Source organism: Sarcophilus harrisii, chromosome 2 (assembly GCF_902635505.1).
Source record: "Sarcophilus harrisii chromosome 2, mSarHar1.11, whole genome shotgun sequence".
NCBI classification, from domain to species: domain Eukaryota; kingdom Metazoa; phylum Chordata; class Mammalia; order Dasyuromorphia; family Dasyuridae; genus Sarcophilus; species Sarcophilus harrisii.
In genome coordinates this window covers 333,386,548-333,963,263 of record NC_045427.1, presented here as the reverse complement: position 1 = coordinate 333,963,263, position 576,716 = coordinate 333,386,548, and the positions used below count along the sequence as shown (strand labels likewise).

The following is a 576,716-nucleotide window of genomic DNA, read 5'->3' as shown; positions in this document are numbered from 1 at the left end:
TCTGATCACGAGAGATGTTTCTGTGCTAAGATGAAGATATTTTTGTGCTACCCTAGAGGTTTTCTCCTGAGTTGGTAAATTTTCCTATGCTAGGCTTTTCCAGAACTAAGTCAGTAGATGTTCCTGTGCTATCTGGAAACTATATTGAAAATAGAGATTAGGAGAAAACTTTTATTGGGCTGGGTTAGTATCTATTCCTAGAACTAGAGTGTACTAAGTTGGAGATTGGTTGGGAGCTGGTTCAGAACTATTCTCATATATGCACCTATGATAAGCTATTCCTGGGCTGATCTATGAGTTGTTTCTGAACTAGTGCTAGAACAGTTCTAAAGAGGGCTTAGAATAGTCTAGTCTGGTCCTTTTCTTGAACTGGATTGGGACCTATGATGTGTTGTTGGGTTGAGTTTTCAGATATTCCTGAGCTGAATTGGAGGTTGGTTGTGAGTTGGGTTGGGTACTATTCCCAGGCTTAACTTAACTTTTCCTTAACTGGGCTGAGGAGATCTTAAACTATCCTGGGATCTGTTTCTGGACTGGGATAAAATGGTATGGTTATTCTTCCTGAAATAGGTTGAAAATACCCCTGTTCTGTCTAGAAACTTTTCCTGGGATGATCTGAGCTAGTAACTGTTCTTATACTGGTCTTAGTTGGATTAGGCAAATGATGGTTCTGGGCTCAACTGAGAGATATTCCTGAGCTACATAGGTTGGACTGGGTGTTCCTTCTAAAATTGGTTTCCTTGTGCTGGAAATTATCCCTGAACAGAGCTAGACTGGACTGGACTGGGCTAAGGGATAGTCCTAAGATTTACTAGGAACTATTCCTATTCCATAATAGAAACAGGAAAGCTCAGGGACTGCAAGTTAAATGAGTTAAGGGACAGTCTGATGTTGGGATAAGGAAAAAGTTGTTCTTGGGTTATAGGTCTTTCAAAGGTGTAGGTAGGATAGGCCCTGTGCCTGAGATGACCAGGGAGTTCATCCTGTGCTTAGCTGGGGGTGTCCCTTATTCCTAGAATTTCATAGGAAATGTTCTTAGGATGACCTACAAGCTGGTCCTATGCTGAGTCTTGATTGGAGTCTGTTCTTGTGCTGATTTGAGAACTGTTCCTGTGATGGTCTAGGCTACCGAAAGTATTCCTAAGCTCTATTCAAGTAGAGTATTGGACTGATTGGGCTGGGCTAGAATAGGAGATGTTCCTGAACTTTGACTAGCAACTATTTTTATAATGGACAAATTCATTGTATGTTGACTGGACTGTGGGATTTTTCTATGCTGAGCTGAATTCATCCAGATACAATTCTTGGGTTGGTGTATTCTAGAGACTGTCACTGAGTTAATGTAATAGTTCTTCTTTAGATAAACTATGAGCTACAATTGTACTTGGCTTTGTTCAAGGTTGGAATCTGGAAGCTCTTGGGCAACAAAGTTGTAATGAAGCAGGGACTAAGCTAGAATGTGGAAGAATCTAGTCTACAAGGGCAGAAGTGGTGGAGATAAAAGCCCAAGTTGGAATGAGTACTGTAATAGGAGAGAAAAGTGAGGCTTACATGAAATTAAGATTGAACTAGGGAACCAGATCAGAAGAATGGCCCGAGTTGATGTGTTTGAAACTCAAGGATTAGCATATTAAGGAAAGAGGGAAAAAGTTTTGCTCTAGAATCTGGGAAGAGGGAGGAGAGAAGTTAGAGCCAACTCTAACCCCAATTCCAACCCTACAAACATGTTGCCTCTATTCTCATTTGTAGAGTTGTGAAGTATAAGACTTAGAAGTTCCTTGGTTATGAGGACTAGGGGTATTAGTATGAAATGTAGGGAGAGAATGATTAAACCCATCTAAAATTTTAATCTGCACTGAGGAGTAGTAAAGTAAGAAAGCTCAGTTTCTTTTGTTCTTCCTCTCTCCCACCGCAAACATACTCAGTACTAAGGGCTCCACAAACCTGAGCAAAAAGGGTAATCAGTGGACACCATAGACCAAAATTTAATTTAAAGACAATGGGAGAGGAAGGAAATCATAGTCAAGGATAACACCTGGTTTTGAGGTGAAAGGGACATCAGCAATCAGCCAAATGACTAGTATATTGACCTTCTCTGTACTTCTCTTCTATCCTTAGCCACCAGTACAGCTCCATCTGTCTTTCCCTTGGTTTCCTGCTGCGATTCCAACTCTGAAAGCTCAAATTTCTTGGGATGCCTTGTGTCTGGCTATTTCCCTGAGCCAGTGACTGTGAGCTGGAACCCAGAAGTCCTGGACCAAATAGTCACAACTTTTCCAGCTTCTTATGATTCTACATCTGGACTTTATACCACCACCAGCCAACTTACCATATCAGACTTGAGTTTTCAGGAATATACCTGCAGTGTGGACCACTTATCTACTAGCACCAAAATCCAAAAATCTCTATCTCTCAACGGTAAGAAAGAGGCCAGGGGTGATACAACACATGCTTTAGTCAGAGATAAAGAAGAATTTCCTGATAGTGATGAGGTGAAACTCTGGTAAACAAGAATAAAAGATATAGCCTTCTTCCTTGGAGACTTTTAAGAATAAATATTCCTATCAATATGTGATAAAAGAAGAAGGATGAATAGGAATTATTTCTTAGTCATATATATATATATATATATATATATATATATATATATATATATCCCATTCATTGCCTTTTCAGAATCCTCTTAGTTTGAGTCCTTATCATATGGTTTGTTTTCTATTTATAGGCTGTGGCACTATGACAGTCATCCCACCTACTGTGAAACTCTTCCACTCATCCTGTGACTCCCGAGGGGATGCTCATTCTACCATCCAGATGATCTGCCTTGTCTCTGGCTTCTCCCCAGCCAGTGTCAAAGTGACTTGGTTAGTGGATGGACAAGAAGCTGATAATCTCTTCCCCTACACAACCAGACCCAAGCGAGAAGGGGGCTCGACTTTTTCTTTACAAAGTGAACTCAACATCACACAGAGCCAGTGGACGTCATCTAAGACTTACACCTGCCATGTCACACACAATGGCAGCATCTATGAAGACAGTGCCCAAAAGTGTTCAGGTAACAACCATGTATTGTCACACATTGCACAATTATACAGAGAAATATGGTCACGACAACTCAATTACAGACTAAAACACAAAAAAACAAATATACAGTCACAGATACAGATACACCTAGTAGGTATAATTTAGGTTTATAGATTTGGGAGAAGACTTTAGAAGGCAAATGATATGGAGATTAGAAACATGAAACATATGGAAGTTTGTATGGGAAATAGAGCCAATCCAGAGGGAGTTTACAAGCTTTATAATCCCATGTAACCTGGCTCAATATAATCATGGGACAACAAATAAGCAGGAGGACCTACTGGGGACAGCATGGGGAAGAAATGCTCCATTGATTAATCCATTCAATCCACTCCTCACAGAATCTGATCCACGGGGCATCAGTGCCTACCTCAGTCCACCTAGTGCCTTTGACCTCTATGTCAGCGAAGCACCCGTGCTCACATGCCTGATAGTAGATCTGGCCAGTAAAGACAATGTGAAGGTTTCTTGGACCCGAGAAAGTGGAGGTCCTGTAAATCCAAGCTTACCAATAGCAAAGCAACAATATAATGGCACTTTCACAATCACCTCTACCTTGCCTGTCCTGACTAATGACTGGGTAGAGGGTGACACCTATACCTGCCGTTTGGAACACCCTGACCTGCCTGTCCCACTCATCAGGACTATCTCCAAGGCTCCAGGTAAGAAGGGGGCAATCAGCAATGACAGAGAATGCAAAAAAAAAAAAAAAAAACCCATGATTCCTACCCTCAAGGAATTAACCTTCTAATGAGAAAGATAACATGAAAACAACTATATATGTGCAATATATGAAAGGTGTGAATGGAAGACACTAGCAAAGACCTTCTGGGGGGAAAAAGGTTAAATTTGAGCTGAGTTTTGAATGAAATCAGACAAATCAGGAAGTGGAGTTGAGAAGGCAGAGTATTCCAGGTATGAGGGACAGTTAGTGAAAAGACATAAAATTGGTAGATGTTGAGTACTGTGTATGAGGAACAACAAAAAGGCTCCTATATTTGGATTATAGAATAAGGAAGTTAGAGTAAAGTAAGGGGAATAAAGTAAAAGAACACTGGAAAATTAAGAAAAAGCCAGATAGATTGTGAAGGACTTTAAAATCTAAAGAGAGGGTCTTATATTTTACCCTCGAGGTAATATATTGGAAGCCATTGAATTTTATTGAAGGACGGTAGGGGTCGAGGAGGGTTGGGAGGAAGTGACACAGTGATATCTGTGCTTCAGGAATTATCACTTTGGCAGTTTACTGGAGAATGGACTAGAGCAGGGAGACTAATCAAAAAGTATTTAAAGTAGTTCAGGAGTGAGGAAAGGGTCCTTACCTGACTATGAGAATGAAAAGAAGTTAACATATAAGCTCTCCGTAAAAATGATAAGATTCTGGTCATTCTATACCTTTCAATTTCTCTTCTCCTACCACAAAAAACCATGGGTAAAAGAAAGTAGTAGAAGAGACTTAGATCCAACATAATGAAAGGCATAAAAGCCTTGGAAGTCAGGGTTTGGAATCAAGCACTCTTTTTCACAGTCTCTAAGAATCTGGGGGGAAAAGGGAGGATTAAAGGATTAGGTAGAATGATTTGGGAAAAGACTCATACTCTTAAATCTGATCTTCATCTACATGGTTTCTTCTGGTGCCCCACAGGCAAACGCATAGCTCCTGAGGTATATGTGTTCCCTCCATCTCCAGAGGAAACAGGAAACACTGTCTCCCTCACCTGCCTTGTTCGGAACTTCTTTCCATCTGACATCTCTGTCCAATGGCTGTGTGAGAACAATGATGACTACACTGGACACTATACTACCACTCGGCCTCACAAAGACCATGGACCTGACCCTTCCTTCTTCCTCTACAGCAGAATGATTGTCAACAAGTCTTATTGGCAGAAAGGCCATACCTGCACCTGCCGTGTGGTGCATGAAGCCCTACCTGGCTTCCGCACCCTTGGAAAAAAGCTTCATTATTCAGCTGGTAACTGACTACCCTGACTCAAAGCTCTCCCTTCTAACCTCCTTCCCCACCTCTTTTATATGGGGCCATTCTGGGCCCATAGAGGAGAATAAATCTGTCTGGTGTCTAAATACTCCAGCAGTTGATCCAATAAATGTGTATATCTATCAGAGCCAAGCACTGAGCTGTTCTTGGGACATGGGGACGGGAGAGTAGAGGAAAAACGATTGTGGAGAGCTCTCAAGGTTTGGACCTGATTTAGCTGATTTTGTGAATAGTCCATCCAGGAGCTTGTAGAGGTGATACCTGCACTGGAAGAATGGCTGAACTTCAGAGATCTCTGAAGTGCCTCCATCCTTCCAAAACCTGAGCTTTTAGGATTCTAAGATTTTAGGATTCTGTAAGTTCTGATATTCTTATGTCAGAGACAATGAGGGCAGAATCTAAGGTTGACATATCTTAATTAACTCACTGATCACTCCCCTTCAGGATTGATGTACCCAGAATATTTGTGGTAGAAACAGGGGTAAGCTAAATCCATTAGTAAAGACAATTTTAGGACAATTTAGGACAATTCTGAGTCTTAGAAAGTAGATTATGGATATCAGGTCCTTCACTTTTCATGACTTATCAGGTCCTTCACCCTTCAAGAGACATTGAGACAAGGCTTATGATAGTAAGAGAAGAGCCATACATACATACATTCACAAAAACACACATGACGAATCACACAGGTACACACATCTACTTAAATTTGCACATAGATACAGACATATTCTAGGCTTACATATAAACAACTCATATTCTATGGTACTTCAAGGTTTACTAAGAAATTTCATCACAAACAAACCTGTGAGGTAGGTAATACAAGTATTATCATCCCTATTTGACAGATTAAGAAAGGAGGTTGCGACTCATATAGTTTTGAAACCATACATCTTCTAAATTAGCTCAATCTGCTAGCTGGATGATCTAGGAAGACAGGTTTTCATAAAACCCAGAGCTGCTCAGAGGAAAAAAATGACAATATTTATTTTTTTAAAATCTTTGGAAACCTTAAATATGTTATTATTATTGTTATTAATAAAAAATTTCTATTAGTGTCTCATTCACATAAACACATTGGTAACCCCCAGAGTTAGACATAAAGCAATTTTCTTTATCATACACAAACCTGCTTCAAATACACAAACTTTTCTCCTGTGCCTTCATATTAATGATCTCTAAGAAGATAATGGGCTTCTGATGCCTGTAGAAAGACAACTCAGAAACACCAACTCATACAACACTAGTAACAGCATATACAAATCACATGCTCACATAATTACAGGACTGTACACACACTCCTATCATAAGCACACAATCATATACATATATGCAATTATATTTATACATATATGTATCTCAGTATTAACATATACATCTGTGGACATACTCATAGACATATTCATAAAAATAAAATTGCATGCATTCTGAAATATGTACAAATAATTACACACATTTATAATCCCTATGAGTCAAGTATTTTCTACCCTCAAATAAGTCATATGCACAGGCATTCATTCATATGGTTCACTAACAAAAATTTGTGAACATTCATGCTCACAACTTGTCTGTCTCCTCTTCAGCCCCATTTTCATCAATGAGTTCAATGGACATGATCCCATCCATCTCCCTTTTCAGTAAGGCTGATGCTAGTGCCTAAGGGAAAGACATTCAGAATTGAAAAAGGTCAACCTGTAATATGGTCTCTAGATAATCTTAATTAGTTCCATTCTGAGATTTGTCTCTCACCATTATGCAGAGCATTTTGACACTCTTGTAGTAAGAGCATCTTCACTTTACATACAAAGCTACTTTGATTAACACAATACACCTCTCACCAAATTCAGAAGGAACAGTATATTGTCTTCCCCAAAGTAAGCTGTAGAAGAAAAGGCAACCCTGATTCATAGCCCAAGCCTGGGCATTATACTCTACCCACTGTCCCTGAAGCCCAGAAAGAAGGGGAAAAATTAAATTCCCTTATTTTCAGTCTTGGACAGCCTCTGCTGTGGGGAAAAAATGGGAAGAAATAGATCTGGGTCCTGCTCTGGGGAATTTAAAGTCTAATAAAAATAGTGCCAAATCTGATCTCTTCACTCTGAAAGATTACTCCAAATTAAGAAAAATAAGATCAAATCACTTAGAAAATAATTAATAACACTACAGAACAATATGTATACCTCCAACTCTAAATCCTATAGGAATTCAGAAAAAGAAGAAATCAACTTATATTGAAGCAGTCATAGAAGGCTTCTTGGAAGAGGTGAAAATTGAACACATATTTAGCAAATATATACTGTAGCACTGCATCATTCCTTGCACCTGAAGTACTAGTCATTTAGTGATATTGAAGAAGGAAGGACTTCCAAGTAGGGAAAACAGAATGAACAAAGATTTTGGAGAGCTTTCATTTCTTGCCTCCTCCTCTCTCCCCCTACAAACATATTATCCTGTCTTAGATATACAGAAGATTAGAAAAAGAAAGTATAAATGAGGGTAACCAAAATGATAAGGGAACCACAAATTTTTTAATAGGAAATAACTTGAAAGAATTGGGAAATGTTTAGAATGAAAAAGGATAGATCTAGGACATTGTTCTTGCCACTTCTGTTTCTTCTTTGTTGTTTCCCCCACTCCATAATATAAATTTCCTAAAGATTATGATGGCCCTGGGAATTTTATTATTTCTCTGAGACTCTATAAAGGATATTAGCACAGTAGATGGAACAAAAAAACCAAAGATGTTTATATACTTGTAAATTGATTGGTATATCTTAATCTTTTAACTCTTTCAAATATTAGGACTCCTTTTTAATGTCAAAAAAATCACTAACACTTCCACTGATATGATAGTAATTTTTTTCACAATGAATCTTTTGCTTTAGTCAGATAAATGTGAAAATGATGATTCTTGGCCCACATTCACAGACCCTTTATAATAATTCTATATTAGCCCTTCACATATGTGAAGCCCACATTTCAGGAACTCTGAGTCATAGATTCTTAGAAATGGAAGATCCCTTTGTCCTGGAAGAGTCTAATACAGTTCAACTGCCTAATTGTACAGCTAAAAGACCTGAGGATCAGATAAGGAAAGTAATACGTCAAAAATCACAGAGTGAATTTTTAATAAGATTTAAGAACAGAATTTCCCCTCCCTCTTTCCTCTCTCCCTTTCCAAATTTTATTCTAATCCAGAGGGATCTTTCCTTATTATTCTGTTACTTAGTTTACACTGAAAGAAACTAAACCAATACTTTCTGTTATTGTTATTTATTTATTGTATATGTATGTCCATATTTACTGATTATGTCCTCTGTGCCTCACTGAATACTGTTGGATTTGACCCTGACCTCTTTTCCTAGATCCATAATCTCCTGCAGCCTCTAAATTTGAAAATAATGGGATAATGAAATACAAGTAGGGTTAGGTGGATAAATATTTAACAAGTGACTTTTATGCATGACACATTTTTAAATTTAATCAGCATTGTTAACATTTTCCCATCACTTTCTTAATTCTAGACAATCAACAAAACAACAAATCAAGCCCTAATTTGTAATATTTGTAGCATGTGCTTACATATTAGTTTGAGTTGGCTCCAAGACAGTCCTGTAAATCCAAAATATGACCTCCCCAGACTATTGGCATGACTTCTCTCATCTCCCCAAAAGTAAGGCTCATGTGGGACTCATCACACAGAACTTCTAATCACTTCTTTGAGGATGAATTGATACCCTAAGGATAGGAAAATAGTCTGGGAACTGGGGCCAAGTAGTATCTTTGCTCAGGGAATAGAAGGGTTAATAAGATAAACAAGAGATGAAAGGGAAGGTAAATTGATGAACCTCTTTCTCCAACAGATATGAATCAGGAAGACACATGCACAGAAATAGAGAATGAAGAATTGGATGGGCTTTGGACAACGATCTATGTCTTCATCGTACTCTTCCTTCTCAGTGTTTGCTATAGTGCCACAGTCACTTTGTTCAAGGTCAGAGAACACAGAATTAAAAGGGAATTCCTTAAGTGGTGATCATTGTCACTAGTCATTACTCTACTCATCTTATTCTGTATCTACCCTTCCTGTCTTAGTATTGTTTCAAGAAGGAAGGCCACCTCCAAGAAAGTTTCAGGATAAAAAGCAAAGAGGAGAAAAGTAACATAGATGGAAGGGGAGTCAGAAATCCTGTCCTTATGGAGCTCCTAGTCTGAGAGGGAAAATAGCATTTAAATTTGGCATTAGTTCCCAAACTTGTCATAATCCCCATTAACTTCCTATCTCTCCATCTCTTTTCCTAACTTCTCATTTCATTTTAGGTGAAGTGGATTTTTTCTGCAGTCCTGCAACTGAAGCCTGGCACCTTCCATGACTACAAGAATATGATCCAGCAGTCAACCTAGACAGCCTAGAGGAGACCTTGTCCCAGGACTCCACATGGGACAAGAGTATGCAGCAACATGAAGATCTCTTCCCAAGTAGACACATACCTAACATAAGTGGGTCACTGAGTACAAGATTTCTTTCCCCTATACCTTAAGCCATAAAGTTTTCCTAACTTCTAAAACAAACATGATCCCTAAGCCTAGCCTAAGGACAAGAAATGAGGTCCCTTAATGTAATCTTTGAGGCAGTCCCCTGCCTTGAGTACAAAATGAGGTGTGCCTAAACAGGAGTCAGGAGTTATAATTCTAGGAGAACTCATAGTACTGAGTCTGTTTGGGTCAGAGTCTTATAGCTGGGAGAAATCCTAGAGACAGAAATCACTAAGCCTTCCAAGGTGAATATGGAAACCTGGAGATAGGAAGTGATTTGCCCTAAGCTACACAGTAAATTAGTGGCAGAGTCAGGGAGGCCCTTATCTGAGACTCATGGGCTAGGATGTTCAACTGATCTATGGTTTTGATGAAATTTCCTGCACTGGCCCCCCATGACAGAATCCTAGGCCATCTCCCTAGGTCTCACTTTCTCATTTCCTCAGAAACAGTCTCCTCAGGTCAAAATAGGAACTATGCAACCCTATAAAAAGAGGGGTTACAGAAGGAAATTGTGGAAACAATCTGTGGTGTGTCACTTCATGAGGCTCTGTCCTTCTCTAACTGAATGACATCTTGAACCTTCCTACTGGATCCCAATCCAATTCAAACCTAAGTTTATAGGTCAAGTCAACCAATAAACCAGGACACAGAAAGTAGTCCAGAAATCAGATTTCACATGGTTGTGTGATACATAAAAAAAAGAGCCCTTCAATAAGAAGAACCAAGTTCAAATATTCCCTCTGATTTCTTGCCTTGGGCAAAATACTTAACTTATTTGGGCCTCAAAGAAGTTTAGACTAGCTGACTTCTAAGGTGCCTTCTACATCAGTGATCCCATGATATACAAGAAATACCCCAATACCCCAAATCTTAGAACCCAGCCCAGAGCCTAGAACCTAGGTCAGATTTAGGACACAGAATTAAGTCCATCTTAGAAACCAGAGTCCAGAGACAAAAACCTAGACACCAAAGACAGAGAGACTGGCTTAGAGATCAAAGCTCAGAGCCTTTCCCTATCTATTATCTTTGCCCCCAAATATTAGTTTTTATGGCCTTGGCCATCCAATTGCAGCACCTCCACGACTTGTTTTATCTGCTTGTTGCTTCTCAACAAATAAGGATTTATTATAGGGACCCCCACAAACACAAATAACACCACGGAATCCCATTTCACTGCTCTTACTCTCCCCCCAACACAGCTTCCTCTGTGAGAGAGTACCACTTGAACCCTTTTGTTAAGACAAGAAAAGCAACTGTTCCCAGAACTCTGAGAGATGACTTTCCAAAGTATCCACTTACTCATCTCTTTCTGGACAAAGCAATTTTTGGCAAATCCTTGCAAAAAGATATTTTTGTTTCCAGCTGGATCCAAAGCTCAGAGCTTTACCTAGTCTATACTTTAAAACAAAACCGAAGAACCTTTGGACAAAATTGAGGTTAATTAGGGGTAGGGACTATCAGACTTAGAAAAAGAAATATTCCATCGGTCTTTGTCATTGCAGCTAGATCAAAAACTTGCATTTGGGAATACTTCCTTTTTTCAAGGCTATTATTGTTTTCCCTTTGTATTTTAGTAAAAGCTACTTTCTAAAATCATTAAGTATGGCTTTGTTTCCTCTCACTGTGGGAAGTCTCTAATAGTGTTTTGATTTAAGAATTTTTCATGGAATGATTGGATTCTGTAAAATTATTCCCACTGAGAAGCACAGGATCTGGCTTTTAAACCAGAAGGTCACTGAACTTGAGGTTCTTAACAACCCTTTGTGAAGAAATTCCTATCTTTAGTTCCATGCCATTGAACCAACTAAGGCTAAATCCATAGGCTATGAAAGAGATTTCATCAAAAATTACATAAAATTTTCAAACATGGGAGATAAGGTGAATGGTGACGCCACTGACAGCAAATGAAATAAGAAAGGGAAGAAACAAGAAGAGTTTGAAACAATCAGTGAGACATTCAGATGGAGGTATTTTATAAACAATTAGAGATTTCAGCCTTGATTTCTGAAGATATAGATTTGAGTCATTTGCACAAAGATGATTCTTTGAAATTCGATCATAAATGAGAGTCTCAAAATGGAGAGAAGAATGTTAAGAGTAGAACCTTGAGGAACATTAGAGTTAGGCTGAGGGAAAAATAAATATCTAATTGAGTCAGGAGGGAACTGTTTTCTTTACTATATTTATGGTTCCCTTAAGAAACGATTTCCTTTTGATCTGTGATCCCTTTCAGAGGCTCAGTCCCTTGTTGGGAAGGTATAGACCCCAGATAAGTTATCTTTCCAGTATGTCAGAGCCTTTTGATTCAGTTAGAAATCCTGGTCAAAAAGCACCCCTCTGAAGCGTTGTTAATTCCAATAGGAGATCCCGGCTTGAAAACTGTTAAGAATCTAAACCCAGGAACCTCAGCTTCTGAAGCCCCCACCAAGAATCCTGATCTGACCTATTCAGGCTGTCCCAGCCCCAATCTGGTCTGATCAGCTTGGTCTGTCCCAACCCTCACTAACATACCTAATATAACAGCTTCCATCAACTAAGGTCTTTGCAGATAGCCCAGGCAATTTGCTAGGACCCTGCCTGCTGAGAAAGCATTGTCTCAGGGCCAAAACTCTACTTTCCAATAGATTTGCTACTATAGAAGTCAGTCTCTTGGTAAACTGATTTATATCCAACAATAAACTTTCATTTTGCAAACTATTAATTCGGGAATGAGTGAATTCTTTCACTCCTAAACCTGCGGCCGATTTAAAGGGGATTCTTAACAACTCTCTTATTGCCACTAACCTCTTGACCACCAGGAATTGAAATCACTCAAATCGCATCGTATTGAAGGACACACAGAAGAAGCTTGTGGAGAGGAAGAAAGAAAATTGAAAGAGCAAGGTGTCTCTGAAATGCACAAAATATATAGAAGAAGGAAGTATTCATCACTGTAATTACAGGTCCAAGAAAATGAGAGGGAAAAGCCAGACATAGTGAAGTATTATTGATTTTTCAGACAGCAGTTTCAGTGAAATAATGGCCAAGGGAGAAGGGAAGGAAGGGTGAAGTCAGATTCCAAGGTGTTGAGGAGAAAATGAAAAGTGAAGGAGATAAAAAATGTGATACCCTAATGCTTCATTCGGATTCTTAAATACCTGTTTGTGTTTAACATTTTTCCAACAACTGCTCCATTTTCCAATATTATTTCCTGCTCCAGAATTTGTTTTGAAGTATTATTTAAAAAATTTTTGGAGGAGAAATTTGGGAAAGCTCAGGAAAGTCTCTGTCTTTTCTCTGCCAACTTGACTGCCTCATTTGTTGGGGACCTTGAAATCAAAGGAGGATTGGGGGGAGGTCAACATATGAAATTTTTAATATGTGCATACATTATCATACATTAACATATGCATACATAACATACATAATCAAAAATAGTGTCAAAGACATTATTCTCAATACAGTCACATTTATCTACTGAGCTCTGATTTGGAACCTAGAAAGATAAAGAAAATGTAGAGACTAAGAATCAGCTTGTTTCTTGATAAGATATTGGTTAAAAGAGAACTGCTATCTAGTTATGATTTCGTCTCCTAACAACTCAGAGAATGACAATATTCTCTCTGAGTTGGGTATCACTTTTTTTTCTATTTTTTCATTTTTTGTTTTGCTTTGTTATATCTTGATTTCTCATAAAGTTATTAGTTTCCATTTGATCAATTCTAATTTTTAAGGAATTATGCTCAGTGAGCTTTTGTACCTCCTTTCCCATTTTTAAGGTATTCTTCTCCTCATTAGCTTTTTGTATTTCCTTTTGCACACTCTCAATTCTCTTCCTAATTTTTTCTCTATCTCTCTTGAGTTTCAAGATCCCTTTTGAGCTCTTCCATACCTGAGGCCAGTTTTTATTTTTCTTGGAGTCTTTGGATATAAGTGATTTGATTTTGTTATCTTCTACTGAATGTATATTTGATCTTCCTTGTCACCTTAGGAACTTTTTATGATCAGAACCTTTTTTCTGTTGTCTGCTCATTTCCCTAGCCTGTTATGTGGCTTTTAATTCTTTGTTAAAGTAATATTCTGTCCATGCTTCAGGGATTTTGTGCAGCTGTTTCCTGAGGTCCTTCTCACCAACCACAAGTACTCTTTCTGCCCTGGAAATTGTTAGGAGTATCCCTGCCCCACTAGTGGCCTAAAGCATAGTTCTTCCTCAGTGCCAGTAAAGAGACCTCCTCTGAGCTGAGGCCTCTGAAAGCTACCACACTACTCAGACCCACTCCCTGCTGGTAAACCCATTCTGATCTTCCAAGTCATCTTTGGTTGCTCTGGGATAAGTTTAGAAACTGCTTGTGCTTATTCAGAGGTCCCTAGTCCTGTTCCCACTTTGATGGTACCAGGGCCAGGTTTGGGACTGAACTAGTGCTCCCTGGTTTAGGACTGTGTGCTGCATCCCACCTTGTTTTCACAGACCCTTTCTGCTGACCTTCCAAGTTGTTTTTGGTGTCGCTGGGTTGAGAGGTCTGGAAATCACTAGTACTGCCACTGATTCAGATTCCTAGGTTCATTCCTGCCTGTTTTGCTGATAGATACTGGTGCTGGGCCAAGGCTGTACTGACACAGCCTGCACTGGGACTGCATGCTGGACTCCCATCCTGGTGTCACAGATTTTTTCTGCTGGAAAATGTTCTACTCCATCTTTTTTGCATGATCTGATGCTCTAAAAATTTGTTTAGAGTCATATTTAAAGGAATTTGGAGGAATTTGGGAAGAGGTCAGTGAATTCTGACCTTTACTCTGCCATGTTAGCTCTGCCTCCTAGTTGTCAGGAAATCTTGTCAAGGAAAATGTCCTTTTTAGCAATCTTGGTGTCCAGAAATTGCAAAGGCTTGCAAGTTTCCCCCTTCTTCCCCTAATCCAGGGTGTTCCTTTGATTCCCTTTCCCCTTAGGATTATATTCAGTGTTGATAGGTAAGCTATTCTTGATTTTCACCCTATATGCTTTGTTTTCTGGAATAACATATCGCAAGGTCTCTTTTTTATTATGCTGCCTGCTAAATTGTATGTGATCCTAATGTACTAGCTCTCTGAAGACTCCTTATGATTCACTAGCCAAGTGTAGGGAGAAACATTCTCTTCAGGTTTCATGGCATTTGTCTACCACATGGGTCATTATGTCTTTTGTTTGTTTGGGGTTTGGGGGGAGGAGGGTACTTTGCTTGAAATAATGAGCCAAAAAACAATTAGGGGTGATAGGAGTGAGTGAACTTATATCCCCTACCCTGGTTACTGTGATATGGGAAATTAATGAGAGACTGTATGACATGAATTTTCTTATTTACCTTGCTTTTTATGTTAAATAAATTTAAATTTCTTTTACTACTACAGTGTGATGTCACATGAATCACTTCTCTCTTTAGTTCAAGCAGGAAATAATATTGGGAAGTGGAGCAGTTGTTGGAAAATTGTTGAACACAAACAGGTATTTAAGAATCTGAATGAAGCATTAGGGTATCACATTTTTTATCTCCTTCACTTTTCATTTTCTCCTCAACACCTTGGATTCTGACTTCACCCTTCCTTCCCTTCTCCCTTGGCCATTATTTCACCGAAATTGCTGTCTGAAAAATCAATAATACTTCACTATGTCTGGCTTTTCCCTCTCATTTTCTTGGACCTGTAATTACAGTGATGAATACTTCCTACTTCTGTATATTTTGTGCATTTCAGAGACACCTTGCTCTTTCAATTTTCTTTCTTCCTCTCCACAAGTTTTTTCTGTGTGTGTCCTTCATTAGATATTTAATTTTCCCTCAGCCTAACTCTAATGTTCCTCAAGGTTCTACTCTTAACATTCTTCTCTCCATTTTGAGACTCTCATTTATGATCGAATTTCAAAGAATCATCTTTGTGCAAATGACTCAAATCTATATCTTCAGAAATCAAGGCTGAAATCTCTGTCTATAAAATACCTCCATCTGAATGTCTCACTGATTGTTTCAAACTCTTCTTGTTTCTTCCCTTTCTTATTTCATTTGCTGTCAGTGGCGTCACCATTCACCTTATTTCCCATGTTTGAAAATTTTATGTAATTTTTGATGAAATCTCTTTCATATCCTATGGATTTAGCCTTAGTTGGCTCAATGGCATGGAACTAAAGATAGGAATATCTTCACAAAGGGTTGAAAGAACCTCAAGCTCAGTGACCTTCTGGTTCAAGAGCCAAAACCTCTGCTTCTCAGTGGGAATAATTTTTATCATTTCTTCAGTTTTTCTCTGCTAACCGCACCCAACCTTGAAGACCTCATCATTTAGTATATGGCAAGTGCTTTGTTAACTGTTGGAAATACAAAGAGAAAACAAATATTCTCCATTCTAAGGGGCTAACATTCTAATTGAGGGAGATAATCACTATAAAAAGGTTCAGGTATAGTCCAAGTGCATTGGGATAGAAATGTCCAGATATGTTGAGGATTCTTTACTAGGGCAGATAGCAAGATCTGGTGATTCTATGATAGAACAGATGCTAATCCTGGAAGCCCTTCTGTCTTACCAGGAAGCTTGTATTTAGTAATACTTGCTTATTGAAGACATGATTCTTTGACTTCAATCCAGTATATTTCTTCAGCTTAGGCCATTCTTAAACAAAGTAATGAGGTAAATTGGGAGGGCTGGGAGACCTGGGTTTTCTGCTTCAGAAAATTCATGGCTTCATATCTTATTCTGAGGATGAAGTACAAATCTCTGAAGCCTGATCCTTTGATCTGAAATGGACAGACACGAGATAGATAGCTCAGACTAGATTATTTAATTTAAAGCATCCTTTAATAGCTGGCTGGCCAGGACTGACCTCCACCAGACAGGTTAGAAGAGATCAGCCCCGAACCTTTAGCGAGGTACACTTTTAAGTGTGTTTGCCACATCCTGGTATAATCTTGCAGTTACAAATTTCGGAAAGCACTAACACAGTTTCTCATTTACAATGGGGATATGTCTGGATGGGAGTGAGCACACAACGGAAACTGTTAACGTTTTTGCGATGTTGTCCTGACTCTTTTAGGCACACACTTCTCAGAAAGTCTGGGATCTCATGAACCAGGGGATGGGGCCCAGTCTGAACATAACACTTCCCTTAATTTAGTTTGAGCAACATCTGCCTATAAGCCTGAGGCCCCTTGACCCAGGGATGAGGGGGTCTCTTGTCTCTTGTCCATTTCAGATCCAGGATATGTCTGATCTCTACTACTGAATGTTGATCGATCCCAGATTTGTCTGATCTCTTGACTCCTTACCTTTGATTCTGGCTTCCCCTTGTAGTCTAATAATCATCTTGGGGGGGAGAGGAGGTCAGAAAATATCCTCATGCTACAAGTGAAAAAAACAAGTCACAGAGAGGGAAGAGGGAAGACAGGAATAAACATTTCCCAGAGCAGAGCAATCTGCCATATCCCATTCAAATTTTGGGTTCCTCAGCAAGATCACTTTCAGGCACATAATTTCTGAGTTTTGAGATATAGTGCCTTCTGAACATGGAACCTGAGGTTTGTCCCAAACATCTAAGACTGAAAGGATTAATTTAGTTCTGTTCCAGGGACACCAGGACATTGTCTAAAGGTAAGAGATAAGAAGCAATGTTCCCTTCTCCCTCTCCTAGGAAATCAGATCCTATAGTGACCTCTCCTTAAACATAGCTCCCTCTTGTGGCCACATTATTTGGCTCTAGGTCCCCCAGCCAAAGAGGATGAGAGTGAGACAATAAAGAGAAAATGAAGAGATGGACCTAGCGAGTCAATGAAGAAAGAATGAGGCTTATAAGGCAATAAGAGAGGATAGAAAGTCATGAAAAAGAGTCATTTAACAATAGAGAAGGGAGAAAGGGAAGTCATACATTCATGAATGCATTTGAATTTCTTTTATTTTGATATTGGCAGCTTCTTGCTGCCAGTCTAGGAGGATTGTTTCTTCTCCAAACCTAAAAATATGACTTAAGGTTACAGGCTCTACGGTCACAGTAAGAAGCCATCCAAAATCACAGAATCACAGCTACAAATCTGAAATGGACCTTATCTAGCCTGATCTCATTTTACAGACAGGGAAATAAGGTTCTAGAGAAATTAAATAATTTGTTGTTTTATGTATTATGTTGGAACTTAAAAAATATTAAAATTTATCATTTTAGAGATTAGAAAAATGAGACTTAAAAATAAGTAAAGTTCTCTGACTCTAAATCCAGTATTTATGGTACTATTTCACTCTCTCTTACAAAAAAACCTATGATGAAATTTCAGCTAAATGATGGGGTTTAGTTGAGAAATTTTCATGTTCATGGAAAATACAAAATAGCAGAATGATAGAAAGTCTAATGACCTAATGACCTTGCCTAATAGTTAAAAGTTAGGACAATTTGCTAGTTTGCAAAAAAAAAAAGTCCTAGAAAATGATTTGGGGTCTTCCAAAAAACAGTACATCATGGTCATCTATTGCACATAAGGTAATTGATAGAATTTCCTGATGATTAGGACAAAAATGATGAAGAATCAATCAAACAAGTTCATGTCTAACAGTCACAGATGGACTTATTAAACAACAGCTTATAGTGAGATAATCTGGAGCTATTCAAATAAAGAGAAATGAACATGTATGTCTTCCTGATGTCACGAAATTTAAATGGTCTGGGGGAGACCTTTGATTGAACTGACTGTATGTAAATATAATTTATTAATACAATGTTGTATATGACCCGTGTACTTGTTCAACAGTATGCTTGTTTGCCAGAGAGATCAGAGATAATAAGAAAGCAGCCTTTAAAGAATTTGTCACCAGACCCAAATAAATATCACCCATTTCAGGATACTGAAAGAACTGGCAATCTAACTATAGACAGGCTGTAAATGATGTTTTAAAGTACTAGATAAATGGAGAGATTCCATAGGACTAGAAAGTGGCAAATGTTCCAATTACCAAAAAGCCAGAGGCTGAATTCTTTAAGTTGGTTGACAAAATTCTAGAAACTAATATTAAAAAAGAATGGTTTATGAGCATTTTTAAGGGGAAGTGATGATTACAAAGAACCAGCTAGAAGATGTCATGATAAACTAACTATATTTCTTTTATTTGACAAGTTTATCAGCCATCAGGCTTAGATATACTACGAGTGGATTTTAATAAAATAATTTGACAAATTATTTCCTCCTGTTTTCCCTACTGATCCCAATCCATAGGTTTTTTTTTTTGGGGGGGGGGAAGCAAACTGTTGCTTCTGTTGAGAATTTCTGTCTGTTTTCTTTTCTCAGTTATCCTCATCTATCCTATCTACCTTTAAGAAACAGGCCTATATTTTCTTTAATCTTTCCTTATTCCTTTGACTAAATTCTAAGAATAGAAAATAGATCAGGGTGATCATTTATATTCTGAGCCCCTCTTCCATGTGAGATCACTTTTCTCAGACATTGTCCTATCTTCCATGCCCTTTCACTGAACTAGGAATGAAGGAGTTATTAGGATGTTCTTTGAGCCCAAGCACCTTTCCCCAGAAACACCCAGAGGAAAGAAAAAGAAAGGGGGGAACAGGCAAAGAAAATTAGATGTAAGTTAACTCAGATTTATTGATTCCTCTTGTGTGTCTAGTGATATGTGCAGTTATATGTCAGGGACAAGGCTCTTTCTTCAGGAAGTTCACTACAGCTGGGATGTAGTTGAACTTGGTTGGAGATGAAGACTGCAAATAAAACAAAAAAAAAAGGTTAATTATCAAATCGTGATATAGCTCAATATTTCCTAAAATCCTAAAAAGTGACAAAAAGTCAATGTTAGGTTTTTTTCACTAAAATATAAAATGGGAAAATTATTTCAACCTAAAAACAAGTTGATTTCTTCTATTTTGTTTTAAAATTTTCCTAAACCTCAGACCTCAAAAATTAACCTTTAATTATTAGCCTTAAAATATGTCAGTGAGTTTCAAATCCCAAAAGAGTAGCAGATCATAGTCTCTAATGCCTTTCTATGCAATTGAGGGACCTAGGAACTGCAAGATTTTGACCCTGTTGGAAAAGTATTTTCCCCTTTTATTCAAAAAGAGGTAGAAAGAAATGAAATTTCATTGGAGATGAAAAATGAGCAGTGTCTTTAAGAAAGATGGGACTTTCTTTTGCTTATATATACCACTAAGAGAGAAGATGGAGATCTGGATACCTCACAGTGCCATAGCCATTGCTGCTATGTCCACTGCCATAACCATATATTAAAAGAGAAGGAAGATTAAAGATAAGAGTGTAATTGTAGCTGCATCCTACTTGAGGATAACCAGAATCAGACTCTCAGGTTAATCTACTTCCTGCTGGCTCTCTTCCTTAGCCTATTTACTATTGTTTTGTTTGTATGTTGTTACTGTAAATTATCTGTTCACCATAGGATAGTTTACCTCTCAGACTTGTGGAGGAGGAAGGAATTTGTGACCAAAGAAGAACTAGAGATCATTATTGATCACAAAATAGAAAATTTTGATTATATCAAGTTAAAAAGCTTTTGTACAAACAAAACTAATGCAAACAAGATTAGAAGGGGAGCAATAAATGGGGAAAACATTTTTACAGTTAAAGGTTCCTATAACGGTCTCATTTCCAAAATATATAGAGAATTGACTCTAATTTATAAGAAATCAAGCCATTCTCCAAATGATAAGTGGCCAAAGGATATGAATAGACATTTTTCAGATGATGAAATTGAAACTATTTCTACTCATATGAAAGGGTATTCCAAATCATTATTGATCAGAGAAATGCAAATTAAGACAACTACACACCTGCCAGATTGGCTAAGATGATAGGAAAAAATAATGATGAATGTTGGAGGGGATGCGGGAAAACTGGGACACTGATGCATTGTTGGTGGAATTGTGAACAGATCCAACCATTCTGGAGGACAATTTGAAACTATGCTCAAACCGTGCATACTCTTTGATCCAGCAGTGTTACTACTGGGCTTGTATCCCAATGAGATACTAAAGAAGGGAAAGGGACCTGTATGTGCCAAAATGTTTGTAGCATCCCTTTTTGTAGTGGCTAAAAACTGGAAATTGAATGGATGCCCATCATTTGGAGAATGGTTGGGTAAATTGTGGTATATGAATGTTACGGAATATTACTGTTCGTAAGAAATGACCACCAGGATAAATACAGAGAGGCTTGGAAAGACTTACATGAACTGATGCTAGGTGAGATGAACAGAACCAGGAAATCATTATACACTTCAACAACAATACTATATGAGGATATATTCTGATGGAAGTGGATATCTTTGACAATGAGAAGATCCAGTTCAGTTCCAATTAATCGATGATGGACAGAATCAACTATACCTAGAGAAAGAACACTGGGAAATGAATGTGGACTATTTGCATTTTTGTTTTTCTTCCCAGGTTATTTTTATCTTTCTGAATCTGATTTTTCTTGTGCAGCAAGAGAACTGCATGGATGTGTACATATATATTGTATTTAAGATCTACTTTAACATGTTTAACATGTATGAGACTGCCTACCATGTAGGGGAGAGGGTGGAGTGAGGGAAGGGAAAAGTTGGAACAGAAGTGATTGCAAGAGACAATGTTGAAAAATTACCCATGCATATGTTCTGTCAATAAAAAGCTATAATAAAAAATTTTAAAATAAAAAAGTGGAACCTTAGAAATGAAAATTAATTAATCAACTAATTATCTGTTCACTTAATTTTCCAAGTGCTCTCGAAAAGAGACAAATTTCTCAAAGGAACTATTCTGAGTGTCCCTAGCTATGTTCTTGTTGGGATTAAAGAAATATGAGGAGCGCGTTATGATTACTCTGGAATTCAAAAAAAGAGAGGGAAATTCTCCTCCCAAATCATGGGGGGAAGTATCTGCAGATGGACCTATATGAACCAATGAGATTTCAATAAGGAATCCTTCACTAAGGATTTCACACACCCCCCCCCCAAAAAAAAACAAAAAGCAATATAAACCCAGACCTAATAGATTCCACCGGACAAAAGAAATTTGTTAATCAGTGGTAAATGAGGAAAGAAAGGCTCAGTAAACATAAGGAATTTCTTTGGAAACAGTAGCCTGAAACTATTCTTTCCCATTATTCCCTCTTGGACAGTTTAAAGAGCATCATCCCCTCCCTCAGAATCAGAGTGAAAGGTAGTGACAATAGGGAAAGTTCAACCCTGAAAGAAAAGTGGGAAAAGAATACCTCTTACTTGATGGTAAGGGCAGAAGGAGTAAATAATATTTTTTTCTTCAATCAAAACCTTCCAACCCTTAGACACTATTAAAGAAACAATGAAGCTGTGTTTGTGTATGTGTGTATATATGTGTGTGTCTTTTAAGTTCTATACAAATAGAAGAGTGAGGGAAATCAGCATTTTTTGAGCATTTACTTTGTTCAAAGTAAACTGTTTGAAGCTGGAGTATACAATGGCCAAAAAAAAAAGTCTCCTTAAGAATCTTACATTCCTGCAGGAGGAAGAGGAGGAAAAAAAGGGAAGCAGGTAATGATGTTGGAGTTTCTAAAAATGGATCAGGGTCTGTAAGCTGGAAGTCTTCAAAAGACATTGAGTATTGAAAGTTGGGGAGGAAACAGTAATAAGGAGTGTGGTTATAAGAAATACTGAAAACAGTTCCTGCTAAGTCATTTCTCAGAGGAGCAATTGGACAGATGCTTCCTGTGACTACAACCACCCACTTGGTCTTAAAATAGGATAGTATACAAAGGAAAATACTCCAGAGAACTCATTCCCTTAAGGAAGCCTTAGGGAAATCTTCAGTGGAGAAAAAGCTGATTTGGAGCACAGTACTCTCCTCTCTATCTCTATCCATATAGACACCTAGTCTCACCAAAAAATATGCACAAGAAGACAAATCTTGTACCATTTTCTCCTTTGAACCAAGGGACAGTTTCTCCCAGAGGACTCCTAGGTAGTATAGAACATAAAATGAAATACTGTTCTATGGAGCTTTGGGCATCATTGTCCAGCCCCTCCTCCTTCAATGACTTCTAGAATAGATGTTCTTCAACAGACAGATGTTTTCTAAAAGTTTGGTCCAATGATCATAAACTTGCAGCCATATATGTAGATTTGGTCCCATAAGCCTGACATAGTTACAAAGAATATACTCAGCTTCATAAGAAGCATTGGACATGAAGTATACACACAAATAACTGGATCCATCATTTCTACTGTCTATATGGAGAGTTCAAAACATAAATAAAAGAAGTGTTATGGACAACTCAAATTAGTTTGCACATATCTGTTATATCTGTCTTTGGTCTAGGTATATTTGCCTCCAACATCCTGGAGGCAACCACCTCTCTGACCTGAATGGTAACCTTTTTGTCCATAGAAGTCCTTTACCATCTAATCCTTGAACCCTTTCTTTTGTTCTTTTTGTGTCTCTAACAATCTCTAGGAGTCTCTTGTTCTTCATCTCTAACTATATGTTTCTATCTGTGACTGAGACTCTATCTCCTTTTGCCTATTGGTTAGGAGTACCAGGTCCAACAGGCATTTCCTACCATCACCACCTTCCTTCACTACCCCCACTACCATCATAATAACAGACAGGCCCCCACACTTCATACACCTGGCCCAGCCACAGTCAGAACCACAAAGCAGACATGACGTGGAAGACAGGATGGATCAGTTGGACAGGAAGTGAGGGAGAGTGACCACTGAGCCCCTCTGATGATCTGGAGCCTGAGCCTATAGAGTAACGAGGGAGGGAGAGAGAGAGGTCAGATGTTGGGAAAAAAAGACTCCAGGTCTGCTCTTCCTGGGTAGATGGACAGACACAGGTATGGGGCCAAGACACAACTCAGGTAATCCTTGTCTCACCATTTTCCTTAGGACCAGGCCTAGTACTGAAAGAAAGGGGAAGAATACTATGGAAAAAGTTGGAAGTACTCTGTACAGAAAAGTCAGATATTTGAGGAGGGAGAGACAGAGAAGAGAAAATAGAAAGTGAGGATGGAAGAAGAAGAAGGGAAATTTTATTTAGAGGGAAGATTCTTTGAGGAATCAATAAGAAAAGCCTTCCTGATTTGATATAAGGGAATTCAAAAGGTCTGTGATCTAGTACCTTCTTTGTCAAAAGCTTGTATGAACTTAGAAAAGTTATTTCCCTTCTCTGGGGCTCATTTTATTCATCCATAATTAAGATTCTGGACTTTCAGCTTGATATTCCATAATTCTGTTTCTTCTTAGGATATGCTAGAGAAGAAGGGGCATCTATCTGCACAAAACTACTACTAACAAATTTCATCCAAGTTATGGCAAATGGGGAACTAAAAAGACAAAGGAAACAGAGACAAGAGTCTGGAAAAATATGAAAACTGAGAGGCCTATAAGGATTGTGATGGATGTAAGGATTAATAAGGATAGGAAGAAAAAAAGATGTGAGTACTGAGAACTGTAAGGGATGGGAGAGATCTGAGAGGATAAAAGGTGTAGGAGGATTGAGGGAAAGGGAACCAAGTGTTGGCACATAGGAGATGATTAAAAAATTCTTGTTGATTGAAAGTTGTAAATTCTGTGAGGAATCTGAGGACTTTGACTTTTGAAAAAAATGGGATAGATGAGAAACATGAAAGAATATGAGGATTAGTGAGAATTCTGAGAGCTGTGATGGATTTGAATACTGGTGAGCACTGTAAGAATTTGTGCTGTCATGGGGGAAATGTTGTACTTGTAACCAAAAGACCTGGGTTCAAATCTTTAATCTGAGCTTGCACAAGTCACTTATTCTCTAGTTCCTTATCTGTAAAGTGAAGAGGCTCAGCCCTAAGGTCCCTTCCATCTTTAAATCAATGATTGGATAACTGAGTTGTATGAAGAGTAGGAAGGATGGGACAGGTGAAAGATAAGGAAGAGCTACTAGGAATGTAAGGAAGATTAGGGAGGAATACAGGAGATATGAGGAATAATAGAGAATATAAAGATTGTGAGAGTTTGAGGACTGTAAAAATAATAATTGTAGAATTATAGGGGAGTGCTCATAGTGAAAGAGGTATGGTAAAGCATGAAGAATATTGGCATTGAATGCAAGGGTACTTGGGTACAAATCCATCCTTTGATGGCTAATATGTGTATTATTTAACCAGAGAAGACCTCAATTTCTTCATCTGTAAGATAAGAGGATTAGACTAGATAGCTTCTGAAGTCCCTTCTAGCTTTAGATCTATGGCACTAATATATATTAACCTCCTTGCTCCCACCCATCCTCCTATCTTTAATCCTGATCCTAAGCAAACCATAAGTAAATTTCATAATTCAATGTTTTTTAAATGTTTTGAATTTAAATTCATTTTAATTCATGCTTTAAAAATATTTATTTGGTGCCTAATCTCTATGTACAATACTAGACTTTATAGTGCTGGGAAAACTACAAAGATAAATAAGATATTATATCTAGTTTCATAAAATTTACAGCCAAGTGTGGAGTGAAACATAAACACAAAAAATTAGAATTCATAATATTATATGGGTGGAAGTGACCTAAAGATGAGTTATTTTTCAAAAGATGGATGGAAATTCAAGAAGCAGGGGCAGAGGAGTTGGAGGACTGGGAAAGACAAGTTAAGTTTAGGAAAGAGTCACCAAGGCAGTAAAGAGAAAAGCCAAGGTTAACCAGAACTGAGAGTGTTCATTCAGAGAGATATGGCTAGATAAGGGTGGAGGCAGAATGTAGAGGTCCTTTCTGGAGCTAATGAGAGTGAGGTTATTTAGTTGCTAATAGGAAATGACTGAAAGGTTTGAGCTTGAGCAATTATATGAACAGATCTATGTATTAGGGAAGTAAACAATTGGGAAAAAATTGGAGATAACAAAACTTGTTGGAGCCTATGCTATTAATTCAGTTCAGTTCATCAAAAATATATTAAGTACCTAACATTTGCAAGGCATTACACTAGACAGTGGGGATACCAAAATAATACCAAAATTGTCCTTGCTTTTAAGGCATTTACATTCTATTGAGATAAGACATACACAAATAAGGAAATACAAAATAATTTCCGGTGGGGGAGAGAGGCTTAACAACAAAGAAGGCCTTGTATAGGAAGAAATACCTGCATTGTACTTCATAGAAAGCTATGGATTTTAAGAGGCAGAAGTAAGGAAAAAACAAATTCCAGACATGAAACATAGTCTGGGCAAAAACACCAAGGCCAAAAAAATATCTTGTATGGGCAATGGAAAATACTTTGGCCAGAACAAAGAGTAACTGAAGGACAGAAAGGAATAATGACTCTGAAAAAAATAGATTATAGGCAGACAAGAGTTTTCAATGCCAAACAGGAATTTGTATTTTATCACCTTGGTTAATAGTGTCAAACAGAAATAGAAAGAGATCCCAGAAAAACAGAAATTCACATTATCTATGTTTTATTGAGTTTTTATTTTGTTAAAATATTTCCCAATTACGTTTTAATCTGATTTGGGCCTATAATATGGAGTTTTGCAGGCTGCATGAGCCCAGAGCCTGTTCTGATTTAGTCAATAGAGAATCACTCAGCTTCCTTCCTGAGCAGAGTAATGACATAGTCAGACCTGTGCTTTAGGAATATTAATTTTGTATCTTTATGAAGGATGGATTGGAGAAAACTGACAAGACAGCAACTATGGTGGGTGAGGATAAAGAAAAAATCAAAGATGATGGAGGATGTAGACCTGGATAAATGAAAAGGATTGTTGTGCCATCAGAAATGAGTTCATTTTTCATGTTGAACTTGAGATGTCCATAAGACATCTAGCTAAAGTTGCTTAGCAGGCAGTTGATAATGTGAAACTACAAATCAGGAGAGAAATAGGACTGTCTCATATAGGTTTGGGATTTATATGTATAAAGATGATTGTTGAACTTTGTATCCCCAGAACTTAGCACAGTGCCTGATACATAATAGATGCTGAATAAATGCTAGTTGACTATCTCTTCTCAATTCCTTACAATTTGTCTTTTGCTCCCAAGATTTTACTGAAGGTACTCTTCCTTTCATAACACTAAAGTCTTCCTAATTCATAATGATGAGTGATGATTCCCAAGATAGAAGGAACTTTACAAGCCATTTAATAAGAATACTTTAATATACATGATAAGGAGCTATCTAGGTTTTGTTTAGATACTTTTGGGGAAGGCAAATCCATGTTTTTTAAACATCAAATAGTTTTCTTATGAATCTGCACTTTTACATAATGCCCCCTCCAAATACACCCAAATCCCCACTCTTCTTCACTACCTTGTTTCAATTTCGTTTAGAAAGTTTCTTATAAGGATAAAAACATAAACCTAACTCATAACTTTATATGTGAATGGATTATCAATAACTGTCCTTTGAGTAAATCCATTCAATCAGTTCTCTGAAGTCAAGGAAGAAGAAAATATATAGGAGGAGGGCATAGTCAGTAAAGGAAAAACAGAGTCAGAGAGAGAGAGAGAGAGAGAGAGAGAAAGAAAGAGAGAGACAGACAGAAAGAGAGAGAAAGAGAGAAAAAGACAGAGAGAAAGAGAAAGAAAGAGAGAGAGACAGAAAAAGAGAGAGAGAGAGACAGAGACAGAGACAGAGAGACAGAGAGAGAGAGACAAAGAGAGAGACAGAGAGAGAGAGAGAATTTGATTTATCAGTTAGGAAGACTTTAGTGTTATGAAAGGAAGGGTACTCAAGGAGCTCACAGTTCAATGGGGAGATTACAGTCTAGGGAATAGAAGCATGATGTAGGTTGATTTTTAAGAAATTTAGAAGAGAATGGGATAGTAATTGGATAAATTAGGCCAGGAAAGATTTTTCAGTGCATGAAGAGGGCTAAATATATTTGTAGGAAGAAGGAACTAGTGTAGAGGAATTGAATATATTAAGGATGAGACGTGGAGGGTGGGAAGAGAAGGAATAATACTGGAGCAAAGTATAGAAACAGGGGCCCAGAAAATATTTCTTAAGAATAAGGGAATCCCTCTGTAAGAGGAGGGAGAATTGAGGAGGGGAAAGTTAATGAAGTTCTTTCTGAATAGCCTAAATTCTTCTCAGTGATGTAGGAGTATAAGTGATTTAATGTTCAATGGAACAATGGAACCATAGGAGTTAATATGGGGGGGTGTATGGGAAGGTTTTGAATAATGAACCAAGATGAAAAATTATAGATCTGCTCTTCAGGATAGATTAGCTGGGACTAGTCTATTTCAGAGCACCTGGTCTGGTTACTATACTGATTCACTTTATAATGTACCCAGGGTCTACCTTGTCCCACTTCCCTAGCAAGAAGGTGCCACAAGAACCTGTGATAGATTTCAAGGACACAAAAAATTCTATAAAATTTATTTACATATCAAGAAAGTTCAGATTTTTTTGTTGCCATCTCTTTATTTTCCCTTATTTCAAGCCATTTTAAAGTTGATAGTGAAGGTGAAGTGACACTGAAGGTAACAGTGAAGACTATGAGGGAATATGAACATGATGATTTCTGCTTTAGAAGAGACAAGACAGTTACATACCTTTGTCCTAAGGTTGAGCTAGCCCTGATCTCTAATTAATCCAGAATCTTGATTCTAGATTTCTATCTTAGTGTTAGGAACCTTAGGAGCTTTGATTTGGAGTATATGATAGGAGCTAACAAATAGGGAAACCAAGTAACACAGAAGGGACATAGAAGTTGTGGATAAGCATTTTCTAAAATAGTATACTGAACTATATCATTTTTGTGCATTTTAATAAGTTTCATAGGATTTCATAGGAAAAAATTCAAAGGGATCTTTTAAATTATTTAATCCAATCATCTCCTTTTACAAATCAGAAATCTGACTCCCAAAGAAGAAGAGTCATTTAAGACTGTCCAAGCTTACATAGATAGCAAGTATAAAGCTGGGATAAAAACTCAGCTCTTTTAACCTCTAATCAAATAGCTTTTTCACTGGACAACTTTTCTAGTCAAGCTCCTGGCCCCATAGGAACATTACTTTGAGGTTTTTGAGCCCTGGACCAAGGTGGTGATGGTTTCTGAACACAAAGATTTGCCTCAGCCATCCCAAAGTATAAGATCTTGCTCAGCTCTACTCCAAAGACATTAGTGCCTTTCCTAGAGGTTGGAAACAAGAAATTCTGCTTCCTCCCTTTTCTAAAAGTTAGACTCTATAGTTGCCTTCTCTTAGACATATCTCCCTCTTGTAGTCATTTTCTTCAGTTCCAGGCCTTTAACCAAAGAGCATCATATATTAATAATATAGCAAGAAGAGAGGATAGGAATCAAGGAACAATGGGCAGAGAGAGTCCATAATGGAAAGAAGATGGAGGAATGTGTCATGGATTCATTTAAGGGTAATATAAGAAGAATTACTCTTTCTCCACACCAGGATCTTAAGAGTTTGTGTTTCTATTTCAGATCCCAAGGCCTCACCCAGAGTCTTCCCCCTGAGCTCTGGGACTAGTGACTCAATGGTCCTAGGCTGTCTGGCTCAAGGCTTCTTCCCAGAGCCTGTGAACATGACATGGAATTATAGTGGTCTTGGCGGCACAATAAGGAATTACCCTGCTATGCTTAGTGGCAACACCTACCTTCAAACCAGTGTACTAGATCTTCCTGCAAGCCAGTGCTCCAGTAGCCAGTCCTACCAGTGCCATGTCGAACACTATAGTACCAATAATAAGCTGACGGTTCCCTGCCAAGGTAAGAGGAAGAACATGGGTTTTACCCTCAGGGAATTATACTGTCACCTCACACATACAATACTCATGGAAAAAACATACTAACATACACACTCCTCTCCTAATAAAAATAAATCATATTTATATAGGATTAAAAAGCTGACAAAGTAATTCATATACATGATTTCATTTGATCTTCACCATGACCTCATTCAGCATGACCTCAGTCAGCATAAGACCTAGGGAAACTCCAAGACTCACCCACTATCATGTGTTAATGAGTGATAGAGGCAAGATTCAAATCCACCAATCCACCAATTCATCCTTCCTGCCCTTCCCTGCTCCCTCACTTTGGACCTGTAGTGGTCTCACCTAACAGATTTTAGAGATGACCCCTATGCTGTACCCCAAATGGAAAGTAGGCAGGAACAGAACCTTAATATTAAACTGAAAAGCTTCAGGAAAGACTGAGAATAGCCCTGACTATAGAAGATAACTGTATTCTGTGTCTTTTACAGAACTTCCAAACGATTGTCCTTGCGAAACTACTTATGTATCCCTGAGTCCTCCCTCCCTGGAAAGCTTGCTTTTGGGCACAGGCGCTAATCTGACATGTACACTCGGTGGCCTCAAAAACAGCAAAGGAGTCAAGTTTACCTGGGAAAAAACTCCAACCCAGGCATCAACTTTCAACCCTATTCAGGGAACACCTCAGCAGGACTCAAGTGGCAAGTATAGTGTGTCCAGTGTCCTGGAGATCTATGCTGAGGAGTGGACCCGTGGGGATACCTTTTCTTGCACCGTGTCCCACTCTGAAATAGAAACCACCACCAAGACTATCTACAAATCAAAAGGTAGGGGACAATTGAAAATGGAAGAAAAACTCAGGACACTAAGAGTACGGATTGGAGAGATCAACTGTAAAGAACTAATTTGTTTGATTTGGGAAAAGATAAGGGGGAAAGCATTTGATATCAGATCAAAGGTAACAAAGGATGAGCAGAACTAACCTAATATTATATCTGTCAGATCAAAGAGCTCAAAACTCCAAATTGAGAAAAGAGAGATGGGAAAAGACAGGAGATATGACTTACATTTTTTTAATTGGGAGATATTAGAAGATAGTAAGATATGGAGACAGCAAAAAAAAAAAAAAAGAAAGAGAGGGAAGAGGAGAGGAACAGAAAATAAGAGAATAAGAGTGATAGGGAGAGAAAAAATACAAGGAGAAAGAGGGAGCTGAGAAGAAAGCAAGAAATAAAGATATACGTCAAGAGAAAACGAGGTAAAGGAAAAAAGGACAAAAAAAAGAATGGAAGAGAGTGAAAGAATTCAGAAGGAGACTGACAGTAATAAAAATAAATAAATCTGGTCATCCTCATCTTCCTCAGTAGCTCATCCAGTGACTCTGCTGCTGGGCCCTAGGTTTTACATTATCTGCATTCTTAAGGGCATTCTACATGCTGAATAATCCCCAGTAAAATTATTTCCTTCCTGACTTAGGGTCATTTCTTAGAACCTAGTTCTCTCTGACTGTGTGTCTCTGCTTTTTCTGCCTAGAGAGCCAGATGCCACCCCAAGTCTACCTGCTGCCACCATCAGCAGATGAAGTCTCCTTAAATGAAGTGGTATCAATCATATGCATAGTGAGGAATTTCAGCCCAAAGGAAGCATTGCTACACTGGCTGAAAGGGTCTGAGAAGCTGCCCAGAAAGGACTACATCATCAGTGGCCCTTACCCAGAGCCTAGGGGCACCAACACTTTTATGATAATCAGCATCATACAGGTCTCAGCCTCTGAATGGAATAAATACAACTATTCCTGCGTGGTAGGCCATGAAGCTCTTCCCTTGAACTTCACCCAGCAAACCATTGACCGATTCTCTGGTAAACCCACCAATGTCAATGTATCTGTCATCATGTCTGATGTCTATGGTACATGTTATTGAACTCAGCCTAAACCATCAGGTCCCCATCATTGTCCAGAACTTGAGTTACAAGGCAATGGGGAAATGGAAGTAGATCTATAGAAAAGTATCTATTGGAATAAATCTTGAGACTCAGAAGCAACACTAGTCCTGTCCTCACTATCTATGCCACAACTAGTCCCCAATAGCAGGGAAAAAGGGATAGGGAATGAAAGTGGGAAGGTATGGAATGTGCTAAAAAAAAGAGGAAAGAAGAATGGGGAAGGATATCCCATAACATGAGCCAAGCCAAGATATTTATCATGTCTTTCCCACTCTGACTAGAATGGGACTCAGATAGATATTTTAGGGAAGGTCTTGGTCACTTTTCTCTGATATAATCATCACTTTATCAAGGATACTCCCCCAACATTTCCAACTTGTAATTTAAGCTCTAATCCACCTAGGAAAAAAAGTTCCCACTGGTTTCCATACAACAAATAAGATTGTAGGATCAGAATAGACTCTAAAAGATCTATTTCCAGCATTTATTGAGGATTTTATAATTTGAAGAATGCTGTGCTAACCACAAAGTGGGTGAGACTGAAGACCAGGCCCAGAGCCTGCCTTTAAAGGAGCTTATAGTCCAGAGAAAGATGAAGGAAGAACAGATCCATGCTCTTACCTAGGAAGAAAGAGGGAGGAAGGGAACACCAATGGGGTTCAAAGAAAAATATAAACAAAAGCCCAGAGGTAGGCCTGTGAGTAATGTATTCAGAATATAGTGAATGAATCATACTAAATGAAGCAAAAGATGTGTTAGGGAGTAAAAGGGGGATTAGGTTGGAAATGAAAATTAAGGTCTTGACTGTCAAGTTGAAGAGTTTGTACTTAGTCCTGTGAGCAGAAGAGTGCCACTAGAAGTTTCTGAGTAGTCAAGTAACAAGTAACAAGTCAAGGGCATTTTGGAAGATGATTTTACAAAGATGTTCAGGAAAACTATTTAGGTTATTCTATTACAATATCTCCACTGAGAGATAATAAGGCTTGAACCAGGCAGAGTGACGGAAAAAGACACCCCTAGAAGAATAAAAGAAATATACATAATAGATACAAGCTTCATAGACACAAAGATAATAAAACACATGATAACAGCAATGAAAAAGACACAAATGCACATGTACATAGTTATACATGATAGGAATTCCATTGGAGGTGGTGAGATAAGGGCCACATTTTTTAATCTTTTACCTTTTACCTTTAAACCTTTAATCCTTTACCCTTTTACCTCTACTTTCCTATTAGCATTTCTGTTCTAAATATACCCCACACCTATCAAAGATACTTTTCACCATTGCCAAGTAATATTTCTGGGGCTGTTATTGTTTGTCCTTCATTCTCAAACAGAACCATGACATCAGGGAGGTGATGCCATGACATGTAAGTGAATTGGATTTAAGTGAGGGAAGGCTATACAAAGTCACCTGCCTCACTTTCTCCTCCAGAGTCATCTGGGTCTAGTGACTAGATATAGCTCAGGAGAACTGGAGACGCATGCAATGAGAAACATTTGCCTTTCTAAGCTAAGGTTTTTAATAGGTTTCAGTATGACTGAGGTAATCCCTCATTCAGCAATTAAGGCTAGATAAAAAAGAAATGAAGCAAAGAGTAATCTTTTTTACCTAGTCAAAAAGAAATCAATCTGAAAGGGGAAAAGTATCAGGGTTTCTGTCCAAACAGAAACAATTGCTTTTTACAATCACTCTAAGACTGTCTAGACTCAAACAAAGTATGGCATGGTCTGGGAACTTTTTTGGCCAATCAAGAAGAACCAGAATAATTTGGGATTAAGACATGATCCTTAAAAAAGGATTTTTTTTTCCTTCCTACTTTCCCTCTTTCCTCCCTTCCTTCCTTTTCCCTTACTGGCAGTGCTCTGCTTACAGATTAGAGTTCTTCCTTAAGGACCATGTCTTCAACTAAATCAAGATTTCTAGGGAGAAGGAAATTGAAGGAACTTTACACACCAAAGTAAAAATCCTGAAGCATAGATTTCTTAGGTATCTTCTGGCCCGGATATCCTTGAGCAGAGAAGAGAGATTCTTCTTAAGACTTAGGTATTCCCTTAGTTTCTGGTTCATCTGAGAAGTTCAAAATTGAGTTGTTACCTGACTACTCGTGACAAACTGACTGACATAACTGAATCCCTGACACCAAAATTAAATGCCACCTCCTCAAGGAACTAGAAACCTTAACCCCAGAAAAACTTCAAACTTTTCCTATTATATCCTCTCAATATCCCCTATAATTCTCTGGGTGAGGCATAATAATTACACTGTTCCAGGTTAGCAGTATCCTCACAGTAAACTACTCAAGAGGCTTCTCTCCTCAGAAAAAGGGACCTTCATTTGGAATGTGATGGAAGAATGGCCTCTACCCAGACTCTGACCAAGAGCATTTCATGAACAGGGGATCAATGCTAGAGCTTAATCTATTTCAGGGATGTCTCTTCCTTAAAAAGAAACTTTTTTGGCCTTTGAACATTTATCTATATCTAGGTCTTGTTGGTCCCTAGACTTCATAAAACTTCTCTCACCCATCTAGCCCTGGCTGAATCCTTTATTCCTCAATTCTCATTCTTCTCTACATCTTCCCCAGATGCCTGAGTCTTGTCTTTGCCCTAGTGCTTGAGAAAGAGCTAGAGCATCTAAAGTCTCCTTGTCAATTCTGTCTCTGTTTCTCATCATTTGAAAGGTCTACATATCCAAAGTATCCTACTCATATAAGCTTTCCTCCTGATTAAAGATAACAGACTTAACCAAATCTATAAAAAGAGTAACTTTTAATACTTTTTTCAATGTCCACATAGGTGGGAAATAAAAAAAATCTAGTCTCTAACCTAGATCTCTAACTCAAAATCCAGTGGCCTTTACACCAGAATAGGAAACCTGGGTTCAACTTGCTAGATGTATAGCAATGGGCAAGTCATTTTACCAGCTAATCCTTTGTTCTCTCATCTGTAAAACAGGGATATTCATACTTCTTAATCCACAGGCTATTTAAGATAAAATGATTTTATACTTTGAAGCGCTAAAGAAACTGTAGATTGTCTCTAGAAAAGTTAGATCTTACAGCCCTGGGTAGACCCTGAAAGTCATTGGACAGTAGTATTTCTGGGGATGCTACGAGGGAACCTTGTATTTAATACTGAAATTAGGATAGATAAACAGGCTGACTAGGGAAATGGAACAGCACATACCACATAGAGAGCGCAACAAGATTGTGACCAGTATATTTGAGTGCCTATGAATCTATTTGAAGCCAAAGGAACAGGTTATGGAAGCCATGTGATGCAGTAGTAAAAGTAATAGTTCTAGATGCCAAGGACCTAGTTTCAAATCCTACTTTTTATGCTTACTACTTGTGTGAACTTGGACAAGTTATAGGATATATAGACATATACATATGTGTGTATATATATATGTATATATATATATACACACATACATACATACATATATATTTGTGCTTGTGTATATATATATGTGTGCATGTATGTATGTATTATATATATGATTTATCAGCTTAAGACATTGAATTTCTCACCAATGACAAGATTATTCCCATAAACTCAATTATTTCCCTTTCTCTTTTCTTCAGCTTAGGGCTGGTTGGGGAATTCAGGGGACAGGTAATTATTAGTCCCAAAACCACCTACTGAAGCAACTGAGCCAGGACTCAAAATCTTCATAAAGATACTCTCTAATTTATGGGCCTGCGTCATCTCCAACACAGGGATGATCCCAAACACCCCTAAATCTTTTATGTTTGTTCATAATTCTCCAAACTAACCTCCTCTGCTACTACCATCACCAAATCTGCAAAATATTGACCTCTTATACCAGCTCCTTTGACCATTTTCACCTGACGGACAATGTAATAGCATTTATTAAACCTAACTGGGATTAAGAGCACTGTGTTTAAGGAGAGGCCCTTACTGAGATAAATAAGCATTGTCTCCAGCATTGTGGAATTTACAGTTTAATAACAGGATATAATTACATTTACAAATAACTAAAATAGAATGATAATAATAGATAGCATGCTTATAGAACTTCACAATTTATACAGAACCCCCTTTACAGCATATTTGTATATTAACTGGTACAACCAATTTACAGATGAGGAAATTGAAGTTTCAGAGAGGTTAAATGCCTTTCCCACAGTCACGTCACCAGCAAAGTGAAGAGCCAGGACCAGCTGTGGCTTCTCATCCCAAATCATAGATTTTCATGACAGCATCTGCATTAGAAAAGTACAGACTAAATGCTGAGGAGAAAAGTAGGGAACAAGCATTTCAGTCTGGCTAGACAGCTGAGTGTGTGGAAGGCAATACCATAACATTTATCTGGAAAGAGGGGAACACCAAATATGACTTTATCTTATAGACAATAGGGAGCTGTAAAAAGGTTTTGGATAGGGATCAAAGTCAATCATTGAAAGAATATTCTTACAGCCAGCATAAGTAATAATAAAATTCAAAATGAAGTAAGTCTCACTGAGCTAATGATCCCTCAAAATAGGTTTTTAAGCTATTAGATGCAATTCTTCACAAAGTACTACTCTAATGTCTCACTGTAATGTAAAATCTGTACCAACAGAGTACAGATTGTATCAGGACGAAACATTCTTGAAAGGCTTTGAGTAATATGTTGACAACAGGCTAAAGTTAATTCCATAAGACCCAAAACTAAATCTACTTTCTGACAAAAGGAGATGCTCATAATCATGAAGTTGGTCTCTATATCATAAAATTTTTATCTATGGCAAATCATTAAACAAACAAAAAATACAAGATAGTACTCATTCCTTGCTCCCATCTGGTGGTAGAAAAGGGTACAAAAGTGCTTTTAAAAAAACAATGTTTAAAAAAATATTTTTAAAAAATGATCATTAAGTCATCTGTAAATATGAACTTAATTTGTTGATATTCTTTCTCTTATAGACAAACTGCTTGTGGAACTAATGCAATCTTGACTTTTTTCTGTAACTGAACGCAGAAGACAAAAAGATGATAGCATCTAGAACCAGAAGAGATATTAAAGACTCTTGGGTTCCCCCTTCCCAGCCCTGTCATTTTACAAATGAGGAAATTGAGGTTAAATGATGTGTCCAAGGTCAAGCAGCTAGTAAGGATCAAAAAATTTTTCTATTGAAACATACTTTTGCTTTTTTTGTATCCACAGGGTTTAACACAGTGCCATCAATCCATTGATTGATGGAGTCAATCAATAATCAATCAATCAAAGGTTTTCTGACTAAAAATATCAAGTGAGGCATAAAACATGCTTATTAACAATGTCACCCACATGTCCCATAAGGATCCAGGGGGAAGATAGTTTCTGTACGTGATAATGTTTTCCAGATGCTCTTATTTTCAAGAGGGGAGCAAGCAGAGTATTATTTTCATAAAACCAAAGAACAGTGCAAATTTGCTAAGTAAAATTTATAATCACTTAAAAGACAGTCCTATTCAAATAGGAAAAAGTCAAGATGAAAAGTATCTATTATCTGGATTTGGGCTTGATATTGGATGAATAGCAAATAGAACTCATCCATCAGTAAATATATTTTAAACAGATGAAGCAGATGAGTAACAATTTGACCTGAAATTGAAAAGAATAGTTAGATAGCGTTTGGGAAATTGTAGAGTGCTTTTGACGACCCCAAGCTTCTATCTAAAATAAAAGAATGCTTTGTGATTACCGAGAAAGGGAAGTAGTGATCATTAAAAGTTAGAAAGCATTGTCATCAAGAAAAGACCAAAACTATTTAATTTCATTTCTTGTGGGTTAGTAAGTAGCATGATAGATTAGGATAAATAGGGTTTGAGGAAGGCCTCAACTCAAATCTGGCCTCAGAAACTTGCTAGCTGTGTTACCCTGGGCAAGGGTATCTTAAATTCTTTTTTCCTCAGTTTCTTCAACTGTAAAATGGGGATGATAAGGGCACCTATCTTAGAGAGTTGTTGTGATGTTATTTGTAAAATGCTTCATAACAGTGCCTGGCATAGAGTAGGTATTGTATAAAAATTCATCTTCCCTTCTCTTTTCTCCCATTTACCTTTTTCTTTAGACAGAATAGATCAAGCACACATTCCAAACATAGTATGCTTAGATTTTCACATGGTCTTTGATGAAGTTCCTCATATGAAGAAGGTAGAAAAAATGTAAGATGGATTAGACTACACCTAAGGATTTAGAATTGGATGAATTAATAGGTCTGTTTGAAAGGAGCTCTCTAATGAAGTATCCCAACGGTCTATCATTAGCTCTTTATTTTTCAATATTTTTATTAATTATTTGGATAAAAGCATAAAAGGCATAATTGTAAAAAAAATTGCAATTAACACAAATCTTGACAGGATAGCTGATAGACAGAGGACCCTGATAAATTAGAGCAATGGGTCACATTGAATAAGATGAAATTTAAAAAGAAATAAATTTTACACTTAGGTTCATGAAATCATTTTTACAAATATAGGAAAGAGGAGAGATGTGGATAGACAAAAAGATCTGGCAGTTGCAATACTGATGCTTTATGGACTAGGTCTCAAATTCTCCTGAAAACCTCAAGATCTTTGTGACCTCTGCTTTCCACTACATAGGAATCCTGACTCTCAAGTCTTTCTAAAGTTGAGTGAACTTTCCCCTAGCCAAAATGGTATATAGATTTCTCTTATCCACTCCAACTCTTGGGATCTAAAATGGTTCAACTCATTTGCCCCACAGATCATTGGAAGAAGGTGATCACATTCAGCTGTCTTAATGAGGATTTTGTGGAGGAAGATGATAGAGATGCTACCTTATGGCCCATGACTGTGACCTTTCTCACTCTGTTCCTGCTCAGCATGTTCTACAATACCACGGTGACCCTCATCAAGACAAAGTCTGGCCCAGCTATCAAGTACTAAGCCTCTAAGCAAGCAAGACACCTGGTGTTAGTATGGTCTCTTGGGCTTGGAATCAGAGGTGGAAGATCTAGCCCAGGCGATAATGACTTAGAACAAAAGAAAGACTTATATGGTGGCTACAAGTGGGAAAGGAATAGTAGATGGTCCCTCCAAATGTAGAAGTAAGCCGTCTCACATCGATTATAATGTACCTGACAGTCTAATACAGGATGGTACCTACAGTTATCAGGCCCTACAAAAATAAGGATTTATACTCTTATTATCCTTCTCTTTGCTACTTTTTCCAAACTACAAAACCTATAAACATAAGAATAAAGAACACAGTTATTACACATGGTAGATATTCATTTTTAACCCAGCTTTTATGGTCCAGGATACTGTTTCATAAACCAGAACTTTGGACCAGTCCTACTTTCATCCTGTCTTCATTATTTACATTTCTGTCTCTGCCAGTGTGTTTGTGTGTGTGTGTGTGTGTGTGTGTGTGTGTGTGTTGTGTTGTATATGACCTCTGCCATAGAAAGTAGGCACCCTAGTTTCAATGACTTTTAGGGCACAGACAGAATAAGGGTAGAATCAGGCCTTAGGAAATTCACAATCAGAGAGGGGTAGGAGAAAAAGATGCAGGCTCTGCCCTCATGATTAGAATTCTGAATGGCAGAATGAAGGGAGAGGAGGCAGCAGTCTTACTGAAAAGACGCTAGGAGAAGGGTGCTGGAGAGTAGGAACATCCCTTCTTTCTTTCTCTAACCTGGATAATCTCTCCCCCATCTATTACTTACAGGTGAGCTTTATAAGAAATCAAAGCCATCACCAAGGACCAGAGTCTACTAGACAAGTTGCAGCTCCCACAGTGAAAACCAATCCCCACTCTCATCCTTCCAGTCTCTCTTGGGCCTGAATGATTCTGTATAATAAAGATAGAACCTTTCTTCTATACCAGTCTATTTCTGAGGAATATAAAAAGGTCATTGTTCTGGAGAAAGAGCTGATCTCAGGTGGGAAGGGGGTATTCATACACTCAGACAAACACAACTGCGGTAACTCTCCAGGAGATAAGCAAGATTTGTTGTGAGTACGTGAACTACATGGCAAGCAGAACTATAGTCTAGAAGTGGAAGATTGTTCAGAAACAGTTTCTAAGTCTTTGTTGTTGTTTTTGTTGTTGCAGAGGCAATTGGAGTTAAGTGACTTGCCTAGGGTCATAAAGCTAGGAAGTATTAAGTGTCTGAGACCAATTTAAACTCAGGTCTTCCTGACTTCAGGACTGGTGCTCTAACAACTGTGTCACCTAGCTGCTCCTTCTGTCTTTTTATTTTATGTTTTTAGAGGAGATTTTTTTTTTTCATTCCTCACACAAAGACCTGACTGATTCTAAAACAAACATTTTACCCCCAGGGGTAATTGAGTCATTCCCAAAGAGTGTTCTGAGCCTGGTCTCAGGTGTTAAGGACTTGAAAATTCAGAGATCCTAATCTACTCTAAAACCAAAATCTTTACTAATTTTAGGAGTCAGTCCCTCAGTCATACAATATCCCCTCTCCTACTCCTATTCTGAGGCACTACCCAGCTCCTTGATCTGTCCAGCTCTCCATCACCAGAATTCTCCCACGGTCTTCTCAAGTTCCCCAAAACTTCTTGATCCATGACTACTGCCTCGCATCTAAAAACATAATAAGTAGGATAAGAGAGAAGTTAAAAACAAGGTACAAGATTATAATCCCTCCTCCACTTCCTGCCTTTTGTCCCTTTTTTAAATTTAGAGACCTTCCCCTAGAATGGCTATTATCAAGACAAGAGGAGGGTGAGATGAGAGGGGAGAGAAAGAGACAGAGGCAGAGACAGACAGACAGACAGAGACAGAGACAGAGACAAACAGTAAAACATACAGAGACAGAGAAAGGGAAGACAGAGACAGAGATAGAAAGACAGAGACAAAGAGAAGAAAAAGATGCCTGAAGCCTCTCTTTCCCTGAGACCCTGCCTGACTTGATAAAAGATAGTATTGAATTTACTGGCTCACTAGACCTGCCCTGGGAACTCCATGCATACTTTGGGCCCTCTCTTGTGTTTTTTCACTCTGTTCCCACTTACCCCACAATGAAACTTTGTTGTCTTTCATTCAGTGTCAGCTACACAGATGCTAATTTTGCTGAAGTTAAGTTGTACAAGGTAATGACAGAAAATTTTCATGGAAAGCATGTTTATAAAAATATTAGCAAAGGTTTTAGAATTATAGTCATTTCACAAATTATTGCCAATGCTCATGTCTTCTCAGTACACACAAGAATTTGAAAGAATTTATTACAGACTTCTATGATTGATGGGGTTGGTGTGAGAGAGAAAGGACTAAAGCTAAGCCAGAAATAGGGACTCACAAGTCTTGTGAAGATAAAATGATACGTCAACTCTAGAGGCTTGATCTTCATATCCTACAGAGAATAGAATATACTATCCACCTCCCATCCTCACCCCTTGGAAGAAAAAGGAAATACAGGATACATCAAAGTTTTCACTGTGGAATGAGGGGACCTTAAGTCTTCAAACGGGTATGATAGCTGAGCATCAGTTCTGACAGCTTCTAATAAACTAAAAAAACTTTGCATATGGACCAAGAATCAGGCCATGTGTCTTTCATTCTAGGACCAGACTAGGTGAGTGTAAAGAGACTCATCACTAGTCACTAGAAACATGAATTGTTTTGGTAACAGAAATTTATAAGGTCTATAAACCAAGGTGTGAAAAGATGAATGAAATAACAGGTCTTCTGAAGTATTAATTTAAATTAAGTGTGCATCTCATCCCCTTTCAAGATTGTAAACTTCTTGAAAAAAAGATTTCTGTCATGACTTTCTTTTATCCAAGATTTTAGGATTGAAAACAACCTCAAAGGCCATCAACTCTAATCCTTTCATCTTACAGATGAAGAAAATGAAGCCCAAGAAAGTTAAATTAACTTTCCCAAAGTTGCACAGTTAATGTGAGAAATGAGATTTGAACCTAAGGGGATTGAGTGGTAGGAAAAGAGCTAGTGGTGTTCTAAATTCAGTTGTCTTTCCAGAGTATCACCAGACTCCAAATCTAAAGATATCTAAAAATGCTTTTCCAGAGCTAAATTCCATAATGTTCATTCATGCATATGGAGAAATGACTGTTTTTTGTTTCTAGAAAATTAGGGGTAGAGAAGAAAAAGATTATTATCAGATAAGTCTTGACCTATTTGGGTAGTTTTAATCAGAATATTCTAAGGTGGGTAGTGACACTTCAATCCTTTATTTTTGCTGGGACTGAGAGAGAAAAATAGAAGCAAACAAGTTAGGCAGTCTCATGGGTTTTTTAACAACAATACAGTCTAAAGGTTGAAGACAAATGGCTTTGGACATTTACCTGATTCAAGTGAAAAAGATCAATTAAAAAAGCAAATAAAGATGAGCTGAAGATGAACATGACTTAATGTTGTCAGGAAAACCTGGGTTCAAGTCTGACTCTTTATATATGCTGACTGTTTGACACTAGGAAAGTCTAACCTCTTAGTGCCTGCAGACAGTTCACTAAATTGCAGAGAAGTTGTTAACATGTACTGGTGAAAGGAGTTTCCTCCCCTAGATCTCCCTACATGAATGCAATCATAGCTATGGATCAAAAAAGAAAGAAAGAAAAAAAGTCAATTAAAAAAGAGCTGAAAATCAGCCTAAGTCACACAGAAACCTGCTTGATTGTTTCCATTTGGTACAAAGGGGAGAAGGAGAGAGTGGAGATTCGTATCTGTTATTGATTAGTGGCAGTAATACTTTTTTTTTTCTTTTTCTTTCTTTCTTTCTTTCTTGTTTTTTGTTTTTTTGCTGAGGCAATTGAGGCAAAGAAAAAAAGTCAATTAAAAAAGAGCTGAAAATCAGCCTAAGTCACACAGAAACCTGCTTGATTGTTTCCATTTGGTACAAAGGGGAGAAGGAGAGAGTGGAGATTCGTATCTGTTATTGATAAGTGGCAGTAATACCTTTTTTTTTCTTTTTCTTTCTTTCTTTCTTTCTTGTTTTTTGTTTTTTTGCTGAGGCAAAGGCTGTGTGACTTGCCCAGTGTCACACAGCCAGGAAGTGTTAAGTGTCTGAGATCAAATTTGAACTCAGGTCCTCCTGACTTCAAGGCTGGTGCCCTATTCACTGCAACATCTAGTTGCTCCAGCAGTAATACTCTTAAAAATCAAAAAGCATCAGTAAAAATAATTTCTAAAACTTACCCAAGGTATTCATTTAAAAAAAGTTCTAAAATCTTCCCAAAGAAAAAAGGAAAAAAGAAAACAATTTCAAAGAAAATTTACCTTCTGCCCTAGCTTACTTGACTCATTTAATAAAAAAGAGGAAGAATAGATAGTTTGTCCCACACACCACCTTCTCTTCAATAGGCAGTGTGGCACATCACTACAAACTGACTACTGAATTGCCACTTTAAGTTTTTGAGATGTGAATAAGATTATTCTATAAAATGAAAGCTAATAGAGGGACAGTAAGCACCACTTTTATGAAAGGAATATGAAATAATTTTGCAATTATAGATTATAAATATTTATAATTTATAGATTTTGTAAGTATAGAGAATTTTGTCATATGGATTATAGATTTTAACACCTGTTATAATAACCCCATACAATTGTCTCATATGTTCTCAACTAATGATTGTTATAAAAACTTTGTGTCTAGAAGAGAAAGAAAAAACAAACTTCCAAAATTCATCAACCAACAGTTCTATCTAATCCTACAACAGAAAAAATTTTAAACATGATCAAGTTCATTCATTTGAAAAATGTTTATTCATCTGTAAACTAGTCTAATTAATTGGAGAACTACTGTTGCTTTGTCAGATTTCTACTTCCTTTAGACTTCATAAATTCATTCTTCTAAGAGAAAAATAAAATTACAATAAATAAATTTTCTTTTGTCACAAGAAAGTCTGACATTTATTTTGGTACTTTACATAGCATTATCCCATTTTATAAAGGAGAAAACTGAGGCTCAGAGAACTAAAATGACTAATTCAGGATCACACAGCTACTAAATTACAGATCAGAACAATGTGCTGAATTATGTAATAAAAATCAAAAGAGATGACTCACAAAGTGTTTCACAAACCTTAAAGCACTACAGAAATGTTACCAATATTTCTTTTGATAATAGAGATAAAAAAAATTTACACTTGGGTTCAAAAAATGAACCAAAGTAAAAGATCACAATAGCACATCTAAATTCTAGACTACAGATCCATGAAAGAAATCTAAGGTTTTGTTGGGCTAAGCTCCACTTCAATCTACAATGTGACATGAAAGTTCAAAAAAACTCATGTAATCTTAAGCTGTCTTTGTTAAGTTACTTCTAGAATATTGAATCCAAATCTTGCCATCACATTTTTAAGAAAGACTAGGGAATAAAAATACAAAAAAACAAAAAACAAAAAACTGGAGAATATGCAAAGAAGAGTGATTAGTATGGTAAAAGACCTTGAAGCCATGTCATATAAAGACCAATTGAAAACTATAAAGAGAATGCTATGGCAGACTACACAGGGGAAGCATTTCTAGTCAGAAAGACTTAGGGGCAAGTCTGCTTCTGACATATAATGACCATGTGACCCGAACTGATGCTGAGTGAAATGAGCAGGACCAGGAGATCATTATATACTTCAACAACAATACTATATGATGACCAGTTCTGATGGACCTGGCCATCCTCAGCAAGGAGATCAACCAAATCATTTCCAATGGAGCAGTAATGAACTGAACCAGCTACGCCCAGAGAAAGAACTCTGGGTGATGACTAAAAACCATTACATTGAACTCCCAATCCCTATATTTATGCCCACCTGCATTTTTGATTTCCTTCACAAGCTAATTGTACAATATTTCAGAGTCTGATTCTTTTTGTACAGCAAAATAACAGTTTGGTCATGTATACTTATTGTGTATCTAATTTATATTTTAATATATTAAACATCTACTGGTCATCCTGCCATCTGGGGGAGGGAGTGGGGGGTAAGAGGTGAAAAATTGGAACAAGAGGTTTGGCAATTGTTAATGCTGTAAAGTTACCCATGCATATAACCTGTAAATAAATGGCTATTAAATAAATAAATAAATAAAAATGACCATGTGACCTTAGGCATATCATTTAACTCCCCAGAGAACTCTCTAAAACTATAAGTTACATAAAAGTTGTTTGCACTGATAAACAAGTCACTTTCATTTTTTCAGCTGAAATGGGGCAAATACTAAGAAAAGAGCCTTCCCCACCTCAAGAGAAGTGTGTAGTATGCATAGTTAGGTTAATGAAGAAGCAAGGTTTGTTGGTAACTTGGGAGCAGATCAGTGAACTCTTAAAAATATTAGAGTGCACGTCTCCTTGTTCTCTAAGGAAAAAAAATTAGAGCCAGATAAATAGAAACTAGAGGGAGAGCAACTAACTGAATATTACAATGATAATGGTCCTGATTCAATTCCTAGGTAAACATTATATATATAAAACACAATATAATTGGCTTTAAGGAATCCCACAAGTTTTAAAATAAGGAAAAAGAAGAAAGTGCAAGAGGGGTATGGTACTGACAAAGCAGCTGAAAAGCATGAAGAATTAGACAAAAAAGGAGTTAAATACAGTGTTGATGAAATTAAGGAGTGTGGTGCTTCTCAATCAGAACCTCGAATGCAACAGCTTTGTCTATCCCCTATGACACAATTACAAAAGGCATTAATTAAAGCTAAAAATGAAGGACAGAATAGATCCGATTTAAAAATAGAACTATACACTATGATTGAATAGTTTGACTCTTCAGGTCAAGAAAAAAGAAGATACACTCCTTTTAATTTGGAAATTATAAAAGATCTGAAAAAGGCTTGCACTCTTTATGGGTCTACATCATCTTATGTTTAAGATGTTATTAGAGAATTTGGCTTATGAAATTTTAACCCCTAATGATTGGAAATCTTTAGCAAAGACATGTTTAGAACCTGGACAAAACTTGTTGTGGCTTTCTGAGTATAGTGAACTCTATAGAATACAAGCCCAATGAAATAGGCAACTTGGAGTTAATATACTAGTCACCTTTAATCAACTAGCAGGTTTAAGTCCTTATGCAGACACTTTAACACAGATTAATTACCCTATAGCAGCATATGAGCAAATTGCTTCTGCTGCTATCAAAGCATGGGGTACAGTGGGCACAAATACCTTTAATACCCAGGTTATGATACAGACTTTTCAAGTCTGAAACTTCTGAACATAAGAAGACAGGGTCCCTTTTGGCAAAGGACTTCCAGAGAGACTCATCAATGCTTTCAACGTGGTAAAGTAGGGCATCTGAAAGCTCAATGTTGGCAGAGAAGACAGGGTGAGAGAACAAGACTCAAAATCCTATGCCCAAAATGCAACAGAGGCTTCTATAGATTGACTCAGGGAAACCAAAGGTGGTGCTTGGCACCAGGTTCCCAGGCAAAAAATACTTGGAGCATGATGGCAGCCAATGTTACACCCTGAGAGTCTTTAGCAGTTCAGTACTCCAACATGATCAATCAGCTGAGAGGCAGCCTGATAGGAAAAAGAGATTACAATTGGGGAAAATAGAGTTGTATGCAGCTGAGACTACTGAGATATTCCCTAGAGAGGTAAAATCTGTCCCTGTCTAGCCTATAGATCCTTTGCCTCCAGGCACAGTAGACTTGAGCATTTTACCGCCTGAGAGTATTTACAAAACAGTGCCTATCCATACACTGATTTGAGAAACTGGGGAATGGATAGTTAATATCGTAGTCACTAATACAGGTAGACAATGGGTGGCTTATCATCCAGGAAAAGTAGTAGCATTAGGGTTACTGATACACGCTCCTGATAGGCAATCTGGTGATATTTACTGAGATTTTTGACTCCCAACAACAGAATCCAAGAATATTCTGGACTGCAGCCATTACAGCTAACCATCATATGCTCACTATCTATGTTAATGGCATATCATTGAAAGGGTTGGTAGACATGGGTGCAGATCTTACAGTCATTGAGGTGCAAATTGGCCCAGTCCTTGGCCAAAGATTAAGGCAGACACCTATATGTCTGACATAGGAGGATCAACAGCAGCGAAATTAATGTTACCCTTTGAGATGGATATTTGAAGGTGAAACAGGAGTTTTTACTGCTTTTGTAGTAGAAAAAATCCCCATCAATCTATGGGAAAGAGACATTTTACAACAGGATTATAATTGAGTACTTCGGATTTTTAGGCAGGGCTGCTGTTGAAGGCCTGCCTGCACTCTCACCTGTTCCCATTCAATGGAAAACTGATACACCCGTGTGGGTAGAACAGTGGCCCTTAACAAGTGAAAAAATTCAGGCCTTATTAGATATAGTACAGGGGCAACTTGACCAAGGACACTTACGACCTTCTTTAAGTCCTTGGAATTCCCCTGTATTTGTTGTAAAAAAGAAGAAAGAAAGAAAGAAAGAAAGAAAGAAAGAAAGAAAGAAAGAAAGAAAGAAAGAAAGAAAGAAAGAAAGAAAGAAAGAAAGAAAGAAAGGAAAGAAAGGAAAGAAAGAAAGGAAAGAAAGAAAGGAAAGAAAGAAAGAGAAAGAAAGAGAGAGAGAGAGAGAAAGAAAGAAAGAAAGAAAGAAAGAAAGAAAGAAAGAAAGAAAGAAAGAAAGAAAGAAAAAGAAAAAGAAATCTGGAAATTGGTGAATGTTGACTGATGTAAGAAAAGTAAATGAAAAGATGGAAACTATGGGAACTCTTTAGCCTGAACTTCCATCTCCTACTCAATTGCCTAGAGAATGGTCTCCTTTGAGTTATAGACATTTAGGATTGTTTCTATTCTATCCCTCTAGATAGAGGGATAATCCCCCTCTAGATAAGGAGGATATGAAAAGATTTGCCTTTTCAGTGCCTAGCATTAATTTAGCTAAGCCTTATAAAAGATATGAATGGACAGTTTTGCCACAGGGAATGAAAAATAGCCATACTATGTGTCAAATGTATGTGGCTGCTACTCTTACTCCAGTAAGAAAAGCATTTCCATAAGTTATGTTGTTACATTACATGGATGATATCTTGGGGTGTGCACCTGAGGAGCAAATGTTAAAAGCATGTCTACAAAAGACCACAGGAATACTAAGGAACTACAAATTGCATATAGCTCCAGAAAAAATTCAAAGACACACTCCTTTTCAATATTTAGGATATGAAATATATCCTAAGGTGCTTACAGTACAAAAACTTTTTTTAAGAACAGAGAAGATGAACACCTAAAATGACTTTCAAAAATTGAGAGGAGATATCTAATGGATGCTTCCAGTGTTAGGCTTTACTACCTATCAATTACAATCATTATATGACATTTTAAGGGGAGACACTGTTTTAAATTCACCATGCCAACTTACAAAAGAAGCTCAAGAGGCTTTGAGAGAAGTTAAACTGGCTTTATCCAATGTGGTTGAAAGAGTCACTCAAAAAGCCTTGGAAATATCAGTTTTTGCTACAAAAGAGGCATCCACAGCAGTCCTTCATCAAGGAGACAGTGTGATAGAGTGGGTGAACCTGCCAGCACAACCAGAACAAAGCCTTACTCTTTATCCAGTGCTTGTGGCTAGAATTTTATTAAAGGCCATTAAATAAGTCATACAATTATCTGGGATAAGACCTGACAAGATATACACCATTTATACCAATACACAAATTAATATATGCTGTGAAACCATCCCAGAGTGGCAAATTTTATTGGCCACAGCTCCAAATTTTACACACAGGTCTCCATTAAAGATAACCGGGATATTACATAATCGGCGATGGATTCTTGAAGAAAAAGTTTCCAAGATTCCTCTTAAAGGACCAACAATCTTTACATATGCATCCAAACATAACATTTATGCTGTATATTCGCATGATTTAATTGTAAAAAGAGTAGTCAGACCTCCTTTTCAGTCCACTCAGCAAAATGAATTGTATGCAATTATGCTAGCTCTTATTTAGAGGAGATGTAAATATAATATCTGATTTGGCCTATTCAGTAGGTGTGGTACAAAGAATTTCCACAGCCCAAATAAAATCTGTAGCTTCTAATATATATCAGCTCTTTAAGGAACTTCAAGAGCAAGTGAGAAAGCATCCAGGTAAGACTTCCAGCTATTTTTTATGGAAATTCAAAAGCAAATAGCCTTCTAACCACATTAGCCAATACTCCTTTATTTCAGGTAGCACAAAAATCTCATTCTAAATATCATCAGAATCAATTCTGATGGACATGTCTTTCTTCAGCAATGAGATGATCCAAATCAGTTCCAATTGTTCAGTAATGAAGAGAACAAGCTACACTCAGGGAAAGAACTATGGGAAATGAGTGTGGATCACAACATAGCATTTCCACTGTCTCTATTATTATCTGCTTGCATTTTTGTTTTCCTTCTCAGGTTATTTTCACCTTCTTTCTAAATCTTATTTTTCTTGTGCAGCACGATAACTGTATAAATATGTATACATATATTGTATTTAACATATACTTTAACATTTTTAACATGTATTGAACTACCTGACATCTAGGGGAGGGAGTGGGGGGAAGGAGAGGAAAAGTTGGAACAGAAAGTTTTGCAAGGGACAATGTTAAAAAATTACCCATGCATATGCTTTGCAAATAAAAAGTTATAATAAAAATAATAATAATAATAAATAAATGTCATCAGGCTGCTAGAGCTTTATGTTTGCAATTTGGGATAACAAAAGAGGAAGCTAGAAGTATAGTAAAAGCCTGTATAACTTGCCTTCCTTTCCACACTCCTATGCTACCTCATGGAAAAACCCTCATGGTTTGAGAGCCAATGAAATTTGGCAAATGGATGTGATCCATGTCTTTTCATCCATTAGTAGACACCTTTTCAGGATTTACTTTTACAATACCAGCAGCAAAAAAGACAGCTCGAGTAGTCACTAAATCTGAATACAAAACTTGAATACAAGCTTTTGCAATTATGGATATGCCACAAGCAATAAAAACAGATAATGGACCTGCATATACTTCTAAACATTTTGCACACTTTTGTGTACAGTATCATATTTTACACACCACTGGCATACCTTTTAATCCTTAAGGACAGGCAATAGTAAAGAACCAGAAACAGTGACATCAAGATGCTCCTCAAAAAAACAAAAGAAAGGGGGAGCCACAAGTTACCCTATAGAACTTCTAAATTTAGCTCTTTACACTATTAATTTTTTTTATTTTTGATAAAGATGCACTGGCTCTGGCAAACAGGTTTTATAACCCACTGGAAGGGCAGTGTTCAGTGCGAGCAGCTCCACTATCTTTAGATAATAGCCAGGTGATGTGGAGACATCTAGAAAGTGATGAATGGAAGGGACCAGATAAGTTAACTGCTTGGGGGAGAGGGTTTGCTTGTATTTCTACAGATGAAGAAGGAATCAGATGGGTGCCAATGAGCCTTATTTGCCTTGTCCATCAGAGAGAGATGGAGAAGACCCTTGAAACAAAGGAGATCAAAGAAACATCAGTTGGTTCCGTTGCTGACTGTACCCACCACTGAAAGAGCATGGCAGTTATGGCAATTGACTCATGAACATCAAAAATTGTTAATAAGACTACTGCAGGACTTTAAAACCAGCACGGATCATTGGATTCCCTGAGACATGATGAGACTGTTACAGGACTTCAAAACTTGCAGTGATTTCATTGGATTCCCTGACATGTGAAGTAAGTCACAATAGATTGGTTTTGGACTATCTTTTGGCTGTTGAAGGAGGTGTATGTGTGATTGTTATTTATATACCCTTCTTCTAGAACTTATGGACATATATATATTCATATTGTTTGTTCTAACATTATATTGATTCATGTTATTTGTTACATCACTACTAGCCTGTACTATTTTGCTATGTGCTTGTGTAATACCTCCCATGCTGGTGGATTTATGTATACCTGTTTCAAGTAAGACCCTTCAGTCTAACTATCTAACAAGATCAAATTTGGTGTTCTCACTTTCCTGAGAAGTCAGGAAGGGTGTGATCACCTCCTTTTTTGGTGTTTCTACCTCTCTTTCTGAGAAGTCAGGGAGAACCACCTGTGTTCTAAAATAAAAGAAAGTGGGAGGCTGGAACTTTGGAGAAGTATACTTGAAACAAGTATACTTACAACAAGGTGTTAACTCAGTGGAATTGACAAAGTGATGGTTCTTTAGTATACATATACTTAGTACTTAGCATGGTGATATAATGGTTCTGTAGTTTACACATACATAGTGTGTTGTAATGATGTAATCATACTAAGGTATTTAAGGGCTAAGAGGACTGTAAATGAAAGGTTCCATTTTTGACCAGCCTTGTGGTAGCTCTCCTGCTTTCATCACTTCTCCATCTAAAGACCAAGGCTTGTCTGAAGGACCTCCAAAAAGCTAGCCCAAACATTACAGAACCCTACCATTAATCCACATTCTAATTTTTTAGTTTGCCAAACTAGACCAGAACCCAGAATCTAATTTGGCCTTTACACTGACTATCTCCCATTCTCATCTCATAGAATCTTCTCCCTTTCTCCTCCAAGATGCAATTCAAATACCACATTCTACATGAAGCCCTCCCTTAATTGCTTAGTGCATTGCCCCTCTAATGGCTCTATATTTTACTATTTTATTTTTATTTGTATTTATTCTTATATTTATCATATTTATGTTTGTATATGTATTTATTGTATCTCCCACTAAAATATAAGCTCCTTAAAAAAAGGATCTTTTATCTTATCCCTACTGCCTAACAAAGTGCCTGGCACATAGTGCTTCACTGAGTCTTAGAGCTCTAAGGGACCTCAGAATAGATCTCATTCGATCTGTACCTGAAGAAGACTCCATTTTGGTATCAGGTGTCATATAATTTTCTCTCAAAGGATTCCTAAGATTGGTAACTCACTACATCCTGAGTTTTTGGACAGCTCTGATTGTTAAGATAGGGACAAGAAGGAGCAGCTAGGTAGCACAATGGATACAGCACCAGACCTGAACGCAGGAGGACCTGAGTTCAAATGTGACCTCAAACACTTAACACTTCCTACCTGTGTGACTCTGGGCAAGTCACTTAACCCCAATTGCCTCAGCAAAAAAAAAAAAAGATAGGGACAAGAAAGTGGTGTAGTGGATAGTGCCCACCCTGGAATGAGGAGTATCTGAATTCAAATCCAGTCTCAGACACTTACTAGCTATATGATCCAGTTTGCTTCAGTTTCCTCATCTATCATATGAGCTGGAGAAGGAAATGACAAACCACTCCAGTATCTTTGCCAAGAAAACACAAATGGGGTTACAAAGAATTGGACACAATTGAAAAATGATTGAACAAAAAATTGTCAAAAATGACTTTTCTTTAAAAAGTTTAAATCTGCTTCCATGTGTCTTCCTCTTTTCATTGCTCCTAATCTGTGTAGCCAAACAAAATAAATTTAATTTTTCCACATTGTAGTCCTTCAAATACCTGAAGATACCAGCAACCGAGGCTTTCAGTGAGCCTCCGAATGTAGATTGACCCAGAGAAATGAGAGGCAGGGCCCAGTTCCAAGGTATCAATCAAAAGACAGATGGGGCATGATAGCAGCTAGTTCCTTCAACCCCTCTTCAAATACCTTGGTTTTCAGTCTTTTCACTATCCTAATGGCCTTTCTCTCTGTTTATTTTCTAAAATAAAATTGTCAGATTCCAAAAATTTGGCACTATTTGAATGTATAAACATTGGTGCCATTAGTAAATTTACAATATTCACTCACATAGAATATTAGAGAACCTTTTGAAGACACTAGATTATTCAATGTGTGACTGACAAAATAAGACAAAATGAGGTGGAATCAGTCAAGGCTTCTTGAAGAAGGTGGAACTCAAAGAGGGTCTTGAATGAGAGGGAGGATCTAGAAAAGAGAAAGGGAGATGCACTGAAGAAGCCATGAGAACAATGTATGTGGAATGTTTTATGCTGCCTCTTTACCCCCCACATCTTGGGATCTAGATTCCCAATAACAACTTGGCAGACACTTCACAAACTTAACAGGGAAAGGACTAAAACCCTGAAACCAATATTGTCTTGTCCCCCAATTCAAGACAGTGTAAGAGCATCAATAATGAAAGTAGGAGGAAGGAAAAGCTCTGAGGCACAGAGAGCAGGTGTGACTCTATTTTTGGAGACAGCCTCAAAAACAAGAATTTGCATGGGGCCTAAGATGATGATTTCGGGGAAAAAACTGAACAGTAAACAAGAACTTGTTTACGATTACAACTTCAACCTCCCAGCCCCCAATCCAGTTTTTTTTTTTCTCCCAGTGACAGAGAATGTGCTTCTTTAGAAGCACATTTTCTTGGCCTAGAAGCCATCCCTGAGGCCTTAGTTCAATTGCTGAGTTCTTCTTCCAAAAAGCTGGTTCCAATAATATAATCACTTCACATCAGGCTGAATCTTAGTAAATGTTTGTTGAATGAATGACCACCTCCTACCCTTCTTCAAGTTGATTACTGACCTAATCCTTCACAACCACAAATGTATAAATCAGAAGTTCCCAATCTTTTTAGGTTCTTGATCTACAATGAATCCTCCTGTGTCCCCTATTTAATATGAAAGAAAAGAAATTCTAGAATTTACTGTGCAACAGAAACTGGAAACTGAGTGGGTGCCCATCAGTTGGAGAATGGCTGAATAAATTGTGGTATATGAATATTATGGAATATTATTGTTCTGTAAGAAATGACCAACAGGATGATTTCAGAAAGGCCTGGAGAGACTTACACGAACTGATGCTGAGTGAAACAAGCAGGGCCAAGAGATCATTATATTCTTCAACAACAATACTATATGATGACCAGTTCTGATGGACTTGGCCATCCTCAGCAATGAGATCAACCAAATCAGTTCCAATGGAGCTACACCCAGTGAAAGAACTCTGGGAGATGACTAAAAACCATTACATTGAATTCCCAATCCCTATATTTTTACCCACCTGCATTTTTGATTTCCTTCACAGGCTAATTGTACAATATTTCAGAGTCTGATTCTTTTTGTACAACAAAATAACGGTTTGGTCATGTATACTTATTGTGTATCTAATTTATATTTTAATATATTTAATATCTACTGGTCATCCTGGCATCTGGGGGAGGGGGTGGGGGGAAGGAGGAGAAAAAATTGGAGCAAGAGATTTGGCAACTGTCAATGCTGTAAAGTTACCCATACATATAACCTGTAAATAAAAGGCTATTAAAAAAAAAAGAATTTAATGTGCAAAGGCACACAAAAGAAATAAAATAGGATAAAGAAACAATCAATCAAAAATGCTAACACATAAACTTTTTTTTAGCTTCCCGAGGTTGTTCCTTCTGTAATTCACACTTTTTTCACTGAGAGCACTGCTTGTGCAATATTTCAAAAGAAAATATAATTATTTACTAAACATTTTCCATGTCCTCTTAAGAAGCTTTTCATAATCTAGGTTGGAATCCCCTCAATAAATAATGTTATCAATTTAGTTCATGCCCATATGTGCACATATTGAGCCTTAGTGAACAGATTTTCTGGATGATCATGGACTTATATCAGAGTGATAGTAGTCATCAATTCTGAGTTCCAGTCTCTCCTTAAGCATTTGATTTTTTTTAGCAGAAAATCTTAAACCAGTAGTTTAAGTGGCTACATCTTGAGCTAAAGAAAGATGGAAAAAATAATTGAAGTGTTACCAGACAGGCTATTAGCAGTAAATTTGGCAGTTTACTTAGCACTAGTCCATCTAACTCACCCATGGTACAGATTTAGTCATTTGCAGAGATCTCTTTAAAAAAAAAAAAATGTAGACTCAAAGGTAGAGATAATATGGCAGAGAAAAGTCAGAAAGTTGCCTGAGTTCTCCCTATTTTTCCTCATAAACAACATTAAATCAAGCTTCTGAACAGATTGTGGATGGCAGAACACATTTTAAAAAAAGAGTACAACAATGTTCCAAATTAAGATAATTTAGATTGACTTCAGAAAAGTTCTGTCTCACTTGGGTAACGCAGCAGAAACATTGTTTGGGCAAGCCAGCATGAAACTCTTAGCCACAGTACAAATCAGCACCCAAGGCCCCTTGATCCTGAATCAGTAGACTAGCTGTGAGGCTAGAACCAAAAAGAACTGAATACATTTAGTCCATTTCTCATTTTACAGATAACAGAGAAATGAAGTAATTTGCCCATGATCACAAAGCCATATGGTAAATGTCATGAGTAGGATTTTATAAAATTAATCTCAGAAGAGCTTGGTCCATTTTATTAATTCCTGTCAGGTAGACTCTTCTCTTATCCAGAGTGATGGCTTAGAGAGAAAGAAAATTTTTTAAAAATGAGGATCAGGAGAGAAAAAATAAAGGAAAGACACTCTTTCTGGGGAGGGAGGGGGGAATATCTGTGTATGATAAAACCAAAAGTCAGACATATGGCTGATACACAGTTTTCATTTATAGCACTAAAAACATGTAGAAACTAGAGAAATATCATTAACCAGAATGGAGAGAACTTTGATTGTATCCTGAAACACCTTGATCCTATCAATTCTAGTATCAAACTTATATCACGTCATGATGAAAATTACTGACATGTTACCATGTTACTGACATGAAAAGACCTTATTATAGGATTGCAGATTTGGAAAGGGCTTTGGAAAGCATCTACTGCAACCCTCTCATTTTATTGATGAAGAAAGTGAAAAGCAGAACTTAAGTGACATGTCCAAAGTAGCACAGCAAGTCTTAGAGGGAGATTTGAATCCAGGTCTCATTTAAGCCTCACAACCTCGCAGGTATTTACAAATATTATTATCCCTATTTTGTTGATGGGAAACTGAGTCTCAGAGAAGTTAAGTGATTAGCCCAGTTAAGACAAGTCAGGATTTGTAGTATTTCTTTTCCCTATGCTGAACTGCAGGCATGATTTTCTGCAAATGATATAAACACAATCATCCACATTATCAAAGTATACTTAAATTTTGAATTGGAAGGGCCTGGGGGTCATCTAGAGTCAGAAAAACTCTTTCCTTTTCCAGATTATGAATCAGGACTCATCTTCTTCTGAAGAAAGCTGAGGCGCAGATAGATAAAAAGATCTGCCTGGTCACAGAACAATGTAAGCAAAAGCACAAAGATGGTAAAGTACAAAGCACTTTGGGAACAGACAGAGAATAGAAGGCAGTAATGGGAGGTAATGCTAAAACAATACAGCAATGCCAATACAGTAATGGAAGCAAGGCTTTGAATTGATTCAAAGGAATGAATTGACTCAGTGGGCACTAGGGAGACATGTTTTTTAACAAAAAATTGACATGTAATCCATGTGTCATTTTATTTTCTAAGCATCACAAAAAGTACACAAATATGATGATTAGCTCCCAATACCACTATAAGTTACATAGTACAAATATCTCTCTTTTACAGATGAGGAAATTGAAGGTCAAACAGCAAATGTAATTAAAATCTAGTTTATAGTAAGTATAGTATAGTAGGTTTATATAAGAGCTAAGATGAGAACCCAAATCTCTTGACACTGAATACAGCCGAGAACCCAGAGCACAGGTCATATTAATCAAGTAGCTCCCCTTCTCTGAACCCAGCTCTGTGCTCAATGTTGCTGAGTAGAAATAATGGGAGGAGATTTTGGCTCTGCTCTGAGCAACTGACAGATTAGCTGTGGAGGCAAGATTCATATGTGTAACAAATTAAATAATATAAGGCAAAACAAAAACAGTGTTTGATGGCCAATGCTTGATGGAGGACAAGAGACTGAATCTCACAAAAAAGGAAGAAGGGTCCCAATTCCCTGAAACATGGATGTAGTGTTATGTCCCCAAATCTGAGATCTAAATTCATAGGTTGTCCCAAGCATTGTCATTTTAAATTTTATCTAATGTTTATGAAATACACATTGAATACACGACTATTCTGTCAGACTGAATTTTTTTTTTAACGTTTATAGAGCTCTTGATACTCAAGTTGGGTAACTAGGGGACCTGAATCTAAATCCTGACTCTTAATTTCTATGTGATCTTAAATCAGTTTCCCTATCAATTTCCCAGCTGTAAAATGAGGAGCCTGGATTAATGTTCTCAAAGGATCCTTTCAATTCTGACATTCTGATTTCATTGCCCACTAAGAGGGGTGGGGAGAGAATCTGATAATATCAAAGGCATAAACTTTCTTCAAATTCTTTTTTCCCTCTCAGATAAGGACTAGGGAGAGGACTAAGCCAGCAGCACTTTTAGCAGAGTATGTATCAACTTCTGTCACGCTCTCTTGCTCCCAGGCCTTCCTTTGTTTGTCTTATCCACCTACACCACAAAGCTATTGTTTGGCAGAACTTGGTCATGAGTCCACATCCTGTTATGAAACTTAGAACTCCCTCAAATCAATCTGACTCTAGGGAAGTTTTTTCTTTCTTACCAATTTCCTAGGCTGAGACCTAATGGAGGTCACTGACAAATAAGGCTCTTTCAAGTATATTTTTGTCCCCTCAACCTTCTGAGTCCAGATGGTTGGGTCCTACCGGAAAATTGTTTTGGAATAAGAATGGAATGATAAGGCTGAGAAGGAAAATTATGGTAGGGGATAAGGGAACAAAATAAATGGAGAAAAGATCCTAGGATGATAAGATTTGGACTAAGAGATATCTACAACATTAGAGATTATTTAATCCAAATTCTCATTTTACAAATAAGTACATTAAGGCCTAGAGAGGGGAATGGACTTGATTGAAGGAATCAGTCAAAAAGCAATAAAAGAAATGGGGTGGGAAAGTACTAAAGAATGGATTCAAGCTGCAAATGACATCACTTAAACCAACATGCAAGGAATTGGACTATTTATTCCCCCAAAGTTTTCTTGTAATCCCTCAAATCTAGCTGATCTCAGCTATAATCCTGATCAATTTGTCTCAGAAAGAAAAGCTCAGGTCATGGGAGTCCTCTAGGCTCTTGAAAAGGAGAATGAGCAGTAATCATGAACCTAACATGCCGGCATGCTAGGGAAACTTGCAGACAATCAGACAGTCACAAACAGAGTTGGATAATAATAGTTCATGGTGACTTTCCTACATGACTCAGAAAGACTTGTAGGCTTTTTTCTGAGATCTTAATGAACTGCAAGATCAAAATGAATCAATGATGCAATTGGGCAATTAAAAATATTGATGTTATCCTATGGTAAGTGGTTAGATTACAGAGATATAGAGTCCAAATAAAGAAATAGTTTTGCTCTACTCTAACCTGGTCATTTATTGTTGTTATAACTGAATTGTTATGTTCAGTTCTCGGCATCACATTTTAGGAAAGACATAGACAAAATGGAGACCATCCAGAATAGGGTGGCCAGAATGGTGAGAGAAATGGATAACATGCAACAAAATCATTTTCAGGAACTGAAGATGGTTAACCTAAGTTAAGAATAAAAGACAGTGATGATGAGTTAACTTTTAAAAAAAAAGTATTTGAAGAGCTGTCAGGTGAAAAGGAGATTAGACTTAGCTCTACTTTGTCCCAGAAAACAGAACTCAGAGCAATGACTAGAAGTTGGGTGGCAGATATAGGATCAAGGTATAGAAAAGTAAAAGGCTTCCTCTCTCCACCTTCTCTCCCAACATCCTCAGTAAATTTACTGAGGATGTTGGGAGGGAAGTTGGCAAAGAGGGAATAGGTCTTCAGTGGAAATATTCAAGCAGAAGCTTATTATAGGTGTCCCCGGGGTCTGGTTTGAGTTAGATTAAAAACTCTAAGAGTCTATGATTCTATAAAATACAGATCAGCCTTATTAAGTTATTTATGAACCAAAATACTCACCTACTGTAGCACCTGGAAGAGATAAAAATGCTGAAGAAATGGAGCAGGGAGATAGAAGTTATATGGGTCTGACATTGAGGGAGCCAACTTCATTCAGCTTATCTCTATCTGTAATTCTTCTAGAGCAAAAAGTCAGCATCTTAAGTTCTAGAAGGAGCTTCAAAAATGGTTGAGTCTAATAATTTCATTGTATGTATATCTGAAAAATGTGAGAGGAACACTCCTTCAAGAGAATATAAGCTCCTTAAAGGCAGGTACCATTGCTTTTAGTCTTTACATCTTCAAAGTCAATAAGATACAGTGTTTTTTTACATATAGCAGATTCTTAATAAATGCTCATATTTCTATTTAAAGTTTATAATGCACTGTCACAACACAACAACCATGTGTAGTATGTAATACAAGAATTAATATTCCCATTTATATTGAGGCCTAGAAAGGGGAGTGATTTTTCCCCCCAAGGTATCTGAAGCTAGGAAATGTCAGATCTCAGATTCTATTCAGGTCTCTTAATTTCAATTCAGAAAGCATTTACAAAGTGCCTGCTGAATGCCATAGCTAGGGATACAAAAACAAAAATATATATTCTTAAGAGAGCTACAATCTACATTGGTCAAGTTTACAATTAAATATTTACATATTACCATTGCTTCATTCTCTTTTACTGGGTTGTGGTTAATAGGCTATGAGGTTCTGTTCTTCCAAATTCTGGGGTTTATGCAGTCTGGGTCCCTAGGTTTCTAGGTTCCTGAGCACCTGAGTTCTGAGGCTCCTATGTTCCTAGGCTCTTGGGTTTTAGATTTTCTAAGCCTTCTGGAATTTAGATTTCTGGGCTCTTTGGGAAACTAAATCCCTGGGTTTTGAGGCTCCTAAAATTTGGAACTTTTTAAGTCCCTGTGCTCTAGAGCTCCTGGATTCCTAGATTATGGGTTCCTAGTCTCCTATATTTTTTGTTCTTCTTAGTATCCTGGGTTCCTAGGTTCAAGTGATCCTAGGTTCCGAGATTGTAGTTTTATGGAATTTGGTAACTGACTGAGTCAACTGAATCTGAACTCTGGGCTCTATAAATATTAGATCTCTGAAGCTCCTATATCCCTAGGCTCCTGTGATCTTGCCTCCTGGGATCCAAGAAGTTGAATTTTTAGATTTCCTGATTCTTAAAACTTTTTAGTCCCAATATAGTAGGTAAGAGGTTCTTAGGTTCTTAAGCATCTAGATTCCTAGACTCTGTCCTGGGATTTAGGATAGTCAGGTCTATGTGGAGTTTTTTAGGGTTTCTGTGCTTCTGAGTTCTGGACTGTTGCCTTTTGGAAATCTATGATCCTGAATTCCTGAATTGTTAAGGTACTGATTACATTCCTGAATTCTTGAATTCTGGATCCTAGGCTTCTGGCTTTTTGGATTATCATAATCCTACACTCCTGGATTCCAAAGTCGATTCTAGCTTCTGGATTCCTCAGTTCTTAGGCCTTTGGACCTTGGTACCTAGGTTCCTGGTTCTGTGATCCAGAGCTTCTGGATTTCAAGGGGAATACAGGGAATATTACTTATAGAAACAGTTATCCCTTTCCTTGTTCTCATTCTATTCATCTCTTTTATAGCCTCCCCAGTTCCCAATACCTTCAATATCACACTCAAGACCAAGGTTATCTTTAAATATATATAAGGACATGTCTTATCTAAGTATAGTGTTCTGTACATGATAATTGTTTACCAAATATTTGTTGAAAGAATGAATGAATGACCAGGTCAAAATTCCTCAGGCTGATAATCAAGGGCCTCCACAATTGATTCCAACCTATCTCTCCTATCCCATAGGCCAATCTCCCTTCCCTCAATCAAGCCAATTTTCTCATGGACTCCAACACACCAAATTCATCTTCTTTTTATGCTTTTCTCTCTCCTCCCCTGTCCTTGTAGGCAAGTTCAGTTTCTCCTTCCAGCTTAAATCCTACCTCTTTTGTGAAGCCTTATTTTATCTAGATGTCAATCTAGACTTATTGCAATTATCAACTGCCCATGATTAGAAACCTCATTGTTCTGTCATTGTCCCCTTATTCTGCTGTCGCATTAGAGCAAGTCTCAAAAGCTAAAAGTAATTCACCTTTCTTGACTTTGCAAATGAATCACCAGCTGGAGGTGAATTGACTTGTGTAAGATCACATGGGCCCTAAGGTAGGGGGTAGAGGCAGGTCCTCTGACTCCAACTCCTTCCATGTTGCCTCTCAGGAGTGTTACAGAAACTTCAGGTAGAAGATGCTTCAGAATATAATCTGTGCCTGAGAAAGAATCCCTTCTATAATATTCTGACAAAAGGCCTCTGTCTAAAGATCTCCAATAAAGAAGAACTCATCTCATTACCTAGTGAAACACAAACCAATGTGATTTTGAACAGTTCTAAATACTCAGAAATTTTTGAGTACTTCACATTGAAATCCACCTTCTTGCAGCTTCCCTCCCACTGTTCCTAGTTCTTCCCTCTGAAGTCAATCAAAATAAATCCAATCTCTTCTCCACAAATCAGAATTTCAAATACCAGAGACCAGTTTTTGAGAATAGAAAACCTATTCTCTAACATAAACATATGTCAGTACTTAAAGGAAAAAACCATGATTTCTCATAGTTGTATAGAGAACTTATATAGAGCCATTGTTAGTTTTAGAGTTTTTAGACAATATTTTCTCAAAAACAATCATGTGAGGTAGGTGGCACGGCAATTATTATTGCCTCAGATGCTCAAAAACACATAGAAAGTAAGTAGCCAATGCAGAAAGAGGAATCACTGATCTCTCTCCACTATATCAGGCTGCCAGGCTATATACAAAATGGAGAGAAAAAACCAAAGTGTTTAGCCTGGAGAAAAGAAGACTAAGAGGAAACATGATCACTTTTTTCAAATATTTAAAGGGCTGTCATATTCCATAAATAATTCTTTCTAGAACTTCCAGTTAAAATAACATGAAAAGACATAGAGAAGTCAATGTCTTTTAGCCAGCATAAGCTACATATAGATCTGAAAACAACCTGGGCTATTTAGAGGGAGAGAAGCAAGATAGTATATGGATGTGAATGCAACAGAACATCATTGTGCCATAAGAAATGATGAAAAAGATGGATCTAGAGAAAAGTGGGAGGATTTTTAGATGAACCAACAAAAAATGAAGCAAAGCCAGGGAAATACACAATGACTACAATACTATAAAGGAAAACAACTGTGCAAAACTCAACAACTATGATCAGCATAATGATCAATCATAAGTCCTAAAAAAGATTATGAATTGAGCTTCCCATCTCTTCACAGGTAATGAAAGAATAGGGGTGCAGATGAGACATATTTTCATACATGGTCAATGTATAGATTTGTTTTGTTTGATTATATTTATAGATTTATATTTTTTAAAAAGAGTGATTTTTGATAGGGTGGGGAAAAGAGAACAATGATTAGTAGGGCAATGTTGTAACTATTATGATAAATTTAATTTTTTTTAAAAATCATCCTATATATTATAGAGGAAAAAAATACTTCCACTTTGAGTAAAGAAGGAGGAAGAAACCCGCTGCTGCTGTCATAGAAGTAACTTTGACAATGGCCCTGCCGGTAAAAGAGGCTCTACTTTTTACTCATAGCAAAAGGAAGGAAATGCTCCCAGCCCTCACTTCAAGATCAGAATTGAGTTACTTTCTCTCTCATACTAGAGATCCACTTACTGTTCACTTACTGACCTCTTCCTTAACCTCTCTCAGTTCTACTCCTTGTTTCCCCTATCAACTCATTCAATGCTTTATTACAAAGATAACAGACAATGATTGAGTACTTACTCTGTGCAGAACCTTGTGCTCAGCACTAGGAACAAATGAGTTTTAGATAACACCATCGCCACATGGACCTCAAAATATATGATCTTCTATGATCTTATAACAGAATGAGTTTGCACTTAACCTTGTCCATCCCCAACATCCATAATGTTGCTTGTGAATGCTTGCTCTTTTAAACTAATTGTGACAAACTCTTGCATCATCATGTAAACATACACCTAAATGAAACACCTAAATAATTTAGGTAATCTTTAATGTAGATCTTCTCTCTCCTTGACCGATCTTCCAGCTTGAAGGGTGAAAGAGGTAAAGAAAGAGAGGCCCAGTAAATTCTTATTGGATTAATGGAGATGAATTAATTTAGGCTGGATTTCATTGAGTTTAAATGAACTGAGTTGAATTAAACTGAAAAGCAGACATTGTATGAGGGATTGGGAAAGAGGAAAGGATAGAGAAGAGTCTAACTCACAAGTCTCCAATCTGGTTCCAAACAAGAGAAGAAAGGAAAATCCAGTCAAGTATGACTTTTACAAGATGAGAAAGACACAGTATTTAGTATGTTCATGTTCTGAAGAAGCCTTTGCACAAAAGTGGGTAAAATGAGGACTTTATGTGCAACAGAATAGGTATAGTTAGCTAAGGATAAGTGGTAAAAGGTGGTCAAAGTCCCTGGCTTTAGAGCCTTTAAAGATTCAAAAATTTTTATTTTTATCAAAAGGAGTATGAGCAGATTCTGATGAATTAACACTATCTAAACCCACAAGGAACCAGTTGATAAAGACCTATCAGTTTATTAACAGTTATTAACAAATTTGCATAATAGTTTTAACCCAAGAATTAAACTCCAAACTTGTTCAGGCTTCTCCAACTGGGCAAGCATTACATTATTGAATAAACTGTGGCAGGTGTATCTAAACAAAAATTTATTTTTAAAAGATGGGAGTTTAAGTATACTGCAAGATCAATGAGTGAACAGTGTGATATGAATGAATAAATGCATGCATGAAAGAATGAATGAAAAAAAGATTTATTAATGACTTGGTATTTACAAAGCATTATGCTAAGGCCTAGAGATACAAATAAGAAAGACAGTCCCTGCTCTCAAGGAGCTCACATTCCACTGGGGGAGACAATACATATAGGTTAGGCTACAAGTTAAATGGAGAGGCTCACTGGTCCTTAAGATGTAGCAACAAGAGAAATAAATGGTAAAGTAGCAATAAGAAAAATAAATGATAATGCATCTTCTTTGGTGACATTTCCATTAATAAAACTATATCTATTTCTGATGTTAAACCATTTGATGATTTTAGTATCAAAAATTTTTTTTGGTGTGACTCCTTAAACTATTACTGCTGAAAAGATAGAGGCTGCAGCACCTACCAAAGCAATCACTAGGTCCAGTCCACACAAGAATCGTTACCCTGGAGAACAGCTTCTGGAGCAGTCTAATAGCAGGGTCAGTGGGAGGTGAAACAGGTACTGCTATTCCTGGGACCCTTTGGCTTAACCTGCATGGCAGGTCATGTTATTGATAACAGGGACTGTGGTATCCTCTCCCAGATTATGGCTAGAGGAAAGGAATAGGGTCAAGGTAGAACCATCAGTCTGAGGGTCATTACTGTTCTTAGGACTCTTAGGTTTAATCTATCCATTGAACCATAGATCAAGGAAGCTAATGTGAGCCCAAGGTGCATGGAGAATCATGGTATTCCAAGAACAAGAAAGCATTAATTCCATTAAACTCTTTTCTGATCTAGAGTATTGTACTCCATTCAGGGTATCACATTTTAGAAATGACATTAGTAAGCTTGAGAATAATCAGAGGAGGGCAAACAAAATGGTGAAGAACCTTGTGATTCCATGTCCCAGGGATATTTCTGTTTTAAAAAAAAGCTAAGTTGAAGTTTATATTCCTAAGGCCTATTAGCAGGGAAGGATGCACTGGCCCTGGGAAAAGGGAAAACAGTGAACATTCAATGTTAAAAAAAAATTCAAAAGCCACCTCCATCCTTAGCAACTTAATAACTTGGTTATTCCATTTAGGAATAAGGAAGCTTTTAGACTGGGTGAATCTTAGGCTCCATTTTATCTGTCATCTCTTCTAACCAGGGCATTTTTTAATAATGATGCCCTGACTTTTTTCTGAACTTGGGAGCAGAGATCCATTCCCATGTTGACAAGGTCAGTTGCAAAACTATAAGGACTGAGGGACTAGTTAGAACACCTCTACAGCCTTGGGATCCATATTAACAATAACCGACAAAATAATGACCATAAAGCCTCCATAATCTAAGTTAAAATTATTCTTATTCTTTATAGAACTTTTAAATCCTTGCTCCCTAAAGCTTTTCAAATTCCGATCCAAAGTCTCTACAATCTGACTTGGGATACCAACATACTTCAACAAAAATTCCTTGTTTCCACCAAAACCTGGGACCTTACACCCCCACACACACACTGTCATTCTCCTGCCTCCCCCATCTCACCTTCAGCCCAGAATCAGCAAACAAACAAAATCACATGACTAACCTCATGGTGAGAATGTCACTAAGGGTTTGCAAATCTATTTCTAAAAATGCTCAGAACAGAAACTTCTGCAGGTGGGAGTAGGGCTTTGGAAAGTCCCGACTCACCCACAGAGCCACCTGGGGAATTTACATGGGGAATGGGGTAGTTTGCAGGTGGGAGAGGGGGCAGGTAATGAAAGAAACTTTTGTTCCCCTATCTAAAGGAGAGGATCCTAGCCTACTTTGATTTGGACACTAGGGATGAATCATTTCATTTGATCATTTAACAAATATTTTGAGTACATGCAATTAAGAAGATTCAAGGGGCTATTAGAGCCACTTTTCTGCCATCTCCAAGAGGGGTTCACAATCTACAAGGGCAAATATAAGAGAGATATAAAGTTATAATACACCTGAAAGTTCATAAAAAAGATCTCCATTCCTTTCTCAAACCTTGGGGGGAAATGAGAACAAGATACTCCAAAAGCCTAAAGGAAAGGGATTATATTCATCTAGGGAATCAAAAAAAGATTTTGTAGAGGAGGAAGGAAACCCTAAATTGGGCCTTAAATAATGTTCAGAAATTCCAGAAATGTAGAATGTAACAAAGATTATTTCAGGTTTTGTCTTTGTATTCCTAGTGCACAATCCTGGCACATAAAATAGGAGCTCAATAAATGTTTGTTGAATTTAATTGATAGATTACAGATCAAGGGAACAAACTAAACAAATAAGACTAGATTCAAAAATCAGTAATTAATATTGGAACTGGTACAAAGTATATTAGAAGGATGCAGTATAAAATAAAATTGTAAAGGTTGGCTAGAGGCCAACAATGTCAAGTACTGGCTCTGTTACTTATTAGCTGTATAACTCTAGATAAATCATAATTTCAGTTCCTTAATTTACAAAATAGTGGTAATACTATATATCTACCTTCCTAAATATTGTTAGGAGATGTTTCTTACTTAGACTATTGCAACAGTCTCAAAACTGGTTTATCTTCAATCTTTCCCTTTCCAATCTTTCACATAGTTGTCAAGATGATTTTCCTAATGCATGTGTCTCAACATTATATTGCTGCTTAGAAACCTTTACCTTTATAACCTATTGCTTATAGAATTAAGATACAAATTCTTTAGTCAGACATTCATGGTTAATTTAAAGTACAATCTGGACAAAAATTTTAGAGCTGGAAAAGACATTATCTAATTCAACCCTTGCATTTTTTCAGATGAAGAAGCTTGAAGAATGAATTAAAAAGGGTCCCAAGTAACAGAAAATAGCATAGGTCATCAGTGACCATTGTCCAGACTCTCCATGAACACATAAATTTAGATCAAGAAAGGACCAAATCATCTGTCCAAACTCCTTTAAAAGACATATAGGTCAAGTTACTCACCAAGGTCACAGATAATATAGATCCCTAATTTTCTAACTCTAAAACCAGTGCTGTTTTTATTATACCATATAATATACATATAGTGTTTTATTCTCCTTTGTATTTCCAAGTTCATCCAATCTCATATCCCATCTTCGCCTTTCTATTTTCATAACTTTGATCATACTCTGACTCTCTACCAAATCTTATTTCTCCAATCTTTCATAGCCATCCTAAACCCTACCTCCTCTAGGAAGCACTTCCCTTTCTACTCCAGTTCAATGATCTCCCTCTGCCACTTTCTATGTGTCCTTGGCAAACCATTGAACCTCTTTGAACCTCTATTTCCTCATCAATAAAACGAATGGTTCTGAGGTCTCTTCTAGTTATAAATGTTTCTATGAGCACTAAGAATACGAACCATATAATCTAAAAATTTTTCACATAGTTTGTGCTGTTTTCTAACATACACATACATACATATATACATACATACACATATATACCTATGCAAACATATACATACACACATATGTACTAATATACACATATATGCATGTGTATATGCACATATATGCACATGTGCACACATACACATAGAAATACATACTTAGAGATACACACACACCTACATCCCCTCTCTTTCCCTAGATTGTGAGTTTCATGAGGACACGGGATGAATATATTCTTCTCATGTCTTCCTCTGAGACTATAAACTTACTGACTCCAAGGCCCAGGTGAGTCATAAACTCACCAGAGGGTTAGAACATACCTAACAAATGGTCATCTAGCCTTTGCTTGAAGTGTGTGAGAAGCTACTACCTGGTCAACTTTTTGACAGCTTTAATCATTAGAAAGTTTTTTCTTACATCAAGTGTATAACTCTCAGCAACTTCAACAAAATGTTTATAATTCTCTTCTTTGGTCCAAGCAATACAAATTTAATCTATTCTATATTATAACCTTTCAGATTTTTAACAATAGCTATTATTTTCCCCACTCCTTAAGTCTTCACCATTCCTCCCAAGATAAACATCCCTAATTCTATTAAAAGTCCTTATATGTCATATTTTCTAATTCTTTCATTACCCTAAGTCACTTTTGGCACACTTTACAATTTAGCAATGTTAGGACTTTATTTCTTCCTTGGATCTGGATATTATGAACTATCTAGTCATACCTCTCTTATTTTATACTTGAGAAGTTAATTTTTGAACCCATGTGCAAAGCTTCATATTTTTATTAAATCTGATCCTCTTAGATTAAGTACAATGTTCTAGCCTGTCAAAATCTTTATATAGCCTAAATTTAGCTATACGAGTTAATATTTCTCTAATGTTTATGTTACTTGCAGATTTGATAATTTTATGTCTTTATCCCAATTATTGATTCCTACTTGACATTGACCTTGGACAAGTTAATTAAATTCCCCAAGCTTCAGTGTCTTCACCTGTAAAACAGGATTATATGTCTTCAGAGGCTCTTTTCAGTTCTTAAATATATCATCTTATGAAGAGTTGACAATAAGCTGTATATGACTATTTGGAGAGTCAGGCCATACAACCTGTTCCAAATCCACCTGATTTTATTTGTCTAGCCTTAATTTTTTTTCCATTTTCTCATAGGAACAGAATGAGAAACTCTATCAAAGACTGCTAAAACTTTAGTAATATATAAATATGTACATATGTGTACATGTATACATACATACATATAATATCAATGTGTATATATACATATATATATGTATGCTCCTGATCTACCAGTCTAAGAAAAAAAAAAAGAAATGTGACTAGCTTGAATTGCTTTGTTAATAATGAAGCCATGTGATCACTGCTTCCAACATTCACATATTCCAACACATATTCCAACATCCATATCATTCTTTGATGATACTTTCTAAAATTTTTCCAGGTATCAACTTTTAAAATTTATTTTAAACTTAAATACAAAATAAGAAAAGAAAAAAAATCATACACACAGCAGCAGGTAAGAGAGGATTCAAAATATAAAGCAATAAATTTCTATTTCAAGAAAGTCTAGATAATAAATACTTCTCAATACCTCAAAGATCAATTGTTTCTGTATCCTGGGAGTCACCTGATCTGGTTGCTCCTGATATAAACAACTTCCCATTCATTTTTGTTCTGAGTTGCAAAATAAAGAGTTGGGCTACTTTCTCTCTATCATCTGTTCTCTTTTGATGACCATTCTGATCATCATTCCTATTCCTTTTTTCTCCAATATAACTTTTTTTAAAAAACTTTTTATTTTGGTTTATAGTTCAAATATTGAACTATAAAACAAATATAAGAAGTGGAAAATGTGAAAAAGAACTAGAACAAAATTCCCATGCTAGAAAAGTGAATGAACATCAATAAATCTTAACTTTAAAAATTGAACACCTCTTTTTAGGTCTTTGAATCCAGTACTAATTACCAGTCCTAACTCATTCCTAAACCTAGACCCTACTTTCAGTACTATTTTCTGCTTCCTACTCACTCTGCGGTCTAATCTAAAGTAATTCTTACAGAAACCTCTACTTCACAGGCATACATTTGTCTGTTGTTACTATGTCCTTTCCCTAGATTCTAAGCTTCTTGAGTTAGAATGTAGGCCTACTGCTCAGGTTCTCCAGTCATTCATTCAATAAATTTGTATTAACCACCATGTGCAAAGAATTGTGGAAGACACTGAGCATACAAGGAAAAAAAGATGAAAATACTCCCTGCCTTCCTGGAACTTATATTCTACTAAAATTCTTTTCTCCCAAAGTATATCCTGGGGTGTATAGGATGTTCAAGGAGAGCTAGCACCTCTGGTATGAGGCCTAGCTAATCCCTTTTCAAAGCTGCTCATCCAACTTTGGTTCCCATTTTTCATCCAACTCTGTCCTGTGGCTCAGCTGTAACGTGCATACACCCCAGTAAAGAATGTCAACAGATGGGCTAACTGAGGTTGAGGATAACCAACAAGCCTCAAACCTTTCAGTTTCTTATGGAGATATGTATCCCAAACATGTGAAGACTTTTCCTGGAGGAATGGGGAGATGAACAACATTTGGTCTAATGACCACAAAAGGTAGCTAAAGCAGGTGCTGTTGGAGCTTTTAGAGCTTGATCTGACATTGAAGGTAGAAAATGCTTCCTTTAAATCCAATTCACAAATCAGATATCCTCTTCAAAAACAAAGGACAGCAGCTGCCTGACTGAGCTCATGAAGCAGGGATATACATGCTTACTTGGTGCTGGATTTGTTGATTGTTTGCCACCCACCCAACCTCAGTTTGCCTTTTTGCACAGTGTACATTATTCTACAATTGAATAGACCAATTCTGATCTTCACATGACTTTAGGGAACAAAACCTTTTGGTTTTGTTTTGGATTTTTTCCTCACCAACACAACAGCAATTATAATACTCATACAAAATTTGGTCAAAGTAGTTTCTCTGTTCAAAGTGACTCTCAAACAACATAGGGAAAGTCGGCTTAGGGATGAAGAGAGAAATATCTCTCCTTTCCTCAGAAAAGATTCTGGTGGTGGCTTCCATGGTCTATGGAGGTAAAGACCCCAGAAGTAGCCTTTGAATTTGGAACTCTGTTTTAGAATGCCCGAGTTCTAATTTAAACAGTAGTGAAAGTTATTTAAAAAAAAAAAACTACAAAAAAAAATTAAGAATGCAAAAGATCTTCAACTTACTTCTTTACAGATATATTTGGGGGAAAGTTATCTATTACAGTCATTCTAATTCTTTCCTCTGTAAAGTCTTTCCTAATCCTCCTCATGAAAAGGTTTATCAGATTTTCGTATTGCTCTCAGTTGGAACCTTTCCTTTGTACTTATTATAGTACAATTCATATCATACATATTTGTATAAAAATAAGATTCTTGATTAACAGGATTTATTCACTTTATATCCTCAGCAATTAATAGAGATGCTTAATAAATTCTTATTAAATTGAATTATGGGGAGCAGCTAGGTGGCACTGGCCCTGAAATCAGGACTTGAGTTCAAATCTGCTTCACACATTCGATGTGTACTAGCTGCATAACCCTGGGCAAATCACTTGACCTCAAATACCTCACCCAAAAAAAATTGCATTGTGAGATCATGCTAAAATGTGATGTGCTAAGTATTAGGTTGTCTTGGGAATTTTTGTGGCGTAAAGTTTTGTTGAGTATGGGGATGTATTAGGATTGAGACTCTACTAGATATGAGGATAGGATATTAGATTATGCTAGAAATGTGCTTCATTTTGTGCTTAGTTTGTGAGTTCAGGGTGAGTGTACTGGAAGCTTAAAAGGGGTAATACAGTACTGGTATTTAAAATTTTTTGAGTTGGAGAATTTCCTAAGAATGAGGGTGTGCTGAAAGTAAATTTCTGCTAGGGGACAAAACCCCAAACCTTCAATTGCATGAAGCTTCATTGTGTGAGCTCCCCACTATAGGAGGCGTTCCCATTTTCCCAAAGAATGACCATGAACATGACACTGGGCTGATGGGAATCAGCAATAAATCTAACTACCCATGCTTTCCACTATTATAAGAGGCCCATATCTGGACTTCAGTTTTCTGTCTGGCACAGCTTCAGGGAATCATTATTCCAAGATTCAATGACCTTTACCTTCTTGGCAGTGCTATAGGGCAAGAAGACAAGAGCTTTGCCTCAGGGGATTTATTTTCATGCTTTCTCCCTATAATAAATCCTGTATCCCACTGTTCACTTTCCTCATAATCTTTTGCCAATATCATGCTATGGAATTGCCTCTGCTTTCTTATCTAGCCTGCAATCACTACCTCCAAGGTCCCATTACCATGTCACCCTTTTCTAGGTAGCCACCTATGCATCTTTCTGGTAACTAGGAGGTTGTGGATTGAAAATTGGCCATGTCTCAGGAGCATAGGCCACAATCTCTGGAGGGAATGGACTCCTATTTCCAAATATGATAGCATTCCACTGGAGCACTTTTACCTATGACATGAAACTTATCTTTCACAGGGCTATAGTGATATGGATGAATGAGAAAGAAATTCTGAGGGCTTTTTGGACTGGCCTCATCATTAAACTTCCCATGCTAAATAGTATCTCAAAATTTGTCTTGATGACTATAGAGATCTCGCTTCACATCATCCCCCCATTTCCCAGATATCTTAGTTATGGTTGTTTCCAAGGCTCTGTGATGAACATGAGGACTTGGAGAAGTTTCTCCCCAACACCTCTGACTTTGATGTTCCAGTACAGTTATCAATTATAAGAGCCCAAGAAGGAAATACTGCCTGGAAGAAAAAAGAGCATCTCAAGGAATAGGGCAGTCATGAGCTTCCTGTAGGGCATCTGGGAGAGGGAACCACTGGTAGGGAGATGAATGTGTTTCAAAGATATAATATGCTGAAGTGGAAAACTGCACTGGATTTGGAGTCAGAAGAACTGAGTTCAAGTTCCAGTTGTGATACTTACTATGGGATCTTGAGTAAATTATTCACCTAGTCACTTCGATCTTCATTTTCTTCATCTGTAAAGTGAGATCAGGTTTAATTTCTGAGATCCTGTACTGTTCTAAATCCTAAATCCTGTGAGTATTTCTGTATCTCTATTGCCCCCATGTGGATAACTAACTTCATAGTTCCCTGTAAGTTCTGGTCAGGATTTAGTGTCCAGGATAGAAGGAAAGTATTTTAGACCTCTGAGGCAAAAGAAGACTTCTTTCCAATCCAGAGACACCTTCTATCCCAAGAAAAGGTAAATAAGTTGAATGACAGGATAGGACTTCCAGGGTATCGAGGTTTTATTAGACTAAATGAACCTTCAATTGCCTTAAAACTGTTTTTAGTCCTTCCTAATTGGGAGGCTGGAAGAATTAATCTGGGTTTAGATAGGAACCTGGAATTGGAATAAGATGCAGAGGAAACTTCTTTAAAAGCTGTCTCCACGCACTGGGAGGAGAGGTCAGAAAATAGGCCTACAAACCTGGAAGGACATTTCACAAGTGGTCTGTACGGCAGATTCTTGAGACATCTCCAGAGATACAGACCAATAGAGAGTGATAAAGAGCTACACTAAGAATGAATCACTAGGGGTCAGTATTAGGTGATAGACTTGGGAGAAACCCTAGGACAGAATTTAGGTAGCTTATGAATTATTTAATAAAATCTTTGAGATCAGGTTTAATTTCTGAGATCTTGTACTGTTCTAAATCCTAAGTCCTGTGAGTATTTCTGTATTTCTATTGCCCCCATGTGGATAACTAACTTCATAGTTCCCTGTAAGTTCTGGTCAGGATTTAGTGTCCAGGATAAGAAGGAAAGTGTTTTAGACCTCTGAGGCAAAAGAAGACTTCTTTCCAATCCAGAGACACCTTCTATCCCAAGACAAAGTAAATAAGTTGAATGACAGGATAGGACTTCCAGGGTATCGAGGTTTTATTAGACTAAATGAACCTTCAATTGCCTTAAAACTGTTTTTAGTCCTTCCTAATTGGGAGGCTGGAAGAATTAATCTGGGTTTAGATAGGAACCTGGAATTGGAATAAGATGCAGAGGAAACTTCTTTAAAAGCTGTCTCCACGCACTGGGAGGAGAGGTCAGAAAATAGGCCTACAAACCTGGAAGGACATTTCACAAGTGGTCTGTACGGCAGATTCTTGAGACATCTCCAGAGATACAGACCAATAAAGAGTGATAAAGAGCTACACTAAGAATGAATCACTAGGGGTCAGTATTAGGTGATAGACTTGGGAGAAACCCTAGGACAGAATTTAGGTAGTTTATGAATTATTTAATAAAATCTTTGAGATCAGGTTTAATTTCTGAGATCCTGTACTGTTCTAAATCCTAAATCCTGTGAGTATTTCTGTATCTCTATTGCCCCCATGTGGATAACTAACTTCATAGTTCCCTGTAAGTTCTGGTCAGGATTTAGTGTCCAGGATAGAAGGAAAGTGTTTTAGACCTCTGAGGCAAAAGAAGACTTCTTTCCAATCCAGAGACACCTTCTATCCCAAGACAAAGTAAATAAGTTGAATGACAGGATAGGACTTCCAGGGTATCGAGGTTTTATTAGACTAAATGAACCTTCAATTGCCTTAAAACTGTTTTTAGTCCTTCCTAATTGGGAGACTGGAAGAATTAATCTGGGTTTAGATAGGAACCTGGAATTGGAATAAGATGCAGAGGAAACTTCTTTAAAAGCTGTCTCCACGCACTGGGAGGAGAGGCCAGAAAATAGGCCTACAAACCTGGAAGGACATTTCACAAGTGGTCTGTACGGCAGATTCTTGAGACATCTCCAGAGATACAGACCAATAGAGAGTGATAAAGAGCTACACTAAGAATGAATCACTAGGGGTCAGTATTAGGTGATAGACTTGGGAGAAACCCTAGGACGGAATTTAAGTAGCTTATGAATTATTTAATAAAATCTTTGAGATCAGGTTTAATTTCTGAGATCCTGTACTGTTCTAAATCCTAAATCCTGTGAGTATTTCTGTATCTCTATTGCCCCCATGTGGATAACTAACTTCATAGTTCCCTGTAAGTTCTGGTCAGGATTTAGTGTCCAGGATAGAAGGAAAGTGTTTTAGACCTCTGAGGCAAAAGAAGACTTCTTTCCAATCCAGAGACACCTTCTATCCCAAGAAAAGGTAAATAAGTTGAATGACAGGATAGGACTTCCAGGGTATTGAGGTTTTATTAGACTAAATGAACCTTCAATTGCCTTAAAACTGTTTTTAGTCCTTCCTAATTGGGAGGCTGGAAGAATTAATCTGGGTTTAGATAGGAACCTGGAATTGGAATAAGATGCAGAGGAAACTTCTTTAAAAGCTGTCTCCACGCACTGGGAGGAGAGGTCAGAAAATAGGCCTACAAACCTGGAAGGACATTTCACAAGTGGTCTGTACGGCAGATTCTTGAGACATCTCCAGAGATACAGACCAATAGAGAGTGATAAAGAGCTACACTAAGAATGAGTCACTAGGGGTCAGTATTAGGTGATAGACTTGGGAGAAACCCTAGGACAGAATTTAGGTAGCTTATGAATTATTTAATAAAATCTTTGAGATCAGGTTTAATTTCTGAGATCTTGTACTGTTCTAAATCCTAAGTCCTGTGAGTATTTCTGTATTTCTATTGCCCCCATGTGGATAACTAACTTCATAGTTCCCTGTAAGTTCTGGTCAGGATTTAGTGTCCAGGATAAGAAGGAAAGTGTTTTAGACCTCTGAGGCAAAAGAAGACTTCTTTCCAATCCAGAGACACCTTCTATCCCAAGACAAAGTAAATAAGTTGAATGACAGGATAGGACTTCCAGGGTATCGAGGTTTTATTAGACTAAATGAACCTTCAATTGCCTTAAAACTGTTTTTAGTCCTTCCTAATTGGGAGGCTGGAAGAATTAATCTGGGTTTAGATAGGAACCTGGAATTGGAATAAGATGCAGAGGAAACTTCTTTAAAAGCTGTCTCCACGCACTGGGAGGAGAGGTCCAGAAAATAGGCCTACAAACCTGGAAGGACATTTCACAAGTGGTCTGTACGGCAGATTCTTGAGACATCTCCAGAGATACAGACCAATAAAGAGTGATAAAGAGCTACACTAAGAATGAATCACTAGGGGTCAGTATTAGGTGATAGACTTGGGAGAAACCCTAGGACGGAATTTAAGTAGCTTATGAATTATTTAATAAAATCTTTGAGATCAGGTTTAATTTCTGAGATCCTGTACTGTTCTAAATCCTAAATCCTGTGAGTATTTCTGTATCTCTATTGCCCCCATGTGGATAACTAACTTCATAGTTCCCTGTAAATTCTGGTCAGGATTTAGTGTCCAGGATAGAAGGAAAGTGTTTTAGACCTCTGAGGCAAAAGAAGACTTCTTTCCAATCCAGAGACACCTTCTATCCCAAGACAAAGTAAATAAGTTGAATGACAGGATAGGACTTCCAGGGTATCGAGGTTTTATTAGACTAAATGAACCTTCAATTGCCTTAAAACTGTTTTTAGTCCTTCCTAATTGGGAGACTGGAAGAATTAATCTGGGTTTAGATAGGAACCTGGAATTGGAATAAGATGCAGAGGAAACTTCTTTAAAAGCTGTCTCCACGCACTGGGAGGAGAGGCCAGAAAATAGGCCTACAAACCTGGAAGGACATTTCACAAGTGGTCTGTACGGCAGATTCTTGAGACATCTCCAGAGATACAGACCAATAGAGAGTGATAAAGAGCTACACTAAGAATGAATCACTAGGGGTCAGTATTAGGTGATAGACTTGGGAGAAACCCTAGGACAGAATTTAAGTAGCTTATGAATTATTTAATAAAATCTTATTTCAGTGATGAGAATTAATTATAGAACCAATACTAGCTCAGTAACTGGTATACAGTAGGTGTTTTTTTGATTGATTAATTGATCAGAACCTAAGAGTCCTCTGACTCCAAACCTTATATTCTTTCCATTATACCAGGCTTCTCTTATCAAAACTCAGAAATTGAACTCTTCCCAGGTTCAGACTCTGATCTCTCACCAACAACTCAAGTATCCATGTAGACTTTGTCATGAAAATACCGTCTAGTGAGACTGCTTACTAGATAATTTCAGAAAGGAAATGGAGCCTAAAAACCAAAACTTCCCTTGCATAAGTTCTGGGTCCTCTCTATCAAAAAGAAAGTATGCCCTCTGGTGTCTACCCTGAGAAATAACTGAATCTTCTTCCCACATCACACCTCTACAGGGTAGGGAGCCATAAATTAGGGAAGTCAGGGATCAGTTACTGTTATTTTTGTCCTTCATTCCCAAAAAGGACCATGACATCAAGAATGACATCATGACTTGGAAGACAGTTGAATTTAATTGAAGGAGGGCTGTGTAATGTCAACAGCTTCACTTTCTTTTCTGGAATCATCTAGATCCAGTAGCAAAATATTTGAAGTAGGATGACTGAAGATGACCCCAGATGCAATAGGAAGCCTTGATTTTTTTTTAAGCCTTGACGTTTTTGAGCTAAGGTCTTTCCCAGGTCTCGGTTTATCTGAAGCAATGTCCATTCAGTGACTATGGCTAAATAAAAATGAGGCAAAGAACGGCCTCTTTTACCTAATCAAAAAATAGATAAAAATTCGGAAGTGGAAGACCCTCAGGTTTCTAGCCAAAACAGGTGTCCAGGAATGAATACAGGGAATGGTGGTATATGTTGGGATGTTGGATGTTAGAAAAAAATTACAGGTTTCTTGGTTCACGGGGAATCAGGAGAATATAGGCCATTCTTGCTCTGAACTGTCAGATCATAGAAAGGCAGGGCCTTTTCTCTATGTGGAAAAGGATAACCTCAGAACACTGACCCATTATCCAGAAAGAAATGATGCTCTGTCCTGGTCAGACCACATTTGGAGTATTATGTTTGGTTCTGGGTGCCACATTCTAAAAAAGTTCATTGATAAGCTAGAGTGAATTCAGAGAATAGTGAGTAGAATAGTGAGGGAACAGGGCACCAAACCATAAAGGATCAGTTGAAGAAACTGAGAAAGTTTACTTCAGAAGACTAGTAGGGGACGGGGTAAGAAACAAGGAAAGCTAGATTTAACAAGTATTTGAAGGGCTTATAGAAAACAGATTTGATTTGTTCTGCTTGATTACAGAAGGCAGAAATAGAAATAAGAGTAATAGTTGCTGGGGGGGAAGGGAAGAGGTAGGTTCCACAAAAAGAAAAATTTCCTAACAATCCAAAATATATACAAATGGAATAGGCTGCCTTGGGAGGTATGATTCTCATTACTGGAGTTCTTTAACCAAAAGTCTGGATGACTACTTGTCTGTAATGTTCTATATAAAGGGTCCTATTTGAGTACATGTTGATTAGAGATCTTCCATCTCCAAAGGGGTCTGTCTTTCTGCCTGCCTGCCTGTCTATCTGTCTCTGTCTCCCTCTCCCTCTTCCCTCTCCCTCCCTCCCTCCCTCCCTCCCTCTCTCTCTCTCTCTCTCTCTCTCTCTCTTACACACACACACACACACACACACACACACACACACTTTGCAACCATGTTCACAAGTGTCAGAGACAGGAAGGGAAACCCAAGCAAATTCCAATCCTCCTTGCACAGAATGTACAAAGGAGAATGCCTGGTCCTAAAATGGGGCTCCTAGACTCTGTCCAAGGTGGGTATTTGTTTGAGCATTCCATTCCATCATGTGACCCATGCATCTTCAGGTTGAAGGGAAGGTGAAATGGGGAAAAGAAAAGGACAAGACAAGAATATAAATATATCCTTCCTGCCAAGAGCTTAGGAATTCCACTGGATCTTCCCAATACTAGAGGATTGCAGTATCAGACTCTTGCTCTCATGTATCCCTTCACTACACTACATAGGGGAAAGAAAAGGCACCCTTGGGTTCAGTAATAAAGCCAGTACAAAGAAAAGCCTGAGTTGCTCAGTCTGGAGTCTGGTTCATTCTAGAGCAAAGAAACTCAGTCAATAACCAGAGTTGGGGATGTCTGAGATGGAGTCAGACTTCAGTCTCAAGCTATATTCTTTGGGGTTAAATGCTCAGGAGTCATTCAATAGCTTCCCAAGGGAAAGAGACTATTCAAGGGCCCTGTTCTGAATTCCTGGATTAGATCTCTTCAAACAGGTCAGAGATAGAAACAGGAATGAAGAATAGCATCCTAATTACTAAACATGAGAAAAGCTGGATGTAGGGACCATGAAACTTTTATATTTGTTGATGTATTCAGGAAAGGTTCAAGGCAGAGGGATAATATATACTGAGGGCTTTGGGAATGGGCATATCTAGTGTATATGGTGATATCTCATTAAGATGCAAACATCTCTCAGGAAAAGTAATAGTGACCCAGAGTAGACAAATTAGGAAATCCTAAAAACAAAGAAATAGGAAGCTATGTCTTTATGACCCCCATAGAGCCACTAATCATCAGTCCATACAGCCAATCCTTTCACATGCATCTCATATACTATGAGCCAATCTCCAAATCCCAGAAGTACTCTGGGATCTAAAATTATTGAAAACTGACTCTGAAGGCCCAATCGTTGAATAGAAAATCGTAAAGTCTTTAAAATGACAGATCACAAGCCTAAATTCAAGGAACGTGGGAAGCATTCTTATCCTCCCTTTGCCCTCTCTACCTAGCAAAGGGAGGATTCATTTCCAAGGCTACAGCTGAATTAGTATGGATTGAATTAAGTAGCCCTGACAATCCTTAAAACACCCTGGGAAGTTCTCTGACCCAGGGAGAGTGGTCCAGGGATTGGAGGATCCATTTGGTTTTCAGAGACACCCCAGATTATTCCTGAGATGAAGAGATCTCGGAGATCCCAGGCTGAGCCTGAGTGTAGGGAAGGTGGGAGCTCCTCCCATTCTGGCTCTGGCCCTGCTGTCCCATGCAAACCACATTTGATCCTTGCCCACCCACCAGTCCCTCCACAGATTCATGTGCCCAAGCTTCATCCACATGAGCAGGGGCCGTGGTAGGCAGTACCTGTCACGTATCCAGTGTGTCCCGAGTAGGGGAAGGCCCGTGGGGGACACCAGGGCCACTATGAATAGGTGGTGCATGAGGCACTGAGTTGTGCAGCAACTGGGGTGGTGGGGGTTGAGGTGGTTGCAATTCAAGGGCAAGTGCCCCATGAGGGGGTGGGAAGTCGCGAACCTGGCGCCGATACTCCAGGAAGGTACAGGTCTTAGTAGCCAATGCTACCACATTCTTTCCAATGAAGATAGTAGAGACTCGGCTGTCATGGAAGAGCACCATATTGGCAGCACGTACCAGGACAGTGACCACATTGACAGTGACCAGGCTGAGCACAGGATAGAGCATCATCTTTTGAGGGGAAATGTGCTCACCCTGCATACTGATCTCACTGAGTGACACACAGGGCAGAATAAGCAATAACATGTAGCAGTAGAAAAACATAAGGCCCTCGGCCCAAAGAGGCAGTCCTGTGCGTGGAGGCTCCCAAAGGTTTGCCTGAATGTCAAGCAGGTCAAGCAGATCCAGGGCAACCCAGAAAAGACGGCCACGCAGATCCTCCTTTTTGCGGAAAGTACGCACATACTCCATGCTGTCTAGGGCCACAAGCAGTAGGAAGAGGCCTGGTACACACACAGACAATAGAAGTGTCAGCGCCTTGCGTGCAACTGGATCAGCAGCACCACGCCGGGCAGCCTTGTAGTTCTGGAAAATGAAGTAAAGCTTGATCTGTAGCACGAAGATATAGAGGAACCAGAGGATCATGGCATAGCCACGCTTTGCAGTACGCACCTCAGCCCCGACCCACACAGCCACATAGCGCAGGACAAGCAAGAAGCACACATCGCCCACCAACACGATGATACACACGCCAATCTTCCGTGGGCCCTGGCTCTGCTCCACAAGATAGGCATCCATAAAGGCCATGCTACTCATGATGACCACTGTGGTCAGGCACACATGGCGCTTGTCTGGTGGTGGAAGCACCATGGTGAACCTTAGCTACCTCTTGGCCTCCCTTCTCTCTTCCAAGGACCTCACATTTGAGGGCCAAGGATGTAGAGCCTAAAGTCTGAAGTTGATTCTCCTAAGTCCCTGAAAACCTAGTCAACCCACCAAGTCCCTTCTGGAGCTTAAAGTCAACTTTCTCAACTTCTCAAGAGTATAAAGCTTTACCCTGAGGCCCTAAGACCTGTGGTCAGCCCCCTATTCAATTAAAAAAAAATAAAACCTGAGATAAACCAGAGATAAGAGACTTCTTCAACACAGCACATTCCAAGCATGCTCCAGGTGAAATTGGATCCAGCCCAAATGGAGAAGATTCCTTCACACTTTAGAGGATAAGAGACTTCTTCAGGAAGGGGGATGCAACTCTGTGGCTTCTTGTGCTAAGGGAAAATCTTCCTATACCAGGGGATGAAAATGAGATGAGGCCTGGGTGGAAGCACAACTATGCCCTGGAGCTTCTCTCTGGCCTTCCACCTGTCTGGTATTCAGCACTACTCCTTCGGCACACAGCTGGACCTTGTTCTGGGTCCAAGCCCCACCTGAGGAAAACCAGAAGAAACATGGTGATGACATCAGAGCACAGTCTTAGCTATACCAACCTGCCTTAGGAAGAAGGCAATCTCTGATTCTAATCCTTCCCTCAATCAGGGACCAGGGTCTCAGATGAAAACAGTCCTATTCTTCTAGATGAATTGTCAACAGAACAGACTCCCTAAATATGGGTTTTCTTCACTAATACCTTGTCAATATTCAATCCTCTATCTATACCCTAGTCATGCTCACATTCATCCCCCATAGCCTTAATTTCCCTCTATACCCCAGAGACTCCTCAGTGATTCAATCCCCTCTGTTCCCTCAAGCCCCACAGCTTTAGTCTCTTAAATCTGTCAATTCTCCTTCCTCCTTTCTACAAGCTTATAAAAGCAGACATCAGGGCTGAATTTTTCCTTCAACATTAGGTAGTCTTTATCTCCAAAAATATTCTCATAATGTCCCCATTATGTGTTACTTAATGGGTTTCAGACTCTGGGGAGTTCTGAAGGCTAACAGGAATCACATTAGAACTTGAAGCTGGTAGGCACATCATTTCATCCAAATTTTTCATTGTATAGAAATATGTTAACACCAGTCTCAAAAATATTTGTTTCCTTATTTAGAGTGGGAATTTCTAAATATAATTTTCCTTTTTTCTCATAGGCATTTTCTCAAATAATCATAAATACATGATTGACATGGTTGGCAATGATATCAACTTGCCTATTTTATTGTTTTATTTGCTACAATTATAACTGTCATTTTCATTGTTTACTACTGTATAGATCATATTTAATGACAATCACATTTATAATAATACTTTAAGATTTGTAGAATGCTTTACAAATAGTATTTCTTTGATCCTCATAAGTCCCCTGGAAGATAGGTACTATTACGCCCATTTTACAATGAGAAAAGTGAAGCAGTGGCCCAAGGTCACACAGCTAAATCAGTTGTGCAAAGCCAGTTTTGAATTCAGGTCTTCCTGACTTCAGATCTACTGCTCTATCCACTGGGCCCCCAAGCTCTCTAAATAAAAATTTAACCATAAATTTTATATTATTACTATTTTTATCATAGAGATTGAAAGGTTTAATAAGTATTATAAAGTTTTGAAATTAAAATTCATAGAAGTCTCCTGATTTTAGGAGTAGATTCAGAGAATAAAAATGAATATACTATAAAATTATTAAAAAGAAAAACTAAATGACTGAGTGGTATCAAAGTAATTCCTAGTAAGATAAGGGCTAAATAGACCAAGCAATGAATAAATAAATGAAATCTCCCAATCTATTGGATAGTACAAAAATGCCAGATGCACTGACAGGATTCAACACTTTTGATGTTCAGAAAATAAGGAAAAAATGACAAACAGAAAAGCTTAAACATGAGATCGCAACTGAAGAAGAAACTGAAAATTAAGATAGCACAAAGACACACATTTACAAGATTTCTAAGATGTTCACATAGTAAATAAAAGATGTTTAGAAACTGAAATAAAGTACCATCTTAATCACAAAAGATTTATTAAAAGTTCAAAAGTAAAATGCTATATTGAAACATCTGCTTAAGAAGGTTGAAGTACAGCTTGCTTCCAAGTCACTACAAAATGAGTGAAACATTAACTATCGCTATGTTCCAAGTACTATGCAGAGAGCTGAGGATTGGAATCTAAGACAGCTAGTGCCTAGCATAGAGAACTTATATTCTAATGAAACCACATACACATGTGTATGTGTATTTGTATGTATACATATATGTATGGGGATATGGAGTGGTGGTCAGGGGAGGGAATCATGATCTGGCATATGATTTCTTAAACTTTTTCTACTTGCAACTTTTTTCATGCAGGTATATAGGTATATAAAATAAGCATATAAATCAAATATTTACTGATAATAAATAAAATTTATTTAAAACAATTTGTGTTATACATTTAACTTATTACACATGAATGAAATGGATGCACTTGTTTGTTTTTACATAAAGAATTAAATCTTGGAGAAATATTTGATACTTTTTACTGTTGTCAAATTTTTCATGATTCCCACATTCATTTTACATGATCCCATATGGGATCGCAACTCATACTTTAAGAAGTTTTGCTCTAACAAGTCTCAAAGATAGAAAGTAAGCTATTAATACACTCTCTTAAACAAGCAATGGTACTGTTCGTACCACCTTCTAGGGGAAGGTGATGATAGTATACAGAATGGAATGTGGCCAATGTGAAGATGAGAACACCAGGTCCCGGGGAGTGCTAAACCAAATTACTTAACTCCTTTCAAGCATATCTTCTGATGGTCCATATCGGAAGGTGTAACAGCATGGAAGAATCCCTGACAAAGGTGCTCCATAGAGTAAAGAAAACATAGTGATATAAAGATCCAATAATTTTGCCTAGGACTGGGTCCTTTATTATAAAGAGAAAATCTATCAAGTTTAGAAATAGTAAGAAGCTTATGCTATTAAGCAACTTAGATACAAATGTGCAAAAAATCAATGGATAATAAAAAAAATTAGAAACATCCAATCTACTACAGATTAAGTTATAATGTTGTAGAAAAAGTAGTTACTCATTCAGCTAGATATAAACATTGCTGAATTATATGAAATGTTGCTTTGTACTTTTTGATATGTATAATCAGTACTTTACATTTATGCATTGCATTTAGTGTTACTTATTATCCATTGTCATCATATTTAAGTATTATCACTACCATAATATTGTATCTGTTCTCATTTAAAGCTGCCTGTCAAATGGTGCTTTGCACTATAAAAAAATTTATGTGGTATATGAATATAATAAATAGTATTAACATGTAATAATGCTATAAATATGTAATGAATCTGTATTTTCATATAGTATATAACATAGATTTGATATAAAGTGCTTCCCCCCAATTATTTTTCAAGAGATTGAAAAAAAAATTTTTACAGTGGGAAGAAATGTAACATCAATTTCAACAGCTTCTCTCACTGACTATATAAAACTATGGGACAACAAACAGAGAGCTGCCAAAGATTTGTGGACTATATGAAAGTCCCATACTATACACTACTAATATTTTATTCAAAAATAAATTCAGTAGGCACAAAAGATGATGAGCACTAAATCACATCACAAAACATGAAATTAAATATATTTAACAATCCAAGAAATGGCATTATTGATATGAAAGGCATTCTTGAATCAGTAGTCTCTATACAATCAGATCACTGATTTGTTAGAATGAAGATCAAAAATTAATGCAAAGTTAGAAGAATAAAAATATTCTTTTTTTACAATATTCAGTTAAAACCCATTTTGACATTTTAAAATGAATTACTAATATTAAAAATGGTACATAAACAAAGGAAACAGACAATACAAAAATTTCATACAGAAGTTCAATCAATGCAAAGCAATTGACCTAATGAAGAGATACAAAGAAACTGAAAAGAACTTAGTCAGAAAACATATATTTGAGTGTTTGTCATACTTGCCATATTGCAAGAAAGAGTAACACAAGTTTAGAATATAAACTCTTTTGTAAAATCTTCATGACAGAAGATTAAAAGCAGTGTGTCCCCATAAAACAGAAAGATGCATTGGCAAATAAAGCCAGTTTAAAGAAAACTTGGTAAGAGACCCAGCTAAGCAAAGTCATCTAAAGAAAATTAAAGCAGAAAGGATAACAGACAAAAGATGGAAATGCTCTAGAAAGATCTCATGAAAATAAAAGCTAGCATTTATAATGTGCTTTAAGATTTGCAAAGTGTTTTACAAATATCTCATTTTATCCTCATAATAAACCTGTGAGATAGGTGCTATTAGTAAATACTTCTTACAGATAATGAAAGGCAGATGGTAGGTAATATGCAGAGGGTCACATAACTAATAACTGTCTGAAGCAGTATTTGAACTAAATATTTTCCAACTCTTAAGTCCCTTATGCTACTAGCTACCTAGATTACTCTGGTAGAAAGAAAAAAGAAAGAAAGAAAAAGAGAAAGAAAAAAATATAAAAATATGTGTATTCTCAATAAATGCCCTAATTAAGAATGCTTTTGATATATGTGTACAGAATCTAATTTTTTTTCTAATTTTCTAATTGATTAATTATAATATTTTAATTTAGATGGGAAAGTAGGAATATACATTAGTTATTGCATCTGATGTTCTTCTATTAGTCATCCTTTAGGTACTAATAAGGCCTGAAATTTTCCCCCTGCTTTTGAAACCTCTTCATCAAACTTTTACAATTGTGTGATTCACACAAAAAGTATGGGGCAACTAGGTAGTAGAGCAGAGAGAGTGCTGGATTTCTGAGTTCAAATCTGGCCTCAAACATCACTTGGGGAGGAAGAGAGAGAGAGAGAGAGAGAGAGAGAGAGAGAGAGAGAGAGAGAGAGAGAGAGAAGAAAGGAAGGAAGGAAGGAAGGAAGGAAGGGAAAGAAAGAAAAGAGAAAAAAGAAAGAAGAAAAGGAAAAGAAAAGAAAGGAAAGGAAAAAGAAATTTGAGATGAACTTTGTTTCATCATCAAGTAAAGAGGAGTCACAACATTTTTATTCTGATATCAATTGTTCCAGATATATTTCTAAAAGAGAAAGAAATGCCACTAAGAACAAAGCCATTGAAAACCAAGTAGATTAGACTAAGCATACAAAAGAGAGATTTATACAAAAAGTTTTTTGTTGCTGTTTAGTCATATCTCCTTTTGAGTTTTCTTTGTAAAGATACTGGAGTGATTGGCCATTTTCCAGCTCATTTTACTGAGGAGAAAACTGAGGCAAACAGTGTTTAATGTCCAAGTGATGTTTGAGGCCAGATTTGAACTCAGAAATCCAGCACTCTCTCTGCTCTACTACCTAGCTGCCCCATACTTTTTGTGTGAATCACACAATTGTAAAAGTTTGATGAAGAGGTTTCAAAAGCAGGGGGAAAATTTCAGGCCTTATTAATACCAAAAAAATGACTAATAGAAGAACATCAGCAGCAATAACTAACGTATATTCCTACTTTCCCATCTAAATTAAAATGTTATGATTAATCAATTATAAAATTTTTTTAAAAATTAGATTCTGTACACATATATCAAAAGCATCCTTAATTAGGGCATTTATTGAGAATACGCATATTTTTACAAGTTGTTAACATAGTAACATGATTGAAAGATATATGGAATTTAAGATTCTATCATTTTTATTGTTTGTTGACTATAAAATAAGCTTTTGATTCAACAGAAGGAAATTCTGCTTTAAAAGGTGTCTTCCATGCACTAAAATTACTCATTTTTTTTCTTGAATAACCTAACAAATAACTTTGATAATTATCTGATAATTTATATCAGGCCAAATAAAAAACAGGCCAAAAATATATAAAAATTTTATTTTCTGTGTTTATCACCATCATAGAGAATCTCCAGAATAGTGACCAAGTTGAAGAATTCCCTCTAAAGAGTGAGGTCCTCTAGATGATCCTGTTTCAGACATTATTAGAAAATCTCCTGTAAGAAATCCACAACTAATCATAAGAGTATGGGCTAACAATTAATACGGGACTGGATTATGATGGATAACCTGGGGAATTCACCATCAGTATACATAACTTTGGGCAGACACTGTAAAAGAACAATTTGGGTTCAGAATTTTAAAAAGAGGATTAGAATAGACCAAAATGACTATGGGCAACTGCAAAATTGTTTCAATGAGTTTCTTCCTAAAGCAAAGGTCTGTCTGTGTAATATCATTTTTTCCCCTGGAATCATTGAAAAGGATTGGGAATCCTGTAGCACTCTATTCTGTGAAGAATTAAAGTTAAGTGCCATTCAGAGGGCAATGAAGAGATGCATGATAGATGGATTTTCTTGTCTTATTTCATAGACAGCATTTCTAGCACTATGTCAAATAAAAATGGACTTTGTTGCAATCACCCTTGATGTTATTGGAAAAGCATGTAATTACCTCTACTATATATAATGTTGACTTTTGGTTTTAGAAAGCTATTATTTGCCACATTAAGGAAAAGTCCATTTATTCCTTTTTTCTAGAGCCTTTAACAGAAATGTGCATTTTATTTAGCTAAAAGCTTTTTCTGAATCTATTGATATAATCATATAATTTTTATTAGTATTAATGTGGTCAATCATGTTTATAATAAATTATATAACTATACATAATCATGTTCATAAAATCTTGTATCAAATAGCATTCCTGGTATAAATCTAACTTAATAACATGTAATATTTGTAAGAGATATATTGCCATAGTCTCTGCTAATATTTTATTTACAATTTTTCATCAATATTTATTAGGAATATTGGTCTCTAATTTTTTCCTGTGATTTGACCCTCCTTGGTTCAAGAAAAAGTGTAAAAGTGTATGACAAGAGTGAAGAATCACTGTTGAGTAACCTATACTTTCGTGAAATCAAGAGAAATTGAGGAAGACCCCCAGAATATTAGTTAAACCCTGAAGAAAACTTATGGGAAGACATAGACAAGGATTACACAACATGGAGTACAATCCACGTGGTTGGAGACAATATACTCTCTGAAGAAATCATTGAGTTGCTTAAGTAAGCATTTTTGGTACCTACTATGGAAAAAAGCATTGGTTTTAAGGACAAAGACAAAATGAAATGTGATTTCTGACCTCAAAGAGTTTGCATTCTACTGGAGGAGTTTACATTTCATTTTCTGAACATGGATCATAATTAGAAATATGTTGAAGGTTATTTGTACACATCATATATCACCCATATATATGATCTTTCAGAGACCTTAATCATCTAGTATAACGAGGAGAACACTGATATAAAAATAGAAGGGTTTTTCTGTCAGGAAATAGTTTCAAATTATATATATTAAAAAAAAAAAAACCTACATTTCCCAAATGCTATTCAGCCATCTCTTTTCCTCTTACTCATTTCTGGGCCCAATTCATTGTCTACTGGCAATATTGATATTAATACTCAACAAACCAATCTTCTAACTGCCTACCTATACAATAGGCACTTTCAGCTATTTGTGTTGTCCAATATGGATTGTTTTAAATAAGCATATTTCTCTTTCAGGAAGTTATATAATACACCAGGCAGTTACCATAAATTGATGTCATTTATAAAACAGAGCTTCTAAAGGATCTCACCATCCCTCTTCCATTTAGACAATGGCTCACTTGATGTTAATAATCAAGAGATCACTATAAAAGAATATTATATGATTTATATATACCTTATACTATGTAAAATTTTCAATCAATACCTTGGATCAAGAATGTTTGTTAAATTTACAGATGATACAAAAAACTGGAAAAGATAAAAACGAGATGCCAAAGAACCTCAAAAGATGGAAATTTGGTAAAACTGATAAAAATAAATGTAAAAATCTTATGTTTACATTCAAAAAATCAAGTACAAGACAGGGAAGAGATGTTTAGACAAAAGTTTATGTGAAAAAGACCCAGAAATTTTAATGGATTACTAACTTCATTTCATGACATTGAAGTCAAATTTGCCACAGCAGTGAAAAGTCTAAAATGAAAAAAAAGTCTATTAACCTATATTTATCAAAAACACACTGTCCAGAAGGAGGAAAATAACATTCCTATAATTCTCTGGTCAGGAGGCCAAATCACATCGGAATCCCACAATCTACTTTGGGTGTCACAATTAGAAAGGATATTGACATGTTTCAATGCAACCAACAAATCATCAGTTAATTTTTTTAAATAACTACTCTAAACCAGCATTATGCTTGGCACTGGACAAAAGACAAAAAAGAAATAATTCCTTTATTCAAGGATGTGGGGAACAGAGAGATAATGTGAAGAACTTACAGGAATGTATGAATTCTTTTTCTGTATTTTATTATTTCTGTCTCCCCTATGACCTGTATAATATGTGCAGGCTCATATTTATTTGAGCCTTGGCCAGTTAGAAACATATTTACTTAACCTGAGCTGATGACATTTATTGGTATTTGACATTTATCGATATTTACTCTATTAGCTGGACCACTATCTGATTGATTAAGCCTGAAGGCCTGATTTTCTGTTTCCTAGAAATCAGGAGATTTCAGGGAAACAGAAACCTTCCATTCCAATCTCCCCAAATTAGATGCTTTTCCCTCCCCTCCTCAATGCTCTCTTACTTGTGATGTAATTTCTTGTATAAAAGCTATGTATCTTTACTACTTCTTTAGCCCTCCTACAGTGAGCTTTCTCTTTCTTATCTTGCGATGTAATGGCTCATCCTCCAGAGGTTTTCAATAAACAACTTTTCTGCTTTCTACTGAGTAATCTCCGAGTAATCATTTGGGTAAGGGTCTTCTACATCCCTCACAAGGAACTAACAATTCATCATAGGAGACAGGTACATATATAAGTTTATGCAAACTGTACAAAATAAACACACAAATACAAGACAATTATGGGTGGGGAGAAAGACACTAGTAGCTTGAAAGAACAAGAAAAATCTTATGTAGAAAATTAAATGAGCTAAGCTTTAAAGGAAAGGAGGAATTCTAATAGAGAGAAGAGAATGGAGTGAAATCCAGACAAAAGTAACTATAAAAAGGTATGGCAATAGGAGATGAGTGTTTTGTATAAGAAATGGGAAGGAAGCCAGTTTAGCTACACTACAGAGTTAATACAGAATAATATATAATAAGAAACAACAGGTTAGGAACCAGGTTTTTTGTTTTGTTTTTTTAAGATTCAGGACTGTATGTCTCAGTTTCTTTATTTGTAAACAGTATAACAGCACTAATACTTTCATGGAGTTGCTATAAGGAATCCCTTCGTAAACCTTAATTTTTAATGTTTTTAATAACTTTTTATTGACAGAACCCATGCCAGGGTAATTTTTTTACAACATTATCCCTTGCACTTACTTCTGTTCCGATTTTTCCCTCCCACCCTCCACCCCCTCCCCTAGATGGCAAGCAGTCCTATAAATGTTGAATATGTCGTAGTATATCCTAGATACAATGTATGTGTGTAGAACCAAACAGTTTTCTTGTTGCACAGGGAGAATTGGATTCAGAAGGTAAAAATAACCCGGGAAGTAAAACAAAAATGCAAACAGTTTACATTCATTTCCCAGTGTTTTTTTCTTTGGGTGTAGCTGCTTCTGTCCGTCACTGATCAATTGAAACCGAATTAGGTCTCTTTGTCAAAGAAATCCACTTCCATCAGATTACATCTTCATACAGTATCGTTGTTGACGTATATAATGATCTCCTGGTTCTGCTCATTTCACTCAGCATCAGTTCATGTAAGTCTCTCCAAGCTTCTCTGTATTCATCCTGCTGGTGATTTCTTACAGAACAATAATATTCCATAACATTCATATACCACAATTTACACAGCCATTCTCCAATTGATGGGCATCCATTCATTTTCCAGTTTCTAGCCACTACAAACAGGGCTGCCACAAACATTTTGGCACATACAGGTCCCTTTCCCTTCTTTAGTATCTCCTCGGGATATAAGCCCAGTAGTAGCACTGCTGGGTCAAAGGGTATGCCCAGTTTGATAACTTTTTGGGCATAATTCCAGATTGCTCTCCAAAATGGTTGGATTCGAGGAACCAGGTTTTGAAGAACTTTAAATGCCAATGATTGAATTTAACCCTAGAAGTTCGTTATCCACTGGAATTTATTGAGTAGTGGACCAAGATAGTAAGAAATGTCCTTTAGGAAAATCACTTTGATAGATGTATGATCAGAGGGAGAAGACACTTGAAAAAGGGAAACCAATTACGAAGCTAGAACAATATTCCAGAAGAAAGATGAAGACCTAAAGTAATAGCCATATGATCTTTTAAAAAGAAAATAGATGTGCTTGCCATCTGGGGGAGAGGGTGGAGGGAGGGAGGGGAAAACTTGGAACAGAAGTGAGTGCAAAGGATAATGTTGTAAAAAATTACCCTGGCATGGGTTCTGGCAATAAAAAGTTATAATTATGAAAAAAGAGTAAAAAAAAAAAACCTATCTGTGTATAGGTTTCAAAAACAAAAAGCTTTAATAAAAAAAAGAAAAGAAAAGAAAATAGATGTGAGATTTAGTATATAAGTAGAAAAAACAGGGATGAGAGTAAGGAGCTGAGGATTACTCCAAGGTTTTGACCCTGGCAATAGTAATGTATATAACAAAATTAGAAAAGTTCATAGAAGAGATGGGCAGGGAAGAAAGATGACTGTTTCAGACTTTGAGAGGCCCACAGAACATTGAGTTTGAAATATACAATATGTGGAAGAAGTGGAACTCAGTAGAGATATTAGGTCTGGATATATAGATCTGGGAATGAACTGAATAGAGATATTTCAACCCATTATCATCATCTCATAATGAGGTGACCAAGAAAGAGACTATAGAGAAAAAAGAGGACTGAGGACATGATGTCCCAGGAAGGAACTGAAAACTGAAAAACATGCTACATGAAGATCACTTGAAGGAATTAGGAGTGTTTAACTTAGAGAATACTTAAAAGAGTTTATGATAGTTACCTTCAGTTAACTAGAAGGGAAGTCAAATAGAAGAATGATTTAAATTGTTATGTTCTGTTCCTGAAGTCAAAAATAAGAGAAATCAGTGAAAAAGAGAGAGACAGATTTTATTCCATATAAGGGAAAATTTCCTAATAATCAACAGTCTAAAAGTGAAATGGATTTCCTTCTTAGTTTTTTAGCACTGTGTTATTTGCAGTATTCAAAAAAAGACTAAATGATAACTCATCTGAAATCCTCAGAGTCTTCTTCCAGCTTTACGAATCTGTGATTCTGTGATTCTATGACTTAAGGTGCAGGGAGAAAAAGAGCTTCACTCCTTCCCCTCTCCATGTATCTATTACACTCTATCATACATGCATTTAGCAACCACTTATTAAGCACTTAAAGTATCCAAAGCTGTGTGTACACATAACTGTGGCCGTGACTTTTGATCTATACACCTAACATGCAATCTTTCCCCTTTCTTCCTTATTCAGGGCTCACTCTTCCATTGATAGGCCTGTTGAGACTGAGCCAGAGAGAGTTATAATTGATATCCTTCCTCCACTGTTTGGTTTTCTCTGACCCCAGACCTGCAGGTCCTACTATCTGTAGGACCTCCTCCTCACTTATTCTCCTCACTTATAACTCAAAATCACTGATCTCAGGCTGTGGTCACATCATCAAAATATTATGAGCCAGTCACAAAGAAATCTTCTCACTCATTAAAACATCACTATTGGAAAGAGACTAGGAGAAGACTAGGTACCCCAGAGTGGAAAGGAACATGTAAAATTATTTTTCAAGTCTCCATCTTGAGGTCTTTTCTCTCACTTGTTTCTAACTTTTGGGAGCTAGATATCTTTCGCTCATGATGTTTTCTGCCTGCCCCTCTCTGTATCCCCTTTGAAATTTTATAATCTCTGAATTTCCTTGGCTCTCATTCTCTTTCCTCTGTTTCTTCTTTGGTCCCTGACTCTTTTTCTCTATATATCCTCCCTTTCTCTATTTTTGACCCTCCCTGCCCATCTCCTTCTATTTCTCTGTTTTTTTTTTAATCCCTTTTTTGTCCTTCTCAGGATTAGAAGATCATTTCCCAGAGGGAACTAGGTGGTGAAGTGAAAAGAGCACTGGCCCTGGAGACAAGAGGACCTGAGTTCAAATCTAAATCCAGACACTTAATACTGTGTGGCCCCGAGCAAGTCACTTAACCTCAATCATTTTGCAGCCAAAAAAAAAAAAAAAAGCAAGCAAAAAAAGAAATTTGCCTCTTTATTAAGTTCATTATATGTTTATGCCTAACTGAAATACTGCTTTTGCCTTAATTTAAGATATCTTGAGTCCCCTTTTCCTTCTAGTCCCCCAATTTTATCTTTTAATTGGCTCTGATATTTTCCTCATCTAAAACTCCTAGGTTTCCTCCTAATGTCCCTAGAACTCTACTTGTGAGGCCATGTTCCCCCAAAGGATTTGGGGAAAGGGGGTATAATAGTTTTGCCCCCTAAATCCTGGACTATAGTACCAAACCATTTTCTGCCTCCATCTCCTGGATACAGACTTTGTCACCCAGTTCCAAATACCCATTTTCTGCTTACCCTATTATCTTAGGCCCTTGCTTTCTAAACTCCAATCCTGTTCAGTCCTCCTGTGCTGGGACTGCATTCACAATTCAGACCAGGCCTGATTATCAATCCCTCCTCCACATTTCACATCCACTAGTCATGTTTACATTTAATATTCTAAGTATATTTTTCTTATTCCAATTAAATGTAAACTCTTTAAGGGAAGAGACTAAGTTATGTCTTCAGATTACCAGCACTTCACAGTGTCTAGCACCTAGCAGGTGTCTAATGCTTGTTGGATGTTAAAAAAAAAAATTGGTGACATCCAATTATTTGACCCCATTCTAATCTATGGATTATTGGAGTTTTTTATCCTCTTCTTTCTGCTGGCCTTCCCGTATACCAGTTCCATACAGACTTCCCTAGGAGAACTGCAACCCACAAGACTACAAGGGAAGAGAGGAGGTCTGATTGATGCTGCCCAGCACTCCCCCCCAAACTCCTGCCCCATGATAGCCAGATTGAAGACTGTGTTTCAGGTCTAGTGATAACCACTGCTGGAGCAGACCTTTGCGGGGTCTCCCAAAGCAGGCACCCCTAATTCCCTCAATCTGCATCTCCAATCGCTCCATCCTTCTCATCTCTGATCTACCCTATTGCTCTATACACCGCCCCCGATTCTTGGCCTAATTGCCCTCTCCTCTATTCCCAGCATTACTAATAGTTCTCCTACCTCTGATCCCCACTTCCCTCCATCTTTCTCATCTCTCCCTCATACCCACACCTTCCCCCTCTCTTTATCCAAGGCTCTGGATAAAAGCGGGGGGAGGGGAGTGGTTAAGCACTCAGAGGCACAGAGAGGACAGATGTAGCGAGGGTCCTCTCTTCGGGCCCAGGTCGACCCTTAACTCCCGATGCACAGTTCCCTGGCCCCGGGGATGGCCCGACTCATCCCCAACCCTTCCCAGACTCAGGCATGCCCTCCCCCCAGTCTCCTCTCCCTGGTCGGGCCGCGGCCCACCTCCCTACCAGACATCACCACTGTCCAGGTGCCGAATGGTGTGTTCTTCTGAAGCTCACGGCTCTCTCCAGGGAGGACACCGAGCGCGGGGTCCAGGGCCGGGCATCCAGCCCCAGTCCCAGTCCTAGCAGTGTTCCAGCAGCGGAGACTGGCCGGCAGGCAGGGGCGGCAGCGGTCCCAATCCTCGCTGGAGCTTGGACTGCGGCTCCTTCCTCCGCCCCTTTCCCCTCCCTTAGCACCTCCCTCCCGTTCCGTACCCTCCAAGGTGGAGCCCTCTTCCCCTCCTACCCTACTGCAAAATGCGCTCTCCTCGGGGGAGATAGCCACGCCCACTTTTAAGGTTGGGGGAAGGAAAGAGGGGGCAGACCTGGAATGGACAAAGAAAGGACCCCAGTGTCCGGACTGAACCCTAAACTCAGGCAACCTGGTCCCCCTCCCCCACACCTTCATCCTGTCCTGCCCCTCGGTCCAAGCTGGTTTCTAAGGCGACCCTGGCAGAGACGCTCCCGGGAACTATTTGGAGGAGACTGAAGATTCTCTCACTATCTTCCATCCGTGTCCTAAGGCCCTCCAGCCTTGGATGAGGATGCAGATTAAAGAGACTGAATCTTGGGGTTGTTCACCCACAAAACAGGAGCATACACACATTTCCTTTCAAAAAGACTCTAGTTTAAAAAATAAAAACACAAGTGTTATCTGTAAATACAGAGGAAGAAGAAACCAAGCCATTCTCCAATTGACAAATGGTCAAAAGATATGAACAGACAATTTTCAGATGATGAAATGGAAACTATTACCACTCATATGAAAGAGTGTTCCAAATCATTATTAATCAGAGAAATGCAAATTATGACAACTCTAAGATACCACTACACACCTGTCAGATTGGCTAAGATGACAGGAAAAAATAATGATGATTGTTGGAGGGGATGTGGGGAAAACTGGGACACTGATGCATTGTTGGTAGAGTTGTGAACGAATCCAACCATTCTGGAGAGCAATCTGGAATTATGCCCAAAAAAGTTATCAAACTGTGCATACCCTTTGATCCAACAGTGCTACTACTGGGCTTATACCCCAAAGAGATACTAAAGAAGGGAAAGGGACCAGTATGTGCCAAAATGTTTGTGGCAGCCCTGTTTGTAGTGGCCAGAAGCTGGAAAATGAATGGATGCCCATCAATTGGAGAATGGTTGGGTAAATTGTGGTATATGAATGTTATGGAATATTATTGTTCTGTAAGAAATGACCAGCAGGATGAATACAGAGAAGCTTGGAGAGACTTACATGAACTGATGCTGAGTGAAATGAGCAGAACCAAGAGATCATTATATACATCAACAACGATACTGTATGAGGATGTATTCTGATGGAAGTGGATTTCTTTGACAAAGAGACCTAATTCGGTTTCAATTGATCAGTGATGGACAGAAGCAGCTACACCCAAAGAAAAAAATGCTGGGAAATGAATGTAAACTGTTTGCATTTTTGTTTTTCTTCCTGGGTTATTTTTACCTTCTGAATCCAATTCTCCCTGTGCAACAAGAAAACTGTTTGAATCTACACACATACATTGTATCTAGGATATACTATGACATATGCAACATGGACTGCTTGCCCTCTGGGGGAGGGGGTGGAGGGGGGGGGGAAACGAAACAGAAGTGAGTGCAAGGGATAATGTTGTAAAAAAATTACCCTGGCATGGGTTCTGTCAATAAAAAGTTACTATAATAAAAATAATAATAATAATAATAAATAAAATAAATACAGAGGAAGGAAGGAGTTGGAGTTTCCTTACCCTAGTAGTACAAATCAGATGAAGGAGAAATCATCTGAAGTCCTTTCCAAGATTGCTCATAAATTTCTGAGGTTCTCAGATCTCCTTTCATGGAAAAGAGGACTTACCTCGGAGTACCCTCTTTATACATCCCCATTCAGCACCCAGCAGTCCAACATTGTACACTTTACAAAAGACTAAGTTTTGTATTTGTCACTAAATTATCCATTATCTGATCATCACATTTTATATGTGTGTTATTATACATTTCCTGCATCCTCCATTCACATTACTAAGATAGAAGTTGCCTTGTAGTGTGTCTTGGGGGCATTGAGGAGAGGTGGCTGGTGTAGTAATAGAAGTTAAATGAAGGAGTTAAATAAAATTAAAAAGTAGATGGAACTAGATTGGAAATGACTACAAATTTTTCTGGGAATGGTCTATGCAGCCTATTAAAAGTATACCTTACAAAAATATATCAAATAAGCTTTCACAGGCAATTTTGTAGAGAAGATTACCTAAGAAAGCTAAGTGGTGTAGGACTTCAAATCAGGAAGATACTACTTGCATGATCCTGGCAAACCACTTAATCTTAGTTTCCTCAACTATAAAGAGGAGATAATAAAGCCTACCTCTCAGGGCTATTATGAGGATCAAATGGGATAACATTTGTAAAGTGTTTTACAATCCTTTAAATGCCATACAAATTTTGGCTATTATTTTATCTTCATAAATATCAGAAAGACAGCATGTAGGGAATATGAGATCTTACAATCTTTATTGTTTTACTTTTTTTTAAAGATGGCTATATGGCAGAATGAATAATGCTCTGGGATTTAGAGTACAAATCCTGCCTCTTATTACCCTGGACAAGTCAATTAACATCTCTGTGTCTTAACTTATTCTGTAAAATGAAGGGATTGAACTCAATAACTTTTAAGTTTTCTTCCTATGACCACATTTCTTAGTAGAACAAACCTTAAAAGCTCCCATAAAGTGTTTCATAATCATATACTGAGAACATATAATATTTGTTGATAGGTATAACCATAGATACTTTAAATTTTGAGATCCCTTGAGTTTGAATATTAAGTGAAGTATAAAGCAGGGAGATATGTTATCAAAAGTGTTCACCAGTTTCACAAAGGCTGCTCTAAGTAAAAAGCAAATACAAGAAGAATTCCATTTAGATAAGTTCCTCCTGGTGTCCCTGTTTGTGGATGGCATTATACTAAGTGCATCCATTCCTGCAACATAGAAGGTTCCATCAATGAAGTCTTTGACAACTCAAGAGATCATCTGAGCAATCAACTAGAAAGGAATTTAGAAGTTCAACCTCACTTCATTTTACAAATGAAGAAATTATGGCCCAGAGAGGAAAAGTAACTTGTTCAAGGTCATGGACATAATAAATGGATAATCTGAGAGAAAGCCCGGGATTTAATGCTCAAGAGCCCCAGAAATAAGACTTCTCATCAGACCATCATGTCTACATCCAGCCTGAGTTCCATTGGCATTATCTGTAAGAGCAACCCACATGGGGATCCAAGCTAATTCAGACTTCCTCAGCTCCTGGAAAACCAGAAAAGGCCATTGATGCATGGCATTGTCAAATGATAATAATTATTTTTATCAATGAAAATGTCACTAAAAAAGATACATTCTGGTACTGACCATTTCCATCAGCTCAAATATTCTTACTTACCTTAAAGAGAAATGTCATTAGTCAAGAAATACAAAACAAGATCTTCATTTTCAGACATGACCAATGTGTGGCTTTGCTTTCCTTGACCATAATTATCTGTTATGGGGGTGAGGAGGTTTCAAGGACAGATATTGGGGGGAAAGGCACTAACGCTAATGATTTCCAAGAAATAAAAATCTGATGAAAGATTTTTAAAATGCAAAAGAGAACAGAAAGATTCAAGTGAGACAGACAAGCTGGATACTAATATAGTGAATCATATATGTATATATATTTTTTTAAAATAAGCTATACATAATAGAAAGTTTCAGTTGCATATAATTTCTTTTTGTTATTCTTTGAATATTTAAATGTTGTTTGTTGAAACTTGTCAAACATAAATAATTTAAATAAAAAGCATTTTTTTAAATCATCAGAGAAAAATTCCTATAAATATTGTCTATCCTTGTATCAGAAGAAGGTGCTTACTTCTAGGGTGATCTAGCTTCCCCTTCCAAAAAAAAAAAAAGAACTTCATATATAAGTTATATTGTGAACATAGTTCTCTGATAGCTTCCTTCATCCCTTCTTTCTGCCACATTACTACACACACACACACACACACACACACACACACACACACATACTCTTGAGACAGGTTAAAATTCTTCTGTCTCTTCTCCTCTTAGATATTTTCATAAACCTACCACAAATTAAGCCTTACTCAAAAGTCTTCAGTTACAGCAAAGAGAATTGAAAACAAATCATGAAAATTATTCAAGAAATGGCTCTTTTCAACAATGAGGTGATTCAAGGCATCAATAAACTTGTAATGGAAGAGTCATACACATCCAAAGAAAGAACTATGGAGACTAAATGTGGACAAAAGCATACTATTTTCACTTTTCTGTTGTTGTTATTGTTTGTTTTAGCGTTATTTTATTCTTGTGGGGGGTTTTTTCGTTTTGATCTGATTTTTCTCATTTTGTTCTGGATTTACTAGCTTATTAGCTGTGTGACCCTGGGCAACTTAATCCTGTTTCTCTCAGTTTCCTCATTTGTAAAATGAGCTGGAAAAAAGAATGGCAAACCACTCCAGTATCTCTGCCAAGAAAAACCCAAATGAAATTACCAATTGAGTCATGACTGAAATTGCCTAAAGAAAACACTGATAATGAAGTTGAAAGGGGAGTCCTGAGATGAAAGGTTAATTCCTAACATGTCACTGGCTGGGCTTTTTAACCTTCCCAATGTCAAGAGCAATTGGTTCAACAGAGAAGAAGCCCAGAGTACAAGCAAGAAACTTTGAGAAATCTAAGATTCTAACATAGAGGAATTTCTGTCTGAAAATAGTGACCACCAAAGTCCACTAATCCAATGGGAGTACCCTTTTCTCCTGATCAAGCCCATAATACTTATCCAAGGCTATTTGCCAGGATTGCAAAGATAATTAATCTAGTCAGACAGAAGACTCCATGGCAAAGACAACTTTTGAGAACTTTTAGGGAAATATTTAAGATTTTGGCTTTAAGAAGAAGCACCCCAAAGAGAAGAGTCTGGCCTACATTGCTAAAAACAAAAACAAAAAAAAAAAAAGTATCCAGAGGCAAGGAGAAGGAAAGAAAGACAAACCCTTAAAGTAAAAGAGGAGGGGAAATCACTTGGGATTGCTGAGACCCTAAGACTATAATTAGGATGAAATTCCGATTCTCTTATCTTTATAGGAGAGGAAACAGTTTTCCTCTGCAAAGAGATGACAAGAGGTAGAAGTTCCTGGGAACAGTGAATTGACCTCCATCTTGCAGGAGAACTTGTCTTGCCAAAAAAACCAGAAACCTTTAACTTTTTTAATGCATTTATTTAAAACTTAAATACAAAAATAGGGGAAAAAACAGAATAAGAAAATTGTCACGTGCACAGCAGAAGAGGATTCAAAATATGAATTACAATAAATTTCCATTTCAAGAAAGCATACATAATACTATACATTATATTCAGAACTGTCCATCTTTGCTTCACTGTAGGTTTTCTTTTGTTCTCTGCACTTTTTTACTTTATTCTTTTTTTCCCCTTTCCTATCCCTTTCTATCTTTAGGTTCAAGTCTTTCCATATTTTTCTAAATCTATCTGATAGGATGAATAGATCCCAGTAAAATACTTTGTCCCTGGCTATAACCCAGTATCTAAGTGGGCCCCAGTGAAGAATACTATCTCCCTCTATTTTACTTCTACCAAACCCCTTGTCTTGCTATTAATCCCTTTCTAAGGATCTCTCCCTCCCACCCTTTCTCCCGGTCTTCATTTCATTCCCATTAATTTACATACCCTATTCCATTCCCATTAATCTACACTGCCTTCTATACCCCCGTTATTCTATTCCCTCTCCTTATTTCTTAATAAATTTAGAAGACTTTTATATTCCAGACCTATCAGCCCTCCTCCTCTATTGTAATTTCTGTCATTTCTTGCTCTCATATCTCATTCATCTAATTCACCTTTTCCTACATTTTTGGAATCACATAATATTCAATTCTATCTATTTTTTTTTTCAAACTACCCACTTAAATCTCCACATGTAAAGCATAAAGTTAGTCCTTATTGAGTCCCTTGAAATTGATCTTTAATGTTTACCTGATATTTCTCTTGGATTTTATATAACAATTTTTTTCAGGTCTTTTTGTGTTTGCTGAGGCAAGTGGGGTTAAGTAATTTGCCCAGGATCACACAGCTAGGAAGTATTAAGTGCCTGAGGTCAAATTTGAACTCAGGTCCTCCTGATTTCAAGGCTGTTGCTCTATCCACTGCGCCATCTAGCTGCCTCTTTCAGCTCTTTTTGCAACAAAATCCTGAAAATCTGACAATCTATTGACTTTTTGTTTTCAATCAGAATCATGCTTATCTTTGGTGGGTATATTTTCAGCCATTATCCCAATTCTTTGGCTCTTTGATATATAGTATTCCAAAATCTGTAGTCTTTTAATGAAATTGCTGCTAGGTCTTGTGTGATTCTAATTATAGTTTTATCATATTTGAATTGGTTTTTCCTTATTGCTCATATTTCCTCTTGATCTGGGGGCTTCAGAATTTAGCTATTATGTTCCTGTAGGATTTTCTCAAAAGATCACTTTCAGGTGGTGATAGTGGATTTTTTCTATTTCTACATTCCTCTTTTGTTCTAATACTTTAGGGCAATTTTCTTTCACTATTTCTTGTATTATTATATCAAGATTCTTTTTTTACTTATAGCTTCCAGGTAGTAATTTTTGTTTTCTCTTCTTGATCTGTTCTCCAGATCAGCTTTCTTAAGGTATCTCACATTCTCTTCTATTTTTTCAATCATATTTTGTTTTATTATTTCTTGACCTCTGACTTCCCTTTGTCCAAATCTAGTTTTCAAGGCGTCATTTTTATCCATAAGATTCTGAATATCCTTTTCTAGTTGGTTGACTTTCTTTCCATAATCTTTTCTTGCATTGTTCTGTAATGCCAGAGATACTGAGGCAAGGTAGAGATTATTGAGTTTTTAATATTTTATTTATTGGAGAGTTTAACTGATTGACTGGACAGGACTCTAGTCTCAAAGTACCCAGTGGTGAATGTAAGTTCTCAATGACATATACACACATGGCTCAGCTGCAGGGGTAGACCAAGGCAAGAGTGGAATCAGAACAGTTAGAGTGGGAACAGACTATCAATCTAGTTCTGACGGGAAGGGGGGCAGGGGACAGGAAGCCAGAGTCAGGGTGTCTGAATAAACAGAAGTAAAGATGTCAATGAGGTATCCCTGATAGTCTTTTGGAAGATTTAGAGGGGGTAGTGCCATAAATTCTTGAGGACAGAAGGAGTTAGGAGGCAGGAAGTCTGAACTCCCCCTTATCTTGAGTCTTACATTAACAATTTATAATCTTAGAGCAAGTGGCCCTCATTCTTAATGAACCAGAGGCAGGGTTTGCAACTAAAGGGATTGAGGCAGAACAGTTAAGGAAACTGAGGCAGAACAATTAAAGAGAACTGTGGCACAACAGTTCTTTTTTATTTATTTTTTAGTTTTTTCTAAAGTCTTTTGAGTTCTATTTTTTTGGTGGGGGGAAACAACAGGTGACCATTTAACATCACTCTTTAGGTAGGAGAGGCTTTTTTTTATTTCTGTATCATCCTCTGAAGATGAACCCCAGTCTTCCCTATTCACATAGTAGCTTTCTTTGGTTGGGTTCTTTTTCCTTTTCCTGCTTCATTTTGTAGCACATTACTGGAGTAATTATCTCCAAATTCTGGAGTATGGGGGAATAATTCTCTGATCCTCCTTCAGTACTCTCCTCTTGCCTGAACGCAAAACTGAGAATTCTACCCTCCTGTAAGTACCCACAGCCAGCAACATCCCTGCCCCACTACTTTTGCACTCATCAGGCATGCTGCTTCCTTCTCATCCAGGACTATGTCTCAGCAACACAGCTTAGCGTGCCATTCCTTCTCAGCAGAGGTTCCCTCAATTTTTCTTAATACCCCACACTGTCTGGGAAGTTAGTTTATATGGCTGGGGCTGAGGGTACATCCTAATCCAATAGCCCCAAGACTCCTCACTTGCAGTTTCATCCACTGTATCTTTCTTTGGCTCAGGAAGTCTGATGTTCTGTCCCAATTCTTAAAACTTCTGTTTTCCCTAAGACACTATTTTGCTTGTTTATAGGGGAAATCTGGAGAGCTTGTAATGTTTTTGATGCAGTTCTAGTGGCAGAGAATTGATGTGAGAATCCCCTCTTTAATGGGAGGTGCAGGTTCAATGTGGAATATACGAACCGAAATCTGAATGGCAAAAAAGGAAGTTTTACTTTTCACTAAGAAGCTCTCTTAGGGGGCAAATCTCTTAATGAGGCTATTTGCAAAGAATGTGTTAAACTTATTTTATGAGCAAATGAAGGGGGCTATGGGCAGTTTGAGTTGATTATCAGATCAAGATCTACCAATTGAATGGAATCACTTTGAAGGCTTTTTTCCAGAATTAGTAATTTCCTAAATGAACTACCCCAGAAATCTCCAATTGAATGAGCCGCTTATTTTAGAAAAGGTCTAGAAAGTATGCCCCCTCCCAGACTCTCTGGAGGTCTGAGACCCCAAATCTCCCTTCTTTTACAGATCAAAGGAGACACACCCCATTCACCCCTTCAGTCTGACCTGCCCAGAATCTTCAAATACTTAATTTGAAGTAGATACAAACAAGTAATTGCTTGGATTGTTTCTTTCCCTTTGGACCTTTATCTTATAGCTTCTTGTACAAATCAGAAACAGAATCCCTCCTAGCAGAAGCAAAGGACCAAGATTAAGCTAGTTTTTATAGATTCCCAATCCAGCATTCCAACAATGAAGACCAAGAAGAATCTGATTGTGGTAATTAAATACTGAACTCTCTCTACATATTGGTAGAAACATTCATTCTGCCATGTGTCCCTCTTTGAGAATGTAAACTTTTATTAAATGCTAGGAGTCTGGATAGTTCTTCTGAGGATGTGACAGAGTGAATAGTAAAAAAAAAAAAAAAAAAAAAAGCTCTATTCCAGTCCAGTCCAGTGCAACCCTAGGACTTAAGAGACTTTCAAAGAACCAGATGGGGTAGTACTGCAGAACAAAGGATATTTATTACATAAATATTTTAACTTCATAAGGAGTCATCTAAAAAAGAAAACAGAGTAGAGGGTAGGATTAATAAGGAAAGGCTATAACTAGAATGGCCACTACACATTGATATATAGATACACTGGTACCTTCAGAGAAGGGAGTTTATTTATATTCCTGAAGATCTTTGGTGTACTAAACTTTATTTTTTAAATCTTCCTCCCCCCTTTTTTTTCTGGTTATGCATGTATATTAACTTTTTAAATACACATTTCTTTTATGAATCATGTTGGGAGAGAAAAATCAGAATAAAAGGGAAAAGTCATGGGAGAGGGAGAAAAACAGAAAAAAGAAGTCAACAAAGTATGTGTTGACTTACATTCAATCAGATGGTGTTTTCTATACAAAGTTTATTAGGATTGTCTTAGATCACTGAGAACTAAGTCTTTCATAAGTCTTTGATCATCGCACAATCTTGCTTTAACTGTATACTATACTACTGGTTCTGCTTGCTGCATCACCATCAGTTCATGTAAATCTTTTTAGACCTTTCTAAAATCAGTTTGTTCATCATTTTTTATGGAACAATAATATTCCATTATCTTCATATACCACAACTTATTCAGCTATTCCCTAACTGATAGGCATCTACTCATTTTCCAATTCTTTGCCACCACAAAAAGAGCTGCTACAAACATTTTTGCACAAGTAGGTCCTTTTTCCTTCTTTAGGATTTCCTTGGAATACAAACCCAATAATGCCACTTGCTGGGTCAAAGAGTATGCAGTTTTATAGCCCTTTGAGCAGTTCCAAATTGCTCTCAAGAATGGTTGGATCAGTTCACAACTCCAACAACAATGCATTAGTGTCCCAGTTTTCCCACACCCCCTCCAACATTTATCTGTATCTTTTTCGGTTACCTTAACCAATCCGAAAGATGTTTAGTGGTATCACAGAGTTATTTTAATTTCTCTAATCAATAGTAACTTAGAGCATTTTTTCATGACTACAGATGGCTTTAATTTCACCATCTGAAAAGTATCTGTTCATATCCTTTGACCATTTATTAACTAGAAAGTGACTTGTATTCTTATAAATTTGACACAATTTTTTATATATTTTAGAAATGAGACCTTTATCAGAAAAAATGCCTGTAAAAAATTTTCCCCCAGCTTTGTGCTTCCCTTTTAATCTTGTGTTGGTTTTGTTTGTGCAAAAACTTTTTAATGTAATTAAAAATGTCCATTTTACATTTCATAATGTTCTCTGGTTCTTTGGTATTCCCAATTTTAGCTCATCATTTTCTCTTCTTAATTGGTCTCATCTTAAGCAGGGCAACATGCCAATTCTTCTTCTTTCTATACTACCCCTCAACCCACAAAGATGGGCTGCTCCATATATTAGGACAGTCCATCTTTTGGAGCTACCACAAAACAGGGTTAGGAATTTTATAAGTGAAGTCCAAGGAGCATCTTACTAGTTTATATTTCTGATGCACAGGATAGGAGGCTCTAGTCAGCAAGGTTGGCTGGGATAAGATGCTAATGTGACAAAAAAATCCAAGAAACAATTTCTGGGCAATTAATAATTTATTATGTTTAGCAAATAGTTAATGGCAAATGATTAAAGATCAGTGGCTTTCTCTCATAAAACAAAGATGAAACTTATGTTAACATTTATATACCCTTGGAAGAGTGGGTGTTCCTGACAGATGGAAATCAACTCTGATTGATAAACAACTAATGAGAATGAAAATTATGAAATGACCTTATTCTAAAGAGCAGATTGGTACATGAATATGATTAGGTCACTCTTGGCCAAAGACGCTCGCCTCTACTCCAAACACCCTGACTAAGGTAATCTAGATAAAAGAATCTATCCTCTACCCAGTCTTACCTGAGGAGAGCAATGGTGAGGTTACTAAGAATTCCACCTAGATAAGTGGAGTCCCATCAAAAATTGAACCCAAGTTATCATCAGCTCACTCCCTCAGAAGCTGTCATTACCTAGTAACTACATGGAGAAATACAAAGGGAACAAAACCTTGGACTCCCCTCCCCCCATGATAGTAACTGGTTAATAATAATTATTTTTCTCATTAGGCAGGAGGAAAAAGGCATTGTTCTATCCTCAAAGTTTTCAGTCCGAGTTAAAAAAAAAAAAATGATCACACTCAGACTTACTACAGTAAGAGAAAACATAACCCCACATATAGAAAACTCCCAGTCTAAGAGGAGAAACTCTTCCCCACACAACCTGAATAAAGGATAGTCTCTGCTTGGAGTTAATGAGTGTGAGAGAAAACAAGACAAAACTGTTAATCACTAGTACATCAAGCAGGTGGGGAGGCCTCCCCGGTACATCTCTAGAAGACAGTTTTTTTCTTGGCTAAATTGGGTTATCAAAGAAGTCTAAGGGAACAAAATTTCATCTGTTTATCTTGAGCATCATCCCCACCAATGCCTTAGGTTATTCCCGTGAATTCTTCAGGAACTTTCAGTTCTTTTTCCTTCATAAAATGAGCCTCTCATCTCTGCATGGTCAGAGATAAAAAAATAATTATGGGACCATGTTTCCACTACTCCATCCACGAACCTTACATTACAGCATGCTACTTACTATCTATTTGACTTGACCCTCACCTCTGGCCTGTATTCCCCAACACTTTTAATAGTATCTGGCACACACTAGGTGCTTAATAAATGTTTCACTAACTTATTCTTTGTATCTGTTTCTTTATCTATAAAATGATGGCCTGTGCCTATGATGCTATGAATTCCAAGTGAGATATTACAAGTGCTGAGGTGACCTCAATGAGTTCAATAATCAGAGCCAAACAAACTCCTTTTTCAGGACGTGAAAAGAACTGGGTATATAGTATATAGTAGACTGATCACTAGGACTGACTCTTCATTACACTATGTTTCTTCTCATTTATTAGATTTTTTTTTTTTTATCATTAGGTAATTTCAATGATCTTTAAAAAGCTGTAAAACACAAGGTACTAACAAACTAGAAATGGACAAAGTCACTTCTATTTTCAGAAAAAAAGGAATTGAGTTCTTCAAAGTCTCAGTGAATTTGACTTTGGTTCCTTATAAAATAGAATGGAATTAGCACTGAACCTGAAACGAGAATTAAATTTGAATCTAGGTTCTAATACCTTATACCTATGTGACCAGGAGAAAATTTAACCTCTTTAAAGCTCAGATTAATATAGGCTTAACAATACTACCTACCTCATGGCTATTATTATTTCCAGCAAAATTCTAGAACACATTTATGAAAAGTATGATTGTTAACACTTAAGAAAGCAGTGATCACTACATGTTTATCAAGAAAAAAATATGCCAATGTAACTTCATTTCCTTGACAAAATTATAAATGACTAGATCAGGTAAATGAAATAGACATTATATTAAGATTTTAGCAATATATCTGACAAAATCTCTCATGTTACCCTTTTTAAGCAATCTCAATCAATGAATCACCATTATTTATTGCCTACTATGTGCCAGACATATTGAGAGAGAACAAAGTCCAGGAGCATAATCATACAAGCCATATTGTCTGGCTGATTCCTTAGTGTAAAAAATTATTATCAACACTTCATGCTCCCAAGCTCCTGTATTTTTCTGGACATGCTCCACGTGAATTTCCAAACAAACCCTGGATCATCTGTTCTCAGAATTGGTTCATAATTTACTGTTTTGTTTTGGGTGTTTTTTTTTTGTTTTTTTTTTTTGGCTTTTCTGAAGCCTAGCTTTAACTATAATCTAACTTTCTGTTTACCCACTTGGATTCAATATGAACCATGTCCTTTCTATATCTATTTGGTCAAAATATTGTAGCTAATTTCTGGCACACAGAAGTCACCTCCCTTCTTCCAGTCTTCTAATCTTTCCTGAGAGTATAATCAAGTGGTTTGGAGACTCAACAAGTGATAAGTAACATCACTTTGTAGCTAGATTAGAATTTCCCAGGCACCTATACTTTATCCTTTTCAATATGTTTACCAATTATTAAAGTGAAATCAATTCAATTCAACAAACATTTATTAAGTAGTTACCTAAAACACCGAAGGAAATGAGAATGCAAATCTAAAAATTACAATCCCTGCTCTCAAGAAGCTTACAATCTACTGGAGAGTAAGGAGGAAGATAGAGATAGGAAGATAAGATAGAGCAGGAAGATAAGATTAAACTATAACACAAGGTAGGAAGTGAAAAGGAACACAAAGGAAAAATCCAAACAGTGACCTAGGAATAGAGAACACTTTAGTCAGAGGAAAGTTACATGTAGGAGATACCACCCGATCTGAACCCTGAAAGAAGACAGGATGCTAAAAGATGAAGATAAGGAAATAATTTATTAAAATTACTATTAAATAACAATTATTATTATTTATTAAAATAAGGAATAATTTATAGGAATATATGGGATTGGAGAAGAAGAAACTCTGAGCATGGGGATAACTTCTAGCTGGAACATAAACTACAATAAAAGGAGTTATATGAAATAAGGCTAGAAAGGTAGTTTAGAATCATATTGGGGAGGGCCCAGATCTGAAGATTGTAGACAAAATGAAGCAAGACCAGAAAGTGACAAGGATGTGGAAATAATTCAATTCTTAGAAACACACAAGAACAAACTGAAGGAATTGACCCAGAGATCTTTGGAGTGAATATAATCATGAATTACTAATACCTAAAGGTCTATCATAAGGAAGAAGTATTAGAAGATTTGTATGGTCCCAAAGGATAGAATTAGCATTAATGAATAGAAGTTATATATAGGCAAAATTCCTGGAACTTGAGATCCTCCAGTGAAGGATGGATTTATCACTCACTTGGGAAATTATAGACAAAGAGGTAATCTAGGGAGGGTAGCACAAGGAGATAAAAGATCATTAAAGAAGTAATAGGGGACTGGCCAGAAAAACAGTGGTGTGATCTGAGTTATGGCCCATATTCCTGCTTTAATTCTTTTCTCCACAATCATGAACTGGCACAACACCTGGAAGAGGGTAAAATTTCACTTCTGAGGCCAGGGCAACTAGGGAGAGGCATCTCCATGAGGACTTCCTTTCACTGCCTTAGGAATTTGGAAGGACCCAAATTACCCCCTCCAGTCCCTGTGTCAGAATGGCCAGTTCTTGATGACATTCCTTCTGTAAACTTCTGAGTGTTTTCTTGAGTCTAGCTTCCTCCTTCCTCAGTATCTGGATTACTCTGGTCATTTGGTGGATCTCACTACTGCTCAACTCTCCAGCCTGTCTAAACAGAAGTCTATGTAGTCCATGGGGCCAGCTCTTAACCCCCCAGTCCTGCTCCAGAGCTGCCAGTTCATATCCCACAGCCTCCTGGATTTCTTTCATTGTAATAGTGCTTAGCTCTGGCAACCTTTGGAGTCTCTGGGAACAACCGCAAACCTGCAAAAAACAATGAAGCCATTAATGTCAGGTCCATTGGCAGCACTGCATCATTTAGATTTCAGATTGGCAGCACTGAGTCATTAGATTCCAGAATCATCTCAACTAACAAAGGACACTAATAGTAGAAATGGATATTTTAAAAATTGGCTATTCAGGTGCATTCTCACTGGCTAGAAATGAGCTCTAAAATCATCAATATTTAACTAGTATCATGTCTTTGAGGTAAGGCAGTGAAGATTTAGTTTATCAAGGCATTTTACCACTGAAGAGAGTAAGGAGAAGAGTCACTCCCTGACCAACAGTAATAATAGCTTAACATTTATATAGTGTTTAATATATGCCAAACACTGTACTAATTTATAATTATTTTATCACTTAATAGCCATAATAACCCTGCAAGAAGTTTTATTAATATTCCCATTTTTCAGAAAAGAAAACTGAGGCAAAGAGATAGCTAGTAAGTCTTAGGCCACATTTGAAATCAGGTGTTTTATCTTTTAAATCCTACTTTCCTTTAAATGAGACACTTGTACATGGTTACCAACTGTTAGCTTACAACAAAATGCAATATTGATTTAAACTTTTGAAACAAAATTTCTTTCAAATAGACTACACTGACTTATTTAAGAGATTATTCCTTATGACCAAGTTAGATTCATGCCAGGGATGATTCAATGCTAGGAAAACAATAAACATTATTAATCACATTAAAATAAAAAAATATTCTCAAACCACATGATTAGCAGAAAAAAAATCTCTGAAAAGTGGAACGACCATTTATATTTTTTTTCCTTTTGCTTTTTCCTTTTTTGCTGAGGCAATTAGGGTTAAGTGACTTGCCCAGAGTCATATAGCTAAGAAGTGTTAAGTGTCTGAGACCAGATTTGAACTCGGGTCCTCCTGACCAGGGCTGGTGCTCTATACACTGTGCCACTTAGCTCCCCTTAATCATTTATGTTTTTTAAAACTGTTACCTGTTGAGAGAAATAATTCTTTTCTATTTTATTAATAATTCATTATTAACTTGGATGCGGGCTTTTTATTTCCTTATTCAGGGACCAGGATTTGTGAACCAAGGCAGATAGAGGAGATTGCCTTTATCCTCAGGATACAAGCTTTACAATCTTAGGTAAGATCTCTAGAGAGACCTTACTTTTGTTTAAAGTGAACTGGTGAATTGTTATCCTCCAGGGAATAATCCCATGTCAGTCAACCCTCCACTGGAGTTCAAGGTGATCCAGAATATGAAAAAGAAAAACAACCATAGTGGTCTGGGTGGAGACAGATTCCTGGGTCCAGACTGTAGAAGGCAAATGAATCTCAAGATCAAGACTTGGTCTCAGCAGGAGGAACCTAAGACTTTTAACCTAACTCTTCATTTAAATGCCTATCAATCAGGTTTCAAAAAGGAAACAGGTATAGCTATGAGAGTATCAACTATCTAAAAGTTGCAATCCTTGTTGTGAGATCTTTGGGAAGACATCAGATAGATTAAGCTGTATATGAAAAGGGATATCCTTAAGCAGAAGAAATAATCAGGTATTTTCAGAATAAGAAACAGATAAATAAGGAAAAGTAATTTTTTTAAATATAAACTAGACATTTCTAGTCACTAAGACTAGTGGGGGCAGGGTGTGTGTGTGTGTGTGTGTATATGTGTGTGTTTTGTGTTTATGTGGTTCTTGTCTGTGTGATATGGCCAGTACTTGTTTCAAATGGTTTAGGCAGAGAGCTGAGAAGCTGGATAAAGTCTTAACCAACCAGATCAGTAAAATTTTGCCTAAAGGCACCCCTTTTCTTGTGTTATCTGCTAAAGTTTCAGAAAACAATCTAGTCTACAAACCTCAAGGTATATTTGGGCTGATTAAATTCATGTTCTTTTGGTCAGAGCACTAACAGGTGAACCCTGAAACTGTGTTCCCTTTAATTTGTAAAAGAAGGAAGATTCAGGGTCTCAAGCTCTCCAGTGGGAGAATGCCCTTTCTAGACAACATTTTTAAGTGGTTGGAGATCTCGATCTAATAGTGAATGGCTTGAAACTCCAAGATAAGCAATCTCTTTTCAACTGGAAATTTAGGCCTGGGACATTGACAACATTGAAGGAATCTCAGTCAATTGTGAATGAGAACCCAAGCCTCAGACAGTTAACAAAATACAACTCTGAATCCCAAATCTTTGCAGAAGTCTGAAACAGGATTATGCTTGCCAAGGAAGCTCTCTTCTTGACAAAGCTGCCTGCCAGGACTCTTGCCCACTGTGAAAATATTCTCGTCTTAGTGTTAATCCTTGTTATTTCCCTGACAGGACCTTACCCACTAGGAAGTCGGTCTTCCTAGCAAACCTGGCTTCTTAGTGCCAACAATAAGTCTCTTTGGCCATAAACAGATTTCAGGTTTGCGAATTTTTTCACATTGGAGCTGTGCTGACCAGAGGTGATTCCCCACGCCAACTCTCAACTACTAGCCTATCATTTGCACTTCAGTATGATATGTAGAGAGAATGGAAAGAAAAAAAAAGAACTGTGCCTTAAACCCAAATCATTCTGACTCACTGATTGGCCAAAAACAGGTCCCAGGCCAAGACCCATTTTGGTCATTCTTTAACCCCTGATTGGTTCTGAATGATTATAAATAGCAACTCTTTTAGTCAGAAACCCTGAGGGTCTTCCCCTCCTAGACTGATCCCCCTACTCCCATCTAAGTGAAAGTGAAAAATTTTCTGCCTTGCTTCTTACTTAGCCTTAATAACTGATTGTGATATGGTATAGCTTCTGGGGAAATATAACAGTGGTTTTGGAGTCCTCTAACCTTGGGGGGCTTCTATTCTAACAATGTTAGTAGTCCGAAATCTTCTAGCTCTGGAATCTGCCACAGGAAGCTCCCATACCCAATCCGACTCTGAATAGACCCACTCCTTAGTCAGATAGGTTCTGGATTCAGGAAACTCCCACAGATCAAACTCCTGAGACAACAATGGATAGACCACTCCTCAATTCATTGCTGATTGGTAATCTTGTCAGTAATAATCTGGTCAAGAGAACCAAATTCCAGAGACCATTCCTTCCTATCTATGAGCCATAGAATTAGCATACCTGTGACTGAAAGCTGGATAAATATATCTCCTTGTTTCTCTGCTGAATTCCCTTAGAATTCAAATCCGCTTTTGTAATGGGGTTACATTACTTTCAATAAACTTTGCCCCGTAACTAGGAGATGGGTTCAAACCTGCAAATTTTTTTGAGGTACCTCGTGACACTGGTCTGGGACCCCAAACTTTTGGCATTCTCCCCTTCCCAACCTCAACAATTGGGTATCCCCAACAGTGGGGTGGTTCAAACCGAAACCAGTATAACACTTTAGTTTAAAAAGGTCAATGTCTCCTACTGCATCCAATTGTCCAATATGCAATTGGAACCAGTGGGTTGGATAAAGGTGGGGGGCAGAGGAAGGAGAAGTAAGGCTGATGATTTTTCATAGCTCTCTCCAACTTAAATCCAATTCATTTGCATATCATGGCATTACCATGATGAGATTCTAGGTAACCAGATGGGCCCTAGCAAAGAAAACCTGAATCTCCAAATAATCTGGAAGCTTACCTACTCCCAGAGGTAAGAGGGAGGTACATTGATAGGATTATAAGTGGACCCTTTTGATTTTTTTTTAGGCCTTCTGCTCTTAAGTAGGCCTTTTGTTCAAGTGGACTTTTGATCAGTCCCATGTCAGGTGAAGATGATGATGAGTTCTAAAAAAAAAACAGCAATGCCTGAGAAACTTTAAGATAATCCAACCTTGGGAGTGCCACAAACAATGCTGGCCAATCTATTGGTCAACAAGCTGTAGAAATCAATGATGGGAACTACCCTAATTGTACGTCTAAACTATAATATTAGTATATCAACCTAATTTTTGTTTCTCTTTTCAATAAAATTATCTTCTTGATCCTAACTCTTTGCTAAATTCCCTAGCAATTAGTCTACAGCATAACAAATCTTTCGCCCTTAATTTAGAGACAAATTAAGTGTGTGAATTCTTTCACCAAACCCATGACATTGACCAAGGGGGCCCTAACCTTGTTGAGGTATCTTCGGACTCAAGAGAGGTCTCTAGAAACCCTACCTTTATCTAATCAGAAAATCTCTATTAAAAAACTGCTCATACTATATATCAGGGATCCTCAAACTTTTTAAATAGGGGGCCAGTTCATTGTCCCTCAGACAGTTGGAGGGCCAAACTATAATAAAAACAAAACCTTTGTTTTGTGGACCTTTAAATAAAGAAACTTCTTAATCCTGGGTGAGGGGGATAAACGTCCACAGCTGCCGCATCTGGCAGCAGGCCATAGTTTGAGAACCTGCAGATCCTCCCTAAACCTCTCTATGAACTTAGCCCCCCCAGTCAATGGTGCACAGTCCCACTTCATGGTATCTTCCTCCTGGTTAATTCTGAGTTCTACAAGGGAACTTCTTGTTAACTGCTAAAACCCTTATGCTTGTAAAAAACAAACAAACAAACAAAAAAAAAAAACCTTAAGAATGTGACCGGCTTTAAACAGCATAATAAAATATTTGTCCTTTGATTTGGAGATCTATGCCTACAAATTTTGGGGGAAATGACTTGCAACACCAGCCCATAACCCTAATGTACTTCTTTTTTTTAATTATAGCTTTTTATTTACAAATTACATGCATGGGTAATTTTTCAGCATTGACAATTGCAAAACCTTTTGTTCCAACTTTGCCCCTCCTTACCACCACCCCCTCCCCCAGATGGCAGGTTGACCAATACATGTTAAATATGTTAAAGTATAAATTAAATACAATATATATATATATAGATAGATATACACATATATAGATATATAGATATATATATACACATGTCCAAACAGTTATTTTGCTGTACAAAAAGAATCGGACTTTGAAATAGTGTACAATTAGCCTGTGAAGGAAATCAAAAATGCAGGTGGACAAAAATAGAGGGATTGGGAATTCTATGTAGTGGTTCATAGTCATCTCCCAGAGTGGTGTTGCTGGTTCAATTCATTACTGCTCTATTGGAACTGATTTGGTTCATCTCATTGTTGAAGAGAGCCAGGTCCTTCAGAATTGATCATCATATACTATTGTTATTGAAGTATATAATGATCTGGTCCTGCTCATTTCACTCAGCATCAGTTCATGTGAGTCTCTCCAGGCCTTTCTGAAATTATCCTGCTGGTCATTTCTTACAGAACAATAATATTCCATAATATTCATATGCCACAATTTATTCAGCCATTCTCCAATTGATGGGCATCCACTCAGTTTCCAGTTTGTGGCCACTACAAAGAGGGCTGCCACAAACATTCTTGCACATACAGGTCCCTTTCCCTTCTTTAAGATCTCTTTGGGATATAAGCCCAGTGGTAATACTGCTGGGTCAAAGGGTATGCACAGTTTGATAACTTTTTGAGCATTGTTCCAAATTGCTCTACAGAATGGCTGGATGTGTTCACAATTCCACCAACAATGTATTAGTGTCCCTGTTTTCCCACATCCCCTCCAGTATTCCGCATTATCTTTCCCTGTCATTCTAGCCACTCTGACAGGTATGTAGTAGTATCTCAGAGTTTTCTTAATTTGCATTTCTCTGATTAATAATGACTTGGAGCATCTTTTCATATGGCTAGAAATAGTTTCAATCCCAATGTACTTCTAGGGTATCACTTGTACCCCATAAGTTTGGTGGTATAGGAAGAGTCTGACTGTACCCCTGAACATCAACATTTTGTCAGCCCATATGGGTTACTTCAATGATTTCTCTGATGTCAAGGTCTTTTTTGAGAAGAAAGGATAAAACATTATTAAAGTTTAAAGGAAAAAAGTAAAGAAAATTTTTTTAAAAATCATCTTTTGTTTGTGGCCAAAATTGAGAGAGGCAGAAAAAGGGAACTTTTCTTTTGAGCGCTTTTATAAGAAGTGAAAACTTTTGGGGGGAGTGTGGTAACAGCAGTTGCTTATCTTCAGCTTTAGATGCTAAAAGATAATGTTGTGCCACAGTTCCCTTTTATTGTCTTATTACTATTTTCAAAGTGCAGGAGGCAGGAGAACCACCACTAGGCTGATCAAAGATGCAATGTCTGTGGCTGACTTTGTCCTCAGTTTAAACTATTAAAATTACATCAATTATAGAACTATTACTCACCATGCTAAGTACTAAGTATATGTAAACTAGATAACCATTGTATTATCAATTCCATTGAGTTAACACCTTGTTGTAAGAATCTTTGTACATTTCTCCAAGAGTTCTGGCCTATTACATCTTCCACTTTCTTTTGTTTTAGAATATAGGTGGTCACACCCTCAGTTTCCCTAATTGTCCTGCCTCCATTTCCCTGAATCGTTCTGCTTTAATCCCCCTGGTTTACAATACCCTCTCCTGATTGATCATTAGAGCTAGTTACTCTAAGGATATAAATTGTAAATGTATAAACTCAAGATAAGGGGGAGTTCAGACTTCCTGGCTCCTAACACCTCCTAAGTCATCAAGAATTTATGGTTCTATCCCTAACCTGTCAGAATCAAATTGATGGTCCCTGCCTGGAGATCTCTACTCACCAGAGTTTGGACTCTACCCTCTTTGTTTTAGAGCCCTGAGCTTGGAGCCTATATATGCCACTGAAAACTCACATTGGTTGCTGAATGCTTTGGACAACAACCCTGGGGGCATCATGCTCCCAGCACAATCTCTCCCTCTCAGAAATCCAAATAAAATATTAAAAACTTTCTAATCTCTATTTTGCCTCAGTTTCTCCAGCATTACAATAAGATTGCAAGACAAAGAATCTACCTTAAAACATTTTGCCTCTATGAATCCAGCATAGACTACAAGGGGAATTCTTGTCAGATCAAGAATTCTTATAAATTATAGGAACTAAGCAGTCACAGAGGAGGTCAACAGGTTAGCCCCAACAGAAGCCCCCAACTGGCCTTTACAAACTCCACAATGGAACACCAATAATCCTGATGTTTATAGTTAATTGCAGCAGGCCAGATGATTTTGTAGACTAATTTCCCCTAATGAATACTGGTGAGAAGCAGAATCAAGATGGCAGAGACAACACACGTTTCTCTCTGACCTTCTCTACAACCCTCACAATAATTATGAAATCCAGGATCTGAATTAACACTGGACCTGCAGAACCTACAAAGATTGGGAGTGCAACAAATTATCAGCAGAAGATAATTTCGAAGATCGCCTGAAAAGGTCTGTTTTAATAGGAAACAGGAGGGAGGCAGCCAGCACAAAGAGCTAAGTACAAACACCAGCGCCGACAGCATAGAGTCTTGGGGCAGTGTAGTCTCAGTGTGCTAGTGCAGACTCCATGTGGCAGAGAATTTACAGGAGGAAACAGACCAGAAAAAGTCTGTTTCAATCTGAAATGGGAGGGAGGCAGCCTAACATAAATAGCTGACCATAAACCCCAGCACAGACAGCACAGAACCCCGGGGCATTGCTGACTCCACGTGACAGAGAATCTATGGGGAGGAATCCACAGGAATCTATGGCAGTGTTGGCCACTCTGCCCTGGTTGCAAGCCAGTAGATCAGCAGAGAAGTTATAAAACATCCAACACTAACAAAAAAAGATCAATAGTGAGCCCCAAAACACCAGAATCTCACTAGACCTGGCCACAACCACTCAGCACTGACCCAGCACAGCTGCGGCCAAATTTCCTTGCCCAAAAGGCAGAATTTAATTAATAAATAAATAAATAAATAAATAAAAATAAAGAGGACTCTAAAGACTGACAGCTTTTATGGGGAAACAAAAGAACAGATTTCAAACCCTGAGGAGACTAAAGATAGACTGTCTCCAGATGAAGTCCCAAAAGGAGTCCCCATAGTACAAGGCTCTCCTAGAAGAAATTAAAAAGGATCTTAAAAGAGAGTTAGAAGAAAAATGGGGAAAGGAAATGAAAAATTTGCAAGAGGATCTGAAAAAGGCAACACAGAAACTATCTGAAGAGAATTCACTACAAAATAGACTTAGTGAAATGGAAAAAGGATATAATTCATTAAAAGATAAATTTGATAAGGTGGAAAAAAGAAAGCAACTCCCAGAAAAACAGCATTTGTGAAATAGAAAAAGAAAATAACTCCTTAAAAAACAGAATTTGTGAAATGGAAAAAAATTCCATAGAACAAAACAGCTCATTTAAAAACTCAATTGGAAAAATACAAAAAGAAGTAAACAAAGTTAATGAAGAAAATAATTCACTAAAATTCAGAATTGAACAGATGGAAATGACTCAATGAGACAACAAAAATCAGTCAAGCAAAACCAAAAAAATGAAAAAAAATAGGAAAAAATGTAAACAACCAACCTGGAAAATAGATTTAGGAGAGACAATCTAAGGATTACTGGACTCCCTGAAATATACGATGAAAAAAAGAGCCTAGACATTATTTTTCAGGAAATCATCAAAGAGAACTGCCTGAATATCAAAGAAACAAGATAAAATGACCATTGAAAGAATTCACCAAATGCCTCCTGAAAGAGACCCCAAAATGAATGCTGGCAAAAAAAATTTAAATAAAATACTAATAAGGAGATGACAACAATATATTACAAGAATCATATATGATGACCAGGTAGGATTTATACCACGAATGAAAGGCTGATTCAATATTAGCGAAATTACCAGCATAAATAAACTATATCAATAACAAAACCAACCAAAACCATATGATTATCTCAATAGATACAAAAATGCCTTTCACAAATTTCAATGCCCATACCTTATTAAAAATACTAGAGAACATAGGAATAAATGGAGGTCACCTAAAATGACATGATATGTATCTAAATGTTTATCTAAAAGCATTATCTGTAATGGGGATAAGCTAGAAGCTTTTCTGATACCATCAGAAGTGAAACAAGTATGCCCATTATCACTATTATTCAACACTGTATTGGAAATGATAATTATAGCAATAAAAAAAAAAATGGAAGGGATTAGAACAGGCAATGAGGAAACAAAACTATTACTCTTTACAAATCATATGATGATCTATTTACTGAAACCTAGAGAATCAATTAAAAAACTAGTTGAAATAATTAACAACTTTAACAAAATGAACCCACATAAATCATCAGCATATATATATACACACATACACATACATATGCATACATACATTTATAAACACACACACATATACACACACATACACACACACAGTCAGTAGCAAAAAGCAGGAAAAATTCCTTTAAAATAACCATAGACAATATTTGGGAGTCAACTTAATATTACCAGAGTCACACACATAAAGTTAGGGCTAAACAAGTGGAAAAATATTAATTACCAAGTTAAAATACTAAAAATTTTACCTAAGTTAATCTATTTATTGAGTGCCATGCCAATCAAATTACCAAAAAAAAAATTATTTTATAGAGCTAGAAAAAATGAACACAAAATTCATTTGGAAGAACAAAAAGTCAACAATTCAAGGAAATTAATTTTAAAAAAATTTTGAAAGAAGATAGTTTAGCTGTACCACATCTCAAAGCACATCCTTAGGTATACATAATACAATAGGTAACTGGGCACAGTAATTCAGCATATAATAAACCCAAAGATCCAAGTTTTCTGGACAAAAATTTATTATTTAACAAAAACTACTGGGAAAACTGAAAAACATTACAGCAGAAACTAGATTTAGACACATTTCACACCATATACTAAGATAAGGTCAAAATGGGTACATAATTTATACATAAAGGGTGAGCAATTATGAGAGCAAAGAATATTTTACCTGTTAGATCTATGGATAAAGGAAGAATTTGTAACTAAACAAGAAACAGAGCATTACAAAATGTAAAACAGACCATTTCAATTATATAAAATTAAAAATTTTTGCATAAACAAAACCAATACAAAATTAGTAGGAAAACAGGAAAGGGGGGAATTTGCAACAAACATCTCTGATAAAGGCCTCATTTCTCAAATATATAGAGAACTTAGTCAAATTTATAATAATACAAGTCATGGGGCAGCTAGATAGTGCACTGGATAAAGCACCAGCCCTACAGTCAGGACATGAGTTCAATCCAGCCTTGGACATTTAATATTTAATAGCTATGTGACCCTGAGCAAATCACTTAACCCTAATTGCCTCAGCTCCGTCCCTCAAAATAGAAAGAATACCAGTCATTGGCCAATCAATAAATGGTCAAAGGATATCAATAGGCAGATTAAAAAAAAAAAAAACAAAGCTATAGTCATTTTAAAAAATACTCTTATATCACTACTGATTAGAGAAATGCAAATTAAAACAAATCTGAACTACCACCTCACACCTATCACATTGGCTAAAATGACAAAAAGAAAATGATTATATGTTGGACAGAATGTGGGAAAATTGGGACACTAATGCACTGTTGCTACAGTTGTGAACATCATGATCTAGAGAACAATATGGGACAATTCTTTTTTCACGGGACAATCAAACTGTGCATTGTAATGTTTGGGCTAGCTCTCTGGAGGATCTGGGGACCATCCTTGGTCTTAGTGGAGGAGTGAAGTAGGCAATAGAACCAATAGGAGTATGGTCAAAGATGGAATTTCCAGTCATTAAATACCTCTGTATGATTATATAATTACAGCACATTAAGTATATGTGAACTAGAGAACCATTATCTCATCAATCACACTAAGTTAAGACCCTGCTGTAAGTATATTTACTTCAAGTACACTTTTCTCAGAATTCCCCAATATCTGTGGTCCTCTACAATGCATTGCTTTTGATCCAGCAGTACCACTGGTGCCTATGTATGTATTCAAAAAGATTTTTTTAAAAGGGGGGGGGGGAGGAAAAAAAATAACAATAATAAAAGGGGGGAGGGGGACCTACTTATATAAAAACATTGTGGTTGTTTTTGTGGTGACTAAGAATTGGAAATGAAGAGTACACCGTGTATGGCTGAAATATTCATCAACTCTCCTATTTTGTCAAGAATGATAGTCACTGCCCCTGAGCTCACTTCACACTCTCCCTTAAACTCCCATGTTATGGAGCAGCACACAACACAGATTTACAGCAAAATCACCCTGAGTTTCCTGCTGAAGTTTACTCAGGACTATATAACCTTCCAGGCAAGGGCAAAAGTTTGCTGTGGGATACAACTGAGGCATCAGTACCACAAAGCTGTGAACTGCCAATGCCAAGGAAAAATAGGTTCTACTAGTGTCACAGAAAGCAGGCTTTAAACTGCTGGTGTTGAGCTACAGAACTATGGAACAGAAAAATAGGACAGGGTACCAGGACAGAACACTTGGTGCTGATAGAACTGCTCCACCAAGCCTGAAGGCAAAAACTCAATGTCAATCAGCCAGTAATCAGTTGGGTCAAAGTTGGGATAGCCTGATGAACTTCAATTGCTCATTGTGGGAAGAGGCTAGCTAAGATACTTTGAAATCCAGGTCCCAGGGGAACCATAATAAGAAGGGATGCAGTGGAAAGTAATAAAGAAAATAAGAACACATAGGGTAGACGAGACTGAAAATACTAAAAATTTCAGTAAGGAAAAAAACCTCAAAGACCTATGTTCATAAACAGTGATATATCAACAGGTAAAATTCTAACAGAAGGAAATATCAACACCACCAAAATATAGTTAACTCTATTAACTACTATTAACTAACATTCATATGTGAAACCATCCATCAGTTACAGCAATGAAGAACTTTTGAATGCTCTGGATAAATCCAATTACCTTGGCAAGGTTGACATACTTAACAGGAGAGGTTAGACTAACTGTCAAACTGAAGGTTTCCAGAGTCATCATGCTGGCATCATTGTTACATGCCAGGGAAATCTGGACAGTATACCAGGAAAATTAATTTCCTTCATTTGAATTGTCTTAAAAAAGATTCTGAATATCACCTGGCAGGATAAGACACTAGACATTGAGGTTCTTTTGCAAATTAAACTGCCAAGCATTCAAACTTTATTGCAGAGAATGCAACTCCATTGGGCAAGCCACATCATTCAAGGGCTAAATGTATGCTTGCCAAAAAGACTATTTAAGAAGAACTCAGGGTGTATCGGAAAAAGCGATACAAGGACGTTCTCATGGTCTCTCTTAACAACTTCAGATTTGATTGTATGACATGGGGAGACACTAGCACAGGATCAGCCGGCATAGTGTGCCTTCATCAGAGAAAGTGCCGTGCTCCATAAGCAAAACAACTGAATAACTTCAGAAAAGACACAAGATGTACAAGTTAAAGAACACACCTCAAATGTTCATAAGGACTATTTTTGTCCTACCCCAGGTAGAACATTCAGAGCCTATATCAGTGTAATCAGCCACAGTTGGATACACAAACTGGATTCTTAACATAGTGTTGTCATTTTGATCCTCTTTGAGAATGAAGGACAACAACTGACTAACCAACAAAATGATGGAAAATAATACAATACTTGATGAGACTCAAGACCCTATGGAATTTGAAGAGAATATGGAACCACAATATACTATGAGTACTTTAAAAGGAAAAAATGAGCATTATGAAAAGTATAATTTATGTCCTCAACAGCAAAAATAATAACTTTAATCTGGAATGGTCAATTTCACCAAAGAAACAAAAGAGAGAACAATGAATGGGAATGCAAACAAATATAGAGAAGTAAGGCTAACCTAAAAGGGAAGCAAAAAACACTACTATTAAAAGAAACCATGATCACTATAAAAGCAAAACTTACGGCTCTAGAAGCCAAACTAAGTACCAAAGAACTAGATAAACAAAACGGGGGAAAAATCTTAACACCATAATGAAAATAATAGAAGAAAACTACTTCTGAACATGGAAAATGAAATTACACTTCCAAGAATTCACAGACGACCCTAGAAAAGACTACAACAACAACACTACAAATTCCAAGTCACACAATGGCTAATTTGAACAACTTAGAAACAAGCTCTGCAAGCCACTAAGAGAAAAACTTTCAAATATAAAGGAAAGTACATTTGAATAATGGAAAACTATTTCACATGAACTAGAATAAGGATAAAATAATGTGTTCAGAAGCCTACTGGAGCTCAGGATGCAGCCCAGAAGACTTACCCTGCAAATCTGAGCTTAACACATATAGGACAAAAGAGAGAGGTTCCAAAAAAAAAAAAAAAAAGTTTAAAATATTTTTAAGGAAAGAAAAAGAGATTTGCTTCTCAAGTACCCAAAACAACAAAATTCAGAACAAGTGAATAAATGCCAATAGTAACAGCAAGAGTGACAGAATAACCACTAAGAAACTCCTTTCTTAAATGTACAAGGAGAAAGGGATGCAGTAGGAAATATGATAGAAGAATATTGACGAGGCAAATGGGGGAGGGAGACATTATGAATAGAATCTTTCTTATAGTTGAATGACAGCACTGCCAAAATTAATTTATAATTCTAATGCTATACACATCAAATTACCAACAAGATATTAAAAGATCTTACTATAAACAAATCATAAACAAAAAATACAGATTTCATAGTTGTGAGTGACATATTCTTAACAAAACAAGGGATAGAGGTAATTATAAAAGTTGAGAGAATTTTGATTGCATGAACTGAAAAGGTTTTATAAGAATAAAAATAATGGGCCTAAGATAAGAACTTAATTGAATTGGGGCAGCTAGGTGGTGTAGTGGATAGAGTACCAGCCCCTGTGTGGCCTTGGGTAAGTCACTTAACCCCAATTGCCTCAGCAAAAAAAGAAGAAAAAAACTTAATTGAATATGAAGAAATCTTTATAACAGATTTCTCAGATAACATTATAGTACTAAAAACATATCAGATTAACAACTACAGAGAAACAACTAAAATATATCTACAGAGAAAGCAATAACCTTATTTTCTATAGACACTATTAACTCCTCTTTGATACTTTTTTTCTATCAAGTTTTTTGGGACACTGTCTTCTCTGATTTTCCTCCTACCTATCTGATCATTTTTTCCTGTCTCCTTTTCTGGACCTTTCTCTAGATCATGTCCTTTAACCATTGATATCCCTCAGGGTTTTGTCCTGGACCTCTCTTTTCTTCTTCTAGACTACTTTACTTCATGATATCATCAAGTCCTATGTAAATCCATAGGATGTAAATCTTGAAGTACTAGACTCCTCATTCTTTCACTTCCCATATACAACCAAGGCCTGTCAGTTTCACCTTTTCAACATCTCTTGAATATACCATCTTCCCTCTTTAAAGCTGCCACCACCGTACTAAAGGCCTTCATCATCTTATATTGCATTATTGCAATAGACTGATGGTGGGTCTGCCTACCTCAGATCTCTCCCCACTCCAATCCATCTGCTATTTAGCAACTAAAGTGACTTTTCTAAAATAGGGATCCAATCATGTCACCCCTTTTATTCAATAAACTCATTTTTTTATTTTCCCTATTATATTGAAGATTCCTTATTGCCTTCAAAAACAAATACAAAATGCTGTTTGGCATTCAAAACTTTTCATAATGTAATCCTGTCCTATCTCTCCAGTCTTTTTACATTTTGCTTTATAACACACACTCTTTAATCCAAAGACACTGGCTTCCTACACCAAGATATTCCATCTCTCTCCTCCAGATGTTCTCTCTGGCTGTGCCCAATGCTCAGAATACTCTCAATTATCTGCTCTGACAACTGAACTCCCTTGTCTTCCTTTAATATTGTTCAGTTGTTTTTCAGTCACATCTGACCCATTTGGGCTTTTCTAGGCAAAGACACTAGAGTGATGTGCCATTTTTTTTCTCTGGCTTATTTTACAGATGAAGAAACTGAGGGAAAGATAGCTAAGTGACTTGCTCAATTTCACACAGGAAGTTAAGTATTAAAGCCCACTCTAGACTCAGGAAATTAATTCATACACACTTCAAGCCAAGCAGTCTTTCCAGGACTTAAAAAAAGTCAGAGAGATCTGATGTCAGAGAGGAGGAGGGACAGCATTCCAGACATTGAGGACTGCCAGAGAGAACAGCTGAGAGTTGGAGCATGTTGTTCGAATTGGCCAGTGCCAATTGATTAAAGAGATGTGACAGGTAGTAAGATGTAAAAAGACTAGAGGATAGGCAGGAGCTAAGTTCTAAAAGACTTTGAATGCCAAATAGAGCATTTTGTATTTTGCCATGGAAATGATGATTCACTGGAGTTTCTTTTGTAGGAACTAAGACAGTCAGACCTATTCATCAGGAAAATCGCTTTGGTGGCAGAATGAAGGATGGATTAGAGTGGAGAAAAATTCAGGATAAGAAGGATTGTGGGGAGTGGGAAGAGTTTAGGAAGGAAAGACAATGAGTAATGCTTTAGATATGTTGTAGATTGGAGATCAAACAAAAATTAGGGACAAAAACTAGAGTTTTGCAAGGAAAATCAGAGGAAAATCCAATAGATTATGATTGGACAGAGATGGCACATTGATGAGTCATGGCAAAAACAGGATATGATTATATTTGTATGTGACTAAGGGTAGGTTGAAGAATAATGCACAGGAATTGATAGTTAATATCTCTAGCCATATGAAAAGATGCTCCAAGTCATTATTAATTAGAGAAATGCAAATTAAGATACCATTACACACCTGTCAGATTGGCTAGAATGACAGGGAAAGATAATGCGCAATGTTGGAGGGGATGTGGGAAAACAGGGACACTGATACATTGTTGATGGAATTATGAATACATCCAGCCATTCTGGAGAGTGATTTGGAACTATGCTCAAAAAGTTATCAAACTGTGCATACCCTTTGATCCAGCCGTGTTACTACTGGGCTTATATCCCAAAGAGATATTAAAGAAGGGAAAGGGACCTGGATGTGCACGAATGTTTGTGGCAGCCCTCTTTGTAGGGGCCAGAAACTGGAAACTGAGTAGATGTCCATCAATTGGAGAATGGCTGAATAAATTGTGGTATATGAATATTACGGAATTTTATTGTTCAGTAAGAAATGACCAACAGGATGATTTCAGAAAGACCTGGAGAGACTTACACGAACTGATGCTGAATGAAATGGGCAGGACCAGGAGATCATTATATACTTCAACAACATACTATATGATGATCAATTCTGAAGGTTGTGGCCATCTCCAGAAATGAGATGAACCAAATCAGTTCCAATAGAGCAGTAATGAATTGAACCAGTTACACCCAGCGAAAGAGCTCTGGGAGATGACTAAGAACCATTACACAGAATTCCCAATCCCTCTATTTTTGTCCACCTGCATTTTTGATTTCTTTCATAGGCTAATTGTACACTATTTCAAAGTCCGATTCTTTTTGTACAGCAAAATAACGTATGGACATGTGTACATATATTGTATTTAACTTATGCTTTAACATGTTTAACATGTATTGGTCAACCTGCCATCTGGGAGAGAGGGTGGGGAGAAGGGGAAAAATTGGAACAAAGGGTTTTGCAATTGTCAATGCTGAAAAATTACCCATGCATATATCTTGCAAATAAAAAGCTATAATTAACAACAACAACAACAAAAAAGGAATTGATAGTTAAAATCTGAGTCAAATATCAAGGGTATAAAAAAGGGAGTAAGTGATTCAGTCCAATTCCAGTGAGTCAAGGATTGGGCTAAGAAGGGAATAGACCTCAAAAAACAATATAAGCTACTAAACCAAGAGCTCCTCAAATCCCCACACCCAAGATAGGTCCCTGCCAATTATAGGTTTATTCCTTACCTTGGTATTCCAGGCTGCTCTGTGCCGATTCACAGCCTCCTGAAGTCTTTGGCTCAGTGCCTCTAGGTTCTTCTCTATTTTATCCATCTCCTCAGTTAGGTACTGAGGATTGCAGTATTCTAGGATCTCTGGCAAAATTATATCCTGCTTAACAGTATTAGGATTATCTACCGGCCTGGTATCCAACACTGTGTCCTACAAAGAGTGAGAAGTTTCTATTAGGTATCTGAGTTTCAATTCTTCACTATTTCATTCAAACTGCTCTCCAAATCTAACTCAACCTTTTCCCAAAGCAAATTAATCAAATCACCCAGGTCCCTTCAAGTCCATTTCTGATCTTAAATAAACAAGAGACATTTGGCCAAATAGAACAGTGTACTACTATATCTGTCTTATTCTTGCAATGACCCTGTAAAAAAAGCTCAACTAGCAGCTAATTGGGCAGCTAGGTGGCACAGTGGATAGAATACAAGGTGATTAAAAGTGTTATGTTATCTAAAAAAAAAGGATAATATTTCTATTATACTATGCCCTAATCTGGCTGCATGTAGAATGTTGTGTTTAATTCTATGCATCACTTTTTTTTGCAAAGACATAGGTTAAAATATGCTCAGAAAAAGGCAACCAGGATGGAGAGATCAGTATTATCAAAATATTCTTTATCCTCTGAAAAAAAATTAATTTTGGGGTAAACTACTGAAATAGATTCAGGAAAACGTGGGTTTGAATTATGTCTCATGGTTTAGATACTTATGTGACCCTGAGCAAGTACTTACAGTAGACTCATCCTCTAAAGTCCCTTCTGAATTAAAACTGTGATCCTACTCTTTAAGGATATTTAATCTAGAGAAGAGAAGATTTAATGGGCACATGATATTTGTCTTCAAGTATTAGGTGAGCTGTCAACAGAGAATTCATTTGGTTCTGCTTGCCCCAGAGGGCAGAACAAAGAGCAATGGGAGGAAGAAAGAGAAACAGATTTAGGATTAATGTTCTAAAAAAATTCCTAAAAACAGAGCTGTGCAAAAGTAAAATATGCTGTCTTGAGAAAGAATAATCTCCCCCCTCATTAAAGTCTTTCAAGTGCAAACCTAACGACCATTTGTTGTACTTATCAGCTGGACACAGAAAAGTGTACATTACATGAACCTGATGCAATATGAAGTAAAAAGAACCAGAAAAGCAATATATGTAATATAAATGGAAAGAATAAACAAAAAGACAATAAAAAATGAAGAATGAGTCTGGACCGAAAAAAGATATATAGATTTTGCTTTTCCTGTAACTCCTTTCACAGAGATCTATATGTTTGCTGGAGGGGAAAAGTGTCCACAAGTATGGAAGAACAGTATTTATTGATTTTGCTGAATTTTTTTCTCTTCCTCTTTTTCTTTTCTTTTTAAAAATTCTCTACCCTCCAGAAGAGTAAAGAAAGGAAATGAGGAAATAAAATCAATGTAAAGACAAAAGATATCAATGAACATCTATTTTTTTTAAAAAGGCAGAAGAGGGAGAGGGAGCCCTTCTTGGTCAAGTTAAGTCTCCTAATCCAGAAGCTATCAATAATTCCAATCTCAAATCTTCCCAGAATCTTTCAATCTCACATATAGAAAGAATTTCCTGACTTTAGTAAATATGTGTGAGTGTGAGTGTGTGGGGAAGGGGAGGAGGGGATTGAAGAACTTCCAGCAGCTGCATGTAGTAAAGATAAGGTGAAGAACTTCCAAGGACGTTTAAATTCCTCTTATATATTTTAGTTTCAAATAACAATAAAAAGGGTTAGAATGTTATGTTGGGATCCACATTCAGTTCCCACAGTCCTGTCTTTGGGTGTAGATGGCTCTCTTCATCACAAAATCATTGGAACTGGCCTCTATCATCTCACTGTTGGAAAGAGCCACGTTCATCAGAGCTGATCATCATGTAGTATTATTGAAGTATACAATGATCACCTGGTCCTGCTCATTTCACTCAGCATCAGTTCCTGTCAGTCTCTCCAGGCCTCTCTGAAATCATCCTACTGGTCATTTCTTACAGAACAATGATATTCCATAACATTCATATACCATATTATATCTTGTTTGTCCATAGTAGTTTACAGGTTGTCACCTCTGTGAGACTGTGAGATTCTTGGGGATAGATATCATGTCTCTGCCTTTCTTCATATGTCCGACTTCTTGGCATCCTGCCTGGTACATAGTGGGTGCTCAGTAAGGTCTCTGTGACCTGTGTGAGTATGTTGACTGATAGCCAATATGTACTTAGATTTTAAGACATATGTATTTAATCTCGAATGATGACATTTATCACTGTTCAAGTTACCAACATCTGGACAATTAGTTGCCTGATGTATGGTTTCTCCCGGAACCAGGAATCTGCTGTTTTTGGCATGAATAACATCTAATTAAGGGATGAGAGAGCACCTATCTCTTAATGTTCTCCAATTCATGATGTAATCCTTTGTATCTAAAATCTATAAAAACTGTATACCTTATCTCCTTCTTTAGCCCTTCTACCATGAGCTCTCTCTCTTTGCCTTCTCACGGTGGAACTGCTCATTCTCATGAGAATTAATTAAACAACTTTTCTGCTTTTTACTTAAAGAGGTCTCTAAGTAGTTGTTTTTGGATAGGATTTTCTATCCCTCACATATATATTTCTGAATACCAAACCTCCCAAGATATCTTGGGGTTTACCAGCTAGATTTCTTTCTTAAGGACCATGCCTTAAATCGAAATCACTTTGGCTCTCATTGTTGGCTAGCAACAGGTGCCAGACCAGTTGGATGTTGGGCCCAGATTGACTCAAAGTAAATGGAATAACACTTTTTTTTTTTAGCTAGAACCCTTGAGGGTTTTCCCATCCCAAATCTTATTTTTTTTTTTTAAGTAGGTAAAAGAGGGCTTTCTTTTCCTCATTCTTATCTAATTTTAAATACTGAATGGGTATCACCTGAATCAAACCTAGACTTGTTGTAGACCTTAGTTTAAAAAAGGTGAAGGTCTCCCACTGCAGCCAGGGCCCTCTCCAGTCCTTGATCTGTATCTTGCCACCGGACCCAGGTGATTCTACAGGAGAAAGTGAGGCTGTACAGCAGGGGTCCTCAAACTTTTTAAATAGGGAGCCAGTTCACTGTCCCTCAGACTATTGGAGGGCCGGACTATGGTAAAAACAAAAACTTTGTTTTGTGGGCCTTTAAATAAAGAAACTTCATAGCCCTGGGTAAGGGGGATAAACGTCCTCAGCTGCCACATCTGGCCCATGGGCCGCAGTTTGAGGACCCCTGCTGTACAGCCTCCAATAATACCATATGACTGAAACTACTCTTTCTTATCTTGCTTCTCTAAGATTCTCCCCTTAATTGCTAAATCTCTTTCTTTTCAGCCTTTATTCTAATTGCTCTCTTTCTAGCTTCTAACAAGATGAATCACCCTTAGTTCCTCCATACTCATTCCTTCCTTGTCACAATTAAATAAATTTGTATTAGGGGCATACTATTCCCTTTTCCCCAATCAAATAACCTTTTTCCTTAATTCAGACCTGCATCAAATCCTAACTGACTTCCTTGCTTCTAATAATGGCTTTCCATCATTAATCTATCCCCTACATAGTTGCCAAAATTATATTACTAAAATGCCTTCTCCCAACTTCTTCGCTCAAGATTACTCATTGGCCTTCTAAGAATCAAGGACAAAATCACAAGTCTAGCATATAAGCACTCTACAACCTGGTTCCAACCTGCTTTTCAGTCTGATTTCATATTACTCTTCTTGATTTTTTTTTTCTTTATTTTAATCTAAATGATCTGCTAAATTTTCCTTTTAAACACATTTCTTCATCTATTGCTTCTACACTTTTTCACACATAGCTCAGTTATACAAAGTCTTTTCAGATTTCTCCTAAAGATCTGGTCCTGTTGAAATTATCTTATATTCTTATCCAACCATTCTAGAAAGCACTCTGGAACTGTACCCCAAAAGTTCTTAAACTATACATACCATTTGACCCTGCAAGAAAGAGAGAAAAGGACCCATGGGTACAAAAAATATTTATAGCAGTTGTTTTTTTTTTTTTTTTTGTGATGACAAAGAATTGGAAACTGAGGAAATGCATAGCAGTTAGAAAATGGCTAAACAAGTTATATGATATATTAATTAATGTGATAGGATATTATTTGCTCTATAAAAATGATGAAAGAAATGGTCTCAGAAAAACAAGAAGACTTGTATGAACTAATAAAATGAAATGAGTAAAAACAGAGAGAGAGAGAGCAATTTCTACATTTCTATAGCAATTTTAATATATTAATACTAATAATCAATTTTGAAAGACTTAGTAGCTTTGATCAACACAATGATTAACCACAATACCAAAGGACGCACGATGAATCATGTAATCATAAAGAGCTGATGGATTCAAAATACAGATAGAAGCATATTTTCTTTTCTTTTTTTTTTTAGACATAACTAATATGGGAACTTATTTTGCATGATTAGATTTGTTTGTAATAAGTTTTGTTTTTTTCTGACCTTCTCAATGAGTAAAGGAGGAAAAAGAGAAAAGGAGATTGAGAACTTAAAATTTTTAAAAGAATTTCTAAAAATTATAAGTATTATTTTGTATATGTAGAATATTTCATATATGTAGTATATTTACTTATTTGTGTAATGTTCTATTCCCAACTAAATATAAGCTGCTTAATTCTAATCTTTTTATCCCCAGGACAGTGACATGCACATAATAGGGACTTCATATTTGTTGAATTAAAGGGACCTCAGATGTCATCTAATCCAATCTAATTTTTTTTAACTTGAATCCTTGATTTCATTGCTAATCAACAGCTGGTGGAAAATTTCCTACTAATTACATTAGTACATGCAGATCCACAACTAGTCTACAACCTACAGAGTTGCTTGTAGAACTAAGAAGTTGGGGGGAGTTTTCTAGGGTCAAAAGGCCAATCTGTATGAGAGGGAGGACATAAACCCACCTTCTTCACTCTTTCTATACATACCTGACCAAAGTCCTTTCTATAATATCCCTGAAGGGTAATTATCTAATCATCTCTTAAACACCTCAAATGAGAAGGTACTTACTGCCTTTCAAAGTATTCCCTTCTACTTTTTGATACAGTAAATCTGCTTCTCTCTAACCTTTACCAATAATTCCAATTCTGTCTTTTGGGGCTAAAAAGAATAAATTTGATTTTTCTTCCATATGATAACTATCACATGGAAATCTCCCATTTTACATCTCTTCTCCAGCTTAAACATCCTTACCATTCCCAATAATCTCTTAAACATATTCAAGAACTCCAATGTTCTTCCAAAATGCAATGTCCAGACTTGGATACAGTCTGACTAAAGATAAGATTTTCACAGTAGGATTTCTACCTTGATTGTTCTGAAAATTATACAAAGAGCTTCTGAGACTCACAAACTCAAAAAGTTTGCAAAACTGCCAAATTTGTTGCCTAACTTACACTCCTACCAACTTATACTTTCAATGCTGTTGTCTTTATACTTAACAAATTTGGTTTATCACTCTAGACTGACCTATCACTCTAGTAGGATATTGGTCCTAGTTTTGTATCATGTGCAAATCTGACATGGATTTCATCTATGCTCTTAACCAGGAAAATGATAAAACCAAAGGTAAATTTGAGATCCTTACATCTTGAAAGCCATCAATTAGTCAATTCAAGCTAACTAACAACTTGAAAGCACAGAGAGGAAAAGACAGCACAGAGAAATGAAAATAATACAAAAAGAGAATGAGAGGAAGGGTTTAAAGGAGATAGTTCCAAGTTTGCTAAATCAGGGGAATGCTATCAGAGAGACATCCACTTCTGAAATTAAATGTTCCTACAAACAGAGAAGAATGATCTGAAGAGTTCCATAGGTAGTACACTCTGTTGCTTCTCATGAAAACCCGCTCACATGCTCTCAGAATCCCTGCCTCAAAATATCCTTTATTTCCTTTCCCAGAGGAGAAGATGAAACATACTCCAGATATAGGAAATATCTCCATTTCTAATTTCAAAGCACAAGTAATGATTTCTGACCAAGCTATATAGAAGAGGAACTAGCCCAACAATATTGCTGAAGCCCAGGTATACTGCCTTGCCAAAGCAAGGGCTGGTCTCTCTGTGTCTCTCTTAAGAGACTGAGTATCAGACACACTTAATACTACTAATAATAAATAATCACAAAGGCCTAATGTCCAAAATATATAGAGAATTGACTCTATAAGAAATCAAGCCATTCTCCAATTAATAAATGGGACACTGATGCATTGTTGGTGGAGTTATGAACGAATCCAACCATTCTGGAGAGCTATTTGGAATTTTGCCCAAAAAGTTATCACACCCTTTGATCCAGCAGTGTTACTACTGGGCTTATACCCCAAAGAGATACTAAAGAAGGGAAAGGGACCTGTATGTGCCAAAATGTTTGTGGCAGCCCTGTTTGTAGTGGCTAGAAACTGGAGAATGAATGGATGCCCATCAATTGAAGAATGGTTGGGTAAATTGTGGTATATGAATGTTATGGAATATTATTGTTCTGTAAGAAATCACCAGCAGGATGAGTACAGAGAGGCTTGGAGAGACTTACATGAACTGATGCCAAGTGAAATGAGCAGAACCAAGAGATCATTATATACTTCAACAACAATACTATATGAAGATGTAATCTGATGGAAGTGGATTTCTTTGACAAAGAGACCTAATTCAGTTTCAATTGATCAATGATGGACAGAAGCAGCTACACCCAAAGAAAGAACACTGGGAAATGAATGTAAACTGTTTGCATTTTTGTTTTTCTTCCTGGGTTATTTCTACCTTCTGAATCCAATTCCCCCTGTACAACAAGAGAACTGTTCGGTTCTGCACACATATATTGTATCTAGGATATACTGCGACATATTTAACATATATAGGACTGCTTGCCATCTAGGGGAGGGGGTAGAGGGAGAGAGGGGAAAAATTGGAACAAAAGTGAGTGCAAAGGATAATGTTGTAAAAAATTACCCCTGGCACGGGTTCTGTCAATAAAAAGTTATTATAATAAATAAAAAAAGAAAAGAAAAGAAAAAAGGAAAAAAAGAAAAAATAAATAAATAATCACTGTAGCTTCCAGGACCAATTTGGGAGATTAAAGAGTACTTGGGTTCTGGGAATATTTTTTTAAAGTGACTGAATCTGGTTCTGTGCTACTCATCTAATCTATTTTCTCTTACATCCATGAACTGTTTTACAATTCTTGAAATTAATTTGGTTCTATGATTATCCCAAATCCTAGCAGTGAATTTTAATGAACAATTATTATTCCATCCAGTTAAAAGGCAATTTAAGTACATGAGAACAATTAAAAATGCCGTTAATGATGTTTCTGGTTCTTCTGGTGATGATCATCTAGTTACATACTATCTTTGAAGTGAGAAAAAGAAAACAATCTAATTTTTATCATCATTCAATACAATTTAAGGAGCAATAGTACAATGTGAACATGATATCTATTAAGGAAGAAAAATTGAAGTTGTTTGAATTTTTACTTATTACAAAATGGATTTTTTTTCCCCAAGTCAGAAATAAAGTTCAGAGGCCATGAGCAAAGCTGGACTTTCAAGATTTAAAAAACAAAATATATTCAAGTGATGGAGTACAGGTGCTTTCTTTGATAACAGAGAGATAAGTGAATAGTCATTTGTTAACCTGCCCACTTTTTCTAATCCCCAAGGAAGAATAATAGTTGGAAAGGGATACTGATGACTTCGCTGATAGCACTAAATAAGGACAGAAAGATAGTATAGGGGGGAAAAAAGCAGAAAAAATTCAGCACCAAGTCCCCTACTATTAATTTACCATCCATTGCCAGTATACCAGCTCCATATGCTTCCACTCCAGAAAACCTTCCAGGCAAGAATTTTCTGATTCCAACTGCTGCAATAGCTGAAACAAAAAGAAAGGCAAACCCCAAATGAGAAAAGAGAGAACTCTGGCAGAAAACTATGCAGACAATTATCCTCTCAGTCACACAGACTCCTTATTCCAACCCACCACTAGTAGCTTAAGCAGTTGACAAGTCTTGTTCTTATACTTGTAACATCTCTAATAAATATTCCATTCTCCTTCCTAACATTAGCATCCTGGTACAAATACAACTGGACTACTACAATAGTCAGCTAAAAGATCTCTCTACCTCAGATCTCTTCCCCACTCCAGTGGGGGAATTATTATTAACATGATCTTCCTAAAACTCAGATCTGAATATGCCATCCCCTATTCAATAAATTCTACTGGCTTTTTATTGCCTCCAGAATCAAATATAAAATCCATTGTTTGGTACTCAAAGCACTTCACAACCTGTTCTCCTTTCATCTTTCCAATCTTTGTATATTTAATTCAATATTAAGTTCTACAGTGACAATGGCCTACTTGCTTGTTTCTCTCACAATAATTCCTATCCTCTGACTCCAGACATTTTCCTGGCTCTCCCACGCTTAGAATTTTTTTCTTCCTCGTCTCTGCCTACCAGTTTCCCTGGCTTCCTTGTGTCTCAACTTCTGCAAGAAGTTTCAAGTCCTCCTTAGTCTCTATCATACACACAATGTATCTTATATGTACCATCTTTGCACAAAGGTCACGTTGGACCATAATCTCCCTGAGAGCAGACTATTTTTTTAAACTTTCTTTGAATCTCTAGTACTATGTCAAATATATACTAGGTGCTTAAAAAAAATAAAATAAAAATAAAAAAAAGTCCACTTGACTTGACAATCAAGGAACTTTTTATTTAAGTGAACACAATATGAATCTTTTGTTACTTAAATACAAAATTAGTAACAAATAATATACAATCTCATAAAATGATGAAGGGCTAAACATTTTTTTCTGATCCTTAAATCTTCATTATACTTCTCTAAAGTAGGAATTATGCATCAGAGATAAGAGAATTTGACAATCTAGGGCAGGGGTCCTCAAACTTTTTAACTAGGAGGCCAGTTCACTGTCCCACAGAATCTTGGAGGGCCAGACTATAGTAAAAACAAAAACTTTGTTTTGTGGGCCTTTAAATAAAAAAACTTCACAGCCCTGGGTGAGGGGGATAAATGTCCTCAAACGAGGACCCCTTATCTAGGGCATCAAGAACCCAAATAAGATAAAAATTTATTGAACTAACATCACAAAATGCCAATAATCCTTAACTATTAATTCTCACTCAGCACATTCTATCTTACTCTACCACACTACATAGCATCACAGGACTACCCATTCCTGAATCAATCAGCTTGAGAGGAGCCAAGTCTCTTTTAGATCCAATTTCTTGGAATATATCCATTAAAGAATGCCGCAAAAAGGAGAGAAAATGGGGGGGGGGGGGAGGAAGAGAAGGACTGAAGCTTTCAGAAATATCAAGAAGAAAACTTGGAAAATAAAACTCAGATAAACCAACAATTTATTAATGGCCTCCAAATCAAGGAAGAGTTCAAGTACCTATGAATAAGTAATACAAGATAAAAGTCTCAATATTTTCTATAATAGAAGTTACTTAGGGTGTGACCCAGCAAAAAGGGGTGTTCTTACTATTCGAGAGAGGAGATTGTACTCTACTGTGAAGAGAAATGTTGAAAAAAAAAAAAAGGAATGAAGGAGGATTACTATTTATAAAGCAGTACAAAACCATCTAAAAAAATTTAAAATACATATCAATGAAACAGACTAGATGAGGGAAAATCAAAAATAACTCAATAACCCAATGTATAAGAAAGAAATTAGGAAAACAAAAACACCTTATCTGAAAAACAATTGTCTGGTAGAAATGAGGTATAGACCAACATTTTACATCATATTCTAAAATACATTCCAAATGGATAAGTGACATTAGTATTAAAGATCATACTATAAAAAAATTGGAATAGAAATAGGTCATATACCTATCACATCTATGGGTAACAGATATAAGATATAAAGGTATAAGATACAGAGTAATTACAAAAGATTAAAGAGAATTTTGATTACAGGGAATTAAAAAGCTTCTGCACAAATTAAAATAATAAACTTAAGAAGAGAAGTGGGTCAAACGAGAAAAATAAGTTTTTTTTATCATTTTTTGATAAGGATTTGATATTCAAGATATTTAAACAAAATAATGTTTTATACACATACGCACACAAGTACTCTCACTCACTTTACATAAATTTGCATTACACAAATTCAACCTTATATAAAGACTCCTGAAAAACATGATTATTCCAAAAAGACATCTACTTTAAGGTCCAGTACTATGTGTGCTATGTCTGTCTTTCTCTTCATTTTCTCTTTATTCTTATCACTTAGCTCAGAGTTCCATGGCCTCTCATCCACACATATCAAAACAAAACAAAAAAACCCCAACAGTAAAAAGCCTTCCAAGTAAAAGCAGAACAACATAGGCACTAAGAAACTAAATGCCACTAGATAAGGGGTTGTTTGAGGAGTCAAAATGGTATAAAAATGGCAAGGAGTTGCCCGAGTTCTTACCAATTCACCTTGAAACAACTCTAAATTGTACCTCAAAGGAATTGTGGAGTGAAAAAAATCCACAAAACAATGGGGTAAAACAATTTTCAAGTCCAAGATAACTTAGAATGATTGCCTAAAAGATATCTCTTGGATAAAGGGAGTCAAACATAAGCTGTGTTCAGACAAGCCAGAAGGACACTTACTAGCCCTAGCATATCAACAATCCAAGGTCCTCCAGATGTACAAAATTGTTTGTGGCAGCCCTTTTCATATTATCAAGAAACTGGAAACTGAGTAGATGCCCATCAGTTGGAGAATGGTTAAATAAATATATGAATGTTATGGAATATTATTCTATAAGAAATGATCAGCAGGATGATTTTAGAGTCCTAGAGAGACTTACATGAACTGATGCTAAGTAAAATGAGTAGAACTAGGAGATCAAAGTACATGGCAACATCAATATTAAATGACGATCAATTCTGATGAAAGTGATTCTTTCCAACAATGAGATGACTGATACCAGTTCCAATAATCTTATGATGAAGAGAGCCATCTACACCCAGAGAGAAGACTGTGGGAACTGAATGTGGATCGCAACATGAACATTCTCACTCTTTTTGTTGTTCATTTGCGTTTTGTTTTCTTACTCATTTACATTCCTTTTGATCTGATTTTTCTTGTGCAACAAGAGAATTATATAAATATGTTTACACATATTGGAGTTAACATATATTTTAACATGTATAACATATACTGGATTGCTTGCCATCTGGGGAAGGGGAGGGAAAGTGGGGGGGAAATCTGAAACATAAAGCTATGCAAGGATCAATGTTGAAAAATTATACGTCAAATACAGAGAGGCTTGGACTCTGATAGGCATCGTTTTAAACCTTTTTCATTTGCTCATTTCTATTTTATTTAATATTCATATCTACATGAACTGATGCTAAGTGAAATAAGCAGAAAAAGGGGATAATTATACACTTCAACAATACTAAATGAGGATCAATCTGATGGAACTGGCTATCTTCGGCAATGAGAGGATCCAATTTGGTTCCAATTGATGAACAGAACCAGCTACACCCAGAGAAAGAACACTGGGAAACTGTAGTGTCCTTGGTGGTTTTCTGGAGGTCTTGGAGCAGCCTTCCTTTTAGTTCAGTAATCACCATAAGAATAGCCAGGTGTTAAAGTCCAAATTCTTTATTATCTCCTTCACAATCTAATTTCCTTGCCTGGGGCCCAGCCAGTTTTCTGGAGAGCCTTTCAGACTGGCCTTGGTCTTAGTGGGGGAAGGGCAGGAGGCCAGGCCAGCCACCACAAGGCTGATGAAGATAAAATGAATCTGAGTCCCAGGGCTTGTGCTCCAGCCTCCAGTCTTCTGTCTTCTCCCAGTCTGTTTCTGAGCCCTTTCCCAGTCTGTATCTGGCCCTTCCGAGTCTCTCTCCAAGCTCCAAGTCTGTCTCTGGCTCTCACAGGCCTTGGTCTCAATGGAAAAATGAAGGAGAGTCTACTACCACAATGGTGTGAGATGAAGTGAGTGAATCTGTCTCTCAGTTCCCCAGGAGAGCCACCAGGAGCCTAAACCAAGAAGAAATGAATCTCTCTCCTTAGTTCTTGAGAGTTTGAGATCCCGCCTCTAGTCCTTTGTCTTCTCTGGCTCCAACTCTGGATCTGAGTCTCAGCTTATATATGTGCTACACTGAGTACAAACCAATCATTATATCACTAGGAAACCATTATTTGTTGTAAGATTAAATCAATCATATTGAACTTAGAGAACTATTAATTACCATGCTAAAGTAAATAACCATTGTCTTTATCAATTCCACTGAGTTAGCACCTTGTAAGAATCTTTGTTTTAAGTACAGAGTTTTGGCCCATAACAGGAAATGAATGTGGACTGCTTGTATTTTTGCTTTTCTTCCTAGATTATTTTTACCTTTCTAAATCCGATTTTTCTTGTGCAACAAGAATATGTATAAATAGGTACACATATATTGTATTTAAGATGTACTTTAACATGTTTAACATTTATGAGACTGCCTGCCATCTAGGCGAGGGGATGGAGGGAAGGAAGGGAAAAGTTGGAACAGAAGCATTTGCAAGGATCAATGTTGAAAATTACCTATGCATATGTTCTGTCAATAAAAAGCTATAATAATAAAAAAAGAAAAATTATCCATGCATATGTTAAAAATAAAAAGCTTTTTAAAAAAATTAAGTCATTTGAAATTTGAAAAAAAAAAAAATCTAAGGTCCTGTAGCTCTAGGTCAGCAGGTTGGTAGCATAGCAAGACAATTCTATTATTTCAACCCTGGTTCGTTCAGCAAGCTAGTGGCCAGGCCTGGCAGGCCCAGATACCCCAGCAGAGCAGGAGAGCTATCAGACCCAGAGCCACCAATGCAACAGGTACAACCAATCTCAGTGACCTCATTACAACAGGTAAGACACAAGCCCTCGAGGATTCAGCAAGTTGTCAGCCCTAGAGACCCCTACAAAGCAAGCCAATGGTCAGGCACCTGGCTCCAGCACAAGAAGCTTAGGACAGTACCCCCTGAACCCAAGAGAACAACTCAGTTTCAAAAGTGATTTAACAGGATGGAAAACGAGCCTTCTCCACTTCCCCCTTCCCATCAAAAAAGCCCTTACCACATTAAGCTACTATGGCAAAAGGGAAATTCAAAACATAAATTCAGAACACAACAATGTCAAATGCCTATATATGCCACCTCAAAGAGAAATATGGTCTTGAGAACAAAAAGAACTCCTGGAAAAAACACTGGATTTCGAAAAATAAAGTAAGTAGAAGGAAAATTGGAAAAAGAAAAGAGTTATACAAGGTAATCATGAAAAAAGTCAGTATCTTCGTAAAGGGAACACAATTGGACAAAGTGGAAAAGATGTTCAAAAATTCATTGAAAAAAAAATCATTAAAAAATACAACTGTGGAACTAGGTGGTGCAGTGGATAGAACACCAGCCCTGAAATCAGAAGGACATGAGTTCAAATCTGTCCTCAGACACTTAACACTGCCTCGCTATGTGAACCTGGACAAGCCACTTAACCCCAATTGTCTTAGCAAAAAAATAAAAATAAAATAGAAATGACCAAATGAAAAAGGAGGTATAAAACAATGCCTAAAAAAGTAGACTTGCATGTATACTTATTGTGTATCTAATTTATATTTTAATTTATTTAACATGTACTGGTCATCCTGCCATCTGGGGGAGGGGGTGGGGGGTAAGAGGTGAAAAATTGGAACAAGAGGTTTGGCAATGGTTAATGCTGTAAAGCTACCCATGCATATAACCTGTAAATAAAAGGCTATTAAATAAAAAAAATAATTTTTTTTTTTTAAAAAAGTAGACTTGGCCAATGGAAAAAGAGAAACAAAAACTAAATGAAGAAAATGATTTCTTAAAAATTAGAATTGTTCAAATAAATCATAGGAGATACCAAGAACCAATCAAACAAAATTAAAAGAATAAAAAAGCAGGAGGGAAATACACAGTAAGCACAACTGTTAATGTGAATGTGATGAACTCACCCATAAAAATGGAAATGGAAAGCAGAGAAGATAAAAAAAAACCAAAATCATGCAATATATTGTTTACAAGAAACATATTTGAAGCAAAGAGACATGCACAGAGTAAAGGTAAAAGGCTGGAGCAGAATCTATTATGCTTCAGCTAAAACAAACAAAAAAAGCAAGAATAAGCAATTATGATCTCAGAAAAAGTACAAGCAAAAGAAAAAAAAGACCAAATTAAAAGAAACAAGAAAAAAAAAAACATCTCTCTAAAAGTTACCATGCACAGGGAAATATAATAGCATAAGAATGAAGGAAGCTTTCCTTAAAATGATAAATAATATTTATCTAAACCCATCAACAAAGCATTATTTATAAGGGGATAAGCTAGAAACCTTCCTCATAGAACCAAAGTAAAGCAAAGATGTCCATTATCACTACTATTATTCAATACTGTATTAGAAATGTTAGGTATAGAAATAAGAGAAGACATTGAAGGAATTAGAATAAGCAATGAAAAACAATACTATTACCCTTTGTGGATTTGACAGTACACTGAATCATAAAAGAATCAACTAAAAAATTAGCTGAAATAATTAACTTTAGCAAAGCTGCAGGACATGAAATACTCACATAAATCATCAGCATTTCTATATATTGCCAATAAAGTGAAGCAACAAGAGATAGAAAGAAAAATTTTATTTAAAATAACTGTACACAATATAAAATACTTAGGAATCTACCAAAGAGACAAACATAGGAATTACATGAACACAATTACAAAACACTTTTCACACAAATAAAATAAGATCTAACCAAATGAAAAATAATTCTTTTGGGTAGGCTAAGCCATTATAGTAAAAATAACAAGTCTACTCTAAATTAGTTTACTTATTCACTGCCAAATCAAATTACCAAAAATTTATTTTATAGAGCAAAAAAAAAAAAGTAATGACAAAATTCATCTGGAAGAACAAAAGGTCAAGAACATCAAAAAATTGATGAAAAAAATGTGAGTGGCCTAGCAGTACCAGCTTCCAAATTATGTAATAAACCAGTAATGATCAAAACAATCTGGTACTGGCTAAATATAGAGTATTAAACTAATGGAACAGATTAGATACACACTACATTATAGTAAATTATCACAGTAATCTAGTACATGATAAATCCAAAGATACAAGCTTTTCAGACAAAAACTCATCTCAAAAAAAATCTTAGGAAAACTGTTAAAACATTATGGCAAAAACAGGTATAGACCAACGTCTCACACTGTATAACAAGATAAGGTCAAAACAGGTACATGATTTACACATGATTAGGAGAGCATGAAATAATTTTTCAATATAAGAAGAGAATTGGGGGAGGTGGTTGGTGTAGTGGATAGAGCATCAGCCCTGAAATCAGGAGGACCTGACTTCAAATCTGGCCTCAAACACTTCTTGGCTGTGAAACCCTGAGCAAGTCACTTAACCCCAATTACCTTATCAAAAAAAAAAAAAAAAAAAAAAAAAAGTAGGTAACAAGGGATTATCAATTTTCACAGCAACTTTCTCGAGAAACAGCTAGATGGCAAAGTGGATAAGAGCACCAGTCCAGCCTTTCCTCACAAAATTAAAAAGGGGAGATTTTAGGACCAGTCCACAGCCCCTGCCCCAGGAAAGCAGGAGGTAGCAATAATCTCCAAACCTCTCAGTCAGCAAGAAAGATTTGACATAATAGAGTGTAAGGGAAGCCCCAAGTAAGGATTGGGATTTAGGAGTTACTGAATCAACAGTAGGGCACTGATGTGGCAGCAGGAGCAACTACCATGACATCTACAACTCCAGAGATGTTAGCTCACAGGTAGGAGGAGGCCAGACAACTGGTCAGATTGCAGGGGCTTTTTTACTGGCACTCTGGCAGGATTCTGTTGCTTTGCCCATGCTCAGATCTGGGTAACAGTTCCGGCTCACAGTACGGTCTGCAAAAAGATCTCTGAAAATAGCTGTACAAAACTCCTGAACTGTGGGACATTACACCCTCCATCTTAGAAATAGAACCCCACTTTAACAGACCAAGAAATAGGCTGGAAAAATGAATAAACAACAGAAAAAGATTCTGAAAGGTAAAAAGTTACTATAGTGACAAGGAAGATCAAAATATATACTCGGGAAGATTTCAACAAAGTCAAAGGTTTCTAAGTCCAAATCCTCCAAGAAAAATAAAAATTGGTCTCAGGCTATGTAAGAGGTCAAAAGGGATTTTGAAATTCAAGTAAGTGAAGCAAAGAAAAAATGGGAAGAAAAATGAGATATGCAAAACGAAATAATAAAGCAAATGAGAAGAACAATGTCTTAAAAAGCAAAATTGGCCAAATAAGAAAGGAGGTACAAAAGTTCACTGAGGAAAATAATTCCATAAAAATTAGAATTGAGCCAATGAAAGTTAACGACTTTATGAGAAATCAAGATACAATAAATGAAATCCAAAAGAATGGAAAAAACATACAATATTTCATTGCAAAAACAAATGACTTGAAAAACAGTTACAGGATTTTTATTGGTCTCCCTGAAAGCCATGATCAAAAAAAGAAAAAACAAAAAAGAGTGTAAGATCATCTTTCAAGAAATTATCAAGGAAACCTGTCCTGATATTCTCAAACAGAGGGTTTTAGAATCCACCAATGACCTCCTAAAAGAGATCCCACACTGACTAACTCCCAAGAATATTATAGCCAAATTCCAGAGCTCTTAAGTCAAGAAATTATTGCAAACATCCAGAGAGAAATAATTCAAATATAGTGGAGTCACACTCAGTATAACACAAGATTTAGCAGTTTCTAATCCTTCAGGAGAAAAGGAGGATATTCAATAAAATAGAGGATTTTCTAGCATTTGTAAAGAAAAGACTAGAGGTGAATAGAAAATCTAAATATCAGGAAAGGGAAATCATAAGTAACTTAACAAGATTTATCTATTTACACTTCTATATGGGAAGATAATATTTATAACTCATAAGAACTTCCTCATTATTATAACAAAGTATTTATAGTATATATGCTTTATGTATATAAATACATATGTATGTGTACTATATATGTACACATATACCATATATCTAATATCATATTACATACAGCATATTATATAGTAAAAAAAATAGAGGGAGAAAGCATATATATAGATAGGACACAAATATGAAAGGTTAATATCTAAAAAATAAAATCAAGGGGTGAGAGAATAATGTATTGGGAGAAAGGGAAAGGAGAGATGGAATGGTGTAAATTATCTGCCATAAAAGAGGCAAGAAAAAGCTTTTATAGTGGAGGGAAACAGGGGGAGGGAAAAGGGATTAAGTAAACCTAAAAATCTATCTTGCCCTGCAGGAAAATAGGAGGGGAATGGGATATGGGAGAAGGGGAAGGAATGAATCTTACTCTCATCAAAATTGACTTAATGAGGAAGTAACATACACATTCAATATGGTTATAAAAATCTATCTTACCCTACAGGAAAGAAGAGGAATGGAATATGGGAAAGGGGGAGAGTGATAGAAAAGAGGGCACTTTGGGGGAAGAGATGGGTCAGAAGTAAAACAGTTTGGAGGAAGGATAGGATGAAAAAAAAGAGAATAGATTAAATAGAGGGGAAAAACAGTTAGCAATTGTAATTATAAATTTTGAAGCAAGTTTCTCTGATGAAATCCTCATTTCTCAAATATATTGGGAACTTAATTTTTTATTTATAAAAAAATAAGAGCCATTGCCCTCACTTTTGGGATAAGAATTCACTCTTTGACAAAAACTGCTGGGAAAATTGCAATCTAATACAGCAGAAACTAGGCATTGACCTACACCTAACACTGTATACCAAGATAAGATCAAAATGCGTTCGTGATCTAGACATAAAGTATGATAGATAGTATCCTCTCAGACCTGTGGAGGAAGAAGGAATTTGTGACCAAAGAAGAACTAGAGATCATTATTGATCACAAAATAGATAATTTTGATTATTAAGTTAAAAAGTTTTTGTACAAACAAAACCAACGTGACAAGATTAGAAGGGAAGCAATAAACTGGGAAAACATTTTTACATTCAAAGGCTCTTTCTATATTTTAGTAAATTGTCTAACTGATTCAAATTTATTAAGAATTCAAACCATTCTCCAATTGATAAATTTAAAAGATAATGACAAATGTTGCAGGGGATGTGGGAAAACTGGGACACTGATACATTGTTGGTGGAACTGTAAACAGATCCAACCATTGTGGAGAGCAGTTTGGAACTATGCTGAAAAAGTTATCAAACAGTCCATACCCTTTGATCCAGCAGTGTTACTACTAGGCTTGCATCTCAAAGAGATCTTAAAGGAGGGAAAGGCACTCATGTATCCAAAAATGTTTGTGGCAATCCTTTTTGTAATGGCAAGAATCTGGAAACTGAGTGGATGCCCATCAATTGGAGAATGGCTGAATAAATTATGGTATATGAATGTTATAGAATATTATTGTTCTATAAAAAACGACCAGCAGGATGACTTCAGAGAGGCCTAGAGAAACCTACCTGAACTGATGCTAAGTGAAATGAACAGAACCAGATCATTATAACGGCAATAACAAGATCAAGATTATACAATGATCAATTCTGTTGAACGTGGCTCTCTTCAACAGTGAGATGATTCAAATATGTTCTAAATGTTCAATGATGAAGAGAGCCATCTACACACAGAGAGAGGATTGTGGGAACTGAATGTGGTTCACAGCATAGCATTTTCACTCCTTTTGTTGCTGCTTGCTTGCATTATATTTTGCCTTTTTTTTTTTACTGGTTTCATTTGATTTTTCTTGTGCAGCACAATAATTGTATAAATATGTATGCACACATTAGATTTAACATATATTTCTACCATGTTTAACATATATTAGACTACCTGCCATCTAGGGGAGGGCATGGGAGAGAAGAGAAAATTGGAACACAAGGTTTTGCAAGGGCTAATGTTGAAGAATTGTCCATGCATATGTTTTGAAAAATAAAAAGCTTTAATTAAAAAAAAAAAAAGAATCTACCCATCACCTCCTGAAAAAGAACCCAAAATGAAAACTTCAAGTACTACTTTCCAAAATTCAGATCAAAGAATAAATACTGCAAGGAATCAAAAAGAAACAAATCAAATACCGAGGAGCCATAATCGGATTATCCAGGAATGAACAGCTTCGACATTGGACCTGGAATCCAATATTCTTAAAGGCAAAGAAACCTGAACTAAAATCAAAACTCAACTATCTAGCAAAACTGAGCATTATCTTTCAGGGGGAAAGATATTCAATAAGATAGATTCAATAATTTCTGATGAAAAGACCCGAACTGAACAGAATTTGATCTTCAAGTACAAGCATAAAAGAGACACATAAAAAGGTAAAAATGGGAAAGAGAAAAAATGTTATTTAAAGGTCAAAGTGTTGACATACCTACATGGTAGAATATCTTTGTCACAGACGTTAGAAGAGTTTAACATAAAACACAGAGTGTGGATATAAATTGATTTTAATGTGAAGATATTTTTAAAAATTAAGAGAGAGAAAAAATAATTATACTGGAAGAAAAGGAAAAGGGAAGTAAAATAGGGTAAATTACAACAAATGAAGAAGCATAAAAGACCTATTACAGTAGAGGGATAGAAGAGAGGGGGATGAGCAATGTTTGAACCTTAATCTCATCAGATTGGACTCAGGGGGAATATACATTCTTAGTTTGATATAGAAATTTGTCTCATCCTATAGGGAAGTAGCAGTGGAAAAGGGAAAAGAAAAAAGAGGGCTGATAGACAAATAGAAGGGGGAAAGGGTGAAGGCTGATAAAAGGGAGGGCAGATTGAGGTAAGTAGGGGTCAAAAAATATTAATGTGCTATAAGAAACGATTACTATGGAGAAGCTTGAGCAGGTTTATATAAAAGTAACAGAACCCAGGAAAATAGTATACACAATGCTTAGAATGTAAATGTTAAAAACAAAAACAAAGCAATCAGAATTAAATGCTCCAAAATTATAATAACCAAGTTTGTCCTCAAAGAACAAATGTAAGAAGGCACTTCCTCCAGTTTCTTAGTATAGGTAGAAAATTACAGATGTGGAATAAAATGTTATGTCACACATTTTCAAAATGTTGGTTAGTTTTATTGAACAACTTTTCACCCTACTTTCTTATTATTTGTTATAAAGGAATTAGTTCTCACAGAAGGTAGAACTACCCTTTGACATAAAATAAATGACATAAAATAAATCCACAAAAAATTGTGTTAAATAATAATTTGCCTCAATTCAAGAAAGCACTGAACATGCTATCTCACTAGTCTTACGTGCTTGGTACTTCCTGAGAACCTGAAGAGTTCTGTTTCAAGGACAGAGAGATGGTCAATGCTCTCCTCAAGATAACAGCCTCTTGTGTACAAATGAATCTGTAACATATAAAAATTTTATTTTAAAAATTAAAATTTTTTTAATTTTAATTTCTAAATTTAAAAAAATTTTTTTTAAATAACTAAAAAGTAACATTGGTAATTTTCAGCAAGATGCTAGAGGAAAAGATCATGAAAAAGACCAATTACTTAATGCTCCCCAAATAAATAGAAATTGGAACACCTAGAAAGAAAAGGAAAGAGGGAAGAAAACAGGAGAAAAAAGAGAGAGACAGTAAACACAATAAAATACTCAAAAAGAATAATCTCACAAAAAGGAAAAGGAAAGGAAATAAGCAAGAAGAAAACATCTCTAACACTTTAAAACAAAAATGTATTGTTAAAACACCAAAGAAGGCATAAGGAAAAATAAATTAATTTCAACAACCACTCAAGAAAATGAAACCTAGCAAAAAGCCAACCCGACTGGATAAAAATATCACCTTAAAGGAAATAAAGGAAGATTTCAGATCTGCAAAGAGAAATCTGATATTTTTGGTGAGAGATTTATCAATAAAAATGGATCAAGATATAGTGACAAATAAAAGAAAATGGAAGGAAATATTAAAAGCAAATAATAAAATTCTGAGCTTGTAAGACAAACCAGCAGAAAAACTTTGTAAGCAAAGACACAGTACTAGAAAACAAACCTCAGAGAACAAAATTCAAAGGATTAGAACTGATGTAAATTTAACCTTTGGGGGTGGGGGTGGGTACTGAAACTGAGTTCCCTTTGGGCAGGAAGAGTGTTCCTGAGTCTCAAACACCTTTCCCACACAACACCCTTCCTAAATTAAGTAATCTCATTCAATTGGAGATCTCAGCCTGGGGTATAGTCAATAGTCCTCTATTGAGTGGCTCAAACTGTTCCCCAGCCCCCAGACCAAAAGTTACCTGATATAATCAAGGTTTGTTAACCTACCTTTGCCTAATTCCTAATCAGGAGCTATTATTTGCCCTTCTGGAGTTAGCCCACTGATGAAGATATTTTCTTCTCAGTGTAAATCCACCTTCAAAAAACTACCCTGCCAAGATTCTTTGCCCACTAAGAAAGCTATCTTTTTAACGAACATAAATTCCCTTTTGCCACACAGACTTTAGATTTGCGAATTCTTTCAAAGCAAGGGATCTGGGACATTGACCAAAGAGGATCTCTTACTCTCAATTCTTACCCTCAACTGCCAGGTCATATGACCATCAAGATGGAAGGTGTTTTTTTCCCCAGTTTTTCTGAAAAAAAAAAATATATATCCAGATAGATATCCTCTCAAACATATCCAAAGTAATAATTATGTGCAAGAGATAAAGCAATCTCAGCTCTTCCTACTGCCTAGGACACTAAGAATCCAAACTAAAAGCACAGAAGTCTAATAATTAGCTGCTAATATGTTCACATAACATACTCTCAACTCCATATTCCAGCAGCAGGACAACATAAGCATACAAAAGAACTAATTCTTCTTTCCCTCCTTCCCAAATTAGCACTCCATTTCAAAAGAGCTCAGATAGAACTTTCAATTCTGATTATTATTGTTTGCATTTACATTAGTCATTATGTAAAGTATATTGTTTTCATATGTCCAGGTACCTCAGTACTCATCATTAATTGGTTTTAGAAGACATGAGTATTGAACAAATTGAATACATTTTGCCTATAAGGAGTACAACTCTAATCCATAGACCCAAAGGGGCAAGTGGGACTTCCAGCCAACAGAGAAACAAGTCAGTCCAGCCCATCTCAGTCAGGCTCCTTTTTTCTTCATCCAACTCACTTCTGAGAGAAACCAAGATCTCTAAGCTCATCCCCTTAAGTCCAAGAGAATAGGAAGGCCTAGATGTAGAGATGGAAGCTATGGTCCTTGTACTCTACTGCCCAGGGCTCTGGCTGGTGCCTAGGACTGAATCTTGGCCTCCTCTGCACTGCCTTTGCCTGGGCTCCCCAAACTGCTACTCACACCATTACTATTATGCCTGCTCTTGCTGCTTCTCCCCATGCTGAGCACACTTGCTGTTCCATGCCCGTTCTAGTACTACAGTTTTGAGAGCCAGGAAACAGTGCACCCAGACTGACTTGCAGGAACTGCCCCAAGAACTGCCACCAATGCACACAATCTCTGTACCATGGCCTCCATACTGGTAGTACACCACCTTCACTGGGGAGGAGCTGCCCATGGCTGAGGGCAATCACAACAACAGCAGGGTTGAGCAGTACTCCTGGGCAACTTCATATCTCCACTGTTCAATCAAGACAACAGTTTATATTTTATCCTAAAGGTGACAAGAAACTACTAAAGCTTAGTAAGCCAGGAAGTAACATGATTATATCTATATTTTAGAAAAATCACTTTGATGATAGTGAGTATATATTAAGAGTGGGGGGAAACATGAGGTAATAAGAACAATTACGGGGGAAGGGACAGCTAGATGGCACAATAGATACAGCACCAGTCCTGAAGTCAGGAGGACCTAAATTCAAATCCAGCTTCAGACACTTAACATTTACTAGTTGTGTGACCCTGGACAAGTCATCCCAGTTGCCTTATCAAAAAAAAAAAAAAAAAAAAAAGAATATAAAGAACAGTTAGACTGCAGTAGTCTAGGTGATGAGGCTGTGGTTGTATGAGTGGAGCAAAGGGATTATACAAGAAAGGTTATAAAACCAGAATCAAGTTCAAAACACATAAGGGTCAAGGAGGAAGTAGATAAGGAGGTCGTTTTAGACAAGTAAAGTGAGATGCCTATCGAATCAGCAGTTGTCAATGTCCAGAAGGCAGTTGGAGAAGTATAACTATAACTCAACACAGAGATTATTTATTAGGGATGGAGAGCTTTGGAGAAATATGATAACTGAACCCATAAGAGTTGATGAGATCAACAAATGAGATAATAAAGGGAGAGGAAAAGAGGCTAGGTTATAATCTTTAAGGATACTGATAATTAAGAGCTATAACACATAAGCCAATAAATGAGACAGATAAGAGAAAGGAGACATCAATGTCACAAAAACCTAGAGATGAAAATATATAGAAGTAGTCTAGAGTATCTAGTATCTAGTGAATAGTCAAGACCAGAATGACAAATATAAAAACACAAAATTATTTAAGAAAAAAGGAAAATATAGAAAGAAACTAATATGAGATGACTCACAAAGACACTAATCCTCACCTTATTCAGAAGGTTGCATTGTTCTTGCTGGCTGGCATACAAACTCCGCCACTGGAAACGCAGTTTCCCAAGCAGCCACTGAATATAACGAATATCTACCCTTCCCTTAGGGCCAAGATCCAATGGAACGCGATAGCTAGGCAGGTCCTTACACTGAAAGGAAAAAAGATTTCTCAAAAAAAAAAAAAAAAAAAAACCTCACACTAATAATGTTCTTCTAGGATATAATAATACATAGACATGTGTACACGTACACACATATTCTCTACCTCTCTCTCCTTCCCTCACTTCCTCCCCCTCTGTCTATCTCTCTGTCTCTCTCTCTCTCTCTTGCCTGCAGGTTATTCCCATTTAGTAACTCCAAACACTAAAATCTCCCCACAAGCTCCTTAACCACCCATACCCAGATTACTCCCATGTCTCCAACCATCTTCCTCAACCACCTTGTTCTGTCCCCAAACTCCCAGCCAATGCCTCAGGAACTACCAAAGCCCAGCTCCATTCAGCATACCCCATCAACAACTGCCTATAGTGCACAAGAAATTCCTGCAACTTAAGCCACACATTAGCATGCTCAATCAGATAATGCATCACCTTCAAAATTCAGTCTTACTCTGTACATATCTCTGTACAAAGCTCTTATGGAGGATTGTGGGAAGATAGAATAGGGTCAAAAAATCCCAAACTCTCTAGATTTTCCCCTCAAACAAAATAAAATTGGGCCTAAGGGCTAACCTGAATCAGTGAAAAACAAATTAAACTTGAGAAGTCTTCCTGGAACAACCAAACAAAACCTGAAGACAGACCACAGGAAGGAGGATTAACCAGTGCAAAGCATAAATATCTCCAAGCTAGTACAGCTAAAGTGGGGAGCCCTGGAAATCCCTGGATTCAGAGAGAGTCTCAGCGCCAACCACAGGAATTTTTACCTCCCAGACAAAATAGGGAGTCTAGCACCAGCTTAGAAAGAATGAGAGAACTGGAACAGCTACTTGATGTAGTGGATAAAGCATAGGCCTTGGAATCAGGAGGACCTCATTTCAAATCTGGCCTCATACATCTAGCATACTTACTAGCTGTGTGATCCTGGCCAAGTCACATAACCCCAAATGTCTTGGGATAGGAAAAAAAAGCACTCTCCCACACCTGCTTCCAGGTCCAAGGTCCTATCCACTGTATCATCTAGCTGTCCTAAAGTAACCTCTGAGATCCATTCTAATGCTAAAATTCTTTCAGTGATTATCTTCCTTAGTCTGCCCCCAAAATGAGAAAAGAGTAGTTGGTCTGGTATTGATAGGCTGGTAAAAGCTACAACTCACTCCTAAAGTCCAATTAATAACTGCATAGGATCAGAGATCTACGCTTTTCTTGGGAACCAGAGTCACATCCAGGTCCAAGGCAAAAACACACTCTATTTACTGTATAGCCATTATGGCACATGGTGTGAAGCATAAAATGACTCTTAGAACAGAAACATATCTGTTACTATTTAATACACTTATCATTTGGTTGATTGCAATTCATGTCTCCCAGGACCAGTAAGAAATTATAAGAGCAAAGTAGATGACTGGGGAAGGGGAAAAGGACCTTGACAATATAGAGCAAGCATAGAAGTCGTGGTCTAGTCAATCTTCAGTGGATGAATATTCACTGGATGTTAGGCAAGTCTACTACTAAATCCTTTGCTACTATCCCCTAGATAAGAAATCTCCAGATGCTGGATAGTGGTAGGAGGTACAGAACAGAACTTTAAAGGAACAGAAACTTTAAAACTCAAAAGGAATGGGAATCTGTTCTAAAATATGAAGCACTAAGGAATGAATCCTTCTGTTGGAGAATGGCTGAATAAGTTATGATATATGAATGTTATGGAATATTATCATTCTATAGGAAATGATCAGCAGGATGATTTTAGGGAAGTCTGGAGAGAGTTACATGACTGATGCTAAAGTGAAATGAGCAGAAACAGGATTTTGCTGTACATGGCAACAGCAAGATTATAACAATGATCAAGTCTGATAGATGTGGCTCTTCTTTCTCTCTTTTTTTTTTTTAATTTAATAGCCTTTTATTTACAGGTTATATGTATGGATAACTTTACAGCATTAACAATTGCCAAACCTCTTGTTCCAATTTTTCACCTCTTACCCTCCACCCCCTCCCCGAGATGGCAGGATGACTAGTAGATGTTAAATATATTAAAATATAAATTAGATACACAATAAATATACATGACCAAACCGTTATTTTACTGTACAAAAAGAATCAGACTCTGAAGTATTGTACAATTAGCTTGTGAAGGAAATCAAAAATGCAGGTGGGCATAAATATAGGGATTGGGAATTCAATGTAATGGTATATAGTCATCTCCCAGAGTTCTTTCGCTGGGCGTAGCTGGTTCAGTTCATTACTGCTCCATTGGAAATGATTTGGTTGATCTCATTGCTGAGGATGGCCAGGTCCATCAGAACTGGCCATCATATAGTATTGTTGTTGAAGTATATAATGATCTCCTGGTCCTGCTCATTTCACTCAGCATCAGTTCATGTAAGTCTCTCGAGACCTTTCTGAAATCATCCTGTTGGTCATTTCTTACAGAACAATAATATTTGATAATATTCATATACCACAATTTATTCAGCCATTCTCCAACTGATGGGCATCCACTCAGTTCTAGTTTCTGGCCACTGCAAAGAGGGCTGCCACAAACATTCGTGCACATACAGGTCCCTTGCCCTTCTTTATGATCTCTTTGGGATATAAGCCCAATTGTAACGCTGCTGGATCAAAGGGTATGCACAGTTTGATAACTTTTTGAGCATAGTTCCAAACTACTCTCCAGAATGGTTGGATTCATTCACAACTCCACCAACAATGCATCAATGTCCCAGTTTTCCCGCATCCCCTCCAACAATCATCATTATTTTTTCCTGTCATCTTAGCCAATCTGACAGGTGTGTAGTGGTGTCTTAGAGTTGTCTTAATTTGCATTTCTCTGATTAATAATGACTTGGAGCATCTTTTCATATGACTAGAAATAGTTTCAATTTCTTCATCTGAGAATTGTCTGTTCATATCCTTTGACCATTTTTCAATTGGAGAATGGCTTGATTTTTTATAAATTAAGAGTTAATTCTCTATATATTTTAGAAATGAGGCCTTTATCAGAACCTCTGACTGTAAAAATATTTTCCCAGTTTATTGCTTCCCTTCTAATCTTGTCTGCATTAGTTTTGTTTGTACAAAAACTTTTCAGTTTGGTATAGTCGAAATTTTCTATTTTGTGATCAGTAATGATCTCTAGTTCTTCTTTGGTCATAAAGTCCTTCCCCTTCCCCATGTCCGAGAGGTAAACTATCCTGTGTTCCTCTAATTTATTAATAATTTCATTCTTTATGCCTAGGTCATGAACCCATTTTGACCTTATCTTGGTGTACAGTGTTAAGTGTGGATCAATGCCTAGTTTCTGCCATATTAGTTTCCAATTTTTGTCAAACAGTAAGTTCTTATCTCAAAAGCTGGGGTCTTTGGGTTTGTCAAAGACTAGGTTGCTATAGTTGTTGACTGTTTTGTTCCTTGAACCTAACCTATTCCACTGATCAACTAATCTATTCCTTAGCCAATACCAAATGGTTTTGGTAACTGCTGCTCTATAATATAATTTTAGATCTGGTACAGCTAAGCCAGATGTGGCTTTTCTCAACAATGAGGCCAGTTCCAATAATCTTGTGATGATGAGAACTATCTACACCCAGATAGAAGTGTAGAACTGAGTGTGGACCATAGCATAGCATTTTCACTTCTTTTGTTGTTGTTTGCTTGAATGTTATCTTCTTTCTCATTTTTTTCCTTTTTGATCTGATCATTATTATACCACAAAATAATTATATAATCACATATGCCTATACCAGATTTACATATATTTTTATCATGTCTAACATGTATTACTTGCCATCTAGGGAAGGGTGAAGGAAAGGGGAGGGGAGGAATTGAAACACAAGGTTTTACAAGGGTCATTAGTGAAAACTTATCTTTGCATATGTTTTGAAAATAAAAAGCTTCCATAAAAAAATTTTAAAAATAAAACTGAAAAAAAAATGACTAAGTTAGTATTTCAGACTAACTCAGATTAATTTAAACTAATTACTAACAGAATTTCAGCAAAAGGAGAAAGCAATCTTGTATGTACAGAGAAAGGACATAATTAAAACAATCCAAGATAGGATATACAGTTAGATGGCATTAACTACTTCTAGCTTTTGTGACTAGAGTCTACGCATCTTTGTTTTGATTTTACTTTCCCTTAATACCCTGGTAAAAATAATCAGTTCTAATCCAGCTTTAAACATCAGCTGTGTGATTATCATTTAACCTGTCTACCTAAGTTTTCTCAACAGTAAATTGGGAATGATAACAGTTCCTACCTCTAAAGGTTGTTATAAAGCTCAAATAAGATACATTTAAAGCTCTGACACATGCTTATTAAATTCTTGTCCCCTTCACCTCACTATGCTAATTATGCTTGTTTGATGCTTAAAGAAAACTTTGTAGACGGTTGAAATTGCATGGCCTATTGGAGATTGATAGCCATGACAGAAAAAAACTGAAATAACTCATTGAAGTGAGGCTTTGGATTCAGAGGAAAAAGGTTTTATATATTTTTTACTACACTAACTACTCAATTACCACGACAAACAACATCATGGAAAGCAAACATATACACACACTCTTACATAGAAAAGGAGAAAGAAGGCAAAAAAAAAAAAAAAAAGTTCATATTGTTGTTTGTCCTTTGTTTTGAAGATCAATGACATCACAAAGTAATGTCCTAATTTGATTTGGGCATGAGATTAAGTGAGGTGAATTGCATAAAGTCATCAACCCTACTCTGCCTTCCAGAGTCAACAGTCCAATGACAGAAAGTCAGAAAGAATGGCAATGACGTAGAAAGGAATAGATGATCTCAGTGTCTTCAATGTCTTATCAAGCTCTATAGTGCCCTCTTCAGCCGCCTTCCTGGCCATTGGAACAAACTGTTGCCATTCTGCAAGGGAAAAGTTTTTTCACTTGAAAGCTTGAATCAGACATTCTCCTAATTCACCAAGAGACTTGAGGCCTGCTGGTCACTCTCAACCCAATTTCATCCTTATGCCGAGTCAGTTTTATTGGAGTAGGACCAACATGCCATATTTTTTTGGAGCCACAGGTCAGAATAGGGTAAAGTTAAAAACCAAAAATAGGTTATCACCCTAAAAAAGGCTCACAATGAAGGTGCTAATCATCCCTGAACACCCCGAAAATGTTTCTGGAATGCTGTATGAAGTAGTAAGTTCCACATAGTTGGAAATATTCATGTGAAAGGTAGATAAGTACTTGTAAAGGATGCTAATAGATGGTGTGGCCAGAACAAAAGACTAAAACCCTATCCTATGGAGATTTTTCCTTAAAATGTATTAAACTATCCTTAAGATTTAACTGTCTTGGGCAGCAGACAGTGGAAAGTAGACACGTCTTTGTCTGAGCTCCTCCTAGTGTCCTTCAGAGCAATACCAGATCAAGCCCCTTAACTGCTTTTGGAGTGACAGAATCCACAAATATTTGAAGTGTAACAAATTTCCAGCACAAGATATTTTGGAAAAACTTCAGGAAATTCAGGGGATAGGGGTGACAGTTAAGCCCAGAAGCAGCACATGGAAAGGGAACAGGGAGGCAGTCACTGGGAAATCTACTGTAAGGCTCTTAGGCTACACTGAACTGGTTACAAGCCAACAGATCAACAGATTAGCTGTGAGACATCCAATGCAAATACAAAAGGCAAATAGTGAGTCTCTGAACTCCATAAAAACATGAGACTTGGCCATGCCTCCCCAGCACTAAAAGTCAGTCAGCAGCACCAGTGCCAGGGCAATCGAAAATGGCTGCTGCCCCTTTGTCTTAAGAGCAGACCTCCATGTATACTTATTATGTATCTAATTTATATTTTAATATATTTAACATCTACTGGTCATCCTGCCATCTGGGGGAGGGGGTGGGGAGTAAGAGGTGAAAAATTGGAACAAGAGGTTTGGCAATTGTTAATGCTGTAAAGTTACTCATACATATAACCTGTAAATAAAAGGCTATTAAAAAAAAAAAAAAAAAGAGCAGACCTCAATCTCAATTTAAAAAAAAAAAAATTTTAAAAGCATAAAGAACTGGCCATAGAAAGTTTTTATGCAGAAAGAGAACAGACCCCAAACTGTGAGGATCCTAAAGGCAAATCACCTTCAGATGAAGCCCCAAAGGATGATGAGTTGGTCCCCACAAGGCTCTCTTGGAAGAATTTAAAAAGGATCTTAAAAGAGTTAGAAGAAAAATGGGGAAAGGAAATGAGAACTTTGCAAGAGTTTGGAAAAGGAAAAAACAGAAATTATCTGAAGAAAACTACTTAAAAAATAGATTTGATAAAATGGAAAAAGCATATAACTGCTTACAAAAACAGATATGAAAAAGAAACCAATTTGTTAAAAAACAAAATCTGTGAAATGGGGAAAAAATGCAATGAACAAAACAACTCATTTAAAATCAACTGGCCATTCTCCAATTGATAAATGGTCAAAGGATATGAACAGACAATTCTCAGATGAAGAAATTGAAAATATTTCTAGCCATATGAAAAGATGCTCCAAGTCATTATTAATCAGAAATGCAAATTAAGACAACTCTAAGATACCACTACACAACTCTCAGATTGGCTAAAATGACAGGGAAAGATAATGCGCAATGTTGGAAGGGATGTGGGAAAACTGGGACACTGATATATTGTTGGTGGAATTGGGAATACATCCAGCCATTCTGGAGAATGATTTGGAACTATGCTGAAAAAGTTACCAAACCGTGCATGCCCTTTAATCCAGCAGCGTTACTACTGGGCTTGTATCCCCAAGAGGTTTTAAAGAAGGGAAAGGGACCTGTATGTGCAAGAATGTTTGTGGCAGCCCTCTTTGCAGTGGCCAGAAACTGGAAACTGAGTGGATGCCCATCAATTGGAGAATGGCTGAATAAACTGTGGTATATGAATATTATGGAATAGTATTGTTCTGTAAGAAATGATCAACAGGATGATTTCAGAAAGGCCTGGAGAGACTTACATGAACTAATGAACTGATGCTGAGTAAAATGAGCAGGACCAGGAGATCATTACATACTTCAACAACAATACTATATGACGATCAATTCTGATGGACGTGGCCCTCTCCAACAATGAGGTGAACCAAATCAATTCCAATAGAGTAGCAATGGATTGAACCAGTTACACCCAGCGAAAGAATTCTGGGAGATGACTATGAACCACTACATAGAATTCCCAATCCCTCTATTTTTGATTTCCTTCACAGGTTAATAATGGTACACTATTTCAAAGTCCGATTCTTTTTGTACAGCAAAATAACTGTATGGACATGTATACCTATATTGTATTTAACTTATACTCTAACATATTTAATACGTATTGGTCAACCTGCCATCTGGGGGAAGGGATGGGGGGAAGGAGGGGAAAAGTTGAAACAAAAGATTTTGCAATTGCTGAAAATTGCAATGCTGAAAAATTACCCATGCATATATCTTGTAAATAAAAAGCTATAATAAAAAAAATCAATTGGCCAGCTAACTAAAGAAAATAATTCACTAAAAATTAGAAAATAAATGGAACTGAATGACTCAATGAGACTTCAAGAATCAAACAAAACAAAAAAAATGAAAAAAAAAAGAAGAAAATAAACAACTGACCTGGAAAATAGATCTAAAAGATCTATTAATCTAAATAGATCTAAAAGAGACAATCTAAGAATTACTGGACTGGACTTCCTGAAAACCATGATGAAAAAAAGAGCCTAGACATCATCTTTCAGAATATCATCAAGGAAAACTGCCTGAATGTCCTAAAAGCAGAGGGTAAAATAGCCATTGGAAGAATTCACCAATCACCTCCTGAAAGAAACCCCAAAATGAAAACCTCAAGGAACACTGTAACTAAATTTCAGAATTTTCATATCAAGGAGAAAATATTACAAGCAGCCAGAATATCAAGGAGCCACATAGGGATTACCCAGGACCTAGCAGTTTCCACTTTAAAGGTATAGAATCTGATATTCCAAAAGGCAGAAGAACTTGGATTGCAGCCAAGAATCAACTACCCAACAAAACTTGAGCATTATCTTTCAGGGGAAAAGATAGACATTCAATGAAACAGGTGAATTTCATTTATTTCTGAAGAAAAGACCAGAGCTGAATAACAAAATTTGACTTTCAAATAAAGAACTCAAGAGAAGCATAAAAAGGTAAAAAGGAAAGAAAAAAAAATTTTTTCTTTAAAAGTTAAAAGGCTTATATTCCTATATGGAAAGATAATATGTTTAACTTTTGAGATTCGTATCTCTGTTATGAATATACTTAGAGGGTGCAGGTATAATTTGATTTTATTGTGATGACATAAAAAAGAAATAGAGGAAAGGTGATTCTACTGGAAGAGAAGGAAAATGGAGTCAAAATGGGGTAAATTATATCTCATAAAGTGGCAAAAAACACGTATTACAATTGAAGGAGAAAAGGGAGGGGGATGAGCATCCTATGAATCTTATTCTCATCAGATCTGGCTCAGAAAGAAAATATAAGACATTTAACTTTACGGAGAAGCTTATCTCACCCTATAGGAAAGTAGGAGGGGAAAGGGGAAAGGAAAGGGAGAGGCTAAGAGAAGAAGGAAAGTAGACAAGGAAAGGGATAAAAAAGGGGGAGTAGCTATAAAAGAGGGCTATTTGAGGGGAAGATGGTCAGAAGCAAAATATTGGGGACAGGGGAAAGGGGAACAGAAAAGTATAAATAGGGGAAAACAAGATGGCAGGAAATACAGCTTTAATAATTCTAACTGTAAACGTGAATGGGATGAACTCTCCCATAAAACAGAACCAGATATCCTACTGGATTAAAAGCCAGAATCCTACAATTTGTTGTTTACAAGAAACACATTTAAAGCACAGTGATACATTCAGAATAAAGATAAAAGGCTGAAGCAGAATCTATTATGCTCGAGGTAAAGTAAAGAAAGCAAGGGTAGCCATCCTGATTCAGATCAAGCAAAAGCAAAAATTGATCTAATTAAAAGAGATAAGGAAGGAAACTATATCTTGCTAAAGGGTACCAAAGATAATGAAGTAATATCAATATTAAACATATACATCTAAATTCCTAAATGAGAAGTTAAGAGAGTTGTAAGAAGAAATAGAAAACAAAACTATAATAGTAGGAGATCTGAACCTTGCTCTCGCAGAACTAGATAAATAAAACCACAAAATAAATAAAAAAGGAAGTTGAAGAGGTAAATAGAATACTAGAAAAGCTAGATATGATAGGTCTTTGGAGAAAATTGAATGGAGACAGAAAGGAGTAAGCATACTTTCTTCTCAGCAGTTCATGAAATCTATACAAAAACTGATATAAGGACATAAAGACCTCAAAATCAAATGCTGAAAAGCAGAAATAGTAAATGAATTTTTTTCAGATCATGATGCAATAAAAATTACATTCAATAAAAAGCTAGGGGAAAATAGAGTAACTGAAAACTAAATAATCTCATCCTAAAGAATGAAGGGTGAAACAGCAGATCATAGACACAATAATTTCATCCAAAATAAATAAGAAAGAAGTTAAGGAGGTAAATAGAGTTCTAGAAAAGTTAGGTATAAATAGACCTTTGGAGAAAACTGAATAGAGACAGAAAGGAATACTTTTTTTCTCAACAGTAGATGGAACCTATACAAAAAATGACTAAGTATCAGGGCATAAAAACCTCAAAATCAAATGCAAAAAGGCAGAAATAATAAATGCATTTTTTTCAGAGCACGATCCAATAAAAATTGCATGCAATAAAATGCCAGGGGAAAATAGACCAAAAAGTAAATGGAAACTAAATAATCTAATCCAAAAAAATGAGTGGGTGAAACAACAAATTATAGGCACAATCTATAATTTCATCCAAAAGAATGACAATGAGGCAACATACCAAAATTTGTGGGATGCAGCCAAAGCAATTATTAAAGGAAATTTTTTATCTCTAGATGCTTACTTGCGTAAAACAGAGAAAAAGAAAAATCAATGAATTGAGCTTGCAACTAAAAAAGGTAGAAAAAGAACAAAAACCCCAAGTAAATACCAGATTTGAAATTCTGAAAATAAAAGGAGAGATTAATAAAACTGAAAGTATGAAAACTATTGAATTAATAAATAAACCTAAGAGTTGGTTTTATTAAAAAGCCAATAAAATAAATCTTTAGTTAATCTGATTAGAAAAAGGAAAGAGAAAAATCAAATTGTTAGTCTCAAAAATGAAAAAGGGGAACTTTACACCAATGAAGAAATTAGAGAAATAATATGGTGCTGGTATGTAAACCAGGGAGGGTCAAAACAGAGAAAGAAAATTACAGACCAATCTCCCTAATGAATATTGATGCAAAAAGCTTAAATAAAATATTAGCAAAGAGATTATTAAAAAATCATCCCCAGGATAATCCACCATGACCAAGTTGGATTTATACCAGGAATGCAGGGTTTGTTCAATATTAAGAAAATTATTAGTATAATTGACGATATCAATAAACAAACTAACAAAAAATCATATAATTATCTCAACAGATGCAGAAAAAAAGCATTTAACAAAATCTAACACCCATTTCTATTAAAGACACTAGTAAAGTATAGCAATAAATGGGAGCATTCCTTAAAAATAATAAAATGGTTTTATTTAAAACCATCAGCAACCATCAAATATAATGGGGACAGATTAGAATCATTCCCGATAAGTTCGGGGTGAAGACTGCCCACAATCACCATTGCTACTCAATATTGTATTAGAAATATTAACTTTGGCAATAAGAGAAGAAAAAGAGATTAAAGGAATTAGAGTAGGTCACGAGGAAACCAAATTATCACTCTTTGCAGATGATAATGATGGTATACTTAGAGAACCCTAGAAAATCAACTAAAAATCAACTAAAAAACTGCTAGGAACAATTCACAACTTTACCAAAGACAGGATGGAAAATAAATCCACATAAAACATCAGCATTTTTCTATATTAGCAACAAAATCCAGCAGCAAGAGATATAAAGACAAATTCCATTTAAAATAATTGTAGATAATATAAAATATTTGGAAGTCTATCTGCTAAGGCAAAGTTAAGAACTGTATGAACACAACTACAAAACACTTTTCCACACAAATAAAGTCAGATCTAATCAACTGGAAAAATATCAAGTGTTCATAGGTAGGCCAAGCTAAAATAAAAATGAAAATACTACCTAAATTAATCTACTTATTCAGTGCCATACCAATCAAACTCCCAAGAAATTATTTTACAGATCTAGAAAAAATAACAACAAAGTTCATCTGAAAGAAAAAAAGTTCAAGAATTTCAAGGGAATGAAAAATGCACATGAAGGTAGCCTACCTGCACCAGAACTAAAACTACATTATAAAACAGCAACCATCACAACCATTTCATACTGGCTAAAAAATAGAGTGGTTGATCAGTGGAATAGGTTAGGTTCACAGGACAAAACAGTCAATGACTACAGTAACTTAGTGTTTGACAAACCCAAAGACCCCAGCTTTTAGGACAAGAATTCATTATTTGACAAAACTGCTAGAAAAATTGGAAATTAGTATGGCAGAATCTAGGCACTGACCCATACCTAACACTCTATACCAAGATAATGTCAAAATGGGTTCATGATTTAGACATAAAGAGTGATATTACAAGCAAATTAAAAGAACAAAGGATAGTCTATCTCTCAGATATGTAGAGAATGAAGGAATTTGTGGTCACAGAAGAAGTGGAGTATTATGGAATGCAAAATGGATAATTTTGATAATATATTAATTTTTAAAGTACAAACACAGCCAATGCAAACAAGATTAGAAGGGAAGCAATAAAATGGGGGGAGGGAGGGAATTTACATTCAAGGATTTTGATAAAGGCCTCATTTCTAAAATATATACAGAATTGACTCAAATTTATAAGAATTCAAGCTGTTTGACAATTGATAAATGGTCAAAGGATATGAACAATTTTCACATGAAGAAATTGAAACCATTTCTAGTCATATGAAAAGATGCTTCAAGTCATTATTAATCAGAGAAATACAAATTAAGACAACTCTGAGATACCACTACACAACTCTCAGACTGGCTAAAATGACAGGAAAAAATAATGATGAATGTTGGAGGGGATGTGGAAAAATTGGGAGATTAATCCATTGTTGGTGAAATTGTGAATGGATCCATCCATTCTGGAGAGGAATTTGGAACTATGCTCAAAAACTTATCAAACTGTGCCTACCCTTTGATCCAGCAGTGTTTCTACTGGGTTTATATGCCAAAAAGATCTTTAAAGGAGGAAAAGGGACCCATATGTGCAAAAATGTTTGTAACAGCCCTTTTTGCAGTGGCAAGAAACTGGAAACTGAGTGGATGCCCATCAACTGGAGAGTGGCTGAATAAATTATATATGAATGATATGGGATATTATTATTCTATAAGAAATGATCAGCAGGATGATTTTAGAGAGGCCTTGAGAGATTTATAGGAACTGATGCTAAGAGCAAAACCAGGAGATCATTATACACAGGAACAAGAATAATAATTATATGAATATCAATTCTGGTGGACGTGACTCTTTCCTAAAATGAGATGACTGAAGCTAGTTCCAAAGATCTATACCCTAAGAGAGGACTGGGAACTAAGTGACCACAGCAAAGCATTTTCACTCTTTTTGTTATTGTTTGCTTACATTTTGTTTTTTTTCTTATTTTCCCTTTTTGGTCTGATTTTTCTTGTGTAGTAAGATAATTATATGAATATGTATACATATATTAGATTTAACATATATTTTAACATGTTTAACATATATTGGATTACTTGCCATCTAGGGGAGGGGAAAGAGAGGAGGGGAAAATTTAGAACACAAGGTTTTGTAAGAGTCAATGTTGAAAAATTATCTATGCATGTGTTCTGAAAATAAAAAGCTTTAATTAAAAAAAAAACAACAACAAAAAAACAAAAACAAACGTGCACAGCCAGCAGTGTTTCTACTGGGCTTATATCCCAAAGAGATCATAAAAGAGGGAAAGGGACCTACATGTGCAAAAATGTTTGTGGCAGCCTTTTTTGCAATGGCAAGAAAACTGGAAACTGAATGGGTGTCCATCCATTGTAGAATGGCTGAATAAGTTATAGTATATGAACGGTACGAATATTATTGTTCTATAAGAAATGATTACAGTGAAGCTGAAGAGACTTTAAGTGAAATGAGCAAAACCAGGAGATCATTATAAACAGCAACAAGATTATACAAATATCAATTCTGAGATGACTGGGGCCATTTCCAATGATCTTGTGATGAAGAGCCATCTACACCCAGAGAGAGGTCTATGGGAACTAAGTGTGGATCACAATATAGCATTTTCACTTTTTGTTGTTGTTTACTTGCATTTTGTTTTCTTTCTCATATTTTCCCCTTTTGATCCTATTTTTCTTGTGCAGCAAGATAATTGTATATGTATACATATATTGGATTTAACTTTTTTTTTAAACATGTTTAATATATATTGGATTACTTGCCATCTAAGGGAGAAAATGGGGTTGAAGGGGGGGAAAATTTGGAACACAAAGTTTTGCAAGAGTCAATGTTGAAAAATTATCCATGCATATGTTTTGAAAATAAAAAACTTTAATTAAAAAAAAAAGATTTAACTCTCTTAAGCCACTGGGATGGCTTCATTATCGGAAGTTCAAAAGCAGAAAGGAAACAAGGGGCCAGAGCCCTTCCCTAAGGTTTCTGGCTTCCGATTAATAGCAAAAGACAGTAAGCTAGATGTTTAACTATATAAAAAATGCATCCTCAATGAATATCCTTTTCCTGCTCTTTATGTCCTTCCCCTGCTTTTTCTACATAAAACTATTGTTAACTGTTTAGATCTCAGACATGGGCCACCAGATTTCCCAGTTGGTTCTTGCCTATTACAATGGAATTAATCCTTTAAGGTTACAGGGTGAGTTCCCTTCCAGTTCTGAGATTCTATTCTTCTCTGAATCCCAAGAAGAAAATGAGATAACAAGGTTAAAAGAAAAATGTTTCCAACCTGTTCCCAACAGCAAAGAAACATGAGGGTAAATTTTTGTGCCAAAGCGATGTGTGTTCCAAGAATGTTTCAAATATATCCTCAATAAAACAGCTGTCTTGAAAGAATGTCCAGAAAGCAGAGAAATGGTATCATCAGAGGAAGAAAAGGAGAAAGACTGAATCCTAAGGTGAAATTTCCTAAGATAAATTCCAGCCCCCCCCCCAAAAAAAAAAACCCTGAATAGAGAGTATCATCTCCTGTCAACCCATGGGGGCGGGGAAGAGATGGAGAGTTAGACCAACCTAAAAGTCCAGCCTATATCAAAGCATATATAAGAACCCTGAGAGCTAGAAGCCTTTCTGAAACAGTATAATGATCCCATTTCCTGGATGTCATCCAAACCAACTGCCCAAGACTGCTCTTATCTTGACTTTTTGCACTCATTCATCTCAGCCTACAAGTCACCCATGCCAGCCCCACCTAAAAAGAGTCACCAATGCATGGGGAAACAATTGAATAAGAGATAAAAAGAAACTTTAGAACAAAAAGACAGTTTAGCAGTTCAGACAACAGGAAATGCCTAGGAAGGTCTCTTATACAGAGAGGAAAGATAATGAACAAACACAGTCTAGATGCTGCTCTTTAATAAATAAATCTCATTTCAGTCCTTTATGCTTCCTAAGATTCACCATCCATCCAAGATGGCAGATTATAGGCAGCCACCCATTTGAACCAAAAGTCTTCTCCAATAAACCTTACATCACTACAAGTCAAACTTTGGAGCAGCAGAGCCAACAAAAGGTAATTGAGTTAAGACTGAGGTCTAAGAAAACTTAAGAGGTCACAAGAAAAGATTGTGACATCAGGGTAGAAACCTATAAAAGAGTCTACACATAGCAGTGGCAACATGTTCTATAGCAGTGTGAGGATTGTGGGAACTGAATGTGGTTCACAATATAACATTTTCACTCCTTTTGTTGCTGCTTGCTTGCATTATATTTTGCTTCTTTTTTTTTTTTACTGGTTTCATTTGATTTTCTTGAAACAAGGGCAGATTGGAAGACAGGATAGTTAGGAGCAAAAAACTTTTGAGGAGGGACAGGGTAAAAGGAAAGAACAAACAAAATAAAGGGGAGACGGAAATAGGATGGAGAAAAATAGTTAGCAAAAATGACTTTGAAAAAAATTTTGGAATGAGAATTCTGAAATGGCAGAGTAGGTCAGAAAATTCCAAGTTCTCCAGCTCTCTTCCACAAACAAGACAAAATAGTTATGTAGAGCTGGTAAAAAGTTAGGGTAGTACAGTGGTCCTCCTAGGTCAACCAAAGTGTGCTGTGTTAGAACAAAAAGAGAAAGTAAAAATAGTAAAAATCTACCAATCATCACCTAAAAGTAAACCTATGAGGAAATGCTAAAGGAACATTATAACTAAATTCCAAAACTGTTTTAAGTCAAGAGAAAATATTACAAGCAACAAGAAAAAAACAATTCAAATATGATGGAGGCACAATTGAAATCACATAAGACCTAGCAGAAGCTATATTAAATGACTGCAGGTCTTAAGATACTATACGTCAAAAAGAAAAAAATAGACATTCAATGAATTACCAAACTTTCAGGATTTTGCTGCAAAAAGACCTGAAGTAAATAGAAAACTTGACATATAATATCTCAGAGAAATATAGGGCAAGCATTAAAGGCTCAAAAAGGACAATTTTAAGCTTTATATATGGAAGTATAAACCATATGTCTTAAGACATATTCCATTAGTGATTTGGCAGTTCAAAAGAAAGATTGGGGTAGAGCCAAGTAGGATATGATTCCATGAAATCATGTAGGAAAAGGTAAAAAGAATAATTATCTTATACAAATAAGGTACAAAATGTATAAACTATTATCAGATAGCTTGTTGTCTTGGGGAAGAGGGAAAAAAGAGAGAAGAGGAAAAAATATGGAACATATCTTACAAAAACAATAATGTAGAGGAATATATATATATATATATACACACATACATACACACACACACATACATACACACACATATATGAAAGGATATGAAAGTTTTAAATTCAGATAGAAATAAGGACAAGAAGAAAGGGTGGGAGGAAAACATTAAAGAGGGATCTTTAAAGAGGAAAGGATAAGTAATAGGAGGACAAGGTAAGGGGTAGAAATAAAGCTAAGGAGATAAGGATAGGAAAAATACAAATATAAAATAAAAATCAGGAGTAGAATTTATGCTGTAAAAAAAAGCAGTGGTAATAACATCTATCAAATAAAATCAAACTAAAATAGATTTAATCAAAAGAAAAATAGGAAAACCACACTAAATGTCAGTCATACTAATTATTATTATTCTAAACTATTTAAAATAACTAGAGAGTATAAAGTTGGAATATTGCTGTGGTGTATGAAATGATAACTTGGAAGTTAGAAAATATGGAAAGACTTGGACTTATGAAGCAAGATGCTATCCACCTTCACAGAAACAAGACAACCACAGTACAATTTTACATAGATGCATATGAATGTATACAATGTGTACATCTGTATGGTTATAAATACATGCATGCATGTATGTATATATGCTTGTGTGTATAAAATATATAAATATATTCATATTTAATTGTAGATTTCTTAGGGGAGGAGAAAAGAAGAGGAAAAAGAATAAAGTTAAAAGTGCACCATAAAGAACAAAAGAAAATCTACAAGAAAAAAGATGGACAACTCTAAACAATGTACAGTATATAGTATATAGATTTTCTTAAAATGGAAATTTATTGCTTTACATTTTGAATCCTCCCATGTTCTGCTGTACACATGGCAAATTTTTTTTTCTATTTTGTACTTAAGTTTAAATAATTTTTTTTCCCCCAAAAAACCAGCACAAGAAAAAAAAGGAAAAATTTTGAAGGAAATTTCTGACAAAAGCTTCATTTCCCAAACATATGGAGAACTGAGTCAAGTTTATAAATATAATAATCATTCCCCAACTGATAAATGATCAAAGGTCATATCCTTTCGTATACACTTTTCAGATGAAATAATCAAAACTATCAATAGCCTTATGAAAAAATGTTCTAACTCATTACTGATTAGATAAATGCAAATTAAAACAATTCCAAATTCCAAATTCATATCTATTAGATTAGCAAAGAGGACAGAAAAGGAAAATGACAAACAGTGGAGGGGATATGGGAAAAATACGACATTAATGCACTGCTGCTGGAGTTGTGAACTGATTCAATTATTTTATAGAGCAGGGCTTCTTAAACTTTTTCTATTCACAACTCCTTTTCACCAGAAAAATTTTTATATGATCCTGGATTTCTAGATGTATAAAATAGATATATAAAATCAAATATTTACTGATAATAAATCATAATTTCACGACACCCACATTCAGTCATGAGACCCTATTTGAAACTGTGAACCAAAATAAGGAGCTGGTCTCTAGAGCAATTTGCAACTATGCCCAATGGACTATAAAACCTTTGACCTAACAATACCACTATTAGATCTGTATCCTAAAAGAGATAAAAACAAAATGAACAATACATACAAAATATTCATAGCAGCTCTTTTCTGGGGGCAAAGAATTGAAAATTGAGGGGATGCCCATCAATTGGAGAATGGCTAAATAAATTGTGATATGTGATTATGATGGAATACTATTGTGCTATAAGAAATGATGTGCAGAATAATCTCAGAAAAACTTGGAAAGACTTCCATAAGTTGATGCAACCTGAAAAGTACTGTGGACAAAGTAATAGCAATAATGTAAAATGATGAGAGTTGTGAAACTTATTTTTAGCACACAATGATCTAAGACAACGCTAATGAAAAATGGACATCCTCAGAGAAAGAACTGATGGTATCTTTTAAAAAAATGTATGCTTCAGTCTGTGTTCAAGTTTCATTTTTTTTTTTTTTGAGGTTTTTTTAAATCAGTTTTTGTTCATCTATACTTTCTTTTATAACATTATTTTGGAAATGTTTTCCATCACTACATATATATTGAATTGCTCACCCTCTCAATGAAAGGATGTGAGGAAAGAAAAAAGGAGAGAATTTGGAATTCAAAGTTTTTAAAATGGATGTCAAAAACTTTTTTGATGTAACTGGGAAAAATAAAATAAAAAGAAAGTAAGAAAGAAAAAATGAGCAAAAAAAAAAACCCACACACACCCACACACACAAAGAATTTGAAAGCTATTATGGTCATAGAAAAGATCAAGACAAACTAAGAAAAACAATGTGAAAACAACTACCAAAAAAAAAAGATTAAAATAAAAATGTTAACTGAACTCAAATCTAAAAAGCATTCCTAACAGAGTTAAAGGAAGAGATATGGTGGTAAAGGAAAAATTGGGGCAGAGGAGAAGGGGAAGGAAATGAGTAATGCAAGACAATTATGAAAAGAAAATTATTAGCTTCATAAAACAGACACAAAAAATACTGAAGAAAATAATACCTTAAAAAACAGAAATGGCCAAATGGCAAAAGGGGCACAAAAATCTATCAAAGAGAACAATTCCTTAAAAAGTAGAACTGATCACATGGAAAGAGAGGTACAAAAGGATCAGTGAAGAAAATAACTTAAAAATTAAAATTCAGTGAGTAGAAGTTAATGACAACTTGATACAGCAAGAAACAATAAAACAGTCAAAAGAATTTAAAAAATAGAAGAAAATGTGAAATATATCATCAGAAAAACAAATGACATGGAAAACAGATCAAGGAAGAATCATTTAAGAATTATTGAATTGATGTATAACCAGAAAAAAAAATTATTATTGAACTAGAAGCAATAACCAAAAAAAGAGCCTAGATAATCATCTTTCAAGAAATTATCCTAGAAAACTGCACGGATCCTTATATCCACAGATAAAAGAGAAAATAAACTCCATCAATCACCTATTGAAAGAAACATCAAAATGAAAACTCCCAGGAATATTACAGCCAAATTCCAGTTCCCAGGTCGAAGAAAAATACTTCAAAAAGAAATAATTCAAATATCATCAGAATCACATGTTAAAGGATCGGAGGCTTAGAATATGATATTCTTGCACAGGCAAAGAAGTTAAGATCAACACCCAAGTATCAATTATTTAGCAAAATTGAATGTAATTCTTCAGGAAGAAAAATTGGGCATTTAATGAAATAAAGAATTTTCAAGGATTCCTGATGAAAAGACCAGAGCTAAATAGAAAATTTGACATTCAAGAACAAGATTCAAGGGAAATATAAAAAGGCCAACATGAAGGAATAATCATAAGAGAATGATGTTAAACTGTAATGGGAAGATAATACATGTAAATCCTATTAGGGCTATTAAAAGTGAAGGATATGAGGTGAGATCTTTCAAAACAGTTGTGAAAATCGAGTAAGGCTTCATCTATTAAATATCAAAGTTTGAGTAGGCCTGAAGGACTTTAAGCATTAAGTCAAGGGCATACTTAAGCCCCCTTCCTGCTATCCTCCTGAGGGCATACTTAAGTCCCCTTCTTGTTATCCTCCCTATTTCAGTCAAATATAGGCAAACTATGTTCTTATTGGTCAAGTTCAATTTCTTGGGTAGTTCCCAAGTTTAGAATGCGAGATCCTCAGCCAATAAGGATGAGGGTCAGTGGTGGGAGGGGGTATTTGCGTTAAGGATAAAAGTGTTGACCCTGCTCCCTAGGGTGCCTCCTCCCTTCAATTGTCTGCTCTATGGGTGGGACGCCCGATTCTCGGGAGAATGTATAATAAATTTTTTAGACATCAATGAAATTGTTTTCTGATATCTGTAAATTACTCAAAGTGGCTACAAGCTAGAAGTGTACATTGGGCCTAGGTAAAGAAAATCCCAGGTTCCCAAGTACTAGGTTATGACAAAAGGAAAAGTATGCAGGGCATTTCTTAGGGATCAAGAGAGAAAAATTAACAGGAGTTAGTCAATGCTAACTAGTAACTCCTGTGCCCAAATATTTCCCACCTCAACCCTAACACTCAAGAATATGGACTCACCGAGCAGATCCAGACATCATCAACTTGGTGTACACAGCAGAGAAACCTTTCTGGTAGGTTGAAGTATTCAAGTAGCCAAGAGAAGGCCAGCAAAAGCTCACAACTACCTTGAGAGCCAACTTCGGGAAGGTGGTAAAAATGGTGTCTCCCATAGCCATGGCAGCGCAACATCCATTTTACAAAATGGATCTGGCCCTCTGAAAGGGGTAAATGAGAATATAAATTCAAGCCAAGGCAATCAGGGACACACTCTCCAGCATATTCCCTCCTTCCCTTACTAGTATCTTAAAGCCCCTGAGAGAACAGTCTCCTCATCATCCTATTCTTGTATCTCTATTTCAGTACTTCTAACTAGCTCAACCTTCCCTTGTCTAAATCTAACCCATCTCTTTTACAGTTTTTGTGATCTATCAAGTGATAATCTTCTTCTCTGAAATCCTACAGTTTTTAGAATTTTAAATCCTCTTCTGGGATTTTGCACTTAATTCTTTATCTTTTTAATATAAAAGGCATCCTTTTACCTTCAAACCATGAGCTTCCAGATGTTAAGAGTCTGAATCAGCTTATTTCTTTTCAGAATCATATAAGATGATGATTCGGGAATTATCAAACTGCAAGGAGCTTCAAAAATCATCTGGGGCAGCTATGACACAGCTGATAAAAGTTCTGGGTCCAGAGTCAGGAAGACATGAGTTAAATCTGACCTCGGACACTTACTAGCTGTATAAACCTAGGTATGTTACTTGACTTGTCTCTCCATTTCCTCAACTGTAAAATGGAGATCATAATAGCACTTACCTTTCAGGATTGCTAGGAGGATAAATGAGATAAGACTTGCAAAGTATTTTGCATAGTGCCTGACACATAGTAGGCATTTAATACTTATTTCCTTCCTCCACCCTGGACCAGACCAAGAATTTTCTCCAAAAAATGTCATCTAGTCTTTGTCCGAAGACAAAAAAAAAGAATCCATTATTCATCCAGAAAGCCCATATTATATTGAGATCTCAAATTTCTAAGTTATCAACCTCAATTTTTCTTCTTCATCCTTTTCTCCTACTTTTGTACTCTGCAAGAGAAAAGGATTCATTCCTTTCATCTCATAGTCCTTTAAATATCTGAAAACATCTATCATTTTCCTCTTGTTTTTTTTACAGGATAAACATCCCAATTCTTTCAACTAGTCTTCACTACCCTAGTAAGTCTCTTCACCAATTCACCATTACTTTCCTCATACCGATATAATGTGAAACCCTAAAATTTTTGGGTTTGGAGTTTTCCTCAGGAAACTCCCAATACCCAATTTGTCTGATTCTGAATAGATTACTTCTCAGTTCGTGGTTGAAGGGTCAGTGATAATCAAATTTCGAAGACCACCATTAATTCATCTGGAGATTACTCCTTATTCCTACCCTTCTGCCAATAATAGACTCCCTTAGTCCTTGAGTCATAAAATTAGCATATCTAGGTTAGAAGCTGGATAAAATGACTCTCCTTGGTTCTGTTTCTTTACTGGATTGCCTTAGAATTAAGTCCAATAAAAGCCTGCAAATTCTTTTGAGACACCTCGTGACACTGGTCTGGAACTTTTGGGGTCCCTCTTTTCCTAACTCAACAATACTGACCACAACATTGCACCTATGATCTAAAGCAGAACAAAACTATCACCTCTCTCTTACTGGACCCTACACCTAACTTAATATAAACTGAAATCCATTAGCAATTTTTGGCTGCCACTATTTGTCAACTCTACCTCTGCATAGCCACTATGTTCTTAGGAACTGCCATTTCTTTCATTCTGGACTGCTTCAGTTAAATTTTCTCTACCAACTTGTATTTACAGAAACATGACTTCCCTCCCCACCCCCAATCTGCCAGTGGCTCTAGCATAGGCTTTATCTGTTCCCAAAACTCTGTTATACTGGGGGAATCAGAATAATACTTATTCTCCTACTTGAATTCTAGTTTTTCCTTGTCAATGCCAATCTTTTCCTTCTCACCCAATACAACTCATAGTGGCTATAGTCTACCAGCTCCCAAGTCATTCTTCCTTCCTTTCGCAGGATCAAGTACCAAGCTTCATGTCTTCCTCATCTCCCCAATATCTGCCCCTTAACATTTATCTATATCCTTTCAAATATTCTATCTTCCCAGTTTCTCAATCTTCTCAAATCCCACTTTTCTTCCATTATAACTCAACTATGCACAGGAATTGGTCACACTCTGAATCTCATCATTATCTAAGAGTTTCAATAATCAAAAATTATTTCTTTTATTTTATCTTGAACACCTATCTTCCTATCTTTCCCTATGCCTTATCCCTCTCCTAAACCTATTCTTTGTTTACATCATGGCTTCCAATGCCTCCTCTCCTCAATATTTTCTTGGGCTTCTGCCCAGTAGGACAGATTCCTAATCTTGTCTCTATATTTAATCAAGTTCACCTCCTCACTATCCTAATTTTGAATTACTATTCATTCATTCCTTGCCAAGTTCCAACACTGGAATTCTTTTATTCCTTAGTTTGTTGTGCCAAAGTTCCCTTTTATTGTCGTGATCCAGTTTCTCCAATTGTCCTATTTAGTTATTCTGCCTCAGGTTATAACTTTTCCCTCTTAATGTTTGATGAGATAATGGTCTACCTCAGTGGCTCTGCCCCAAAACCCCAGGCTATAATCATTCCCTCTTACATGGTTGATGAGATAAAGGTTTTACATCTTTAGATTATAGACATTCCTTATTAATGTTTGACAGGATAAAGGTTTATATATTTTAGATGTCATTAAAATATCAGTAACCTCCCTCCATTGTGTCATGCTAGGGACCTCCCCCCCATTAGGTTATCCCCACCCAGGTACCTCCCCCATTATGTCATTGTCCTTGTTATCCTATAAAAAGCTTGTCCTCTGATACTTGACTGCTGGACTCTTTGAGATGATAGTCTCCTCCATCCCTGGGACCAAACATGGATCTATTGGTCCCAGTATCTCTCTCCATTTAATAAACTATTGAATTGGTCTCTAATCTCTGTCTTGCTCAGTTTCTCCAGCATTACAAATTTCCTATTTTTTACCACAGAAACTATCCTCAACCTTCTCTTTTCATCTCAGACCTCCCACTCCTTCCCATTTCTCCACCCTCTCAACTAAATTCTTAATTTACTTTCCTGGAACAACTAAGTCAACTAAGTCAACAACTAAGTCTCTTTTTCTCTTATTCTTTACATCTCATTCTCTCTTTTCCTCTAGTCAGATAAGGTGCTGTACCTTCTTGTCAAGGTCAGCTCTTCTACATGACCCCATCGCATCCCTGGGGGATCTTCACCAGCAGACTGATTCCTCAATCATTCCTACTCTCTTATCTTCATCTTCTCTACTGACTCCTTCAATTGCCTTCAAATATGCTCTAGTCTCCACATCCTTTACTAGAATAGGCCCCTTAAGCTTATTACTTTATATATTTCTGCATTGTCACTCCAGCAGAAAAAGCTATCTGCCCTCCTTTGCTTTCATTTCCTCTTAATCCTCAAACCTACTTTTCTCGATTTTGATCTCATCACTAAACTGAAACTATACTACATATATCCACTAATTAGAACATAATAATGCTTGATGATGATAATAATGATCTTCAAAGTTATCAGTTACAATTTCTGAACTGTGAAATTCTTTTTCAGACTTTATCCTTCTTGAACTTCTGGATCTATTCAACACTGTTGACTATTCTCTGCTCCTGGATGTTGTCTCTGTGTTTCCATAACACAACTATCCTGTTAGATATGTCCACAATGGGAAAACTGGGACATCGATACATTGTTGGTGGAGCTGTGAACGAATCCAACCATTTTGGAGAGCAATCTGGAATTATGCCCAAAAAGTTATCAAACTGTGCATACCCTTTGACCCAGCAGTTTTTCTACTGGGCTTATATCCCAAGGAGATACTAAAGAAGGGAAAGGGACCTGTATGTGCCAAAATGTTTGTGGCAGCCCTGTTTGTAGTGTATAGAAACTGGAAAATGAATGGATGCCCATCAATTGGAGAATGGTTGGGTAAGTTGTGGTATATGAATGTTATGGAATATTATTGTTCTGTAAGAAATGACCAGCAGGATGAATACAGAGAGGCTTGGCAAGACTTACATGAACTGATGCTAAGTGAAATGAGCAGAACCAGGAGATCATTATATACATCAACAACAATACTGTATGAAGATGTAATCTGATGGAAGTGGATTTCTTTGACAAAGAAACCTAATTCAGCTTCAATTGATAAATGATGTACAGAAGCAGCTACACCCAAAGAAAGAACGCTGGGAAATGAATGTAAACTGTTTGCATTCTTGTTTTTCTTCCCGGGTTATTTTTACCTTCTGAATCCAATTCTCCCTGTGCAACAAGAAAACTGTTTAGTTCTGCACACATACATTGTATCTAGGATATACTACGACATATTCAACATATATAGGACTGCCTGCCATTTAGGGGAGGGGATAGAGGGAGGGAGGGAAAAATCGGAACAGGAGTGAATGCAAGGGATAATGTTGTAAAAAATTATCCTGGCATGGATTCTGTCAATAAAAATTTATAAAAAAAAAAAAAAAAAAAAGATATATCCACAATGTTTGACACTGTGACTACTCTCATCACTAAACTTTTATAACACTACTCTCGCCTAGTTCTCCTAATTGCTTAACTGACCCTTCTCAGTTTTCCTACCTAACTGATCCTTCTAGGTTCCTTTTCTGAATATAGTAATAACTGATATTAACATAACACTTACTGTGTCAGGCACTGTGTTAAATGCTTTACAATTATTGTCTCATTTGATCTACGCAATAATTCCTTGAAGTAGGTGCTATTACAATTCCTATTTTTCTGATAAGGAATTTGAGGCAAAACAAGTGACTTACTTGCTTTGAACTCAGATCTTCCAGACTCCAGCCCCAAGGTTCTATGAACTCTATCTATGCAATTTCCAAAGTTCTAAACCAGTGATTCCCCCCTACTCATTTAAGCCTGGTGGCTTCTATGTGCCTTTGCAAACAAAAATAAACACTCTGGCTTCTTTCAGAGAATTTCTTCTCCCAAGATACAGGAGCAAAATCTCCCTTCAGATTCTAGTACCAGAGCTCCCTATTATCTTGCACTTCACTACCTTACATTGATTCTGCATTTATTCTTATGCTATCTCTCTTGATAAAATGTAAACTCTTGAGAGTATCTGTATAATAATAAAATACCCGAGCTGCATTCCGTGATATGTGAACACACATACCCATCTTGTGCTCCTGAAACTGATTTTATCTCAAACATAAGACGTTTTAAACATTCTTCTTTGTTTATCTACGGAAGTCCTGAAGTATACGAGGAAGGCGCTTGCAAAGGGAGGAGCGAACGGCTTAGACGCTCAGTCCCAGCGGATTTCACGGTGACTAGGAAAGGAGCACCGATGGCAGAGGGCAGTGCCTTTGCTTCTCTAGCTCCACAAACTACGGATTAGGGGAAACTAACGGGGAAAAGTGGTGGGGTTGTTACTGACCGAGGGCATCAGGCGGCTCCCTGCGAGACCCCACACCCTTCTGATGGATGAGCCAAAGGAGGGAGAAAAGCAGAGACCAAAGCTCGGCCACCTAGAAAAAGAAACTCCAGTCAGCGGAGCGCGGTGAGGCTGCGCCGCCCGGCCCAACTCCCCCCACCCCAACTCGGGTAAATTCTTCCCTCAGCCACCGCCTCCTCTCACCGCCTCGGGGAGGTCGAACTTGGCCCTGCGGAAGGTCTCGGGGCTAGGTTTCCCAGGCAGCGCCCGACTCAGCGCCGCGATAGCTTTGGGAAGGGCCCGCGGTCCCCAGTCTCCCCGTCGGCACCCACTTAGTCTCCCCATCTTCAGAGCTCCCAGGCTCCCGCCGTTTCTTCCGCAACCGCCGCACCCAATCAGATCTTCCTTCTTTCTTTCCCCCAATCAGTGGAGCTGGGTTAGACAGCTTATCCCCGCCCCTGACGCCGCGGACCAATCACAAACCCTCGAGAGGCCGGGTAACTAGTTAGAACTTGGAGAAAGATCTCGTCAGCAAGCCGCTGGAAAAGTCTCGGCTGTACAGTTCCAAAGCTTTTAAAGCTCTTTTCAAACCATTTTCTCCTCATGCTCCCTTGTATTATTTTCTTGTGACACTAGGCGGGCGCGGTGGGTAAAGTGTCAGGCCCGGAAACAGGAAGACCCGAGTTCAAATTTGACCTCAGACACTTAGCGCTATATGGCCCTGAGAAAATCGTCTAAAAAATGTGTTTCAGTTTCCTCATCTATAAAATGGGGGTAATAATATCACCTATATCTCAAGAGTTGCGATAAAATGTAAACTGACCTGTAAATAAGAGTCATTGTAAAGCGCTTAGCAGAGTCGTTAGCACTATGTGTGTCCCCTCAAATAACTCATCATCAAGGAGTGGAGGTTGGTTAGAAGCAAACATATACATATGAAATGATTCCCAGAGATACAGGCGTGTGGGACGCGGAAAGACCCCTACCCAAAAATGACTACTCAGAGTTCCCTCTAAGTAGAAAGCGGAAAAAGTTGTTTATTACAGCAACTCATGAATGGTGGGGCAGTGCCACTTCGAAATAAAGAGACTCACAGCAGGAGGCCCAAGACTCAGCAGGGACATGCCATTTTTGTAGGATTTTGTTACAAGAGATTACACCACAAATTAGAAAGCGTTAAGAAGCGTGGGGCCTCCTAATTGGATGTGGTTGCCAAAAAAAAAAAAAAAAAAAAATTTGGGAATGTGTGGTGTTCTTTTTCCAAAACACAGCCAGGTGATAAGAGTTCAGATCTTTTATTGTGTCCTTCAGTATAGCCGGGTTAGCTCAGAGGCCTATATCTCTCTGCTTGGTTCTAAGAGATCTTGTAGCTTTGTCCTTTATCGCCTCCAGCTCAACTCCGACTGTGGCTTCTCAATCTCTAACTGAGGCAAGTAGGCTTCTGTATCTCCCAGAGTGCTCTCTCCGACCCCAGTCAATGTTCCCCAGAAAACTCTCTCAAGAAAACTCTCCCAAGCTCTAAGAGCTTCCTCTATATATATGATCTCCCAAAGGTTAACTCCGCCTTCTGGAGAGAGAGGGATTCTGGGTTATCTCCCAGAGTGCTCTCTGGCCCGAAGGGAGGTGTGAATTCGGATATCTCTTTCTATAGAACTCCATTGAGTATTTAGATACTTATGAGCTCTCTAAAGGTGTGAACACAAGCATTGTTGTACTTAGTACCTTGTTACAAGTTCTGACCCAAAATATCTCCTTCTAAGATCAAATCAATCATATTGAACCATGCCAAATTAGATAATTATTGTCTCTATCAACTCTAATGGATTAACAGTTTGTAAAGATTCCAACAGGAATGGAATGTTTCAGTTTCCCTGAAATTACCTGCTTTTTAGGAAACCACAAATCAGCAGATAACTAAGCTGACAGTGTTTAAACTAATAGGTTAAACAATATCAAACATTGATAAATACCACCAGTTTAGGTTAAGGTAAATTTGTCTGTAACTGGATTAGATTTAAGTAAAAGAGGCTTACACATAGGCTTACACATGACTTTACACAGAAATAATGAAAATAAAATAAAGAAAAAACACTCACACATCCCTGTAAATTCTTCATCTCATCTTTCCATTCCACACAGGCAAAATCCCTGGAGAGATTTTCTTTTGTTTTTCCACAACAGAAATTTTTAAATTATTAATATTAATTTATTTTAAACTTTTTTTTCAGTTCTGAATTCTCATCCTCCTCCAGAATATCCTGCACCCATTGAGAAGGCAAATAATATAATAACTATTATATATGTTAAGTGGAACAAGCAAATTGTCAAAGTTTTCCCAGACATGATCTGATGTAGATATTGCACAAAATGGAGGACATGTTCCAAAATTAGCCAGGCTAAGTGAGCCTAGGCAGACATCCTAAGTTTCATATTCCTGTAATCATGTGATCTAAGGAAATCAGGCAATATCCCCCCCTTCCCTCCCTTGTTCTGCTAACAGCCACCTTAACATTAGAACTCTATCTCCTCCTCCTCCTCCTTTGGGAGCCACAGCAAATGCCCTTCCAACTCAAGCCCTGAGGGTGCAGAAGGATCTAATAAGAATCTGCAAGATTCCCCTCACAGCTCCCTAAAAGAGAATTGAGACAGCTCCTTAAAGACCAGGAAAATTTATCTCTAGAACCAAAGAAATCTAGCATGTATCCTCTGAGAGAGGTGCCACTAGCGCAAAGGGAATTATGGTTTGTAAACACTCCCTTGAGTGCCACAGAAGTCAGAAATTTTAAAAAGGGAACGAAAAGGATTCTAGTAGTCTCTCCAAAAAACTAGAGCAGTTCCTTGGCCTTAACATCTATACTTGGCATAAGTTGATATCTATCCTTTCTCAAAGAAAGAAGTGTGTGAATGCAGACATCCACTGGCGGCTGGGGTGGGCCACAGCACAACAAAAATACCCAACTCGACACTAAATGGGACCACAACAATGAGATCCATAGAATACACATGCAGAACCTGAGAGAATTAATTACTGGGATTAAGAATGCATCTCCGAAACCATAGAATATAAAAAAAAGGCCTCCGAAGTTACCCAGAAAAAGGAGGAGTCACCAATTGAGTTTCTAAACAAACTAAAAGAAAATGTTAATAAACACTGAGGATTAAATATAAGTGAGCCAGACATTGAGTCCAGGGTAAAAATAAACTTTGTAACTAATGCCTGGTCAGATATCCATAAAAAAAAAGTTCAGAAGCGGGGAGGATAAATGGATATGCTGTGATAAACAGTGATAGCCTCTCCTTGACTGAAGGTGGTAGACTGCCCAATTCATGATAGGCTCAAACTTGTGAAGTGTATGCACTAAAGCAGGCCTTAAAACTATTAAATGGAAAGGATAGCAATATCTATACTGACTTTAAATATGCTTGGGGCATGCCCCCAATTTGGGAGGAAAGCGGAATGAGAAATAGCAAGAGGTGAGACCTGGCCTTAGGTGCTAAAAGACATGAAGGTACCAGAAAATATATCAATAATCCATGTGAATGGGCATCAGGCTGGCCAATCCTTTGAAGCAAATGGCAACTGCCTTGCCGATGGGAAAGCAAAGAGAATGGGAGTTATAGAATCTGAACAGCCTGATTATTTGTTAGTTCTAATTCCTTCTTTTCCTCTGAGTCTTCCTTCCCCATCTTTTACAATAGAAGAGCAGAAAAAAGAGCTTTATTTTTGGGAGTACAGGAATGGGGCAGCCAATGGTATCTCCCAGACAGCAGAGAGGTACTGAGCAAATTAGGTGTGAGACAGGTCTTTACACATCTGCATCAGGGCACCCACTGAGATTTCCAGAACCTGTGTGATGCCTCTCTTACATAGTATATATCACCCAGTCTTTACACCCTAGCAAGACAGCTGGTGGATGGTTGTCTTGTGTGTTGAAAGACAAATAAGACTACCTTGCAACAAACTCCAGTGGGATGTTACCAGGCCTCTGACCATTTTGGAATATACAGGTGGACTTTACCAAACTGCCCCCAATAGGCCATCTCAAAAATTACTTGGTTATAGTGGGACCATCTGACATCTTGGGTAAAGGCTTTCCCCCTGCCCTGGGCCACTGCCCCCATGGTATAAAAAATTCTGCTAGAACAAATAATCCCATGGTTTGGGATGGTGGAACAAATTGACTCAGACCAAGACACCCATTTTACAAGTAAGATCTTGTAGCTTCTCATGCAGACCTTGGATATTACCTGGGAGTTTCATACTCCTTGGTCTCCCTCATCAGGTAAAATGGAGAAAATGAATAAAGAAATTAAGAGATAACTTGCTAAATTGATGCTAGAGAACCAATCACCCTGGACCAAGGATCTTCCTCTGGTCCTTCTTAGGATATGCACAAAACACCAAAGAGATATGAGGTTATCTCTTTATGAACTTCTTTTTGGTCACCCCTGCCTAGGGAGAGGAGAGAGTTGGTTCCTATTTATGAACAGAAAGACAGTTTTTTTAAGAAATTAAAATAACAAAGTTCATATGGAAAAACAAAAGGTCAAGAATTTCAAGGGAATTAATGAAAAAAAAAATCAAATGAAGGTGGCCTAGCTGTACCAGATTTAAAATTATATTATAAAGCAGCAGTTACCAAAGTCATCTGGTATTGGCTAAGAAATAGACTAGTTGATCAATGGAATAGGTTAGGTTCAAAGGACAAAACAGCCAAAAACTTTAATAATCTAGTGTTTGACAAACCCAAAGACCCCAGTTTTTGTAATAAGAACTCATTATTTGACAAAAATTGCTGGGAAAATTGGAAATTAGTATGGCAGAAACTAGGCATTGACCCACACTTAACACTGTACGCCAAGATAAGGTCAAAATGGGTTCATGACCTAGGCATAAAGAATGAGATTATAAATAAATTGGAAGAGCATAGGATAGTTTACCTCTCAGACCTGTGGAAGAGGAAGCAATTTATGACCAAAGAAGAAAAAAAATTTGTGAAATGGAAAAAATTTCCATAGAACAAAACAACTCATTTAAAAACCCAATTGGATAAATATAAAAAGAATACAAAAAGAAGTAGAAAAAAAGAAAATGAAGAAAATAATTCACTAGCAATCAGAATTGAACAAATGGAAATGAATGACTTGATGAGACATGAAGAATGAATCAAGTAAAACAAAAAAATGAAAAAATAGAAAAAACGTAAAATACCTACTTGGAAAAACAAGTGACCTGGAAAATACATCTAGGAGAGACAATCTAAGGATTATTGGACTCCCTGAAAACAATGATGAAAAAAGAGGCTAGGCAATATTATTCAGGAAATCATCAAAGAGAATTGCCCTGATGTCATAGAATCAGAAGGTAAAATAGCTATTATAAGAATTCACCAAAAACCTCCCAAAAATGACCCCAAAATTAAAACTCCAAGGAATATTGTGACTAAATTTCAGAACTATAGGACAAAGGAAAAAAATATTACAAACAGCCAGGAAAAAAAAATTCAAATACCAAGGAGCCACAATAAAAATCACCCAGGATCTAGCAGCTTCCACTTTAAAGGATCAAAGGGCCTGGAATCTGATATTCTGAAAAGCAAAGGAACTTGGAATGCAGCCAATAATAAACTTCCCTATTAAACTGAATGTTTTCTTCCAGAGAAGAAGATGGGCATTCAATGAAAGAGATGAAGTCCATTTTTTTCTGATGAAAAGACCAGAGCTAAGGAAAAAAATTGACCTCCAAATATAGAACTCAAGAGAAGCATAAAAAAGTTTAAAAAAAAAAAAAACTCTTGAGAATTGTAGTTCTGTTATGGGTACACATAGAGAGTGCATGTATAATTTGATTTTACTGTTATAATATAAAAAAGGAACTAGAGGTGGAAAGAGGATTGCACCAGAAAAAGGGAAAAGTGGAGATAAAATGAGGGAAATTACATTTCACAAAGAGGAAAAGGAAACCTATTACATTTGAGGGAAAGAAGGGAGAAGGTTGAACAGTGTGTGAATTGTACTCTCATCAGATTTGGCTCAAAGAGAAAATATTAGACATATTTGGTTTACAGAGAAACTTCTCTACCTTATTGAAAAGTGAAAGGGAAAAGGCAGAAAGGAAAGGAGTAGGCTAAATAGAAAGGAAACAGAAATAATAAAGGAAAAGTATAAGAAAAGAGGAGGGACTCTAAAGGGGGAGGGCTGCTGAAAGCAAATGGACTCATAAGTTAAACACTGGGGAGGAAGTAAAGGGGAAAAGGAAAGATAAAAGTATAATCTGGAGATAATAAGATGGCAAGAAATACAGAATTAGTAGTTTTAACCATAAATGTGAATGGGTGAACTCTCCCATAAAGTGGAAGCGGATAGCAGACTGGATTAAAAGCCAGAATCATACAATATGTTGTTTTACAAGAAACACATTTAAAGCAGAGTGATACATGCAGAGTAAAGGTAAAAGGCTAAAGCAGAATCTATCATGCTCCAGATGAAATAAAAAAAGCAAGGATAGTCATTCTGATCTCAGATTAAGCAAAAGCAAAAATAGATCTAATTAAAAGAGATAAGGAAGGGCACTATATCTTGCTAAAGGGTACCATAAATAATGATGCAATATCAATACTAAATATCTATGCACCAAGTGGTATAGCACAGAAATTTCTAAAGAAGCAGTTAAGAGACAAAGAAGAAAGAGATAGCAAAACTATAATAGTGGGAGATCTCAACCTTGCTCTCTCAGAACTAGATTAATCAAACCACAAAATAAATAAGAAAGAAGTTAAAGAGGTAATTAAAATACTAGAAAAGTTAGGTATGATAGATCTTTGGAAAAAACTGAATGGAGACAGAAAGGAGTACACTTTCTTCTTGGAAGTTCATGGAACCTATACAAAAATTGACTATATATGAAGACATAAAGATCTCAAAATGAAATACAAAGAGGCAGAAATAGTAAGTGCATTTTTCTCAGATCATGATGCAATAAAAATTACATTCAATAAAAAGCCAAGGGAAAATAGTCCAAAAGGTAATTGACACTAAACAATCTCATACTAAAGAATGAATGGGTGAAAGAGCAAATCATAGACAATTAATAATTTTATCCAAGAGAATGACAATGAGACAGCATACCAAAATTTGTGGGATGTAGCCAAAGCAATAATAAGGGGAAATTTTATATCTCTAGATGCTTACTTACAAAAAATAGAAACAGAGAAGATCAGTGAATCGGGCTTGCAACTAAAAAAGCTAGAAAAAGAGGAAATTAAAAACACCCAATCAAATACCAAACCTGAAATTCTAAAAATAAAAGGAGAGATTAATAAAATTGAAAGTAAAAAATTATTGAATTAATAAATAAAACTGAATTGGTTTTATGAAAAAACCAACAAAATAGATAAACCTTTAGTAAATTTGATTAGAAAAAGGGAAGAAGAAAATCAAATTGTTAGTCTTAAAAATGAAAAGAGAGAACTTTCCACCAAGGAAGAAAAATTAGAGCAATAATTAGGAGTTACTTTGCCCAACTTTATGCCAAATAATTTGATGACATAAGTGAAATGGAGGAATACCTACAAAAATATAGATTGCCCAGAGGAGAAAGTAAATTGCTTAAATACTCCTATATCAGAAAAAGAACTAGAACAAGCTATTAATCAACTCCCTAAGAAAAAATCCCCAGGACCAGATGAATGTATATGTGAATTCTATCAAACATTTAAAGAACAATTAACTCCAATACTATGTAAACTATTTGAAAAAATAGAGAATAAAGGACTCCTACCAAATTCCTTTTATGACACAGATAAGGTACTGATACCTAAACCTTATTGTTAGGACAAAATAGGTAGGACAAAAACAGAGAAAGGAATTTATAGACCAATATCCCTAATGAATATGAATGCAAAAATCTTAAATAAAATATTAGCAAAGAGGTTCCAGAAAATCATCTTCAGGATAATACACCATGACCAAGTAAGATTTATACCAGAAATGCAGGGCTGGTCCATTATTAGGAAAACTATTAGCATAATTGACTATATCAATAACCAAATTAACAAAAACCATAGGATTATCTCAATAGATGCAGAAAAAGTATTTGATAAAATCTAACACCCATTCCTCTTAAAAACACTAGAGAGTATAAGAATAAATGGACTTTTCCTTAAAATAGTCAGTAGCCTCTATTTAAAACCATCAGTAAGTATCATATGTTATGGGGATAAACTGGAACCATTCCCAATAAAATCAGGTATAGCTTCTCCCACTCAGATGCTACAGTTACCAATCATGCCTAATTCCAGGCCTTCAGAAAATCTCTGGCCACTATCTAGTACAGTGGTTCTTTACCAATCTTACTCCAATTAGAAGTCTTCAGAGATCTCTGGCCACTACCTCACTAAGTGGAGGTTCTAATGTTCAGCAGAGCACCAGAGGACAGCTGCATGCAAGGTCAAGATCTTTATTCCATCTGTTCACATCCTGCTCTTTCCTGCACTCTTACTGATCTCTTGCTGACTCCTAGTGAATTCCCTTGAACTCCTAATGAACTCCACCTACTTCCTGGTCCCGACTGCTTATATACAGTCTATGAGGTCACACACACACAGCCAATGCCTCCTGTTGATGTCGCTATCTCAATGCGACCAGAGCTTTCACTTAAGAATGGTCCACACTGTTCACAGACAACCACATCCAGGGATCTCAGGTGTCATGGCCTTTGTACTTCCTGATTGCCCTGTGGGAATTCTCTCTTTGGACCTTTACACTCAGGGGTGAAACAAGGTTGCCCACTATCACCATTACTATTTAATAGTAATGCTAGCTTCAGCAATAAGAGTTGAGAAAGAGATTAAAGGAATTGAGTAGGCAATGAGGAAACCAAATTATCACTCTTTGCAGATGATATGATGGTATACTTAGAGAACCCCAGAGATTCTACTAAAAAGTATTAGAAATAATCCACATCTTTAGCAAAGTTGCAGAATACAAAATAAATACACATAAGTCACCAGCATTCCAACAGTCAGAGTTACAAAGAGAAATTCCATTTAAAGTAACTACTGATAGTATGTAATATTTGGGAATCTATCTCCCAAGGGAAAATCAGGAACTATATGAGCAAAACTACAAAACACTTTCCACACAAATAAAATCAGATCTAACCAATTGGAAAAATATTAAATGCTCTTGGATAGGGCGAGCAAATATAATAAAGATGACAATACTACCTAAACTAATCTATTTATTTAGCACTATACCAATCAGACTCCCAAAAAACTATTTTAATGACCTAGAAAAAATAACAAAGTTCACATGGAAAAACAAAAGATCAAGAATTTCAAGGGAACTAATGAAAAAAAAAAGTCAAATGAAGATGGCTTAACTGTACCAGATCTAAAATTATATCGTAAAGCAGCAGTTACCAAAACTGTTTGGTATTGGATAAGAAATAGACTAGTTGATCAGTGGAATAGATTAGCTTCAAATGACAAAATAGTCAATAACTTTAATAATCTAGTGTTTGACAAACCCAAAGACCCCAGCTTTTGAGATAAGAACTCACTGTTTGACAAAAACTTCTGGGAAAATTGGAAATTAGTATGTCAGAAACTAGGCATTGACTCACACTTAACACCATATGCCAAAATAATGCCAAAATGGATTCATGACCTAGGCATAAGGAATGAGATTATAAATAAATTAGAAGAACATAGAATAGTTTCCCTCTCAGATCTGTGGAAGAGAAAGGAATTTATGACCAAAGAAGAACTAGAGATCATTATTGATCACAAAATAGAAAATTTTGATTATATCAAATTAAAAATTTTTATACAAATAAAACTAATGCAGACAAGATTAGAAGGGAAGCAATAAACTGGGAAAACATTTTTACAGTCAAAGGTTCTGATAAAGGCCTCATTTCGAAAAGATAGAGAGAATTGACTCTAATTTATAAGAAATCAAGCCATTCTCCAATTGATAAATGGTCAAAGGATATGAACAGACAGTTCTCAGACAAAGAAATTGAAACTTTCTAACCATGTGAAAAGATGCTCCAAGTCATTATTAATCAGAGAAATGCAAATTAAGACAAGTCTGAGATACCACTACACATCTGTCAGATTGGCTAGAATGACAGGGAAAGATAATGGGGAATGTTGGAAGAGACGTGGGAAAACTGGGAAACTGATATATTGTTGGTGGAATTGTGAATACATCCAGCCATTCTGGAGAGCGATTTGGAACTATGCTCAAAAAGTTATCAAATTGTGCATACCCTTTGATCTAGCAGTGTTGCTACTGGGCTTATAACCCAAAGAGATCTTAAAGAAGGGAAAGGGACCTGTATATGCAAAAATGTTAGTGGCAGCCTTCTTTGTAGTGGCCAGAAACTGGAAACTGAGTGGATGCCCATCAATTGGAGAATGGCTGAATAAATTGTGTTATATGAATATTATGGAATAGTATTGTTCTGTAAGAAAAGACCAACAGGATGATTTTAGAAAGGCTGGAGAGACTTACATGAACTGATTCTGAATGAAATGAGCAAGACCAGAAGATCATTATATACTTCAACAACAATACTATATGATGATAAATTCTGATGGATGTGGCCCTCTTCAACAATGAGATGAACCAAATCAGTTCCAATAGAACAGTAATGAATTGAGCCAGCTACACCCAGTGAAAGAACTCTGGGAAATGAGCATAGAATTCCCAATTCCTCTATTTTTGTTTGCCTGCATTTTTGCTTTCCTTCACAGGTTAATTGTACATTATTTCAAAGTCCGATTCTTTTTGTTCAGCAAAATAACTGTATGGACATGTATACATATGTTGTATTTAACTTATACTTTAACATATTTAACATGTATTGGTCAACAATATATCGGGGAGAGTGGGTGGGAGGAAGGAGGGGAAAAATTGGGACGAATGTTTTTGCAATTGTCAATACTGAAAAATTACATTTATATATATCTATATATATATCTTGTAAATAAAAAGCTTTAATAATAATAAAAAAAGAAAAGTGTTCAGAACCTTTCATATACATTTATCACACCTGAGTATTAAATAAATCTTTTTAGTAAGTACTAAAAAAAAAAAAAAGAAAGAAAGAAATGCTAGCTTTGGCAATAAGAGATGAAAAAGAAATTAAAGGAATTAAAGTAGGTAATGAGAAACCAAATTATCATTCTTTGCAGATGATATGATGGTATACTTAGAGAACCCCAGAGAATTAACTAAAAAGCTATTAGAAATAATTCAAAACTTTAGCAAATTCCAGGATACAAAATAAACCAACATAAATCATCAGCATTTTTTTACATCACTAACAAAATCCAACAGCAAGAGATACAAAGAGAAATTCCATTTAAAATAACTGTTGATAGGATAAAATATTTGGGAATCTATCTGCCAAGGGAAAGTCAGGAACTATATGAGCAAAACTACAAAACACTTTCTATATACAAATAAAATCAGATCTAAACAACTGGAAAAATATCAAGTGCTCTTGGATAGGTCAAACAAATATAATAAAGATGACAATACTACCTAAACTAATCTATTTATTTAGTGTTACACCAATCAAACTGCCAAGAAACTATTTTACTGACCTAGAAAAAATAACAAAATTCATCTGGAAGAACAAAAGGTCAAGAATTTCAAGGAAACTAATGAAAAAAAATATCAAATGAAGGTGGCCTAGCTGTACAGATCTAAAATTATATTATAAAGCAGCAGTCATCAAAAGCATTTGCTACTGGCTAAGAAATACAGCAGTTGATCAGTGGAATAGGTTAAGTTCACAGAACAAAATAGTCAATGACTATAACAATCTAGTATTTGACCAACCGAAAGACCCCAGCTTTGGGGATCAGACTTCACTATTTGACAAAAACTGCTGGGAGAACTGGAAACTAGTATGGTAGAAACTAGGCATGGACTCACACCTAACAGCATATATCAAGATAAGGTAAAAATGGGTTCATGATCTAGGCATAAATAATGATATCATGAATAAATTAGAAGAACATAGGACAGTTTACCTCAGATGAAGAAATTGAAACTATTTCTAGTCATATAAAAAGGTGCTCCAAATCGCTATTGATCAGAGAAATACAAATTAAGACAACTCTGAGATACTACTACACACCTGCTTATATCCCAAAGAAATCTTAAAGGAGAGAAAAGGACTCATCTGTGCAAAAATGTTTATGGCAGCCCTTTTTGTAGTGACTAAAAACTGGAAACTGAATGGATGCCCATCAATTGGAAATGGCTGAATAAATTAGGGTATATGAATGTTATGTAATATTATTGTTTTGTAAAAAATGACCAACTGAATGATTTCAGAGAGACTTGAAGAGAGTTACATGAACTGATGTTAAGTGAAATGAGCAGAACCAGGAGATCATTATACACAGCAAGATTATATGATGATTAATTCTGATGAATGTGGCTGTCTTCAACAATGAAATGATTCAAACCAGTTCCAATTGTCCAGGAATGAACAGAGCCATCTACACCCAGAAAGAGAATTATGGGAACTGAGTGTGGACCACAATATAGCATTTTCTTTCTGTTGTTGTTTGTTTGCATTTTTGTTTTCCTTCTCATGTTTTTTTTTCTTTCTTGATCTGATTTTTCCTGTGCAGCAAGATAACTGTATAGATATGTATACATGTATTGGATTCAACATATAGTTTAACATATTTAACATGTATTGGACTACTTGCCAAGGGGGGGGGGGGGGGGGGGGGAAGGACAGGAAAATTTGGAACAAAAGGTTTTGCAAGGATCAATGTTGAAAAAATTACCCATGCAAATATATATATACATATATGTATATATACATACATATAATAATAATAATAAATTAGTTTGGGCTGGTGGAAGCTAATGTCTTAATGAGACATCAAGAAATGATAAAGCAAAATCAAAAGAATGAAAAATAGAAGAGAATGTGAAATATCTCATTGGAAAAAAAAAACAATTGACTTGGGAAATAGATCAAGAAGAGATATTTTAAAAATTATTGAACTAGGATAAAGATGACAGACTAGATCTGAAAACTTCTAGCTCTCCATTTTCTCCACAAGAGAGAATGCAGAGCAGTGTAATAAAAAGTCAGGATAAAGTAGTTTTTCTAAGTCAATTTGAGAAGACCCCATAAGAAAGATCCAATCTCCAGAGGTAGAGATTCAGCCTGAGTGAAATGAAAACAATTGCAAACCAGCTCTACAGAATCAACAAACGGAAAACCCTGGAGGCAGTTGGGTTTAGGAAACAGAGTACCTGGTTTCAGTTACAGGGAAGAAAGAACAATTGCTTTTTGTAGCCATCAGACGGATCATAGGGAGCAAGAACATTTATGGAATAGCATGGCTGGACTCCAAATCATGGCTTAGGAGTGAAGAGGACAGCCCAAGTATGAGCCCCAGAATAGACCTTAAAAAATAGCAGTATGAATGAGGAACCATTCCCCACGCCTTAGGACTCGGATTTGATTATACAAATAGCTACTAAAAATAAAATAAAATAAAACAACAACAACAATAAAAAGGAGAAAAGGAGAAAATCCTAGGAAGATAGCAGAGTAGGTCAGAAAATTCAAAGTGTTCCAGCTTTCCCCCACAAACAAGACAAAATTGTGCCTCAGGGTGAATGTAGAGCAGTTTAAAAAAATAAGAATTGGGGTACATTAGTGCTCCTCCTAGGACAACCAAAGAAGATCTAAAGAAAGATACCGGTGAAGAGTTTTGTCTCCTGTGAAGAATAAACACCTCCAGCTAGTTCTATTAAAACAGCAAATGGTGAGCCCTGGGGTTAGTTGAGTAAAGCTTCAGTATCAATCTCAGGAATTTTCACCTCTTAGACAGTGTTGGAAGTTGGATGTCAAAGTCAGAGACTATTGAAGGAATCTCAGCTGATAAAAAACTCCAGAACAAGCTGTGCTACTTAGATACATAACTGAGTAGGAAGGAACCAGGACATGACTGGTGACCACAGAAGGAGTAGGGCAGGGATGTTACTGACTGTGGTTTACACAGGGCAAACTTCCTGGTTTTGGATTCTAGGGTATAGCAGAGAACGAAGGAGGACCTGAAGCTGAAGGCACCATCCCCTATGCCTCAGTTCTAGAGATGATTATACCAATAATCTGTTTAAAAATTAGCAGGCTAATGAGAAAGAACCCAATCAAAGAGAGTTATTCTGGAAATAGGGAAGGCTAGGGCTCATCTTCAGAGGATGATGCTGAAATAAAAAGGCTTTTCCTACCCTGAAAAGTAATGTTAAGTGATAGACTGCCCAAAAAAAATTTAAAAATCAAATGAGAGACTGAGAAAAAACTAAAAAATAATAAGAATAGGAATATGAGAAAAATAAGATTGTGAAAAGAAAGTCAACCAACTTCAACAAACCAACAGTTAACAATCCAGAAAGAAAACTATTCTTTGAAAACTAGAATGGGCAAGGGGAAGCCAACAAAGTTATGAGACCAAAAAATAATAAAATACAATATAAAGAAAGAAAAAATAGAAGAGAATATGAGAATCTCATTAAAAAAAAAAAACCAACTGATCTGGAGAATAGATCAAGAAGAGAAAATATAAAAATAACTGGATTACCTGAGAGATATGCCAAAAAAGAAAATCTTGGTAAAAGAAATATAAGAAATAATTAAAGAAATGTGTCCTGAAATATTAGAACAAGAGGGGAATATAGAAATAGGGAAAAAAACTAATCTACTGATCAAAACCTAAAAGAGATCCCATGCAGAAATCTCACAGGGTCACCATAACTAAACTTTGAAACCCTTAGGTCAAATATGACTAGCAACAAGAAAAAAGCAATTCAAATATGATCGAGCCACAATTAGAACAAAGGAACTGGGGTTGTAGCCAAAAATATTATATCCAGCAAAATTAAGCATAATTTTGAATAGAAAAAAAAAATCAATGAATTGTCAGACTTTCAGGATTTTGTTTGAAAAAGATCTAAACTTAATAGCAAATTTTACATAAAAGATCCAAAAGAAATATTACATAAAATCAAACATTAATTTGAAGGGATTCAATAAGGATCAACTATGCTTCATACATGGGAATGGTAAACCATCTAAGATTATTCTCATAATTGGGTAGTTTGAAAGAAATATTTGGGTAAAGCTGTGTATGATGTCATTCTAAAAAGAAAAACCTTTTAAGAAAAGGTTAAAAAGAGTAATTATGTTATATGAATTAGGTAGGAGAACAAAAACTGACACAGAGAACTTAAATGGAGAAGGAGGGTTGCTAGTTCTAGAACTCATCAGGAAAGGGTTAAAGAAGAAACAATACATATCTATCTAGAAGGATATAGAAGTCTTCTAAATTTATTAAGAAATAAGAGGGAGAAAGAATAAATGAGGAGTATAGAAAGGTGTGTAGATTACTGTAAATGGGAAAAGTGTAGATTAATAGGAATGGAAAGGGAGGGAAAAGGTAGGAAAAAGGGTTAGAGGAATAGAATAAGAGAGGGATTCTTAGAGGAGAGATATGGTAAGTAATAGCAAGGCAAGATAGCAGGTAAAAATAAACTGGAGGAGTCAGTATGAATATAGGAAATAAGAGTTTCACATAAATATAATAATAATGATCAGGAGTAGAATTTATGTTTTTAAAAAAGCAGGGTTAGTAATCACTTATCTTAGACAAAGTTAAAGCTAAAATATATGTACATCCATATCAATCAAACTCCTAAGAAACTATTTTATAGAGGTAGGAAAAATAATAATAGTTTATTTAGAAGAATAAAAAGTCAAGAATTTCAAGGAATTAATGAAAAAAAAAATGCAAATGAAGATGACCTAGCTGTACCAGATCTAAAACTATATTATAAAACAGTAGACATCAAAAACATTTCATATTGATTAAGAAATGGAATAGTTGATTGGTGTAACAGCTTAGGTTCATAAGATATAATAGTTAATGACTGTAGTAATCTAGTACTTGATAAACCCAAAGACTCCCGCTTCTGGAATAAGAAGTCACTATGTGACAAAAATTGCTGGGGAAATTGGAAATTAGTATGGCAGAAACTAGGCATTGACCCACACTCTTAAGATACCAAGATAAGGTGGAAATGTGTTCATGTTTTAGACATACAGAGTGATATTATAAGCAAATTAAAAGAACAAAGGATAGTATATCTCTCAGATATGTGGAGAAGGAAGGAATCTGTGGCCAAAGAAGAACTGGAGTATATTACGGAATGCAAAATGGATAATTTTGATTATATTAAGTTAAAAAGTTTTTGTACAAACAAAGCAAATGCAAACAAAATTAGAAAGAAAGCAATAAACTGGGGAAATTTTTTTACATTCAAGAGTTCTGATAAAGGCTTCATTTCTTGAGCAGAACCAGGAGATAATTATATACTTCAACAATGATACTGTATGAGGATGTATTCTGATGGAAGTGGATTTCTTTGACAAAGAGAAGATCTAACTCAGTTTCAATTGATCAAGGATGGACAGAAGCAGCTACACCCAAAGAAAGAACATTGGGAAATTAATGTGAACTGTTTGCATTTTTGTTTTTCTTCCCAGGTTATTTTTACCTTCTGAATCCAATTCTTCCTGTGCAACAGGAGAACTGTTTGGTTCTGCACACATATATTGTATCTGGGATATACTGTGACATATTTAACATACATAGGGCTGCTTGCCATCTGGGGTAGGGGGTGGAGGGAGGGAGGGGAAAAGTCAGAACAAAAGTGAGTGCAAGGGATAATGTTATAAAAAATTATCCAGGCATGGGTTCTGTCAATAAAAAGTTATAATTATTTTTTTAAATAATAAAATTAAATTAAAATTTTAAAAAGGCTTCATTTCTAAAATATTTAGAGAATTGACCCAAATTTATAAGAATTCAAGCCATTCTCCAACTGAAAAATGGTTGAAGGATAAGCACAGACAATTTTCAGATGAAGAAATTGAAAACATTTCTAGTTATATGAAAAGGGGCTTTAAATCACTATTGATCAGAGAAATACAAATTAAAACAACTCTGGGATACCATTACACACCTCTCAGATTGGCTAACAGGAAAAAATAATGATAAATGTTGGAGGGGATATGGGAAAACTGGGACAGTAATACAATGTGGAGTTGAGAACTTATTCAACTATTCTGGAAAGCAATTTGGAACCATGCCCAAAGGGCTATCAAACTGTGCATACCATTTGATCCAGTCTCTACTGTTCCTATATCTCAAAGAGATCATAAAGGAGGGAAAAGGACCCACATATGCAAAAATGTTTATGGAAGCCCTTTTTATATAGTGGCAAAAAACTGAAAACTGAATGGATGCCCATCAGTTAGAGAATGGCTGAGTAAGTTATAGTATATGAATGTTATAGAATATTATTGTTCTATAAGAAATGATCAGCAGGATGATTTCAGAGAAACCTGCAGAGATTTACATGAACTGATGCTGTGTGAAATGAATAGAACCAAGAGATCATTGTACATGACAACAGCAATATTATATGAATATCAATTCTGATGGACCTGGCTCTCTTTAAGATTCCAATGGTTTTGTGATGAAGAGAGCCATATGTACCCAGAGAGAGGACTGTGAGGACTGAGTGTGGATTACAATATAGTATTTTCACTCTTTTTGCTGTTTGCTTGCATTTTATTTTCTTTCTCATTTTTTTTTCCTTTTTGATCTGATTTTTCTTCTGCAGCATAATAATTGTGGAAATATGTATAAAAGAATTGTATATGTTTAACATATATTAGTTGGCACCCATCTGATTCCTTCTCCACCTGTAGAGATACAAGCAAACCCTCTCCCCAAGCAGTTAGCCTATCTGGTCCCTTCCATTCACCACTTTCTGGGTCTCTCCACATCACCTGGCAATTATCTAAAGATAGTGGAGCCGCTTGCACTGGACACTGCCCTTGCGGTGAGTTATAAAACCTGTCTGCCAGAGCCAGTGCATCTTTGTCAAAAATCAAGAAGTTAATAGTATAAAGGGCTAGATTTAGAAGTTCTCTAAGGTTACCTGTGGCTCCCCCTTTCTTTTGTTTTTCGAGGAGCGTCTTAATGTCTCTGTTTCTCCTCTCTACTATTGCCTGTCCTTGAGAATTAGAGGGTATGCCAGTGATGTGTAAAATCTTATACTGTGCACAAAAGTGTGCAAAATGTTTGGAAGTGTATGCAAGACAATTGTCTGTTTTTATTGCTTGTGGCACACCCATAATGGCAAATGCTTGTGTGAGGAATTCAGTGACCACTAGGGCTGTTTCTTTTGCTGCTGGTATTGCAAAAGGGAATCCTGAAAAGGTGTCTACCACAACATGGATAAAAGACAGACGACCAAAAGATTTATAATGGGTCACATCTATTTGCCAGATTTCATTGGGTCTCAAACCACAAGGGTTCTTCCCTGGAGGCAGTGCAGGAGCGTGAAAAGGAAGGCAAGCCGTACAGACTTTTACTATGCTCCTAGCTTCCTCTCTTGTTATTCCAAATTGTAAACATAAAGCTCAAGCAGCCTGATGATATTTAGAATGAGATGCCTGTGCTTCTTGGAATAAAGGAGTAGGTTTGACCATTTCAACTCTTTTTTGTACGTACAAAACAGTTTCCATCCACACACTGATGTGGGAAACTGGGAAATGTGTAAATAATATCCCAGTCACTAATACAGGCCATAGTTAGAAGACTATCTGCCTTTAAATTACCATCAAAAATGGGACCTGGAAGTCCACTATGAGAGTGGACATGCAAGATATAAATCTTACCTGGATGCTTTCTCACTTGTTCTTGAAGTTTCTTAAAGAGCTGATATATATTAGAGGCTGCAAATTTTATTTGGGCTGTAGCAATTCTTTGTACCACACCTACTGAATAGGCCGAATCAGATATTATATTTATGTCTCCTGGATAATAAGTAAGAGCTAGAATGATCGCATACAATTCATTCTGCTGAGTGGACTGAAAAGGAGTTCTGATTACTCTCTTTATAGTTAAATCATGAGAGTATACAGCACAAATATTATGTTTGGATACATCTGTGAAGATAGTTGGTCCTTTAAGAGGAACTTTAGAAACTTTTTCTTCAAGAATCCATCGCCAATTATGTAATAGTCTAGTTATCTTTAATGGAGACCCATGTGTAAAATTTGGAGCCATGGCCAATAAAATTTGCCATTCTGGGATGTCTCACAGCACACATTAATTTGTGTATTGGTATAAAAAGTGTATATCTTGTCAGGTCTTATCCCAGATAATTGTACTGCTCGCTTAATGGCCTTTAATAAAATTCTAGCCACAAGCACTGGGTAAGGAGTAAGGCTTTGCTCTGGTTGTGCTGGGAGCTTCACCCACTCTATCACACTGTTTCCTTGATGAAGGACTGCTGTGGGTGCCTCTTGTGTGGCAAAAACTAATATTTCCAAAGGTTTTTGAGTGACTCTTTCAACCACATTGGATAAAGCCAATTCAGCTTCTCTCCAAGCCTCTTGAGCTTATTTTGTAAGCTGGCATGGTGAATTTAAAGCACTGTCTCCCCTTAAAATGTCATATAACGGTTGCAATTGTTAGATAGTCAGGCCTAGCACTGGCCATATCCATTGGATATCTCCTATCAATTTCTGAAAATCATTCAAGGTGTTTAGCTTCCCTGTACTTAAGGACAATTTTTGTACTGTAAGCACCTTAGGGTATACTTCATATCCTAAATATTGAAAAGGAGCATGTCTTTGAATTTTTTCTGCAGCTATGTACAATTCTTTGTAGAATTCAATTTGTAATTCTTTAGTGTTTCTATGGTCTTTTGTAGACATGCTTCTAACATTTGTTCCTCAGGTGCACATCCCAATATATCATTCATATAATGTAATAGCATAACTTTTGGAAATGCTTTTCTTACTGGAGCAAGAGCAGCAGCAACATACATTTGACACATAGTGGGGCTGTTTTTCATTCCCTGTGGCAAAACTGTCCATTCATATCTTTTATAAGGCTCAGCTATGTTAATGCTGGGCACTGAAAAGGCAAATCTTTTCATATCCTCCTTATCCAAAGGGATAGAATAGAAACAATCCTTAATATCTATGACCCAAAGAGGCCATTCTCTAGGCAACTGAGTAGGAGATGGAAGTCCAGGCTGAAGAGTTCCCATAGTTTCCATCTGTTCATTCACTTTTCTTAAATCCGTTAACATCCTCCATTTTCCAGATTTCTTTTTCACAACAAACACTGGGGAATTCCAAGGACTTAGAGAAGGTTTTAAGTGTCCTTGGTCAAGCTGTTCCTGTACTATATCTAATAAGGCCTGAATTTTATCTTTACTTAAGGGCCACTGCTCTATCCACACTGGGTTTTGCCTTCAAAAGTCCATCTCATAGGGGCAGCACTAACTTCAGCTGCTATTGATCCTTCTACGCCAGACATGTAGGTGTCTGTTTTAATCTTTGGCCAGTGACTAGGCCAATTGGCACCTCTAATAACTGTATGATCTGCACCTGTGTCTACCAATCCTTCTAATGGTAGGCCATTTATATAGATCATGAGCATAGGTCGGTCAGCTGTTACAGCTACTGTCTAGTATATTCCTGGATTTTGTGGTCTGGAGTCAGAATCTGGGTGACTATCACCAGGTTGCTTATTAGGATTCTGTATGAGTAAACCTGATGCTATTACTTCTCCTGGGTGATAAGACATTGTCTGCCTGTATTAGTGACTGGGATATTATCTACACATTCCCCAGTTTCCCACATCAGTGTGTGGATGGACACTGTTTTGTACATACTCTCAGGAGGTAAAATGGTCAAGCCTACTGTGCCTGGAGGCAAGGGATCCATAGGCTGGAGAGGAACAGATTTCACCTCTCCAGGGGCTATATCAGTTGTCCCAGGTGCATACAACTTTATTCTCCCTAATTGTAATCCCTTTCTCACATCAGGTTGCTTCCTGGCTGATTGATTATGTAATCCCTTTCTCCCATTATATGGCTTCCTGGCTGATTGGTCATGTCTGGGGATTGGACTTCTAGGCACTCTCTGGGTGCACCATTGGCTGCCATCATGCCCCAAGTGTTTTTTGCCTGGGGCCCTGGGGCTGGGCCCCTCATCCCGTTTCCCTGAACCTGTCTACATTCTGAGGCCCAATGGAAGCCTCTGTTGCATTTTGGACATGGGATACTGGGTCTTGTTCTCCCACCCTGCTTTCTCACTCTGCCTCTATACCAACATTGAGCTTTCAGATGCCCTACTTTACCACACTGAAAGCATTGACGTGTCTCTCTAGAAGTCCCTTGCCGGAAGGGACCCTGTCTACCCATGTTGGGATCTTGGGAAGTCTGCATCATAGTCTGGCTATATTTTTTATGAGCTCCTCTAAAGGAGCATCCTTGCATAGTCCTAGTATAATTCTTCTGCAAACCTCATTAGCATTTTCGTTAGCAAGCTGCCTTATCAAAATGTCTGTTACTGCATTTTCTCCATTAGTTCTTGTGGTAGCTGTCTGCAAACATCCCACAAAATCAGCAAAGGGTTCATTTGGCCCTTCTGTTATTTTTGTGAAAGCCTTACCTTTGTTGTCTTTATTGTGGAGAGAAGCCCACCCTTTGATAGCATTAGCAGCAATTTGCTCATATGCTGCTATGGAATAATTAATCTGTACTGCAACGTCTGCATAGGAACCTACACCTGTTAGTAGGTCACAGGTGATTGCAGCATGAACTGCACTTTGACTCTTTTGTTGAATTTGTATCCTACAGAGCTCACTATATTCAGAAAGCTACAAGTAGTTTTGTCCAGGTTCTAGGCATACCCTTGCTATAGATTTCCAGTCATTAGGGGTCAAGATTTCAAAAGCCAAATTCTGTAATAACATCTTAACGTAAGCTGATGTAGCCCCATAAAGAGTGCAAGCCTTTTTCAGGTCTTTGAGGATTTCTATATCAAAAGGAGTGTATTTTCTACTTTCTTGACCTGAAGAATTAAACTGTTGAATTACAGGAAAAATGTGATGCTGAAGTTCCATTACATCGCTCCCTTCCACTTTGGCCTTAATTAATCCCTTTTGCAATCGAGTCATAGGAAGGGCTGGATGCTGGGGGGGAGGTGCTAGTGCTGTCACTGACCCCCCCACTACCCCTTCTCCCTCCATACCAGACGTTGGAGTTGATGGGGGAGAGTCATTCTCCACACCCTTGAGCCTCACTTAAGTCTCCATGCCCTATGGAGATATGGTCATTAATCTGTTCATTGTCTTCCTCCTTTAGCTCAGGCTTCCCCATTTGGCTATTTCTAGAGCTTTTTTTCTTTCTTCTATAAATCATAGGGTTCTTTAAGGCCAACTGTATTATATTGTATAAATAGAATGCCTCGATGGAAATTGAATGAGGACCATTTTCTTTGTAATATGCGGAGAACTGTTGCCCAATTAATGTCCAATTATCTTGAGAGATTTGCTCTTCCTCTAAGAACCAAGGGGAGGTGCGTTTTAATGTACCCAGAAGTCTAGCTATCTGTTCCCAAGTTATAAGTAGCCCTTGGTCTTCTATCAGCTTAAGCTTGCTTTCTATAACACCACTCCTGGGTGAGGGGGATGGGGGGGTGGGAGAGGGGATGGAGAATCTTTAGCTATCATCTGTCCCATTTCAGCCAAAAAAGGTTACTAGTTTAGTCTTTAAGAAAATAAGTTCCCTGTTTGTCTATTACAATACTCACCCAAGTTCCTGGTCACTGGAGACTTCTTCAGTGAAAGTAGAGTCCTTGTTTCCCACACTTGGGTGCCAAATGTGATGACCACATATTTTAAAATCAGCTGGAGTCAGGAATTCAGGTTAAGGGAAAATCTTCAATCTTTATTCTCAGTAGAGGTGAAGAAGGATCAGAGGTGAAGTTGGGATCGGAGGTGAAGGGGGATCGGAGGTGAAGAGGGGATCACGATAGCAATGTGTGCAGCTGTGTCAAGAAACCAGCCAGACAAGAAGCCAGCCAGCCATCTCTTTTCGCTCCTCTCTCTGTCCCTCTGCCTCCACCCACCAAAATCGTCATTTCCTATACAACAGATCAGGACTTGCACAAAGAATGGGTGGAGGCCATTCTTTCTCCAAGCATATATATTAATAGAGTATGGCCCAATTACTATTTAGCCTCACGTGCTTGGGACCTCAGTGCATCAGCTCAAGCTTCAGCCCATTACAGGTGAGGCCTTTCCCCTTGCCCAGGCAACTACCTCAGCAGTTGTAAAAGTACTCCTTGAGTATATCATTCCAGGGTATGGGATGGTAGAGCAGGTAGATTCAGACCAAGCCACCTGTTTCACAGCTAAAATCCTCTAATCTGTGGCCCAGGCTCTAGAAATATCATGGGACTTACATACTCCATGACCTCTGCCCTCATCAGGTAAAGTGGAAAGGATGAATAAGGAAATAAAACAGCAACTGACTAAGCTGGCTGAGACACAATTGCTCTGGACCACGTGCCTTTCCTTTGCCTTATTAAGAATAGAACAAAACCCTGAAGGGATGTGGGATTATCACTTTATGAATTATTTGTCTCCCTTATCCAAAAGGGATTCAAAATTCCTCCTTGGATCCAATATTTGAGACCAAGGATTTGTTTTTAAAGAAATATGTTCTGTCTTTACTGTAACATCTGAAAACTTCACAACTAAAAGGACTTATTACTCAGACTCCTCCCTTAGGATTCACAGTGCATAAGTTTTATCTTGGAGACTGGATCCTGGTTTGGACGTGGAAGAAGGACTAGCTAACCCTGAGCTGGGAAGGACCGTTCCAGATCCTGTTGACTTCAGATACAGCGATATGCATCAAAGAGAAAGGTTGGACACATCACACTCAAGTCAAAGGTCCGATGGATGCGCCAAAGAAGTGGGCAGACTGATCCAGGAACCTTAAAGTGCAGCTGAAATTACAGGAAACTTAGCAAAGACTGATGAATTGTGCATGTAAAATCTTTTTGACTGGTCTCATTTGGGGAACTCTCTTGGGACTTTTCTTGTTGATACTAGATATTACATTTTGTTGAACTGTATTTTTAGGAATTAGGGATATTATATACCATTAGGAAGAATGGGGGTGTGAACCAAACCCAAGGGGTTAGAGACTGTGCCTTGTATATGCATGTATGATTTTATGTGGGTATACCTTTTGTACTGGTACCTCGAGAGCAGTGGGGTATGAAAATACCTTTCAAACCCTGATCCAAACAATAGCCACTAGCTTTAGATTGACTGACTGTTGGATACGTGGGGGACCTGATCAACTTACACAGTGGCCCTGGGTTCCTGTTCCCTTGTCTCCAGCCTGAATCTTGAGCAACAGGTCAGTAATACACAATGGAACAGGTTTCTGGTCAGCAGAAGAAAAGCATCACTGGACTCTGACCAGTAGAGTTTTAGGGAAAAATTGTCTGAATCAGACTGGTACAGGGCCATGGATGGGAGGAAGTGAATGTATATGGACATTTACTTGCAGGCCAGAGAAGGGAACTGCCATAGACTGTAGTAGGTATGTGAATAGATGGAATCAAACCAGTATAACTTGTTATGACGGGTCAGTGCATCACTGTATCCAATGTTCTAATAGTAGTGAGGGGTGTGTGAGGAAAATGCCACCTGCCTGTTTAATCCCTGATCCAGAGGGACCCCAGATATGGACATGTATAACCTTGAATAGCACATCACCAGGTTCAACTTACAGTTCGATGGAATGGAAGTGGAAGAATAGAGAAATTCTATTAGGAATTTCATTGTTAGGAAAATGTTTAATAATTTCTGGAGCTGTCAGGATCTAACTGGGGAAAATGGTTGCACCAGCCAATGGGTAGTTGAAAGTCATCTTTGGAGATGTAATTCTAATACTGGAGGAGGGCCCTTAGGTCCTTGGGATGTCAGGTATTTTCCACCTTCAAGTAGACCCTTTATATTTTGGTATAAAGATAATCCTGCCCTGAAGGGGCATTGGATCTGTGGTCAGACGGCTTATACCCATTTGCCCAAAAATTGGACTACGATTTGTTATATAGGTATAATTAGACCTAAATTTTTCTTTCTTCCATCAAGTGTTGACAGGCAATTGGGGATACGGTTATACAAAGATTTGGAAAGGGAAACACAAAGTGCCAACTGCGCCCTAACCCATATTGATACTTCTTTGACCTAGACAAATGATGCCAATGGGTGGGGAGATGCCTGGCCTCCAGAGAGAATCACAAAAGAGTACGGACCGGCAACATGGGCCCAGGATGGTAGTTGTGGGTACCAAATGCCGATATATGTGATTAAATCAGTTAATTAGGCTACAGGCAGTCCTAGAGACAATAACCAACCAAACCATTTAAGCCTTAGACTTACTGGCTGATCAGACAACTCAGACAAGGGAAGCAGTGTTACAACATCGGCTAGTTTTAGACTATTTGCTAGCAGAGGAAGGAGGGGTCTGTGATCAGTAATATATCTTCCCTAAAGTTTAAGGGAAGAAATATTATATTCCTAGACCAGAAAACATTTAAGATCATTGACAGACAAGTTGCCAGAACAATACTACTCCAAGGTTGGAGAGAGATGGGGAGACCTTAGGATCACAGATTCCAAAGCCAGAAGACTTCAGAATCATTGACAGATTGTTAGAACAGAAGCACTCTAAGGTCAGGGAACCTTATGTTATTGTTACTCTTAGAAGCTATACTCCTTCAATACTAGTACCAGAAATTCTAGGATCCCAGTGCCTAGGACCTGAATAATTGACTCAAAGTAGGGCCCTTGAGGTAATGGGAACAGACTAGAACCGAGTCCCAGTGCTCTAGTTTCCTGGTTTGGATTAAACTGAACTAATTCAGTCTCTTTATCTATCCACTGGACTACTAGACTACTTGACTGGTGTTCACAAATCTCTTCCTTGACAAAGTAATCTTTTTATAGCTAACATTAGCAAAATGTTTTCCTTCTTTTAATAGGCATTTATTAACATTTTCTCCATCATTTTTTTAAAGTCTAGACAATTCACAAAATAACAAAGTCCTGATCTGCCAGTTGCTGAGATGTAAATGCTCACATTTATAATGTAAGTCTTTCAATATGACTATTAGTCTCTGAAATATCTTTTGATTTAGTGAAGCCAAATATTCTATGTCCTTACACATGGCTTTATCTAAATCCTATAACTGATGACATTCTCTTTAATAACCGTACCTTATTTCTTTGATGACATTAAGCCAATGTGATTAAAGAAAATCACTAATTTTAGACAATCTGCTCTTAAGGAAATCTAAACTATTACCTCTCATTGCTTTCTAATTTATTTTTACTGTCCAAATAGTCTCCAATCCTCTTTTAACTTTTATTCTTTTTCTTCTCATGATTTTGATTAAAGTTCTCCAAAATTGTACCTCTCTTTTCCATGAAGTTTTTCAGCCCTTCACTTTTCCTTCACCATTTTCTCAGTTTCTCCATTTAAATTCCCAATATTATACAATCTATAAAAACTAATTTTCTTTACTCCATCAAAATTTTTCCTTTACAAATAAACAGAATATGAATTAATCACACAACCTTTGCCTTTCCCTGATCAACTTTTGTGTTTTGAGAAGATCTTCCCAGAAAAGTAACATTGCAAATCAAAGAAGCAGTTGCAAGGTTGTGTAAATAATTATCCTGTCTGCATTTTACTCAACTAGATAAGCCCACTGATCCTGTCTTTGAAGATCTTCTTTAGGGTTTTCCTGCAGTATATTCCAATTCCTTTTAGATGGCTTTCTTTCTTTAAAAATGAATGGAAAAGCATAAGGTAAATAGTCACATGACTGCCAGAGTCTCAGAATCATAAAAGCAAAGAATATTATTGGGGTACTGGAAGAAATCTCAGAGGCCCACCTCAGCCAACTCATACCTAAAAAAGAACCAGAATATCTGGCAATCTAGTTTTTGCCTGTTGTTAGGTTATTTCTAGTTACTTCCAAGTCTTTATGATTCCATTTAACTAAGGCCAGACTTGAACTCAGGAAGACAAGATTCCCAGACTCTCAGTTTTCCTTAAAAAATTCCAATAAATGAAAAATGATTCCCTGTTAAGGTGACTTGTTATACATGGGAAGGCTTTCTTAAGATCAAGGATATGTTTTTCTATTTGTAGCTTTTACCCATTGCTCCCAGTCCTGACCTTTGGCCAAGAACAAGTCAAATCTTTCTTTGATATTTCAGTCCTTCAAATACTTGAAGATAGTAATCATGACGTTTCCTCCCAATCTCCAAATCCCATATTCAATTTCTCTAAACTTACTATCCCTTCACCCCTTTCAATTAATCCTCATATGGCCTGGATTCAAACAATTTTATCATCTTTGTTCTCTAGTTTAGAAAATTCATTTTGTCTTTTATGTCCCATTGCCTAGTAAGGTGCCTAACACGTAAGTAGACACTTAATAAGTGCTTGTCGATTATTAATTACTTCTAATGAGCTTCATCTTGTACATTGCTCTTTTTTCCCTTATATAAATAAATATTAGAACAAGAACAATAGGGAAAGGGAAAAAAGAAAACATTAATCCCAAATCTACTTACAGAAGAATGGCAGAAAGGTAATTAGGTTACAGATCAAACCAATCTTTCATTCCCTCTCTGGAAATTGAGGTCATGAATTCAAATATTAAAGGAACAGGAAAGGCTTATGAAGCCTTTGGCCTATGACCTATAAATCATCTAGTACAAGAGGAACTGAATGAAATCTGGTAGGCATAAAGATGGATCCTTCACAAGGGTCCTAAATTTCTTTGATTTCCAGACCATTAAAGTGGTTTGTTTAGAGTTCTTCAACCTTCCACATCTTAGATCTCTATCCCAGTAGATAATACAAATAAGTAAGTCAATTGTGGTTAGGATTTATTGATGACGTGACTGATTACAAGGGGTCAAGTCCAGCTGACATTTGCTTGTAGATTCAAGGGAAGCAGCAGATGAAGAAAAGGCTTCCCAGAACCTGTAAAGAAACAGAGACAGCATTGAGGCCTGCTCTAAGACCTGAAATCCCTGTATCTGGACTACTAAGTCTGCCCTGCCACCCTCTACACCCTGCACCTAAACAACTACTTATCCTTAGTCCACTCCAAACAACCTTCAAGTCCCCAGCTTGTTCTCTAAACTAAGCCCTCTGAGGACTAGTATCAAAAATAACAGTAACGGGTATATTAAAAGACCTGGAATTAACTTGTGTTTTATTTGCATATTGCCCAAATGTGGGCAAATGAGGCAGGGGTAAGCTGTTACCTAGATTTACTTGAAGGTATGACTTTCAGCACCTCCTCTTCCAAAGCCTGAGGGGAGAAAACAATCAGAAATTGGGGATTACAGGATGACTCGGGGAAGAAAAGATAAGAGGAAGAAAGCAGGTCAGGGGACTAGGACTATATCAAAGATGAGAACAATGTGGAGAAAACAGAATGCTGACTGTCAGAGTATTTTACCTTTGGGCCCAAACATGGCAGCATAGCAAGGATGGTTACAATAGGGCTTTCCTTCATGCTGTAGACCAAACAAACAAGGGGAAATCTGATGTTAAGGAAAGCCTTAGGAATGTACTTTTTGAGGCAAGGACAATCCTCCTTAGCCATGGTATTTTTGCCTACCCAAAGCTTTCTTATTTCTGACTCCTCTCACATGTAATCCAGGGCTTCCTTACCTCTGCATGGCCTCCCGATGTCAAAGTCTTTCCACATTTTTCACATTTCAGGCATGGGCGATGCCAGTCCTTCCCCAAGGATGTCACCCGTTCAGCTGAGAAGATACAGAGAGAGTAACCCCAGGTCCTTCCAAAATCCCTTCACCAGGTTACAGACACATATGTAAATGTTACATGTTCACTCTGATCCTTTCTGTAGTTCTCACAACCTGTTAGAAATACTCCCTGTTCCTACCTTAAGACCTGAAGATCCTTCTCTTCATTTCCTTTGACAAGAAAATGAGAATGTATGCACATGGTGGCAAAAGATTTAAAAGATTCAAATGATCACTAACTGGTAAGAGCAGCCATCAGACAGACTGTTAACCAAATTCCTTGTTTACTGTCCGTTTTCTACTTATTCCATAATGGGTAGGGCACCTTTGGCAAAGGGTGTAGGAATGACTCTCATTCACCAAAGTTTCCCTTCTGTTTTCCAATAGGCTCCACCTTCTGCCTCTCTAACTAGAAATTCTAGTCAGAGCCCGAAGACTTTAGGAAAGTTGAGTACATTCTGGAAAGAAAATAATGCCAGATGGAGTATAAGAAAGAGTAATATTCAGACTGATATATACAGAGTCAAGCAATAAAAAGAGACCCAATGAAGGAGTCAAACAGGTCCTGAGACGCAGGAAATGACAAAGATGGTGGGAGATGCAGAGAAAGAAGCTGAGCAGACAAAGTAGAAGTCAAGAGAGGAAGTATCCTCTTCTACAGCAAATAATATGGACCCTAGTTCATTGTGTCTTTACCTTCTCCTCAATCACCATCCCTCCTTCTAGACAGTACTCTTAGGAATAAGGGAGGAATTCTCCTCCTTATTAGTCTGAATGGTTCCCATCCTTCCACCCTTCTTGCCCCATCCTCAATATTTCACTTCTTCCAACTTCATTTACCTCCTTGGCAACTAAGATTGGTAGGTGGTAGAGTAGGAGGAGGGATATACTATATTGTAGAAACCTCCAAAGGCTCCAGTGTGGTAGGAGAGGGGATCCCAGAGGGCAGAGCATAAAGGGGAACCTTAGCAGTCTCCAAACAACTAAGGAAGTTCCAGTATGGGAACAAATAGAACACATACAAGCTGTAATGAAGTTGACTAGTCATAACAGTATTCCCATTCGCATAAACACTTGTTCACTCACAATACAAAGTCTCCATTCTAACTCTAAAGGTCTGTGGTTCGACATAAAAAGATAAAGGGACACACACATGCATATGTATACACTTCCACACATATGTGATGGTAACAGAGAATTAGACTCACTCAGGCTGATGCTAACGGCCACACCCAGATTTCTATCTTTTATTTTTTGCTCAGATAAGCCTCCCAGAAGTTAAAGGCATTTCCATCTCCATCATATCAGATCCCAGTTGGCTCCAGCTCCACAATACCCAAGGATTTAGATGGAAGCTCTGGAGTTTAGAAGTGGGGGGAAAGAAGGGGGACGGTAGGTAAAAGGATGGGGGATGGAGGTTCTCAGAACCCAGACTTGGTAAAGCCGGAGCCAGATAGAAATCCTGATATACTCGTGTGAAATTTCTAGTGTGGCCAACTAGAGAGGAAACCCGAAGGTCTGTCTCCTTGTGGAGGTGGCCAGGACAGTGTGCGGGATAAAGGCGGGAGAGGAGAAGATGTCCGCGCCAAGGAAAATGCAGGGAACGTCATCTGCTGCGGACAGCGTCCTGGGAACGTTCAGGACTCTCAGGAGCTCCTGGACAATGTCCGATGTCCGGCTTCTGAGAAGGGGGAGGGCGGTGCGTCTAGGATCCCGCAAGAAAGGAGTGGTAGCCGGAATGGGTGAGGAGGGAGTCTCCAGAAGAATGGGAAAAGGGATTGTCCCAAAGCTCTCGGGTAAAGGGGACCAGTATCTAGGGTTAGGGGCCGTTGTACCGTAAACTAGAGTCCCGTAGCTTCTAGGGATGGCTGCGGGTTACTGTCCCGAAGCTTCTGGGATGCCGTGAAAGTACAGAGAATAGAGAAAAGGAAAGAGGCAGAGTCAAAGATCGAGATATAAGGGTGAGTAGATAGATACAGGAGTCAAATTTGCTCACCAAAATACACTTCTTTCTCGCACTTAGGACACTTGGGCATGTTGGCAGGCGGGAATCGAAAAGGTTCAGAAAGGAGCTTTGGTGAATCTGAGCAGAGCTCTGTCACTGTCCAAGTCCTTAGCCCTCCTCTGCTAACTTCCCCGCCTCTCCCCTTCCCCCGCCAGGCTACAGTGACCGCACCCCACCCCACCCTGCAGCAGCATTTCCTTTCCTAGGTCTCCCTTCCCCCATCTGGCGGTTTCATGCCTTCAATTTTCCCAGTACAAATCTCCTTACGCCTTGCCCATTGTCATCACAGAATCATAGGCGCAAAGCTGGAAATGATCTTCGAGATGCTTTGAATCCGGCTCCTCCATTTTGCCAGGGTTGAAAGCGAAGCCTGGAGGGTGACTTGCTTCTAGGTCATGCAAATTGAAGTGGCAGGAGGGATTCAAACCAGTCTCTTTTGCTTCCAACTACCGCCTCCTTTAATCTGTGCTCTCTTTTATCATCCTTGATTTTGTTTTAAGTCTTTCTTTTTATCTGCCTTTCTCTTTGCCTATTAAGTAAAATAGGTTTCTATACACAACAGTGTGTGTGTGTGTGTGTGTGTGTGTGTGTGTGTGTGTGTTCTTCACTCTTTGAACCAATTCCGGTAAGAGATTCAGCATTGCCTGCCACTCACCTCACTCCATTTTCCCTTCTCCAAGCTCTTCCTCGAGTGATTCTTCACTTAAAAAATTTGCTCTATTCTATTTTTCCCTGCCCCCTTTTCTCAGTTTTTGCCTCTTTCTCGCCTCATTTTTTAAAGAGATCATTTCCATATAATCAATTCATATCCATGGTCTATCTCTGTAAACGCCTTTTAATTGCCCTAATAATAAAGTTTTTAGGAGTTTTATGTATTAATTATAACTGTTTAATGAATCCCTTATTGCTCTTTCATGTTTATTTTTTTATGTTTCTCTTGAGTCTTATGTTTGAATGTCAGATTTTCTGTGTCAGCTCAGGTCTTTTCTTCAAGAATGATTGAAAGTCCTTTATTTTATTAAATATGCATCCCCTTTCCCCCCAGGATTATACTCAGTTTTTGGGGGTAGGTTATTCTTGGTTGTGATCCTAGCTCCATTGCACTCTGGAATATCATATTCCAAGTCCCCCAACCCTGCTGATTTAACATTTCCATGTTAAATTAGTTAGCCACTAAATCTTCTGTGATTTTAACTGTGGATTCATGATATTTGAATTATTTCTTTCTGCCTGCTTGAAGTATTTTTCTTTGACCTGAGAACTCTGGAATTTGGTTAAAATATTTCTGGGAGTTTTCATTTTGGGATCACTTTCAAGAAGTGATTGGTGGATTCTTTCATTTTCTCTTTTACTCTTTTTTTTTCTAAGATCAATTTTCTTAATAATTAATAAATAATCTTAATAATTAAGCTAAGATAATTTCTTAAAAGATGACATCTAGTTTGTTTTGTTTTTATTGTGACTTTCAGGTATTCCTGTAATGCCAAAGAAACTGAGCAAGACAGAGATTAGAGACCAATTCAGTAGTTTATTAAATGGAGAGAAATACTGGAACCAATGGATCCATGTTGATCCCAGGGCTAGACGAGACTATCTATCATCTCAAAGAGTCTAGCCCAAGTACCAGGGCAGCGAGCTTTTTATGGAATAACAAGAACAATGACATAATGGAGGTACTAGGTGGAGATAACCTAATAGAGAGAGGTTACTGATATTCTAATGGCATCTGAAATGAATAAACCTTTATCTTCTCAAACATTAAGGAATGTCTATAAAACCTTTATCTCAAACATTAAGAGGGGACAGTTATAACCTAAGGCAGAATAACGAAATAGGACAATTGGAGGAACTGGTCACCCCATTAAAAGGGAACTTTAGCATAACATTGCCCACTCTTTCTCTTGGAACTATTCAAATCTTTGAATTACCTTCTTCTAAAAGGTCTTAGCACCATAATTTGAACAACCCTATGTGAAGTAAATAGACCAAATAAAAATTAAAATAAAGCTAGACCAATTCAAGGACTTATGGCAAGGTCAAGTCTCTCCCTGATAACCCCAGAGTTAATCAGCAATACACAAAGTTCCTTATTTCAATTATTTCTGACAATCAATTGTCATATCCTCTGCAGTTGGGGAGAATATGGACAGCTGTGGTCATTTGTGCATGATTTGGCCTCTGCTTACAGAGCAGCAGGGCTCAAGGCAGTTGTGCTGCCCATTCAGAGAGGCAACCGGCTCCAGGGGAGGAGGGTGAGGCTTGGAGCAGCTCCACCTGTCCTGCCCAGAGGAACAAACAGGGCTGTTACTAGAATACAGATTTCTGAGCAGATTATGCACAGTTAGACCAAGGCAGGCAAACCCCAAATTTTTAGAGGCCTCGATATCAACAAGGTCCTTTTAAGTACACTGAAATACTAATTAAGGACCTGGGGTAAAAGGAGTGGAGAAACAGCTCAGAGAGACTGCCAGTTCCAAGACAGGTATCCAATTTCTGGTTGTTTCTAAAAAATACACCAGGAAATACACCAGCTTCCCCAATTTCCTATTTCTTCTCCTCTCTTTTTTCTTTTGTAAAGGAATTATCAAATGACCATCCCACATATAAATCATATACATATGCATATACATAACAGACTAAAAGTCCCTCAAACATAACAACAATAGTTATACAAGTTTAACAATTTCCATCCCAAGTCTTAAACACACAGTAATACAGTTAAAATTCTAACAAGTCAACCACTTTCCCCCACCCCATATCAGTCCAAATTACATCAGGAAAAGTGGGCGATGGCTCTCAATTGCTTCTTCCTACTGAACAGGGACAATGCTCAGTCTGCGAGGAGGATGGGTCTGTAGTGTGGCATGCTGACAATCAAAGGTTGATCTAGGTCCGAGAAGCAAGTCAATATATCTGCAATTTGACCAAATCTAGAAATAAAAACAAATCTAACAAAGAAAAGTTAGGACAGTCTGAGATAGAAAGACTGGTCCACAAGGACTGCTACAAGATGTGGCCTCTCATTAGTTATAAACCTTAAAAAAAACTTGAATATCCAGACACAATATCTACTAACCAATATATGACCAGACTAAATACTTATTTGCTCAAGTATTTAGGATATAATGATTACACATAACCAGATTGGAAACAGCAAAGTATGACATAATTGAATTAACAATTTCTTATTGACCATTGCTCTGATTATAGAAATCAGTTACAGGAGGAAAAAATGCAGTGACATATTAACTACAAACCCAAGAAATTTTACCTCTAGTAACAAATCCTAAACAGATATTTACCATAATCTTATCAGTTTGCTGCTTTTAACCAAGAACCAGGTAGCTACAACTTGATTAAAAAAAATGTCTGGAACAGTTTAGAGGAAAGGGGGAGAATAGGATTTCATGTGACTACCCTTCCCCCCACTCCACTTCCAAAGAGACAAGGGTGGGAAGTTGAACTAAACTTCACTTCAGGTTAACTAAATGCTCCTATAGCTGAAGTAGCAGCAGTGGGGGATGAGTTTAAATCTTTACAAAAGATCCCTACCCCACCCAACATGTAAAGTAGCAGAAATCAGTGGGTGGGTGGGTGAATCCCATAAAACCCACATCTCCAGCAGAGCTGGATTTAAAGCATATAATCCATTTCTATCTCATTTCAAATAATAAAACAACATAGTTTCTTTCTCTCCTTCTGGCCCCATTATTCCCAATGGACTTCTCCTAAACCCCAGCTTGGCCAGAGATGAAGCTTTCAGAAAAGTCCTTGTTACATACTTTAGGTAAAATTAGAGCCACGTGACCTCTTTCAGGCAAGTTAACAGAACTTCTTTAACAAGTTATTGTTCCTTTAAGATCTTATACTTAAGGATAACCAATTCATTTCCCAAATTTAGAATCATCTTTAAATTACTAATCATATGTTTTCTCCAGCTGGAGTTCAGTATTGAAATAACTAATTCCCAAATTTGATCATCGTTCTTAAATTTAACAGAGCTCTTAAATTACCGAAACAGACAAACAAATTACAAACAATTTCCCAACACAGACAAAAATCACATAGAACAAAAGCACAACTGGACTGTTTAATAACATACAAGACATACAGAACATTGATCACACTTAGACTGCACAATTACAACATTCAGTAGGACACTAACATTAAAGCCAAACCAAATGGCGTTTTAAAATCCCCAGTCTTTGTAGATGGCCCCCCAAGCATGCAAAAGTGGTAGGGCCGGCATTGCTCTAACTAACACAGGATGACCAAAGCAGGGAAACCGAGTCCCGTTTTCAAATGTATCTCATAGAAATGCATTGAGATATAGAGCAGCAGTTACCAAAACTATTTGGTATTGGCTAAGGAATAGATTAGTTGATCAGTGGAATAGATTAGGTTCAAGGGATAAAACAGTCAACAAATATAGCAACCTAGTCTTTGACAAACCCAAAGATCCCAGCTTTTGGGATAAGAACTTACTGTTTGATAAAAATTGCTGGGAAAATTGGAAACTAATATGGCAGAAACTAGGCATTGATCCATACTTAACGCCGTACACCAAGATAAGGTCAAAATGGGTTCATGACCTAGGCATAAAGAATGAAATTATTAATAAATTAGAGGAACATAGGATAGTTTACCTCTCAGACCTGTGGAAGGGGAAGGTCTTTATGACCAAAGCAGAACTAGAGATCATTACTGATCACAAAATAGAAAATTTCGATTATACCAAACTGAAAAGTTTTTGTACAAACAAAACTAGCAGACAAGATTAGAAGGGAAGCAATAAACTGGGAAAATATTTTTACAGTCAAAGGTTCTGATAAAGGCCTCATTTCCAAAATATATAGAGAATTAACTCTAATTTATAAAAAATCAAGCCATTCTCCAATTGAAAAATGGTCAAAGGATATGAACAGACAATTCTCAGATGAAGAAATTGAAACTATTTCTAGTCATATGAAAAGATGCTCCAAGTCATTATTAATCAGAGAAATGCAAATTAAGACAACTCTAAGATACCACTACACACCTGTCAGATTGGCTAAGATGACAGGAAAAAATAATGATGATTGTTGGAGGGGATGCGGGAAAACTGGGACATTGATGCATTGTTGGTGGAGTTGTGAACGAATCCAACCATTTTGGAGAGTAGTTTGGAACTATGCTCAAAAAGTTATCAAACTGTGCATACCCTTTGATCCAGCAGTGTTACTACTGGGATTATATCCCAAAGAGATTATAAAGAAGGGAAAGGGACCTGTATGTGCACGAATGTTTGTGGCAGCCCTTTTTGTAGTGGCTAGAAACTGGAAACTGAATGGATGTCCATCAGTTGGAGAATGGCTGAATAAATTGTGGTATATGAAAATTATGGAATATTACTGTTCTGTAAGAAATGACCAACAGGATGATTTCAGAAAGGCCTGGAGAGACTTACACGAACTGATGCTGAGTGAAATGAGCAGGACCAGGAGATCATTATATACTTCAACAACAATACTAGATGATGACCAGTTCTGATGGATCAGGCCATCCTCAGCAACGAGATCAACCAAATCATTTCTAATGGAGCAGTAATGAACTGAACTAGCTATGCCCAGAAAAAGAACTCTGGGAGATGACTAAAAACCATTACATTGAATTCCCAATCCCTATATTTATGCACACCTGCATTTTTGATTTCCTTCACAAGCTAATTGTACAATATTTCAGAGTCTGATTCTTTTTCTACAGCAAAATAACGTTTTGGTCAGGTATACTTATTGTGTATCTAATTTATATTTTAATATATTTAACATCTACTGGTCATCCTGCCATCTAGGGGAGGGGGTGGGGGGGGAGGGTAAGAGGTGAAAAATTGGAACAAGAGGTTTGGCAATTGTTAATGCTGTAAAGTTACCCATGTATATATCCTGTAAATAAAAGGCTATTAAATAAAAAACAAAAAACAAAAAACAAAAAGAAAAAGAAAAGAAATGCATTGAGATGCAAAGGACAGGCCATTGTCTCTGGAAAAGAATTTGGGCAGAGAGAGAGAGTTTCCTCAAGCAAAGCATCTGCTCCAGGAAAAGATTTTTTTTTTTTGAGGCAGCGGAGTGTCTAGATTGTGGACAAGTAAAAAGTTAGTTTTCCAAATCTTTGTAGCAAGATAAGGAAAGAAAAAGTCTCTTACCTTGTCCAGAGTTCCATATTTCATACTCCAGTAGTGATCCCCGTGTCCAGTTAGCCACTCATCAAACAAGCAAATGGCACCCCCAAAAAAAGGGCACTCCAAGGAACACCCACGTCCAGTTAGTCACTAATCAACCAAACCAAACAACCAAAACAAGTCTTAAGACATAACTAGATGGTACCCCAAGAGGTACCCAGACAAACTTACTTTCCTGTGGCCAAAATGGGGTTGTCTACCATCAGGCTATTGTGGCTGGAAACTGCTCTCTTTCCCAGAGGCTCTGGAAAAAAAAAAAAAATCCAGGGGGGGCCGGCCTCTATAGGCCAAGAATTCAGATTCGCAGTCACCCTGCTCAAGGCAGAGACCTGAACGTCTCTATCTCTAATCCTGCTCATTTTCTAATTATCTTGTTGGGGAACTCCAAATGTAATGCCGAAGAAACTGAGCAAGACAGAGATTAGAGACCAATTCAATAGCTTATTAAATGGAGAGAAATACTGGGACCAATGGATCCATGTTGATCCCAGGGCTAGACAAGACTATCATCTCAAAGAGTCTAGCCCGGAATATCGGGGCACAAGCTTTTTATGGAATAACAAGAACAGTGACATTACTGATATTCTAATGACATCTGAAATGGGATAAACCTTTATCTTCTCAAACATTAAGGATTGTCTATAAAACCTTTATCTCAAATATTAAGAGGGGATGGTTATAACCTAAGGCAGAATAACAAAATAGGACAATTGGAGGAACTGGGTCACCCCATTAAAAGGGAACCTTGGCATAACATTCCAATAATTCTTAAATTCTCTCTCCTCAATATATTTCCCATGCCAGTTGTTTTTTTTTTTTTTTTGGATAAGATGGTTCACATTTTCTTCTATTTTTTCATTCTCTTGACTGATTTTCTTATTTCTTGATGTCTCAAAGAGTCATTAGCTTTCATTTTTCCTATTCTAATTTTAAAGAATTATAGTTTTTACTGAGCTTTTGCACTTCTTTTCCCATTTTGCCAATTTTGTTTTTTAAAGAGCTCTCTTCAGTGGATTTTTTTTCCTGACAATTTGATGATTTCCTTGCTTCACTCTCATTTCTTATCATAATTTTCCCTCTGCCACTCATCTCTTTCTTTAACTCTTTTAGGAATTCTTTTTGGGTATGGGTCCAATTAGCATTTTTATTTGAAGCATTCTTTTTTGGTAGCTGTTTTCACTTTGTTGTCTTCTGTCTTGCCCTTTCCTGCCACCATAATAGCAAATTCATATTTTTTTGTTGTTTACTTATTTTTCCAGTATATTTTTTTAACTTTGAGCTTTATATTAAAAGTAGGTTTTATTCACCTAGGTGTGAGGAGCCACTGTCACAAGCTTTAGGTTTTTTTTAATGTTTTCAGAGCTACTTCTGGGAGGTGTCCACGTTTTGGTGCTTCCAAAGTGGTATGATCCTGGGTGAGGTATGTCTCTGCTTTTCTGGTTTACACTCTGTTCTTTTCCAAGCAAGGGTCCCTGCTCCCCTGCAGCTGCAAGTGCTAGTATTCCTCTTTGTTTTCTTTGTTTTGAAACCCTGATCAGGAACCCTTCCCCTTGTAATAGGCTACCAGCATTCTTCTCCACCTTGAAGGTGAGTCCCAGAACTATGTATGGTCAATAGAGTTACCAATCAGTACCAACAAAGAGTCCCAGCAATCTCTTTCTGACCAGTTATTGAACCCCTTCCTGTCTTTGGACTGAGAATTCCCAAAGTTGCTATTATTGCTGGAGCTGCTACAGTCACTGCTGTATGTGGTAGGTTAGGCTTTACAGATTACTTAGGCTTACAGATTTCTGACAACCTTTTAAGCAATGTTTTACTCTAATATTTTCTTGGCTCTGCTGCTCCAATATTTGAGTTGTGGCCTTATTTTAAAATTGTATGGAGGGGACTTTCAGCTAGGTGATTACCCCTAATTCACCTTCTTAACATATCCCATCAGACATAACTCTTAGAACACTTTTTACCCATGCCACCTCCCTTAAGAATGCTCAGAATCTTGTCACTATAGTTTTTTTTTAGTTAATTTTTCAAGAATTTGGCATTCCCACATAGTGGATTAATTAATTCCCTGATATATCTCAATCTCTCTATGCCTTGACAGTTTCATTAGTTGCTGCAACCACATTCTGCTATATTCTAGTGGCTAACCCTCCAAGACATGGTCTTTTGCTGGAGTTCATTCACTCAATCATTTCCATTCCACCATCTTTTTTCCTTTCTCTATAGGCAATGTGAAAAAATGCCAGATTTGGAGTTAGGAAACATTAGCTGTGTGACAGTTTTCAACATGTAGTTGTCATGCATCTATAGAAGGAAATCATACTACCAGATCAAAATAAAATAAAATAGAAGTAATTAGACTAGATGATCTCAAAAGTTCTTTCTAACTATGGAATACAGGATCCTACGATGCTGGAACTGCTATAAATAACTGAGATAAACCTAGTCCAGGCTCCTACCCCCAATTTGGACTTGGACTTGGATTTTATCCTCCACCTATAGCAGGGAGAAAAAAGTAGGGAGTGACTCTGCACAATCCAGAGCTGCTGCTACTCCTCCCTCATCAGTGTTTGCTAATGTTGTTTCTATAACCATAGCTACCAACCATCCAGTTCCACACACATACTGGTCCTGACCCTGACACAAAAAGATATATTTCAGGGAAAAGTTCCATCATCTCCTGATTCCCAAGATCCAAAGGTGATAGACAAAGTAAAGAAAGCAAGTGGTAGTTTAAAGGGAAAGTTTCCAAAAAAGAAAAAAAAAAAGCCCTCAGACTTCTGGGTCTGTGAATATATTCCAACTTTGTTGGTGTCACCATTGCAGGCACCTTATGCATTCTAAACTGTATCCTCACCTTACCCTCTGTCTGTGACTATAATTGTTTCACCAATAAATATTTCACTAGATGAGGGATGCTTTTCCATCAAATTTTGTTGGTCTCCTCCAACCATGACTCTGGCTCAAAAAAACAGAAGCTGCAGGAGGAAACCCCTGTAGGATCCTGGAAGAGGACAACTACTTCTATACATATGTAATATATATTTCCCTCAATGTATCACTTCCAAGTCCTTACATATTAACCATATATACTATCTGTGTACTTCTACTCCCTTCCTTCCCCTTTCCCCCCTTTCCCATAGCTATTCCTGAAGATCCTACACTGTATTGGAAAGACTCATGGGGTAAGGGAAGGGAATTGCTCTGGAAAGGTTGGGAGCTTTCCTGTTTGAGACTATCTGACATTAATAGAAAGGAAATTTTAAACCAGGGGTGGAACACATCTGGAAAGGGAAGTAGGAAGCAATCTCACCCCAAAGAATGACCTCCAGTTCCAATTTGATCTGTTCCTTTCCACTCCCGTATTCCTATAGACAATGGTGAAAAATGCCAGATTTGGAATTAGGAGACATTGGCTATTACATTTATTCATCTCTCAACAAGTAAATCTTTTGGTCTATAGTTAACACTGTAGAATATAAGCCTAATGAAATAGGCAACCTGGAGTTAATATACCCAGGCTATGATGCAGACTTTTCAAGATCTGAACATGGGAAGACAGGGCTCCTTTTGGCAAGGGACTTCCAAAGAGACTCATCAATGCTTTCACTGTGGTAAAGTAGGACATCTGAAAGCTCAATGTTGGCATAAAGATAAAGTGAAAAAATAGTGTGGGAGAACAAGACCCAAAACCCCATGTCCAAAATGCAACAAAGGCTTCCAATGAGCATCAGAATGTAGAATGACTCAGGGAAACTGGAAGTGGGGCTCGGCTCCAGGGCCCCAGGCAAAAAACACTTGGGGCATGATGGCAATGTTACACCCAGAGAGTCTTTAAAAGTTCAGTACTCCAACATGATCAATCAGCTGAGAAGCAACCTAAAAGTTGTCTTGTATCTGTAGAAGGAAATCACAGGATCAGTTCAAAATAAAATAAAATAGAAATAGTTAAATTAGATGATCCTCTAAAATCCCCTCCAACTATGGAATATATAGGATCCTATGATTCTAAGACTGCTTAGAGAGAACTGAGATTTTCAGTTTGCCCCTTCATACTTTTCATTTTCTCCTTTCCCCAAAGGACATTTTTGAGTCATTATTAAATAAACTCTTAAATAGTTCCCAGGACTTATTTTCTACTTCTTCATCCCCAGGGTCCTCTTCCTGTGTTTCCCTACTCCCATCCTTGCCAATCTGAGTGGCTAACTCAAATGAGTGGTAATAGAAACCAGGAGTGTTTTTCCTATCAACATGATCACAGGACAGAAGATTTTCAGATCTAGGAAACTCAGAGGTCCATAGGTTTCCCTTCTTCCAACTCAGGAATCTCTTTCACAGCTTTTCTGGCTCCTGCTTGCACAAGCAGATCATTATCTCATGGAAGCCCATTCCATTATGGTATAGCTGTATCTTTGTATTTTTTAAAAGATCAGCCAACTTGGTAAGGAAATCCAGGCTATTAGCCCTAAGCGTTAGTAGACTCCAACATCTATCTGTCTTTGAGGGGAAGATATGGTCCTGCTCTCAGAGATCCTAGTATAAAGGAGACATAACTTTGTTTTTGGAACACTAGGGTCTGAGAGGATACTGATCTCACAATCCTTCTCCCTGGGCCCTGTCCTTATTAACTTATATGTTGATATCCCTCGAATTACCTTGCTTCCCAAGGTAATTTTACTGAATTCTCACATCATCAAGTCAGCATACAAAAATAGAAAAATTATAAGAATGCTTCATGTTGCAAATCTAATTAATTTAACAAGATATTTGATGACCTGATGCCATTTTCAGGTAATCATACCTCTTATTGAATCAAAGATATAAATAATTATTAGACACTTGTATTGAATCAATTATTCAATCAAAGGCATAAGCTAGGTGTTGAAAAAGTATCCAGTTTAGAAGGAGTAAAAAGTTTGTTCTGCCCCTTATCTAAGAAAGTTCTTTTTTTTTTTATTATTTTCAAGTTGCACTTTGGTTTTGTCATTTTATTTTGATACATTTTTTATTAAATCTTTTTATTTTCAAAACATATGCATAAATAATTTTCAACATTCACCTTTACAAAACCTTATGTTCCAAAAAAAAATTTCCCCTCCCTGAGGAAGTTTTTTTGAACTACTAAAGATAAAATTTAGTGATAAGGGCATAACAGGAATAGCAGACATATAGAAAAAAAGCTCTATCAGCACTTTATAAAGGACCTAACCATTGGCACCCAACAAAGGAACAACATGAAAACTCAAGAAAGGGAGTACTGTGAGTTACATGTGGTTGAGACCATTTTGTTGAGAAGCACTGAGTGGGTGAATCATGAATAAAAATATTATAAAATTTTCCAGGGACTATTCTCTCTTGGAAATAAGATCTCAGATTAGATTTCAGATCAGAGATCTATTTGTGGAAACTCATATGATCTTGGAAGCAATGGAGAGCCACTGGAGTTTGTTTAATAGAGGGCTGATATAGTCAAAACTTCACTAAAAAAATATCACTTTGGAATCAAAGTGGAATTCTGACTAAAATGGTCTACTACAATAATTCAAGTATGAGGTGATAAGGACCTATATTAGCATGGTGGCAGTGCGGAGCAGAGAATCATATACAATAGAGGCTGTGAACACAAACGCAATTAGGGAACATGAGAAAAAGTAAGGAGTCAAGAATGATTTCTTGACACCTAAGTTGTGAGTCTGGGTAACTAGAGAGAATAGTATTCTTGATAGTAAGAAAGTTAGGAAGAGGAAGGAAGAAGGAAAATAAATAAGAATTTATATAACACGAATTGGGTGCCAGATGCTATGTTAAGCACTTTACAAATATCTCATTTGATCCTTCAAGATAGGTGCTTTTATTATCCTCATTTCATATTTGAGAAAACTGAGTCAATCAAAAATTAAGTGACTTGCTGGTATGTGTCTGAATCTGGATTTGAACTCATTCCAGGCCCAGAGCTTACAGTGCCTGAAGAAAACAAAGTTATCTTCTGTCCTACTCTAACCAACTCTGCCCACCCCTCATGCAGGTGTGAGGCATTTATCTCCATAACAAGACACAAGGAAAAAAAAAATCCCAAGACCTATCCTTGGGCGAGGAACAGTCAAAAGTCAATTCTGTTCAAGTGAATCTAGAGCTCAGGTTCCTTAATGGTAGCAGTTTTATTCTATATATATTTCTTCTATTTAATTGTTTATGGACATCTTCCAAAACACACACACACACACACATACACACATACACACACACACACACACACTACAAGCTCCTTTAAGGCAGACTTTTTTTTTGTCTTTGTAATCCTAGTATCTGGCACAATGTCTGGCATAGTAGTAGGCACTTAATAACTACTAAATAAAAAAAAATGAGATCTGGACACTTATCTATAAAACTTCTCAAAGATGATTATAATTAAGATTAAGGAGGTAATGAAGGATATGGTGGAATTGGCTCCCACTAGTTCTCAGACAATTATTTTCACTTCAGGAATCAGGAAATACTACAAACCAAAGCTTAATTTTTTTTAATTTTTTGGAGAAAATGTTGGTCATGCAGATTAAACTTAAAAGCATATTGTATGTATTTTCTTCCCCCCCTCTACCACTAGACTTCAGTCTCTCTGGTCCAAGATTAATAGATAAGGACTCAGATGCCTGTTACTTGGTTATCTCAGATCACAGAAGAAGTAAACATCAGAGGAAAAATTTGAACCTAAATTCCTTTACTGGGTCATTGATCTTTATATTTTTCTACAAGAGAAAAATCCTGGGAAATAGTATTGAGGAAATGAGAAGCATTAAAAGCCACTGGCTTTTTCTTATGTTTGTTTATTGATATCTCCAGGAAGTGAGAAATTATTTGAGGCTATACATCTCTCTCATTCTTCCTGCAGGGTTCAAACCTCATAGAGCACCAAGAGACCTGGGTTGAGGTGGAGTGGGGATGGGATGGAGTGGGGAGAAGAGGGACAGGACAAGACAGGATAGGATGGGGCCAGACAGGAAAGAAAGTTCAGAAAATTTAGAGGAAACTAGATCAAGTCAGGCTTAGTGCTGGCTTCCCACAAACTGCCTGAAAACACATGCATGGCTTCCTTATCCTAAAAATAAAAACAACAAAAAAAAGCTCACTTTATCCTACCATTCTGCTTAGTTATTATCTTATATTTTTCTCACTTCACACCTAAATAACTTGAGAAAGGTATCTACACACAGTGACTCCATTTAGTCTCCATCTTCTAAATCTCATAATCTGCTTTATAAGACTATAAAGTTTCAATTGGGGGTGGGGGGTGGGAGGTGAAGGGGAGTTATTTTTATTTTAGAGAAAGAAAATTGCACCCAAATAGTGCTAGTTTGCTAATTTGAAAGATTATTTATTTTTTTTACATGTGGGTTACTCCCTCTACTGATGTAGATTGTTTTTGTGAATTGCTTCAGCTGAAATATACCTCTTAGTGGACAATTTTTTCTTTTAACTTCTAAATAGTATTTTTTCCCCCTCAATTCCACAACATTCATTTTTTCAGTAGTTTTTTTAGTCATTTTGCACTTAAATACAAGATGAAAAAAAAAAGGAGCATTGCCATATACACAGCAGAACATAAAAGAGAACAAAAGAGGATTCAATATAAAATAGTAAATTTCCAAATCAAGAAAACCTGTATCATAAATACAACATGTTTTCCATCATACCCAGGTTTTTTTGTTTGGTTGGTTGGTTGGGTTTTTTTATTTGTTTGTTTTTTGCTTTCATAGAATAAAAGTTCCTCATTCTGAGGCTTCCTCTCAAACGAGCTATCCCAAGTAGATTCTGCAATGTTGGCTTACAGGTGTTTATTTTAAGTCAAAAGTGGAAGCAGTGTTTTTTCCTACAGACTTCTTAGATTGCTTTAGCAGGACACCTGTTTTACCCCAATTTTTGTTTATTTTCACTTCTCAATATTCCCACTGAGGCAATATTCTTCTCTTTTTGTACATTTTGGAAATTTAGAAAATTGAAATTTTCTTCCTTACCACCATCTTCCCAGAATCCTCCCAATATTCTTTTTTTAAATAAAAGTTTGAGTTTCAAATTTTCTCCCTTCCAAAGCAGTTTGATATAAGTTATGTGTGCAATATGTAATTATACATATAATATATATGCAATCATGTAAAAATCATATTAGTTATATTGTGGAAGAAGAAACAGAACAAAAGGGAAAAATACAGAATACAAATACAAAAAAAAAAAAAGAGAGAGAAAGTAGAAATAGTTTAACTACCTACACACCTTAACTTTATCATACTCTAACATAATTACTATCATAACCAGTCTACAAGACCTAACCCTCTCAGCCTTATCCACTCCCTCAACCTCATCTATTTCTCTTAGGTTTATATTTCCTCCCTGTCTCATTTACTATCAAAAACCTGTTAACATTTCCCTAACTTTATCATCTCCTCTAGAAGTGTGTATGTGTGTGTGTGTGTGTGTGTGTGCATATACTTAGAATCTACCACTTCAGTCCCATCAATTCTACTAAAAGTAAATGTATTCTTATTACTATAACTGACTGTTATAGCAGTAGTTGATTGTGTGTTATAATCAACTTAAAATTCAATCAAATATATTTTAAGCATCCAACCAAAACTCCCAAATTAAAAAGGAAAAAACCACCATATTATATAGTAGATAAAGAATTGACTTTAAAATCAATAAGTACTGGTTCAAGTTCCATTATGAATACTGGTTATTGGTATATGTAGTTTTCTCACATGAAAATTTTCTATATCAATGAAATCACAGATTTATACCCTATCCCTATCCCCTATTTAGCATTTAGGGTATTCTTCCCTCAACACAGGGACCAAAGAAGAAGTTCAAAAGGTACTGTTACTAGTCAGCAATACTATACAATTAATTCAAATGATGTTGGAGTCACATATAGTCTAAAGTACAGGCTAGTTCCCTGGAGGGCCTCGGGGATATCCAGAGTCAGGATAAATTAAGTCCTTGGTCTTTAGGGGGAGAAGTGAAGGAGGCAGACAAGCAAAATCCTGGATCCTGGAGTCCAGAGTCACCAGCCTCTCTCCTCCTTATCTTGCCACAAAGTCACTCTGCCCTTTCTCCCTCCGCCCTCCAATCCTTGCCTATGATTATCTTAACACCAAACATTCAGCAAGCACCAATGGTGAGAAGAGCCATTTATCCAAATATATGCTAATAGAGTCATTGTCATCACATTGAATAGGTAATTAGCCTTAAGTGCTTGGTTTGTCTGATTCAAGCACACCTTTTTGGAGTTTCAGCCCTCTACATCTCCCACTTTCTTTTTCTTTAGAACACAGGGAGTCACACCCTCCCTGACTTCTCAGGAAAGGAGGTGAAAATACCAAAAAGGAGGTGATCACACTCCCCCTGACTTCTCAGGAAAGGAGGTAAAAGCACTAGAAAGGAGATGATCACACCCTCCCTGACTTCTCAGGAAGAGAGATGAAAAACACAAAAAGGAAGTGGTCAAGTCAGATATTGTTAGCGGGTTTCTGGGCTGAAGGGTCTTACTAGAAACAGATATACACATATCTATCACCATGGGAGATATTACACAAGCACATAGCAATAAAGCAGAGGCTAGCAATGATGACTCTTCCCACAGCTGGTGTAGGCTCAATGTGGTGTAACAAACATGAATTGTATATGCAATTAGTGATATAATAAACAATATGTATCAACATGGTGTTGTAAAAGATTTTCAGAAGTCCTAGAGGTAGAGTATGTAAATAACCATCACATATACACCTCCTTCTGCAACCAAGAGACAGTCCAAAACCAATCTATTGTCCATTACTTTATGTGTCAAGGAATCCAATGATCCCTGCATGTTTTTGAAGTCCTGCAACAGTCTTTTTATGTATTAGGGAGGCAAATGATTCCTGCAGATTGTGAAGTCCTGCAACAGTCTCATCATGTGTCAGGGTATCCAATGGTTTCTGAGGGTTTGCAAGTCCTACAACAATCTTATCATGTCTCAGGGATTCCAATGATCCCTGCATGTTTTTGAAGTCCTGCAACAGTCTTTTTATGTATTAGGGAGGCAAATGATTCCTGCAGATTGTGAAGTCCTGCAACAGTCTCATCATGTGTCAGGGTATCCAATGGTTTCTGAGGGTTTGCAAGTCCTACAACAATCTTATCATGTCTCAGGGATTCCAATGATTCCTGAGGATTTTGAAGTCCTGCGTCAGTCTCATTAACAATTTTTGATGTCCATGAGTCAGTTGCCCTAACTGCCGTGCTCTTTCAGTGATGGGCACAATCAGTGATGGAACCACCTGATGTTTCTTGGGTCTTCTTCAACTCAAGAATCTGCTTCATCTCTCTCTCTGATGAACAATGCAAATACGACTCGTTGGCATCCATCTGATTCCTTCTCCAGCTGTAGAGATAGAAACAAACCCTCTCCCCCAAGCAGTTAGCCTATCTGGTCTCTTCCATTCACTACTTTCTGGATCTCTCCACATCACCTGGCAATTATCTAAAGATAGTGGAGCTGCTTGCACTGGACACTGCCCTTCCTGTGGGTTATAAAACCTGTTTGCCAGAGCCAGTGCATCTTTGTCAAAAATCAAGAAGTTAATTGTAGAAAGAGCTAAATTTAGAAGTTCTTTAGGGTTACCAGTGGCTCCCCCTTTCTTTTGTTTTTGGAGGAGTGTCTTGATGTCTTTGTTTCTCCTCTCTACTATTTCCTGTCTTTGGGGATTAAAGGGTATGCCAGTGGTGTGTAAAATCTTATACTGTGCACAAAAGTGTGCAAAATGTTTGGAAGTATATGCAGGTCCATTATCTGTTTTTATTGCTTATGGCACACCCTATAATTGCAAATGCTCATATAAGGAATTCAGTGACCACTTGGGCTGTTTCTTTTGCTGCTGGATTGCAAAAGTAAATCCTGAAAAGGTGTCTACCACAACGTGGACAAAAGACAAATGACCAAAAGATTTTTAATGGATCACATCCATTTGCCAAATTTCATTGGGTCTCTAACCACAAGGGTTCTTCCTGGAGGCAGTGTAGGAGCTGGAAAGGAAGGTAAGCTGTACAAGCTTGTACTGTGCTCTTAGCTTCCTCTTTTGTTATCCCAAATTGCAAACTTAAAGCTTGAGCAGCCTGATGATATTTAGAATGAGATTCTTGGGTTGCCTGAAATAAAGGAGTCATTAGCCAACATGGTTAGAAGGCTTAGAAGCCTTTTCTTCAAGAATCCATTGCCAATTATGTAATAGTTGGGTTATCTTTAATGGAGACCTGTGTGTAAAATTTGGAGCCATGGCCAATAAATTTGCCACTCTGGGATGGTTTCAAAGCATACATTAATTTGTGCATTGGTATAAAAGGTGTATATCTTGTCAGATAATTGTACTGCTCACTTAATGGCCTTTAATAAAATCCTAGCCACAAGCACTGGGTAAGGAGTAAGGCTTTGTTCTGGTTGTGCTGGGAGTTTCACCCAGTCTGAAGGACTGTTGTGGGTGGTGCCTCTTTTGTAGCAAAAACTGATATTTCCAAGGGTTTTTGAAAGACTCTTTCAACTACATTGGATAAAGTGAGTTCAACTTCTCTCATACTTCTTGAGCTTCTTTTGTAAGCTGGCATGGTAAGTTTAGCACTGTCTCCCCTTAAAATGTCATATAATGGTTGCAGTTGATAGGTAATTAAGCCTAACACTGGATGCCTAACTATTGGATATCGCCTATCAATTTCTAAAAGTCATTTAAGATATTTAGCTTCTCTATTCTTAAGGAAAGTTTTGTACTGTAAGAACCTTAGGGTATATTTCATATCCTAAATATCGAAAAGGAACATATATTTGAGTTTTTTTTCTGGAGCTATGTGCAATTTGTAGTTCCTTAGTGTTTCTATGGTCTATTGTAGACATGCTTCTAACATTTGTTCCTCAGGTGCACATCCCAATATATCATCTATGTAATGTAATAACATTACTTTTGGAAATGCTTTTCTTACTGGAGTAAGAACAGCAGCAATACATATTTGACACATAGTAAGGCTGTTTTTCATTCCCTGTGGCAAAACTGTCCATTCATATCTTTTATAAGACTCAGCTAAGTTAATGCTGGGCACTGAAAAGGCAACTCTTTTCATATCCTCCTTATCTAGAAGGATCGAATAGAAACAATCCTTAATGTCTATAACCCAAAGAGGCCATTTTCTAGGCAACTGAGTAGGAGAAGGAAGTCCAGGCTGAAGACTTTCCATAGTTTCCATCTGTTCATTTGCCTTTCTTAAATCAGTCAACATCCTCCATTCTCCAGATTTCTTTCTTACAACAAATACTGGGTAATTCCAAGGACATAGAGAAGGTTGTAAATGTCTTTGGTCAAGTTGCTCTTGTACTATATCTAATAAGGCCTGAACTTTATGGCTAGCTAAGGGCCACTGTTCTATCCACACTGGTGTATCAGTTTTCCATTGGATAGGAACAGGTGAGAGTGTTGGCAGCCCTTCAACAGAAGCCCTGCCTAAAAAACCAAAGTACTCATTTGTAATCCTAATTGTTGTAAAATGTCTCTTCCCCACAGATTGATGGGGATTTTTTCAACTATAAAAGGAGTAAAACCATCTGTTTTGCCTTCAAATGTCTATTTCAAAGGAGTAGCACTAAATTCAGCTGCTATTGATCCTCCTACGCCAGACATGCAGGTGTCTGTCTTAATCTTCGGCCAGTGACTGGGCCAGTTGGCACCTCTAATGACTGTATGTTCTGCACCTGTGTCTATCAAGCCTTCCAGTGGTATGCCATTTATATAGATAGTGAGCATACGTCAGTCAGCTGTAACTGCTGCAGTCTAGAATATTCCTGGATTCTGTTGCTTAGAGTCAGAATCTGGGCAACTATCACCAGATTGCCTATTAAGAGTCTGTATCAGTAAACCTGATGCTACTACTTCTCCTGGTTGATAAGTCACACATTGTCTATCTGTATCTGGGATATTATCTACACATTCCCCAGTTTCCCATATCAGTGTATGGACAAACACTGTTTTGTAAGTACTCTCAGGAGGTGAAATGGTTAAGCCTACTATGCCTGGAGGTAAGGGATCCATAGGCTGGATAGGAACAGATTTCACCTCTCCAGGAGGTATCTCAATTGTCCCAGCTGCATACAACTCTATTCTCCCTAATTGTAATCCTTTTCTCTCGTCAGTTTGCTTCCTGGTTGATTGATGTGTAATCCCTTTCTCCCATCAGATTGCTTTCTGACTGATTGGTCATGTCTGGGTATTGAACTTCTAAAGACTCTCTGGGTGTAGCATTGGCTGCCATCATGCCCCAAGTATTTTTTGCCCTGGGCCCCTCATCCCGTTTCCCTGAACCAGTCTACATTCTGAGGCCCAATGGAAGCCTCTGTTGCATTTTGGACATGGGGTATTGGGTCTTGTTCTCCCACCCTGTTTTCTCATTCTGTCTTTATACCAACATTGAGCTTTCAGATGCCATACTTTACCACATTGAAAGCATTGACGAATCTCCTGGAAGTCCCTTGCCAAAAAAAAAACCCTGACTTCCCATGTTGGGATCTTGGGAAGTCTGCATCATAGCCTGTGTATAAAAGGTATTTCTGCCCACTGTGGCACAATGTCTTATAATCTCCTGTAAAGGAGCATCCTTGCATAGTCCTAGTATTATTCTTCTACAAACCTCATTAGCATTTTCCTTAGCAAGTTGCCTTGTCATAATTACTGTTGCTGCAGTTTCACCAATAGTTTGTATGACAGCTGTCTGCAAACGTCCCACAAAATCAGCAAAGGGTTCATTTGGCCCTTTTGCTATTTTTGTGAAGGCCTCTCCCTTGTCCTGTTAACCTGGAATAAAACACCATGCTTTGATAGTGGCAGAAGCAATTTGCTCATATGCTGCTATGGGGTAATTAATCTGTACTGAAATGTCTACATAAGAACCTACACCTGTTAGTTGGTCACAGGTGATTGGAGTATTAACTCCACTTTGACTATTTCATTGGGCTTGTATCCTACAGAGCTTAATATATTCAGAAAATCACAACAAGTTTTGTCCAGTTTCTAAGCATAGATTTCCAATCACTAGGGGTTAAGATTTCATAAGCCAAATTATGTAATAACATCTTAACATAAAATGATGTAGCTCCAAAAAGAGTGCAAGCCTTTTTCAGGTCTTTGAGGATTTCTAGATCAAAAGGAGTGTATCTTCTACTTTCTTAACCTGAAGAGTTAAACTGTTGAATCACAGGATACATTTCTATTTTCAAATCAGCTGTATTCTGCCCTTCTTCTGTAGCTTTAAGTAGTAAGGTAAAGTTGATAGGGGTGTGTCAAGTACCTGCTTGGAAGCTGCTTTGTGAGAGTGAGAATTACCACGCCCTTCAAGTTCACTTAAGTCCTCAAGCCCTCTGGTGATATTGCCATTAATCTGTCCTTTGTCTTCCTCATTTTCCTCACACTTCCTCATTTGGCTGTTCTTAAAACTTTTTTTTTAATAACTTGCAGGATTCTTTAAGGCCAATTGTATTATTGAAGAGGGGACCCCAAAATTCTGAAAATCCTTAAGGGAAGAAATCTCCTTCAACTCTCCCTCAGTAAGGGGCTCTATCCCGAAGGACAAACAGTTTCATCTTTGTTATCTGAGTGGGATCAGCTCAGTCTTGAATCCCATTGAATTCAATTCAAATTCCAGCTGGAAACTGAAACCCAGGTAGGAGCCAACTTGGGACTCCACTCATGAGCCCCTTTCAGCTTGTAACCAAAGCCCCCTATTATAAAAGAGTCAAAATAAAACCTTCTCTTTGCAGAGGTTCCAGACATACCATACTATTCTATGATTGGCACACCAAGGGCTTCTGCCCACTGGAATACCTTTTCCAGTGCTATCTTCTCTTTACCTTCACCTATTTCCTTAACTGGACTTTAACCTTTCTTTCTTTTTTTTTTTTTTTTTCCCCAATCTTTTTTTTTTTTTTTAATTTTTATTTAATAGCCTTTTATTTACAGGTTATATGCATGGGTAACTTTACAGCATTAACAATTGCCAAACCTCTTGTTCCAATTTTTCACCTCTTACCCTCCACCCCCTCCCCCAGATGGCAGGATGACCAGTAGATGTTAAATATATTAAAATACAATACACAATAAGTATACATGACCAAACCGTTATTTTGCTGTACAAAAAGAATCAGACTCTGAAATATTGTACAATTAGCTTGTGAAGGAAATCAAAAATGCAGGTGGGCATAAATATAGGGATTGGGAATTCAATGTAATGGTTTTTAGTCATCTCCCATGGTTCTTTCTCTGGGTGTAGCTGGTTTAACCTTACTTTCAATCCCCATTCCAATCCCTCTTTTATCAATCTAGGTTTTTGGGTCTGAAAATTCTTTTACAGGAGCCTCTGCACTGCCAGAAGGGAGTTCCCCAAAACTCCCTACCTTTGTGCCGAATCATGAGGGGTTGCAGGGGAGCCAAACCCCTTTATTTGATTCCCTGAACCCCAAACCTGCCAGTAAACCTCATTTAACTTCCTGACCACCAGAAACCCTAAATTAATTTGGGTTCCCCAAATCTAAACCTCATCATTATGTTATATATATATATATATATATATATAGAATGTTTCCTTAGAAATTGAATCAGGACCTTTATCATTGTAGTATTCACATAGCTGATGTCCTACTAGTTTCCAATTATCTGCCTCTATATCTTCTTCCTTTAAGAACCAAGGAGGCATGCATTCTAATGTATCCAAGAGTCCACCAATCTACTCCCAAGTTACAAGTAAACCTTGTCTCTTGATCAACTTAAGTATGCTTTCTATAACGCCCCCTTGGGACAGGGGTAGGGGATGGAGCTGGCTATGGGGGAGAATCTTTTCCTAACATCTTCCCTATTTCAGCTTGAAAAGGTTACTAGTGTAGCCCTTAACAAAGTAAGTTCCCTGTTTGTCTATTAAAATACTCACCCTATTTCCTGGTCACCAGGGACTTCTTCAGTGAAATTAGGGTCCTTGGTTCACACATTGGGTGCCAAGCTCCCTGGGAGCCTCAGAATCAGCTGGAGTCAGGACAAGCAAAAGTCCTTGGTCTTTAGGGGGAGAAGTGCAGGGGATCAACAAATCTGCCACACGTTCTCCACCAACTGACCTCCCTTCTCCTCATCCTCCTCCAAAGTGACTCTGGCTCATCTTACTCCACACCCTAATCCCTCCTATGATTATCTGTATACACCAAAAGATCAAGCCAGCATAGAATAGTGAGAAGGACCATTTTTTCCAAGTATATGCTAATAGAGTTATTGTCCAATGTGTAATTAGCCTTAAGTGCTCAGTTGTCTGATTCCAGTTCACCTATTTAGAGTTTCAGCCTTTTACAATTATTAGATAAAGGGACTTCAGAATTCTTGAACATGAAGATGGTGCATTTTTGAGTGACAACAAGATCAAGATGTAACTATCTTTGTGTGTAGCTGAAGTGAGGTTGATGTAATATGATTTTGTGGTCCCCTGATTTTATGGTGGGGGGTGGCTTCTGTTTCAACAAAAACTCAGTATTTCTAAATCTTCTGACTTTGGAGTTTGCCTCAAGGACTTTGCACACTCTCAATCTAAGAACAACAATCTATCTTATTCTGAATAAACCACTCCTCAATTCATTGCTGACTGCTTCTGGCCTCAAGATAGTACTATGGACCAGACTCCTGAGACAATAGTGATAACCAAATTCCAGAGACCATTCCTGAGTAGTAGAATTAGCATGTTAATGATAGAAAGCTGGATAAATGTGTCTCTCCTTGCTTCTGTTTCTCTGTTGAATTCTCTTAGAATTCAGTATGATTGTAATAGCATAATGATTACAATAAACTTTGCCCCTTGTCTAAGGAGATGGGTTCAAGCCTGCAAATTCTTTTGAGATAGCTCATGACACCCGTCTATAACTCCAAACTTTTGTGGTTCCCTTTCCCAACCTCAACAAGGTTAAGAAGTAGTTTATGGAAGGTGAATGTCTTAAGAAAATGAATAGTTAGGGTAACTTCAGGAGAAATAATATGTATGTTGAAATCTTCTAGTCTAAAGGCAGAAATTGGCCAGGAAAGAAAAATTATAAGCCAGATATCTTATTCATTGAGGAAAGAGGGGAAATGACCTAGGGGTTCATAGACAACAACCTATTATGATTTTGGTTGGGTGATAGTTATTAATAGCATGAATCTCCACAGAAGAAAAGTTACTGAGGGGGAAAGGAAGGGAGAGAACCTGGAAGTAGTGATAGAGAGTAAGGAATATTGATACTCTCCCATCTTGATTAATGAACCTAAGAGAACGAGTGAAGGTGTAGCCAGTACTGGAAAGGGTGGCTAAAGAAGGATATCATGAGGGAGAAGCCATGTTTCAGTAAGAAGTAGTAGATATAAGGATTGGGAAAGAAAAAGATTTAGGATGAAGGGAAAGTTTGTTGCCTATGGAACAGGCATTCCAGAGGATACAAGAGATGGACTGGGTAAAATTAGGATGAAACTTTTGGATTGAGGGGTTGAGGGGTATGGGAATGAGGAATCAGGTGGTAAGGGATATGGAATAGGGATTGGATGCTGATCAAGAGGAGTTCAAATGGGATGTGAACGGGATGAGAATATGTATTATTGTGTTGAGGGCATTACTGAGTAGAGAACTATACTGAAAGGATAAGTACAGCTGGAGAGTTACTTTTTTTTTTCATTGATTCACATCCCAGTTGGAAGATTAGGTTGGCAGCAGAAGGTAGAAGATATCATGTGCTGGTACAGAAAGCAATGAGTACTTTTGGGCAGATAGAAAATGCCTAGCTTGGCCCCAAAACAGTCTTTGCTCAGGGAACCTGGGATATCCATCATGTTTATGGCACCATAGAGAAGCATTGTGGCATGTGGATAGGGAACTAGTTTGGAAGTCAGGAAGACCTGGGTTCAACTCTACTTCTTATACATATTGTCCATGTGAGCTAAGGGCCACAAATCACCCTGGCTCTCTTTGATTGGCCAACAAAAGCCCTAGACCAAGCTCTACTTGGTTTTTGCTTGGGCCCTGATTGCCTCAGCATGAATGTAAATTGTGCCTCTCCAGGCAACAACACCTACATAGCAATACCTGCTTAGCTGCAGGATTTGAGGTTATCTTGACTTAGCTTTGAATCCCCCTTAAACTAACCCCTAAAATGTCAGACAGCAGACTGGCAAAGACTGAGAAGAATTAGGAATAAGCACATTGGGTGTGTAGCAGTAATTAGGATGGTAAGAGAGTGAAGCTGTTTCTATAGAGAATGCTTAGTTTCTACCAGTACACAAAACATTGTCCCTTCATGCACTGATTGATTTACCTGCTTTATGTTTCTTTACATTTCCTTAGTAAATTTGTGGTTTTAAGGTTTAAATATGGAGAGTGTTGACACAATAAACAGAGAGAGTCTTGTCTTGACTACCTACACTGGTGTTTTCTGTCTTTTCTTGCTTTCATGGTCTCTGTGCAAGCTGATATAGTTGGTCTGTTGTTGACATTTCACAAGAAATAGCAGTTGTTGCTGTTTTGGCCAAAAACCTTGAAGGGCTTCCCCTCCAGGGCTGAATTTTTTTTTTGACTAGGTAAAAAAGGACCTTTCTTTGCCTCATTTCTTTCTTAATCACTGAATGGATAATTGCCTCAGTCAAATTGAGACTTATTAAAGAGCTTAGCTTAAAAAAGTCAAAACATGCAAAGCCATCTCCCATCATCATGATCTATATTTGGCCACTGGACCCAAATGACTCTGGAGGAGAAAGTGAGGCAGGTGACTTTGCAAACCTTGTCATGTCATGACATTACCTGTCTAATATCATGGTATTCTTAGAGAATAAAAGACAAACACCAAACTAACAAAAACCATATGATTATCTCAGTAGATGCAGAAAAAGCATTTGATAAAATCCAACACCCATTCCTATTAAAAACACTAGAGAGTATAGGAATAAATGGACTTTTCTTTAAAAATCATTAGTAGCATCTATTTAAAACCATCAGCAAGTATCATATGTAATGGAGACAAATTAGAACCATATCCAATAAGATCAGGAGTGAAACAAGGTTGCCTACTATCAGCATTACTATTCAATATTGGTTTTTTTTTTTAATGTTAGCATTGGCTATTAGAGAAGAAAAAGAGATTAAAGGAATTAGAATAGATAATGAGGAAACCAAATTATCACCCTTTGAAAATGATATGATGGTATTTACTTAGAGAACCTAAATTTACTTAGAGAACTAAAATATATAGAGAATCAACTAAAAAACTACAAGAAACAATTCACAACTTTAGCAAAGTTGCAGGATACAAAATAAATGCACATAAGTCATCAGCATTTTTATAAATTACCAACAAAGTCCAGCAGCAAGAGATACAAAGAGAAATTCCATTCAAAATAACTGTTGATAAGATAAAATATTTAGGAATCACTCTGCCAAGGGGAAGTCAGGAACTATATGAACACAACTATAAAACACTTTCCACACAAATAAAGTCAGATCTAAGAAGTTGGAAAAATATCAAGTGCTCATGGGTAGGTGAAGTAAATATAATAAAAATTATAATACTATCTAAATTAATCTACTTATTTAGTGCCATACCAATCAAACTCCCAAGAAATTATTTTACAGATCTAGAAAAAATAATAACAAAGTCATCTGGAAGAACAAAAGGTCACGAATTTCAAGGGAATTAATGGGAAAAGAATGCCAATGAAGATGGCCTACCTGTGCTACATCTAAAACTATTTTATAAAGCAGCACTCATCAAAACTATTTGGTACTGGCTAAGAAATAGAGTAGTTTATCAGTGGAATAGATTAGGTTCACAGAACAAAATAGTCAATAATTGTAGCAATCTAGTGTTTGACAAACCAAAAGATTTCAACTTTTGGGATAAGAACTCACTATTTGACAAAAACTGCTGGGAAAATTGAAAACTAATATATCAAAAACTAGGCACCTAATATCTAACACTATTTACCAAGATAACCGTGAAATGGGTTCATGATTTAGACATAAAGAGTGATATTATAAGCAAATTAGAAGAATATAGTATAGTTTACCTCTCAGATCTGTAAAGAAGGAAGGAATTTGTGACCAAAGAACTGCAACTCATAATTGAACACCAAATAGATCATTTTAATTAAATTAAGCTAAAAAGTTTTTGTACAAACAAAACTAATGCAGACAAGATTAGAAAGAAAGCAATAAGTTGGAAAACATTTTTACATTTAAGGGTTCTGATAAAGGCCTCATTTCTAAAATATATAGAGAATCAACTCAAATTTATAAGAATTCAAGCCATTCCCTAATTGATAAATGGTCAAAGGATACGAACAGACAATTTTCAGATGAAGAGATTAAAACCATTTCTAGTCATATGAAAAGGGGCTTTAAATCACTATTGATCAGAGAAAGGCAAATTAAGACAACTCTGAGATATCACTACATACCTCTCAGATTTGTTAAGATGACAGGAAAAGATAATGACAAATGTTGCAGGGGATGTGGGAAAACTGGGATACTACTACATTGTTGGTGGAACTGTAAACAGATCTAACCATTTTGGAGAGCAATTTGGAACTATGCTCAAAAAATTATCAAACTGTGCGTATTCTTTGACCCAGCAGTGTTTCTACTGGGCCTATATCCCAAGGAGATCTTAAAGGAGAGAAAGGGACCAATGTGTGCAAAAAATGTCTGTAGCAGCCCTTTTTGTAGTGGCAAGAATCCGGAAACTGAATGGATGCTCATCAATTGGAGAATGGCTGAATAAGTTATGGTATATGAATGTTATGGAATATTATTGTTCTATAAGAAATAATCAGCAGGATAATTTTAGAGAGGGCTTGAGAGATTTATATGAACTGATGCTGAGTGAAAAGAGCAGAATCAAATCATTGTACATGGCAACTACAAGATTATATGATTATCAATTCTGATGGATATGACTCTTTCCAACAATGAGATGATTGAGGCCAGTTCCAATGATCTTGTGTTGAAGAGAATCATTTACACCCAGAAGAAAGACTGCAGGAAATGAGTGTGGATCATAACATAACATTCTCTCTCTTTTTTTTTGGTATTGTTCATTTGAATTTTGTTTTCTTATTCATTTTCTTTTCTTTTTGATCTGATCTTTCTTGTACAGCAAGATGATTATATAAGTATGTTTACATGCATTGGATTTAACATATATTTTAACATGTATAACATATATTGGATTACTTGCCATCTAGGGGAGGGGATGGGGGGAAGCAGGAGAAAATTTGGAACACAAGATTATTCAAGGCAATGTTGAAAAATTACTCATGCATATGTTTTTTTTTTTAATTATTATAGCTTTTTATTTACAAGTTATATGCATGGGTAGTTTTACAGCATTGACAATTGCCAAATCTTTTGTTCCAATTTTTCCCTCCTTCCCCCCATCCCCTCCCCCAGATAGCAGGTTGACCAATATATGTTAAATATGTTAAAGTTTAAGTTAAATACAATATATGTATACATGCCCTTACAGTTATTTTGCTGTACAAAAAGAATCGGACTTTGAAATAGTATAAAATTAGCCTGTGAAGGAAATAAAAAATGCAGGCAGACAAAAATATAGGGATTGGGAATTCTATGTCATGGTTCATAGTCATCTCCCAGAGCTCTTTCACTGGGTGTAGTTGGTTCAATTCATTACTGCTCTATTGGAACCGATTTGATTCATCTCATTGTTGAAGAGGTCCACCTCCATCAGAATTGATCATCATATAGTATTGTGGTTGAAGTATATAATGATCTCCTGGTTGCAGAACCATTTCACTCAGCATCACTTCATGTAAGTCTCTCCAAACCTCTCTGTATTCATCCTGCTGGTCATTTCTTACCAAATAATACTATTCCATAATATTCATATACCACAATTTATTCAGCCATTCTCCAATTGATGGGCATGCACTCAGTTTTCAGTTTCTGGCCACAACAAAGAGAACCGCCACAAACATTCTTGCACATACAGATCTCTTTCCCTTTTTTAAGATTTCTTTCTGGCCACAACAAAGAGTCTCACCACAAACATTCTTGCACATAAAGATGTCTTTCCCTTCTTTAAGATTTCTTTGGGATATAAGCCCAGTAGTAACACTGCTAGGTCAAAGGGTATGCACAGTTTGATAACTTTTTGAGCATAGTTCCAAACTGCTCTCCAGAATGGCTGGACGTATTCACAATTCCACCAACAATGTATTAGTGTCCCTATTTTCCCATACCCCCTCCAACATTCTACCATGCATATGTTTTGAAAATAAAAAGCTTTAACAATAAAAAAAAGAGAAAATCAAAGACAAACAACAACAAACTGACCCTGCATAAATCACTTGACTTTTCAATACTATAAACAGCTCCCTATGACAAATTTCAGAGAAGATACAAATGCCCATTGATTGATAGTTTCTCCTTCTAAAATTTCTCATATCAATAATATCATAGATTCTCATCCCCTACCCTTATTGTGCCTTAAGGTTTCATTGCATTAATATACAACAATTACAATTTTCCAATCATTGGACATCTTATTTCCAATACTTTACTATTGTTTTGAAAAAGCAACTACAAACATTTTTGTGCTGTTAGATCCTTTCTTGTTTTATCTTTAAAATAAAGTTCTACAATGGAATGATTTAACCAAAGTGTTGTTTCTACCAGATTATAGGAGATGGGAGTTACATGAGATAGGGGAGCCCTGGCAAAAATAGCTCACTGACTTTCTTTTTACCCAAGGAAAAGGAAAGAAAAACCTTAGATCCAGTTTAGTTCTACCTTTTGGCAAGTTCTTTTTTTTTTTTAAAGTCAGTCATTAGAATCATTGTTTCATTTCCCACCCCCATCCCCATCCCCATCTCTAACCAGGAGAAAGCCTGGAATTTTGGGACTGGAGTTCACACCCAGGGTTTTTCTGTATCTCTAGATATCAACCCAAATAAAGTTCCTTCCGTCTGATAACTTCCTGTTTTGTAAATAAAACAAAAAAAATACATTTTGTAAAATATAAACATACTAACCAACTGCAGTTAGTTTGATTGGGTTTACCTAACTGACAAAAGAAATTCAGGCTGCTGAAACAGAAATTAGAAAAGTAACTACAGAAAAAAAAAAAAAAAAAAAAGCTTTTGATCCATTTGCCCTACTCTGGCAGAAAGGAAGAAAGAAGTAAGAAAATCAGCACTCCTGCCCCTCACCACTGAAAATGAAGACAATTGCAGTCTAGAAATGAGGTATCCCCTCACCCTAAATCTCCTGCCCTAGGGTCCATTTTATTTCTTTATTCACAAAAAATATGAACACCACAATGAACTCTTTTGTCACAGTCAGCTATCCTGCTATTGCTTCAGTATTTGATTTTTTAAAAATCCTAGTGTGGATTGTTTGTCACACCACTTATATTCTGCAGCTGTGTCCAGGTCAGAGCTAGTAAGTCTCATTGGGAATAAAGAGAAGATTAGACTGCTTGTCTTTAAAAAAAAAAACCACACAATCAGGCTCATTGACCATAACTCTCCCTAACCACAGGAGTCTGTCTCACATTCTACTTACATAAATAGCTATCAAAAAAGCATAAAGTTCAAACTTACAAGCAAGATTAATAAGATTAATACACAAAATTATAAACTACTATTTTCAATTTGCTTTTTAAAAATGTATGTTAATTAACTGAATGGTTTGTTTCTACATTCTCTTGAACTTTTTCTTTTTTTCATTTTTCTATAATTTCTTTCCAGATTTTCTAGGTATTAGTAGTAGTGTAGTGAAGACTGCAAAAATTTTCTCTTCCCAGTGAAGTAAGCTGGGAAGAATGCTTAATTTTCCTTCCCATAACATTCCACCTCATCTTGTTTTTCAGGCCCAGCTGTCCAGTGATGGTACAGGAAAGGAATGGATTTTTTTTTTTTTTTTTGCCAGTCTCATGATTTTGAGAAGTTAGTGGGAGGAGGATGAGGAGAGAAGGAGGAAGAAGCAAAGTTAATAGCTCCAGAAGTGGAAACATCTGAGAATAAAAGTATGATGTACCACATGGTCAGGGTGAGGGGAGAGCCTTGCAGAGACATAGCAGAGTTCCATATTGGGCACTTGAGTTACATCAGTCAAAATTAGTCCGAGTAAATATCTGGGAGCTCTAGGGGTAGGAGTGGTGGTAAAGGACAGGGTTGGGACAAATAACTAATAGCTTGCTCAGCTAATGTAATAGCTAAAGTGTCCAGAGAGTTTATTTCTGGGACAATCATGACGATTTGGAGAGATTGTGCAGTACATGTAAGTATTGTGATTGGTTCAATTTAGCCAACCACATAGTAGAGCAGAGCCTTTCTCAATTGGCCACATTTCTGGAATTGTTGGGGTTTTTAAAAATATCTGAGTCAATTTTGGCTGGCTCTTTTTGCCTCCACTTGCACAGAATTCGGTAAGAGATCATACTATATCGGAAAGGGCTCTCCTTATGACTCTTAAGTCCTTACTTATCTTCTAAGTTTAATCTTTTCCAGTTTAGGTAGAAGAAATGGAGTCTCTACAATCTTATAAGTGTGGAGGGTCTGAAAGGTACTTCAAGATTCTGGCATTCTAGACTGGATTTTTTAGCCAGACAAGTATAAATGTCAAAGGAGCAAAGAGAGACCGTCTAGACCTGTGCCAATGCAAGATGAGATAAGGACTTTTGGCATCGATGCTGCCTTTGGACATAAACTTTGTGGGACCAATGCTATGTAGAATGGTTGGATCCATTTCACAATCCATCAACAATGTATCAGTGTCGCAGTTTTCCCACATCCCCTCCAACATTGGTCATTATCATTTCCTGTCATCTTAGGTGTGTAGTGGTATCTCAGAGTTATCTTAATTTGCATTTCTCTGATCAATAGTGATTTGGAGCACCTTTTCATGTGACTACAAATAGGTTCAATTTCTTCATCTGAAAATTGTCTGTTCTTATCTTTTCGCCATTTATCAACTGGAGAATGGCTTGAATTCTTATAAATTTGAGTCAATTCTCTATATATTTTAGAAATGAAGTCTTTTTCAGATTCTTTGGATGTAAAAATATTTTCCCAGTTTATTCCTTCCCTTCTAATCTTGTCTGCAGTAGTTTTGTTTATACAAAAACCTTTTAACTTAATATAATCAAAATTATCTATTTTGTGATCAATAATGATCTCTAGTTCTTCTTTAGTCACAAATTTCTTCCTTCTCCACAAATCTGAGAGGTAAACTGTCCTATGTTCTTCTAATTTATTCATGATATCATTCTTTATGCCTAGATCATGAACCATTTTGACCTTATCTTGGTATACGTGTAAGGTGTGGGTCAATGCCTAGTTTCTTCCATACTAGTTTCCAATTTTCCCAACAGTTTTTCTCAAATAGTGAATTCTTATCCTCAAAGCTGGGGTCTTTGGGTTTGTCAAACACTAGGTTGCAATAGTTATTAACTATTTTGTTCTGTGAACCTAATCTATTCCACTGATCAACTAGTCTATTTCTTAGCCAGTACCAAATGGTTTTGATGACTGCTGCTTTATAATATAGTTTTAGATCTGGTACAGTTAGTCCACCTTCATTTGTGATTTTTTTTTTCATTAGTTTCCTTGAAATTCTTGACCTTTTGTTCTTCCAGATGAATTTTGTTGTTATTTTTCTTAGGTCAGTAAAATAGTTTCTTGGGAGTTTGATTGGTATAGCACTAAATAAATAGATTCATTTAGGTAGTATTGTCATCTTTATTATGTTTGTTTGACCTATCCAAGAGCACTTGATATTTTTCCAGTTGTTTAGATCTGACTTTATTTGTGTGGAAAGTGTTTTGTAGTTTTGCTCATATAGTTCCTGACTTTCCCTTGGCAGATAGATTCCCAAATATTTTATACTTTTAGTGGTTATTGTAAATGGAATTTCTTTTCGTATCTCTTGCTGTTGGATTTTGTTACTGATGTATAGAAATGCTAAGGATTTATGTGGATTTATTTTGTATCCTGAAACTTTGGTAAAGTTGTATATTACTTCTAATAGTTTTTTAGTTGATTATGTAGGATTCTCTAAGTATACCATCATATCATCTGCAAAGAGAGATCATTTGGTTTCCTCATTACCTGCTCTAATTCCTTTAATCTCTTTTTCTTCTCTTACTGCCAAAGCTAACATTTGAATAGCAATGGTGATAGTGGGCAGCCTTGTTTCACCCCTGAACTTATTGGGAATGGTTCCAGGTTATCCCCATTACATATGATGCTTGTTGATGGTTTTTAATAGATGCTACTGACTATTTTAAGGAAAAGTTCATTTATTCCTATACTCCTTAGTGTTTTTAATACAAATGGGTGTTGAATTTTATCAAATGCTTTTTCTGCATCAATTGAGATAATCATATGATTTTTGTTAATTTGGTTATTGATAATTGACTATAATTATGCTAATAGTTTTCCTGATATTGAACCAATCCTGTATTCCTGGTATAAATCCTATTTGGTGTATTATCCTGGGGATGATTTTTTGTAATCTCTTTGCTAATGTTTTATTTTATTTATTGGCATCCATATTCATTAGGGAGATTGGTCTATAATTTCCTTTCTCTGTTTTTGTTCTACCTGGTTTAGGTATCAGTACCATATCTGTGTCATAAAAGGAATTTGGTAGGAGTCCTTCATTCCCTATTTTTTCAAATAGTTTATGTAGTATTGGAGTTAATTTTTCTTTAAATGTTTGGTAGAATTCACATGTACATCCATTTGCTCCTGGGGATTTTTTCTTAGGAAGTTGATTAATAGCTTGTTCTATTTCTTTTTCTGAAATAGGACTATTTAAGCAATTTACTTCCTCCTCTGTTAATCTGGGCAATCTATATTTTTGTAGGTATTCCTCCATTTTACTTATTTTATCAAATTAATTGGCATAGAGTTGGGCAAAGTAACTCCTAATTATTGCTCCACTTTCCTCTTCATTGGTGGAAAGTTCTCCCTTTTCAATTTTGGGACTAACAACTTGATTTTCCTTTTTCCTTTTTCTAATCAAATTAATTTACCTATTTTTGTTGGTTTTTTTCATAAAACTAACTCTTAGTTTTATTTATTAATTCAATAGTTTTTTTTTTAGTTTCAATTTTATTGGTCTCTCCTTTTATTTTAAGAATTTCAAGTTTGGTATTTGATTGGGGAGTTTTAATTTGTTCTTTTTCTGGGTTTTTTAGTTGTAAGCTCAATTTATTGATCTGCTCTTTCTATATTTTATGCAAGTAAGCATCTAGACATATAAAATTTCCCCTTATTACTGCTTTGGCAGCATCCCACATATTTTAATATGTTTTCCCATTATTGACATTCTTTTGGATGAAATTATTGATTGTGTCTATGATTTGCTTGTTTCACCCATTCATTCTTTAGAGTGAGATTATTTAGTTTCCAATTACTTTTTGGTCTAGTTTCCCCTGGCCTTTTTTTGAATGTAATTTTTATTGCATTAAGAGCTGAAAAAAATGTATTTACTGTTTCTGCCTTTCTGCATTTAATTTTGAGGTCTTTATGTCCTTATATATGGTCAATTTTTGTATAGGTTCCATGAACTGCTGAGAAGAAAGTGTACTCCTTCCTTTCTCCAATTTTCTCCAAAGATCTATCATATCTAGTTTTTCTAGTACTTTATTTACCTCTTCAAAATATCAGATTTCAGGCCCTTCAATCCTTTAAAGTGGAAGCTCCTGCGTCCTGGGTAATCCTTATTTTGGCTCCTCAGTATTTGAATTGGTTCTTTGTAACTGCTTGTAATATTTTTTCCTTCATCTGATCGTTCTGAAATTTAGCCATGATATTCCTTGGGGTTTTAATTTTAGGGACTCTTTCAGGAGGTGTTTGGTGAATTCTTTCAATGGTTATTTTACCTTCTGATTCTTTGGCAGATCTCTGATTATTTCCTGAAAAATAATGCCTAGGCTCTTTTTTCATCATGTATTTCAGGGAATCCAATAATCCTTAAATTGTCTCTCCTAGATCTATTTTCCTAGTCAGTTGTTTCCCCAATTAGTATTTTACGTTTTTTCTATTTTTTCATTTTTTGGTGTCATTTTGTTGTCTCCTCAAGTCATTCATTTCCATTTGTTCAATTCTGATTTTTAGTGAATTATTTTCTTCACTTTTTTTTGTATTGGTTCAATTAAATTTTTTAATGAGTTGTTTTGTTCTGTGGAATTTTTTCCATTTCACAAATTCTGGTTTTTAAGGATTTATTTTCTTTTTCTATTTCACAAATTCTGTTTTTTAAGGAATTATTTTCTTTTTCTGTTTTACAAATTCTGTTTTTCTAGGAGTTGTTTTTCTTTTTCCATTTTATCAAATCTATCTTTTAATGAGCTATATGCCTTTTCCAAACCCTCTTGCAGAGTTTTTATTTCCTTTCCCCATTTTTCTTCCAGCTCTCTTTTAATATCTTTTTAAATTTCTTCTAGGAGAGCCTTGTGTGATGGGGACCAGGTTACCTTTGGAGGCTTCATCTGGAGTCAATCTTCCTTTATTCTCCTCAGGGTTTGAAATCTGTCTTCTCTTTTACCAAAAAAAAAGCTGTCAATTGTCAGAATACTCTTTACATTTTTACTCATTTAAAAAAAAAGTTAAGGTCTGCTTTTAGGGCAGGGGAGGTTTTCCAAGCTTCCTCTACAAGCAATGACTTCCTCTATAAGCAGCTGCAGCTGCTCTGGTTCAATGCTGACTTACTCCTGTTGCTGGATGGGCATGGCCAGGTCCTGTGAGATTTTAGCATTTCCAGGTTCACTATTTACCTTTTGTATTTGTGTTGGTTGTTTTATGACTTCTCTGCTGATCTAGGCAGGTTGCTGATCTTGCAACTAGGGCATAGTAGCCAGCATCGCTGCTGTAGATTCCTCCCCATAGATTCTCCAACCATGTGGAATTTGCATTGCCCCGTGGAGTATGCACAGCCTCTCAGAGCCTGCACTACCCCAGAACTCTGCACTGTCTACACTGTCATCTGTGCTCAGTCTGTTTGTGCTTGGCCACCTCCTTCAATTTCTGATTGAAACAGACCTTTTCTGATGATCTTCAAAATTATCTTCTGCTGCTGAAACTGGAAACTGAATGGATGCCCATCAATTGGAGAATGGAAGAATAAATTGTGGTATATGAATATTATGGAATATTATTGCTCTGTAAGAAATGACCAACAGGATGATTTCAGAAAGGCCTGGAAAGATTTACACGAACTGATGCTGAGTGAAATGAGCAGGGCCAAAAGATCATTATATACTTCAACAACAATACTATATGATAACCAATTCTGATGGACCTGGCCATCCTCAGCAATGAGATCAATCAAATCAGTTCCAATAGAGCAGTAATGAACTGAACCAGCTATGCCCAGAGAAAGAACTCTGGGAGATGACTAAAAACCATTACATTGAATTCCCAATCCCTATATTTTTGCCCATCTGCATTTTTGATTTCGTTCACAGGCTAATTGTACAATATTTCAGAGTCTGATTCTATTTGTACAGCAAAATAACAGTTTGGTCATGTATACTTATTGTTTATCTAATTTATATTTTAATATATTTAACATCTACTGGTCATCCTGCCATCTGGGGAAGGGGGTGGAGGGTAAGAGGTGAAAAATTGGAACAAGAGGTTTGGCAATTGTCAATGCTGTAAAGTTACCCATACATATAACCTGTAAATAAAAGGCTATTAAATAAAAAAAAAATTATTTCTGGGCAAAAAAAAAATACATTTAATAAAAGGCCAGGGGAAACTAAATAATCTCATCCTGAAGAATGAATGGGTAAAACACGAATCATAAGACACAATCGTTACCCATGTATATATCTTGTAAATAAAAGGCTATTAAATAAAAAAATAAAATAAAATAAAAAATAAAAAAATAAAAATTAAAAAAAAAAAAAAGACACAATCAATAATTTCATCCAAGAGAATGACAATAATGGGACAACATACCAAAATTTGTGGGATGCAGCCAAATTAATAAGGGGAAATTTTATATCCCTAGATGCTTACTTGCATAAAACAGAGAAATAGAAAATCAATGAATTGGGCTTGCAACTAAAAAAGCTAGAAAAAGAACAAATTAAAAACCCCCAATCAATCACCAAATTTGAAAATCTAAAAATAAAAGGAGAGATTAATAAAACTGAAACTAAAAAAACTATTGAATTAATAAATAAAACTAAGATTTGGTTTTATGAAAAAACACAACAAAATAGGTAAACCTTTAGGAAAGAGAAAAATCAAATTGTTAGTCTCAAAAATGAAAAGGGAAAACTATCCACCAATGAAGAGGAAATTAGACCAATAATTAGGAGTTACTTTACCCAAAATTATGGCAATAAATTTGACAACCTAAGTGAAATGGAAGAATACCTACAAAAATATAGAATGCCCAAATTAACAGAGGAGGAAGTAAATTGCCTAAATAGTCCTATTTCAGAAAAAGAAATAGAACAAGCTATTAATCATCTCCCTAAGAAAAAATCCCCAGGACCAAATGGATGTACATATGAATTCTACCAAATATTTAAAGAACAATTAACTCCAATACTATATAAACTATCTGAACAAAAATAGGGAATGAAGGACTCCTACCAAATTCCTTTTGATAAGACAGATATAGTACTACCTAACCAGATAGGACAAAAACAGAGAAAAGAAATTATAGACCAATTTCCCTAATGAATATGGATGCAAATAAATAAAATAAAACATTAGCAAAGAGATTACAAAAAATCATCCCCAGGATAAAACATCAGGACCAAGTAGGATTTATACCAGGAATACAGGACTAGTTCAATATTAGGAAGACTATTAACAAAAACCATATAATTATCTCAATTGATGCAGAAAAAACATTTGATAAAATCCAACACCCATTCCTATTAAAACATTACAAAGTATAGGAATAAATGGCCTTTTCTTTAAAGTAGTCAGTTGCATCTATTTAAAACCAGCAACAAGCATCATATGTAATGGGGATAACCTGGAACCATTCCCAATAAGTTCAGGGATGAAACAAGATTGTCCACTATCACCGTTACTATTCAGTATTGTATTAGAAATGTTAGCTTTGGCAATAAGAGAAGAAAAAGAGATTAAAGGAATTAGGGTAGGTAATGAGGAAACCAAATGATCTCTCTTTGCAGATGATATGATGGTATACTTAGAGAATCCTACAGAATCAGCTAAAAAACTATTAGAAATAATCCACAACTTTACCAAAGTTTCAGGATACAAAATAAATCCACATAAATCCTTAGCATTTCTATACATCAGTAACAAAATCCAACAGCAAGAGATACAAAGAGAAATTCCATTTAAAATAACTACTAAAAGTATAAAATATTTGGGAATCTATCTGCCAAGGGAAAGTCAGGAACTATATGAGCAAAACTACAAAACACTTTCCACACAAATAAAGTCAGATCTAAACAACTAGAAAAATATCAAGTGCTCTTGGATAGGTCAAACAAACATAATAAAGATGACAATACTACCTAAATGAATCTATTTATTTAGTGCTATACCAATCAAACTCCCAAGAAACTATTTTACTGACCTAAGAAAAATAACAACAAAATTCATCTGGAAGAACAAAAGGTCAAGAATTTCAAGGAAACTAATGAAAAAAAAATCACATATGAAGGTAGACTAATTGTACCAGATTTAAAACTATATTATAAAGCAGCAGTCATCAAAACCATTTGGTACTGGCTAAGAAATAGACTAGTTGATCAATGGAATAGATTAGGTTCACAGAACAAAATAGTTAATAACTATTGCAACCTAGTGTTTAACAAACCCAAAGACCCCAGCTTTGAGGATAAGAACTCACTATTTCAGAAAAACTGTTGGGAAAATTGGAAACTAGTATGGCAGAAACTAGGCATTGACCCACACCTTACACTATATATCAAAATAAGGTCAAAATGGTTCATGATCTAGGCATAAAGAATGATATCATGAATAAATTAGAAAAACATAGGACAGTTTACCTCTCAGATTTGTGGAAGAGGAAGAAATTTGTGACTAAAGAAGAACTAGAGTTCATTATTGATCACAAAATAGATAATTTTGATTATATTAAGTTAAAAAAGTTTTTGTACAAACAAAATTAATGCAGACAAGATTAGAAGGGAAGCAATAAATTGGGGAAATATTTTTACATTCAAAGGATGTGGAAAAGGCTTCATTTCTAAAATATATAGAGAATTGACTCAAATTTATAAGAATTCAAGCCATTGTCCAATTGATAAATGGCCAAAAGAACAGGCAGTTTTCAGATGAAGAAATTGAAACTATTTGTAGTCACATGAAAAGGTGCTCCAAATCACTATTGATTAGAGAAATGCAAATTAAGACAACTGTCAGATACCTCTACATACCTATCAAATTGGCTAAGATGACAGGAAACAATAATGACCAATGTTGGAGGGGATGTGGGAAAACTGGGATACTGATGTAAATGTATCCACCAAATGGTGGACCCGTGAAATGGATCCAGCAATGGAGAGCAGCTTGGGACTATGCTCAAAAAATTATCAAATTGTGCATACATACCCTTTGATCCAGCAGTGTTTCTACTGGGATTATATCCCAAAGAGATCTTAAAGGGGGGAAAGGGACCCACATGTGCAAAAATGTTTGTGGTAGCCCTCTTTGAATTTGCAAGAAACAGAAAAGTGAGTGGATGTCCATCAATTGAAGAATGGCTGAATAAATTATGGTATATGAATACTATGGAATGTTATTATTCTGTAACAAATGACCACCAGGATGATTTCAGAGAGGCTTGGGTCAGAGACCTGCATGAACTGATGCTAAGTGAAATGATCAGAACCAGGAGATCATTATACACTTCAACAACAATACTAGTTGCTGATCAATTCTGATGGACATGGCTCTCTTCAACAATGAGAGGATCCAAAATAGTTCCAACTGATCTGTAATTAACAGAATCAGCTACACTCAGAGAAAGGATACTGGGAAATGAGTATAGACTACAACATAACATTTCCACTCTTTCTGTTACTGTTTGCTTGCATTTTTTTTTTTTTTTGTTCTCAGGTTATTTTTATCTTCTTTCTAAATCCGATCTTTCCTATGCAACAAGATAGCTATATAAATATGTATACATATATTGTATTTAACATTTACTTCAACATATTTAACATTTATGGGACTACCTGCCATCTAGGGGAGGGGGTGGGGGAAGGAGGGGAAAAGTTGGAACAGAAGGTTTTGCAAGGTTCAGTGCTGAAAAATCACCCATGTGTATGTTTTGTATATAAAAAGCTATAATAAAAAATAAAATTTAAAAAATATATATTATATATATTTTAAGAAGAGATGGTGAGAAACAGGAGAGGAATGTTCATTCAAGACAATGGAACATCTGCAGCCTTTTATTTATAGCTCAACTTGTTATAAAGTTTCAAATCATAATTATTCATATTCCCACAAGAGGGTCTTCACTCAGTTAATCCCTCACATCTATATGTTTGTGAAATGAGAACTTTATCAGCAAAACTTGAAGCAAATATTTTTTCATAATAATGGTTACTGTGTATTTCCCTCCATTCTGTTTTCCTTCTGTTTGTCCTAGTGTTCCTCTCTCTCTCTCTCTCTTTCTCTCTCTCTCTTTCCTCTTCTCTTTCCTCAAAAGAATTTTGTTTCTCAAAGATCCCCAATCCACCCACCCTTCTAACACTTCCTTACTCTTTCTCTTATTTCTTTCTCCTACTACTTCCTGTAGGATAAACAAAATTGAGTTTATCCTGTAGGATAAACAAAATTATGTTACTTTACTGAGTATATGTTATTCCTCTTTGAGCCAATTCTGATAAGAATAAGATTCAAGCAATTACTGAGGTTTCCCAACTTGTTTTCCATTGTAAAAGCTTTCATTCCTCTTTTATGCAAGATAATTTACCCCATTCTACTTCTCCCTTCTTGTACATCTTTTTCTCACCCATTAATTTTATTTTTTTAAGATAACATTGCATCATAGTCAACTCACACCCATTCCCCTTGTTATATATATAGTTTATATAAACTATATATTATATAGTTAGTTATATCTAACTGCCTTAGATAATTAAAAAGTTCTTAAGAATGTTAACCAGACTAAATCAACCTCTAATCTATGGATAGCTGGAGCTAAACAGAACAGGCTAGAGACAGGAAAGTAAGGAATCAAGCAGAACTTTAATTTCAAAATAAGGGAAACAGCTTACAAACAAGGAAAGAAATTAAACACATTACACTCCTCCATTCCCTCACACCTGAAGGAAAACTGCTTTTGTGTGCAGAAATCTTAATATTTACACCAATGGCTACACAGTAAGCTGTGGCCCTGGCAATGAACAGTGACAGAAACAATGTGATGTTTGATTCATAGCAGGACTTCAAGACGGGAACATGGATAGTACAAGTGCTTGTCTGAGATTAGAGAATGTGGTGCAAGTCAAAACAATATAATAATTATGTAAAACAATTCTGGGATTTTGCTATGTTTGAGATCATCTATTCTAGAGGGTGAGTACAAAGAACAGTTGCTATGCCAAGCTCAATGCACAACTTGCTTGTTGAACCTCAGTTCTGGAAAACAAGATGTCCCTAATATTTTCTCATGTAAGGATGTAAAAATGTTTAGCCTTATTGAATCATTTATGATTTCTCTTTCCTGTTTACCTTTGTTATGCTTCTCTTGAACCTTGTATTTGAAAGTCAGAATTTCTATTCAACTCTGGTCTTTTAATCAGGAATTCCTGAAAGTCTTCTATTTCATTAAATATTCATTTTCTCCCTGATGGTTATATTCAATTCTGTTTTGTAGGTGATTCTTGGCTATAAGCCTATCTCCTTTACTTTTCAAAATATCATATCCTAAATCTTCTGATCCTTTATTGCAAAAAGTATTAACTTGTTAATACTGACTGTTAGGGGAATTCCTCTCTCCGAGATTTGCCACGTAGCCTGTATGCCATGTCAGCTTTGGCAGGGCAGGCCTGGGAGGTAAAAAGGGGCATGGCTTCTGAGGTGGGAGGTTGTACTTTGAAAGAGTTATAGGAACTTTTAATAGGTTCCTTGAGGTGGCGGGAGGTGTTTCCTCTTAGTAGATCTTTTCCTTGAGTGCAATATCACTCCACATGCTTCCTTTCTGTAGTTTCCACCTATGGCAGTGCTGAGTGGGCTGGGCACAGGTAATCTGGGAGGAGAGGAAGCATAAATAGACAGTTCTGAGCAGAACTTGCACTCTTGTTTCCTGTTGCCCCTACTGATATGATAACTGAATAAAGACAGATTGTTTGTACCTCCCCATCAACTCTTCTCTGTGTGTATCTGATGGGGCAACGAAGACTAGTAAGTATGGCTCTGATGGCTTACTCCATTTAGGGAGACATGTGCTTGGAGAGTCCAGTACAGTCAGTTGTACAGTCAGTAGAATTTTGGCTGCTTCCAATATTTTCTTTTTGACTTAAAAACTTGGGAATTTGACTGTACTATTAGTGGGAGTTTTCAATTTGGGATACCTTTTAAGAGATGATTAGTAGATTATTTCAATTTTTATTTTATCCTCTGGTTCTAGAGTATCAAGGCATTTTTCTTTATAAATTCCTGAAAAATGATGCCTACTTTCTATTTTTGATCATGGCTCTCAGGTAGTTAATAATTCTTAAACTATCTCTCTTGGATTTATTTTCCAGGTCAGTTGTTTTCCAATGAGATATTTCACATTTTCTTTTTTTCTCTACAACCCCTACCCCATTATTTTGATTTTGTGTAAGTGTGTTTGTTTCTTGATGTCTCATGGAATCATTAGCTTTCACTTGCTCAATTCTAATTTAAAATTTTGAGTTCTGAATTTTATGCCTTTCTATCTCCTTACCCCTCCTCATCCCTGGGATGGTAAGCAATAAGATATATATGTGCAATTACATAAAAAGTTTTATATTAGTCATTTTGTATAAAAAATTCCTATTTCAAGAAAGCACATATATAATAAATACTACATAGTATATTCAGAACTGTGCATCTTTTCTTTGCTTCCTTGTAGTTTTTCTTTGCTGTGCACTTTTTACTTTGTTCTTTTTTTCCCCTTTCCTATTTTCAACACTCAAGCAGGCAACAGTTAAGTACAGATATGGATATATGTGTGTGTGTGTGTGTGTGTGTTTGTATCTCACACTCAGACATGTATGTACATATACATACATATATAGATATCTATATAGACATCGATATAGATATATACAGATATGTATATTAATATATATCTTTTTATAAGGTTTTATAGTACCTGTTTGTCCTGTTTCTCTGAAGGTGGATAACATCCTCCTCCAAAAGCTCCTTTTTTGTATATATTTAAATCTACCAATTCATCATTTCCTGCACGACAGCAGTATTCTAAACATATACTATCTAGTTGTTTTAAATAGTCTAAAACACTATTAATCAATATGGCTGACATATGGGATAGTTTTTCTATCTTTCTTTTTTGATTGACTATTTTAACTTTAATTTTATCTGAGGGTCAATGATTACTACCCTTACTTTTTTATCTAATAAATTTTGCTCCTAATCATTATTATTATGTTTGTGTATACCTCTTGTTCCCTGCTGACTCCTCTAGTTTACTTCTACCTCCTACCTTATCTTGCTATTACTTAACCTACACCCCCCAAGGGTTCCTCTCTTATCCTTTCTTCATAATCTTTCCCTCCCTCTTTATCCCATTCCCATTAATCTACACTTCTTATCTCATTGCTACTAATCTACACACCTTTCTCTACCCCCCCCCCCATCCTATTCCCTCTCCCTCTTATTTCTTAATAAATTATTTTATTGCATTGGCCCAACTTATCTATGAACAATTAATATATTTTAAAGATCATTCCTTATCTGTGTGAAAATATTTTATTACCATTAAACACCCAATTTTTCTTTTTGTCTAGAATTATTTTAAGTGGAATTTTACTTTCCAATTCTTGCTTCTGAGAATTGTCTTAATTTCCTCTTCACTGGTGGTGAATTTGCCCTTTCATTTTTGATACTAGTAATTTGGTTTTCTTCTTTCTTTTTTAAAGTCAAATTAACAGATGATTTAACTCTTTTTTTTATTTTTTTTCATAAAATCAGCTTCTAATTTTATTTATTAATTCAATGATTTTATTACATTCAATTTTATTAATTTCTCCTTTGATTTTCAGAATTTCCAATCTGGTGTTTAATTGGAAATTTTTAATTTGTTCTTTAGTTTTTTAGTTGCATGTGCAATTCAATGATCTATTTTTTTCTCTGTTTTATTAATGTAAGCAATGAGATATATAAAAGTTCCCCTAAGTACTGATTTAGCTGCATCCTACAGATTTTGGCATGTTGTCTCATTGTTGTCATTTTCTTTAATGAAATTATCAACTGTTTCTATTATTTGTTTTTCGATCCCCTTTTTTGGAAGGGGAAATTAGAATTTTTAAGTCCTACTTAATTTTTAATCTCTCTTTCCATTGTCTCCAGTTCTAATTATTAAGAAATTATTTTCTTCAGCTAGTTTTTGTACTCTTTTTCCATTTGGCTAATTCTATTTTTTAAGGAGTTCTTTTCAGTGGATTTTTTTGTGCCTTTCCCCCCAAATTATTTGGCCTATTCTGGTTTTTAGAGTGTTTTCTTCAGTTTTTTTTTGTGCTACTTTTACCAAGCTCTTGACTTTTTGCTCATGATTTTCTTGCATTATTCTCCTTTCTTTCCCCATTTTTTCCTCTACCTCTCTTATTTGATTTTCTAAATACTTTTTGGAATTTTTCCAGAAATTCTTTTTTTTTGGGGGGGGGGGGCTTTATACCAAGTCACATTTTCTTTTAGGTTTTGGATGTAACAATTTTGATTTTTTGATTTGTTGTCTTCTTCTGAGTCTGTGCTTTGATCTTTCCTGTCACCAGAGTAACCTTCTATTAGTTAGGTTCTTTTCCCACTCTGCCCCTCCCCCCACTTTCCAGTCTATTTCTTGACTTTGAGCTTTGATAAAATTGTGTTCTGTTCCTGGAGTAGAGGTGATATTAAAGTGGAGCTTCAGTTTTTTTGTGAAGCAGTTTTCAGAGACATTTTGGGGTTTTCGGTTCTTCCAAGTTAGTATGATCTAAGGAGAAGTATGTTACTACTCTCCCAGCCTGTGGTCTGGTCTGTGAGTGACCACAAACAAACTTTTCTGCCATGGAACTGTGACCAGGGTTCTCACTCCCCTGTAGCCACAAGCTCGGGTGTACTAGTGTTTCTCCTTGTCCTCAAATTGTAACGAAGACTATGATCCAGATGCAAGTATGGGCAATGAGTCTTGCACCCAGTGTCAGCAAAGGGACCCCTGTAATCCCCTTCTTACCTGCTGTCTGATCCCCTTACTATCTGTGGGCTGAGAACCTCTGAAGCCACTGCTGCTGATTCAATTGTCCCCATGGCCTGTTGTTATCTTGCCTGGGTGGTACCTATACTGCACCACATTACATTCTCACCCCAGTGCATGAGACCTTTCCTGCCAATCTTCTAAGTTGTATTGGACTGGAAAATTGTTTCATCCCATCCTTGTATAGGTTCTGTTGCTTCCGATTTGTTCTGAGATTTTATTTTAAAGTTATTTGGAAGAAAATTTGAGAGAGGTCCAAAGATGGTTCCAATTTGGAACTACAGTCAAAAAAATCATCAAACTTGTACATACCCTTTGATCCAGCAGTGTTACTACTGGGCTTATATCCCAAAGAGATGTTATAGAAGGGAAAGGACCCATATGTGCAAGAATGTTTGTGGCAGCCCTCTTTGTAGTGGCCAGAAACTGGAAACTGAGTGAATGCCCATCAATTGGAGAATTGGAGAATTAATAAATTGTGGTATATGAATATTTTGGAATATTATTGGTCTGTAAGAAATGACCAGCAGGGTGATTTCAAAGAGGCCTGGAGAGACTTACATGAACTGATGCTAAGTTGTAGAGGGCTGAAACTATTGAGTTGATGCACTGAGGTCAGAACTGCCACACACTTGAGGATAACTACCGATTGGACAATACTCTATGGGCATATGCTTGGAAAATGATCCTTTCCACTATCCGTGCTGGTTCAATGATTGCTGTATACAGAGGATTGTAGGAGGGACTAGGGGGGTGGAGTAAGAGTAGCCAGAGTCACATTTGGGTGGTAGACAAGGGGGAAGGCGGTCTCGGAGATTCTGCTTCCATCCTGCTCAATCCTGCGTCCAAGGACCAAGAAAAAGACTGAGGACTTTTGCTTATCCTGACTCCGGCTGATTCTGAGGTATCCTGGGTGCTAGCGCAGTCATCACACTAAGTAAAATGAGCAGGACAAAGAGACCATCATATACTTCAGCAACAATAATATATGATGATCAATTCTGATGGACGTGGCCATCCTCAGCAATGAGATGAACCAAATCAGTTCCATTTGTTCAATAATGAATAGAACCAGCTATATCCAGTGAAAGAACTCTGGGAAATGAGTGTGAACCACTATATAGCATTTCCAATCCCTCTGTTTTTGTCCACCTGCATTTTTGATTTCCTTCACAGGTTAAGTGTACATTATTTCAAAGTCTGATTCTTCTTATGCAGCAAAATAATTGTATGGAGATGTATACTTATATTGTATTTAGCATATACTTTAACATATTTAACATGTATTGGTCTACCTGCCATCTGGGGGAGGGGGTGGAGGGAAGGAGGGGAAAAATTGGAACAAAAGGTTTTGCAATTGTCAATGCTGAAAAATTACCTATGTATATATCTTGTAAATAAAAAGCTATAATAAAAAAAGATTCACAGTCTCTTTATTCTCTCTCTTAATCTGAAATTTTTATGTACTATAAAAAGGTCTGCCAAAAATATTTTTACAAATATCGGTCTTTTTCCTTTTTCTTTGACCTCTACTAGATATATACCTAGTAGTAATAGTAGAGTTGGGTCAATAGCACAATTTCATAACTTTGGGGGCATAGTTTCAAGGTGCTTTCTATAATGATTGGATCAATTTTGCTATTTCAATACTGAACAAGTGAGGCCATTTTCTCATAGCCTTTCCAACATTTTCATTTTCCTTTTTTATCATCCTTACCAGTTTAATGAATGTGAGGTAAAAACTCAGAGTTACTTTCATTTGAATTTCTTTTAATTATTAGTGATTTAGAGCATTTTTCATATTATGGATACCTTCAATTTCTTCTTGTGAAAACTGCCTGTCATTTTCAATTGTAGAATCACTTAGTCTTTATGAAATTGAATCAATTTCTTATGTATCTTCAACATCAGATCTTTATCAGAAAGTCGTCCTACAAAGATTTTTCCTAATTATCTTTCCTTTCTAATTTTAACTACATTTAATTTGTGCAAAAACTTTGGATTTACATTTTAATAAATTGTCCATTTTATCTTTTGTGATGCTATCAGTTGTTTAATCATGAATTTCTCCTATATCTTGGTTTATATTGTAAGATGTTAATCTATACCTAATCTCTAACAAATTGATTTCTTAACAGTTTTTGTCAAATATCCTAAAAATGGACTTCTTAGTGGGTATGTGTGTATATATATATATATATATATATATATATATATATATACTTTATTAAAACATGGTAAAGTAACTAACTGCAAAGGAGTTATAGCATAGCAAAATAAAATGTAAAGAAGCTTTTAAATATAAAAAGCTGAAAAGCAGCAGATTCCATCATTTAGGTCTTCACCTCTCAAGTTTCTTCCTTGGGAAAGATAGAGGAAAGAGTAAGAGAAAGGATTTCAGGCTTTTGGGAATCCATCAATATGAGCTTGATAAACATTAGGAAAAAAAAACAAGTGGAATAAGGACCTACTGGAAGTTGAAACTATCTGTCTCTTGGTCTCATAATAGTTAACGTTTCAGGGCAGTTGCTAGTCTTACTTTGCCTTTGTATCAAATTGCCAGTCTATTTCATATCCCATTTTGCTCAGTACAGATTCTGAATCTCTGTTATGACCACAGAACCTAAGAATTTGTGAGTCAGAAGTGATCTCAGCAGCTAAATAACCCAACCCTTACATTAACGAATCGAGTCAGAAATCATTTAACTAAGCACTTATTATATATGTCAGGCACTGTGCTAAGGGCTGGAGATAAGAAAGGCAAAAGACAGTCTTCTCAAGGAGCTTACTGTCTATTGTGGGGCAACAATACGCAAACAACTATGTACATACAAGATATAAAAATGATATTTTGAAGAATATTAACAGGGGAGAGTTGCAACCATGAAAGAAAAGTTTCTTGGTGAAATTTTAGTTAGAATTTGAAAGAAGCTAAGAAGTAGAGATGAAGAAAGTGAAAAGTCAGAAGCTAAGGTGTCATGAATGAGAAAGAGCCAAGAGGCCAAGAATCAACAATTTAGAAAATATGAGGGCAGTAAGATGTAAAATGACTGGAAATGTTAGAAGAGACCATATTTGAACACCAAATAAGATCTTGTAGATTTTATGTTGAATCCTTGATGTCATGGGGAGTTATTAGAGTTGATTGAGCAGAAGAGTGACATGGTCAGTCATGTACTTTAGGAAAATCAATTTGCCATCTGAATAGACCATAGGATATATGGGGAGAGGGTTGAAGAAGAGGAACTAGCCAACAGGCTATTGCAATAACCCAGACATGAAACCAATAACAGGATCGTGGCAATGGCAGAGAAGAGAAAGGGGTATATGAGAGATGTTATGAAGATACTATCATCTTTTGTGGATTTAGCAATTGATTGGCTATGAAATGAATCCCTACTTTACCCATCACATAGCCCAGCATTTGCTGGCCCATCAAGGAAAAAAAAGCTATTCCATTCAGCTCCAATTGTAGGAAGTCTTCCGGATCTCAAACTTCAACTGGCTTCTTTGAAACTTCCACCCATTTAGAATTGCCCTCTAGGGCCAAAAAGTGAAACCAAGTGAAATCAAACAGATGTTTATTAAGTACCTATTATGTATCAGGCACTGTACTAAGGGATGGAGGGGGAAAGAGAGATTAAAAAAACTGTCCCTGCTCTCAAGAAAATCACAGTCTTAATGGGGAAGATCACATACTATGTGCAATTAACATATATGCAAGATAAATTGGAGAGAAATTAAATACCTTCTCTACATAACAACATTAGATTCTTTAAGCCAATTATGAGGTCCCCCAAGTCTTCCCTTTTCCTAGATTAAACTTTCACTGTTGCTTCAGATGATTCTATATGACATGAACTCAGCACTTTTTTCATCCTGGTTGCCCTCCTCTGGAGTAGGAAAGTAATTAAGGGTTGGTAATTAAATGATATGACTTACTCTCTTTCCCTGTCAGGAAGAAGGCCAAATCCTGTTCTGTATGTGGAGTCAGAATCTATTGTTAATTCATCCAATTTATCTCCAATCTAAGTTAGCATTTTTAAAGACATTCACAATAACCTTTGAGACAATCTTGAAGGCAACTTAGCTTTCTCAGAACTGTCTTATTATCATAAGACAGTCATAATGTAAACTCTAAAAACCATAATTACATACAAAAAGGAAGTTAGCCTTTCCAAACTATCTTGATTGATAAATCTTTAGACAGGTCTTGAACTTGGTCGGTTAGTGCTTTTGCAGCTGAGAAACCTCAAGGCTATATTTCCCCTATAAAAGATCTGTTTGATGAACTTTGCTAAGTCCTTTCCAGGACTAAGCCCACTATGAGTTTCTTCTCTCTCTCCCCTCATAATGTTTTCCTTTTAATAATGCTTTTCTCTTTACTATATTGTAACTCTGATCAGTCTAACCTGTCAATCAATGGTTTACTCCCACCTCACAGAGTATTTACTTTCTCCTGGTTAATTGTGAGTTCCCTTGGGGAACTTGTCTTTTTCCTTGCTAACTATTTGCCTCCCCACTGTATTTCATATTTGCCATTTCTGATGCCTATTTTACCTCCTAATCTTGTCTGTAACCTATTTCCTTAAATAAACCTGTCTTTTACCAAAGAGAATGGCCATTGTGAATTAGTCACATGTTTATTTCATTAGGTATTAGCTACCTGGACCTCATCATTAATTGGGGTAAAATTTTAAAATCATAGTATACTAATTTTATTATTAATGAGGGGAGCCTGAAAATGGCAAGGGCATCCTGAAACTCTCTGAAAATTCCTTCAAGGAGAAATTCTCCTTGAACCCTGTCTCTGTGAGATCCACCCCAAGGAACCAAGATAAACCACTTTATGGTGAGGCTAGCTGAAGTAATCTCATTTAGCTGGACATCTAGATTTCTACTGATCCCTATTGTTAGCTCAAAACCACTCCCAGTAAGTGGTCTTATCTAGACCTAGACAGCATTAAGGGAATCTCATTTGATTGAAACTTCTCAGATTTCCTTATAAAAACAGCAACTTGGAGATCAGTCCTTGCAGAGGACCTAATATGCCATGCCATGCCATCTCATGCTATGCTATGCCAAGGAGCCTTCTGCCCTCTGAAATGCTATTCTCTTTCAGCGTTACCCTATCTTAACTCTCTCACTTAAGACTTTATCCCTCTCTGTTGGAATTTCTCTACTAGAAACTTTACTTCTCTGTCAGATCTTGCCACTAAGGAAGTCAGTCTTTCTATTCATGTATAGCAAAGGCTGACTTCCCAAAGCCAATAATAAACTTTTTTTCAGTCTAGCTTTTTGGGTTTATAAATTCCTTTATAAAGAACCTCTGTGCCGCCAAAAGGGGGTTCCCACAACTCTGTACCTTGTGTCGAATACTAAAGGGGATTTAAGGGAGCCAAATCTCTTCATTTGGTTCCCTGAACCCCAAACTTGCTACTAACCTCATCATTTAACTCCCTGACCACCAGGAACCCTAATTTCATCATTTGGGTTCCCTGAACCTAACCTCATCATTATGGCACACTGTTTTTCAAATCATGGACAGACCCAATTTGACTATGTTCTCTCTGTTTTCTGTATGTCCTCCCACTATCAATCCAGATAGGGTTACCTTAGTCCTAGGTTTCAGTCCCAATGGACTAGCAGTACACTGTAGTTCCCTCATTCTTCTCTTTGCAAAATCCCTAATTAGAAGTTAGTTCCAACTCCTGCTGAGTTCATAGACTCCCAATGGAACATTGGATATCACATTGGTTTCATAACATCTTCAATAACAATCCTTATCCAAATTGACTACGTGGAGGCATCTCCAGCTACAAAAAGAAAAATCTTTATTCATTAAATGTTTCTTCTAGCTTGTAATCAGTGAAAATAGGTTTCACAAGGTACTGGAAAGCATTTTTTTAAGTGAGTAGCTTGGTATAGGCCAAAGAGAAGTTTTCAATGACTGGCCTCCAGGATTAGAAATTGTCCTGAAGCTGTTTAAAACCACCCAGAAGGAGAAAGGATATATCTTCTTTCTTTAGCCTCCCTTTCTGTGAAGTATCTCTTCAAGGTGGTGGAGGCACTTGATAAAAACAGAAAGCAAAAGTAAAATCTCTGAAGAAGCTTGATGGCAAGAAGACTGGGAGCTATATGAGAGTGTAGGAGTTAGGGAGTTGGGGAATTAAAGATGCCTTGGTTAGGAGCAAACAGACAGTAGCATGGGCAGCTGAATCTGTTTTTCTTAACTTGAAGTTATACATAACAGAAACTTCTTTAGGTCCAAGGACAGCTTGCTGAAATTTTTCCCCTGCATACTAAATGGGGGAATGTTTGGTTGTCAAAAAAAATTCCCCTTTCTTTCCATATAACTCCATGAGCATGCAAAACATGAAAGGCATATTTGGATTCAGTATAGATGTTCACTTCTCATTCCTTTCCCCAATTCTAAAGCTCTAGTGAAAGCAAAAATGCTCTGAATCTGGTAAGGAGTTAGAACCTGCAATGACTGGTTTAGAGTGAGCTTAGAGGCTTCCTCAGTTAGAAGGACTGTGGCAGCCACTGCTCTAAGGCAGGAGAGTTACCCCAAGACACCAGTTTATTTGAGAAGTAGTAAAGGGCTAAGACTGGGGGAGAGGTCAGTTTAGCTTCCAGGGACTTAAAAAGCCTTGGTCTGATCAGGGTCCCATTCAAGAGAAATTGTGTCAGGATCTCGAATAGAATCATAGAAGGGCTTAGCAATAACCAAAGCTAAGTTTCCAGATTCTACCAAATCTAGCCATGCCCAGTAAAGTAAATCTCTGTTTCTTTAGAGGAAAGTTCAGGGAGTGATAATATTTCTTGGCCCAAATAATTAATAAACTAAGATAGGCAAAGTAGTCCTTCAGATGAAGAAACTATTGCCCCAAGAAGTCAGAAAGTTGACGGGTTTTATGGCAGCAGTCAGAGAAGCCTCCAGGTTTGGGTTGCAGATCAAGATATCATCTAAATATTTAATTGTGTTCATGGCTACTTCTGACCACTTGCTCTGATTATAGAAATTTGCTATAAGAGGAAAAAACAGAGACATGATTATAATGGTGTCAAAATGGGTCCCTCAAGTTTCAGTCTGAAAGCACATACATTGCAGGATAAAGCATCCTTAGCTTTATTTTACAACCAGTCATGCAGTAACAATTCTATCTCATAGTCAGACTCAGGAATAATTAATTAGGAAACAAAGAAACAGAACTGGGAAACTGAGTCAAAAGGATCCACCATTGAGCAGAGGCTAAAGTTGTCCTGCCAGCTCTTGCTCAGATAATATATCCACCTCTGACAGTTCAGGAAGGCATCCCTCTGAGTAACTTATGGCATTTCTTTCAAATGGTGGGTTACTGACCTAATTATCCATCAGGCAATCACACTGAAGTTCAAAACTCAAAAGAATATTACTTACACAATGAGAGGATCCAAATCAGTTCCAATTGATCAGTAATGAACAGAACCAGCTACACCCAACCAAAGAACACTGGGAAATAAGTGTGGACCATAACATGGCATTTATTGTTTGCTTGCATTTTTATTTTACTTCCAGGTTATTTATACCATCTTTCTAAATTTGATTTTTCTTGTGCAGCGAGACAACTGTATAAATATGTATACATAGATTGTATTTAATATATACTTAACATGTATGGTACTACCTGCCATCTAGGGAAGGGGGTGGAGGGAAGGAGGGGAAAAGTTGGAACAGAAGTTTTTGCAAGGGTCAATGTTGAAAAATTATCCATGCATATGTTTTGTCAATAAAAAGCTATAATAAAAAAAAGAATATTAGTTACAGTCCTAAGAGATTTTATCTCTAATAGCAAATTCTACTAATCACAGCTTATATCTAGATACATTATTTTTAAAAGTTTACCAGAATTTACACACATAGGAGATTTTATTTAACATCTTTTTCTTTTCTTTTTCTTGTGTTTAAATTCATCCTGGTTCAAAGGATTAATCATTAAACAAACTGATAGATTCTGGGAAGTAAACACATTCCTTGTTTAAGAACTATACATCCTAAACAGGCTTATTTCTCAGGGCTGATGACCTTTCTTAGCCTGATGGTTTCAAGAAAACTGGTAAACTTACAAATCAAGGAGAGTTGACAGAAACCCCAAAGAAGGGTCTGGATTCCAACTATTCTTGATGTTTTCATGGGGTGTGCTATTTGCTACCTCCCCCTGCAACTCTGTGAAGGGGGGGAAAGTGCTGCCATCCTCATACTTGAAGGTGAACTGATAAGGCTGTTTTACTTCATCCCTCTTATTCCATACATAGTTGATTACCAATTTTAGATTTAACATGATGACAATAATTCCAAATAAATTAGTTAATAATTTTAGAATTTTTAAAAGTAATAGCCAAATAAGCTTAACTGTAATTTCCTCTTAATTTTCTAGTAAAAGTGAAAATAACTAATTCCCTAGATTATATTTACAAAGCATTATAGAATGGTATTAGCAAGGCTAAATAAACTTTCTACCTTCTTTTAGTTTATTCTATTCCTAAGCTATTGCAGCTTTGGAAGTTTTTAGAGAGGATTTCTATTTTCTTAAATATTTCCCTTTTGTTTTAAGGAGAAAATAAGATAATTCTTAAAACTGAGACAGAACAGATTTTTAAATTGCCTTAACTTTAGTTCATGAGATTCCCTAAATTCTAATTAAATGCTCCAGACAAGCTGAATTGCTATTTGGTTATTTTCCAGTTCACACAAACTATTTCTTTTTTGTGAGCCAGGAAAGGATTAAGATACCAAGTTTTTACTGACAGGGCTCTCAGAAGTTTGACTTTAGATAAGTCAAAAGCAGGCTGTTTGTTGCCAGTGTATTTAAGGTAGCAGTGAACTGTTTTTCTGTTTCCCTAAATTAGTTCCCAAACTCTTAAATTTTCTGTTAACACAGTCAGCGCAAAGAGATAACAATTTACATATCTCTTTGTGGGCTTTGATTAGAGTTCCTTTAAAACTGCTTTTCCTATCATATCTAAATAACAAATTTCACTGAACTGAGTGAATATAATTTCTTTCTCTCCCTCTCACTTCTTCATCCATATATCCCTTCTTTAATCAGGGAAGGAAGGAAGGAGAAGAAAGAGACTCTCTTTCTTCTATGTACCATCCTCCTGGTGGGGTTCTGGGGAGACCTTCATTTAATTGAATTTGCGTCCAAATTATTTTACACATGCACACAAATTATTTATTTCAATATTGACATTGTATGTTGGTCACATCTAAAAATCCATGTAATTATAAATATGAAACAATCACATCTAAAAAAGCAGTTAACATTGCTCTAATCAAAATAAATAATTTATCATAAATTACACAGCTAATACATACCTACAACTGAAACAGAATGGTGGGCTTACTAAATGCAGAGACTGACTGGCTTTCTCACCTCACACTGCCATGCTGGGTGCTGCCAGGGGAACTCAGATTCTTCCTAGGCAGCTGCTGGACAGAACCTGCTGAAGCTGAGTGATTGGTGCCAGGATCTCCCTTTGATGGTAATTTCAGATGCCAAGGCTCAGGAAATGCTGACCATGGGACCTGAACCCCCCTCCAACACCATTCACCTAAGCTGGTTTAGAGAGGTGTTTGGGCAAGATTGTGTGGGGTCCCTATGGCTATTGATGCTTCCCCCACATCTACAGGTGAGGCAGAATTTGAGTTTCCCTATAGTTGTTTAGCATTCTCTTTTCTTAATCTTATCTAAAATGAAAGAGATTAGCAAACAGAGGGAGTTGGACTGTGTGGATCTTGTTAGCAATCCTCACAACTGAGATGCACTCTCCACTCTGGGGACTGAGTGCTGAGTGATCAGGGCTGTGGAGAGGTTCCTTTAGTACATTCTGAAAGGGTGCTTTCCCAATGGAATAGAAGGGAACTCCCGACAAGACAGAAGTTCAGGAAGGATTAGCAAATAAGTTGTTATTTACCTAGTTGTTGTTGTTTTTTTTATTTATTTATTTATTTATTTTTATTTTTATTTATTTTTATTTTTTATTTAATAGCCTTTTATTTACAGGATATATACATGGGTAACTTTACAGGATTAACAATTGCCAAACCTCTTGTTCCAATTTTTCACCTCTTACCCCCCCCCACCCCCTCCCCTAGATGGCAGGATGACCAGTAGATGTTAAATATATTAAAATATAACTTAGATACACAATAAGTATACATGACCAAAACATTATTTTGCTGTACAAAAAGAATCAGACTCTGAATTATTGTACAATTAGCTTGTGAAGGAAATCAAAAATGCATGTGTGCATAAATATAGGGATTGGGAATTCAATGTAATGGTTTTTAGTCATCTCCCAGAGTTCTTTTTCTGGGCATAGCTAGTTCAGTTCATTACTGCTCCATTAGAAATGATTTGGTTGATCTCGTTGCTGAGGATGGCCTGATCCATCAGAACTGGTCATCATCTAGTATTGTTGTTGAAGTATATAATGATCTCCTGGTCCTGCTCATTTCACTCAGCATCAGTTCGTGTAAGTCTCTCCAGGCCTTTCTGAAATCATCCTGTTGGTCATTTCTTACAGAACAGTAATATTCCATAATTTTCATATACCACAATTTATTCAGCCATTCTCCAACTGATGGACATCCATTCAGTTTCCAGTTTCTAGCCACTACAAAAAGGGCTGCCACAAACATTCGTGCACATACAGGTCCCTTTCCCTTCTTTATAATCTCTTTGGGATATAATCCCAGTAGTAACACTGCTGGATCAAAGGGTAATGCACAGTTTGATAACTTTTTGAGCATAGTTCCAAACTACTCTCCAAAATGGTTGGATTCGTTCACAACTCCACCAACAATGCATCAATGTCCCAGTTTTCCCGCATCCCCTGTTGTTGTTTTTTTAAAACTCCCCCCCTTTTTTTTTCAGAATGGGGTAAATTCCTGGAATGAGTCTTGCAATTTTAAAATTACTAATTGCCAAACTCCTTAATTGCTGCTCTCAAAACTTTGAGAATCTGCGAAGATATTGTTTTAACAGTTCTATAATTTTAGTTAGCTAACTTTATTTCTATAGTCACCAGTTTGGCCAGACGTGGGGTCCACAGGAAAAAGTCAGACTTTTTTCCCTTTTAAGGTGGGAGTCAAGTGTATTAAAAAATCTTTCCCAATATTCTAACAACAGCATAGAAGTTTTTTTTTTTTTTTTGGCTGCATTTTAAATCTTTCCAGGTACAAAATCTAGGTCACAGAACAGACGTGACACAGATTCTGCACAAAAACACAGATACAGACAAAAATGACATGGAAGAGACTATCCCATCTCCACACAAAACAGCAACATCTCATAATTTTCTTTTTATCTTTTTCTTTATACTCTGGTAATTCTTATTTTAGATTTTGGCTACAAAGATTTGGTTTTGGACTGCTCCTTCCTCATTTTTGCTGAAATCTTCCTTTCTGGAGACGGCAGCTCTAATCTAATGATTTGTGATCCTGTAAAACACAGAGCTGACTTCTGGACCCAGATCCCCAAGTCTGATAGAGTGGCCCTCACCAAGCAGTCATCCAGAGTGCCCCTCCTCTGTGCCGTTTATCAGGACTTCCTTCTTTTCCTTGGGACACCACCCTTTTCCTTGGATGACTAAACCTTAATGATCTCAGGGTCCCGGTTCAGCCTAAGCACATTCCCAAGATACAGGCCTTACCTCTGGATTATGCACAGTTAAATTCCCTGTCTTCTTGCCATCAGGCTTCTTCAGAGACTTGACTTTTGCTTTTATGTTTTTATCAAGTGCCTCCACCACCTTGAACAGAAAGACAGGGAATTTAACTGTGCATAATCCAGAAGTCATGTGATCCTGGATGAGCCCCCATAAACTGTGTGGGATGAGGTGCTAGACCCCCCTTATCCAAATGGACAAATTGGAGCATCTCCAGAAAGCCTTCATTTGGTTCTTGCAAGAAGCAGACAAGCACACTCACTAGGTGGTCTAGTAGAATATGGCCCCCAGTGCAGAAGCAGAAGCTGGATTATATAGCCCAAAACCTCAAGTCCTCCCTTATCCTGTTGTTTCTAAAATTCATTGGTTGGATTGAATTCTTCAGAAAAACAGAAAGGGGCTGTTGACCAATGTACAATAATGTCTCCTTTTTTGTCATGAGCAACCTGAAACTTAGGTCTATTTTACCTTACAATCCCTGAGAAATCTTCACTTGTCACATTCACTGACTGACTGGCTTCAGGACTATTTGTGGAAGCTTACATTGGCTCCTCTAGTGTGGTTTCTCTCTTCAACACTGCTAGTTTCCAACAAATTTACCTGTATTCTCTTGGACTTTCCTTAGTATGGTTCCTGATGTGACTTACTCTTCTCCCCTGTCAGGAAGCTATTATCAGATAATTCCCAGACTATCTGGGAAGGAACTCTTTACCAACTCCTATTGTCCAAATCTTCAAATAACCATTTAAGATATTAATTAGCATATCTTTAGATAGGTCTGGGACCTGGTCTGCCAGGTACATTCCATTTGGCTCCTGACCCCTCCTTCTGAATTCCTACCTTCACTTCTATGATCTCACCAAGAAAAAAACCCCAAGGCTGTATTTCCCCTCTGCCAGCTTCTAAGTATGAGTAATAAAATTGTAAGATTTAGTTTCCACAGTTGAAAAGTTTCAGAGTCTCACAGCCTCCCTCTCTGTTGCCATGGTAGAAAAGAATTCGATATAAGTTTTAGCATCAGTACATTCTGGCTGAAGAGAATTAAAGAATGTCTTAAGTCAACAGAAGTAACCACAAGCTAGTAACCTGTGATTGCAAATATCCTGGCAAGAAGCCTCATGCATATTATCTTCTCCTCCCTTAAGGAGGAGTAATTATTTTTGAATATGTGATGATATGGCTAGGGGAAGAGGGAACATGGAAACATATCAAGGAGTGCCTGTAATGAAAGTGTCATGAAATATTAGATTTTGGAAGGGTCTCCTCCAATTGAAATTCTGAAAAGGGAATGAGGAGGCAGGGCAAGATCATGGAATATAACTACTAGTTCTGGCTTCTGTAAATTGCATTTTTGCCCTCTCAAAGGCACATGGCACCTGCTTCTTTCAAGAAGTATATAAAGCCTTTCTCCATTACAAAAAATTGGGTCTGAGGTTTTCCCTTCTAACATGGATCTATTTTTGTTTAGTGAAGAATAGAAATTATTATTAGCATCCTGCCTAGAATTTCCAGACTTTCATCTTGATTTTTATTTTCAGGTTGTCAGGGGTATACTGGAGCTAACAAGAACCAATGTTTAAATTTTATTATTATATTATTATGTTGTTGTTATATCACGTTATTATATACACTATATTATTATATATCATATATATTGTATGTTGTTATATGTTATATATTATTATAAATTATAAATACACCTCAGAAATCCACAAATTCTATTTATTTGGGCTTGATTTATGTTTTATTAATTGTCTAGATTTAATAAAGTGAGGTAGATGGAGAGCAAGGAGTATTTTAACTCTCCTACCATGACAAAGAGTCAACATATAAATGAAGGTGAAATGGACAGACACGAGATAGACAGCCCAGACCAGATTATTTAATTTAAAGCATCCTTTAATAGCTGGCTGGCCAGGACTGACCTCCACTAGACAGGCTAGAAGAGATCAGCCCCGAACCTTTAGCGAGGTACACTTTTAAGTGTGTTTGCCATATCCTGGTACAGCCTTGGGGTTACAGATTTCAGAAATCACTGACACGGTTTCTCGTTTACAACGGGGATATGTCTGGATGTGAGTGAGCACACAATGGAACCTGTGGACATGTTTTGCCATGTTGTCCTGACTCTGTTAGGCACATACTTCTCAGAAAGTCTGGGACTTCAACTGCTTCTCGGAAAGTCTAGGGTCTCATGAACCGGGGGATGGGGCCCAGTCTGAATATAACACTTCCCTTAATTTAATTTGAGCAACATTTATTTGCCTATAAACCTGAGGCCCCTTGACCCAGGGATGAGGGGGCCAGTCTCTTGTCCATTTCAAAGGCATAACCAGTGCTGGAAAGAATAAGCAAGGAAGCTTTTTCAGCAGGAGGGTAGCCAAGTCTCCTGAGTGCAAGAAGAGGAAAAAGTAAAATGTTTAAGCTGAAAGCTTTTTTTTTTTTTTTTTAAACTAGTGGAACAGATATACCAGAGAGTGGGACACTGGCATTACAGGTCTGAGGGAAATGGAATAAGGAATGGGCAATGAGGGATGGAACTAAAGGAGTTTGAGTAGTAGTCTGTTAATCATTGTCAAATTATCTCCTTTATTTTCATTGTTCTTAGAGGTTCAGCCAGAAGTGGAATGGTTCCTAGGTATCAGGTTGCAGCAGGTAATTGGAAAGCAGTTTAGGATTGAAACTCCGGCAAGTTAACTGCTGTCTATCCAAGGATACCAGGAAGCTCTCAGTGATCAATAAAATTTCTGCCCCTTCTAACATCCCCTGGTTTTTATGACTTTATCTAAAAAAATATAAGGGAACCACCCTTTGAAACCATTGAAAAGATGTTTCTGGCAATAAGTGAGGAACGATTGAAGAGAAGAAAAACTGGAGATTGGAGATAATCTAGGCTAGAGGGACTGAAGGCGTTGAAAACAGAAACACACAGTAACCACTTTCTTTGGTTTCTATGACAACTCTTTGGTTACAAACACTTAACTGAGCCCAGTCTTCTTTCTCCTAAGCAGGAAATGGAGGAGGATGGAAAGAAAGGAGGGGCAGAATTCTGCTGGTTTAGGAAGGTGGGGGAGGGGAGAAGTGTACAATCCTAAACCTTCTAAAACTGGGGCCTCCAGGGAGATTCTCCAAAGAAAATAGCTTGTCTTTGACACTGAAAACAGAGAGAGGATATAAATTGAGCCAATAGGCCCTCTTTTTTTGGGGGGGGTGGGGGAATGGGGTTCCTAATCCCTGCCCTGTAAGACTCCACACATATCCTTTCCCCAGCCTTAGTTCCCTGCAAAGATCTGCAGGGCCACTACCAGTTCCCTAAATCTCTCCTGCAAGAAGTCTTTCCAGGCAAGTGCCTTTATTCTGATTATCAACAATTTATCTAGTACATAGTTGTTTGCACACATCTTCTTTCCCATTTAGTAATTAAGCTCCTTGACAACAGATCTTTTATCTTTCTTTATATCCCCAGGGTTTAATTTAGCGTCTGGGAACGGCATAGGTGCTTAATCAATGTTTGTTTTTGACTCCACTGATCCATTTCATATTCACTCCATTGTTCTTCCAAACTCCCCTTTTCCTTCCTTCTTCCTCCACCCTCACACCTCTCTTATCCCCAGAGCCTTCCCTCAGGGCAGCTTTAGCCTTTTCCCTTCATCAGAAGCAGACTTCTGGTTTCCTGGTAAAATTTTCAGGATGGGACATACCTATCCCATCCCTCTCCCCACGCTATGTATAGTTTTCATTGGTAGGTTCCCAGAGAGGAAGAGGAAGTGATTCCTCCTTAAAAGCAGCAACCCCACCTCTCAATCCCCAACAGATTCCCCCCCAAAAGGCTTCCTGTTGTTTAGGGAGAGGCCAACTCAGATAGAGGCAGAAAATAGATAAGGGAGGCTGGAGGGAGGGGAGAAATCTTCCTAAATCAATATGTACAGTGAGAGGTGGGGCTCAGGAAAGCTTGTATTCTCAACTTGGTGAGGAACTCAGTCTAGACCATCTCTGGTGGCCCCTTCTAGAAATCTATCAGGGGTAGGTTTGGGTGGCAGAGAAGGGAAGGAAACAGATTACATATAAAGATGATCTAATCTTACTTCTTTTTACAGAGGCATCTTGGATAGTCTGGGAATCCTATTGGTCAGAATGCTCAGTGTAGAAGAGTACCTGCTATTCTAGATGCTTTTCCTGGGAGCTGAGGACAAAAGGCTAATAATGGTGCCAAGAGTGAACTCTGTATGATCTGAGTGAGCCCTGTAAAACTATGTAAAATCACACACAAAAAAAAAAACATGTTCCCTGTGATCTACAAATCTAAATGGTCTTGCATCCTCTCAAAGCAAGATAAGCTTTCTTGGGGGAAGTCACAACCCCAGGCAAAATTCACATTTAGTTGAGACTTCCCTTAGACTCATACATAAAATGAGTCTTCAAAAAATGACTCTTTGTAGATCACTTCTCCCTTGACAATGATATGCCTGCCAAGAGACTCCCTCTTGGTGTTTCTTTAACAATAAAACCTTTTTTACCGTAGCCTCTGGGTTTAGCAAATTCTTTTGCTCAAAACTCAGGTCTCAGAGAAAAGGAACCCCACTCATTCCTGCTTAACTTCTTTATCTTGTACCCTCATCAATGGGAATAGGACTTGGGGCTCTAGGATGAGACAAGATTTAGAGATGTGAGGTTTGGAGAGGCAAAATTAAGGACCATCACTGCCTCCTCCATGAGACCTTTCTGAATGTTCCCCAAAACATGCTGTTTCCCCTGAAAAGTATGAGGACAGGGCCGGTTTCATTTTTGGCTTTATATCCCCAGCACCTGGCATTGTGCTTGACATATAGTACTTAATATAACTTCAAGGATTTGTCTCATTGTTTTGATGAGGTTTGACACTCCTCAATTCCTGGTCGTCAGGAGATTAGTGGGCAATAAGAGAGTTGTTAAAAATCCCCTTTTAATCAGTCACAGGTTTTTAAGTGAAAGAATTCACTTATTCCCGAATGAAAGTTTATTGTTGGATAGAAACCAGTTTGCTAAGGGACTGACTTCTATAGTGGCAAAGACCTATTAGGGAAATGGAATTTGGCGCTGAGAATGCTTTCTCAGCAGGCAAGGTCCTAGCAAATTGCTTGGGCCATCTGCAAGGAGCTGAACAGAAGGAATATGGGCATGTTGGTGGTGGTGGTGGTGGTGGGGGGGGATGGAACAGCCTGAGCTGATCAGACTAGGATTTCTCAATTGAATGAGAATTTAGAATTTCTGTGGTAGTTGATTTACCTTTGAATAGTATTGCTCCTCTTATCCTGGGAGGATGGGCCTTTTCTAGACTCCTTGGAGCCTGTGAAATCCTGATCTCTGAGATCAGAAAAGGGGTCACAATAAAGGGAATCTTAAAGGGAACACAGTTTCAGTAAAGGGAACAGTTTCCCTTCTACTTCAGTTTCCTATGGAGGAGGGATTCAACTTGTTCTGTTTGGCCTGAGAGGACAGATCCAAGAATGACAGGTGGAAGTGATGGGGGTGAACCCTGAAACTGTCCAAACTCTCCTCTGAAAGAGGCCCAAGGAGGGATGACATACACTGAAATCTTTTGGGGGGACTGGATGTGTATCCCCTTCTGGAAGCTCCCAGACCCTGGAAAAAGCCTGCAAACTCCCAGTTAAGTGGTTTCATTCAATTGGAGATCTTGGTCAGTCATCCTCCATTGAATTGCCACAAACAACTCTCAGTGGCTTGAAATTCCCAGTTAAGTAACCTCATTCAATTTTTAATTGAATTGAAAATTAGTCTCTCAGGAATTGGCCCCGGTCTCTGGGCTAAAGATCAAAGCAAGCCTCACTATATCTTAGGGCTACATGCCCAGATATTTTTGTAGAAGTCCGAAACAGTATTATGCCCTGTCAGGACTTTTGCCCACCGAAGATTGTCTTCTCAGTGCCGATAAATGCCTTTTGCCACACAGATTTTGGGTTTGTGAATTCTTTCACATTGGACCTGCGCCTCCAATCAGAAGGGATTTCCTACCCTAATTCTCGCATCTCTTCACTACCACCAACCTCGTTATTTGCACCTCATCAGAAGTTGCAAAAAAGTTTGTTGTTAAGGAAAAGCTTCCTAATAAATAGATCTGTTCATAAAGTGGAATGGGAGGTGATACCCCTGCTTAAGGTTTTTAGTAAAGTCTTAGCAACCACCTGTAGAAATATTATAGTGAGGATTATTTTCCTCACTATATTCAGCCATTTCTGAATGGGCTGCCAAGGATTTTCCAAGTTGAGTAACAGGAGGCAGAGGACTCAATGGGGAAGAACCTGAGGCTGATACAGGAATGGAAGGAGGGGCAAAGGATATATGATGATTCTTTTCATTCAAACTATACTTTTTAAACTCATAAATATTTCATTCAAAGACTTCTGCTTGAATCAAGCAGAAGAGAGAAAAGTTGTAGATAATTAGATTTTAGCTCATTATTTTTTTGAGACAGTACATTGGCTATACTGGGAGGACAAAGGGCTCCCCTACTGGTCTTTCCTCACATTTTCCTACTACCCCACAATAGGTTAACTGTCAGTAGTTTGTATTTAAGGAAAGGACCATACCGAGAATAACAATTTTGCAAAACAATGGAAATTAGTTCAATGCAAAGCTTTATTGTAAGCAATGGAGAATAGCAAAAGGAGAAAGAGGAAAATGGGGGATCTATCAGACAATTCATGCATATACACTGAGTATAATTCATGTAAAAGCACTGTAGGGGGCAGGGAAAAGGGAAGGATATGAGAGATGCAGTCTTTTCCACTGAAAGAAGATGCTTCAAAGTGCCCTGAGGGTGGGGTTCTTATGCTCTATTTTTAGCCCTCTTGGAGATGGATGAGTTGCATATCAGGGGTCAGGACAAAATATTATTCTGAAAAGTTTGTTTTCAGAGAGAAAAACTGGTGATAGACAAAATATTATTTGAAGAACAAACCTTTGAAAATGTTATTGTCAGTATTTTTTCATGAGTATGTGGTATAAGCTTATAGCTTCCCTTAAGGGGAGACTATCATGGTGGTCTCAAAACCATCCAACCTAATTTCATAATGCTGAAATATTCTGTAAGTTTCTAACCAGAGCTGAAGAATTTAGCAACTTTGGGAATGACAAAGCAATACCCTTACTAGCTGCTAAGCAGAATGGCCACATATACCACAGATTATGTCCCTAACTATTAATTGAATTTAAATGATACTTTTCCCCCCAAGAGAGTGAAGGGTTATATAGATCAAGCAGAGTGGGAGAAAAGGAAACTAACTTTTATTAGAGGCTAGGCTTCTCCAGGACTGAACCCAATTACCAAGTGCAGCTCACAGACTGTGAATCTAGCATAGAAAGAAAAGTCAAAGTACCACAGCACTCCAGGGTCCAGAACTGATAGTTAATTGTTAGATGAGGAAAAGCTGAATCATTAGAGTTATCCAAAGTGGAACATTGCCTTAGTAAATAGTTCTCTTTCACCAGATGTCTTCAAGATGAAACTGACTGACCACTTTTCAGGAACTTTGTAAAAGTGATTTCTATTTGGATATAGATTGAATTAGGTGTTTCTTAAACTCTGGGAGAGCTCTTGCAACTCTGGCATTTCAGTGTTATGTTACATCATTGACAGATATAGGCAGAAAGCTTCAACAAGGATGACAAAGCCTCAGAAGCTCCATAGAAAAAGAAAGAGGGACAGCTAGTTGGTGTGGTGGATAGAGCACCAGTCCTTTAGTCAAGAGGATCCAAGTTCAAATCTGGCCTCATACACTTAACACTTCTTGGCTGTGTGAGCGTGGGTAAGTCACTTAATCCCAACTGCCTCAGCAGAGAGAGAGAGAGAGAGAGAGAGAGAGAAATTTCTGTTCCTTGGAAATTCTAAAAGTAAGAGGAAATAATGAAAAGCAAGAAAGCCACTAAATTACCTTAGTTGCAAAGTGCCCTGGATTTAGGCCCTAGACTTAAGTCAGAAAGAACCTGCCAGTCTCAGGAATCCTCAAATAGAGTCATCAGTTGATCCACCACTCCCTAAGATGCAACCTCTCCCTGACATTGCTGTTTTCTGCATCATTATTGTGGCTGTAAGATCTACCCAAGCTTTCTGATTCCCTATATTTCTCAAAGATGCCACCATCTATATTCAAACTTTCCTCCAACCAGTTCCTTCCATTGAATTCCAATTCTTGCCATCTTATACTTTCTTTTAAAAAAAAAATGCAGGACATTAAAACATTTCATTTTTATTTACTTATTCTTTAATAGTATTTTATTTTCTCCATTTATGTGTAAAGATAATTTTCAACATTCATTTTTGTAAGATTTTGAGTTCCAAATTCTTCTCCCTTTTCTTAATCTCCTCCCTCCCCAAGACAGCAAGCATCTAATATAGGTTATAAACAATCATATTAAACATAGTTCCACATTAATCATGTTGTGAAAGAAGATTCAGAATCAAAAAGAAAAACCACAAGAAAAATACAAAAAAAAGGCAAAAGCAATAGGCTTTAATCTGCATTTAGACTCCACAGTTCTTTTTCCAGAAATGGTCAGCATTTTCCATCATGAGTCCTTTTGAACTGTCTTGGATCATTGCAATGCTAAGAACTAAGTTGGTTATCACACAACTGTTGCTGTTACTGTGCACATGATGATCAGATTCTGCTCACTTCACACAGCATCAGTTTATGTAAATCTTTCCAGATGTTTTTGAAGTCTGCTTGCTGTAATGGGCTGAAGTTTGAGTTGATGCACTTAGGTCCCAAGTACGTGAGGCTAAATAGTAATTGGGCTATACTATAGTAATATACATGATTGGATAAAGAATGGTCCCTGCCCACTCTCTGTGCAAGTCCTGATGTGTTGTACAGGAAATGACGATTTTGGTGGGTGGAAGCAGAGAGAGGAACAGGAAGAGAAGCTGGGAGAGATGGGGCCTGGGTCCATTCTCCTGGCTGCTGGTCGTGTGGCTGCGGGTCTAGCTAGCTTCTTGACTCAGCTGCACACATTCCTATCGCCGATTCTCTTCCACCTCTGATCCTTCTTCACTGAGAATAAAGACTGACGATTTTCCCCTAACCTGAACTCCGGACTCCTGCTGATTTTAAAATACGCGATCTTCACAGCTCACCTTTTCTTATAGCACAACAGAATTCCATTACATTTATGTATCACAACTTGTTCGACCATTCCCCCTTCAATGGGCATCCCTTAAATTTCTAATTTTTTTCCACCATAAAAAGAGCAGCTATAAGTTTTTTGTATATATGGATTTTTTTCCCTTTTTATGATCTCTTTGGGATATAGACTTATTAGTGATATTTCTGGATCAGTTTTATAGTCTTTTGGGAATAGTTCCAATAGCTTTCCAGAATGGTTGGATGAGCTCACAACTCCACCAACAATGCATCAGGATTCCAATTTTTCCTGCATCTTCTTCAACCTTTATGATTTTCCTTTTGTCATGTTACCTAATCTGATAGGTGTGAGGTGGTACCTCAGAGTTGTTTGAATTTTCATTTCTCTAATTAATAGTGGTTTTAGACCATTTTTTCATGACAATGTAGTTTAAATTTTTTAATCTGAAAATTGCCTTTTCATACCCTTTGACCACTTCTTGGCTCCTCAATTGACCCCACAATTAAAGAATGACTAGTATTCTTACAAGTTCTCTATATATTTTGTTTTAAAATTTTTCTAGTAATAGCTTTTTATTTTCAAAATGTATACAAAGATAGTTTTCAACATTCACCCTTGCAAACCTTGTGTTACAAAATTTTTCTCCCTTTCTTCCTCTACCCTACTCCCCTAGACAGCAAGTAATCCAATGTGTCAAACATATACATTTCTTCTATATATATTTCCATATTTATCATGTGGCACAAGAAAAATCAGAAAAAGGGAAAAATGAAAAAAAGAAACAAAAAACAAGCAAACAACAAAAAAAAAAGGTGAAAAAACTATGTTGTTACAGTTTCTTGGCATTCTAGAACTAAATGAAGCCTGGCTTTCCTTTGCCTCTTTCAATGCTGGCCACATCATGTCCCTGGAATAATAAGGTCAAACTTGCTGCACACTGTCACTTCCAGACTTTCTCCTTGCTATTTAGCAATTTTTAAAGTTTATTCCACCAAATTATAGCCAGTACTTATCATTTTCAGCTACTGTGGGATGCTCCTCCATCTTCCTCAATGACCATGGGCTTTTTCCACTCCTTAATTTCTGCCATTACTTAGATTGGCTTCTAATATTTAATGTGGTTTACCTTAAGGACATTTTAGTTTCCTCAGCTACTTACAAGATACCTGGAGATACAAATAGGAAATTCAACACTGTTCTTACCCTGTATCATCATGAAAAACTCTTTTACCTCCAGTGTCCTGAACCCTTGAAATTTCTCCCTATTAAGATGTCTTTCCAACTTTTCAACTACCTCAAGTCTGCTTTTCATTCTTATAGAAACCTCCAGCTATTATTTCTCTCTCTCATCTGCTCCTGCATCACCTCAAAACTGGCTTCATTTGAGTTTAGACTCAATCTTATAATTTGTTTAGTAAAGATATCACCCTTTTTACCTTCTTAATCCAAAACCCCAAATCATTCTTGTTTGTCTCCCTGTTCTTATTTTCCAGTTAAGTCAGTAAGGTCACTTCCAAAAAGAATTTTAGCATAAGAGGGCTTAAGGAGAGTAGCCTAACTGTACACTGATCTCACCCCTGCCCTTTTCCACTCCAGTTCATTTGTGAAAGCCCTCATCTCTACCTGCCGAAATATAATTTTTTACTATCAAGGCCCAACTTAGCCGCCTCTTTCATGATATACACAGCTATAAATAGTTCATCTTGCTGATATGTCTGACTTGTCTATCAAAATTTTCTTTACATTATAGTTGTGTATACGTTGTATCATCACTACTGGACTGGAAGCTCTCTGAGCTTTGGAACTATTATTTTCTAATTTTGTATATCTAGTGCTAAACACATAGGATACATGGATGGATGAATGAATTTGCTTTCTTTCTCCTAGAGAAAGATCACTTAGGTGTACAGAAAGGGCATTTTCCCACTTCCAAAGACACTGCAAGGCATGCACAGCCCATACTTGGACACAGAAAACCAGGCAGATTTTGATTCTCAAAACCTTTATTGACAGCAAAAGTCAAAGCAGCTTTAGTGTCTGGTTAAATGTGAAGGTCTAAGTGGCCAAGCCATAGGACCTATGGTGCATTATTGGGAAATGAGGGCAGAAGGCTCTTAGAATAGACATTCTGCCACAAGCTGTTTAGTAACACTGTGTGGAACAAAGGATTTGTCTTTAGCGAAGGCAGAACCCATATCTTTCCATAAATGAATATGAAGTATAGGATGCTGGGTGGTAGTGGTGGTGGAATATAGATAGTAGGACCTATGGCCTCTCAGCGACAAAAACAAAGAGAATGAGAGAAAAGGAGTAATAGACATAGAGACAAGATCAGGGAAGAGTGGTGATCAGAAAGAGAGGTGAGGAGGGATAAATCAAAACAGGTTGAAAGAGAGAGAGAGAGAGAGAGAGAGAGAGAAGTAGTAGGAGACACAGTGAGAATGGTGGAAGAGGAGCACCAGACAGATCTCAGCCAAATTATTTGTACCCCCTAGAACAAAATTTCTTGTGTAGGCAATAGTGTGATGTGCTGATTCTTCTAGAAGAATTGGGAATAAGAGGCTGGACATCACATGGGAGGGTCAGGACCTCCTAGGGCTGGTCTTTAACTTCAGGATCTTTGTCATAGATGTAGCTCCCCACTGCCCCAGTGTTCACTCCTATTGAACCAGTACAGAGAAGAAGATGGGATCATTAGGGCAGGACAGGGGTCAGAGTTCAAAGAAGACTTATAATTGGGTAGGAAGCTCAGGATATTCAGTCAGGGAGGGGATGAGAATGTCCCTTTACCTAATGAGGACAGGACTGCCTCCCAGGAAAGTGCAGAGAAAAGGATTTAAAGTTCACTTCAAAGTGATTCTCTCCCACATCCATTTCCCCATCCCAATAAGCTGAAAAGGGCTCTATGCCAAACTCACCTTTTGGTCCAAAAAGAATTCCATAGCAAGGTTTATGGCAATATGGTTGTCCATCATGCTAGGATGAAGAAGAAAATATTTACTTCATAGATAGGAATCTTCTCCATGAAGATTTCTCTATACATCCTCCATTTAGAAAGAACTTCTCTCACACTTAGTAAGAGTCTGATTTCTACTGTGCAACTGAAGAAGAGAGGGATAGTCTGAAGGGCTCATCAGGTTCTTCTCCTGATCCCCAGTATGTACATGTGAGAATGTGTGTGCTCATGGGTGTGGATGGAGAGGGTCTCCACTGGGAAAGTCATGGGTGACGACAGAGTTCTAGGCTGAAAGCAAAGAGATCTAGGTTGCAGCTGATTCTGCCACACATCTACTCTGACCATTGGTCTCAGTTTCCTCTACTGTAAAATAAAGACAATAACTCCTTCCTTGCTTTCCTATTAGGACTTTTGTGATGGTCAAATGAGACAATGGATATAGAAATCTTTGGTAAACTGTGAAATAAAGTGTGTAAAGTATGATTTAAGGTGCTTCAAAACTCCTGTTTGATGTGATTTGTCTAGTTAAATTCCTGCTCAAGCCACCAGGAGGCAGAATATGCTAAGAGAAAAGCAGTGTGTGTTGTAGGAACTACCTTTAAAATGATCCAGTTTCCCTCATTTTGGCTTATACTATACTTATGGCCCTTAGACGGCACAATTCCCTCTGCCCATCATTAATTTCTTTCTGTCTCATACCTTTCATGTCTGATTTCATGAACTGCCTGCCCTACAGATTCTTGTGCTCCGCCCCTCATTCGCCAGCTTCTACACCCAGAATCTCCTTTCTGTCATTTTGTACCTTTGTTTCCACTCACCTCTGCATGTCCACCAGGTGTCAGCGTCTTTCCACAACGCTCACAGCGAAGGCAAGGCCGGTGCCAATCCTTTCCCAGGGATGTCACCTTCTCCGCTAGATGGGGATGGGTATAATCAGACATTCTCTCTCCAAACACAAATGCAAAATGCCCTAAGTCAAACAACTTGTAACACATGTGACCTAGGAAGAATTATTCTTATATGTGCACTCAAATACAAGGTCCTGAGACAAACACAGTGTCCTGAAGAGACAAATTGTAAGACATTCACACATATTCATAAGTGCTTTATCACTTAAACACACACACACACACACACACACACACACACACACACACACACACACACTTCAAGACAGATCTTTCTTAGGTATGAACTGAGATGAGGAGTAGAGGGGATATAATATATAGATGGGTGGAGAACACTTACCAAAGTAGACCCTCTTGTTACACCGAGGACACATGTTGGGCTCCCCAGTGAAGGTCGTGACACTGGATGCTAAAACAAGATAGTAGGGAAATAAAGCCAAGCTGCCCCTGTCTGAGACACTTCAGTCCTTCCCCCAACAAGAACTCACCCTTGCTGGGCCCTCTGGAAGGGCCACTGGCTTTTCGATCCTCTATTCGAACTGGGTGCTCAATAGGGCCAGTGACAGGAGCCTCCTCTGCCCGTGGTTTTTCATAGATGTAAGATCCTGCACCCCCAATGTTTACACCTGCACAAAAGCTCAGGTCACAAATAAACATGGGATCATAGAATCATAGGTTTAGAGCTAGAAGGGATTGAAATGCCATCTAGTCCTACTGTCATTTTAGAGATGAGAAAATTGAGATGCAGAGAAGTGACTTACTTGCTCAAGGTCACAAAAGTAACAAGTGATGAGGGTAGGAAGTGAGGTCATATACACTAAGACACAGCTCTCTACACATACATAAACAGACAGATTATGTCTATGTCCTGGCATATTAGGCATTTATTAGGTGATCAATAAATGATTATTAATTGACAGGATGGACATGATATGATGCTTACATGGCTTTCCCCACTATCCCCCTCTATCTGAAATGTCACCAACAAAGTGATTTGAGTATCCAAATGGGATGATCCCACCTCTTCTCTCCAAGCAAAGCACCAGTATGAGAGGGGGCTGGACCTACTCTTGGATCCAAACATTAGGAAAAGAAAGGGTAAACTTTTTTCTTTCCAGAGCCATCTCTATAGTCAAAGGTCATAGGTCAGCTAAGGAAGATAGCATTTGTGGTTGGATCATTGAGTGGTCTAAGGTGAACAATTACAGTTTAATACAAGGTCATTTCAAATAAGAGACTATAGTTTGGGGTTACTGGGTATGGAGCCAAAGGTTATTTTTCAGGTTGTGGAGTTGAAGATCCCAGGATTGGCAATAAGGGTTTAGGGTCAAAAATTAGTTTAGACAATGGAGGTTGGAAATATAGTTTTTTCATATAGTGAAAGTTCAGGGATAGTAGTGAAAGTTAGGGTTGTACAAGTTAGGGGTAAAGAGGGGGTCACAGAGTAGGTCCAGAAAGTTTGTGTTCCTACCTTTAGGCCCAAACAACGTGGCATAGCAGGGCTTGTGGCAAAACGGCTTCCCATCGTGCTGGGGGGAGGGAGTCTGTCAGTGCATCCTGAGCGACCAGAACCCCTTTACTTCCAAAGGAAACCTGGGCCCAGCATGCTTATTCAACTACTTTCTCTTCAGTTTCCTGTTTCCCTCCCCCAAACCTCCCCCAATTAAGTGAATATTTTTATTTCCAATGGAGTCTCATACTTCCAGGGCATATGTGTTGTAACCTCCTCCAAATTCTATATATTTATCAAGGAGGGCAGACAGAGGAGGAGATAAGATGATGGGGGTCAAAATCTTTAGGAAAATAGCTCTGAGGTCATTAGGGAAACAGTAAGTGATTATCAAGAGGAACAGGGGAATGGTACTTAAAAGGGTGAGGTCAGATCTTTGGAGAATTAGGAAATCCCTGAAAGTTAAATTCTGGAGTGACCCCAGAATGGATGGAGCTCACCTCTGCATGCCCTCCAGGTGTCAGAGTCTTGTTGCAACGCTCACACTTGAGACAAAATTTATGCCAGTCCTTTCCCAAGGAGCTCACCTTTTCCGCTATTAAAACATGGGAGTAGAAACAGGGAAATTGAGTGTCTGTCCAGTATTCTGCCACCTTTCATCATTCAATGACCCTGAATAATAATGGGAGTTGGGATCAGGGAAATCCCATTCCCACAGCTACCCATAAAACTAATAAAATCTCATAGATTCTATCCAAAGAAACAAAGACTTCACTAATCATTTCACACCATTCCTATTTAAAAAATCCCTCTGTGACTAAAAACTTCATGTCTTTTTTCATACAAATATTATGTAGCCACCTTTAACATGCTATAAATTTTGAATTAAAACAAGCCTAAGCCTTTACATTTATTTTCTTCTCATTAAACCTGACCCTTTGCTACTTTAGGCAATAAGGCAGCATAAAGAGACAGTTTTTTTTTTAATTATAATAACTTTTTATTGACAGAACCCGTGCCAGGGTAAATTTTTTTACAACATTATCCCTTGCACTCACTTCTGTTCCAATTTTTCCCCTCTCTCCCTCCACCCCCTCTCCTAGATGGCAAGCAGTCCTATACATGTTAAATACGTCACAGTATATCCTAGGTACAATATATGTATGCAGAACCAAACAGTTCTCTTGTTGCACAGGGAGAATTGGATTCAGAAGGTATAAATAATCCAGGAAGAAAAACAAAAATGCAAACAGTTTACATTCATTTCCCAGTGTTCTTTCTTTGGGTGTAGCAGCTTCTGTCCATTCTTGATCAACTGAAACTAAGTTAGATCTTCTCTTTGTCAAAGAAATCCACTTCCATCAGAATACATCTTCATACAGTATCGTTGTTGAAGTATATAATGATTTCCTGATTCTGCTCATTTCACTCAGCATCAGTTCATGTAAGTCTCTCCAAGCCTCTCTGTATTCATCCTGCTGGTCATTTCTTACAGAACAATAATATTCCATAACATTCATATACCACAATTTACCCAACCATTCTCCAATTGATGGGCATCCATTTATTTTCCAGTTTCTAGCCATCACAAACAGGGCTGCCACAAACATTTTGGCACCTAAAGGTCCCTTTCCCTTCTTAGTATCTCCTTGGGGTATAAGCCCAGTAGAAACACTGCTGGATCAAAGGGTATGCACAGTTTGATAACTTTTTGGGCATAATTCCAGCTTGCTCTCCACAATGGTTAGATTCGTTCATAACTCCACCAACAATGTATCAGTGCCCCAGTTTTCCGGCATCCCCTCCAACATTCATCATAATTTTTTCCTGTCATCTTAGCCAATCTGACAGGTGTGTAGTGGTATCTCAGAGTTGTCTTAATTTGCATTTCTCTGATTAATAGTGATTTGGAACACTCTTTCATATGAATGGTAATAGTTAATGAGACAGTCTTGAAGACAGGAAGACTTGTATTTAATTCCCATCTATGACACATTCCATAAGACTTTAAGCAAGTCCCCTAATCTCCCATTGCCCTAAGCAACTGTCTAAGGTTATAAATTGCAGGAAAAATGTAATCCTGTATTGGTAAAGGGAATTCTTTACATAGGAGTTCCCTATACCAGTGAAATACCAGTATATATCCCTAGATTTGGGTCATGATTTTACCCTGTATGACAGAAAAAGATACAAAATGTTAAGTCATTCCTGTAAATCTAATGAATTATTAGTAAAAATATTAAATAGCACAGGGCCAAGGGGAAATGCTTGGGTTCCTCTACTACAAATTTCCCTTCAAGTTGACAATTATCCTTTAACCACATTTTTTGGAGGTGGGAAGAGGGGTTCTCGGATTTAAATTATTTCTGGTTTTAGTGAACTATATACTAATTATTCCTCAGCCCATATATCTATTCTGTCCATATTTTGAGAGGCTTTGTCAAATGACAGTTGACTACTTTTACAACTTTTCATCAATCTACCATGCCAGAAAAGAAATGGCTAGTTCTCTATGAATTCATACTATCTCTTAAAAAAAAAATCAACATTCTTAAAATCACTGTCTCTTAAAAGTAACTTTTCTATTAAGTTATCAATTTAATATCTTAAAATTTTCTAAACATCAAGACAAAGTCATCAGTCCATGTGAATTTAAAACTATGTAAAAAGACTTACTAAACTGCTAACAACATGACTAAACAATTTAATATTGACCTATCCAGTCCAAGGTGATCAACAATAGAAAGAAAGGTACCATAGAGGAAAATACTCAAAGTAACACTTTTTGATAGCAAAAAAGCAAAAGGGGATGTCCATCATTTGGAGAATGGTTGAACAAAACCTATATATATATATATATATATATATATATATATATATATATATATGTATATATATATATATATATTGCAGGAAAATATATATTCAGCATATAAATATATTACAAGAAAAAAAATCTGAAAAATTCAAACATTTGAGAAGACTTATATGAACTGATGTAAAGCAAAATAAGCAGAATCAAGATAAAATACAAATCTGATCCCAATTATATAAAAGAAACCATACTAAAAGACATCAGAACTGAGATCAATCTGGACTCCAGAATACTATGGATGAAAAATAGCTCTATCTTCTTGGTAGAAAAGTAGCTGGCCATAAGTACAGAATGAGGCACATGTTGTCAGATGTGGTAAATGTACTTTTTTTCCTGTTTACCTTTTCCTGTTTCTTGTACTTCCTTATTAAAATAGAGGATTCTATTGGGAGACTAGTATTGGGAAATTACAGCACTTTTTTTCTTTAAGTATTAAGTTTTTTAAAAGAACAAGAAAATTAATGTGAAAAAGATCTTGGTGTTTTAATGGAGTTAACAAGAAAATATAACATTCCAAAAAAAGTCAAGGACAAGCGATATCCTGCTGTACTCTGCCTTGGTCATCTGGAACACTGTGTCTAATTCTGGATACAGCTTAGGAAGTACACTGAAAAACAATCGGTCCAGGAATTGCGAAAGACATAAGGCATTGTTCAAAGGAACAGGGAATGCTTAGGCTGAAAAAGAAAAGTCTTTAGGAGATACTCTTACTGAGGAGCGTTAAATAAATGTTAGATGACCATCGGTTGGCTATATTGTTGCAGGGTATTTCCATTCATGTATAGGTTGGACTAGATAAAAGTCATTTCTCAATTCCATGTGGGACTATAAGCCATGTTTTGGGAAGGCAGTCTAATTGGACTGTGGAATGACATGAAATAAATCAGGAAAGGCAGAACAATACTCAATTGTGAAGGGGCGGTAGGCAAAGGAAGAAACATGGGACACAGGGAAGAGTTTTAAGTGAAAAGTAATGTATCCATTGCTATACATTAAAAAATTATTCTGGTAGTGACATGAAGGATATTTAGAGCAGGGTGAAAATGGAGCAGAAAGAGAATTAATTAGTTCATTGCTCTCTCATCTCACCTTCCTAAGAGTTTTCCTTGCTCATTCCAGTCCACAAGTGGTCACAAATCTCTTACAATCCTCTAAATCCTTTAGCATTTACAGTCAAGGTCCTGCATCTGGTCTTCATTCCAGCCTGTCCTGTGTCTTTTGGAGCCCAAGTAAACCCAGTCTCCCCAACCGGACGAGCTAGGGAACACAGTTGGTGCCATCCACCTGCCCACAATCCTGAATCCCTAATGATACTGTTAAATCTCTAAAACGGAAAACAACAACAACAAACACAAAGCTATTCATGAAAGGAGACAGAGGAAAAAAAGCATCGACTTTGGGAGGATAGAAGACAATAAGAACATGCGATTGTTACACAAAATAGCTGCAAACATCTGGATCATGAGGCCATTGATGCCCGTAGGCCAGTAGTCAGTCAAAGCAAATAAGATTGGGGGACATACGCCCTTTCATTTGAGTTTCCCCAAATTTTGGACAAGGAAGAATCCCCTCTCCTTGAGGTCCCCCTACCTACTTTTTGCCATATGAGCAACAGCCTAGAGAGGAATTCCAACCTCCCTTTTTTCCAGCTGAGCTGGATCTGGGGATTTCCTTTCCTGTCCTTCTTAATGGCTTGAGAATGAGAAGAGAAAGGAGACCATGCCCAGCATAGACTATATTTAGTTCTCAATTTCCTCTTGGACAATAGACCCTGCTCTCTCAGCCTGGGAGTGAGGGAAGGAAGAAGGGAGGGGCTCCTTCCCTCTCCCATTCTCTATCAAGGTGATGAGAGAGGCCAGGCACAACAACAGCTTTCTTCCTGCTCAGTGCACAGGAGCTGCCTCCCTCAGCGCTCCTTCTTCCTCCCACCCCCACCCTGTGAATAGTTCCAAGATCGGAGCAGAGACCAGGCACCTCCCCCAGACCGAGCCAATAAGTGAATCAGGGCTTTGTTTTGAGGGTTGGTGGAGATGGGAGGAATAGCAGACAGACCGATGAGTGATAAGGAGTGAGACCTGTTTCTTATACCCAGAGATGTGGTCAATTTGAGAAGAGCTACTAAACTCACTCCTCTCCAGAGAGGTTCAAACCATTGTCACACAGTCTTATTTTAGATTCCATTTCTTTCCCCTCACTCAAGGGTTCCTAGTGCTTATATTCTCATTGTTCTAGAATTCTAAGGTCCTCACGGAAAGGGAATGGAGAGTGTCCATTAAGAGGATACTTCAGAGCTGGGATGGAAGGGAAAGGGGACCCGTAACTTCTAGAAAGAATCCAAGGCTTCTGCCACACTGAGTCAATTCCCAAACCATCGGCTGCCTCTTTCTCTTCCCCTCAGCTACCCCCTTCTCCCACTGGGAACAGCTGTTCTGATTTCTCCTCCACAAAAAAAAAAAAAAAAATCCCTTTAAAGGATCCTTTTGTGTAGAGACTAGAGGGTTGTGGGGGAGAGAAGATAGATATCTATGTATCTCTGTAACAGAGGGGAAACAACCAAACTACATAAATATTAGAGAGTAAAAGTACATGATCAGGAAGAAGGCAGCAAGGAATTCAGATGGAAAGCAAGGGAAGAACATTCCATAATTGGTGCCTGAAAAGAATTATTTAGTCCGACTGACCTTGAATAAGTAAAAGGTGACAGCCTATAGAATACAATGCTCATTTGTGATATTCAAAGAATACTCAAGCTGTCAGAATAATTTACATTTCATAGCTATTTAAGGCTAACAACATCCTCTTTGAGGCTGGCAATGCTGGTATTATCCCCCTATGACATGAGAAAACTCAGAGCTAATAACAGATTTAGGGCTAGAACCCAAGTATACTATCTTCTTATTCCTGTTTTTTCCACTCTCTAGGCCAGAGGCAGAAACCTAATCTCCACTCTGACTGGTAAAATTTGTGAGCAATATTTTATGTGCCAACCTGTCTAGATTGGAATAAAAGATAAGGAGAGATAAGAATCCCAAACCAGAAAAAGGTGACATGAATAGGTAGGTAGGGATGTCACTTCAGATACAATCAAATAGATTAGATGGAATGTCAGTTCAAAAACCAGCAGAATAAGAAGGTAATAAGTCTAAACTAAGTTATTTTTTATGTGACAGAATCAGGATCATTAGGTCCTGACCTCATAGGGCAGGGTCTAGATGGCAGAGGTAGATGGGAATGGAGCTGCCTATGGAAGTCACAGAAAAAGAATCTAGTACCAGAACAGGTATGTGTGTGTATCTAAAGAATAGTTTGGCAACTAGGTGACATAGTGGAGAGAGCACCAAACCTAGAATTAGGAAGACTCATCTTATTTCAAATCTTGCCTCTGACATGTACTAGCTGTATGACCCTAGACAAGTCATTTAACCCTTTCTGCCTCAGTTTCCTCATTTGTAAAATGAGCTGAAGAAGTAGCAAACTACTCCAGCATTTTTTCCAATAAAATATCAAATGGGGATCAAAAAGCATTGGACACACCTGAAAATGATTGAATAACAAATAACAGTTCAGGGTTCAGATGAATGAACCTAAGTCACATTTCTATCTGGTCATGTCTCATTTCATGCACATGCCTACTAAATTTGAGCAGGTATGAGCATATATGAAGAGTTCTGAGATGGTCTATTGATGAGATCATGGTAGAGCTTCTGGATTCAATGCAGAGAGGATTTGTTCATTCTCCGGAAAAAACCATCCCTCAAGTACAGTTGGCAAAAGTGAGACCCAGGTGAATCATGTCTTATTTTGGAAAAACTCCCTAACAACCATTTCATAGTGGAGGTAATTATAAGCAGTGAAATTACACACCCTCAGACTGAGCAGAGATCTAGAGTAAGCAGGGAAAAGAAATTTCAGGGAAGACAAACCAGAGGAAAGTGTCCTGCATTTACTAGTCTGATAAAGGCAAAGACTTCATTCAATCTAGGGAGAACAGCTTGGGAATGAAGACAAAGACACACTATTCTTATGTTTGCAATATGCATCTGCATTTTGAGAGATGGTGCCTGTGCACTGAAGAAGTCTATTAATCTGAGTCTGGGATTATGATGAGTTCTTCAGATTCAAAAAAGCAAAAGTTCATTGAAGTAAGAACATGAATAGATTTTTCTTCATTTCTTTGCTTCTAGCTAGAGTCCTAAATTCTAGGTCTTGCAGCAACTTAATGATACAAAAATGATCTTGGCAGGGCTTTAATGGGACCCAGAAAGAATGGATCAGTCAAAAAGAATCAAAAATTTTGGAGCACAGACACACTCATCTCTTTATCATTCTTCACATTCCTGTCCTGACCTCCCCCCCCCCAGCACACACACACATACAGTGGTTGTCACTAATAAGCATTAGCCCATTAACCCTTATCCCCACTCCCACACAAATACACCCCCTCCCACCTAAAGCCATTCTTTCCCTTTCATCAGACATATGGGGTTCAAGCCTTTATCTGTCAGGAAACCAGAAGATACAACTGGAGATTTTGACACTTGCTGCCCACTTTCATCAAGAGCAGCTCTCTTCTTTCCCTTGCTTTTCCCCACTCCTGTGCCAACATGCAACCATTCCCAACCAAAGGGATGGGCTTCCTCTCTCCCTCTCTCTAACTTTGGCATGGCCCATAAACTCCATGAGCCCATATTCCCAATTCTTCCTGACAGGTCCTCCTGCTTCAGGGCCAGAAGCCACAGCACATAAACCCCTCCATCCAGAAGAAACAATGTTTCATCCTCCTTGGAAGATCTCTTCTCCCACCCTAACTCCTGCTCAAGCAACTCTGACACCTCCGTGTATCTTTAAATGGAGGAGGCTGAAAACCTGACCCAACTGGTTGAGTGAGGGAGTAGAGAACCCAATCAAGTACCCTCTCTCCAGCTGAGGATGCAGGAGGGAAGGAAGACCATTTCAGATTACTCAGGTATGCCGCCTCTGCTGGGACAGAAGGTCTTGCCATGGAGAAGTTTTATGTGCCCGTGTCCAGTAGGGAGGGCAGCAATGAGCTACAGGGAAAGAGGAATTAGGGAAGGAAGGCTGACACTAGAGGAAAGTGGCATGTTCCCTTTGTCTAGTAGATATCTCTGACCATATTTATGAGAGGGGTTTATTCATGTTAATGCGATTTATTAAGTATTTCCTGGTGTCAGGCTTTCAATTAAAATTCATTCCCATTAAAACCCTTTTAGTTTCAGGTCTATTCTATTGATACCTATGGGACAAGGTGACTATCCACTCGTGTTTTCTGTCTCTATCCTCGAGTGAGTGAAACTAGGGGGAACTGAAAGGGAAAAAAAGAGAAACGGCTAAGCTAGTCGACAAACTAAGGTGAACAAGGTCGAAGACAAAGAAACAGGTAGGAATAGTAAGAGGGGTTCCGCCTGGAAGAAGGTGGACAATGCTGGAGCAGTCCGGAGCCATAGGAATCTAGGGAAATCGATGGGTGGGGTTGTGTCAGCTGAAAGGCCTCCCCCAGGTTCTCAAAAACACGTTCTCAGACTCAAGAACTAAGGGCACCCGCAGGATCGGGAGAAAGAGCCTCGCTGGGGGCAGAGATCCGGGTGGCCCCCGCTCCTTGGGGTTCCAAGAGCTGCTGGGACAAGGATGGGAGATAAGAGCCAGGAATGCCCGCTCTCACGTGCCCACACCTGACCCCAGCACCGATTCCCTGGGGCTGCCTCTACCCGGATCTCAGAGCTCAGCGGGCAAGGAGGGTCAGAATCTCAGGGAGGCAGACTCCCGCAGTCGGGCTGCAGCTGCAGGGGGGGTCCCGCCCATCTGGGCCGGACAGCCGGGGGGTGATGGGGAGGGGCCCTCCGCCGAGACCCGCGGAGAAGGAGAGACCCTGACCCCAGAGCCCGGCGCCGGACACAGCCCCCGCCCTGCCGCCGCGCCCTCCGGGGCCGGGGCTCCGTGCGCAGGGCTTGCGGACCGGGGAGGAGGGCTGCGCTCGGGAACAGCCGCCATCCTCGGGGAAGGGAGCGAGGGGAACTCACCGAAGTACACGGTTTTGTCGCACTTGGAGCATTTGGAGGCCATGGTTCGGGGCTCGGTCCCTCTGTGCACCGGCAGCCCCAGCTCCCCACGTTCCCACCCAAGGCTCGCCGCGCCCCGCCCCGCTCGCGCCCCGCCCCTTCCCGGGAACGGCCGTAGGCGGGCCCTCGCTCAGCTCCCCCAAACCCCAGGGAGGGCGAGGGGCAAACGCCGGCAGGGGGAGCAGGGCCGCGCGGGGAGCGAGCTGGGCACTGCCCTCGGCCTCCCGTATTGCCGGCCCCGGGCCCCGAATCCCAGGGTACTTAATCCCGAAAGCCGGGGTGTGGCTCAGCCCCGCCCAGTCCGAGGGCGTTGGAAGCGGGCTGCGGCGCCCAAGGAAAGGAGGAGACCCGGCGTGGGCAGATTCCCGTTCCTGCCAGGGCGACGCCGAGGGGGCGGGGAGGCAGCGGGCGCGCGGGGGACGCGGGCGGGGGACGCGGGCGCGCGGGGGGCAGCGGGCGCGGGGGCAGCGGGCGCGCGGGGGCAGCGGGCGCGCGGGGGGACGCGGGACGGGGGAGCGGGGCGCGGGGGCAGCGGGGCGCGGGGGGGGGACGCGGGGCGCGGGGGGGGACGCGGGGCGCGGGGTGGAGGGGCGGGCGGCGGCATGAGCTACCTGGATTACCTGGGAACGACCCAAGCCGCCTTCCTTCCTTATTGCGAGATTATGTGGCATGGAAACGGCAGGAGGGTCACTCCAAGCCCCCGAGTCTTGGCTCAGAAAAGGTGAACCAGACAGTCCACAGAGAATTATTATCACACACTCGGATCTGGGGTGAAAGGAATCGTAACTTCTCCGAAACTGGCGCAGAGCCTCACGCTCGACTCCTTTTTCTTTTGTTGCTCAGCGTTTCTAACCTGTGAAAGTCGCGCTGCCCGGGAGCGGATTTGGGCGGTGGCAACCCCCGCGCGCGTGTATACACTCACACACACACACACACACTCACATACACACATGCACACATACTCATACTCACACACTCACGCTCACACTCACATTCACACACACATTCACACATACTCATACACACGCTCACACACTCACATTCACATACACACACACATTCACACATACTCATACACACACTCACGCTCGCACACACACTCACGCTCACTCGCACTCACATACACACACTCACATGCACACTCACGCACGCTCACATACACACGCACACACATTCACACACACACACTCCCATATGTCACTCCATTTTCATTTTCATCTTCTAGGCTGCCTCTCCCCTCCAGCCGCCTCACTCTCCTAGCTGTGTGAACTCAAAAGAGTCACAGAATGAGAATGAGAGGAAAAAGTTTGTAAAGCTTAGCAGACAAACATGGGAGGGGCTCAGAGGGAGGGGACTATTTCCAGCTTCAGCAACAAACTTGCTTCCTACAGAATCTAATCACTGACAAAAAATCGAGTAGAGAGCCACGCACAGAAACGGGGGAGAATGGAAGCAGAGCTGGAGATTCGCCGTTGGATCAGGATAAGGTGCTTCAAATTCTAAATGGGGTTTGATCTGTTCATTTGGAGGCATCTGAACTAGAAAACAGCAGTAAAAAAAAAAAAAAAACAAAAAAACACCACCACCTGTCTCTGAAATAGCGTCCTGCCCCGGGGTAGGGTCTCCAAAATGATAATTTGGCCAAGATCAGATGGCAGACAATAGGAAACGGTGGCCCAAAAAGGTTGGATGGAGTGCTTGCAAGATGGTAAACACTGTGTAAGAGCTGAGAATCAATTAGAATCTTGGCAAACCTTCAGAGCAGAGCAAGCTGGAGGGGAACCAGTCATTATTTAGAATTAAAGCCAAGAACTTATCAGGGACTCAACTCCTCTGTAGCCAATCTGCCCCAGATGCCTAAATTATCCATTGTTGATCCCTAATGAAACTGATAATCTTGGAGATGGAATAACTTGTACTAGGGGAAAATATATATTTGGCTTTTGCCAATAAGGATCATAGGAGCATTAAATTTAGAGATCATCTTGTATCCCTCTCCTTTTATATAGGGAAAAAAACCCAAAACTCGAAGTCCAAAGAAGTTACCTGATATGTCCAAGATGTCACAGCAATAAATGAGAGCAGAGATTCAAACCTAGTTCCTCTGATTCCATATCCAGTGGTTTTCCCACTCTTTTTCTCTATTTTTCTATTTTCTCTATTCCTTGTCATTAGCACCCAAATGTAAGAGAATGTCATGGGAAGGGGAAAGGTTCAAAGATAGATCTGACTTTTCCATTCTAAATTCTCAAATGATGCTGCGTGGGTGTTGTCTCTAGAATAGATGGGATAGAATCACCTCAGGAGAAGAATCTAGGAAAACTGCATCCAAGTCCCATCATACAAACACATTTAAACCAGGAGGGGAGAGTGGTACCTTTCATCTTTCCCACTGAATAAGAAAAAACCTCTGGATATTTTTGTTTGTAACTGGCAGAACCTTCCCCCTTCTCCATCAATTATCTACTAGAAAAGAACACATCATTTAGATAGCTCTGAGGTCAAACCACCTTTGTAGTTTTGATGAGGTTAGTATCCCCTCGATTCCCAGTGGTGATGAGGTTAGTGGCAATAAGAGAGTTGTTAAAATCCTGCTCTGGTTGGCCCGCAGATTTAAAGTAAAAAATTCATTTATCCTGAATTATTAATGGCAGAAATGAAAGTTTATTGTTGGATAGAAACTAGTTTGCTAAGAGAATGACTTCTATGGTGGCAAAGTCCTATTAGGGAAATGGAGTCTGAGAAGAGAATGCCTTCTCATTGGGCAAATTGCTTGAGCCTCTGCAAGGAGTGAATGCAAGGAAATCTGTTATATGGGGTAACTCTTTGTGGGAGGCTGGGACAGCCTGAGCTGATCAGACCAGGATTTCTGGATTGAATGAGAATTTAGAATTTCAAAAAGATCAATGGGAATTGATTTGCCCTTGAATAGTGTTGTTTTTCTCATCCTGGGAGGATGGGCCCTCTCTTGGAGCCTGGAAGATCCCAATGTCTCTGATCAAAAAGGGTTCACAATTTTAATTTTAAAGGGAACAATTTCAGAAAAGAGAACACAGTTTCAGAGTGATAATCTTAAAGGGAACATAACTTCAGTGAAGGGAACAGTTTCCCTCCCACTTCAGTTTGCCAGGTAGCTTTCTTCATGTTAAGGTCCATAGAGAACCAAGACTGAGGGAGAATTGTTCACCAGAGTCTGAGAATATATATGATAACTATGTGTTTATTGATTTCAAGCTAGCTCTGAGATCTGCCTGTGGGTCTCACTGGGACTTATGCCTTCTTCTTAGAATAGATATTATCAAGGGTAGGTTATATTTGCTCTTCTTGATCAGGGATTTCTTGAGGGCAGATGTGAATCTCCCTCTTAGTCTGGGATTCCTTGATGATAGAACAGCATAGTCCATACAAACAAGCTCCTTGGTGGCAGGGCTGTGTCTCTTTTCCTTTCTTATCTCAAATTCTGTTATCTCTTAAGTCTCCAGGACACTCTCTTTTCCTTTTCAATTAGTTCAATCAATACCTGCCTCAAAATCTGTCTCGCTTCCCTAATTCGATCCATATACTAGAGGACTTCAATATTAATATTCCCTCAAATTCTTAACTCATTTACTCATTTCCCATAACTTACTTCTTCACCTTATCTCAGCTACATTCTAAGATGGTCATCACCCACAAATGTTCTTTCTACTTCCATATTCATAAATTCTCAAATTCCTGCTGTCATTCTACCTTCTAAACTACCTGATAATCCCTAACCCTGTTTTTCCTTCTCACCATTACCTCCAATTTTTTCACCCCAAAGTTCTTTCCCAGGTCACCATCCCTACACTAATTTTACATTTCTCCCTTCCCAGTTCAACTCTACACATCATGTCTTCCTTATCCTCCAAAAATATTCACTACTCACTTTTGTGGCAAAATTCCTTAAGAAGGCTCTCTTCAATAGGTACTTCCACTTCCCTGCCTCTCATTACCCTCTTGACTCTCTTAAGTCTGACTTCCAATCTCATCATTCAATTGAAACTTCTTTCTCTAAAGCTACCTGTGACATCAATTGACAAATCTAATGACCTTTTTTTCATCCTTTGTAAAATTATTTTTTTTTTGTTATAAGTTTCAAATTGATCACTTCTCTTCCTCCCCTCTGAAACAGAAAAGGCCACCATTTCACATAGATTGTGTGTGTGTGTAAAATCATACTATATATATATGCATACTTCTATTTTTCAGTTCTTTCTCTGGAGGTAGATAGGTTCCTTCATAAGTCATTCAAATCATATTTGATTTGAATATTAATAATACTCAGAATAGTTTATTCTGTCATAAATTTTTTTTTCAACAAGATTGCTGTTACTATTTACAACATTCTCTTGGTTCTGCTCATTTTGATCTTCATTATTTTATGCAAAACTTTCCATGCTTTTCTAAAATCAACTTGCTTATGGTTTCTTACAGCACAGTAGTAATTATAATAAAAATATAGTAATTATAATACCACAACTTTGTTAGCTATTCCCCAATTAACTGATGGGCTTCCCCTCAATTTATAATTCTTTGTCACTACAAAGAGAACTACTATAAATATATTAGAACATATAGGTTCTTTTTCTTTTTCCCTGATCATTTTGGGAAGCATACCCAATAGTGGTATTGCTGGAGTAAAAAGTTTACACAGTTTTATAACTTTTGGGGGCATAATTCTAGATTGCTCTCCAAAAAAGATCACTTCAGTGTCGCAATTTTTTCACATTCCCTCCAATATTTGTTATCCCTTCCATCACTTTAGCCAATATGATATCTGTGAGGTATTTCAATTTTGTTTAACTTGGATTTTTCTAATCAATGATTTAGAGAACTTTGAAATAAAATTATTCATAGCTTTGATTTCTTCATCTTAAAACTGCCTTATTCATATCCTTTGACCATTTATTAATTGGAGAATGACTCATATTCTTTTTTTTAATAGGTTTTACTTACAAGTTATATGCATGGGTAATTTTATGAGCCAGAACTTGAAACAAGATGATAACTCAATGGAATTGATAGAAACAATGCTTAAGTTCACACATTAGCTCACACATTAGTTCACACATTTGGGAGATTTCAGGGTTCAGTATGAGATATCCAAATTCACACCTCCCATAATCCCACTCTTAGAGGACGAGTAAACCTTTGAATTTACACCTCTAAAAGAGCATAAAAACAGTTGAACTCAGTCAGGAGAGTTCAGTTGAAAAAGATTAAAAACCATAAGTCAGTGAGTTCAGGGGAATGACAAGCTAGAGACTGCAGTCAGGCAGAACAAAGGATTCGAAGGAGTAGAACCAAGATTCAGAAGGAGCTGGAGACAACAAAGGACAAGCTGCAAGAGCTCTTGGAACCAAGCAGAGAGAGAGGCCTCTAAGAAAACTAACTGGACTATTTTGGAAGAGACAATAAAAGACTATACTTAAATCCCTGGCTGCATTTGAGGTGATTATTGATCTGAATTGAAACTAAGGCTGCCTCCAAAACCTCCCCAAGAAACCTGCTCTCCCAGAGACATCCTATATACAAAAGAAGAGAACACTACAAGCATACTTGTCCAAATTGTTATTTTGCTGTACAAAAAGAATCGGACTCTGAAAAAGTGTACAATATAGCCTGTGAAGGAAATAAAAAATGCAGGTGGACAAAAATATAGGGATTGGGAATTCTATGTAATGGTTCTTAGTCATCTCCCAGAATTCTTTTGCTGGGTGTAGCTGGTTCAGTTTCATTACTGCTCCATTGGAACTGATTTGGTTCATCTCATTGCTGAAGATGGCCAGGTCCATCAGAATTGATCATCATAGTATTGCTGTTAAAGTATATAGATTTCCTGGTCATATATATGTATATATATAATAATTAATAATGAGTTGGAGCATCTTTTCATATGGTTAGAAATAGTTTCAATTTCTTCATCTGAGAATTGAGAATAACTCATATTCTTACAAATAAGACAAAATTCTTTCTATTTTGACAAGAGACTTTTATCTGAAAAACCACAAGGCTCTCATAGAAGAAATTTAAAAGGCTCTTACAAGGGAGCTAGAAGAAAAGTAAGGAAAGGAAAGGGAAGCTTTGCCAGAGGGTCTGAATAAGTCATGCTACTCATTAAAAGATAGAATGGATAAAGAAATCAGCTCCCTGAAAAACAGAATTAATGAACTGGAAAAATAGCTCTCTAAAAAACAAAATTGGTGAAATGGAAAAAAAATTCCATACAACAAAACAACTCGTTTAAAAACTCAATTGGACAATTACAAAAAGAAATAAAAAAAAGTAAATGAAGAAAATAATTCATTAAAAATCAGAATTGAACAAGTGGAACTGAATGACTTGAGGAGACACCAAGAATCAGTCAAGCAAAACCAAAAAAAATTAAAAATAGAAAAAACTGTTAAATACGTACTTGGGAAAACAACAGACCTGGTAAATAGATCTAGGAGAGATAATCTGAAGATTAGTGGACTTCCTGAAAATTATGATGAAAAAAAGAGCCTAGACACTATTTTTCAGGAAATCATCAAAGAGAACTGCCCAGATGTTATAGAAACAGAGGGTAAAATACACATTGAAAGAATTCATCGATCACCTACTGAAAGAGATCCCAAAATCAAAACTCCAAGAAATATTATGGCTAAATTCCAGAACTACCAGACCAAGGAAAAAAATACTATAAGCCACTAGAAAAAAACCAATTCAAATACAGAGGAGCCACCATAAGTATTACTCAGGATCTCGCAGCATGCACATTAAAGGATCGAAGGGCTTGGAATCTGATATTCCAAAAGGCTAAGGAACTTGGTATGTAGCCAAGAATAACTTACCTGGCCAAAATGAACATTTTTTTCCCAGAAAAGAAGATGGATTCAATGAAATAGGTGAATTCCATCTATTTCTGATGAAAAAAAAACCAGAACTAAACAAAAAATTTGACTTCCAAATATAGGTCTCAAAAGAAACATAAAGAGAAATCTTGGGAACTATATTTCTGTTATGAGTATACATAACGAGTACATGTATAATTTTGTTTTACTGTTAAATTTAAAAAAAGAAGCTAGAGGTGGAAAGGAAATTGTACCAGAAAAAGGGAAAAGTGGAGGTACTACATCTCATGAAGAGGCAAAGGAAATCTATTATATCTGAGGGAAAGATGGGAGGGAGATGGTCTTAGGGTGTATCTTACTTTCATCAGAATTGCCTCAAAGAGAAATATATTAGAACATATTCAATTTGCAGAGAAACTTCTCCCACTTCATTGTAAAGTGGGGTGGGAAAAGTGAAAAAGGGAAGGAATAAGGTAAATAGAAGGGAATACAGAAATTGTAAAGAAAAGGTTTAAGAAAAGGGGAGGGACTCTAAGGTGGGGGGGAGGGATCCTAAAGAGGGAGGGCAGCTTCGGAAGGCAAGTGGTGCTCACAAGTTTAATACTGGGGAGAGGGGTAAGGGGGAAAGAAAAAAGAAAAGCATAATTTGGGGTTAACAAGATGGCAGGAAATACAGAATTAGTAATTTTAGCCATAAATGTGAATGGGGTAAACTCCCCCATAGAGCGGAGGCAGATAGCAGACTGGATTAAAAGTCAGAATCTTAAAATATGTTGTTAACAGGAAACACAGTTGAAGAAGGGTATACAGAGTAAAGGTAAAAAAGTAGAGCAGAATCTACTATGCTTCAGGTAAAGTAAAAAAAAAAAAAACAGGGGTAGCCATCCTGATCTCAGATCAAACAAAAGCAAAAATTGATCTAATTAAAAGAGATAAGGAAGGGCACTATATTTTGCTAAAGGGTAACATAAATAATGAAGCAATATCAATATTAAACATATATGCATCAAGTGGTGTAGCATCTAAATTCTTTTTTTTATTATAACTTTTTATTAACAATACATATGCATGGGTAATTTTTTACATTATCCCTTGCACTCACTTCTGTTCCAACTTTTCCCTTCCTTCCCTTCACTCCCCCCCCCAGATGGCAGGCAGTCTTATACATGTTAAATATGTTATAGTATATCCTAGATACAATATATGTGTGCAGAACTGAACAGTTCTCTTTTTACACAGAAAGAATTGGATTCAGAAGGTAAAAATAACCTGAGAAGAAAAAGAAAAATGTAAATCGTTCACACTCATTTCCCAGTGTTCCTTCTCTGGCTGTAGCTAATTCTGTCCATCATTGATCAATTGGAACTGAATTAGATCTTCTCTTTGTTGAAGATATCCATTTCCAACAGAATATATTCTCATACAGTATTGTTGTTGAAGTGTATAATGATCTCTTGGTTCTGCTCATTTCACTCAGCTTCAGTTCATGTAAATCTCTCCAAGCTTCTCTGTATTCATGCTGCTGGTCATTTCTTTCTTTTTTTTTTTAAATTAATTTATTTATTTAATAGCCTTTTATTTACAGGTTATATGCATGGGTAACTTTACAGCATTAACAATTGCCAAACCTCTTGTTCCAATTTTTCACCTCTTCCCCCCACCCCCTCCCCCAGATGGCAGGATGACCAGTAGATGTTAAATATATTAAAATATAAATTAGATACACAATAAGTATACATGACCAAACCGTTATTTTGCTGTACAAAAAGAATCAGACTCTGAAATATTGTACAATTAGCTTATGAAGGAAATCAAAAATGCAGGTGGGCATAAATATAGGGATTGGGAGTTCAATGTAATGGTTTTTAGTCATCACCCAGAGTTCTTTCTCTGGGCGTAGCTGGTTCAGTTCATTACTGCTCCATTGGAAATGATTTGGTTGATCTCCTTGCTGGGGATGACCAGGTCCATCAGAACTGGTCATCATCTAGTATTGCTGTTGAAGTATATAATGATCTCCTGGTCCTGCTCATTTCATTCAGCATCAGTTCGTGTAAGTCTCTCCAGGTCTTTCTGAAATCATCCGGGTCATTTCTTACAGAACAATAATATTCCATAACATTCATATACCATCATTAACCCAACCCTTCTCCAATGGGTATCCATTCATTTTGCAACTTCTAGCCACCACAAAAGGGCTGCCACAAACATTTTGGTACATACAGGTCCCTTTCCCTTCTTTAAGATCTCTTTGGAATATAAGCCCAGTAGTGATACTGCTGAATCAAAGGGTATGCATAGTTTGATAACTCTTGGACCATAATTTCAGATTGTTTTTCAGAATGGTTGGATTTGTTCACAACTCCACCAACAATGCATCAGTGTTCCAGTTTTCCCACATCCCCTCCAACATTCATCATTATTTTTTCCTGTCATCTTAGCCAATCTGACAGGTGTGTAGTGGTATCTAAGAGTTGTCTTAATTTGCATTTCTCTGATCAATAGTGATTTGGAACACTCTTCATCATCTGAAAATTGTTCATATCCTTTGACCATTTCTCAATTGGAGAATGGCTTGATTCCTTTAAATTAGAGTCAATTCTCTGTATATTTTGGAAATGAGACCTTTAACTGTGAGGATGTTTTTCTCAGTTTGTTGCTTCCTTTCTAATCTTGTTAGCATTAGTTTTGTTTGTACAAATGCTTTTTAATTTGATATAATCAAATTTTTCTATTTTGTGATCAATAATGATCTCTAGTTCTTCTTTGGTCACAAATTCCTTCCTCCTCCACAAGTCTGAGAGGTAAACTATCCTATGTTCCTCTAATTTATTTATAATCTCATTCTTTATGCCTAAATCATGGACCCATTTTGATCTTATCTTGGTGTACGGTGGTAAGTGTGGGTCCATGTCCAATTTCTGCCATACTAATTTCCAATTTTCCCAGCAGTTTTTGTCAAATAATGAATTCTTATCCTCAAGGTTGGGATCTTTGGGTTTGTCAAACACTAGACTGCTGTAGTTATTGACTATTTTGTGCTGTGAACCTAACCTATTCCACTGATCAACTGATCTATTTCTTAGCCAGTACCAAATAGTTTTGGTGACCACTGCTTTATAAAATAATTTTAGATCAGCTAGGCCACCTTCATTTCATTTTTTTCATTAATTCTCTTGAAATTCTTGACCTTTTGTTCTTCCATATGAATTTTGTTGTTATTTTTTCTAGGTCATTCAAATAGTTTCTTGGAAATCTGATTGGTATAGCACTAAATAAAGAGATTAGTTTAGGGACTATAGTCATCTTTATTATATTCACTCAGCCTATTCAAGAGCACTTAATATTTTCCTAGTTGTTTAGATCTGACTTTATTTGTGTAGAAATTGTTTTGTAATTTTGCTCATATAATTCCCGACTTTCCTTTGGTAGATACATTCCCAAATATTTTATGCTATCAACAGTTATTTTGAATGAAATTTCTCTTTATCTCTTGCTGTTGGATTTGTGGTATAAAAATGCTTAGGATTTATGTGGATTTATTTTGTATCCTGCAACTTTGCTAAAGGTGTGGATTATTTCTAATAGCTTTTTAGTAGAATCTCTGGAGTTCTCTAAGTATACCATCATATCATCTGCAAAGAGTGATAGTTTGGTTTCCTCATTACCTACTCTAATTCCTTTAATCTCTTTCTTGGCTTTTGTTGCCGAGGTTAGCATTTCTAATACAATATTGAACAATAATGGTGATAGTGGACAACCTTGTTTCATTCCTGATCTTACTAGGAAAGGTTCCAGTTTTTCCCCATTGCATATGATGCTTACTGACAGTTTTAAATATATGCTCCTGACTATTTTCAGGAAGTCCATTTATTCCCATCCTTTAAAGTGTTTTTATTAGGAATGGATGTTGGATTTTATCAAATGCTTTTTCTGCATCTATTGAGATGATCATATAGCTTTTGTTAATTTGGTTATTAATATAGTCAATTATGCTAATAGTTTTTTTAATATTGAGCCAAGCTCTGCAGTCCTGGTATAAATCCTACTTGGTCATAGTGTATTATCCTGGGGATGATTTTCTATAATTAGCATCTAAATTCTTAAAGGAGGAGTTAAGAGAACTGCAAGAAGAAATATACAGCAAAACTATAATAGTGGGAGATCTCAACCTTGCTCCCTCAGAACTAGATAAATTAAATCACAAAATAAATAAGAAAGAAGTTAAAGAGGTAAATAGAATGCTAGAAAAGTTAGGTATGATAGATTTTTGGAGAAAACTAAATGGAGACAGAAAGGAGTACACTTTCTTTTCGGCAGTTTATGGAACCTATACAAAAATTGACCATATATTAGGACATAAAGACCTCAAATTCAAATGCAGAAAGGCAGAAATAACAAATCCATCCTTTTCAGATCACAATGCAATAAAAATTACATTCAATAAAAGCCAGGGGAAAATAGACCAAAAAATAATTGGAAACTAAATAATCTAATCCTAATGAATGATTGGGTTAAACAGCAAATCATAGACACAATCAATAATTTCACCCAAAAGAATGACAATAACAAGATGTTATATCAAAATGTGTGGGATGCAGCCAAAGAGGTAATAAGGGGAATTTTATATCTCTAGAGGCTTACTTGCATAAAATAGAGAAAGAGAAAATCAGTGAATTATGTTTGCAACTAAAAAAGCTAGAAAAAGAGCAAATTAAAACCCCCCAGTCAAACAGTAAACTTGAAATTCTAAAAATAAAAGGAGAGATTAACAAAATTGAAAGTAAAAAACCTATTGAATTAATTAATGAAACTAAGAGTTGGTTCTATGAAAAAACCAACAAATAGATAAAACCATTGATAAATTTGATCAGAAAAAGAAAGAAGAAAATCGAATTGTTAGTCTAAAAAATGAAAAGGGAGAAGTTGCCACTAATGAAGAGGAAATTAGAGCAATAATTAGGAGTTACTTTGCCCAACTTTATGCCATTAAATTCGATAACTTAAATTAAATGGGTGAATATCTTAAAAAATATACCTTGCTCAGATTAACAGAGGAAGAAGTAAATTGGTTAAACAGTGCCATTTTAGATAAGAAATAGAACAAGCTATTAATCAGTTCCCTAAGAAAAAATCCCCAGGACCAGATGGATTTGCATGTGAATTTTACCAAACATTTAAAGAACAATGAACTCCAATTCTATATAAACTATTTGAAAAAATAGGGATTGAAGGAGTCCTACCAAATTCCTTTTATGACACAGACATTGTACTGATACCTAAACCACTTAGGTTGAAAACAGAGAAAGGAAATTCTGGACCAATCTCCTTAATGAATATTGATGCAAAAATCTTAAATAAAATATTAGCAAAAAGATTACAGAAAATCATCCCCAAGATAATATACCATGACCAAGTAGGATTTATACCAGGAATGCAGGGCTGGTTCAATATTAGGAAAACTATTAGCATAATTGACTATATCAATAATCAAATTAACAAAAACCATAGGATCATCTCAATAGATGCAGAAAAAGCATTTGATAAAATACAACATTAAAAACATTTGAGAGTATAGGAATAAATGGACTTTTCCTTAAAACAGTCAATAATATCTATTTAATACCATCAAGAAGCATCATATGTAATGGGGATAAACTAGAACCATTCCCCAATAAGATCAGAAGTGAAACAAGATTGCCCACTATCACCATTACTAATCAATATTGTATTAGAAATGTTAGCTTCAGCAGAGTTGAGAAAGAGATTAAAGGAATTAGAGTAGGTAATGAGGAAACCAAATTATCTTTGCAGATGATATGATGGTATACTTAGAGAACCCCAGAGATTCTACTAAAAAGCTATTAGAAATAATCCACACCTTTAGCAAAGTTGCAGGATACAAAATAAATCCACATAAGTCATCAGCATTTTTATACATCACCAAATAAAATCCAACAGCAAGAGATACAAAGAGAAATTCCATTTAAAATAACTGACAATAGTATAAAATATTTGGGAATCTATCTGCCAAGGGAAAGTCAGGAACTATATGAGCAAAACTACAAAACACTTTCTACACAAAGTCAGATCTAAACAACTAGGAAAATATTAAGTGCTCTTGGATAGGCTGAGTGAATACAATAAAGATGACAATACTACCTAAACTAATCTATTTATTTAGTGCTATACCCAAGAAACTATTTAAGTGACCCAGAAAAAATAACAACCAAATTCATCTAGAAGAACAAAAGGTTAAGAATTTCAAGGGAACTAATAAAAAAAATTAAATGAAGGTGGCCTAGCTGTACCAGATCTAAAACTATATTATAAAGCAGGGTCCATTATAAAGCAGGGTATTGGCTAAGAAATAGACTAGTTTATCAGTGGAATAGGTTAGGTTCACAGGAGAAAATAGTCAATAACTGTAGCAATCTAGTGTGACAAACCCAAAGATCCCAACTTTTGGGATAAGAATTCATTATTTGACAAATACTGCTGGGAAAACTGGAAATTAGTATGGCAGAAAGTAGGCATGGACACACACTTAACACAGTACACCAAGATAAGATCAAAATGGGTTCATGATTTAGGCATAAAGAATGAGATTATAAATAAATTAGAAGAACATAGGATAGTTTACCTCTCAGACTTGTGGAGAAGGAAGGAATTTGTGACCAAAGAAGAACTAGAGTTCATTATTGATCACAAAATAGAAAATTTTTATTTTATTAAGTTAAAAGTTTTTGTACAAACAAAAAAAGAAAAAATCAAGCCCTTCTTCAGTTGATAAATGGCCAAAGGATATGAACAGATAATTTTCTGATGATGATATTGCAACTGTTTCTACTCATATGAAAGGGTATTCCAAATCACTATTGATCAGAGAAATGCAAATTAAAACAACTCTGAGATATTACTACACACCTGTGAGATTGACTAAGATGACAGGAAATGATAATGACCAATGTTGAAGGGGATGTGGGAAAACTGGGACACTGATACATTGTTGGTGGACCTGTGAATGGATCCAACCATTCTAGGGAGCAATTTGGAACTATGCCCCAAAATTTATCAAACTGTGCATACCCTTTGATCCAGCAGTGCTACTACTAGGCTTATATCCCAAAGGGATATTAAAGCAGGGAAAGGGACCTGTATGTGCAAAAATGTTTGTGGCAGCCCTTATCATAGTGCCTAGAAACTGGAAATTGAATGGATGCCCATTGATTGGAAAATGGTTGGGTAAATTATGGTATATGAATGTTATGAAATATTATTGTTCTGTAAGAAATGACCAGCAGGATGAATGCAAAGAGACTTGGAGAGACTTACATGAACTGATGCTAAGTGAAATGAGCAGAACTAGGAGATCATTATACACTTCAACAACACTATATGAGGATCAATTATCATGGAAATGGATATCTTCATCAATGAGAAGATCCAATTCAGTTTTGATTTTTCAGTGATGAACGGAACCAGCTATACCCAAAGAAAGAACACTGGGAAATGAATGTGGATTGCTTGCATTTTTCTTTTTCTTCCCAGGTTATTTTTACCTTTCTAAATTTGATTTTTCTTGTGCAACAAGAGAACTGTATACATATGTACACATATATTGTATTTAAGATATACTTTAACATGTTTAACATGTATGAGACTGCCTGCCATCTAGGGGAGGGAGTGGAGGGAAGGAAGAGAAAAGTTGGAACAGAAATGATTGCAAGAGACAATGTTGAAAAATTATCTATGGATATGTTCTGTCAATAAAAAGGTATTATGAGATGTTTCAGATCAATTCCAATCGTCTTGTGATGAAGACAGCCATCTGCACCAAGAAAGAGAACTGTGGGAACTGAGTGTAAATCAATCACAACATGTATTTTCACTTCTTTTGTTTTTGTTTGTTCCCTTTTTGTTTTCTTTTTCATTTTTTCCCTTTTTGATATGATTTTTCTTCACAGCATGATCATTGTAGAGATGTGTAGAAGAATTCCACATGTTTAACATATATTGGATTTCTTGCCATCCAGAAGACAGAATGAGGAAAAAGGAGGAAGAAAAAAATTTGGAACACAGGGTTTTGCAATGGTGAATGTTGCCAACTATCTATGCATATATTTTGAAAATAAAAAGCTTTATAAAAATTCCATAACATTAGCAAATAAGTAGCATGAAACTCTAGTCTAACCTTGTCCTATAAGTCTTCTTTCTGTTGGTTCTTTACTAAATTCTTTTGGAACTTAGCCTGCTTCAAATGGCTTTACAATTGCAATAAACTTTGCCCCTTGACTTGGGGATGAGTTCAAGCCTGCCAATTCTTTTGAGATATCTTGTGACACCAGTCTGTGACCCCCAACCTTTCGAGGTCCCTTTTGAACCTCAATATTTGGTGACTCCATACAGGGAGAATCTGGCTTCCCTAGCTTGATTCCCTGCTTTTCAGGATACGTCCCCAGGTTTTTCTCCTTCAATCCCATAGCTGGGATACCCCAAGCAATTGGGAGAAGTTTTGTCTGGGTCATTGTGAGGTCCATGCTCAGCAAATTTTCCTTGAGTGGGATGCCCAGTCTTGGAAATTCTTGCAATTTTTGGCAAAGTTTCTAGGAACCATTGCCACTTCCCACCTTCTTTGGGATGCCAATTTTGGCAAAGAATAACTTTTGGAAAAGATAGGACAGGTCTCTTTCATGTCATTTTTATTTGTGTCTGGGTCTCTGTGCAGAATGTCTGGGTCATGTTTGTTCTGTGAGCTAGATTTTGTTACCTGAAAAGATTTAAAACACAGCCAGCAAGAAAAAACTTTTATTTTGTAGTAAGAACATTGGGAAAGATTTCTTAACATCCTTGTCTCCCACCGTAAAAGGGGAAAAAGCCTGACTTTTTCCTATGGGCATCAGCTCTGGCCAAGCTGGGGGGTTACAGAAATAATTAGCTAATTAAAATTAAAATAACATCTTAGCAGATTCTCAAAGTTTTGAGAGCAAACATCTTAGCAGATTCTCAAAGTTTTAAGAGGAATTACTAAGAAGTTTGGCAATTATTCATTTTAAGATAGCAAGAAAAATTCCTGAAACATTAGGGATAATTCCACAAATTTATCCCATTCTAAAAGAAAAGAAAAAGAAAAAACAAACTAGATAAATAACAACTTTTTGCTAACCCTTCCTTAATTTCCTATCTTGTCCGGAATACTCTCCTGCTCCCTTGGGAAAGCACCTCAAAAGGTATTAAGGCACCTTATCTACTCCATTCCAGGGAGTCCTGAGTGCATCTTAGTTGTGGGGATTGCTAACATGATCAATATCAGTCCAAATCCTTCTATTTGCTAACTCCTGTCATATCAATTCAGATTAAGAAAACAATGTTAAAGAACTTAAAGTAACTCAAATTCTGCCCCACCTGTAAGGCAGCATGTGGTGCGAAAGCCAGTCACCTCTGCATTTGGTAAGCCCATCTTATTGTTTCAGTTGCAAAAATGTATTAGCTACGTAATTTATAGTAAATTATTTTATCTGTCCAATTTTCTGATTTGTAAAGAGAAATAATTGTTGTTGTGAAGATCACATGATTACAAAAGTGCTTAGCAAAAAACATACTATATGAATCTTAACTGCTTTATTGGATATAATTGCTTCATATCTAATAACTTTATATGGATTTTTAGATATTACCAACACATAATGTCTGTGTTGAGATAAAAATGATTTCTCTCTGTACATAAAGTAATTTGGAAGCAAATTCAACTAAATAAGACCTCCCCAAGACTTAGAGGATACTGCAAAGAGAAAAGAGTCTCTCTTTTTTTTCTTCCCTCCCCTGATTGCAGCAGGGATACATGGATAAAGGGGTGAGAGGGATAAAAAGAAAATACACTCAGTTCAGTGAAATTTGTTATTTGAGATATGATAGTAAAAGCAATTTTGAAGGATCTCTAATTAAAGCCCACTAAAGGGATATGTAAATTGTAATCTATTTGCACTGATAGTGTTAACAGAATATTTAAGAATTTGGGAACTTAGGAAAACAGAAAAGCAGTTTACTACTACTTTAAAAAGACAGGTGACAACAACCAGCTTTTGAAGTATCTAGAGTCAGACTTCTGAGGGCCCTGTCAATTTAAAAAAAAAAAAAAAAAAAAAAAGGCACTTCAATTCTTTCCTGGCTCACAAAAGAGAAATAGTTTGTGTGAATTGGAAAATAAATAAATGGCAATTCAGTTTGTCTAGAATATTTAATTAGAATTTAAAGAATCTCATGAACTAAAATTAAGTCAGTTTTAAAATCTGCTCTATCTCAATTTTAAGAATTGTCTTGTTTTCTCCCTAAAACAAAAGGGAAACTTATTTAAGGGAATAGAAATCCTCCCTGAATACATCCAAAGCTGCAACAGCTTGAGGACAGAATAAAACAGTTTGCTGCTGCTTGAAAAACTTTAGCAACAAACAGCCTGGTTTTGAGTTATCAAAGAATCAGAATTATGAGGGTCCTGTCAACTAAAAGAAGGTGGAAAGTTTGTTTAGTCTTGTTAATTCCATTTTATGCTGCTTTTTAAATGTAACCTAGGAAATTATGTTTTTTCATCTTTGCTAGAAAATTAAGAGAAAATTACAACTATTTGGCTATTAGGAAAATTCTAAAATTTTTAATTAAGTTATTTAGAGTTATAAGTTAATTAAATTATTGTCATCATGTTAAACCTAAAATTGGTGATTACTGTATTTAGAACAAGAGGGATGAGGTGAAAGCCTTATCAGTTCACCTCCTAGTATGAGGTATACAATACCTTTTTCTCACTTCACAGAGTGGGGAGATGTATCAAACAGCACAGCTCATGAAAACACTAAGAATAGTTGAGGTGAACAACAGCAAGCTCAGCCCCTTCTCTGGAGTCTCTGTCTCCTCTTAATTTGTAAACTTGTTAGTTTTCTTGAAGCTATCAGGGTAAGCCAAGTCATTAACCCTGCGAAATGAGCCTGTTTAGGATGTAAGAATCTATAAGTTTGTTTAAGATTGATTCTTTGCACCAGGATAAGTTTATACATATAAAACTTGTTAAAATCTCCTATGTGTAGTAAACTCTTTTCCCCCTGAGGCAATTGGGGTTAAGTGACTTGCCCAGGGTCACACAGTTAGAAAGTATTAAGTGTACAAGACCAGATTTGAACTCACATCTTCCTGACTTCAGGGCTGATGCTCTATCCACTGTGCCACCTAGCTGCCCCCAGTTCTGCTAAACTTCTTAAAATAATATATCTAGGGGCCTGATTCCCCAGCCTTTAATCCCCCAACTTCTCAACTCCTACACTCTCATATAGCTCCCAAGAACAACTCCTTGCTCCTTGCTCCTTTCTCCTGGGTGATTTCAAACAACTTCAAGCCAACTTCTAATCCCAAATACCAATCAGTGAAAACTTCTCTTTGGCCTACACCAAGCTACTCACTTGGGAAAAAATGCTCTCCAATCCCTTGTGTGATTTTCACTGGTCATAAGCTAGGAGAAACAATTAAACAGGTTTGTCAGGCCTGCCCAGTTTGTACCCAAATAAATCTTGAAAGGGCTATTAACCATCTCATCCTGAAGCCTATTTGAAAGAATACATACCCAGATTTTATACATGTATCCTCTCAGGGGCTTCACACTGGTTTTGTTTTTTGTTGTCACCTTTACTAATTGGGTAAAAGCCTTCCCTTGTAAGACTGAAAAGGGTCAGAGGTTTTTGCTAAAGGAAATCAAACCCATTTAAGATTAATTATTATCTCCACTCTGCATGTTATTCTCTCTATCCAATGTTTAATGCCTTTTAAACATTATGGTGCTTATACCCTAGGCCACTTAAGCATTCCTTTCACTGTGTATAATGCCACCATTCTACCCATTGCCACAACTCCTTTGAGGAGACAAAAGTAGGAATTTGGGGGAAATGTTCTTTGGTATTTATCCTAGGAAAAGCTGTCTGGATTAGAGACATTCTTCTACCTCCCAAATCTTCCTTTTGGTGGGGTTCCTGGTTACTGTCCCTGGTAACCACCATACTAACTCCACTTTTAATTATTCCTTTTTTTTTTTTTTGCTTCTATTTGGCCCCTACATTTTTAACCTACTTGTGAGATTTGTTTCCTCCAGACTCCAAGCTATGAACTTCCAACTACTTGTTCAACCTGAACACCATCAGTTAACTGATTCTGATCCCCCTGGATGCTGCTGCCACCATTTTCAAGTCATTTGCCTATCCTATTTAGTCTGAATGCTACTAGGCAGGGACAGCTCTATACCCCTTATGAGCATGAAGCAGCTCCAGAAGATGAGATCTCTGTCCCTTTGTTCCTAATGGGTTTGGGGTTTAAACTGCTTGAGGGGAAAAATGAATAGAATAGCTTTTAGGGAGAAATACAGCAATAATTTTAAGGTCCCCTGACCTTAGAGCACTTCTGTTCTAACAGTTTGTCAATAATTCTAAAATCTTCTGGCTTTAGAATCAATGGTGGCCCCCAACTCCCTCCTGCCCCCCCCACCTCCATCTTACAATGCTATTGTTGTAACAATCTGCCTGTCAATGATTCTAAAGTCTTCTGGCCTTAGAATAGTCCTACAAATATTACTGACATGATAATCTGTTGGTCAGTAATAACCAAGTTCCTGAGACAATAATGACTAGATCATCTCTCAAACCTATCTGTAAAACATCACATTAGCAAATAAATAACATAAAGCTCTGGTCTAACCTTGTCCTATAAATTTATTTTCTTTCTCTTGGTCCTTTACTAAATTCTAAAGAACTTAGCCTGCTTTAAATGGCATTACAATTACAATAAACTTTGCCCCTTGACTTGGAGGTTCAAGCCTGTCAATTTTTTTGAGACACCTTGTGACACCAGTCTGTAACCCCCAACCTTTTGGGGTCCCTTCTGAACCTCAGTATTTGTACAAATCCTTTTTAATTTAATGGAATCAAAATTATCCATTTTATATCTCACAGTGCTTTACTTTCTATTGTTTATTCATAAATTCTCCTATTCATATAAGAAATATGTTCCTTTTTCTTCTATCTCCCTTTATATCCAGCTAATATATCTATTCTGCTAGAATGTTTTCTAGTTTTTCCTAGCAATTTTTTATCAAATGGCAAATTCTTATTCCCAGAATTTACTTAAATTCTTTCTAAATTAAATATTTATTTGCATTTGTCAAATATGACTTTGTTATAATCATTTACTACTATGTATTGTGTGTCTACTCTGTTCCACTGATATATCTTTCAATTTCTCCACAGTACCAGATTGTTTTGATAATTATCACTTTATAATATAGTTTAAAATCTGGCACTTCCTTTGCATTAACTCCTTTGATATGCTTTTTTCTTCCAAATGAATTATGTAATTTTTCTAGTTCAATAAAATAATTTTTAGTAATTCAATTGGTATGAAATTGAATAAGTAATTTAGGTAGAAGTGCCACTTTAAAAATGGATTTATGTATTTAACATTGAATTAATATATTTAATAAATATTTAAATTTTCCCCCAGTTACACTCAAAACAAAAATTTTTTTGACATTTGTGTTTTAAATTTTTGAGTTCTATGTTCTCTCTCTTATCCTCACCCACAATTAAGAAACTTCATGTGAAGTTATGCAACACATTATACAAAACATTTTCATAAAAGTCAAGTTGTGGGGGGAAAAGAAAACATTGGGGCAACTAGGTGGTGCAGTGGATAGAGCACTAGCCCTGAAGTCAGGAGGACCTGAGTTCAAATCTGGCCTCAGATACTTAACACTTAGCAATGTGATCCTGGGCAACTCAACCCTAATTGCCTCAGAAAAAAAACCAAACACATAGAGTTCTCACCCTAAGGAAAAGAAAAATCCTCAAGAAAAATTAAGTTAAAAAAAAAGGGACCCCACTATCCACCAATTATATTGGTTTTGGACTTCATTTCATCACCTATTCAGAGAAATAAAATACAATGGAACAGCCAGATAATGAAGATATTTAATACATAGAGAATACATATTGTCCAAAAGGATTGAGAATCCACTCCCCCCTCCAAAAAAAACTGTTACAAAATAGGCTTTTAAAGAAAGGTAAGAGCACAAGGGTGGGGGTGAGGGGTTGGGGTGAGGCGGGGAGCTGAGCCAAGATGGGGGAGAGCAGACATGACTCTGTGACTTCCTCTGACCTTCTTTCAAACCAACAGCAGATTAAGCCTCTAGACTGATTTTGAAGTCAAAGAACCCATAAATATTTGGAGTACAACACATTTCTAAAAGAAATTACCTTGGAAGAATTTCAGAACAGGTCTGTTTCAAAAAGGCAGAGGGACAGTCTGCCGAGCCCAGACCACAGCATGGGAAGATTGGGACAAGAACCTGGGGCTGGGAGTCATAGTGTTGTAGCTTCCACGCATCCTAAGGTTCCTAAAGGCAAAGCAACTCCAGATGAAGCCCCAAAGAGAGACACGAGCTAGTCCCCATTTCACAAGATCATAAAGGATCTTAAAAGAGAGTTAAAAGAAAAATGAGGAAATGAAATGAAATCATTGCAAGAAGGAATGGAAAAAAGCATATAATGCCCTATAAAAGAGATATGAAAAAGACATCAATTCATTAAAAACAAAATTTGTGAAATGGAAAAAGAATCCAGTGAACAAAAAAATATAATTGGCCAACTGCAAAAGGAGCTAAAAAAGGTAACTGAAGAAAATAATACACTAAAAATTAGAATTGAACAAATGGAAGCGAATGACTCAATAAGACTTCAAGAATCAATCAACCAAAAACAAACAACAAAAAAAAAAGAAATATCTCCTAGGAAAAACAACCGACCTAAAAAATAGATCTAGGAGAGACAATCTAAGGATTATTGGACTTCCTGAAAGCCATGATGAAAAAAAGAACCTAGATATTATCTTACAGGAAATCACAAAAGAAAACTCAGAAGGTAAAATAGCCATCCAAAGAATTCACTGATCACCTTTTGAAAGAGACTCCAAAACTAAATCCTCAAGGAATATCGTGGCTAAATTTCAGAAGTATCACACCAAGGAAAAGATATTGCAAGCAGCCAGGAAGAAATGATTTAAATACCGAGGAGTCACAATTAAGATTACCCAGGACCTAGCAGTTTCCACATTAAAGGATAGAAGGGCCTGGAATTTAATAGTCTGAAAAAAAAAGAGAGAAAGAGAAAATTCTTCAATTTGTATTCAGACACAATCAGTTCCTTCTCTGCGTAAGGATAACATTTTTCATCATAAGTCCTTCAGAATAGTTGTGGATGACTGTAATACTGAGAATTACAAAGTCAAGTCATTTACAGCTGGTTATCTCAGATCATTGCTATTACTTTGTAGATAGTACATTTCACTGTTTGAATTCATAAAGGACTTTCCAGATTTTTTTTTCCTGAGAGCAACCTGCTCATCATTTCCATAGAACAACAATATAGAATTGTCATTTTTATTATAATGGTTTTGCCTATCATGAAGACTTTTTCCAATTGTTTTCTGACTTTATTTGTATAAAATATGTCTTATAATTTTGTTCATGTAGATCCTGGGAAGATATATACTCCTAAGTATTTTATGCTGTCAAAGATTACTTTAAATGGGCTATCTCTTATTATCTCTTCTTCTAGGGTTTTGTTGGTGATATATAGATATGCTAATGATTTGTGTGGATTTATTTTATATCTTGTTTCTTTGATAAAATTTTTTTCAATGAGGTTTTTAGTTGAATCTCTAGGATTTTCTAAGTGTATAATCATATCTATCTGCAAAGAGATAGTTTATTACCACATTATCATCTATTCTGATTGCTTCAATTTCTTTTTCTTTTCTTATTGCTATTGCTAGAATTTTTAATAAAATATTGAAAATATTGGTGATAATGGACATCCTTGTTCACTTCTGTTCTTATTGATCCCTTAAGGCTTCTAACTTATTACCAATGATTGCTGATAGTTTTAAGTAGATGTTTCTTATCATTTTTAAGGAAAAATCCATTTATACCTGTTTTCAAAGATTTTTAATGAGTATTGTATTTTGTCAAAAGCCTTTTCTGCAACTGTTGATTATATCAACATATAATCATATGTTTTTGTTACTTTTGTATTAACAATTATGTTAATAGTTTTTGTCATGTTAAACTATTCCTACATTCTTGCTATAAATTATACTTCGTCACAATATATAATCTTTTTTGTATCGTGTTGTAGTCTCCTAACTAATATTTTATTTAGAATTTTAGCATCCAGATTCATTAGGAGAATGGTTTATAATATTCTTTCTCTGTTTTTTGGTCTTCTTGGTTTAGATATCAATACCATATTTGGTTCACAAAAGAGTTTGGCAGGACCCTTTCTTTGTCTAGTATTACAAATAACTTATTTAATATTGGAATTAATATTGATCTTTAAATATTTGGCATAATTCATTTGTAAATCTTTCTGGTCCTGATGATTTTTTTTTCTTAGAAAGCTCATTTATGATCCATTCAATTTCTTTTTCCTAAAATAGGGTTATAAAGATAGTCTATTTCCTCTTCTGCTAATCTAGGCAGTTTATATTTTTTGTAAGTATTTTTACATTTCACTGAAATTGTTAAATTTATTGGCATATAGTTAGGCAAAATAACTTCTAGTAAATTGCTCAGATTTCATCTTTATTAATGATAAATTTGCTCTTTTCATTTTGATTATAGTGATGTGAACTATCTTTTCTTGTCAGGAAGAAGCCCATCTGGCTATTATCAGATAATTCCCAGATTATCCTGACTAAAAAAAATGATTGTGATGAAGGAACTCTTTATCAATACTCATTATCCATCTTCCAGAGTCTGACTATCTTTAAACAACCTTTTGAGATATTGATTAGTATCTGGTCTGCTGGTACATTCCATCTGGCCCCTTGATTCCCACCTTTGAGTTCCTGGCACTTCCTCTTCTCCTAGATCCCTCTTCTTTTTTGAGTTCATGCCTTTATGCTTGGGGAACTTCCAAGGCTTTATTTCCCCTATAAAAGATCAGTTTATAATAACAATTTTTGCTAAATTCTTTTTAGGACTAAGCCCACTATGAGATTACTTACTCTCCCTCATAGTGCCTTCATCTTTTTTTATTTTTATTATTTTATTATTTTTTTAAGTAATTATAACGTTTTATTGACAGAACCCATGCCTGAGTAATTTTTCACAACATTATTCCTTGCACTTATTTCTGTTCCGGATTTTCCCCTTCCTCCCTCCACCCCCTCCCCCAGATGGCAAGCAGTCCTATACATGTTAAATATATCACAGCATATTCTAGATACAATATATGTGCACAGAACCAAACAGTTCTCTTGTTGCACAGGAAGAATTGGATTCAGAAGGTAAAAATAACCTGGGAAGAAAAACAAAAATGCAAACAGTTTGCATTCATTTCCCAGTGTTCTTTCTCTGGGTGTAGCTGTTTCTGTCCATCGTTGGTCAATTGGAACTGAATTAGATCTTCTCTTTGTCAAAGAAATCCACTTCCATCAGAATAGACCTCATACTCATACAGTATTGTTGTTGAAGTATATAATGAAGTCCTGGTTCTGCTCATTTCACTTAGCATCAGTTCATGTAAGTCTCCCCAACCCTCTCTGTATTCATCTTGCTGGTCATTTCTTATAGAACAATAATATTTCATAACATTCATAGACCACAATTTACCCAACCATTCTCCAATTGATGGGCATCCATTCCTTTTCCAGCTTCTAGCCACTACAAAGAGGGCTGCCACAAACATTTTGGCACATACATGTCTCTTTCCTTTCTTTAGTATCTCTTTGGGGTATAAGCCCAGTAGTATCACTGCTGGTTCAAAGGTATGCATAGTTTGATAACTTTGGGGGCTGAATAAGAAATCTCCATATTATTAGTAAGTTCATTTCAAATCATTGTAAGAACATGACTTTCCCCATGTGAACCTAATCTCCATCCGAACCATGTAAATCCAACCTCCATGTGAATGACTTTCCCCATGTGAACCTAATCCCCATGTGAACCTAATCCCCATGTGAACCATGTGAACCTAATCAAGGTATGATGCGACTTCTGTGAGAACTTGACCATTCCCTAACCCATAAAAATAGGTGTTTTAGCTCCCTCTCCCGTGAGAACTTGACCTATAATCTGGGAACATACCACATGTATTTTAGCTCCAACTACATGATTCCAGGAACTCACCACTCCTTGGAACAGTTGCTGTCGATAAGGACTGGCCCCCTTGTCGATGCAACACTTGACTACAACCACCTGGAGCCCTTGTTGGTATTTTCCTGTCTTATATGATGTCTTTATTTGGCTCAAAGCCTTCTTTGTCCTGACTCCTATAAAAGGCGGGTAAAGCATCTTCTATTCGGAGCCTCACCCACGGAGATATTCATCTGCCTGGGACCCACTTTTTCCGATCGAGTTGAAGGCTGCAGAATGGGGCCCCCAGACACTTTAGAGCTCTCTTGAATCAGTGATGTACACTTTCCTCTATTCTAATAATAATCCTCATCATTCTTTGTCTTTTATGTATTATTTGCTGTATTAGTTGTTGTAAGCATTCTATTCCATGTATTGTATAATTAAATTTTATTTTCACTTTGATTGAGTCCGAGAGCATCATTTATAGGAGTGGATCCAAACTTTTCCCTAAAATCATATAACAGGGGCATAATTCCAGATTGCTCTCCAGAATGGTTGGATTCATTCACAACTCCACCAACAATGCATCAGTGTCCGTCCCAGTTTTCCTGCATCCCCTCCAACATTCATCATTATTTTTTCCTGTCATCTTAGCCAATCTGGCAGGTGTGTAGTGGTACCTCAGAGTTGTCTTTATTTGCATTTCTCTGATCAATAGTGATTTGGAACACTTTTATATAAATAGAAATAGTTTCAATTTTATCATCTGAAAATTGTCTGTTCATATCCTTTGACCATTTATCAATTACAGAATGGCTTGATTTCTTATAGAGTCAATTCTCTATATATTTTGGAAATGAAGCCTTTATCAAAACCTTTAACTGTGAAAATGTTTTCCCAGTTTGTTGCTTCCCTTCTAATCTTGTTTGCATTAGTTTTGTTTGTACAAAGGCTTTTTAATTTGATATAATCAAAATTTTTTATTTTGTGGTCAATAATGATTTCTAGTTCATCTTTGGTCACAAATTTCTTTCTCCTCCACAAGTCTGAGAGATAAAGTATCCTATGTTCCTCTAATTTATTTATAATCTCGTTCTTTATGCCTAAATCATGGACCCATTTTGATCTTATCTTGGTATACGGTGTTAAGTGTAGGTCCATGCCTAATTTCTGCCATACTAAATTCCAGTTTTCTCATCAGTTTTTGTCAAATAATGAATTCTTATCCCCAAAGTTAGGATCTATAGGTTTGTCAAACACTAGATTGCTATAGTTGACTATTTTGTCTTGTGAACCTAACCTGTTCCACTGACCAACTGAGCTATTTCTTAGCCAATACCAAATGGTTTTGGTGACTGCTGCTTTATAATATAGTTTTAGATCAGGTACAGCTAGGTCACCTTCATTTGATTTTTTTTTTCATTAATTCTCTTGAGCTTCTCGACCTTTTGTTCTTCCATATGAATTTTGTTGTTATTTTTTCTAGATCATTAAAATATGTTCTTGGGAGTGTGATTGGTATAGCACTAAATAAATAGATTGGTTTAGGGAGAATTGTCATCTTTATTATATTCACTTGAATGCCTTCCCTATTATGTTGTTTTTCTCTTTAAGAAATTAGGTTAAGGGCAGCTACGTGGCTTAGTGGATAGAGCACCAACCCTGAAGTCAGGAGGACCTGAGTTCAAATCTGGTCTCAGACACTTAGCACTTCCTAGTTGTGTGACCCTGGATAAGTCACTTAACCCCAATTGCCTCGGGGGGGGGGGGGAATTAGGTTAGTCTAACTATATGCTCTCCCAACTCAATTTCATATTTGCCCCTTCTAGTTACTATTTACCTCTTTTGCCTGCCTTTTGCCAAAGAGAATTGCCATTGTGAATTTGTCACATGTTTATTTCAAACTGGAAATTGATACCTTATCCCCATCAGTAAAAATTTAATTTTTTTCTCTTTTTAAAAATTCCTATTAACCAATGATTTGTCTGTTTTTCATAAAACCAACTTCTGATTTCATTTATTTAATTCAATGGTTTTCTTACATTCAATTTTATTAATCTCACCTTTAATTTTTAGGATTTCTAATTTGGTGTTTAGGGATTTAAAATTTATTTTCTAGGTTTTTTTAATTGCATACCTTATTCACTGATTTTTCCATTTTATTGATGTAAGTAAAATTATATATAAATTTTCCTCTTATTACTATTTTTACTGCATTCTAATTTTGGTATATTTTATTGTTTCTATGATTTGATGTTTAATCCATTTCTGCTTTAGTATTAGATTATTTAGTTTCTCATTAATTTTGAATTTGTTTCCATGGTCCCTTATTAAAAATAATTTTATTGCATCATGATCTAAAAAATTTGCATTTAATATTTCTTTTTCTCTGCATTTAGCTATGGAGTTTTTATGCCCTAATATATGGTCTATTTTTCTTTTTCTTTTTTTTTATTATAGCTTTTTATTTACAAGATATATGCATGGGTAATTTTTTCGCATTGACCCTTGCAAAACCTTCTGTTCCAACTTTTCCCCTCCTTTCCCCCACTCCCTCCCCTAGATGGCAGGTAGACCCATACATGTTAAATATGTTAAAGTATATGTTAAATACAATATATGTTTACATATCCATATAGTTATTTTGCTGCACAAGAAAAATCATACTTAGATGTAAGGTAAAAATAGCCTAAGAAGGAAATAAAAAATGCAAGTGGACAAAAACAGAGGGAGTAGAAATACTATGTTGTGTTTCATACTCATTTCCCATAGCTCTTTCACTGAGTGTAGCTGGTTCTCTTCATTATTGAACAAATGGAACTGATTTGATTCATCTCATTGTTGAAGAAAGTCATGTCCATCAGAATTGATCATCATATAGTATTACTGTTGAATATAATGATATGGTCTATTTTTCTAAAGATATTATGTATCATTGAGAAAAAAAAGCAAGAGTGGCAATCATGATCTTCATGGTGAATGGGATCAAGTGAAGATTTTTCAGAAGCTGTAGGCCCTTAGGCCTAAGTTTCAGGAAGTCACGTGATCTCTATTTTCAGAGGGCTGTAGGGCAAAAAAGGTCAAACTGTAGGTCTAAGCTTCAGGAAGTTATGTGTCCCACAGGAAGTAAACAGCATTGGGAACCACTGATCAGTGGTTACTTCCTTTTCAGTCCATCCAATGAACCCAAGTCTTCTCTATATAATTCACTCCTTGTTTCCAGCCCAGAGCCACATGCCATGCTGAGATGGTCAATTGATGTGCTTGGACCTCTTCTTGCAAGGACTGAATAAATGCTTTCTGTTTGTATCTGAAGATGCCTCTGAATAGTCATTTTGGGTAAGGGGGTCTAACATCACATCCCACACAGTTTATGGGGGCTCATCCAGGATCAGATGACTTCTCAGAGAGACAGTTGGGGGTTTTGACACAAGTACAGGCAGCAGTTGAGAGATTTTCTTCAACCATCCTCGAGGACTCTCAGCTTCCCTCTCTATGAAGTATCTGCCAAAGGCGGTAGAGGCACTTGATTAAAAACAGAAAGCAAAAGTAAATTCTCTGAAGACGTCTGTGGGCAAGGAGAAAGTCAGGGAATTTAAGTGTGCATAATCCAGAAGTAATACTGTCTGTGCCTTTTCACTGTCCTTAGCCTGAAGGGGATTGTTGGGATCGCCCAGTAAGCCAGAAGGAAGTCTTAATAAAATAGCAACAAAGCAGGGGTGCTCTGGATGGCTGCTGGATGAGGGAGACTCTTCCAGGCTTGGGGATTCAAGTTTAGAGGCTTTGTGTCCATGAGATTGGAGCTGCTCTCCTCAGATTACAGGATCTCAAACCATGAGATTGAAGCTTTTTCTCCTCAGAAGGGAAAGGGGAAAGCACAGTCCAAACCCAAATCTTTGGAGCAAAAATCTAAAATACCACCAGAGAGTGCACTTAATGATATATTGCTTTTATGTCTGGGAAAGGGATAGTATTCTTCATTGTAATTTTTGTCTGTGTCTTGTTTAGATCTTTGTATATAATGACTATGTCACGTCTGTTATATGAGCTAGATTTGTTATCTGGAAAGATTTAAAATGCAGCCAGCAAGAAGAAAAACTTTTATGTTGCAGTTAGAACACTGGGAAAGATTTCTTTTCTTTCTTTCTTTCTTTTTCTTTTTAAATAACTTTTTATTGCCAGAACCCATACCAGGGTAATTTTTTACAACATTATCCCTTGCACTCACTTCTGTTCCAATTTTTCCCCTCCCTCCCTCCACCCCCTCCCCCAGATGGCAAGTAGTCCTATACATGTTAAAGAGGTTACAGTATATCTTAAATATAATATATGTGTGCAGAAGCGAACAGTTCTCTTCTTGCTCAGGAAGAATTGGATTCAGAAGGTATAAATAACACAGGAGGAAAAACAAAAATGCAAACAGTTTACATTCATTTCCTAGTGTTCTTTCTTTGGGTGTAGCTGCTTCTGTCCATCCTTGATCAATTGAAACTGAGTTAGATCTTCTCTTTGTTGAAGAAATCCACTTCCATCAGAATACATCCTCATACAGTATCGTTGTTGAGGTATATAATGATCTCCTGAAATGAGCAGAAGCTCATTTCACTCAGCATCAGTTCATGTAAGTCTCTCCAATCCTCTCTGTATTCATCCTGCTGGTCATTTTTTACAGAACAATAATATTCCATAACATTCATATACCACGATTTATCCAACCATTCTCCAATTGATGGGCATCCATTCATTTTCCAGCTTCTAGCCACTACAAACAGGGCTGCCACAAACATTTTGGCACATACAGGTCCCTTTCCCTTCTTTCAGCTTCTAGCGGGGTATAAGCCCAGTAGAAACACTGCTGGATCAAAGGGTATGCACAGTTTGATAACTTTTTGAGCATAGTTCCAAATTGCTCTCCAGAATGGCTGGATGTATTCACAATTCCATCAACAATATATCAGTGTCCCTGTTTTCCCACATCCCCTCCAACATTCTGCATTATCTTTCCCTGTCATCCTAGCCAATCTGACAGGTGTGTAGTGGTATCTTAGAGTTATCTTAATTTGCATCTCTCTGATTAATAATGATTTGGAGCATATTTTCATATGGCTAGAAATAGTTTTAATTTCTTTGTCTGAGAATTGTCTGTTCATATCCTTTGATCATTTATCAATTGGAGAATGGCTTGATTTCTTATAAATTAGAGTCAATTCTCTATATATTTTGGAAATGAGGCCTTTATCAGAACCTTTGACTGTAAAAATGGTTTCCCAGTTTATTGTTTCCCTTCTAATCTTGCTTGCATTAGTTTTGTTTGTACAAAAACTTTTCAATTTGATATATTCAAAATTTTCTATTTTGTAGTCAATAGTGATCTCTAGTTCTTCTTTGGTCATAAATTTCTTGAAAGACTTCTTAACACCCTTGACTCCTGCCTTAAAAGGGGAAAAAGTCTGACTTTTTCTTGTGGACCCCAGCTCTGGGCAAGTTGGGGGCAACAGAAATAAAAGTTAGCTAATTTTTGAGAACAATGATAGAGAAGTTTGGTAATTGAACATTTTAAGATTGCAAAAGTGCTTAGCATAAAACAAATGCTATATGATCTTTATTGGATTTAATTGTTTCATATTTGATAACTTTATATGGGTTTTTAGATGGTACAAACATACAATGCCAATGTTGAGACAGATGATTTTTGTATGTGTAAAGTAATCTGGAAGCAAATTCAATTAAATTAAAGCTTCCATGAGGATAGTGCATATAGAAAGAAAATATACTCAATCATTTCAGTGAAATTTGTTATTTGAGATATGATAGTAAAAGTGGCTTTATGTAAATTGCAATTCCTTTGCACTGACTATGTTAATAGAAGATTTAAGAGTTTGGGAATTTTAGGGAAAACAGAAAAGCACTTGGCTGCTTTTAAAATCTGGCAGCAAATAGCTTTGTCTGAAAACCTTTTCTGATTCACAGAGGAACAAGAAAAAGATTTGTGTGGACTGACAAAAACAATCAAAAGGTAATGGTTTCTTTCTAAAATTGTAAAACTGAGATTTGGGTTGTAACTAAAAATTTTTATCTGGGGGAAAAAATTTTATCTGATCAAGTTGGCATTTTAAAAGCCTGGAGATTGACGTTATGCAACTCTGAATTGGGGAAGAGTAAAAGAGAACAAAGAAAGCAGATGTCATTCAAAGAAAGTAATTAGATAATTAATGGAGTCTTTTTCCTGAAATTCTTCTTCAATTGTAAGTTTATTAGGCTTCTTAAAACTGTTTTGTGAATAAGATTATTTAGCTTGAGAAATAACTTGAGTTACAAACTTTGTTAAACAGGAGCAATTTCAAATGATTGGTTTTTACACCAGGAATGTCCTTAGATATCAAGATGAATTGTAAATTTTATATGATGAATCTCTATTACATGACATTACATGACATGATCACCATTAACTATTATGTGCTAGAATTGTGAATTTGTTTACTTTAAGCATAAGATCTCAGAAATTTGTGTGCAAATATTGAAACATTATTCTTGGAAATTTAAATCTGTATTCGCTTTGATTTTAAGTTAAAAAAATAGACTGTTAAAACAAAGTTCTGGTAACTCACCTTGAGAGATCACATTTTTGTATCCCCTAATTAGATGAAGTATGTTGCTTTCTAAAGTATACATTGGGTAATTTATAAAAATTAGCCCTTATCAGCCCTTATCAGCCTGAAGCAGTTCCAGAAGATGAAATGTTTGCACCTTTGTCCCAAATGAATTTGGGTCTGGACTGCTTGAGGTGTGAATGATGGGATAATGGCCATAAGGCCACCAGAGCTTGACAGTGCTACAGTTCCATGGATAACTAGCTGCCAGATGCCAATCTGCTGATCTGTGATGACAGGGTTTCTAAGACAGATCATTTCTGTAAGCTCTATATCCTATCACCCACTTGCTTATGCATTTAATTACTAGGATAGTTCAAGATTTCTTAGCTAAAATGGCTCCTGAAAGCTTCCACTGATGGGCAGGTGTTAATTCTGAATGATAGAGGGTGGGTTACAGTTGATAATGAAAAGAGGAATGAGCCTGTAGGCTTAGATAACAAGGATATCCCAGTGGAAGAAATGTATCAGGATTGGTGTGAGAAATCTTCAAAAGTATGAAATAAAGAGGGGGAAGTGAATGGGACCAGGTAAAGATTTCTCAGAGGCTGTAAAGACCTTAGGCCTAAGTTTCAGAAAGCTTCAGGCCTAAGCTTTAGGAAATTATATGACCCATAGGACAGTTTCCTTTAATAATTTTTGGAAGTACAGTGTCAAGACCTTTTTTTTTTTTCATCATTACTTTTAAGTAGTCCAACAATTTTTATATTGTTTCTCATTAATCTGCTTTCCAAATCAGATGTTTTTGTAATAAGATATTTCACATTCTCTTTTTTATTTATTTTGATTTCTTTTTATTATTTCTTGGTCCCTTATGAATTCATTAGCTTCCTCTTGTCCAATTACAATTTTAAGGAGCTATTTTCTTCCACAAGTTTTTGAAACCCTTTTTTTCGCTTTGCTGACTTTCTTTTCATAATTTTCTTGATTTTCTTGCATTTCTCTTATTTTTCCCTAATTTTCTTCTGTCTTAATAGATTATTAAATTTTTAAAAAATATCTTCCTAGAACTTTTGGGGGGGGGGGGCTTGTGACCAAAGTTTTGACTTTGAAGCTTTAGAAGTAACTCTTTTGACTTCACTGTTTTCTTCTGAGTTTGAACCCTGATCTTTATCATTATAGTAGCTATTTATGGTCAGGTTCTTTCTCTTTTGCTTTACTTTCTGCTGCCTGTTAGAAATTTCAAACTGACTGATCCAATCATTCTGAAGATCAACATGGAACTATGTAACTTTGGGGGGGAGGGACTTGTTTCCAGAGTTTTGACTTTGAAGCTTTAGAAGTAACTCTTTTGACTTCACTGTTTTCCTCTGAGTTTGAACCCTGATCAAGTCAAGTTCTTTCTCTTTTGCTTTATTTTCTGCTGCTTATTAGAAATTTCAAACTGACTGATCCAATCATTCTGAAGATCAACATGGAACTATATAATTATGCATACCCTTTGATCCAATAGTGTTTCTACTGAGCTTGTATCCCAAAGAGATCATAAAAAAGGGAAAAGGACCCACTTGTGCAAATATATTTGTAGCAACCCTTTTTTTTTTTTTGTAGTGGCAAGGAACTGGAAATTGAATGAATGTCCATCAGTTGAAGAATGGCTGAATAAGTTGACATATGAATGTTATAGAATATAAGAATTTATAAGAAATTATTTCAGATGATTCAGAATTTCAGACTCAGATAAGATGATTTCAGAGAGACCTGGAGATACTTACATGAACTGATGCTAAATGAAGTGAGTAGAACTAAGAGAACATTGTAGACAGCAACAACAAGATTATATGATGATCAATTCTGATAGATGAGACTCTTTTCAACAGCAAGGTGAATCAGGTTAGTTCCAATGGATTTGTGGAGAGAGCTTGAGTGTGGATAACAACATAATATTTTCACTTTTTTTGTTGTTGTTTGATTGCTTTTTGTTTTTGTTTTCTCATTTTTTTCTGCTTTGATCTGATTTTTCTTGCTCAGCATGATAATTGTGTAAATATGTATAGAATTGCACCTATATATTAAGATAACTGTATAAATATGTATATACATATTGAATTTAACATATATTTTAACATATTTAACATGTATTGGATTACCTGCCATCTGGGGGAGCGGGGAAAATTTGGAACACAAGATTTTGCAAGGGTCACTGTTGAAAAATTATCCATGCATATGTTTTGTAAATAAAAAGTTTTAATAAAAAAAGAGAAAAAAGAATTGCACATGTTTAACACATATTGGATCACCAGCCATTTAAGGAAGAAGGTGGAAAGGAGGGAGAAAAAAATTTGGAACACAAGATTTTGCAAGAGTTAATGAAAACTATGTATATATTTTGAAAAAACTATTTAAAAAAAGAAATTTCAAACTAGACGCATCAAAAATATCTTAAACTCAACAAGTTCAAAACAATTCATTTTCTTATCCACCAAATACTCCACCCTTCTTAATATTCTGTTTTTCTGGGCACCATCATCCTCACAGTGACCCAAAGTCTCAAGTAAAGTGTCATTCTCAATTCCTCATTTATATCTCCATATCCAATTAGACTCAGATGCTTTGATGCTATTTCCTACATAAAGTTGCCTAGACCTTCTGGGAGAATTAGGTCAGAACATGCTGTCTTAGATTTTTTAGCATGATCTGATGAACTGAATTTGCCTCTTTTGGTTTCCAGGAACTATGCATACTGTGGAATAACCTTGGAATCCTGAAAAGCTATTTTTTTTTGTTTCAATATATTCTCTTTTGTCCATACATTATTACTCTTTTACTCAGAACTCACTTGAGTAGCAGATCTGAGCAGCTGAACTGGGGACCACTTTGACTGACATTGCCATTCAGCGATAAAGAGTCTAGAAGTCATAAAACAAATTCATTGATGTAGATGTTGCTTGCAAAAGAATGTATGCTTTTATTTTAGTAACTTTGCTGTAATTAAAACATCCTTCTTTATTCTGTATTGGGAATGGAATAAAGAAAGAGATTCAGAGATTTTCACTGCAACTGCCTCTCTATCTCCTTCTATCTTTATTGTCCTCTCACATAATACGATCTATTCTGATCAGAATTAGATGCCTAGATGCCCAGCAGCCACTAGCAGGTGGCTCCTATAACAAATAGCATCACTTTTCAAAGTTGTTGTGAGGATCAAATGAGGTATTTCTACAGTGGCTAGCCTGGTCTGGTAGATAGTAGGCCTTATTCCCTCTTTCTTTTCATTACCAAATAAGATGATTGGTTACTTAGGTTCTTTCCAACTCTGATAGTCTATGAGTTTCATTCTGATACAGCTTTAATTAGGAATTCTTGCCCTTGGAGACACTTTGGCTAGCAGAATTCTACTGGGGGAGGAGTGGTTAGTGAACATCTGGGGAGAAACTGGATCTCAAAACACAAGATTCTATGGGCAAGGAATCCCAGAATTCTGATATGGGAAAGAAGGCTGAATGGGAAAAGCTCACCTATGATGCTAGAAAGTTTTAATATCCCACCTTGACCAGCATATCCTGACATTACTACTGATCCTGTACAACCCTAGTGAAGAATGTGACATGAGTTCCCAGATCCAGTGGCAACAAAGATACAACACAACTCATTTGGTCTGATGTGATTGTTGATCAGAAGAGAGGACCTCCAAAGAGTATACTGTAGTCTGGCTGATAACACCAGTCCCCAACTCTTCAGTCTCTTAGAAAAAGTAAGTGGGAAGCAAAAAGTGGGGAAGCAGACTCTGAGAGAGGGGCCCAATGCTGGTGAGGAATGCAAGGATGAACATGAGCTATTTTAAGGAGCCATGGGACCTTGAGGCCACGAGAAAATGGACTAAGTTGGGAGAAAATGGGTTTATGAGCCTTCTCATAAACCAGCATTGGGAGAAGGTAAAACAAGACCATACCCAAGACACAGAGAAGCATCACCCAGCTCACCCTCACTCACCCATCTTGGGGAAATCTCCTGGTCTAAGTAGGAAATAGGTCCTTAATGGAAGCTCTTGGTGTTGTGGAGAGGCAGAACATAAATGACTTAAGAATTTTTACAAAGCACAAAGCCAAAACAAAATTTAAGCTGTTCCTCACTCCTTTCCCTATCAGAGAATTGCTCATTGGAGACAGAGCCCTATTTCTCAAGGCTTTGTCTTGTGAGATCTTAGTTTTCCATCTTTCTATTCTAGTTTTCATTTCTTAGAGAGAGGGGGGAGGAAAGGAGATTTTCTCAGGGCCAGGATCTTGATGCTTAAAGGACCCTTTAGAGAGGAGAAGGCAGGAGAGAAATGGAAAAGTTATCTTCAGATTCCCAGCAAAGGAAACTTGGAGTGGAAAACTCTGGTGGAATTAAGACAGTTCTAAAATCTAAGCTAAAAGTTGACATGCTTCTAGTTTAGATTTTTAGAACTGTCTTAATCAGATCAATCAGTATCAGAATCAATGTAGACTTTTAAAAAAATCTATATTTGGACTGGCAGCAGGGACAGTTTATTCATGTTCCATGTGTTCAGTTTATATTCTAAGAGGCCATTAGCAGACATGAGTAGGAACAGGGTCACCTCTGGATTCAGTTCTCTTCTCCTATAAACAGTTTCTTTCACTGGAAATATCACTTTCAGCACCTATATTTGGGTCAGAAAGTTTTTGTACAGTCTCTTTGTACAATGGAGAACTTTTTTTTTCAGCCTTCCAAAGTGTCCATCTGCTCATTACTCCATCTAATCCTCCTGTGAGCAATATTTAGTTGCAGTAATATGGTCCCCTTAATTCCCTGGAGCTATTTTGTAAAAAAGCAAGTTGCTCAATCTTTCAGTAACTTTATATGAGTTAGCTTTTCATCAGTCAGTAAATTTGTGAGTTTATCAAATTCCAAGACTTCTCAAGAGAACTCAGTCTCTTTGTGGAAGTCCAGACGAGAGGTGATAAGAGCCTACATGAGGGTAGTGGCAGAGTCAAAGAAGAAAAGAGGGTAATGGGATGTCCATGAAGATAAAATTGACAGGCTGGTAAATCACAAGATGGTGAGAGTGAGAAGCTGAAAATAACAGAAAATCCAGGGCTTGATGAGAAGTGCAAAAGTGACAGTATGAGCATGGCCAGATACTTTATAACTTCTTAGAACTTTAGATTTATCTGTACAAAGAGGATGATAATACTTGGAGGATTACTGAAATCTATATAAATGTAAGTTATTACTGTTATTATCCTGACCTAGCTTAGACCCTGAAATGAGTCAGGACCCCACTTTGTGCCACTTAACTACAAATAGGGGCACCCATTTTAGCTGAAAACTTATGTAGTGTCATAGGGCTTAATGGTAGAGGGCTCATCAAGTTGAAGTTGTGAGACTGGAGATCAGAAAAAAAAAAAACTTAAATAGATCTTTAAGAATCATTTACATGGAGATGATCATTGAATTCATGGGAACTGATTGATCACCAAGAGAAGTAGTAGAGAAGAAAAGACAGCTTTGCTCTTCTCTCTCTCCCAGGTCAGTGTGTGTGATCTAGAGGATTCTGCAAAAGAAACTAAGGAGTAATCAGAGAGGCATGAGGAGAAAGCAGTGTCATGAAAAACTGGAGAGAAAATATCAAGGGAAGAAAGAGATTAACAATGTTAAAGGCTGCGGAGAGGGGAAAATAATTGAAAACAAATTCATTAGATTTGGCATTGATAAATTTGGAGGGAGCAGTTTAGGTAGAATAATGAACATCAGAGAGCCAAATTACATTTAAAGAAAGAGAAAATGAAAGGGTGGCATCTGTATTAGATGGTCTTCTCAAGAAGTTTAGCCACAAATGGGAGGAGAGATTTGATTCAATAGGTAGTGGACATGGATGGAACCATGTTTGGAACTAGTTTGAGGGGAGATGTGGGCATATTTGCAGTCAGTAGGAAAACAGTAAGATGGGGAGAGATTGAAGAATAAATGAATGAAGTGATAGGAACAGTAATCTGCTGGAAAAGATGGGATGGAATAGGAAAAATGCTTTTCCCTTAAAGATCCTTTTTGGTTGGGTGTGCTTGTGAGTAACTGGTAAATCACTATGAAGATGTGACTCATTTTCTTACTATCTCCTTCCAGAGATAGAAAATTAATACAACCAACTTCCAAAAACTTACTTATATTCTCCAAATATGCAGCATGAGTTGGAAATGTTTTTCTTTGTAGACATATGATACAAGTTTCATTCTTTTTAGTAACATCTGAAGTCATTTTTGTCCAATAAAAATATTCCTCTTACCAGATTTAGGGTCTTTTTTTGATCCATGTGGTCATCATATGCTTTGGTCAATGAGATAGTTAATAAATATTAAACAGTTAACTATGTATGAGGCACTGTATTATGAACTGATAATACAAATCCAAAGAGAAAGATAGTCCCTGTCTTGAGAGAACATATACAAGGAATCAGAAAAGGGTTTGGGTATGGGGATGATATAGGTGAATTCCATAGCTGGAGTGAGCTTCCAGGATGAAGAGGTTTCCAGGGCATGACAAAGAATGTCTGAAGTGCAGCCTGGAGAGGAATGGACAGCTGGGTAGCATCAACTGCTTTTTGGTTCCATGTATAGGATCAGTCATCGTCCAGAACAACACTGCAGTGTTAACTTCTGTCATTATCTCACAGTAAATTGGTTTCAGCTGTCAGCAACTTAAAATGTAATGAATCATTATCATGCTTTTGGGCTTCTATTACTTTTTTTTTCTCCATCAACCATATGTTCTTGCTATCAGTCATCCAAAAACAACTGTGATAACGAAGATTAATTCAATCAAGGTTCATACATGCATCTGATAAAATGCATGTTTTAAAAAATATTTTAAAAACCATATTTATGCATATTAAAAACATTTATATCCTGATACAATTGCTTTTTTAACCTTATCATAATTCTAATGTTGTATGGCATTATGAACAAAGCATCTGAAATAATTGGCCAATGTTGCCATTCCTTTTTGGCAAACAGTATCCAACCTGGCACTTGTCAAGAAGTTAGTGGATTATTATCATTACACCTTTGGAATTTTTTTCCTTATTTATAGTCTTAGAATTTTTCAGTGATGGTTCAATTCAAAGCCCCAAACTCAAGTTTATGGACAGAGTAACAAGATTCATTATTAATATGGAGATAAAACAAGGCTGGTTCAGTCAATAGTTTGCCTTATAGAGGTTTAGGAATTGCTGTCATTGCCTTCATGACCCTACTCCTACCCAGCTTCCCAGGAGGAGCATATTCCAGTTCAAGTGCATCTTTGCCCAGCTCAGCCCTTTCTAGGACCATATCTCCCTAGAAACACACAATCCACTTGCATGATAGCCCAGGGAGACCCCTTTGGAGATATAGCTACCTCTAGCTAAAGGCTCCTAGGTGATAAGTTAGGTGAACTTTACAGAATGCTCAAGGTCTGTTTCTGTTCTAAATTTAGGATGCATTCCAATGTCAGCTGTAATCAAACAGAAAATTCAAGGCTTGATGAGAAGGCAAAACAAAAGTGACAGTATGAGAATGGCCAGATGCTTTATAACTTCTTAGAAGTTTAGATTTATCTGTACAATGAGGATGATAATACTTGCATTACTAACCTTAGAGGATTACTGAAGTGTATATAAACGTAAGTTATTACTGTTATTATCCTGACCTAGCTTAAACCAGGAAGTGAGTCAAGACCCCACTCTGTAATACTTAACTACATATAGGGGCACCCATTTTAGTTGAAAACTTATGCAGTGCCATAGGGTTTAATGGTAGAGTGCTTGTCATGTTTTGTTCTAAAAAGATAAAAATTGTGGTCAGCCTGTTTCTCTCCTCCCTTCTGCCTTGCCATGAATCATATCTCAAGAGCTGGAAAAGAGTTAAGGGTACACAGTCTGGCACTTAACTAAGCAGGAATCCTAACAATGGTGTGCTAAAAAAAAAAATAGCTGCTTTTTTGTTTGAAAGCTACTAATGATGGGAACTCATTACTGTCTAAAGCAGCCCTACTTATGAATTTGGAAATTTTCCATAAAATTTAAAACCTACCTCTTTATTTCTTCTTTCTTGCTCCTAGTCCTGTCCCTAGACTAAACAAAATAAAGATTATTCTCTCTTTCATATGATGGCCTTATAATACTAGAAGACAGAGTCCACGTCCTCTCTAAAATCTCATGGTCTGTCTGCTACACATTTCAAGTTTCTTCATGCAATTATCGTATGAACCACTCTAGTCTTTTCACTATCCTGGTAATCTCTACCAGACCATAGCTTTTTTATTTTCCTTCCTAAAAGATAGTTCTTATGACACAATAATCTAGATTTGAGTTCAGAGTAAAATGGAACTATTGTTTCCTCATTGTGAATACTGTGCTTCTATCAGAAGAGTTTAAGGTCCCCTCAGTTTTTATAATGGTATAGGAAACTTTTAGTGAAGAAGCTGCCTGAATCAATGTAGATCAACACCTAATCTGTAACTTGGGGAAAATGAAAGGTGAAATTACTTGACTAGGGTCATGTAACTGTCTATATGCCAGAAATGAGACTTGAACTCAGGTTTTCCTGAATCAGAGGCAGCTTCTCATATGTAATAGAATATATATTTATAGAGTAGAAACAGCTAGGTCACAATGGTGATAGTGATGAATTTGGGAGCCAAGAAGACCTAAATTCAAATCCTGTCCCATCTTAACAGTTGTGCAATTGAGAAAGTTATTTTTCTTTGTCTCAGTTTCCTTAATTGTAAAATGGGGATAATGATCCCCTATCTTCCAGGGTTTTTTATGGGGATCAAATTATATGTAAAATATTTTATAAACCTTAAAGCATTACATAAATGTTATATTATTATAGATTAAAATGTACTTCCTCACTACATTCTTAAGGTGTGGGTAGTTAAATATATATATATGTAATATATATTTATATGTAATATACATAATAATAAATATAAACATAAATAAATAAATAAATAAAACTATAATATAAATAAATAATAAATATATATATATATATATATATATTTTAGACAAGGAAATAGAGAGGCTAAGGAACTATATTCCAGGGTTTCTAAATGTGTCAGGAAGAATTCAAATCCAGGTTTTCTGATCTCAATCCAGTGTTCTTTCTATGTCAATGTTATTTTTATTATTTAAGTTTCAAAAGTATTTTCTTTTTCCAAATACATACAAAAATAATTTTCAACATTCACCTTTGCAAAACCTTGTTTTCCCTTTCTCCCTTTCTTCCCCTTCACTCTTCCCCAAGACAGCAAACAATCTGATATAGGTTAAATATGTGCAATTCTAATTATATTTCCATATTTGTCATGCTGCACAAGAAAAATCAGATCAAGCAAGATGATTTCAGAAAGGCCTAGAGAGATTTGCATGAACTGATGCTAAGTGAAGTTAGCAGAACCAAGAGAACACTGTACACACTAACGAAGATTATGTGGTGATCAGCTCTATTGGATTTCGCTCTTTTCAACAATGAGGTGATTCAGGCCAATTCCAATAGATCTGTGATAGAGTGTCACCTGCATCTAGAAAGAGTGTTATGGGGACTGAAAGTGGATCACAACATAATTTTTTATCATTTGCTCGCTTTTTTCTTTCCCTTTCTCCCTTTTTGATTTTTCTTATGTAGCATGATAAATGTAGGAATATGTTTAAGAAGGAAAAAAAAAAAAGGAAAATCCAATCAAAAGGGAAAAAAAAAACCCTCAGAAAAAGAAAAAATAAACCAAGCAAAACAAACGGTGAAAATGTTATGCTTTGATACAGATTCAGTCTCCAAAGTTCTCTCTCTAGATGCAGATGACACTTTTCATCCCAAGTCTATTGGAATTGCTTTGAATTGCCTCACTGTTGAAGAGCTTAGTCCATTACAGTTGACCATCACAATCTTCCTGTTACTGTGTACAATATGCTCTTGGTTCTGATCACTTAGCATGTTCATGTAAGTTGTTTCAGGCTTTTCTGAAACCATCCTGCTCATGATTTCTTATATCATATTCATATATCATAACTTATTCAGCCATTCCCCAACTAAGAGGCATCTACATAATTTCCAGTTCCTTGCTACAACAGAAAGGACTGCTATAAACATTTTTGCACATGTGAGTCCTTTCCCCTATTTTATGATCTCTTTGGGATACAGACCCAGTACAGACACTGTAGGATCAAAGGATGTGCAGGGTTTAATAGCCCTTTGGACCCGGCTCCAAATTGTTTACAAATCCATCAACAATGCCTTAGTGTTTTCCCACATCCCCTCCAACATTCATCATTATCTTTTCCTGTTATCTTGACCAATCTGAGAGGTGTGAAGTGGTACCTCAGAATTTTCTAAATTTGCATTTCACTAATCAATAGTGATTTAGAGCATTTTTTTCATATGACAAGAAATGGCTTTAATGCCTTTATCTGAAAATTGCTGGCTAAGTCCCTCCTATTATGCTGGGATTCAGGGGCTCACAATTTGCCTTTCATGGTTGCCTTGGAGATCTCACAGTTGGCCTGCTCATTCACTGGTCTTCTGAACTAAAACAACTTAGCCAAAACTTGCTAGATTCCCTGTGCCATCTGCGCTGGGTCTCATTCCTCCTTGCCCAATTGAGACAGACCTTTCCTGAAGTCCTTCAAATTTATTTTTTTTTTATCCTCCAAATTTATTTTATATAAAGAAACAATAGGCAAAAAGAAAAATAGAAAAGCAATTCAAAACAAGAGAATATTATCATATGCCCAGTAGAACGTCGAGGAAGATTCAAAATATACAACAAAATACCAATTTAAGAATATGTAATGTTTTTGATGGCTTTCTGGAGGTCTTGGGAGCAGCCTTCATTTCAGCCAAGTAATCACCATGAGAATAGCCAGGTGTTAAAGTCCAAAAGTCTTTGTCTCCTTCGCCTGGTGCTCAGCTAGCTTTCTCATAGCCTTCAGAGGGGACTTGATTTCAGTGGAGAAAATGCAGCACAGGACAGCCACCACGAGGCTGATGAAGATGGAAATGAATCTCTCTGAGTCCTAGGGCTTGAGCTCCCACCTCCAGTCCGCTTGTCTTCTCTGTCTCCCAGGAGAGCCACCAAGAGCCTGACTGAAGATGAAATGAATCTCATCCGATCCTTGATGGCTGTTATGTACTCCATTATCATAGATGTGAATCTTGTAGAACTATATTAAGTACTACATGCACTTAACTAAGGAACTATTAAGCACCATGCTAAACTAGATAACCATAATCAATCCCACTGACTTATCACTTTGTAAGATTCCTTGTTTCAAGTTCAGATTTCTGGCTTATAACAAGAATATATAATTCTTTTAAAAAATTTTTTAATTAAATTAAGAACACACACACACACACATATATTATATACACATATGCATTAAGCTAAAAATTATTACATTCCAAATATTTGTGGGTTCTGCCACTCCAAAATTTGTTCAAAGGCTTGATCTAGCACTGATTCTGAGGCAATGTCCTATCTACTCTTGCCCATCTTGGCTCTGCACACTATTTTTTATTATTTAAATTGTTGTTCAAGATCCATTTGCATAGGAATTTCCCTATTAGTGGAGATTACTCAGTGCTCCCTATTCATATAAGGGGTAGAATTGGTAAGAACACATTTCCAGAATCATTTTAAGTCCCTGAAGGGACAGAATTACTAAGCAGCAGCAGATATGGAGAGGTACCTGCATCTTAATCATGTTACCTTCCCTTGCTTGCCACACTAGACACTTTTGAGAATTTCCTCCTTCGAGATCTGGCACTTTTTTAGTTGAGCTGTCTCAACTTGAGACTTTGCTCCAAGTGGGGGAGCTTATTCACTTATTTTTTTATTTTTATATTATCATCATCTGCATACCTGTTGATTTCTATTTGCCATCAATCTGAATAAATGAGTTTATTTGCTGTGTTCATTGCAGAATTGTTATTTGTTGGGAATTTGTCAACTCTTGGATAGATAGCTTGGGCCTTCCTCCATTAAAGGATAGAAATCAGAAACTCAAAAATTATTTCCCCATGACCATTAATAGTTAATAGGGGGAGGTAAGCATACCACCTTTTCTCTGAGAACAATTAGCCAGCTTTTGGCTCCAACTACCTGCTTCTCCCCTAGGTAAGAACCAATCTCCCTAGGGTGAGTGGAAGAGACTTTAGAGATACCTATTTCTGCTTTCCTGTGAGCTACATTCTAGGTAAACCCATGTGGATACACATAATATACATGAGAAACACAAAACAGTCCCCCTCGTTACAATTACATATTACTGTTGTTTTATTGAACTTGTATTTCATTAAAATCTTTTGATATTTGTTTTATCCCCTCCTCTTTCAGTGGGCTGTTGTCTATTGACATTTTTATTAAGGATGCTGATGGATGGGAGGGGTTGGGAGTGAAGTAGTGAGACGGGTTATGTTTCTAGATCAAGAAAGGTGCATATCAATAAAGTTGATATATGTGTTCTAAGACCACCTTTTCTTCTTGCTCAGCCCTGGGAAGAGCTACAACTTTCTACCCCTCATATTCCAAGATGTATGAGTAAATGATATTTCCATCCAGACTCCTATCTGAACAGGTTTGAGAAGTGTTAAGTAGCATTTCTTAAATCTGAGCAATTTAACTTCTTTTGAGGAAACAGCATACAAAAGTAAGCAAAATAATGAGAAGGTAAGCAAAATAACAAGACACATAGTGTACTGATTTAGGATCGAAAGCTTAAGTTCACATTGAAATACTTGAACATTCACTGTTCAAGAAAAAGAGCATGTGTGCTACTACTGTTTTACAACCATAAATAAGAGACTGTGAACTATCAAAAAAGGGGGAGTATAAGGCCATAGATTAATTGGAAGGAGCTTCCAAATCAAAAAAATATGTGATTTGAATAAGGACGAGACTCCATCACAGTGACAGTTAACTGTTGAACAAGAAAGGGAACATAAACTAGTGTTTCTTGACCAAAGTTCTTGAACTAGCAGAATCTTTTTGGATTTTGAAATAAATATTTCAGTCCCACACCAATCCCATGGCACAGCACCATGAGGAATATAGAAAATTTTTAGGGAAGAGACCCTTTAAGGGAAGTGCTCCACAATTTCATATAATCCTGACTAAGCTCTTACCAAGTCCACTGGAGGTTTAAGATTCTTCATTTAAGATCCTTCATTTTCATTTTCAAAGGCCAATGCAGGACAGGAACTTTGACCTAAGGGGTTAGCATCAATCTCTATGGAGGATTAGAAATTTAAAAGGTAAGACTGTGTGAGTCATTAAAAACTTAAAAAAAAAAAAAGCCTTTTATGAGCCTTTTATGATTTACAAAGTATTTTGCTCCCAATAGCACTGAGCAATATGTAGAACAAGGATTGCTATCCTGATGTTATGGAAGGGTAACAGCTTTAAGAGATGAAGTAACTTGCCCAGTTGTACAATGAAATGTTGAGACTTCACATGATCCAATCTCCTGATTCTGAGGCCGATTTTTTTCCATTATGATAGGATGCAGCAGTCTTGGGCCTCAATCACATCAACTTCCTTGAGCATCAGCTCCTTCATCTTTGCCTTCTGCCCAAATTTCTAAACTTCACTAATCTTGGAGCTTCAACTCATGACCCTGAAACCACAACGGCCTTTCTGGAACAAGGGTTTTCCTTGATGATGTCTTTAGTCCAGCCAATCCATGACATAAAGAAGCATCAAGTTTCCCCTACTCTGGAGATTGTGGTGGTCTTTGGGGACCTGGACTCATAGTCCTGTTGCAGAAGTTGGAGAGTGGGAAAGACGGAATGAGAATAAAAAAGCACAACCTCTCAGAGAATATTTCTATATTCTATTATCCATGATCTTAAGAATCTAGAAACCTTTTAGTAGCCTCAGGTTGTGACCAGGCCATTTAGGTCACATGCAACTAGGCTGGAATTCCCCTCTATCTAATCTTTACTGAGTTTAGCATTGCTTGGCCATCTGTTGGAACTCAACTCTGGGCTCTGAACACGGGACCACTTCTATTCCTAGCAGAATTTGCTGTGTAGTCCTCCACTTGGGTTAACTACTAGGGTCTACTACAATTAGACTTTGTATTCACATTTAAAGACCAACTAGCAGGTCCCTCAGTCCTGCTCAAATGCTTTTTACTTGTGTTCCACAAGCATGGTGTGCAACTTTTATGACTTCCCCAAGGTTTCCAGGGCATTCTTCATCATAAAATCTCTAAGACAGAAGATACTTTAAAAAATGCACTTCAATCTTCTTTTTGATACAGATGGACAGGTTCAGAGAGGGGAAGGGCTGTTCTAGACTCAACTCTGGGCCTCTTAAAATAAGTCTATTGTCCTTTAATGTATTATGGAAGGTGAACTAAAGCTGCCAACTGACATTTCCAAAGATGAGTTACTTATTACTGAAGCAGCTTATTCTATTTTGATAGCCAATCAGAATTTTACTCTGTAACTCACTATTCTCTCCTCAAATGACTTCCTTCTTGACAGAAATCATGTTAACCCAAAGTCCTCACTTTTCTAGACTGAAGACTCTCTTACGCCTTCATTCACATAAATTGATGATACCAAGGCCTCTGAATTAGCTTTGTCAAAGGTGAAGTTGGTGCCATCTGGTGGCCATTGGGCAAAGTTGTGAAGCCTTTACAAGTTTGAATACCCAGGGCCTGCCTGCCTGCCTATCTATCTATCTATCTATCTATCTATCTATATTCATGGAAGCCTCATTAACACCTAGGTAGCAACATAACAAGGCTAGCCAGTAGGGAACTGGTCTGGCAAGGGGTCTGTCTGTATGGTCCACTGTAACAGGGCAATCTGACTGACAGGCAAAGATGAGTACAAATAATGGAGAAAGCTAGCAGATAAATCCTAAAGAGCTGTGGTAATGGGTCTCCCTTGGAAAAGGGTTACTTGTTTCCTTACAAGTATCACTCACAAGGTAGACAGGGACAGAACTGGAGAATTACTGGGAATGTTGTTAGTCTGAGACCCATATATTGTGTACATGGGCAGATGGTTGCATCACTCATCAAAGATCCAAGGATAAACTATCATTGTCATAATGAAGCATTACCATACCAAGTTTCTTGCTTTTCTTTGTTTTCCTCCAACACATTCTCCACCCAGGAGGAACTGGGACTCCATTCTACAAAGCTTCTCTATTTCCTTGGGGAATACAGGATAAATTATCTCTAGATGCATTCAAATAGATGGTAACCTTTCAGGGAGGATACAAAAAGAAAGGATTTCTATACTAGGTAGAAAGCTTTAGCATAGTTCCTTATACTTAAAGATATTTGAGAACCAAATTTGTTAAATTGATTTAAGTTAGACTATGTGATGAGATCTCTAAGATTCTATTAGTCTGAGCTATAATATAATACATGTCCTTCTTTTTCCAAACATGCTTTTATTGTTATTGCATCATATGTGAATTTTGAAAGACACTCCTATTTCTAATTTCTCTGGACAATTTTCTCTTTTCCCATCCCACTCTTTCTTTATCTGTTCTTGTCTTTTGGAGAGGCTGTGTTGTATGCTCCTAGATGTGTTCGATAGGACATATGGAGAATGCTGGATAGGGCTGAGAAATTTTCTTTTTGAAATGCTCATTCTTGGATCAGAGATTGAATCCTTAACTCTGGCATTATCAATGACATAATATAATTTAACCAAATAAGTTTGCTTGAAACAACTAACTTTCTGTTTGTTCTAGATTGGGGGAGAGGGGAAGAAAGGGGCTGGAAAATTCTTTTCTCTCTCTTTTTAGCTAGGAACTTCAAATTCTGATTCCATGTTTCCTTTCTTTCCTTCTCTTTCTCCCTCCCTCTCTTTTTTGCTAAGTTTATAATTCATATAGCACTATAAAATTTACAAGATGTTTTTCTCCTAACCATCCTGTGAGACAAAGATTTTATCCTCACCAGCATGAAAGGTTAAATTACTCATTCAGGGTTTCATACCACAGAAATAGCAGAGCTGGGGACTTGAACTCAGGTTTTTGGACTCAACAATCAATATTCATACTGCCTTCATCTAGGCACTGTGGAAATGACTATATGCTATTCCTTTGTTCCTATGCTTCACAGAACCATTCGGCCCTCTTCATGTCAAATTATTTGGACAGTACCTCCTAGTCTATACTATAATGAGCTCAATATGAAACTTTCCCAAAATTTGGACTACAAATATGTCAAGCCAGTGTCAGACTTTGGCACACTAATCTCTGACTTCCCCATACCCACTAAAAATAGAGAAGACAGGAAACTTACTTCCTTTCTTCTTTCTCTCTGTACCTTAACATTGTCAAACAGAGACAACAACCATTTCACAAAAGCTCCATTAGTGGATTTATTTGTACTGTAAGGAAGGGAACGGAAATGTCTTGTCTTTTGCCGCAGGGTTTCCACGTGCCTGACGCAGCCAGCGGACAGCAAACCTTATCACCTAGGGTGGGTTCAACAGAGGGGTCCCCTGGTCTGTCATATGGCCACACAATAGGCAGGAATGATTAAGGGCTTTATTCCATGCGTTGTCTGTCAGAGGCAGGGGCATGTACAAGTCAACACACGTTGCAAATGAGAGTTTACATCTGTTCAAACACAGTAGAGATTTCTTTTTTCTTTTGTTCAGAAATGCCCCACATAGAGGAGACTTAAGAGAAAAACCAGGCAGGCCTTCAAATACAGAACAAGGCCAGAAGATATGAAAACCTGAAACACAAACAGGTTCTGGTGAAAAGACATGACTTTGGGAGACAAGCTTTGTTCAAATTAAAATCCAATTGAACATTAAATTCCTTCCAAAATGGAAATTGTTCAGTAATATAGCTTAACAAGCCAGGGTCCTTTAACTTAAGGACATTGTATTCAAAATATTGATGCTGAGTCAAGTCCAAAGTCCTCTAAGATTTGGGTTTGGTGGTAGTAGTGTAGTGGTGAAGGGGAATTAGAAAAATGGGGCTAAGTAATATATGACTTTTGCTGCTGCTCCTCTGTTCTTGGACTGTGCTAGGACATTAGTTGTCATTAAGTCAGAGACTTAGGGCCTAGCCTCCTGACCCCTCTGTAGGAGAAGTAAATAACTGAAAATTCTTACTTCTTCTCAGCATTCTCCACTATGAACCCACAGAGGCAAGAACATGCATATTGCCAAGATTCTTGGGTTTGTAACAGGTGTTCTGGGAGCCAAGCAGAGGGGCTAATTTTGGTGCTAAAGAGATGAGAAAGGTTTGGACTTCTTTTCTGTTCTGTTTGAATACAAAAATTATTGAAAAGAAAAGGGACAGACCCAAGACAACTAGCTGAACTTGCTGCTGGCTTTTCTGATTCTAATATTCCAAATATAAGCATTACAGGTCTCAAGTTCATCTACAAAAAAGATAATAAAAATAAAACAAAATGGCACCTTCAACAGAATAGAACAAAATCTTACAACACAGCCTCATGGAAGCAGAGGCCCAACAGTGCTAGCTCCAAGAGTGACACAAAAGAAGATCCCAAGTCTTCACTCCACCCAAAAAGTAAACAGAAAGCTAAATATGACTGTTCTGTATTCTCTGAATAAGTTAAACTTCAATTCTTCTCGAATGTGTCCACACAAAGAACAGGGTCCTCTGCCAGTGGAAGGGAAACAGGAAAGGGGAGGCTATCCGAAAATAAAAATAGAAGTGGTGAGAAAAAGGGAGGAAGAGAAGAAAAGTGCACAAGCTAAAAGGAAGAGGAAGAAAAAGAAAATGGGAAGGAGAGAAAGAGGGAGAGGGAAGTGAGAGAGGAGAAAGGAAAAAGGGAGGGGAAGAGGACAGAAAGATAAAAGGAAAAAAAGATATAAGAGAAAGGGGGAGAGGAGAAAAGGGTAGAAGAGATAAAAGAATGAGAGTGCACAGGCAAAAGCTGTTTATGGTCACAGAAGTAATCAAGTTCCTTAAGGGGATTAAAATATGCAAATCAGTGCTTTGCAAATTCTCCCCTCTTCAGTGCCTCATCAAGGCAGTGGAAAAAATGTCTTTTGAACAAATCCAGAAGAGTTCCAGAGGGTCAGTCAGGATGGGAAGCTGGTCTGAAGGGCCCAAGGGTTGCTAGTCCTCAATGATGATGGGTTCCTCATTCACTGGCAGGGGCTGCTGCCTGAGCTGTAGGGACTGGCTTGGTCGAAGGATGATGGGCTTGTAAGGGCGTCGGGCAGCTCGCTTTGTTTCAGAAGATGAAAGCAACTTTCTTATTTTCCTACAAATGCAGAACAAACAGCCACAATATTTATTTAAGTAAATCCCCCTACAAAAGAAAGGCTGTTTTTCAAAACTGGTCCTTCCAGGAAATCATTATATACTTCAACAATAATACTATTATGATGACCAGTTCTGATGGACCTGGCCATCCTCAGCAACGAGATCAACCAAATCATTTCCAATGGAGCAGTAATGAACTGAACCAGCTACGCCCAGGGAAAGAACTCTGGGAGATGACTAAAAACTATTACATTGAATTCCCAATCCCTATATTTTTTGCCCACCTGCATTTTTGATTTCCTTCACAAGCTAATTGTACAATATTTCAGAGTCTGATTCTTTTTGTACAGCAAAATAACGTTTTGGTCATGTATACTTATTGTGTATCTAATTTATATTTTAATATATTTAACATCTACTGGTCATCCTGCCATCTGGGGGAGGCGGTGGGGGGTAAAAGGTGAAAAATTGGAACAAGAGGTTTGGCAATTGTTAATGCTGTAAAGTTACCCATGCATATAACCTGTAAATAAAAGGCTATTAAATAAAACAAACAAACAAACAAACAAACAAACAAACAAAAACTGGTCCTTCCTGAGGACTGGAGTCCTCAGGACTGGAATTTAGAGTAAGAGGGAAGAAGAAAAGTGAGTGAGTCTTTTGAAGACTGTAGCTTTAAAAAATAATAACAGCAATTCCCACTTGTGTAATGCTTCATGGCTTACAAAGAATTTTCTTCATGATTCTGTGACAGAGAGAGTGATATTATTTATATTGATGGGGCACTGAGGATTCAGAAAGGTTAAAAGTAATAGCTATTATGGATGACAGCCAGGACTTGAACACATTTCTTCTAATTTGAAATCTAGTGTTCTTTCTACTATACATTGCTGCCTCTGAAGAAAGAATCTTTGATGGTCAAACTGATCAGAGCAGATCCTAACAATCTTATTTCAGATCAACCATCAGCTGATTCGGAAATGCTGGCCTCAAGTCCTTTTCAAAGTCTTGGAGGTCAAGTCCACTGGTTAATTCAGATCTTTATTTTTAGCTTTTTAAATTTACTTTTCTAGACTATAGGGCCCTCATATAATCCTACTATTCAGGGTTCCCAGAGGAAAGGATCAAGGTAGGAGAAGGAGAAAAGGAAGACGGATTGGACAAGGTTTTTCTTTGGGATGTAAAGTGGAATCCTTTGTATCAAAAGATTTCATTCAGCAGAAATGCAGAAAGACCCATTTATCCCCACAAATACTACTTTCAATAATGGTATAAGCTAATAGAAAATAACTCACTCCATTCATAAATTATAAATAATGAGAATGGAGGGCCCCATTTGGAACTGAAGTAAGTCCCCTGTCCTACCTGGTTTCCTCTGTGGCCATGTAAAACACATCATCTGGAGCATCAATCCAGTTCATCCTCCTCCTTTTCACTGGAGGCAGGGATCCACCACGAATTAATCTGACTTTTGTTGGATAGGATTTCCCATTGAGTAGCAAGTTTCGGCTTGGTCCCTAACATAATACATAAGAGATAATAACTATATAGCTAAAAATCAGTTTGCACTTGTAGATGACATATATAAAGGAGAAAAGGAGTAATTGTTCTTGACTGTTCCAGACACAATTTTACCGTATGGCTTAACAAAGTGCCTTAAACATGACTGACTTCAGAAGTTGAAAACAGAATAGGAAAGCATCACCACAGAAGTTGATGAAGGAAACAAAGCATTCATAAAACTCACTTCTTCACCCCATCCTTTTCTTCCTTCATTCACATATGAAAGAAAGATTTTATGTACTTTCCAGGACATCAGCATAACTTATAATTCTTCTCTGAGATCTAGTTAAGTCTAAGAGAAATCTGATACTGATCCTTATAATTTCAGGGAGGTTTGGAATGCTTTAGGGAAATGGTATCTCTCTCACTATAGTGTATTCACTGAGGGAGGGAAATGTACACAAAAGGCAGGGGAGACAGATGTACTTCCAAAGAAGAAAATCCAAATTTTGCTGCTTTACAGTATCTTACTGTACATTATATGAATGCTGATGGCAACTTTTAAGTTATACTATACTTTCCAGGACATTCTTTTTTATCAAATATTTATCAAATTGTGATTTCAAGGAGATCCAATACTTTTTTTTTTATATACAACCATTCAAAAGGGAATGTTTTTCCATCTCAACAGCACAACTTAGCTGTCGCTGTCTTCCTTTTATTTCCTTTACCAAGGAAATAAAAGCACTTGTTTCCCCAACCCCAGCAATGTCAGAGATTTTCAGAATCAATATTAAATTGGAAAAAAAGGTTTAACAGAACACTGATGTTGTAAAGAAAATATTTTTAGGTTGTATCAGGAAAGGAAAGCTTTTATTGTCCCTGATTTCTGATTAGGGTTAAGTGGTCAGCTCTATGGCTTCATCCACCCATGTTTGCTGTTCCCTTGGCATACCCTACACTGAGTTCTGGTTGGAATCTCAAGAATATTCCCCAAACCAAAGAAGCATATTTTTAACCCTGCCAAGAGTTAGGGTGTGACTCTTTTTTTTTTTTTTACCCAAAAGACTTTAGAACTTTAGTCACCAGATTAAAAAAAAAAAAAAAAAATAGCCAGTCTCCTCCAGGAGCAGAGTTAGCAAAATGGTTTGCAATGAAGCCTTCCCACTCACTTCCCATTCAAATTCCACAATGATTTTAAGTCTAACAGCTTGTCAAAGCTTAGTATCTAGTTCCCGTGGCTCTTTTTGACTGTGAAATAATATACACAATAGGAGGAGGTAGGGAGAGATAGTTGTATACTAGATGATCATTCAAAGCCATTAGTCACAGATCATGGAAAATCAGATCGTGACTTGGGTAGTTAGAGGTGGGGGAAATTTCAGAGCCCCATGATCACATAGGCAAATTCCAAAATACAGTGTTAATGGACAGAACTAAAGTCTGACAGCATCTCTGGTACTATTTTACAGTGCCACAGACTGGCTATTTACTTCTGTCCTCTGCTCATATTCTTACACAATGAAGATCTATTCTCAGCAGACATCTTCCCACATCAATTAACCTGGAGCCTGGTTTGTATCCTAATCTTAAAGCCTAGAGGCTCATTACTAATAGCTAACTTGTCTTATCATCCTCTATGTTATCTATGGAAACACAAAATGTTCCATTCAAAGGAGAATTCGTGAATAAACTCTGAAGAGTGATATCTCTATATGTCTGGAACAGGCAGATAAACAGTAAAGCTACCCATGCCTCCTTTGAAAGGGCACAATAAGGAGGTATATGAGATAAAGAAGGCTTTCACAGAAGATATTTAGACACAGGCAGAGTTTTCTCTCTCTTACCATTTGTCTGGTTGGTCCATGGTTAGCCAGTCCTAACAAACAGGAAAGAGAATACAGCTTGTAAGATATCAAAATTCTTCCATGACAAAAATCATACAGAATAAAAAAAAATTGAAATATTTTAAATTTATGATTCTTTCCTTGACTAGCAAACACCTTGCATGGGGCACCATGAATTAAGGTAATCAACTTTATTATATGATGGAGAGCCCAGGTTTACAAAAGGAAAAATCAGTGTCTCTGAAGCACACATTCTGGGTCTAGGGGATGTAGGGGTAACAAAGCTAAGGAAAAAAGAAAACTACTTCCAAGCTATAACCAAATTCCTGAATATTTGAGACAAGCTAGTGTTAAGTCTTGGATGGAGGAAAAAGGAAATAATGATCCCATCCAGTTAGTGGCAAATTGAACTTTTGATCAAGCTAGACTCAAAATTTCAGGATGGCACAACTTCTCTCCATTATCAGGTAAGGAAATTACTCTAGGGCCTGGCTTTTGGCTCATTCAGAAGACAGAAAACTTCTGACAATCATATTTCTTTGCTTCTGGGAATCAATAGTTGCCTTTCTGCACTGTCTGTTCCTTTGATTCCAGCGTACACTTAACTTTACAGAACATAGGGAGGGGGTTTAAGAGTAACAGAGCAACAATAAGTAAATAAATAAATACCAGAAATAAATAGCAGAGAATGAGCGTATGAGTTCTTGTAAATTGGTCTACATAAAGATGACTGAAATTCTTTTCTAAGGCCCAGGCAAATTAGCCCTTCATAAAACTTTACTAATCAACTTTAAAATGTAACGTTCTTGAAGGCATGAGTTCCAATTCACTTTGGGGAATTCTGAATTGAACTCACTTTTTTTTTGGGGGGGGGGGCATTTTCATCTTAATACTCAAGTACCATCCACACATCCTTTGGGCTACTGTGAACTTCATTATTTGTGACTAAAGGTCGATGTCCCCAGGTCTGCCAAACAGGCCTGCCCTTCCTTCCTTTGCCATAAAAAAGAGAGGGAAGATGAGGGGAAGCCAGAGTAAGTATTAGCCAGAGTTCTGGCTCATAATATTCTCTTGCCCCCAACTTGCCAGGATTACAGATGCATAAGCATTAGAAACCAAAACTAAAAAAGTAGTTGTTTCCTTGATTCATGGTTCCTGCTTGCTTGGAGGATACCCACATCCCTTTCATATCTACCTGCTGCTGATAAAAAAAAAAAAAAAAAAAAAGGATCCCTTTCATCTTTACCAACCTAAGGAAGCAATGACATATTCTCCAGGTTGTCTATATGGAAGAATAGTGAAGTATCAAGAAGCAAATACTTTGGTGTTAATGGACAGAGCTAAAGTCTGACAGCATCTCTGGTACTATTTTACAAAGCCACAGACTGGCTATTTAATTCTGTCCTCTGCTCATATTCTTATTCAATGAAGATCTATTCTCAGCAGACATCTTCCCACATCAATTAACCTGGAGCCTTGTTCGTATCCTAATCCTAAAGCTCATACTAATAGCTAACTTGTCTTATCATCCTCTATGTTATCTATGGAAACACAAATGAGAATTTCCTGAATAGAAAACTGAAACTTGGTTTGGGGAAGTAGATTGCTAACATTCAATGTATACATTAGCATACAAGTGGATGTTGATTGTAACTGCAGGTTGCCAAATCCCAGCAGTATACTTATGTTAGGGACAGAAAGTACAAGGCCTAGATAAAAAAGGGACTCTATGGCACTAAAGGATAGGGTTGTCAATAGTGGGAATAACAGAGTTGAACCTTCTCAGTTAATGGAGTAGGAATTTCTCTGTTTCATGTCCTAAGATTTAAACTGCTAAACTACAAAGTGAGTGTCTCTGAAAAGTAGGCAGAATTGGCCAAAAGGCCATCCCAAGATGAATGTAGAAAGGTTCAGGGTAAGATGGAGAGTGAGGATGGCTTCTGGGAAAATTTAAAAGTTATAGAGCAACTTTTATAGAACATAGATAGATAATACATTAACGCTGAACATCCTGTATATAATCTTACTTTTATTTTACCTAAAAAAAAAAAAAGTTTCATGAGTCCCTGAAGAATTAAATGAAGAAAAAATGAATACTTCAATGTAAGATACAACACTCATTGACTATCATACACAAACCTTATGGCTTTCCTCAGCAGCGATCCCACTGCTGGGAAAAGAATACAAGAATCTGTTTGTGTTACAGTTTTTCCCTGGCCCTCACTTACCCTAAGTTTTGAAACCTAAACTGGTTGTTCACAAGGGTCAGACATACTGTGCCTCATTCTATGGCTTGTAGGCATTGAGATGGGAAGAGAAGGGTTTTCTTTAGCTCTTAGTGATTTGCTGTATTCTGCTTTCTTCCACATATCTTATGGGATCATAAAATTTAAAGTTGGAGGGAATCATTTAGTTAAAAAAAAAAAATCTAATTTTATAAATAAGGTAACTGAAGCCCAGAAAAGTAAAAGCACATTGTTTAAAGTCATTAAATGAGTGACAAGATAGGATTTGAACCCTAAATGCTAAATATAGTATCTAACTATACCAAGATTTGAAAAATAAAGAATAAGTCTTCTGGAAAAAATTAGGGGGTCCCATGTTTACCAGAGTCACTTTAGACTATATACTTAGGAAGGGATCTTTGGAAGGATCTGTCTTTTCCATGGTCCTTTGGGCAATTTAATAGAAAAGAGTTGAATGCAAAACAAGCATGATAATGTAATTGTAAATTACTTACCTAAGTATGTTCCTATCAAATTGGCATATTGGCAAAGAAAAAGGGAAAAAAAAAAAAAGCTCAATGTTACCCCAAGGATTTGTGACTAGAAGGGAACAAAGTTCAATGTCCCAATGGAGTCAGATACAGAGAAGCAGAACGAAAGCCATTTTCACTCCATGGGAAGGGAGGTGGATCATAAGTAAATACTATACTAGTAGCTAACTTGAGAAAGACTACATTTAATTATTGATTTATTTCAAGATAAAATATATTAATCAGGATCCATCAACATGTCTATTTTCACAAAGCAGTAGGACTAGGCATTGGAAAATAAGGAAATAGCTGCCAAAGAAGAGTCTGTACAAGGTTTAACAAATTAAGTCTTTTGAGAAAGTGAAAAATATTAACACTCTGAAAAATGAAAAGCAAACTACCTCTGACTGGTCACATGGATTCCTCTAGGAGAGATTTCATCCATAGAAAATTTTTAGCTTTTGGCCCTTAGAGACACTAGAGTGAATATCTTCACTGAACACCAAGAAAGCAAGCTTTGACATTATCCAATTTCCAACTATTCTGAAAAAGGCCAGTTCCAATTATATACAAGAGACTCTGGGATATATCTGCAGGATTTGGGACCCAGAACCTCAGGATTTCCAACTCTTGGCATTTCAAAAAAAAAAAATTTCCTGGAAATCTGAAGACAATGGTATGACACTGGAAGGAGGGTAAAGAGTACATATGGCACAGTATAGTTCACCTCTGTTCCCTTACCTCTCCTTTATTCCTATATTTCTATCCACCCAGAAATTAATTCCTACCTAACAATTCTCTGCAAAGGCAGAGGACCAGCACTCATGGGACAGCCCAGGAAACAATATTCAAAGGTCAAGATTAAAGAAAATTAAAAACTAGTAAGGTTAGAAAGTCAGATTGAAAAAATTTAAATCAGATTCAATGACTGGTTAAAATACTCTGTAAAATGAAATAATTAACAATCGGTCTTAAAGATAGTTCAAATGAGAGATGAAAGCTCAAGGATATCATTATGGAAAGAAAATAATGACTACTAAATCATGAGACAACATTTATATAATCTTCAAAAAAGTTTTGCAAACAAGTTATTATAGGCTATCAAATGTTTCAGGGATTCGATTCTATAGGGCATCTGAAGATGTCTCAAAAGATTATTTTAAAACATCAAAGAACCACTTTCCCCAGTGAGGTCAAAGAGAGCCTAATTAAACTTTGTAAGACAAATCATATAAATTCAACTTCTCATACTGTGGATTTTTGTCTCCATAAACAACCTGGTTGGTGTTTCATGGAGAGCAGTTATTGTGTCTCAGCAAGTCTGTATTTATAGTTAAATCCTTTCTACTCTCTAAATGTTCTGACATAAATGACTAGCACATTGTTGAAGCTAGAAGAGGTATAATGCAAGAAGCTTAGAGAGAAATGTTTAAAGGAAAGGGGAGTAAATTTAATTCCAGATCCCAAACTATTCCCATCTAGATCTATAAGCCAAGATCTAGAATCCGAACCAGGACAGAGTGATGAAAGTAGATTATATTGCTTTATCAAAAATGCCTACAGAACATTCTTCTGGAACCAGCTAGAAAAGTCAGATTATATGATGGGAAGAGTATTCAGTGACCTCATAGTAAGGAAGAGAGACTGAAGATGACATCCCAGGAATGACCAGAAGAAATCTTGCCAGTCTCATCTCATTATTAACATGGCTATTCTCTGCCAAAAAGCTCTATTATAGTCTCTGAGAAGTTATCTCTGTTTCTACTATCAATCATTCCCAGGGATATCAGAGATTTTTACTACATACCCTTCTCTCTTTCTCTCTGGTATTCTTGGAAAAGATATAGATTATACATACACACATACACAAATCATATTTATATCTGTATGTCCTGAATGTGTGTGTATATAATCTATATATCTATCTCCAGGAGGTTGAATTTAACTACCTGAATTTTACACAAGTAAATTAAGCTGCTGCTCTGCTATGCTGGGGGAAATATCCTGTCAAATCTAAACTCTTCTAGGAACTTTAAGGATTCTGAAATTCTATTCCAGAAATCAAGTGCTGAACCTGACTAACTCCATCATGGTTTTTTCTCTCACTATGATCAGTTTTCCCCAAGGTTTCTAGGAAGTTTTCGGTAGCTTCTGCCCTTCTATAGTCTGTTCTCATATGTTTCTAGGCACAAATACTTAAGATGGGAACCAGACTCATGATTATTCCTGATTAGCAGGTCCTATTGAATCATTTGCACAGCAGAATTGTTATTATCATTTAATTGTTAGGACTTCAGAGGAAATTCAGAGTAGATTCAAGTTAAGTGGCAGTATAGACCAAAATCTTACACCCAATACCAAAATAAGGTCAAAATGGATACATGATTTGAAACTAATGAGTGATATTAATAATAAGCAAATTAGGAGAGCAGAGGGATAATTTACAAATCAGATCTTTGGAGAAGGGAGAAATTTATGGCCAAAAAAGAACTAGAGAACATTATGAAATGCAAAAAGGAACAACTTTGACTACATTAAATTTAAAAATTTTTGCACAAATAAAATGTGGCTAAGGAAGCAGAAAGGTGGGGGAAAAATTTTTTAAAGCCAATGTTCCTAAAAAGGCTTCATTTCTAAAATGCATAAAGAACCGAGTCAAATTTATAAGAATGTAAGTCATTCCCCAATTGATAAATGGTCAAAGAATATAAACAGATGAAGAAATTAAAATCATCTATAGTCTACTGCTGTCTATTGATGACAGAAATGCAAATTAAAACAAAATTTAAAAAGGTACAATTGGTAAGATGACAATAAATTTTGGAGGGGATGTGGAGTTGTAAATTAATCCAACGACATAATTGGAGAATAATATGGAACTATGCCCAAAGAGCTATCAAACTATGCATATCCTATGATTTAGCAGTGCCATTATTGACTCTGTATTCCAAAAAAATCATAAAAGAGGGAACAGGATTAAACATGTGCAAAAATGTTTGTAACAGCTATTTTTGTGGGTGGCAAAGAACTGGAAAATGAGCAGATGCCCATGAACTGGGGAATAGCTGAATAAATTTTGGCATATGAAAGTAATGGAATATCATTGTTCTATAAAATATGATGAACAGGCTGATTTTAGAAAAACCAGAAAAGATTTACATGAACTAATGCTGATTGACACAAGCAGAACGAGAAAAACATTGTACACAATAGCAAGTTTGTGCAATGAAAAACTACAACAGTTAGTTTAGTGATTCAAGGAAATCCCAATAAACTTTGGATGGAAAACACCATCTGCACCCAGAGAGAGGATTATGGATACTGAATGTGAATCAATACATGCTATGTTCAGTCCCCCCCTTTTTTTGTCTGTTCCCCCTCTCTCCCATTTTGTGGTTTTCCTTTTGTTCTGATTTTTTTTCCTCCCAACATGATTCACAAGGAAATACATTTTAAAAAATGCATGTACATGTATAATCAAATGTAAAATGTTTCTGCTTTTTTACTTATAACTAGGGAAAAGAAAAAAAGAAAAAAAATGAAAAGGTTAAGTCAGAGTGGGATACACAATTGCCTTAGTTAAGTAGAGGTAATCAATCCATGGGTTGTAAGGATTGTAAGGGCTATAGTTCCTTTGTAAGGGACATAGATCCCTATGGATCAATAAATAGCAAAAGAGACCGTTTTAGGTTTTTTGGGGAAATTTTTTTTTTCCAAACAATCTACTAAAGTCTACATGAGATTAGAATTATGTAGAGTTTTTTTTTTTCTATTTCCCTCAAAGTTTCTCAGTATCAGATTAAGGATGAAATCAACTTTATTGTGTAAAAGCTATATAATGTGTATAAAACTTTTTCATTAGAGGTTGTAAGCTTTATCATGAGAAAAAAGCATAGAATATCAGACTTTAGTTTCTAATCCAACTCTCTTTTATAGATGAGGAAATTTGAAGAGTCTGGGACTGGTAGAGTGACATAATGGAAAAAAGACCAAATCTGGAATCATAGGACCAAGGTTTTAATATTAAATGGGCTACCTATCACCTGTGACCTTGGCCAAAGATCCTTTGAGGCTCAGTTTCCTCATCTATAAAATGAGGCTGGACAGTATCATCTTCAGGGTTCTTTTCTAATTAAAATTCATAATACTATGGCTTATCCAATGTCACACAACTAGCTAATGGTAGAACCTGCAGTCAAATCTTCAGGTATCATGGGGACCAATGACACTATACATAACTCTTCTCAGAGATCATTATACTCATAGTTTAAAGATGATTTTTTCACTTACATGAACTGATGCTGAATGATGTGAGCAGAACATTTTACACAGTAATAATAAGATTATGTGATGATCAACTATGACGGACTTGGCTCTTCTCAAAAAAAGCAGCCTTGGGATGGAAATATCAATCATACCCAGAAAGAGAACGATGGAGACTGAACATGGATGAAACACAGTATTTTCACTTTTTTTGTTTTCTTTCTTTTTTGTGTTTTTTTCCCTTTTTAACCTGATTTTTCTTGCAAAACATGACAAATATGGAAATATGTTTAAAAGGATTGCATATTATTTTAATCTATATCAGACTGCTTGCTGACTTGGGGAAGGGTGAGATAAGGGAGAAAGGGAGAAAAATTTGGAACAAATAACAAAAATGGAGTGTTAGAAACAATCTTTATATGTATTTGGAAAAATAAAATGCTATTCAGAAAAAAAATAAAAATGATCTTTTCTCTGACTAACCAAAATCTCTCTCTTACATGAAGAAATGCTATTTCCCTCAATTCTCTATAGAAAATTGGATAGTTATAAAACTCAGTTTTTCCCAAAGTGGGGGGTATTAAAGGTGAAGCCTTGAAAATAAGGCAGACTAATGACCTGGAAATAACGATTTTAATGAAAGGGATAACAGCTTTGAACAGAAAAAGTTGTATTTTTCCAGGTAACATAGCAATTGTTTCTGTAATGGCAATAAACTGATACCAGAAGGGGTTAGCTAGTTCAGGAAATTCTATGGATCACTGTCTAGATCTGAAGAATCATGCGTCCCAATTTTTGAGCTCTATAATTTCACAATATTCTGCTTTACTTGACCTTATTTCTTTTTAATAAATAACAACTTGATCCAAATACCTGGGCAACTAGATGGCACAATGGATACAGTGCTGGGCCTGAAGTTAGGAAGCCATACCATATCTTTGAGAGGTTAAATCCAATTGTTTGGGAATTAGACACTTATTAGTAGTGAGTTGCCTCAGTTTTTTCATTTATAAAATAAACTAGAGAATGAAATGGCAAAACTCTTCAGGATCTTTGCCAAGAAAACCCCAAATGGGTTCATAAAAAGTCAGACATGAGTGGACAACAAAAAACCTCCACATACTTAACCTTTGTCTCTACCTTAAGTTAAAAGGAATAAAAAGAGTTTCCAGTATGGGTAAGGCAAAAACTGGTACAGGAGTCAGGTGATATGATATAGAAGCTCAAGTAACTAATAGATTTGAAGGCCAGAATAAAGCACCTTAAAATGACAAAATATGGAAGAGTTAACATGTCAGTGAGAATGTTTAAGATATATTATGGTTGATATACTTTTTCCTAGGAAAAAAACCCAAACTAGTCACTTAACTTTGAGATAATCCATAAGCTACCTATTTGCAAAGTGGAAACTCTACCAAATGAGACATCAATGTTTTTTTTGTTATTTTTTTTTTTTTTTTAAAGTCACAAAAGGATATGCTCCCTTCTCTAGGTATTACCATATGCAGGACTAGAGAACACCTAATGTCTATTTTTAACCTGCTATTTCAATCTCTGTTGGTATAGGGCTCATAGAACCAGTTTCCCTAACAAGGTACTAGAGGTTTTAAGAATTTATGAATAAAACTTATCTTTAATTGAACATTGTCCCACCATGTTTACTGGCAATTAATCATCAACAAATATTTATTAAGCATCTGATATATGCTAGAAAGTGTGAGATGCTAGGGATACAAAACCAAAAGGGAAACATTTCTTGCATTCAAGGAGCTAAATCTATCATGGGCATAAAAATATGCATAAATATACACAGAATAGAAAATAAATGGCAATTTGGAGAAGGAAAGCACTAAGAATAAAAGATGAAAAAAATACTAAGGAATAAAGGTTGGAAATAATCATTAATTCAGCTAGGCCCTTTGCAAATATGATCTCATATGAATTCACAACAACTTTAGGAGACAGGTGCTATCCCCATTTTATACTTTAGGAAACTAAGGCAGACAGAAATTAAGTAATTTACCCAAGATCATACGGTAAACACATATATGAAGCTAGATTTGAACTGAAGTTTTCTTAACTTCAGGCCAAACCCTCTATATTCTCTGAGTCATCTAGATAGTTGAGTGAAGAGATCAAGAAAAGATAAATATAGAAGATACTATCTGAATTGAATCTAGATTGGAAGTAAAGAATTTTATATTTTTGTTTTTTTGTTTTTTTTGCAAGGCAAGTGGAATTAAGTGACTTGTCCAGGGTCACAAAGCTAGTAAGTGCTATATGTCTGAGCCTGAATTTGAACTCAGGTCCTCCTGATTCAAGGGCTGGTTCTCTCTACGCTATGCCATTTAGAGAAATAAAGAATTTTAACAGAATGAGGTGATATAGGAGTGTATTAGCATGGAGGGATGGCCAGTGTAAAGGCATTTAGGTAAGAGATGGAGTGTCATTTGTGGGGAATAGAAAGGCCATCTGACTATATTATACAGTATAGTACTCTTTGGGATATTTCACCATATATGGAATATTAAAAACAGAGCAGGATTTGAAGGGCTTTAAAAGCTAAACAGAGTTAGTTTATATTTGAAACTAAAGACAAGAGGGAACCAGTGCAGTTTACTGAAAAGGTTAATATACATGATCAGATCCGAGTTTAAGGAAATCACATTGGCAGCAAGGTGGAAGATGTTCTGGAGTAGGGACAGAGAAGACCAATTAGAAGGAGTCAAGATTAATTCCTAGGTTGTAGGAAAACTAGAAGGATGATAGTGCCTTTGACAGAAAGGGGTTCAATTAAGGAGGGGTTTTGAGGTTGAAAAAAGACTATCAGATCTAGCATTAAGAGATCACTGGAAACTTTGGAGAGAACCTTTTCAGTAGAAATAAGGACACATGCTAGGACTGAAGTAACTGAGGGGAAAGGCAATGAATGCAGACATCTCTTGCTCCTCTCCCACTTCCTTGTTCCCCAATAATTTGGTAAAGAAAAGGAGGAGAGATCAAGGATAATTATTTGAGAAGATGGTATGATCTAATGAAGGATGAAGGAGACTTAGGCATGTTTGCAGATAGCAGGGAAAGATTAGTGGGTGAAACCTACCAGAAAATATAGGAGGACATATATAATAAAACTGGTCTTGGGGACAGTTGTTCAGATTCTTTATAGTAGTAAAGAAAATGGCCTCTATTTTGCAGAATATAAGATAAGGTCTTCAGATCAGAGGGGAAAAGGAGGGGGAAGTGTAGAAGCTTGAGAAGATAAGATAGTTCTGTGGCTAAAAAAAAAAAAAAAAAGCTAATCTATTAGGGAGGAATAAAAGGATTGCCTTGCTATAGTAAAGATTCGGCTGACACTAGAGGATATACATTTTTTGTGAATTCAGTCTGTACAGTTGCCTGATTTTTTTCAACAATGTTCAACAGAACATAAGCAGAAACATAGTAGAAGAATGTAGGAGTAATTCAAGGCTGAGAGTAATCCTTGGCAAGGTATAAGGGCCAAAGGATAGGAGAGTAGGTGATAATATGGTATTGAGTTGGTTAACTACAAGGTTAAAATTGGGAAAATAGGAAAATCAAGCTATAGTAGGGATAATGGTTTCAGAAGACAACAGCCTGAGGAAAAGAAAAAATGGAAGCCATGAGTGGATAAAGAATGACTTAAGAAGAAATGGAATGATAAGTAAATAGGAGATAGTATCAAATAGCAGTCCAGAGTTTGTGATCTTCGAAGTGGAACATCTATGGGTTTTGGGGAGATACTAAATAAGAACATCCTATATGGCTGAGGAAGAGTGAAAGAGTAGATTATGAGTCAGGACACTAAGGAATTAGGAGGCAAGAAATGGGAGTTGGGGAATGGAGGAGAAAAGAGAGTTAGGCACTAAACTCCCCAAGAAAAGAGAGAAAATGATTTGAGAACAACTGACAAACTCTAATCACTATTATTCTTTGAAAAACCATAGTAGAGTGATCATTGAAGGTAGAAAGGTTTTTGAATGATAGTGAGAGAAGGGATGGGGAAAAAAAAGGAGGAGAAAAAGAAAAGAGAGACAGGGTGGGAACAGAGTGGGAAGCTAAGGACGAAGAGGAAGAGACAGAAGCAGAGATATCTTAGTCTAACTTTGAGAAAGTGAAAAATAAAAAAAACTTGATTATGTCAGTAAACTCAAGAGTAAACTCCATGCCAAACATGGAAACAGAAAGGAAAGAATTAGAAAATTATTTTAATTTTACTCTTTATATTATATTAACTACATTATAGTTAGAGACTATGACTCCAACTATATACATACTATCAACTAGGACAGGATTTCTATATAAACAATGAGGTTCTTAACCTTTTTTTATGTTCTAGATTCCTCTGGCCTATGAAAAAGTCTAAAAATGTTTTTTTCATACATAAAAAAAAGATTACACAAAAAACCTGGAAATTGAAATAGTCATCAAAGTATTAAAAAAAAAAAAAAAGTTCATGGATGCCAGTTTAGAAACTCTTAAATTAATTAAACTAGAACAGAGATCAATACTGTCCAACTATAAATGGACAAGAAGGAAGTCTGTGTCTGTTTCTCTGGTGAAATTGTTTTAAGGATTAAGGGCAAATCTGGTAATATTTGAAATCATAATTATATGTAAAATAAATGTAAAACATTACCATATTTACATTGTAAAAGTACAAATATATGTAAAAATATGGTTCTAGCTGAATGGAAATAAGCAATGAAATTTTTAATGAGATTATTTCATGGAATTTTACTCACATTGAGAGATAGCTATAATTAAAATCTAGTAGTTTAGAAGGGATTTGCACTAGTATTATATTAACCTAGTAGCAATCAAAGTCGCTAGATTTGAGTGGACTTAATGAAAATTTCTTAGGCAGCAGTGTATAAGATGAACTGGCAGGCTAAGAGACTAGAATCAGTAAGAAAAATTAGGAGTCTGCTGCAATAATCTAGATAAAGCCTTGAAATAAAATGATACATAGCTTTAGTTAAGTTGAGAGAAGGGCTCAAGTACAAGAGATAATGAAAATTAAAATGCCAAGTTTTAACAACTGAATGGATGTGAAGGAGACTGAGGAATCTGAAAAAAGCTGAAGAAGGATGGTGGTGCCTTTGACAGAAATCTGTAATGGAAGAGGGGATTAAGGAAAAAATAATGAGTTATGATTTAGACATTTGAGTTTTAGAAATTTGATAAGTCGCCAGGACATCCAGTCAGAAATGCCCAAAGGCATGAGGTTCAGGCAAGAGATTTGGGCTAGATATACAAAACCGGACAATCATCTCCATGAGATGTCTCTCATATTTATATTTAAGATGTCAAACTCATGGGAGTGATGAGGTACCCAGAGAAAGAGAGAGGATATAAGAAAAGGGTCCAGGACAGAACCTAGGAAGTAGGATATGGATGAAGAATCATCAAAAGAGACAGAAAAAGAATAGTCAGATAAATAGAAAACCCCATGGAATTGAAGCACTATCAAATGCAGCAAAGTTTGAAAAAAACTCTTCCTTTTTACTTCCTCTACTCCTATGACCTACTCCTTCCCTATACTTTAGTCATATAAAGAGATGTTTACAACTTTGCTATTACCATCAAAAATGTTCTACTTTAAAGATCGGAAATTCTGAAATTCCTTTATCTGACTATAATCTACCATTACATCTTTATGCTTCACATACCTTTTCTCTTCCTTAACAGAACAATTAGTCTCCATACTCTTTACTACTCCCCTAGATGATCCCCGATTGGCTTCACTTTTCTCTTTCTCATCTTGATCTTATCTCGTCTCTTGTTTCCATTTTTCTGTACTTCTTCACACCCCACGAAACTCTTATGGATTATTCCTACCAAACAACTCTATACTCCTACTGCTGAGGGGTAAATCATGCACCTATGATGACTGGGTCCACTTTATATTTATGATAGTTCAATTCTATCGAGGCAATCTTTCAATTCTATTCTATCTTAACAATAATGTCTTAATTGACAAAATGAATAGCCTTTACTCAATCCTCATCATTACTGACCTTGTCTGCCTTTGACATTATCAATCATTCCCTTTTCTTTGAATCTTTTCTTTCTCATTTCTTTATCACCTCTCATGTATTTTGTACTAACTTCCTAACTGGTTTCCCTGCCTTGAGTCTATTTCTATCCCAGCACCCTACATACAGCTTCCAATATGATTTTCCTAAAGCATAATAAATCTAACTATGACATAATATTATGCAATAAATAACAATTACTTTATACTTCATACTGGGTCAAATATGAACACCTGCTTGGTATTAATAAACCTTTAGAACTTAGGTACAACTGGTCGTTTCCTCTTCAATAAATATTCTATGGTTCAAACTAGTTTTGTTGCTGTTTTTCATATATAATATTCCCTTTTCTATTTTACACTAGTGAGTACCCCTGTTTTATTCAAGCCTCAATTCAAGACCCATATTCTACATCTATATAAACCTCTTTGGTAATCTGATGAAGCCTATGGACCCCTTTTCAGAATGTTTTTAAATGCATAAACTAAAATACAAAGAAAACAAATTATACTGAAATCATTTTTGAAATACATTTTTAAAAATTCAGAAAATCCAGCTTAAAAACCCTTCTTTTACATGAAACCTTCCTTGAGGCTCCCAGTTGCTAATGCCTTCCCTCCCAAAACAATTTCCAATTTATTTTTCATATAATCTGTACATATTTATATGTATACATGCTATTCCCTTCAAAAAATGCAAGTACTTGAGGAACTATTTTCATTTTTGTTATTTTGTCCTCAGAACTTAGTACCATGAATGGTATATAATAGGAATTAAATGAATACAAGGTGATTGACTGAAGTACAAGCCTAGAAAGGTGGCTAGAACCAGATTATCATATATGAACATTAGGTCTTAAGGTTAGAAGAGTGAGCCTCTAAGACTTAGAATATGTAATAAGCACAGAAAAGAGATCCACTACTCTTAAGTAGTTAGGTACTGCTTATATAGCAATAATAAGAGCTAACATTTATATAGCACTTTAAGGCTTGCAAAACACTTGATATAGAATATATCTGCAAAGCAGGTGTTATTATTTATCCATTTTGCAGATGGAGAAACTGAAATTGAGATTACAAGACTTGCCCAAAGCCATACAGCTAAGTATCTAAGGCAACATTTGAATTCAGATCTTCCTAAAAGTTGATGTAAAGGGAGAGTCTGGGTGCTAGATGGAACAATGTTTCTTTACTTCCACAAAGACGCAAGTGATCAAGCGGGGAATCTGATTCAATGTCATTTTCTCCCCTTACACTAAAGGCAGAAAGATTTGTGCAGGGAATAGAAAGTCTCCTTTTCCTCTGGGAGATGAAATCAGAATGAGATTGAATCCCATGATAAGATATTTCTCTTCTTCCCAAGGGAAGCCAAAAACTAGGCAAGAGACTTAATGTGATAGAATGGCATTCTTCCCCCTTACTCTTTTCTGGACACTGCAGTGAAAAGGGAAAAAAAATTCAGAGTTGTCTTCATATTTAGACCAAGGTGTGACTATCTTTGTTTTGGACCTTCCTAGAAGTTTCTATGTTAATATAACTTTATGCTTTTATGGGGTGGGAGTAGAGGCGCTTTTAAATTAATTGTTGTAGTGGTCCTGGAAGGAAACTAAATAGTTATACCTCATCTGTCAAGAGGCTGGAATTATCCTATCATTTTGGAGCAGAAAATAGATAGAAAAAACTAAATAAAACATACTCCCCATGTCACAAATCAATTCTGGCAACATTCATATACATTCTTACCTAGCAAAGTCATGACTCAAAGGTGCATGAGATATGAAAATGTATTTGAAAAAAGGATCCAGCCTCCTCTGACTTCCTAAATACAGTTCATGGATAATGCTACTGCTCAGACCTAGACTATAATTCGAAACAAGGATTTGCTGAAATTACCACATAGATGCATGAATTCTCAAGGATCAGAAAACTGAGAAATTAGGGATCAAAAAAGTACTTGGAATCATCCAAGTACTTCCTTGAAATTTTTGATTTGAAATAATGCTATTTCTTCTATTCCTAATACATTTTATAGCACTAGATTTAAGCACTATGTACCTATATTTTTATTCCACTTCTAAATCACAAATATGTTTAACTTAATGTTGATGTTCCCTCAAACATACAGGACTCTCAGTTTCTCAAGTTAAATTATCTATATACATTAGTGGTATCCAAATGTTTTTTAAAGTAAAATTGTTTTGAGGATGGACACTCAATAAATGTATTTTTATTTATTTATATTTGTAAATTCATAATATTACAAATTACATACTTAAACTATTGGGCTACACTAAGAATTTTAAAAAGGATGAATTAATGATGAGATAATATTTGATCCTAGTTAAAAGGGAGTCCTTGGAGTTTATCCAGTAGGAGTGTGAACTGGTAAGACCTGAACTTTAATCATCACATTTCTAGAGCTGAAAGAGGCCTTCTAGTTCAAATCCCTCATTTCACAGATAAGGAAACTAAAGCCAAGGGAGAATATGTATGTTAGCCAAAGTTAAAACTTTACCAACTGTATGAAAGATAAAATCAATTTGAGAGGAAAGAGACTAAAGGCAGGGAAATGAATTAGGAAACTTCTACAATAGTCCAAGTGAGGTTTAATTAATTAAAATCTGAACTAGGCTGGTGGCCAAGGCCATGTAAGTAGAGAGAATGGGACAGAACTGAGAGTTATGGAGGTAGAAATTACAGAATTGGCAACTAACTACTGGATATAGGGTTGTGAGGCAGAGTAAGGAGTCACAAATATCATTGAAGTTGTGAATCTATGTGACTTGAAGGATGTCAGAGCCCTCTATGCTAAATGGGAAGTAGGAAGAGGGGTGGTTTTAAAAAAAGATAAGGTAATGAAACCTGTGACCATTCATGTCTACTCATTTTGTGTGACTATCCCGCCCAAAAAAAGAAAAAAGGAGAAATCCAGATTCTTACTCACCATTCACATCCTGGCGAAGCGATGTTTGTCCTCTGGGAAGTGCCTATTTCTGCTGCTACATGGTTATTTAGGGGCCCTTGATGTGGGAATGTGAGAAAGCAGTAGTCTCTCTATGGTACCTGTATGGCTATAGGTACCTGCGAAGTTCACAGATTAGAACAGCCTTGAAGAGCCGAGGCCTGACTTTGAAAGGAGAATATTGGGACCTTGTACCATGGAAGATTAGGTTGAATAGGACAAATTGTGACACTGGGTTAGTAGTGGCCTTACCAGAATTAAGTGCCATGTTTAACATGTTCTGTGAGTGAGATGACCCATCTACCCATTTTCTACTGTCTTATCACAGACACCTTGGGCAGTCAGACCACAGCTTCCACTTTGGATATTGATCAACATTTTCACTCCATTTCATTAACCTCCCATAATGGCCACACTTTAGGTCATATTCACTGTGCCTACAGCAGTTATTCCAATCTTAGTATCTTAGAATCCCATATGCTAAACCCCTAGCAGGAGAAGATCTATCTTATATTATTGAGAAAAATCAATGACACCTACAACAGGCTGTCCCCTCTCCCCTACTGCATCTGTAAACTCCTCTTCCTTTGCTATATGTGTTGTAGGAAGAAGTAGACCTTTTCCTTGCTACAGCCAACCTCTTTATTCGGGTCAATGAACTTGATTTTTCCTCCCTTCAAGCTCCTATTTTTTTAAAATGTTAGTTTCATTTCTTTACTCCTCAAACCTTTCTGATCCTCTATATTGAAACTGTTTGCTTTCAGCAATTTTTGCTACTGCTGAACATTCCTTCTTCCTATATACATGTCTAACTCTCTTGGGTTCTGAAATGTATTCTTTCCTGATTCTCTTGTTAGCTTAAGTGTCTGTTGCATTTTGTTAGCTTAAGTGTCTGTTGCATTGCAGTCTCTTTTGATAGATTATTATTCATGCCCTGCACTGATTGGAATGTTTTATTCTGGGAATTTTTTATTTATATTGTGAGTTGGTGATTTCATGAGCAATCATAGATTTAATTTGTTCTATATGGATGACCACAAATCTTTATTTGGCTCCAGTTTTATTCCTAAAATTTATGCTATAAAATTTATTCCTAAAAAGTAATGCTAACACTCTCTAATCTCTGCTAGGAGATTACATTAGCATGTGTAATTTAATATATCCCAAACTGAACTCAACAAAATTCCTTCTAAATTTCGTCTTTCCCATTTTGAAGGGCATACCTATCATTTCAGGGATAGAAGGGTAAAGATTTAAAATAATCTTTAGCTTTCTCTTTATTCTCCCAATCTTGATTGAGTTACTTTATTCTCATTGCCTTCCCACCATTTATATGCTTTACAAATGGCTGAGGAAAAAAGGAAAGCAAAAGGTAAAGAAGAAAAGGAAAGATAAATCCAACTGAATGCAGAATTCCAGAGAATGTCAAGGAGAAATATAAAGGTTTTCTTAAATGAATAAATAGAAGAAAATGACAGGAAAGGCAATAGACCACTTCAAGAAAATTATAGATATCAAGGAAACATTTCATGCAAAAATAGGCATGATAAAAGACAAAATAATAGGAACTTAATAGAAACAAGAGATTTTAGAAGAGAGGCATGAATAAAAAAAAAATGTGAGAAAAATCTTAACATCACTAATCATGATGGTGTGGTTACTGATCTAGGGCTAGATATCCTAGAGAATGAAGTGAGCCTTAGGAAGCATTGATAACAATAAAGTTACCAGAAGTGACAAAATTCCAGCTGAGCAATAGCTAAAACCCTAAAAGATGATGCTGTTAAAGTGCTTCATTCAATATGCCAGCATATTTGGCAAACAACATTGGCCACTAGACTGGAAAAGATCAGTTTATGATCCACTCCTAACAAAGGGCATGGCCATCTAATGTTCAAATTACTGAACAACTGCACTCATTTCACATGCCAGCAAGGTTATGCTCAAGATTCTGCAAGCTAGGATCCAACAATATGTCAATCTAGAATTACGAGAGGAGCAGGCTGGTTTCTGAAAAGGCAGAGAAATTGGTGAACAAAATGTCAATATTCACTGGAGTATGGAGAAAGCAAGGAAGTTTCAAAAAAAAAATCCGCTTCACTGACTATATTAAAGCCTTTCACTGAGTGGATCACAACAAAATGTGGCATGTCCTTAAAGACATGAGAGTAACAGATTATTTAACTTTTCCTCTGAGGAACCTATATGCAGGCCAGGAAGCAACTGATTTGTTCAAGACTGGAAAAGGAGTATGACAAAGCTATATTGTCATCTTATTTAACTTATATACAAAGTACATCTTGTGAAATGACAAGCTGGATGACTCAAAAGCTGGAATTAAGGTTGCTGAACAAACTCATATGATTACCACTATGATGGCAGAAAAGTCAAAAGGAATTACAAAGCCTCTTGATGAGAGTGAAAATAAGAGTGTAAAAGCAGTCTTTAAACTTAAAATCAAAAAACCTAAAATCTTGGCAACTGATCATAACATTTTCTGGCAAACAGAGGGAGAAGAATGGAAGCAGTGTCAAATTTTATATTCTAGGATTCAAAAATTACTGCAGAAGGCAACTCCAGCCATGAAATTAAGACATACATTTCTTAGAAGGAAAACTATGACAAAGCTGCATAGCATAATACTAAAAAACAGAGATATCATCTTGCCAATAAAGATTCATATAGTTAAAGTTAAAAGGTTTTTCTAGCAACCATATATGGCTGTGTGAGTTGAAGTATAAGGAAAGTTGGATGCCACAGAATCAACACTTTTTAATTATGATCCTGAAGAAGATTTTTGAGAGTCCTTTGGACAGCAAGAAAGTCAAATCAGTCAATACTTAAAACTAATTCATGCTATTCACTTGAGTTGAAGCCAAAATTTAAATACTTTGGCCATAGAATGAGAAGATGGGACTCACTGGAAAAGTTCAAAGGCAAAAGAAAAAGGAAATGGTGGAGGATGAGATGACTAGATAAGTGTCATGGAAACAAAGTATGTGAACTTGGACATTTTGAGAGAGAGAAAATAGAAGGGCCTGTCATTCCACAGGGTAACAAAAAGTTGGATACAACTGAACAAGTAAACAGCAACTTAATTACAAGTACATAGCAACTTAATTTAGGCTCTGATTTATCTTCTCTTGTATACACTATTGTGATAGCTCACTGATCCCACTGTTTCTAATCTTTCCTCTCCAACTTAATCTCCAGTTTGCCTTCCATGAACCTATCAAACCAATATTACTTAGTCATTAATGATAAAATCTCCAGTGGCTCTCTATAACATCTGGAATAACATAAAATTTTCAGCCTGACATTTAAAGCTCTTATGAGTCTAATCCCAACACATTTCTTCAAAATTATTTCAAGTATTATTCCTCCCTTTCATGTTCTCTTTAGCCAAAGGACCACAATGATTTATCTTCCAACTCAACATTTTTAGTCCTACTATACTTCCATGCATTCCCTGTGGGGAAAATTTCAATATAGAGCTGCCCAGTTCAACAAAACAAATTCCTATATTAGCCATGTCTTTTACTATTAAGTTTGTCAACTTTCTATGAGGAAATGAATGGCTTGTTTCATCTTCATTACTTTTGGTTTGTAATTTTATTGATCGGAGTTCTAACATCTTTCAGAGTTGTTTATCCTGATAATTACCATGGTATAAACTACTCCCCTACTTCTGTTCATGTTGCATCAATTCATAAGGATCTTCCATTTCATCTCTTATGATACAATTTTTTATTCCACTGAATTAATAACATAAGTTTAGCTGTTCTTCAATGTAAGAACACACCCTTAGTTTCTAACTTTTGGCTACACACACAAAAAAATTGCTATAAATATTTTTGTACATATAGATCCCTGCCCCTCTTTCAAGTTGTAGGACAAATTCTGTTATCACTGAGATAACTGTGGTTTGGCAATATTCCAGGAATAGTTCCAAACTATTTTCTAGAACAGGGATCCATTCATACCTCCACCAATAGTGGAGTAACTCCAGTCCCTCCAACATGTATTAATCTGACAGATGTGAAGTAGAACATAAATCCTTTGGTCATTGTCTAATGACTTGGTTTTATAAATTTGAATATAAATCTTTATTCATCATGGAAATGAGATTAAAAAAAAAAAGTCACAAAATTATTTTCCTAATCACTTCTGAAGAATTTTTAGAATCTTTTCCATTTCCCTTTTGATTTTTTTCTTCATTAGATTTGTGTCAAAACATTTTAATTTTATAATCAAAATTACTCATTTTATCTTGACTAATCCCTTCTATCCTTGGTTTAGCATGTGTAAGGAATCTTAGTGAATAAAGAATATTAAGTAAGTCTCAGTCATATCTTTTGTGTAACTTTTAGATGAGAACATAAGTTATCTGATAGAATTCTAGGAAACGAACAAAATTGGAAAGCCATCCTTTCTTATGCATTAATCAATGAATAGCCTTTATTTGTAGGCCTGTGTTTACCCTGGAAACCTAGCCAGTTCCTTGAGTAAACATGATCCTCCTAAAGGAATGAATAAATATTCTTCTTGGTGGGTCTTTAATGATGCAGTATCTAAATGAGGCTGCTATGTCTCAAAAGTCATGTATCAAATGAGAATACTTAGCGTAATGCCATCTTTGTTCTCACTCTATAAAACCCCTCAGTGGAAGAAGATTTTGAGGATTTGAGCTAGAAAGTCTCGTACAAACTTCTCTAGTAAGGGCTCCCACTCGAGACTGAATACCTGTGACCATAAGTCCTGTTAGCCAAGTAATTCAGATATTGGTGCTTCCTCGGAGTGATGATGTATGTAGTTTGTTAGTTATAGTGGCCACTGTGTTTGTTAATTGTGTATTATTTTTGTACTATGAGTTTCCTTTTCTCATATCTTATTTAAATCAAGATTCTGGGCAGTAATAAACTTGTACTCACCCTCTTTAAGATTGTCTTTTGAATGTAAATTCTGTACCTTAGATTAATTTTACACCATGAACTCTTTCCTAATCTATAAACTTGAAAAGTAATTTCTTTGCTTTGTAAATGACATGACATTCTCCTCCATTTAAAACTTATCTTGGTTTATGGTATCTACATCTAATTTCTTACACTTTAATGTCTAGTTTTCCCAGTAGTTTGTATCAAATAGTGAATCCTTCCCCCAGTTAACAGTGGTCTTTGGGTTTATGAAACATTAAGTTACTGTGTCTATGTGTTGTATACATTCCATTCAATGATTTCATCATTTCTTATGCCAGCAGTAAATCTTTTTTTAAACAATTAGTGCTTTGTAGTATAAGTTGAGATATGGTACTGCTTGACCCTGTTCTTTTCCTCCCCCCAGGTCCTCCTTCCTCCTCCTTGCCATTATCACCCTTGATATTTTTGACCTTTTCTTTCTCCAAAGGAATTTCATTTATCAATTTTGCCATCTCTATGAAATATTCCTTTGGGAATTTCTTTGGTACAGCACTGAATAAGTAAATTAATTTATGATGTATTATAATTTTTGTTGCATTTGCTTAATCTGTTCACAAACAATAAATGTTTCTCTAATAATTTAGGCATATCTTCTGCAAAAAACAGTTTTATAGTTATATGTATATTGAACCTAACTATCAGTGGATCTAAAATAAAAGCAAGCAGCTTTTGTAGATACTGTAAATGGATTTTCTCTTTCTAGCACTTTTTGGGGATTTGTGTGTGTGTGTGTGCTTTAAGTATGTATAAAGGGATTATTTACATGTATTCATTTTATAGTCTACAACTTTGCTCAACTTATTGTTTCAAGTAATTTTGTTTTAGTTAACTATCTAGAGTTGTTCTAAGTATACTACCATATATCATCTACAAAATATATTCATTTTATTTACTTTCTGCCTTTCCTTATTCCCTTAATTTTTTTTTTCAGGGGTGGTGGTGGTGGTATTATTGTTATGGTTAGCATTTCTACCACTATGTTAAATAGCAGGACTGGTAATTGATGCTCTATTTGCTCTATTCCTGTTCTTACTGGAAACATCTCTTACCTTTTCTCAATTATATAATGTATGCTCTTGGATTTAGATAATTTAAAAAAATATATTAAGAAGAGATTCATTTTATTCCTAAGATTTCTAGAATCTTTAAGAGAAATTATGGTTAGATTTTGCCAAAAGCCTTTTCAGTTTCTATGGATAAAATAATATAATTTTTATTATTAACATAGTCTATTATATTTATAGTCTGATTCCTTATGCTAAATCAATCTTGAATTCTTGGCATAAATCTTATCTGATCATAGTATATAATCTTTCTAAAATGTTATTATAGCTTATTTCCTAACATTTTTAAAAACAATTTTGTGTTAAGAGCATTAGCCAGTAGTTTTCTTTCTTTGCTTTGTCTCCTGGATTAGGCATCAAGACCAGATTAGTATCTTAGAAAGAGATTAACAGGATGCCAACTGTTATTCATGTAAACAATTTATGTAGTATTGGAATTAATTATTCTTTGAAACTATGATAGTATGAATCTAAATGGTTCTGAAATTTTTTTCATTGACAATTCTTTTATGGTTTAATTTCTATTCTTATTATCAAAGTCCAGGGTCCAGGGGTAGAATCGAAGTTCCAATAGGATAGGGATTAGGAAGATATCCAAAATGCAGGTGGCATAGTTTGGAAATAGCCAAAAAATGACTTGTTAAAAATTTAAAGAGCAGAGCAAGATCATTTGTCATCTGCAGCACTCATTTATGTGCAGCTAAACCAAAGGAGTGTTTTCACTATGTGGGGGTGTGTCATCCTCTGTTAGGGTCAAAGGACAAAGGTCAAGCCAGAGCAAGCAGGAAGTAAACAAGCGAGAAATGCTAGAGATCCTCAGAAGTAATTTCTATGAGCAGAGACCGTCTCATGGGTGGGAATTCTGGTTATAGTGAGATAGCTTCATTAATAGGAGTGTCTCCTTCTATGATTGGCTGTGCATGTGACCTCACAGACCTATATAAGTTCTCTGAAGGAAGAACTGTCTTCTTTAATCCTGGAGCAGCTGAGAGGTTGGAGGCAAGTAGTGAACACATGGGTCTCTCAAAGGCCTGATGTTCACGTGGAGTTGACAAGAGGTCAGGGCAGAATGTGAGCAAGCGAATAAAAGACTTTTAAGCTTATATGTGGCTGTTCTTAAGCACGCTACAGGTTTTAAAACTACAGTTTGTGAAACTGTAGGAAGAGACCTCTGAACACCTTAGAACTAGATAAGTTGGGTAAAATTGGTTTATACACTGCAAAAGTCAGTGGCCAGAGGATTCTCTTCAGCCAAAGTAGTACTAGCGCATTTGCAAATGAAGTGACTGCCCAGGGTCAAGCATTTTTTTTTTTTTTTTTACAATCCTCTAGAGCATATTTATTTCTATTATCTAAATGGATAAACTGAATTTCCTCAGATTTTTCATAGTCTGGAACAATGTGATGTATACCGTATATTTGTGAATAAGTTCTGTAAAGTCCCACCACCCAAAATGAATATTTCTGTTTGAACTTTGCAAAGAACTTCTTCCAGGTCCAAAATGGGCCCCCTGCATAAGCACTGGGATCCCTGGCTTTTCATTTTATTTGACATTAATATTCATCTAAATGCTTAAAAACAAAAGAATTGTCATGATCATACTTGTCTGAATCTCAAGTATATGTTTAATGAATATGTAGGCAGGTGCTCTGTGTGAAGAGAGCCTTAAAGGTAGTATTTTGTTCTACTGTGGCAATAAAGAAAAAAAAAATACAAAGCAGAATCATACTACCCCAATTTTCCAATTATTTGACAATAAAGATGTAGTCTGCTATAGAAAATGGTCAGTGAAAACCTGCTTGTTCTTATATTATTCCTCCTGCCCACCATTTATATACTCTCTGTATATGTCTAGCACCATAGCTAGAGGCTATGGGAGCTGACAACCTTCACTAGTCCTGAATGGAAAAACAAAAGACGGTCTCAACAGTACAATGCATTAAAAGAATCTAACTATTAAAGGAACCACAAACAGCTCTTTGTTCCAGAATGTTGGATGGATTCTGTACAATGAATTTTAACAGCATTTAGGTAGCATAGCAGAAAAAGTTTTGGGACTTGGAATCTGGAAGACCTGAGTTCACTACTCCAGTATCTTGACAAGAAAATCCCAAGTGGGATCATTAAGAGTTAGATATGACTGAACAATAATAAATTTCTTTCTGATATTTGATTTTTAAATAGTCTAATTTTCTTTTGCTAATGTGAGTATTTCATATTTTTCTAAGTATTCATATATTTCTGCTAAGTTATCAGCTTTGCTAACACATATTTGGGCAAAAGTTTCTGATAATATTTTTCCTCTTCAACTGTTTATAAATTCTCAAACTGCGTTTTTTGATCTTTATTTAAAAATCAGGCTTAAATGTCCATGGGGTTTTCTTAGCAAAGATGCTGGAGTGGTTTGCCATTTCCTTCTCCAGTGGATTAAGGTAAACAAAAGTTAAATAATTTGGTCAGAGTTATACAAGTTATCTGAAGCTGGATTTGAACACAGGTTTTACTGACTTGAAGCCTAGTACTCTTTCTACTAAGCTACCTAGCTGCTTCCAATCTCTCTCTTTTTTTTTTAAAACATGAGAATTTCTACTTTGTTCTTAGCTGAGGATTCCTGATTCATAGCTTCTGTTCTGGTTTTGAATTGCAAGGGCAATTGATTTCCCCTTAGAATGGCATGGTACAAGTTTTGGTATATTATCCCATTATTGTCATTTTCTTTAATGAAGTTTTCTATTGTTTTTACAATTAGAATATTTAGTCTCATTCCAGTGCTCAGCTCTGACATCTTCTCATACATAAAGATTTCTTGATTCCTACTGTTTTCTCTCTCCTCAAATTATCTTGATTTAGCTACTAGTATAATGTTATATAATTGAATCTAGGTAACATGGGGGCAGGGATTGCTATTAAGATATTATCTCAAAGACATTACTGTTTTAATACAATGTACTTTGAAAACACAATCTCATCTCCTTTAATTTTTCTGTGGACTCTGGATTCTTGCCTTCTCAAGAACAACTGGAATTATCACAGCCTTAGTGACTTGATAGGTCACATCACTGGAATGATACAATCAATTCCTATGCAGAAGAAGCCTTCAGTCTGATGATAGTCAAGACCATGGAGGACTCTCAGCCAAGACTGGAAAGGTTACTCAAATAGTTTCTGGGCAAAGCATATATCAACTTTTGCACTCTAGAAAGAACTATGTAAATTGCCAAATTGATCTTCTACAATACTAGTCTCTAAGCTATTCCTATAAGGGATATGTGTTGGGGATGGAAATGGGAGAGTGGTGAGTGAACCCTTAGGGAGCTCTAGCATAAGCCTAAAAGGCACGAGACCAACCAATCAACAATAATCAATAATTTTTTTTCCCAGAAACAAGCAAATTATAATCTCAATTTTTCCTATATCTCAGCCAAAGCCCTCGTCCTTTTAATTTGTTCATATTATTTCTGTACATGTCTAGGTTCCTCTATTTCCAGTTCTAATCAGACATTTTTTTCCTGGGATTCTTTTACTTTGAAACCTCAGCCAAAATTTTAATTCTACTATTAGAATCATACAATCTTTGAGCAGGAAGGGACCTCATAGATCCCTAAGTAACACCTGACACAAGGGTTACCCAGCTTCTACTTGAATGCATCTGAAAATCTATGACTTCTGAAGTAGCCCATTATACTTTTGGAGAGCTCTAATTTTTTGACATTTATTCTTTATATTTGAATGAAATCAGCCTCTGCAAATTCCTGTTTCCACCAGAGTTTCTACTTCCTCCCGATTTTTGTAATGGTTAAAGAAATTAAGTCTAATATCTTATCTACATGATAGATAGCGCTTTGAATACCTGAAGACAGTAATATTCCCCTGAAGTCATCTCAAAAACTAAACAGCCTCAGTTCCCTCATTATACTTTCACTGATACTATCCTCATGTCTGCACCATTTCTTGAAGCATTTTCTCTGAATTAAATGAGCTATTTGAAGTTAATTTAATATGTTTTTGCATTGTGAACAGTTGTAACTGTGAATGTTAGAGTTCCTAGAAGTTGTAAAGAGGTCTTCTTGCACATTAACCTCAAGAATGAAGTCTATGGCATATATTAAAACTGGAATACAATGCATATTCATTACTATCTAAAGGCAAGGAATGAAGCTTCCTATGTGAGTAGACCCTCAGAGTTCACTTAACCTGATCTGCAATAAGTTCTGTTTGTATTGAGTTCCCTGTAAATGTAAATAGTCCAAATAATTTTTGGAAGACGCTCCTAATTCACCCACCCATACCATCCTCAAAGACTCTGGTAATCTTTTTTCATCCTTAAACCTTTTGGATCACAACCATTGCCTTATTTCTGTGGGTATATATAAGCAGGTGGTAGAGGCCAAAAAAACTCTAAAAATTTTCAAAGGAAAAATTTCTATGCAAAAGATAAATATATTCTTCAGATGGGGGCAGATCAAATGCCTGAGAATGAATCATCTCAGGTAACACAGAGAACTACAAGGCAAATCTAAAAAGCCTGTAAAGCCCTGACTCTGCACCATGTTAGTTATCCATTTCAGCATTGTCCTATGGGAATTTGGATACTAAGCTTACTATCATAGCTACAACCTCCAGCTGTTTTCCTGTAATAGAGGGTGTAAAGTGTGCAAGGAGGACACTCTATCAAAGGTATGCCCACAAAAAGTCCCCAAGAAATGCTCAGGGTATCCCAGGAATTTACCTGATATTAAAAGTCTAATCTCTTAAAAGATTCATCACTTTCTAAGTAACTTAAGTATTAACCTGCTTAACATATATATTAGTTGGTAAAAAAGGAAGATACTCCACCTGGCATCTCACATTAGAAGCATCAAATAAAAGATGTTTAGAGCCACACTGTGAGAAGACCTTAGGAACTGGCATGCAGGAGTGAAGAACATGCCAATCATTCATATCACGATGATGATGTGGGCACATACACAACAGAGAGGCAGGTAGGTAGGCAGGCAGCTATGCATACTGGCAACCCCTCCAGCACAGCACGCTGCAAACAGCACACAGACAATATCCTTTTTGAAATGGTCCACATGAGCATGAGGGATTTGTTTATTTGATTTTTGAAGCCTAGAATTCCTTTGGGTTATGTTTGCTCATTTTAAGGCCAAGGTGAAAATTCCTGTAATTCTCTGATGAAAACTATTCCCCAAAATTCTTATCTACTCCCTGCCTACTGACATCTATCTATCTATATATAGATATATATATCTATATCTATGTATATAGATATAGATATATCTATATATCTGCAAAAAGGCCCAGTATTAAAATAAAGTTCTATGTCTATATGACCAAGGTCAGTGTGCTTGAAAATTATATATATATACACATACATATACATATATACACACACAACAGGCTTACTTGGCCTTCCCAGAGAGAGGATGACCTTTGGCCCTGAAGCCCACCTTTGGCAGATACCAGATGTCTCTGAGTTTCCCAAAGGCAAGCCAGGGTTGTGTCAGCTGGAATGAACGGGAAGCTCCCAATGCAGTAGATAAGCCTGTGGTCTTAAAATGGCTGTACATGGGACTTATTTAGCCTTCCTGGCATTCTACCAGTCAAGTAAAAATGATTAAGAGTGACAAACTAACCTCAAGAGACCATAGGGTAAGTAACTTATTCTCCAGTCTGGGAGAGGTTCCCTGGTAATGGCTATTTAGTTGCCTAGCAAGTATTTTGGCTTCAGAGAAGTAGTTACCTTCTCTCTTTCCCTGGGGTTTATTCTCCTAGGATCTTTTACTATTTCATTCATGGGAACCTTAGAAGCATCTGAATCTGTTTTATGGAAATCTGGACCACAAAGCTGCTTTTAGCAAAGAATTCTAGCTCAGTAAAAAAAAATAGCAATTATGAATGAAACATCAAGAAATGTACCATTGTAGAATGAAACATACTCAAGTCACTTCGTAAGGTTATACTTCAGATCAATAAAGGACATTCTGAGTTATGCAATACCCTAGAATGTCTTAAATTATTTCATGTGGTGTTACAAAATTCATTAAAGTTAATTTTGAAAGATTTAAAATTAAGATTGTCCCCACAGGGGAGGGAGGCAAACAACATGGTGTTCCATCTTTGTGGACCATCAATGCAGATATTGTCCAAAGGATATTCAGCTACCAAGACAAGATTTACACATAGAATTAGTAGCCACAAAGCACAGACAAGCCAGCTAAAGAAGCCACAAATGAGACTGAGACCACACTGTCCTAGCACCAGCTGAGCACAGCTGTGAGGTCTTACCCCTGCTAGGCATCAAAAGGCGTTTCTTCATGTTGCCTGACAAAGCACAGGTGAACAGAAAAGAGAAAAAAATACCACATCAACAAACCCAACAGTGACACTGAATCCAACAAGTGTAATTCACAGAGACATCAGGGATTAAGGCCAGGGTTCCTAAAATAGGACAAGTTGGCTTACAGTCAATATACCCAAGACTGCATGAAAAGAGCCTTGGCCATAGTCATGGATTTGATCACTCTGAATAAACCCCAGGGATTCCAAGGAAACAATAATTTTTCTGCTTGTCTCTACTAATTAGACTTTGTTGATACTTGCTCAGAGAAGTTAAGGATTTTCTCCACTGTATGTCATGTAAAACTCCCGGAAAAACTGAAAGGGAGTACATATGGTCCAAAGGTGACATTTGGCTCACTTGGTATCAATCCCCAGTGTTTCTCTTCAATAAATAAGCCTTGCTTTTTTTCAAATATTTATTCCTGACACTCTACAAGAGAGTGAGTCATAATAATAACCAAGATAATTATTCAGACTAAACTTTATAAAGTACTTTCATATCGAGCGTTTCATTTAATCCTCACATAAATTCTGTAAGGCTGGCTGAAACAGAAATCTGTGATCCTCATAAAAATTCTTGGAAGCAGCTGGTGACACAGTAGTTAGAGTCCTGGAGGTGGATTTTGGAAGATCTGAGGTCATATCCAGCCTCAGATACTAGCTGTGTGACTCTGGTCAAGTAACTTAACCTCTGCTTGCTTCAGTTTCCTGAATTGTAAAATGAAGATTATAATGACTATCTAGCAGGGTTATTGTAAAGATCAAATGAGATAATATTTGTAAAAAGCACTTAGCTAGCACACAATAGGCAGTGTATGCCTATTTCCTTCCTTCTTTCCCTGACAGTATAAGTATTTTTAATCACTTCTTGACAGATAAGGAAAATGAATTAATTCACATGGTAGTGATTTAACTTATCCCACCATAAAAGAAAGATTACAGGCCAACTAAGAAATAGTCTATGGCAGAAGTTTTAACCTTTTTGGGATCAACTACTTGGCACCTAGTAAAGAATGTTTTTAAATGCGCAAAAATATTGCGAACAAAATCCATTTGAGACTGCTGTCAAAAACTACTCGTGTGTGTGTGTGTGTGTGTGTGTGAGAGAGAGAGAGAAAGAGAGAGAGAGAGAGAGAGAGAGAGAGAGAGAGAGAGAGAGAGTGTTGACAGACCTATATAAACACCCCTGGCCAACTGACATTTAATAACACCTGCATAAATACTCTCAAGCCCCAAAGAGGAGAAAAGGATCTCTCTCCATTCACAATCACTGTAAAAAGAGAGAAGTGATGCTTTTCCATCTCCTCAGCCCACAATAGTCATTAACCAAAATAAAAGCAATTACTTAAGACAATAAAGTAAACCCCACATAAATACCCTCAAGGCCCAAATGAGTATAAAATTCATGACAGTCTCAACTCCTTTAAAATCATACACATGTATACTTACCATCCATGCCATTGTGCTGTTCATAACTCCTCTTGCCCAGGATGGTTGGGGACCCATTATTAATGACTGGAGTTGACTTTGCAGGAGTAAGGTTATTGAGCGAACTAGACACACTCTTTATGGGGTCTGGCTTTGGAGGGCGGGGATGACTCTCTGTGGGGAAAAAAAGCACCAAATAGTTTACTAAATAAGGGTAAGTTCTAAATTCATACCCAACCATTTACAGGGAAAAAACAAATTTCATGCTAAAAATGGAGAATTTATTTATTGAAATCTCAGATATTTTGACTTATGTGTTTGTAATGTGGGAATCTGTCAGTTAATTCAAGGTAGTGAGTTTATGAGATATATAATTGTAGTGATCAGGTCACAACTTTTAGGTATTTGGATGTGCTAAATTTTTACAGCTTATCATGACATGCTACTTAATTTCCTTCTTCCCTGTCTCCATTTCCTAACCCTAACCCTAACCCATGCAAGTTGCTTGCACTTTTTGGTTATAATCATTACATAATTTCTGGTATCATAATTCCGGTCGTGAATTATCATCATAACTCTCCAAATTCTACCAAAAACTCCGCAAGATTCAACCATTCTTTTGATGCTTATTTGTTGACATACTGTTGAATGAGTACATATAGATGTCAACTAGGAAGGCACTTTTAGATCTTAGTGAATCATTTTGAGTTACATTAAATAAATCCAAAGGTGAGATTCTATTTAGCAACTTTTATTATTGTTATGTGAAATGGTATCTGCTTGTTCCAAAAAATATCTTGTAGGTTTCTGATGCATTTACCATGTGCTCTAAAAAAGCCCAATACTTCTTTTTCCTTTTTGGTAAAAAATATAGGTCTTCCTAAAACTGCCTTAGAGCAATGAGTCCTATGTTATATTGCCATGAGTTTTTGTGAGGATTCTTCCCAAAATTTGCTATGGTCCATTTTGTAGAACCAAAAACATACATTGTTGCTGAATAAATATAGGCTTTTAAATGTGTTCCTCCCTTTCAACTTAAGATTTCAGGGGCCAAGAATTCTTTAAATGTATAAAATCATAACATTCTATTTCATATCTTTATGTTCTATGTGTCTTGCCTAAAAGAAACCCAAGTTATCTTATAGTTATCACTTCATACACACTAGTTCAACACAATCCTTGGAATCAAATTCGAATTTTCATCTCTATCTTTAGCATATTTTAAGAATTTTATACTTGTGAGATTCAAATGAAGTTTTATATTACAGAAAATTCTTGTAGAAAGCAGAACTAGGATCAATAGGGAGAAGCTATAGAGGTAGATTGTTGATTGTTCCTCATTTTTGAAGACAACATGTGTGTAAGGGAGGTGATGGCATTATATGTAAATGAATTGAATTTGAGTGAGGGAGGACTGTGCAAGGTCATCAGTTTTATTTTCTGCTCTTGAACCATCTTGGTCTAGTGGCCAGACCTAGATCAGGACCTGGATGTAGATGGCCCTGTATTCAGTGGGAGACCTTGACCTTTTTAAATTAAGGTCTTTAAATAAGTCTCAGTTCAGTTGCATAACATAGCAAATGAAAGACAAATAACAACCTCTGTGAGTAAAGAGCTGCTCCACTGAGGACTTGGCAACACAGCCAGCTAGCTAACTAACTTACTTTCTTCACTCCCTCCCTCTTTTCCTTGATTTCTTTTTGAAGGAGTATGCCTTAAATCCAAATCACTTTTACTCCATTGATTGGCCAACACAAAAGGTTCAAGGCCAAGTTCACTGGGTCTTTGTTTTGGCCAGAAATGCTGAGGGTCTTCTTCTTCCAGACTGATTTTTTTGGGGGGGTTGGGGGGGAAAGGTTACTAGGTTAAAAAAAAAAAAAAGCCATTCTTTATCTCATTTCTTTCTTACTTAGCCTTAATCACTGATTGGGAGGTTGCCTCAGCAAACTGACACCTATTAAAGACTTCAGTTTAAAAAGGCCAAGATTATGCTAATATCTGGTCAATGAAACCAGATGGCCCCAAAGAAGAAAATGAGGGTAGTGACCTTGAACAGTTCTTCCTCACTCAAATCAAATTCACTTCACTTGCATATAGAAGTAGACATAACAGTTAAATATATTCAAAAGTAGAATAAGCTATAACTGGGTCTTCAAGCAAATGTTGGATGATAACTTAAGAGGGATACAAGTTGTTCATCTAATAACATATACTTTCTATTTAAACTAGCATATTCTTGAGACTGGGATGTTCAAAATAGGAGCTACTTCAAAGAGGACATGAGCTAATCCTAATGGATATGTAACGAACTAGAGGGTAGGAAGACAGAATTCATCCTGTCACTGCTTCAATAGTCAACCAAACAAACCATGGAGCTTGCCTCCAACACAACCACTATTCTCATACTCCAATCGTCTCCACTCTCTGTTCTGTTAAAGCTTATTACCTTCTACCTTCGGAGGCAGGTATTAGCACATAAAGTCTAATATAACCTAACCTATCAACTATTGACAGCATCTGGACAGTGCTATTACTGGGAAGATTCTATTCCCCAATTTATCTCATGGTGATTGCTGGTATCCCTTCAGAAAGTAAACTCTTTGCTTATAAGGAGAAGCGACGCCAACTTTCTTCTCTTTTCCCTATTCCCTTAATTTTCCTCCACATAGGTGCCAAAATGATTTTCCTAATTTGCAAATGTGACTGTCTTACTCTGATATTCTAAAGTTAAATTTTATTTACTCTTTTTCTCACCCTTTCAAAAATCATTTTTAGATATTACATAATTTTTTAAGCCAGCAGGGAAGCATCCAGTAAGAAGAAACTGGAGACTAATGACAATGATGATGGTAAAGAGAAAAGGATGTTAAAGGACAATCTGCTGAAGAAGATGATATAATCTGGAATCACTCAGACACATAATAAAGTTTGTCTTGGCAAGAAGGACTACTTTTTCATCTGAGTAATGTGAGATGAAGAGAAAAGGATGCTCATGACTAAAGGCCTTAATTTTTTATCAGTGCAATATGAGATAAAATTCTTAATTGAGGTGGTGGGGGTAGGAGAAAGAATAAATGGCTTAAAGGAGGATAGAAATGACTGGTTGTTGTTCTTTGTTCTCAAATAGGACCAAAATGATAACGCTATGTTAGAGTCAAGTTACAGTGTTTCCAATTGTGGCTGATCAGACCAATACAAGTTTAGAATGTTCTATCCCAGGTTGGGCACAAATAGTCCATGTGAACATTTGGGACGGATTGTCTATGCATCTAGTATTTCTTTTGAGCTACTTCAATTCTGCTTTGCTCACAGAGCACTTTCTCTGATGAAGGTACACATGCTGGGAAGTCCTGTGCTAGTGTCTCCCATGTGATGCAATCAATTCTAAAATTTTTGAGAGACTTTGAGTTTGTCCTTGTATGTTTTTTCTGAATGCTATTGGGAGTGTTTACTCTCTGTGAGCTCCACATGAGGCATTTTGCCAAGTGTACATTTGGCATTTGAATAATGTGATCAGCCCAACAGAGCTGTGTTCTCTGCAGTAGAATTGGAATGTTTGGCAGTTTAGAAAAAGGACCTCAATGTCTGGGATCTTGTCATGCCAGGTGATCTTCAGAATCTGCCTCAGGAATTATAAATGGGAGAAATACAGTTTCCTGGCATAACACTAATATACTATCCAGGTTTCACAGGCATACAACAATAAAGTCAACATAATGATTCTGCAGACCCTCTATAATCAATCTAATACCTCTTTTCTCTCACACTTTTCTTAGGGGCCTCCCAAACAATGAGCTATCTTTGACAACCTCATTATCAAAGTGTATATTCCTCCAAAGTATATTTCCAAGGTAAAATAAAGTTATTCACTGCATTCAAAACGTCTCCATTCGCTGTAACTAATGATTCCACTTATTGATGGTGTGATGTTGGCCGAAGAAGTACCTAGTGTTAGGCCAAATTTAGCATGAGCAAGAGAATCAACCCATACTTTGTTGCATCTCAGCCTCCAAGTCTGCAGTGAGTAAACAATCATCATCTGCGAACAAAAAGACCTATATACCCTCCACTTTAGTTCTGTAGCCTTTTCAAGTTGAAGAATTTACCATTATTGCGATAGTTGATTTTGATACCACTTTTGTCCTCGTTGAAAACATTTGAGTATATGGTTGAAAAAACATTATGCTAGAAAGCATGGAAACAAGAACACAACCTTGTTTTACTCCTCTGGTGACTGGGAAAGCTCAAGAGCATTGTCCACTGCCCAAAACTTGGACAAACATGCCATCCTGAAATTGATTGAGGTTCCCTGGATAATCAAATTCTGACATTATTTTTTATAAAGCCTTCATGACTGACAATATCAAAGGCTTCATTCAGATCTATAAACATCATATACAGACCTCTTTTGCCCCAGAATTTCTCTTGGAGCCGTTGAGCAGGAAACACTATATTGACTGTTTCTTTGCCCCCTTTAAAGCCACAAGGCTCTCAAAGGACTTGCTATGAGGGAGTATTCACGAAGTTTTATTATGTTTAGGTAAATAGAAGAAAGTGTTGGTAATGAGGCTGTTATTACCAAAACACACAAGTCTTCAGTAGTTAAGTGACCATTCCTCTTGCTATTTTCAACTCCATTCCTCCCAAGGACATGTCATGTCTGGTAGTCTAAACCTGCTCTAGCATTAAATTTAGTCACCCAGAATTATTAAGCTTATCCTCTTTTGGCACACAAATGATAAGGGTCTCAAGGTCTTCATATATTTTTTCTTTGACCTTATCATGGTTCATCATGGTAGGAGTATAGGGATGGTGGCATTGCATTTTCTTGCAAGTGACAATTGTATTGTCAGCAGTCTGTTGTGTTCACTCCTTTTGGTAGGCATACAAGCTTGTGAATTAGTTTTGATTGCAAAATCTACACCAGCTTTACATCGCTCCCCCTCATTTCAGTCACTCCAGAAAAATATGTATCTAGTTCTGATTTGTAAGCTGGCCTTCATTTGTCAGCCTTGTTTCATTCAGAGCTGCTAGTTTGGATGTGATATCTGCTGAGTTCTCTTGCAACAAAGGTTGTCTTTCAGGTCTACTGGATTTTGTATCATCTTTAAGTGTGTGCACATTCCATATTCTGATGGTGAACAGAATCAATTGCAGAAGTGGTTGTACAAAATTTTTTAAAGTTTTGGTCATAGAGTGATATCCCTGCCTACTGTGGTTATTCAGGCCAGGCTTAGGTAAGCAGACAATTTTTCAGGCCCCCTTTCTAGCCCCTTCTGCACAACAAAAGGAGGTGATCCTTAAAAGACTATTCAGACATCCAAGGAGCTGCTGAATCCCAGTGATAGGATGATCATATGGCATGGGCCACTTGTGTGCTTAGAGCTTCCATATATATCCACAACTGTTGCTTGTCAATTGCTTGTCACCACAGGATTCTGAGATAGGTAGAAATAATAAAGTTGTATGGGTATTAGAGTCTTTTCATTCATGTGTAAACTGAATTTAAGTGAGACAGTGCTGCACAAAGCGTCACTCTCTTCCAGAGGCATCACTGGTGGCAGGACAGAGTCAAGACAACTGGAGATTCAGTGAATGACCTTGGCATCTCCAGTGTCTAACCAAGTTTTAAGTGCTTCCCAGTGCTCATTTCAGTCTGTTCGAGCACACTGTTCTCCTTAGCTTATTCCAACAGGAGAAATCTTCCTATTCTTGGTGCAGACATCCCCCTACCTCTCCAACAGATTTGAGCCCCTTTGCTTAACTCAATCTGGTTTACCAGGAGTGAGAGGAGAAAGGGGGACAGAACAGCATTGTTCACAATGTAGTTTCTTGGAGCCATAGGTGAGAGTTAAGTGAAGTTTGTATAGTAAAGACAGAAAGTCCTGAAAAGGACTTGGCAGCCCTCACACCAGTTACTACTCTTCCCTGAACATACCCTCCACTCCATACTGCTTCCTCATTTGAATAGTATTCTGTAATTTAAAAACAACAACAAACATTTTTAAATGAAAAAGTATGGAGAATGTCACATATTTCCAAAAATAAAAATAAAATAATAAAAATAAAACACCCTTAACTGACAACTAAAATTACTAGAAATTAAGCACTTGGAGTCAAGATGGAAGAGTAGAGAAGCATTCAGCTAAGTTCTCTCAAATTCCCCTTCTAACAGTTATAAAATAACCACAAATGAAATTTTGGAATGGCAGAACCAACAGAAGGTTGGATAAAACAATTTTCTAGGCCAAGACAACCTAGGAAGTCAGCAGGAAAAGGTCTATCTCACCAGAGTAGTAATTGCCCAAGTTGTAGCACTAGCAACACAGGACTTAGAGAAAACTACACTGACGGTGGCAGCAACTTCAGGAACTCTCACCCCACAAAGCAGGGAAGGGAGATGTTGGATAAATGGTCAGAAGGAAATTGCAGGGGACCCTTTGCTGGTACTGGGTTAATGACCCTGTTGCTTTGCCTATGCACAGTTCTGAGTCACAGGACTTGTAAACCATAAAAGAGCAGGGGCCCTAGATGCAGTTCCAGCATGGAGAGGTTTGCAAAGCACTTTATAATATTAACTAAATTAATATTCATAATACCCTTTTTCAAGCTAAGTACTATTTTTACCTTCATTCTTTTTACTAAATTTTGTGACTAAAAATAATTTTATATTTAAAAATTGGATATTAGAAACTACTTTAAAAGAGAAATTTAGGAACTAGGTCCTTAATATCTATGGGGGAAGGCCAGAAAGAGAAAAAGGGAAAATTAAACCTTGGCTGTCCTTTCCACTGATCTGTAAGTAGGACAAAAATGTGTCCTTTTCATTAATATCACTTTTAAAATAATAAATGGAGGCTATATTCACTACAGCCAAACCTGAAAACATCCAGACTATAGTTTCTTAATTGGACTGCAAAAAATGTTTACAAGGATTTCTCTTTCTCAAATTGCCACTATGCTACTGCAACCCTTCTCTTTACACTGCCTGGCACACATTTAGACCCTTAATAGATACCGATTCTTACCCGTCTCTGGAACCCAAAATGAATCTCTTAATTCTGAGCTCTTCTTCATGAGCTCTCATACTTTTGCCTCTTCAAGATAACAAGAACTTATACTGTTCCACTGGATTACAATGACCAGAAATCTATGCCACTATGCTCTGCTAGGTTCGTTGTTTGCCTATATAAATTAACTGAACCAGCTATGCCCAGAAAAAGAACTCTGGGAGATGACTAAAAACCATTACAATGAATTCCCAATCCCTATATTTATGCACACCTGCATTTTTGATTTCCTTCACAAGCTAATTGTACAATATTTCAGAGTCTGATTCTTTTTGTACAGCAAAATAACGTTTTGGTCAGGTATACTTATTGTGTATCTAATTTATATTTTAATATATTTAACATCTACTGGTCATCCTGCCATCTAGGGGAGGGGGTGGGGGGGTAAGAGGTGAAAAATTGGAACAAGAGGTTTGGCAATTGTTAATGCTGTAAAGTTACCCATGTATATATCCTGTAAATAAAAGGCTATTAAATTTAAAAAAAAAATTAACTGCAGTACATTTGACATTTTTTGAGTTTTCTTTTGACTCATGTGTTTGTATGCAAAATTCCTACTCATCTCTGGTCTTTGGGGAAGGGGAGATTAAATCAGAAATACTTAAAATTTCTTCATACCTTTAAAGACTCATTTCGGTTTTGCATAATAAGTTATTCTTGGTTTTAAGTCTCTATATCCTTTGGTTTTGGAATACTGTATTCCAAGACCTTCTCTTTTCTGACTATTATTCTTTGGTACTTTAACTGCTTCTTTTTGGATGCTTAAACTGTTTTTGCCTCTGATGTCAGAGCTCTGGATTGTGGTTATAATATTTCTGGGACTTTCCTTGTGAAATTCCTTTCAGGAGGTGAACTATGCACACCTTCTGCCATGTTTTGATTTATGATTTCTTGAACTCTAGTATTCATTCTAGAATTCTAATATTCTTTTTTAACATGCATGTTTTTCAGGAATCAAGCTTTATTTGACGTGTTTTCTAAAAGTTAATTTTTTACCTTTATTTTCCCCAGGTATATGTAAAAATATTTTTAACATTCATTTTTAAAACTCTTCCATTTCCAGATCTCTTTCCTCCTTCTCTATTCCCCCTCATTGAGAAAGCTAGCAATTGCATATAGTATAGACATATGTAGTCATGCAAAACATTTCTATAATAGTCATGTTGTGAAAGAAAACACAGACCAACCCCCCCCCCAAAAAAAAACCCCAAACAACACCAAACTACCCCTCAAGAAAAATAAAGTTAAAGAAGTATGCTTCAATATATATCAGTTCTTTTTCTAGGTATGGATAGCACTTTTCATCTTAAGTTCTTCAGGGCTAAATTGGATATAATAATATTGCTGAGAATAGCTAAGTTATTCGCAATTGATTATTTCATAATATTGATATACTTTTGTACATAGCACATTTTACTTTGTATCAGCTCATGGAAGTCTTTCAAAGTTTTTTAAAGAGCATCTTGTTCATCACTTAGAGAATAACAGTATTCCATCAAAATCACATAATACTATTCCTCAATTGATGGACATCTCCCCAATGTCCAGGACAATTACTGTTGATAGCAGAGAACATATTTCTCTTCTTCTTCCTCCTCTCACATCTTTTGATTTCATTCAGTTATTTCTTGCTGCATTAGGAGTTCTTGACTTCTGTTTAGCCTTTCTAGTTTTCAGGAAATACAATATTTAGACAATGTTTACCATCTTCTAAATTATTTATTCTCTTTCCAATAGTTTCCTCCAGAACTTTTATCTCATTTTAAATTTCTTACTTCATTTCCGCAGGGAGTTCCTTAGAGTTACTCTTCTATGTATTCTTATCAGTATGTTTTATCACAATTTTAAGATGAGAAAACTAAGGCTGAAAGATGTGTAAGTGACTTGATCAGCATCACACTACTAGCTTTTGAGACAAGATTCAAATTCAGGTTTTCTTGACTTCATATATGACATTCTAGTCACAATTAGATAATAGAAGTGCTGTACTTGTAACCTCTAAATGTTAAAAGAGTGTGAGCAAATTCTCCTAAGAATATTTAAATCCTTAACTGTGGAATTAGGGAAAATAACATGGACAAGAAATTATAGAATATATAATGAAAAGTTATGAAAAGGCGGTGATTAATAAGAACAAGGATTCACATATATCAATTGTTGCTCAAATCATGTAAGGGAGCCTGGGAAGTAAAACTCATTTCTGTTTAAAAATTTTTAAAACTCTAACAAGTGAATTTTTTAAAGTCTCAATGAGGTCTATCATTATATTTGCACTATCAAATCAAGCTCTTTCCTACTACTATAGTTAAGGGCTTTCATGACTTTTCATGACAAAAAGTACCATTGCCTGGTAACTAGTATTATAGAAATAAACTCCTCCAAATATTGTAGACTGATCTCTAAGTGTTAAATGGATTGCATATCTGGTCCTATAACTTTACTTGAAACCTTACCAGTTAGTTAGGACCTACTAGATATTGTGTTCATCTGAAATAACCATTAAGAATCCAGTGTGCACAACCACACCATGAGGAGGGATTTCATACTGGCAGAAATGTAATTCTTAAAGCATTTAGTCCTTATTCAATCTCATCCAATATAGACAAACAAGACTTTTAAATCCTGATGAAAATGATGTAAGGTGGTGTCTAGCCCATAATACATTATTCATACTATTAGGTATTAATCTGATTCATTTTTCCCCAAGATTAGATTCAGTACATTCAAGTTTTTCTGGACTTCTTTTTATTAAGGAGTTAGTCCTTTGTTTTTCCATTTCAGGGAAATGTGGAGTCTTTATTTTAAAGGCATATTAGAGGAGTGAGAAGTAATACATGGTAAGCACAACTATGCTAGTTCACTTTTGGCAAGTCCAGAAAAATTAGCTAATTCCACCTGACTAATTTTTTGGAAGAGAACCTAATTAATGAAATCTAACAAATGGCAAGGAAACTAAAAGAAACCTGCCAACTTCTGAGTAGGCACACCCTGATCATTTCTTGAATATATGTCAAGAAGTAAAAATACAAAAAGTCAAACAAGTGTGAAAAATCCTAAGTCTTTTCTATGGTCTGCTATGGGGAAGGAAAAGCTACTCCTATATTCTTTCTAAAGAAAGGTTAACTCCTTAGGTTAAATTAAATCTTGGACAATGGAAGAGAAAAAAAGTTATTTTTCGCAATCTTTTTACTCTTTTGAGCTTCAAATGTTAATCATATACCAAGATTCCCATCAGCATTTTTACCTAAATACCGGAGCACAGCTTCCAAAGGTTTTCGTACCACTTGCTTTAATACCAGTGGATTTTGAGAGGCTTCTGGCAATCGAGCAGTACCTATCAAGATAATTATTTAAGGGTTAGATATGCTATATGCTTACTTTATTATTATTCAGCAGTCTCAATACTAAATAGTTAAAATCAAAATCAACTTGCAATGATTAATTAAGAAAACATACTCATTTGGGAAACTGAAGAAGTGGAATAGGGAAATATAGTAGTCAGAAAAACAATAAGAATTTATTAAGCACTTATTATGTACTAGGGACTGAACCAAGAAGTTGGGAATACATACAAGGAAAAAGACAGTCCCTGCCATAAAGGAGAAACATCAAGTAAACAAATACATACGTTGAAAATAATTAACAGAGGGAAGAAATTAGGATTAAGGAGTATTAGGAAAGGTTTCCAGTAGAAGGTGAAATTTTGATTGGGACTTGAAGGTAGGTAGGGAAGCTAGGAGGATCAGAACAGGAAGGAGGGCATTTCAGGGACAAAAAGAAAATGCCCAGATCTCAAAGATGGAATGTGTTGTTCATGGAAGTCAGGAGATCAGGATCACTGGATCAAAATGTGCATAGTGAGATGGAAAGGAAGAATGTAAGATGTTGGAAAAGTAGGAGAAATGGTAAAGGAACATTTGAGTGTAGATCAATAATATTTGATATTTCCTGTGAGTGTATAGTATGGATCTACTGAAATAGAAATAAAATAAGAGATGCCACAGTTAGTCTGACATCTTCTGAAGATCTTTCTGTCCTAAAAGCATAGTTTGCTTCATTCCAGTTTGATTCAACTGTTGTTTTGGACCTAAATCTGAAAGAGGAAAAAATGATCAATGAAGAAGATGGGAACATCAGCCAGGAAGTTCAGGGAAAACTGACCACCCCATTTTACAATCTGTGAAAGAATAAAGGAAAAGGAAGAATAATATGAGATATACTCTAGATTTGAAGAGAGTATACTTGAAAACACTAAGAGAAAAGATAAATAAAATTTAATAGTACTAAATTCCATAAGTACAGTCACCCTAGAGGGAATGGGAAATCCTCAGGAATAAAATTCTATATAAGTGAAAAAATTACAGCAAGGAGAGAAGTACACTTAAAAGAAATGGCTTTCATAGTAGAATAATATGTGAACTTAGATTTTTTTAAAAATTGCACAAAAAGATGATGAAAGGAAGGGTACATAAGAAAAGACTAATACCAAAAAGCAGAATGGTCTTGAGAGAATAGTGTCAAGATGGCAAATACTTAATATGAGCTGAGGCTAGTCATAAACATAAGGATAAAAAAACAAAAAACAAGAGAAGACCAAAACATTAATAATGCTGCTTACAGTGGTTTGGACATTAACAGCCAGCAAAACAATTGCTACACACAGAAAAACAAAATTCAAATCTTTTTCTCTTTTCTTTTTCAAGAAAAATGACTTATTTAGGATAAATCAAATAAGATATTTACGTTCAACAAATTAAAGTCACCAAGTACAAAAAAACAACCTCAAGGAACACTGAAAAATCAATGGATATGATTGCTCTTCTGGCCAGTCTTTTTAAAACAGCAGACAAAGTGTTAGAAAAAGGTAAATATTACTTTATTTTTTAAAAAGGGCTAGAGTAAAGTGTTCATTACTTATAAGATCAAATCCAACTCTGAGAAAAATTCTAGAAAGATATCATTTAGAAATGAAACATGCCACTCTAGAATAACTTGTTTCTTTTCTGATAAGGTTACTACACTGGTAAATCCATGAAGTACTACTGACAGAGACTAGAAAAGTATTGGACCAAGTCTCATGCTGCCTTTGCACACAAAATAAAAATAAAAGGGCTAGACAATGGTACAGTTAATTGAATTTGGAAATGGTTGAATGACTAGATTCAGATATTAACTGGTAGGAATTTTGCCTTTACCTCTAATAGTTATTTCAGGGATTTGTCTCCTTTGTGTGTGTATTATATAGCATTTCTTATCAATGACCTAGATGAATGAAACATGAAGACAGAGGGAACAATGTACTGTATAACATAATCAAGATTAAATGTCTCAGTAGTCTACAATAATGGATTGAATTTAATAATATGAAATTTAAAACAGATTAATGAAAGTTGAACACATTTTTAAAAAAATCAACTTTAAAAAGTTCTACTTGAAAGTAGAAGATGAACAGGACACAACTAGATTATTTATCCAACTTTTGTGAAAACGATCTGAGGATTTCAAACTCAATGACTAATCATTGGCAGCCTCAGCCTACTTCATTAAGCACGATGGTAGAGGTTTGACTGAATTCTATCCTAATCAGGATGATTTTAAGAACACTTCAAGGCCAGAGAAGGGAAATAAGAATGAAAAAGGAAATGAGGACCATGCTATATTAGAATCAGTTAAAGTAATTAGGAATGTTTAGGAAAAGAGGAGACTTAAAATGACATGATATTTATGTTTTCAGGTTTCTAGGCTATCATGGAAAAAAGATAAGTAATTTTATTCTATTTGACTCAGGGCAATGGATAGAAACAACAAAGAATGGATTTGGCTCAAAGCAAGGAATATATTCTTAGATAATTAGAGCTATCAAAAAAAAAAACAAACAAACAAAAGGAAAGGGCTACTTTTGGGGATAGTAGGGTCCCCCACAAGAGTTCTTTAGCTATGATTTGATGACCATTTCTAGGAATTTTATATAAGTAATCATTCTTATTCAAAAGCAAAAAGACTAAATAGTCTGTAAATTCCTTTTTACCTAAAATTTTGTGTGAACTTTTCTCGTTACTCCACGTGGTTTCACTATCTTCAAGTGCTACTCTCAATAGTTTAGTCCATCAAGTGTGAAGCCTTGTTAACTGTTCTTAATGTAAAATTTAGTCAACAGTATATATTTTTAATGGTTACTATATATTATTCCTTCCCTTCAGCAAAGAAACTGAACTCTCAAGTTATAGGTAGGTAATATTGGAACTGGAACAAAAAGGATGAAAAAACCATTCACACAAAGAATCACAGCCAGGTATAGGACTTGTAAATGACCTTAAGAGAAATTTAATTAAACTGTTATTGCCAAGGAAATCTTACATTCTGCTTTGATAGCAGCACTGTTGATAGGCATGTAAGGGTGTCTTGCTGCATGCCAAGGACGCAATATATCTCGACATAGGCGCCTGGCAATCCTTGTCAGTTTGGTTGTATGTAGGTAGAAGGCTTGTCTTGTCTTCATAGCAAACTTTGGACTCCCACTGTTCCGCACAGGGATGCCATGAGGACTCTAATAATGGGGAACACAAACAAACAAATTATAATATGTGGAGTTCATTTTTGTTCTGGAGATGCTTTACAAATATTAACATCTTTATAAGAAAAGAACAACATTTTGGCAAACTGTAATTTTGCTAATGAAGACATAGAGAATTCAAACCATCTTGGTTCAGAGCAGAAATATTTAAGATTATGGATTAGGCTAGAAGTTGCTAAGGTTCCTTACAATTAAAACATTTTATATTTCTATGATTCTATTTAAGAATTTCTAAGTCATAAAGCCTCTTGAAAAATAACAAATCATCACAAAGAAATGCACTCTACAATAATACCAGCATTTTTGCCAATTGCTGTGATAATGCCTATCTACCTTCCACATACCATGTTGTTGCGATTTGGTCCAGGCCTCTCACCATCTAATCGGGTTGGCATTTTCAAGCCACCATATTTCTTCCAGTATGTCCAGCAAGATGCACAGAGACGACACTGCATGTTAGGGGGACCCCAAGAATACCACTGGTAAGACTGTGTGGCTATGGATAACAAAGTTGAAAATATATATATTCTTAAGCGGAACTATTTCAAACATCATTTACAGATTATCCATGCCATCCCACCAAAAAAAAAAAAAAAAAAAAATTTCAGTACTTCTCAAAAAAAATTAAAAGCTAAAAAAGAAAAGGAAATCATGAACTGTTAGAATGGAGTACTTGCTATTAAACAGGTTAAAGACCCAAAGAAAAATACATGTATTAACAGTCCCCTTGATGTGTGAACACCTTCAGGTAAATCCCTACTAAAGACTTCTCACATTTGCAACATTATCCAGGAGACTCTTACCAAAACCAATATCTAAGAAGAATCTAACACCACCTAGGGTTTGCCTAATAGTAATTTCTTTAGGCCTGTAAAGGACTTGAAAGTTCATATTCTCATTCATTTTCCCCTATCTTCTTCCCCTATGGGATTGACATTATACCTTAATAATCTTTCCCTATAATATAGAGACTAAACTAAACAAGATACTTTAAAGAAGGTTATTCTGCAAAGAAGTGGGGGAAGTTGCTACTTATCAACTTATCACAAATAGGGTATGTCACTGACTGATGCTAAGGTACTTACCATAACAGCTTTCACAGGCCCGACCAGCTCCTGGGCTTTGACCCTGTACTCCTGTGCCATTTACAACACCAGTCTTGGCATTATTTACATTAATCTGATTTGGATTTGGCTTGTTACTTTAAAAATAAAGACAAAACAAAAAGTCATTGCAGATGACCTTTGATATTCAAATTATTCAGATTCATCAGTCTTCAAACCTAGCATACACTTTTCAGAATGTGACAACAAAATTGTTAAAGCCCCCAAAATAATATATGAAAGAAATTGGCTAATTCTACTATTAAATAAAATTAAAATAATCAACAACTTAAAGCACACAAATAGGAAGATAAAAGAAAAATCTATTGAAACCAAAACAAAAAGAAAAAATGGCATCATATCTCCTAAATTCAAGTCCGCTGTAACTTAAAACTTAAGTTTCATTTTCTTCATTTCTATAAAACTTATTAGATTTTACCTATCATTCTTTAAGTTTGATTAACAAGGAATAAGAAATAAAAACAAAATACTACTTGTCCTTAAGAAATCTATATTCTTATTTTTGTGCAGAGTGAATACAGGCACTCCTAACTCTCTATCCCTTAACTGACTCATCAAATTGCATGGTAATCTTTTCAAACTGCTATATCCACAAGAGCCTTATAAATTCTAACCTTTATTCTTGGTATATATTCCAGTTCATATCCTACCTGCCTATCCAGTGCTATCACCTCTCTCATATTTGGGTAAAATTCATCTCCTATAAAAGTTTATTTCTGATTAACTGCATCTTGTTTAAGGATTCAACAGCTTATATCATTGTGTAAAGCTAGGTGATCAGTGGATAGTTTAGTTCAATTCTGATCTCTGATGTTTCTTAACTGTGTGACCCTGGGCAAATCGCTTAATCTCTTTTTGCTTCAGTTTCATCATCTGTACAACAGGGATAATAATTGCACTTACTTCCTGGGATTGTTGCAGGATCAATACGATAATAATCATAAAAAGCTTAGTACAATGCATGGTACACAAAGTAAACACTCTATAAATGTTAGCTATGTGGTCGAATGAGGAAAAGTAGTATTATTAAAAATCTTGAAGAAGGGTCTAATATTCAAAATATATAGATAAGAAAAATATAATAAACCAAAAGGCATTTCCCAATAAAGAAGTGAGAAAAGATATGAATAAATAATTCTCAAATAAAATGCAAACTAGTAACAATAGTTTGGAAATGTTCCAAATTTTAAAATTAAGGGGTATGGAAATCAAAGTAACTCAAAAGATTTAATCTCTCAACCAGCAAACTGATAAAGACATCAAAAGTCAATGCTGAAAGGATTATGGAAAGACAGGATTATCAATTAACTACTAGTGGAACAATGTATTAGTCCAATCACAAAGGAAAGCATATAGAATTATGTGGTAAAAGACTAAATGTACATATATATTCTAGCATAAGGCATTTCCCCCAAGGAAGTAAAGAACAAGAAGATAAACCTCACATAAACACCAAAATAATTATTGTGGTAGAAATAATTAGAAAAAAAATTAGATGCTCACTGATTGAGAATAGTATTTTACTAGCCCCCTCTCTCATACTGTGAGGTGATGGCAAAATGGTCTCTTTTCTTAATTCCCTATGCTCAACTGGCTTCCCTCCAAGCCTTAGAATTCAGTCTACTTTATAATCTCTCACTTCCTTATTCAAGTCAGGCACAATATTCTGTATAAAGTCTCTTGATTCAAACTTCTAGTGATCTTGTTCCTCCTTTCTCTCCCAATCACCCTGCATTTAACTACTTGGTTTATATGTGTTAATTTATTTTATACTACATATTTATATCTGTATTTATCACCCCCTTTAGAATATAAGCTCCTTGTCAGGATTGTTTCATTCTTTGTACAATGCCTCGCACACAGTAGGAGCTTAATAAATATTTCTTAAAGAATATCAAGACACTTAAATTTTACCAAATGGGAAGGAAGGAGGCTTAACAGTACCAGATCTTGAATGGTAATCATCAAAAAAATTGGTGCTGAATATAAAATGATAAGGAAAATTAATTGGTCACTTATTATACAGAAGCAAATGAGTACAATAGCTGGGTATTTGATAAACCCAAAGATCCTAACTAGTGGGGCAAAATCTAGCTATTTAAGAAAAAAATCTGTGGGGAAACTGGAATGTGGTTTGGGAGAAAATGAACTTAACCCTTGTCATATGTCAAGTTAAACCCCAAATAATGAGGTTTTAAACAAATTAAAGGAGCAAGGAAAAAATTACCTATCATTTCAACAAATAGAGAAAGAGGTTCACGATAATAGAATAAAAGCAGCTAAAATTAGAAGAGAAGCAGGTAAATGAAGAAAAAAATTCTTTGCATCAAGTTTCTCTTATGAATGTCTTATTTCTAACATTTACAGGGAACTAATTAAATTTCACAGAAATAAGAACCATTCTCTATGCAATAGTCAAAGGATATAAGCAAGAGTTTTGAAGGGAAGAAATATAATCTCTCAATAGCCATAGAAAAATGCTCTAAAATACTAAGGATTAAAGAGAAGCAATTGAAAATAATCCTGAGTTCCAACTCATGCTTATAATATTACTTTAGAATTATCTCTTCTAGAGCTATGTGGAGAATATACTAGAAATGGGAGGGACAAAAAACTGGTAACCCAATTAGGAAACTACTGCAATAATACCTAAATTAAGCTAGTAGCCACATGGATGGAAAAAAAGAAGAATATAAGATGTTGTGGAGATAGAATCAATTGTTAATTAAGTCTTTTTCAATCATGTCCAACTCTTTCTGAAACCTTTTTGGGATTTTTATAGCAAAGATACTGAAGAAATTTGCCATTTCCTTCTCCAGCTCATTTTACAAATGAAGAAACTGAGCCAAACAAGGTTGAATGACTTGCTTGAGTTTACACAGCTATTAAGTTCTTAAGGCTGCACTTGACCTCAGGAAGATAAGTTTAAGTTTTTCTGACTCCAGGCCCAGCCTTTTATCCACAGAATCAAAAAGCAATGACAACTAACTCACTGGACATGGGCAGGGAAGGGGAGGTGGGGGAGTTTGAGGGAGAGAGAGGGAAGGAGTGTGAAGAACTGAAGATAATAATGAAGTTGTGAACCTTTGTGGTCTACAAGAATGAGATTTATTGTTGGCAAAATTAAGACAGCAAGTGATAGGTTTTTTGGGAAAGATAATGAGTGGATTCTTAGACTAGAAATACCGTAGGAGGAAGTAAGGATGATGTCAATATATTTATTTTATGTCTCAACGTTACCAAAAAAAAGAGGGAAAAACAGAATTCTACCCTAAAATGAATCTCAAGGAGAATAAGATGTAAAGGCTTGATCTTGGCCCTTGGAAATGTTTAGGTATTCAAGCAAATATGAGTTAAAAAGGGTTAATGGCTACTTTGGCTCCTCTTGGCCCAAAATTTTCCTTTTACTGACCTGTACAAACTAAAAGGCATCTAAGAAAGAAATAAGAAATCACAATTGTACTACTTTTGATTTCTTAGGAAGATCAGGGGAAAGAAAAAAGCAGAAAATAAGAACAGTTAACAACAATTCTGTCAACATAATATTGTCAGTAAACATAATGTTTGCTCACTAAATAATTTTCTATGTGCCTTTTCCCCAGGATTTTGAGAATAATGCCCTGTATGAAGATGCCACTTACTAGTTAGGTATATACACTTGCTTTAATTTGCTTTCTGCTTCAGCTGCCTTCAACCGCTTCTGCAAATAGACACATAAAGAAAAAAAAGTCAGACACACCCTTTCAAGAAAAACAAGCTAGCATGAAGGAGCAGTGCTACTTGAACTACCACTAGATAAATGAAACTGTAGGTATGACTTAAGGAATGTGGAGAAGGAAAAGGGGTTCTTTGTCTTCATGAAAGAAATGGGTTTGGGCATGGCTTTTGTTAAGATGCTTTCAGGGGAGAATAAGTAGTTTTCCTTAAAGGTTAAAGGAGTCTCAGGAATTCTGTCAGTTCTATCCTAATTCCTATTTCTTTAACAATTCCACCCCTTTTTTGAAGTCAGATTTCTTCTCTCAGTGGGCAGCTATCATGATTCCCTAATGTAGATGTGTATATATTAATCCCAAAAGGACACAAAGAGAATCAATCTAAAATGTTCTTCCAGCAATACAAAAATAGCTACCTCAAGTAACAACAGCCAATTACAATTCTCTAACACTTCAGTATGAGTAATATATATATTTTTAGATTTATTTTTAAACTTTTATTTTAAAAAAAGAAAAGGGAAAGTATTTTACACAATTCTCAGTTTCCTCTTAACTTTACTTCCTACTTTCTCTTTTAAACATAAACATATTTTGTCCAAACTTTGAAGATACATTCCAAGTAACAAAGCATAGGCATGCATCTTCACTCATCTGTGTAAATGGGGTCCAATATATGCAATTATCTGCACAATAAAAGACGGTATTGTTATTACTAGTAAGGAAGGGTTTTGCTTTGAACAGGATATGGGAAAGATATGCATATGTGTAAATAATGACAAAATAATGTGAATGAGAGCAAATAACTGAAATTCATCAAGGATTTTAAGGTCCTGATATTCAATACATATTCCTCACACCCAGGAAAGGAAATGGGAAGTATCTTATCATGAAAGAAAAAGAGAGAGAAGGAAGAATGAGTATGTATGAGTAACAAAAAATACTAAAGGTCGGAGAAATAAAAAGCTTTCAGAGTCAGTGATAGGCACACACTTAACACACTGTAAAAGCAATCTAAGGAGTTTTAGCATAAGGTAATTCCTCAGGTGTGGAGAGAATAGCAGTAAGCCCTCAAGGGAAGTAATACTTACTTTTCAATTAAAAGAGCACATCTCTTGTGAGAAAACATAACAGATCATATTTGGATGCCAAGGAATTCTCACCTGTTGAACATATCTGTCAGTTGTTTTCCACATGTAATAATACTCAATGATACTGGTTAAGGACTTCCATGGAAGCTGAGAACATGGAAAGAAAGCATCTTGTCATCCATCAGGGTGACAGATGATGTAATTATTAAATATCACAATTTTTGTACATAGTAGCCCATGCCATCAAAGTAGAGAAGAAGGAAAATCGCAGTTATTGTCCTGGAGATAATAGTTTATTGAGGATAAAGAACACTCATGGAATCTAACTCAAAAAGGAATCCTATTTATTATATATCAGAAAGGTACTCTAGAAAGAGAATCTCCTGAAGCAGCCCATTATTCTACTTTTGGACAACTCTACTTTGTTGGGAACTTTTTCCTGAAATAAAGTCAAAATTTGTTTCTTTGAACTCTACCTCTTATTTGTTGTGGTTCTGCTCTCTGAAACCAAGAAACAAGTCTAAATCTCTTTCACATGACAGCACTTCAAAATAGCTATAACAAAAACAGTTATCATGCCCACCTTAAGTTTTCTTTTCTCCAAAATAAACATTTCCTATTTCTTTCTATTTTTATATGACATAACTGGTAAATGCCTTTTGCAGCTTTTACTTCTAGTCTCAAATGGAGAAAGAGATGAAGAGGAAAGACTTAAGATGAATAAGGAGAATGAAAAATATGTTCTGATTTCTACTTGAAGCTTCCATGAGAAAGAAATCAAGGAGGAGAAGTTGGACTGAATGTATCAAGAATAATCAAAGAATAAGAACATGAAGAGAAAGATTCAAGAAGAGGCAAAGACAAGAAGAAAAAGATAAATGGAAAAAGTTAAAGTAAATTATGTGGCAGGAAGGATTAAAAACAATTAAAAGAATGGCCTTGGGGCTCATCTTTATGTGCTATAGAAAAGTCTTCATCTGTGACATCACAGAATTTATCTCATTTATATATGTTTTCTATCTGATTGGGACAAATAACTTTCCTAAAGTCACAGAGACATTAGATAGCAAACCTGGCAGCAAATTCAAAATCCTCTGGCTATATATCTAGTGCTCTTTCCACTACATATTGTTTCTAATCCAACTGTTTTGCATCCCAATTACAATACATATTGGCAGAAAAAAATTTGCTAGAGCCTGCCTCCTAATGAAATGCCTCCAAATACTTGGAGTCCCTAACTATTTTCAAATACACTGAGGGTCAGGGAAGTGTTGGAATCCTTACAAAGTTTTAACTCATTAGAATTGATAGAGACAATAATTATCTAATTTAGCATGGTTCAGTATGATTGATCTGATCTTACAAGATGTTATGGGCCAAAACTTGAAACAAGGTACTAAGTGGAAACAATGCTTGTGTTCACACCTTTAGAGAGCTCATATAAGCAAGAAGCTCTTAGGTCCAGAGAGCACTGGGACAGACATGGAGCACTCTGGGAGATTGAGAGCCAGAAGCCCTCTCTCGGAGGCAAGACAGATTCATTCCATCTTCCACGTTTGTGCTGGCTGGAGGCTGAAGAAAGCAGAGAGCACTCTGGGAGATTGAGAGCCTGAACTCTCGAAGGCAAGACAGATTCATTCCAACTTTTCCACATTGAAAACATTGACGAATTTATCTAGAAGTCCCTTGCCAAGAGGGACCCTGTCTTCCCATATTCATCATAGTTTGGGCATAATAAGCATTTGTGCCCACTGTGGCACAACACCTTATGATCTCCTCTAAAGGAGCATCTTTGTCTAGTCCCCATATAATCCTTTTGCAAACCTCATTGGAATTTTCCTTAGCCAGATGTCTGGGTCATTATTTCTATGGCAGCATTATCTCCAATGATTCTTATTACAGCTGTTTGCAAACATCCCACAAAATCAACAAAAGGTTCATTGGGACCCTTGCTCTATTTTTGTGAAAGCTTTACGTCCATATTTCTGTCCAGGGAGAGAACTCCAAGCTTTTATTGCAGCCTTAGAAATTTGTTCATACACTGTTACAGGGTAATAAATCTGTTCTGAATTCTCTGTATACTGACCTTCACCAGCTAGTTGGTCAAAAGTGATTTATCCAATAGCTCCTGTTTGCCTACTGCATTGAGCTTGAATCTGACATAATTCATGAAACTCCAAAAGCCACAACAAATTTTGTCCAGGTTCTAAACATGTTCTAGCTATGGATTTCCAATCATTCAGGGTTAAGATTTCATAAGACAAATTATCTAGTAACATCTTAACATAAGATGATGTAGCCCCATAAAGAGTGCAACCCTTTTTCAAATCTTTAATTTTTTCCAAATTAAAAGGAGTATATCTTCTCCCTTTTTGACCTGAAGAGTCAAGCTCTTCAATCACAGGATATGCATTTATAAAATCAGACATATCTTCTCCTTCATTTTTTGCCTTAATTAATGCCTCTTCTAATCTTGTCATATTCTGCTTCACAAGAGAAGCTGTGTTTCTGCCTCTGCCCCTCCCCCCCTTCTTCTTCCACCAATGAAGGGTTAATTGAGGGGAGAGGGTCATGAGATGTGGAATGATCTAATTTCTCCTGCTGTGAACTATCACACTCAGAATTATACTTAACTCCACTCTTATCTGATTCTTTCTGCTTTTCACCTAGTTTAACTGGTACTTCCCCTTCTTGCTCTTTCTTCTTTTTCCTTATTTTAACACTTATAAAATTTCCTAAAGCCAGTTGTATTAAATTATATGTATAAGTATGTCTTTGGAAATTGAGTCAGGTCTATTTTTATTATAGAATTGACAAAGATCCTCTCCTAATAATTTCTACTCCATTGAGTTTGGATTAGATCTGTAGTATTCACCCAGTTGCTGTCCTATTAATTTCCACTCGTCTAGATCCAATTCATTTTCCACAGAGAACCAAGGACATATGTGCTTTACAGTTTCTAAAAGTTCAGTGATCTGCTCCAAAATTATAATCAAACTTTGGCTTTCCATAACCTTGACAATGCTCTCTAAATATTTTCCTTGAATAGAAACAGAAGGCTGTTTTCTAAACATCTGTCCCATCTTGGCTGAAATTCTACTTTTAATTCTTTTAACAAAATTTGTTATACTCACCCTAATTTCTGGGTTGAGGAGACTTTTCCACTGGATTCAGAATTAGAGGCTTTTCCACCGAAATCACGATTGGAGACTTTTCCACTGAAATCCACTGAGGGGCCTGTCAGTCCCACATTCAGGGTGCCAAAATGTGGTGTTCTCTTCTTTAAAATATAATGGTTCTCTCTGGGAGCAGGTTTCTTGGGAAGGTTTTCTGGAGGCAGCCTTAGTTTCGGTTAAAAGTAATAATCACTCCAAATGCAGCCAGGTGTTAAAAGTTCAGATTTTTTTATTGCTTCCTCCAAAATAGCCGGTTAGTTTTCTTACAGACCTATCTCTCTGCTTGGTTCCAAGAGCTCTTGCTGCTAATCTTTTGCCTCTGTCAGCTTTGGCTTCTCTTCTTCCAAAGGTCTCCAGCCAGCACCAAGGTGAAAGCTGAAATGAATCTCTCTTGCCTCTGAGAGAGGGCTTCTGGCTCTCAATCTCCCAGAGTGCTCTCTGCTTTCTTCAGCCTCCAGCCAGCACAGAGGTGGAAGATGGACTGAATCTGCCTTGCCTTCGAGAGAGGGCTTCTGGCTCTCAATCTCCCAGAGTGCTCCATGTCTATTCCAGAGTGCCCTGTGTCTGTCCCAGAGTGCTCTCTGGACCTAAGAGCTTCTTGCTTATATGAGCTCTCTAAAGGTGTGAACACAAGCATTGTTTCTATCAGTTCCACTTAGCAGCTTGTTTCAAGTTCTGGCCCATAACATTTCCTTGTAAGATCAAATCAATCAAACTTAACCATCCTAAATTAGATAATTATTCTATCAACTCTAATGAGTTAACACTTAGTAAGGATTCCAACAGGGAAGTACTAAGGTCAAAAAGAATTAACGCAGAAAGCCAAATAATACTGTGAATATGGATAAATCACATTGCAAAGACCAAGTCATAATGAAAAAGCAATAGCATTTGAGGAGAAAGTAATGGGACAACAACCTAAGACTGGGGAATGTGTCTATGGGAAAAAGGGAAAAGAAAAGTAAGAAGAAAAGAGAGATGGAGAAGAAGTAATGAGACTGGGAGGCATCTGGAGATAGATTGGGGAGGGAGAGAGAGAGACAGACAGAAATTGGGGAGACAGAGAGAGAGAAGTAGTATTAGGGAACTATATAGATACCTTCAAAGAATTTTTCAAGAATAAGCTGGAAAAAATTTTAGAAGCAGAGTAATATAATAGAGTGCTAGATATGAAGTTACAAGAATTGGACTAAAATCTTGCTTTATAATTTATAATTATGATCAAGTCTTAAAAAAACCTTCAAGTCTCAGTTATGTGCAGTACTTATACTGTTTTAAGGAAAGTGCTTTGCAAAGAGCCTTCTACTTCCCTTTTTCTTGATCATCCTGATTCTGAGTAAGATAAAACAGTCAATTGTTCCCCCTTTCCCTGACTGTATTTGATTAGATCCTTTCTCTATACTTTAAACAAACAGTAAAAATCTCTTAGTTACAGATTCACTTAATCTAAAGACAAACCATAAGCATCACTGCGAAAAATACTTACAAAATCTTGCTGAATGTCGGTGAAATCTTTTCCATATTTTTCTAGGGCTTCTTCAAAGAGATTGGCCTCTGAAGCTGACCACTCTTCCATTTCATCTCGGCAAAGAACTGGACCGCCCTGAGGCACCAGAGCAGATATGGCCTTGGAAATATCATAGATGTTTTTGTGCAAAGTATCCATTGCATGAAACTAAAGGAAAGTAACAAAGTTCATTAGTTGGAGGGTCATAATCAAAAGGAAATTTGATTTATAAAAGGGAGGTAGAAGGACTCTACAATTTCTACAAATAATGAAACTGAGACTTGAGGATGGGAAGTAGCTTACTGAAGGTACAGGATGAAGATGGCAAGATATCCAAAGTCTGGTTTGAAAAGAAAAGTGTAATTATATATAAGGAAGGGTGCTAGTAGCTGGGAGATTCTTAATAAAAATTAGGTAAACTGAAAATATGTGAATAGGTGTAATGTTCTCTCTAAAATGTAAAGTTCTCTGTTGAGATTTTCTTGGGGTCTCTAGAGGCAGCTTTCGTTTCAGTTCAGTAATCACCAGGAGTACAGCCAGGTGTTAAAGTCCAAATCCTTTATTATCTCTTTCAAAGTCGGCTTCTTTCCTGGGGCCCCGTTAGCTTTCTTATAGTCCAGATCCTTTATTATCTCCTTCCTGGAGCTGGGAAGCTTTCTGGGGAGCCTTTCAGTCTGGCCTTGGTCTTAGTGGGTGAAGTGCAGGAAAATCCAAGCCAGCCACCGGGAAGATTGAAGATCAAACTGAATTTCTCCCTTGGATCTGAGAGCTTAAGCTCCTGCCACCAGTCCTTTGCCTTCTCTCCCAATGTTTTACGAGGATAGATAACAATGTGAATCTAGTATATCATGTTGGTGATGGAAAGCATCTTAGTTATTGTTTAGTTCAGTTGCTTCCTTTTATAATTAAAAATGAAATCCACAGAAGGAAAGAAATTGACTTCCCTGAGGCCACATGGTTCTGGTAGAAACAGCATTTGAGTATTCATACTAACAGGTTGAGGCTCCATGAATTCAGACCCAAGGCAGAAATAAGAATGTTGAGATGCTTTAAAAGAAGACTCATCTAAGTAACAAATTATATTATTGTCTTTCTAATGTCCTTGTTCTTTTCCTGCCTGCCTCTTTTCCATCAAACAATTCCACAAGGAAAATAAATTTTGGATTTTTGGCAGCAACCCATGTTTGTCAGAAAAGCTCAGGTTAGAGTTTGGAGGAAAAGAACTTTTAAGTCCAAATTCTAGCTCTACAAATTATCTGACAAATAATTTAAGCCCTTTTAATCTAGTTTTATCATATGTTAAAAAAAGGAGTTTATATTAAGTGAACTATAAATTCTGTGCTAGTCCTAAATCCATTATCCTATAACTACCACTTTCAATTTTAATTATTTGTGCATTTCTTATTTTATTATGCAAAATTATTATTATATTATAATCACTTTATTATGTAAAAATTAAGATTCAGTTGGCTTTGCTAGGGACTCAGAACTCACTTAACATTTTTCAATGTGATAACTTATTAGCGTTTTTTTCCTTGTATATAAATTGGAAATAATATTTGTACTACCTATCTTTTGGGGTTATTGATTGGGAAAATATCTTCTTAAAGTACTAAAATATCTTTCCTTACAACAACCCCAAGAAATAGAGAGTACAAACATTATCCTCAAATTACCCAAGAAAAACAATCTAAAGACAGTAGTAAATACCTGAGATAGTATCATATACCAAGATCTCCTGTCTTTATATCCTGACAATATAGTCAGTTCTATTATAATGTGACATCTGCATTGCTAAAAATCACCTTTGTAAAATTATACAATAAAAATTACAGGACTCATGGAGAATATGTAGTTAGGGGTACAACACTAAACATGTCCAAAAAAAAAGTTAGAGAAGAAAAGGGAGGTAGGGAAGGGAATAAGCATTTATATAGTTTCTACAATCTGTCAGGAACCTAAGGGCTTTTACAAATATCATCTCATTTGATTAATTTTACAAATATCAAATAAATGGTTAATAAATATATACTACAATAAATAGTAGTGGGAGCTGTGGCCTTGGACCATTGCTTGTCCTGCATTCTACACAGCTGGGAACAGTGAAAATTGATGTAGATAAGAGGACAGCCTAGGTAGGTTCCAACTCTAAGGATAAGCACACACCTCAGTTATAGAAGATAGGGGAGAGGGTTAAGGTAGACCAGCTCTCCTCAGACCATAGTTCCTACTATACCAAAAGATATAAAATAAATATGGTGCTTTACCTTGAAAAAGACCTGAAGTTTGATTGTGAAAACAGGCATCTGAAGGGTTACAGCTTATGAATTATTGTGAAGTAGTACAATTTTCTGTATTCTCTCCCTTTTTCTTATAAAAGAAATGGTGCATAAGCAAACACAAAATTTGTGTTATGCTCAAATCGTTCCCAGATATATCAATAAGGTTGGAACAAATTCATGTTTTCAAAATAAGTACTATAGTAAAACTAACTATATCATCATCAATCTAATATATCACTTAGCAACCATAATGACTTCATAATAAAGAGAATTCTAGTTAAGGAAATGTTCTATAACCTCTTCAGTAAAACATAATAATGCTCTATTATGTTAGAATTCTGTGTTCACCTATGCTCAAAAGTTATCAAACTGTGTATACCCTTTGATCCAGCAGTGTTACTATTGGGCTTATACCCTAAAGAGATACTAAAGAAGGGAAAGGGACCTGTATGTGCACGAATGTTTGTGGCAGCCCTCTTTGTAGTGGCCAGAAACTGGAAACTGAGTAGATGTCCATCAATTGGAGAATGGCTGAATAAATTGTGGCATATGAATATTATGGAATATTACTGTTTGGTAAGAAATGACCAACAGGATGAATTCAGAAAGGCTTGGAGAGACTTACACGAACTGATGCTGAGTGAAATGAGCAGGGCCAGGAGATCATTATATACCTCAACAACAATACTATATGATGACCAATTCTGATGGACCTGGCCATCCTCAGCAATGAGAAGAACCAAATCAGTTCCAATGGAGCAGTATTGAACTGAATCAACTACACCCAGCGAGAGAACTCTGGGAGATGACTAAGAACCATTACATTGAATTCCCAATCCCTATATTTTTGCCTGCCTGCATTTTGGATTTCCTTCACAGGCTAATTGTACAATATTTCAGAGTCCAATTCTTTTTGTACAGCAAAATAATAGTTTGGTCATGTATACTTATTGTCTATCTAATTTATACTCTTAATATATTTAACATCTACTGGTCATCCTGCCATCTAGGGGAGGTGGTGGGGAAAGGAGGGGAAAAATTGGAACAAAAAGTTTGGCAAATGTCAATGTTGTAAAATTACCCATGCATATAACTTGCAAATAAAAAGATATGAAATTAAAAAAAAAAAGAATTCTGTGTTCACATTTTAAGAATGGCTATTAGATCACTGAGTAGTTCACATTTTTAAGTATGTTTTCATTTTCTCTCCCTCAAGCAGAGAAGTAAGGCTGGAGTTGGTGCTAGTGACATTTTCCTCAAATGACTCCCATTTTTCTCTCATTCCTCTGGCAGCATCTATTTGCCTATGAAGACAATGCTACTTTCATTTATCTAGCAATGTTTATATACTGAGTCCTAGCGTCAGAGGTGGCTAGCCTTTCCTAGATACTCTTATTCACTAGAATAAATGGTGATGACACCACTCATTAATTTAACAATCATTTATATACCAAACTTCCAAGGGAATACTTTATAGAATAAAGACAAGATAATCATAAATTAAATCTATAATATTAAGGGAAACAATAAAAAAGTAGGAATGGAGAATGAATAGTATTTACAAAAACACCCAACAATATTATAAGGTAATGATGATGAAAATTATTTTGTAGTGGCTGAGAAAAAAAAAAAGCAAAGTACAATAATGGAAAAGAGTGAATAATAAAAACGATTATAGTATACATAATAGTATAATGTTTAGGGAAAACACCATATTTGAAGCTAGAAAGTAGACTGAGTAGAAATTAGGTTAAAACATCTTAAGCAGTCTATCACAATAAACTTAATACTGATTTAAATATTAAAAGTTATACCATAAACAAAACTACAAGGGGAAAACATTTAAAAAATTTCCCATCTATGATTAGGAGACAATCTTAAATAAAAGTTAGAGTCACCCCATACCACATATACATACATACACATACACACATCCAGATAGTTTTGCTACACGAAATACAAAAACCGTGACCCAAAACACAAGGAAAGGAATCAACTAGGAAAAAAAAAAATTATCAAATATTTTTGCTATACAAGTCATATGGAGAATTAACAAAAATATGAAACCAAAAGTTATCCCTATGATAAGGAATCAAAGGACATGAACAAATAACTCTCAAAAGAATTGCAAATTGCTACCAAAAAACCTACAACTATATAAAAGATTGTTCCAAATTACTACTAATAAAAATAAATTCAGAAGGTTTCATTTTATACTTAGTAACTTGACAAAGATAATAAAAATGGAAACACTAAGCTGATGGTGAGATTGTTGCAAGACAGGCACACTAATGCACTGTTAGTGGAACTGCAAACTAATTCCACTACATAGGAAAGCAATTTAGAATTAAGCAAATGGAGTTAACTAGGTCACTGATGATTTAAAAAAAAAAAAAAAAAAGAAAAAAGGTCACTGGAAACAAACTAGATACCCAACAATTAAAGGGCTAGATTAATTGTACCACATGAATATGATGGATGATAATCATATTGTAAGAAATGATGAAAGTGAACTAGTTCAAAGTGAAATAAGTAGAAGCAACAACAAAAACAATATACCCAATGACTAAAATAATGCAAACAGAAAGAATAACAGCAAATCAATTAAAACTGAATGAATGCTAAAGAATTATAATGATCAACCCATTCCCAAAGATGAGATATTAAAAACACTTCCCTTTATTATCTGATGGGATCAGGAACTAAATGTGTGAAACATAAGGCATGCCAAACTTTTTTTAATGTATTGGTCAGTTTTTAGATGTATTTGTTTGAACTGCCTGTTTTAACCCACTTTTTTCACTCTTATACACAATGGGTTATTGGGAGTTTATAGTACTGGGGGAATGAGAGAAATATACACTAGGAAATGTAGGTGACATTAAAAAGAAAAGCTAGATAAAAACTTACTTTGAACAATAAGTATTTCTTGAGTTTCAGGTACTGCAGCAGTGTTGGGGATATAAATATAAAAGTCAAATAGTCCCTGCATTTTATGAAGTTACATTAAGCAGGGGAAACAATGTAAAACAAAAATTAAATACAAAACATATTTAAAGTAATTTCCATGTAAAGGGCAATACCACATTTTGGATACTTGAGCAAAGCTTTGACAAAAGCTAGGAAAAGCTAGGGAGGCAAATTCCAAGTATACTGGAAAGGCCTATGCAAACACAAAGGGTTTTCCCATAAGATGGCTGCATAGTAAGGCAGATCATTCAACCTGTACATATGTAGATTCCATTAAAAACCAGAAATTTACACTAGACCAAATAAGGGCCAAGACATCCCAAAAAGGATGACAGTAATTGAATTCCACTTCCTCATAACTCTAAAACTAAACAGAGACCTGGGGATAATACAAAAAGTGAAGCCAATAAAAAAAAATGCCTATAAACAAGTCAAATGTGGGTCAGCAAGGCTCTACTAAAAGTAGGAGGAGATCTTGGAATATTTCAAAAGACCAAAGCTTACAACCAAGGATAACCCTCCAAAGTTTAGTATAATATTACCCAAGTGAGGTTAGAGTGGGACAGAAGAATGGATATTTAATAGAATAGGAAATTATTAAGTATTTCAGATGACAAGTAGGAAATTATTAAGAACTCTGAAATACAAATATAGGAATCAAGAGAAACCTTCAAAAGTAAAATTTTTCAAGTAATTGGAAGATCTATGAAATGATGCTAAAGTCTAATGGAGAAGAAGAAACAGCTGTTCCTTCAGAAACCATCTTCAAAAAGTACTGAGGAAGTTGAAATAAGAAAAACAGAGGAACTGAAGGGTGGATTGGTTCTAAGAAGGAAGAAAGAAAAAATGACAAATGGAACTGATTAATGAAGAAAGAATGAATAAGAGGGTGAAACTTGCTATTTCTCAAAAATGGGTATGTGATAAGAGCATACAAATAAGGAAGAAGATTCAATGAGGGTATCAACATAACTTGCCTCTAATCTGGAGAGAACAAGAAAAGATAGAACTCATACAGAGACATAACCACAGAAAGACTTATAAAGTTTGATGTAAAAATATATCAAACTTATTTCCAAGATGAGCAAGAAGAGGAGAACAATTGGTTGTGCACCAAGAAAGGCTAAAAAAAAAAAAAAAAAAAAAAAAAAAAAAAGTCCAAGAAAACAGAAAAAATTCATTTAGTGAATTCCTAAGCACGAGACCATCTGGAAGTCTGAACATTGAGGAAGCCAGCATCTTAAATTCTGCAGTACTGCCCAAACTAAAAGTCAAATTTTAACAGCATTAACTCAAGCCAATGAGACACTTATCATGAGAGATATGGTAATTTTTTATATCTTCATTCTAGTTTAGAATCACAGGTATGACCCACAAATTTCCTCTAAAACCCATCAAGACCAAGAAACCATTCAAAAAATACTAACATATCAAACAATTTGGGAATGGTGGAGGGAGGGCTTAAGAAGAAGAAGAATATTGGGGTAGGGATAGCTACAACCAAAACAAACTTCCTGATTCTGGAAGGGAAGGAGAAGAGAGATCTGGAAACTACACAGGTGTCCATTCATTGTTGTTGTTAGTTGTTTTGCAGTCATGCCTAACTCTTGATGACCACTTTTGGAATTTTCTTGGCAAACATACCATAGTGGCTTACCATTTCCTTCTCTAGTTCTGGGATAAAGAAACGGAAGCAAACACAGTCACAGCTTGTACCTTATTACTCTTATCTTACTATACCTTACTACAAGTGTCCATGGTCAGATTTAAAGTCAAGAAGAGGAATCTTCCTAACTCCAGGCCCAGCACTCTATCCACTGTGCCACCTAACTATCTCTGTCCATCAGTTAGGGAATGGAAAAAATAAGAGAATTTCAGAGAATCTCAGGTTATTATGAACTAATATAGAGCGAGGTGAAAAGAATCAGAACAATTTATTCAAGGATAACAACACTGTATAAAAATACAACATTGAAAGACTTAAGAACCCTGATCAATGTGATGACAAACTTGCCTTCAAGCTATCCATTATTAAACGTGTAATCTACTTTTTGAAAGGTGACACAGAACACTTATACACTTAGTGTACCTGACCACTGTGTGGATTTATTTTGCTGATCTATCATCATTTGCTAAAAGTTTGGTTTCCTTTCTTTCAGTTTTTAATATGTATATGTATGGAGGAAATGGCAGTGTGGGGATGATTAGGAATAAAGGACCATTTAAACTTTTTATAAATATACTTAAAAGAACAAAATGCAGCACAGAGTAGCAAGACAGCTTTAAGTAAGCAGTTTAAAATGGAAATTTCTGTTTTCATATTGCAATCTCATTTGTGTTCTGCTACATATACAAATGCTTTTTGATTTTTAAAAAAAAGTTTTAATAAGTTTTTAAAATACAAATTTCAAAGGTGAAAAGACAAACTTGAGATAAAGCATCATAAACAAAAGAATATCAAATCGGGCAATTTGGCTCAAATTCAGAAAGCAGAAAGGAGAAGAATGTAAAGTAAGCCTAGAAAGTAGGAATTACAGATCATGAATGACATTAAAAACCAAGAGGAAGTTTGTACTCTAGAGACACTAAAGGTCCTTGAAGAAAGAATTGGTATAATGTAAATTTATTTCACAAACAAACAAATACAATTGAGGGGTCACAGGGCAAGAGCAAAGCCAAGAAAGCAGAGCAAAAGCAGGTACTTGCCTAAGCTCTCCCAAATTTTCCTCCAAATACCACCAAAGTAATTCCTCAAAACAAACTGTGAAGCATCAGCAAACAATTTTCCAATTCAAAACAACTTAAGTCAACAGGAAAGTTCTGTTTCATTGGAATGAGACAGTGCGGGAAAACCCGTGCAAGCCAGCAGACCAGAAAACTTATAGACCCCTAGAACTAGTTCAATAAATAGCAACACAAAAAAACCTGAAGCTTAGGACAGTACTCCCCTCCATCCAAGGGGCAGAGAGCCCAATTTAATGTGAAGTTCAAAGTAAAGAAATAGGTTGGGAAAATGATCAAACAATAAAAACAAACAAAGATTAAAAAAAAAAAAAAAAAACAATCTGACCACAGAAAGATACTATGGTGACAGGAAAGATCAATACACAAACTGAAAAGTTAACAAAGTAAAGGTTGGTATAATAAAAGCCTCAAATAAAAACGGGAATTGATTACTGTCCTAAAAAGAATTCATAAAGACCACCAGAGGGATTTTTAAAAAAAAATAAAAGAGACAGAGGAAAAACTAGGGGAAGAAACAAAAGTGACAAGAAAATCATGAAGAAAGAATTGACAGTTTGGTAAAAGAGGCACAAAAGAAAAAAATACTGAAGAACACACCTTTAAAAACAGGAAATAGGAGGTACAAAAGCTCACTCAAGAAAATAATTCCTTAAAAATTAAATTTGAGCAATTAAAAGTTAATGACTTCATGAGAAATCAAGCAACAATATAAAACAATCAAAAGAATTAAAAAATGAAAAAATGTGAAATATCTCATTTGGAAAATAAATCCAGGAGAGAGAATTTGAGAATTACTGGATTTCCTGAAAGATATATTTTAAAAAGAGCCTAGAAATCACCTTTCAAGAAATTATCAAGGAAAATTGTTCTAATATTCTAGAACAAGAGAACAAAATAAAAATTGAAAGAATTCACTGATCACCTCCTGAAAGAAATCCCCAAATGAAAACTTCCAAGTTAAATTCCAGAATTCCCAACTCAAGGAGAAAATACTGCAAGTGGCTGGAAAGAAACAATTCAAATAGCACAAAATCATAGTCAGAACACAAAATTTAGCAGTTTCTACATTAAAAGATCAGAGGGCTTGTAATATGATATTCTCAAGGAAAAGGAAACTACCAAAAATCATCTACCCAGTGAAACTGAATACAATCCCTCAGGGGGAAAAATGGTTATTTAATTAAATAAAGGAGTTTCAAGCATTCCTGATAAAAACATCACAGTTGAATAAAAATTCTGATTTTCAAATATAACTTAAAATAGAATACTACTGTGATACAAGAAATGAGCAATGTTTTTTAGAAAATTTTGAAAGACTTACACATACTGATACAAAATGAAGTAAGAACAAGCAGAATGGTATATATAATAATGTGAATATCACAGGGAGATGAACTGTGAATGACAGTTATTCTCAACAATATAGTAAACCAGGACAATTCTTAAGGACCTATGATAAAAAATGCTATCCACTTCCAGAGTAAGACCTGATGGAGTTTTCATATGTAGATTAATGCATGTTTCTTCTTAAAAAAAAAAAAAATCTTTATGAGCAAAATTACAGACCACTTTTCACAAATTAAGTCTGATCTAACCAATTGGAAAAAATATTAAATGCTCTTGGATAGGGCAAGCAAATATAATAAAGATGACAATATTACCTAAACTAATCTATTTATTTAGCGCTATACCAATCAGACTCCCAAAAAAACTATTTTAATGACCTAGAAAAAATAACAACAAAATCCATATGGAAAAACAAAAGGTCAAGAATTTCAAGCGAATTAATGAAAAAAAAAAAAAAAATCAAATGAAGGTGGCTTAGCTGTACCAGATCTAAAATTATATTATAGAGCAGCAGTTACCAAAACCATTTGGTATTGGCTAAGGAATAGACTTGTTGATCAGTGGAATAGGTTAGGTTCAAGGGATAAAACAATCAACAAATATAGCAACCTAGTCTTTGACAAATCCAAAGACCCCAGCTTTTGGGATAAGAACTTACTGTTTGATAAAAATTGCTGGGAAAATTGGAAACTAATATGGCAGAAACTAGGCATTGATCCATACTTAACGCCGTACACCAAGATAAGGTCAAAATGGGTTCATGACCTAGGCATAAAGAATGAAATTATTAATAAATTAGAGGAACATAGGATAGTTTACCTCTCAGACCTGTGGAAGGGGAAGGTCTTTATGACCAAAGCAGAACTAGAGATCATTACTGATCACAAAATAGAAAATTTCGATTATACCAAACTGAAAAGTTTTTGTACAAACAAAACTAATGCAGACAAGATTAGAAGGGAAGCAATAAACTGGGAAAATATTTTTACAGTCAAAGGTTCTGATAAAGGCCTCATTTCCAAAATATATAGAGAATTAACTCTAATTTATAAAAAATCAAGCCATTCTCCAATTGAAAAATGGTCAAAGGATATGAACAGACAATTCTCAGATGAAGAAATTGAAACTATTTCTAGTCATATGAAAAGATGCTCCAAGTCATTATTAATCAGAGAAATGCAAATTAAGACAACTCTAAGATACCACTACACACCTGTCAGATTGGCTAAGATGACAGGAAAAAATAATGATGATTGTTGGAGGGGATGCGGGAAAACTGGGACATTGATGCATTGTTGGTGGAGTTGTGAACGAATCCAACCATTTTGGAGAGTAGTTTGGAACTATGCTCAAAAAGTTATCAAACTGTGCATACCCTTTGATCCAGCAGTGTTACTACTGGGATTATATCCCAAAGAGATTATAAAGAAGGGAAAGGGACCTGTATGTGCACGAATGTTTGTGGCAGCCCTTTTTGTAGTGGCTAGAAACTGGAAACTGAATGGATGTCCATCAGTTGGAGAATGGCTGAATAAATTGTGGTATATGAATATTATGGAATATTACTGTTCTGTAAGAAATGACCAACAGGATGATTTCAGAAAGGCCTGGAGAGACTTACACGAACTGATGCTGAGTGAAATGAGCAGGACCAGGAGATCATTATATACTTCAACAACAATATTATATGATGACCAGTTCTGATGGACCTGGCCATCCTCAGCAAGGAGATCAACCAAATCATTTCCAATGGAGCAGTAATGAACTGAACCAGCTACGCCCAGAGAAAGAACTCTGGGAGATGACTAAAAACCATTACATTGAATTCCCAATCCCTATATTTATGCCCAGCTGCATTTTTGATTTCCTTCACAAGCTAATTGTACAATATTTCAAAGTCTGATTCTTTTTGTACAGCAAAATAACGTTTTGGTCATGTATACTTATTGTGTATCTAATTTATATTTTAATGTATTTAACATCTACTGGTCATCCTGCCATCTAGGGGAGGGGATGGGGGGGGTAAGAGGTGAAAAATTGGAACAAGAAGTTTGGCAATTGTTAATGCTGTAAAGTTACCCATGCATATAACCTGTAAATAAAAGGCTATTAAATAAAATTTTTTTAAAAAATCTTTTGGGTGTGTGTGTGTGTGTGGGAGGTTTGTGTTTTATTTTATAATGTGATAATATGGAAATATGCTTTGTACATATTGCATACAAGTAACCTAAATGAAACTGTCATTTCAGGAAGGGAATGGGATAGAGAAGAAGAGAGAAAATTTGGAATTCAAAAATTTAAAAGATGAATGTTAAAGATTGTCTTTACAATTGGAGGGAAAATTGGAGAGAATTGGAGGGAAAAAAAAAATATATATATATAAAATTAATATATGTAAAAAGAACTAATGATAGCTCAGTGGCACAGAATACAGGTCCTGGAATCAGGAAACTCTTGAGTTCAAATCAAGCCTCAGACACTTAATAATTGCTCTATGACCTTGGGCAAGTCAACCCTGAGTGCCTCTAAAAAATAAGCAAGATCTTCTCAATTTGATAGCTTTGAAAGATGAGAAAGTTGGAGATTAATTAATTAAGAGGTTGCTGTAATAGTGAAGATGAAAGGTTGATAAGCATTTTAAGAAGGTTGTAGATACATTTGAGTAAACACAGATGGGAGGGTGATGTGGAGACACAATCAACAGGAAGTGTTATAAACTGTGAGGAATATGAGAAATTTAAACTGTAGGAAGAATCAAGGCTAACTTCTAGATGACTAACCTGAGTCAATGGAAAGATGGTGGTACGTGCAACAGAAACTGGAAAGTTTAGAAGAATTAAGGGTAGAATGAATTCTATTTTATAGATATTGAATATGAGATACCTAAAGGATAGCCAGTTAAAGATGTTAAATAAGTAGTGATTAAAAAATAAAGCTCAAGAAGCAAATTGAAGCTGGATACAGAATATGAATCTTCTGCAGAGAATCACCTTGTGTTTAGTAAACACAAGCAGCTCAAGTCCTTGTACAGTGGACCTCTGCTGCTCAATGTGTATACAAATTATACCATTTCTAGGCATACATCTCATAGAAATTAAAGAAAGCACAAAATCTCTAGAACAAATCTTTTTGTGGTAACAAAAAAAAACTGGAAACAAAGAGGATATCTACCAATTGAGAAACAGTTGAATAATTTGTAGTATATGATGGAATATTGTGTTGTGAGACAGATATTTAAAAAAGAAATTAAAAGACATCTATGAACTGATGCAGAATAAAACAAGAATAATTATAACATCAACATGAGTGTTATAAAAGTAATTTTGAAAATTTTTAAATCCGAAGAAAAATGACATTACCAGAATACAAGAACAAGTTAAATAATAACAACACTATAAAAATACTGGCTATTGAAATGTAGCTGATGGACTAGAGAGAAATTAACCAAACATTCTTGGAATTCATGAAATATAAAGTAGGACATGAAACACAGTCTTTACACTTTATCCTAGTGCTTAGGTGATGTTAGAGAAAATATAAAAAGAATCAATGCCATTTCAGAAAAGGAAAATAAGTTAAAAAAAAAACGAGAGCTCAAAAATAAAATTCTGACAATGGAAACAAATGATTATAAACAAGAATAAACAGGAATAAAGACACTTATATCATAACTGTGTTATAAGTTCAGATTACAGAAGCATTTTATAAAAGACCAAAACAATAGCAGATAATAAAGGCTAGGTAAAAAAGAAAAGCTTAATTTTTGTAGTGGTTAGAAACTGGAAATTGAATGAATACTCATCAATTGGAGAATGGCTGAATAAATTGTGGTATATGAATGTTACGGAATATTATTGTTCTGTAAGAAATGACCAGCAGGATGATTTCAGAAAGGCCTGGAGAGACATATATGAACTGATGCTGAGTGAAATGAGCAGAACCAGGAGATTATTATACATTTCAACAACAATACTATATGATGATCAATTCTGATGAACATGGCTCTCTTCAACAATAAGATGAACCAAATCAGTTCCAGTTGTTCAGTAATGAAGAAAACCAGCTACATCCAGCAAAAGAACTATGGGAAATGAGTGTGGATCACAACATAGCATTTCCATTCTTTCTGTTATTGTTTGCTTCCATTTTTGTTTTTCTTTTCAGGTTATTTTTACCTTCTTTCTAAATCTAATTTTTCTTGTACAGGAAGATAACTGTATAAATATGTATACATATATTGCATTTAACATATTTAACATGTATTGGTCTACGTGCCATCTAGGGGAAGGGATGAAGGGAAGGAGGGGAAAAGTTGTAACAGAAGATTTTGCAAGTGTCAATGCTGAAAAATTACCCATGCATATGTCTTGTGAATTAAAAGGTATAATATATATATGTATATATACATATATACATATATATATATATATATAAAATTTAAAAAATTTAAATAAAGGAAAAAAACAAGGATTACAAAAAGCAAAAGCTGAGGGATGAAGAAAATATAAAAGTTTATGAAAAGGCTATATTTGACAATGAAGTAATACTAATTTTAAATAACATAACAAATAACAATCTCTGCCTCAGTTTCCACCACTATAATATAATACATGTAGGGTTGTTGTGAGAATCAAATAAGAGAAGAGCTATACAAATGCTATTTATTGTAAATTGATTAGTCTTTTCATCATTATCATCTAGTGTTGATTAGAAAGTAAGTGGCTGTGGCAGGACCTGAATTTGGATTTTCTTGATACCAAATTCAGTATCTTTTCTGCCATGCCATTTCTCTTGTTGATTCTCTAATTGTTATGTTTTCATGCCAAATCCACTTGTCTTTCTCTTTTGTTTAGAAAGCATTTGAGAATTTATATGAAATGGATAGTTATCTATAAAAATACAAAACACTCAAATTAACAAAAGAAACAAATGAGAGGAAAAACTCAAGATAAGATGGTTCAAGCAAATTCCAACAAACAAAAACAATTTCTACGCTACATATTATATTATCAAAAATAGAGATGATAATGTTATGTCAAAATCCGAAAAAAAAAAAGGTCCTTATGCTTAGATGAAAAACAAAGTAGAAAGAACTAGACAATATCAAACATTTGAAATGAAATATTAACGAAGAGACTATAGCTAATACCTTAAAAAATTATTCATTGTGATCAAATGCTACTTATACCAGAAATACAAGATTTCAATATAAAGAAAACAATAAGTTTAATTAATGACAGTGGCAACAAAAATAACAAAACTATGAGATCAGATCAATAAAAACTTTCAAAGGTCCTTTGACAAAATACAATGTTCATATGTCTAAAGGGCTATAAAACTGTGCATATATTTTGATGTAGAAATATCACTACTAAATTTAGGATACTAAAATCCTAAGATATTTATTAAAAAAGGAGTGGAAGGAGGGGGAACAATCTATTTGTACAAGAACATTAATAATAGTTCATTTTGTGGTGGTACAAAATTGGAAACTAGGGGTGTGCCCATCAATAAGGAATGGCTAAATAAATTGTGGCATACCATTGTAATGAAATACTATTGTGTCATAAGAAATGACAGAAAAGATGATTTCAGAAAAACCTGGAAAGTCTTGCATAAACTAATAATGCAAATTGAAGTGAATGGAACCAGGACACTGTAACCAGTAACAGTAATATTGCACAAAAATCGACTATGAACATAGTTATAGTTATTCTCAGCAATATAATGATTCAAGACAATCACAAAGGACTCATGATGGAAAACTATCCACATCCAGAAAAATAACTGATAGTCTCTGAATGTAGAATGAAACATATTGTTTTTTCACTTTATTTTTTCATGATTTTTTTGGAAGGAGAGCCCCCTATGTTTTCTTTCATAAAATGACTAATAGAGAAATGTTTTATTTATTTTTATTTATCAAATTGCTTACCATCTCAGGGAAGGGGGAGGTGAGAGGAGGAAGAAAATTTGGAACTTAAATGTTTTTTTAAATGAATGTCAACAATTATCTTTACATGTTACTGAGGGAACATATTTGATTTTTTTAATTTGAAAAAATAAACATTAAAAAAACTTTCAAAAACCAACAAAAACTCATTTATGCTAAAAATATACTGTGTAATGTAAGAACCTGAAATACTGATGATGTTCTCAAAACCAAAGATCATCAACTAGATGGTTAAAGACCCCATATTATTCAGCAAAAATTGCTGGGGAAAGTGAAAAATAGATTGATAGAAATTACACCTTGTCATCTCAAATTATATCCCATAATAAACTCTAAATGTATAAATAACCCAGATATAAAAAGTCACATCATAAAAATTTAGGAAAAGAAAAGGAGGTCTTTTATAATAACAGATAAGTTATAAATTCTTTATCAAATGCTATAAAGAAGATGACAGAAAAAAAGAGATAATTTTAATTACACAACACTGTTTTTGCACAAACAAAATCTATTTTAATTAGAGAACAGACAACTAAGAAAAAAATTTCTTCAATAAATTTCTCTGATAAAGGACTGACTTTTAAGATACATAGGGAATTGATACAAAGAAATGAGAACCATTTAACCACAGATATAAATAGCAAGTTTTCAAAACAAGGTCAAGTGTTCAACAATCACATGGGAAAAAAAAGCTTCACATTAAGTATGAGAAATATTGGATTAAAACAATTCTTAACTCCAATTCATTCCCATCAGACTGTCAAAGATAGAAAAAAAATGAAAACTTTTAGAGCATCTGAGAGAGGCCAGGTTGTTGAAGCACTGGTTATACAACTGTGAAGGTGTCCAAGCTCATTATAGTGAAGGCCAACCTGTAATCCCTACAACTAGGGAGGTTAACAATGGTGGATTGCTTGACCTCAAGAGTTCCAAATTGCAGCACAGTTAAAAATGACTAGAATATGGTGAGCCTCCAGAAGCAGGAGGGCCACTAGGTTATTTTGCCTAGAGTATCTAAAGAGCTTTAGATAAAAATAGAGGGGGTCAAAGCTGGAGAGCTAGCAAGCAATGGGACTGAGCCAATGAGTGGCTGATAAAACTTCTAATCGAGGTGAGATATGACAAAGTCCAGCCATTCTGAAAAGTAATTTGGATTTACATGAAAAAAGTCACTGAACTACGAATATTTATATTCAATCTAGTGACAGGATTACTTCATACAAACCTGGAAATAAATACAAAACAAAGGGAAAGGATCTACATCTGTTGAAAGATATTTATAGCAATATTGTTGTAGCAATGATAAACATAAAAACTAGACTTGTGAAATTACTGATAAGAAGGAACTCTCAGTTGAGGAAATTTCCTCTACTGATATAAATTTGTAACTATTTTACAATTTATAGGTTTATACTTATGCCTATGATACTGAGAGGTGAAATAAATTCCTAGACTCACATAGTCAATAAATATCCAAGATCATACTTGAATTCAGGTTTTCCTTAATTTGAATCAAGCTGTGCATCCACTATACCAGGGGGTCCTAGCTTTTTTGTTATTATTCATGCTCCCTGTTCTACTTCCTGTGGCAATCTGGTAAAGCCTATGGACTCTTCAGAATACAAACCAATTATAATGAAATAAAAGTTATCAAATTAACTTTTTTAAAAGTCTATGGACCCAGGTTAAAAACCAAGTATTATGCTTTAAAAAAGTAAAAAAACCAGAAACTTACTCAGAACAAGCTGATCCCTTGAGAAGGGAATCTCTCTGTGTACTTGTTCTCTAGCTCACTTAGAATTCATCAATAACTCTTGGGCAATAGACAACGACACAGAATTACAAATGTTTTAATGATAACTTTTCATTTGATAGATTTAGGACAGAGCAAGAGGTAGCAAAAGAAATTTGCCCATCTGTGAGCTATTAGATGCTAAAAGTCCATTTGAATCTATCACTGCTATCTGTCAAACCCCAGATTTCATTCTCACTTACCAGTGTAATATCTCTGGAGGCTGCTGCTGCACTCATATGTAAGCTTGGCTGTCTGACTGAACTACTGCAGTCTAGGGCACGAGCAAAAGTACCAACAGATCTGAAAGAGATGAGGAAAAAAAAAACAAAAACAAAAACAAAAACGTGAATTTTCTGTAAAAGGTAAAAGTAACTCAAAAAGATGCTGCACAATTGCCAATACCCATGCCTAGTCTTAACTCATCACTGATACCTTTTCTGATGACTGCTACCACCAAGCCTGAATTCATGTCTCCATTACTCCTTGTAGGCCTTTTAAAAGTATCTTTTGTTCTCTGGGTGTCAATTTCTTCAGCTAATAGGTTAAGACTGAATTATGGGTCATGGACCCCATCGTTAAGCTTATAAAACATTATTCCCCAAAATGTAGGAATACGCACAATTATATTAATAGTTCCCCAAACTAAACTTCATCCTTTTGTTCTAAAAGAGTCGATATATTCCCCAAGAATCTAAAATAACTGAATCAGAAAGACCTACCTTATATCAAAAAATACTACACAAGAAATTAGAATCCCTGGCTTGCCAGCTCAACCATTGACAAGCTGTATGATTTTGTCTAATTTGTTTCATACCACAGGACCTCATGTTCCTCTATGTGTATAGTTATAAACTTTTAAAATCCTTTTCTACTTTGCCGTAAATTCTAATTCCTAATATTCTCTTTGTATTGTTTTCCTTATGGGGTTGTCCTTTGTAAAATGTATAGCTCTACACATATAAACTATCATAAGACTATGATGAATCAAGTACTTTTGATTAAAAAATAAGCTGAAAGCAGTGCTACTACTGGGCTTATACCCCAAAGAGATACTAAAGAAGGGAAAGGAACCTGTATGTGCCAAAATGTTTTTTGGCAGCCCTGTTTGTAGTGGCTAGAAACTGGAAAATGAATGGATGCCCATCAATTGGAGAATGGTTGGGTAAATTGTGGTATATGAATGTTATGGAATATTATTGTTCTGTAAGAAATGACCCAGCAGGATGAATACAGAGAGGCTTGGAGAGACTTACATGAACTGATGCTAAGTGAAATGAGCAGAACCAGGAGATCATTATATATTGTCAACAACGATACTGTATGAAGATATATTCTGATAGAAGTGAATTTCTTTGACAAAGAGACCTAACTCAGTTTCAATTGATCAATGATGGACAGAAGAAGCTACACCCAAAGAAGGAACACTGGAAAATGAATGTAAACTGTTTGCATTTTTGTTTTTCTTCCTGAGTTATCTCTACCTTCTGAATCCAATTCTTCCTGTGCAACAGGAAGAATTCCTGTTCACTTCTGTACACATATATTATATCTAGGATATACTGCGACATATTTAACATATATAGGACTGCTTGCCATCTAGGGGAGAGGGTGGAGGAAGAGAGGGGAAAAAAATCAGAACAGAAGTGAGTGCAAGGGATAATGCAAAAAAAAAAAAAAAAAATTACCCTGGCATGGGTTCTATCAATAAAAAGTTATTATAATAATAAAAAAAAAAGCTGATAATTAGGACAAGTAGGCTGAATTACCTATTCTCTGAGAACTCATGGAATATGAATGTCTCTCAATCTGTGTTAACATATTCTATTATGAACCTTCCTGTAGAAACAGCTAATGGCAAAATAAAAAATTAAATTTCAAAATATTCTCTATAGCTCAGGAACACTGTTTCCAGAGATGAGAAAACACACTGCTTTTCCAGCAAATTTCAAGTGCCGTAAAAATATGCCAAATAAAATAAATAGGTGCTTCAATACACAAAAACATAAAAATTGTTCTGCCAGAATCAGTTGTATGCTATCAAAGTGAAATTTCTCTTTTAGGAAAAAAAGCAAAAATGTTTGAGGAACATTATATTTGCTAGACAGGATTAAGGCTTCTTAGTCAAAATTAAGCATATCAATCCCAGAAAAAAGACAACAACATAGACAAGATAGCTTCACTATACATAACACATAATAAGGATATTGGAGCCTTACAAAGCAAAGTGGTTTGATCTGAGTAAGATGGTTATCATCAAATCAGGGTAGATGTATATGGAATCAAAGAATCATGAATTTAGAGCTGAAAGATATTTAAGAGATTATTCAGTCCAATGCCTTATTTTGCAGGTGAGGAAACTTAAAGCCTATATAACTTGTCCAAATTCACAGAGGCAATCAGAATCTGGAAGCAAACCCAAGTCTTTAGACTTAAAAACTATAACTTTTCCCAATACAACACACTACACCTCTTGTAATGGGCTGAAGCTCAATTTGATGCACTGAGGTCCCAAGCATGTGAGGCTAATAGTAATTGGACCATGCTATATTAATATATGTGCTGGGAGAAAGAATGGCCCCCGCCCAGTCTTTGTGCAAGTCCTGATGTGTTATATAGCAAATGACAATTTTGGTGGGTGGAGGCAGAGGGGCGGAGAGAGAAGTGGAAGGGACTGCTGGCTGGCTTCCTGTCCGAGCTGCTCACATTGCAATCGCGATCCCCCTTCACCTCTGCTAGCTGGGTCCTGTCGTAGCTGCCCATATTGCTATTGCAATCCCCCTTCACCTCAAAAAGAATAAAGATTGAAGATTTCCCCTTAACCTGAATTCCTGACTCCGGCTGATTTTAAAATACGCGGTCATCACAACCTCCAAAAGATCAGGGCATTTAATTCTACATGCACAGAACTATAATAAAAGATAGGAAAGAATTCAACAGATAAAGAGTAGGGAAAGAGAGGGAGAGCCAAGATGGTGGAGTAGAATGAAGACATAAACTCTACCCCAAATTTCTCCAAAAAAGAACAGCAAAACCCATCAGAACAAATTTCTCCAAAAAAGAACAGCAAAACCCATCAGAACAAATAATGAAAATTCTTGGAAAAAGTCTGAGCTTTGTTTTTTTTTGTTTTTTTTTTTTTTGGGGGGGGGGGGTTGACTCTCAAGTCAGCAAAAGGGGTCAAGTGAAGAGACTTGTGCAACACTGGGCTAAGGTCAGGCACAGAGCACCAGAATAAAGGGAAGCTTAAGATCCATATTAAGGTACCACTACATCATGCAGGTACAAGAAAAGGTTTCAATCAGAAACTTTATTGCCTGTGACCCAGTTCTGAGTCCTACATCCAACATGAACTGAGGAGACCCTACAGCATAGGAAAGTAGTCAGGGTGTTATCTCCATTTTCAGAGGACCAACTATATCACAGATGATGTTCTAACTTGTGTGTGAATTAGATTTAAGTTGGTAAAGTTGCACAAAGTCATTAGCCCCACTATCTATTCTGAGTCTTCAAAGTCCAGTGGCAGGATAAAAATCAAGACAAGTGGCAATGGCCCAAGATACATTCGTGACTTTGGCATCCTCGATATCTGACAAAATTCCAAGCACTCCAAAGCACCTACTTCAACTGCCTTTGTGGCTAATGTAACAAAACTATTCTCATCTGCCCATTCTCTGAGGAAAATCTTTATAAGCTTAGGATAAACATTCCTTAAAGTCATGAACAGATTTAAGATCTGTCAGTTACCCTCAACCTGCTTTAGACCATTTACCAAGACTTGTGAAATCAGATGTGTTCAAAGTACAGGGTACAGCTTCTTGGAGCCACAAATGAGAGTTTGGTGAAGCAGATAGACACCAGAGGTATGTGAGCAGCCCTAAAAAAGGTTCAGCAAGCCCTCATACCAAAGGGTTTATATGGGTTAAACACCCCATATACTCCAAGACATTCAGAGAAGGAAGGAAAGCGGCAGTACACTATGAGAAGATGAAGTTCAGAAGCAAATAATAACATGTGACACAGATGCAAGGAGAACTATCTTATTTCTACCTTCTAACAGTCCGAAATATGCAGAGGAAGAATGAAGACAGAGATACCAGTAAAGAGCTTATAGTTTCATTACTCTGAACCAAGAGATCTCCCACTGGATGGAAAGAGTTGCAGTCTATTATAAAACACAGATCCTGAAACCTGGGGTAAGAACTTCTAAAGTTCAGATTAAAGAGGATAGCAGTCAATCTCTGCCCTGGATCAGATCATTTTGGGAAGACTGGAAGCTTGCAGGTCCTCAGACTGAACTACTTGCAATCTAGGAATAACATAATACTCAATATCTAAAAAAAACAACAAAAAAGGGCAGCAACAGGATCAGACTAGATTTTCCCTTCAGAAGTATGCAGAGTCCAATGTGAACATCAAGAATAAAATCAGGAAGTAGGGTGATGATTAAATAAAAAAGAGAGAGAATCCCATAATAAAAAGGTATCATGGTGACAATGATGTTCAAGATACAAAGAAGACAATGATCCCAAAACATCTACTAAGTCATAGAAAAAAAATACAGCCTAGCTACAAATTCAATTTAGAAGAAGATAGATTAGAAACTTGAAACCAATAATGTTTACAATGTACATAAAACAGAAAAATATACACAGAATTAAAATAAAAGATTGAAGCAGAATACATTATGCTTCAGCTAAAGTTAAAAAAAAGGGGGGGGGGCATGACTAGCAATTGATAGTGAACAAAAAGCAAAACTTTAAAAAAGTTCCAATTAAAAAAGAAACTACATTTTCCAACAAAGTTCTATGGACAATGAATTAAGGCCAATATTAAGATATATACAAAAAATGGAATAGCAATAAAATTTTAAAAGTAAAATGAGTTCTAGAAAACAAAAATAATAACAGTGGAGGATATCGGACCTAAACAAACTGAACCAAAAATTAAACAAAAAAGAAATTAGGTATGTGAAGAAAATTTTAGAAAAATACTATTCCTCTGAGTAATACTGAAAGGAACACATACACACATATAGTGTAGTATCCCAGTACTTACTTATCTTTACTTGGTTCTAGAAGGCTGGATTACTAGTAAAAACAGTGAATGAATTTTTTCCATCTCTAGTCCACAGCCTAACTATTTGCTCTCCATTCAATTACCTAAAGGATTAAGTGGGACTTCCAGCTGCAGAGAAAAAAGCCAACTCAGCCAAGATGGGCACCTTCCTTTTTGACCAAATTCAATTTTGAGAGGACCAAGACCTCTAAATTCTCCCACACCTCATGCAATCCAAACTTTCTTGAAGGGAGAAGGGAGTCCTGATGTGAAGGCAGAAGCTATGGTTTTAAGCCTTCTGCATCCCAAGGTTCTGGCCGTAGCCTGGGGCTTAAGGCTGCCAGAAATCCTGGGTCTTCCAATGCTGCTGCCTCCATCTGTGTGGCTAAAGCAAATGAGGTTATGTGATTCATTCAGGATATATAACTTGCCCAGCTAGTATGTCTGAGATCAGATTTAAATTTAGAACATGAGTCTTCCTAACTCTAGGCTCCATATTTTAGCCAATGATAACACAAAACTGGACAAATAACCCATTATCAAAGTTTGATTTTTAAAAAATAAAACTCCTGGACAGCTAGATAATACAGTGGACAGAGTACTGGCCCTAAAGTCAGGAGGACCTGAATTCCAATCTGACTTTACACTTAATGCTTGCTAGCTGTGTGACCCTAGACAAGTCACTTAACCCCAATTGCCTCGCCAAAAAAAAAATCCAAACACACACACACACACACAGAATAAAGCCTACCATCGTTAAGTATGAAAAAGGTAAATTCACAACCAAATAAAAAGATAATTTTTTTTTAAACAACTCTTGACAGACTGACTAAAATAACAGATGAGGAAGACAACAAATGGTAAAGGGGATATGGAAAAATTAGAACACTAATTTACTATTGTTGAAATTGTGAACTGATACAAGCATTTTGGAGAGAAATTTGGAATTATGTCCAAAGAGTTTTAATCTATATATTCTCTCTTACCACTCTTAGATATGTTTCCCAATATAATCAGGGGAAAAGGAAAAGAACATATATGTTTTAAAATATTTGAAATAATTCTTTTTGTGGTAGCAAAGAATTGAAAATTGAGAAGATGCCCATCAGTTAAAGAATAGTTACTGTACCATTATACCAAAAATGATGACCATGTGGGTTTTAGAAAAACATGAAAAGACATGCATGAAATAATGTAGATTTACGATGACTGCCCAAAAGAATGTTGTATATAATAATAGAAATATTGTTCAAAAAGTAACTGTGAATGACCATTTCTAAGAAATGTGATCATTTAAATCAACTACATGGGACTATCTATTTCCCAAGAAAAAAACTGATAAAAGAAAGAATGCATTATATGGTTCTACACATATTTCTGTATCATATGTTGCCTTTCTCTCATGTGAGATTGGAATGGAGAAAGGTAGACAAATCAAGAATCCAAAGAAATTAAAAATAAAATTAAAAGACATAAAAGCAATTATTAAAAGCTATTTTGCCCAATGTATGTCAATAAAAATGTCAAACTAAACAAAAAGGTTAGATAGTTACAAAAACAAAAATAACAGTACAGGAAATAGAATACTTAAATAATATCTTAGAAAAAGAAAGTGAATAAGCCATAAATTAACTCAAAGAAAAACGCTAGTAGCATCTGGATTTACAAGTGAAACTTTAAGGAACAATTAATTCCAATATTATATGTTTGGGGAGAAAAAAAAATCAAGTAAATAAAATAATTTCTTTTATGATACAAATGTTATCTTAACATTTAAACCAAAGAGGATCAAAACACAAAAAATAGACATATTTACTTAATGATATGATTAAAAAAATTTAAATTATTAGCAAGCCAAGTAACAGCAATAAATCACAAAGATCAATGTGACCAGGCTGAATTTATAACAAAAATGCAAGAGTGATTCAATATTAGGAAAACTGTAAACATAACTGATCATGTTACTAACACAAATTTGATTATTTTAATATATAAAGAAAGTTTTTCAAAAATTAAACTCATTCCTTTTTTAAAAAAATGCTAGAAATCATAGGAATAAATTGAGTCTTCTTTTCTCCCCCCCCACAAGGTTTATTAACAGAAGAGGAAAAACAAATAGCCTGATAGTCTGGATTAGAGAAAAAAAACAGAGGTCTAAAAATCCCACTATTAAAGGTGACCCTAAAAAAGGTGAGTTGGTTCGACTAAGACACTATCTTATATTATATTATATTATATATAAAGGAAGAAAAGGCTTTTTTTTAAGGGAAAAAGTCCACACCAAGACAGATGGTTTATTGTAAATTTAAAGGATACCTTTTGAGTCTATCCTCTAGCTCCAGAGAATAGAGGTGTGTTTATTTTTGAATGGGAAAATTCTTTTACCCAAAGAAAGTAACAATCTTTCCCCAAATCAGATTTTTATAGACCTTGGATACCAAACCATTATTAGGGAAATCTGATATGAAGATTTCTTTTTTCTCTCCATCTGACCACTTCCTTTCTTATCCTGTCCTCCTATTATATGGCCAGTGTTTATGCTGGAAATAATCTTTTGCTTTCCAAGGGACTCTCAAAAGTCTTCTCCACCATTACAATTAGAAAACTGTCAATTCTGTGGCACACAAAGGTCCTTAAACTCCAACTCTTAACAACCACACACTGCTACTAGAAAATTCAGAATTTCTTCTATAAGGAACTTCTGTCAGCAAGATAACATTTCTGGTTTTTAGGATACCATCCAGGTTTATTACAGCTTTCTTTCTAAGGAGCAAGTATCTTAATTTCATGTAGATAGGTTTAAACCCACTGCTTCCATTTCTTCTTCCTTTATGTGTCATGTGTCAGGAAGTAATGTGACCAGTTGCCAAGATCTTAGGTCTTTTTCTTTTTTATTTGTGAGGCAATGTGGCCTCCCGACTTGCCCAGAGTCACATAGCTAGGAAGCATTATGTGTATGAGGTCACATTTGAACTCAGGGCCTACTGACTACAGGACCATGCTCTATCCACTGCGCCACCTAGTTACCCCAAATACCTAAGTTTTTTGATGCTTTTCCATTCTCCTCTTTCACCTTCATCAAGAGGCTTCCTTTTCACTTTCTACTATCACAGTGGTAATCATCTGTATATGTGAGATTATTGATCTCTTTCCCAGAAATGTTAATTCCAGGTTTTTATTCACCTATCATGACATTTCACATGATGCACTCTGCATATAAGATAAAAAAGCTGTCAATAAACAGCTCTGTTATACTCCTTTTCCAATCTTAAACCAATCAGTTGTTTCACGTTTGGTTCCAATTGTTGCTTCTTGACCTGCATACAGGTCCCTCAGGAGACAAATAAGATGACTTGGCACTCTCACCTCTTTGAAGATCTGTCACATTTTGCTGTAATCCACAAAGTCAAACACTTTTTTAGCACGGTGAAGGAGAAATAGATGCTTTCTTGGAACTCTCTGGCTTTTTCTATATATCCAGTGAATGTTAACAATTAGGTACCTAGTGTCTCTGACTCTTCAAAAATCAGCCTGTTCCTCTCATAATACTTGGTTCACATAGTGCTGAAGCCTAGCTTGCAGAATTTCAAGCATAACCTTGCTGGTGTGAAATGAATGCAATTGTTCAGAAATTTAAATACTCCTTGGTCTTGTTCTTCTTTAGGATTGGGACATAAAATGATTTCTTCCTGTTTAGCAGCCACTGCTGTGTTTTCCAAATTTGTGGGCATATTGGGTCTAGCACTTTATAACACAGAATCAATCACCTCCATTAACCTTATTGTTATCAATGCTTGCTAAGATCCACTTGATTTCATTCTCAAGACATCCAGCTTTAGATCAGCAACCACACTATCATTATTACTGATATTAAGATCTTTTTTTGTACAATTCGTGTTTTTATCACTTCTTTTTAATCATTTCTGCTTCTGTTAAATCCCTGCCATTTTTGTCTTTTTATCACTTGTATGAAAAATAAATGTGTTAATTACATCAATTTATCTATATTTATTAATATGCATTTTGACTGTTTATAGACCTTGGATACCAAACCCTTATCAGGGAAATCTGATAGGAAGATTTTTTTTTTCCCTACCCATCTGACCACTTCCTTTCTTATCCAACATGTATTAATGTTATCTGTGTTGAAACTTTTCAGGTACAAGTAATCAAAGCTATTTTACCTTTTAAAACTGCCTCTTGTCTCTTGTTTGGTTAAAAATACTTCTTTGAAACACAAGGTTTTGCAAGAGTAGATGTTGGAAACTATCTTAGTACATATTTTGAAAATAAAAGGCTATTATTTAAAAAAAAAAGAATACACTTCCTATCCATAGCTATGAGAGAGAGGTTTCCCTGTTGACTTTCCTATGATCTAATATTAAGGTCACATATCCATTTAAAATATATTATGGAGTATGTATAGTATAAGATGTTGGTGCAAACCTAATTTCCTTTCAGAATACTTTCCAGAGTTCCCAGCTTTTTAAAAAAATCAAATAGGAAGTTTTTTCCCAAGTAATTTATATTTTCTACTTCGTCAAACACTAGGATACTGAATCTAGTGTTTCTGAATCTGTCTTGTTTAGTCAATTCCAATATAATATCAGAGTTTTGATGACTGCTGCTTACAATATAGTTTGAGGTCTAGAAGTACTATTTCCCCTTCATCCTTAATATTTTAAATTCTTTTTCCCAAATGAATTTTATTTTATTTTCAATAATCTCTATCATGTATACTCTTGGTAATCTGACTGCTATAGCATTAAAGGTAAAAACTAATTTTTGGCAGTATTGTCATTTTTATTATATTGGTATGGCCTAGCCCTGAATACCAAATATTTCTCCAGTTGCACGTACGTACATACATAACATATATTATACATATATATGTATATACACACACATACACATACACATTTTGTAACTGAATCCATGAGTCTTTTGTGTGCTTTGGGAGGTTCATATCTAGATCTTTTATGCTGTTTATAATTATTTAGAATGGGAATGCCCTTCTATTATATCTTCTTCTATTGTACAGTAGCACAAATTATAAAGATTTGTCATTTATTTTTGAGGGTTTTATAGTCTGCAAGTTCACTGGTACAATTGTTTTGATGAGAATATTGATTACCTGGGGGTTTTCAAGTATACCATTGTCACCAGCAAACACAGTTTCATCTACTCTTTACACATCTATAGAACTTTAATTTTTTCTTGTTCTACTGCTATTGTTTGTATTTCCAGAAGTCTATCAAATAACAATGCAAACAGGTACCCTTACTTCACTCCTGTACTTACATGAAAATGTTCTAGTGTTTTTCCATTGCACATTTACTTTGGATTTTGGAGAAATGTCTTTCATATTTAAAAAGTTCTTCTATACTTTTTTTAGCATAAATGTGTTATACTTTGTCAAAGGCTTTTTCTGCATCAATTGTGATGGTCTTATTGTTTAGAATATTTATTTTTTAATATGATTGTATTGATGGTTTTCTTAATGATGAATAATTTCCACTTGGTCATAATGAATGATTTCTTGGATAAATCACTATAATCTGTTTGAAAGAATTTAAAAAAAAAATTTTTTTTTTTAACTTAATAGCCATACATAATATCAATACTGGGTCATAGTTTTCTTTTCATCGTTTCATTTGTCCCTGGTTAAGGCATTAGCACTATATATATTTCATTAAAGAATTCTTATAGAGCGTTTTCTTAATATTTGAAAATAATGTGTGGTTCTTTCTCAATATTTGAAAATAATGTGTAGTATAGATACAAACTTCTCCTGGGAATCCATTTAATCCAATATTTTTTTTTCTTTGTAAAGGATTTTATTTTCTTATCCAATCTATCATTCGTTGTTATTTTGTTAGATTATTTAATCCATTCCTACATAAAATGTATAAATTAGATGCCTATTTCCTACTCTCTAAAGTTCAGGGGGTATTCCCCTTTCCCTTCTCTTCTACTTTTAAACAGAATATTATGTTCTTACACTAACTTTTTTCTCCCTGTTCCCAACTCTTTTCCCTTACTACTACTGATCCCCTTCTTATTTACTATCTTCCTTCTTTACTCTTTTTAATTCTTTACTTCTATTAATTCCTCTTTCCTGCTTTATCTAGTTATAGATCTCTTCCCCCTCTTTTTCTCAAGTACACTCTCATCCCTTAAGCTAATTCTTTTTAATATTTTTTATTTTTAACTTCTTACTTTGTACCTCTTTCCAAAAGATTTCTAACTCTTGTGATCCATTTTCTCTTTCTTTCTCTTATATATGACCCCTAAAATCATTCAGTCTCTCTCTCTCTTTTTGTATTTTTCATACAGAGAATTTAAGGTATCCATTCTAAGGCTGTTCCTTATATAAGCACCTTTCATCACTTTCCATTTCCACTAGTACCACATTCTCAGAACAATGGCAATTACTATCTGAGTTAGAGGGGAAACTGCCCCATTCTGTCTCTTCCCCAACGTTAATCTATTCCTACCTTGCTGACTTCCTTCCCCACCCCCACCTCCATTTACCTGTAAATCTCTGTGGGCATAATTCTCTTACTCTTGATACCAGTTGCACCCAATAAAGACAAGTAGATTTTACAGGCAACAAATTCTCCAGGCTTTACCCAATGTAAGGTCCTCAATCTTCATCTCTGACCCTTACATACATACATACACCCCTCCCACCTCCAAAGTAAAGCCTCCTTCCTTGCCCTGTCATTTTTTAATCTCCTTCCCTGAAGTATCTCTTTTCTTTCTGCAATCAAGACCACTTTCTTCTTACAGATAATCCTTGATTTGACCACAGAATAATACTGATTCTTTTATTATTTCAGTGGTCCCCTTCCTACTTTTCACATAACCTTTTTCCTCTCATGCTGTAATGCATTTCTATAAAGGAAACATTCACCTATAGGCAGTGTCACCAGGTTCCACAGATGATAATCTCTCTCTCTCTCTCTCCACTGTTATCTCTGTAGAGTTTTTACCTTTACAACTATTTTCTTAACTGGTCTTTTAAGCTGTCCTCTGTCACTATCTGCATTTATTCACTCCTACATTTTTGTTGTTTGGAGTATTCAAAAAGCAAATCATCTCTTCCTTTTAAAAAAACGTTCAAATTATTCATTATTAGTGAATATTCATCCTTTGTCTTGTTAAAACTAAGGTTTTTTTGTTTGTTTGTTTTTTAGGACAGGTCACTTTAGGTCATATCTGTAGTTACAGTGCTCTTTGGAATACATTTTTCCATTCCTTATTTCCTTTTCTAATAGGTGTAAAATACTTATGTTATTCAAATATCCTTTGCTTTTTATTAGATGCTTCTTTAGACAGCTTGTAGAACTTGTTTCTTAACTGAAATGTTAATTTAACCATTATATTTTTTGGCATTTGCAACTTGGATTGTTTTCTTTTTAATAGAGATCATATGTGAATTCTTTTAATTGGGATTTAATTTTCTGTGTTCAAAAGGTCTGGACGGTTATTTTATTGTTTTCTTCAATGTAGATATCAAGATTTTTTTATTCTATCATATTCTTCCAGGAGACTTATGATCCTTAGATTGTCTCTATGCATCTTGGCTTCAATATTCCATGTTTTCCTTGCAAAGTAAGTATATTTTCAATATTTTGTTCTTTGCTTTTCTTCCTGTTTTTCACTTCTGTGTATTTGAATTTCTTATCTATTACTCTTATGATGCTTTGATGAGACTTGCTGCAGCAAATTCAAAATTTTCTATAATTCTCATTTGTCTTTTAAACTCCTCAAGAACAATTTGTTTTGATTCCATGTTGTCAAATTCCACAGAATCCTCCATCTTATCATATGTAAATCATTTTGATGTAATGTGATTTTGTGGCCCCCTGACCTTGGTGGGGCTTCTGTTCTAATGGGTTGGTGGTACTGGGTCTCCTGGCCTTGGAATCTGACTCAGGAAACTCTCACAGATCAAACTCCTGAGATAAGTGAATAAGACCCCTCCAATTCATTGCTGACTGGTAATCTTGTCAATAATAATCTGATCAACCAAGAACGACTCCTTCTGGAGATCACTCCTGTTACCTGTGAAACCTGCTAGTAGCTGCTGGGGATGTAACTGATCTGCAGAATAGATCCCTTCATGTGAGAAGATGACACCGATACAAGGAGACTGAGAGACAGTTGCATTATTTGACCTCTCTCTCCTCTTCCCTCTTGCCTCCAATTTATTTCATTCCCAATTCACAAGCAACATCTATGTCAGTAAAGGCTGATTTGCAATTCCTTCAAGGGTGTTATACTTCACAGCTATGGGGGCTTTCCAGGGAACTGACCCACCCCTTCAACACTTCGGCATAGTCTTTAACACACTCCTTCCTACAATGAGCCATAGAATTAGCATATCTATAATTGAAAGCTGTATAAATGTTATCTCCTTGCTTTAGTTTCTTTACTGAATTACCTTACAATTCAGTCCACTTTGTAATGACTTACCATTACTTTCAATAAAACTCTGCTCTTGACTAGGAGATGGGTTCAAACCTGCAAATTCTTTTGAGACACCTTGTGACAACAGCCTGGGACCCCAACTTTTGGGGCTTCCCCTTCCCAACCTCAACATTTGGTGGTCTGGTACAGGGAGCGTCTGACCTCCCCAGGCTTAATTCCCTCCTCGTCAAGGTAAGCCTCTCATTTTTTTCTCCCACAATTCTATAGCAGGGCCCCCCAAGCCATTGAGAGCAGGCTTGTCTAGTTGGTCGTGAGCTCCACGCTCAGCAAGTTTTCTTGGACTGGGGATGTCCAGATTGGGAAATTCTTGCAAATTGGCAAGATCAATATAGCCCAAATCTCTGTTTGCTAACTCTACTCATTTCAAAACTGAAGGGAAATTCAAATTCTGCCTCACCTGCAGAAACAGGGGAAGCAAAACAATGGGGATCTTCACACATTCTTGCCTAAACACCTCCTCAACCAGTTTTGGGAGAGAGGGGGAAGAATCAGACTCCATGATCAGCATTCCCTGAGCCCTGGCACTAGTCATCCCAGCTTTCAGCAGGTTCTGCCCAGGAACTGCCTGGAAAGAATTTGGATAGCCCTAATAGCACCCAGAAAGCCAGTCAGACTATGCATTTGTTAAGACCACCATTCTGTCTCAATAATGGATATATATTAGCTACGAAATTTATGGCAGATTATTTTATCTCTGCCCGTTTTTTTTTTTTTACAAAACATGCATACATGGGTAATTTTTCATCACTGATCCTTGCGAAACCTTCTATTCCAACTTTCCCCTTCCTTCTCACCACTCCCTCCCCCAGATGGCAGTCCGTCTAATACATGTTAAATATGTTATAGTATATGTTAAATACAATATATGTACACATATTTATACAGTTGTCTTGCTGCACAAGAAAAATCGGATTTAGAAAGAATGTAAAAATAACCTGAGAAGGAAAATAAAAATGCAAGCAAATAATAACAGAAAGAGTGAAAATGCTATGTTGTGGTTTACACTCATTTCCCATACTTCTTTTGCTGGCTGTAGCTGGTTCTCTTCATTACTTAACAATTGGAACTGATTTGGATCATCTCACTATTGAAGAGAGCCACTTTTGTCAGATTTGATCATCATATAGTATCTGCCCAGTTTTCTAATTTGTCAAGAGAAATAATAGATGGTGTTGTGAAGTGCTTAGCATAAAACATACTACGTGAATGTTAATTATTTTATTGGATATAGTTGCTTTAAAACATGCTATATGAAATTTAACTGCTTTATTGGATATAATTGCTTCATATTTGATAACTTTATGGGTTTTTTAAAAATGTGATTTTTAAGCAATTTTAAAGGAAAGCCCACTAAAGGGATCTATTTGCACTGATAGTGCTAACAGAATAGTTTCGAAACTTTTAGGAAAACAGAAAAGCAGTTTGCCACTACTTTAAAACTCTAGTTATCTAGAGTCAGACTTCTGAGGACCCTGTCAGTAAAAACACCTTTACCTGGCTCACAAAAGAGAAATAATTTGCGTAGATTTGGAAAATAACCAAACTGCAATTGAGTTTGTCTGCTCATTAACTAAAGTTAAGTCAATTTTAAAATCTATTCTATCTCAATTTTAAGAATTGTCTTTTTTCCTTAAAACAAAAGAGAAACAATTTGGCTATTACTTAGCAAAGTTTTAAAATAGTTAACTAAGTTATTTAAGAATTATTGTCATCATGTTAAAGTTTTATCAGTTTATCTACAAGTATGAGGTGTGAACTCCTTTCCCCCTTCACAGAGTGGGAGGAGGGATCAAATAGCACAGCCCACAAAAGCACTAAAAATAATTGAGGTGAGCAATTTAGCAAGCTCGGCCCCTTCCATGGAATCTCTCAAACTCCCCTCAATTTGTAAGCTTGCCAATTTTTTGGAAACCAACAAGGTAAGCATCATCAGTCCTGAGAAATGAGCCTGTTTTAGGATTTATAGTTTCTAAACAAGGAATGAATGCATTTACTAATAATCTATAACCCTGTATAATGATTGATCCTTTGCACCAGGATAAGTTTAAACATATAAAACATGTTAAATAAACCAAATCTCTTATGGGTTGAAGTCCTGGTAAACTTTTAAAATAATCTATCTAGCTCTAAGCTGCAATTGGTAGCATTTGCTATTAGGGATCAAATCATTTGGGGCTGTAAATAATATTCTTTTGAATTCTGAATTTAATTGCCTGATCATTAAGTCCACCCTTCCAGGGAAAAGGCATCACTTTTTAACCTGCCCTAATTATTAAAGACTTAAGGAAGTTACCCAAGAAGCTGAGGAGAATCCTGCCATCTTTCAGGGACACTTTGTAGAAGCTCTAAAAAATAATACTAATATGGACCCAACTTCTTCAGAAGGGGTCACTGTCTTCAGCATGCATTTTATTAATCCGTCTACCCCAGATAATTTGGAGGAAGCTGCAGAAAGTTAGCCTTGGGATCTCAAACTTCCCAAACTTGGCTGTTAAAAATAGATTTTGGAGTCTTTAATGATAGGGACTGAAATAGCTGCAGAGGAGGAGGATGAAGGGCAGAGCAAGAAAAAAGGATTAGGCTCATTTTTTAGCTGCTGCCATATCCTGGAACGAATAGGGGTTTGTGCTTTAGATGTTACAGCCAGGGCCACTAGGCTCAAAACTGTCCTCGGAGGAAACTCACAGGTCTTTGCCCCAAGTGCAATCAGGAAGGTCACCAGAAGACTGCCCACAGGGGTTAAGCACCCCTCCAATGCCCTGTCTCCCAGTCTCCTCAGGACCAGGATTTGGCCAGGCTCACCCTCACTCCATCACAATGACTGAACCCAGGATGTGGCAGATATATGGGGGGGGGTGGGGGGGGGGGGGGGGAACTTCATTTTCTGTCTTACTCCAGCACTCTGGTCTCACTTGCCCTTCCCCCCCCCAATAAAGTAATGGGGATTGAAGGGAAATTTAAGAATTGTTTTGAGACACTCCCTCTGCCCAGCCAGTTTGGTAGACTGTTATTTAAACATTCTTTTCCTATTATTTTAATAGGAAAAGAATGTTTAATTAACAAATAAATTGGGTCCTCAACTTCACCATTTAATCACATCCCCCATATGATTTAATCACCATGTGATTAAATGGTGAAGTTGAGGACCCAATTTTCTCTTTTCAGACCTCCAGGTGAACTTTTTGTGCTTTTCTCAAAAGCCCTCCCATGTTCTCTCTGAAATCTGGGAAGGAGTAAATTCCTGTGTCCAGGAAAAAGGAATCCTTGGGCAAGACACTCATGCCACTCCAGCCTTAGTGGACCTATGGGATCCCAGTGTTTTCCCTCACAGATGCCCAATAGAACCTGAGTCTAGGGAGGGATTACAACCTCTGATTGAGATTGAGAAGCACAAACTTTTAGTTCCCTGTGAATCTCTCTGCAACTATCCTTATTCAGATACCAGAGGATACAATGATTTTCCCACTCTAGATCTTAAAGATGCTTTCTTTTGTATACCATTACATAATCACAATTTCTTTTTGCCCTTTTTGAGGCAAAATCAGGGGAAACATAACCCCACACACACCAATGCACATGACCAGTAGGGTTAGATGGTATCTTGATCTGCAGTCCCACTCAATAGGCTTCTCTGACTGCAAGCCATACCAATCCTTTCCCCCCAGGCAAGGTTATGAGGTTCTTTTTGTAAAGGCCCACATAGTCTTATGAGTCAGTTAAGATGCTGAAAGGTAAACTAATCTCTTGTCTGGCCTCAGCCCTACCAAATGAAAGGTGAGGCTGAACTCAGACCTGCTTACTTCTCAAAGAAATTTGAATAACCTTTAGAATTAACTGCCATAGCCCCTCTAATTGAGGAAGCTTCTAAACTTCACCCTAGGCCAAGCCACCCCACCAGGTTCTGAGCATGTTTGCCCTTACAGAGTTTTAGAATTGGGGAAAGGAATGAGAGTGAACATCTCTACTGACTCTAAAAATGCTTTTCATATTTTGCACGCATGGGACTATATGAACATTTTGAAAGGGAACTTTTGACAGCAAAAAGTTCTCCTACTAAATATGCAAGGGAAACAGGCTGTCAGTGCATGATACCCTAACCACCACACCTTTACTTCCCCAGCTCAGAAGAAAGGAGACATACCCTTTCTCCTTATGGGTGGTTATAAACACCCTCAGGACAGCTTCTAATTCCAGCCTAGCTCTTTAAGGCACTTAAGATTAACTTTCTTTCTTTCTTGTTACTTAGGAGAGCTTTTGCTCCTAGTATCTTCTCTCCAGCTCTCTTGGTGTCACTCTGTGGGCCCATACCAATGGGGAGATAACTCCTTAGTCTTTAGTAAGGCTAGGCAACTCCATGGGCAATAGGAGCATTCAGGATTGTTGGATTGCCCTCAAGCATCCTCAAGGCAGCCCACATATGGGCAAAGGTCCCTTTCCCAAATGTCACCATCCCTACCCTGGATGCCACCTCCATTTGTACTAGTACCTCACATGGGAATAACTTTAACCTGTTAGACTATCCTTTGTCTTCTTGACTATCCTTTGTCTTTTTGCCAGAAAGGATCTCTTACCCATATAATAATTGTAGGATATCCATTTCAAAATTATTCTGGCAAGCTTCTTCATACTCACTTGGAAAAAAAAAATGTTCTCCAATCCTAGTAAAATCTATTTTCACTGGTCACAAGCTAGGACAAATAATTAAACAGATCTGTCAAATATGCCCAATTTGTGAAAGAGGGCTGCTAAACCCCCCCATTCTGAAGCCTATCTGGAGGAGCGGTACACATTTAGGGAAGGACTGGCAGATGGATTCTACAGATATGTCCCCTCTCAGGGGCTTCAAACAGGTTTTTTTGTTTTTGTTTTCACCTTTACTTCCTTGAAGGCTCAGGTTTTTGCTAAAAAAGATCAAACCCATTTAATAATTATATCCACTCTGCATGTCATCCTCTCTACCCAAAGTTTAACACCTTTTTAAACATTATGGTTCTTGCATCCTAAGTCATCTGAGTACTCCTGCTTCAGACTTCCCCCAGCCCTTCAAGGAGGCAAAATCGGGTATTTGGGAGAAAACATTCTTTGGTATTTTTCTTAGAACAGCTGTCTGGATGAGAGGTATTCATGATAGCCTCATCACTTTCCCCCACCTGAGTGTGGGTGGAGTTCCTGGCTTCTTGTCTCTACTAATTCCACTTTTAATTATCCTTTTTGCTCATATTTAGCCCCTACATTTTTAATCTTCTTGTGAGATTTGTTTCCTTCTGGCTCCAAGCTATGAACCTCCAACTATTTGTTTACCCTGAATGCCATTGCTAACTGATTCTGACACTCATTATCCCTACTGAATGCTGCTGTCACCATCTTGCCTCCCCTCCTCAGTCTGGATCCCCCATTGCACAGTGACAGCTCTATTTCCCTTGTCAGCCTGAAGCAGTTTCAGAAACCTTCTCCATCCCTTTGTCCCAAATTAATTTGAGGACTACTGCTTGAGGTAGGAAAATGATATAATATTACTTTGTAGTCCCCTGACTTTGGGAGATTTCTGTTTTAATGGGTCAGTGGTCCTGGGTCTTCTGGCTTTGGAATCTGCCTTGGGGAAATTCACATACCTGATCTATCTGATTCTGACCACTCAGCTTCTAGCCTCAGGAAACTCCCACAGATCAAACTCCTGAGACAATAGTGAAAAAGAACACTCCAATTCATTGATGATTAGTAAGATTACTAATCATCAGTAATATCAGTATTACTAATACTAAATATCAGTAATAATCTGATTGACCTGAGAACCACTCCTTCTGGAGATCACTCCTTCTAGAGATTACTCCTTCCTACTATGAGCCATAAAATTAGCATATCTATGATTGAAAGCTATGTAAGTATCTCCTTGCTTCAGTTTTTTTTCTTTTACTGAATTCCCTTATAATTCAGTCTGCTTTGTAATGGTGTATCATTACTTTCAATTAAACTTTGCCCCTTGATTAGGAGATGGGTTCGAGCTGTCAAATTCTTTTGAGATGTCTCGCGACATTCTGGGCAACTGGGTCCCCCCTTTCCCAACCTCAACAATTTCTCTTTATTTTGCAGTATTCATTGATTTATGCAGTATTTATTGATTTATCAGATCTGGAGGCCATAATTCCTTCTGTTGCTATTGCATTTCTTATTAATTTATCTATTTAAGTTCACAAAGTCTTTCCTCCTCCTGCAATCTTGGTACTTTCAGCCTGCTCACCTTGACCTATTTTCCTTTTCACTCACTTCTTGACTCCCTCCCCTCTAACTGTGGTTTCCTTGAGGAAAACTATCTTGAAATATCTCAGCCTTTTTCCACACCCAGCAATTTACAGATCTCTAGAGTAGGTCTCTGCCCCAAATGATTTTTGAGTGGTCAGCACTGATCCTAGTTGGATGCTGAACTTTTTCCTCAGACCTGGTGAAGCATGTAGTACCTCCCTCCACCCACAGTGTTCCTCTATAGTAATTCGGCCAACTTCCTCTTTTTCAGTAGTCAGGTAAGGCACTAGCAATTCAGAGACTGTTTTCCTTAACTTTTTTTTTTTTTTTTTACCTGACATGCTTTTATTCCTAAAGGGGTGTGACCAAGATGGCTGTGAAGCCCTAGGCAAACATCCACACAAAGAAGTGGAATGGGAAGAACCAATGTTTAGGAGTTAGTTTTGATGTTAGCCTATGTTGTGTTTTGGGGTTTCATTGTGATAGGGTAAAAGGAGGGGAAGGAATGCTGAGATCAAAATCAGTGAGTGACAGTTCTTGAGGTTTGGGGGACTTTTGAAGAATTACTTCACCATGCTAGAAAAAAAATATAAAAATTCATCTGAAGGAATACAAGGTCAAGAATATCAAAGGGATCAATTAAAAAAAGGGATCAAAAAAAAAAAAAGAAAAGAAAAAAAAAGGGGGGAATGGGTCCCAGATCTCAAGCAACATTACAAAAATATATAATTATGAGTACATGATTTGAATATGGATGACATGATAAATCAATCAGTAAAACATGGAAGAAACATGGAAGAACACACAACCAAAAAAGAAACAAAGAGTTTCTGTAAGTAAGGTTCTTGGTGAGTTTTCCGGAGGTCTTGGGCAGCCTTCCTTTCAGTAGAGTAATCACCACAAGAGTAGCCAGGTGTTAAAAGTTCAAATTCTTTATTGCCTCCTTGCCTGGGGCCCGGCTAGCTTTCTTAGAGGCCTTCTGGAGTCTTGGTTACAGTGGAGAAAATGCAGAAGGCCAGGCCAGCCATCAGGAGCCTGACGGAAGATGGAATTGAATCTCTCCTTCAGTGGAGAGCTTAAGCTCCTGCCTCCAGTTCTCTTGTTTTCTCTGCCTCCAAATCTGGCTGAGCTTATATGCTCTCTTATCATAAGTGTGAATCTTGTGGAACTATATTAAGTACTAAGTACATGTACTGAACTAGAGAACTATTAAGCACCATGCTAAACTAGATAACCATTGTCTTTATCAATTCCACTGATTTAACACCTTGTAAGAATCCTTGTTTCAAGTTCCGAGGTCTGGCCCATAACAAGTTTCAAAGGAAGAAAAGTGGATAATTTTGGTTACATAAAATTAAACCATTTTTTTGTACAAACAATACAATGCAATAAAGAATATAAAACAAACAGAAACAATAGAAAAGTAGAAAATTGGGAATTATCTTTGGAGCAACCTTTTCTGATAAAGAACTCATTTCTAAAATATATAAGGAACTGAGTCAGTTTTAAAAGAAAAAATGGCATTTCCTAGTTAGCAAAAGATCAAATGAACAGAAGTTTTTGTAGGAAGAAATCAATACTATCAACAACCATATAAAAACACTCTAAGTTACTGGGTTTTTTATTTTTTGCTAAGGCAATGGGGTTAAGTGACTTGCCTATGGTCATACAGCTAGGAAGTGTTAGGTGTCTGAGGCCAGGTTTGAACTTGGGTCCTCCTGACTTTAGGGCTGGTGCTCTATCCACTGTGCCACCTTGCTGCCCCTAATTTATTGTTAAGTGTAGAAATGTAAATAAAACAACTCACTGATGCACTACTTCACACCCGCTAAATTGGATAAAATATCAAAAATAACAAATGCTGGAGGGGCTGGCTGTGGCAAAATAGGAACATGAATGTAGTAATGCAAAGTTGTTAAATGGTATAATCATTCGGACAGATGCCAAAATAGTAATACCATAGCTACCGCTATAGCACGTCAATACCACAACTACCTCTATAGACCAAGAAGATTAACAAAAGAGGAAAAAAAGACATTAATGTACAAAAATGTTCATTGCAGTTCTTTTGGGGATGGTAATGAAACAGAAAATGAGCACATTGTTCACCAATTGGGGAATAGCTGAGCAAGTTATGTTATATAAAGATGATGGAATAGTATCAAGATATAATAAAGAAGATGAGTTTCAAAAAGGCCTAGATTTATCTGAACAGATTCAAAGTTAAATGAGTAGAATTAAAATAACAGAAATATTTTGAAGATAAATAACTTTGTAAACTAAGTAATTCTGAACATAATGACTAATCGTAATTCCAGAGGACTCATACTGAAACAAATATATATATATATATATGCCTTTAGATAAGAAAAAGGATTCAGAGTGCAGATTGAAGCATAATTTCTTCCCTTCTTTCTTAGAACAAAAATTAAACAGGAATTTCTTTTGTATGATTATAGAATTCTGTGATGGGTTTCGTATTTCTTGCTTTCTCAATGGGTTAGGCAGGGGGAAGGGGAGAGCAGAGAATTTAGGAACTAAAAATAAAACTGAAGGCAATATATAATAAAAATTTTAATTCCAAAAGGAGGAAAACAACTGTTGGATAAAGAAAATCCTCATGTTAGTGGATCAATATGAGCTAAGCATTGAAGGAAGGTAGGAATTCTAAGAGCTAGAAATGAGGAAACAATATGTTCCAGGTATTGAGGCAAGACACCAAAAGTCATGTACTTTGAAGAGGGAGCAGAACAGTTTAACAGGATCATAGTGATGAGGTCTTCAATACTGAATGTGATTAGCAGAGGAATTGATAAAAATTAATCCCTGAGGCAGATAGGGAGAAGGCATTGATAGAGATCAGTTTACCTCCAAGGTTCCATAGAAATCCAAATTATGTCAAACCCCCGAGACCCACTCTCTGTGGGGATCTGCAGGAGTCTCATCTTGCCATATCCTATCAAAAACCCTAGTCATAACCTTGAGGTTAAATTTTCCTTATAAAATCAACTTAAGAACCATGGCTATGCAGCTGCCCTCCTTTGGATCAGTTACCACTCTGCTTTGTGATTTTTTATTCCCTACCTCTCAGCCATGCCATATGGTATCTCTCCTAATTCTACTATGCTGCTCAACTCCACTTCTCCTTATAACTAACCCTTTTTGGGTACTAAGTGCCTTTCAGGATTTAGCCTGTCAGCTAAGGATATGCCCCAACCTTAGAGGGTACTCCCTTTCTACTGAGTAATTGTGAGTTCCACTGAGGAATTTGTCTTTCATATGCTCCCACTATATTTCATATTGACCGTTCCTGGTGTCTATTGTAATCCTTCATTTTTGTAACCTGTTCCCTAAATAAATCTACTTTCTGCCAAAGAGAATTGCCATTGTGAATTCTTCATGACTGAACCCCACCATTTGATGCCTACCACATCCAGTATCTATATCACTTACATCAATAGGATATATAAAAATAGTATTGGCAAATACTTTAGGAATGACTGATCCAAGCCAGGTTATGGTGGGTTTTAAATGCTATGAAGTTTTGATTTTTTTTCTAAAAGCAATAGGGAGACAAACCAAGAGTAGTTGTGTGAAATATAGATTGGGAAGGAGAAACTAGAACCAGAGAATTCAGAACCAAATTACTAAAATAGTTCATTAAAAAAGTAAAAAGACAACTTCATAGGTCATGTTAATGGATGAGAGGACACATATTAGAGACAGAGACTAGGGAAGTACAAAGTATAAAACATAACAGCTTATTAGATATAACAAAGAGGAAGAAATAAGAAATACACACACAGTATTTCCATCAGAATTCAAGTTTCTTGAGAGACAATTTCATTATTTGTATTTGGATTTCACAGACCTAGGGCAGTTCTAGCAAGAAGTAGGTGCTTAATACTTATTGATTGATAAATTTAAGAGATTATTATAATTTAAGTGATTATTTGTAACTTTGGAAATCACTTGGGAATCTTCAAGTGAAAAGCTAGACCACAGTTAACCAGCCACTTATTAAAGAAAAAATCTTGATCCACAATCTCAAATGTCTATTTCTTTGTTCCCCTCAACTGAAACCCAATATTATCTCATTCCAAATGTGCAAGCCTCCCCCAGATCCCTTTACTTGCATTTAGGAATGTGTGCTTTGTAATATCAAAGTTTCCTTCTATCTTCTAGCACTCATTAATACCTGGTTTTCTTTTGACAATAATGAATATCGCTTCAATTCTTTCCAACAATGGTTATACCTTCATTCATCCATCCCCTCTTCTTTACTATCACTATTATTTACCAACTTCTCTTCCCTCTGCCTCCACCCAGTGTTTGGCTCACAGCCTTAACCTCCAACCTAATTCTCTCTCTCATTCTGAGGATTTTGACACTCAAAATATTCTTTCAAATGCCATAAATTCTTATGTCTTCAATTTACTCAGTTCTTAAAAACTTACTTCTGCATCCCATTTCACATAAACACAGGGACAGTAATATTCTTGTTTCACTTTACTTCCTGCTCACTCACTCCGTCTGTTTTATTACCACATTAGCTGTCACATTTCTATGCATATAGCCTTCAATTCTTTCCAACTCCTTTTTATGTTTTATCTTATCCTATTAGGATACAAAATCCTTGAGGATAGGGCCCATCTTATTTTATTTTTATATTCCTAGCACAGTATTAATAATGAACACAAAGCTTAATAAACATAATTTTTCCATGAGTCAAGTGTTCCATTTCCATGTCAAGTACCCTGGTCTCCCTGCCCCCAACCATTATAGTAAGTGGGTCTATCAGTAGCCAGTAGAAAGGGGTAATTGCAGGGGAACTGCAGACCACCAAAGGAGAGCTTCGAAAGCCCTGGGACACCTCAGAGATCAGAAGGGGAATTTCCTTTATTTCATCATAATATTTTATCTTTCCATCTCTCTCTAAACCTCCTTCTTCCTAAACGTACTCTGTTCTTACTGTTACCTCCAATCTAACTTTCAGTACTGTAATATACTATTCAAAGTCGTCACTCCTTCTCCAGTATACTTTCTCTTTTCTATCAAGTTCTACACTAGCTTCAGAAATGCTTGAATCTCTTTCCCCTTTGCTCTATAGCTAATTCTGTCTTGCTAAATCCCAATACTCATCTTCAGTCTTTTCCTAACTACTGGCTCTTTCACTGCTGCCTATAAACATTCCTAAGTCTTCAAAAAAACTTCATCAGAGACTACTATGCCTGATAACTTATCATCTTATACATTTGCTTTCCTTTTCAACTAAAAACGAAACTAAAAAGCTTTCCATAATAAATACTACTATTTCTTCTCCTGTCATTTAAGTTCTTTGAACTCACTAAAATGAAATCACTCTCTAAAATTACAAGAACCTCTTAGTAATTAAATCCAATAGTTGATTCCTCCTCCCACTCCCCATGCAGTCCTCATCCTTCTGAACTTCTCTGTAGCTTTTGGCATCAAATTTTCCTTCTGGATACAATTTTTTTTGGTTCTCATCCTACAAGTGATCACTCCTCAGTCTTTTTTTTTTTTTTTGGTGGATCCAGATCATGCCAACTAATTGTCTCCTAAAGTTTTCTTCTTATGGTCTCTTCTTTTTGCTTCAGGATTCCCAAACCTATTTATTTCCTATTCAATCAACTATTTATCATGCATCTTCACTTAGGCACTCATTCTTGCAAGAATATAAAATAAAATTTTCCGGCATTCATGAGTAAGTCAGTGGAATTCTTGATAAGATATTTGTTTCTTACAACTTCATATGTCTGACAGAATTCATTATTTTCTTCCCATATCTCTCTATTATTTTTGAGGGCACTATCATCCTTCTAGCCACCTAGATTTGAAAACTCAGTTTCATCTACAACTCCTTTTTGATATTTAAAACACTTCACAACCTGGGCCCTTTTTAAGTGTCCAAACTTCCCAAATTATAAATCTCTCCACATAGAATACAATCTACTCTACTTGACAATCCTGAGAGAATGGCACATTGAAGAGAAATGTATTTAAAAAGACTGAATAGGCAGTAATGAAGAAATGATAAGGGAAATTTGATAATTAAAAATAATATGAAAGACTAGAGCAGGAAGAGATTAAAGGTATAGGGAGAGAAGATGAGGAGGAGGGAAAGAGGAAGAGATGAAGGGAAGGGAAGAAGGGAAAAACTTAAATTTTACCTCTTTCTCAGAAACTAAGGAGGACAAAAAGATAGGAAGGGATTTTATAGAGGTTTTAAATATGTACTGGATACAGGGAAGCTCATGGATGGCCTCAATTTTGTCAATAAAGTAGTAAGAGGATACTCAAATAGGGACTAAAGTAGTATTTTGAATCTTGTAAAGAAAAGGAAGACTCTATGTCTTATAATAAAGATGGTTTCTTAAGTTTATCTTCTTTTGTCAATCTAGATGTGCCCATAGGTTTAAGAGTTCAGAGATAGTGGGAAGAGATGGAAAGAAAAGTTTGGTCATAAAAAGAAAAAACAGAATTTCATTCTGTTTTACTTGACAATAACTAAAGATTAAATATACAAATCATGGAAAATAAGGCTTATGAGACCAGGTATGTACTGAAAAGTTGGTGTAAGGAAAAACTGTGAAAAGCTAAAATATACACTCTCATTTTGGTATAGAATTTTTTAAAGTAGTTAATATTTCACAGAAGCTATTAATCATCTTAAGAACTATTAGTAAGGAAATATGACCAAATCCTGCCTGATTATAATAATGTAGGTGTTAGTGATATAATATAACAATGATTTTATAGTCTCCTGATTTTAGGGGGAGTTCTGTTCTAACAAAAAGTCAGTAGTCCTAAATCTTCTGACTTTGGAGTCTGCTTCTGTCTGTAGGTCTGTCAGATTCTGAATAGAATACTCCTCAGTCAGATAGCTTCTGGCCTCAGGATAGTCCCACACATCAAATAGACTAGTGAATAGTGAATAGACTACTCCTCAGTTCATTGCAGACAGTCAGATAGATAATTTGTTGGTCAGAGATAACTAAATTCCCCTGGGCCATAGAATTAGCATGTCAATGATAAAAAGCTAGATAAATGTATGGCTTTGCTTTTGTTTCTTTGCTAATTATTATTATTATTATTTTTTTTTTTGGAATTCAGCCTGCTTATAATAACGTTACAATCACAATAAACTTTGCCCCTTGACTAGGAAATGGGTTCAAGCCTGCAAATTCTTCTGAGACACCACCTCACAGGTCTGTGACCCCAAACTTTTGGGGTCCCTTTCCCAACCTCAACATTAGTGCCCAAGTCACATAAACTGCCCTGAGCCTCAGTTTTCTCATTTGTAACATGAAAGGGCAGACTAAAAAGATCTTTAAAGTCTATTCTAACTCTAGACCTATGATCAACTAAAGTCAAACATAATATTAGAAAAGAAGGATTTATTTTCCTCGTCTTTGCTTATGTTTATACCTCGAATGTTTTCCTGTCTTGTTGACACAGTTAACAGAGGGAAAGGTTAAACAACCATATACTTATTGATAGATTCCAGGTTTCCAATAGTATTAGTTCTTGGTTTTAAATGTGTACTTTTGTTCACATAAAAAAAATATGCATTGATGAAAGTTTTTTCTGCACTTATTGATAAATGATATAGTTTTGTTACATAAAAAGAATGTAATATTAACATACATAAGTAGTAATAATGAATGAGGAAATCAAATTAGTAGGGGAAGATTTGTAGGAATCTTAAATTTCTAGGAGAGCTATGCACATAATGCTCATAGAACAATGAAATGTTAAAATAACAATGAAAGACACAAAGTCTAATTAGCTAGAATGAGCAAACTTGACCTTAAAGAATAGATGACAAAACAAGCTTCCCTCTTCCCAATAAAGAATGTCTTCAGATGAGGAGTGCAGCAAAATAGCTGTCAATGTAATCACAGTGATGGTATATGCTCAGAATGGTTGTGTGGAATTAACTAAGTGAAGACACTCTCATGGGAATATAGCCTTAAACTATACCTTAATTATAACTTAAGACTTTATAATAACAAATAACATATATATACATATATATATATATATATATATATGATATAACACACACACATATATATAATATAATAATTTTATTGTAATAATTTAGCTATAGCTAAAAAAAAAAAAAAGTTGCAGGTGTTTGTCCCCCTCCTGTTTCCCACCACCTCTTAATTAGCAAATTTTAAAGGTAATTTATTCTTTTATTTCTGGGTTACATTTCCGGGATTGGAATGTAAGCCTGGACTCCTCTAAACAAAGGGAGAAAAGGCCAGGTGAGGGTACAGACTTCTATGTTCAAGGTATTAAATACTGTTTTGCAGTTTTCACTTTGCACTCCTTTTTTCTGACAAACACCTTGTTGGATGAGAGATGCTCTTTCTTGCGAGACCATAATAAAACCCTTTTTTACTTTTTCTTACTCTCAGAGTCTCTGATTCATTTTCGCCACTACTATCCCACACAAGTTTAACTCTTGTTTCAATGAGAGAAAGGAAGAAAAAATATTTAGAAAAAGAAATTTACATTATGAGAAAAAGATGGGTATTTATTTGGTTTTCACAGTTATGAAAATAAAATTGGAGAAATTAGACAAATTAGAAAATTGAAACCCACAAGGAAATCAAAAAATAATCAAGGTAGAGATTCTCTCTCCAAAAGAATGTAAGAATGTAAGCACCTTGGGGGCAAGGATTGGGTTTTGTAATCAGGGCTGGTGGCCTGAGATTTGAAAAGAATCTTTTGTTTTTTGCCCTCTGCCCTCTACTGTTATCTTTCTCTTCTAGAATGGAAGCTCTTTGAGGACTGGGGACTGGATTGAGTGGGAAACACCACTGTGCATTTGAGATACTCAGGCTTTCTTATCTCATGTTTTTAGAAACTACACTTTAGAATCCGTGTGTGTGTGTGTGTGTGTGTGTGTGTGTGTGTGTGTGTGTGTGTTTCTGAGACCACTCTTTGTGTATCAGAGACTGACACACTTTGTCCATCTTTGTCATGAGCAAGAAACTTTTTTCTGCATTCATACTCAGACTCCTGATTGTGTTAGTGACCACTATGGTCCTACACAATATGAAACAAAAACATCAATGAAACTAAGAAGTCCTCAATTAGACATATAGGTCTTCTACTGAAGCCATGCCATTAAAATTAAATAAACAAAGAAAAGCAGTTGCTTGTCCTCCATTCTCAAAGAAGATCAAAATGAGATTATGATAGCACAGACAAGAATGCTTAGTGACAATCCTACAGGGTCTTAGAAGGCTTCTAGCTCTACATGCAAAGTTTAAGAAATAAGCTACTTTTCCACCTCCAAAGTACACTCTTATTATAGTTTAATATTAATGTTCCAAATCTTTCCTAAGCCACCTTAAAAACAAGAAGTGACAGAAACATACCAAGATGTCTCTGAGCAATAGAAAGGATTCAGAGGAGAAAGAGGAGATGAAACATGTAGATTACTCTCAATTTGGATCATGATTCTACAAAGTAGCTGCTGAATCTCAGGCAAAACTATAACATTATCTCTCCGAGTCAGCTGCTAGACCTCAACCCAAGCTAGCATTGAAAAAAGTGCGTTAGACCTCAAATAACATCAAGATTACAAAGAACATAAGAAAAAACATAAACCTCAGCTGTCAGTTTGCCTGGTCCTATTTCTACCTTGGGGTCAGGAAAGCAAAGATGGAAGTAGCTAAGAAATTAAGGACTTTTTCCTTGTGCCTAGTAGTCACAAAAAGGCATATCACAGGTCATCTGGGAAATACTAGAGCCAACAATATTCAATGTAGTGCAATAATAAGAATACCCAGTCATAAGGTATTTGGTATCCAAATCTAAGGATTTGGATCCCACTTCTATGACCCTGCTGAAGTAGCTTAACCATTCTGACCTTCCATCTCATCACTTGTAAAATCAAGAAATTAAGTTAAATAATATAATCGATCATTTCTAGCTTTAAAATTATCTATGGTTATAGCTCCACGAGTCAAAGTGTGTCAAGAACTTTACATACCGTGCCACTACCAGGAACTGATCGATCTGCTTATCAATTAATGGATTATATGCTTCCCAAACTTTTGTTTCAAGTTTTGATTGGTCTCTTCCATCTTCCTCACCTAGAAAAGGGAACACATGCTTTTAGAAATGAATAGAATCAAAAATGAATCATAAGTATTTACCATTTATTACTTCAAAGTACTTGTTGGGACTTCACAATGGGGTTCATATTCAGATAAAGTAAGTGGAATCAGTGAACTTAAAAAGTTCTTGATTACTCTAATTAGAATAAAATCACAATTTCCTCTGAAAATTCATTATGTATTATGCACTTAAAAATATTATCCTGAGAAGGAGTACACAGATTACTCTAGAGCATCAAAGGAGTGCATAAGATAAAAAAAAGATTAAGAATCCCCTGAGGGGTCAACTAGATGACACAGTGAATGGAGTACCAGCCATGAAGTCAGGAGGAACTGAGTGCAAATCTGCCCTCAGACACTTAACACTTCCTAGTTGTATGACTCTGGGCAAGTCATTTAATCCCAATTGCCTCAGGGGGGGAAAAAATTCCTGAGATAGGAAATTGCTAATGTTATGTTATATATAATGCTAATTTATAATTCTATTAAATTATAGATATTGATATAATTTAATATCAAGATCTGTTTCAGATTAGGGGGTATATCCAATGCAATTTGTTTTCAAGACAAACTTTGAATAAAAAGATATTGATTAGGTTTCTGGGCAAGATGAATAGGACTTAAATAAACAAACATCCTTCTCTTTTCCCCTCCACTCACACACAGGGAAAAAAAAATTCCATTTGAAATACCAGCCTAAATTAATATAGATATTATGTTTTATTTCACATATTTAATGGATATCATATTGTTTGCCCTCTAAATGGAGCAGGAGAAGGGGCTGGAGGGAATTATAGAACCCAAAACTTAGAAATGAATGTAACAAAAGAAAAAAATTAATTTTTAAAAAAGAAATAGTATCATTGGACCACCTAGGCTGAATCCTAATTTATTCAGTCAGACAACAACTAAGTATTCTTTTAAAAGTAAATCTTATTTTAATATAAGGACAATTATTAATAAGATATTACTATATACATATAATAATTATTACTCAAACCTAGAATCTTCTCAGACACAAAAATCTTTATTCAAAGAAGCAGAAAACTGATATAATATACTTTCTTCAAAAAAGAACTGCTGATCCACAACTGTTCCCCTTTGTTTTTCTCTACAAAGATTTATGAGGAAAGGCTTGCTTTGGTCTTGGTCTAAAAAATGTTAATTGATAACCTAGGAGGTGTAGCAAGGAAGAGAACTATGAAAAATAATATGCCAGAGTAGAAAAAGTGCTAGACTTGGATTCAAGAACACCTACATTTAAATCCCACTTTAGCAGTATATGACTATGGGCAATTCTCTTAAATACATCCCAACCATTTTGCTGGCTTCCTTGCTGCTCAGCCATGAAACCAAGCCTTGGTTAGGGCCTATTTATTGGTGTCAGCATTGGTCATCCACTACATCTAAAATCTACTCCAGCCACACTTCAATTTATTCCTCTAGCTATATTATCATGCTCCTTAAGGTTTCAAGTGCACCTCTTGCTCCCAACCCTCCCCCAGAAACCCCTATTTTCTTATTTTGAAATAATACATTTTCACTTGGTGCAACACTGAGGACTATTACCATTTGGAATCATAATAAATTAATCTGCCATTTCTTCTAGACAAAATAGACTAAAAATCTATTTAGATTTTTAGAAATACACTCCCAAGGCTCCATTTATCATCCTATATAAGTTTCCAAATCAAAATATTTCTCTCAACTACCACTCCTGGGAATGTAATAATTTTTTATCTTTGTATCACTGAACATAATCTAGTGTTTTTTAAATTTCTGCTTCTCTGGATACAAATTTTTGTATCTGTGAAGATCTTACATTTTATATTATATATATATATCTTACAATGTAATGCTTATTGAATGGACAAAGAGCAATGAGGAAAGTGTTTAAAATATTTTTTCAAAAGAGCAACAGAACTTTTTAACAATTAGAATTCTCCAAAGATAAATAGGCTTCCTCATAAGGTGCCCCCAACAAAGACTGAATGTCATTTGACATGGATATTTTAGAGAATATCAAATTTCTGCTCAATTATAGTTGCTTTACAAATTTATTTCTAACTCAACATTCTTGTTAACTTTCTTGCTAATGGTATGACTACTGAGAAAAAGCAGAGAATTTTAGGGACTGGCAGGTGAGCACAATGGATAAGAGTATTTAACATGAGTTTAAAACTGGCCTCAACCATTTACTAGATATATGACATATCATTTAATCATGCTTGCCTCAGTTTCCTCACCTGTAAAATGAGCTGGAGAAGGAAAAAGGCAAAATTATTCTTATTTGCCTAGAAAAACCCCAAAATGGGGTTATGAAGAGTTGGACATGACTAAAACAAACAATTAGAAAAGTTTTATTTTTTATTAGAAAGTTTTTAGTTGGAATTTTATTTTTAGTTAAAAAGCTTCATTTTTCACTCTCTGTTTTCAAGTTAAAACATAAAAACAAACCTCATTCACATAATATGCCCTAGGAACATAAATATAAATGAATTATCTCTCTCTACACAAAATGATTACTCAATCAACTTCTTTCTGTAGCTTTTAAAGCCCTTTGGAACCTGACTCCAATCTATCTTTTTGGCCTTTGGTACATTATTTTTCCTTTGCAATCTGAGATTCAGACAAATCGGACTTCTTTCTGATCCTCAAACATCCAGAATATATATACCTTTGCACTGGCTGTCCTTGATGTACTCTCTCCTATTAACCTCACAGAATCTTCTTTTAAGATGCAACTGAAATACTATTAATGCCCTACCTTCCTACTCTTATTTTTAGTCTTTTTATATTTATTCTCTGGGTGCATGTACATACATGTATACACACACTTATCTCATCCATTAGAATGTAGGGGGAGCAAGAAAAATTAATTCTTTGTATTTAATCCCCAGAATCTATCACAATGGAAGATACAGAGTAGTTGCTTAACAAATGCTTGTTGATTGTTGATGGAAGAGAAATTTCCACCAAAAGAAATCTTTTGCATAGGCTGCCCCTCCTGGAATGCACTCCCTTTTTACTTCTGCCTCTATGAATCCCTGGATTTCTTTATAGTTCAGTTCAAACAATACCTATCAGACCTTTCCTGATCCCTTAGTTGTTAGTACTTTATACTTTGCCTCCCTCCCTCCTTCCAAAAAAGGAAAAGATTTTGAACATATTTATTTTATGCCTTTATGTATTGTCTATCTGAGAATTTTCCTCCTTGATGGTATTTCTTTTTTTATTCTGAGTACCTAATCTAGAACTTGGAACACAGTATAAACTTGTTGACTGATTAATAATAACATCTCCCTTCCTAATTTATCTGTTTTGTAAACTGGATTTTTTCCTAAAAGGATTTGCTTTGTTCACACAAACTCTTGAGAATTGGTTAAATACTGGGAAACCAGTTGGTAGGAAATGAAAAGAAGCAGACAGATGCTAGATAGATTCCTGCTGAAAGCTATATTCACACAGCAAAAAGCTCAGTCTCCTATAGCCAATCTATATTTGCATAGCTGAAGGATAGCCTTCAGTCTCAGAGGATTCAATTTCCCAGAGACAACAAATACCTTAGCAGCCTCTCTGCATGCAAAGGTTTATGAGGTTGAGAGAAGGAATACTATCTGTTAAATGTGATGTTCACATGTACTATGCAAAAAGGTCTTCTTGGGGAAAGGACTTGCCATTTCCTTAATGTAATTTTGGTCACAAGAGACATGGGAACGTCTCATCAAGGAAATATAATATGTAGAAGCTTACCCTCCTTTAGCAAGTCTGTTATATCTGCTTGGTATCTGTTACCCACTCTAATTTCTCCTTTATCAGCTAGAAGAGTCTTCTGTTGTGGATCATAAACTAGAGAATAGAAGAAGAAATCCTAAAACACAAAGACATATAAAAAGCAAAAAAGAGTTAACAAGAGTTTTCACTGTTAAAATTAAATAATTAAAGAAAAGAAAGACACTGTGGCATAGTGAATAGAAATCTAGCTAGCAGCAGGGTCAGGAAGACATTAGTTCAAGTTTTGTCTCTGACATATATTGACTACATGATCATATAAAATTTACTTACCCGCTTAGAACCCCACGCAACTCTCTAAAATTAATTTTCAGAATTGTCACTAATCTGCATCTGTAGAGAGTTACCTATATTGAAGAAACTATAGATCTATAACAAATAAGCAAAATAAATCCCCAAAGCACTCTAGAAAATTTGGATATTGTATTATTAGTAGTACTGAAACAGAGATTTTTATACAATTTAATTACAAGGAGAAATACATCATGCAAATCACCTTCATCATAGTATGAAAGACCATATAATGCCCTCTAAGGTCCCTTCTTATTCTAAATTTTGTAATTATGTGATTCAGTTCAACAAGAATTAAGGAAATTCATGTCTGCCTAATTATATAGCACGTGACACAAATTTTCTTTTAAAAACCTACCTGAAAACTTCTCTTTCTATATAAACCTTTATCACCACCAGATACCTTTCACAACCTTACAGACTCCTAATTTCATAAACTCAAAACAATGCAGACCTGTTTCCACATGAAGAAAAATACAGAATAAAAGCTGTCACATTTCTTTCCTAGTACCCTGCTAAAGCTAAAGCAGTAACAACCAGTCACTCTCTAGGAAGCAAGGGGAAAGAAGAAGAGTTAATTACTCCCAATTCCACATCATACTTATTATCTTGAGATGCTGACATTTTGTGAGTCATTGAGTACCCAAGCAGGAAATAAAGTTCAGCCTAATGGAGAAAATTTATATGTCAGAGAATTTGAAAAATGGATGAGTCAGCAAAGATAAAGGTAATTGGTTACAGATGTGGGGAAGGGGGACATCGGAAGTGAAAAAACGAGCTAGATGACTATTTCAAAAGCTGGGTATGAACAAATGATCACAAGATTTTACTAATATGTATATATAGCACTTTCACTTTCCTTGTGAATGTATTTTTTTCTTACCTAAAAGATTTGGGAAATAAAACACCTACTCCTCTCTTCATTCCTTCAGTTTAATCAGAATATTTTAATAAAGAACAAAATCATATATGCCAGGAAATAGTAACTCCTTCTCAAAACTATTTCTCTTTTCATTCCTGAACTAGCTATAAATTAAGGGGAAGTAGCACCCAGACAGATTAGAAGATCTACAAAAGGTTTGCTTGGACACGGCACTACACATAAGAGAAGCACTGATTTCTCTTGTACCTTCCAGGAACCCTATGGTCTTATATAATAAGCCATCTGTTTTTAGGTTTTCCCATCAACAAGGGTTCAGGTCAAAGTAGGATAGAAATCATTTCTTTATAGATTGTGCAATTTACCAAAACATCCTTATAGCTTGAACACAAGCAGGTCCCTTATTAAGGAAAAAAAACAACTATAGCTATGAAGAAATGTGAAACAAAGTTAATTTAAGGGGCTCTGTTCCACTTGTATAGACCTATTTCAAGCTGAAAGAATAACAACTTTAATGAATTTCCCACTCACAGCAAATGTAAGTCTTAAATCCTCAAGGAAATAAGACTACATATTAATATTTCTGTTCAAACTAAGATTCTGAACACTGAATACTGACACATTTTTGAGGATAATTTTATTTGGATCAACATGCTGTGAGTATACTGAGTATATATACTGTGTATACTAAGATATAGTACTGGGAAAATATTTATTTAATAAAAAACAAAATTATGGCCTCAAATTAAATGGAAGCCTCTCCAGTGAACCAAATGCTTTTTCTCTGCATATATGGGATCCAGAGCAATAGAACTCTTTACTCTTACTAAACACATAAAATGTTTTTAGATAATCTGGGGCTGAGTCTGGGGGCTGATGGTGTCATTATAAGACTTCCCTAAAGTCAGAGACATTCAAGAACAGAAAGAACAGTGCTTTCTCCATCATTTCATGGCGGTCACCTTGGCCATTTCTCAGTGAACTTGAAGGCCTAGATAACAAAACATCTAAGTCTTTTTGAAGGACTTATTGGAGGTTAGGGAACAAAGACAGAGTCATACCTCCCGCTCCAAGTATGATTTCAAGGACTCCGTCTCATTGAGCAAAGTGACACTACATTTGCCTCTAAAAAAGAAAAGAAATAATAGTTGAGAAAAGAAATATGACTATAAAACAATGGTGTATGCAAGAGATTTAGAGAAAGAAAAACATTGCTTCTATTTTGAATTTCTACAGTCATTACCGAATATGTGTGGCAGGTAGAGACTCCAGCTGCCGGGACAAGAACAGCTCTCGGTGTCTTAGCTGATGTTTAAGTTTCTCTGGCAAATCAACCATTTCTGGATTTTCCATTTCTTCTTCCATTTCCCCTGAAGGAAAGAATTTAGGATCACTAAGATGTTATTGCCAGGTCCCTCCTGATGAATCAGAAGGCACAACAAAAGACTAATCTAAACAAATACCACAAAGACTAAATCATAGCCTCTTACAGTTGTTATCTCACCTAGCTATGGTATTCCCTGAGTAGGAAGAAAAGCCCAAAATTTCTGTAATCTGAGGTTAAAAATTACAAGCAGAAAACATGACATATTAGCTGGAAACACATGAAAAATGGTGCTCAAGGAAAAAGCAAATTGAAAAAGAAAGCGAAACTACCATGATGACCATAGCAATAGCAGAATCCAACAAGAGTGATAGGTATAAGATGTTATTTTGGCATTCTTTTTTACCTACAGAAGATCATTGGTGCCCTCCTTACATTCTTCTCCCTTGTTTCTAGAAATTTAGAGAATTCTTATCCTCACATTAGTAATTACACATCTCCATAAAAATACTGAAGTAACAGATCTGGACATATTACATAAAAGCACTGATGGATTTAGCAACACAGATGGAGGTCAGGAGTCAGGCAAGATTGTACCAAAGAAAAACTAAGTCTGTGGAACTCCTGAACTGCTTCATTAGATTAATACTTATAACAAAGAAACCACCAGGACCACATGTGAGGGATATCAAGAGTGATCTGTGGCCCTATAATTAGCAGATAAGAAAGAAAGTAACAGAAATCAAATAATCAAACAAGCCCTAACAAGAAAATCATAAGAGATTAGAATCCTTAGATTCTGAAAGAAATCACAAACTTCCAAAAACAAGTTTAATCCTGACAGCCAACTGGATTAACTACTTGACACACCAGATGAAGCCCAAAGACAGAGCACCAACTCTGAGCGGGGCAGAAGGAAAGCAGCATGGAAATGAACCACAATGATGAGAGCCTGAAAACATACAGACAACAGCGAACAAATCCATTACAACATGAGATGCTATAATGGATAAAATATACCAAAGGGGAAAACAGAAGAATCTTGGGCAAGCAGAGGCTAGAAAATCTTTCAGATTCCACTTTCTTTTATTTGAACTTGAAAAACAAACATCCCAACTATATATAAATAAAGCTTTAAACCTGAGCAAAATAGTGACAAGCTAGCCTCAAGTGGTTCCAAAGAATAGCAAATCAGAAACTTAATGTTTTCCATAACTTATGTTTTCTAGATACTCTGTAAACACAAATGATAATTTGGTGGTAAAAATAATTTTTCAAAAGAAAATTCAGCCAAAGGCCTAACTACCTCTGGCTCATCTTTACTGAAATACTAATTGTCACTTTACTACCCATTTAAGGCTGTCAAATATTAGGCTTTTGGCAGCAATAAAGAAAGTTCCTGTGTTTCCTTTATACCTAATTCTTCCCTCCCTAACTCTACCTGCAATCAAAGGAAAAAAGGAAGCAGCATGCAAGCAGGCTATTTGTTTTTTAAGCAATCTCTTATTCTAACCAGGAAATAATTCTCCCTCTTTTGGCGTATTTTACTCTATATAGTCTTCTCCTTACCCCCTCCCCTTCCCAGGGACAAATATAAATAACAACCAAGCTAAGTGAAAATAAACAGAAAAAAAATTTCCTCACAAAGAAAAATCTCTTTTCTTACCTTCCTCGTCGTTTTCTCCCCCTGGTCCGGTTTTATAGTAGACTGACAATGCTATATAACAGACAAACACCACCCATTATGGCAGAGGTTAAAGAGAAAGCTTGTAATGTACATTTGATTTTGGTTGTGTGCATCTAATAACACTATCCTTCTGAAATACACCTAAAAGAAAACTACACAAGCAACCTCAACTGAGCCTTAAATAACATCAAGAAAAGATACCTATAACTTTGATATGGCAAAAGTACTATGGACAGCTAAAGTCTTTATTTCAGTGTACAGGGTCAATATAAGCAAAGGGAAAAAACAGTAGTTGAAAGGGTAAGATATATGACAAGGAACACATCTACTATCTGTAGATATGCAACAACCTCATCTGTCAAGCAGATTGTAAAGGAGATTTCCTATTTAATCACAAAAAGAATTAGACAAATCTTTTCCAATTATGAGATTCAGTAATTTACTTAGGTCATGCTGTAGATAGTGTTGGACTCGGAACAAATTCTGTCTCAAGACACTAGAATCTGACATCTTGGATAAGCTACTTAAAAGTTGTTTTATCTATAAAATGAGGGTACTAATAATACCTTTTTTTTTTTTGGCTGAGGTAATTGGGGTTAAGTGATTTGCCCAGAGTCACATAGCTAGAAAGTGTTAAGTGTCTGAGACCAGATTTGAACTCGGGTCCTCCTGACTTTAGGGCTGGTGCTCTATTCACTGCACCACCTAGCTGCCCCAATAATACTTATCTTTTAAGGTTTTTGAGAGGTTTAAATAAAATATTTGGAAAATACTTTGCAAACTTTAAAGTTTCCATATAAATACTACCCATTGTGATTGCTGTTGCTATTATTATAGAAACCTAAATAAGAAACACAGGCAAGAAAGTCCACTTTCTCAGTAGTGGCTCTTTGGCCATTTCCTTTACCAAAAAGGAAAGATTCTAACCAAAAGACTAGAAAAGGAAACAAATTATGGGGCAATGGTCTATTCAGTCAGTAATACAGAGAATGCAGGACACATAGTTATTGATTAAGAATAAGCCAAAAACCACAGAATATATAATCCAAAGAGGGTGAACAGAAGGAATCCAGTCAAATTTAGGTAAACACAATCAAGGATTGTGCTGGGAAAACCTTGGGCAAACTGGAAGAGGGTGACTTAGAATCCTGTGCACCAAATGCCCTGAAATAGACAGGAATAAATGTTTTGCTGGGATTGACTTTATTAAATGCTTCCTGCTTTGACAGCAGATCTTCAAAGGGCTTTTTAAAAAGGAGAGAGGACAACCATTTCAGAGGAGAGAGAGAACTTTATTAAATAGATAAAATAAAAATCAAACATACTTTATCATTTTAGAGGATGAAAAAAATTTAAAATATAAAAAATAGCATTTTAGACTTTTAATTCCAGTCACCAGAGGCAACCAAGTGCCAGTCAATCCACAGTTGTCTCTCACCAGATATTGTTCTTGATTTCTAATGGTTCCCCAGAGAATGAAATTTATTCAAGTTATCACTTTATGGTTTCCATATAAAGAAGGCAGCACTTAGGTCTACCCTCAATGCTCCAGTGAGTTTGCTTATTAGCCTCAGTGTATCAATCACAACTGTATGCTTCTTTTTGCCTTTTTGTTTTTTCAATCATAGCTCAAGGCCTGGGTTCTGCAATGAGTTGAGAAAATAACACCATCAATCTTTTGGGAAAAAAAGAGGAGCAGGGAGAGAAAGGGCAGAGAGAAAGTAGAAAGAGAAGTGATATTCTGATAGTAAAACAACTTGAAGCTATTAGGAATGTGGTTCAAAAAAGAAATTTCTTAAAAAAAACCAAAAGTTAGGATATGACCCTCTTAAAAAAGCCAAGACTTCCCTCCACAAGTTACCAACATAGAAAAAGCTAAAACGCAGGAAATCTGGGTGCTGGAACAGATGGTAAGAACTAAGAAATTTAGAGGGAAAAAATTAAAAGACTACAAAATTACTTTCTTTAAAAAAAAAAAAAATAGGATTGAGATCTGAGAGTAATTATTTCCTTGCTTAGTTTAATGATTATCCAACATTTAAGTTTTCATTTCAGTTTTGAGGGCCTTATGACAGAAATTACAAAAATGAATAAAATACAGGCTTTGCCCTCAATTGCTTACAACTTTCATTTGTCCATTCCTGTTGCTACTATCTAGCATGGCATGACTTGACAATGAAAGCAATATCAATTTGCAATAATAAAAACCATTAAAGATTTGAGAAACTAATTAGAAATAAGAACTCTAACCTTAACTAAAACCTAAATGATTGGAAGAATTTTCATCATTCATGGTCTGCCAGAATACAGTTAAAATGACAATATTTCAAAAATTAAGTCTCTTTAATACAAAAATAATCAGAATAACAAGGGGTTTCTTCAAAGAACAGGATAAAACCATGATGAAATGTATGTGGAAAAAGAGGTAAGAAAATCAGCCATTCTATCTGTCCTCCTTCCTCTATCCCCTCTTCCTCCGGCTGGGGTGGGCAAAAAGCAAATGACGATATTAGTATTTCAAAAATAGTTAAAATTTCATATTACTACATTTCTCCTCATAACAATATTGTAAATTAACACTAAAGATACAATTATTCCATTTTTACAGATGAATAAACTAAAGCTTATAGAGTTTAAGTGACTCACCAATGATAACAAAGCTTGCTAGCTTTAATAAATAAATGTTAAAATGATGTTAATAAATATTGTAGCTCAAATATGGCATTTGAACTAAGATCTCTCCTGAATTCTGGGAAGATGTTCTTTCCACAAAAAAGAAAAGTCAGGAAAAAAAATTAAATAACTATCCTTGGGAAAACTGGTTACCAATTTAGTGGAAATATATTGGGATTCACATTTCACACCATAAATCTCACTGTATTCCAGATGGATGATATGGTTTGAACAGAGCATGAATTTTCCATTAGCATATGCTGGCAATTCTTATCATATACACTAGGCTAAAATCTTAACAGTGGCTGTGGATGAAACTTCACAAATTCCTACCCTAAAAGTTTTAAGAATCCCTTGGTTTTCTCACCTTTTTTAAGCTACTACAGGCTCTGTTCTCTTTTTGAAATGACAATCACAGCATTTACTACTTTATAACCGAGGACAAAGCTTGTAATCTCCCTAGACTTCAGCTTCCATCTGTAAAATGTAGGAATGAAATGAAAGGGTATATGGCGTTCTCTTTAGCTATAATCAGAAGAGATTCATCTTCTACTGAAACTACCTTGGCCCTCAATACCTAAAATTATGTTTCATTACCCCGTTCTTCTCTGACTTTACCCTTATAATTAAGCAAAAAAAAAAAAAAAAAAAAATCTTAAGTAGATTCTTTTGAACACAAGTAAAAATGTTTTCAATTCACTTTCATTCCCATCACAACAGTTCCACCTAGTCCCCTTTCAAATGTATGTTTTTTGGCTTCAATGACCTTCAATGTTCTTGGAGCATCACGCCAGTTTCCAGCCAAATTGAGGCAAACACTAAGATTTCTGCTAAAATATTGTTCTGCTGACCTCCTATGGAAAGCTTTAATTACATATAGCTGCAGAGAATTTTTTTTTTCTTTTCCTTCAACTGAGATATAAAAAGAGATAGCCAGAAAATTCTGAAAGATCAGGGTTCATAAGAACATTCAATGTGGTAAGATCATCTTGAAAAATATCTCAAAACTAGTCCTAAGCCTTTCCTTGATGTCTGATCCCTATGAAAACCAGGAAAAGGAGAGGAAACGGTAAACTCCAATAGGCATGGTGCTGTGTGAATGAAGCTCTTATCTCAAGTCTATCTCAATCAATAGGATGGGAAGAAATAGCAACCAGCCTTATAGCAGATAGATAGAGTAATGGATTTGAATCAGTATATCTGGAGTCAGGCATTTCTGAACTCAATTCTGGCATTACAAAGTATCTCTGTAGCGCTAAGCAAATCAATTACCCTCTCAGTTTTAACTTGTTTTTAAGAAGTGGATAATAACAGCGCCTATCAGAGGTTTTTTATAAGGATAAAATGAATATATAATATATAAAGTGCTTTACAAATATTAAAGTACCATAGAAACATTAGTTATTACTAGTCTTACCATGGAATATGAGGTACAGGTTATAGCTGAAGAGGATACTAAGTTAAAAGTATTTCTTGATAGAAGGAATTTAAAAAGTAAATACACAAACCTTCTAAGTTAGGAAACTTTGAAGCACAAAATATGAATGTAGGCTTTGAATAACTGTCTAGGTTATCAAGATGCAACATCACATCTGCTTTAGGTCCATGGTAGTTTTATTTATACATAAAAACCCCAAATCATCTATTAATAATAAATGCAATGAACATAAGTATGTATCAAACACTAAGTATTGGGAAGAACATACATTGCATCACTTTGGTCTTCTCCCTCAAATTGCCAAGAAACCTCATAAACAGGTACCTAAAACACTTTTGTTAGAGGGTTGAGCCATAAATTCCAAAACCTTAAGGAGGGACATGAAGTGTTATGATATAAACCTCACAACTTAATTTCTTCTATGGTAGCAAATTGTTGAATTTGGTAGCATGAGGTGTATAAAAAGGAAATAAGGAGGAAGAATACAGAGAAGAAAATGTGATGAAAAGGAGAAAAGAAGAGAAGAGAAGAGAAGAGAAGAGAAGAGAAGAGAAGAGAAGAGAAGAGAAGAGAAGAGAAGAGAAGAGAAGAGAAGAGAAGAGAAGAGAAGAGAACTTCTGAAATCCAGAAGGAAAAAGAGAGTTCAGAGGAGAATGAGCAAGGAGGCTCTCAAAAGGAGGAAATAAAAAGAGGGGTAAGAAATACAGAAATCTTCATTCACTGGTGAAAGTGGGTCCTATCAATTGGTATTCTCCTAGGAGATGATATTCTATAAAAGAAGATAGGGGTCTTACAGAGGATATGACCTGAAAGAATTTTACTGCTTAAAGAGATTAGTGTGGTCTCACAGACACTGTGTGGTAAGTTCAAGGCAAATTGGGGGTAAGGGTAGGGGGAAATTACCATGAGGAGGAAATAAGTCACAATAAATTCCACAATTAGGGACATAAAAATTACTAATATGAGGAAACACCTTTTCTATCAACTAGAAGAAATGGCATTTTTAAAAAGGGAAGCACAACAGAAAAAAAAAAAGGAGGGGGGAGGGGCAGGGAAGAAGAGCCATAAGGCAATAACATAAAAACTGTTTCTTCTAAAGAAATCAAAACAGGTATCTTATATCCCATTAGTATAAGGCCCATGCATGAATCAAATGAATCTTCCCCCCCCCCAAAAAAAAAAGAAGAAAAGAATCTCCTAGTCACTCTCCAAACTTCTTCAAAATGCAAATCCCAGTTCCCAGTTTCCAGTTCAAGGGGGGAAAAAAAATTACAATCAGCAGATGGAAATAAAGAACTCAAGTACCAAATCAGGATCACATGTAATCTGCCTCAGTTACCTGTAAAATGAGGAGAATCACAGAACATAACTACCAGGGTTGTTGTGAGGATAAATGAGATAATTAAGACTTAGAACATTGTTTAGCATATAACAAGTGCTAGGTAAATGGCATTATTTTTATTACTAATATTACATCATTCTTATTTAGCAGCTATAGCAATGGCTTGGAATATAATATACTGAAAGGCAAAGGTATATAGGCAAGAAAATATTATTTTGCTAAACAGCATAACTCTATGGGAGAAAAAAGACTTTTAATGAACAAAGGGACTTTCAAGCATTTCTGATAAAATAATCAGAGCTACATAGAAACTCAAAAAAAAAAACATTTAAAAAATAAATGACTAATTTATATAAATTAAAATAAATAAAATAAGGATAAACTGTATACATTCTAATACATGGGAATGATATCTGTGTCTCTTCAGAACCCTATCATTCCAAGGCAATCCCAATAAACTTTGGATAGAAAACACCATCTGCATCCAGAAATTGAACTATGGAGATTAAATATAAATCATCACATATTATGTTTGTTTCTTTTTTGCTAATGTTTTTTCCTCTCCTGGGTTTTTTTCCCCTTTTGTCTGGTTTTTCTGGCTCAACATGATTCACAAAAGAAATGTGTATTTAGAAAGTTAATATAGATGTAGAACCCAGAAAAAAATAAAACAATTAAAAAAAAAAAGAACCCTATCATCATCAGTAGAAATAGAGGGATTAGAAAGTGTGAAAGTGGTTCTATTAAGTCTTGATCCTAAAAGAAGAAAAAAGAGTAGAGAAATGGGGATGAAGCACTGAAGAAAAAAGATGTTGAGGGAAAATTATCTCATATTCAGTAGAAGCCTACACAAAGAAGAAGGAGATAGAAGAATAGATGACACAAACCTTATTCTCTCATAAATACCTGCCTCAAACCTTATTTTCACATATTTCAAAAGAGGGAAGAAAACACAGATAAAGAAATACATTTCACTCCAAAAGGGATACCAGAAGAACAGGATAGGCGGGAAGGGAGAATAAGATTAGTCCTAAGCAAAAAAAAAAAACAAACTTTATTTGTGTACAGACACAAATATTTACAGCAGCTTCCCCTCCCTCCCCCCCCCCCCCCCCCCCCCCCCGCAGCAAGAAGTAAAAAATCGAGGGGGAATCCATTAGTTGGAGAATGGTGAAAATATTATATAAATATAATAGAACACTACTACTCTATTGTAAAAAAATTATTAGGGAATAATTTCAGAGAAATCTACTAAGATTTGTATGAACTGAGAACGTGAAATGAACAATACCAAGAGAAAAATGTATACATTAAGAATATAATAAAGAAACAATTTGAACCATGATTTCAAAGGACTCATGATGAAATATGATATTCAATGTGGATCACAACATAGTGCTTTCACTTTTTTTTTTTTTAACCGTTTGCTTGCTTTTTTCCCTTTTTGATCTGATTTTTCTTGTGCGGCATGATAAATGTGGAAATAAGTTTGGAAGAGCTGCACATGTTTAACCTAAATAGGACAGCTTGCTTCTGGGAGAGGAGAATAGAGAGAAGGAAGAAAAATTTGGAACATAAGGTTTTGCAAGGGTAAATGTTGAAAACTATTCTGGCATGTATTTTGAAAATAAAAAGTTATTTTAAAAAAAGAAAAATTATATTAAACTGACAGGTGAAAGCAGGATGAGACATTTTTTGTCTGTACATGATCTATGGGGAAATTTGTTTTGCTTGACTACACATATTTGTAACTGATTTTGTTTTTCCCTCTCCTCAATCTGAAGGTACAAGGAGAATAAGATGGGTATTTGATGACTGAAAAATAAAATAAAATTTTCGAAAATTTAATTAGCTAACTGGAGGTAGTAAGTTAAAATGCATCAAGAACTTCAGTCCAGAACCTCTCCCATGACAATAAAAATTAATAGGTACCAAAAGGCAGACAAAGAAGGCCCTATGAAACAGTTAGCATGTAAAATCCCCTGTCCAGGTTCTCCAACACTAATCAATTTTTTTCTATAGCTTATAAGGTCTCTCTGACTCACCAAAGCTAGTAATAAGATCAGCCAGCATTAAATGGTCCAAGAGCCTGAGGCTTTTTAAAGATGTGAAGAAAGAACTGAGAAAAATATTTGTTTTTAAGGAATCAAGCCCGATTCCAGGTGTAAAATGAGAACACAGAAAAAAGCTTTGTAGGAGAAGATTAAGCAGGTGCACTGTGGAATGGAGGCTCTGGTTTCTCTATCATATAATTAAAGTTAATTAGTTAAACGGTCCAGAATGTATAATAAATTAGCTAAATGTTCCAGGACTTTCTTTACTTTCTACCTTTCTCCCTTTCTCTCCTTATCTACACAAACTATCCCACTTGCACAGCAAATCACTCTCTTCCTGGCCATGAAACCATTGCAGATTTTCCTCATCCACCACAGATGAGGTGATATTTTGCCCCCCCCAACCTATTTTAAGATTTACCTAAGACTCACCTGTGCTTAGTTTTTGTCTCTGCCTACCTAACAGACTTTCTTCTTTTACCTAGGGCACTTAAGAAGCTTGGTAGGGATGATTAAGAGAATCAATCAATCATTAAGTGTGTATTGGGGATGCAAAAGAAGGCAAAAAATTAGGCTCTGACTTCAAGAAGTTTAAAATATAATGAGAGAGACAATATGTAAACAAAGTTCAAAAGAAACTAAATACAGACTAGGAAAAACTTTAAAAGGAAAGTATATTAAAATGAAGAAGCTTCAGGAAAAGTTTGTAAAAAAAATAAAATTTTAGTTGGGACTTAAAGGAAGTGAGAGGAAGTCAATAGGTAGTGATGAAGAGAGGAAACATTCTAGGAATGGGGGAGAGCAAAAGAAAATGCTCAGTGCTGAGGACTGGAATGTCTTGTTCATGGAACACAAGGAAGCCAGTGTTGCTGGATCAAAGAGTATGTGTCAAGAAATAAAATGTAAAATAAAGTGGAAAGGAAAGAGGAGAGGGCTTGTGAGAATTCTTACAAGGTGCTAAGTCAGTGGAATTGAGGAGACAATGGTTAAATCTAATTTGGCATTGATTTAATCCTACAACAAATAATGGTTTCCTACTGATGTAATGATTGGAGTATACTCAGTGTGCAGCATATAAGCAAGAAGCTCTCAGGGCCAAAGAGCACTCTGGGAGATTGAGGAGCCAGGATTCAGTTGGGCAGAAGGAAGGAAGACAGAGAAGAGGTGGCAGGCTGTCCTGTGAAGAACACTGAAACCAAGATCCGGAAGGCCTCCAGAAAGCCAGCCGAGATCCAAGTGAAGGAAAGAGAAAATAAAGGATATGGACTGCTGGCTGCATTTGAAGTGAGATTATTACACAAGACCAAAAGAAGGCTGCTCCCAGAAGCTCCCCAAGAAATCTGCTCCCAGAGAACGATTATATTTTAGAGAAGAGAATATTACAAGAGCTAAGTTATAAATATTAAACAGAGCATTTTGTATGTGATCCCAAGAAGCAATAGGGGGCTGTAGAGTTTACTGAATAGAGAAATGATGGTCAGACCTGTGCTTTAGCAAAAATCATTCTGGTTACTGAATAAAGGACTTGAGTAGAAAGAGACTTAAGGCAGGTAGGCCCACCAGAAATCTATTGCAAAATTCCAGGTATATGTCAGTACTGTAATATTAGGGTACTTTGTACTGCTACAAAGAGGAAATCAATAGACCTTAACAAAAACTGGATATGGAAGTGGGGTGAGGGGAGATAGTGACGTATTGAGGATAAGTAGCAAAATTAATGTTGTCCACTATAGAGGGGAAAGCAGTAAGGGGAAAGGCAGGAAGGAGGAAGTGCTTAAGAAGAAAGGAATGAAGTTCTGTTTTAGACATATTGAAATCAGTAGTTTTGAATATACACAGAAGATTGAGCTCCTTGAAAGGAGAATGGGAAGGTGCAAAGGAGTAATAACAGCATATCATTTCATTGACTCTTGCTTTTTTTTGTCATTTTAAGTCTTACTAATGAGAATACTATCATTCATAATTATTTGTGAACTGCATTAATATAATACATATAAGCCTTAGTTCTACAGGTACAAAGGGGAACGATTAAAAGAATTTCCTTATAAGACTAGTTAGAACCCACTTTTTTTTTTAAACTTTATACGTCATATTTTCTTTAAAAGATAGCTATAGAGTAAAATCCAGAAAATAAACAGTAATCATTTACATTGTAAAGGCATTCACCACAGAGCTATTATACACAAAATTCTTGCTCAGGGCATTCTTATATTGTTATAATTTATACACAGATGGTGCCCCTGAGGAAGCAGCAATTTTAAGATTAATAAAGGATCAATTCTCAAGATATTTAAAAGAGAAGCAGTCAATAAAGATTTGGAAAAAATTGTGAACTTTATTCCAATAACAAAAAGATGACTGAAGGCAATTAAAAATTTAAAATTACCAACCCACAACATTCATTTCCCATCTTGAAAAAAATTTTATGCAAATAATTTACATATACACTGAGAATATAATGAAAAATGACTACTTTTCAGTCTAACTTATGAAAGTCGACGTAGAAAATTAAGGCAGAAACACTAATGGGAAAATTAGCAAAAGAACTTTCTCTGCAAACCAAAAATCAGAAAAAAATTTATAACCTGAGTCATTGACTCTTCAAGATCCCCCAACCCTTCTAAATCTAATCCATTTTCAAATATCCATTCAACCCCTAAACTATCTCTTCATTTCTTTTATCATATATCTTTTACCATATGGGCACTGATAGTTATTTTGATCAGGGAGCCCCAAAACTCTAAAACTCCTTCAAGGAGAAAGTTTCCTTGAATCCTGCCTCTATAAGAGACTCCACCAGAGGGAAACAAGATAAACAGCTTCATTCTATTATCTAGGTGGGGCTGGTTGAGTCTGGAGCTGGAGAATTACAACCCTATTGAATTGAAAAAACACCCATTCAAATTCCAAGATTGTCTATTCTGATTACAGCTCAAACTCCAGCCATCAGCCTCCATTGGGAGCAGGCCTCTGCTTGTAGCCAAGGCTTCTCTTACAGAAAGAGCCAATTTTAAACCCAGTCCTTACAGAGGACCTAACGCCATGCCAAAGAAACCTCTGTCCACTGAAATAATATTCTCTTTCAACATTACCTTTCTTTATCTTCCTCACCTAATAAGACTTTATACCTCTCTGTAGGATTTCTCTAATTTTCTGCTGGGACCTTGCCACTAAGGAATTCAGTCTTTCTATTCATGCATAACAAAGGCTGACTTCCCAATGCCAGTAATAAACTTCTTTTTATCAGTCTAGCTTTCCGGTTCAGAAATTCCTTTATGAGGACCTCTGCACCACCAAAAGGGGGTTCCTACAATTCCCTACCATGCACTGAATCCCAAAGGGGATTTAGTAAAGCCAAACCTCTTCATTTGGTTCCCTGAACCCCAAACCTGAAATTAACCTCATCATTTAACTCCTTGATCACCAGGAACCCTAATCTCATCATTTTGGTTCCCTGAATCTAATCTCATCAATTTCAAACTCTGTAGACAGATAATATGATAAAGTATAAGACCTTGGAGTCTGGAAGACCCGAATTCATATCTTGCCTCAGACTTACTACTACCTAATCATAGAAAAGTCAAACCTCTACCTCACAGATTTCTGCCTAAATTTTCACATCTATAAGATAGAGATTAAAATAGCAGATCAAGGTTACTGTGAAAATCTAATGAATTTATACTTATAAAGAACTTCCCAATAGAGCAATATAAATATTATCATCATCATCATTATCTAGACTATGTTGCTATAGCTTACTAGTGCCATATACACAATAACTCTGGAAAACTCAAGCATCTCTCAAAGGACAGAATCAAGCGCCTGTCCTATTTACCACATTAAATCTCCAACCTATTCATATAAATACATTTCCAAATCCAAATTATGTCAAATAAGACTTAGGAGCCTTCTGAAAACTAAAGTTTAACAAGAACTAGAAGGGACTCCACAAATTACATGGACAGTTCATTTCTGCAAGGTTAACCATTCTAAAATTTCCAGAAAGAACACACAATTTTGCAAAGTGAGATAGTAGAACCTCCTCTTTCAGACAATCTACTTCAGTCTCCAAGATCCATCTTTGGGCACTATCAGGATTCTGAGTAGCTATTTACTATGCTAGCTAGCTTCATTCACACTTTCCCAAAAAGTCTTCATTTAGTTTAAAGGCTATCTGCTCTAAACATAGTCCTTGTTGCTACTGTTCAATTATGTCTGACTTGTCATGATCCCATTTGATGTTTTTCTTGGCAGAGATATTGGAGTGGATTGCCATTTCTTTCTCCAACTCATTTTTTACAAACAAAGGAACTCGGGCAAACAGGCATGGCTAGTAAGGATTTGAGGTTGGATTTAAACTCAGATCTTCCTGAATCCAGGACCAAGCCCTCTCCACTGCATTAGTTAACTGTCCACAAACATCTTCCAAAAAAAGACAACCAAATTTTGGAGTCAATATTCATAGAAAATGGGGAAAGCAAGATATCTGAAAATTCTCAATGATATGTAAAAGTCTAAATAGATCACAATCTTAGGTGATACCACAAATGATTGCCATGAACCTAGAAAGAAATCTCTTGGGAGATGTTGTGCATATTCAATTCGATCTTCATAGCAGTATTGCTCAAGATCCTTTCACAAGATTTTGATGAAGGCAAGGAAGATAGGAATTATAAGATTTACAAACGACTAGAATTATTATCTGATAAAATCAATCAAGACTCAGAAAAATTTGTGCTTATGAAAAAAACAATACATTTCGAATCAGCAGGTATGGATTTGAATCCTGCCTCTGGCACTTACTAAGTATGTGATCTCAGGTAGGTTACTTTGCTCATCTGCACAATGAAAGAGTTGAACACATATTCTTTAACACCTGATTTCTCTCACTGCAAATCTGCAGTTAGGGTTAGGCGAGAATACTATGTCAAAACCAGTAAGATTTCTATCAGGAAAAAAGCCCTCCAATTTGTATGTGAGATTTTACACACACACACACTGTTTATACATAACAAAGAAAGAAGTGAAAGACAATTTAGAAGAAGCAAAAAACATTAACAACCTAAGTATCATAGGTCTCTGAGAAGAATAAGAAAACAAATCCAACCAAAAAAACCTTAACACCATAATATAGGAAATAACAAATGAGAACAGCCCAGAACTTCTAAGCATAGAATACAAATTACAGTGAAAGAATTAACAGACTGCCTTCAGAAAAAACTCTCAAGGCTTCAAAAATCAAAACACAAAAGTTAAATTTAACAATTCAATTTAGAAATAAATGCTTCAAGTCATCAGGAGAAAGCCTTCAAATACAAAAGGAAGGAAAGGAAATTCAAATAATGCAAAATTATTTTGTATGCACCAAGAACAGTAGAATGGCATAATATGTTCCAAAGACTAATGGAGGTTAAGAAGCAACCCAGGGAAAACTACCCTACAAATATAAATTTAAACTTACGTAAAAAGAAATCAACATTTTAGAAAGAAAACTATACATTATACCTATATTCTTAGAAAGAGAAGAACCTATAGGGAAAGTAGGTAAAGAGGGATAAAGAAGTGAAAAGGGCTGAGAAAAAAGATAGGACAGGGGACTGGTAAGATGGTTACAAGGAAAAAGTAACGTCAATGAATGAATCTATAAAAGAGTAAGTATTTTAACCTGATTGTGGTCCACTGGATTTGGTGCTTGAAAAGATCATTTGAACTACATCAGGAGAAGAAAAGTTGGAACTATGAGGGATACCTGGTATCTGGGAGTAAGAAAAAAAGGAACCAGGCAGAACAAAGGGAAAAGCAACTGGGAATTTAAAAAAACAACAACACAATATTTAGAAGATACTAGATGGGGGAAAGCAGAGCCCTACCAAGAAGCAATAATTCTCTGAAATCTTCAATAAATGTCACTGTTCTCAGAATTAGACAACAGAAAAGGGACTTAATAGGATAAGCTCTACTCTACATGGGAAAAACCAAAGAGTATAGTACCTGGAAAAGGATGCCTTGGAAGTTTTGATTGTATGAGTACTACAAAGAAAAGCAAGAAAACAGATAATGATAGAGGTTATGAATCAAAAAATGAGGGTCTGGAGAAAACAGAAAATTCAGGTATATAATGAAAGGAGTGAGAGAAAAGACTTTTTGGAAACGGATGGAAAAAAGTTTAAATTAAAAAAAAAAGAAAACCTCTACTTGATTGAGACAGAAAAGGAAAGAAAAAAAAAAAAAAAGAGGGTAGTGGGGTGGAAACAATTATATGACCAGATAAATGTTTGAAGGAAAACAAACTAATAATAAGTAAAACCCCAAAGAGGATTGGGTAGCAAATGAGACCAGGGCATGAGAGAGAGTCAGTGGAAAGAGGACCATGTTAAAAAAAAAAAAAAATTAAAATAAAGTAACTGAGGAACAGAGCACTGTGCTTATAGCAGAAGAGAGGAAAAAATATTGGAGAAAGAAAACACTCAACAGTTCTCCTAACTCTAAATGATATTAAATAATCCAATAAGACAAAAGAATGAAAAATAAGATAACAAAGAAAAACCCTACTCACAGCAAAACCAAAGGCATAAGAGGGAATAATCAGACTATATATGATGCACAAAACTGAATATACACATGCAAAAAATCCCCAATATTTTAAAAAATATAATATACCTAAACTATAAGAAAACCAGTTATAAATATTAAATAACCCAGTCTAGAGAAGAAAACAAATATAGCTATAAACATACATTCTAAGAAAAATAATACTTGATGCTGATGAATTCTATTGAATTTCATTCTTAAAGAGGACCAAAATGATATCAATGTGTCAAGTTACAATGATTGTGGCTAATCAGAATAATATAGGCTTGAAATGCTATGCCACAGGTCAGGGATAAAAAATTCATGTTTTTAGATTCCCTAAATATGTACACCTCACGTTTCTTTTGAGCTCCTTCAATTCTGCATTGCTCATAGAGTACACCACCTTCTCTAATGAGGGCATGCTATGTTAGGCAGTTCTATTAACATTGTTTTCATATCATGCAATCAATCCTACAGTTTTTATAAGAAACCTTGGGAATATCATTGTATTGCTTTTTCTGACTACTATCATGAGACCTGAATTCTCCATAAAATAAACTTTTTGGCAATCATACATTTGGTATTCAAACAATGTGAGCAGACCAAGAGAGTTACACTTTCTGCAAGTAGGGTTTGAATATTTGGCAATTTAGAGAAAGGACCTCAGTGTCTGGCATCTCATCCTGCCAGTTAATTTTTAGAATCTTCATAAGACAATTCAAATGGAAGAGATTCAGATTACTGTCCAGATTTCACAGACATACAATAGTGAGGTCAACATGATGGCTCTGTAGGCTTTCAGTTTAGTAATTAATATGTCTTTTCTCTCATATTTTCCTTCAGAGCATCCCAAACACTAAGCTAGTTCTGGCAATGCATGTGTCAACCTCATGTGCATTCTTGGAAAATATACTGTCCAAGGTAAGTGAACTTATGCACATCATTCAAAAAATCAACATTTGTTGCAACTGATGGTGTGGTACTGGCTTAGAGAGCACCTATGTTTCTTTGGTATTGTCAGCCCAAAATTAGCACAAGCAGCAGAGAAGCGATCCATACTTTGTTGTATCTCAGTTTCCGAGGCTGCATTGAGTGCATAATCATCTGCAAACAAAAAATCATGCATTAATATGCCCTCCACTTTAGTTTTGGCTTGTAGTCTTTTCAACCTGAAGAATTTGTCATCAGTGCAGCAGCTGACCTTGATGCTATGTTCTTCCTCATTGAAAATATTTAACAATATAGCTGAAGACAGCATGCTAAAAACTCGGGGAGCAAGCACACAGCCTTGTTTCACTCCATTAGTGACTGAGAAAACTCGAGAGCATTGGCCCCTGTAACCTGAGTAAGCATGCCATCATGAAACTAACGTACTACAATGATGAACTTCTCTGGGCAACCTAATTTTGACATAAGTTTCCATAAGCCCTCATGACTGACAGTTATCAAAGGCCTTGATCAAACTTACAAGTGTTGTATACAGACCTCTGTTCTGTTCCTGGCATTTCTCCTGGAGTTGTCAAGCAGAAAACACTATCCTTATTGTTCCTCTGCCCCACTGAAGCCACACTAGCTCTCAGGTAGATGGCCTTCTTCCAAGTATAGGATCAGCCTATTAAGGAGGACCTTGACAAGAATCTTGCCAGTAATAACTAAGAGAGAGACACTTCTGTGATTGTCACAGGACAATCTATTCCTTTTACCTTTTTAGAATTGAACAATGAAAGTGTCCTTGAACTCCTGAGAGATAAATTCCTCTTTACAGAAGCTGGAAAATTTCAGCAAGTTTTTGTATGAGCAATGGATCTTGTAAACCTTGTAAATCTCAGTGGGATTAGAATTAGCACTAGAGATTTTGTCATATAAAAGAAGCCTTGATGGCATTCAAAATCTCTTTAATTTTTAAAAGTTCAGCTGGAGAGGAATTGACATCAAGATCTTCAGCTAAATTGTCAGTGGCTTCACCATTAACTGATGACTGTCTGTTGAGAACACCCATCTCTCAAGGTTCAAGAATATCCTTAATCCTAATCAAAGTGGTTACACCAGTAATAAATGCATCCTAGGTTTTTGACTCAAATAGTCTTCAGGGGAGGATATAAACACTGTGGATTGTTACTGTCAGCATAAAACTGAATTTCATTTGCATTCTTACTGAGTAGAGATGAACTGTCCTACTAGAAAAGCTGGTGGAATTCTTGTTTTCCAATGAACAGTTTCTGAATTTCCTCATCATTTTTGTTTTTCTTTTTGGACTTAACAGTATTTTATTTTTTTCCAATTACATGTAAGAATAGTTTTCAATATGCATTTTTGTAAGGTTCTGAGTTCCAAATTTTTCTCTCTTTTCCTTTTCTGCATTCAAACTCCATAGACATCTTTCTGGATGTAAATAGTTTTTCATTATAAGTCTTTTGGAACCGTTTTGGATCACTATATTGCTAAGAAGAATTAAGTCTATCATAGTAAATCATTGAACAAAGTTGCTATTGTATGTACAATGTTCTTCTTTTACTTATTTCACACAGCATCAATTCATGTAAGTCTTTACAAATTGTTCTGAAATCTGTTCATCATTTCTTATAAAACAATAGTAATCAAACTGTGCATACCCTTTGATCCAGCAGTGTTACTACTGGGATTATATCCCAAAGAGATTATAAAGAAGGGAAAGGGACCTGTATGTGCACGAATGTTTGTGGCAGCCCTTTTTGTAGTGGCTAGAAACTGGAAACTGAATGGATGTCCATCAGTTGGAGAATGGCTGAATAAATTGTGGTATATGAAAATTATGGAATATTACTGTTCTGTAAGAAATGACCAACAGGATGATTTCAGAAAGGCCTGGAGAGACTTACACGAACTGATGCTGAGTGAAATGAGCAGGACCAGGAGATCATTATATACTTCAACAACAATACTAGATGATGACCAGTTCTGATGGATCAGGCCATCCTCAGCAACAAGATCAACAAATCATTTCTAATGGAGCAGTAATGAACTGAACTAGCTATACCCAGAAAAAGAACTCTGGGAGATGACTAAAAACCATTACATTGAATTCCCAATCCCTATATTTATGCACACCTGCATTTTTGATTTCCTTCACAAGCTAATTGTACAATAATTCAGAGTCTGATTCTTTTTGTACAGCAAAATAATGTTTTGGTCATGTATACTTATTGTGTATCTAAGTTATATTTTAATATATTTAACATCTACTGGTCATCCTGCCATTTAGGGGAGGGGGTGGGGGGGTAAGAGGTGAAAAATTGGAACAAGAGGTTTGGCAATTGTTAATGCTGTAAAGTTACCCATATATATATCCTGTAAATAAAAGGCTATTAAATAAAATAAAAAAAACAAAAAAACAATAGTAGTCCATTATTTATATATCACACATTCAGCTAATTTACAACTCTCTGACACCACAAAAAGAGCTGCCATAAATATTTTTGTACACCTGAGTCCTTTTCCCTTTTTTGTATGATCTCTTTAAGACAGAAATCCAATATTGAGGGTGCTGGAATACAATATGCAATTACATTGATTTGTAGGCATAGTTTACAAATGGTTCTCCAGTGAATGCCACCAAAACAATGTCATTTAATGTCCCAGTTTTTACAAATCTCCTATAAAATTTATCATTGTTTCCTGTTATATTAGCCCATCTGAAAGGTGTGAAGTGATACCTTAGAATTGCTTTAATTTTCATTTCTCCAATCAATAGTAATTTACAGGATTTTTCCATGTGATTACAGCCAACTTCGATGTCTTCATCTGAAGAATGCCTGTTCATATCCTTTGGCCATTTATCACCTAGAAAATGACTTGTATTCTTATAAATTTAATTCAGTTTTCTCTACATTTTAGAAATGAAGCCTTTATCAGAAATACTGGCTGTAAAAATTGTTTCCCAGGTTTCTACTTTCCTTTTAATCATGTTACATAGGTTTTATATATGCAAAACCCGGGGGGAGAAGGAGGAAAAATCAGAACAGAAGTGAGTGCAAGGGATAATGTAAAAAATTACCCTGGCATGGGGTCTGTCAATAAAGTTATTTTAAATATATATGTAAAACCCTTTTTAATTTAACTTAATCAAAATAATCCATTTTGTATTTCCGAATATTCTCTATTTTTTGGTTGGTCATAAATTCTCCCCTTCACCATAAATCTGACTAGTGCATAATTCCTTTCTCTCTTAATTTGCTTATGGAATCATCCTTTATGCCTAAATCATGAACTCATTTCAACCTGATATTGGGATATGGTGTGACTTGATCTATTCTTAATGTCTGTCATACTTTTTCCAGTTTTTCCTCAAATATTGAGTTTTTAATTCCAAAAGTTGTAATTTCTGGGCTTATCAAACAATAGCTTACTATGGTCATTGATTATTATGTCACTTCACTGATCCATCACCCTGAGCCAGTACCAAATACTACTGATGACTGCTACTTTATAGTCTAGTTTTAGATCTGGAAATGCTAAGCTACTTTCCTTCATATTTTTTCCCCCATTAATTCTCTTGATATTCTTGATCTTTTGTTATTCAAGATGAATTTTTTTATTATTTTTTCTAGTTTTATAAAATAATTTTTGTTAGTTCAATTGATATAGCACTGAAAAAGTAAATTAAAAAAGGTATTGTGATTTTTGTCATATTAGCTTAGGTCTGACTTTGTGTGAAAAGTGTTTTTTAAGTATGTTCATTTAGTTCTTGGGATTGGGCTAGCAGATAGACTCCCAAATATTTTATACCGTTATGCTATACTGTTTTATATGTGATATATATATATATATATATATATATATATGTATGTGTGTGTATACACACACACACACACACACACACATACACACTATTAACTATAGTTATTTTAAATTGAATTTCTATTAAACTGGAAAATGAATGGATGCCCATCAATTGGACAATGGTTGGGTAAATTGTAGTATATGAATGTTATGGATGTTCTATAAGAAATGACCACCAGGAGGAATACAGAGAGGCCTGGAGAGACTTACATGAACTGATGCTGAGCGAAATGAGCAGAACCAGGAGATCATTATATACTTCAACAATGAGGATGTATTCTGATGGAGTGGATTTCTCCGACAAAGAGAAGATCTAATTCAGTTTCAATTGATCAATGATGGACAGAAGCAGCTACAATCCAAAGAAAGAATACTGGGAAATGAATGTAAACTGTTTGCATTTTTGTTTTTCTTCCCAGGTTATTTTTACCGTCTGAATCTAATTCTTCCTGTGCAACGAGAGAACTGTTCGGTTCTACACACATATATTGTATCTAGAACATACTGTGACATATTTAACACATAATAGGACTGCTTGCCTTCTGGAGGAGGGAGTAGAGGGAGGGAGGGGAAAAGCTGGAACAGAAGTGAGTGCAAGGGATAATGTAAAAATTACCCAGGCATGGGCTCTGTCAATAAAAAGTTATAATTATTAAAAATAATAATAATAAAATTTTTTAAAAATTGAATTTCTATTGTCTCTTACTGGTGCGCTTTCTTGCTGACATATAGAAATAAGGATGATTTATATGAGGTTATTTTATATCCTACAACTTTGCTAACGTTGTTAATGCTTTTAGCCTATCCCCACTACATATAATGCTTACTGGTGATTTTAAAGAGATGCTATTTATTATTTTAAGGAAAAAGGAGAGGTTAAGGTCTACTGTAACTAGTATAGTTTTGCTGTCTATTTCTTCCTGTAAAACTCACTTAATTTCTCCTCTAAAAGTCTGGCTGCCACATCATTTAGTGCACATATTTAATATTGCTATTACTTCATGATCTATAGTACATTTTAGCAAGATATACTTTCCTTCTTATTCTTTAGTGTTTTCATTAAAAATGGACGTTGTATCTTATCAAAACTTTTTTCAAAAGCTACTGAAATAATCATATGATTTGTTAATTTTGTTATTATTATAGTCATTTATGCTAATGGTTTTCCTGATGTTGAGTCAGCCCTGCATTCCTAATGTAAATTCCACTTGGTTAACAGTATAATATCCTGGTGTTAAGTTACTATAATCTCTTTGCTAATATTTTATTTAAAAAACTGGGGTCAATATTTATTAGGAAAACTGGTCTCCCTAATTATTGCTTTAATATCATCTTCATTGATGGTAAATTCACCCTATTCATTTTTGATACTGATAATTTTGTTCTCTATTTTTTCTAATCTAATTAAGCAAAAGTTTATCTATTTTATTAGTTTTTCATTAAGACCAACTAAGTTTTATTTTTTTTTACCTCAGTAAGTTTTCTTATTTTTAATTTTATTGATCACTCCTTTGATTTTCAGAATTTTTCTAGCTTTTTAAATTACATGCCCAGTTGGTTGATCTGGTTTTCTCTATTTTATTCATGTAAGCATTTAGATAACATGTCCCTTAAGAACTGTGTGACTATATCCCATATATTTTAGTATGACTCAATACTTAGTCTTTCATGAAATTATTGAATGTTTCTATTATTTCTTGCCTGATTCCTTCTTTAGGATTATATTTTTTTTAGTTTCCAATTAATTTTTGACCTATTTTTCCATGGTCCTTTATTACACTTAATTTTTATTATTGATCTGAAAAGGATGAATTTAATGTTTCTGCCTTTCGTCATTTAACTGTGGGGTTTATAGGCCCTAATATGTGGTCAGTTTTTCTGTAAGTGCCATATACTGTTAAGAAATAGGTATATTCCTTTCTATCCCATTCAGTTTTTTCCAGAGCTCTGTCATATCTAACTTTTCTAAAATTCTATTCAACGCCTTAATTTATTCTTTGTTTATGTTTTGGTTAGATTTATCAAGTTCTAAGAGAGAGAGGTTATGGTCCTCCACTACTATAGTTTTGCCATTTATTTCTTCCTGTAACTTACTTAACTTTTCTAAATATTTCCATGCTAGATCACTTAGTGCATAAGTTTAATATATTAATATTTTAACATTAATAAATTTAATTAACATGAATATTACTACATTATCTATGGTAGCCTTTACCAAGAAGTAACTTCTTTATCTCCCATAAATTAAATTAATGAGTTTTTGATTTGTATGAGAACAGGACTGCTATCCTTACTTTTTTTTTTTTTTTTTTTTTTTTTTACTTCAGATGAAATATGACATTTTCTACCCCAATCCTTTACCTTTATTCTGTGTATATCTGTTTCAAATATATTTCTTGTAAAGATATTGTAGGATTCTTTTAATCCACCTTGCTCTCTACTTCTGTTTTATGAGAGAATTCATGTCATTCATATTCACAGTTGCGATTACTATGCATTTCCCTCAATCTTATTTTTCTTCAATTGTACTTTTCTCTCTCCTTTCACTCTTCCTTCACCAATATTTTGCTTTTGAATCCCACACCTTTCTCCTATCAGTCACTCCTTTTATTTCCCCTTTCCCTTCCTACTTCTGCCCTCCCTTCTATCAGGAATCCCTTTCCCTAATAATATATTATTTAGGCATTTAGGGAAAGTTCTATACCCAACGTTTTGGGGAAACTTGGAAGAACTCAAGTCAACTTCCTGGCCTCTCTCCACTATCATGGTCCTGTCTACTCCATCACTTCTCATTAAACCAGTCTTGATGTTTGCAAGTGTAATGACTCAGCTTAACAAATGCAGTGCTGTACACCAAATCTCTGAAAATGGCTTACTACTCCCTTTTGTGCCCCACTCTTACAAATTTGTTTCGGTTCAATTTTCCCTCCAAATTGGCAACAAACTGTGATCACTCAGAGAAGGACTTTAATCTCTTGACATTAATTCTTCTGGGAGTCATTTTGTCTTCGGGCAATCATTATTTTTTTAATAGCTTTTTATTTACAAAATATATGCATGGGTAATTTTTGAGCATTGACCCTTGGCAAACCTTCTGTTATAACTTTCCCTTCCTTCCCCCAGATGGCAGGTAGACCAATGCATGTTAAATATGTTAAAGTATATGTTAAATACAATATATGTAGACATATCCATAGTTATTTGGCTGCACAAGAAAAATCGAATTAGAAATAAAGTAAAATTAACTTGAAAAGGAAATCAAAAATGCATGCGGACAAGAACAGAAGGATTGGAAATGCTATGTTGTAGTTGACACTCATTTCCCAGAGTTCTTTCGCTGGATATAGCTGGTGATCTTCATTATTGAAAAAATGGAACTGATTTGATTCATCTCATTGGTGAAGAGTGCTATGTCCATCAGAATTGAGCATCATATAGTATTGTTGTTGAAGTATATAATGATCTCCTGGTCCTGCTCATTTCACTCAGCATCACTTCATGTTAGTCTCTCCAGGCCTTTCTCAAAATGCCCTGCTGGTCATTTCTTAAAAAACAATAATATTCCATAACATTCATATACCACAATTTATTCAGGCATTCTCCAATTGATGGACATCCATTCAATTTCCAGTTTCTAGCCAATACAAAAAGAGCTGCCACAAACATTTTTGCACATACAGGTCCCTTTCCTTTTTTAAAGATCACTTTGGGATATAAGGCCAGTAGTAACACTGCTGGATAAAAGGGTATGCATAGTTTGATAACTTTTTGAGTATAGTTCCAAATTGCTCTCCAGAATGGTTGTATGCAGTTTTCCCACATCCCCTCCAACATTCACCATTATCTTTTCCTGTCATCTTGGCCAATCTGAGAGGTGTGTAGTGGTATCTCAAAGTTGTCTTAATTTGCATTTCTTTGACCAATAATGATTTGGAGCATCTTTTCATATGGCTAGAAATAGTTTCTATTTCTTCATCTGAAAATTGTCTGTTCATATCGTTTGACTATTTATCAAATGACTTGATTTCTTATAATTAGAGTCAATTCTTATAGAGAAATTTTGGAAATGAGGCCTTGATCAGAACCTCTGACTGTTAAAAATGTTTTCCCAGTTTATTGCTTCCCTTCTAATCTTGCCTGCATTAGTTTTGTTTCTACAAAAGCTTTTTATTTTGATATAATCAAAGTTTTCTATTTTGTAATCAATAATGATCTCTAGTTCTTCTTTGGTAAAAAAATTTCTTCCTCCTCTACAGTCTGAGAAGTAAACTTTCCTATGTTCTTCTAATTTATCCATAATCTCATTGTTTATTCTGAGTCATGAACCCATTTTAACCTTATCTTGGTGTACGGTGTTAAGTGTGTCGATACCTAGTTTTTGCCACACTAATTTCCAATTTTCCCAGCAGTTTTTGTCAAACAGTGAATTCGTGTCCCAAAAGCTGGGGTCTTTGGGTTTGTCAAACACTAGATTATTAAAAGTTATTTACTATTTTGTCCTGTGAATCTAATCTATTCCACTGATCAACTAGTCTATTTCTTAGTCAATACCAAATGGTTTGGTGACTGATGCTTTATAATATAGTTTGTAACTAGGCCACCTTCATTTGATTTTTTTTTTTTTTTTTTTGTCATTACTTCCCTTGAAATCTTGACCTTTTGTTCTTCCAGATTAATTTTGTTATTTTTTCTAGGTCATTAGAATAGTTTCTTGGCAGTTTGGTATAGTACTAAAAAAAATACATTAGTTTAAGTAGTATTGTCATCTTTATTATATTCTCTCGACCCATCCAAGAGCACTTAATATTTTTCCAATTGATTAGATCTGATTTTATTTGTATGGAAAGTGTTTTATAGTTTTGCTCATATAGTTCCTGACTTTCCCTTGGCAGATAGATTCCTAAATATTTGATACCACTGGCAGTTTCTTTAAATGGATTTTCTCTTTGTATCTCTGTTGGATTTTGTTAGGGATACATAAGAATCCTGATGATTTATGTGGGTTTATTTTGTATCCTGCAACTTTGCTGAAGTTGTGGATTATTTCTAATACCTTTTTAGTAGAATCTCTGGAATTCTCTAAGTATACCATCATATCATCTGCAAAGAATGATAATTTGGTGTCCTCATTACCTACTCTAATCCCTTTAATCTCTTTCTCAACTCTTATTGCTAAAGCTAGCATTTCTAATATAATATTGAATAGTAATGGTGATAGTGGGCAACTTTGTTTCACTTCTGGCCTTACTGGGAATGGTTCCAGTTTATCCCCATTACATAGAATGCTTACTGATGGTTTTAAATTGATGCTACTGATTAAGGAAAAGTGCATTTATTCCTATACCCTGAAATGTTTTTAATAAGAATGGATGTTGGATTTTGTCAAATGCTTTTTCTGCATCTACTGAGATGATCATATGGTTTTTGTTAATTTGGTTATTGATATAGTCAATTATGCTAATAGTTTTTCATTAGGAATAAATGGAATTCACCTGTTTCCTTGAAAGTCCATCTTCTTCCCTGGACGAAAATGCTTAGCTTAGCTGGATAGTTTATTCTTGGCTGCATTCCAAGTTCTTTTGTCTTTCGGAATATCAGATTCCAGGACCTTGGATCCTTTAATGTGGATGCAGCTAGATCCTGAGTGATCCTCATTGTAGCACCTCAGTATCTTTTCTGTATTTATTTTCACATCTTCAGTCTTTATTCCCTTATTTGGCTAGTAGAATGCAGTAAATGAGATAATGGTATATAGCTCCTTCAGTCATGTATACTTTTAATTCCTTCTTTGGACAATGGAATGTAGTATAGGCCTTATCTAAAATCACATGACTCTGAAGAAGTCAAAGGCTGAAACTGAGGCCTCAAAGCTTCAGCTAATTTAAGTTACTGAATAAAAATTTATGAACCAATAGTAACATATAAAGGGTGGGATTTCTGGGGTTCTTTGTCTGAAATATATAAAAACTATGCACACTCTTAAGGGGAGCAACCTACTGTGAGTCTATTTCTCAGTGGGACGGCCCCACCTCTTATGAGACATACAATAAACAATCTGCTTTCTACTTTGAGTGATCTCTAAGTAGTCATTTTGGGTAAGGGTCTTTTTACATCCCACACACCTCAATGGAAAAACAACCAACCTGGAAAATAAATACAGAAAAGATAATTTAAGAATTATTCTACTACCTGAAAACCATGATGAGAAAAAGAATCTAGATAACATCTTTGAAGAAATCAAGGAAAACGGCCCTCATATCTAGAATCAGAGGGCAAAATAGTCTTTAAAAGAATCCACCCATCACCTCTTGAAAGAGGTGCAAAAATGAAAACTCCAAAGAATACTTTAGCTAAATTCCCAAATTATAAGTCAAGGAGAAAATATAGCAAGCAGCCAGAAAAAATCATTAAACTGGGAAGGAGTCAGTCAGGATTATCCAGGATATAGCAGCTTCCACATTACAAAATCAAAGAGCTTGGAAAATGACATTCTGAAAGGTAAAGAACCTTTGACTATAATCAAGAGTCAAGTATCTAGTAAAACTGAGCATTATGTTTTTGGGGAAAAGATGGACATAGAATGGAAAAAAGATTTTCAATCATTTCTGATGAAAATCTAGAGCTGAATAGAAATTTCCCTCTGAAAATACAAGATTCAAGAGAAGCATAAAAAAGTAAAGAGGAAAGGGGGAAAAAGTTATTTAAAGATTAAACTATTTACATCCTTACATGGGAAGATGATACTTGTAATTCTGAAGAACTGTATTTTTGTTAGGACCATTCGAAGGGATCTGAATGTTGAGTATAAGCTGACTGATGCGAGTATATAAAAAAGAAATTAAGGGGTAGAAAAAAGATTGTACTGTTGTGCCACAGTTCTCTTTTAATGTCCTGACCCAGTTTCCCTAATTGTTCTATTCAGTTACTCTGCCTCAGGTTATAACCATTCCCTCTTAATATTTGACAGAATAAAGGGCTTTTATCTTAGACCTTAAGCTATAATCATTTCCTCTTAATGTGTGATGGCATAAAGGTCTTTAGCCATTTTAGATGTCATTAGAATATCAGGGGCCTCTCCAGTACCTCCCATTATGTCATCCTAGGTGCCTCCCCCCATTAGGTCATCTCCATCCAGGTACTTCCCCCAGTATGTCATTGTTTTTGTTACCCTATAAAAGAACCTTGTATCTGACATTCACTGCTAGATTCTTGGAGAAGAAGTCTCATTCAGCCCTGGGACCAAACCATAGATCCATTTGGTCCCAGCATATCTCTCCCATTTAATAAATTATTAAATACTCTCAAATCTCTATCTTGCTCAGTTTCTCCCGCATTACATTTTGGAGGCCCCAGTGAGATATTAGAAAATGAGCAGGATGAGAGAGAAGAGACTTTCCAGCCTGAAAAGGCCAGGCCTCCCTGGATTTTTTTCCCAGAGCTTTTGGGAAAGAGAGCAGTTTCCAGCCACAACAGTTTAATGGTAGACACCCCCATTTCGGCCACAGGAGAGTAAGTCTGTCTGTCTTTTGGGGGGGTACCATCTGTTCTGTCTGCATAAGACCTGTTCTTTCTGTCTGTATTTTAGCAATCTAGATTCCCAGAATTATGAAATGCTAACAGGTATAAATTCTGGGAGTAGGTCTTCTGGACGCAGGGGACCCTACCTGGGTATCTAAGACACACCTGTGTGCCAAATAGCACAACTCTGGGCATTCCAGAATATAAATCTGGGTGTCTTTTTTTAAAAAGACACCATCTGGCTAAAAAAAATAATTAAAAATTCTCCATTTGAATTATGGGATGGAAGACTGGAGCTGACAATTTCTCTCAGAGCTATTTTTTCCAGATAGCCCCTGGTCTGTGTTAAATGTTTTGATTGTGCAGTCTATGTGTATTCTGTGTTTTGTGTGATTTGTCTGTAGGGATTAGAAGTCAAACAGTGGTGTGGATGGAAGGGTGAAAAGAGAGAAAAATATAAATGGGGTAAAAAAAAGATAGAGGAAAACAGAATAATCATAACTGTGAATATGAATGGGATGAATTATCCCATAAAAAAAAGCAGACAACAGGATGGATTAAAAGCCAGAATCCTACATATGTTGTTCATAAAAAACACATCTGAACCAGAGAAAAACACAAAAATAAAAGTAAAAGGCTAGAGCAAAAAATAACATGCTTCAGTTGAAGGGAAAAAAAAAAGCAATGGTAGCAATCCTGATCTCAGAGAAAGCAAAAATTAAAACAGATTAATTAAAAGAGATAAGAAAGCAAACTAAGTCTTGCTAAAGAGTATCATAGATAATGAAGTAATATCAGTATTAAACATATACATACCAAGTAATACATCATCCAAATTAGCAGAAGTTAAATGGAGATGCAGGAAGAAATAGATAGAAAGAACTACATTAGTGGAGGATATCTCAACTTCCCTCTTTCAGATTCAGAGTCACATAAATCTTTTTTTTTTTTTTTTTTTTTGCTGAGGCAATTGGAGTTAAGTGCCCAGGATCACACAGCTAGGGTGTTCAAATGCCTGAGACCAGATTTTAACTCAGGTCCTCCTGACTTCAGGGGTGCTCTATCCACTACACCAATCAGATGCACCAAGCCAGATAAATCTAACCAGAAAATAAACAAGAAAGAAGTTAAGGAAGTAACAACTGCCCTGGAAAGTAAATGGAGAAGACAGGAGAGGAGTTCTAAAATTAGTGAACCACCAACAAGCCATGATCAAAATAAATATATAAAGAGAGTTCAGATTGCATCTTTCAAGACAGTTTTAAAAAAAGAAAAGAACAAAAAACAAAAACAAACAAAAACCTGCTCTGATAGTTTAGAAACAATCTCCTGAAAGAGATAACAAAATGAAAACTCTCAGGAATATTTAGCCAAATTCCAGAGTTCTCATGTTAAGGAGAAAATATCACAAGCATCCAGAAAGAAACAATTCAAATATTGTGGAGCCACAGTCAGGATAACACAAGATTTAGCAGATTTATGAAAGGATCAGGATTAGAATATGATATTCTTTGATTTTCAAATTCAAGACTCTAGCAACGCATTAAAAAGATAAACAGGAAAGGGGAAATCATAAGGGACTTATTGAGGATAGGCAGTTTGCATTCTTACATGGGAAGACAGGACTTGTAACTCAAGAATTTTCTTGTTATTAGGGCAGTTAGCAGGAGTATATATAGACAGGGAAGTAGGTGTTAATTGAACGTAAAGGAATGGCATCTAAAGAGGGGAAATTAAGGGATAAAAGAGGAATGAAAGAAATAGGAAGAAAGAAAAAGGGAGGCAATAATGGAATAAATTGTCACATATAAAAGAAGCAAGAAAAAGTTTTTGCAGTGGAGGAAAAGAAAGGGAAGATAAAGAAGACTGAGTAAATCTTACTCATCAGAATCAGCTCAAAGAACAAAACAACATACCCACTCAGTAGGATATAGAAATCTCTCTTACCCTATAAGAAAAAAGTGATAAAATATTTAACATGTATTGGACTATCTACCATCTAGGGGAGGGGATTGGGGGGAAAAGGGAAAAATTTGGAACAGAAAAATTTGCAAGGGTCAATGTTGAAAAATTCCCCATGCATATGTTTTGTAAATAAAAAGCTCTAATAAAAAAATTTTAAAAGAAAAAATAAATTAAAACAAAGAAAAAAGTGATAAGAGAAAAGATTGAAGAGAAGGCAGATTAAGGGAGGGGATTGTCAGAAACAAAACTTTTCAGGGACAGAGTGAAAGGAGAGAGTGGAATAAATATGGGGGAAGTAACTGAAGGGCTAAATCCTTTTCAGGACTAACCCCACTATGAGATATTCTATCTCTCTTCTCATCTTAATGGCATCTTTCTCCTTAGTATATAGCTAACTCATTTAGTCTGCTGAACTTCTCCATCAATTTAGCCTGCCACTAAATGACATATTCACATCTCATGGCATATTGCTTCAATAGCTTCTTCCAAACTCCTTTCTTTGGTAAACATATTATTCTCCTAAATCATTTCATATTTACCACTCCTAGCACTTATTTAACTTCTTCATTTGGCCTACAAAAGCCTCATTTCTCAAACATATAAAGAACTGAGTCCAATATATAAAAATAAGTCATTTCCCAAGTGATAAATAATCAAAAGATAGTTTTAATTACTGCATCTGACTATTCCTATCTATTGCCATATGAAAAAATGTTCTAACCCTACATGATTAAGGAATGCAAATTAAAACAATTCTGAATACCATCTCATACCTATTGGATTTGTTAAGAATACAGAAAAGGGAAATTACAAATGGCAGAGAGAATGTGGGGAAAACAAGACATCAATACACTGTTGGTAGAATTGTGAAGTGATTCAACTATTCTGTTACTGCCCAAACTATTCTGGATCTATGTCCAAAGGGATAGGTCTATATCCCAAAAGAGATAAAATAAAAAAGGACCTATGTTTGCACAAAATAATAATAATATTTATAGCAGCTCTTATCTACAGGCAAAAAACTGGAAATTGAGGGGATGTCCATCAACTGGAAAATGGCTGTGGTATGTGATTATGATGGAATACTCTTGTGCTATAAATGATAAGAAGGATACTCTTATAAGAACCTGAAAAAGCCTTTGCTAAGTAGTGGAAAGTGAAATGTACTGGGTACAAAATAACAGCAATATTGATCTAAGATAACTCTCAAGAACTTATGATGAACTGATGATGCCTGAATACAGATCAAAGCATACTTTTTTACTTTATTTTATTTGAGGAGGGGTAATTTTTTTTGGGTGGGAGAGGAATAGGAGGTTACTATGTTTTCTTTCACAACCTGACTAGTACTGAAATATTTTCCATGACTATACAGCTATCAAATTACTTGCATTCTCAATGGAGGGCGGGAGTGAAGGAGAGAGAATCTGCAACTCAAAATTTTAAAAATGAAAATGAAACATTGTTTTTACATATAACTGAGGGAAAAATAAAATACCAAAGTAAAAAGCAAATATATGGTCAAATTTTACTTTCTAATCTATTCTGCTATACTCTTCCATTTTGTGGACAAGTACAATCATTCATATTTACAGATAGTTATTTATGTATTTTCCTATATCCTGTCCTGTTTTTTCCTTTGTTCCTACCTCCCTCTTTACTTTTTTGGTAAGGCAATTGGGATTAAGTGATTTGCCCAAGGTCATACAACCAGGCAGTATTCAGTATCTAAGACTGGATCTGAACTCAGGTCCTCCTGACTTCAGGGCGGATGTTCTATTCACTATGCCATTTAACTGGCCCCCCCTCCCTCTTTAAAAGTGATAGAAGAGTGTCTGACAATTGTAATCTTCTAAAAGGAAAGTAATCTTCTCAAGTTCTTCTCCTTGCCCTGCCTCTGGTCCCAGGTTTTTAGTCTCTTGCTTTTCTTTTAATCCTTCTTTACATTTCCAAAACTAGGAGGAAGATTTTGCTTATGACTATTCTCCTATCTCTCCTTCTTAATCCCTTCCTAGTCCTTTTTTCCCTATTATAGGGTAGTGATTTCTAATTGACTGTCCTACTGGAGACTTAACCAAGATCCTTAAATCTTTTCCTTTATATCTCTGAGGATGGTCATTGTAAGAGAAAAAGGAAAGGTGATCTTACTAGAGTCAGGCTTAGAACTCTTCCTTTCCATATAATAATTATATCAACTTCTTTTTGATTCTTTCAAAAACTGGAGCTAGCACATCTTTTTTTTAATCTTTCCAGGCAGTTCCAATCTTCCTGAGCTTTCAGTACTAATACCAACATTACAGCATTAACATCTGAGCGGGGTCACCTACCACCTGGGTCAGAGATATTAATGGGAATATTGTGGAAAAACTTACAGCATTCTTGACCCTATCTTAGCACTGTTGCTACTCTCCAAGTAAAAGGCTTATTTAGCAAGAGTAGAATATTCTTGTAAAAGAAGAAAATAATCTTTTTTTATTCCTCTCATGGGCTTCAGAAACACAGGGAAGTAGGGCTGAAGGGTGGGAGGAACAGTCATAATATGAAAGAAAGGTTTATGCAAATACTTCATTTATATTTTCCAGAATTCACAAAGTGTTTTCTTAAGTATTAATTTGAAATTAGAGAATTATAGATCGCATGCAGCCTAAGAAATCTGAAAGAAGTTGTATAACCTTGCAAACTATGTACATTATTCCTATGTACATTATGTATACATATTCACTCGTGTAATTCAACTCAAACCTCACAGCAACAAAGCAATCCCATCTCCTAAACACCTTGCCTCTTATTTTACTTTATTTTTAAATGAGCTCTCTTTTCTCTCTCCCACCCCTTTTCATCTAAAAATCAGGTGACATCATTCCCTATATTTTTCTTCTGAATACTCTGACTGTATGCCCTTCTTTTTGTGGCTTACACAAGAACTTGATCCCTTCCACTCCTATCTTCCAAAGTTTGCAACCTTCTCCCCTAATTTTCTAGATCCCTATGTCCTGATTTCTTCTTTCCAGTCTTCCCATAATATTAGCTGATATTTATACAATGCTTACTACACAGTAGGCACTGTTCTAGGTGCTTTTACAATTATTATCTCATTTGATCCTCACTGAAATCATGGGTGGTGGATTCATTTAGATCAAATCTAAACTCAGTTCTTATTTCAGATCAGGTATTCTACTGTAACACCTACTTGCTTCCAAATATTTCCAAGTCTTTCTCATTCTTTAAAAAAAAAAAAAAAGTCAGAACCTACCATTTCCTCAAGTTACCATTCTTTCCTTTTCTCAAATTTCATGGAAAGGCCTTTAAATTTACTGCCTCCATTTCCCCTCTTCTCAACCTTTTATAATCTGACTTCTTGAAGAGGGTTGTGATCCCTTAAAAAACAAAACAAAACTGTATTTCCTATTGATCTGTGATTCCTTTCAGATTCCCAGCCCCTCCTGGCTGAGGCATATGCTTCCCCAGACAAATTGTCTTTCCAGGATGCCAGAGTCTTTGATTCAATTACAAATCCTGGTCAAAAAGCATCCCTTTGAATTCCAATAGGAGATTCAGGCTTGTCCCAGCCCCCATTCTGACTTGCTTAGGCTTCCCAGCCCCCACTGGTTCTGATCTGCTCACTGTCCCAGCCTTCAGTAAGACACTCAATACAAACTAAAATTCTCTCTTTGCAGAGGTTCCAAACATGCCAGCTCCATGCTTGGGATGCCAAGGACCTCTGTCCACTGGAATATTCTTTTCCAGTATTATCCTCTCTTAATCCTCACCTATTTCTCTAACCAGACTTTATGCCACTCTGTCAGGGCCTCTCAGTCAGAATTTCTAATCTTACTTCCAATCCTTATAATAAACCTTTTATCAATCTAGGTTTTTGGGTCTGCAAATTCCTTTACAGAGGACCTCGGCGCCGCCAGAAGGGAGACCCCCCCAAACTCCCTACCCTTGTGCCAAATCCCAAGGGGTTACAGGGGAGCCAATCCTCTTCATTTGGTTCCCTGAACCTCGAACCTGCCACTGTAGAATCAGGTACACTGTCTAGGATTAGACGAGGAGCTATCAAATCGAGAACACTAAAGCTTTTTTCCCCTAGAACTCAAGGAATTCTTTCTAGTGAAGGCTGACTTCCCATTTGGTGGCCCGTTCATGAAGTCCATCCTCCATCTCTACACAGCCCCCTCTCCCTCCCTCCCCCCCCCCCCTAAGTCCCACCCACCCTTTCTAGGGGGGAGAAGGGAGAGGGGAAAGGACAGCTCGAATTCCTGGGGGCACAGTTGAGCAGAGTTTTTGCCTGAGGACCATTGGGGCAGAAAACTCCTGGGAATTGACAAAAGTTTTTGTCCTATCTTTCTCTCTCTTAGTGATGCTTATAGAGACTGGAAAAAGCTATAGAAGTGGGAAAGCTTGGGGCTTGGGGCCTGTGCCTCTCACCTTTAGGGTATCTCTTAAAAAACAGGGACAAATTAAGCTCAAGAAAAACACTTCAAAATTTGAAAGCTTACGCCTTTTGCACCTCAATGCACTCCTAAAGTGCCTTTTTTCTCTCAAATCCTGGGACTGACCTCTGCACTCAGGCAGAAGCAGCTGGCCAAGACACTCTCAGTAGAAATGACTCTTTTAAAGCCAAACCCCTACCAGCCTAAGAGAAATTTGGCTATTTGACAACTGGAGGAGCCAATTTTGAAGCCTCATGTTTCTCCCACTCTGCAGTTACAAACAGCTGTTGGTTTTTTAACTCTCTCTCACCCAAACTAAAACCTGAAACTTTCAGCTTTTTTTTTCTTCTCCTCAGGGTAACTTCTGCTTCCTGAGAAAGACACTCAGAGCAGAGGTGCCTCTTTAATGCAAATCCCTCCTGGGAGCCCCAGAGGTTCGTGATGTAGGTGTCATGAAAATTGTCTGAGGACTCTCCAGTCCCTGTCCTGAGTTTGAGCAGGAGGAGCACTGGAGGGACTGCCTTTCAATCAACACCTGGTAGATGGTACAGGGGTTGGGCTGCTCCCTCCCCAAAATGTCCTGCCCTCTGGTAGGAATTTGGGGGTTGGTCAAGTTCCCCTTGCTCTACCAGCCGAACACCTGGCAGCCAGTAAGACAGGTAGGGCCTCTATTTCACTCTCGCTCTGGCACTCTATGGGGGAAGAGTGGAGAGACCACAGAGTGGGGATAGTAGCGGGGAAGCTCAGGACCTGTCTTGAGATCTCTTCTCTGCCTAAGCCCAGCTTGGTGATTTTATGGTGAGATTGAAGAGCCAACTCTCTCTTCTCAGACCCCCAAAAGGAATTTTTTGTAAGAGCACAAACCTTTAGACAAAACAGTTGAGAAATTTAGAGAAGCTTAACTGCACTCTAAATAGGTATCAAGGCCAATAGATACCGGGCCTTGATGTGGGTGTGGTCCCTTTAAGAATTGATTATTCCTTTCTTTCTGATTCCCAATCCCTCCTAGTTGATCAATCCAGGACCTTTTGATTTACAAATCCTGGTGTCTCCCCCACCTGGATCTGAGCCAACTTTCGACTCCACCCACAAGCCCCTCTAGCTAAATCTCTTATTATAAAAGTTAAGCTGGAATCCTCTTGGCAGAAGTTCCAAACATACCAGCCTTATGTCTGGCATGCCAGTGATCTCTGTCCACTGGAATCCCGTTTCCAGTGCCCTTATCTCTACTTTCACACATATTTCCTTAACTATACTTTAACCTTACTTCCAAACTCCATAATAAGCCTCTTATCAATATAGGGTTTTGGGCCAATAAATTCCTTTATTGGGAACTCTCGCGCCGCTACTAGACTTCATTTAACTCTGCATCCTTGCACCTAATCCAATGGGGTTACAGGGGAGTCTATTTGACTCCCTGTACCCCAAACCTGCCACTAGACCTCATTTATACCCTAATTTCATTTAGATACCCCATATCTAGATCTCATCAGCCTGACTCTCTGGGCTCTATCACATCCTTAATCCTCACCATCCCAACTCCACCTAATCAGGAGAAATTAGCTTTTCTGGAAATTGTAGAGAAAGGGAACTTTACACCCTAGACTCTAGGCTACTTAACACTTTTTACTATAGGAGTTCCTAGAATTTTCCCTGCTACTTTTCTTTGATTGGCATCCTATGATCCTGCCAGCAATTTAACTCCTTAACTACCTTCATCTGAGAGTTCTGGGGGCAGTGGAGGCATTCAGTATTGTTAGGTGGGCTATCAGCATTCTTAAAGGCTCCATTCCCACATGTCACTATCTCAAACCTGGATGATACCCCACTTATAATGTGCTCCTGAGATCTGTTTTCTCTAGGCTTCAAGCTTTAGATTTTCAACTGCCCTTCAGCCTGAAGAACATGGGACAACCGGGACAAATACCCCTTAGATGCCGTGCTGCTCTTTTCAGACCTCATACCTCCCTTCCTGGCATGAACCCCCAAATGAACTAGGGATATCTCTACGACCCTTGCCAGCTCAAAGCAGTTATGGAAGAAGAGACCTCTGTCCTTTATCCCAAATGAATTTGGGGGTTACTGTTTGAGGGGGGAATGATGAGGGAAGTCCCAAAACACTCACATTCTCTCTCTCCTCCCCCTCTCAATCTCTCTCTCTCTGACTTTGGGAATGAGTCATGAGGTAGAGCACTTAAGAAGCTCCTTGAAGGAGAAATTCTCCTTGAACCCTGCCTCTGTGAGACCCGCCCCAGAGAATCAAGATAAAAGTAGTTTATCTAGGTGAGGCTACTTGAGTCCAAAGCTGGAGAATTCCAACCCTATCGAATTAAAGATTACTTGAGAAAGACATTCAATTCCAGCTCAAGCTCACCCAGCCCCCATCAAGAGCAACCCCCAGCTTGTAGCCAAGGCTTATAAAATGAGCCAACTTGGGGCTCAATCTTGGCAGAGGACCTAACATGCCATCCATGGCACAGCAGCAATCTCTGCCTGCTGAATGATATTCTCTTTCAGACTTACACTCTATCTTTCTTAACCATTTCCTTAACAAGACTTTATACCTCTCTGTCGGGATTTCTCAACTGGAAACTTTACTTTTCTGTCAGACCTTGCCACTAAGGAATTCGGTCTTTTTATTCATGCATAGCAAAGGCTGACTTCCCAATGCCTATAATAAACTTCTTTTACCAATCTAGGTTTTCAGGTTCGTAAATTTCTTTACAAAGAACCTCTGTGCTACCAGAAGGGGGTTCCCACAACTCCCTACCTTGTGTCAAATCCTAAGGGATTTAAGGGAGCCAAACCTTAATTTGGTTCCCTGAACCCCAAACCTGCCACTAACCTCATCATTTAACTCCCTGACCACCAGGAATCCTAATCTCATCATTATCACTAAGTCTAGATTGTGCTTTCACAATTTAGCTAAGGCTTGGTTTATGATCTATGCATATCTCCTTACTTAGATGGCCCAAGTCAAATAGAAACTGATGATAGTACCTATATCAGGTTTTCTTTATCTAACATCCTTAATAGTTCAAATTGGACTCAGCTGTGTTGCCTGCCAATCCCGCTCAAATTCAATTTTTAGAACTAGATGACTTAGTATTGTCATCTAGTAATTTAGTAGACTCCCTAGGGGTGTGGTAACTCCAATCCTCTGGAACAGGACCATTTCCCCCACGTTCCTGAGGGCTATAATCTTGTCCCCTAAACCTCAGTTTGTCCAACAGGGCCACAATCTAATTAACATCAAATGTCTGCTTAAGTAAACATTCTTTGTATTGCCTACTATTGAAACCTGCTTCAACTCAATGCTCCAGACCTATTGGTCTGTCCCTAGGTTCCTAATCTCAGTTTATGGTCATCACCCTCTGATCTGATCTATTTTATCATAGACCAGGATCCAGTTCAGCCATTCAGATAGCTTTTCCTGTTATTTTCTCATTAGCTATATCAAATTAATATAAAAACTAAGTTCAGTTCAGAATCAAGGATCCTCATTCCAATCCAAAGTAAAATGGATACTTGTACTGGTAACAATACCTAGAGCAATGAACATATTTCACACACATACACACACACAAACACTTCCTTTCCCCTCCTCACCCTTCCTGTTTCCCTTCCAATCTGTGCCATCTCTCACAAATGTATTTTTCTGACCATTTTCTGACCACTAGTGCCATTTTTCTCCTTCAGATTTTAAACCTCTAATTTCCCAAAATTCATAAACTGTTAAACCAGCAGCTAAGGTTAAAATTCAAGTACTTCACAGTTATTAACACTCTGAAACAAAATCAGTATCCAAGAGGGGAGAAAAAAGAAGATAGAGAAAATATACCTTTTCCTATAGTACAAAGTATACTTTTTTCAAGATTCCTAAATATTTCTTGATCCCTTTTAGTTATTTTCTATTCCAATAATTGTCTACCTACTAGATATCTTTCTATTTCCACAAAACAAAAGCTTTTTAATAGCGAGTCTCAAAATATTCCTCCTTTACCAAAATTATTCTTAAAGAGACAAAAAGTGCCCTGCCAATGTGAGATAAATGTTATACAGATGCTCAAATCTAGAAGACAAAAACAAAATAAAACAAAAACTCTGGATAATCTCGATTGTAAATATTGTTGCTAATCTTTAAAATAAAATCCAGAGAAACTACAGCAATATAATCAGAGAATAATTCACTTGGATTAGTTTAATCCAAGATAAAATAGTATAGAATAATTGCCATAATTAACCACATAAGACAAATAGCTAACCCCCCACCCTCCTCAAAAAAGGATTATTCCAATGGATTGTAAAACAATGTATTAAATGCTATTTGACTTGGGTCTAGAAATGTTAGTAAGGCTGGTAAGTAATAAAACATTTAAGTCACAGGCAAAAAAAGAGACAAATTTATCTGCCCACAGTTATAAAAAACGATCTGGAAACTAAACCTCAATCTCATTATTTGGGGCTACACACCAAACACATCATTTGGCTAGTAACTGCTACCCTGAACATATCATTAAGGGAAACTCTATTCAATATCATTATAAAATTAATAAAATATCTGAGAATATAAAACAAATTACAAAACACTCTACAGAAACAAATGAAGCTGTAAATGGTTGGAACATTTATAATTAGATCATGACAATATAATAAAAACAACAGTATTCCCTAAATTAACTTACAAATTTAGTGCCATGCTAAATTACCAAGAAGATACCTTTTTTTTTTTTTTTTTTTTGGTTGAGACAGTTGGGGTTAAGTGATTTGCCCAACACAGCTAGGACGTGTTAAGTGTCTGAGGCTAGATTTAAACTCAGGTCATCCTGACTTCAGGGCTGGTGCTCTCTCCACTGCACCACCTAGCTACCCCGAGGATACCTTTTAAAAAAACTAAAAATAACTAATTTAAAAATCCACTTGAGGTTTAGAATATCTGTGAAGATCGCGTATTTTAAAATCAGCAGGAGTCCGGAGTTCAGATCAGGGGAAAATCGTCAGTCTTTATTCTCAGTGAAGAAAGATCAGAGGTGGGAGAGAATCGGCGACAGCAATGTGTGCAGCTGAGTCAAGAAGCTAGCTAGATCACCAGCCACACAACCAGCAGCCAGGAGAATGGACCCAGGCCCAATCTCTCCCAGCTTCTCTTCCTGTCTCCCTGCCTCCACCCACCAAAATCGTCATTTCCTATACAATACATCAGGACTTGCACAGAGAGTGGGCAGGGACCATTCTTTATCCAATCATGTATAACAATAGAGTATAGTCCAATTACTATTTAGCCTCATGTACTTGGGACCTCAGTGCATCAACTCAAGCCTCAGCCCATTACAAATATCAAAGTAAAAAGTTACAAAAGGGCATAGCATAAGATTTCAACCTATACTGTAAAGCTTAGAGATCAAAACTATTTTGTTATGATTAAGAAAGAAAGAGGTTGAACACAAATAAAACAAACTAGATAGGTAAGAAACAGAAGCAATCAAAATCCATAGCCTGGGGTTTAATAAACCTAAGAACATAAATTAATGGAAGAATGCTCAATAAACTAGAAAACAGTTTGGCAAAGATTGGGTTTAGACCAACTTCTTTTATCATAAATTACAAGCTTTAAACAGATGTATGATCTGAATATAAATGCTCACATTAAAAAACAAACCCAACAATTATTTACAACTAGTTCTAAGGGGAAAATTCTTAAGTAAATGTGGAATAGAAGATAGAAGACTATAAGATATGAAATGGGAATTTTATCTACAGAACACTAAGGCAAGAAAAAAGAAGCTCACTAAGTATCAAGCATTAAGTGCTACAGTTATGAAGGTACAACAAACAAGACAGAAAAATAAAAAAAAAATAAAATGAAGTTCACAGTCTAATGAGGCAACATATAAAAACAATGATGTACAAACAATTAATATACAGGATAAAGTAGGCATGATCTTAGAAAGAAAGTCAAAATTAAGGAGAATTAGTAAAAGCAGATGGCAAAACCTGAGCCGAAACGAAAGAAATCAGAAGGCAGAGATGTGGAAGAAAAAGAATTCCAGGTATGGGGAACAGGCAGTGAAAATGCCCCAAGTAAGGAAATTATTCAAGGAATATTCAAGGTCAAATTCACTATAACATAGAGGAGTAGTGAAGTGTAAAAAAAAAAAAACAAAAACAAAAACAAAAAAAAAAAAAAACAAACCCTAGAAAAACAGGGAAGGGAGTTAGGTGATAACAGGCTTTAAAAATCAGTGAGCTTATCTAAGTGAGGTTAGCAGAGAGGAGAGACTGCCACTTGGTGGTCAAGATAGAAAACTGTCTTACTGAATGGCTAATTCTTAGGAGACAATCAACTTTAGAAAAATGGACACACATCATTCTTCCTTTGACTTTGTTTTTTCTGTTTCATTGTCTTGGTTGTTTAGTTAATTACATTTGGCTGATCTATTTCTCAGAACACACATATTGTTCAAAGGTAAGTACATTCTTTGTCCTTTGCCTCCAAGTGTTAACTAGTTTTCTCTGGAAAATTATCTTTCTTTCCCTGTCTTTTAATCCCCATTTACCTTATTTCCGAAACCAGAAACAATCCTAACCATGTTTGAAAAGTATAAAAGGAGTGCTAGTGATACACATGAATGAAGAAAGGAATCTAAGTTGTGAAGAAGATATATAAAGAATCAGTTACTGAATGTTATAACTGTCAAAAGTATGCACAGCAAATAATGATATACAAGAGAAGAAATAATGAAATATTCCCACTTTCTAATGATGAGAAATAGGGATAACAAAGCCAGAATAATTCATACATCAACAGAAGTAGTCTACACTAGCTATTTTTTGCTTAATTATTTAAGGTTCCAATATCTGGATAAATAAATGAAAAACAACTGTCATGAAAAGACAAAAGGCATTAAAAAACATTTAAAACTTTTTTTTAAAGAGTGAAATAAAACTTGTTATTCAAATTACATAAGACTGTTTTCTATTAATTTAATTACTAATATTGGGAATAGTGTTTTTTTCAAACTATTCTTCCTTCAAAACGTACCATTATTTCAGCCATCTTATTCAATTCAATTCAAACCACCAAAAGCTAGGAATAGTCTAGGAATACCAAAACCAAAAAAAATTCAAATCTTTGCCCTCAATGTACATTATATTGTGGACAAATACAGGGGATATAATAATGTGTAATATTATACTCATATGGAAACAAATCTAATAATTCTATAATTTCTCTTCAGTTCTTTCTCATCTTCCTTGACTTTGCTATAGCATCATAAACCATTGAAACCTCTTTTCTCACTGTGTTTTCCACACTACACTTTCCTGGTTCTCCTATCTGTTTAAAAAAGTGTTCCTTCTCAAGTTCTAGGGCTAATTTTTCATCATCACAACATGTCACCTAAATAGGGATATTCACCAAGACTCATAAATAACAAGTCTGACATCACTATTCCAATTCCAGGAGCTCCCTATTACTTCTAAGATCAAATTTGAACTCTGCTTAAAAATTAAAGTTCTCCCTAAGACTACTTTCCCAGTCTCCTTAACTGTAATAATAATATGAACTTCTTGAGGGCAGGATCATTGTTGATGAGTCCTAAAAAACTTATATACAATCATATCTAAAACTATGTAAAATAATCATAACAATTTTATTTTCCAATAAGTTTATACAGATGACTTATTTTTAGTGTTTAGTTCTTTAGTAAAGAATTTGCTTTCTGGGTTTTTTAGTTTTCGCAGCAATAAAGTGGGATAATAATATCTCACAGAGCTGTTGTGAGGCTCGAATTAAATGATTTGTATATAACCTTAAGCATTATTTCACTTTCAAGTATTGAAACTTTTGCTCTTTTTCCTTCTAAAAGGAAAAACATTGAAGATCATTTAGCTTCCAACAAGTTTTTAATCATAAATATGCCCTCAAATTAGTTTAAATCAACCATCATTTAGTGTGGAGGTGTTATTTACAAACTGACCTAAAAACACACAAACTTAATTAATGAAATAAAATATGTAGTGTTTCTCTATAGCAATAGGGCTATTGCTAAGTTATGAAGAATACAATGTTAACAGAAGTTTATTATACTGACTTAAATATATATATATTAAGGTTCTATCAAACAGATACAATCCATTCTAAATGTTCATATAGACTATTTGTGCCTGACCTGTTTATAGCCTTTCAAGTTCATATTGGTCTGATCAGCCACAGTCTTGAGATATATATATGAACCCAACACAGTGATGTCATTTTGGTCCTTTTCAAGTACAAAGAACAACAATCAAACAAGAAAAATATTTCAAATCAATCTTCCTAATGACTTAAATCAGATTTAAATAAATGCTTCCTTGATGCCTTGTTTATACATTTATAAATTTTTAAAGAAACTTCTAACATTTCCATCAATGACTGCATAAAACTCATGAAAGTAAACAGTTAAAGAGGAAGATAAGCTGCCTTTAATGCCTTTAAAGAGAAATGCCTTTAAATAGGGCAGAGCAGTTTAGGAAATGAGTTAGTTTTCCAATTCAAAGACATCTGGAAACCTTTTGGGAAGGATAAGGAAGGAAGGAAGGAAAAAAAAAAATAATGTTATAGTTTCATAGAACCTAGAAGGACTCAACAGTCTATAAATGAAGATATGATTAAAGATTTAAGAAAGGCAGACAAATTTTTTGAAGTTGGTTTTCTATTGTTGCATTCAGCAGGTTTTATACATATTTCACTGGTACGGTATTTCAAACCAAGAAAACAAATGAAGGCTAAAAATGCTCTTTGCCATCATGTGCCAAAGAAATACCTCAGTAATCAATGCTCAGAAAATGACGTGCCATTTTCTGACCCTAAAGAATTAGCTTCTAGAATATGGTTCCTCTTCATCAAGGAGCTCAGATGTAATTAGGGTAGAACCAAAAGCTGAATGCATCCTGAAGACCAACCTGATAAAACTGTTAGTCAATACATTGGGCTGGCAGAAGCTGACTCGTACTTGGTCTCTCAATCTTCTGCCTACCCAGCCAGTGACAAGCACCCTCCCAGTCCTGTTGCATTCCCAGCCCCACTAAGAAGATGAGGCAAGTGATTGCTCCCTCCTTACCCTCCCCCTCCACCAATCCCAGAGTCCCAAAGGGAGGTGCAAGTCCCAAAGGAGCACTCACTTGCATGTTTGTCCGCCAGGGCAATCAGGGTGCTTGAGATGTCTCTCCTTCTGTAGAAACACACCACTTTGGCCTCCACATTCCCATTGGCTGTCTGTAATGGTGAAGGCACATGTGGGTTTGAGAAGCACAAACAGAAAATGCCAACTAAATCTTTTATTTGCTTCCATGAAATTGTGCTACACTGTCCAGTTCTCTGAACCCTCTAGAAATCTAAAGTATGTCCAAGGTGCCCAATGACACACACTCTCTTAATAGGGGAGAACAAAGAGAGATGCTACCTGTTCTGTGTGGTTTTTCCTATCAAGACTGTATAGAATAATTCTGTGGCATAAAGCAATAGGTGTGAAATTCAAATAGAAAGGGATCTCTGTGGGCCACAAACTTAATTAGAAAAGCACAATTTAACACTATCTGTGGTGGTATTTTTATTTATTGTGTTAACCTTTCCCAATTACATTTTGATCCCAGCTACACTTGAGAAATTTGACAATAGTATGGAGCCAGGCAAGACTGACAACAATATGTCATTCTGATATATTGACTACAATGCATAACTACTGTTGAGGTATCAGGTATAGGTCATGGTATAGCTTGTGAAATAATTCAGGCTTAGAAAGTCTCCAACCAAAGGCAATGAATGAGATTTACATACTCAGTGGACAGACCAAGCTCCTTGAAATTTTCACAGTCCAGCAAAGCAAGATAGGGATTTTTAGAGATTATGTCACAAGATAAATTTTGAAATAATAAAGAAGTTTGCTAACTTAAGGAGATCCTAAAGCCTAGGTGGAACTGTGCATTTGGGAGATATTAATGTATGGTAATGATATTATAACTAGCACAGATTCACTTAAGGATAACAAAGGAGGAGGAACTGCACAGGTAGGTACCTTGTAGGGGGAAAGATTTATTGAAGTTTGCAGTCAAAAGGTGCTGTTCTGCATGCTGTTGGTACTTTCTTATTGACAGATTTCTGTGTTAGGTTAGGATAATAGTCATGTAAGTAACCTGGTGAAGTGGACACAGAATATTCTGGCCTGCTCAATGTTCTAGAGAGACCTATGATTGATGGTTTCTGTGGGGCCTGGGGCTAGAGTAGATGGGGGGCAACAATCAGAATCACTATAAGTAATGGCAAAAAATTTCAGCCTTTCTTTACTTTAATTAAACCTTTTTACAAGAAGAAATCTGACAAAAGGAATGAGTTTCAATTGCTATATAGAGTCCAAATCCCTTAAAATACAACTTGAAAGAGTCTACTGTTTTTCTCCAGACTGGAAAGTGTTAATGATATTTCCTAGTATGTTGGAAAACATTGGAATTTTTTTCAATCTCAAAAATTATTCTCCATGAAAAACAAATATGGAAATATGTAAGCAGTATCACGAGTTTAGTCCTAGAGTTTTAAATAAAAAGATTCTTCACAAAAGTTAGGACTACTGTCAGATGATAAAGATGTGGAAAGAAGCTTTGGAAGATAAACATTTTTTCTAAAATTACTACCAACAGTAGTAAATTGTATAACAATAGTCAGAGAAGGATTAGGAAAAGAAATATGAAAGGACACAAAAATGCAAAAAAAAAAAAAAAAAAAGGTAAGGGAAAAAAGAAACATGAAGGGGAAAATACAACTCATACTTCAGAAAAAAGGTATTTATCAGGAAGTAAACTATAGATGTAGATAGCCTGGGAAACACTAAGAAACAATGGAGAAAACAAAATTCAGAGTCCAGAAGGAAAGTTAACTGAAGGAAAATTAATGACTCCAACTACAGATTTACAATAGAAACACTAAAATGCAAAGAAAGGGCAAGAGCCAAAGGAAAGACTAATCTTAATAACAACCAGAAAAATGAACAAAGAGGACCAAAATGCAATTGAGGATCACTAAAGAATACCTGGAACATGGTTAACAATTTCCTAGACAGGCAGTCCTAAGAATCAGGTCCAGAAAACTGGGTAGAGCAGTTCTAAATGTATATTTCTATAAACATCCTCTAGAATAAGTCCCTTATTTTCAAGACTTATTTTAATCAAACTAAATAAATTTTATTTAATTAGATAATTTAATTAGATTTATAAGTTTCATACTATATTGCCCAAAAAGTTAACTCCTGGGAAGAGCCAAAAGTCATTTTTAAAAAATCCACCAGTCAGTGTTTTGAGCTTTTAGATAGGATATAAAAGAAGGATTATTGTGATTTAACCATGAAAACATGAAACCCCAAAGAAAAGGGTGAGAGTCAAGTCCTAGAAAGCTGGAAGGCATTTTTCCAAGCAAACACTGTTAGAAAATATGTTGGGTAGCCAGGTGTGCCAAATAAAAATTTAATTTTTCAAATCTATAATGTACTGGCATAGTATTTGGTAAATAGCAGGCAGAGTAATTGATTGTTAGCAACAGAATACTCTTTTGATCTGTTGGAACTCCCAGGTAGAGCACTGATTCTATAGGAAAATATCTTCAATTCCAAAGTGGCACAGTAGATAAAAGAGAGAAATTTGAAGTTAGGAAAACCTGAGCTCAAATTTAGGCTTCAAGTTCAAATCCAGTGTTCAATACTAACATGTAACAAACTCTTAGTCTGTTTCTGTTCTAAAACTGGGGGTGAAAACAGTATCCCACAGTGTTAATGTGAAGATCAAATGAAGTAACATATAAATCTAAAAGCACTGGTAAGTACCAGGGGCCAAAAGTGTGAAGTGACATCTTCTGCTAAATTATTGAGTTAAGTATGTCTGTTCTTCACCTCCAAGAACAAGTGGAATGTATACTCAATTTGGGGTGTCATCTTTAGTGAAGGCAATAGACAAACTGGAACAGTACCTGTTTTTAGGGAATAAGGAGATCTTCAGGATGAGGTTTGGATTACTGTTTTGGTTTCCTTGTCTCCGAGGAATAAAACGTCCAAATTTTACTTTAATTCTCTTTATTCAGGCACAGTCAATCTGACCTAGTGTTGCTGATTTCCAGGGGAGCCAGAAAAGGAAAAACAGGAATGCAAAATGGTTCTTTATCTTAATTAATATTCCACTCAATCCTTGAAATTCTATTCTTTTAAAACCTTATTATGAGAGTTGTTTTTTAATTGGTTTTAAGGTCCAAAAGTGTTACACTGAATTCAAATTCTGAACCTAAGTCACTGAATTGAGTTTCTAGTCTAGAATAATACCTACATCAGAAAAGCAGGGCTTAGACTCCCTAGGTGTTCTAAACTGAGGGACAAAGAAGTAATAGTGCTTATAGTGGGTGAACTGCAACAATGGCTCTAAAACTGTTAGTAAAGAGTAAAGTGAATCAAAAGAATTCAGGAAAAACCTATAAAATAATTTAGCTAAGTGACTAACCCTCTTAAGGATAAGAAAAGGAATTTCTTTCAAGGGATAAAGCTTATCCTATAGATGAGAAAAATATTGAAATGAATTTTTTTGACTTTTCAAATTACTCCAAGAAATGAGGAAGAGGTCCTAAGGCTTGGGCTCTTTTAAGATGCCATATTTTCTTTTGTCTAAGGGACTATTAAGAAGGCAAGTCCTATCTCTGGGCAAATATCTTAGCAAAGATTTGGAGAAGAAATGGAGGATGAGGGTGTACAAATAAGGATGTACACTACTCTACAGGTTCAAATACAGCTCCAGTTATATCAGACATATATATAAAACCTGTCTTCACATGTGTGTTTATATATTGGTTTTAAGTGACTAGTTAATGAACTGGAAGGAGGACAAAGAAAAAATAAATGGTACAAGATAAATTTTGTCCCTAGGCGTGTGTGTGTGTGTATACACACACACACACACACACACACACATTTTTTAAAACAAAAAACAATTTAGGCTTAATGAGAGTCAGTGTGTCAGGGCAATGAGTTCCTAATAGATATTTTAGTAGCTGAATAGGAGGACTAAGATGAAAGAAAGCAGAAAAAGTTCTATGTAGGACTCCCTTGACTTACAAAAAATCAGTATTCATAGACAGGCCATGAAAGAGAACTAACACAATTAACACTAGTTCAAAATAGGCAGAATTAGAAAACCTCTTGGCAGTTGGGAAATACCAGGAAAACAAGTAAATGGTTCACATGGCCTTCCTATTCATTCCAAAAACGGGAAATAGGTAATATGGCTCTCTCTGATAAAGTCAAGTCCCATAGAAACTCATAATACTATGAAGCTATTAAAGAAGCCTCATGAAAGCTGGCAGGAAAAATTCACACCACATTTTTACTTGCTACTTACTACTAAAACAGAAAATTATTTGCCAATTTAATACTATGTTGAAAATGTTAACAGAAACAAAAAAACAAAAAAAAAAGGAGTTTGAAATGTTGGATATAAAGCTTTAGTGGCTTGCCTCCTCATGGACATTTGTCAAACCCAAATGACTATGATTCTTATGTCCCCTTATTTGTGAATATTTCATTATTTACAATCCCCTTCAGAAATAAAGTCATTGTGCAGAGCATAATGAATCACTCTCTGTAATTTGTTTATGCATGGAAATGGCCATACACAGTCAGAACCTGACTACCTGAATTGTGTAGCTTCACCAGTACTCACCTCTAAATCTTCACCTTCAGTAGACACTATTCACAAACTGGCTGAGTAAGCCACCTAAAGCATAACTGAATAGTACCGTTAGTGGCTCTGCATTGCCTCCTAATTAAAGTATAAATTTGTTTTTAAAACATTCCATAATTTGGCTCCAATTTATCCTTCTAACTTTTCACAGCTCCTTCATATGCTTGATACTTTTCATAGTATTCTCCCATGCCCTCTGCATTTGTTTACTCATTTGTAGAATGGATTTTCCATTTTCCCCTACGTATTGAAGATTTCCTTCTTTTTCTGGATTGTATGATCCAAGTGCTACCTTTACTTTAAAGTCATCTTTGACACTAACTTAGAAATCCTCTTCTTCAAATTAGGCTACAGAGCACATTTAATTCTCCTTTGTGACAATTATTTCTGAATTTATCCTCCTTATAACTATAATATCGTTAGAATTTCCCTGAAAACATATCTTTGTAACCATTCTCTCTTAGTATTGTATTTTGTACAGAAGGCATTTGATGAGTTTTGCTAAATTTGATCTGAGGCAAGTGAATTCTTGACTTTGGCTATCGGCTTTTTCCTTTCACAAATGAAGAAGGTTATAATATGTGATTCCCTAGGGTTCTTTCTACTGCTGTGATTTCATGATTCTAGATGATACTCAATATACATACATAACTATAACCTATCTTTGATATTTATAACCAATCCAAAATCTTTCTTCTCAGCTCTAGTTCCTCTGCACATACCAAAATTGAAACTTTCTCCCCAACAATAACTTCCTATTTGTCAGTGGAATCAAAATCCTTCCTGATAATGTCAGAGAAATGTTTAGTCTAGAAGTCTTTTTTAATCTCCCTATCTAAGATTACAGAACAGATAAAGGAACAAGAATTTATTAAGTGTTTATATGTGCCAGGTGCTGTGCTAAGAACTTTAAAGATATAAGAAGATTAAATAGAATAAATGTAAAGTCACTGCCATTAAGGATTTTAAGATGGCACAGTAGGTCAGAAAACTTTTGGCTCTCCAAATTCCCTCCACGTTAAAAATGACTGAACATCGTCGCTTCAGAAGGAATATAGAACAGTAGAAATTCTTTTAAAAGTTATGGTAAAGCAGTTGTTCTCCTACAACAACTTAAAAAGACCTAGGAGAGAGATGACCTCTAGAGTCAGAGGTTCAATCAGAGTTAAGTGCAAACTCGCCCATACTGACTGCAATTTGAATCAACAAGTTTCAACCCCCAGCTAGTTTGGAAGGCAGCCTCAGCCTTAAAAACTTTTATCTCACCAAAAGTGTGGTAGTCTGACTAATAGGAGAAGACTGAAGGATCTTCCACTGTGAAGGGATGCTGAACATGGCTGTACTATCAGATACATCCCCTGCAGCTGAGGGGAAGAAGATAATATACACCTGTGCTCTGCAAGCGCTTGCAGGAAAGCCTAATCACTAACTTTAGTTCCAGGACAGAGAGGTCAGCAGTAGTTTGCAGTCACCAGGGTCCACAAGGAGAAAGAACATTTACAGAATAGTGTGGCTACGGGTCCTAGACCTGGCTTAGGAATAGAGAGGACAGCCTAAGATGGTGCCCTGAGGCAGACTTCAGAAAATATTAAAAATTTAGGCCCAGAGAATTTGAGCACCATTTCCCCATACTTCAGAACTAGAACTTGATTACACTAATAAGTGCTAAAAACAAATAAAAATGTGTAAGCAAAGAAAGAACCCAATCATAGACAGATACTATGGGGATAGGGAAGATCTATGTTCATATTCAAAGAAAGATAATAAAGATAATAAAGCCAAAAAAGCCAGGCCCTTTCCAATAAGAAATGACAAATGATCCCAAGCACAAAAAGAGTACTTGGAATAATTTTAAAAGGACTTTAAAAATCAATTAAGAGAGATTGAGAGAATGAGGGGAGAAAAATAAGAGCAATCCAAGAAAATCAAAAAATTATAAAAAAAAAAAAAGTTATCTGGAAGTAGATAATTAAAAACTTAAAGAAAAAAAATAAATACTTGAAAACCAGAATTGGGCATGAACTAATGTTATCAGATTTCAAGAGTCATAAAAAAAAAAAAAAATCAAAATAATGAAAAAACAGAAGAGAAAATGAGCATCTTATTAAAAAACAATTGATCTGGAGAACAGTTGAGGAGAAATAATGTAAAAATAGTTGGACTACCTGAAAATTATGATTTAAAAAAAAATCGATACAATATTATAAGAAATTATCAAGAAAAAGTACTAGAATAAGAAGGGAAAAGAAGAAAAAAACTTTCACAAATATCATAGACAAATTTAAACACTTCCAGATTAAGGATATATTACAAATAGCAAAGGAAAAAAAACACCCTTAATTATCATGCAGCTACAAATAAGGTTTACACAAAACCTAGCAGTTACTATGTTGAAGGACCATCAATCTTATAATACTATATTTCATGGAGTAAAAGAAGTAGAGTTAAAACCAAAAGTAACTTGCCCAGCAAAATTAATTTCATTCTGAATGGAAAAGAAGAAGAATACTTAATCAACCGAAAGACTTTCAGGTATTTGTGACAAAAACAGCACAACTTGAGGGAAAATTCAACACAACAAACCAGAGAAACATGATAAACATTAAGGACCAATTATAACAAACTCGAAGCGGTCAAATTGCTTACTTCCTATATGTGAAAATATTATCAATACTCTTGTAACTCATCATTATTTGGGTAGTTTGAGAAACTTTGCATAATGGAGTAATTCTTAAAAAAAAAAAAAATAAAACCATGCAAGAAGAGATGAAAAGGAGTAATTATCTCATACAAATAAGGCATAAAAGGGAAAAAAATGATACATTAGAAACTAATAAGTAGTGCTGTTACCTTACTCTCATTGGGAATGGATTAAAAAGAAAACAACATATATCTCTAGAAGAGTATAAAAGTCTTCTAAATTCAAAAAGAAAGGAAGAAAGATTGGGCAAAGGGAGAGGATAAAGGAGAGATTTTTGGAGGGGTGAGTAGGTAAAGGAATAGAAAGGCAAGGTGATAGAAGTAAAGCAGAGGAGTGAAGTAGAACAGGGATAAAGTAAGAAGAATAATTATGAAAAAAAGAAAGGAGGAAATATAGAATAAGTAATAACAGAATGTGAATGGGATGGATTTACCAATAAAATGGAAACTGAAAACAAATTAAAAATTTGAATTCAATAATATATTGCTCTCAGGAAATGCTATAAAAATGAGATATACATAAAGATAAAATAAAGGATGGGAACAGAATTTATGTATGTTAAAAAAAAAAAAAAAAAAAAAAGTAGAGCTAGTAATCACATGAGACAAAGCTCTGCCTAGATGGAAGTAGGGCCAATTGAGTGCAGTGTTACTATTTCACTAATTTATTACTCACATCAAATTTCCCTTCTTAAAAGGCCTCTACTAACTCCCTTGAACTTTTCTAATCTTCCCTTCCCTTACTATTTGAATAGGAAATTTAATTTAGTTCAAAATCTATGTCTAGTATCCCTACAATATAGTCCTTCCTATAAGATATTCTTCTTTCTTTCTTCTCTTCAGATCTTGCCCTCACTATTCTAGTCAACTTTGATCTCCCCATGAAGCTAGCTTAAGCTAAGATGTTTAAAATAGTTAGACAGTATAAAATACCTGAGTGTCAACTTGCCAAAACAGACACAGGAATTATAGGAACATGAACATAGGATACTTTTTATATAAAGTCGGATCTAAATAACTGAAATAATATTTATTATTATAGGGAAAGCCAATATTTATTATTAAAGGTAAGACCAATATGATTTTAAAAAACAACACTTTTAACTTAACTAATCTACTTATTTAATGTCATCTCAATTAAATGATTAAAAAATTATCTGAGTTAGAAAAAGTAATACCAAAGCTCAAATGGAAGAATAAAAAGTCAGGAACTTCAAAGAAACCTTGGGAAAAAATGTAAAAGAAGCAGATTCAGTAGTATCAGTCCTTTCATTACATGAAGAAAGCATTATTGAAATATAAAATGGATAATTTTGATGATTTTATAGTAATATTTTCTTCTATTAATAAAAACTATGCAGCGAAGATTAGAAGGCATACAGAAAATTGGATGAAAATCTTCATAATCTCTCATAAAGGATGCAATTGTTTGGAATATCGCTGTGGTGCAGGAAATGATGAGCTGGTTGACTTAGAAAAACAATGGGAGGACTTGGATATGATAATACCCACATTCAGAGAAACAGATGACAAGTGGAAATAAGCATAAGAGTCTTATGTGTGAGCATGTATATGCATGCATATACACTGATATCTATAAACACACACACGCACACATATATCCATGCTTAATTGTAGTCTACAAGGAAGCAAAGAAAAACTGGCTTTGAAAACAATGTGTAGTATTTATCATATAGATTCTCTTGAAATGAACATTTATTGTTTTATACTAAATTCTCTCATATTCTGCTTATACATGGTAATTTTTTTCTTTTTCTTACTTTATATTTAAAATAAAAATTTTGTCAAAAAAAACAAACAACAAAATAACCCAAATCTTAATGTCATTGGCACTAATGAAAATCACATTCATTTCTAAAGTTGAATCATATGATAGTGCCAAAGATTTCAGTGTTGAGAATTTTTTTCGGTATTTAGTAATTACAGAAACTAGGTATCTGGAGAGGCAGTTGTCCAGTCTCACATATTGTTTCCTTAAAGGATAGCTATGAGACCTCAGATGAAAACAGGACCAAAGGTTTAGAGTATGTTTCAACTGCCAAGGTTCTAAGCACCCTTTGTCAGAGGCATATATACAAGGGCTAGCACTGATAGCAAAGATGGCAGGCTCATTCTCTACCAGAGTTGTTCCCCTTTATGATGGCTTCATGGAGCAGCTTTGCCTAGATGGAAGTTGGGCCAATTGAGTGTAGTGTTAGTATTTCACTAATTTGTTATTACTCATATCAAATTTACCTTCTTAAAAGGCTTCTACTAACTCCCTTGAACTTTTCTAGTCTTACCTTCCCTTACTATTTGAACAGGAAATCTAATTTAGTTCGAACTCTATGTCTACTATCCCTACAATATAGTCCCTCTTCCTATAAAATATTCTTCTTTCTCTCTTCCCTTCAGATCCTGACCTCAATATTCTAGTCAACTCTGATCTCCCCATGAAGCTATATAAACTATTTTGTGATCTGTTCTGAACTACTGTTGGAACTTAAGTATTCTGATATAAAATGTGATATGGCCTCATTGTTGTTATTAGTCATTCAGTCTTTGTGATCCTGTGGGCCATACTGTACAAGGATTTTTCTTGTCAAGGATACTGGAGTGTTCTGCAATTTCTTTCTCCAGTGGATCAAGGCAAATAGAGGTTAAGTGACTTGCTTGGGATCACACAGCTATTAAGTGTCTAAAAATGGATTTGAATTCAGGTCTTTCTGACTTCAGGCCCATCTCTCTATCCACTGAGCTACCTAACTGCCTTACAGCCTCACACACAAAAGCCTTTAATTACAGTCAACCTTTAATCCCAACACCCCTCATTTTACAGGTCTCAATTTACAGATGGGGAAAGTAGCTTAGTTGCTCAATTTCACAATGATTAAGCAGCCAATCTAAGAACAGAACCCAAATCTTTACTCTTTGACCATTATTCTTCCCACTATTTCTTTTTTGTTGTTTTTTTGGCAAGGCAACTGAGTTAAGTGACTTGCCCAGAATCACACAGCTAGTAAGTGTTAAGTAAATCAGGTCCTCCTGATTCAGGAACTGTGCTGTATACATTGCACATCTAACTGCTCCTTTCCCACTATTTCTTGAATGTGAGTCTTATAGATCCAATTATCTATGATGCTTAAAGCAGTGAACAATTTTTTTTTTTTGTATGTCAGTACTAAAGCTACAACAGGTGCTCAATATTTATTGACACATATGCCAATATTAAAACCATCAGCCTGGGAGGTGGGGGGGAAGAGATAAGGGAGAAAGAGAATCAAATAAACAATTACAAAGCTATCAATTAATAGAGTGCTTATGTTAATTTTGACACTTAAGGTTGACACCTAAAAAGATATATAAAACAATTCAAACCTTCAAGGATTTATAAAATGACTAAACTAAAAATAGAGTGCAGTATATGTTATGCACAATGAACAACATTGTGCCCTAAAAGTAGGGCAGGATTCAAAGGAAGGAAAAATTTATATAGGTTAGTTTCTGAGTCTTAAGTAAAAATGATAATAACGAACATTCTAGGTCAGAAAAAGCAATGACAAGTGTCAGACACAGATGCCATATATTTCTTTTTAATAATGGTATTTATTATGACAAGGGATTGAGCCAGGAATTGTTTAAGTTCAAAAAGAAAAAAAACTACTAAATAATGTTAAGAAAAATAACAATTAAACAATTAACAATTAAAAAAATCAAATAAGAACAAGACTGCTCAAAGTAAATGGGACTACAAAATAAATAATAATACATTTCCTACAAGGGAGAATTGTAGTCAGATTAAGGGGGTGGGGGGGTCGGGGGGAGAGGAGACTGTAAAGTACTAACAAGAAAATGAAATGTAAGTAAATGAAGAGATAAGATAACTCCATTAAGGCCAGTTAATGTGTCTAGATTACAGAAACAAGGCAAAGTAGGTAGATTATGAATTGTTTTAATAAATAAAGACTACTGATTTAAGAATTAACATTATAAGCAAAGCAGATGCAAATAGTGGTGAACCTAAGGGTTTATTCAGAGTATCAACCTAAGTCCCAACATACTGATGTCATCAGCATTCCAAAATCTCAGAGGTAATTTGCAAGCAGCATGGCACAGTGGCCAGAATGCTAAACTTAAAAAGAGTCAAGCAGATGAGGGATTGATATTCAACCTCAGGTAGTTAAGTTTCCTTATTTATAAAATGAGGATACCACCTAATGCTCAAATAAGTTAATGTATGTTAAATATTTTACAAACCTTAAAACACTATATAAATATCAATTATTATTAATAATCATAATAAGCCTAAAAATCCTGGGACAAAATAAATTAGTATCACATTACCTTATTGAGCTCCTCTATTCTTCTTATCAAGTATGGGTTACTTGAAGAATTTTCAAAGTAGACATAATCTGAAAATGTTTACAAAAGAAAATGTCAAAACACACACACACACACACACACACACACACACACACAAAAATCCCATGTACTCAGTAAAACCTCCCTCCAGTTTTCCTCAAATCAAATAAATTGTAGGTCGGTCTTTCTTTCTTTCTTTCTTTCTTTCTTTCTTTTTTTTTGCTGAGGCAATTGGGGTTAAGTGACCTGCCCAGGACCCTACAGCTAAGAAATATTAAGTGTCTGAGACCAAATTTAAACTCAGGGCCTCCTGATTTCAGGGCTGGTGCTCTCTCTACTGTGCCATCTAGCTACCCTCAATTGTAGGTTTTGTTTAATTTTAACTATTCCAAACCAAACATCAGAATTCAGGACTTCATAAAATTTCAAGCCCCCCCCCCCCCAAGTTATTGTACAACCTTCATCTACCCCAAACTCTTGCTAACAGTTGCTATCTTTCACAGAATCCTCTATTAAGTAAATTATAGAAATTAAATCACTAATGCCTTTCTTGGAGCTAATACTTCAGAAAAAGGGAATGAGGTATAACAATACTGGGAAGTCAGATGGGAGGCCAAAAGGAACACAGCAGTAATATTCAGAGGAGGCTTCATGTAGAACTCCTGATCCTAAGGATAAGACAAAGTAATGGAAACAAATGGTTCTGATATTTCCATGGCACTATTTAGGGACATGAGAAGATGGCTAAAGCATGTGAAAATCAAGCCTATATTGGACTGTAAGATAGCATGGAAATAAGCAGAGAAGCAGCAGATTAAAAAGAATAGTTGAAAGTGGAAAGGCATAGTCTAGTGGTGATAACCATATATTTTAAGCTTAATTTGCTTAAATGGAAATGAAAAATGTGATAAATGTAATGATCATATATGCTTGTGTAGGTCTTTTGTTGACGCTTTTTGGTCTAAAGTTCATACACAGAAAGGACCAAAATTGGGAAAGAAATCAATGATGAAGCTAGTTTGGTACTATTTGAATAGCACCATATTAATTTATTGCCAATATCTCTTCCTTGTAAAAGGAACAAATTTACTACTGGATATACCTCTATAAATTGATGATATGATCGTTTCCATCTGGATTTACTAATACCAACCATACTGCTCCCACTCCAAAGGAGGAGGCAGTCGAGTCCAACAGATATTATCCCCTCTTTGCCCACAAATTTATCACCACATAGGTGATTTCTCCCACTACCAACATCCTATAGACAATGCTACTAAGGTTATTGGTATACTAATTTATCTTAACCTTTCACCCTTTGTCCCATCAACTGTTATCCCTGGGACTAGCAAACTCCCACTATCTGTTAATCTCCCCATATCAGTATTACATAGTAGTTAAGCAACTAGAAATCAAGTACTATTATTCTTCCATCTCCTTTTTTCCCTCTCATGACAATTCTTCTCAAACCTACTTCTCTGACATCTTATTCTAATCTTGCCAAAATTTTCTATTGTATTCAAGAACTAACAAATTGTTCTTCATTTTGGAAATCTCTTCTTGCATTACACCCTCCTACTTGCAGTCATAAAGTTCTAGTCTCTTCCAAAAATATATATTGACTATAATGTCCATCATTAGCTATGTATTCTGATTCCTCATCCCCATCCTACCTTAACATATCCTTGATACTCAGTGATACTTCTGGACTCAATCTCTGCTGTATATTAGTAATTGCCTCACTTCCCAGTTTCCTAATCTGTTCAACTCCCACAACCTACTCCTCCACTTGACCTTAGCTCTGAGAAATGATTATTTTTCTCGTATTAAATAACTAATTACTGTACTGAGACTAAGATTTTTCTCCTTTTCTATTCATCCAGAAAGCAAGCAGTATGGCATTTTCTCTTTGTTAATCAATTAGAGTTGATGCCACCCTCAGGAATACCTGCTTTTCCCAAGGGCATTATAAACTATGAGCCCATAAATGGTCTTTGGTCTAAAAGAGAGATAGCCAAATGACTAACCCTTTATTAAAATGTTGGCATTATTAACAAAATGATTAATTCCAGAAATTCTCTTGAAACTTTCCAAATGCCACAGTTATAGTCAGAACCTTGACCTTCACCACAAATGTTCAAATGATGTGTTCATAAACTCCAAAACTCCTTTATTCAATTATTATTACTTATGAATTTCATCTTTCCCCTAACCTGTTGGAATCCTTACAAAGTGTTAACTCATTAGAGTTGATAGAGACAATATGATTGATCTGATCTTACAAGGAAATATTATGGGCCAGAACTTGAAACAAGTTACTAAGTGGAACTGATAAGAAACAATGCTTATGTTCACACCTTTAGAGAGCTCATATAAGAAGCTCTTAGGGCCAAAGGGCACTCTGGGACAGACACAGGAGGACTCTGGGAGGAAGCCCACAAGCCACTCTCGGAGGTGGAGTCAGATTCATTCACTTCATCTCACACCAACAGTGGTGGCTGGCCTCTTGCACTTCCCCCACTGAGACCAAGGCTGGTTTGAAAGGCTCTCCAGAAAGCTGCCCAGCCCCAGGCAAGGAGACAAGAGATTCATTCCATTTTCCACCTTTGTGCTAGCTGGAGGCTGAAGGACAAATCTTTGGATTTGGAGACATTCGGAGGGAGCCCTTGGAACCAAGCAGAGAGATAGGCCACCAAGAAAACTAACCGGGCTATTTTGGAGGAAGCAATAAAAGATCTGAACTTTTAACACCGACTGCATTTGTAGTGATTATTACTCCTCCAGAAAAGCTCCCTGAGAAACCTGCTCCCAGAGAGGACCATTATATTTTAAAGAAGAGAACACCACACTAACCCAGCTATTCTCATGAGGACATCTTTTCCCTCCTTTCCACAGAACTTTGCTAAGCCACCAAAAGTGCAATACACTATCCTCCTTTTCCTACCAAACCCTCCTGAACCAACTCAACTAACTAGGTTCCACCCTCAATTCCTTAATCCAATAATCTTGATGTGAACTTGGACCTTACTTTCTTTCCTACTAGCAGGCATAATAACCAAGTCCCAGACTATCCTGTTTGAATAGAATGATTTTTGAGGATGGAACTCTTTAGCAACCTCTATTGTCAATCCCTCAAATCTTCAGGCATCTTTAAACAACCTTTGAGATATTGATGAACAATTCTTTTCTTTTTTCTGAGGCAATTAGGTCTCAGATCTCTCTAAAAGAAATGTTAATCAATCTGCCAGGTGCATTCCACCTGGTTTCTTTCCGCTCTCTCTGAGCTACCAAATTCTTCCCTAGTCCTCCCCTGAGAAACCCCCAAGATTGTATTTTCCCTATAAAAGATCTGCTCATGATGAAGATTTTTGCTAAATCCTTTTCAGGTCTAAGCATGTCATGAGGTATTCTCTCTCTCCCTCCTCATACTGTCTTCCCTTCAACAGCATCTTTCTCCTTTCTAAAGGTAACTCTAGTTAAACAACTCTATGAATCTGATGAGGGGAATTCTGAAACTGCCCTGACTTTGGGGTCAGGGTTAGAAATTCTCCTTGAACTCCGGATAAACTCTCTTGAGGTACAGGCCAGCCTCAGGGAATGAAGATAAAGTGGTGGGCCTAACTGAAGAGGGGAGCCACCCCTTCCTCCCCCAACCCCCCTTTCTCTAAAATCTCCTTGCACCATTCCCTTTGCAAAATGCCCGCCCCAGGGAATCGGGATAAGTAGTTTCATTCTGTTACCTGGAAACCTAGGCGCCCCCCCCCCAAATTGATAATACTACTGATTTTACGCCCTTTTTTGAGTTGGAGATTAGTCCAGGAACACTCATTACAATTTCCATTCAATTCACGAACATCTCTGTCCAATTTCAACTCAAACTGCCCCCAGCCTCTAGCCAGTTTCACGACTGCCTGCAAGGACACTCTGCCCACTGAGTAGGCATTCTCTTTATCTCTCTCACCTATTTCCCTAACAGGACCACACCCCTCTCTACCCTTCAGTCAGGCTTTCTCTGCTAGGAACTTTCTCTCTCCTTCTCTCCCAGGACTTCTCTGCTAGATCTTTATTTACTTCACGTTGGGACCTTGCCACTAAGGAAGTCAGCCTGCAAAAGCTAACTTCCCAGTGCCAATAAACTTCTTTTGACAGTCTAACTTTTTGGGTTTGCAAATTCATTTAAAAGGAACTGCGCCAACCAGAAAAGAGTTCCCACAACTCTCTGCCCTGCCCCGATCCTCATCACACTGAGCTTAAAATTGGTTCAGGACCACTCCCAGTAAGTGTCATTTAATCAGAAATCTAGGCGTGGGGGCAGTGACAACATTGAAGGAATCAATTTGGTTCCCTGGCAGCGATGACCAGGAAACCCTGAAAATCTGGTAAAGCCTTTGTTGTCTATTCTATAGCTAGACACTCAAATACCCGGGAAGACTTGAGTTGTAGAAGCTCCAGGTTCAAGCAGTATTCTCTCAGGGAAGCTTAGTTGAGAATACCTACCTGCATTCTCTGACAAAAAACTTCACTCAGGGAGCATTTTGTTATCTCTCCATCTCTAAGGAGCTACAGAATTGGGAAAACTAAGACTTTCTTTTTCTTTTCTTTTCTTTTTTTTTTTTCCTCATTTTTTTGGCAAAAATGGGACAAAACACCTATGCTGCTAAGAATACTTTCTTGGGCATTAACAAATTCGGATTGAAAGCTTAAACTGTAAAGCTTAAACTAAAATAGCAGTGTAAAGATGCTGCTTAAAGTTGCTGGATGGAAATCCAACCTCCTCCCTCCAGCCCCTCTAGGGACAGAGGAGCTTCCCTTTGCATCCCTAAACACTCTTAAATCCCTTTCAGAAACACTATCACTCTCAGCTGAACTAAATCCTGGAACTCCCAGATCTTTTTCTCCCCTTCAAGGCAAATTCTGCCCCCTGGGAAAAACATTCAGTGCAGAGGTGCGTCTTTCAATGTGAAATCCCTCCCTGACTGAGGAGAAACCTGGCCATTCTGGGGACCCTGCCCAGCTTTTTGAGAGGTCCAAGGCCAACATTCTCCTTGATCTGTCCTTGGGAGATAAACAGAAGAAGCTGCAGAAGCCTATTTTGAGCCCTCAAATTTCTCCCACTCCGCTGTTATAAACAGCTGTTGGAGTCTTTACTGATAGGAATAAGGCTTTAGCCGAAGAGAGAGGTAGAGATCTGGAGAAAAATCCCTTCTCTTAGCTACTATTCCCGAGAATACAGGACCTACAGAGGTCCGTTCTTTAAACTCCCCAGTCCTTGTCCTGAGTTTGAGCAGGAGGAGCACTGAAGGGACTGCCCACAATGGTTAAGCCATCTCTCCAATGTCCTGCCCTCTGGCAGGAGTTTGGGGCTTTGTCAAGATCCCCTCGATCCAGTCCTAAGGAGGCATCAACAGTGGAAACCTCACTATCCCCAAACATGGCTGGTAAGAACATTGAATTTCTTTCTCCTTCACTTTCGCTCCGGCATCTCTCCCCCCAACAGAGTGGGGATTGCAGGGGAACCCAAGAGCTGTCTCAAGACCTTTCCTCTGTCTCACCAGCTTGCTCCTATCCAGTTCCTTTATTGGGGTACTATTTAATGGTGAGACTGGGGTCTCAATTTTCTCTTCTCAAATCTCTAGAGAAATTTTTTCCATGCACGAACTTTTAATTAGAAAGTTAGGAGACCTTGAGAAGCTTTCATGAAGTCAAGTCATCTAAATATGCAGTCCAGACAGGCAGGGCCACGCCCATCCCAGCACCTGTCCCAGACCCAGCTCCAGAGAGCTGGAGCTGCTTGGAAGCATGTTTTATAGCGCACATTTTAAAACTGGACTCTGTTTTCCTTGTCTGGTGGCCATCCTTTCTTAGAGCAATGGCTGCCCTGGCTCTTTTAATTGAAGAAACCTCACAAATAACTTTGGGATAGCCATTAGAGGTTTTAACTCCCCACTGGGTCCAGAGCATTTTAGAACCCAAAGGACATCAGTGGCTTGGTGGGAGACCTAATAGATATCAGGGTCTCCTACCTGACCCGACTCTCCAGGTGTGTCACACTCCTGACCCTGCCAACCTGCTTCCTTAAAATGGGGAAAGAAAGGCAGGTTGTTCTGTAATGACTCTAAATGGTACCCTAGAGGTTAAGCCATTGGCTCCTGGAACCTCTGCCCTAACTAGAGCTTTGGAACTGGAGGAAGGGAATGAGAGTGGACACTTATACTGATTCCAAATAAGCTTTTCATATTTTGCATGCTCACAGAACTGTCTGGAAAGAAAGTGGGTACATCATTTCTCCTTCTGGCTGGTTTCACCAGGCCTGCCCAATTTATGCCAAAAGTGAATCCTGAGGGAGCTGTTAAACTACCCACCTCTCCTGAAGCTGGTTCCCACATACCCAGGTGGAGATTGGCAAATAGACTTTACAACCCATTGCAGGGGGTTCCAAACTGTTTTTGGTTTTCCTAACACCTTTTTTCTCAGAACTGAAAAGGCCCTAAAGGCCTCAAGGCATTTGCTAAACCTGCCTAAAGCTCCTTGCAGAGAGACAAACAGTTCTGCTTTTACTTCTCAGTTATTTCAGAATTTTCTGGTGAGTAGTCTGGAGAAAGGAGGGTGGAATGGACCTGTGCCCTCCTTTCCCTCACTTTCACTCTTCTACCTAACTTTTTCTCACTCCAAAGATGAGAATTTTTTAGCTGACAGAAAAAAAGGAGGGAGAAAATAAGTTATTGAAAATAAAATTAATTCTTAAAAAAGAGTTAGGTGCAAAAATACTTTGCCTCTAGACAATCCCAGAGGAGATGAGAGAATTTGGGGGAGGGCACAGGGTAGAAAACTTGTGGACAACAACAACAAAAAAAGTTCTTTTCTGCAAGAAATGACGTTTCAATAACCCAGGAGCTACCAAGCTCTGTGCTTCTAAGCACATAATGAAAAACTCCCTTCTCCTACTAGTTAAAATTTCAGTGACATTGATACAGAAGTAGAGGTCATTGACAAGTGTCAAAACATTTCCCCAAGATCTTAACAGAGAAACCAAAGGTTCTCTTGCCAGGGAAACATCTGCACCATCTCTAAGATGGATACCCAGATCTACCACCCAAGGAAAGAGCAAACAGTGTCTTGGTACAGAAGAGTCTAGAGTAAACAATGTAACCAGGAGAATGAGATTTTCCAATGCTATGCTTGAGAATGGAAGAATATTCTGGATAAGTCTCTTCTTGCTTTACCAAGCATTTATTTTTGTGCTATAGTCAGTAACAGCTCAAATTACTGATATTCTCTATGCTAGAGGTGTCGGATCTTGACAAGTTTATCATCAACATCTCATCAATCTATCTAAATCTCCAGGTGTATTTCTGTTTCTGTTTAATACCTTGAATACCAGGTCAGCAACATTGTAGAATTTAATGGCATTAACAGCTTTATTAAAAAGAAACAGAAATTCGGTCCATCAGCCAATAAATATTTCTGAAACAACTATAATATACCAAATATGATAAGTATTAGGAATACAAAAGGGGGGGAAAAGACAGTACTTATCCTCAAGAAACTCACAATCTAAAGTAGAAATAAGAAGCAAACCAAAAAAGAAAAATGTATAAACTGTACACAGAATAAATAAGGTAATTTAGAGGGAAGGCAAAGAATTAAATGAGATGTAGGAAAAGCTTCCAAAAAGAAGAATGCATTTTACATAGGACTTTAAAGGAAGGCAGGGAAACCAATAAGCAGATATGAGGCAAACGAGCATTCTAGGCATGAAGAACAGCCAAAGAAAATGGCAAAGCCAAAACAAAGAATGTCTTCTTTCTGGACCATCAAAAAGGAATACTAGACTGAAGAGTATATGGCAGGAAGTAATGGAAAAGCAGGAAGGAGCTAGGTTATAAAGGGCATCTTCTATTTAATCCTAGAAAAGGGAGCCCCCCAGTCTTTACAGAATAAGGAGTGGGAGAATGGTGACATGGTCAGACCTGCACTTTAGGCAAGTCATTTGGGAGGCAGAATGGATGATGATGATGGATTGTAATGAGAGATTTGAGGAAAGTACTTCAACATACTTCTGAAATAATCCACATGCAAAGTGATAAAGGGCTACCCCAGTATGGCAGCAAAGTCAGAGGAGAGAGATAAGAAAATACTCAATAGATGCTCAAAGGTGAAATTGAGAATCTTGGCAACAGATTGTATTGGGGGAAGGGGAGGCAGCTGTAGCAGATAGGACGTATAGATTGTGAGCCAGAGAGAATGGCATTGCCTTTCAAGGAACAAAGAAGGTAGGAGGAGGAAAGGATCTGAGGGAAAACTAAGAAATTCAGTTTTAAATATGTTGAGCTTAAGATATCCACTGGATATCTAGTTTGAGATAAGCAAGAGGCAGTTACAGATGTGATACATATTAGCCTGACTTTTTGTTTTGCAAAAATAAAGGGAAGAGGAAAAAGGTATGCATTAAAGAATAAATGAAGATGAAGAGGGTAGAATTTACTATATCCAATAATCATGATCCACTAGAGAATAAATATACAATAACCCTTGCAAAATCAGGCAGTTTAGTTATGAACTATACATATAACTAAAGCATTGAATGTACATACATGCTCAAGTATACACACACACACAGAAGATTGATGTAGAAATATTCAAATTATGAGAGAGGGCAGAGAGACATAATGAAAGGCCATAAGGGAGTCCGTCGTTTCTACTTATCTAGCAATTTATCTAAAAAAGATCAGCAGATTGAATAATGATCAACACAATCATTTTTATTATCATTATAAAAAAAAGAAAAGAAGAATACAACTTAAAAAAAAATTGGAGCTTTCTAACATATAGAAAGGGAGCATGACGCTTGCATGATATTCCCTCACAATCACAAGCCTAGGAATTTTCAGAAAGGAAAACTTCTAATCCAAAGTGCCAAAGTGCCAAAAGCACTTTGATGACTATACAGAATGGCAGAAAACTTGCCAATGCATTCCTCACAGATTCAGCAAAGGAGGTGAAGCCAGCAATAGGAGTTCAAGAAGTGGAGATCAGGACCAAATAGGGTCTGCTCATCACTCTATACAAAAATGTGGAGCTTGGATATCCACAATGTCCCAAACAAGCAAATGAATCTGGAATTGTGGATAAACAGAAGATATCAAACAAATCTAAAAATAAGGGCCAAGAAACACTCAAGAGATAAACCCAAAGGAAGTAGAGGAGAAAGTAAATCCTAGAAAATCCTTCTCTGGGACCATAAAGGTCAGGAAAAGATCCAATGAAAACAATCTCTTCTCCCCAAACTCGGAACTAAAAAACAAAACAAAAAACCTTAAAAGAAAGATGCCCAGATCTATTAACACTAGAAGGCAAAGTAAAAAGAAAACTCCAAATTAAGAACTCCTGGCAACACCAAAGACAATAAGAATTTCTGCAGTCCAAGAAAACATTACAAGTAGTCAAAAAGATTTAAGTTTAAATTACAAAGAAACACCATCAGAGTGATACAAAACTTGATAGCAATTACTAAAAGGTAGAGAAAAAGATTCAAAATAAATTCATCATCTCTCAACCTCCTTGTTTTGGAATTTCCCTGTTACTGTCAATGACATACAATCTTGGTGTAACTTCAACTGCTGACTATTAGTCATTCTAATATATCCAATCTATTGCCAAATCTCATCATTTTTTACCATATCACAACATCTGATAGATTCTTTCTCACTGCTCACACAATCATCATCATCATCACTATTACCACATGCCTAAACTGCTGCAAGTCTTTTATCTAGTGACCTTTTAATGCCAGAGAAATTGAGGGAAGATAGAGAGGTTTTTAATATTTTATTAGAGGGAGAGTTTGGACTGGGGGCAAAACAGGATCCATGTTGACCCCAGCCAACTGGATCAGACTCTAGTCTCAAAGTATCCAGCCCTGAGCAAGGGATTCCAGAGACTTTAATAGGGCTCCAGCAAGGTGGGTACAGCACTGGTGAGCGGGAAGTTCCAGGAAAGGTCCATAAATTCAGTTCTGACAGGTTGGGGGTAAGGAAGGATCATAAATTCTGATAAGTTTGGAGGCTAGGAGCCACTACGTCTGGTTCAGAGTCCCATTTAGGTATTTGAGATAAGCCATCTGGAGTTTGATTTTTTGGAATGCCTAGTGGTCAGGGTTCCCAGTCCTAATGGCCAGGAAGGGGGGTTACCACCAGGGAGACCAAGGCAGAGGAATTCAGGGAAACTGAGGCATAACAACCCTGTCTCAAATCCTTCCAGAAGCCAAAACTCCCCTTAGTTTTACATTTTTTTTTTTTCACATAAGACATTCCATCTTCCAATCCTAGACATTTTCACTGGCTGTTTCTCATGCCTATGTTGTTCTCCCTCATCTCTGCCTTCTGAATTCCTTCAAGTCCCAATTAAAATCCTCCTTCTATAGGCAGCCTTAGCCTACATTCCTTAATTATAGTGCTTTTCTTTTGGTGGTTATTTTCAATTTATTCTTTATATAGTTTTTTTTTTTTTTTTAATGTTGTTGCTTGCATGCTGTTCCCCCCACCCCCAATACACTGTGAGCTTCCTGAGAACTCACATTGTTCCTTCATCTTCTTTGTATACTCGGCACTTAAAACAGTGCTTGGAATATTGTAGGTACTTAATACTACTAACTAAAATAACTTGGCTTTTTTCTACCTTTCCAGTCTTCTCACTCTTTTCTCCTACAACAGTGCCTTTTATGATCCAGTCAAATAGAAATTCCTCAAAAAATAACACTCAAAACTCCCACTTCTGTGCAAGTATACAGGCTGCCTTCATAGCTAGAATGCCCTCCCTCATCAATTCCACCTCTGTTTCTTTGATTTTTTTCAAGATTTCAAAAGATGACAAAATCTAATTATTATATATATTCATCCTTATATTATGTTTATGTTAAGGACAGGGACTCTTTTTTTTTTTTTTTTTTTTTTTTTTTTTGCCTTTCTTTTTATTCCTACCACTTGGCTTTTTATCTCTAACACTAGTACAATGCTTGCTTGACACATAGAAAGTATTTTCTGCTTGTATGACAACCAAAAGAAACCGAATCACAGAATTATAGATTTAAAATTGTAAATCTGTCACCTAATTTAATCACTTAATAGACAAGGAAAATAAGGCTTAGAAAAGTTAGCTTGCCCCACAGTCACACACCTGTGAAGTAGCTGATGTAACATTTGAACATGTGATCAGGTCTTCTAGATTTTAAAATCCAGTGTTTTAGCAGCTGTAAAATACTAAATACTCTTATCCTGCAAAACTAGGTTTAATCTCACAGAGTGAGAAAAAATAAAATTTAAATGAAATAAAATAATCCTGATGAAAAGATCAGAGCTGCAGAAAAACCATGAAATGTAGACAAAAGAAATATGATAAAATTATAATGGTAAATACATCCCAGAAATCAGAACAAGTTAAATGATAATGATGTGCTTATATTATTATATTTCAAAAGTGGCAGATGAGAAAAATCCCCTTCAGAATAATAATACATATTATTATATGTAAAAAAGGTCACTGGGCGGGGGAGGGGGATTGAAAGAAGACAATAAGGGGTCATGGGATTTTTTTTTTTTTACATCAACAGTATTAAGGGAACAAATCTGTAAAGCTAAAAAAAATTAATAAAAAAGTTCATTGGACACTGAGGGGATGTCCTTCAATTGGGAAATGGCTAAACAACTTATGGCATATGATTGTGATAGAATATTATTGTGCTATAAGAAATGATGAACAGGATGGTTTCAGAAAAACTTGGGAAATATGAACTGATGCCAAGTGAAGTGAACAGAAGCACAGAAGAATACTGTATTGTACTTATAGTTTTACATATACAGAAGATGCAGTCATGAGTGTTCTTGTCCCCTAAGCAATTAGTAGTATCAAATGGGTTAAAATCACAGATTCATATGATTGTAATTGGTGGAAATGACACTAAATGTACTTATAGTTTTATATATACTAAAGATCCAATCACAAATGTTCTTGTCCCATAAGCTCTTAGCAGTGTCAAATGGCTTAATCATATGATTGTTATTGGTGGAAATGGCATTAAAGGAAAAATCTTTACCATCTGCTTTGCCAATGCACCAAAAAGACCATGAACCTTTCTATCTGACTTGCAGTTAAAATCTTTCATGTATCAACTCCTGCATTTGAATGGGAGCTCCTTGAAAAGAGGTCTTACTTTTCTACTGGTATACCTAAAGCTTAAAGTAGTACTTTATATATAGTTAAGCATTTAATAAATACTTTATCCGTTCAATCAAAACTGGTGCAAAATTATAATTGGGTTGAAAGAAGAAATATTAAGTCCTTCTATATTCTATATGAATATCTAAAGATAATTCACGATACCTAAACCAGAGAGAGTCAAAACAGATAAAAACTATAGACTAATATTCCTAACAAAGATTATACAAAAATTTTGGCAAGGAGACTACAGCAACATATCAAAAAGAGTATACATTATGACCAAGATGAATTTATACTAAGAAAATAAAACTGTTTGAATATTAAGAAAGCTACAAATATAACTGGCAAATTAAAAATCCTATAATTATATCTAGAGATACAGCAAAAGCTTTTCATAATATTCCTAAAAAAAAAAAAAAAAGATTAGAAAGCATAAGGATACAGAGAGCTCTCCTCAATAAGAAGTATCCTACCTAAGAGCAAGAGAGGCTATTATTTGTAATAGGAATAAACTAGAGGTCTTTTCAATAAGATCAAGGATAAAAAGCAAGGATATATATTATCACCATTACTATAGGGAATGAACAAAAGAGGAAACAACTTATTCCTTTTTCCCCCCCCAAATATGATGTTTTATTTAGAAAGTCTAATCATTTCATCAAGTCATCAGCATTTCTCTATGTTGCCAACAAAATCGAATAGAAAATTATGGATAAAAGAAACTCCATTTAAAATAATGACAGAGTATAAAATACTTTGGAGACTACCTGCCAAAACACACACACACCAGAACTTTGTGAATGTGATTAGAATACATATTTTACAAAAATAAAAACATATCTACAGCACTGGAGCATTATTTATTGCTTATGAAGAGAATAAAGCCAAAAAAATAAAATGACCAAACTACTTGAATTTTATTTATTCAGTGACATAACCAAACTACCAATGGATTTCTTTGTAAAGCTTAAAAAAAAAAAAAAAAAACCAAAGTTCATCTGAATGAACATAAAGAATCTCAAAAAGAGTTAATGGGGGAAAAAGAACAGTAAGGGCCCAATAGTACTTGGATCTGAAACTATATAACAAGGCTATAATCATCAAAATAATTTGGTACAGGTTAAGAAATATATTGTTTCATCAGGAAAACAAATTAGGTACAATATAGAGAAACAAATACATACAATAATCCTACTTTTTGATAAATCTAAAACTGGAAAGCCGCCTGGAAAAACTAGGTCTAGACCATAATATATACTAATACAAGCTTGAAAAGGGTACCTGCATTAGACATGAAAGGTGATACGTCATAAACAAATTAGAAGAGCATGGAAGAAATTTAGAAGAGTTCATGACCAAACAAGAGGTAGAGAAGATTATACAAAATTAAAATTATTATATGTAAGCAAAACCAATATATCTAAAATCAGAAGAGAAGCAGGCAAATGGGGGAGGGGGGGGAAATCTTTGCAGAAAAGTTTTTCTGATAAAGGTTCCATTTCAAGATATATAAGTAACTAATTCAAACCAGAATAAGAGCCATTCCTCATCAAAGGTATGAATTGGTAATTTTCTTTTCTTTTTTTGCTGAGGCAATTGAAGTGACTTGCCCAAGGGCCACACAGTTAGGAAAATATTAAAAGTCTGAGGCTATATTTAAACTCAGGTCCTCCTGACTTCAGGGCTGGTACTCTATCCATTGTGCCACCTAGCTGCCTCTAGAACAGGTAATTTTCTTATCTTTCTTTTCCTGAGGCAACTGGTGTTAAGTGACTTGACTAGGGTCACACAGCTAGGAAGTATCAAGTGTCTGAGACCAGATTTAAACTCAGGTCCTCCTGATTTACGGGCTGGTGCTCTATTCACTGTGACACCTAGCTGCCCCAAATAGGCAATTTTCAAAGAAAGAAATGCAAGCTAGCAATAGCCATATGAAAAAACATATTTTAAATCACTGATAATTAGAGAAATGCAAATTAAAATTCTGAAGAATCACCCTTAATTCCATCATATTGGCCAGTAATAATAGATAACATTTACTGTGTGTCAGGCATTGTGTTTGCTATGTACTTTACAATAATTTCATTTGATCTTCAGGTAGATTATATTATCATCTTCATGATCACACAACTAGGAAATGTTTGAAGTCACATTTGAACATAGATCTTCCTGGCTCCAGGCCAAGCACTCTACTGCACAAATTAGATTAAGTTTAAAGAAAATGAAAATAACAAATGTTAGAGATACTGTGGCAAAATTTAATAGCTGTTTGAACCAGTTTGCCTCAGATCCTCATCTGTAAAATAAACTGGAGAAAATAAGCTACCTAACTACTCCGTGTGTGTGTGTGTGTGTGTGTTTAACCAAGAAAACCACAACAGGAGTTAAGAAGAATCAAACACAACTGAACAGGGTCTCTGACAAAGACTTCAAGGGAGAGGAAATTTTCAGGGGTAGCCAAGTGGTACAATGGATAGAGCATTGAGTTTGAAATCAGAAAGACTCATCCTCATGAGTTCAAATCCTGCTTTAGACAGTATGACTCTGGGCAAATCATTTAACCCTGTTTGCCTCAGTTCCTCATTTATAAAATAAGCCAGAGAAGTAAATGACAAACCACTCCAGTATCTTACTCAAGAAAACCCCCAAAAGGGGTCACCCAAAGTCAGACATGACACAACAAATAACAACTTGTTAAATATTTGAATCACTTCTTTGTACATCTGACATTAGGAAACTTAATCAGAGAAACATCATGCAAGATATTTTAGTTAAATGGTCCCTTTTGAATTTCAGTTATATTTGTGAAAGTTTTTCAATTTTAAGTAATCAAAATAGTACATTTTATCTTCTGATCCTCTCTATTCCTTAAATCACAAATTCTTCACCAATCCATAGTAGTAAAAGGTTTCTCCTTGCTTGTTCCCCTAATTTATAATATGATTGTTTTTATCTAGTTTAAAATCTGGAGATTGCACAGTGTGAGTTGTTAAATTAGTTTCTGCCAGAATGTGTTTTGATATTTTTCTTATTTTTGTCAAATATTGAAACCCCATTCACTAAATATTGCCTTTTGATTTATCAAATACCATGTTAATAAATTCCATTGTTTCTACTTTGATGATTACTTCTTTGCATATATTTTCAGATCTGATACTACTGACTCTTCCTCTGCTTTCCCTTATAAAAGTTTTGCTTTTTTATTCACATCACAATTGCTTTCTCCACTTTTTCCTAGCACTTATCATAGAGCCTGGTATACTGTAGGTACTTGATGTTTACTGACTGACTGGCTTCAATAAAGCATGTATTCATACAGTTCCTATGAACATTTCATCAAGTAGGTCTACAAACATTTTATACCCTCTGTGATTATTTTCTTTTTTATCTTTCTTCAAGTCTTCCTTGTCACCTCTCCCCTTCCTCTCTCTGCTGAATACTTATTTCTTCCTTGTCACCTCTCCCCTTCCTCTCTCTGCTGAATACTTATTTCTTCCTTAATAAAATGAAGACAGTTCCTCCCATTTCTTTTTACCTTACAATATTTAATTTTCTTATCCCACTAACTCTTTAATCAACCTCACATCAAAATGGGCCAAGGGAAAGTCCTCTCTATATGTATCACTTATTCCACTCTAGCCTTTCTTTCCTAGCACACTGCTTTCTCTAACATCCCAATTTTCATGAATTTTCAATCTCTTATTTCCCTACCATCTGGCTACTTCCCGATTCCCATAGGCATTACTATGTTTCCTCCATCTGTAGAAGACCTTCACCTGATCTAAACATGTTGTTATTGTTCATTCAGTCCTGCCTGACTCTTCATTGACCCCATGGACCATAGCATACCAGCCTCTTCTATCTATTAAAGTCTGTCCAAATTTATGTTCATTGTGTCCATAACCCTATTTCATCCTAGGCTATCCCCTTTTTCTTTTATCTTCAATATTTCCCAACATCATGTTCTTTTCCCAAGTTTAAGTCATTTCCAATGAGTCCCACCTCCTCATTATTATGTGATCAAATTCCTCAAGTCTTCAGTTTTAGTATTTGTAGCATGAATTAATTTAATTAAGTACTGACTGATTTGACCTTCTTGCTGTCCAAGGGACTCTCAAAAATCTTCTCTAGCACCATAATTCTAAAGCATCAATTCCACAGCACCCAGCTTTCCTTATACTCCAACTCTCACAGCCACACATTGCTATTGGAAAAACCATAGCTTTGACTATACAAACCTTTGTCAGCAAGGTGATGTCTCTGCTTTTTAATATGCGGTCCAGATTTGCCAGTTTTCCTTCTCAAGATCATCTTTTAATTTCATGGCTGCAATCGCTGTCTGCAGTAATCTATATAAAATGATACTCTTTCCATTTCTTCTCCCTCTATTTCCCAAGATGTGATGGAAACAGTTGCCAAGATCTTAGTTATTTTAAGTTTCAAGTAAGTTTTTTACACTCTCCTGTTTTACCTTCATCAAGAGGTTTTTTTTTTTTTAATTCCTCTTGCCTTTCTGCAATCAGTAGTATCATCTGAAAATCTGAAAATGTTGATACTGACTCTACACACAGACATCACCAAATAATCAATACAGAAATCAGATTGATTATATATACTATACAATCAAAGGTGGAGAAGTTCTATACAGTCAAAACAAGACCTGGAGCTGACTGTGACTCAGCTCATGTGCATAGTGCAAAATTTAGACTGAAATTGAAGATCTAACTATATTTACTTATTTATTTTTTATTCCTCTTACTTTTCATGGATAAACTACTTATGAATACCAACTACAATTGGTACTTCTCACATTCTTTCCCTTCACTCCCCTCTTAAATCTGGTTTCTGATCTCATCTTTCAACACAAAATGCTTTTTCCCCAAATTACCAATTATAATTGCCAAATCTAACAGTCTTTTCTGAATCTTAATCCCTCTTGCCATTTCTGTAACATATGACACAAGTTAAATTTCTTGCTCTCATAAATACTCTCTCCTTTTCAAGTTTTCCTGTCACTACTATTTTTTGGTTCTTGCCAAAATCTATTACAACTGTCTAATCTCCTTTGCTGATTTTCACTCAATTGTAGTCATCTGCTACTCACTTTGACTATTGTTTCAGGCTCTTAGGCCCTCTTTTCAGCTCTACATAGTCTTGCTTGGTGATCTCAAAATTCCCAGGTGTTGAATTATCCCTATTCAGATGATTCTCAGATCTATTTATTCAGCCCTGACCTCTTCCTTAAGCCAGTTTCAAATCATCTATTCCTTTTAAGACATTTTAAACTAGAAGTTCTGTAAAACCCTCAAATTCAACTGATAAAAAAACACAACTCATTAGCTTCTTCCTAATACTCCCTCTTTCCTTACTCCACTCTTACTCTAACAGTATTATCACTACACTGAGGGGGCAAAGTCTATAGGCTCTCAGTTTGAAAACATTCTAATACTCTGCAATCCAATGAAACTGGTCCCTTTGCTGTTCTACACAAAAGACTCCCCCATCTAAAAGCTCCAGGCATTTTTCCAGCACTTCCTGGTTTCCCTGGCATCCTTCAATATTCAGTGTCTCATATTCTAAAAGAATCATTTTCTGGTTTCCTATAATGCTAGTCCTTTCCCTCTGTTGATTATCTCCAATTTTTATCTTGTACATATCTTTGCATGAAGCTGTTTACATGCTATATCCCTCATTGGACTGTGAGTTCCTTGAGAACAGAAGACTGTCTTTAGCCACAATCTAGGAAGGGAAATGAAAAGAAGAAAAAAAAAATTCTGTTAGTAACAGAAGAATCCAAAGACCTGGAGGGGCGAGGGGATGGAGTGGGGTAGAATCATACAAGATAAGGGTGGGTAGGTGATGAAGGAGACTAGAATAGGTTCTCTTGAAGCAAAAAAGCAAAAAGGTTCTCTTCAGTCTTTGAGAAGATAGAAAAAAACAAAGCCTAGCTATCTTGTGATGCAAAGAGAAGAACAAAGACTGATCAGTTAATTAAAAAAAAACAAAAACAAGCTAATAGTTCTGCTTTTAAAAAAAGGTAAAACTACTGAGAAATGGAAAAACAATGACTATTTTGAATGCTATAAGTTCATTTATAAAAGAAGAGACAATTATGCAAAGGATGAATGCATAACTCAAAACGTGTTGGCTACAGAAATGCTAGCTGTGGGCACTGTTTCATTTTTGTCTGAATGTCTCCCATATATAGCATAATGTCTGACATTTAATAAATATTTGAGTTGAAAAAATACAAGAAATACAACTAAAGCATATGAAGTTATCAAATAAAAACTAGCACTTTTCTTGCCTTTATCACAAACATATTCAGTAGTAATTTCTAATATGTCTTCTTATATAATTTGTTCCATTAAACTCCCTTTCTATTTATCCAGTCCCTCAAAATTTTAATAAATCATTTTGATATGTAATTTGAAATCTATACATGAAATCCCTTCTAACTTTCTTGATATTCTTAATTTCTATGAAAATCTACTTTAATAATCTTAAAATGAGGGGCAACTATGTGGCACAGTGAATAGAGTACCAGCCCCAAAGTCAGGCAGGAAGACCTGAGTTCAAATCTGATCTCAGACACAACACTAACTAGCTATGTGACCCTAGGCAAGTTACTTAACTCCAATTGCCTTAGCAAATAATAATAATAATAATAATCTCAAAATATCATTACTATAAATTATAATAAATTGTTTTCATTAGCCTGGTTATGTCTATAACATACTTTAAGTATTACCTTCATTCTTATTAAGTTGATGTGCCAAGTCATGAAGCTATTAACACTGAATATTCTCCCATTTCCTTAAGTCTTCCTTTTCCTGAAAGAGTTGATTTGATTGTTTCCTCTAAATATTAACATGAAAATAGCTACAAATAAGTTTATATGTAGCTATCTAATACATTTTGAAATTTCAAATGAATTGTCTCCTCTTTACCCCTGGTTTTTATTGAAAACCAAGAGAAATATCGATGGTCATTATGGATTTATTTTTGTTTATTGCTATTTTATTGAAGCAATTATCTCAATTATTTTTGTTGATTTCCTAAGAAAACCTTCACTTCAACGAATCTGGATATCACTACAAACATAAAATTCAATTTGATATATTTCTCTTGTCCATGTTATCCTATAAGTAACCCAGAGGAGTTACAGTAAATAAGTTAGGGCCTTTCTTTTGGAGATCAATATGAAGCTATCTACCAGTCATCCCTCAGTCTTGTTAAATTGCTAACAACTGAGCCATTATTTTAAAAAATAATTTTTTTTTTCTTTAATGGCATCCTTTACACTACTTATTTGCACAATTTACTAGCAATACACTACAAGCCAGTATGCTTTTTATATACTCCTACATTTTTTTGAATGACTCACAACTTTAAAGACTTCATGTTTTGTACCACATGATTATCATCACAAGAAAAAAAATTTGAAGGAGAATTTATTTCTGAGAAGCTTTTAGACAAAAAGTTTCTTATAAGACAATAAATTTCATTTTCTTCCTCCATTTCAATTCTGAACCAAGTCCCCGAACTTGGGGACTGAACTCCTCTATGGTTCTGTATAGCATAGTCTGAAAAAAAGGCAGTCTACATTCACCTAAATTTTTCCATGTGGATATTTAGATTGAAGCCCTGAGTAATTAATTAAAGATCTCTTTTAGGGGATTATACAATGTTTTGGGGCTTGATGCAATCAATATAACATAATGTGCAAAGAGAAGCATCCAAACTAGGCATTTAATAGAGAAATATTTGCTTCAAGAATCAGTTCAAATGTCATCTCAATGTGTCCTTAAAAGACCTCTCCCTCCCCAAGTTTGCTAAAAGCTTTCCCCTTAAAGGTTAGTTTCCAATTCCTCTGTGTATTGTATATGTGCATTTATTTGCATGTTTTTTCACTTACTAGAATGTAACTTTCTGGAGAGTAGGAACTAGTTTTATTTACTTTGCATCCCCAGTGCTCATCATAGTTCTTAGGAAATAAGGGAAAGAAAGAAATCTTATCTGTGATTTAATGATATAGGGAAATCTCAAATGAGAAAATTGTCAATGTCAAACAAAAGTAGCCCCCTCTTGACAACTTGTTTTACTAACATGACAAGAGTGCTGGGAGCCTAAGTGACTTGTCAAAAGTCAAAGCCATAATATTTTATAGGAAAGACAAACCAATGTACCAGGACCTGGACTAAGCATTTAATAAATTCTTGTTGACAAAATGATCCTTGGTAAGTTTTTTTCCCCTTTCCCAACACTCTACCACCATCAGTAAGGAAGTGAAAGAGAAAAACAAGAAAAGAACTATGGGTAGTTTTGTATTTAGCTTTGTTTCACAGACTGTTCAGATAAAACCTCTCTACCTGTACAACGTTGTTGCTCCTTATAAAGTAGACAGTTGAGAAAAAGACTAGCAAAGAAAGCAGTGCATTCTAGCTCTTTCCTATAGCCACTCCAACGAAGTCTGAGGAAGAAAATCACATAAGAGTTGTAATCCACAAAATCCACAGAGAAAACAACATGGATCATTTTTCAAGTCTAGGTCAGCAAAAAGGGACCATCAGAGGTCTATGATGACTACGGGTATGGTCCAGCAAGGAAGACTTGAACAGAACCATTGCAGCAAGAGGATTGTGCTGAGGCTAATGGTTATACAATTAGAAATTAAGCACAAAGAAAAGACGGTAACTTGTAGCAATGACACTGGGAACTTGGAAAACAGACAAAGAGTAAGCTTCTGAGACAAGGAATTTTGCAATGAGCAAGAGGAAAAAGTCAGGAACTTAACTTATTTAAACCTAAAGCCAGGTTCCATATCCAGCACAAACTGAGACTAAAGTATACAAATATGTATCGGAAAAAAGAGTTATAGATTTTACAGTTTTACTGCTAGCAGGAAGCAAAAACAAGATTGAACTCAAATTCATTTCAAATTTACAAAAGAGTAGTATTAAAAATTGTTTTTTGTATCATGACCTCCTCAGGGAGTCTGGAGAAACCCATGACCCCTTTTCAGAATGGTTTGAAACACATAAAATATATAGTAACATCTTTTTTTTTTTTTCATTCAAATAAGTAAGAATGGCTAAACAAATAAACAAGAAATCTATGCTAAAGAGATATTATGGAGCCAGGGGTGACTAAAATGAAAAATCTAAAAGAGTAGCTCTACAACATCTAAGCAAAACCACAAAGAAAAGACACAGTTTGGCCACAAAATCAAAGTAGAACATTTGTGGAAATTATAAAACAATTTAATTTTTTAAAGTATGTTAAATAAAAATGGGAGCTGTGGAGAATTGGAGGGAAAAAACAGGAGAGACTAAGGAAAATTTTGCAACAGATTAGAATAGGAAAACCAAAACTATACTGAAATAACAGACTCCATGAAAATGGTATAGAAGTTAATTCCATGAGGCATCAAGAAATGTGAGAACAGAAATGCAGAAAAATATACCTCACATGAAAAAAAAAAGACGGAAAACCAAAACTATACTGAAATAACAGACTCCATGAAAATGGTATAGAAGTTAATTCCATGAGGCATCAAGAAATGTGAAAACAGAAATGCAGAAAAATATACCTCACATGAAAAAAAAAGACCCCCCCCCCAAAAAAAAAGCCAAAGGGGGGAAAAAAACACCTAAGAATCATTGAAAAATAATTGAAATCTACAACTCAAAAGGAGTCTGCATATCATACTTTAATAAATCATGAAAGAAAACTTCCCAGATCTAGTAGAACCAAGAGGACAAAGTAAAAATAGGAAGATGACATCTTCTATTACCTGAAAGAAATCCTAAAATAAAAACTCCCAAGATCATCAAAACTACAATCTATATATCATCACTACATACCTCTCAGATTATGTAAAATGACAGGAATAGATAATGATGAATGTTGGAGGAGATGTGGGAAAACTGGGACACTAATACATTGTTGGTGGAACTGTGAACTGATTCAACCATTCTGGAGAGCAATTTGGAACTATGTCCAAAGGGCTATCACACTGTGCATACCCTTTGATCCAGTAATGTTTCTACTGGGCTTGAATCCTAAAGAGATCTTAAAGGAGGGAAAGGGACCTAAGTGTGCAAAACTGTTTGTGGCAGCCCTTTTTGTGGTGGCAAGAAACTGGAAACTGAGTGGATGTCCATCAATTGGAGAGTGGCTGAATAAATTATGGTCTATGAATGTTATGGAATATTATTGTTCCATAAAAATATAGATTTTTAATATTAATTGGGGTTTTTAAATTTGTTCTTTTTCTAGCCTTTAGTTTTAGATAGATAGATAGATGGATAGATAAATGAATACATTTATATTCTCTTTCTCTATTTTTTTTTAATGTAACCATCTAGAGATACAAAATTTCTTCCAAGAATTTCTTGGGCTGCATCCCATAAATTTTGGAAAGTTGTCTCATTATTTTATTATTCTTGGATGAAATTATTCATTGTTTCTATAGTTTGTTTCACCCACTTATTTTTTAGGATAAGATCATTTAGTCTCCATTTAATTTTTTCTGTATTTTCCATTGCCCTTTATTACATGTAATTTTTATTACACTATGTTTCTGAAAAGGGTGCATTTATTATTTTTGCCTTTCTGCATTTGATTATGAGGTTTTCATGCCTAATACATGATTAATTTTTGATTAGGTTCCATGTATTGCCAAGAAAAAAAGTATAATCCTTTCTGTTAACATTCAATTTTTTTCAAAAAATCTATCAAACTTACTTTTCTAAAATTTTATTTAGTTCATTAATTTCCTTCTTGAGTATTTTATGGTTTGATTTATCTAATTCTGACAGAACAAAGTTGAGATCCTCCAATAGTATAGTTTTGCTGTCTATTTCTTCTTACAGCTCTTTTCATTTTTTCTCTAGTAATTTGGATGTTATACCACTTGATGCATATGTTTAGTATTGATATTACTTCATTGTCTATGGTAACCTTTAGCAAGATATAGTTTCCTTCTTTATATCTCTTAATAAAATCTATTTTTGCTTTTGTTTGATCTGAGATTAAAATTGTTATCCCTGCCTTTTTTTTTTTTAACTTCAGCTGAAGCATAATATAGATTCTGCTCCACCCTTTTGTCTTTACTCTATATATCACTCTGCTTTAAATATGTTTCTTGTAAACATCTTAATGTAAGAGGAGTCTGGCTTTTAATCCAGTCTGCTATCCACTTCTGTTTTATAGGAGAATTCATCCCATTCACATTCACAGTTAAAAGAACTAAAATTCTGTATTTCCTGCCATCTTTTTTCCCGAAGTTATACTTTTCTTTCTCCTTCCCCTTTTCTCTCCTCACCAGTGTTTTGGTTCTGACCACCAACTTGCTCAACCTGCCCTCCCTTTTTTCAGTCCTTTTCTGATTCCTTTCTCCTCCTACTTCTGCTCTCCCTTCTATTAGGCTTCCCTTTTCCTTTGGCCCTTTCCCTCCTACTTCTTTATAGGGTGAGACAAATTTCTAGATCAAAGTAAATATTTATGATATTCTCTCTGAACCAAATTCAATGAGATTAAGGTTCAAACAATGCTCATCCCCTCACTTCTTTCCTTTAATTGTAATAAGTATTTTTTGTCTCTTCATCCCATTTTTACTTCCTCTTTCCTCTTCTTCCAGCACAATCTATTTCCATCCTTAGTTTCCTTTTTATATCATTACATTAAATTCAAGTTATATCTACACACTCTTAAATATACCCTAAAAAAGATACAATTCTCAAGAGTTACACATATTGTCTTCCCATGTTTGTATAAAAACATTTTTAATCTTTAGAAAACATAGCTTTGTTTCTTCCCTTTTTATCTTATGCATCTCTTGAGTTCTGTATCTGAAGATCAAATTTTCTGCTCAATTCTTGTCATCAAAAATAACTAAAAATCTCCTACTTCAATGAATGCTCATCTTTCCCCCTACAAAATAATGCTTAATTTTGCTGGATAGTTGAATTCTTGACTGCAGTCCAAGCTCCTTTACCCTCTGGAACATCATATTCTTGATCCTTCTATCCTTTAAAGTGGAAAATGCTAAGTCTTGGGCAATCCTGATTTTAGCACTTTGATATCTGAATTGCTTCTTTCTGGCTCCTTGCAATATTTTCTCCTTAATCTGATAATTCTATAATTTAGCTAAATTATTTCTTGAAGTTTTAATTGTGGCATCTCTTTCAGGGGATAAGTGGATTCTTTCAAAGGTTATTTTTACCCTCTGGTTCAAGAATATCATGCTAGCTTTCCTTGATGATTTCTTGAAAGATATTGTCTAAACTCTTTTTTTTTTTTTTTATCATGGCCTGGAGAGATTTACATGAATTGATGCTAAGTGAAATGAGCAGAACCAGGAGATCACACAGCAACATCAATATTATAGGACAATCAATTCTGACGAACGTGACTCTATCCTACAATGAGATGATTGAAGACAGTTCCAATGATCTTGTGATGAAGAGAGCCATCTACACCCAGAGAGAGGACTATGGGAACTGACTGTTGATCACAACATAACATTCTCAACTCTTTTTGTTGTTGTTCACTTGCATTTTGTTTTCTTACTCATTTTCTTTCCTTTTTGTTCTGATTTTTCTTGTGCAGCAAGATAACTGTATAAATGTTTACACATATTGGATTTAATATATATTTTAACATGTTAAAAAAAAACCCCACCACAATCCAATCTATAGCTTCCAAATATCAACAAAAATAATATTACAAAAAGGAAGAGTTCAAGTATAGAGAAGTCACATTCTACTCACAAAATTTAGCAGTTACCAGTAAAAACAAACAAGAAATTTGGAATATGGTATTCCAAAAAGCAAAACCTGTTTGTCCATTTATTTCCCTTTAATTTTAATTTTATTAGATTTGTGCAAAACCTTCTTAATATCATGTAATCAAAATTACTTTTTATCTTCTATGGTCTTCTACCCTTGCTTTGGTCATGGAATGCTACTGTACTCTTAAGAAATGATGAAGAGGGGAAACTAGATGGTGCAATGGAGAGACCAGCTTCTGAAGTCAGGAGGACCCGAGTTTAGATCTGACTTCACACACTTTTAACACTTCCTAGCTATATAACCCTGGGGCAAGTCGCTGAACCCCAATTGCCTCAGCAAAAGAAAAAACAAAAAACAAAAGAATAAGAAATGATGAATGTTTCAGAAAAACAAAATTGTATTTCAAAAAGGAAAAAAAAAGAATTATTGCTTTATAATCTACTTTGAGATGTGGTACTACAAGTCCCTCTTCATTTCCACTTTCATTATTTCTCTTGTATAAAATTGTGTAATTTCCAAAATATATGACAAATTCATTTAAATTTATGATTAAAAGCCATTCCCAATTAATAGTCAATGGATATTATGAAAGTTCTGAAGAGGTAAATATAGACAAAAAATGCACACAGAGAGAGATACAAAGAGAGGAAGGGATAAAGGGAGGGAGGGAGGGAGGGAGGGAGAGAGGGAGAGAGGGAGAGAGGGAGAGAGGGAGAGAGGGAGGGAGGGAGGGAGGGAAGGAGGGAGGGAGAGAGAGATGTCACACCCATGTGAATAGTAAAGATGACCTGCCAAAATAACAAATATCCTATGAACTGTGAGAAGGAAAACTGGTATTCTTTTTCATTAATATACCAATGGTTGCTCTATGAATGGATATAAACATTCTGGGTCACAATTGTAATTATACACAAAAGGTTGTTAAATTGCATATAGTCTCCGTTTAATTCTGTGGGATCCTTATAATATGTGTACCCAAATGAAATTAAAAAATAAGAAAATATTTTTTACATATAAAAAAAACTATAATAGTTCTTTTTGTGAAATCTCTATAAATTCAAAAGATTTCCATCAACTGAGGAATGAGTTAAGCAAATTGTTTTAGATGAATGTAATGAAATTCTAATTGTGTGATAAGAAAAGAGGAAATGGATGATCTCAGAAACATAAGAAAAAAATTTATAAGATGATACAAAGTAAAATGCGCAAAACCGAAATAGCTGATACTATAATATTGATAGTATAAATATGACCAATTTGGAAGACACATATAAATTGGTAAAGAATGAAAAAATGGAGAAATATAAGTACATTACTTACACACACACACACCACTACCACCACCACCACCAACAACAACAACAACTTTTAAAAGTTCTAAGAACTCTAACCAAGAACATAACTATTCATGATTCTGAAAAAACAAAGATCAAAGTATACTATTTAATCTACTGCCTAAAAGATGGTGGAATGAGCACTCAAACTGACAAGTATTTTTTGAAAACAATGAGGACATGTGTTTTGTTTGATTATGTATATTTATTATATGGAATAGAAAAGGAGTTTTCTTGTAATTAAAAAAATATTTAAATTTAATTTTTAAAATACATATAATACATATGCTTACATCCAAAAGTAACTTACCAAGCAAATTACTCAGAAATCTTAGAGAACGAAAATGAATCTTTGTGGAAAAAGAACAGAGAAATAGCAAAGAACTTGGAGAGTGGAGAAAGGGAGAATAGGTGGGGAAGAGAACAAGGGAAAGAGTCAAAATGGGATAAGCAATAAGCAAAACAAATTCCAACCATGAAGAATGGATCATGAAGAAAAGTTTAAAAGGTTATGATCAAGTTAAAATGGACAATTGTATATTTTCCTCAATGCTATCCTCATAACTTTCCATTTATTTCCTTCTCTCTTCTGCTATAAAGAATAATGAGGAGTGGGGCCAAGATGGTAGAGATGACACACAATTCTTTCTGTCCTCCCGTAATATTCTCAAACTATTTACCAAATTCAACCTCTGAATTAGGGCTGGACTGTCTGAACCCATGAATATTGGGAATATAACACATTACCAAAAGAAGATAATCTAGAAGATCACCAAAAAAGGTCTGTTTTGACCCCATGCAGGAACGAGAAAAGAGCAGACTAGACACAGGCACAGGCAGGCAGGTAGGCAGAGCATAGAGGATTGCACATACTGAGCAGATCCAGGGTGGAGTATGGTTTCCACAGGCTAAAAATCTGCAGGGAGCACTCTACCACAGTGTTGGCTACTCTGATCTGGTTACAAGCCAGTAGATCAACAAAGAAGTTATAAAACTTCCAACATAAAAACAGAGGGTCAAGAGTATACCCCAAAGCTGGAGTCCCACAAGACCTGGCCACACCTACCCAACACTGGGAGTGACTCAGCACGGTCCAAATTCAGCCTCTGATCCTAGTGCAGCCTCTGCCATGCCGCTGCCATTTCCTGTTACCTACTGAAGAATCTTGGAAAGCCCTCATTGCGCTAAAAGCAGACCTCAGCATTTTGTGTTTCATTGGTTTGGTTTGTTTTTTAAATGAGTAAAAAAACAAAGCGAGCTCTAACTATAGATAGCTTTTATAATGAAAGAAAGCAGATTTCAAACCCTGAGGAGACTAAAATTAGATTGTCTCCAAATGAAGCCCCAAAGAGGATATGGCCTAGTCCCCACCACACAAGGTTCTCATAGAAAAAATTAAAAAGGCTCTTAAAAGAGAGCTAGAAAAAGAACAGGGAAAGGAAAACCTTACAGGAAGGTCTGGATAAGGCATATAACTCATTAAAAGACAGAGTGGAAAAAGAAAACAACTTCCTGAAAAACAGAATTTGTGAATTGGAAAAAGAAAGTAACTCCTTAAAAAAAAAATTACTGAAATGGGAAAAAATTCCATAGAACAAAACAACTCATTTAAAAACTCAATTAGACAAATACAAATACTTTTTTTAAATAAATGAAGAAAATAATTCATTAAACATTGGAACTGAACAAATGGAAATGAATGACTCAAGGAGACATCAAGAAAGAAGCCAAACAAAACCAAAAAAAAAAAAAATGTTAAATATCTACTTGAGAAAACAACAGAACAGGAAAACAGATCTAAGAGAGATTATCTAAGGATTATTGGACTCCCTGAAAGTCATGATCACAAAAAAAGAGCCTAGACACTATTTTTCAGGGAATCATCAAAGAAATGCCCAGATGTCATAGAATCAAAAGGTAACAGGGCTACCAAAAGAATTCACCAAACAGCTCCAGAAAGAGACCCCAAAATTAAAACTCCAAGGAATATCGTGGCTAAATTCCAGAACTATCAGACCAAGGAAAAAAATACTACAATCAGCCAGAAAAAACAATTCAAATACCGTGGAGCCACAATAAGGATCACTCAGGATCTAGCAGCTTCCACATTAAAGGATCGAAGGGCCTGGAATATGATATTCTGAAAGACAAAGGAACTTGGAATGCAGCCAAGAATAAAAGATCCACCTAAAATAAGCATTTTCTTCCAGAGAAGAAGGTGGACATTCAATAAAACAGGTTAATTCCATTTATTTCTGAAGAAAAGAACCAGAGCTAAACAAAAAATTTAACGTCCAAATATAGGACTAAAGAGAAGGATAGGTAAAAAAGATAAAAAGAACTCTTGAAAACTGTATTTCTGTTATGGCTATACATAAAAAATACATGTATAATTTGGTTTACTATTATCTATTATTCCTTCCAGATATAAGAGGGTGAAGTGTGATCGGTAGATTAAGACCCCTGTGAGGGCTAATAGGAAGGCTACAATTGTTTAGATTAATAGGAAGCATAAGGTATTCATGGGGTAGAACCATGATTTATTGAGTCGAAATCAATTATTTTAATTAGATTAAAAACCTATTCGGTTCACTCAAGGCCTTTTTGAAACCACTCCTATGTGAGACCTCCTGTGAGCAAGATGATGATGGAATATGCTAAGATAAGTATGGTGCTACTACACAGGTAGTAGATAGTTGGATGGCTCAGGGCAGGGGCAGGAGAAGGGCAATCTCTAGGTCAAATAATAGGAACTATTATTTAATAATAATATATAGTATATATAATAATAATAATAGTAATAGCAACTAGGAAGAATTTTATTGAGAAAGGAAGACGGGCGGAGCCTAGAGGGTCAAATCCACATTCTTAAAGGCTGGATTTTTCTAGGTACAAATATAGTTGTGGTAAACAGAAAGCAATAAGGACTATGATGGTTGCTAGAGCAGAGTTGATTAGGAGAGTTAATATTAGGTTAATTATTTTTCTCTGCTTTTACCCAGAACTTAATGATTGGAAATCAGTAGTACTAATTATACTAAAAAAATAGGAGCCTCATCAGTAGATGGAAACATATAGAAATAGTCATACGACATCTACAAAGTGTCAGTGTCAGGCTGCAGCTTCAAATCCGAAGTGGTGTGTAGATGTGAAATGGTAGAAGAGTTGTCGAAGGAGGCAAACCATTAAGAACAAGGAGCCAATGATTACGTGTAATCCATGAAAGCCGGTTGCTACAAAGAATGTTGATCTGTAAATGCCATCAGAGATAGTAAAAGGGGCTTCATAGTATTCTGTAGCCTGGAGAATTGTGAAATATAAGCCTAAAGCAATAGTAGTTGTTAAGGCTTGGATTATTTGTTTGTGGTCACCTTCTATTAGACTATGATGTGCTCAGGTGATGGAGACGCCTGAAGCTAAAAGAATGGCTGTGTTTAACAGTGGGACTTCTAGTGGGTTAAGGGGGTGAATTCCTACGGGAGGTCAACAGCCCCCTAGTTCTAGGGCTGGGGATAAGCTTGAGTGGTAGAAATATGATATATGGAAAAGGGATTGTACCAGGAAAAGGGAAAAGTGGAGGTAAAAAGAGGGAAACTACATCTCATGAAGAGGCAAAAGAAACATATTATATCTCAGGAAAAGGAGAGAGGAAGATGAACACTGTGTGAATCTTACTATCATCAGATTTGATTCAAAGAGAAAATATTAGAAATATTTGGTGTACAGAGAAATTTCTCCCACTTCAATGAAAAGTGGGAGAGGAAAGGTGAAAAGGGAATGAGTAGGCTAAATAGAAGGGAATACAGAAACAATATGGAAAAGATATAAGGGGGAGGGTGGCGTGAGGCAAGTGGTGTTCATAAGTTTAATACTGGGGAGAGAGATAAGGGGGAAAGGAAAGAGAAAAGCATAATCCGGGGATAATAAGATGGTAGGAAATACAGAATTAGTAGTTTTACCCCTAAATGTGAAAGAAGTGAACTCTTACATAAAGAAGGGGCAGATATCAGATTGGATTAAAAGCCAGAATCCTACAATATGTTATATACAAGAAACACATTTAAAGCAGGGTGGTACATATAGCTTAAAGGTAAAAGGCTGGAGCAGAATCTATTATACTTCAGGTAAATTAAAAAAAGCAGGGATAGCCATCCTGATCTCACATCAAGCAAAAATTGATCTAATTAAAAGAGATAAGGAAGGAAATTATATCTTGCTAAAGGGTAGCATAGATAATAAAGCAATATCAATACTAGATATATATACACCAAGTGACATAGCATCTAAATTCCTAAAGAAGTTAAGAAAGCTGCAGGAAGAAAGAGACAGCAAAACTATAATAGAGGGAAATCTCAACCTTGCATTCTCAGAACTAGATAAATCAAAACACAAAATAAATAAGAAAGAAGTTAAAGAGGTAAACAGAACACTAGAAAAGTTAGGCATGATAGATTTTTGGAGAAAATGGAATGGAGACAAAAAGGAGTACACTTTTTTTTTGGCAGTTCATGGAACCTATCCAAAAATTGACCATATATTAGAACATAAAGACCTCAAATTCAAATGCAGAAAGGCAGAAATAGTAAATGCATCCTTTTCAGATCACGATGCATTAAAAACTACATTCAATAAAAAAACAAGGGAAAATAGATCAAAAAGTAAATAAAAACTAAATAATCTCATCCTGAAGAATAAATGGGTGAAACAGCCAATCATAGACACAATTAATAATTTCATGCAAGAGAATTACAAAAATGAGACAACATACCAAAATTTGTGGGATGCAGTCAAAGGATTAATAAGGGGAAATTTTATACCTCTGGAGGTTTACTTGCATAAAACAGAGAAAAAGAAAATCAATGAATTAGTCTTGCATCTAAAAAAACTAGAAAAAGAGCAAATTAAAACACTAAAACAATCAAACACTAAACTTGAAATTCTAAAAATAAAAGGAGAAATTAATAAAATTGAAAGTCAAAAAAACTATTGAACTAATAAATAAAACTAAGAGTTGGTTTTATAAAAAAAAAACCCAACAAAATAGATAAAACTTTTGGTAAATTTGATTGGACAAAAGGAAGAGGAAAACCAAATTGTTAATCTTAAAAATGAAAAGGGAGAACTTTCCACTAATGAAGAGGAAATTAGAGCAATAAGTAGGAGTTACTTTGCCCAACTTTATGCCAACACATTTGAAACACTAAGGGAAATGAATGAATACCTTCAGAAATAAAGGGTGCCCAGATTAACAAAGGTAGAAGTAAACTTAAACAGTTGCATTTTAGAAAAAGAAATAGAACAAGCTATTAATCAACTTCCTAAGAAAAAATCCCCAGAACCAGATGTATTTACAAGTGAATTCTACCAAACATTTAAAGAACAATTAACTTCAATGCTATATAAATTATTTTTAAAAATAGGGAATGAAGGACTCCTACAAAATTCCTTTTATGACATAGACATGGTACTAATACCTAAATCAGCAAGGACAAAAACAGAGAAAGAAAATTATGGACCAATCTCCCTAATGCATATTGATGCAAAAATCTTAAATAAAGTATTAGCAAAGAGGTTACAGAAAATCATCCCCCAGATAATACACCATGACCAAGTAGGATTTATACCAGGTATGCAGGGTTGGTTCAATATTAGGAAAACTGTTAGCATAACTGACTATATCAATAACCAAATTAACAAAAACCATATGATATGGTTTCATATAGATGCAGAAAAAGCATTTGATAAAGTCCAACACCCATTCCTATTAAAAAACCACTAGATTGTATAGGAATAAATTAACTTTTCCTTAATATAGTCAGTAGAATCTATTTAAAACCATCAGTAAGCATCACATATAATGAGGATAAACTGGAACCATTCCCAATAAGCTCAGGAGTGAAAAAAGGTTGCCCACTTTTTCCAATAGCAAGAGATACAAAGAAAAATTCCATTTAAAATAACTGCCGATAGTATAAAATTTTTGAGAATTTATCTGCCAATGGAAAGTCAGGAACTATATGAACAAAACTACAAAACACTTTCCACAAAAATAAAGTCAGATCTAAACAACTGGAAAAATGTCAAGGGCTCTTGGATAGGCTGAGCAAATATAGTAAAGATGACAATATTACCTAAACTAATGTATTTATTTTTTTAGCACTATACCAATCAAACTCACAAGCAACTATTTAACTGAGCTAGAAAAAATAACAACAAAATTCAACTGGATGAGCAAAAGGTCAAGAATTTCAAGGGAACTAATAAAAAAAAAAAAATCAAATGAAGGTAGCCTAGCTGTACCAGATCTAAAACTATATTATAAAGCAGCAGTTACCAAAAACCATTTGGTATTGGCTAAGAAACAGATTAGTTGATCAGTGCATTAGGTTAGGTTCACAGGACAAATTAGTCAATAACTTTAATAATCTAGTGTTTGACAAAGACCCCAGCTTTTGGAATAAGATTTCACTGTTTGACAAAAACTGCTGGGAAAATTAGAAATTAGTATGGCAGAAAATAGGCATTGACCCATACTTAATACTGTACACCAATATAAAGTCAAAATGTGTTCATGATTTAGGCATAAAGAATAAGATTTTAAATAAATTAGAGCAGGATAGTTTACCTCTCAGACCTGTGGAAGAGGAAGGAATTTGTGACCAAATAGAAAATTTCAATTAATTATATCAAATTAAGAAGCTTTTGTATAAACAAAACGAATGCAGACAAGATTAGGAGAAACAATAAACTGGGAAAACTGTAATGACCGTGCTAGCACCCAGGACACCCCAGAATCAGCCGGAGTCAGGATAAGCAAAAGTTCGTCTTTATTCTTGGCCCCAGACTCAGGATTGAACAGGATGGAAGCAGAATCAACCACCTTCTCTCTCGTCCACCACCAACCACCAAGAGTGTGACTCTCATTTGTCTTACTCCACCCCCCTAGTCCCTAATACAATCCCCTATACACAAATCATTGAGCCAGTACAGATAGTGGAAAGGACCATTTTCCAAGCATATGCCCAGAGAGTATTGTCCAATCAGTAGTTAGCCTCAAGCACTCAGCAGTCCCGACCTCAGTGCATCAACCCAATAGTTTCAGGCCTCTACAGAAAACATTTTTACAGCCAAAGGTGCTGGTCAAGGCCTCATTATATAGAGAATTGACTCTAATTTATAAGAAATCAAGCCATTCTCCCATTGATAAATGGTCAAAGGATATGAACAGAAAAATTTTAGATGAAATTGAAACTATTTCTAGCCATATGAAAAGATGGTCCAAGTCATTATTAATCAGAGAAATGCAAATTAAGACAACTCTTGAGATATCACTACACACCTCTCAGATTGGCTAGGATGACAAGAAAACTTAATGTTGAATGTTGGAGGGGATGTGGGAAAACTGTGACATTGATTTATTGTTGGTGGAATGGTGAATGCATCCAAGCCATTCTGGAGGGTAATTTGGAACTATGCTCAAAAAGTTATCAAATTGTGCATACCCTTTGACCCAGCAATATTACGATTGGGCTTATATCCCAAAGAGATCTTAAAGAAGGGAAAGAGACCTGTATGTGCAAAAATGTCTGTGGCAGCCCTTTTTGTATTGGCTAGAAACTGGAAATCGAATGGATGCCTATCAATTGGAGAATGGCTGAATAAATTGTGGTATATGAATGTTATGGAATATTATTGTTCTGTAAGAAATGACCAGCAGGATGATTTCAGAAATGCCTGGAGAGACTTACATGAACTGATGCTGAGTGAAACGAGCAGGACCAGGAGATTATTATATACTTCAACAACAATACTATATGATGATCAATTCTGATGGACGTGGCTCTCTTCAACAGTGAGATGAACCAGATCAGTTCCATTTGTTCAATAATGAATAGAAGCAGCTACACCCAGCGAAAGAACTCTGGGAAATAAGTTTGAACTATTTCAAATATTTCAAATCCCTCTGTTTTTGTCTGCTTGCATTTTTGATTTTCTTTTCAGGTTAATTTTACTTTATTTCAAAGTTCGATTCTTCTTCTGCAACAAAATAACCGTATGAATATGAATACATATATTGTATTTAACATATACTTTAATATATTTAGCATGTATTGGTCTACCTGCCATCTGGGGGAGAAGTGGGGAAAAGTTGGAACAGAAGGTTTTGCAAGGATCAATGCTGAAAAATTACCCATGCATATATCTTGTATATAAAAAGATATTAAAAAAAAAAAAAAAAGCTATGATGCTTGGCTGGTGGACAATGAATAACTCAGGCAAGAGAGATTCAATCAACTGAATCTAATTCAAGGGGTTCTCAATGCCTTTCCTTGCAAAATATTATTCTCTGTTATAACTAAGTAAAACTCTTTTCATTAACTGGTGAATGATATCCAAACTGAAATATAATCAAAGGAACCATTTCTGAAGAAAAAATTCAAAATAATAGAAATATGAAAACAATAGTCCAAATCACTAGTAAGTAGAACATGATAATTCTGATTTCCCTTGCACCTATATCACACCTTACACACACATCAGATAGCAAAGTTGCCCCCCACCCCCCCAAAAAGGGAAAATTGCTAGAGGGGGCTTTCGCACAAGCTCATTAATATTGAAACAGTAAAATTCTCTAGTCATACTGGAAAGCAAGTAGGAACTATGGTCAAAAGTTCACTAAATTGTACTCAACAATGACTAACAATTACCAAAGGGATCAAAGAGAGAAAGAAAAACATACATAAAAATATTATTATTATTATACCTTTTTATTTGCAAAACATATGCATGAGTAATTTTCCAACATTGACCCTTACAAAAACTTCTGTTCCAACTTTTCCCCTACTTCCCCCCACCTTCTCCCCTAGATGGTAGGTAGTCGAATACACGTTAAATATGTTAAAGTCTATGTTAAATCCAATATATGTATACGTATTTATACAGTTATCTTGCTACACGAGGAAAATCGGACCTAGAAAGGAAAAAACCTGAGAAGGAAAACAAAAAAGCAAGCAAACAATAACAGAAAGAGTGGAAATTCTATGTCATGATTCACAATCATTTCCCAGAGATCTCTCTCTGGGTGTAGCTGAGTCTCTTCTTTACTGAACAAATGGAACTGGTTTGAATCATCTCACTGGTGAAGAGAGCCACCACATCCATCAGACTTGATAACTGTATAATCTTGTTGTTGCTATATATAATGTTCTTCTGGTTCTGCTTATTTCACTTTGCATCAATTCATGTAAGTCCCTCCAGGCTTCTCTGAAATCATCCTGCTAGTTATTTCTTACAGAACAATAATATTCCATATCATTCATATACCACAATCTATTCAACCATTCTCCAATTGATGGGCATCTATTCAGTTTCCAATTTCTAGCCACTACAAAAAGGGCTGCCACAAATACGTTTGTACAAGTGGGACCCTTTCTCGTCTTTAAGATCTCTTTGGGATGGATATAAGCCCAAAAGTAACATTGCTGGATCTAAGGGTATGCAGTTTAATAACTTTTGAGCATAGTTCTAAATTGCTCTTCAAAATGGTTGGATTTGTTCACAATTCCACCAACAATGTATCAGTGTACCAGTTTTCCCACATCCCCTCCAACATTCAGCATTATCTTTTCCTGTCATTCTAGCCAAACTGAGCAGTGTAGAGTGGTATCTCAGAGTTGTCTTAATTTTCATTTCTCTCATTAATAATGATTTGGAGCACCTTTTCATATGACTAGAAATACTTTCAATTACTTTATCTAATTTTCTGTTCATATCCTTTGACCATTTATCAATTGGAGAATGGCTTGATTTCTTATAAATTAGAGTCAATTCTCTATATATTTTGGAAATGAGGCCTTTATCAGAACCTTTGAATATAAAAATGTTTTCCCAGTTTATTGCTTCCCTTCCAATCTTGTGTGCATTAGCTTTGTTTGTACAAACACTTTTTAATTTGATATAATTGAAATTTTCTATTTTGTGATCAATAATGATCTCTAGTTGTTCTTTGGTCACAAATTCCTTCTTCCTCCACAGGTCTGAGAGGTTGTTCTATCCTATGTTGTTCTAATTTATTTATAATCTCATTCTTTATGCCTAGATCATGAACTCATTTGGACCTTATCTTGGTATACAGTGTTAAGTGTGGGTCAATACCTAATTTCTGCCATATTAATTTTCCAATATTCCCAGCAGTTTTTATCAAATGATAAATTCTTATCCCAAAAGCTGGGGTCTTTGGGTTTGTCAAATACTAGATTATTGTAGTCATTGACTATTTTGTCCTGTGAACCTAATCTATTCCACTGATCAACCAGTGTATTTCTTAGCCAATACCAAATGATTTTGACGACTGCTGTTTTATAACATAATTTTAGATCTGATAAAGTTAAGCCATCTTCATGTGCTTTTTTTTTTTAATTAGTTCCCTTGAAATTTTTGACCTTTTCTTCTTCCACATGAATTCTGTTATTTTCTCTAGGTCAGTAAAATAGTTTCTTGGGAGTTTGATTGATATAGCACTAAATAAATAGATTAGTTTAGGTAGTATTTTCATCTTTATTATATTCGCTCGGCCTATCTAAGAGCACTTACTATTCTTCCAATTGTTTAGATCTGACTTTATTTGTATTGAAAGTGTTGTGTAGTTTTGCTCATATAGTTCCTGACTTTCCCTCGGCAGATAGATTCCCAAATATTTTATACTATTGGCAGTTACCTTAAATGGAGTTTCTCTTTGTATCTCTGTTGGATTTTGTTAGTGATGTATAAAAATGGTGATGATTTCTGTGGGTTTATTTTGTATCTTGCAACTTTGCTAAAGTTATGGATTATTTCTAATAGCTTTTTAGTAGATTCTTTGGAGTTCTCTAAGAATATCATCATATTATCTGCAAAGAGCGATAATTTGGTTTCCTCATTACCTAACTCTAATTCCTTTAATCTCTTTTTCATATTTTATTGACAAAGCTTGCACTTCTAATACAATATTGAATAGTAATGGTGATAATGGGCAACCTTGTTTCACTCCTGATCTTATTGGGAATGATTCCAGTTTATTCCCCATTACATATGATACTTGCTAATGGTTTTTAATAGATGCTACTGAGTATTTTAAGGAAAAGTCCATTTATTCCTATATTCTCAAGTGTATTTAAAAGGAATGGATGTTGGATTTTATCAAATGCTTTTTCTGCATCTATTGAGATGATCATATGGTTTTTGTTAATTTGGTTATTGATACAGTCAATTATGCTAATAGCTTTCCTAATATTGAACCAGCCTGCATACCTGATATAAATCCTACTTGGTCATGATGTATTATTCTGAGGATGATTTTTAATAATCTCTCTGATAATATTTTAAGATTTTTGCATTCATATTCATTAGGGAGATAATGGTCTACAATTCTGTTTTTGTCTTACCTGTTTAGGTATTAATCCCATGTGTGTGTCATAAAAGGAATTTGGTAGGAATCCTTTGTTGGAATTCTTACAAAGTGTTAAGTCATTAGAATTGATAGACAATAATTATCTAATTTAGCATGGTTCAATATGATTTATCTGATCCTACAAGGAGATGTTATGGGCCAGATATCTCATTCAGCCTATTCAGTAGGTGTGGTACAAAGAATTGCCACAGCCCAAATAAAATTTGCAGCTTCTAATAGATATCAGCTCTTTAAGGAACTTCAAGAGCAAGTGAGAAAATATCCAAGAAAGATTTATATGTTGCCTGTCCAGTCACATAAGTGGACTTCCAGATCCTATTTTTGATGGAAATTCAAAGACAGATAGCCTTTTAACTATGTTAGCTAGTACTCCTTTATTTCAGGAAGCCCAGGAATCTCGTTCTAAATACCATCAGGCTGCTCCAGCTTTACATTTACAATTTGGGATAACAAAAGAGGAAGCTAGGAGCATAGTAAAAAGCTGTACAGCTTGCCTTCCTTTCCATGCTCCTACCCTCCCTCCAGGGAAGAACCCTCGGGGTTTGAGACCCAATGAAATCTGGCAAATGGATGTGACCCATTATAAATCTTTTGGTTGTCTGTCTTTTATCCACATTGTAGTAGACACCTTTTCAGGATTCATTTTTTCGATGTCAACAGCAAAAGAAACAGCCCAAATGGTCACTTAATTCCTCATCTAAGCATTTGCAATTATGGGTGTGACACAAGAAATAAAAACAGATAATGGACCTGCATATACTTCTAGACATTTTGAACACTTCTGTGCACAGTATAAATTTTCCCACCAGTGGCATACCCCTTAATCCTCAAGGTCAGGCAATGGTATAAAGAAGAAACAGACATTAAGACACTCCTCCAAAAACAAAAGAAAGGGGGAACCATGGGTAATCCTAGAGAACTTCTAAATTTAGTTCTCTATACCATTAATTTTTAAATTTTTGATAAAGATGCACTGGCTCCAGCAGGCAGGTTTTATAACTCACCAGAAGGGCAGTGTCCAGTGCGAGCAGCTCTACTATCTTTAGGTAATCGCCAGGTGATATGGAGAGATCCAGAAAGAGGTAAATGGAAGGGACCAGATAGGTTAACTGCTTGGGGAAAAGGGTTTGCTTGTATTTCTGCAGATGGAGAAGGAATCAGATGGGTGCCAACGAGCTGTATTCACCTTGTCCATCAGATAGAAACAGAAACAGAAAAAGAGAAAAACCTCAAAACAAAGGAGATTTAAGAAACATCTGACACTGAAAGAGCATGGCTGACAATGAGACTGTTAAAAGAACTTTTAAAATCTTCAGGAATCATTGGATTCCCTAACACAAGATGAGACTGTTTCAGCAGGAATCATTGAATTCCTTGAGATGAAAAATTGTTGATGAGACTACTGCAGCACTTCAAAGCTTGCAGGAATTATTGGATTCCTGGCACATGAACTAATGGACAATGGATTCCTTTGGGACTATTTCTAGGACTTATGGACATGTATAATTCTGTATGTTGATTCATGTTATTTGTTACATCACTATTAGCCTGTGTTATATTGCTATGTACTTATGTAATTATGTGTAATGCCTCCCATATTGATGGATTTATGTATACCTGTTTCAAGTGAGCCCCTTTAGAAACCCGCTAATCTGATTTGATTTCCCATTTCCTTTGGTATTTTCATCTCCCTTCCTGAGATGTCAGGGAGGGTGTGATCACCTTCTTTTTATGGTGTTTTCACTTCTTTTTTGAGCAGTCAGGGAAGGCGTGATCACCTTCTTTTTGGGTTTCCATCTCCTTGAGAAGTCAGGGAGGTCATGACCACCTTATGTTCTAAATCAAAAAAAAAAAAAAAAAAAAAAAAAGTGGAACATGTTGGAATCCTTACAAAGTGTTAAGTCATTAGAATTGATAGAAACAATAATTATCTAATTTAGCATGGTTGAGTATGATTGATCTGATCCTACAAGGAGATGTTATGGGCCAGAACTTGAAACAAGGTACTAAGTGGAATTGATGGAAGCAATGCTTGTGTGCTTGGGTTTGCACTTTTAAGAGTTTACACATTAGAGCTCACACATTGGAGTTCACAAGTACAGGAGATACACAAAGTTAACTTTGTAACTTTGTGAATTCACACCTCCCATAATCCCACTCTCGGAGGAAGAGTCAGTTTTTGAGAGAGCATAAAAAGGAGCTGTGTTAGTGAAATGAATCAGTTCAGAAGAAGCCACAAGTTGGAGTTGAGCTAGAGCCAGGAGTCACTTCGGAAGATTGCCAGGAATCAGAGGCAGAAGCTGGCAGAGGCAAAAGACAAGCTGCAAGGGCTCTTGGAACCAAGGAGGGAGAGAGGCCTCTAAGAAAGCTAACCGGGCCCAAGGAAAGAGATAAGACTTGGAAGGAAAAAATAAACATTTGGATTTTATCAGCTGGCTGCATTTGGAGTGACTATTACTTTGAACTGAAACTAAGGCTGCTCCAGAAAACCTCCCCAAGAAACCTCCTCCCAGAGAGAACGATCATATTATACAAAAGAAGAGAACACGACAGTCCTTCATTCCCTATTTTTCAAATAATGTATATATATTGGGGTCAATTGTTTTTTTAAATATTTCGTAGAATTCACATGTATATCCATCTGGTCCTGGGGATTTCTTCTTAGGGAGTTGATTAATAGCTTGTTCTATTTCCATGACGGGACTATTTAAGCAATTTACTTCTTCCTTTGTTAATCTGGGCAACCTATATTTTTGTAGGTATTGATCCATTTCACTTACTTTCTCAAATTTGTTGGCAAAGAGTTGGGCAAAGTAATTCCTAATTATTGCTCTAATTTCCTCTTCATTAGTGCAAAGTTCTCCTTTTTCATTTTTAAGACAAAAATTTAGATTTTCCTGTTTTCTTTTTCTAATCAAATAGTTCTGAAATTTAGCCACAATATTCCATGGAATTTTAATTTTGGGGTGTCTTTCAATAGGTGTTTGATGAATTCTTTCAATGGCTATTTTACTTTCTGATTCTATGACATCTGAGCAGTTCTCTTTGATGATTTTCTGAAAAATAGTGTTTAGGATCTTTTTTTCATCATGATTTTCAGGGAGTCCAATAATTCTTTAGATTATCTCTCCTAGATCTATTTTCTAGTTCTATTGTTTTCCCAAGTAGGTATTTAACATTTTTTCTATTTTTTTCATTTTGTTTGACTGATTCTTGATGTTTCATTGAGATATTTCTATTTTTTCAGTTCTGATTTTTTAATGAATAATTTTCTTCATTCACTTTTTTTTTACTTCTTTTTGTAATTGTCTAATTGAGCTTTTAACACAGTTTTTTTGTTCTATGGAATTTTTTTTTTAAAAGGAGTTATTTTCTTTTTCCAATTCACAAATTCTGTTTTGCTGGGAGTTCTTTACCTTTTCCACTTCACATTTCAGGGAATTGTTTCCTTTTTCCACTTTACTAAATCTTTTTTTTAATGAGTTATATCCCTTTTCCAGACCTTTTTCTTTCCTCACCCCATTTTTCTTCTAGTTCTCTTTTAAGATCCTTTTTAATTTCTTCTAGGAGAGTCCGGTGTGGTGAGGGCTAGCTTATATCACCCTTTGGGGAATTCATCTGGAGACAATTTGCTTTTAGTCTCCTCAGGGTTTGAAATCTGTTCTATTTCATTGAAGAAGCTTTCTATAGTTAGAGCTCACTTTGCCTTTTTACTCATTGTTTAAAAAAAAAAAAAATTGGAATCTGCTTTTAGGGCAAGGAAGTTCCAAGCTTCCTCTACAGACCAGGAAATGACAGCAGCTGCACTGGCATTAGTGGCTATGCTCCCAGCCGCTGCACTGGGATTGTGCTGAGTTACTCCCGGTGCTGGGTGGGCATAGCCAGGTTCCGTGAGACCTCTGGCACTTTGGGAAATGCTCTTTACCCTCTGCGTTTGTGCTTGATGTTTTATAACTTCTCTGCTGATCTCCTGGCTTGCAACCAGGGCAGAGTACCCCAATACTGTGGTAGCGTCTTCCCCTTAGATTCTTTACCTGTGGAGACCAGGTCCCACCCTCCCCACCCCCACCTCTCACACCGCCTGCTCAGCATGCACTGGCCTCCATGTCTGTGCCTGGCCTCCTCCTGTGCCCAATCAAAACAGACCTTTTCTGCCGATCTTTGAAATTATCTTCTGCTGATAATTTGCTGCACTCCCGATATTCGTGAATTCTGTCAATCTAGCACTATTTCAAAGGCTGAATTTCTTAATTAATGTGAGGATGGTAGGAGAGCTCAGAAAGAAGTGTGTGTGTCCTCTCTGCCACCTTGGCTCCACCCCACAAAAAATATTTATGGTAGCTTTTTTCCTTGTAACCCAAAATCAGAAATTAAGGCAATCCTCTCCTCTCCTATTGGGGAATGGCTAAACAAATTAATATGAATATGAATGTAATGGAGTATTATTTTGCTGTAAAAAATTATTGCGACAACTTCAAACAAACTTAGGAAAACTTGTATAAAATAAGTGAAATAAGGAAAATAATTTTAAAAAATTAAATAACAACAACCAATATAAAGTAAATGAATCCTGAAAGACTTAAACATAATGTTCAACCTCATTTATAGAGAACCAATAATGAAGCATGCCACCCACCACCTTCCAAAGTAATGGCCTGGTGCAGAGGACAACAAAAGGAGGTTTACTTTACTCTAACACAGACTATGCAACAAGGACACAGAGGCCCTTGGCTTCTCGAGCTCCATTCACCACTATACGGCCATTCTCTCATCAGAAAAAGGTGATTTGATACCTTATCCCCAACTCCAGGTGAGTGATACTTTATACCTTTAGATGACAAAGAAGCTATATCCAAAAACATAAGGGACAATATGACAACTGTGTAGAGAAAGCTAATGACTGCTAAAAAGAAATGACAAACCTTGATTCTTTTATATACTAATCCCTAAATAGTTCTCTTTTAGAAGACTATTTAAATACTTACTGCTCAATTTCTCTTGAATAAATAGAAAAAGAAAACATTGTAGCTATGACTGCTGCTGCCTCCACCACCGCCACCACTACCAACCACCACCACCGCCACCAAAAAAAAGTCACCATAACAAAAAATACTGAAGGAAGAAAAAAGTCAGAAATCTTACTTTTTCTCTCCCCATTCAGAAGGACCCTGGATCTCAACTATCTGATGCATGATATGAGGGTACCCTATCTTTGCAGTTAACAATGGGTCTCCTAATATAAGGTGGTATTGGAAAGGTGATTAGCTCAAAAAGCACCAGGAATACCAGGGATAAAATACCAATAACAACACTTTTAACACAATGTAACAATGAAGAAGAACAGCAGTAGTAATATCAGTAAAGCCACAACATGGCACACTTCTAGCACAAGTCCATTATGCAAAAGGATCATCTGGAGTGAAATAAACTAAGAATTCATAAGCCTCTGAATACAACATGTCCCTGGATCTGCTAACATCAGGGTTCTTCCAGCTCAGTACCGTCAAGCTCACTATCAAAAAATAAGCACAGAGAAGCACTAGGTCTGGAGTAAGAAAGACCAGAATTCAATTAAGGCCTTAGACTCACTAACCATCTGATCCTGGGCAAATCACTTAATCTCTGCTTCAAATTCTTCATCTGCGAAACAAGGATAATAACAGCACATAACTCATTCAATTGTTGGGAGAATCAACTAAAATAATATCTGTACAATGTTTAGCAAAGTGGCTAGTGTATAGTAAGAATTTGATAAAAACTCATTACTTTCCCTTTCCTTCTCCCTTCTCCACTAGAGATGCTGACATGAATCACAAACAACTGTATAAAGTGGGAGATTTCAGCAAAATTCCTTCACTAGTTTTTCCTTGAATCATCCTGGACTATAAACTCAACCAAAATCCAAGAAGATCCTCTCAGCAGAGAAGTTACTAAAGGATCACAGTGGAGGTGGTGCCACTGAAAATTTAGATAATGTTGTATATTCTACAGAAGCCTGAAAACTATACAACATATATTATTAAAGAGTAAGAAAATCAACCAGATAACATACAAAATAAGGAAACTATCATATACCTATTATTACCACTGATTTAATGATAGTAACTGCAATTAGTAGATCAAGTGGGTGATCCAACCATTGATTGTGGCTTTAATCACTTCTTTGCATAGCTATCAAGCACATTTTTTCAAAAGAAAACAAGAGAAACAAAAGACTGACTGAAATCAGGAAAAAGTCATTTGTTACTATCAAATTTGCCTGACGGAAACTAACTTCATTTACAAAGAAAACTTTAATATATTCATTTCCGACCCCTGAAAACTAAAATGTGAACTTATCATTCTACACATTTCTCTGTGGTGTGCTTTTTCACTCAAATTTTCTTTAAAATTTAGTTTTATTTTCTAATATTAACATTACTTAATTTCGCATAAAACAGAAGAAGTTGCTAGAAGTGTGGCCTTAAAAACTGGGTCATCATGTTCATCCTTTTGTTTATATAAATCTGTCTTTGAATCTTTCAACAATCCCCAGCAGATAACATCTATGTTTTGTTCTAATGAAGTTTTTGTTTCCTGTCTTTTATAATATTAATAATTATTAATCTTAATAAATATTAATTAATAATTAAATTACCTTAATATGGTTTTTTAAAAGGAAGAGCACACTATGGTCCAGAGATCTTGTTGCTAAATTATAAATACATATATACCTTAAACTTTAAAAACAGAAAGTTCACATATGCATTATAAAAATATATTTTAAGAAAAGTGACCTAGCTGCAACAGACCTAAAACTATATTATAAAGCAGCAGTCAATCAAAATTCTTTTGGTACTAAGAAACAGTGGTAGAATAGGTTAGGTACACAAGACATAATAATTAATGTCTACTGTTTGACAAACCCAAAGGCTCCCACTTTTGGGATAAGAACCCCCTATCTGACAAATTGCTAGAAAATGAGAAAACAGCATAGCAAACACTAAGTATAAATCAACATCTCACATACTATACCAAGACAGGATTGAAATGGGTTCATGATTTAAATATAAGAGTGATACAAAAACAAGCAAATTAGGAGAACAAGACATAGTTTATCTGTCATATTTCTGGAAAAGAGAGGGATTAATGACCAAACAACCAAAAGAGAACATTATGAAATGCAAAACAGATAACTGATTACAGTACATTAAACAATTTTTGCACAAACAAAACCAATGTAGCCAAAATTAAAAGGGAAGCAGAATGCTGGGAAACAATATTTATAGCCATTGTTTCTGATAAAAGTCTCACTGCTAAAATATATTAGAATTAAATTAAATTTATAAGAATACAAGCCATTCCTCAATTGACACTCAAAGAACACAATTTTCAGATGAAAAAATTAAAGCCATCTATAGTCATGTGAAAAAATGTTCTAAATCACTATTGATTAGAGAAATGCAAATTAAAACGACTCTGAGGTATCATCTCATATCTATCAGAACAGTAAACATGACAAAAATCAGAACATTGGATGCTGGAGGGCATGTGGGAAAACGGGGGCACTAATGCATTATTGGTGAATCTTAACAGGTCCACCCATCCTGGAGAACAATTTGGAACAATGCCCAAAGGGCTATCAAATTTTGATCCAACAGTGTCTCTACTGGGGCTGTATCCCAAAGAGATAATAAAAAGGGAAAGGGACTCATATGTGCAAAAATGTTTGTAGCATCCCTTTTTGTAGTGGCAAGGAATTGGAAACTGAGTGAATGCCCATCAGCTGGAGATTGGCTGAATAAGTTATGATATGTGGATATTATAGAATATTATTGTTCTATAAGAAATGATCAGCAGGATGATTTCAGAAACGCCTGAGAAGATTTACTCAAACTAAGTGAAATTAGTAGAACCAAGGGAATATTGTACACAGGAACAAGAAGATTATTTGATATGATCAATCCTGATGGATATGACTCTTCAACAATGAGATGATTCAAGCCAATTCCAATGGTCTTATGATGGAGAAAACAATCTGCACCCAGAGAGAGGACTCTGGGGATTGAGTTTGGATTACAACATAGTATTTTCATTTTTTGTTGTTGTTTGTTGCATTTGGTTTTCTTTCTTTGTTTGTCTTTTTGATCTGATTTTTCTTGTACAGCAGAAATTGTAGAAATATATATAGAAGAATTGCACAGGTTTAATATATATTGGATTACCTGCTGTCTAGGGGAAGGGATGAGGGAAAGGGAGAGAGAAAAAAATTTGTAACAAGGTTTTGCAAGGATGAATGTTGAAATCTATGCATGTTTGCTAAATAAAAAGCTTTTTAAAAAATACAATAAAAGAGGGGAAAGGGTTCATGTGCAAAAATGTTTGTAGCAGTTTTTTTTTTTTGTGGTGGCAAGGAATTGTAAATTGAGTGGCTGCCCCTCAGGGAATGGCTAAATTATGGTATATAAATGTAATGGAATATTATTGTTCTATTAGAAATAATGAGCAGACTGATTTCAGAAAAACTTGGAAAGACTTACAAGAACTGATACTGAGTAAAATGAACAGAACCAGGAGAACACCATAACAGCAATAACCATTAACAGCAAGAATGTGTGATAATCAACTATGATAAACTTGGCTCTTCTCAGCAATAGTGATACAAGAAATTCCAATAGTTTTGGGATGGAAAATGCCATCCACATCTAGAGAAAAATATGGAGATAATGCTGATAAAAGCATTCTATTGTCATCTTTTTTTTTTTGGGGGGGGGGAAGCAAGGGAGGGTTGTTTTTTCTTTCTCATAGTTTTTGCCTGTTCTGAATTTTTCTTTCACAACATGACTAATAAGGAAATGTTTAAAATGATTATATATGTATAACATATGATTGCTTTCCATCTTGGAAAAATGCAGCTCTTACAAAAATGAATGTTGAAAACTATCTTTACATATAATTGAAAAAACATTGAGAAAAAATTTTTTTAAAAAAGAAAAATATACTATGATAGCAAAGAACTGGAAATAATGGATATGCACTGAGTGAATAACAGCTAATACCAACAAACAAACTGCGGTTTTTATGTTAGGCCAAGATTAACTAGGAAGAATTGAGCAAAGTATGATAAAACAAAGCAAAACCAGGAAAACAGTGCTAACGTAAATGCAGAAACAACCTTCAATTAAAAAGAAAAAGGCTGAATAATGTATAACTACAATGATGCTTGCCTAGAAGAATAAGGAGGTAAAAAGATGAGAAAAAGCACCTCTCTTCCTTGTAAATATGAGGGACAATGGATGTAGAATGTTGCATATAAACTGATATGGTTTACACATCAGAAAATTTTGCTAAACTGTTTTTTTTTTGCCTTCTAAAAAAAAAAAAAGAACTTTATTATGATAGATAACCTGCTGGGCAAGGAGGTAGGAAAAAACAAATTCAGAAATAAAAATGATGTGAAAACAAAAGTAAAGAAAATGCTCATTCAACTCAATGTTTTTGAAGGGTGTATAGGGGATATTTTAAAAACAAAATTAAATAAATTTTTACTTTCTTATTACATTTATAATCATTTTCACTTTATTGGAATATCTAATTTTGTGAATGGTTAAGTTTAGAATTTTTTTTTAAATCTATACTCATACTTCCTATCCCAATCTGCTCATTCAACTCCTTAAAATCCGATTTCATCCCACCATCCTTCTGAAAAATATTCTGTCCAAAATTCACCAATGATTCTCTACCAGTGATTCCAATGTTCTTGGTCAAGTGTCTTCTGTTCAATGCTTGTGGGTTTTAGGAACTTTCTACATTATCACTTCATTTGTTTATCTTCTTCCTTGGCTTCCATGACACTACAATTTCTTTTCCTATCTTCTGACTAAGCCCAGTGCCTTGGAGTAACTTCCCCCAATCATCAACACAAATCTGTTGAAGTTCCTCCCATTCTTCAAGATTTGATTTTCTCCAATAAGTCTTCTCTAAGAGTGCCATAAATAATCAAAAAGTATTTTTATTTCATATCTACTATATGCACAGCACTATTAGTCATTTGGGCATACAAATACAATTTGTATCCACAAATAACATATTCTAATAGAAAAGAAATCAAATATCTTGTAAAAGTATCTCTGGATTAAAGATAATAAATACAAAGTAATTTAATATAAGGTAATTTCAGAGAAAAGGCATTAGGAAACATACTGAAAGTAATATAGAGCTGAAGCGATTCTTTGATGTCAATATAAAGTAGTACATTCCAAGCATGAGGGAGAGCCAGTATCAAGGCATGGAGACAGGATGAAAAAAGGTTAAGTATGACTGGATTTACATAGGGGAAAATGTACAATGATAACCACAATCAACTTGAAGAAGCTCACTCTTCAAATTTCTCATTATGTTTTGCCCAAATTCTTTTTTTTATATTTATTTCACTTACATTTCCCCTGCAAAGGGTAAATTAATTAAATGTTTGTGTAATATTCAAAACAATATTCAAAATATACACTCTGCTGCTAGGCCTTTCCAACCCATATAAATTCAAATATTCAATTTGTCCAGTGAGGGAATCCTACCTTGATCTTTCATTTCCTTGGACCCAATATCTGTAGCTTACAAAGGTGACCAAAAAAATAAGTAGATTAAACTAGAAGGCTTTTAAGGTGACTTCCTGTTCTAAACTTATATGATCCTATGCTGTTCAAGCAGTTTTTCAGTCCTGTCCAACCCTTTCTGACCCTCTTTGGGATTTCCTTGGCAAGGATACTGGAATGGTTTGCCATTTCCTTCTCCAGTTCATTTTACATACATGGAAACCAAAGCAAACAGAGTTAAGTGATTTGCCCAGGATTCCTAAGACCAAATTTGAATTAAGGAAAATGCGCCTTCCTAACTACGGACACAGCATTCAATCCACTGCATCACCTAGCTGATCCTATAACTGACTCTAACTGCCCCAAAAGATAGTTCAAAAAACATGTGTCCAAAAATAGACAAAGTATAACAATAAGACAACAAAGCATAATAATGTCTTGATACAACTGCCAGAAAGATGATGAATACTTAACTAAAACAGTTTGACCAGACATCATGGCATCTGCCCTTGATACCCAATGATTCCAAAAATAACCACTTTAGAGAATATAGGGCAGATGTTCAGAAATCTCAGCTAAAGAACAATTCAAATAAAAGAGCACACAATGCTAAAGGGTAGTTTTTCAGTATCATATCAAAGGTCCAATTAATACATGGGGCAACTTCTGATAAAGACATTAAAATGAAAGATCCTAACTAAGTCCAGCTCTCTTATCTAAAAAGCAATGAAGAACATTCAATTAACAAAACCAAAAGATGACATCATCCATTTCAGGACTGTACCAGGAGATAGCAGAAAATCTGTGGGAAATCTAAAGCCTATATCACAATCAAGGAAACATAGCTTGAGGACAGTATAAATCTCTGGGGTCTGGGTTATGCTAGAAGATAGGTCAACAAAAAGATGCCACAACTCCTAATTAGTCTTGAAAAAGGAGAGGACCTGGTCCCTCCCTAGTGACAGGAGCTACATAAAAAAATTTGGACCAACACCCCATATCATCTGCTCTGTGGCAAAATCCAATTGTAGCTAGTGCAGAATCTTTCTCTAATACAGCAGCATTTCATTCTGAAGCTATAGCAGAAAATAAGAATATTCAAGATTTTAGGAAAGGAAGAGACAGAGTCAATTGTTGAACCAAAAACCCCAACCAGGAGCAGAAATTAAAAACAAAAGTAACCAAATAGCACTTGTGATATGAAAAGAAATACCACAGGTTAAAAAAATCCCAGGATAAAGTCTCCCCTCCCCCCCCAAAAAGACAAAACACTACAATAACTACAAGCAGAAGTTCTGAAAGAAGAATAAACTGATAACAAAAATTCCAAGAACTACTGGAAAGAATGAAAGACCTGAAATGAGAAAACAAAACTATATAATTTATAAAGAGAATCAATAACTTAGAGAAAACACCATCACCACTACCTCCTACTTTCATGGTTTTGATAGATAAATGTCTTGAAGATAAAATGAGATATTTGTAAAGCACTTCACAAACCTTAAAGTGTAAACTGTAGCTCTTATTATCAACACAAAAAGTTACTCATGTAGGAGGCAAATGGAGCAATGAGAACTCCAAAGATTAATGAACAAGAAGAAACATTAAAACAAACTCAAAAGACTGAAAATTAGAAGACTGGAAAAACTGGATGAGAAGAAATAATTTAAGAGATTCCCTGAAAATCATGATCAAACAAAAAAGCCTGAATATTTTTTTTTTTTTGGGGGGGGTAAAAAAAACAACAATAAAAAAAAAAACCCAAACCCAAAAGACAAAAAAAAAAAAAAAAAAAAAACACAGAAATAATTCTGGTCACCTATTTAAAGAAACCTCATAGTGAACATATATGGAAATGTCATAGGAAAAATCTAGGGCTATCAGAACAAAGAAAAAAAATACTTTGTACAGTCAGAAAAACATCGAATGCCAAGAAACCACAATTAGAAATCACATAAAACCATCCAGAAATAGCACTAAAAAAAAAAAAATTATAAAATATAACACCAGAAATCAAAAGAAAGTAAAAAAGTTACACCTATTAGTAATTTATCCTGAAAAAAAAATGACTATATTCTTACAAGATTAAAAACAGTAATAATAAGAAAGGTATCTTTAATAAAAAAGCTGGCTTTATATAGTATTACCAAATTTAAGAGATAGAAGTGAATCAAGCATTGGGGTACATGAAAAGAAAAGACAATAAAATGGAGGTGGAGATTAGATAAGTATGTACATATATCAAAAATCACACTTTATCTGAAACAGGCAAAAGTAGACAGTAATATATTGTACACACTAACAGCAAGATTGTGCAACGATCAATTCTGAAAGACTTGGTTCTTCTCAGTGGTTCAGTGATCCAAGGCAATGACAATAAAGTTTGGATAGAAAACATCACCTTCACCCAGAAAGAGAAGTATGGAAATTGAATATAAATCAACATATACTATCTGAATTCACTTCTTTTTCCTATTCCTCCCCCTGCCCCCATGAATTTTTCTCTTTTGTTTTGATTTTTTTCTCTCAATGTGATTCATAAAGAAAACTAGTAGTGGGTGTGATTTTCCTTTAATATTTATTTTTAAAGAAAGGAAAGGGAAAGAAACAAGAGGAGAAAAACACTGAAGAAGAAATGAAGTGGTGGAAATGTTAATTACTATAGATAATATCTAAAAAACATATTATTGTTTTTCATAATTACTTTACAGAACTACAAAAAATAATAGCGTTCACCTGGAAGAGCTTAAAAAAGATCACAAATTTCAAAAGAATCAATGAAAAAAAAATGCAAACCAAGGTGGTCTAGCTGTACCAGACTTAAAACTATAACATAAAAGCAGCAGTCACTGAACATAAAAGCAGCAGTCATTGAGTAGCTGATCAGTGGAATAGGTAAGTTCACAAGACACAATAGTCAATGACTATAGAAATCTAGTGTTTGATAAATCCAAGGACCCCAGCTTCTGGGATAAGAACTCTATTTGACAAAAATTACTGGGAAAATTGGAAAACAGTATGGCAAAATATAGGCATTGATCAACACCTACTATCTTATACACTAAGTTAAAGCAGAAATGGGTTCATGATTTAGACATAAAAGGTGATACTATAAGAAAAGTAGTAGTCTATTTCTTAGATCAATGGAGAAGAAAGGAATTTTTAAGTCAAAGAAGAATTAGAGAATATCATGAAATGCAAAATGGATAATTTTGATTAGATTAAATTTATTTTTTATTATAATTTTTTATTGACAAAACATATGCATGGGTAATTTTTCAACATTGACCCTTGCAAAAACTTCTCTTCCAACTTTTCCCCTCTTCCCCTCCATCCTCTCCCCTAGATGGCAGGTAGTCCCATATATGTTAAACATGTTAAAGTATATGTTAAATACAATATATTTGTACATATTTATGCAGTTATCTTGCTGCACAAGAAAAATCAGATTTAGAAAGAAGGTAAAAGTAACCTGAGAAGAAAAACAAAAATGCAAGCAAACAATAATAGAAAGAGTGAAAATGCTATGTTGTGGTTCACACTCATTTCTCAGTATTCTTTTTGTTGGATGTAGCTGATTAAATTCATTATTGGTCAATTGGAAATGATTTGGATCTTCCCATTGCTGAAGATAGCCATTTCCATTAGAATTGAGCCTCATACAGTATTATTGTTAAAGTGTATTATGATCTTCTGGTTCTGCTCATTTCACTTAGCATCAGTTCATGTAAGAGTCTCCAAGCCTCTCTGTATTCATCCTGCTGATCATTTCTTACAGAACAATAATATTCCATAACATTCATATATCACAATTTACTCAGCCATTCCTCCAATTGATGGGCATCCATTCAATTTCTAGTTTCTAGCCACTATGAGAAGGGCTGCCACAAACATTTTTGCACACACAGGTCCCTTTCCCTTCTTTAATATCTCTTTGGGACATAAGCTTAGAGAATGGCTTGATTGAATAGATTAAATTTAAAAGGTTTTGTACAAACAAAACCAATGCAGCGAAGATTAGAAGGGAAGCAGAAAATTTAGGGAAAAAATTTTATATCCAAAGTTCTGATAAAAGACCTCATTTCTAAAATATATAGAGAAGTGACTCAAATTTATAAGAATACAAATCATTCTCCAATTGATAAAATGGTCAAAAGATGTGAACAGGCAATTTTCAGTTGAAGAAACTAAAACCATTTCTACTCATATGAAAATATGTTCTAAATTACTATTGATCAGAGTAATGCAAATTAAGACAATTCTGAGATACCATTGCACACCTTTCAGATTGGCTAAGATGGCAGGGAAAGATTATGATAAATGTTGGAGGGGATGTGGATAAACTGGGACACTAATGTGTTACTGAAGTTATGAACTGATCCAACCATTCTGGAGAGCAATTTGGAACTATTCCCAAAGGACTATCAAACTGTGCATTAGTATCTCTATTTGGCCTATATCTCGAAGAGATCATATAAAAGAGAAAAGGACCCACATATGCAAAAATGTTTATATCATCCCTTTTTGTAGTGGTAAGGAACTAGAAACTGAGTGAATGCCCATCAGTTGGGGAATGGCTGTTCTAAAAGAAATGACCATCAGGATGATTTCAGAAAGACCTGGAGAGACTTACATGAATTGATGCTAAATGAAGGGAGTAGAACCAAAAGAACATTGTACACAGGAACAAGATTGTGTGATGAACAGCTCTGATGGACATAACTCTTTTCATCAATGAGTTCAATCAGGCCGATTCCAATGTACTTGTGATGGAGAGAGCCATCTGCACCCAGAAATAGAACTGTGGGAAATAAATATGGATCACAACATAGTATTTTCACCTTTTGTTGTTGTTGTTTGATGGCTTTTTTCTTTCTCATTTTTTTTCCTTTTTGATCTGATTTTTCTTGTGCAGCATGATAAATGTGGAAATATGTATAGAAAAATTACATATGTTTAACATATATCAGATTGCTTGCTGTCTAGGGAAGAGGAATGGGGGAAAAGAGGGAGAAAAACTTGAAACAGGATTTTACAAAGATGAATGGTGAAAAATATCTTCACATGTATTTTGAAATTGTAAAGCTATTTTTTAAAATTTAAAAAAAAAATTCAAGGTCAAAATGAAAGAAATACAAAGGAATAATGTTAAAATAATTTCTATGTAAGGAAAATAAACTGATCTCTAAGATAACAACTCAAGGTAAAAATCTTGAATTTAATACTAGAATTACCAAACAGAAAAAATAGCATCGATTCTTAATTACCAACAAAAATTCTGCAAGTCAAGTAAGAGGAAAAAACTTCAAAAGAAAAAGTGAACAACACAAAATGATTTGCATCTACCAGAAAACAAAGAGAATAGAATTACATGTTTCTGAAAAGGAAATAAATTCCAGATATTTGAAAATCTATGTCTAATTATTGATGAAAAAAAGAAGTCTTTCAAGAACTCTTGGGGTGAGTAGGAAGCACAGGTGGTCTAACAGAAATGAATAAAGAACTAGGAAAATTAAAGGTAAAAGATATGGCAGCATCAGAATGGGACAGCTAAAGAATATATATATATTACTTAACACAACCTGGAACAAAAATTGACCATGTATTAAGGCAAAGAAAGAGTGTCAATATACTAAAAAAAGGTAGAAAGAGTAAACATATCATTTATAAAGTTCAAAACAATTTAAAAAGGAAACAGAAAGGATAGATAAGCATAGAAATAATTATGCAAAAGAAAATTATAATGATGAATGAAGTAATGTACCAAAACTTCAGGTGAAGAGTTCTCAAAAAATCTATGAGATGAAGTGAATCAAAGTATAGGCCTAAGTTTCAAGAAGTCACATGATCCCTATTCTCAAAGGGCTGTAAGACAGAAAAGTTCAGCTCTAGGTCTAAGCTTCTGGAAATTACATGAGTCAGTGAAAATTAAAACAATTCTGAGGTGCAACCTTATACCTACTATTTTGGCTACTAGCCCAGAAAAGGAAAATGACAAATGTTGTAAGGAATGTGGGGAAAATGAGACATTAATGCATTATTGGTAGATTCGTGAACTGATTCAACATTCTGTAGAGCAATTTGAAACTATTCCCAAAAGGCTGTAAAACTGACTAGGTTTGAATCCCCTCAATTCCCAGAGGTTAGTGGCAATAAAAGAATTGTTAAAAAATCCCCATTTACTTGGCCACGGGTTTAAAGTGAAAGAATTCACTTGTTCCCGAATTATTAATTGCAAAATGAAAGTTTATTGTTGGATAGAAACCAGTTTGCTAAGAGACTGACTTCTATAGTGGCAGAATCCTATTGGGGAATTGGAATTTTACAATGAATATCAGCTGGCAGGGTCCTAGCAAATTGTTTGGAGCTACTGCAAGGAGTTGAGTTTAAGGGAACCTTGTTATATATGGGTATCTTGGTGAGGGCTGGGACAGCCTGAGCTGATCAGACTAGGATTTCTCAATTGAATGAGAATTCAGAATTCCAAAAAGAGCAATGGGAGTTGATTTACTTCTGAATAGCGTTACTTCTCTCACCCAGGAAGAATGGGCCCTGTCTCTAGACTCCTTGGAACCTGGGAGATCCTGATCTCTCAGTTCAAAAAGGGGACACAATAAAGGGAATCTTAAAGGGAACACAGCTTCAGTAAAGGGAACAGTTTCCCTCCCACTTCAAAACCATGCATACTATGCAAGACTTAATAGTATCCACTACTAGGCATGTCTTCCAGAAGTGATTAAAAAAAAAAGCTAAAAGAAAAGGATTTATATGTACAAATATATATATATATATATATATATATATATACACACACATATATATATATATATATATATATTGCCCAAGGTCACACAGCTAGAAAGTGTTAAGTGTCTGAGGCCAGATTTGAACTCAGGTCTTCCTGACTTCAGGACTGGTGCTCTATCCACTGCGCCACCTAGCTGCCCTTTTACAATAATATTTAAAGCAGCTCTTTTCTTAGGACAAAGAATTGGAAATTAAGGGGATGCCCATCAATTGGGCATAGCTGAGTAAACTGTGGTATGTGGTTACGATGGAATAAATGATGAGCAAAATACTTTCAGAAAAATCTGGAAAGAATTCTATGAGTTCATGCAAAGTGAAATGTACTGTGGACAAATATTGTGGCAATATTGTAAGATAGTCAGCTGTGAATACCTTGGCTATTCTCAGCAATACAATGATGCAAAACAACTACAGGTCTTCTGGAGAAAAATGCTATCCATCCCCAGAGAAAGAACTGATTGATGATGTCTAAATACAAATTGAAATATGCTTAAAAAGAAGAAAAGAAAAAAAAGAACAAAATATGAACAAGATTTTAGAAAAAACCTGGGAAGACTTATATGAACTGAGGCTGAATGAAGTGAGCATGATGAGGTCTAGATTTGGGGTACCTAAAGGAACTTAGGGTTTAGTTGAGGTCTAGTGGCAGATTCGGGGTACAGGGAGTCAAACAGAGTCCCTCCCTGTAATCCCCTTGGATTCAACGCAAGGATACAGAGGTAAATGAGGTCTAATAGCAGCACAAGTCCCCAATAAAAGCATTTATCGGTCTGAAGAGCTAGATTGATAAAAGAGGTTTATTATGGAGTTTGGAAGCAAGGTTAAAGTATAGGCAAAGGTAGAGATAAGGACACCGGACAGAGGGTCCAGTGGACAGAGGGTCCTGACATGGCTAGCATGTTGGGAACTCTGCAAAGAGGGGTTCTCAGAGTGTCCCTTTTATAATAGGAGATTTAGCTAGAGGGGCTTTTGGGTGTAACCCCAAAGTTGGCTCAGATCCTGGAGGGGCTGGGACAGGTCCAGATCTTCTATTGGAATACAAAGGGACTGGATTTGTGAGTTAAAGGGTAATTACATTAACTAGGGGGGTTTGGGAATTACAAATAAAGGAATCTTTCCCACATCAAGCAGAAGCAGGAGAACACTGAACAGAGTAACAGCAACAATGTACCATTATCAACTATGATGGCCTTTGCTCTCTTTAGCAATGCAGTGATAAAAGACAATTCCAAAAGACTCATGATGGAAAAGGCAATCAACATCCAGAAAAAGAACTCTAATAGAGTCTTAAGGCAGAATGAAGCTTTTTCAATTATTTTTTCTTTCTCGTGGTTTTTCCCTTTTCTGACTCTTTTTTCACATTTCTAGTGTGAAATTGTTTAATATGACTGTATAACCTATATCAGATTGCTTGCCATCTTGGGGAAAGGGAGAGAGGGGAAGTAAAAAAATATGGAACTCAAATCTTATAAAACTGAATGTTGTAAACTTTCTTTACATGTAATTAGAAAAGATAAAATACTATTAGATCTATTTGGAGGATTTTGGGAATAGGGTAAACTCAGTGTAATTCCTTATATATTATTCTATCATCCTGCTCCACCTTCCCCACTATTAGATATAGTTCTAGAAATGTTACCAAAGCAAAAGCCCAAAAAAGTTAAATTAAAGGTGTACATACAGATCAAGAAGAGATAAAATTATACCCATCTGCTGATGACATGATAGCTTACTTAGAAAATCCTAGTGAAGTGGCACAGTGGATAGAGAACACCAGCCCTGAAGTCGGGAAGACCTAAGTTCAAATCCGGTCTCAGACACTTAAAACTTCCTAGCTGTGTGACCCTGGGCAAGTCACTTAATCCCAATTGCCTCAGCAAAAAAAAAAAAAAAAAAAAAAAAAAAAAAAAAGAGAGAGAAAAAAAAGAAAAAGAAAAAGAAAAGAAGAAAAAGAAAATCCTAGGGAATCAGCAGAGATACTGAAACAATCACTTTAAAGAGAAAGCTTCACCAAAGATGCAAGCTAAAAACAAATCAAAACAACAACTACAACAATAATTCTGTATAAGGCCATCAAATGTAAAAGGCAAATTCAAAATAACTACAAAATGAATAAAATGTTTTGAGGTTTAATCTATGGAGGCAAGTAATATACTTGTACTGATTCAATTATAAAGTGCTCCTAAAAAACAAAAACAAACAAAACACAACACCACTCCACACTTCAACAGCTGGAAGATCATTAAGTCATGGCTGGGCCATACTATTATTAAATGAGAATACTAGCAAAACTAATTTATAGTTCTAATATTATGCCACACAATCAAACTATTAAAATTAAAGTAATAACAAAATTGATTTGGAAGAACAAAAAATTCCAAACTATTAAAAGAAATAATTCTTTAAAAGGTAGGGAGAGAGAAAAGTTCTTCCAGACCTCAAACTATTATAAAGTAGCAGTTATCAAAACCATTTGGTAGGTCAACAGAACAAACTAAGAAGGAATCAAAAATAATGGAACTCGATAACCTGCTGTTCAATAAATCTAAAAACACAAACTAAGTAAGGAAAAGAACTCTCACAAAAATTTCTGGGAAAATGAGAAAACAGTCTAGCAAAAATTAGTGTTAAGCCAATACCTCATACTGAATTCTACTATATATCCTGAACAGACATATGACTTGAATATTATGATCATATCACAAAAAAGAAGAAAAGTAGATCATATAGCTTTACGATTAATGAACAGATGCATTTATCCCTAAATAAACAAGAAATATAATATGGAATAGATAATTAAAGAACTTCCACACAAAATTAATGCATCAAGGATAACAAAGAAACCAAATCAAGGGATAAAACCACTTTTTTCAAATGGATGTGATAAGATATAAAAACTATAGATATGAACTCCAAAAGTCATTCTCCAAGATAACTCAAAAAATATTAACAAAGAGTTCGCAAAAGAATTACAAACTATTTAAAAACATATAAAAGAATGCTCCAAAACAATAAGAAAATGCATATTAAAATAACACTCTTCCTCCCAGAGAGTCATTCCATACAATATTTAAAAAAGAGAAGAGAGAAAAGAATTTTCCCTTTTAAAAGCAATGCATTAGAAAAATATGAGGTTTTGCTTCACATCCAGCAAACTGCCAAAAATAACCAAAAAATGGAAACAATCAATATCGAAGTGTTGTGGGAAAATAGTCATACTAGCGCACTGTTAATGAAATTCTAAATCTCAACAGTCATTTTGGAAAATAATTTGGAATTAAGCAAATAAAATAACTAAAATATCTACACCTTTTCACCCAGAGATTCCATTACAGGGTTTTTACCCCAAAAAGATAACACATGAGAAAATTGTCCCCATGTACACCAAAATATTTACAAAGAAATGGAAATAAGGAGGAACCCTAACAATTGTGGAATGTCTAAATAAATTGTGCTAGATGAATATAATAGAATGTTATACAAAAAACATGGAGAAATTTACATGAGGATTGATACAGAATGAAATAAACTAAGCCAGAAAAACCATACATAATGAATACAAAAATGTAAATGGAAGATAAACCACAAAACAGCAAAAAGGGAATGCTGTAAAATTACAAATAGATATGACACCCAAAGAAGAAATATGAGAGGATTCCCCCAACTCCTCTTTTTTATAGACATCTATAGGCATAGTATATTACAAAGATTTTCAGATTTTTCCATTATACTGCTCATTTTTGAAGAAGGGGAAGAAGAAATTTCTTTTCTTCTTTTTTCTTTTAAAAATATTATTATATGGGATGTCTCTCTGAGAAGGAGATAGTGTAAAATAAAATACACTTAAAAAAAGAGAGAAGGAGACAGTGAAATTCTAGTGAAGTAAAAATAAAAAATATAAAGAAAAAAAATTTTTAATGGTTTAGACACTTCAGTGATTCAAAAACAATCAAGTCCTGTTTATTTTCAACATTAGAAAACGAACTAATTTAAAAACAAGTCATCCTATCCCAAATACTAAGTCAACTAGATTATAAGCTTCTTAAAGGTAAATACTGTCAAATCTATTTTTATATCTCAAAAGAGAAGAAACAAGACACAGTGGGCACTTAAAAAGAAACTGCTGGGAGACATAGCCAAAATGGAAGAATAAAGGTAGGGATTCACTCAAATCCCTCCATATACAGCAATGATTCCAAACAAATTCTAGAATGATAAAGCCCACAAAAAGGAGAACATTTTCCCAGGCCAAGACAACTTAGAAGGTTGGCAGGAAAAGTCTGTTCCACCAAGGTGAAATTGGAGCATAGTTCAGCACAGGACCCACTAATGTTGTCCCTTTAACAAAGCAGAAGCAAGCCTTCAAAGATACTGAATCAGCAATGGTAGCAGGTGCTCTTGGAGCCCTGAATCCACAGAAGGTAAGGGAGTAGAACTGGTCTGAGGGAGATTATATTGTCCTTTTTTGTAGCACTGAACCAAGACTATTGCTTTTCTAATAATCCAAGTCACAGTTCTGACAGTCCCAGAGTGAGGAGAAGTACTAGTGATATAAACTGAGATCTTTGGGGGAGAAGGGTTGGAGAGGCCCTAATGTGAACTGTGTCCCCTTTAATCTGTGGGGAAAAGGTGATTCGGGGTCTCAAACTCCCCTCTAGGAGGGACACACCCTTCAGTCCATAAGGGAAACTCCCAAGATAAGTAATCCCATTCAATTTTGAACTGAATTGAAAATCAGTCTATCAGATTCATCCAGAGATTAGCCTCCCCTGCCCCCTCCCACTCAGGACCAAAGATCAAAGGAGCCCCAATATATCTAGGGCTGTATGCCCAGATATCCTGCCCAGGATTATGCTCACTGATGAAGATATTTTCTTCTCAGTGCAAACCCATCTTTGCTAGTCCTGACAGGACCTTGCCCACTAAGAAAACTGTCTTCCTAGCAAGCTTCCTACAGTTTCTTAATGTAAATAAATCCCCTTTTGCCACAGACTTCAGGTCTTCGAATTCTTTCACAATGGATCTGCAACATCGTCCAGAGGGGACCTCTTACCCTCAATTCTCGCACCTCATCAACTAGCATACCAGAGCTTGCAACCATAGTGAATAGGGGGCCCTCATCAAAATTCCAGGGCAGAAACGAGTGCTTGCTGTCATCCACAGATTCTCAGAGTCTAGGCCAGCTTGGAGCAAACCACTTTGGAGGTCCCTAGAAATATCTCTGAAAACAGCTGCACAAAATCTCTGAAGCTTGAAAGAGTACATCCTCCACCATAGAAGCAGAGCTCAACTTTAAGAAAAAGTTAAAAGTCAAGTAATAGGCTGAGAAAAAAGCAACATAAACAATTACTCTAGTGTCAAAGATCAAAACACATACTTAGAAGATTAAGTCAAAACTCCTACATCCAAAGCCTTCAAGAAAAATATGAACTGATCTCAAGCCATAGAAGAACTGAAAAAAGGATTTTGAAAATCAAGAGAAGAAGAAGAAAAATTGGGAAGACATATGATATTGATGCAAGAAAAAAAAAAATGAGTCAACAGATTGGTTAAAAAAAAAAAAAGACATAAAAATACTGAGGAGAAACAACATCTTAAAAAAACAAATGGTAAAAGGTTCAAAAAGCCAATGAGGAGAAAGCCTTAAAAAGCAGAATTGGTCAAATGGAAAAAAAGGAGGTAAAAAAGCTTACTGAAGAAAATAATTTCTCAATAATTAGATTTGAGCAAATGACTCATAATGACTTTTTAAGAAATCAAGAAACAATAAAACAAAATTAAAGAATAAAAAAATAAAAAATCATTGGAAAAACTGACCTGGAGGATAGATCCAGACAAGAGAATTTTAGAATGATTGGACTTCTTGAAAGCAATAATTTTATATACATATATATATATATATATATACATATATATATTTTTTTTTTCTCCCCCCCTCAAGAATCTATCAAGGAAAACTGCCCTGATATTCTAGAACCAGAGGGTAAAATAGAAAGAAGCCATTGTTTACCTCTTGAAAGAGGTCCCAAATGAGAACTCTTAGGAATATCAGAGTCAAATTCCAGAGCTTCCAAGTCAACAAGGAAATAGTGCAAGCAGTCAGAAAGAAACAATTCATTTAACAAGGAGTCACAATTAAGATAAGCAGCTGCTACATGAAACAGCCTGGAGGGTTTGGAATGACATTCCTGAGGGCAAATCAGATAGGAATACAAAAAAGAATCACTACCAAGTAAAAGTGAGTATAATCCTTCAGGGAAAAAGGTGGATGGATATTCAGTGAAATAAAGGAGCTTTCAAGCTTTTTTGATGAAAGACCAGACCTGAATAGAAAATCTGACTTTCAAATCATAAAACTAGAGAGAAACTTAAAAAGGTAAACAAGAAAAGAAAATCATAAGGGTAAATTTAAAAAGGTTAAACCATTTACATTTCTACATGGGAAAATGACATTTGGAACTTATAAGAACTTTCTCATTATTAGGGCAGTTAGGAGTATATAGATAGAGAACACAAGTGTGAGTTGAATGTGAAGGGATGATATCTAAAAAAATAAAATTAATGGGTGAGAGAAGAATGTACTGGGAGAATGAGGTAAATGATTTCACATAAAAGAGGCAAGAAAAAACTTTTGCAGGGAAGGGGAAGAAAGAAAAAGTAAGGAGGGATGACTTCCCATCAGAATTGGCTCAAAGAAGAAATAACATACAAACTCAATTGTGTATAGAAATCTATTTTATTCTACAGGAAACTAGGATGGAAAGGAAGTAAGAAAAAATGAAGCAAGAATGACAGAAGCAAGGGAAGACCCAGGGAGAAGTTGGTCAAAAACAAAACACTTTTGAGAAGGGACAGGATAAAAAGAGAGGGAAAACAGAATAAAGGGCAGCCAAGAGAAAGAATAAATTAGCTTAAGTAATTGGGGGGGGGGGGAGGGATTTTGAAGCAAATTTCTGTGATAAAGGCTTCATTTCTCAAACATATAGAAAACTGTGTCAAGTTTATTTAAAAAAAAAAATTCATTCCCCAATTGATAAATGACCAAAACATATGAACACTTTCCAGATAAAGTAATCAAACCTATCAATTGTTATATGAAAAAATGGTTTAACTAACTACTGATTAGAGAAATGCAAATTATTTATTTATTTTTAGTATACCTTTTTATTGACAGAATAAATGCATGGGTAATTTTTCAACATTGTCCCTTGCAATCACTTCTGTTCCAACGTTTCCCTTTCTCCACTCCATCCCCTCCCCTAGATGGCAGGCAGTCTCATACATGTTAAACATGTTAAAGTATATCTTAAATACAATATATGTGTACATATTTATACAGTTCTCTTGTTGCACAAGAAAAGTTGGATTTGGAAAGTTAAAAATAACCTGGAAAGAAAAACAAAAATGCAAGCAGTCCACATTAATTTCTCAGTGTTCTTTCTCTGGGGATAGCTGGTTCTGTTCATCACTGATCAATTGGAACTGAACTGGATCTTCTCATTGCCGAAGAGATTCACTTCCATCAGAATTGATCCTCATATAATATTGCTATTGAAGTGTATAATGATCTCCTGGTTCTGCCTATTTCACTCAGCATCAGTTCATGCAAGTCTCTCCAAGCCTCTCTGTATTCAACCTGCTGGTCATTTCTTACAGAACAATAATATTCCATAACATTCATATACCACAATTTATTCAGCCATTCTCCAATTGATGGACATCCATTCAATTTCTAGTTTCTAGCCCATACAAAAAGGGCTGCCACAAACATTTTTGCACAAACAGGTCCCTTTCCCTTCTTTAAGATCTCTCTGGGATATAAGCCCAGTAGTAACATTGCTGGAGCAAAGGGTATGCAGAGTTTGATAACTTTTTGAGCATAGTTCCAAAGTGATCCATTCACAAGTCCACTAACAATGCATCAGTGTCCTAGCTTTCCCACATCCACTCCAACATACAGCATAATATCTTTTCCTGTCATCTTAGCCAATCTGACAGGTGTGTAGTAGTATCTCAGAGTTGTCTTAATTTGCATTTCTCTGATCAATAGTGATTTGGAATACCCTTTCATATGAGTAGAAATAGTTTCAATTTCATCATCTGAGAATTGTCTGTTCATATCCTTTGACAACTGGAGAATGGCTTGATTTCTTACAGAGTCAATTCTCATATATTTTGGAAATGAGGCCTTTTATCAGAACCTCTAACTGTAAAAATGTTTTCTCAATTTATTGCTTCCCTTCTTGTCTTGTCTGCATTAGTTTTGTTTGTACAAAAGCTTTTTAACTTGATATAATCAAAATTTTCTATTTTGTGATCAATAACGATCTCTAGTTCTTCTTTGGTCACAAAGTCTCCTCCACAAGTCTGAGAGTTAAACTATCCTATGTTCTTCTAATTTATTTATAATCTTGTTCTTTATGCATAGGTCATGAACCCATTTTGCCCTTATCTTGGTGTACGGTGTTCAGTATGGATCAATGCCTAGTTTCTGCCACACTAATTTCCAATTCTCCCAGCAGTTTTTGTCAAACAGTGATTTCTTATCCCAAAATCTGGGGTGTTAGGGTTTGTCAAACACTAGATTATTTAAGTTATTGACTTTTATCCTTTGAGCAAAACCTATTCCACTGATCAACAAGTCTATTTCTTAGCCAATACCAAATGGTTTTTGGTAACTGCTGTTTTATAATATAATTTTAGATCTGATACAGCAGGCCACTTTCATTTGACTTTTTTTTCATTAGTTCCCTTGAAACTCTTGACCTTTTGTTCATCCATATGAATTTTGTTATTTTTTTCTAGGTCATTAAAATAGTTTCTCAGAAGTCTGATTTGTATAGCACTAAATAAATAGATTAGTTTAGATAGTATTGTCAACTTTATTATATTCACTCAGCCTATCCAAGAGCATTTAATATTTTCCCAATTGTTTAGATCTGACTTTATTTGTGTGGAAAATGTTTTGTAGTTCTGTTCATATAGTTCCTGATTTTCCCTTGGCACAGAGATTCCCAAATATTTTATACTATTAGCAGTTATTTTAAATGGAATTTCTCCTTGTATCTTTTGCTGTTGGATTTTGTTGGTGATGTATAAAAATGCTGAGGATTTATGTGGATTTATTTTGTATCCTGCAACTTTGCTAAAGTTGTGGATTATTTTTAATAGCTTTTTAGTAGAATTTCTCTAAGTATACCATCATATCATCTGCAAAGAGTGATAATTTGGTTTCCTCATTACCTACTCTAATTCCTTTAATCTCTTTCTCAACTCTTATTGCTGAAGCTGTTTCTAATACAATATTGAATAGTAATGGTGATAGTGGGCAACCTTGTTTCAGTCCTGATCTTATTGGGAATGGTTCCAGTTTATCCCCATTACATATGATGTTACTGATGGTTTTAAATATATGCTACTGATTATTTAAGGAAAAGTCCATTTATTCCTATACTTTCAATGTTTTTAATAGGAATGGATGTTGGATTTTACCAAATGCTTTTTCTGCATCTATTGAGATGATCATATGGTTTTTGTTAATGTGGTTATTGATATAGTCAATTATGCTAATAGTTTTCCTAATATTGAAACCAGCCCTGCATATAAATTCCATTTGGTCATGATGTATTATCTTGGGGATGATTTTCTGTAATCTTGTGCTAATATTTTATTTAAGATTTTAGCTTCAATATCCATTAGGGAGATTGGTCTATAATTTTCTTTTTCTGTTTTCAACCTACCTGGTTTAGGTCTCAGTACCATGTCTGTGTCATAGAAGGAATTTGGTAGGACTACTTTAATCCCTATTTTTTCAAACAGTTTATATAGTATTGGCGTTAATTGTTCTTTAAATGTTTGGTAGAATTCACATGTAAATCCAACTGGTCCTGGGGACTTTTTCTTAGGGAGTTAATAGCTTGTTCTATTTCTTTTTCTAAAATGGGACTGCTTAATTAACCAATTTACTTCTTCCTTTATTAATCTGGGCACCCTATATTTTTGAAAGTATTCATCTATTTCATTTAAGTTATCGAATTTATTGGCATAAATTTGGGCAAAATAACTCCTAGTTATTGCTCTAATTTCCTCTTCATTTGTGGCAAGTTCTCCCTTTTCAATTTTAAGACTAACAATTTGATTTTCCTCTTTCCTTTTTCTAATCAAATTTACCAATGTTTTATCTATTTTGTTGGTTTTTTCATAATACCAACTCTTAGCTTTTTTTTACCTTCAATTTTATTAATCTCTCCTTTTATTTTTAGGATTTCAAGTTTAGTGCTTGACTGAGGGTTTTTAATTTGCTCTTTTTCTAGCTTTTTTAGTTGTAAGTCTAATTCATTGATTTTCTCTTTTTCTATTTTAACAAGCAGGCCTCTAAAATATAAAATTTCCCCTTATTACCACTTTGGCTGTATCCCACACATTTTGGTATGACGTCTCATTGTCATTCTCTTGGGTGAAATTATTAATTGTGACTATGATTTGCTGTTTCACTCAATCATTCTTTAGGATGCGATTATTTAGTTTCCCATTTTTTTGGTCTATTTTCCCCTGGCTTTTTATTGAATGTAATTTTTATTGCATCATGATCTGAAAAGGATGCATTTATTATTTCTATTTCTGCCTTTGTGCATTTGAATTGAGGTCTTCTTTATGTCTTAATATATGGTCAATTTTTGGATAGGTTCCATGAACTGCCGAAAATAAAGTGTACTCTTTCTGTCTCCATTTAGTTTTCTCCAAAGATCTAACATGCCTAACTTTTCTAATATTCTATTTACCTCTTTAACTTCTTTCTTATTTATTTTGTGGTTTGATTTATCTAGTTCTGAGAGAGCAAGTTTGAGATCTCCCAATATTATAGTTTTGCTGTCTATTTCTTCTTGCAGCTCCCTTAACTTCTCCTTTAAGAATTTAGATATTACACCAGTTGGTGCATATGTTTAATATATTCATTATCTATATTACTCTTTAGCAAGATATAGTGAGTGCCCTTCCTTGTCTCTTTTAATTATATCAATTTTTACTTTTGCTTGATCTGAGATCAGGATGGCTACCTCTGCTTTTTGACTTCACCTGAAGCATAATAGATTCTGTGAGAAATGTAAATTAAAACAATTCTGAGGTTTAATTAATTAGATTTGCTTATATGACAGAAAAGGAAAATGACAAACAATTAGAGGAGGCTTGGGGGAAAAAAATCAAACATTAATGCATTCTTGGTGGAATTGTGAACTCATCCAACCATTCTATAGAGCAATTTGGAACTATGTTCAAAGGGCTATAAAGTCATGTATACCTTTGGATCTAGCAATACTATAAGTATGTATCCCAAAAGAGATTTTTTTAAAAAATGTAAAAAAGGAAAGAGAAAAGGACCTATATGTACAAAAATATTTACAGAAGCTCTTTTGACAAGGCAAAGAATTGGAAATTGAGAGGATTCCCATCAATTGGGGAATGGCTAAAGAAGTGCAGTATGTGATTATTATGGAATACTATTGTGTTACAAGAAATGATGAGCAAAATGCTCTAAGAAAATTCTGGAAAGACTTCTATGAGCTAATGCAAAATGAAATAAATACTTTGTGTGCAAAATAACAGCAATATTTTAAGATGATCAGCTGTGAATCCCCAGGTTATTCTCAATAATACAATGATTCAAAATAACTCTAAAGGATTTAGGATGAAAAATGTTATGCATACCCAGTGAAAGAACTGATGGTTTCTGAATATAAATTGAAGAAAACTTTTTAAAAACTTCCTTTTCCTCAAGGTTTGGTGGTTTTTTTGGGGGGGGAAGGAGGGTAGGCTTCTTTCACAACATGACTACTATGAAAATGCTTTACATGACTATACAAGTATAACCTACATTCTCAAAGGTGGGAGAGGGAGAAAGGGAGAAAATCTGTAACTCAAAGTTTTTAAAAACAAATGTTAAAAATTGTTTTTACATGTAACTTAGTAAAAATAAGACTAAATAAAATAAAATTTAAAAACAAAAACAGAAAAGAAATTGCTAATTTTATGTTAGCTCATATAATCCTCATAATAACTTTGTGAGGTATTATCATGTCCACTTTACAGATGAAGAAGCTGAAACTCAAGAGAAATAAAGTGACTTGCCCAGAGTCATACAGACAGCAGAAAGGATATCATTTGAACTAAAGTCTATAACTAAAAAGCTAATGCAATAGATATTATCCTATGTTATCTCAATGATATTGAACTCTATTCATATTACAATTCATCTATACCTTATCCTCTAAGCCTCTTGTCTATTACTCCTATAAATCAACTACAAGGGGTCTTTCCCACAAGAGGACTTTCTAGATCGAACAGTGGAGACCCTAATGATTGAATTGGGAGTGGTGAGAGATGGAGTTTGACAATCAATTAGAAATGAAAGAAATGAAGAGTCAAGAATGACTCAGGCTGAGAATTCTCAAAATCAACTAAAATTTGCTAAGTGTCAGATGCTGTGCTAAAGGCTGGGAAATCAAAGAAAGGCAGGAAAAAAAACCTCCAAACATTCTTGTTCTCAAAGAGCTCACATACAAGATAAAAACATCTCAGAGGGAAGGCATCAAGAAAATGAAGAAGATTGGAAAAGGCTTCTTGCAGAAGGTGAAACCATTAACTGAGGAAACCAAAGAAGTAAAGAGGCAGAGATAAGATGAATAAGAATTTTTTTTTTTTTTTTTTTTTTTTTGGAGAGCAGCAATTGGATGGCAGCAGAGAGGAATATTACCAAATAAATTCTATTTTAGCCATATTGAGTTTGAGATACCTAAAGAAAATTCAAATAGACAGGTCTAACAGGCAGTTTGGTGATACAACAGTGGAATGAGTTTAAGAAAAATAAAAGCTAGAAGGGAAATCTGCATAAAAACAATTGGACCAATGGGAACCGATGAGCCAGAACAAGGAAGACATATCTCTCTCTCTCTCTCTCTCTCTCTCTCTCTCTCTCTCTCTCTCTCTCTCTCTCTCTCTCTCTCTCTCACACACACACACACACACACACACACACACACACACACACACACACACGATGCATTTATAATAAAGCAAAGGCTACTGGTCAGCCAGACAAATGAGAAGCAGAAGAGAATTTATATCATAGAAGGCAAGGATGAAGAGAGTATCCAGAAATGGTAAACAGCATCAAAAGATCAGAAAGGATGAGGATGCAGAAATGGGCACATGACTTGAGATCATTGGAAACCTTAGAAAGGTTTCAACTAAGTAGTGGGATCAGGTCAATTTAAGAATTTGAAAAAACAAGCATGTACTGCTTTACCTAGGAATCTGGCTAGAAAAGATGTATAACTATGATAATTTGATAGCAAGGTGTGTGTATGTATGTATATATATATATGCAACAAAAGAATGACGCTAATAAAGAAAACAAGTAATGTTGGAAGAGAGAAAGGAGTAAAGTCCAAGAAATAGAAGGGAATGGGATCAGATAAAGAGCACAAGTAGGGGGCAGAATTCACAGTAAGGTCAAATGGCAAATGCAGAGAGAATGGGGGTTAACATAGAGATGCTTACAGTTGAGGAAGATGAGGAAATTCTTAATAGATGGCTGGTTACTATTTTCTCAGTAAAAGTAAAAGTAGAGGATATGCCAAATAAGATCTGAGCTTCAGTAAAATGCTAAGGAACAGTGAGGAATGAACTGAAGTTTAGGGTGAGGTAGAAAAGATTTAAAAGGAGTATTAGGAAAGATGAAAGCTTATGATCAGAAAATAAAAAAAATTTTAGGGTTCACAATCATATAAGTAGCATAGGTGACTCTAAGGTCTGACTATCCTCATGTAGTTCATGGTAATTAAAGAAACTGAGGAATGGAAAAGCTTGTATAATTCTAAAAGTGGTTTTCTTTATAGTTCTATATAATTTATCTTATGTACTTAAAAATATTCTGAGGAGCCTAAAGGGTTCACCAGATTGCCAAAAGGGTCTATGACTCCCACAAAAAATTAAGAAATTATGCTCTAGGACCCAGCTTCTTAAAATAGTGGTTCACAACCCCACAACCCCATATGGGATCTCATAACTGTATGTGGGAGGTAGCAAAACTATAATTTATTATTATGAAATGTTTGATTTGTATACCTATTTTTTTAACCTATATACAGAGTCATATAAAAATTTATCAAGCAAAAAAAATCACAAATGAAAAAATTTAATTAGTCCTGAGCTAGGACAAGGAAAGATAAAATATAGGAATTCCCAAAAAAAGTTTCCAACAGCCATCATGTATAATAGTAATAAAAAATAAAAAAAAGTTGACTTCTCTATAGCAGTGAAGTGGATTAATGATGGACACCATCACTATTTCATAATTTCCTCCACCACCAGGGAACAAGAATGAAAAAGAAGAGGAGTTACACTGTGCTAAAGGTGAGTTGGGTATAAACAGAAGATCAAGGGATCAAGGGTTGTTTAACAAATATAAAGAAGTCATTCCTTCCTATTAGGTTAAGCATGATTAAGAAGGGAAATAAAGCTTCCAAAGCTGACAGACTAGAAGAATCAAGGCACCAAAGGTGAATAGGCATGAAAGAGGTAGGGGCTATATATGTAGGATTAGGATTCATGAGAAAGAAACCAACCAGAGAATCATGACTCCTAAGAGTTGAGAAGCAAAGGAATTGCTGAACATTTTAGATGTGAGATAGGGAACATCTCACTTGGTCAAAGGCTCCAATGTTATAAGCTAAATTAAGCTTTCTGACCTTAAACCAAGAGACACATCTCATTCCAACTGTAGTAAGCAAGTCTTCATCTTAGACACTTGCTAACTACCTATAATGACAAGGACAAATCAACTCTGGGCTTTAGTTTCTTCTATTTGTAAAATGTGGAAAACACCTATAGTAACTCCCCTCACAAGGTTTTAAGATAAAAAAATAATAAAACAAATCTTAAAAGCATTACATAAATTGCTTTTATGATTAAGTCAGTCTGGGAAAAACAGCATAACAGCAGAGACAGCAGGCTTACTATACTAAATATTATACTAATCCAAAATTTAGTATTTCCTCAATGCAACTAAAATTATTAGAAAATCAAGAACAAAGGAAAACAAAATCTTTGCAACAAGTTTTTCTGACAAAAGTCTCAAAGACATACAGAAAATTGAATTAATAAATAAAAGGAAAAAAAAGAGTCATTCCCTAACTTATAAATGGTCAAAGGATATAGATAGGCAATTTTCAGAGAAAGAATTCCAAACCATCAATAGTGAAACTCCAAGCCATGTGAAAAAAGTGCTCTCAATCACTAATAATTAGAGAAATTAAAAAAACTCATTCAAATTGGCTAACCAAAAAAAAAAAAAAAAAAAAAAAAAGAGAGAGAGAAAAATTATTAATGTTAAATTAAAAGGGTTATCATAAAACAGTTACACTAATGTACTTGTGGTAACCAATATGGAACACCGAAAAAGCTACTAAACTTTAAATCCCCCAATATGGCTACTTTCATCTATACCCCAAAAAGAGCAAAGAAAGAAGAAATAGACTTAGAAGTATAAAAACCTTTATGGCAGTTCTTTTTGTAGTATCAAAGAACTGGAAACTAAGAGGGTTCTTTTCAATTGGGGAAGGGCTTAACAAGTTATGATATATGAATGTGATTAATACTATTGTATTGTAATAAATGAAGAGAATGGCTTTAGGAATAACTTGGAAGACTTGAAAAAACTGATACAAAGTGAAGTGAGCAGCATCGGGAGAACGATTAATACAATGATAGCAGTATTGTAAAGATAAGGCATTTTGAAAGATTTTTGCAACACTCAGCAATACAATAATCAACCACAATTTCCAAGAATTCATGATGAAACACACTATACATCTCTAGAAAAATGATGGACTCTGACTGCAGACTGAAGCATATGTTCTCTCTCTTTCTCTCTTTTTTAACTCTGGACATGGTTAATGCAGAAATTTGTTTTGTATAATGCATTTTGTTTTTCTTGACTTTTTGGGGGTGGGGGAGGGGAGGGAAAAGAAAAAAATTAGAAACTAAAGATAAAATTTAATTTCTTAAAATTAAGTATTTACAATCTACTCAGCATTGCAAACGTGATTTGAACATAAAGAAGGCAAAGAAGGTACCACACAGCTGAAGAAAGCTTTGGGTAAGAAATCCAACTTTGGAAGTATTAAAAAGTTCTAACATCCTGGCACCTGAGACTTATTAGCCACAGTAGCTCTGGTGTACAAAGAATTAAGCTCAGATCACTTCCACCCTTTCCAAGGATAAATTTCTATTATCATGCTCAGTAGCATAGTCTACTAAAAGTCAATTCTAAACTACTAAAAGTCTATGTCTATGCTCCTATTAACTTCATAACCAGGCAGCTTTTTGACCTAAGTCTGTTTCCGCATATTCAAAATGAGATTTATATATGCATTCACAATACTCATCAGCAAATCTAAGTGCCTCATATATACCAGGCACAGGAGTAGATGCTGGGGATGGGATATATAAACAAAGAATTAAACAATTTCTACTAGCAAGAAATTTACAATCTTTTATTTTCTTGATTTTGAATTTATTTTCCTTCCCACCACCCCACTCCAAAACACAAAAACCAAAGCCCTCTTAACAAAAATGCAACCAAGCCAAAAAAAATTTAAAAAGAAAAAATCACAATTTTGGCTATGTCCAAAAAGGTATATCTCATTATACTTACTAAGTGCATTACCTCTCTCTCTTAGGAAGTAACACTCTTCATCATCAGTACATGGAACCATGGCTGATCATTTCATTGATCAAAGTTTTTAATGTTTTTGTAACAGATTAGGATAACTGACAATGAACGTCATTGTAGAGAAACAGGCAAATTCATGGATGTACCCTATTCCAGCCATTTTAAAGAGTAATTTGAACTATACTGCACAACTAAACTGTGCATGAATGCCCTAAAGTAGCTTATACTTTTAGTAGGCCTATACTCCAAAGAAATCAAAAAGGCTTTATATGCACAAAAATATTTTATAACATGGTGGGGAAAAAATTAAACATCTAGACAAATTATGGTATTATATTCATATATAATATGGTATTATATAATCATATATCAAATATATAATATGGTATTATATTTATATATAATAGAATCCAATGTGCTATAAGAAATTATTAAATTATTAAAGTGCCATTTTCAGAGAGCACTGTGGAAAACACACATATGTGTATGTTTGTATATGTGTAATATAAAATACATATAACAAAATAAATATTCAATAATTAAATTCAACATGCTTTGTGAGGGAAGAGCCTAGCATAGCAGTTGGAGAGAGGGGAACCAAGAAAAACTTCATCTTCAAGATGAGAAAGAACCGAGGAAATTAAAGAAAGAAAAGAATGCATTCCAAGCACATGGCTCAATATATAGGCATAGAGGTAAAAGACGGAATGTCCTGTGTAGAAGGCTAGTTTGACTGATTACACAGAAAAGGAATAATATATAATAAAACTGAAAAAATATAGGTTGAAGCTAGCTAGCTAGATTGTACAAGACTTACAACTAGAATTTAGATTTATTTCATCAAGGAGGCAAATGGTCAGATTTGTGGTTAAGGAAAATTATTATGGGGCAATGTTATAGGATAGATTAAGTGGTGAGAGACAATGTACAGTGACCAAATTAGCAAACTATCCCAATAATCTAGCTAAGAAATGAGGTCCTATGCTAAAGTGGTTGTGTTAAGTAAAGTGAAAGAGCCAGATATAAAAAAATACAAGAAATGATCATTTATGGGATAAGGGAGAGTGAAAAGTCCAGAATAATGCCAATATTATGAGACTGCCTTAGACATCCCTATGAAATAAGAGTGGAAGGATTAAAGAAAAGATAACAAATTTAGTTTTAGACATGTGGAATTTTAAGATGTCTCCAGGCTATCCAAATTGAAATTTCCAAAAGGCAATTGATGATATGAATCTGGAGCTCATAGAAAGACATGGGTTGGAAATATAGAAGTGGAAGTCATCTGCATAAAAATGATAGGTAAATTCTTGAGAGATTATTAGGTTACTAAGAGTAGCTAAAGAAATAGTAAGAAGAGAGAGGAATCATAACCCAGTTATGATATATATGATGTGATGAGAACAGCCAGACAAGGAGGGGGAACCAAGAGAGAATAAATGTCACAAAAGCTAAAGAAGACAGAATATTCAGGTAAAAAAGGGTGATAACCATGCAATAGACAGGCTGAGAAGCATTGGGACTGAGAAAAGCCATCAAAAATTAGACAATTAATAGGTCAATCCTAACTTTGAAGAGAACTTTTTTAACTTGAATGAGGAGGCTGGAAGTCTGATTACTTACAGCAGAAGAAGAGAAGAAACAAAGTGGAGATCTCAAGTCTTTTAGAAAGCTTTTCTGAGGAGTTTGAAGTTCAAGTTTTTACCCATGTCAAAACTTGATGAGGAAACAGAACTGTGCAACATAAGAACATATTCCTCCTCTCTCCCCAAAACATAGATAGATGGAAAAGTTAAAAAGGCAACCAACCTTTGATGCCCAACCAGAAGCCTCTAACATTTGGCACTACTGAAAGGTACTCCTTTGGGCTTGCTCTGATCAGTGGGAACCATAGGAAGCATGAAGTCAGGGAACTTTAGCTAGAGGATTAAGTATTTTCCCCACCCTAACTCTTAAGAAACTCATAATCTGCTCATGTCCTGCCTTCCATAGTCCACCTAAGATTATAATGGATCTACAAGGCACCGGGGTCTATTTGCATCAAAACACTGTCACATGGTAGTGTTGTCAGTAATTCTGACCCAATACCTGAACTGTCAAAGGTAAACCAAAAGGGAAGCAACTCATAAGAATTATTGCCAAAGGAAAACTATACAAGACATGTAGGGAGAAAGCCTAAGCATTTCATTGAAGGTTGTTGATACATCTGCTGGCATAAACATCCTCCCAAAGGATATCATCAAAGAAGCGGACTCCAAACTGGTTAGCATAAGTAAAAAAAAAATGGGGACCAGTAAAAAATATTGTGGGTAAGTAACATTCACCATCTTTAAAGATGACCCTATGCTCGCCGCTGTACTGACTGGAAATCTAAGCCAGAGGATTTCTCAATTTTGAGAAGGTATCCTCTTTCAAGAGTATCACAAGGGTAGCAACTACCCTTCCCCAAGCTTAAACCACAAAGTCTCACCCACTCTATCTACAGCAATCAACAAGGTGTGTCTTGACTCTCATTTAGGAAGTAGCTCATTTTATACTTGGAAATCATTGTTAAGGAAAATCTGTTCTCTTCTACAGGTAAGAACTTCAGGAACAGTGGAAATATTCCTAACTGGGCAGTGAGCAACCCTGAAGCCCCCCACTAACCCAGTGAACAATGTCTTGCATCCTCCCTACCACAAACAACACAAGAAGGGCAAGATTTCCCCCGCTCCTCAGCACACAATCCCAAACGAACATCACCATCCTTCCCGGCTTCATGCAAGAAAATGATTCTAACAGAACCTGGTTTTGAAAAAAAGAACCCCCCCCCCCCCCCCCCCCCCAGTTCCAAACCCAACTGCTCCCCGCCGCTAAAACTAAAGGGTTCAGTCCCTCATGGCGTCTGCCGCTACTACCAAAGGTTACTCAAAGGCCAAGGCCCACAGAGAGGTGCAGTAGGAGGGCTGTCCCCACGGCAGAAGCCATTCTCCCCACAACCCCTTCCCATCCCTCAAGCTTTGTGGCCAGAAAGCAGCCTATGCGCTTATTTAAAACACAGACACTCCGAGCCTCTCCCCTCGGCCCCCAGCCATAGCCTGCCGGCCACTTTCTTATCTTCCAGAGGCCAGGATAGGCCCCACCTTTAGCTTCCCATTTTGGCAGGTATCGAGTAACCCCTCCTCAGCCCCCCCCCCAAAAAAAAAACCCTCATAAAACTGTGAGAAAGGGAGCCCCTGCCCAGTAAGTCTTTCCAGGATCGAGGGATATCCATAGCTTCATTCCACTCAACCAGAGTCACTTACTGACTTCCTCTCCCCCCCCATTCTTAACAGCCAGGCGGAATGTTCGGTCCCGGGGGGAGGGGGCCGAGGGGCAGAAAGAAGGGGGGGGGGGTGGAGGAGCCCGGGAGGAGCCGAGGCCCTCGGGACCTAGGGGGGCCGGCTCAGATGGGCGCGGGATGGCCTGGAGTGGAAGTACGGGGCTCGGACGGGGCGCAGGAGGTGGGGGGGTTAGGGCCCACGGCAAACCGGAGGAGGAGCCGGACCCTGTCCGTGGAGGCCCGGCTGAGCCGCCCAGGAGAGGAGCCGAATGGAATCCAGGGCGGGCGGGCGGCCGAGGTGGAGGGGGGGAGGAGAGGAAGAGGTTGCAGCAAAACCTGCGGCCGGACTAGGAGAGCGTGGGGGGAGGCCCCAGAGTCGGTCGGGGCTGGCCTGGCGAGAGGACGCGCGGGGCCGGGGCCGATTTGGGTCTGCCTGAAGCTGGGCGGAAGGCCGCGGTGCGGCAGGGGCGGCGAGGAGGGGAGCTCACCTCCGACCCTGTACATGTTGGCGGCCATGTCGGGCTCCGGCTGGGGCTTCGGCTCCGGGGGCGCGGCGCGGCACTGGGGGCTCAAGGGCCTGGCCTGGCCGGGGCCCGGCGCTCGGGATTCGCAGGGTGGCGCGGCGGCTCCTCCAGGTGGGGGAAATGTGCAGGAAAATGGAGGATCGATCGGCTGGAGTGGGGGCGGGGGCGTACGCTTTAAAGGGGCCGCACTCGGCCCGCCGCCGCCGCCGCCGCCGCCGCCGCCGCCGGAGGCCGAGGGGAGGGGGAGGCCCTAGAGACCCATGGGACTGGGCTGGTTGGCTCCAGGCGGCTCCTCGCCTTTCTGCTAGTCTATTCCACACACAGTCGCCATCCTCCCTCTACAGTCTTCTTCCTGCTCCTCCTACCCTCTCTCTCCCCTACCCTCTTCCCGGCCTCCCCTGGCCTCTCTTCTCCCCACCTTTCTCCCCCTCCTTCTCTCCCCCACTCCTCTCCTCCCTCTCCCTTTTTCTCCTTCTTCCTCCTCTTCTCCCTCTTCCTCCTTCTCCCTCCTCTTCTCCCTCTTTCTCGTTCTCTCCTCTGCCTCTCCCACTCCCTCCATTCTTCCCTCCCTCCTCTTCTTCTTCTTCCTTCCTTCTTCTTCTCCTTCTTCTTCTCCTTCTCCTCCTTCTCTTTCTCCTTCTCCTCCTCCTCCTCCTCTTCTTCTTCTTCTTCTTTTCTTCTTCTTCTTTTTCTTCTTCTTCTTCTTTTTCTTCTCCTTCTCCTTCTCCTCTTCTTTTTCTCCTTCTTCCTCCTCCTCCTTCTTCTCCTTCTTCTCCTCCATCCTCCTCCTCCTTCTCCTCCTCCTCTTCCTCCTCCTCCTCCTCTTCTTCTTCTTCTTCTTCTTCTTCTTCTTCTTCTTCTTCTTCTTCTTCTTCTTCTTCTTCTTCTTCTTCTTCTTCTTCTTCTTCTTCTTCTTCTTCTTCTTCTTCTTCTTCTTCTTCTTCTCTCTCTCTCTCTCTCTCTCTCTCTCTCTCTCTCTTTCTCCTCCCTATCTCCCTGTCTGCCCCCTCCTTTTCCCTCTAAACAGTC

At 36.2% G+C, this 576,716-nt stretch overlaps 5 protein-coding genes and 2 gene segments (V, D, J or C); 2 read left to right on the top strand and 5 right to left on the bottom strand.

The window, feature by feature from the left end:
• LOC100935587 overlaps window positions 1-5,208 on the top strand; it is a gene marked incomplete at its 5' end in the record, with an annotated part of 147,552 nt that extends 142,344 nt beyond the window's left edge. The window contains 4 exon segments of the C gene segment in view: window positions 2,119-2,418; window positions 2,726-3,055; window positions 3,426-3,746; window positions 4,730-5,208. Coding sequence covers window positions 2,119-2,418; window positions 2,726-3,055; window positions 3,426-3,746; window positions 4,730-5,064 — 1,286 coding nt within the window.
• Window positions 1-31,326, top strand: part of LOC100935582 — a 173,512-nt gene extending 142,186 nt beyond the window's left edge. Inside the window, 3 exon segments of the C gene segment in view lie at window positions 28,994-29,278; window positions 29,775-30,110; window positions 30,817-31,326. Coding sequence covers window positions 29,047-29,278; window positions 29,775-30,110; window positions 30,817-31,205 — 957 coding nt within the window.
• A 45,384-nt stretch (window positions 31,327-76,710) lies between these two features.
• TMEM121 (transmembrane protein 121) lies at window positions 76,711-93,436 on the bottom strand. Its single transcript, XM_031952909.1, has 2 exons — window positions 92,785-93,436; window positions 76,711-79,724 (listed from the first exon to the last, which is right to left on the bottom strand). The coding sequence occupies exon 2, from the start codon at window positions 79,165-79,167 to the stop codon at window positions 78,190-78,192; it is 978 nt and encodes a 325-aa protein (XP_031808769.1). The 5' UTR covers window positions 79,168-79,724; window positions 92,785-93,436; the 3' UTR covers window positions 76,711-78,189.
• A 9,656-nt stretch (window positions 93,437-103,092) lies between these two features.
• Window positions 103,093-173,767, bottom strand: TEDC1 (tubulin epsilon and delta complex 1). Of its 4 annotated transcripts, XM_031952905.1 has the most exons (8): window positions 173,555-173,767; window positions 173,354-173,444; window positions 167,814-168,010; window positions 147,646-147,798; window positions 144,382-144,480; window positions 131,869-131,955; window positions 124,005-124,199; window positions 103,094-107,278 (listed from the first exon to the last, which is right to left on the bottom strand). In XM_031952905.1, exons 1-8 carry the CDS (start codon window positions 173,693-173,695, stop codon window positions 106,943-106,945), a joined length of 1,299 nt encoding a protein of 432 aa, XP_031808765.1. In that variant the 5' UTR covers window positions 173,696-173,767; the 3' UTR covers window positions 103,094-106,942. The 4 variants fall into 4 exon arrangements, with proteins under 4 accessions (XP_031808766.1, XP_031808767.1, XP_031808768.1 ...); XM_031952906.1 differs by lacking the exon at window positions 144,382-144,480 and having other exon boundaries at window positions 103,093-107,278; XM_031952907.1 differs by lacking the exon at window positions 147,646-147,798 and having other exon boundaries at window positions 103,093-107,278.
• Window positions 173,768-201,244: 27,477 nt separating this feature from the next.
• Window positions 201,245-204,331, bottom strand: CRIP1 (cysteine rich protein 1). 2 transcript variants are annotated; one of them, XM_003758849.3, is made up of 5 exons: window positions 204,149-204,331; window positions 202,058-202,152; window positions 201,843-201,900; window positions 201,646-201,692; window positions 201,245-201,358 (listed from the first exon to the last, which is right to left on the bottom strand). In XM_003758849.3, the coding sequence occupies exons 1-4, from the start codon at window positions 204,186-204,188 to the stop codon at window positions 201,652-201,654; spliced, it is 234 nt and encodes a 77-aa protein (XP_003758897.1). In that variant the 5' UTR covers window positions 204,189-204,331; the 3' UTR covers window positions 201,245-201,358; window positions 201,646-201,651. The 2 variants fall into 2 exon arrangements, with proteins under 2 accessions (XP_003758897.1, XP_031808764.1); XM_031952904.1 differs by lacking the exon at window positions 201,843-201,900.
• A 67,380-nt stretch (window positions 204,332-271,711) lies between these two features.
• Window positions 271,712-284,946, bottom strand: CRIP2 (cysteine rich protein 2). 3 transcript variants are annotated; one of them, XM_031952902.1, is made up of 8 exons: window positions 284,604-284,946; window positions 275,541-275,635; window positions 275,062-275,119; window positions 274,079-274,216; window positions 273,931-273,999; window positions 273,501-273,595; window positions 272,645-272,702; window positions 271,712-272,386 (listed from the first exon to the last, which is right to left on the bottom strand). In XM_031952902.1, exons 5-8 carry the CDS (start codon window positions 273,962-273,964, stop codon window positions 272,319-272,321), a joined length of 255 nt encoding a protein of 84 aa, XP_031808762.1. In that variant the 5' UTR covers window positions 273,965-273,999; window positions 274,079-274,216; window positions 275,062-275,119; window positions 275,541-275,635; window positions 284,604-284,946; the 3' UTR covers window positions 271,712-272,318. The 3 variants fall into 3 exon arrangements, with proteins under 3 accessions (XP_031808762.1, XP_031808761.1, XP_031808760.1); XM_031952901.1 differs by having other exon boundaries at window positions 284,613-284,946; XM_031952900.1 differs by lacking the exon at window positions 284,604-284,946 and adding an exon at window positions 283,954-284,232.
• Window positions 284,947-331,962: 47,016 nt separating this feature from the next.
• MTA1 (metastasis associated 1) lies at window positions 331,963-575,927 on the bottom strand. Of its 10 annotated transcripts, XM_031952890.1 has the most exons (23): window positions 518,924-519,176; window positions 516,411-517,911; window positions 499,939-500,006; window positions 488,311-488,404; window positions 446,311-446,361; window positions 444,564-444,690; window positions 444,382-444,445; window positions 442,111-442,228; window positions 438,231-438,333; window positions 408,607-408,706; window positions 391,294-391,482; window positions 386,704-386,778; window positions 385,472-385,530; window positions 381,792-381,907; window positions 381,051-381,202; window positions 380,490-380,679; window positions 377,377-377,466; window positions 367,084-367,236; window positions 365,581-365,616; window positions 339,954-339,965; window positions 337,214-337,245; window positions 335,229-335,380; window positions 331,963-333,861 (listed from the first exon to the last, which is right to left on the bottom strand). In XM_031952890.1, the coding sequence occupies exons 2-23, from the start codon at window positions 516,481-516,483 to the stop codon at window positions 333,714-333,716; spliced, it is 2,202 nt and encodes a 733-aa protein (XP_031808750.1). In that variant the 5' UTR covers window positions 516,484-517,911; window positions 518,924-519,176; the 3' UTR covers window positions 331,963-333,713. The 10 variants fall into 10 exon arrangements, with proteins under 10 accessions (XP_031808750.1, XP_031808759.1, XP_031808749.1 ...); XM_031952899.1 differs by lacking the exons at window positions 516,411-517,911; window positions 518,924-519,176 and adding an exon at window positions 575,652-575,927; XM_031952889.1 differs by lacking the exon at window positions 518,924-519,176 and having other exon boundaries at window positions 516,411-518,075.
• Between the last annotated feature and the right edge of the window lie 789 nt (window positions 575,928-576,716).

Excerpts from the sequence above, each read along its gene's own strand:
- TEDC1 (XM_031952905.1), bottom strand. The coding sequence starts at position 173,695 with ATGGGGAGACTAAGTGGGTGCCGACGGGGAGACTGGGGACCGCGGGCC. Across the intron at positions 124,200-131,868 it reads TGGTATACTGGCAATGGATG|GACACAGTGTTGGATACCAG; the intron begins GTAAATTAATAG and ends CACTCTTTGTAG. Across the intron at positions 107,279-124,004 it reads GAGCAGCCTGGAATACCAAG|GTTTGCGGTTGTTCCCAGAG; the intron begins GTAAGGAATAAA and ends TGTTTTTTGCAG.
- CRIP2 (XM_031952900.1), bottom strand. The coding sequence starts at position 283,996 with ATGGCCTCCAAATGCTCCAAGTGCGACAAAACCGTGTACTTCG. Across the intron at positions 275,120-275,540 it reads CACCTGGAGGGCATGCAGAG|CACGATGGGAAGCCGTTTTG; the intron begins GTGAGCTCCATC and ends CCCTCCCCCCAG. Across the intron at positions 274,000-274,078 it reads TTCCAGAGGGCCCAGCAAGG|CATCCAGTGTCACGACCTTC; the intron begins GTGAGTTCTTGT and ends ATCTTGTTTTAG.
- CRIP1 (XM_031952904.1), bottom strand. The coding sequence starts at position 204,188 with ATGCCCAAGTGTCCTAAGTGCGAGAAAGAAGTGTATTTTG. Across the intron at positions 201,693-202,057 it reads CATCGGGAGGCCATGCAGAG|GCTTTGGAAGAGGAGGTGCT; the intron begins GTAAGGAAGCCC and ends TTCTCCCCTCAG. Across the intron at positions 201,359-201,645 it reads ATACCTTCAAGTAAATCTAG|GTTCTGGGAAGCCTTTTCTT; the intron begins GTAACAGCTTAC and ends GTTTCTTTACAG.
- TMEM121 (XM_031952909.1), bottom strand. The coding sequence starts at position 79,167 with ATGGTGCTTCCACCACCAGACAAGCGCCATGTGTGCCTGACCACAGTG.
- MTA1 (XM_031952890.1), bottom strand. The coding sequence starts at position 516,483 with ATGATCTTGAGAAGGAAAACTGGCAAATCTGGACCGCATATTAAAAAG. Across the intron at positions 500,007-516,410 it reads ACATCACCTTGCTGACAAAG|ATTATGTCTACTTTGAAAAT; the intron begins GTTTGTATAGTC and ends AAACATTTTCAG. Across the intron at positions 444,446-444,563 it reads CTACCTGCCACACATATTCG|AGGCAAATGTAGTGTCACTT; the intron begins GTAATGACTGTA and ends TTTCTTTTTTAG.